Source organism: Dromaius novaehollandiae, chromosome 5, assembly GCF_036370855.1.
Source record: "Dromaius novaehollandiae isolate bDroNov1 chromosome 5, bDroNov1.hap1, whole genome shotgun sequence".
Classification (NCBI taxonomy): Eukaryota; Metazoa; Chordata; class Aves; order Casuariiformes; family Dromaiidae; genus Dromaius; species Dromaius novaehollandiae.
Window position 1 is genome coordinate 70,411,610 of NC_088102.1, and position 541,691 is coordinate 70,953,300.

General features: G+C 54.4%; 41 protein-coding genes and 2 long non-coding RNA genes across 67 annotated transcripts in view; 24 read left to right on the plus strand and 19 right to left on the minus strand.

Annotated features, from left to right (window-relative positions):
• Positions 1-1,891: 1,891 nt before the first annotated feature.
• LOC135328666 (uncharacterized) lies at positions 1,892-4,282 on the minus strand. Its single transcript, XR_010389626.1, has 3 exons — positions 3,871-4,282; positions 3,087-3,274; positions 1,892-2,121 (listed from the first exon to the last, which is right to left on the minus strand). It is a non-coding gene; the product is annotated as an uncharacterized LOC135328666 (long non-coding RNA).
• A 7,729-nt stretch (positions 4,283-12,011) lies between these two features.
• On the minus strand, positions 12,012-30,328 carry INCENP (inner centromere protein). 2 transcript variants are annotated; one of them, XM_026117779.2, is made up of 17 exons: positions 30,060-30,328; positions 29,831-29,944; positions 28,167-28,942; positions 26,081-26,132; positions 25,916-25,949; positions 23,497-23,575; positions 22,916-22,967; positions 22,478-22,595; positions 22,256-22,390; positions 20,009-20,118; positions 19,488-19,608; positions 18,643-18,765; positions 17,843-18,015; positions 17,479-17,569; positions 15,904-16,014; positions 14,569-14,728; positions 12,012-13,843 (listed from the first exon to the last, which is right to left on the minus strand). In XM_026117779.2, the coding sequence occupies exons 1-17, from the start codon at positions 30,206-30,208 to the stop codon at positions 13,629-13,631; spliced, it is 2,613 nt and encodes an 870-aa protein (XP_025973564.2). In that variant the 5' UTR covers positions 30,209-30,328; the 3' UTR covers positions 12,012-13,628. The 2 variants fall into 2 exon arrangements, with proteins under 2 accessions (XP_025973564.2, XP_025973563.2); XM_026117778.2 differs by having other exon boundaries at positions 15,904-16,017; positions 30,060-30,327.
• Positions 30,329-30,600: 272 nt separating this feature from the next.
• On the plus strand, positions 30,601-47,351 carry LOC112993813 (inner centromere protein-like). Its single transcript, XM_064513442.1, has 18 exons — positions 30,601-30,662; positions 31,425-31,538; positions 34,217-34,932; positions 35,839-35,890; positions 36,530-36,563; positions 37,757-37,856; positions 38,578-38,668; positions 39,293-39,428; positions 39,505-39,639; positions 40,456-40,565; positions 40,982-41,093; positions 42,513-42,623; positions 42,941-43,071; positions 43,276-43,354; positions 44,341-44,451; positions 44,715-44,825; positions 46,302-46,458; positions 47,021-47,351. The coding sequence occupies exons 1-18, from the start codon at positions 30,601-30,603 to the stop codon at positions 47,224-47,226; spliced, it is 2,568 nt and encodes an 855-aa protein (XP_064369512.1). The 3' UTR covers positions 47,227-47,351.
• A 2,345-nt stretch (positions 47,352-49,696) lies between these two features.
• NLRP6 (NLR family pyrin domain containing 6) lies at positions 49,697-58,284 on the minus strand. The gene is made up of 10 exons (XM_064513443.1): positions 57,984-58,284; positions 57,732-57,770; positions 55,731-57,444; positions 55,016-55,105; positions 54,583-54,756; positions 52,971-53,300; positions 52,715-52,885; positions 51,984-52,154; positions 51,145-51,315; positions 49,697-50,384 (listed from the first exon to the last, which is right to left on the minus strand). The coding sequence occupies exons 1-10, from the start codon at positions 58,282-58,284 to the stop codon at positions 50,294-50,296; spliced, it is 3,252 nt and encodes a 1,083-aa protein (XP_064369513.1). The 3' UTR covers positions 49,697-50,293.
• A 10,351-nt stretch (positions 58,285-68,635) lies between these two features.
• On the plus strand, positions 68,636-69,665 carry LRRC55 (leucine rich repeat containing 55). Its single transcript, XM_064513263.1, has 2 exons — positions 68,636-69,258; positions 69,358-69,665. Exons 1-2 carry the CDS (start codon positions 68,652-68,654, stop codon positions 69,591-69,593), a joined length of 843 nt encoding a protein of 280 aa, XP_064369333.1. The 5' UTR covers positions 68,636-68,651; the 3' UTR covers positions 69,594-69,665.
• Positions 69,666-75,368: 5,703 nt separating this feature from the next.
• Positions 75,369-76,653, minus strand: APLNR (apelin receptor). Its single transcript, XM_064513264.1, has one exon. It carries the CDS (start codon positions 76,563-76,565, stop codon positions 75,474-75,476), a length of 1,092 nt encoding a protein of 363 aa, XP_064369334.1. The 5' UTR covers positions 76,566-76,653; the 3' UTR covers positions 75,369-75,473.
• A 3,089-nt stretch (positions 76,654-79,742) lies between these two features.
• Positions 79,743-92,365, minus strand: TNKS1BP1 (tankyrase 1 binding protein 1). 2 transcript variants are annotated; one of them, XM_064513265.1, is made up of 13 exons: positions 92,276-92,364; positions 91,743-91,874; positions 90,820-90,963; positions 90,007-90,658; positions 89,170-89,242; positions 87,015-88,286; positions 84,459-86,494; positions 82,928-83,282; positions 82,534-82,666; positions 82,304-82,440; positions 81,934-82,100; positions 80,229-80,303; positions 79,743-80,096 (listed from the first exon to the last, which is right to left on the minus strand). In XM_064513265.1, the coding sequence occupies exons 3-12, from the start codon at positions 90,914-90,916 to the stop codon at positions 80,243-80,245; spliced, it is 4,983 nt and encodes a 1,660-aa protein (XP_064369335.1). In that variant the 5' UTR covers positions 90,917-90,963; positions 91,743-91,874; positions 92,276-92,364; the 3' UTR covers positions 79,743-80,096; positions 80,229-80,242. The 2 variants fall into 2 exon arrangements, with proteins under 2 accessions (XP_064369335.1, XP_064369336.1); XM_064513266.1 differs by lacking the exon at positions 91,743-91,874 and having other exon boundaries at positions 92,276-92,365.
• A 1,958-nt stretch (positions 92,366-94,323) lies between these two features.
• Positions 94,324-102,976, minus strand: SSRP1 (structure specific recognition protein 1). 3 transcript variants are annotated; one of them, XM_064513269.1, is made up of 17 exons: positions 102,961-102,976; positions 101,884-102,078; positions 101,361-101,546; positions 100,773-100,878; positions 99,855-100,045; positions 99,539-99,769; positions 99,340-99,443; positions 99,004-99,132; positions 98,617-98,838; positions 98,369-98,441; positions 97,685-97,823; positions 97,483-97,528; positions 96,631-96,754; positions 95,978-96,148; positions 95,519-95,610; positions 95,156-95,339; positions 94,324-94,785 (listed from the first exon to the last, which is right to left on the minus strand). In XM_064513269.1, exons 2-17 carry the CDS (start codon positions 101,935-101,937, stop codon positions 94,717-94,719), a joined length of 2,121 nt encoding a protein of 706 aa, XP_064369339.1. In that variant the 5' UTR covers positions 101,938-102,078; positions 102,961-102,976; the 3' UTR covers positions 94,324-94,716. The 3 variants fall into 3 exon arrangements, with proteins under 3 accessions (XP_064369339.1, XP_064369337.1, XP_064369338.1); XM_064513267.1 differs by lacking the exon at positions 102,961-102,976 and adding an exon at positions 102,674-102,801; XM_064513268.1 differs by lacking the exon at positions 102,961-102,976 and adding an exon at positions 102,641-102,753.
• Positions 102,977-103,668: 692 nt separating this feature from the next.
• On the plus strand, positions 103,669-108,119 carry P2RX3 (purinergic receptor P2X 3). Its single transcript, XM_064513444.1, has 12 exons — positions 103,669-103,808; positions 103,922-104,057; positions 104,150-104,221; positions 104,296-104,362; positions 104,469-104,562; positions 104,659-104,736; positions 104,851-104,992; positions 105,071-105,207; positions 105,298-105,391; positions 105,510-105,575; positions 106,725-106,802; positions 107,005-108,119. Exons 1-12 carry the CDS (start codon positions 103,669-103,671, stop codon positions 107,104-107,106), a joined length of 1,206 nt encoding a protein of 401 aa, XP_064369514.1. The 3' UTR covers positions 107,107-108,119.
• A 274-nt stretch (positions 108,120-108,393) lies between these two features.
• Positions 108,394-110,971, minus strand: PRG2 (proteoglycan 2, pro eosinophil major basic protein). Its single transcript, XM_064513445.1, has 5 exons — positions 110,911-110,971; positions 110,595-110,809; positions 110,377-110,511; positions 109,137-109,248; positions 108,394-108,452 (listed from the first exon to the last, which is right to left on the minus strand). The coding sequence occupies exons 1-5, from the start codon at positions 110,969-110,971 to the stop codon at positions 108,394-108,396; spliced, it is 582 nt and encodes a 193-aa protein (XP_064369515.1).
• A 5,956-nt stretch (positions 110,972-116,927) lies between these two features.
• On the minus strand, positions 116,928-125,356 carry SLC43A3 (solute carrier family 43 member 3). 2 transcript variants are annotated; one of them, XM_064513270.1, is made up of 13 exons: positions 125,118-125,356; positions 124,602-124,813; positions 123,548-123,677; positions 123,126-123,172; positions 122,973-123,049; positions 122,791-122,883; positions 121,167-121,306; positions 120,940-121,067; positions 120,099-120,254; positions 119,884-119,997; positions 119,626-119,812; positions 119,433-119,556; positions 116,928-117,189 (listed from the first exon to the last, which is right to left on the minus strand). In XM_064513270.1, the coding sequence occupies exons 2-13, from the start codon at positions 124,789-124,791 to the stop codon at positions 117,031-117,033; spliced, it is 1,545 nt and encodes a 514-aa protein (XP_064369340.1). In that variant the 5' UTR covers positions 124,792-124,813; positions 125,118-125,356; the 3' UTR covers positions 116,928-117,030. The 2 variants fall into 2 exon arrangements, with proteins under 2 accessions (XP_064369340.1, XP_064369341.1); XM_064513271.1 differs by having other exon boundaries at positions 116,952-117,189; positions 119,626-119,678; positions 122,781-122,883.
• A 4,341-nt stretch (positions 125,357-129,697) lies between these two features.
• On the plus strand, positions 129,698-134,706 carry RTN4RL2 (reticulon 4 receptor like 2). Its single transcript, XM_064513522.1, has 3 exons — positions 129,698-129,974; positions 132,056-132,540; positions 133,750-134,706. Exons 1-3 carry the CDS (start codon positions 129,941-129,943, stop codon positions 134,530-134,532), a joined length of 1,302 nt encoding a protein of 433 aa, XP_064369592.1. The 5' UTR covers positions 129,698-129,940; the 3' UTR covers positions 134,533-134,706.
• A 2,244-nt stretch (positions 134,707-136,950) lies between these two features.
• TIMM10 (translocase of inner mitochondrial membrane 10) lies at positions 136,951-137,985 on the minus strand. Its single transcript, XM_064513523.1, has 2 exons — positions 137,805-137,985; positions 136,951-137,207 (listed from the first exon to the last, which is right to left on the minus strand). The coding sequence occupies exons 1-2, from the start codon at positions 137,873-137,875 to the stop codon at positions 137,006-137,008; spliced, it is 273 nt and encodes a 90-aa protein (XP_064369593.1). The 5' UTR covers positions 137,876-137,985; the 3' UTR covers positions 136,951-137,005.
• Positions 137,986-139,765: 1,780 nt separating this feature from the next.
• SMTNL1 (smoothelin like 1) lies at positions 139,766-144,362 on the plus strand. Its single transcript, XM_064513446.1, has 6 exons — positions 139,766-140,759; positions 141,710-141,743; positions 142,162-142,260; positions 143,671-143,773; positions 143,887-144,038; positions 144,118-144,362. The coding sequence occupies exons 1-6, from the start codon at positions 139,766-139,768 to the stop codon at positions 144,260-144,262; spliced, it is 1,527 nt and encodes a 508-aa protein (XP_064369516.1). The 3' UTR covers positions 144,263-144,362.
• Positions 144,363-144,379: 17 nt separating this feature from the next.
• Positions 144,380-146,536, minus strand: UBE2L6 (ubiquitin conjugating enzyme E2 L6). The gene is made up of 4 exons (XM_064513524.1): positions 146,426-146,536; positions 145,741-145,830; positions 144,716-144,902; positions 144,380-144,619 (listed from the first exon to the last, which is right to left on the minus strand). The coding sequence occupies exons 1-4, from the start codon at positions 146,450-146,452 to the stop codon at positions 144,456-144,458; spliced, it is 468 nt and encodes a 155-aa protein (XP_064369594.1). The 5' UTR covers positions 146,453-146,536; the 3' UTR covers positions 144,380-144,455.
• Positions 146,537-148,167: 1,631 nt separating this feature from the next.
• Positions 148,168-155,240, plus strand: SERPING1 (serpin family G member 1). The gene is made up of 8 exons (XM_064513272.1): positions 148,168-148,310; positions 148,451-148,520; positions 148,618-149,161; positions 150,171-150,308; positions 150,401-150,604; positions 151,535-151,677; positions 152,976-153,195; positions 154,857-155,240. Exons 2-8 carry the CDS (start codon positions 148,461-148,463, stop codon positions 155,105-155,107), a joined length of 1,560 nt encoding a protein of 519 aa, XP_064369342.1. The 5' UTR covers positions 148,168-148,310; positions 148,451-148,460; the 3' UTR covers positions 155,108-155,240.
• Positions 155,241-156,102: 862 nt separating this feature from the next.
• YPEL4 (yippee like 4) lies at positions 156,103-158,747 on the minus strand. The gene is made up of 5 exons (XM_064513447.1): positions 158,647-158,747; positions 157,677-158,013; positions 156,542-156,585; positions 156,336-156,444; positions 156,103-156,246 (listed from the first exon to the last, which is right to left on the minus strand). Exons 1-5 carry the CDS (start codon positions 158,745-158,747, stop codon positions 156,157-156,159), a joined length of 681 nt encoding a protein of 226 aa, XP_064369517.1. The 3' UTR covers positions 156,103-156,156.
• CLP1 (cleavage factor polyribonucleotide kinase subunit 1) lies at positions 158,345-161,829 on the plus strand. 3 transcript variants are annotated; one of them, XM_064513276.1, is made up of 3 exons: positions 158,345-158,718; positions 159,458-160,067; positions 160,872-161,829. In XM_064513276.1, exons 2-3 carry the CDS (start codon positions 159,462-159,464, stop codon positions 161,541-161,543), a joined length of 1,278 nt encoding a protein of 425 aa, XP_064369346.1. In that variant the 5' UTR covers positions 158,345-158,718; positions 159,458-159,461; the 3' UTR covers positions 161,544-161,829. The 3 variants fall into 3 exon arrangements, with proteins under 3 accessions (XP_064369346.1, XP_064369345.1, XP_064369344.1); XM_064513275.1 differs by having other exon boundaries at positions 158,346-158,714; XM_064513274.1 differs by having other exon boundaries at positions 158,360-158,706.
• A 591-nt stretch (positions 161,830-162,420) lies between these two features.
• ZDHHC5 (zinc finger DHHC-type palmitoyltransferase 5) lies at positions 162,421-183,773 on the plus strand. Its single transcript, XM_064513277.1, has 12 exons — positions 162,421-162,693; positions 169,787-171,162; positions 177,244-177,365; positions 177,827-177,984; positions 178,125-178,297; positions 178,419-178,521; positions 179,069-179,160; positions 179,252-179,384; positions 179,810-179,933; positions 180,940-181,052; positions 181,224-182,113; positions 182,209-183,773. The coding sequence occupies exons 2-12, from the start codon at positions 171,059-171,061 to the stop codon at positions 182,372-182,374; spliced, it is 2,178 nt and encodes a 725-aa protein (XP_064369347.1). The 5' UTR covers positions 162,421-162,693; positions 169,787-171,058; the 3' UTR covers positions 182,375-183,773.
• A 609-nt stretch (positions 183,774-184,382) lies between these two features.
• On the minus strand, positions 184,383-186,093 carry MED19 (mediator complex subunit 19). The gene is made up of 5 exons (XM_064513278.1): positions 185,895-186,093; positions 185,279-185,535; positions 185,084-185,180; positions 184,903-184,997; positions 184,383-184,734 (listed from the first exon to the last, which is right to left on the minus strand). The coding sequence occupies exons 1-5, from the start codon at positions 186,091-186,093 to the stop codon at positions 184,666-184,668; spliced, it is 717 nt and encodes a 238-aa protein (XP_064369348.1). The 3' UTR covers positions 184,383-184,665.
• Positions 186,094-186,254: 161 nt separating this feature from the next.
• TMX2 (thioredoxin related transmembrane protein 2) lies at positions 186,255-188,396 on the plus strand. The gene is made up of 8 exons (XM_026114368.2): positions 186,255-186,580; positions 186,681-186,741; positions 186,899-187,012; positions 187,320-187,396; positions 187,474-187,580; positions 187,674-187,739; positions 187,825-187,954; positions 188,076-188,396. The coding sequence occupies exons 1-8, from the start codon at positions 186,281-186,283 to the stop codon at positions 188,208-188,210; spliced, it is 990 nt and encodes a 329-aa protein (XP_025970153.2). The 5' UTR covers positions 186,255-186,280; the 3' UTR covers positions 188,211-188,396.
• Positions 188,397-188,762: 366 nt separating this feature from the next.
• Positions 188,763-189,980, plus strand: SELENOH (selenoprotein H). Of its 2 annotated transcripts, none has more exons than XM_064513279.1 (4): positions 188,763-188,881; positions 189,145-189,285; positions 189,370-189,515; positions 189,605-189,980. In XM_064513279.1, the coding sequence occupies exons 1-4, from the start codon at positions 188,778-188,780 to the stop codon at positions 189,703-189,705; spliced, it is 492 nt and encodes a 163-aa protein (XP_064369349.1). In that variant the 5' UTR covers positions 188,763-188,777; the 3' UTR covers positions 189,706-189,980. The 2 variants fall into 2 exon arrangements, with proteins under 2 accessions (XP_064369349.1, XP_064369351.1); XM_064513281.1 differs by having other exon boundaries at positions 188,840-188,908.
• Positions 189,981-197,824: 7,844 nt separating this feature from the next.
• On the plus strand, positions 197,825-226,680 carry CTNND1 (catenin delta 1). Of its 9 annotated transcripts, none has more exons than XM_064513284.1 (21): positions 197,948-198,078; positions 211,741-211,859; positions 212,715-213,027; positions 213,621-213,692; positions 213,892-214,050; positions 214,243-214,775; positions 217,864-218,327; positions 218,439-218,622; positions 218,911-219,028; positions 219,704-219,857; positions 220,263-220,280; positions 220,523-220,591; positions 221,764-221,891; positions 222,996-223,146; positions 223,396-223,588; positions 223,701-223,815; positions 223,954-224,041; positions 224,360-224,407; positions 224,539-224,636; positions 224,789-224,860; positions 225,082-226,680. In XM_064513284.1, exons 3-21 carry the CDS (start codon positions 212,833-212,835, stop codon positions 225,091-225,093), a joined length of 2,871 nt encoding a protein of 956 aa, XP_064369354.1. In that variant the 5' UTR covers positions 197,948-198,078; positions 211,741-211,859; positions 212,715-212,832; the 3' UTR covers positions 225,094-226,680. The 9 variants fall into 9 exon arrangements, with proteins under 9 accessions (XP_064369360.1, XP_064369354.1, XP_064369355.1 ...); XM_064513285.1 differs by having other exon boundaries at positions 225,085-226,680; XM_064513283.1 differs by adding an exon at positions 212,110-212,311 and having other exon boundaries at positions 224,789-225,148.
• Positions 226,681-227,367: 687 nt separating this feature from the next.
• LPXN (leupaxin) lies at positions 227,368-231,085 on the minus strand. Of its 3 annotated transcripts, none has more exons than XM_064513294.1 (9): positions 230,357-230,370; positions 229,814-229,920; positions 229,644-229,699; positions 229,332-229,428; positions 229,097-229,246; positions 228,828-229,001; positions 228,667-228,748; positions 227,822-227,970; positions 227,368-227,724 (listed from the first exon to the last, which is right to left on the minus strand). In XM_064513294.1, exons 1-9 carry the CDS (start codon positions 230,367-230,369, stop codon positions 227,458-227,460), a joined length of 1,095 nt encoding a protein of 364 aa, XP_064369364.1. In that variant the 5' UTR covers position 230,370; the 3' UTR covers positions 227,368-227,457. The 3 variants fall into 3 exon arrangements, with proteins under 3 accessions (XP_064369364.1, XP_064369363.1, XP_064369362.1); XM_064513293.1 differs by having other exon boundaries at positions 229,332-229,425; positions 230,357-230,369; XM_064513292.1 differs by lacking the exon at positions 229,332-229,428 and having other exon boundaries at positions 230,357-231,085.
• Positions 231,086-231,226: 141 nt separating this feature from the next.
• LOC112991703 (uncharacterized) lies at positions 231,227-233,881 on the minus strand. The gene has a single exon (XM_026114371.2). The coding sequence runs from the start codon at positions 233,744-233,746 to the stop codon at positions 231,857-231,859; it is 1,890 nt and encodes a 629-aa protein (XP_025970156.2). The 5' UTR covers positions 233,747-233,881; the 3' UTR covers positions 231,227-231,856.
• Positions 233,882-234,729: 848 nt separating this feature from the next.
• ZFP91 (ZFP91 zinc finger protein, atypical E3 ubiquitin ligase) lies at positions 234,730-253,637 on the plus strand. The gene is made up of 11 exons (XM_064513291.1): positions 234,730-235,133; positions 235,463-235,488; positions 244,336-244,551; positions 244,819-244,855; positions 245,308-245,397; positions 245,564-245,686; positions 248,072-248,122; positions 248,597-248,675; positions 249,010-249,124; positions 249,658-249,757; positions 250,132-253,637. The coding sequence occupies exons 1-11, from the start codon at positions 234,814-234,816 to the stop codon at positions 250,640-250,642; spliced, it is 1,668 nt and encodes a 555-aa protein (XP_064369361.1). The 5' UTR covers positions 234,730-234,813; the 3' UTR covers positions 250,643-253,637.
• Positions 253,638-254,396: 759 nt separating this feature from the next.
• CNTF (ciliary neurotrophic factor) lies at positions 254,397-256,099 on the plus strand. Its single transcript, XM_026114339.2, has 2 exons — positions 254,397-254,856; positions 254,962-256,099. Exons 1-2 carry the CDS (start codon positions 254,743-254,745, stop codon positions 255,448-255,450), a joined length of 603 nt encoding a protein of 200 aa, XP_025970124.2. The 5' UTR covers positions 254,397-254,742; the 3' UTR covers positions 255,451-256,099.
• A 3,005-nt stretch (positions 256,100-259,104) lies between these two features.
• On the plus strand, positions 259,105-266,239 carry DTX4 (deltex E3 ubiquitin ligase 4). Its single transcript, XM_064513296.1, has 9 exons — positions 259,105-259,607; positions 259,959-260,658; positions 261,634-261,695; positions 261,826-261,987; positions 262,069-262,130; positions 262,270-262,422; positions 263,046-263,207; positions 263,543-263,632; positions 264,312-266,239. Exons 1-9 carry the CDS (start codon positions 259,397-259,399, stop codon positions 264,543-264,545), a joined length of 1,836 nt encoding a protein of 611 aa, XP_064369366.1. The 5' UTR covers positions 259,105-259,396; the 3' UTR covers positions 264,546-266,239.
• MPEG1 (macrophage expressed 1) lies at positions 266,233-268,792 on the minus strand. Its single transcript, XM_064513295.1, has one exon. The coding sequence runs from the start codon at positions 268,720-268,722 to the stop codon at positions 266,599-266,601; it is 2,124 nt and encodes a 707-aa protein (XP_064369365.1). The 5' UTR covers positions 268,723-268,792; the 3' UTR covers positions 266,233-266,598.
• Positions 268,793-278,477: 9,685 nt separating this feature from the next.
• LOC112991692 (olfactory receptor 5G9-like) lies at positions 278,478-279,414 on the minus strand. Its single transcript, XM_026114358.2, is given in 2 exon segments — positions 278,478-278,981; positions 278,983-279,414. Coding segments are annotated over 2 exon segments (936 nt in total).
• Positions 279,415-287,119: 7,705 nt separating this feature from the next.
• On the plus strand, positions 287,120-288,055 carry LOC112991682 (olfactory receptor 5AU1-like). Its single transcript, XM_026114341.2, has one exon. It carries the CDS (start codon positions 287,120-287,122, stop codon positions 288,053-288,055), a length of 936 nt encoding a protein of 311 aa, XP_025970126.2.
• A 4,364-nt stretch (positions 288,056-292,419) lies between these two features.
• On the plus strand, positions 292,420-293,355 carry LOC135328570 (olfactory receptor 5AR1-like). Its single transcript, XM_064513449.1, has one exon. The coding sequence runs from the start codon at positions 292,420-292,422 to the stop codon at positions 293,353-293,355; it is 936 nt and encodes a 311-aa protein (XP_064369519.1).
• Positions 293,356-297,724: 4,369 nt separating this feature from the next.
• LOC135328571 (olfactory receptor 5AR1-like) lies at positions 297,725-298,660 on the plus strand. Its single transcript, XM_064513450.1, has one exon. It carries the CDS (start codon positions 297,725-297,727, stop codon positions 298,658-298,660), a length of 936 nt encoding a protein of 311 aa, XP_064369520.1.
• A 4,354-nt stretch (positions 298,661-303,014) lies between these two features.
• LOC112991683 (olfactory receptor 5J3-like) lies at positions 303,015-303,950 on the plus strand. Its single transcript, XM_026114342.2, has one exon. It carries the CDS (start codon positions 303,015-303,017, stop codon positions 303,948-303,950), a length of 936 nt encoding a protein of 311 aa, XP_025970127.2.
• Positions 303,951-313,238: 9,288 nt separating this feature from the next.
• On the minus strand, positions 313,239-324,736 carry LOC112991678 (olfactory receptor 2D2-like). Its single transcript, XM_026114336.2, has 2 exons — positions 324,137-324,736; positions 313,239-314,171 (listed from the first exon to the last, which is right to left on the minus strand). The coding sequence occupies exons 1-2, from the start codon at positions 324,734-324,736 to the stop codon at positions 313,239-313,241; spliced, it is 1,533 nt and encodes a 510-aa protein (XP_025970121.2).
• Positions 324,737-334,415: 9,679 nt separating this feature from the next.
• LOC112991705 (uncharacterized) lies at positions 334,416-347,578 on the plus strand. The gene is made up of 3 exons (XR_003261342.2): positions 334,416-334,637; positions 339,572-339,790; positions 343,980-347,578. It is a non-coding gene; the product is annotated as an uncharacterized LOC112991705 (long non-coding RNA).
• Positions 347,579-349,068: 1,490 nt separating this feature from the next.
• FTH1 (ferritin heavy chain 1) lies at positions 349,069-352,928 on the plus strand. The gene is made up of 4 exons (XM_064513298.1): positions 349,069-349,300; positions 351,139-351,285; positions 352,061-352,186; positions 352,591-352,928. Exons 1-4 carry the CDS (start codon positions 349,190-349,192, stop codon positions 352,753-352,755), a joined length of 549 nt encoding a protein of 182 aa, XP_064369368.1. The 5' UTR covers positions 349,069-349,189; the 3' UTR covers positions 352,756-352,928.
• A 1,273-nt stretch (positions 352,929-354,201) lies between these two features.
• On the minus strand, positions 354,202-364,063 carry LOC112991699 (bestrophin-1-like). Its single transcript, XM_026114366.2, has 9 exons — positions 363,912-364,063; positions 362,785-362,879; positions 362,128-362,361; positions 360,895-361,049; positions 359,759-359,836; positions 357,579-357,731; positions 356,962-357,042; positions 356,066-356,217; positions 354,202-355,676 (listed from the first exon to the last, which is right to left on the minus strand). Exons 1-9 carry the CDS (start codon positions 364,061-364,063, stop codon positions 354,476-354,478), a joined length of 2,301 nt encoding a protein of 766 aa, XP_025970151.2. The 3' UTR covers positions 354,202-354,475.
• Positions 364,064-377,634: 13,571 nt separating this feature from the next.
• On the plus strand, positions 377,635-397,321 carry RAB3IL1 (RAB3A interacting protein like 1). Of its 2 annotated transcripts, XM_064513306.1 has the most exons (11): positions 377,635-377,842; positions 383,378-383,609; positions 383,778-383,873; positions 385,056-385,133; positions 385,791-386,006; positions 389,521-389,649; positions 389,763-389,875; positions 390,813-390,836; positions 393,032-393,131; positions 394,178-394,244; positions 394,658-397,321. In XM_064513306.1, exons 1-11 carry the CDS (start codon positions 377,832-377,834, stop codon positions 394,738-394,740), a joined length of 1,149 nt encoding a protein of 382 aa, XP_064369376.1. In that variant the 5' UTR covers positions 377,635-377,831; the 3' UTR covers positions 394,741-397,321. The 2 variants fall into 2 exon arrangements, with proteins under 2 accessions (XP_064369376.1, XP_064369377.1); XM_064513307.1 differs by lacking the exon at positions 390,813-390,836.
• A 13,418-nt stretch (positions 397,322-410,739) lies between these two features.
• Positions 410,740-437,146, minus strand: LOC112991695 (acyl-CoA 6-desaturase). The gene is made up of 12 exons (XM_064513305.1): positions 436,664-437,146; positions 429,457-429,567; positions 427,869-428,066; positions 427,354-427,455; positions 426,327-426,452; positions 423,588-423,648; positions 422,980-423,056; positions 422,652-422,749; positions 420,103-420,199; positions 418,450-418,529; positions 417,261-417,386; positions 410,740-415,550 (listed from the first exon to the last, which is right to left on the minus strand). The coding sequence occupies exons 1-12, from the start codon at positions 436,859-436,861 to the stop codon at positions 415,499-415,501; spliced, it is 1,326 nt and encodes a 441-aa protein (XP_064369375.1). The 5' UTR covers positions 436,862-437,146; the 3' UTR covers positions 410,740-415,498.
• Positions 434,192-463,460, plus strand: LOC112991696 (acyl-CoA (8-3)-desaturase). 3 transcript variants are annotated; one of them, XM_064513303.1, is made up of 12 exons: positions 434,192-434,334; positions 452,187-452,297; positions 452,838-453,035; positions 453,812-453,913; positions 454,085-454,213; positions 457,630-457,690; positions 457,802-457,878; positions 459,217-459,314; positions 459,661-459,757; positions 460,391-460,470; positions 460,891-461,016; positions 461,683-463,460. In XM_064513303.1, exons 1-12 carry the CDS (start codon positions 434,212-434,214, stop codon positions 461,732-461,734), a joined length of 1,254 nt encoding a protein of 417 aa, XP_064369373.1. In that variant the 5' UTR covers positions 434,192-434,211; the 3' UTR covers positions 461,735-463,460. The 3 variants fall into 3 exon arrangements, with proteins under 3 accessions (XP_064369373.1, XP_025970147.2, XP_064369374.1); XM_026114362.2 differs by lacking the exon at positions 434,192-434,334 and adding an exon at positions 449,406-449,688; XM_064513304.1 differs by lacking the exon at positions 434,192-434,334 and adding an exon at positions 451,278-451,296.
• A 10,990-nt stretch (positions 463,461-474,450) lies between these two features.
• On the plus strand, positions 474,451-487,501 carry LOC112991679 (acyl-CoA (8-3)-desaturase-like). The gene is made up of 12 exons (XM_026114337.2): positions 474,451-474,725; positions 477,180-477,290; positions 477,741-477,938; positions 478,974-479,075; positions 479,267-479,395; positions 480,758-480,815; positions 481,283-481,359; positions 481,440-481,537; positions 481,973-482,069; positions 483,222-483,301; positions 483,513-483,638; positions 484,538-487,501. The coding sequence occupies exons 1-12, from the start codon at positions 474,507-474,509 to the stop codon at positions 484,587-484,589; spliced, it is 1,347 nt and encodes a 448-aa protein (XP_025970122.2). The 5' UTR covers positions 474,451-474,506; the 3' UTR covers positions 484,590-487,501.
• A 38,745-nt stretch (positions 487,502-526,246) lies between these two features.
• The window catches only part of LOC112991806 (maestro heat-like repeat-containing protein family member 7), a 20,970-nt gene continuing 5,525 nt past the window's right edge, over positions 526,247-541,691 (plus strand). Inside the window, exons 1-20 of one of the 4 annotated variants that reach the window (XM_064513302.1) lie at positions 526,247-526,306; positions 527,618-527,712; positions 527,888-527,969; positions 529,474-529,534; positions 531,358-531,436; positions 532,999-533,666; positions 534,227-534,303; positions 534,506-534,628; positions 534,950-535,029; positions 535,446-535,569; positions 535,893-535,979; positions 536,778-536,882; positions 537,319-537,499; positions 538,120-538,226; positions 538,628-538,777; positions 538,947-539,101; positions 539,485-539,632; positions 540,288-540,475; positions 540,565-540,702; positions 541,301-541,415. In XM_064513302.1, coding sequence (XP_064369372.1) covers positions 527,931-527,969; positions 529,474-529,534; positions 531,358-531,436; positions 532,999-533,666; positions 534,227-534,303; positions 534,506-534,628; positions 534,950-535,029; positions 535,446-535,569; positions 535,893-535,979; positions 536,778-536,882; positions 537,319-537,499; positions 538,120-538,226; positions 538,628-538,777; positions 538,947-539,101; positions 539,485-539,632; positions 540,288-540,475; positions 540,565-540,702; positions 541,301-541,415 — 2,625 coding nt within the window. In that variant the 5' untranslated portion in view covers positions 526,247-526,306; positions 527,618-527,712; positions 527,888-527,930. Of the gene's footprint in view, positions 526,307-527,091; positions 527,213-527,611; positions 527,713-527,887; positions 527,970-529,473; positions 529,535-531,357; positions 531,437-531,471; positions 532,586-532,998; positions 533,667-534,226; positions 534,304-534,505; positions 534,629-534,949; positions 535,030-535,445; positions 535,570-535,892; positions 535,980-536,777; positions 536,883-537,318; positions 537,500-538,119; positions 538,227-538,627; positions 538,778-538,946; positions 539,102-539,484; positions 539,633-540,287; positions 540,476-540,564; positions 540,703-541,300; positions 541,416-541,691 lie in introns of those variants that run through there. The other 3 variants (XM_064513301.1, XM_064513300.1, XM_064513299.1) reach the window with 3 other exon arrangements.

Consider the following 541,691-nt stretch of genomic DNA (forward strand, 5'->3'; position numbering starts at 1 on the left):
GAAAAGCATGCCCTGCCTCTGAGATCTTGCTTAGGCATTGCATATTCCATATACAATCAACAGCATTTGAATTAAATGCTTATTTTCCTGCTATACTGCTTGACTCCTTTAAATACCTGTGCTGCACAGGTCTTCTGGATTTGTCGATTGGATTTGACAGATACTCATGTCTTAAAAAGTGTGCGAGGAGTGTAGCTGTTGTTATTCTGAGGTGGAAGCTCCTCGTCCTCTCTGCTTTTGTGCACGGAGGTGTTGAATTTGCCGTACAGCCATCCTATTTGTTTGTCTGGCCTTTCTCGAGAACCAGAATTGCTTTGACCACCCCAGGAGCCTTCTGCGATAGTGGGAAATCCCACGTCGCCTCTTCTGCTGGTGTCTGGTTAATGCTACTCAAACCACTGACCACCGTAGACCTTTCTGTGGCAAATTCAGGGACCAGGCGTAAGGTTTGGGCAGACGTGGTCAGCTGTTGCCTACCTGGACTTCAGCTTATTCTGCAAGGAAGTTTAGGAAGCTCAGGGCTTCCTTGGCAGAGAATTTCAGACAAAGGGAAAGGATTTTTATCCTCAGAGTTGCTTGGAAAGTGAATTCCCTTTAGCTAGGAGCAAGGCCTGGTGTTTTAGGAAGCAGAGCCTGGCAGCAGCTGTGTATGGCAGGACTACGGGAGAGATGCAAGAGCCACGTTGGGAACCCCAGGAGACCTTATTAACCACTCACTATTAATGCTCCTTCTTGTTCATCATGCTTAAAAAAAAAAAAAGAAGAAGGAAAAAAAGAAGCATTTTATCGCTGTTATTTGTCCTAATAAATACCTTTTGGCTACAGGAAAGTCAATCCCATTGCAGAGGAACAACTTTGAGCTGAACTTGGCGCAGCGGGGCAGGGTGAAATCTTTCTTTCAGAACTTTTTCTTTTTTTCTCAACAAAATAAACGTGACCTCGGCAAGGATCTGCTGTACATTTGGACCTTAGACTTTGCTCCCCTCACAGCATCGCTCCAAGGGGCAACCTAAGTGGGGATGCCGCACCGCGCCGTCCGCCACCCGACCCAGCTCTTCATCTCAGTTACGCTCTGGCTCCCTGAAGGCAAAACAACAGAAGAGCACTGCAGGATTCCCAGGACACAGGCTAAATCCACGCTTAGCATTGTGGTCAAATTTAATCCAACCCGAAAAGCTCCAGGGAGCTTCCCCCACCAGCTGCCCTGGCTCGAAGTTGTCCTGATTTTTGCATTCCTGGAGCTGGTTCCGCTGGCAGTGGCCAAGGCTGCTCTGGAAGGATTATTTTTTTTCCACGTTCTTCTGGTTTTAAACAAAGAACGTGTATAATTGTATTTTAGACAAAAGTTAATTTCAGATTTGCCCGAATTAGTGACAGGCAGCCTGGCAAGGTCTGCGCTGAATGGGAGGAGAGGACAGGACATCCTTTCATCAGGGACACATCCTGTTATTATCTGCATCCTGGAACGGTGACAAGAAAGAGCCCCATTCTCATTACAGGCACACACCAGTGCCGTGGGATGAAGGCACTGCGCTCAACCTACATGGATTTCTTGCTTTAAATATGTTCTTATTCCGCACGGAAGCAGTTCTATCTCTTAATATTACCAACCATGTTTTCTCGTACTCTAACTGATTTAAGAAAGCACTAAGTAGTTTGCTTTCGCCTTGTAATAAGCCGTCAGATTTCTCTTGAGGAGTGACCCGTGTGTTCCCTTAATTGTGCATAATTTAGTATAATTGAAGGACAGCTGCAGTGAGATTGCGCTTTTTCACCTCATAGCTGTAGATGTGAAAATACAGATGTCTCACACAACTTAGGCAGCTGGGTAGGATGTTCTCGAAGCCAATTGTCAAATTCGACACTTTAAAAAAGGAGGTTCACAAACACAGGTATTCATTGCTTTTATTTTATTGTAATGGGAAGCTTAAGGGATTTGAAAACAGGGTTGCGGATTCTAGCTAACACAATCCTCTATTCAGGAAGAGGGTGAAAGTTCTTGGCCAAAAAAAAGGAGAAAGGAGTGAAAATGGATCATTCAGGATCAGTCAGCATCTGGAGTCATCACCAAGAAAGGTCCTGGGACTATTCTTGCTTTTCACAGTATTGTATTATATTTCCCTGTAAAAGAGTAAGAACAGTGAATAGAGAGATAACACAAGGTACAATAATAGAAGTAGAAGGAATTTGGTATTGATAAAATTGTCTGAGGGTCTGTGGGAATCAGAGCATTTCCACTCAGCTGCCAGGTAGATCATCTCTGCAGCTTCAGAGGCATGAGACCTACACCTTTTGGCTGCAGAAAAGAAAAATTACTTTCTAACTGCACAATGAGTCGTTGCTGCTGGGCCTTGAGGTTCGTGCTAGACCTCTCTCCACATCATCTTTCCAGATGGGAGAGGCATATTCTTGATGAGTTTTTAATGCCTTCCTTGATGCGGAGGAAGTGTAGGCAGGGCGAGGGAGAGAGAGCATCAAAACCTTCTCTTTTCGTCCTGTCGGGAAGGTGCCTTACCCTTTCCTCTTGGAAAACAAGGGTTGTTGTGATGCGGGGATGGGGAGCAATGCCGTGTCCTGCACCGCTGACAGCGGCGGAAGAAGGAAACGGCGGGAAAGCACGCGGCACTTCGCAAAAAGGCAGAGAGCTCCCAAACCTGTTGCGTGGGATCGCAACAAACCTACTCTAAGCTTCAAGTTGAGGCTTCCTTCTTCGCCGTCCTCTCAAAAGTCCCCTGCCCTCAGTCTTCTTCAGCGGTGCCTCCCCTGGGGTCTGGGGCTTGGTTTCCCTCCCGGGGGGAGCACACATGGTGCAATGGGGAAGGGGGGGTCACTGGAGGCACCGAGCCCTTCCTGGCTTTTAGCTGGGACAGCGAAGGCCCCGCACAGCCCTCTCACCGGTTCAGCGGTCACAACGTCGAGTTCCCGTGAGAGACGGATGGAAATCAAGCAGGTGTGCTTTCAAAATTACTTTCTCCTGTATTAAGCTACTAGATGATAAATTAAAATAATACTGAAGGGTTTATAGGCTTAAGGCAGCTTCGAGAGAAACAAAGGAACAAAAACATGAACAAAAAGGATCCAATTACCACCATGGCTAGTTTTGCCTCCTTCTGTTCCGGTGAGAGAGCTTCTGCGCATGATTTGAGCTCAAGGGAAACTCTTGTTAGTGGAGGGGAATCAAGGGACAAGCGATAAAGGTACTGCAGGTATTGGTCTTCCGGGGCATAGAGAAGGGCCTCCGCAAAGTCGAGCAGAGTTTCACAAGCAGCAGATGCTGGAAGGAGGAAAATGAGAACAGGTATGAACGGGTGACAATTACAGCCGCCGCACGTAGTGCGGCGGCTGTTTCTCCAGACCTGACGTACGTGGGTGAAATGTATTTCTTTAGGATGGTGATATCCTGGTGGACGCAATTAGTGTCCAGGGGAAAGATGTGTAACTTTATGGCTTGAAAATCCACAGATCAGCAACATCTGTCCTCCGGGGCCGTAGACGCGGTGGCATGTAACCGTGGGTACGCTTTGGCAATGACCTGACTTACACCCCGTGCGTGTAATCGCTTCTCTGCGCTTCAGTGAGTTCCTCCCTTGCGCTACAAGGCATAAACGAGGCTGTCTACAAAACAAGCTGCTAACTAGCTAAAAGTGAGCAAACTGCTACTGCTTCGGGCTATTAACACTCGAGAGGTTACCTACGTGTGGAGCCCAGCGCAGGCAGACCGCAGCTAGCAGCTCAGCCCCAGAATACACAAAACGTCGCAAGACTCGTGATGCTCGCATGGCTGCGGGGGGCAAATGCTGCTTCGTATTTCAAGTCTGAAGTGTTTCGCGGGTTGGCAGGAGGGTTGCGGCGGCTGGAAGTCATACTTACGAGAGCAGCTGTAGGACGCCAGGGCCACCAGCAGAAAGACAAGTGTCAACTTCATGGTGGCAGCGGCCGCTTGTGCTGCATTCAGTTCTTGGTTCGCACCAGCCAAGTGGTTTTGGGGCCTCGTGCAAGTGTTGCTTTTATACGCAAAGCAGCAAGCTGTGCTCCTCCTTCGGCGCTGGCAGCCGTCACATGGCCTCACCTTCCCAGCTAGGGCGTATTTACTTAGACAAGATGCCAATGCCCCTTTTCCTCCTTCTCCTCCATTCGTGGAACGCGTTTGCTTCCCTGCTCAGCCGCACGCAGGGAAGAGGCTTTCTCCGCCGTAGCAACAGTGGGACGACTCTTCCTCCTGCTCCTCCTAGAAGCAATAAAACGGAGGCAATTTTCTCAAAGCCGGTGGCGTGTCCTCTGCTGCCTGCTTCGGGCTACAGAGCCATGGCTGTCGTGAAGGAGGGGGTGTGCTTTCTATTATGCAATTTGTTATATAAATTAAAAAAAACAAACAGAGCTAGCAGAACTGTTGAAGGTGGCACGTCAAGACCACAAGGGGTATCATCAACTGGATGGCTCGGGCTTGCTGCAAAGAGAAGGGCAAAGGTGCAGCCATAATTAAAAAACTGATGAACGGTGTTGGGAAGGAATTTGCTGGGACCCCCATCAAAGCTGGGGGACGGAAACTGGCTCAGGAAAGGTGCTGTTTGCAGGATGCACGGGAGCGCCCCGAGGTCGGGGACGGCCGCGTTCACACCGGCACCCTTCCGGGAAGTGTTGGCAGTGTGCCGGCAACACCGGTTTTCTTTAACGGGGCAGGGGCGACCTGCCGTAATTGTGACTTAAAACGGTGATTTGAGTTGAGGGACTCCTGGGGATGGAAGCTGACTCTTGGGACCAAAATATTGCGGCTGGTTGTGGTGGTGACACTGTAGCACCTGGGCTGCAGGAACACGGTCCGTTGGCCCGGCAGGATAGACCGGTGGGTCTTGAGAAATCTGGAAACACCAGAAACCATCAGGCTCGCTTCCTGAGCCTTAACGTCGGTCAAATTATTCCCGGGCCATAACTAGAGGGGCTCAGTGCTCTAACTAGGGGGAGACTGCAAAAAAATCAGCTATCCTATCTCAAAAAAACAGAAGAAAACTCTCCCCAGGAGATCACTTTGGTTGAAAATAAGCTTCTAGAGTCCTTGAGAAGGTGCAGGATGGCCCTGGAGGTAGGAAACGGCGTTGGGAAAGATGCGTCCCTTGGCAAAGACTGCTAATCTGGATTTACACCCTAAGCTACTTAATGTCATTTGGGGATTTGTCTGAAAGTGTTTGTTTTCCTTGTTTTGCTACTGCAGACAATATTGTCAACGGTTGGGTCACTAGAAGCCAATTTAATTAATAGTAATATTTCCAGGCTAATCCCTGAACAATCCAGAGATAAAGTCGGGGTCCAAACTTGGCTGAAAAGCTTTTGTGTGCTTTGGAGCAGGTCCCGTATCTCGGGGCACAAGCTCAGGGAAACCTGGCGTCTCCGGCTGCATGCACAGAGACGAAAAAGCAGGAGCCAGGAGAAAGAAAGGATACAAAAACGCTGGGGTTTGCTCTCAGGACTGAGCTACCTGGTGAAATGGTTTGACGCAAACGAGCCCAGCAAGCATTTTCCGGGTGCTATTGAGGGGCCATGCTACCACCTGAGGCTGTGGTTGAGGAATTGATATTTGATAAGTCTGAGAAGTCTATTTTGGGGTAAAAAAAAAAAAAAAAAAAAGTGGTTTTAGCCATCTCCAAGTGGTTAATTGTACTGAGCTACATATCCAGTAATATTTCTATGAACAAACAAACTAATCTTCAGAAGGTTGCAGCCAGGCAAGGACTCTCGAGAAGACAGTTCTCCCTCATTCCTTTCGTGTTGCTTCAAAATTGCTTTCTGTTCTTTCCACGAAAGTGATTTTTTCAGAGTAAGTGTGTATTGCTAAGAAAAAAGATGGTTAAAATCAGACATTAATGGGATTTTAGCCATACTGCTGCTGCTTCTGCAAAACGTGGACATGGCAAAATGTGGACATCTGCAGAACTGCAGAATGGGGACAGATGTATGGAAGTAATTTTAACTGGGCTATAATTTAGTGCGTGTCAGTCTTTCAAAGGCCATGGGGCTTTCCTGACGCTGGCCGTGGACCCCGTTGGCCCTGGCTCGGCTCCACGGCTCGCCTGGCAATCTGGGCTGCCGGCCGGCCGTGGTTACCGTCACCGGACCTGCTCTGCCCGTCTCGCCCCGGGACTGTGCCCTTGTTGGTGTGGACCCTGCCCCAAGCGCGAGCCGCTCCGAGGACCCAAATCAAGTTTGAGTAGCGCAAGAAGATGCCTTGCGTCTGCTGTGAGAGGACCAAAATTCAGAGGTGTGTAATGCTGAGCGCATGTATAAAGCCTCTCAGCGCTGAGGTCAAAGGAGCAGCTAAAATATAGGGCTATTCTGAATTTAAGCCCTCTCCATTTAGTTCTCCCACTTCCTCTGGCTCGGCAGGAGCTCTGCACAGATACCAGTCGTTTCCTTTGATTCTCCTGACATTGGGCAATGGTTTTCATATCGTCACCTACCAAGCCTTCCTTTTGAATCCATACAATCTTTGCACCGAATTTCCTTGTCTTCCCAGTGCTTATGCCCTGCAAATAAAGGTCATGGGAGCCCTCTGTTGGCTACAGTACTTCCAGGGAGCCAAAGTTTTGATGAACAAGCTGTGCAGCTCTGCAAAGTGCTTCCTGTTGTGCGAGCAGGAGCGAGTGCTATTATGTCTGAGCTGTTTTGTGAGCTGCTTCAACCCTCACAACACTGCTCTAACATCAAGATATTTGCATATGGCCAATGTTTCACGTGTTCCCAGTTGCTGGGGAGCGCTCCTGGAACTGGGATTCACCGGTGTGTCAGCTCCTGGCTCTGTTTAGTGGGACGATTCTCACCCTGAGATGGAGCAGCATCTCACGCTGTTTCAGTGTTCCCTGTAGCCTTGGGTTTATTCTTTCCAAGCACGAACAAGCCTTGAGATTTAGAGAGGATGTAGGTACAGATCTCCTGGGCTACACACGATGTCTTCACGTCCACGTGCCAGCTGACCTGTCTACCACTACTTTCTCTGCAGCACTGTAATGCTAGAGAAGCCATCCGACCAGTCATTCGAATTTGATCCTGCATCCTTTTGCAGGCGTTGCTGAGGTTGAGCATGAGCGAGACCATCCACAGAGGTCCCCGCTTCATGAAAGCGCTTACCGACGGATCTGGAGCCCAGTAGCGGCAGACGGGGGATGCCGGCTCTCTGGTTGCGCGCCCTCTTCTCTGCAGCCTGGTGACACTGCTGATTAGCAACGTTTTCAGGGTTGGGAGGCTCAGAGAAATGCTGCATAGCTGAGCCCCCCCTCACCAGTGTTTGCAGTTATGTTATGGGGATACACCTGCAATTTCTATTTCTGGGAAATTTTTTAAGCCAGACCTCATTTCTGAATCAGAAACGATGTGGTGAGTTTAATAACATACCTCTTTCCATGTCTGGTAGAAAGAGAACAGCGTGAATGGATTACGGCTGGATGTGATGGAGGCAGCTATTTTCATGTGTTCCTAATATTAAGGCACAGACAAGCTTTAATAAGTTGCTTGCTGTTGAAATCTCAAGGCCTGCTTGTTCTGGGGTATGTGACAGCAGGTGGTGAAAGGTATTTTGTTGAGTCCCATCTCATGGCTGATGCAGGTTGGATAAGCTAGAAAGGAGGCAGATCAAAGTCTCAACGCAGCTGTTTAATTCTCATTCATGATGCAGATGCTGAAAGATTTAACCAGCAGCTTGTCTTACAACAGATTAGTACAGAACCAAGCTTGCTTTTACACCGTGACTGCTTCAATCCCTTGTCTGTAGCATGCTACATTAGGGTGGGTCAGCTTAGGCCAGGTCTGGTGGGAAAGTTTGCTTCAGATGGTTGGGCCAAATCCTGACTTGTGCAGAGCTCTCCCCTCTCCAGGCTCAGTGCACAGTATGAGTTAGAATAAATGCAGCGAGAGGAACCATGGGTATCAGCAAGACTTGTAACCACTCCACATCTACATCATTTATTTTCATTTCTAGACATCTTCCTTCTACACAGCTCGCAGGATGTTCCATGGAAATAAAGCTGTTGTTTCCTTCGCAGCACTGAAGAGGCCAGAAGCAGGGGGGGAAAACTCCAAACTGAGCCAGAAGAGGCAACAGACCTCAGCTGCAGAGTTTTACTCCCATGGCAGTGAGTGCAGACTGAGCAGAGCAGGCATTTGTGCGCTGTTTCCACACTCTCTATAGGCCCAGGACAATCTGGTCTCATCCAGATCCTTGGACTGAGCACAAATCTAGTAACTTGGGCCTCTAGACACATTCTGCTCTTTCAGACGTGTTAGAGTTTACTGGGAACAAAACCATTCCCTCTAACCCCCCTGCGCAGTCTGTGTGTGCCAGGGATGGAGCACTAAGAGACAGCTCAGACTTGGCCCTTTCTTTCCCTTTCTGTTAAGCCGTAACACTTAACAATAGTAGCCTGTCCCAGCTCTTGGCATTCATTATTAGGCAGCACGAGCTGTTCAAAAAGTATAGAAAGTGGTTGTTTCTTCTCCCAGACTGCTGTCAGGAATTGTTTGTGCAGGATCAAGGACTGAGGGCAAACCTACCTCACCTGGAACCAAGTGGCAAAAAGGCAGCGGGAAGAGCAGAAGGCTGCTGCCTATAGTCAAAGATACATGGGCAAGTGCATAAGCCTTGTTATAACCAAAGAGTGAGAATTAAAAGGGACTGAAACAAGTCAGACATCACAGGCATTAGCAAAACTATCTGTACAGGACATAAGCAAAAACCTACAACCATCTTACTAGCAAGCATCCGCAGATAAAAGGTACATGGAAGAAGGCACAAGAAACACAGGGTTCTGAGGGCAAGAAATAGCTGAATTTGGCTTGGGCTGCCCCAGGGTGGTTGTTCATTTGTTTGTTGTTCTGAGTCAATGCGTTGTGCAACGCAAGCAGGTGCTTTGGAGGACAGTCAAGCCAGCTGGACCAAAAGGTAGCAGCAGGTGAGACGGAGAAAGCTCGTGGCATTCGGGAATGGAAAGTTACAAGTAGAAATCAGAGAGGCTGATCGCACCGGGGCATGCGGTGCTACTTCCCAGTCATTGCAACTGGGGCAGATGGCCCAACTGCATCGAGCTCTCTGTGGAGAGCACCCCTTTTGCTCTCCCCCTAAACTCTTCAGTCCCTAAGCCAGGCCTGCTGTGATGCTCTCTTCTCCAGGCCTACGTGCTTCAGCCCAGCTTTCACCCCCAGACACCTTCCAGGGTGGCTGCGCAGCACGACTGTGCAGCTCTTTGTATCCTACCAACAGATTGGCACACCTTTTTCTCTTCTACAGTAAACATACCTGTCATCTCAGTCTTCACTTGCTAGAGCTAAGTCAAGCAAAACCAGGGAAGGTTAAATAGGGCTCCATTTTCTCCAAACACTCCTGACTTGGGCCTGTTGCCATCACAATCGCAACCTCTTCACACCTCTCCGGTTGTCAGCTGATGGTTTTGTGCTGCACAAGAGGCTACCTTGGACAGGGCTGGATGCCCCGGGCACAACCGCAGCCTCCAAGGAAGGAAAACCAAGAAAGGCATCAACCACAAGGAACAGTCACAGTTGCACAAAGGCTACATACACTAGCTTTATCTTAATTCAATAGATAAAGGTCACTTAGGTGCTTAATGTGAAAAAGAGAATGCCAAAGTAAGCTGTAACTGAATGGGCAAAGGGAAGCAAATCTCACCAAGGCTTTGTCTAGGGTGCCAGAATCTCACGCCCACTTGAAGTGATTTTGAATAGCGCTAGTTCTGTGAAACTAATCGTCTTGCTAAAGTTCCAGCACCTCTGAACCCAACTTGGACCAGGCATGCTACCTGGCTTGGGATGCCACCAAAAAAATAAACCTGAAGGAAGTGCTTGGACAGGGCAGTGATCCTCAGAGCAATGTTGAGAGGCCCTGGGTCATGGTGCTAGTCCATGGAACTACTGAGAAGACTGGGAAAGGGGAGAGAAGGGCTTTTCCATCTCCTTTTTTTGTTTGTTTGTTCTAAACAAAGCTAGCAAAGAATGACCCTGAAGCATCTGCTGACTGACAGGAGCAATACAAGTAATTTTGTTGAAGCCAGTGGTATAAAACTGGAGTAAAATGGTTTAGGGATGACTGTATGAGTATTTTCTTTGAGGCTCTTTCATCACTGCAAAGTTGATTTTTTGCCATAACTATTTTACCATTGTTACCAAGCTCAAGTGGTCCTTGATGACTGGAAATGGCTTCTCTCTTGGCAGACAGGAACTTGCCCTCTAAATTTTTTGTTCAGCTTTGTGAATTGCCAGTATTCCTTGTTCAGGAAGGTATCTAACACTTGTCTTTGCCAATAACAATACTTAAAAACTAAAAACCTTTTCTTTTTTTGGACTTGGTCTTAAGGCCAATAACCTGATGGGTACGAGGAAAGATTCTAGCATCTTAAGAGCACTTACGTTCCTTAAACCCTAGGAAGTTAGACTAAAACCCTGTCCCTCAGTTCTGTGAAGGAGGGTGCTATTTACCTTCCCTGTATTTACACCTTCTGTGTATGGCCTACTTGCCTCTTCTAAGTCCCTAGGCTATTTCAAGAGTGCTTTCTGTCAATAGCTGTTCAGAGTAGACTGCTCAATTAGGGTCACTGTTCCCCAGGTCCATAGATAAATAACCTAAGGCCAGATGGACTAGGCAGCCAGTCAGGTTATTATAGCCAGAATAATTTACTGGCACCTACTGGTAGAGTTCGTGGAGGCCCTGGATTTGTATAGACCTGCAGAGCTGAGCCCTACCGAGACACAACCCAGGACAAACTAAGCAGAGCTGCCAAGCAGAAGCAACCATGCTGTGGCTACCCAGGTCTTTCATCCTGCATTTTTTCAAACAAACTATTGCAAATTACTCATGGCCAAGCAAATGCATTTGTGAAATGCTGCTCTATACTTGTCCTGTTCTTGTACTCTTCTAGGTATCAGCTAGTCACTAGCTGCAGTGACAGGCTAGGTGGACCTTACCAATTCTTTCACTTCTGATTTATAGAACAGTTTGATAACAGAATAGGCAACAGAACACAGAAGCTGATTTAGGGGGGGGGAGGGAAAGCTTTGCATTTAACCAAGGTTATGTCTTGGACAACAGAGGAATAGCTGTCTTTTTATGGCCGAAATTGTCTTCACTCAGGACTAGCCTCAAGCCTGTTTGTGCGATATTTGCTGAAGTTCAGTCCACAGGCAAGACACTCACCTAGAGCATTGCCTCCAAGGAGGGCCAGCTCACTGGAGGGAAAAATACTGGGACATGCCTGGTTCAGGGCATTAGAGCAGAGGAACAGGTTCAGAGCAAGAAAAGATGGATGAAATGACATAAGGTAGAGAAGAATAAAAGGACACAAAGTGGAGGTACATGACGTTAACAGTCTATGCAGAAATAGGAAGATTGCCTTTTATGATTGGATTACAAATCTGTGCAATGCTTTCATGTCTCAGACACGTCCTGTAGAAATAGGTGTGCAGACCTGTAAGACTGTACTATAAAACACATGTACTTAGAGCTCAGAAGAGGCTGCTGGGGCAAGCAGGAATCAAAATTAAGAAAAAATATCTGAAATCAAGAGCCAAAATGGCTTTCTTTAAAACAGGAAATCTTCATTGGAATCTTTTTTAAACCAACGCTGTGGCTCCATACTCTATGTGAGTGAAGTTCCTGCTCCATCTGGCAGCAGCAATTCTGGTTATTTTCCAACTTAAACAACAGAAGTGAGTTACAAGGGATGCAAGTTAGTTCAAACTGAAGTCATCTATTTCTTAGCAGAGATTTCTGGGAATAAATCACCATGCCAAACTTCTCCGGTTTCCAAAAGGAAAATAATAAACCAGTCAGCAGATTCTGCAGGGCAACCACAGCATACATATTTTCTATTAGAGAAGGAATTATGAAGTTCTCCATAGGTAAAACACTCCTAATTTAAGGGAACTGTGCACAAGCAACCCAAAGGGCAGGTTCCAAAATACTGCAGGTTTCCCCAGTAAGAAACTACGAAGAGTCCAGAAGAGAAGTCCAAAAGGGATGATTTAACTCACTTTTATCAAATATTCAAAGGGCATTCAACATTTAGGATGTTGGTCACTTCAGTAAGCTTTCTTACAAAAAGGTTCTACGGTCATTTAAGATTGTAGTACAAAATTCAATCTACAGAGCATCTATCAAAGCACAATCATCTCAGTTATACACTGATCAATAGCATAGCATCTAGCAGTTGCTGTATTTTGACATAAAGACCCACAGTTTTAAAAACATCTTCTTGAAAACAGTCCATTAACTACATGCACAAGGGAAGGTACAGTTTCCTCACATGTTGTATAGTCTCCAATACAGTTTATATGTACATAAAAAAGGTAGTCTTTAGTCTTTTGCCTGCTAGAATTGCAACCACAAACATATTTGTTCATCTTTAAAACAAATCAAGCCTCAAGAAAAAGATGAATCTGAGGTAAGAACTAGATAGGTTGCCTTTGCACAAGACAAATTTCCACAACCACCTAGAGAAATAATGCAACTATTTCCTTTAAAAAGCCTTCAGTAAGTAGTGCTCTAGTGAGGCCTCTAGTCTCTTTACAAAAAGGAGCTCATTGCACAGAACGCACAAGTCTGTGCCATTTGTGAATTAGGTGTAGAAAGACCGACCAAAATAACAAGTGATCTTGGAGCTTAAAATCTGAGCTGAGATTTTACCATTAAGAGATGGGTTTTGATAATACTCCATCTGACACTGTCTTATGGAGTATGTGAAGTGCAAAATAGAGGCCTAAAAATAAAGCCACCTTTGATGCTGAGTAAATGAAACAGGCACAGGGGAGAAAAGAGCAAGCCAGGGATTAAGGCTAAACTCATCATTTCAATCCAATCTGTGCTAAAAACATGAAATTTAAGTTGGGGGGAGGGAAAAATCTATCAGAACCTCTGTATAATTTCATTTAAAGAAGCCTAGAATAACAAAGCCGGCTTGTGCTAGTTTAGATTTTTCTGGAGACAGTTACATGGAGGGTCTTTCTCCAAGAATTAAAGGTCAGTAGAGAGAAATCCTCACAATAACTTCCCAGAGCTGTGGTAACATCATTATCAATACAGTTTATCCATACAATTGCACTTGATGTTGGCATAAAGTCTGAGTGAAAAACGATCAAATTATTTTTGCAACTTGCAGATGAAGACCATACCTGCTAGTATCTTGTTCTTGGAGCAGTTCAGTAGCACATATTTGGATTCTACCCATCCTTAGCTGTGCAAGAACTCTGGTTTCAGCCTCAAGATGGGCAGGAACAGTACCGACATACAACCTCTACAGCCAGCGGCAGCAGCTACCAGGCCTGCTTGGCTGAAGAGGGGAGGATCACGTTGCTTTAAGTGATAAGTTCTGATGACCTAAAGGTCTAAACGTTTCCAACTTCAGGCTAAGGTTAAAAGGAGATGCATCTTTCAGCAGCAAGATCTCCCAAAAGTTTGGTTTTGCTGAGCAGTGAGAAAATAACCCCCCAAAACAGAAAATACAAAAGGCCCAGTAAGAGCTGACATTTATTCAATGCTAATACCTAAAGATTTACAGACACTGAATAGTAACTTTTTCCTCGCCTAGAAGGACAGAAATACATACCCACTATTCCACAGGAGACAGCCATTGCCCACCTCAGTACTTTTTCAGGCTGTATGGCAGACCTAGAACTGATTTGGCACCTGCAAATGGTGGGGAATTCCAGACAGCCGAGCTTGTGCGCTTGAAGTAGCGTGGTTTGCTTTTGTAAAAGATGTCCTCCAGCTTAGGGCTCACAATCGCCCCAAAGAGTGCATCAACATTGGGCGGGTTGTAGTACTGGCGGATTACAGCTTGGCTAAGCTGATTCCCTGGGGAAACAGAAGATTAAGTTATCATTAATTTATTTTAATTGAAATTGTTATGTATGCTGTTTGTATGCGCTGTCCCTGCTCCCCTCATTACTAATCACATGAGGAGTGGGACAGAAGATACTCCCGTACTATTTGGTGCCTGAAGGCACACTGATAATGCCTTAAGCTTCAAGATGGATCACTTGGCAGGCGAATATTGCATGTACTGAATTCTGTCCAGGACCTGACGTTTACAGGAGGCAAGGTCTTGCAGCTTTTCCTCCTGCAGATACAATTAGTTTCCACACAACTTTTTAGCTCCCCTGGGTAGGTGGAACATGAAATAACAGTCAAACTGACTATGTCAGAACCAGGATAACAGCAGGTCTGGAACTCAGCCTGTGACATCTGGACATGGGTATTGCTTTTTCAAGCCAGGGTCAAGCAGGCTCAAGGTCAGAGCACTAGTTCCAAATATTCTTCCACTTATACCGACAAAACACCACTAGCAGCACAGTTGACAGTTTAAAGAGTACAGTCCCCCAATATCATCCCATGAAGGTCCCAGGTGGCAGAGGACTCCTTGACTCAACACTCCACCCACACTGCCACAGGTTAGCACCTCTTTGCAAGCAGGACTAACTAGGAAAAGTCCTATACCAAGTCTTATCATCAGTTGTAGCAGAGCTGCAAGAGGGAATGTTGGGAACTCTCAACACAGATTTCAACCTGCTGACACGTACCACTAGCCCAGGCAGGAATGGGCTTTCGGGGCTGGCTTTCATCATCCGTAGAGTCGTCACTATTCAGATCCATTCCATAGTTATTTGGATTTATCTTGGGGGGTTTAGGACCTTTCAGGGCCTGTGGAGTCATCTGGTACGAATTGCATACAGGAGAATTCTAGAAGATGGATATAACAGTCGTTAGATACAATAGCATAACACTACGCTTCAGATTTGTAGTGGGACACAAACTAAAATACCTCAGTACTCTGCCTCTTGCTTTATCTAGTAATTGCAAGACCCAATGTTCTAAAGTTTTGACCCAATTACAACTCTACATTGCCTCCCCCTGTTTAATTAGGCTGCTTATGCAGCTATGAATGACACGGACAAGCCAGCAATACATCCAATATAGACACAGCAGTTCCGCTAGATACAAGCAAGGCTTAAATGAAGTTACTACATCCTGAAAGCTGTAGCTGAGCAATGTCCTTCAAATATTCTGCAACTAAAACTCTTGGTCTTGTTTAATAATATTAAATTGAACATTATCGTGTTCAGAAATGCACTTGCACGTATCAGCTCAGAACAAACTTATTGTAATTTTGATGGGAACAGCATGACTGAGTGAAATGCAGAAAAGCTGAGGAAAACTGCAGAAAAGATGAAGAGTTAGAAGTGCACCTTTCACCAGCCATAAAATGTAAATCAGTTCCTAAGTAAAAGAGCAAGCGTCTCTAGGAAACTGGAAACAGTTTTGCTCCCTAAAAACAGAGTTGTGAAAAACAGCCTATAAAAGCCATTTCACTGTTTTTGCATTTAAAGATTAAAATACATAGCTTTGCAAGCAGGTGGAATAAAGATCGTATATGTGTCTTAAATGCTCCAGACAAGAACATTCACTTCCAGGATCACACCTCAAGCCACATCAGCAGAGTTCACAAATGCAGTCCTGGCCTGCAGACTCTGCTGCCATCCTGTGGCTGTTTCCATCTTTGAACTTAAACATTGCTATTTAAACATCTCTGATGTTTGTGGGAGTCAGTGTTCAAACAGAAGAAGTTTAGATAAGCAAAGGAACTTTAATAGCCACCCCCTTGTACTGACAACCAGAAAACCATGACAAATGCTTGTTGTTTCCCTTCCCTCCTTTTCACTTCAAGTCATTTACTCAAGGCCACCTGGAGTCAGCCTCAGAAAACCAGGGTAAGATTTTACAGGATCAATTCATTACTGAAGGGGAATGGAAAAAACATACGGTAAGACTGCCCATGACAACAGCACATCAGTGCTGGAATCGAAGTTCTCTGAAGTGATCCCTCGAAGAAATTCCACCAGAGAGAACAGAATTACCTCTTTCTTTTCCAGGAGCTGGGTCTGGGCTACGTCTTTAGCCTTTTGTTCCTCTGGCAGTGTCTTCTCTTCCCGCTCCTGCCTCTTCATCTCTGCTAGCCACCGCTCCTCCTGCTGGCAAGCCCATGTCAAAAATGAATTACGTTTCACCTCATTAACTAAGCTATTTCTACCCCAAGGATCCATTTATTTGACATGCAAAAAACCTAAACATTTAATAGCAAGTCTGAACACAGTACAGACAGTAAACAAAACCACAGCAGTTTGCGATGAATAGTGACTCATTAATCTTCCCACTGAAGAGCATTAGTTGTCTTCCTCTTGTAATGTGATGATCTTACGCTTTGAAAAACTAGTTATTGACTTGATCTTTAGGATATAAAGATCAGAAACCACCTGACCATATGCAGATGGAAAAGTCTAGAGAGACTAAGATCAGTAGCATCGTCTAAAATCTTTAGAGGCCAAATCATCCCATGCTACAGTAACCATCCAAAGCAGGTCAAAGGAATCTCACTCTAAATGCTTATTTTTTCCCCTTTTGAACAAAAAGGAAACCAAAAGGCTGCTACTCAAATGGTAAACATCTAAAGTTAGACAAATCCCACCCAGTCTTAAGTGCAGGACAGGTGGTGGCACACAGGTCTCCCACCAGTTGCCTGTCAGCTTCATGAAGCTAACTGACAGCGTAAGGCTTGCTGGGCACACCAGGATCCCCATCAAGGGGCACAGCTCCCTGAAGGCAGTCAGGCATTTGCTGTCAGTCTGCTAATACCACAGCTCTATTCAAGTGGAGCAACAATGACCTAACACAAAGGTTGGGCCATTTCCAGCTGTGCTTTCTACTCTCTGATTAGAATCATCTTGAAACAGAAGTCTGAATTCTCCCACTTTTTATAAAATCAAAAAAGCAACAGTCCAAATAGCAGAGGGATTCCTGCAAAATCCCATTAGTCGTGAGGAAAATCCTTGAAAAGGGACATTCCAAAAGTTATTTGAATAACTTGTGGGCCATTAGTCTCTGTTCAGGCAAAAATGCATGTTGCTATTCAAGCAAAGCCTCAATGTGCCCAGCTGCATCAGAAGTTTCTTCTTCAACACCCCAAGCAGAAAAGCCTGCTTAGTTATTCTGTGCTGCCCTGACCATTGCAGAAAATAACCTGACAAAGTTTACAGTCTGTACTTGTGTTTCTGCAGCAAACAGCACAAGTATAAAACTAAGATGTTGTTTCTAAGAAGTCTGGGCTTATTTATTGTTTGATATAAAGAAAGGTGCAGATCCCCCTTTCTGTGCCCAGGTGTAAGAGCCACAAACTTCAACTTAATTTGACAAGTGCAGTATCTGTCCTTTCTCCTTGCCCTGCTGCCATCTCAGGGGAGCGAGCACCACATTTTGAAAAGGACAGAGAGCAGACCCTGCAGATAAAAGCACCTTTTGTTAACTTAAGTCCAGAAGTGCAACAAATCACTCATCAGGATTCTCAGAAGCAGCTGAGCTATGAAGCTGTTAACAAGTAATGGCTCCTGAATTCAGATCCACCTGGCTCTATCTACCAAGAAACAGAGTTTCCTTACTTCTTTCTTCTCCACCTCCTTCTGGAGCTGTTCTTTAGCAGCCAGCACCTCCTTCTGTAGGCAAGCAGCCTTCTCCTGCTGTTCGCGTTGCCTGAGAACCAAAGTAACAGACCATGACACTCAAAACTGCACAGGGTATTTGCTCATCCACAGGGCCTTCTGCAAGCCCCTCTTTCCTTACAGCTTTTCAGGGCACTCTCCACCATACTTGCTACTTTATCAGGCCCAGAATTTCTTCCCGGCAGCTCAGTACCCAGAGCTGCTCTGACAGCACAAAACAGCTCTTCTCTGCTAGGACTTTTCAGTAGCACTTCACTTTAAAGTCCTGTCACAAAATTTAGTACATAAATGGATATTATCTTACTTTTCTGCCTGGATCCTCTCCTGTTCCTTCTTCCTCTCCAGCTCTCTCTCTGCAGCCAGCTGTTTCTCTCTCTCCTGTTCTGCCTGTCTCTGCTCAGCAATCTTCCTAGCACGTTCCTGCTCTTCTTCCTTCTTCTTCTGCATTAGCTCTCTGTGCCGACGTTCCTCCTCCTCCTGGTAAGCACAAGACAAAATACTCGCCCCACATCGTGCAGGAACAGATTCCAGAACAAAACAAAACTAGGGTCAGCTTTTTTGACCCAGTCTTCAGCATCTATCACTACAGCAGTGAAACATGACTAACAGGTAGAGCATATGCTTTCAAGGTAGCTACATCATCTTTTCAGCAATTTTTCATGCTGGCCTTACCCTGTCCACCATGTACCCCAAAGGGCCCAATGGCCACCATGCCCTGGATCTCTCTCCACATGCAGCAGAGGTGACAGATTAAGCTATGTTACTTCTTCTCACATAATGCTGTCCTCAACTGAGAAACTTAACACTTGCCGATTCACAGATTAAGGTTTTCAGTAAGAACCTGTCCAGGATTGCAGAAGAAATTTGGCTCACGGTCATCAATAACAGCTCACAACATATTGCAAGAGGAAGCACAGCACTGCAGAGAGCTTTAAGGACAGAACCTGAGCTTATTTCCTCTCCAGTAACATATTTTTCACTCAGTTGCTTAGTGTTAATATTCTTGTTGGCCTCCTCACAAAGATTGAAAAAGATCGCAGCCATTCTAATTGCAGGGAGGATGATAGGCAACGGGGACATGAACACATGAGCCCCAGGACAGACCTGCTGCAGTGCTTTTTGTTTTCTGGCCTCTTCATCATGCCTGCGCCGGGCCTCTGCATCTTCCATTTTCTTGGCAGCTGCTTTCTTCTTGATTTTTTCCTCTGCCAACCTTTCTTCCCGCACCTAAGAGACACACATCTGGCTGAATACCTTAGTCTCAGATGGGACAGTTCTCTGTGCATGCAAAGTACCACAGCAGTAAATCTCAAGGATGAACAGCTCCCACCTACTTATGAAGCAAAGGCTCCCCCCCCCCCCCTTTGCCACCAAGAGTCAATGGAGCTTGTGCATTATTTTTAAACAGTAATAGTTAGGGAAATGACCTTCCTTTGGATCTCCACAGAAACGGAGAAGATTCCGTTCTGGTATTTTTACATCTAATGCAACAAAACCCATCAGAATACATTCTAAGAAGCATCAAATAAGTAAAGCACAGAGGTACTGAAGGCAGACGACCAATTGTTACAGTCCTATTGCAAGTTGCCTGAAAACTTCACATACAAGGAAGTCTAGGGGAAGAATGCTTATTTTCACTTGTTCATCTATTAGTCAGATGGGAAAACAACTTCAGGTAAACAAAGCCAGCCTAAATACATCCTGTTTAGATTACTAATTCTGGAAAAGAAAGCTTTTAATCTGCCATTAGCTGTAACTGAGACCAATAAAGCAGCTCAAATTCACTGAATGCCAGGTTTCTGGAATGATCCTTATTCAAAGATTTTCCAGTTCATTCTCTGGATTTCAGCAGCCTCAGCTCCTCCTCTTCTGGAAGGCACACTTGCATGGCATAGTTTACCTCATTCTTTGCTCTCCACAATAAACTCTACAGGTACATTGGGTCTTACCTTCTCAGTCTTCTCGTCAAACAGAGCTAGCTTCTGCTCAATGCGCCTTTTCCTCTCTTCCTCCATTTGCTCTGCCCGTTCCCGAGCTTGCAGCACTTTGCGCAGACGCTCCTCACGCTTCCTGTAGGACATGGCCTGACTTTATACATGCAGCCTAGATGGGTTCCTTCCACAGACCTGACAGCTCAAGTATAAGGCAAACAGACAAAGCTCTTGGGCAGCATGAAATTCAACGAACTAAGTAGGCCATTAGTTTAAATATTAGCAATGTTTTTAAGCTTCATCTGAGACAGAGGACTTAAGGCAAAAGTCTGAAGCAGCAATCAGGTGAAAAAGTTAAACTTTTTAGTAGCATCCTAGATAGACACCAACAGAACAAATACTGCCTTAGCAGTGTGAGAGCAAGCTAACAAGAATTTTTTTTGTATGTATGTATGGAATCTGCAGGACAAGTGACCTAGATGCAATAACCTACAAGCCCAGAGAGCACAGTTTGGACAATGCAGAAAGCATATGCTCACAGCTTTGCCTCTTCTAGCCGCCGTTTCTTTTCTTCCTCCAATTTCTGTTTTCTCAGCTGCTCAGCCTCTTGCTTCTTCCTCAGAGTCTCTAGCTTTTGCCTCTCCTTTTCCTAGGATGGATCAAAAAGTGATTATACACAGCTGCGAGGGCTTCTTTCTACCCCAGCCTGCTCAGGAAATTATGGACCCAGAAACACCACCAAGGAGCTGCAGCCACAACCAGGGGAGGTAATAAGCCTGAAAAAGAGCTCAAGTAGCCTGTGATGTGGTCATGCCTGGTTGGGAACAGATGCAATGAAAAACAAAGGCAGTAGTGTTAAACTTAAAGAGCAAGAGGAGCTTGGAAATCGAAACAGAACCATCAGCTCCTAAAGTCCAACAAGTTTCTGCAGAGGCTGCAGACAGCCTCATGACTTACACCAGTAAGGAAAACCAAAAAAGTAGTATCCCTGCCAAGCATTAACACTGATTTCCTGCAGATTTACAGGGACAGATGGTACTCTAGGAAACACCTTGCTTACTTCAAGTCAGAATTCCCATTGGCTTCTTTGCTTCCCACAAAGATTTATCTCCCAGTAAACCACCATTTAGAGTCCTTACAGTTTGTTTCAGGCACACAGTCAGCCCCTTATGCCATCTGGACGGAAATGCAGGGCATTTTTCCCCATTTCCACAAGCAATCCAGCTAACTCAGCCTAAATACATTAACAATTCAAAGAGCAAGATACAGCCAGCACTAAAGTCACAGCAACCAGATTAAGACAAACTAATTCAATGTCTGATTGGGTACAGCAATTGCAAAGTTATGACAGCCTTGGGCTCAATGCAAGCAAAACCACTGATAAAGCAGGGTAAGTATTCAGGTGATTATTTTATGCTGTGCTCCATATTGCAAGAGATTGATGGTTATTTGTACCCAACTAGCTAATTTAGAACAAATTATTTTATCTTACTTCCCTAATGTTATTTAGTTCTGTTTAGTCCCCAAATAAAAAAGGTCACTGAAGGGGAAGCTGCTTGAACTGGAATGAAACCTAAAATACAACATTCAATGAAACAGAAGCAAAGGATGCTTTGGAGGATCTAATCCTAATCAGAAGAGTTCTTTCCTCACATCAGCTCCTCCACCAGTATGGAGATTAATCTAATCTCACTCATGTTCCTGCTGATGTTAAAGGTTGATTCCTTCACTGCTTCAGCAGATGAGGAGTCTATCATTAGGGAACACAGCAAGACTCATTAAGCAGTGTAACTATGACAGCTTAAGCAATACATACAGGCTAGAAGCCTGAAAACTTTAGTTTTTGCAGGTTGTCCCCCCCACCGCTTTCCAACTCTCCCTCAAGTAAAACAAGTCCTAGAATTACCTTATTCCATAGGCAAGTTGTTGGATGTAAGAAGTAAAAGCAATTTATGCTTTTACACTAGCTTCTAATGCTCACTCTGGGCACACCCATGAAGCTACACCCTTGTACTCGCCTGACACTGTCAGAGAGCTGTTCTGGAACAGCCAAACTGCCCTGTGTAAACAGAGCACGAGGGAAACCAACTCCCTTTGGAAGTCTAGAACCAAATCTTCTCAAATTCCATCCACCCAAGAAACTACTCTGCTTTAGGTACAGGAGCTTCCCCCATGATGCTGTAAACTTTAGTGTGGTATTGCACGCCTGACTATAAGCAAAGGCCTGTTACTTAGTCTTTGCTAATAGCTGGTTGCAACAATTATAGTCCATTGATACCGATACTTAGTAGATTTGAACACTGGCATACTCCTTTCACTAACCCATTCAGGACAAGCTCCTTCCTGCAAGGAGCTCCAAAGTTTCTGACAAACCTCAGAACATCAGGAGCTTGGATTTAATAGACACCTGCTAAAATCTCACTCACTAGAAAAGCCTTAGAAAGGAGACTTTGGATGTGCAGACTTCTGTTACAGACACACCCCAATTGCAGCATTCAAGACTCTAGATATTCCTTTCCCAGTTCTTTCCAGTTTTCCTTCCTCTGACTGACACATGCCATTTCTGTAACATTCCCGTGCAGTATTAGCATAGCTTAGAGTCTGATTAGAAATCCTTAGGGAGTTGTCTAATCACAAGTTTGTTTAGTTGATCTAAGCGTAAACAGAGAACTGCAAGTTATTCCCTGGTTTATTATGGGTCAGGAATTTTGTTTGGCATCTGTGCTTTAACTTGGACACCCATCAGCCCATCATCTACTAGCCTATAACTTAGAGTCTCGTCTTACCTTCGGGTCGTTTTGGAGAGGAGTGTTGTACCTGATAAATGATTTCATTACACCATTTCTCCCCACAGAACATGGGGTCATGAGGAGTTGGTTCTTCTGCACGGTGTGCAAAAATGTTTTGAAAGGACGTACAACCTGTGAGAAGAACGCCAAAAATGATCCTCAGGAGACTAAATAGGCAAGAGGTCTAGGTGCTGAGCCTCAGGGATGCAAACATCTTACTTTGCTGGCTGGACAGGGAGGGGATGGGGTCTTTCTCCTTGGAGGAGAAAGCCCTCCATCTTCTGCTTGCTGATGGTCATAGCGTTGATCTACAGCTCTTTTGTAACTTGGCTTTCTCCTGTTAGGGAAAAACATAGATCATACATGGCAAACCCTCCTGAGTGCCAAAGTCAGGTTTAAGAAGAGGTCATGCAAATTGTTCTAGCTTTAAAGAAATTTCATTTTGTATACTCAGGTAGTTATCCAAGAAAAATTTTCTAATATGATAGAAGATACGGATTAAATCTTTTTCATTACAGGCAGGGAAACTTATTGCAGAAATTTCATAGTCACAAAATATTGAAGCCATTTAACAATGTTTCAATGCTGCTTTGAGCAGGGAACTTGACTAGAGATCTCCAGAGGCGCCTTCCAACCTGAATGATTCTGTGAATATACCTGGCACTCTGGGGTGGTTCCTGGGTTTCCCCATTCTTATTTAAGTTGCTTTCTGAAAGAAAACATAGTTACTGAGTTAGTTCTAGACAAAGAAATCCATTCTGGCACAGCTTTGAAAGCAGACAGATTTAGCAGCTCTCTCTCCTGGCTAAATAGCAAAAAAGTTGCCATGAATTATGCACAGCAGGACCTTACTTGCTGAAAGCAAGTAACCTCAGAGCACCATTCAAAGCATAAAGCAAAGCTGTCTGAAGTCATCTGTGTTATGCAGTTTGCACTAATACGATGCTGTGATGTTCTGTACAGATTCACAGCAACTGCTTGCTTCTGCATTCAGCTAGGCCTCCCATAAACTTGATCATGTATCCCTCCACCTTCATTACATCACAGCCTGTTTCCATGTGCTTTCCAGGGCAGAAGACAACACCAGCACAGAATTTCCAGTTCTTAATCTCTTGAAACTATTGAACCTCATCAGGCTCTCAAAAGAAACAGCTAATCTTTCAGACTTTCCAGTCGGTCTCCCAACAAAGCCACCACTTCTTTTAAAATTCTGCTGGGAAGAAGACTCTGGAAGTTACCTTTGTTACTAGTCTCCTGCAGCTGTTCATTTCTGTTGAGGTTCCGAGTGCGAAGTGACATTCTCGGACTTTGGACATTCTGTAGAAAAAGCAAATACGTTTCGGCACAATTTTCACACAGAAACAGCCAATTACTGTTTCAAACCATGATGTCGTACCAATTTAGACAGTCTGCAATATGGCCAGAGAATACGCGCTAGAAAGTAGTGGTACCTGTACCCAGAGTTAAGTCCTAACCTCCAGCTGTGAAAGATATTTCAGGACACCATCTTAGCAAACTCCTTGCTGTCATGTCATCACTAGAAGCCCAGATTTTAACACAGAACATGAATGTCCACAGTGAGGGATCTGCTACTCAGACTGAACAAGCAAGCTCATAAGCCATTAAGGACAAAGCTTTCCAGGATGGAAATCTGTTTGTGGTTGCTGGACTTCAGGCAAAGAATCGGGCACAGCTCATTTTACTTAGCAAGGACAAATGGACAAGCAGGGAGACAGCAACTACAAACAGCTCATCTCCTTGATTTATCAGTTTCTGCTACTAATGTGATATGTACTGCTATCCGGCTTCTCTGCACTTATACTGGTATGAAGTTACTTCCGTTGCAATAATGGTTTTATATGCCTGGGGGAGAGGTGGCAACGGCTTTTGAAACCTGCACTTTGCTAGCAATACATCAATTCCACTGAAAGTATCAAGACGCGACCCACCCCCAAGCCCACCCTGGCCAGCAGGTAGGCTGGCACCCACAAAGGAGGTGGAAGGAGAAGGAAGAAAGAAGTGTGGAAACTAAGGAAGCAGTTGGGAAGGACAAAGAGCCTCATCCTAAGTACAGTCTCATACTAAGCAGAGTACTGTAGTAGAAAGCATCTTGTAGGCCAACAGAAGCATACGATCTGAATAATTTGGATATCAGGCCTGAGAAAAATCTGACCTTTAGGTAACAAGCATGTATACAATATTGTCTTTATCCATTCCTATGGCAAAAATATTTTGTTTTGAAGAGGCTGCTGAGTCACTGCATTTTCAAGTTACTCAATTCCCAAAACTGGTCTCTGGCAGGAACCAAACCATGTTTGGTTTGCTGAGAAAACTGTCGATAGACAGGATAGGGTAACCTGGTGGCCCAGGCTAATAACAAGGTGTGTTATGAGATTTCACTCCCAACAGCAGTGGCACAGAAATACAACATGAAGGTCAACGACAGATCAAGTACACTACACAGACTAGAAATTGCATTTGTAAATGCATCAGGGTACAGAAACAAAAGATGAGTCCTAGTCACATATCTGAAAAGCGGATTTCCCCTCCCACTTAGCATTTTCACTTCAACCTCTTCCACAATTGTAACTCAGACAAGCTAAAATCCATGGCCACCAGAAGAACTGCATTTATTTGAACTTTTGCAGTTGGTAGAAAAGCAGAGCTAAAAAAGTATGTATAAGCCTGTCCTTCCTTGCAGAAGTGCTAAGGCCATAGAGCTCCATCACTTTCAATAACCAAATTGAATTAATGTGATTCTGCATAAAACACTGACATAATCCTGACAATCTTCCTCATGAGGCCACTGAGGATTCTGGAGGAAGATGTTTTGGCTTGAATGATACTTGCAGATTTCTGTGGTCACCATAACACAAACTGACAAGCTTTATATAATTTGCAGAGCTAATGAAAAGGTCAAAAGAAGCTTTTAAAACACCAAGATAGCAAGAGCGTCCAAACTCTGCACAGCTAAACCTCTTTTTTAAATTCCAAGATTATTTGCATGGATAAAGATTCAGCATTGAATTTGCATACAGTTTATCTCTAGCAAGAGCCAAAAAGCAGGACCCTATTCTGAATACCAGCAATACCAAGCTCTGAATTTGGTGCTGTTATGTATCAATTGTTTATTTTCCTAAAACGTATACATTTATATATCTTTATGTAAGATGAGAAAGAGAACGCTGTTTTCTAATTTCAGCTAGTCTTAGCTTTGCAGCATCTCCGATTATAACACAATACTGACAGGATACCTCGTACTTATATCCAAAATAAGCCTCGAGTCATGTGCTCATTCATTCTCCCAGATAAAACTTTTCTAGCTTTTGTTTTATCGATTTTGGGGAACATTGTGATCACATACCGATTTGGGAACACTGATTGACTTGACAATATCAAACTTTCTCTAGTCTGTCTACGAAACCAGGTAGTCTATAAATAGGCTCATGTGTGTATTCAAAATTAGACCTCAGCAGCCAACTGCTCTAAGCTTTCTTTATTCAATTTATTCTTTATTCATTTCTTTATACAACCATGTTGACTGAACTTGGCTGTGTTTGGAGTCCTTCTAATCCAATAACAAACAGATGTATTTAACACATTTTAGTCACAAGTCCACACAAACAGAAATGTTTTTAATTTCTGCTCAAATCTTACCAACTTTGAGGGAGTACAAGGTCCAGAATGAGGCCTACAAAAAAAAGAAAAGCAGCTACATTTAATAGTTATCTGTGAACAGTGCATTTTTAAATCAAAAACGCCACTGAAGAAAGTCTCCAACCATGATTTTATGGCTAAAGGAATCTCTTAAGGTAGCCTCACCCAGTTTCGACAATTTTTTCTTCATCCGCTGGCACCTCTCCAGGGCTGGGACCTGAATGGAAAGAAAAGCCAGAGCTATAACACACAGGTACAGGCTGAGACTTATTCAAGACTTTGTAGAGGCGCTGCCTCCTGGATTATTGCCCTGCAATTCAGATGCGTGCTGCTACAAGTACGGGCAACCTAAGTGGCACTAGAGAAAACGTTGCCTACAATTTTAATAAGAAAACAGATGTTTTCAACCATAGCTGAGTTCAAAGGGATATTCCATGTGCTTACGTTAAGAGTGACTAGGTCTGGGCTCAGACTCATTTTGCAGGACCATATCCAAATACTAGCAGTAGTTAAAAAGCCAGCATTATTTACAGTCAGAGCACTGCTTCCTGCTAAGTATTCCAGCTGGCTCAATGGTATCTAGCTTTTAAGCATCAACAAAGGCTGGAAACCACTATTAACGATTAAGAAGGAGATGTGGCCTCCATCTTAGAGGAGTAAACAAGCACAGACATTGCAGTCACAGTGTGAGAATATGGAGCGTGCAGCATCAGGGCTCCCATACGTCCATCAGAGAACTTATCAAAAGAAATACAAACACACGCCGTACACACATCCAGCGTGATCTGAAGCAGAGATGATAGACATATTGTGGAGTTGCTTAACACCTGCGCAATGGCCATGTGCTTCGGACTTGCAGACATTAACCAGCTTGACTGGAGCTGCCTGAAACATCACAGTTATTCTTACATCCAAAACTTTAGACTGGGCAGGAAAGTCTTTGGGGGCTTTGCTAACAGAGGGAAGGAATAAAGCCTTCCCTAAATCTCTCAGATAAGTTTTCATTGTCAGGATCTGGATTATTTAGACCATGTAGATAAAACAACTTCAGTGCCTCTTCATCAAAATTGCAGCTGAGAACACTGTCCCTACGGTTTCATCTTTACTTAGGGAGCCCCCAGAGCAGAGTCAGAAGCTTACACAGAACTCTGCATTACCCTGTTGCCAACACAGGAAAAGCTATAGGGAGTGCAGCGTTATGGTTCTGGAAGAACATTCAGATACAACAGCTGAGTTGGTACGAAGGAAAATAAAGTGCTTGTCCAAATATATCCAGTTTTTGCTGTACAAGAATAACACTTCAAGAAACTTCAGTTTTATACAGCACAAATCCCACACAATGAGAACAGCATAGATTAAAACATTACAGTAACATTCTTTCAGCTGTACTATCCTTCAAACCAAGTATGCCATACAAAAGAGCCAGTCTCTCCTGAACTTCTGACAGCCTGAACTGCAGGGAAGAGCCTCTCTTGCATCATCTGCTTCTCAGGAGTCATTTATTCATTCACCATTTTAAAGCTACTTATTTTTTGCCTGTTGTTCAGCTTGAGAGGCGATATCCACTTTGTGTTCCTGCAGTAAATCCAACAATTGCATGCCAGTAGCAAGAACATTTAAGTCATTTAAATCAATTGAATCAGAACATTTAAATCAGTTTGTTCTGAACAGAAATCTGTCTCTACTGCAACTTAAAATGGTCTTGCAAACTTTTGTAATAGATTTACAATATTCAGCTTCAAAATTTCCCTCTCAAAACAGGGGCTCAAGAACTACCAGCCAGATTCCGTGTAAAGAGCAGTGGATTCCAAAAATAGCTACCTTGTTTCCCAGAAAACACACAAGCTTTTGTGAGAGCCCATACCCCTTGTAAGAGGCAGTTGCTGCTAGGAGCTGCTTAAGAGCCCCATCCACTGGCTTCCTCTTTAACTTTGAAGGCAGCCACCACAGAAACTTAGAAGACATTAAAGCCATTCTCCCACGTGATATCCAAGGCTGAATTTGTAAGCCACGAGTTATTAGCTAGCGCAGTTAATACATCAAAGGTTTCTCAATACAGGTATGTTTCTAGAAAGCCACTTTGAACACTCATTTATCTGAATGTTTGTTTAATCTAGAAAGATCATCTGCTGCACCCAGGTGGAAGAACTAGCTCCATAACATAGCTTTTCTTCAGCAGTAGAAAGCAGCAGAGCAACAAAATAAGTAGGAACGGTGCAAAGCAAACTTTTCTGATAACATTCAAACTTACAGTTCATGCGACTGGAGGACACGGATGACTTTCGAGCTGCCTTCCTCTTGACCATTGTCCTGCTGACAGATTTCCGGATCATACTTTCCCTTTTGCTGGCTAGCGAGTATTTCTCTGCCAACGAGGTCCTGCGAATCGTGGAAGGTCTACCCATCAGGCTTCTGCGCACAGAGCGGCGGCTCAGCCTAGAGCCTGTAGGAGTCCCTGGGCTATCCCTTATACACCGGGGAAGCTCCTTTTCAGACCCCTCGTTACGCTCTGGTACCTGAGCGGAGACATCTATCTCCTCCGCCCTAGGCTCTTCCTTTACAGTGACTGTAGTATCAGCTGCGTTTGCTATCTTCAACTTAGATGCACCCCTGCTTTCTCCTGCGTCTTTTGCCCCAGCAGTATGAGGAGCCACCAGCATAGAGGCTGCAAGCACAGGCTGCAATTTTGCAGGAGTGCTTTCCTTTGGAGAAGCATCTTTTGGGGTCAAGGGGATGGTTGTGGAGACCTCTGCGGGTTTAGAGGTGCTCTTCTGCAGGTGTAACTCAGCACTGAGGCGATCGTTGACACCAATTTCTACTAAAGGAATCTTCCCTTCTACTGGCTGGACAGAAGGCTTCTCAGCAGGCACTTCGGAGCACTTAGGCGTTGCGGTCTGGGGTCTTGTCAACTGCTGAGGTGGGGAGACTTCTTCAGCCACAGCCCTGATTAGCTCCAAGTTCTCTTTATTTTGGAGTCTTTGAGAACATCGCACTGGTTTGATGCTGCTTTTCCGACGTCTAGATAATCTAACAATAGAAACAGTGTGTTAGACTGGAACTGGATTCAGAAATAGACCCCATTTCCTAACAAAACAGTTCTGTCCCCATCCATCTGGGGATTAGACACAGCTGTTTCTGATTGAGAACAAAGTAGAAATAGTCTGGCTACATCTCTATTTGTGAGGTCTCTGTACAGCAATTTACTAGTGTTCTGTAAAGTATGTGCTGGAAACAGCATAAGGCTTGAAGTACTTCCTTAGATGAATTGGAACATGCAGGAAAAAGCTAAGATGTGGAAGAGCCCATATAAGAGTCCAATATACACAGAAAGTAACTAAAACCACACAACCATTTTAGGGAAGAGAGCACCAGAGAAAGAAGAAACGCGGATATATAAAAAGAAACTGAGTGACAAAAGCAAGGATGTTGACACAGTGCATTTTCAACAGAGAACCTTGATGTTATAACACATTTAGACCACTAGGTTAATAAGAGCTCCGGAAGGGAACGCATAATTGAACCTTTAATAGCACCAAAGAACAAGCATTAGAGGAAAGACTGTGGGGAGAAGACTTTGTGCAACCTTCATTTCTCAAGCAAGTTTTTCCAGGTTTTCAGGAATTTACTCCCATCTTTAGGCTCCCTTCGAAAAAAGCCTTTGTGTTATACCTTTAACCAATCCACCTGTCTCAAACAGCTGCTTTTCGGTTACAGCTTTCTGGACCCCAGGCAGCATTAGCTTCACCCTTGCTCCCCAGCTCCTGGCCTCCAGCCCGTTTTCCACAAGTGAGGAAGAAGGGGTGGGGGATGGGGGAGGCAGGCCGCCCCGCTGGAGGCGGCGGCCTTCCCCGCCGTGAGGGCCCCGGGGAGCGAGGGGACGACGCCGGGGGCGCCGCCTGAGCGCGCCGCCCCTACCTCCGCCTGCCCGGCTCCTGGGTCTCCTCCTGCAGGGCGGACAGGCGCTTCCTCCTCTGCCGGTTCCGCTGCGACGGCGTCTTGGGCATCAGCTCCGGCTCGTCACTGTAGTGGCTGCGCGGCGGGGAAGAGGGGGAAGAGAGGGGACGGTGAGCGCGGGGAGAGGCCGCTAACGGCGCCTAACGGCCCGGGGCGCGAGGGAAGGCGCGGGGGGGGGGGGGGGGGGCACCTGCTGAACATCCTGGCCGCCTCCTCGCGGATCTCGCGCAGCCAGACCAGGTCGGTGTCGTCCACCTGCCGCAGGAACTCCGCCAGCCGCCAGTTACACAGCGCCGGCAGCTGCGCCGGGCCCGTTGCCGCCGCCACCGCCGCCGCCATCGCCTCAGCCACGGCTCCTCGCCCCGGCCCCAACCGCCCTCCCGCCCGCGCGGCCCCGCCTTCCCGCCGCGCCGCGCGCCTGGAATTCAAACCTAACGCTCGCCCGCCGCCCCGCTGGCGTCACCGCCCCGCCGGCCTATCGCCTGCGAGCCGCCCCGAGCCCGCCCTTCCCATTGGCCGGCGGGCGGCACCAGAGCGCTCAAAATCTGGGCCCTTCTGGGCGCCGGCATCTGTGGTTGTGGAAGACTCCGCTAAGGAGGCGGGGGCTGATCAGACAGGGGAGGTGATTGGGTGGCGTGGTTTTAAAGGGAAGGGGGAGTGATGGGCAGAGGCGGCCGCCAATAAGCGACGCTCCCGGGCGGGGGCGCGCGCTCTGATTGGCGCGGGCCGTGATGACCTCAGGGTGGAGGTGGGCTGGGGAGGGCCGCGTGTGCGCGCGCGAGGGCGCTGTGTGGTGAGGCGGGCGCTTTGTCTGGGCGGCGTCTCTATGGTGTGGGCGGCCCGGTGGGGCGGTGTCGCCTCGGGGAGGGACGGTTGTGTCCCGGGGACCTCCCACACCGGGGGGGGGGGAGCTGGGGGGCTGCCCCATGGCGGGGGAGGGCCTGGGGGTGAGGGTGTGGGGCTCCCCAGCCTCGAGGCTGGGCGCCTTGGCCCTGCCCTCGCGCCCAGCCCTGGGGAGGGGGGCAGAGGGGGCCTTCTGGGGGGGGGGGGGTGCAGGGTGCCATCCCCCCCGTGCGCCCCGCTGTGCTTCAGGCAGGCCATGGCGGAGGCCGAGGGTCCCACGCGGCTGCTGGAGGTGTGCGGGCAGAGGCTCTCCAGGTTCCTCCGCGACGCTAAGCACAAGCACCTGGCGTGGCTGCGGGAGGTCGAGGAGCAGGGCATGAGGCTCCTGGATAGGTAGGCCGCCCCCTGAGGAGGCCTCCCGTCCTCCCCCCACCGTGGGATGCTCTCTGGTGTCAGCACCTTCAGCCCCCGCGAGCCCAATCCACGTGCACTGATGGCCTGGGCCTCATGTGAGGCCCCACAGGCGCTGGCTTTCAAGTGACTTAGCATAGCTGTGTGTTGCACACCTTGTTTTGGACGTTGTTGCACCTCCTTCACTCCCTTCTCACCCAACCGGCCTCACTGGGTGACTGTTACTCCGCACATAGCGTGCTTGGCAGGTGGGGAGCAAGGGGAAGGCCATCTCGTCTTTCTGCCTCTGTGTGCCCAACAGCAACTTTGGGGCCGAGCCTGAATTAGTGCCCAAAACGCCGTCGCAGAGGAGGCGTCCCAAGAAAAGGCAGTCTTGCTCTCTCAAAGATGAAAATAGGGAGCCGACCAGGAGGAGGTAGGTGGGTCAGCTCACGTTCTGGCTCTGCTGTGTGCCCATAACCTTCAGCAAGCAGGAAATGAAAAGTAAATTTTAAATTTAAGGGTGAAACAAAATTGAGTGGTAACTCTCCGCACCCCCTCCCAAAAGCCAGTACAATTTCCTGAGTTAGTAAATATACTTAATAGGGCATGTCTAGTTCAAAAATAGGTCAACTCTGTTTCTTGTGAATGTTTGGAAGACAGTGACTTGGTTTCCTTCACTTCTGTTTTTGTTTGTTTTTCTGATTAGAAACAATAATAAATATTTGGCTTTATTTTCTTATTTGTTTGGGGTTTTTCTGGTTGGTTTGTTTGCTTACTTGATTCTTCAGCACACCTGCTGGCCTGAGGTTGCCTCTGGTGCTCACACCATGAATCTTATATTGGTGTCAGAGAACCGGAGACCGGGACTCGTTGCGTATTAAGTGCAAAAATGCCATGCCCACTCCATCGTATCAGTCACTAGAAAGCAAGCTAAAACTTACTATATAGAAGACCTATATATAGGGGTGAGGGAACCTCTCCCTCCCAAGGACAGTTGTCTGCAAATGGATGCAAAGGCAAAATGATGCTGGCAGAATTTGATTGCAGCTATAGGCAGGTATGGCTTTGGTGCTAACTAACTTGCCTGATGTCACTGCTTTGTGGCAGCTGGCTGTGTGTCTGCTCATCTCGGTGTCAGTGGCGCGGTAGTTAAGGTAACCTTCCCTTCAGAGAAACGTGTGCTGCGATCTGAGAGCAGACATGCAGACAATAGCTGTAACAGGACCAAAACCCCCTGATTTGACAGGCAGTAGTGAACTGTTTGTGCGTTAAGGCACTTGGATGTTGATAACCATGGTGAAAAACCCACAGGAGTTGGGCAGGAAGGGTTAGAACTGAAAGATTGTCAGAAACAAGACATGGAGGATGGAGAGAAGAGCAAGAATAGTAAGGAAGCGTGGGAAGTTCATGCGTGTGTGTGGTTAAGGAGGGCAGGAGAGGAAAACATTGATGATCTAAATGGGGAGAGCTCTTAAAACATCCTGTTAGTTTCCAAGTCAAATGTAGCAGCTGGATTGCTCCCGGAAAGGAGACACATCTTCCATGTGTTTGTCCTCTTTTAAAATTAGTTTTGCAACGAACCTCCTCCTGATAGGACAAGATGTCTAAAAGGATGGTGATCACTCACCAACAGGAAGTTCATACAGAAGTTCAGCACTTTGCTATATCCTGCAGGGTCAGGCCATTGTTATTTCCCTTGCTCTGTTTTGCTCAGTATGTTGGGGTTTTTTTGTTTTAAGTCCATTTCTTCATGCACTTTTAATTTCAGATTTCCCAATTAAGTCACTCCTTTTTGCTAGAGGTCAGAATGGGAAATTTAAGAGACCAAGACTGAACTGAGGGCAGAGAGTATCAGCTTGCATATTGGTTGCAGGACAAATCACTGCTCCTTGGTGGTCTTCCACGTTAATTGAGCTTGAGGTTATGACACAGTGCGTTTTCTTAGCCGTGTTTTCTACCTCACGTGCGCTTTCATGTCAGCTCTCCATCGTGGTTTTTTTTCCTCTCTGATCTCCCCCCTTTATGTAGCTGTCACTAAGTCTGCTTGGCATTGGAGGCTTTCTCTCTCTTGAGTGCGCCAAAATTGTCCTTTGGTTTTTGGATTTGTCCAGCTGATCAAGTGCGTGGCTCTGTCCTCTTTTGTCGAGTCACTTAGTGCGGGAGAGCAGGATTTCATTGCCAGAGTTCCCCAAGCCCCTACGCAGTTGATCAGGATTAGCTGAAGCGACAGAGCTAGAGACAGTTACTGAGCCTGATATTTTTTCCCCCTTAAATTAAGATAACTTAAGAAACTTATTAGAGAGTCCTAACTCTACATGTACACTTTTGCTGTTGTCTTCTGGATCGGGCTGTCAGATACTGCGTGTATTGTGGCATCGCTGTTTCCCAAGCTGTTTGCAAGCTCTGCGTGAGAGCTGTGAATGTTTTCTCAGCGTTTGGGCCCCTGCTTCCCCGGTGCTTATCTGTTTTACCAGCCTGCTAGAGAGCAGGATAGCCTGCTGTTCCTGGGGGAGATCTACAGGGGAGACTTCCACATAAAATTGGTTGTGGGAGACTGAGATATATAAGTGTTCCTGGGAATCTTCAATCCAAAATCCCTTCCTGTGTGGATGTGATGTGTGTACTTTGCTCAGGGCGAACAGGGTGGGTTCAGTTGTGCCAGTCTGAGTTTACTGTCCCCTAATGTCAGCCCCGGCTGGGGGTCACTGCGCAGAGCAGTGAGTGTCCTGGTGCCTCAGCACTGGGGTTCATGTCCGTGTGATGCAACCTTTATTTGTGAGTAAATCTATAATGGCAGGCTGATAGCTGACGTGGTTGCAGTGAGACTACATGTCCTATGGTGCAGAGTGGGAACATCAAGTAAAAACATCTCGCAGGCTGTGGGGAGCAGTAATTTCTAAATTGCCCCAGCTAAACGTGCCAGAGCACATCTGGGAGCTCTCAAGGTTGAGCTCCTGCATTTAACCGGTGATGAAAGAGGAGCTGTGAGGGGGAGTGGTGGAGGGAGGAAGCCAGTAGGCTCACTTTGAAATTTGTCTGCTTTTTGCTCTAAAATCATTTGGGAGTGGGAGACTTCTGTATCACTTGATAATTTAACTGTTTTTATCTAAGGTTGTCCAGAAGGAGAAGCAGTATCAAGCTAGCGTCTTCCAAGCCAGGTTCTCAAAGACGCCGCAGCAAAGAGCAGCCCCAGACCCCCGGCACTCTGGGGGAAGAGGTGTCTGCACCCGACCCTGTGGTAAGGTCTCAGCCCAGTGTTAAAACGGAGCTTCCAGCACTGCCGGTGACACTGACTGGGAAATGGCCAGCTGAAGGGCAAGTTCCAGCGGCAAAAAAGGATTTTAACAGCTGCCCTCAGGTGGAGTTAGGGAAGGGAGATGGCGCCTGTAAGGCTGTCGCGGGGGAGCAGTTGCCCAAAGGGGCTGGAGTTGCTGAGCTGCCTGCTGTGTCATCTGTCAGTGTGGTCCTTGGTGGCCAGAGAGCAGGGGAGGGGGAAGAGACCCCCAAAAGAACAAGTACCTCCACTCCCAAGGCTGCTAGAAATGGAGATCCCGCCGCAGACCAAGGCGATCGGTCTCCTCAAGGCCTAGAAAAAGTGCTTTTCCAGGACTCCGACAGCAAAATGACCGCAATGAGAGCCAAAGCACGCCGCTGCTCTGGACGCCGAAGCTTTGTGGGTGGCCCCCATAAAAGCCGTAGGGCCTCCTTGGCAGAAAAGTACTCACTGGCCAGCAAAAGAGAGAGCATGATCCGGAGGTCTATCAGCAGGGCCATTTCAAAGAAGGCAGCAACTCGAGAATCGTCCTCTGCCTCCAGCAGAGTGAGCTGTAAGTTCCTTTCAGTTGTCGAGTATTTTTTGTTTGGCTAAATCGGCTTTTCATCTTTGATGTGGGGAGTAGGCAGCAGTGGAGCTGCTCATCTGTGTTAACATCACTGGCTCCTGGTGGTCTTAGCAAGAGGCCTCATGGCTTCTACCTGGTTAGGGAGCAATCTTCAGGTCCTTGCTTGGTGTCAGACCAAGTCTCAGGCTACGCTTCCACCCAGTGAGATTTGGCGGAAGTTGGCAAAGGAGCTTAAATGGTTTTCTGGATGGAGATGGAAGAGTAATGGGACTGAGAACCAAAGGGCACAGTCATCTGAGGAAACGAGATTCAGAAATCCATACCCCCTGCCCTCACCGCTCCTTGGGAGGTTTTGCTGTTTGGACTCTCTGAAATCATTGCTTCTGAAGACAGCCTGGCTTCTAATAGAGCACTAATGCCTTTGGTATTTAGTTTTGTCAGCTTTGAGTCACACTGCATGTAGGCATTTGTTATAACAGTTTCAGCTAAGTGGTGTTATGGGAGGGGGGGGGGAATGAAATCAGCCCAAATCCACCAAACCTCTGCATAAAGCTGTGTAGGGAGGCAGAAGCTGAAGTCAGCTGTCTTTGAAATGGTGTCTGTGTGACACAGGCATGAGCATGTTTGTGTAGCTGGAGCAGTCTGCAGACAGAGGAGGTGCTTTTTTCGGTTCTCTGCCTTCCCAGCCTACAGCAGTTTGACAGTGGCACCTGCGGGAGGGTGGCAGGGCTGGTGTGGAAAGCTGGGATGAGCAATCGGTGTGTTCCCTGGAAGGAGAGCCTGCACAGAGACCCAGGCTCTGAGCTCTACCGCACGCGAGCTGCTGCTGTTGGGAAGCCTCAGATTGAAATTCCCAAGTTAATTAATGTTGCGTGTGCTTTTCTCCCCCAGGTCAAAGCTCTGTGGAGGTGTTTGTGGAAGATGAGGTGACCAGCAGCGTGAGGTGAGGTTACCCTGCAAAGCAGGCAGAAAGAAGTCACAGAAAACCCTGCAAGGAAACTATATGGGTCACTCCTATGTTACAGATCTGGGATTGGTGTTATAACTGACTGTTTTGGGTGATGGTGTCACTTGGGGTTGGTCGATATTTCAAAGCTTGCATTGTTCAGGCCCAGCCCTTCCTTGTTCAGAGTACAGTGAGGTTGATCACTGCGGAGTGCAGCCCTATGCCAGAAAGCCTGCGAGGCTGATAGAAATGGCTGTGCCTGGTATTGGTGTTCGAGGTTAGTCAGCCTGTGGTCTGACTTGGACAGGTAAAACTCTCTGTGTGAGGCTCATGGCGCTTCCTTTTTGCCTACTGTATGGAAGCCCTGCAGAAGGGGACAAAACTCACTCGTGTATTGCTCAGCCATGCAAAGTAATGGTCCATCAGAAGAATTTACTGGCTGAAACGCGCTTGTGCCTCTCTGGATATACTTATCTGCACTTCCTTGACTCCAGTGTGCTAGCTGCATCATGCTTTTATTACCTGTAACTCACTCTTCTGATTGCTGTCCTCATAGAGATGCCCCAAGGACAAAGTATAATGTTTCTTCTGCTTCAGAGAGAGTTGAAATAATTAAAATGGCCCTTCTTTTTACAGACCTGGACAGGAACTGAGCCCCCACAGTGAAAAGGTAAGTCTGTGTTGGGCTCTCGAGCAGCTCACCTACTGTCCGTGCATCTCCTTGCCTGCCAGCTCCTGAGTTAACGCCTTTTGCTGAGCAGTTGGATGCATTGCCATGGAAGCGGAAAATGCGGTCGAAGGATTATTCTGTCACAGCTCGTCACGTTAAATAAAGGCACTGCTGAGATGGACGGCGCTTGCCCCTCTCCCACGTGGAAAGCTAGTTCAACCCGCTAGCTGCCTGGCTCCTGGAGGGCAGAGACCTTTTGTACCTTGATAGGGCTGCTTAAAGATGGGCTGTTTGGAGGAGTTTGGCCAGGTTTCCAGGCTTTAGTGTGCTTTTGCCTGTCAGCTGGGTATGGTGATTGGTTGTGTGTGTATTCTTATCTTGGCTGGTTTGAGCTACAACACTCAAGAGGACAGTTCAAGTTCACGTGCTTTGCTTGGCCAGTGAGGCTACACGCACGACAAGCTAGTGTAAATCAGTGGTGCTACCAAGACAAAGAAACCCATCCCCTCCTTTGAGCTGTCAGAAACATCTTGAACTAGCTGAGGTGAAAATTAACCCCGCAGAGGCTGGCTCTGCCCCAGATCAGCTCCCTGGTGCAGTTAAAAGCGCCGGGGGCGGTGGGAATGGGCAGGTGGTGGTAGCTGACATCCGCTTGGCAAGTAACGGAAAGCGTGGACTGTGTACGCACACAAGCAGCCTGGTAACACAGTAGGATGCTGTGCTGCAGTGACCTTGTTCTTTGTACTGCTGTGGATGTTCCTGAGGGGTATCTGAAGTTCCTGATGGTGTCATAACCTGAGATGCTGCGAAGGGACTTATCTTTCTTTCAAGACTCAAATATCTGTAGTTTGAAAATCACTGTCTCCAAGATGTGTAGAAGCGGCCTGTCACCCTTGAGGCACTTTGACTTCAGAATCCAGGTTGAGCAAAGTGAAGTATCCTGCTCTGTGCGAGACGTGCTGAGCAAATGTCTTCTTTCCTGCAGAGGCTGGTGCTTTATGAGCAGACCTCTGTCACTGAAGTGAGTCAGCCAGCTGACAGATAGGCAGCACAGCTCTGAGGGGAGCAGTCCCTGGCCTAGCAGCAGGATTATGGTCAGATGTGACTGGCTTTTTCAGGGCAGCAAGGTCCATGGTAGCCTTGTTCCTTTGGAGGAGCCATGCTAAAAGAATACCTGTTTCCTTCTCCTGCAGACTCTTCAAAACCTTCTTGCTTCAAGCAAAAGTATGCAAGCTGCCAGCCCTGCTGCACAGCACTTGTCTCCCCCTGAGCAGCAAACAGGGAAAAATGAAGGTAATGTTGAGTTGAGTTGGTTTTGCTTTCCTTTCATGAAGCCACATGCATACAGGCTGCAGGGTCAACATGAAGATTTGGGGAAAATCGGGGACTTGTGTGGAAACAAAACTACCTCTGAGCAGTCAAGGTTATTTTTCAGAGAAACTTGATCTCCAGAGAGCATGAAACCTATGCTATTAGATCAAGCAAGGACCTCTTGTAAATATTTCCAAGCCTCGAGATAATGCTTTCTAGTCAGACATCAATGTGCATAATGAATGAGTGGGGGCGTTTTTAAAGATGATTACTGGTAGACTTGAAGTCTTCCGGGTAGCTGAATGTTGTGTTACAGCACCTTGACATCTCTCTCCTCCTTGAATTCACATCATGTAAGGGGTTACAGGTCCTCTTGATTTGATGTCCCTCAAAGCAAAGAGGTAGAGATCTTCCAGCTTTTTGTTTATTTCCTATGGAAATTGCATAATCCCTTAAGAAGCTGTAGTTGGAGTAGAGGAAAGAGTAGCTAGTCTTTTTGGTGAGACAAGTTGTGCCTGTTCAGAAGGATGTGTGCAAGGTCCATACACAGCACTGGCATACAAGGTAGTCCTCTGGGTTTCTTCTTTCCCACTACAGTTTCATTCAGTGGGGCTCTCAGCACACGAGAGCTGGAGATGAGAGTCAGACCCTTGCTGCAGGATGCCTTGCATATGGTGCTAGCTACTTTTTTTGTTCCCCGCAGGAAGCTGTGTAAATACAAATATCGAACCCGAGAAGGAGAACCAGGAGCAACCCTACAGTGCCGAGTTCCAGGAGAAGCCCTCACGCATCTGGTATGAGGCGTTTGCAGGGAGAAGGAATGGGCTGGATTGATCTGGAAAGACTTAGGCCTGGCCTTCTAAGTAACTTGGTTGAAAGCTTTGCGTTTTATTTGGGTTTTTTTTTGTTTTTTCCTCCATGTAGTTTTTGAAATCTACTTTGGTCAAATCTTAGTAGTGTTTCGGGACTTCCTTATGGCTTCTTGAGCCTTGTTCAGGACTAGGACTCAGATCTGGCTTGGAGAGCAGACGCCTCAGGTTATGCACAAAGCAGCAAAGTTGACTAAGATAGTACTGTTAACACACAGCTTAGATGTGATTCTCTGGGTGGTACTTAAAGGGGTGGTACGGGAGTAGTTTTAGAAGGCAACACCAGCAGGTGACTAATCTGTTTATTTTTATGTGGTGCAAGTGTCTGGAATACCTGGCTTCCTCACTGCATGTGTTATGGGTGTTTTATGTGAGATTTCAGCTACTTTTAGCTTTGTCCTCAATCTCTCCTCTTCGGTTTTGCCGGGGTGAATTTGCTGCAGATGGTGGGTGGGAAGGGGAGTAGCAGTAACCCCTGTTCTCACGTGGGGAAAGTATTTGCTCAGGCTGGTGGCGGCCACCTAACGTGCCTCTTGCTAATGCCATCAGGACAAGAAGCTGTAAGCAAGCGATGGGCATTATGTGGGACAGGCAGCAGCCAGGGGGTCGTGCCCTTTCCCCTTTGGAGGACAAGCCCGTGAATTCTGCAAACCAGGCTGCAGCTTCTGCCTCTCCAGCTAGCAAGGTGAGCGGGTGCCATAGTCCTCCTTCGCCACCCTTTCCCTGGCAGGTGCTGACTTCCCTCTGTCCTCTCCCCTTAGGTTGTTCGCCCGTTGAAAAACTTCTTGCAGGCTGTGCAGAGAAACCAGCTACTCGCAAGCCCGGGGTCCACAGGACGTGGGGGTGTCATAAGGAATTTCATCAAGCGCAACACTCCCACCCGACCTGATGTTAAGGTGCATCAGAGTCCCACCTTCCCTTGCAGGGCTGGAGGGGGGGCAGGTGTCAAGTTTTGGGGAGTGGCGGGGGGGGTGCTGGTATTGCTTCCAAAGCCTCAGTCGTTTTTGCAAGTGTGTTGTTTCTTTAATTTATTTATTTTCCTTCTTTGCTCTTGCTCTCCACAGGGAGACTTTGTTGTAAGTAAAGATACCCTTAACCATGGGGGCTGGAAAATTGCAGTGGCTGTACTTCTTGTATCACAGGCACTGGTAGCTCTTCCCCCTTGCACTGGCATCCCTGGAGCCCTCCTGTCCTCTCCCCAAGGATGTAAACTGGCCAGGCCGGTGGTGAGGTGGCAGGATCTCTTTGCAGGTGTTCTGCTGGGACTGGGAACTGCTAAGAAACCTTTTGGCCTTTAAGCACAAAGCTATTTGGGCACCTTCTCCTCCTGTTCTCCCCGCTGCTGGTATAGGTAGCACTGTCCCACCCAGGAAACGTTTGCTGCGGATCATCCGCTGCAGCGGTGTGCTGGCTCATTTCCTTGCCTGAACAGCTCCTCTGTAGCAGGTGACGCTGAAGGGCTGAGGTGTTCCCCTCCCAAACCAGGTGACTCTTCTGCTCTAGGCAGATGGTGTGGTTGGATAAGCACTGTTGCCAGACCTGCACTGTCTCTCCCCTAATATTCACTTCCCATTCCAGCGAGCGGGTGACCACAGCTCTGACAGCAACTTTTGTTTAGCAGGCTGCCGAGCCTCTAGCTGCCTGTGCGCGAGCAGCCTGGGGGTAGAAACAGGCCTCAGCAGTTGGTATAATCTGAACTCGTCTCCCTCCAGGAGAGGGAGCGGCAGAGGCTGGAAAGCCTCAGGAAGAAGCAGGAGGCTGAGGAACAGAGGAAAAAGAAAGTGGAGGAGGAAAAGAGACGGCGGCAGGCAGAAATGAAACAGTGAGTGGGGTCTCTTACCTCCTGCTCCTTCCCTGGGTTAGCACAGAATTGTTTTGGAGGCCTTTCCTGCCAAGGCAGACAGCATTCTAGTACTGTCGTCTTTGCCTCCCACTTGGAAGGACCGTTCTGCAAGTGATGTTCCCTGGGCGCTGCTGCTCATGGCTTGCTGCCAAAAGAACTGCATCGGTGCAAAGCACCTGCTGGTGTCTGGTGAACTTAGTCCAGATGTGAGCTTAGGCTAAGCTCAATCAAAGCAAGTCAAGCAAAGTAATAGTTTCCACATGGTACTGGAAAGCTACCGTGCTGGAGAATGAGCCATGAGCCCCAGTTACCACGGCAGGTCCTTGTGCCCTGCATCATCCTCTGTGCCAGAGCAGACAAAGCTAAGAGGCCTCTCCTGTGCCTGTACTGCCCAGGAAGAGGGAAGAGCGTCTAAGGAAGGCGCTGCAGGCTCGGGAGCGGGTGGAACAAATGGAAGAAGAGAAGAAAAAGCGGATGGAACAGAAGATTTTACAGAATGACGAAAAGGTAAGAAGTCTGACCAAGCTTCGGATCAGTCAGGACAATGACATCTCCTCCTGGTGAGCTCTGAGACCGAGAGGGTGCAAATGGGCCACTGGTTTGTCACAAGCGTAATAAGCACAAGCACGGGGTTGCTGCTGACGGTGACTAATCCGGTGGTGGGTTAGCCTGCGTCTAAAACAGACTCTTGAAATTCTCTGCTCGATAAGAGGAGGCTATATGTTCTCAAACCTCTGCAGTGGCTCTAAATATTCCTGTTCTGGCATGCAGCGTTCATGCTGCTCTGCATTCGAGGAATGTGGCAGCATCCCTCGCCTGTGTGTCCCGTGAACAGGCACTGCAGGTGAGGCAGCGTTATTGGGCACCGAAGCGCTTGGAGCGAGTCGTTCACGCAAAGCGATTGCCACGCAGCGAGGCCGCAGTGCTCGCAGAGGCTTGCAGAAACGTGGCAGGAAAGAACAGCTACTAGGCAGCTAAGGGATGCTCCTGACTGTTAAGATGGCTGTGTGTGGGTTTGTATCGTGTTTCCTTTTAAAGCCTTGCCTTGCCCTGTTTTGAGGGCAGGTAAAAGCTGTAGAGTATATTAGGATCAACCATTGCTGGCTGCGTGTGGACGAGGTCTGCCACTGCTTTTGTCCGCCAGTGCAGCTTCTCCAGGACTGAGGGAGGCTGTGACTGGCCTGAAGTCCTGGTGGCAGCTTGAAACACTGGTGTTGGCTCAAGGCAGAGGGAGCAGGCCCTCGGGAGGAGGATGGTGTCTGCTTGCCCATCCCTTTCAAAGGAAGGACCAGAATTGATGAGCTTCAGAGCTTTTCCTTGTTTTGGGAATTGACTGAAGTGACCTTTGGAAGGGTCAGCCTTAGAAAGTGAAGGAACCAGTGCTCCTTTCAACCTTTCCCAAAAGCTGAGCAGTCAAAAAGTACACACAGCCCTGGCTAATCCACTGCCGTGCGTGTACTAACGCTTTTACTGGCACAGACAGCTCAGATAAAGGAGCCTTGTCTCTGACTCAGCCAGCTTTTGTATTCCTCATTCATAGTGCAGCTTAATTCAGTCAGTAGAGAGCAGCACTGCAGGCAAAATGGAAACGAGTGGTTTTGCTAGATCCCCCTGTTCTGCAGAGAATCGCTTACAAGGTTGCAGCATGTATTTTGGGGCTGTGTAATCATCTCCGTGCTCTTTCCCCCAGTCGCTCCAGGTGATGGGCTCCTCTTCAGGTGACCTGTAGTCAGTGGTGGACTTGTTGCACAAGGCTAAATGCAATGGCTGTATGCCTTTTGGTGGGTGATGGGTTCTCAGTCCGATTAAGACCTGATTAAGGCCACAGGCCTCACACTTTATAAGATCTCCCGGTTGTCCCCTGTGGAAAAGGCTGCGACATGTGTCCACGGGGGGCTGTGGAGCAGAGCTGCGTGCCTTTCTCAGGTGCGCCTCTCGCAAGTGCGGGAAGAGAAAGCGGTGGAGGAAAGGAGCAAGAAAAAACTATCAAAGAAGGCCGGAGAAGCTGATGCACGGAAGCAGACGGCACTGAAGATGGTAAGGGCAACGCAGAGTCCCTCCTGCATGCAGAAAAGGGAAGGAGAAGCAGGGAACCCATGCGCTGTCCTGCTTTGTGGGAGGAGGACGGACCGCTGTCAGGAGTTGCAGGGATTTGGGGGAAGGAGAGCATCAGTGATGCAAGATTTCTGTCTAGCAAGTTGGGTGATGGGGTTGCGTGCAAAGGTAGCTGTGGGGGCAGAAGGGGAAGGCTGCCCAACTGGTGGACAGCCATGAAAGGTAAGGATGGGCCATTACAAATATTCCCATCCTTCTTCGTTTGAGTCGGAGGGTTGCAAGGGTTTTCTTTCTTTCAGGAGGAAGATGAATTTGTGCAGCAGGAACTACTGCAGAAAAGGAGAGAGGATGAAGTGAAAGAAAAGGGGAAGAAAGTCTTGGAGCTAAGGAATCTCGTAGAGCAGCGCCAGGGGGAGCAAGTGAAGGAGAGGTATGACTTGCCGAATCCACTCTTCCAGGGCAGATTCAGGCTAACAGGCATGGTAAAGCAATAGATATCATAATACTGCTGAAACTGGGAGACTAGCGTGAGCGTTCGGCTTTACCAAAGGTTTGGGATGCTGAAATAAGAAGCTGAGAGTGCAGGGGGTGGTGGGTACTTTCCTCTTGATGAAACTATGGTTTTGTTCCCCAGGGATCACAAACAACAAGGGAAGGAGAAGGCCCCACCACCACAGCTGGAGCTGGCAGTGTTTACTGGCAAAAACATAAAGGTGGGGAGTTGAAGTGGTCTTGCAATAACTTCTCTCTTGTAAGCCAGTGAGGACTGAAATACTGGGATTTTTTTTTTCTTTTTTTCAGGCTTGTTCTCCAGGCACTGTGTTACTGTTTAAAGTTTTAAAATTAACTATTAAATTGTTTAGAGGAATGACTATAATGAATCCGACAACCAGCCAAACACGTTATTGTAAGAAGCTGGGTTTTGTGCAAGAATGAGTTAATTCTATTGATAAAATCAGAGTTAATTGTTTTTTGTTAATGGGTAAGCTTTCTCAGCCTTGTAGCCTTAGTACTGCAGAAACAAGATGAATGACAGCTGTACAATGGCACTTCGAGGAACAGCTCCAAAAAACATTCACTGGTGGTTTAAAAAAAAATCTTTTACTAATTTCCATGTCCATTTACGACATTCATTCAGTGTATGGGGATCATATGATCCCCATAACAAACTTCAGGTATCATATGGCTTCACATAACCTCATTTGCACTTACACAAGGTTAGGAAAGAATGTTATGGCTTAGTCAAAGCTGCTTGTCTCAAAATATCACAGTACATGTTCCTTCCACTCCTAACAAATTAACACAACCTTTTTTTTTTTTGCCCTTCTTCATTAGTAAAAAATCCACCCTCCAAATGCTATCCCTGCTAAGTATGAATTCTTCCTTCTATATTTGTTCTTACTGCTCTTATTCACTTAGGCCGATGACTTTCAAACACCTATTTCTTCTTATCTAATTTTAATGAAGGTCTGAATTCCCCATGTGCTGTCAGCAACTGGGTTGGAGTGAGAGATGACAAAGCTCTTCCAGATAAGAGAAGCTGAATCTAATTCAGAGTGACTGCAGCTCTGGCTCTTGTATTAGCTATGCACTGCCTTTCCCTGCTGAGGAGAGGAGAGTGGAAGGAGAAACTCCTGGATAAAGTGGTTTGGGTGAAAAAGGAGTTTATGCAGTGAAAAACTCTGGTGCTCTTTAATAGGAGGAAGAGAGCCCAAAAGAACTGCACCAGCTGCTTGGTCAGGAGAAGAGAGGCAAGCAACCAGAATTCATTGCCACAGCTTCTAATACACGGCTCATTAAAGTGGGAAAGGTGAGCGTGGGTTCTGGAGACTTTGCTGGTAGAATCTGAGCAAAGACAGGAGTCCCTTTATCTGCGTGACTCTTGTTCCGTAACAAGATTTTTTCTGTTGTTATTTTATTAAACAATCCTCTAAGATCTTCCTGTAAGAGAGGAGTGACAGAATTTTGTGCAAGGAGCCCCAGAAAATATGGCTCAATTCCAGAGGTAGAAATCTGGTTGTTTTCCTTGAGTGAACATGAATGAAGATTGATTTGGTTCTTCTATCTTAACAGGAGGAAACCAGTCCGCACGAGCCTCAGCAGCAGGCGGGAGAGGAGAAAAAAACCAAGCAACCAGAATCAGTGACTGCTGCTTCCAGCACATGGCTGAGCAAAACTGTGAAGGTGAGCCTGGGCAGCAGCAGAACCTCAATTAAAAGGGGTCTGTGGTGCCTAACTGGCTTCTGTGCTTTGGTGTTGGCCTGCAGATGTTTGTTAACAGGCAGTGATGGAGGAAAAGAGCAGATTAAATGCTCTGGTGGAGGCTTTTGGGGTTTAACAGCAGCCTGTGCAGAGTAAGGACAGGGAAGTCCTTTTTGGGTGCTTGGCTGAGTGCTCCGTACAGGGAACCTGAAGGAAAAGCAAGTGCTCTATCTTCAAGGAGATGTTAGGAAATTGCCACATGATGGCAGCACATCATGAGGTGTCCAGGTTAGCCTGCAGCACCGGTAGTGGCACGGTAGCAGCGCCGATTCCGGCCTCCCTGGGAAATCTGGCTCTTCAGCTGCTCGTATCTCCAGGAGGAGGTTTGAATTGGAGCCACTCAGACATGAAAACTGGAGGGGTGGGAAAAAGGCTGCTCGAAGAACCAAACAGCCCTGAGCACTGCCTCTGTCAGACTCCCCTTTCCGGACTCTCTTACCCTGGAACTGACAGGCATGACAGTTCTTTGCCTATATACAAATGTGTGTGTACTTTTTCTGCATTCCCTTATTCCTGTACTTAGATCAAATGCGAAGAACCCCATAAAATTAGAGTTGCCTTCCTGGTCTGTCCTCTGGTCAGCACCTCTAAGCACTTCTGTGCTACAGATGACTGTCAGGTCATCTAGTCATCCCTGCTCCCCACCACAAATCCAGGAGGTCCCTCTGAGCTTTGCCTTGCGCTGTTCTGACCTGCAGCTCCAAAGTAAAATGGAGCCCTGGCTTTTTCGTGGCAGGGTGCTCTCAGGCTTTTCCTTGCAGCTTGGAAGCTGCATGGTGGGCAAGCAGCTGTTTCAGTTCTGCTGTGTGCAGTCCCTGCTGCAGTACGCGGTCCTGCGCTGCTGCTCGGCTTTCAGGGGGCTGTGGTTTCAACGCAGGGATCAGCAAAAGGGCCAAGAGGATTTGAGCACTGCTGGGTTTTACTGGGAATCTCAACCTGAGTGATCTGTCGAGTAGGAATATTACGTATATTCCAGTTAATGCATAGGTCAAAGGCTTCCCATGCAGAAGGGTTGACCTTTCTGTCTCCGTTTTTGAGCTAGGGATGAAGAAAGAGTGCGAATGTGATGCAGCTGCCCTAATAAGTCTGCTGTTGGCTCATTTCTGGCCACCTTCCCTATAGGGTAAAGTTCATTGCCCAGCATATAGCTCTGGGAACTTACCTCTGACTCATGATTCATCCTTGGTGTGCAGGATTGCCTAGATACCTTAATAGCCTCTTCCTGTGAAAACTGGGATCTTAATAGTCTTCTTGTCTGCTGTTGCCAAAGCTTCGAGGTGCCCACGAAGGTCAGACCGCACAGGCCTGGTTGCAGCTCCCCTGGCGAGCCAAGCCCTGCTGCCTGGGACTGCAGGGTAGGGCTTTTGGCTCTAACGCATGTTTTCTCTGTGGTTTCAGAAATCTATCTCCACATCCTGCTTAGGGCCACCAAAGGGTCCGAAGGGATCCAGGTCCCCCAAAGTGAGTGAAAATAATTACGGGATGGATCTGAACAGCGACGACTCCACAGATGATGAGAATGAACCCCGGAAGCCTGTCCCTGCCTGGGCTGATGGTAGGTGCAGAGTTTGGTCCTGCTTGCTTTAATTCCTCCCCTAGGCAGCTGGAGCTTTCCAGATTCTCTCAGTGCAATTTCAGCTTCCTAAAGTGCAGCTTAGGAGCATGCAAGTCTTCAGCAGTGCTGGCAGCTGCTGACTTTGAGTGGTGAGGGGGACTGGAGCTGTTTTCTTGCTGTTGTGTTGAAGTTGAACCAAAGTCTTCTGTGTCTGGAGCCAAAGGTGTGAAAAGAAAGGTGGAAACTCACTGCAATGAAGCAGCCTGTTCTTGTGAAGGAAACCAAGGTGTGGTGGGTTTGGGATACTTCTAGTGTGAAAACTGACTTAAAAACAAGCACTGTTGTTAGCCTGAGGATGGGTGTGGGTTCTGCGTGAAGATGTGCAAAGCTTTGCAACGAGCAGGAAAACTATATTAATCTCACTTTCTACCCAGGTTTTAAGTTTTTCAGGCATGCAAGGAGAAGGATAACAGTTCTGGGGGTCCTAAGGGAAAAGGTCCCTTAAGCAGAGCACTGAGAACTTATTTATGAGTCTGCTTCCCTGATATGGTTGTTTTTATAGGGTCTCAGCTTAATCAAGCTATTTTACACCAATACTATCACCCAGTGAATGTTGACCAGCTCTTTGGGTTAATTGCAAGCCCCAAACTGGAGGATATTTTTGGCAAGAACAAGCCTCGATACTTCAAACGCACCAGCTCAGCAGTTTGGCATTCCCCGCCCGGGACAAAACCTGCATGTGGCACATCTTGCACCTTCAAAAACTGAGAAAAGGCAAAGAAGTGTCTTTGCTCTCTATATGCCATACTGGTTTGTTTTTCCTAGCATACAGAATATTTAAAATTTTAATCCCTTATTTTGTATGAAAATAAAAATATTTAATAAAGTCCTATTCTCATAAACACTCCCTTATCAGTGCTCATCTGTTTCCCCTACCTCTGTGTGATGATATTTCTGGGCAGCTGTAGTTGGTGTGCTTTGAAATCGGTGGCTGTGGTTTCTGCACTTGACAGTACAGACGTTTGAAGACATGGTATTACACTGACTTATTCTGTCAGGTTGCTTGCATGATCTCAACCTAGAAAGCTGTGAAACTGCACTGAGAAAGATCAAATTTTTAAATCAACATGAGGGTGTAATGTTTTCATAACCCCTTCTGTGCAATGTTTATGTACTAGTGATACTTTTATGTGCTTTTATGTACTTTTATTTTGTTTGGTTTCAACCCTGGATCATTCTGACCTCTTGTTACTCTGAACCAGAAAAACCTTTTTCCTTCAGCTAGAAAATCTGCTTAGACAGGTTAAGCTAAATGTCTTGTCACTGGTGTGTGTGTGTGTGGGGGGGGGGGGGGTGTTCTTTTTTTTTTTTTTTTTTTTTTTTTTTTTCCTTCCTTCTGTCCTTTTTCCCCTCCTTCTCTCTAAAGGAAAAATGGAACCCAGGCTAAGTTCTGGGTGCTGTTTTTCCCGAAGCTTTCGGGTGTAGCCTCGCTTGGGCAGGATGCAGGCTTATCTAAAAGCTGTGGCTTGGAAGGAGTAAGCAATGGAGTGATTTCTGTAGGACCGCATTCACATCACCTGCTTGCGTGCACAGGCACCCTGGAGCGTGCTTAGTGGCTGTAGGCATCTCCGGGCTCCTGCGGTGCAGCCGGCAGCTACGCAAGGCCTTGGGAAGCTGTTGCCTGGTGACTGCTGAGGCCCACTGGGACAGCAGCAGTGGGTCCCAGGGCCCTGCAGAGCTCTATGGGGACAGCTGCGTATCCCCACTGCGGGTCTCGGCTGCCCTTACAGCCCCTGGGGGCCCAGGCAGTGGTGTTCAAAGAGCGATTCACCTAACTATCCAAACCCCTCTGACGGCAGCCATGAGGAAGACATTTAGATGAAAAGGGAAAGTCCCCACGTCAAAGCCAAATCCGACATTTGTCTTAATAAGCCTTCCTTCCCCTTTCTTCAGTTTTCGCCTCTCGGGCTGTGTTGTGTCTAGCAAGTACATGGACATAGTCCTTCTGCACTAAGTCACGCGTTAGGTGGGATCCCTCTTGCCCCAAGCAAGCAGGGACAGAGCTGTGGCTATTTTACTTGCTCTGAGGGGCCTGGGGTGGCATCTTCTTCCCCAGCCATTGCAGCCCAGCTACTGCTGCCCTCGGCGCTGGGCTCTGCCCTCCGGGGATGTTTCAGCCTCCCCGAGGGCAAAGCCTCGTGATGCTGAGTGGATCCAGTGGCATGGTTTCTTCGTGAGAGCTCCTCACTCCTCTGGCCGCTCGGTAGCTGTGTGCTCGCCACTAGCTGCTGGCAGCTCGCACCAGTTAAAGTCAGGGCTGGGAGCGACCTGGTTGTGTTTCAGCCTGCTGGTGAGGCCCCCGACCATCTCCCCCGCACCCACGCAAGCAGCATCTGTCAAACCACAGCCACGGCTTTCTGCTGATAAGCAGAAAGTTTATGTGCCGAAACCATAGCTGCTGTCGGAGCATTTCTGCTCTGGGAAGGGCAATCAGCAAAAGCTGCGAAGCAGTTTTGGGTGACGTGGCTGGGCTGAGAAGCAGGCTGCAGCAGGACCTGGGCGAGCTGGTTCCCCACGCAGACCCCCGTTCAGGCAGCAGGCTGGTTCTCCTGGCCCTAGGCAGAGAGCAAAGTCCTCCCCAGCACTCCTGGGCTGACCACAACAGGCTCTAGAAAGCGTTTTCTTCAAGCAGCCTGTCCTGAATCCTTCCAGGAGAGACAGGGTGGAGGAGAGCAGCTCTGCAGCGGGGCAGCAGCCAGCCCCGGTGCTGTCCCGTCTTCTCTGCCTTCCTCCTGCCAGTGCCCAAGGAGGGAAGCTGCCAGCCCTGCTGCCTGCGGGGCTCTGAAGAGGCAGATATAATCATGCTGAGCAGGACAGGGCTAAGGGACCAGAGTGTAGTGCCAGGTGTGACTCCAGCAGACGTGGGGATCTGGAGCTCAAGATTTGGGCCAAGAGTCAGAATTGGTTCATGGGGGAAAAAAACCCATCCTTTCCCATGGTAAAAGTAGGAAAAAACGGGCTGGAACCCAGAATAACAGGGAATTTTAAGCAGATTTGTGCTTTGTTAATTCAATGCATCGCTCCATATGTTTGCTACTTGTAGCGGAAGAGAAACTGGATGCATGGACCATTCCCCGGGTACCATCCCTGTGGGTTGCCTTGGCACTGGGGCCTGGGAGGGTCCTGGGGCATTGCCCCTGGCTGCAGGAAGGAATGGAAATGTCGCAGTGTGTAGGGATTCCTGGGACAGGATCTTTATTTGTCATTGGCGTAACCAGCACAGTCATTCTCTACAATAAATATACGGGCAAAACAGAAATGGAAAGACCTTCTTGGGAATTATGGAATCAGACAGAAATACAGAAACCTTCATCAATATGCAAGTCACAGTGAATACACCATGGGAAGTGAAGAAAAATCTCTTTATCTAAGGCTTGTTCATGCCGTTTTGGGGCACTCTCAACAGTAAGGGACCAAAAATGGAAGTTTCACACACTCGTCCGTTGCCTCATCCCAGTTCCCTACAGCCTTACGCTAGTTCCCTCAGCTCTCTGTTACCTTCCTGCCTGCACAGGAGCTTGGAGGAGGTGCTGTCTGCACCTGTAATGCATGAGCCACTCTCAGCTCCAACTGGTAATTCCTCCGTGGGAGGATCAGCCCCGAGGCCGTGCAGCCAGACCCTGGCCCTACATGTTGAGAAGTGCTTTTGGCATTAAAAGCCCCTGTCGTAAGTAGAGGGAGCGTCTCCCGGACTCCTGATCCCCTCTTAACCCATGTGCAAGTGCAGCTGGTGAGCCACTGGGCCAGGGCCGCTCGCTGAAGGCAGTTCTGCTCATCACGTGTATCCTATATTTAGATGGGGCTTTATTTCCATCAGAGCAGCCAAATTCTGCAGCGTTTCTTCACTTAATCCAGATTGGTCCAACCTTTGAAGAGGAGAAGGAAAGAGGAGTGGTTACATCTACCCACCCTATTGCCAGTTAGCCACAGTACTGCACAGCCAGAAACAAAAAAGGACCAAAAAAGCAGCCAGCATTGTTTTCTGCTGTTTTCTGTCCTAGCCAGCTCCTTCTGCTTCAGCAAGCGCAGAGCGCGGGGGAAACTGAGGTGGGGGCTCGGCTGGGGAACCGCAGCTCGGCCACGGCACGACGCAGCCCGGACCCCGCTGAGGCTGCCGAGCCCGGTCTCAGCAGGCTCCGGGACGTCCTGCTGCTCCTGGTGCCGGCACGGCCATCCCCTGCCCGTGCAGCGCTGGGAAACAACCATCTCTGCCGGCATCAGGGCAGATAAAACACATCCAGCCGTCTTCCTTGCCTTAGCGGTTTCTCCCAAAACATTACCAACCGCTTCAGAGAGGAGGCAGATATAATCATGCTGCTTCCAGCAATGAGCAGCTGGTGGATCTGAGGGGGGGAATAACGGCCGGCGCCGGCTCCAGCTGCCAGGGCAATGCTCTCCAGCTCGAACCGCTCGGCACCCGAGGTGGCTTTGACCCCTGGTCCCAAGGCTGCAGAAAGGGGTGCGTGGAGCAGTAATGGCTTTGCAGGAAACACTTTTCTGCCTGCTAGGGCAGGCCGGGAGCACCCAGAAGTGCTCGCATGGGGGGCTGGAGGCCCACGTCGCGCTTGGCTTGTCCCTGTCCCTGCAGGGAACCATCCCGCAGCCCCAGAGCCAAAGGCCCCTTACCACAGTGTCTTCAGGAGGCAGGCGGGATGCCTGAGCCCCTCGTAGAGCAGCCGCGCGCTGCTGTCCCCCAGGTTGTTCTCGCTCAGGTCCAGGTTCTCCAGGCTCTGGCTGGCGCTGAGCACGGCGGCGAGGTCTGCGCAGCAGCCCTCCGTGAGCTGGCACTGCCACAGGCTGCCGGAGAGACGTTGGAGGAATGGAACAGGGGGTCTCCTAGCTGCGCTGGCGTGTGTGGTCCTTCACAGCCGGAAACCTCACTCTCGCTGCCTGTGCATCCACCCCGGGACCACCTGGAGGTTCCCGGTCACCTTCTGCTCCTCCATGTGCCTGGAAGAAGCTCGCAGGGGAGCTTGCCCCAAAGCCTTGCTCCAGGCTGGATATCACCTCCGCGGGATGGGGAACATCTCTCCAGATGGGCATGAGCAGAATTTGGCCTTCCCTTGACTGGGCTGCCCTGTGATCATTTCTGAGAGCCATGAAATACTATCAGGGTGGTCTTTGTGGGGAAAATGCCTGGGCACATGCACCTGAAAATTTTGGTTGATGCCGTATCCAGCTGTAGTTGGGGTGCTGAGCCTAGGAGCGCGTTAAATCCTAGCTGTCTCTTCTGAGTGCTAGCCAGTAAATAATTTCTTTCTATTTTTAAGCTGCGAACACCCTGCTTTCGGAGGCTCTCGGTGCCCACCTGAAGATGCCCAAACTGCCCCCGGGGAGGAACAGTGACCGGCTGGAGGGAGACCCGTCGGGGGAAGCGCAGTGAGTAGCGCCTGGTCCTTGCAGAGAGCATCTTCCCAGCCCCAGGGGCTCACTGCAGCCGGGGAGCAGCCGGGAGAGCCCCTCACCTCAGTATCCGCACGCGGCAGGCACTGTCCCGCAGGCCCTCGCACAGCCGCCGCATGCCTCCGTCGCCCAGCTCGTTGTCCCCCAGGTGCAGCTCCGTCAGGCTCCGGTTCGTGCGGAGAACCGAGGCGAGGGCCTCGCAGCTCGCCTCCGTCAGGCAGCACTGCCACAGCCTGCCCGGGGAGGCGGGGACACACGGAGAAAAACCACAGGCGGTGTTGGCACAGCCGCTCCGGCAACCCCCGGTGCCGGCTGCCCGCACGGCAGTACCCACAGCCGCCGTCCGCGCTCACTGCCCGAGCCCTGGGAAACGCTGCTGACCCCACGCTCTTGCTGTGCGACCCGCTGCGGCCCTTTCCCCCGCCTGCGTGCGCCGGGCCGCTGAGCTGGGGCTCACGATTAGCTCACGAGACCGAAAGAGCACAGGAAGGGATAAAACCTGGCTGGGAAAACCAGCGCTGGTGGAGCTGGTGAGAGACAGCATCTCGGCAGGTGAACCTTTCCCGTGCTGATAGATACCCGCCTGGCCAGCAGAGACTGTCTGGGTGTCTTAAAAGGGTGGTGAGCATCCCACTATATGCCCAGGAGTGCATTAAATCCTCGCCATCTCCTCTGAGTGCTAGACAGTAATTGCTTTATATTTTTAACTTGGAGACACGCTGCCTGCAGAGGTTCTTGGTGCCCCTCCGACAGTGCCCACGGCCCTCGGGGAGCAGCCGGCGGAGCCCCTCACCTCAGCTCCTGCACGCGGCAGGCGCCGTCCCGCAGGCTCTCGCACAGCCGCCGCACGCCTCCGTCGCCCAGCTCGTTGTTCCCCAGGTGCAGCTCCGTCACGCTCGGGTTCGCGCGGAGCGCCGTGGCGAGGGCCCCGCAGCCCACCTCCGTCAGGCAGCACCGCCACAGCCTGCGCGGGGTGGGGGGCACGCGGTCAGCGCGATGCCTACGCGAGTCTTTCCCTCCCGGCAGCTCATCTCCCAAAGCCTCCGATTGCTTTGTGACCCCGAAGCTCGCGCTGACTCCTCGGTGCAGCGAAGGTAGGCAGGACACGCCGTGGCGCGCTCAGCCGGGCGCGCCAAGGGATGACGATTCCCAGATCGGCGCCCGGCCGCGTTGCCCCCATCATCCCTCGCGAGCCCGGCGCCCCGTACCAGAGCTTCTGCACCCCGCAGCTGGGTTGCGCTAGGCCCCTGCACAGCTCCTGCACCCCGTCGTCGGTCAGGGGGTTGTCGCTGAGGTCCAGGTCGGCCAGGCTCGGCGTGGCGCCCAGCACGACGGCGAGGTGCTTGCAGCTGGCGGCCGTGAGGTTGCAGCAGCCCAACCTGCGGGAGAGAGGAGCGGTGGGGCTGCCCGGCCGTGCGGAGACTCTCGCGGGCACCCTGCCACCGAGCCTTTCCGCCTCCCGGCCCCACCGGCGTCGGTCCTCCGCATGGCAGGTCCGAGCACGCGGCTTAGGAACAGGCAGTTAACCATTTGCTGTTGAATTTCCTTATTCCAAAGGCCCCAGGGCCAACGATGCTGAGGACACCTCAAACTCCCTCCAAATGAAAATGCAATGCAAATCTCCAGGCTACAAGTGACAAAATGCCGGCGTGCAGCCTCGAGGCAATACCCAGCAGCAGTCGCATTATGCTGCAGTGCAGGCACGGAAGGAGATAAGGCAACCAAAGCATATCCGTTCAGCCCTGGGGTAAAAGTCTGAGGACAAACCGTCTTGCCGGAATGGACAGGATTCATCCACCGCACTGCTGAAGGCTCAAAGAGGTTGCCTCCAAGCTAGTTGTCTAGCCTAAATCGATACTGAAAGAAAAAGACGGACACCACTACGGGCCGGTTCATCCTTTCCCCAAGGAGCCTGGTGGTCCATGGGACGGATCCCCCCCTGCAGGTATATGTTTCTCGACGGTGCGTGGCCTGCCCTGCCTGGACTCACTGGGGCCTGAAAACACCTGCGGCTGCAGGGCAAGAGCCTGCGACAAAGTGCCTGGAGGGGCCAGAGATGCCAAAGCCCTAACAAGCAGACAGCGGAGACAGTCATGAAAACCTCTCCTATAACTCTTCTGTCTGACCTAGGCACTTAGCATGGGTTTTATCTCCTCTTTTCCTACTGGCACCCCGTTTCTTTATGTTTCAAAACGGTTGATGACATGCGTTTATGCACTGCACAGAAAATGTCTGGGCAGATGAATCTGAAACCCTGGGCCAACCTCGGCGTCGCCTTGTAGGAGACACATTTAAAAAATGTGGAAGCAAATTATATTAACGGGAAATGCAATAATAAGGGGCAGGACCCTTTGGGAAATAGGTCTGTCTTGTCTCAAGCTGTCTTCAGCAAAGGCAGCACGAGTGACTGGCTCTTTCTCATTTCTTTTTCTTTCTTTTCTTCTCCCTATTCCTGGCTCGTAAGGAGAAGAGAGGAATGGTCCTGCCGCCTCTCCGTTAATGCGCAGACCCTCCCTGCTCTGCCACGGGGCAGACTGGGCTCGGGGCGAGTGGTGACCCGGAGCTGGACAGTCGTGTCCACCCCAGCCTCGGCCCCAGCCCCGAATCCCGTCGCCGGCAGGGCAGCCGGGGAGGTGCGCGGAGGAGCGCGGCATCCCTTACCGCAGCGTCTGCACCTGGCAGGCGGCGTGGTTCAGGCCCTCGCACAGCAGCTTCACGCCTGCATCCCTCAGCTCTTCGTTCCCGCCCAGGTCCAGCACCGTCAGGGTGCTTTTCGCTCTGAGGACAGAGGCGAGAGCCCCGCAGCAGGCGCCTGTGAGTTGACAGCGGTCAAACCTGCGAAAAGAGAGGCGGAGAGGAGCCGCAGGGCTCAGCGCAGCTCCCCAGACCCGTGGAAACACCGGCTGTCCCCTCTCCGAGACGGCCACCACCGACAACGTCCAGGAACCGGGTTGCTCTCCGAGGATGGCCCCCGGGAAGCGCGAGAGCAGCCCGTCCCACCGTGACATGCGCAGTGGGGAGCCCTGGCCAGCTGGCATCAGCAACCGGCCCCCAACAACTCTGCTAAGATGTCGCTCTCGCCCCGTGCTATTACCTTAGCCTCTTTAATTTACAGCCTGAGTTTTCCAAGGCTTGACAAAGCGAGTGGATGGGCGAATCCTTCCCCTCCTCCTGCTGGTTTTCCCTAAAAACCAAGAAGAAATGCTTTGAATGTTGCGCCTTGGCTGCTGATTGCATTTCGAGTTCACAGCTGTAAAAGTAGCCCCTTGCGCCCGTGGCGAGGCCCTGCAGTTGGCTTCTGGCCAAGTCGTGGCCAGCTGGGTCGGCAACGTCTCTCGGCCAGGTCCCACGCAGAGGGAGATGGGGTGCCCGCGCCGCCCCCCGCGCGCTGCGGCTCTCCCTTCCCTGCCTCAAGCGCTACCCAGTGCCGGGAGGAAAAGGAGCAGGCAGCACCGAGCAGAGTGAGCTCCTCCCGCGAACTGCCACGGGAAGGAGGTTGGCACCAAGAAACCAAAAATCGCGGCGGGTTTCGTTGCCTTGCTGGGCACAGAGAGGCCAGGGTTTGTGCTGCTTGCGGGAAGACTGCCTGTCCCGGGCAATCGCTGCAGCTAGGCAGAGCCTCCATCCTTGCAAGGGTCCAAAGCGGTCAAAGGTAGCCCCCGGCAGCTCCCACCCGGGGCACTGCGTGGCAGGAGGGCAGCCTTGCTTTGGGAGGCCTCATCCAGCCATTCCTGAATTGTCAAAGCTGCTTCAGCTCCAAGGGAATTTGCCAGTTTGAGACTCCGGGTCTCACATACTGATATACTCACTTTGCCGGCTGCTGGCCTGTGTCATCCTCGGGGTTGTCCCATATAAAGGAGCAATGTCCCAGATGGAGTGACTCCAGTCTGGTGAAGTTTTTCATACTGAACGAAAGGACAATTTGATCAAATTGGTTAAGATTGACCCCTTGGAGATGCATTCCTGTGAACTGATCCAAAGCAGTTGTCACAAAACGTTCGTCTTGGATTTCATATAAACAGTGACAGACCTCCAACTCCTGAATCACTGTGGTCTCCTCTGTAAGAACAGCTAACTTGGTTTCTTGGCTTTTCAGAAGCCACACAAGTAATTCTTGTGTAATCTTTGGTGAAATTTTACACCCGGTTTTCTTCTCCAGAGCCTTTCTTTGTTCCTCATTTGAGAGACCAAACAGGAACCGCACAGTTAATGTGAAGTAATTCCTCGAGTTGCTGTAGTTCTCTAGCAACTTGTTCACATCCCTCGTAAGATCAGCTGGAAGCGTCTCTGTTTCTCCTTCATCTTCGCGTAGATAAAAGAGAGCCGCAAAAAATTCCTGGAAGCTGAGGTGGATGAAGCTGTAGGTGCTGACACAGTCGATGTCTTGCTGGAAGACGCGCTCATTGAGGAGGAGCGGGAGGACCTCTCTCTGGTCCAGCGCGTACTTCTGCACCTCCTCCTCCTCAAACAGGACTTTTTGCTTCCAAACCCCTTCAGCGGCCAGGCAGCTAAGTTTCCACAGCACCACGGGCATGCCCTGCTTCGACTTGCTGCTCAGCGAATCCAGCAGCGCGGAGAGATAGAGGGTGTAGATTCCCGTCGTGGTCTTCACGTTTCGCGCGAGAGCCTGCTTTTTGCTGAGCTGCTGCTTCATGACGGTACAGATGATCCAGCACATGATGGGCACGAGGCACATGGTGAAGACAATTTCGTTCCCTTGGACAAACGGAAAGTCTGCGGCCTCCTGCTTCGTGTTTTTGAAAAAGTTGCGGAAATACTTCTTCCTCTCTGCCACGGAAAAGCCGAGGATTTCCGCGTAGCGCTCGCACTCCAGGCAGTTGCTCAGTTTCTGCAGTGCAGCCGGCCGCGTGGTGATGAGCAGGGAGGACTTGTGGAGAACCATTTTCCGAAACAGGCTGCTCAGGGTGATTTCCGTCGGCCTCTTCTCCGAGGGCTGGGAGCACAGCTCGTCTGGGGGCAGATCGAAGGAAAAGCGCAGCTCGTCGAAGCCGTCGATCACGAACAGGAGCTTCTCTGGGCTCTTCAGTATCTCGTTGACTTGTTGGGGAGAGGCACCGGGACAGCATCTGGAGACCAGGTCAGCCACGCTCACCTCCCTGGTGAGAAGGTTGCCTTCCCGGCAGTGTATGTAGAAAACATAGTCAAACTTCTTAAACACCTTGCCTGATGCCCAGTCCAACATGATTTTCCTGGCAGCCATCGTCTTCCCGATGCCTGCAGCTCCGAGGAGCACCACGACCTTGGGGACCCACCCGTCTGGGCCAGGCTCAAAAAGGTCCCTTAAGGCGACAGAGGAGTTGGCTTGCTCCTTCATGATCTCCACGTGCCTCCGCCCTGTCGCCTTGATCTCGTGTTCGCACTGCTCTTCGTCCCGGTGTTTATTGACGATCACCAGCTCTGAGTACCTTTCGTTCAGGGACACGCTGCCACCGATAAGGGCATTTCGGTCCTTTATTCTGCTGTAAGCGTTGCGGATCTCCGTTTTGTAATCCTCCCTGTAATCTGAAATGGTGACAGGCCACATCAGAACTGCAGGAAACCTTTCACGTGATGTCTGTCAATCTTCTGATGGAACCACCATAACCGAAAAACGCAGGTTTCGCGCAGCCTGCAGCCTGTACAGCTCCTCTCACGGGGCCCCCCCGGCCGCTCAGGAGAGCTGACCACCACCTCCTCGAGGTGATGCTTGGGCAAGGGGCCTGCGGGCAGCCCCCTCGGCGGCAGCACTCGCTTTGGTCCCCGACACCCCCAGCCTCGGCACCCCGCGCGCCTGCCCCGACCGTGTCTACCTGGTGCCGACGACCTCGGTAGCGGAGCGGGCCCCAGGGCTGGAAGAGAAATTGCATGGAGCCGTTACGGGTGGCAGCGAAGACCCTGCCGGGCTCCTCCAAACCGCCGGGCACGGCAGGGAAGGACGACGTCCCTGCAGAGCCCGGGCTGCCCTGCTCCTCGCAGTCCCCTCGACTGCCTTTCAGCCCCCTTCCCCAGGCAGGTTTCCCCCTCCAGGCGCCCAAACCTCGGGGACCGCTCGGCTTTCCCACCTTTCCCTCTGCCTTCCCTGAGCCTGGCCACAACGCTGTGGAGGTGGATCTGCTCCAGCGCAGTCACGGCGACATCCAGGGCTGCGTCTTTGCCGTAATAGGACACCATGAGGTTTTTCGTGTCGATCCTGTCAGCATGCTCCAGCTTCCCCCAGGGAATGTGGCACTGGCCCGGGAGGTCTCCATGCGCCAGCTTATCCCGAAAGCTTTTAAAATCCGCCTGCGAGAGCTCTTCCAGGGCCTGGAGCAGCTGCTCCCCGGGGGAAGGCACCTGTGCCTGGGGAAGGAGGGTGGAGGCCATGGCCTTGGCCGCGGTGGTGCGCGGAGAGATGCTGCCAGCCCTGCTGCTCCGGTGCTGCCGTCGCGGCCAGGGCTCTCCCGCCACCCTCCCGGCCCTGGGAGGGGGCCCGGCGCCTCCGGAGAGCGTGGGGGTGCCCAGAAGTGCCCGTCGGGCGGAAAGGAGCAGCAAGCACCCAGGGTGGTGCCTGGAAGGCAGCCTCTGCGGCCACGGGAGCCCCTGCGGCCCCGCTCTCCAGGCCTGCCCCCACCCAGGCTCTCACGGCCCTGTGCAGCCCCCAGGCACGTCCCCAGCAGGAAAGCGGTGGCCCCACGAGGACAGCCAGGACCCCACCAGGAGAGCCATGTCCCCACCAGGAGAGCAGTGTGCCATGAGGAGAGCCATGTCACCACCAGGAAAGGCACATCCCCAGCAGGACAGCCATGTCCCTACCAAGACAGCCGTGTCCCCACTAGATGAGCAATGTCCCCACCAGGAAAGCAGCGTCCCACCAGGAGAGCCGTGTCCCCACCAGGACAGCCGTGACCCCACCAAGAGAGCCATGTCCCCACCAGGAAGGCAGCATCCCCCCAGGAGAGCCATGTCCCCACCAAGACAGCCATGACCCCACCAGGAAAGCAACGTCCCACCAGGAGAGGCATGACCCCACCAGGAAAGCTTCATCCCCACCAGGAGAGCCGTGTCCTCAGCAGGAAAGCTGCATCCCGAGCAGGACAGCCATGTCCCCACCAAGAAAGCTGCATCCCGAGCAGGACAGCCATGTCCCCACCAGCAAAGGCACATCCCCAGCAGGACAGCCATGTCCCTAACAAGACTGCTGTGTCCCCGCTAGATGAGCAGTGTCCCCACCAGGAAAGCAGCATCCCACCAGGAGAGCCATGTCCGCACCAGGAGAGCCGTGTCCCCGCCGGGAGCACAGCTGGGCAGCTGCCCTGCTCGGAGCACGGCTTCGACGGCCCCTGCGACTCACCATGCGGTGCCGGGGGCTGCCGAAGGCTTTCGTGGCGAAGGAGCACCAAGTCTGCTGAGCTGCACAAGCACTCCGGTTTCCCGCACGGGCAGGCTTTCGCTTTCAGAACGGGGCTCTGTTCCCCTCCCTCTCACGGTGGTGTTACTCTTCCTCTCTGCACCTTTTCTGAGTCTCTTTTTCTCCCTTTTCTCCCTTTTGTGGCTGCCTCTTTCCCTCTCGGGTCACAGCTTGCAGCTGGAGGCGCAGAGCCCTGCGAGTGGGCTGAGGCCGGCGAGCCCAGAAGCCCCTCGCGGTGTCCGGCTGTTGCAGGGTCGGGGGGTTCTGGTGTTATTACCTCTGGGTTTGTTGCCAAGGGGGTTGTTGAAGATGGCTACACAGTGTGGTCCCAGCAAGCCAATCTCAGCGCACATTGGTTATTGCCCAAGTCCCAGTTTCTCACTGCTCCAAAGGTTTCTCATCAGAGGTTCTCCTAACCCCCAGCCCTTGGGAGATGTCCCAGCTCACGGGGAGCTTCGCCGCCACGCAGGGGAGCTCCGTGGGCTCTGGGCTGCAGCGCTACGCACGGGCACGCTGTTTCGCTCGTGGTCGTGCAGTATTTGGTGTGTGCTTTGGCTTTGTAAGGTTGTGAGGAACGTAGACCCTCCGCGTTGCTCGCTCTTCACCACCAGCCTGTCAGTCTCGCAGCCCAGCAGACCTTCTTATTGCTAAGGTGACATTTATCCGATGAGAATTTGCCTTTTCCCTTGCCATCACTGCCTTCTCCTTTCCTCTTTTTCTTGTGGCGCGTTTCCCCCCCTCCAGGCACCCAGGCTCTCACGGCCCTGTGCAGCCCCCAGGCACGTCCCCAGCAGGAAAGCAGCAGCCCCACCAGGACAGCCAGGACCCCACCAGGAGAACTGTGTCTCCACCAGGGAAGCAACATCCCCACCAGGAAAGCAGCATCCCTACCAGGACAGCCATGACCCCACCAGGACAGCCGCATCCCCACCAGGACAGCCATGACCCCACCAGGAAAGGTGCATCCCCACCAAGAGAGTTGTGTACCCACGAGGAAAGTTGCATCCCCACCAGGAGAGCCATGTCCCCACCAGGACAGTTGCATCCCCAGCAGGACAGCCATGTCCCTACCAAGACAGCCTTGTCCCCGCTAGATGAGCAATGTCCCCACCAGGAAAGCAGCATCCCACCAGGAGAGCCATGTCCGCACCAGGAGAGCCGTGTCCCCGCCAGGAGAACCCTGTCCCCGCTGGGCAGCTGCCCTGCTCGGAGCACGGCTGCGTCGGCCCCTGCGACTCACCATGCGGTGCCGGGGGCTGCCGAAGGCTTTCGTGGCGAAGGAGCACCAAGTCTGCTGAGCTGCACAAGCACTCCGGTTTCCCGCACGGGCAGGCTTTCGCTTTCAGAACGGGGCTCTGTTCCCCTCCCTCTCACGGTGGTGTTACTCTTCCTCTCTGCACCTTTTCTGAGTCTCTTTTTCTCCCTTTTCTCCCTTTTGTGGCTGCCTCTTTCCCTCTCGGGTCGCAGCTTGCAGCTGGAGGCGCAGAGCCCTGCAAGTGGGCTGAGGCCGGCGAGCCCAGAAGCCCCTCGCGGTGTCCGGCTGTTGCAGGGTCGGGGGGTTCTGGTGTTATTACCTCCGGGTTTGTTGCCAAGGGGGTTGTTGAAGATGGCTACACAGTGTGGTCCCAGCAAGCCAATCTCAGCGCACACTGGGGGCTAAGGAGCCCTACAAGGCTGCTGGGAGCTCTGTCAAGAGAGAGGAGCAGGTTGAGGAAGGGGCTGGGCTGAAGAACCGCCTGGGAGACTCCATGCAGCCTGCAGTCCCCTCCGAGCTATTTGCACGCTGCCCACAGCAAAAGGGAGCTGCAGGCAAATGCTGTTTTATCAATGCGGGGGTCCGTTTGCACGATTGCCCTTCCTGTGAATTTCCGGCTCATCGGCAGAAAGTTGTGTCTGTGGTTTGGCAGGTGCTGCTCGCGCCGGGGCGGGGGAAGCGGTTGGGGCCCTCGCCAGCAGGCTGAGATGAAAGCGGGTCGTTACCGGCTGTGACACCAGCTCTCGGCCCCTGTTGCTGCCAGGCTCCTTCCTCCAGCAGCCAGCGCATCCCTGTCCCAGGGCATCCTGTCCCAGAGCATCCCTGTCCCAGGGCATCCTGTCCCAGGGCATCCCTGTCCCAGGGCATCCCTGTCCCAGAGCATCCCTGTCCCAGAGCATCCTGTTCCAGGGCATCCCTGTCCCAGGGCATCCCTGTCCTAGAGCATCCCTGTCCCACAGCATCCAGCTCCCGGAGCATCCCTGTCCCAGTGCATCCCTGTCCTAGAGCATCTGGGTCCCAGTGCATCCCTGTCCCAGCGCATCCCTGTCGCGGTGTCCCTGTCTCCCGGTATTCCCCTGCCGCAAAAGCCTGCCGGAGGTGAAGCCTCTTGCATGTTCGGCGCTGGGAGCTGGAGGAGGACGCGGGATGTTTCAGGGTCCTCCAGCTCTTCCCCTTGCCCTCAAGCACCGCATTTCCCCAGCTGCTTCGGGACGCTTTGCGGTGGTGGTGCCAGCCTGTAACGAGGGTCGCAGGAAGCCCTGCCGTAGCCGAAACGGTGGGAGCACCCTGAGGGCCACGACGGCCCCGGGCAGCCCCAGCTGCACCCCCACCACGGCCCCAGAGCCCCGGTTAAGCTCAGCCTGGACCTTGGCCCCTCTCTCCTGCACAGACCCCAGAGCCGGCTCCTCGCTCGCCGTGCCTGGGGCTGGCGGTGGACCCGTCCCGTTCCCCCTTTGCTCTCCCTGTCCGGATGAGCTTCTGCCTCGGCTCAGGATGAGGTGTGAGCATCCCATGGCCTGGAGCTGCTGCGTTGCTGCCCCGGCAGCGAGTTGGTGGGAGAAAACAGAGCAAGTGCCCCCAAAACTGCCGGAGGGCACAAACGCACCCACCCCGTGCAAGCAAACAGCTTCCCCAAACCTTTCCTTTTTTTTTTCCTTAAAACCCAAGCAACAAATCTCCCTGGGGGAAAAAAAATATATAGAAACTGTGAAGCGTTCCTGCTTAATTTTCTCAACTCTTCCAGATTAAAAAAAACGGGGGAGAAAGGATGCTTTTATTAGGCTTTATTTTATCTAAGTGCAGCCTAAGGCTTCAGCAAATTTAGCTCCTCCTGCTAAGCAAGGTTTACAGAAGTGGGGCTAAGCGGCTACCTCTAGACAGTTTCAGTTCGCTATTCTTTAACAGTTTCCCCCTTTTGTTTTTATTAAGCGTCCCTGCTAATACTTTAAACAGAGTTCTCAAAGGTTTTGAAGACGTAGTATCACTTTCCATCATCTTATGTACAATGTGATCGTAAGTAACAGGCATAACACAGTTAAACTTAACACAGCTGCCATTGAGTTGAACACGCGACCCCAAATCCCGGTTGCAGTTGGTGACCACCCTAGAAGAGTTTCCCAGCCACGATGTTCTCCGTCCCTCTTTGCCCTTTCCAAGACGTGGTGCGTCTCCTCCGCATCATGATGAACGGTGATGAGAGGTTTTTGTCCATTTTTTTCGGGTGCGTTCTGGCAGTCGACACAGATCCTCACGTTGTAGTAGTTTACTTATTCCAGGCGCCCAAAGCCAGGGGCCGCTCGGCTTTCCCACCTTTCCCTCTGCCTTCCCTGAGCCTGGCCGCAACGTCGCGGAGGTGGATCTGCTCCAGCACAGTCACAGCGATGTCCAGGGCAGCGTCTTTGCCATAATAGGACACCATGAAGTTGGTCGTGTCGATCCTGTCGGCGCTCTCCAGCTTCCCCCAGGGAATGCGGCACTGGCCCGGGAGGTCTCCATGCGCCAGCTTATCCCGAAAGCTTTTAAAATCCGCCTGCGAGAGCTCTTCCAGGGCCTGGAGCAGCTGCTCCCTGGCGATGCCCTGGGGGCTGCCTTCCTCGGGGCCCAGCACCTGTGCCTGGGGAAGGAGGGTGGAGGCCGTGGCCTTGGCCGCGGTGGTGCGCGGAGAGATGCTGCCAGCCCTGCTGCTCCGGTGCTGCCGTCGCGGCCAGGGCTCTCCCGCCACCCTCCCGGCCCTGGGAGGGGGCCCGGCGCCTCCGGAGAGCGTGGGGGTGCCCAGAAGTGCCCGTCGGGCGGAAAGGAGCAGCAAGCACCCAGGGTGGTGCCTGGAAGGCAGCCTCTGCGGCCACGGGAGCCCCTGCGGCCCCGCTCTCCAGGCCTGCCCCCACCCAGGCTCTCACGGCCCTGTGCAGCCCCCAGGCACGTCCCCAGCAGGAAAGCAGCATCCCTACCAGGACAGCCAGGACCACACCAGGAAAGCAGTGTCTCACCAAGAGAGTTATCAGTGTCTCACCAGGAGAGCCATGTCCCCACCAGGAGAGCTGCATCCTTACCAGGAGAGTTGCGTGCCCACCAGGAAAGTTGCATCCCCACCAGGAGAGCCATGTCCCCACCAGGAAAGGCACATCCCCAGCAGGACAGCCATGTCCCCACTAGATGAGCAATGTCCCCACCAGGAAAGCAGCATCCCACCAGGAGAGCCATGTCTGCACCAGGAGAGCCATGTCCTCAGCAGGAAAGCTTCATCCCCACCAGGAGAGCCATGTCCCCACCAAGAGAGCCATGTCCCCACCAGGAAAGCTGCATCCTTACCAGGAGAGTTGTGTGCCCACCAGGAAAGCTTCATCCCCACCAGAAGAGGCATGTCCCCACCAGGAGAGCAGTGTCCCATGAGGAGAGCCATGTCCCCACCAGGAAAGCACTGTCCCACCAGGAAAGCCGTGTCCCCACCAGGAGAGCCATGTCCCCACCAGGAAAGGCACATCCCCAGCAGGACAGCCACATCCCTACCAAGACAGCCTTGTCCCCGCTAGATGAGCAATGTCCCCACCAGGAAAGCAGCATCCCACCAGGAGAGCCATGTCCCCACCAGGAGAACCCTGTCCCCGCTGGGCAGCTGCCCTGCTCGGAGCACGGCTGCGTCGGCCCCTGCGACTCACCATGCGGTGCCGGGGGCTGCCGAAGGCTTTCGTGGCGAAGGAGCACCAAGTCTGCTGAGCTGCACAAGCGCTCCGGTTTCCCGCACGGGCAGGCTTTCGCTTTCAGAACGGGGCTCTGTTCCCCTCCCTCTCAGGGTGGTGTTACTCTTCCTCTCTGCACCTTTTCTGAGTCTCTTTTTCTCCCTTTTCTCCCTTTTGTGGCTGCCTCTTTCCCTCTCGGGTCGCAGCTTGCAGCTGGAGGCGCAGAGCCCTGCGAGTGGGCTGAGGCCGGCGAGCCCAGAAGCCCCTCGCGGTGTCCGGCTGTTGCAGGGTCGGGGGGTTCTGGTGTTATTACCTCTGGGTTTGTTGCCAAGGGGGTTGTTGAAGATGGCTACACAGTGTGGTCCCAGCAAGCCAATCTCAGCGCACACTGGGGGCTAAGGAGCCCTACAAGGCTGCTGGGAGCTCTGTCAAGAGAGAGGAGCAGGTTGAGGAAGGGGCTGGGCTGAAGAACCGCCTGGGAGACTCCATGCAGCCTGCAGTCCCCTCCGAGCTATTTGCACGCTGCCGACAGCAAAAGGGAGCTGCGGGCAAACGCCATTTTATCAACGCAGGGGTCTGTTTGCACGGCGGTGTCGAAGATGCAAAAATGGCCCCAGAGCGGCTCTGTGGGAAATGCAGAAGGTGCAGGGTGTGAAAAGGAAGCGAGGCCGCCGGCGCCTCCCCCAGAGCTCTGGTCTTTGTGCAAAGGCTCCTTATTTTAACGACATTTGGAGATAAAATCTTGTTTGTAGGAGCAAGGCCGTGCCCCTTGCCACGCGAAGACAAGTCCGACACGAGCGAAAGCTGCTTATCCGATTACAAAGCGTTTAAAAGGGTAAAACCCTACCTTGGCATGAGTGCGCTATGTTCAAATCCGAAAGCAGATTTGGCTTTTGGTTTTCTGCCACCAGCTCATAATTACAAAGAGTGGCAGCCAAACGAAAAATGTATTTTGTATGGAAAGAAACCCAAAACAAAGTCAAACAAAGCCCATCGTAAGCATTGCTGACAGGATCCTCGCGAGCGCCGATTTCCCTGAGTTTCACCGGTCTTGCAGTGCTGGCGACCAGGTTGCTGCAAGTTCGTTAATGGTAGCAGAGAAATAACTTCAGTCCCGGGGCCGGCGGCACCGACCTGCCGCCTGAATGGGAGCCCTGCCGGGTTCACGGCCCCGATGCGTCCTCTGAGGTTGTTTCGTAGCTTTTGCCGATTGCCCTTCCTGTGAATTTCCGGCTCATCGGCAGAAAGTTGTGTCTGTGGTTTGGCAGGTGCTGCTCGCGCCGGGGCGGGGGAAGCGGTTGGGGCCCTCGCCAGCAGGCTGAGATGAAAGCGGGTCGTTACCGGCTGTGACACCAGCTCTCGGCCCCTGTTGCTGCCAGGCTCCTTCCTCCAGCAGCCAGCGCATCCCTGTCCCGGGGCATCCCTGTCCCAGGGCATCCCTGTCCCAGAGCATCCCTGTCCCAGAGCATCCTTGTCCCAGAGCATCCCTGTCCCAGAGCATCCAGGTCCCAGAGCATCCGTGTCCTAGAGCATCCAGGTCCCAGAGCATCCCTGTCCCAGAGCATCCTTGTCCCAGCACATCCCTGTCCCAGAGCATCCCTGTCGTAGAGCATCCTTGTCCCAGCGCATCCCTGTCCCAGAGCATCCCTGTCCTAGAGCATCCCTGTCCCAGTACATCCTGTTCCAGAGCATCCAGGTCCCAGTGCATCCCTGTCCCAGCGTATTCTTGTCCCAGATTCTTGTCCCAGTGCATCCCTTCCCAGAGCATCCAGGTCCCAGAGCGTCCTTGTCCCACAGCATCCCTCTCCCAGAGAATCCTTGTCCCAGCACATCCTTGTCCCAGAGCATCTTGGTCCCAGCGCATCCCTGTCTCCCAGTATTCCCCAGGGAATACCCCTGCCGCAAAAGCCTGCCGGAGGTGAAGCCTCTTGCATGTTCGGCGCTGGGAGCTGGAGGAGGACGCGGGATGTTTCAGGGCCCTCCAGCTCTTCCCCTTGCCCTCAAGCACCGCATTTCCCCAGCTGCTTCGGGACGCTTTGCGGTGGTGGTGCCAGCCTGTAACGAGGGTCGCAGGAAGCCCTGCCGTAGCCGAAACGGTGGGAGCTCCCTGAGGGCCACGACGGCCCCGGGCAGCCCCAGCTGCACCCCCACCACGGCCCCGGAGCCCCGGTTAAGCTCAGCCTGGACCTTGGCCCCTCTCTCCTGCACAGACCCCAGAGCTGGCTCCTCGCTCGCCGTGCCTGGGGCTGGCGGTGGACCCGTCCCGTTCCCCCTTTGCTCTCCCTGTCCGGATGAGCTTCTGCCTCGGCTCAGGATGAGGTGTGAGCATCCCATGGCCTGGAGCTGCTGCGTTGCTGCCCCGGCAGCGAGTTGGTGGGAGAAAACAGAGCAAGTGCCCCCAAAACTGCCGGAGGGCAGGGGAGCCCGGCGCAAGCTCCTTGGCGGGGCAAGGATGCTTTTCCACACTTTCCCATACCGTGAAGCAAGCGCGAGGCTGCTGTGGGGCGTCTATACCGTTTGACGGCGAAAAGCTTGTGCCATTTTATTGCATAAAAGAAGAGGCCGTGGATCAGCTACCGAAGGCAATCAAATAAAGCCAGGAAGCCACCGGGGAAGCTGTCAGGGATTCCCACCTGCCTCGGACGGGGGATATAAATGCTCCGAAGGAAAATGCAAAGGAAATCTTTGAGCCCCCCCAGCATTTGAGGCTCCTTTGCTCCAAGTGCTCCCCAGCAGCAAGAAAACAACCCCCAAACTGGGGAGGCAGAGCCGTCAGGAGCGAGGGCGAGAGTTTCAGCGGATCAGGATGCTGCTGCGGTACCAGCCATTGCAAAGCCGCAGCCGAGCTGATGCCTTCAGCGTCGGCATTGCATCACGCTGCTGCTCGTCTCTCGCCTCGGCTCTTTGTTCCTCTCCCTCCCTGGCTCTGTCTGGCTCCCGAAATCGCACGGTCGCTCGCGCCGCGATGCGAAAACGTGGCTTAATGCATCCCCCCCTCCCGCGGCGGGTAGCGAAACCAGCAGCATAATAACCCCGGCAAATTTCCCCCCCCCTCACCGCTCCGCTTCGGAGGAGGAGGGAGACGGCGGCTGTAACCGCAGGCTTGGCAGAGAGCAGATTTCGGCTCGTTTCGTGCTGTCCGTCTGCCCGTGGGACCGATCCCCGCCGGACCGACCCCACTGCCCCCCATTCCCGTGGGGGAAAGGAGGGTTTGGCGGGGACGGGAGCTGCTCCGTTTGGCCCAAAGGGCCATTAAAACCAGGCCCCGGTCTGGTTTATCTGCCAGCACAGATGCAGCCCGAAATGCTGGGAGCGGGGGGGGGTGGAAATCTCCGTGCCGATAGAGGCTGTGGAGCCCATTTGCAGCCAGGCTCGAGCCATCTCTCTAATTACATCTGTCTGCGCCGCATGTGGCTCCTGGGACGTCTGCATGGATCCGTCTCCCGGAGTTTCCCCGGAAGCCCGGCGGGACCTGGGGCTGACGGCAGCGGGCAGAGCCAGGCGGGAACGGGGGGGCTGGCGCCAACGGGGATGGAAATGGGGTCTGCGGGGCCAGCTTGCGGGGGGGGGGGGGGGACACACACACGGCAGCAGCAGGGGAAAAATGGGATGGAAAAGCGATGCGGGAGCGTGGCCGGGTGCAGCCCGGCGGGGCGTTTCCGTGCCCTCGGCCGGCCCCGGCGCCGCGGCTGGGCGCTCCGGCGCGCATCCCGCTCTCCTGTTGCTCAGGGATGTGGAGGCAGTTGCTAAGAGACAACGGAAAACGTCAGTATCTGGCCCTCCAGGAAAAAAAAAAAAAAAAAAAAAAAAGGGAAAAAAAAAAAAAGAAAGGAGCCAGGGAGAGAGAGAAAGAGAGACACACGGGAGGAGGAGGAGGAGGGAAGGAAGGAAGGGAGGCAGGAGGTGGGCAGAAGCCCCGCTCCGCTCGCCAGGCTCGCCAGCAGCCTTCGCCGCCGCTTGCCGGCCCCCGGGGCCCCGTGAGTACGCTGCCGGCCCGGCAGCCCGCGGCGACGGCGGCGGTGGCGGGGGGGCGGCGGTGGCGGCGGCGCGGCGGAGGGCCTCGCGGGGGGCCGGCGGCGGGCGCCCGGGCGAGATGGCGGGGGCAGGATGGAGCCCGGCTTCTCTGTGTCCCGCAGGCGGCCGCCGAGCAGCCCCAGCGGACGGCGTCGGGCCCCGGCATGTCGCCGCCGTAGCCGGCGGCGCGGCCTCGGGCCTGGCGGGCCCGGCGGGGCAGGCCGCGGCCCGGCGGCGCCCCTTCCTCGGGCCCCGGCATGGCGGCCGCCGGCCCGGGCGCCGCGGGCGAGGGGCGCCGGCGCTGAGGCCCGGCGGCCCGGCGGCATGGCGGGGGCCGGGCGCTGAGCGGGGCCCCCTCGGCGGCGGCGGCGGCGGCGGCGGCGGCGGCGGCGGCGCCATGCTGCTGAGCCCCTTGCTGGTGGCGGCGGCGGCCTTGGCGGGGGCCGGGGCGAGCTGCCCGGCGCTCTGCACCTGCCGGGCCCAGGCGGTGGACTGCAGCGGGCAGCGGCTCTTCTCGGTGCCGCCCGAGCTGCCGCTGGACACGGGCAACCTCAGCCTGGCGCACAACCGCATCGCCCGCATCCCGCCGGGCTACCTGGCCTGCTACGGCGAGCTGCGGGTGCTCGACCTGCGCAACAACTCGCTGGCCGAGCTGCCCGCCGGCCTCTTCCTCGCCGCCACCCGCCTGGCCCACCTCGACCTCAGCTACAACAACTTCAGCCACGTGGCGGCCGACATGTTCCTGGAGGCCCGCGGCCTGGTGCGCCTCGACCTCAGCCACAACCCGGGCCTCCGCAAGGTGCACCCCCAGGCTTTCCGGGGGCTGGCGCAGCTGCGGGACCTCGACCTCAGCTACGGCGCCCTGGGCGCCCTCAGCCTGGAGGCCCTGGAGGGGCTGCCGGGCCTGGTGGCCCTGCACATCGGCGGCAACCCCTGGGTGTGCGGCTGCACCATGGAGCCCTTCCTCAAGTGGCTGAGGAGCCGCGTCCAGCGCTGCAGCTCGGGTAGGCGCCGGCGGGGCGGCCGGGGCGGGTGGGGTGGGCTGCAACGCGGGGCGGCACCGCCGACGCCGCTCCCCCCCCCCCCCCTCCCCGCCGCCGCAGATTCGCAGCTGGCCGAGTGCCGGGCTCCCCCCGAGGTGGAGGGCGCCCCGCTGTTCTCCTTGACGGAGGAGAGCTTCAAGGCCTGCCACCTCACCCTGACGCTGGACGACTACCTCTTCATCGCCTTCGTGGGCTTCGTGGTCTCCATCGCCTCCGTGGCCACCAACTTCTTGCTGGGCATCACGGCCAACTGCTGCCACCGCTGGAGCAAAGCCAGCGAGGACGAGGAGATCTAGGTACCGCCGCCGCCCGGCCCCGGCCCTCATGCCGCCCTCCTCCTCCCTCCTCCCCTCCTCTTCCTCCCCCCCCCCCGCAAAAAAAGCCAAGCCCGGGGCGGCCGGGCAAAGCTGCCACAAAGCCCAGCTTTGCCCCAAAAGCGGTGCCAGCGGGGGGGGGGGGCCGGGCCGTGGGGCGCCCTGGCGAGTGGCCCCCCCCCGGCGGCACCGAAGCCTCCCAAACCATGGCCCGGTGGGGGGGGTGGGGGACTTGCAGCCGCCTTTCCCCTGCGCCTTTTTTTCCCTCGGGAAGTTTGGCCTAGGTGTAGGAGCGGAGCAGGCGCCGGATGCCGCCGGGAGGCCTGGGGAGCGCGGAGGAGCCCGGCGGCCGGAACTGGAAAGCCAGGAGGCGAAAGAAACTCAAAAAAAACCCAAAAAAGGGGAAAAAAAAGCAAAGAAAAACGAAGCAAAGCAAAGCACCGCTCCGCCCTCCCGGGACAGCCGCCTTTCCCGCGTTTGCCGGTCCCTGCAGCTGCTCCGGCAGCCGGCGCGCGCCGGGCTAATCAACCAGGAGCCTTTAATTGCCGGCTCGGTCCGTCCCGCTCCTTCCCCGGCCCCGGGCCCCGCCGGCCTCCCCCCATTTCGGGGAGCACTGGGGTGTCCCGGGTTGCTTTGCCGAGGAAGCCCAGCAAACGGAGCGAGGACGGGGCCGAGCAGAGTCCTCCCTCGAGGTATTTCCTTGCCCCCCCCTCCGTGTAGCCGGCGTGTCTCAGCAGAGCCTATACGTGCGCGTGGCTTAAAATCCAGCCGAACGGACGAAAAAACAAATGAACAAGCCAGAAAACAGGCGAAGAGGCGACGCGCCGGCTCGGCGACTCCACCACTGAGACCGGGCTGCCCGACCACCGAGCATCTCCAGGCCCCGGCGTCTCCAGCGGCCGGTCCCGCGGGCTAAGCGGGCGCCTTGGCGTCACCCGTCCCCAGGCTCAGCCGGCCGGGACCCCACAGCCGCGGGGGAGAAAAGGGGGGGCCATGAAACCGGGGCCACTCCGTTTTACGGGCCCCACGGCCTCGCTCGGGCTCTCGGCCCGCTCACCGGGTGGCCCAGTGCTGCTGCGGGGGGGACGTTGCACCCGTGGGGAGGTTGCAACCACCGGAGGTTGCACCCACGGCGAGGCTGCAGCCGCGGCAAGATTACACCCACGGTGAGGTGGCACCCGGGGTGACGTGGCACCCACGGTGAGGTGGCACCCCATGGTGAGGTTGCACCCACGGCGTGGTTGTATCTATGGTGAGGTTGCACCCACGGTGAGGTTGCACCTATAGTGAGGTTGCACCCCAAGGTGAGGTTGCACCCCATGGCGAGGTTGCACCCCATGGCGAGGTTGCACCCATGGCGAGGTTGCACCCATGGTGATGCTGCACCCCATGGCAAGGTTGCACCCCATGGCGAGGTTGCACCCCATGGTGAGGTTGCACCCATGGTGATGCTGCACCCCATGGCAAGGTTGCACCCCATGGCGAGGTTGCACCCCATGGCGAGGTTGCACCCATGGTGATGCTGCACCCCATGGCGAGGTTGCACCCATGGCAAGGTTGCACCCCATGGCGAGGTTGCACCCATGGTGATGCTGCACCCCATGGCAAGGTTGCACCCCATGGCGAGGTTGCACCCATGGCGAGGTTGCACCCATGGCGAGGCTGCACCCAGCGCAAGGCTGGGCCCCACGAGCCCCGTCCCCGCGGGGGGGGCAGCCACCCACCGGCGCGGTGGCCCGACGAAGGGGGTTTCTTCTTCCGGCGCTTTTGTACATCAGCCCGTCTTCGCCGGACCCAAACGTCCCTGGACGGCCCGGGAGCAGGGCGCTGCGGGAGCCCACGCCGCGGCGGAGCGGGGAGCGGGGGGGTCCTGGGGGTGCCGGTGCGTCCCGCGCTGCGCTGGGGGGGGGGGGGGGGGGGTCGAGCTGGGGGGGGGCTCGCGGCGTGTGGGTGCTGCCGGCGTGTCTCCTCCTCCCCCGCGTCCTCCTCCTCCTCTTCTTCCTTTTTTTCTTTTCCTTTTTCTTCTTTTTGTTTTTGTTTTTCTTTTTTCTTTCTTTTTTCTTTTTCCTTTTTCTTTTTTCTTTTATTTTTCTTTTATTTTTCCTTTGTTTCTTTCTCCCCCTTTCTTCCTTTCCTTTCCTTTCCTTTCCTTTCCTTTCCTTTCCTTTCCTTTCCTTTCCCCTTTTCAGTTTTCCTCTGTGTATTTCTGTATTTTTCTTCTTTTTTCTTTTTGCTCTCCTTTTCTTTCTTTCTCTTCGCTTTCTCTCTTTCTCTTCTTTTTCTCTTTCTTTCAGTCTTTCTTTTTTCTTTTTCTCTCCATTTTTCTTTTTCTTTGTTTTCTTTCTCTTTCTTCTTTCTTTTTTCTTTTTCTTTTTTCTTTCTCTTTCTTCTTTCTCTTTCTCTCTTTCTTTCTTTTTCTTTCTTTTTCTTTTTCTTTTTGTTTTTCTTTTTCTTTTTCTTTTTCTTCTTTCTCTTTTCTCTTTCCTTTTCCTTCTTTCTTTCATTCATTCATTCCTTCTTCCTCTTTTTCTTCTATTCTCCTTCTTTTTTCTCTTTTCCTCTCTCTCTCCTCCTCTCGGGCTCTCTTTCCCTCTCTGTCTCTCTCTTTCTTCCCTTTCTTTCCACGCCGCCCCGCGCGTCGGTGAGCGGAGAGGGGGGAAAACCGAGCTGGGGGGGGGGAAAGGAAAACCCCCCGACCCTTTGTACGGAGCACATTTTATAAACACGATCTTTTGCAACCGTGGCGCCTTGTCCCGGGCCGTGTGTGCGGCGGCGGCGGGCGCCCTGCCTCAGTTTCCCCACCCGGCAGGAAGGGGCCGGGGGGGGGGGGTCGGGGGGGGGGGGTGCAGCCTGCAGAAGCCATTAGCCGCCTTGTTGCTCCCGGCGCTTCCTGTTATTCCCGGGCAGCAGCTCCCGGCGGCCCGGGGGGGCCAAGTGGCGGCCGGCTCAGCGGCCCTGGGCGCCGCCGCAGAAAATAATAATAATAATAATAATTTTTCCCCCTTTTTTGCCCGACTCTCTGCTCGCGTTGCCACCGAGCCGCTGGCCTTCGGAGCCGCGCTGGCTGCCCAGCGATGCCGGCTCCCCGGCGAGCTGTTTGCCCCGTTGTTTCGGGTGAAACCCCCTCCGCTTGACGGCCCAGTGTGGTTTTAACACCCCGGGCCCCCCCCGCCGCCGGGCCATTTGCCGCCGGCAGCCGAGTGTGAAAGCCGCCCCCCTCCCCAATTGTGGGGAAAAATCCCACCTGGCTGTTCCCCCCCCCCCCCCGACTTGGGCGGCCCACGAGCATCGCCCGGCGCTTCGAGGCCTGGTGCAGCCATCCGTCCCGTCCCCCCCCCCGGCCCGGCGGCCTCCCCCCGCGCTGCCGCAGGAAGGCACCGCCGCCCTTATCTCCTTCCGACGGGCGCCCCCGGCCCCTTCCCGCCGCGCGGCCTTGGCGCTTTCTCAAGTGTCCCCCCCCCGCTCCGCCATCCCCGTCCCCCCCCCCCGGGAGATGCGGCGCGGCGTTTCCCTCCGCCAAGGGAAAGGGAAACCGCGCCGAGGCGGATAGAAAGTGCGCGGCTGCCGGCGCTGCTGGCCGGGCGCCCGGCATCCTCTTCCTCGCCGGCTGCTCCCGGCCTTGGGGGGGGGGGGGTGGCCCCAAAAACACCATCGCTCCGACCCTCCGCTTGGGACGGCTGCAAGAAGAAGGCACCGAACGTGGAGCAGCGACGTCTCCATTTGGGAAAAGCGGTGAAAATTGGTCGCTTTCCCATAAACCCCGTTTGCACCGGGGCGGATACGGGGCGATGCTCCGGCCTCCGAATCCCGGAGCGAGGATGCAGCCGGGGGGGGGGACACGCAGGGCCGTTGTTGTTCAAGCCGGAGGGCTTCCTTAATCAAGTCGCAGGAACAGCGTCGTTCCCCAAGGAGCCGTGAAGTTGGCTCCTCCGGAGCCGAAAATTAGGTCATGGCAAGTCGGAAGGTGAAAATAAAGCCCCCCCGCCAAAAAAAGCAGCCGCCGGGCCATTGGGGCGAAGGGAAGCGGCGCGACCGTCCCGCATCCTCTCGTCCTCTCCGAGCGGGAACAAAGGGCCGGGCCGGGCCCTAGCGAGCGGCCCAAGGGGGGAAACGGCGGATCGGGCCGAGATTTATTTCGAGCCAACGCCAGGAAGCCCCCCCCCCCCCCCCGGGGGCTGCAGATTAAGACGAGGAAGAGCATTTTTTTGGTGGCTCATCAGAAAATAAGGATAATCATCGTCGTGGGCCGGGGCTCCGGCTCCCGGCAGGGTTTAGCTCCGTAATGCAAATCCCCCCCCCCCCCGGGGCTGTTTGGTGCTCGGATAAGGGCCGAAAATGGGATTTGCGGCAGCCCCCCCCCCCCGAAAGGCGGCCGGCCGCGGCTGCCCTGGCCCCGCTGAGAGGTGCCCGGCTCTTTCCCCGGCTCTTTGGGGCCGCAAATGTTTGTGTTTCCCCGTGGGGGGGTCGGGGGGGGGGGTGCACGCGTGTGCAAACCCCGCAGCGCGGCACCTGGGCGCACACGTGCGTGCAAAGCCGCAGCGCAATGCAAGCGCACGCAGCCCCCGCGGTGCAACACACACACACACACACACACACACACACACACACACACACACACACACACACACACACCCGCTACAGTGCAATGCGCGCACACACACGTGCACGCACAACCCCGTGCAACACACACCTGCAAACCCCGCGGTGCAATGCACACACACGCATGCATGCGTGCAACCCCCCCCCCCCCGTGCAACACACGCAACCCCCTCAGTGCAACAGGCACATGCAAGCGTGCAGACCCGCCGCAGCGCGCACACACACACACACACACACACACACACGCACGCGTGCAAGCCCCGGTGCCACACGCACGCACGTGCAAACCCCACGGTGCGGCACGCGCGTGCAAGCCCCAGTGCAACAAACACACGTGCACGCACGCATGCAAACCCCAGTGCAACACACACGTGCAACCCCCACGGTGCAACATGCACACACACACACACACACGTGCAACCCCCACAGCGCAACACACACACACACACACACACACACACACACACACACACACACACACACAGGCACGCACGCATGCATGCATGCATGCAAACCCTGGTGCAACACACGCACACATGCACACACCCCCCAGTGCAACACACGCACACACAAATACACACACACACACGCACACAACCCCCACAGCGCAATACACACACACGCACACATGCAAACCTCGGTGCAACACACACACACACACACACACACACACACACACACACACACACACACACACACACACTCGCAAACCCCACGGTGCAACATGCACCCCACACACACACACACACACGCATGCATGCAAACTTTAGTGCAACACACACACACACACACACACACACACGCATGCAAACCTCAGTGCAACACACACACACACACACACACACACACACACACACACACACACACACACACACACACACTCGCAAACCCCACGGTGCAACATGCACCCCCCCCCCCCCACACACACGCATGCATGCAAACTCTAGTGCGACACACACACACACACACACACACACACACACACACACACACACACACACACACACACGCACAGCGCACTACGCACACCCGCACGCGTGCAAACCCCGGTGCAACACGCACACACGACCGCTGCGGTGCACCGCGCCACCCGCCGACCCCTCTCCCTTCCCCCCCCCCCCCAACTCTCCGGCGAGGGAACTGGCCGCATCCTGCTCCTTTCCGTAACCAAAACCTCCGTTTATTTGCCAGCAAAGCCGCGCCACCCCCGAACCCCGAACCCCCCCCGGCGCGGCGGGGAGGGGGGCTGGCCGCGGGGGCCGCTCAGCCGCGGAAGAGCGTCTCCTGCGTGGCGGGCTCGGGCTTGGCCTCCGCCGGCGCCTTGCCGCCCGAGGAGCCGCTGGCGGAGCGGTCGGCGGCGGGGCCGGGCCGGCGGCAGCAGAGCAGGGCGCCGCAGGCCCGGCGGAAGCGGGGGTCCAGGAAGGCGTAGAGGAAGGGGTTGAGGCAGCTGTTGGCGTAGGCCACGCAGGTGCAGTAGGGGTGCAGGTTGTGCAGGAAGGCGTGCAGGCCGCACGCCCAGGGCAGCACCTCCAGGTCCATGAGGCCGTAGACCGTCTTGACCAGGTGGAAGGGCAGCCAGCAGGCGCCGAAGGTGGCCACCAGCACCACGATGATGGTGAGGAGGCGGCGGCGCTCGCGCGGCCCCCCCTCGCCCCGCTCGGGCCCGAAGTGGCTGGCCACGGTGCGGGCGATGAAGAAGTAGCAGGTGAGCATGACGGCGAAGGGCGCCGCGAAGCCCAGCGCCGTGGACGACAGCCCCAGCCCCACCTCCCAGGCGGCCTCGGCGCCCGGCGCCGCCACCCCGGCGTAGTCCATGTAGCAGGTGACCTTGCCGTCGCCGGCCAGCGCGGCCGCCCGCCGCAGCACCATGGCCGGCAGGGCCAGCAGGGCGGCCAGCGCCCACAGGGCCGCCGTGGCCACCAGCCCGCTCACCCGCGAGCGCAGCTTGGCCGTGGCCAGGGGCCGCACGATGGCCAGGTAGCGGTCGAAGCTGAGCCCCGTGAGGCAGAAGACGCTGGCGTACATGTTGACGAAGACCAGGTAGCTGCTGACCTTGCAGGCGGCCGTGCCGAAGGGCCAGTGGTAGCCCAGGCAGGCGTAGGCGGCCCACAGCGGCAGCGTGGCCACGAAGGCCAGGTCGGCGGCGGCCAGGTTGGCGATGAAGGTGTCGGCCGAGCGGCGCCGCTCGCGGCCCCCCTTGAAGACGGTCCAGAGGACCAGGCCGTTGCCCGCCGTGCCCAGCAGGAAGACCAGCACGTAGATGGCGGGCAGCAGCGCCGGCGAGGGGCCCCACTCGGCGTACTCGCACTCGCTCTGGTTGTCGCCGTAGGCGTAGGCGTCCGTCACCTCCTCCATGCCGCCGGCCGCTCAGCTCATCCCCGGCGCCCGCTCTCGCTCGCCCGCCTCCCGCCCCGCCGCCGCCGCCGGCTCCTCTGAGCCCGGCCCGGCCCCGGGCCCGCGGATCGCCCCCAGCTCCCACCCCTTCCCCTCCCCTCGCCGCTCCCCACCCGGCCCAGCCCTCCGCCTCCTCTTCCTCCCCCTCCTCCTCCTCCTCCCGTGGGAAATATCCCAGCGGGGCCTGGCTTTTGGCCGGGAGACCTTGGTGGCCGGGCCGAAGGTGCGGCGGGGAGCGCGGCGGTCCCACCGGGGCGCCCCGGGACCCAACAAGCCCCTTCCCGGCACCCCATCCCGGTGCCACCGCCGTGGGGCAGGGCGGGAGGGCGGCAGCACCTTCGGGGGAGCCCGGAAAGCGGGAAAGCAATCACACATATTCCCCTCCGGCCCCCAAAATGCAAGCGGCAGCCTGGGCTGAGCCGGGCGACGGGGTGAGCCCGCTGCCGGCACCCAACATGCTCCACTGCCGTAGGGTTTTTTAGGGCTTTTTTTTTTTTGCGTTTTTGCATTTTGGAAGTGCAAAACCGGTGGCAGCAGCGGGCCGGGAGGAGGGCAGGCGGCGCGGGTGGAAATCCAGCAAGGAAAAGCCGCCGCGGGGACGGGGACACCCGACCGGGACGCGCGGCGGGGTAAAAGCCGGGTTGGGGGCCAAAGCAACGCGGCCCCCGAACTCCCACCCGCTCCGAGGTGGCTCCAAAACCCGGGTTTGGGCCGAGCAAGAGCCGCCAGGGAGGGGGCCGCCCGGCTGTAACGCAATCAAAGGAGGGGCGAGCGCAGCAAATGCAGGCGATAGAGGATGAAAAGGCGCCGTGGCGGCTCCCTGATAGGATTGGGACATTCGGGAAGCGTTTCCAGGTAAAGACCCCCCCCCCGGGAAGGGGGCCGAGCCGCTTGCGCCGGCGGCTGCTGCCTGCTATCGCTCCCCAAGGCGTGGGGGTTAATGGAGAGGGGACCCAGGTCACGGAGGCAGAGGATGAATAATAAAATATTCTAATTACCTGGGACCAGGCGCCTGCGAAAGGCCAGCGTTAACCCTATAATGCAACACTGCAACAGCAGCAGCGCTTCTCCAGACTTATTTTTTTTTTAAAAAAAAAGGATGTTAAAAATCTCTGCATGCATGTAACAACCGCTGATGCAAGTTAAAGTACAAAGTTTGCTATGGAGGGAACCACACACAGACACAAGCTGGATGAAGCAGCTCCTTTAGCATATTAGCTAATAAAGAGAATAAAACGGGGAAATAAAAATGCTAATTAGACCCTTGATAGCACCAGAAACCGCTACAAAAGGGAGATGTTCCAGCTCGGATAATGAAGCTCGCTATTAATAACCCTCGGGGCTATTTCTGGCTCCGGTAGGTAGCACAGAGGTGTGCGCAACCCTTCCCAGCCCTGCGCACGCAACGCCGGTGCAGGCAATGGCAGATGCAGCTGTAGCCGTACCCACGTAACCTGCCTTTATAAAATATATTTTGAGTGCAAGAAGAGGGAAAAAGGGGGTGGAATCGAGCACAAAAAAAGGTGTTTACCCTGGTAAAGCCTTTCAAAGGATTGAACTTTTGCATAGTGTTGCGCTGGGGAATGTTTTTTAAAATAACGATAGCAATAGGTGGAAAGCGAAGGGCTGCCCCAAACTGGTGGTCGCTTCCCCGAGCGCGACCCCTTTTCCCATCCCGGGGGGGCGGTTTCGCTTGCTCCCGGCCTGAGCAAACGTCTCGGGACACAGCGCCGATGTCGCCGTCGCCGTCTCGGGACGCGCCGCAAGGAGCAAGTCGCCTCCTCCCGAGCGCAGCCCGGCCGCGGACGGCCGCAGAGATTTCGGCGATTTGAGCCGCGGGGGAAGAACTTCTCGGCTGGAGCCCCCGAGCCCTGAGGAATTTGGGTCGGGAGCCAGATAAAAGCGCGGGCTCGCGGGCGCCGGGAGCGAGCGGGACCCCCCCCGCGAACGAGCTGGCGCGGAGGGACGGTTCAAAGCGCCGAGGAGCCGGCGCGGCTGCTTTTCGCAGAAGCGAAGTTAAGCCCGGCCTGAGCTGGGGCAATCGAGGCAAGCGGAGAGGGGGGACGGTGGGTTTTGCTTCGCTCTTTAAGGGGAAATAGCCCCTCGGGTGCGTTGGGGGCCGGATGCCAGCGGGAGCTACAGCCCGGTTTGGAGGAGGGCACGAGAGCCACCACGGTCACCTCCCGGGGCTGCCAGCGGAGAGGGTCCCCGCAGCATCCCCAGGCCTGGGACCGACAGCTTCCCCTTGCGTTTTGGGGGGGTGCTGAGCCCCGGGGGATGCCCAGACGCCCGGGGATGGGCCCCTTGCCAGGAAGGGCAGCGTTTGGCTTTCCCTGGGCACGGGATTTGGCGACTTCCTCCGAAGCCAGTTGGAGTTACTCACATCCTACCAGGGAAGCAACAACTCCTTGACTACCTCTCTCCATCTGTTGCTCCCTTTTTCCGCTAGGCTCTGCCGGGAAAAAAAACAGCGCCGGGAAAAGAGGCCGGGGCAGCGCGAGGTCCCCGAGGGGCACGTGCCCGGGAGCCGGGGGGGCACCGAGCCAAGGGACTCGTTTTGCAGATGAAGCTGCCTGGAGGGCAGGGGCTGAGACCCCCAAGCTGCCCCCGAGCCCTGCCCGGCATCGTGTGGGGCAGAGGGGAGGGAAACGCTGCCAGTTCAGCTCAGGGAGCTGGCAGAGAAACCACCGTGGGAGGAAGAGAGCTGAGCCGGATGGAGAGCATCCCTCCCTCCTCTTCCTCCTGCCGCACGACCCCGGCCCCCAGTCCCAGCCCGTGGGGAAAGGGGGAGGCGAGGGACCACCGCCCGGTCCCGGGGGGCTGCCGGGGAAGAGAGGGCGCTGGGTGCAGGGGGACGCAGGCGGGGACAAGCGCACGAGTCACAGATTTGGCTCTGGGGACTGCAGGGTGGGGTCCAGGTGTGTGTGCAAACAGGGCTGACTGTGGAAACGCGTCCCCGGGGGGGGGACAGCTGCGTGTCCCCCCCGGCCCCGGTGCAGAGCCGAGATGTCACTGCTGCGGCCATAGGCGGGCTGAGAGCTCCTCCTGGTGGCAGTCCCCGCACCAGGGTCCCCCCCCCCCCCCCCGCAGAGACAGGGGTGGGGAGGGGGGGGGGGCACGCAGAAGAACCAGAGCCCCTCCAAACCAACCAAAAAAACCGTTTTATTGTCTTGTCAAAGTGGCACCAAAATATTGACCTGTTGCTCTTTGTCCGGAGGGTGATAGGAGAGCGGGAGGTGGGGAGGGCGGGCGGCCCCCTCCTCGCCCCCCGGGGCCCCCAGGGGACGTGGGGACAAGGGGACAAGGGCAGGGGGGCCAGAGGGAGAGCCTGGGAGGGAAGGAAGCCGCTTGGGGCAGGGAAGGGGGGGAGGAACCTCGCGAGCGTCGTACAAAGTGCATAGATGTGTGTGTGTGTCCTGCCGCGGGCGGGCCGGATCCTGGGGGGGGCCTGGCCGTCAGCCCCCCCGGGGCCGCGCCGGCAGGAGAGAGAGCCTGCAAGAAACACAGCGGTAAAGTCAGGGAGCCCCGGCGGGTGCGGGGAAGGGGGGCACCCGGCTCTGGCAGGGGTGCGGAGAGGCCGCGGGGGCCGGGCCGTGGCCTGTCCCCCCCCTCCACCACGCTCACCCCGTCGGATCGGCTCAAGATTTCTTCTTCTTCAGCTTCAGCGCTTGCAGCCAGTGGGGCGGGGAAGCGTCTGACCTGCGAGGAGCCGAGGAGGGGAGGATTAGGCGGCGTTACGCATCGGCGCGAGCCCCCCAAAACGCTGGGGACGTCACCCAAGCCGCCCCCCCGCCTTGAGGGTGCAGCAGGACCCGGCCAAGAGGGGCCTGGCCCCACTCCGGCTGCTCCCTGCGCTCCAGCGGGATCAGGCGGCCGGAGAGCCGGAAGCGAGCGGGACTGGGGCCGGCCGAGCCGAGACGGCTGCGTCTTTAAGGGCTTTGGCCCAAGCACTGTTTAGGGTGGAGCGGCTCCGCGCTCCCAGGCAACCGGCCCTGGGAAAGCCGGGCCCAAAGCTCCCCCCGGCTCCCCGCTCCGGCCCTGCCTGCCCACGCCAGAGCCGGCGGCCTCAGCGCCGGGTCCCGCTCCGACGTGGCCTCCAGCGCCCTGCCGACGCTGTGTTGCCTCTCCCTGACGCCCCCGCGCAGCCTCCGGTACCTCCAACACCCCATCGATGCCTGTATCCCTGCCCAAGACCGCCACGCACCCCTCGACACCCCAACACCCTGCGGAGATCTCCATACGCCAGCCTGTGCCCCCGACACTGCCCTACACCCGCAGCACCCTCCTTACACCCGACACCTCTGCAGCTCCACCAGCACCTCCAGCATCCCAACGCCCCTTCGCGCCCACCGCTCTGCTGAGATCTCCACGCCGCTGTCCTGCTGTGCTCTAACACCCCACCAAAGGTCCTTCACACCCACTGCTCTGCTGAGACCTCCACACCGCTGTCCTGCTGTGATTTAACACCCTACCAAAGGCCCCTTCACACCCGCTGCTCTGCTGAGACCTCCACGCCGCTGTCCTGCTGTGATTTAACACCCCACCAAAGGCCCCTTCACACCCGCTGCTCTGCTGAGACCTCCACACCGCTGTCCTGCTGTGATTTAACACCCTACCAAAGGCCCCTTCACACCCATCGCTCTGCTGAGACCTCCACACCGCTGTCCTGCTGTGATTTAACACCCCACCAAAGGCCCCTTCACACCCATCGCTCTGCTGAGACCTCCACACCGCTGTCCTGCTGTGATTTAACACCCTGCCGATACTGCCAACAGCCTCAACACTCCAACACCTCTGCATATCTGCAACCATCACCCTTGTCAACAGCCCGCTGACACTCCCAACCCCCCCTGCACCCACTAATATCCCTTTACTCCTCTAAAACACCCCCAACACTCTTGTGCCCCTGGAAACCCCCCCACAAACTCACCACTGCTCCGGGCACCTAGGTACCGCCAGCTACAGCCCTCGCCAAGGCACCTAGCTGGGTAACACCCCCACAACACCTTCACAGCCTTCAGCACCCTCCCCACAACCACAGCTTCAGCCTCCCCTGTCCCAAAACCCGCAGGCACATCTGCTCACCAACACCCCTGGGCCAAGGCAAACACCTCCAGCAACAGTCGCACGGAGGTACAGCTAAGGCGTTAACAACCCCCAACTGCACACCCTCCCTGGCCAACACACGCTACAGCCACCCTGCACGCACACCCATCCCCGCAGTCCCCCCCCTCTCTTCCTCCCAGCAAGGAGCCCCCCAAGCCCCCGTCCCCAGGCGCCCCGTGTCCCCCTTGCTCACGGCGACCGCCCCCGGGCCCCCCACGCTCACCCTGAGGATTTCTCCGGCTTGGGGGGCAGCGCCAGGGGTTTCCCGCTCAAGCTGGGGATCTTGCAGGACTTGGAGCGCTGCACGTGGGGCTCCTTGGCGGGGGTCGCCTTGCCGTCCCCCGGCTGCGGCCCCTCCTCGGCCGAGCGGTTCCGGCCCCTCAGCTTGGCCTGGGGGGCGTCGAGGGGGGTGAAATGGGGCGCTCGGCGCCCCCCCCCAAAAACCTCCCATCGCATCCCCGCACTCGCAGCCCGCCTCAGTTTCCCCTCCCCTCGCCAAGCCCCCCCCCCCCGATCCTCCCCTCCCAAGGGGGCAGAGATGCCCGCCGGGACACGTCCCCCCCCCGCTCGCTCGGGGCCCCGGCGAGCCTTACCTTGAGGGCGGAGGCGTTCAGGCCGGGGAAGAGCGGCACCTTGACGCCCTTGCCCGCCGGCGACGCTCGCGCCCGCCGGCTCTTGGGTCCTTCCGCCGCCTCCTCGTCGGAGGAGGCCGCCGCCGCCGCGCGGGGCTCTGCGGGGGGGGGGCAGGGGCACGGCGTCACCGCCAGGGCGCCGGGCCGAGGCCTTGGCCGCGGCCGGCCGTCACCGTCCCGCGGGCTCTCACCTGTCGAGTCCTGGAAGATCCAGCTGTCGCCCTCCGCCGCCGCCCCGGGCCGCAGGGCGGGCGCCCGGTGCCCCCGTTTGCGGCCCAGCTGGGCCTTGCTGCGGTACACGGTGCTGTCCAGGAGCTCCGTGTCCTGCGGAGACGGTCAGCGCCGAGCGCCGGGGAGCCCCCAGACCCACATCCCGCCGAGCCGGCCAGCCCTGGGGGCCCGCAGGCCCCCGCGGCACAAGGTGGGAAGGGAAAGGCGGCGCTGGGGGGCCCCAAATCTGCAGCCCGGCTCTCCAGGGAGGCAGACTGGAGGGGACAAGAACCGCTCGGGGCCCCGAGACAAGCGTCTCCCTGACTGCTGGGCTCCCCCAGGGCTGTACGAGGGGGCTGCCCACCCCCCGCTCACCTCCAGGAAGGTGAATTCCTGCCCGGAGAGGTCCCCGGGTCCCTCGGGCTGAGGGGCGTCCCAGGACAGCCGCTTCTCCTCCCAAATCGGTGGCCTCTTCCCATCCGGGTGGTCCGAGGGGGCCTCTTGGCTCTCCATCTCCGGCAGGGTCCCACCAGCGGCCTCCGGCAGCGGAGGGGAGGCCCTGGGGCTGCGCGAGGCGGGGGCCAGCTCGGGCAGGTCCCCCTCGTCCGTGGAGCTGCGTCTCCGGAGCGGGGCTGGTGGCTCGTCCAGGGGGAACGCCGCGGCCAGGGGGTCGGCCGGAGCATCCCCCAGCGCCGGGCTGCGGTCCGGGAGACGGGCGCCTGCGGGGCTGCTGCTCGGGGAGACAAGACGAGACCCCCGCAGTTCCTCCCGCTCCAGTCGAACGCCCGCCCCGAACCTCACCTCACCTCACCTCCGTGAGCCTTCGACCGCTTCCCAGCACCCTCCCGGGGAAACTGAGGCACAGGGAGGGCCAAACACTGCTCCCGCAGACACGGGGCAAGCTGGGGACAGAGCCCAGGCGGCCAGGACTCTCTTTCCCCTTGGATGTCGTCTGCCAAGGGCAGATGGGGGAGAGTCCCACCAAGGGGGTGGCACCTCTGGGAAGTGCCCCCAAACCCCCTTCCCGAGGGTCGGCAGGGCTTTAGGGGGGCTGGGGAAGGCACGGGGAGCACCGAAGCCGCAGAGGGCTCAGGCCAACGCTCCCCGTCGGGTTTAACGGGGCAGAGGTGCCAAAAGAGGGGTCAGACCCCCAAAGGAGGTCACCAGCCTCCGGGAGGACACCGGGCCCAGGCACCGGTGGGAGGTGACCGAGGGGCCCCATGGGGCAGGAGGCGGCACTGGGATCGGGGGCCACCTCCCGCCTCCCGAAAAAACGTCCCCAGGGCAGAGGAGCTCGCAGGGGTGGGGAAGGGAGGTGCGACACGAGGTCCGGCCAAGGAAAGGTAGCAATTCCCGGAGGAGCCATAAATCCTCCTGAGCCAGAGGAGGAAGCTCATCTCTCCCTCCCCTTCCCTTGGGCAAAGGAAGGAGCTCGCAGCAGGAAACCAGGCGGCTCCCAAGGCAGCGGGTGGGGGTTCTCCGCTGTCTAATAACAGGTTGAACCAGGCTGGGGCCTTCCTGAGGCCAGGGGGGCTTCATGTCCCAGTCCCCTGGGATCCTCACGTTCATGCAGTTTGTGGGACGTTATCGTTTTGGGAACCCCCAACCCCTTAAATTTGGCTGAAATCAGGTTACAGGGTTCCCACGTCTTGGCAGGGGAAGATAAGGGCACGACGCTAACTCTGCCACCGCCTCGGGAGGCGGGGGGAACCCTGCAAAGCCCCAACCTTCGTGCGCGGCTCCCCACGTCGGAGGGAGACCAGCACAGCACGTCCCAAAGGCATCATCCCCTCCCGCAAACCCCGACGGCAGATCCCGCCGGGACAAGCTGAAACCCTCCCAAGGCTCTCGCCCCGCGCCACGGCCCCGAGGGGCGAGGATCCCTCCCCTCGGCCACGCTCCTCACCCGTCCTCCACGCCGGCACCGGCTCCCCCGCTCTGCTCCGGGGCGCCGAAGTCCCAGCTCCGGGCCGCGCAGCGGGCGCCGAAGGCGCTGGCCCACTCCCGGCGCCCGGCCTCCGTCTCCCCGGCCTCGGCCGAGGCGTCGCACAGCTCCACGCTCCAGCCGACGTCCCGGCTCCAATCTGGCTCTTCCGCTCCGGCCTCCCTGGGCAGGGCAGAGCTGCCGGGGACAGGCAGGCTGCCCGGGCCCTGATCCCAGGCCGTTTGGCCCAGTCCACTGCTGCCGGTGTCACCGGGGCCCAGGCAGCTGGGGGCATCCAAGCCGCTGAAGGAGAGATCCCTGTGCCAGTCTCCTAGTGTTTCCCGGGGCTCCAGGGGCTCCTGCGACTCCCTGGGCCTAATTTCACCGGCCCAAGGTGTTGGGCTGTCCGACGAAGCTCCTGCCCTGGAGGGATCCGGCACCCGATCTGTCCCGATGATGCCGAACTGGTTCTGGCGCTCAGCTCCACCAAGGCCAAGCTCTTCGCCCCAGTCCCTGCTGCCGATGGTACCGCTCTCCTGCTTGTCGGTGCTGCTCCAGCCAGGCTCTCGAGCCGGATGATCGGGGGCGCAGGAGCCAGGCAAGTCTCCTTTTCTGACACCAAAAACATCTGCTGGCTCGGTTTGGCCAACGCTGCATTCGCCAGCCCAACTCAGCCGGCCGGGACTGAACTCTGCGTCTTCCTTTTTGGGGGTCGTCGAGCTGTAGTCACTGGCCCAGGCTGCTCTGCTGGGGCTAAACTCCCTGTCCTGCGTCTCCATCTCCCTGGGGGTGTATTCGCTATCCCAGGCTGGTCGGCTGGGGCTGAACTCCCTGTCCTGGCTCTCCATGTCCCCGGGGCTGTATTCGCTGGCCTCGGCCAGCCTGCCGGGGCTGAACTCCCTGTCCTGCGTCTCCATCTCCCTGGCGCTGTATTCACCGGCCCAGGCTGCTCTGCTGGGGCTGAACTCCCTGTCCCGCGTTTCCACGTCCCCGGCGCCGTATTCGCTGTCCCACGCCGGTCGGCTGGGGCTGAACTCCCTGTCCTGGCTCTCCATATCCCTGGCGCCGTATTCGCTGCCCTCAGCCCGTCGGCTGGGGCTGAACTCCCTGTCCTGGCTCTCCATATCCCTGGCGCTGTATTCAGCGGCCCAGGCCGGTCGGCTGGGGCTGAACTCCCTGTCCTGCGTCTCCATGTCCCTGGCGCTGTATTTGCTGTCCCAGGCCGGTCGGCTGGGGCTGAACTCCCTGTCCTGGCTCTCCATGTCCTTAGTGTTGTATTTGCTGTCCCAGGCCGGCCTGCCGGGGCTAAACTCCTTCTCCGGGGTCCCGGGGTCCCCCGTGCTGCATCTGCCAGCCCAGCCCAGCGTCAAGTCCTCGTCCTTGGTCTCGGCGTCCCTCTTGCTGTATCCACCGGCCCAGTCCGGGCTGATCTCCCTGCCCTCGACCTCCGCGTCGCTGGCGCCGTAGTCGCCAGGCCAGGCAGGCGCGACGTCCCCATCCCGGCTCTCCGCGTCCCCGGAGCCGTATCGGCCAGCCCAGCCGGGCTGCCCGGAGCTCGGCTCCTCGGCCTGCCGCCGGCCGCGGCCCACGCCGTAGGCCCTGCTCCAGTCGGCCTCCCCGGGGCCCATCTCCTCCGGGCTGCCGGCGCCGTCCAAGCCGTAGCCGGCGCTCCACTTGGCTTCGCCGGCGTCAAAGCTGTCGCCCGGGCCGCGGGGGCTGCACCAGTCAGCGCCGCCCAGGCGCGTCTCCCCCAGCAGCTCCGGCCCTTGGCGATCGCTGCCCCAGTCCCTCTCGGCGCTGCCGAAGGCCCCGTCCCGCCGCTCCGCGTCGCCGCCGCCGCCGCCGCGGGCGCCGTCCCAGCTCGACTTGGCGCCGAACTCCCGGTCCTGCTCCGTCTCGCCGGGCCACTCTCCCTCGCCGGCCGCGGCGTCGTGGGTCCAGTCAAAGGCGCCGGCTCGGCGAGATCCCCCGATGCCGAATTCACTGCGCAGGTCCTTCCGCGACCAGCCGAGCAGGTCCTGGGGGGGGGGAAAGGGTCAGGGAGCGGGGACGTGATCCCTGTTTGCCCATCGGAGAGGAAAACTGGGGAGGACAGTCTGAAAACGGGAGAGGGGGATGTCCTTGGATGCCCAGGGGATGCTGCACAAACGCCAGGGCTCCTCTTCCCGAGGAGCGGGCAGATCCCGCTGCCTGCCCTCTCCCTCTCCCTCTCCCTCCCCGGGCCGGGAGCTGCCGGCCGGCTCCGGATACTCCCAGCGCCCAGCCCGGCCCGAGCCCTCCCCAACTCGTCGCGCAGCTCCAGGTGGGCCAGCAGCCTCCGGAGGACGGCGGCGGTGCCCGACTCGCCGGCCACGGCTCCCCGGCGGGCCGCGCACGCGGCTCCCGCCCCACCCGGGCTCTCCCTGCCGGCGCCGCACGCTCCGGCTCCGGCTCCGGCTCCACCCAACCCGTCCGACCGCTCTGCGTGCGCGGGGACGACGACGGACGCGCGCGCGGAGAGAGGCGTTCACCCTTCCCGCGCGGAGCCGCGCGCCTCACCTCCGGCCCCTCTGCGTCCGGAGGGCCGTGCCCCGCGCCGCCGTGGGCCCCGGGCGACGCCAGCAGCTCCGTCAGCCAGCCCGGGTCGGCGGGCGGATCGGGGCCCTTCGAGGCGTCGGCAGATCCCGCCGTCCGGCCCGGCCCGCCGGGGCCCTGCAGATTTGCCGGGCGGCCGCCCGCTTGCGCCGGCTCCCAGGTCGACTCGGCCGCCGGGGCCGCATCCTCAGGCGGGTCCCGGTCGGGCTCCGTCACGCGGAGCGGGGAGCGGAGCGCGGCGCCATCCCGCTCTTCCTCCTCCTCCTCCTCCTCCGTGGAGCCCTCGGCCTCTCGCTGGGCCGCGGGACCCCCCGGACACAGATCCCCCTCTGCCGCCTGGCTGCCGGCCACCTCGGGGCCGGGCTCTTCGGCTCCGCTGTCGCCCTGGGAGCCGGGGGGGCCGGGGGCAGGACCCTCCCCGTCCGACTCGCCCTCGTCCGAGAGCCCCGAGTCGGCCGCCTCCCGGATGGGCGACCGGGGCGGGGAAGCCACCCGCCTGGCGCCCCACGGGGCCGCCCGCGAGGGGAACGTCCACTCGAAGGACTGGGAGAGGCTCCAGCCGGACTCGCTGCCCAGCGAGCGCTCCGGCGGGGGGGCCCCGGGCCGGGGCAGGGCGCTCAGCGAGCCCCCCAGCTGCCCCATGCCCTGCCCTGGCGTCGGAGGCTGCAACATCCCCTCGGAAGAGCGCCGGAGCCCCGAGTCTCGGGCGGGAGAAACTGGGCTGAAACCGGCACCCCGGGAGGCATCGGGGCAGCTCCGGGACACCGGGGAGTCATCGGGTCCCTCCGGGGAGCCCGGGGGACGAGAGGCCCTAGCGGGGGGCTCCGGCTCGGGGCTGGGGGGACCCGGGGACCCGGCGACAGCCTCGGGAGAGCCGGGGGAGCAAGTGACCCGGGGGGGCGGCTCGGGAGTGCCCGGAGTCGGGGGGCTGGCGGTGTCGGGGGATCCCTCGCCGGGAGTGTGCGGGGAGCCGGGGGAGCGGGAGACGCCGAGCCGGGGCTCGGCCGCGGAGGAGGGGGCTCCGGGGGCTTGGCTGGGGGCGGCGGGGGGGTCGGGCGAGCCGGGGGCCGGGGTGGGCGAGCCGGGGGCCGGGAGCTCCGGGGGGGCATCGGGAGAGCCGGGGGCCGAGGCGGAGAGCTCGGCAGGCCGGAAGGGAGCTCCCGGAGCCGGGGCCGGGCAGGCGGGGGGCCTCGGGGAGCCGGGGGGGCCGAGGGGGCCTGGCTGCAGGGAGCAGAGCTGCAGAAAGAGCGGGGTGGGGGGCAAGTCACTCGGCGGGAACCTCACGGGCTTCCCACCCCCAAATCTCAGCCCCTCTCTCCCCCAGCGCACGGGGGCCAGCCCCCATTTCGGGCATCGGTGCCCCCCCCTCGCCCCCAAACCCCAGGGCAGGAGGTGCCCACGCTTCCTGGCGGCAGCAGGGATGTTTCCCGCCTGACTCAGCCCAGGCAGCTCCCAGTTTCCCAGCGGGTCCCGTCTCCGCTCCTTGCCCCCCCGGGGCATGGCGATGCCCGGAGCCCTGAGCTGCCCCCCCCCCGGCCCCCTCCAGCACCCCCCACCCCCCGTAGCGCGCTCGGAGATGGACAGAAAGAGAGGAAGAACTGAAGCGGGAGGAAGTCAAAATACGTAAAAATCCCCCCCCCTTGCAACCCCAAATCCACCCCGCTGGGCACCAGGAGAGGGGGGGGCCGGGGGGGGGACCCGGCGTCCCCACCCTCAGCGTCACCGGGAGCCCCGGGGCGCTGCCACCAGCCCGGGCACGGGCAGGGGGGTTGGCAGGGAGCCCGAAAGGGCCCGGCCCGCCCCGCCACATACCTGCCAGGTCACCAAATCCCCGCTGCCGGGGTGACTCACAGCCGCTCCCTGCCCCCGGCCTGGCACCGGTGCTAACCCCCCCTCCCCGGCCCGACCCCGCACCCACGCCCGGCCCCCCCGGTATGGGAGCCGGAGGGGGGGGGGGCAGCGCGGGCCGCCTGGGCGCCCCGGGACGGCCCGCGCCCCGCGGAGGAAGGAGAGCCACGCACCCCGCGGAGAGGGAGCCCCGGAGGAGACAGGAGAGCCCCGAAGGAGAGAGCCCAGGAGCGGAGCGGCCGCGGCGCCGGCGGGCGAGGCGAGAACTCACGTCAGGGGGGGAAGGCGGCCTCCAGCGTCCGCGGGGGGCCCCGGCACAGCTCGGGCCGGCTGGGGGGGAGCCGCTGCCGGAGAGAGACGGGGAAGAGGGGTCAAGGCCTCGCACGCGCCGGCCAACGCGCCTCCCGGCCCCGAACCGCGCGGCTCTGCCCGCAGAGCGAAGCGTCAGGCAGCTGCCGGCTGAACCGCAACAGGCCCCTAATCCGCTCCGAGCGCCGCCCGAAACGGGCACCGAATCCGAAATTTTTTGATTGCAACAGGGAGGGGAAAGCAGCGGCAATCCCCTTTCCGGAAAGTTTGCTGTCTTTTGGAGAGCAAGTTTCTCACACTCTGGCTTTAAATAGCCCCTGCCTCGCTCCCGGAGGTGCCCGGCTTTCGGGAGCGCAGCCAAGCGCTGGCTCCGGACCAGGAGGCCCGGCGGCCAGGAGTCCCGCGGATCCGGGGTCCCTCCGCCTCGGCACGGGCGGGCAGGCGAAAAACAGCGCGGGGCGGGGGGAGACGGGAGCGTTTCCCGGGGGCAGCGACGCCCGGCCGAGCCGGCTGGCTCGGCGCCCGGCCCTCGGAGGGCCGCGAGCGCGGAAGCGGCTCCTCGGCCGGGACAGCCCGTTCCTGCGGTTCCAACGAAACCGCCCCGAGCCGTCGCGGCGAGCCGGCCTTCCCACGGAGGCAGCTCGAGGCACCGTCTGGCGAGGAGAAACATCCTCCTCGCGCCGGGCACCAGACCTCAGCTCTCTCCCCATCCCCGTTACTCCGTCTCCGGCGCCGTTCGGAGCGGCGGACCCCTTCCCCGCGCGCACCCCCCCCCCCCCCCGGGACCCCCGCCGCTCACCTCATCTCGGGGATGGGGCAGCCGTCGTCGCCCGCGCCCGGCTCGGCCCCGGCGGGCTGGGGGGCCCGGCGGGCTTCGCCGGGGGCATCGCCATCCGTCTCGCCGCTGGGGCGTATCCGGAAGGCGGCGAAGGTCTTGGAGCCGAAGCGAGAGGGGGCATCGGGGCAAAAGGGGGAGAGCCGCGCCCGGTCAGGGCTCCCCGGGCCCTCCTTGCTGTCCATCTTGGCCAGGATCTCCTCCACGGTGGTGCCGGGGAAGCGCTCCGGCTTGGCCGCCACGGGCACCGGCGTGACCTTGAAGGGAGCCGGCCCTTTGCGAGAGGGCGGCAGCGGCGGCGGGGGCTCGGCGGTGGCGGCGGCCGGACCCGAGTCGCCGGCGGCCGAAAGCGGAGGGGACGGGAGCCCCTTGCCGTTGGGGGTCTCGGGCGCCTTGACGCTGAAGGAGGGGCGTTTGAGGCCCCCCCCGGCGCCGCCGCCGCCGGCAGCGTAGGGCTTGGGCCCGGCGAGGCGGTTGATCTTCTCGGCGGAGGGCAGCTCGGGGCGCGGGTGGCGGGGCGCCGGCGGCGGGTGCGGCAGGCAGGGCTTGGCGGGCACGGCGGGCTTGGGCGGCACGCGGGGCTTGGGCCGCACGGGCGGCTTGGGCCGCGCGGCGCCTGCGGGAGGCAAACGGCGCGTCGGAGAGCGGCAAACCCCTCTCACGGGGGGGGGGCCCGCGAGGCCGGATGCCATCTCCCCCCCCCCGCCGCCGCCGCTGCGGACGGGACCGGCGCCCCCCCCCAAGCCCGGTTGGGCCCAGCCCGGCGCGGGGACGTACCTGTCTCGGGGCTGCCTGCCGCCAGCCCGGCCCCCCCGCTGCCTTTGGAGGCGGCGCAGGGCAAGGGGGGGTGCAGGGGCTGCGGCTGGGAGGCCATGGCGAAAGGCGGGCTGAGGCTCGGCGGACTCGGTGCACGGTCAGCCCCTGGGGGGGGGGAGAGGTGTTAGGAGGCGTCTGCGTCCCTCCTCCAGCCTCACACCGTGCCGGCCCCTCTGCACCGTGGTACCAACCCTCTCCTCCGCCTGTAGCGGCACTCGAGCCCCGCGCCAACCCCCGTCGCGCTGCCAACCCTCCCGTCACCTGTACCAGCCTTCGCCCCAAGCCCCAGCTCGCTTGTACCGTGGCACGGTGCAGTAACCCCAAACGCTGCGTCAACCCCCCAGTCCGCCTGTACCACCCGTCACCCGCTTCCGTAAACCCCTCACACGCCAAGCTGAGCCCGGCTTGGGTGAACCCTGTCCTTGTTAACCTAGACTAACTTCTGCGTGCTGTGATCCCCCTCCCCAAACACCGTGCTGATTCCTCAGGTGCCTGTACCAGCCCCGAGTCTGCCTGTCCCAACCCCTGAACACTGTGCCAGCCCGCACACAGCCTGACACCCCCTGTTAACCTGTACCAGGTTAACACCGGCCCCCCAGTTGGGTTGTACCAACCCGCATGCAGCGTGTCACCCTCGGGGAGCTTGTGCCGAGCCCCTGTACACCGCGCCGAGCCCCGTACACCGCGCCGAGCCCCGTACACCGCGCCGAGCCAGAGTCAGCCTGTAGCAACCCCCGAGATGCCCGGCCTACCCTCAGCCGGCACCAACACCCCCGGTTAACCCTTATCAGCTCCCCGGACGCGGTGCCAACGGCCTCCGCGTAACGCCAAGCGCCCGGGGAGCCGCGCCAACCCCCCGACCCCGCCGGGGCGGCCGCGCTCACCTGCCCCGCAGCGGCCTCATGCCGGGGAGGGGGCCGGGGCCCGGCGGGGAGAGCAGCGGGCCGCGTCCCGAGGCGGCGGGCGGGCGGGCGGGCGGGCGCTGGCGTCGCCGGCGCTCCCGTGACTCACGCAGGCTGCGGGGACAGGAAAAACCCGCTCGGTGCCTCCTCCCCGCCCGGCCCGGCCCGGCCCGGCCCGGCCTTCCCCGCGCTCCCGCCTTCCCCCCGCGCCTCCGGCCCCGCCGCCCCGGCCAAGCGGGACCCGCGGGCCGCACCTGGAAGCCATCGCCCCCCCGGGCCCTTCCCGACCCCCAAGCGGGGGGGGTGGGGTGGGGGGGGGCAGCGGCCTGCTCCCGTCGCCCTGGCAACGCGGCCCCTGCTCGATTTGCGGTCACCGCGGCCGCGCTGGCGCCCCGGGGGGGGGGGGGGGGGCGCGGCCTCCCGGGACCCCCCCAGACCCCCCCAGCGCCCCCCCCCCGCCGGTGCCGAGCGCTCCCGAGCCCTGAGCGCCCCCCCCTCCTCCCCCCCGGCCGTACCGGGAGCGCCCCGGTGCCCCGCGCGGCCCCGGCGCGGCTCGCTGCGCCGCCGCTCCGCTCTCCGCGCCGCCCCCCGCCCCCGCCGCTCCCCGCCCTGCTGCGGCCCCGCCCCGTCCTGCCCCGCTCCCGGGCAGCGCCCGCGCCGCCGGGGCAGCCCCGGGCAACCCGCTCCTCCCTCCCTCCCTCCCACCCACCCGCGGCACCGGCCCGCGCCCGGGGCAGCCCCGCCGCCACCGCCGCCGCCGCCGCCGCCACCCCCCCCCGGGCCGCGCCCGCGCTCACCCGCCGCCGCCGCGCTGCATATTCATGAGCGCGCCCGGCCCCCCGCTGCATCTGCCCCTCCCCGCCCCGCCCCGCCATAGAGCGCCGCCGCCTAGAGCGGCCGCGGCGCCGCGTGGCCGCGGCGACCACGTGCCCCCGCCTCCCGCCCGCCCGCGTGTGCCGCCGGGAGGGGGGGTCGGGGGGGCCCGCGCGCCTCCGCCTGGGGGGCCATAGAGAGGGGGGCGCAATAGAGAGGGGGGCCAGAGGGGCCCCGTGCGCCTCCGCCTGGGGGCGCCATACAGAGGGGAGCGCCATAGAGAGGGGGGCCAGAGGGGCCCCGTGCCCCCCCCGCCTGGGGGGTGTGTGCCATAGAGAAGGGGGCCAGAGGGGCCCATGCACCTCCGCCTGGGGGGGGTGCCATAGAGAAGGGGGCCAGAGAGGCCTGGTGCATCTCTGCCGGGGGGGGCACCATGGGGGGTGCACCATAGAAAGGGGGGGCAGAGGGGCCCCGTGCCCCCCCCGCCTGGGGGGGTGTGCCATAGAGAAGGGGGCCAGAGGGGCCTCATGCCCCTCTGCCTGGGGGGTGCCATAGAGAGGGGGAGCACCATGGAAAGGGGGGCCAGAGGGGCCCTGTGTCACCCCCCCCCCCCCAGCCTCTCAGCAAACACCATCAGGCAGGGTTGGAGCAGCCGCCTGTGCCCTAGAGAGGGGGGCGAGGAGGGCTGCTTACCCCCAGCTTGCGCCCACACCGCAGTGGGGGGGGGAGGGCGGGGAGCAGGGCGGTACGAGCCATAGAGAATGGGGCTGGACGGGCCGCCTGCGCCACAGTCCAGCTGTGCATACCATAGAGTGCACCAGAGCGACCTCTGTGTCAGGGTTCTCGCGCCTGACCCCCGCCCCGACCCTGGGTGGGCTCCTGCCTACACGTGGGGACAGCCGTAGCCCGCAGGGAACGTGGTCCTGCATCCCCCCTGCTCCAGGACAGCTGACGCTCCTGTCCGCCCCACAGCCGCCTTCCCCACTCTCCCCACAGCAAAGATCTTGGGACAGCCCCACGCCCAGCTGCGGCACACAGCCAGCCTGCAACACCCCTCTCCCAACCCTCCAGCCCGCCCTGGGGCACAAGGGCAGCGCGGCGGTGCTGGTAAATGAGCATGGGGCGAGGGCCTCGCCCCGTCCCCACGGAGCCCCTTCACCCGCAGCGATTGAATTACAGCCAGACCGGAAAGTGGCTGCAACAGGTTGAGTAGAGAGACGGTAATGGAGGGCCCCGGTGCCGGAGAAGAGGCGCTAATCGGATCAGCACCAATCCTGCCCCCGCCTCCACAGCGGAGCCGCTGGCTGTGAGGAGCTGGGGCAGCTGTGCAAGCACTCAGCACCCCCCCCCCCCGACCCTCTGTGGGGGCATGTGGGGCCCAGAGCGGCCGGCTGTATCCCCCCCCTCCCCGCATCAGGGAGCAGCACAGGCGGGAGCAGAGGAGCCCTGGGCCCCCGGCTTTCCGCTGAATTGCATCAGGATCGACCGTGGGGCCTCCATTAGGAGCCTGATGGCTCCTTAACGGAATTAGGGAGGCCGAAGGAGGGGCTCGGGGCCGCTAATGGACGGGCAGGGAGTGAGCTCAGCCTCTGGCCCCGTTTCAAGGACGAAACGGAGCTCAACCCCCGCCGGCTGCAGCTGCGAGGAAGCAGCCCCGGCACAGCCCGGCCCCGGGGTCCCGCTGGGGGGGGAAGGAAGAAGGAGGCCACCCTGCTCCCTCTGCCTCCCCTGGCTCCGCACCCACACTCACTCCCTCGGTGGGGTTTTTTTATTCAATCCGATTTGCCACGTGAACGGACCCAAAAATACAAAAAAAGAAAAGGGAAAAAGAAGGAGACTGAAACAAACCCGAGTATTTAAAAAAAATAAATTGATGAGAAACAGGGCTGAGGTGAGACTGAGGGCCCCTCCTGGGCCTCCCTCCACGAGGTCTCGCTCCCCCAACCAGGCACTGAGGGGAGAGGGCTTGCCTACCCTGCTCTTGTGTCCCCCTGCCCCCGGCGGTACGGGCAGGAGGACGCAAAGTCGTGGCAAGGTGGGTTCCGAGCCGGCTGTAGCCCAAGACCCGGGCGCCTGACGCGGGCCGGCCCGCCCCAGTCCTCTCGCTGACCTGGGAACCAGCCTGGAAGCGGCGGGGACGGGGCTAATCCGAGCCGGACGCAGAATCTTCCGAGCTGGGGGGCGGGCTGGCAGCTCCCTCCTCCTCTGAGTCCTGCGGCAAGAGAGGACGTTAGCATGGCGGCACCTCGGCAGCTCCTGCTCGCCTGCCTCCCCCGTGCCCCGAGGCGGGGGACGGGGTGATGGCGGGGGCTTTGCTCCCCCTTGGGAAGAGGCAGAGGTGTTGACAGCACCGAGCACGCACGTCCTCTGCTCTGGGACCTGTAGGCCGGCTGTGCGTAGCATAAAGAGGGGCCAGAGGGGCCAACCCCACAGGGATGAGATGAGTGTACCATAGACAAGACATACCAGAGGGGCACACTCCCTACAAAGGTGGGACGGGTGTGCCATTCCCAGAGATGAACCGAGCACACCATAGAGAAGATGGGGCAGAGGACACCCACCCAGAAGGGGAAGAGCCATACCTCCTTCTTGCTCTCTCCAGAGGAGCTCTCGTCACTAGAGACAAACTCCTTGCTTTTGAAGCTCTCACTCAGATTCTTGGCAGGGGATTTGGTGGAGGACAAAGACTTTGAGGCTGCACCTTTCTTCTCCACTTTCCCCTTCATCTGCTTTTCCTGCTTCTTCTTCTTCTTTTTAGACCTCTCCCTGTGGTGGGAGGGGAGAAGGGAGAGGAGAAGCGTTACCCTGCTGACAGCCCGCAGCCAAGGGTACTGCCCGCGCACACCCCAGCCCCAGGCACCACGATGGCTGGAGAACAGACACATTTCAGAGGCGCAAAGCCCCGCCACCTCCCCCCGCCAGCCCCCTCTGCTCAGCGCACTCACGTCTTGGAGCTCTCTGACTTGCTGCCCACGCTGTACTCCTTCATGGCCTTCTCGTAGTCCCTCCTGGCGTCTTCTGCCTTACGATCCCATTCCTGCAGCCAGAGCACAAGGTTGGCAGTGCCTTCTCCTGCATCCAGTCCTCCACCACCACCAGCTGCACCACCAGAGTCCAACACCGTCCCCGCCCGCAGCACACCAGCACTCCCACCACACATCTCACCACCTCGGTCAAGGCTGTGCCCACCCAGCAGTTCCCCAGCCCAAAGACATCGTCTCCCCACCGCAAAGCTTCTTTTCTAACCTCCTGTTCATGGAGTGCCACGTTCCTGAGACCAACCCAGGGCCTGCCACGCTTCCCTCCTAATGTCCGGCCTCTCCCGCCTAGACCAGCATCAGCTCTCCCCACCAGCACAGCAGCCCAGATGCCCCCTGCAAATTCCTCCCCGTCATGCACCGAACCTCTTTCTTCTCCTTGGACATGGCTTTCCAGAGCTCCCCAGCCTTCTTAGACAAGTCTGTGACGGTGATGCCAGGATGCTCTGACTTGATCTTCTCACGGCTGGCGTTCAGCCAGAGCATGTAAGCCGACATCGGCCTCTTGGGAGCATTGGGGTCTTTCCCTTTCTTGCTCTGGGCAGCAGGGAGAGAACGAGCGCGAAAGCCTTGTGTAACGCCATCCACTAAAGACTTCAGGGCTGCCCCGAGACGAGGGGCTAGGTCTCAGCTTGTCTCCTACATCCCACTGGTAATTCGGCTACACCACCGGGGGAGATGGGTTGTCAGGCCACACCTCCAACGAGTGAAAGCACCCACCGGACAGGTTGCTGGAGACAAGGCCTCCAACAGGCAAAAGGACTTGCCAGGCACAGGCCACAAACCCTTTGGAAGGGACTCAACCAGACTCATCTGCGGGATGAGCAACAGCCTGCAGAAGGCAGAGGAGCCAGGCTTGGACAACCGACCCCAGCAGGGCAAAGCACGGGGAGGTGGTGGAACCAGATCAGACTGCAGCAGAAGCAGGCCCTGGTGGTGCTCCCAACAGGGAACAGCAATCCGCGCTCCAGGGACACCAGGTCCTGCTCTTCGCTACCCCATCAGCAGCAACCTCTCACCTCCAACTGCTTCTTGCGGGGCTTGCGGTCTTTGACAATCTTGGCCTTCTTGGCCGGCTTCTTCTCATCCCGGTCGCTGTCACCGTCGCCGCTGGAAGAGCTGGCCGAGGCATTGCTGTCAAATCTGTGGGCAGAAACTCGGCTTCAGAAACAGCTCAAGATCCCGACCCGAATGAGATGAAGCACAAGGTGGGGGCGAAGCAGAGAACTTTCTGAACTTTCCCAGCCTCCAGCAACCTGTGGTTCAGAGACTCTCCGAGCTGAAGCTCTTGTGTTCATGCTTAACAGCCCTTAGTGATTTTTCTTCCATGAATATGGCTGGTCATTTCCTAAATTCCTGTAAACTTTGGCCGTTCACAGCACCACACAGCAAGGAGCTGCACAGCTGAACTGCACCAAGATCCACCTCGGATCGAATCTGGCTCCCGCTAGCAACCGTGATGCCCCTGAGCTCCTACAGGGAGACTGCGATTCTCATCCACCCTCTCCCACCTCCGCATTATATAGACTTCTATCCCACTCTCCTTCTGCTGTTCTCTCTTTTCCAGCCTGAAGAGCCAAGGTCTTCTCAACCACGCCTCATCCAGAAGCCATCCCATAAGTCTTATCGCTCCCCTTGCCCTTCCTATCTCTTGCACGTTTTATGATGCCGTTTAGGAGGCAGAGCACCCAGAACTGCACCCGCTTCTCCAGATTTTAGGACCAGGGATTTCTAGAGCAGCACTGGCTGTATCTAGTGCACTCCCTAACGTTCACACTGCCCCACACCGCCACTGCCCCCAACGCAACCCTCACAAACAGGCACCTTCCAAAAGCCACCCCAAGGCAGACTCCTGCCCAGCCTCTACTCACTCTTCAGCCACGTCGTCATCTTCTTCTCCAGGGTTAAATGACTCATCTGGAAGGAGAGATCGCGGGGGTCAGCTTACAGCGAGGCAGGGACAGACAGCTCAGCAGGAAGGGGAGGGCGTAACCCCCAGGGCGGGGAGAAGCCCTGAGCACCCAAGACAGACTCCCAGGAAGTCCCTCATGCAGGCCCGGCCTCAGCCCTCACCAGTCTCTTCCCCAGACCCGTCGCTGCTGTCGTTGGCGTTCTCTTCCCGGATCTTGCCCTCCTCCTTCATCCTCTCCAAGTAGGCGTCGTGCTGGTCCTCATCGGAGTCGGCGTATTCGTCGTAGCTCTGCTTCATACCCTACGGCAGAGACGGAGTGAGAGCTGCTCTGTCCTCCCCTCACCTGCACACACGTCACTTCTGGAAACGACAGCTCCTGGCATGCTCCTGGGCGCACACAGCCCCCGGGCAGGCCCCCCACGCGTGCACGGGCCAGGCTGGGAGGGGAGGAGGGGACATCAACCGCGTCCCCTCCTTCTCCCACCAAGAATCAAAGGAGAGGGGCAAAAAAGGCACCCTAAGGTGTTAACTGGGTTAGCTGGGGGCCCCTCTCACAAATCATGCTGGAGTTACTGGGATTAGTCATGGATCACCACGGCCATGCAGAGGAAACCTGCACCAGGAGGAGCAAGAGGAGGAGAAAGAGGAAGGGATATCGCACGGACCTTTTTCCTCTATAAGGGCAAGGAGAGAAAAGAGAGGTGAAGGAAAAAAAAAAGAAAGGAAAAAAAAGGAAAAAAGCAGCAAAATTTTGGACGGAAGAAAGCCCCCAGCCCTCTCCCACCCCAGCCTGCAGGCTGGCAGCTCCAGCAGGGCGCAGGGAAGCGGCCCTCCCCAGCGGGTACCTCCTTGAGGCCTCGGTTCTTGATGTTCAGCTTCTTGGCGTTGACGAAGTCAAAGAGCTTCCCGTACTCCTCCCTGCAAGAGAGGACGGGCCAGTCAGGGCCAGGTGGGAATCGGGGTGCCAGCACCCGCCTGAAACAGAGATCGCCTCTCTGCGCTGGTGAGGGTGTAGCACGTGTGACTGACAGGGAGGACACAGGCGGCAGGACCGCCTCGCAGCGCAAAGGGCAGCCTCGCGCCCCGTGCCCACCTCTCTATGCTGCTGAAGGTGTACTGCGTGCCCTGCTTGGTCTCGATCTCGAAGTCGAAGGAGCGGGTGGTGGTGGTCCCGCGGGCAAAGTTGACGAAGGAGATCTCATCGAAGCGGATGTGAACGGGCGGCTTGTGCACGTAGATGAAGCCACGCTCCAGCGGGTAGAGAAGCCCCGAGCTGGCCTTGTAGGAGCAGGTGATGCACTGGGCCCCGGAGTGTCTGTGAGGGCAAATACAGCCGCGTTACGCCAGCAGGGAGCAAACACCCTCCCTGTGGACACCCCCAGGGCGAGACAGAGGATGCCAGCAGCCCAGACAAGTCCACCAGCTGCTCCCCCAGTGCGAGCCACAAATCTTGCAAAGCCGCTTCAGCAGCACGCCTCACCCCTGGAAGTTGCCGGGAACAGTGATCTTGCGATTCACCAGCGCCTTCATGACGCGGCTGACCATCTCGTAGAGGGAGCCCGACATGTTCTTGGTGAGCCGTCCCTCGAAGCGCTTCTCCACCTCCTCCCTGCCCGGCCAGAAGAGAGGGCAACGGTGAGAACAGGGAGCTCAGACTCCGAGGAGCCCTCAGCAGGCAAATGGAGACCAACCCGTGAGCCCCAGCGGCGGGATGCCCCGACCAGGTCCAGCACGGGAGCGGGGGGATCGTTACCTCCCTCCCGGCTTCCCCGAGCCCCCAGATCCAGGGGGGCTGCCCGGTGGGAGAGGAACTCACTCGTTCATGTTGAGGGTCAGGGAGATGTCTTCATCCTTGGAGAAGAGCAGGATGAGGAAGTGGTAGCGGGTCTGGCCTTGCTTTATCGGGGGGTCCAGGCTGATCTGAAAAAGAAAGGGAGATGAGAAGCTGAGAGCCCCCCAAGCTGACCCTCGCCACGCCTCCCTGGGGGAGGCAAGACCCCTCGTCCCCTCCTCACCACGAAGAACATCTGCCGCTGGTCCTTGTGTGGGAGCAGGAAGAGGCGCAGCACGGTGGTATAGGGGATCTTGTAGTCAAAGGTCTTGCCGTGGAGATGCAGGAAGGTGGGATAGATACGGATGTCGTAGCGCCCGCGAGGCGTCAAACACTGCAGCTCCCGGAAGATGCAGATGGCATCCCCGGTGGCCTGGATCACGTCCGCCTTCGAGAGGACGTTCTGAGCAAAAGCCTGCAAGGCAACGGCATTGAGGTCAGGTGAGGACACCCAGCTACCCCCTCTGCCCCACCTGCTCCCCCCTCGGCCCCACGCTCACCTCCACAGGGTCGACGCCGTCCTCCTGCGTAGGGGGCACGTAGAAGCGAACCTCCATGAGCGAGACCTCGGCGTCGTCGTTCTGGTGGAACTCCAGCGTCACCTCGTTCTTGCCCGTCGTGCACTGAGACACGTTGCTGAGGGGGATCTCAAACACCGGCTGCTCCCCGATGTCAAAGGAGAGAAGCTGTCCTACAGGTGGTGGGGAGGGGAGACACAGCCGGTCACAACAGGTTCGAAACCACTACTCTGCAACGCTGGGATAACAGTCTAAGGTCCACGCTGCTGGGCGGATCCAAGGTGGGCCTGACCCTAGCAGCCTTCTCCAGTAGCAGCCTCAGTTTTCTCCCAAACTCCAGCAATGCTTCCCCCTCTTCCTCTCCATACCTCCTGCCCAGATCTCCAGGCTTTCTCCTTCTAGCTATGGCCAGCCGAGAAAGAAACTGAACAAACGCAAAAAGGGAACTGTCTATTCCCGTTTTCCGCTGGTCTCAAACTCCAGGGGAGCAGTCGTCAGCTCCCCAGGCTCCTTCAGCAACCGGCAGGCACTACCAGACACTTAGACGTCCGGAACGGTCCTCCATTTTACACTGAGGGCCCTTCGTCTGTAGAGATCTTCCCCTGGGATTTGGGGCCTGCATCCATTTCCTACTCTCCTAAGATAACGTACATCCACGCTCTACCCGAGGCCACCCCTTAGGAAGGGGGTAGCTGCAGATACCCAGAAGAACATCCAAAGCCATTAACAGCCAGGTGCTACAGGGACAACTGTGCTGGTGGGATGGGAAACTGCCCCCAGCTACTGGATACCACCCTAGCTCCACCACCTCAGGACGGGAGCTCCTGTCTGCACCCAGCACAGACTCCCTTTCCGCAGTTTCCAGAGTCCCTGGGCTGCTCCTGCCCCACCACGACTCACCTCCGAACCTCACCGTGCCCCAGTTCCAGCCCTTCACGCACAGGTCCTTCTCCGCCAGCTCCAGGCGATAGTGGGCCTTGAAGAAATCTGAGAGCTTGTCAAACTCCTAGGCAGGGCGAGAAGCAGAAGGAAAACAGTGAGTGTCCACCAGAAGCTACCAGGTGCTCACGGGCATTGCCCAGAGCACGTAACCAGGACAGAGTCTCACATGCAAAGGAAAGAGCAACAAAAACAGGGATCAGAGTTGTTAAGGACAAGGAAATGGCACTGCAAAGCTCACAGGTAGCAGACCTAGATAGAGGAGAAGCAAAGAAACTGCGGCACAAGCCCACAAGAGAATGGATAGTTTTAGGAACAAAACAAAACAGTGAACTCCATATTTTGAAAAAAAACCCCAGTGAGCTCCATATTTTGAAAAAAAACCCCAGTGAGCTCCATATTTTGAAAAAAAAAACAGTGAGCTCCATATTTTGAAAAGAAACCCAGTGAGCTCCGTATTTCGAAGGGCTGGTGCACCACACACACAGCAGCGCTCAGCCATCAGTCAGAGGCAAGGAGGGATGGGAGAGAACGGGGCCCGGGGCTCACCGATTCCCGGAAACCATCGTATTTGTAGACGTGGCCGTTCTTGGTGAGCAGCTTGAGGCCGTGACCGAGCGCCACGCGTCGCCACACGCCCTCCGCCAGCTCCGACGCCTGGATGTTGTCCACCTTCCCCGTCTTGCTGTTCTTGAAGATCACGCCCTGGCGGCTCAGCCGCAGCCGGCCGTCGTTCTGCCGGGAGAGGCGGGCGTGAGGCAGCTCGCCCCGCGCTCGCGCCCGCAAAGAGGGGGGACAGCCCGGGGGAGACACAGCTCCCCAGAGCCACGGGGTTCAGGGTGAGCCACAGGTAACAACACGGGACCAGGCTGACGCTTCTCCAGCGCCAGAAGAAGCTAACGCACAACGCGCAACCCTCTCGCAGCAGCTAGAAGCGCTACAGCTCCGAGGCCACATCTCACGCTGACGCGTCACCCGCTCGCCTCCGGCCCGACACGGCGAACAGCGCGAGGCTTCGGCGAGCGCGCGGGCCTGCAAGACGCTCCCGCCGCGGCCAGCGCCGGGCTCTCACCATCGACCCCTTGACCTCCTGGTAAATCTCGTTGAACTCCAGCGTGTCGGCCATGGCGGCTGCGGGGCCGGGGAAGCGGCGGCACCTGGGTCTTCAGGGAGGAAGGACGCCGAGGCGCAGCGAGTCCCTCAGTTCCCCCCACGGCCCGGCATGCCCCGCTCGGGCGGCAGCTGAAGGCGCCGCAACGGCGAAGCGCTGCGGGAGGAGAAGGGGGTGAGCGGGGCGCGGCGAGGAAACGCGCCGGGTTGGACCCCCTCGGGCGCCCGGCGGGGACCCCCCCTCCCCGCTGCCTGACACGCTTTGGGGGGGGACGCAGCCCCCCGGGAGCTGCCGTGGGGCGACCCCACAACCGCCCAAGCCCTGCCGGCCCCTGGGCGCCCGCCAGCCCCTCTGCAGCACCCCACTGCCCGCACCCCCCCCCCCCCCACGGCGGCCTTCCCCTGCTCCTCCCCCCCCCCAGGCCTCGATGCTCCTCCGGCCCTGCCCTCCCCGCCCAGGCGCCCCACACCGCGCCCCACACCGCCTCCGCCCCACAGGCACCCCCCGGACCCCCCCCCGAGGCCCCTCCGTCCTCAGGCCTGTCCCCCCAGCCCCCCCCCCAACAAGCTCCCCGGTGCCCCCCAACCCCCAGCCCGGCCCCTCGGCGGGCCCCCCCCTCCCCCGGGCCCCCCAGCCCCCCGCCCCCTCGCCCGGGCCCCACACCCCCCGCACCCCCCCGAGACCCCCACCCCCGGCCCGGTGCCCCCCCGCCCCGCACCGCGGCCACTCTTCCCGCCTGCGCAACACGAACCTCGCGCGGAGCCTCCCCCCCCCGCCGCTGCCGCCGCCGCTGCCGCCGGAACCCGCCCCCACTTCCGCCATAGAGAGGCGGCGCGGCGCGGCCGCTCTAGGCGCCACCGTGGGGCGGGGGAGGACCTCGCGCTGCCCGCGCGGGCCGGGACCATGGAGAGCCCGGAGGACTGCGGCTAGAGAGGACGTGGCGCCCGGCGCCTTTCCCCCCCCCGCGCCATAGAGCTGCCGGGGAGGCCGGGGCTAGAATAGCCGCTCCCCAACGCCTCACCTGCGGCGCTCTCTCACCTGCCACCATAGAGAGCGGGCGGACTCGGCGGGCAGTCCTGCCCCCATTGGCCAGCGGCGGGCGGGGGGGGGGGGTGAGCCGCGTGACGTCACCGCGGCGGCCGTGGGGTGACGGTTGCGTGGGCGCGGGGCGCCATCCCCGAACCGGGGCCCCCCCCAAAGTGGGTCCCCCCCAAAACGGGCCCCCCCGAGCCCGGGCCCCCCCCAAAGCGGGGCCCCCCAAAATACGGCCCCCCCGAACCCGGGCCCCCCCCAAAGCGGGGCCCCCCAAAATACGGCCCCCCCGAACCCGGGGCCCCCCCAAAGCGGGGCCCCCCCCAAAGTGGAGCGCCTCCGAGACGGGGCACCCTAAATCAGGGGCCCCCCCAAAGCGGGGCCCCCCCAAAACCGGCCCCCCCGAACCCGGGGTGCCCCGCCCAGGGGCCCCCCCAAAGTGGGTCCCCCCAAAACGGCCCCCCCCGAACCTGGGCCACCTCCGTAACGGGGTGTATCCCCAAAACAGGGGGGACCCCCGCACCCCCCCACGGGGCACCCCAAACACGGGCCGCCCCCCCCCAGCGTGGGGGGGGGGGGTGGAGGGGGGCGGGGGCCGGGCACCCCGCCAGCCCCCGCTTCCCGGCAGGGCTGCCCACGCCGGGGCGGGGACGGCGCGGGGGAGAGGGGGGCCGCCGCCACCGCCACCCCCACCGCCACCCCGCCGCCGCCGCGATGGCCGCCCGGCGCCCCGGGGCCCGCTGGCTGGCCGACTTCCTCGCCTACGAGACGGCCAAGTCGGTGGTGGTGAAGAGCTGGGTGGTGGGCGCCGTCAACCGGGCCGTGCAGCTCCTCATCCTCTCCTACTTCGTGGGGTGAGCCCCCGGGGCGGGTGACGAGGCGCCTGTTGGAGGACCGCCGGCGGGGCGGGGGGGGGGGGGGGGCGCGGCGGTGCCGCCGCTGAGCCCCCCGCCGCGTGTGGCCCCAGCTGGGTGTTCCTGCACGAGAAGGCCTACCAGGTGCGCGACACCGCCATCGAGTCCTCCGTGGTCACCAAGGTGAAGGGCGTCGGGCGATACGGCGGCCGGGTGCTGGACGCGGCCGACTACGTCACCCCCGAGCAGGTCGGGGGGGTGGGTGAGGGTTTGGGGGCGGCTCTGCCTCGGTTCCCCCCCCCCCGCCGCGGCCGTGGGGTGCTGAGGCGGCGGGTCCCCAGGGCGCCGCCGTGTTCGTGGTCATCACCAGGCGCATCGTGACGGAGAACCAGGTGCAGGGGCTGTGCCCGGAGGTAAGGGGGCACCGCGGGGCGGGCGTGCGGCCGTGTCCCCCCCCCCGGCGTCACCTCACCGCCCGCCCGCGCAGAGCGACACCAGGTACCGCTGCACCGCCGACAGCGACTGCCAAAGCAACGGCCCCGCCGCGGCGAGCGGTAAGTGCGTCCGTCCGTCTGTGCGTCCGTCTGTGCGTCCGTCTGTGCGTCCGTCGTCCCCCCCCCCGCTACCGCCGCCGGCGGTGCTGACAGGCGGCCGCGGCAGGGCTGCTGACGGGGCGCTGCGTGCGCTACAACGGGACGCTGCGCACCTGCGAGATCCGCGGCTGGTGCCCGCCGGAGGTGGACGCCGTGGAGGCGTGAGTGCGGCCCCCCCCCCGCCGCCCCGTTGTGTTCCCCCCCCCCCACCCCGCCGCCCCCGCCAACAGGCGCCCATCGCCGTGGCGTCCCCGCAGGCCCGTCATGCTGGAGGCCGAAAACTTCACCGTCTTCGTCAAGAACAGCGTCCGCTTCCCGCTGTTCGGCTTCGAGAGGTGAGCGGCGCCGGGGGACGGGCGGATGCACGGATGTGGGGCCCCCCCCTCCCCGCCCCGTGCCGGGGGTCACACACGTCCCCGTCCCCGTCCCCGTCCCCGTCCCCGCCGCAGGGCCAACCTGCCGCCGCGGGCCACGGCCGCCGAGCTGAGCCGCTGCCGCTTCCACCCGGCGCGCCGGCCCCTCTGCCCCATCCTGCGGCTGGGCGACGTGGCGCGCTTCGCCGGCCAGGACTTCGCCGCCCTGGCCGCCACGGTGAGCCGGGCGCCGGGGACGCCGGCCGCGGGGACGCCGGGGCCCCCCGCCGCGCTGACGCCGGCCCCCGCCGCGCAGGGGGGGGTCGTCGGCATCAAGATCGCCTGGGTGTGCGACCTGGACCGGGCCTGGGAGCTCTGCCTGCCCCGCTACTCCTTCGCCCGCCTCGACGGCGGCGCCCGCCACGGCGCCGGCTCGCCCGGCTACAACTTCAGGCAAGGGCGGGCGGGTGACGGCGGCTGTGCGCACACCCGGCGCGGCGACAGCCCGCGACAGCCCGCCGCCCCCCCCCCCCACACACACAGGTCGGCCAGGTACCGCCGCGGGCCCAACGGCACCGAGTCGCGCACCCTCATGAAGGCTTTCGGCATCCGCTTCGACGTGCTGGTGTACGGCAGCGTACGTAGCCCCCCCTCCACCGCCGCCCCACGGCGCCCCACAGTTCCCTCTGCCCAGCCCCACGGCGGGGGGGGAGCCCCCCCCCCAGCTGACAGGGCGCTCTGCCCCCCCCCCCCAGGCTGGGAAATTCAGCATCGTCCCGACCCTCATCAACGTGGTGGCAGCCTTCACCTCCGTCGGCGTGGTGAGTGGGGCTGCCCCATAGCCAGGGGGATGGGGCTGCAGCCTGGCCCCATAGCAGTGGGGATGGGGATGCAGCCTGGCCCCATAGCGGTGTGGACGGGGCTGCAGTGGGACCCCATAGCAGTGGGGATGGGGATGCAGCCTGGCCCCATAGCGGTGGGGACGGGGCTGCAGCCGGGCCCCATAGCAGTGGGGATGGGGATGCAGCCTGGCCCCATAGCGGTGGGGACGGGGCTGCAGTGGGGCCCCATAGCAGTGGGGATGGGGCTGTAGTCTGGCCCCATAGAGGTGGGCATGGGGCTGCAGCCTGGCCCTATAGCAGTGGGCATGGGGCTGTAGTCTGGCCCCATAGCGGTGGGGATGGGGCTGCAATGGGGCCCCATAGTGATGGGGATGGGGCTGCAGCCGGGCCCCATAGCAGTGGGGATGGAGCTGCTGTCTGGCCCCATAGCCAGGGGGACAGGGCTGCAGCCGGGCCCCATAGCGGTGGGGATGGGGATGCAGCCTGGCCCCATAGCGGTGTGGACGGGACTGCAGCCTGGCCCCATAGCAGTGGGGATGGGGATGCAGCCTGGCCCCATAGCAGTGTGGACGGGGCTGCAGTGGGACCTCATAGCAGTGGGGATGGGGCTGTAGTCTGGCCCTATAGCAGTGGGGATGGGGCTGCAGTGGGGCCCCATAGCAGTGGGGATGGGGCTGTAGTCTGGCCCCATAGCGGTGGGCATGGGGCTGCAGCCTGGCCCTATAGCGGTGGGCATGGGGCTGTAGTCTGGCCCCATAGCGGTGGGGATGGGGCTGCAATGGGGCCCCATAGTGATGGGGATGGGGCTGCAGCCAGGCCCCATAGCAGTGGGGATGGGGCTGCTGTCTGGCCCCATAGCCAGGGGGACAGGGCTGCAGCTGGGCCCCATAGCGGTGGGGACGGGGCTGCAGTGGGGCCCCATAGCAGTGGAGATGAAGCTGCTGTCTGGCCCCATAGCCAGAGGGACAGGGCTGCAGCTGGGCCCCATGGCAGTGTGGATGGAGCTGCAGCTGGGCCCCATAGCAGTGGGGCCACAGTCAGTCCCCAGGTGCCGGCAAGGGGGCCGGTAGCCGTGGGGCAGCGGTGGTCCCGGCCCCCCGGCGTCCCCCAGCGCCGCCGTCCCCGCAGGGCTCGGTGCTGTGCGACCTCATCCTGCTGCACTTCCTCAAGGGCGCTGAGCACTACAAGGCCCGCAAGTTCGAGGAGGTGAGCCGTGGGGCTGGGAGCCGTGGGGCTGGGAGCCGTGGGGCTGGGGGCCATGTGGGGCTGGCGAGCTCAGGATGCCATGGGGCAGGAGCGGATGATGCTGGGGAGCACGGGCACGTGGGGCTGAGCGTGCCCGGGGCGGGGGGGAGCTGTGCCCCCCGGGCGCCATGGGGCAGGCACTGCTGCCTCCTCTGCCCCACAGGTGCCGGAGGCCAGCCTGCACCAGCCCTCGGCCGGCCCCACGGCGCTGCGGGGCGGCGAGATGCAGTCCACCGACTCAGGCACCGGCTCCCTCGGCCTCTAGCCCCCCGCGCCGTGGGGCAGACCCTGCCTACCGTCTGCCCCCCCCCACGCCAATGTGGGGCAGGGCTGGCTGTAGGGGGCTGGGGGGCTGCGGTGGCCCCCCGCTGCCTGCCAGCCCCACGGCAGCTTTTTCTGCATGGACGCCTGGCACCCGCACTGCGCTGCCCCACACCTGCGGTTGGGGGCTGAGGCTGCTGTGGGGCAGGGCCCCACGGGTCCCAGCCCTGCCCCACTGCGCCCTGGGCCCATCCTGGGGGTCCCAGTGCTGCCCCACTGCCCCCAGTGCCCATCTTGGGGGTCCCAGTGCTGCCCCACTGCCCCCAGTGCCTGTCCTGGGGGTCCCAGCCCTGCCCCACTGTCCCCTGAGCCCATCCTGGGGGGTCCCAGCCCTGCCCCACTGCCCCCCATGGCTGTTCTGGGGGGTCCCAGTGCTGCCCCACTGCCCCCAGTGTCCATCTTGGGGGGTCCCAGCCCTGCCCCACTGTCCCCTGCGCCACTCCCTGGGGTCCCGGCCCTGCCCCACTGCCCCCAGCACCCTTCCCTGCGGGTCCCAGCGCTGCCCCACTGCCCCCAGTGCCTGTCCTGGGGGGTCCCAGTGCTGCCCCACTGCCCCCAGTGCCCATCCTGGGGGTCTCAGTCCCTCCCCACTGCCCCCAGCATCCATCCTGGGGGTCCCAACTCTGCCCCACTGCCCCCAGTGCCTGTCCTAGGGGGTCCCAGCCCTGCCCCACTGTCCCCTGCGCCACTCCCTGGGGGGTCCCAGCCCTGCCCCACTGCCCCCAGCACCCTTCCTTGGGGTCCCAGCACTGCCCCACTGCCCCCAGTGCCTGTCCTGGGGGGTCCCAGCACTGCCCCACTGCCCCCAGCACCCATCCTGGGGGTCCCAGCCCTGCCCCACTGCCCCCTGGGCCCTTCCTGGGGGTCCCACCTCTGCGCTGCCCCCCGCCCCCCTCCCTGCCCCACGGCGGCAGCACCCCCAGCACCCGGCCCTCAATAAAGTTTCGGCTCCCGGCACCCACCCGCGTCCGGCCTGCGTGCGGGTGTGGGGCAGCGGGGGGGCCGGGGATCCCCCCATGGGGTGGCCGTGGGGCTGGGGGCCGCGACGAGGGGCCCCCCCGGTGGGGGCCGTGGGGCTGGGGGCCGCGACGGGCACAGCAAGGGCCCCACACGGGTGCGGGTGCTGAACGCTGGCGCTTTATTGGGGTCCGTGGGGAGCGGGGCGCCCCCCCCCCCGCGCGCCGTGGGGCAGGCGGGGGGGCCCCGGGGGGGGGCCGTGGGGCTGAGCCCCTCAGTACTTGCAGACGAAGGGCAGGCGCACGCCGCAGTGCACGCTCCTCCAGCGCCCGTCTGCCGGGGGCACCGCCGTCAGGGCCGCCCCACGGCCCGGCCCCCAGCCCCCCAGGCTGCAGCCCCCAGACCCCCAAGTTGCAGCCCCCCAAACCCCCCAGGTTGCAGCCCCCAGACCCCCAAGTTGCAGCCCCAGACCCCCAAATTGCAGACCCTAAACCCCCAAGTTGTAGCCCTCAGACCCTCAAATTGCAGCCCCCAGACCCCCAAGTTGCAGCCCCAGACCCCCAAGTTGCAGCCCCCAGCCCCCCAAGTTGCACCCCCAGACCCCCAGGTTGCAACCCCCAAACCCCCAGGGACCATCCCCAGACCTCCAAGTTGCACACCTCAAACCCCCCAGGTTGCAGCCCCCAGCCCCCCAAGTTGCAGCCCCAGACCCCCAAGTTGCAGACCTCCCAAGTTGTATCCCCCAGACCCCCAAGTTGCAGCCCCAGACCCCCAATTTGCAGCCCTCAAACCCCCAGGGACCACCCCCGGACCTCCACGTTGCAGACCCAACCCCCCAAGTTGTAGCCCCCAGCCCCCCCAAGTTGCAGCCCCAGACCCCCAAGTTGCAGCCCCAGTTCCCCCAGGGACAACCCCCAGCCCCCCAGGTCGCAGCCCCCGGCCCCAGCGCCCCCCAGCCCCATCCCCAGCCCCTTGGGGGCACCGGTCCCCCCCCCCCGGCCCCCCGGCCCCACTGACTTGCGGTGCAGAGGGAGGTGCAGAAGGTGCCGGCGGGCGTGGGGTAGCCGCGGAGCCAGTGCGCGTAGTTCCACAGCGTGCGGTCGATCCACTGGCAGAACACGCTCCTGCACTGCGCCCCGCGTCACCCGGGCTGCCACCGGGCACCGGCACCGGCCTGGGGGGGGCCGGGGGGGCCGGGGGGGCACGGGGGGGCACGGGGACGGCGGGGCAGGGCTGGGTGCCCCAGGATGGGCATGGGGACGTGGGGCAGGGCTGGGTCACCCCAGGATGGGCATGGGGACGTGGGGCAGGGCTGGGTGCCCCAGGATGGGCATGGGGACGTTGGGTAGAGCTGGGTCACCCCAGGATGGGCATGGGGACGTGGGGCAGAGCTGGGTGCCCCAGGATGGGCATGGGGACGTTGGGTAGAGCTTGGGTCACCCCAGGATGGGCATGGGGACGTGGGGCAGAGCTGGGTGCCCCAGGATGGGCATGGGGACGTTGGGTAGAGCTGGGTGCCCCAGGATGGGCATGGGGACATTGGGCAGGGCTGGGTGCCCCAGGACGGGCATGGGGACGTGGGGCAGAGCTGGGTCACCCCAGGACGGCCATGGGGACGTTGGGTAGAGCTGGGTGCCCCAGGATGGGCATGGGGACATTGGGCAGGGCTGGGTGCCCCAGGATGGGCATGGGGATGTGGGGCAGAGCTGGGTCACCCCAGGACGGCCATGGGGACGTTGGGTAGAGCTGGGTGCCCCAGGATGGGCATGGGGACATTGGGCAGGGCTGGGTGCCCCAGGACGGGCATGGGGACGTGGGGCAGAGCTGGGTCACCCCAGGACGGCCATGGGGACGTTGGGTAGAGCTGGGTGCCCCAGGATGGGCATGGGGACATTGGGCAGGGCTGGGTGCCCCAGGATGGGCATGGGGACGTTGGGTAGAGCTTGGGCCACCCCAGGATGGGCATGGGGACGTGGGGCAGGGCTGGGTCACCCCAGGACGGCCATGGGGACGTTGGGTAGAGCTGGGTGCCCCAGGATGGGCATGGGGACATTGGGCAGGGCTGGGTGCCCCAGGATGGGCATGGGGACGTTGAGTAGAGCTAGGTCACCCCAGGATGGGCATGGGGACGTTAAGTAGAGCTTGGGTCACCCCAGGATGGGCATGGGGACAGCACAGCAGGGCTGGGACCTTTGGGGACGAGCATGGGGACGGGTTACGGGTGCAAGGGAGGGGGGGGGCGAGGAGAGCTCCTTACCAGGGGGCTGGTGATGGCCCCGATCCAGACCTGGCCGCGGTTGGTGCGGGAGCGGGCGACGCGCCGCAGGCGGACGTTGACGCTGTGGCTGTGGATGGAGGCCAGGTGCCCGCGGTAGCACCGGCGGCACACGTCCTGCGGAGCGGGGCCGGCGGGTCAGCGGGGCTGCCCCGTGCCCCCCCCGTCCGTCCCCGCGTCCGTCCGTCCCCGCGTCCCACCTCGGCGCGGTGGAAGCTCCTGCAGCGCCGCACGACCACGTAGCGGTTGGTGCCGGCGCCCGGGGCCTCCGGCAGGCTCAGCCGCGCCGTCTCCTCGTCCCGCGGGCACTCGACGTCCTCCTCCAGCGTCACCTCGGCCACCGGCGTCACCTCGGCCACCGGGGCCACCTCGGCCGTCCCGGCCCAGCTGCCCGGCTCGGGCGCCTCGGGGGCGGCTGGGGGAGCAGGGCGTCAGGCCCCGGGGCGGCGGGGGCCCCGGCGTCCGGCGGGGGGGGGGTGGCCCCACGGCGCGGCGGGGGCCGGCGCGGGCACTCACCGAGGCGGCAGGCGCCGGCGGATCCCAGCAGGGCCAAGGCGAGGAGCAGGCGGGACGGCATGGCGGTGGCGGTGCGGGTGCTGGGGACCACGCGGGGACACCCGTGGGGACCAGCCCGGGCCACCCCTGCCTTCAGGGCCCCCCCCCCCCGGGTCGAGCCCAGCTCTGGTGCCCCCGGGGCCGACTCGTGTCCCTCTGCCGTCCCCAGCGGCACCCCCGTGTCCCTCCTGCCCCCGGGGCCACCCCCGTGTCCCTTACGCCCTTCTGCCGTCCCGGGGGTGACCACCACGTCCCTCCTGCCCCCCGGGCCGCCCCGTGGTCCCGATGACCCTCTGCCATCCCTGGGGTCACCCCATGTCCCTCATCTCCCCCATGTCCCTCTGCCATCCCTGGGGTCACCCCATGTCCCTCATCTCCCCCATGTCCCTCTGCCATCCCTGGGGTCAACCCCATGTCCCTCTGCCATCCCCAGGGTCACCCCATGTCCCTCATCTCCCCCATGTCCCTCTACCATCCCTAGGGTCACCTCCATGTCCCTCGTCTCCCCCATGTCCCTCTGCCATCCCTGGGGTCACCCCCATGTCCCTTGTCTCCCCCATGTCCCTCTACCATCCCTAGGGTCACCCCCATGTCCCTTGTCTCCCCCACGTCCCTCTACCATCCCTAGGGTCACCCCCATGTCCCTTGTCTCCCCCATGTCCCTCTGCCATCCCCAGGGTCACCCCATGTCCCTCACCTCCACGTCCCTCTGCCATCCCCAGGGTCACCCCATGTCCCCTGCCACCCCCCCGTGCCACCACGTCCCCCCCACACCGGCAGCACCCCAGAGCCACCCGTGCCGCCCTGGAGGCCACCCCGACCCCCGTCCCCAAGCCGGGCAGGGCTGCCGGGGGCCGTGCCCACCCACCGTCCCCGTCCCCGTCCCCGTCCCCGTCCCCGTCCCCGTCCCTCACCCGGTGGCCGTGGGGCTCTGCCCGCGGGCGCCCTTAAAGCGGGTGCCGGGGCCACGTGGCCCCACCGCAGCCTTGCGCCACCCGCCCGGCCCGGCCCCACGGCGGCCGCCCCCCAACCGCAGCGGGGCCGGGGGGGCCGCGGGGCGCCAGATACCATCTCCCACCCCGGGGGCGGCCGTTGCCCCAGGCCGGCTCCCCGCCAACGGCCGTGGGGCGCCCGGGGCCGGCCGTTGGCCCGCAGATGCTATCGGCCCCCCACGCCCGCCCCACGGCCCGGAGCGGCGGGGCCCGGCGAGGGGCACCCCGGGGACCCGCCGCCGGGGCAGCGTCACCCCCAGCGGCCGCCCGCGCCGGGGACGGGGACGGGGACGGGGACGGGGACGGGGACGGCGGGTGGGCACGGCCCCCGGCAGCCCTGCCCGGCTTGGGGACGGGGGTCGGGGTGGCCTCCAGGGCGGCACGGGTGGCCCTGGGGTGCTGCCGGTGTGGGGGGCACGTGGTGGCACGGGGGGGGTGGCAGAGGGGGACGTGGGGTGGCCCTGGGGCTTCCAGGGCTTTTGAGGTGACCCTGGGGATGGCAGAGGGACATGGGGTGGCCCTGGGGCTTCCAGGGCTTTTGAGGTGACCCTGGGGATGGCAGAGGGGGACGTGGGGTGGCCCTGGGGCTTCCAGAGCTTTTGGGGAGACCTTGGGGATGGCAGAGGGACATGGGGTGGCCCTGGGGCTTCCAGAGCTTTTGGGGAGACCTTGGGGATGGCAGAGGGACATGGAGTGGCCCTGGGGCATCACGGGCTTTTGGGGAGACCCTGGGGATGGCAGAGGGACATGGGGTGGCCATGGGGGTCCAGGGCTTTTGGGGAGACCCCGAGGATGGCAGAGGGACTTGGGGTGGCCATGGGGGTCAAGGGCTTTTGGGGTGACCCCGGGGATGGCAGAGGGACATGGGGTGGCCCTGGGGGTCAAGGGCTTTTGGGGTGACCCTGGGGATGGCAGAGGGACATGGGGTGGCCCTGGGGGTCAAGGGCTTTTGGGGTGACCCTGGGGATGGCAGAGGGACATGGGGTGGCCCTGGGGCATCAAGGGCTTTCGGGGTGACCCTGGGGATGGCAGAGGGACATGGGGTGGCCATGGGGGTCAAGGGCTTTTGGGGTGACCCTGGGGATGGCAGAGGGACATGGGGTGGCCATGGGGGTCAAGGGCTTTCGGGGTGACCCTGGGGATGGCAGAGGGACTTGGGGTGGCCCTGGGGCATCACAGGCTTTTGGGGTGACCCCAGGGATGGCAGAGGGACATGGGGTGGCCCTGGGGCTCAAGGGCTTTTGGGGTGACCCCGAGGATGGCAGAGGGACATGGGGTGGCCATGGGGCTCAAGGGCTTTTGGGGTGACCCCGAGGATGGCAGAGGGACTTGGGGTGGGCCTGGGGGTCAAGGGCTTTTGGGGTGACCCCGGGGTTGGCAGAGGGACTTGGGGTGGCCATGGGGCATCACGGGCTTTTGGGGAGACCCCGAGGATGGCAGAGGGACATGGGGTGGCCCTGGGGGCTTCCAGGGCTTTCGGGGTGACCCCGAGGATGGCAGAGGGACATGGGGTGGCCCTGGGGGTCAAGGGCTTTTGGGGTGACCCTGGGGATGGCAGAGGGACATGGGGTGGCCATGGGGCTTCCAGGGCTTTTGGGGTGACCCTGGAGATGGCAGAGGGACATGGGGTGGCCCTGGGGGTCCAGGGCTTTTGGGGAGACCCTGGGGATGGCAGAGGGACATGGGGTGGGCCTGGGGCATCACGGGCTTTTGGGGAGACCTTGGGGATGGCAGAGGGACATGGGGTGGCCCTGGGGCATCAAGGGCTTTCGGGGTGACCCTGGGGATGGCAGAGGGACTTGGGGTGGGCCTGGGGGTCAAGGGCTTTTGGGGTGACCCCGGGGTTGGCAGAGGGACTTGGGGTGGCCCTGGGGCATCAAGGGCTTTCGGGGTGACCCCAGGGATGGCAGAGGGACATGGGGTGGCCCTGGGGCATCAAGGGCTTTCGGGGTGACCCTGGGGATGGCAGAGGGACTTGGGGTGGCCCTGGGGCATCACAGGCTTTTGGGGTGACCCTGGGGATGGCAGAGGGACATGGGGTGGCCATGGGGGTCAAGGGCTTTTGGGGTGACCCTGGGGATGGCAGAGGGACTTGGGGTGGCCCTGGGGGTCCAGGGCTTTTGGGGTGACCCCGAGGATGGCAGAGGGACATGGGGTGGCCCTGGGGGTCAAGGGCTTTTGGGGTGACCCCGAGGATGGCAGAGGGACATGGGGTGGCCCTGGGGCATCAAGGGCTTTTGGGGTGACCCCGAGGATGGCAGAGGGACATGGGGTGGCCCTGGGGGTCAAGGGCTTTTGGGGTGACCCCAGGGATGGCAGAGGGACATGGGGTGGCCCTGGGGGTCAAGGGCTTTTGGGGTGACCCTGGGGATGGCAGAGGGACATGGGGTGGCCCTGGGGCATCAAGGGCTTTCGGGGTGACCCTGGGGATGGCAGAGGGACATGGGGTGGCCCTGGGGCTCAAGGGCTTTTGGGGTGACCCCGAGGATGGCAGAGGGACATGGGGTGGCCCTGGGGGTCAAGGGCTTTTGGGGTGACCCCGGGGGTGGCAGAGGGACTTGGGGTGGTCCTGGGGGTCAAGGGCTTTTGGGGAGACCCTGAGGATGGCAGAGGGACATGGGGTGGCCATGGGGGTCAAGGGCTTTTGGGGTGACCCTGGGGATGGCAGAGGGACATGGGGTGGCCATGGGGGTCAAGGGCTTTTGGGGTGACCCCAGGGATGGCAGAGGGAATTGGGGTGGCCCTGGGGCATCACAGGCTTTTGGGGTGACCCCGAGGATGGCTGAGGGACATGGGGTGGCCATGGGGGTCAAGGGCTTTCGGGGTGACCCTGGGGATGGCAGAGGGACTTGGGGTGGCCCTGAGGGTCCAGGGCTTTTGGGGTGACCCCGAGGATGGCAGAGGGACATGGGGTGGCCCTGGGGGTCAAGGGCTTTTGGGGTGACCCCGAGGATGGCAGAGGGACATGGGGTGGCCCTGGGGCTCAAGGGCTTTTGGGGTGACCCCGAGGATGGCAGAGGGACATGGGGTGGCCATGGGGGTCAAGGGCTTTTGGGGTGACCCCAGGGATGGCAGAGGGACATGGGGTGGCCCTGGGGGTCAAGGGCTTTCGGGGTGACCCTGGGGATGGCAGAGGGACATGGGGTGGCCATGGGGGTCAAGGGCTTTTGGGGTGACCCCGGGGGTGGCAGAGGGACATGGGGTGGCCATGGGGGTCCAGGGCTTTTGGGGTGACCCCGAGGATGGCAGAGGGACATGGGGTGGCCCTGGGGCATCACGGGCTTTTGGGGTGACCCCGGGGGTGGCAGAGGGACTTGGGGTGGCCCTGGGGGTCAAGGGCTTTTGAGGTGACCCCAGGGATGGCAGAGGGACATGGGGTGGCCCTGGGGCATCACGGGCTTTTGGGGTGACCCTGGGGATGGCAGAGGGACATGGGGTGGCCATGGGGGTCAAGGGCTTTTGGGGTGACCCCGGGGGTGGCAGAGGGACTTGGGGTGGCCCTGGGGCATCACGGGCTTTTGGGGTGACCCTGGGGATGGCAGAGGGACATGGGGTGGCCCTGGGGGTCAAGGGCTTTTGGGGTGACCCCGAGGATGGCAGAGGGACATGGGGTGGCCCTGGGGGTCAAGGGCTTTTGGGGTGACCCCAGGGATGGCAGAGGGACATGGGGTGGCCATGGGGGTCAAGGGCTTTTGGGGTGACCCCGGGGGTGGCAGAGGGACATGGGGTGGCCCTGGGGGTCAAGGGCTTTTGGGGTGACCCTGGGGATGGCAGAGGGACTTGGGGTGGCCATGGGGGTCAAGGGCTTTTGGGGTGACCCCGAGGATGGCAGAGGGACTTGGGGTGGCCCTGGTGGTCAAGGGCTTTTGGGGTGACCCCAGGGATGGCAGAGGGGCCCTGGGGACATGGGGGCGGCCTGGGGGCCCTGGGGGCATGGGGCAGCCCTGGGGGGGGGGTCAACAGTGTGGGGGTGACCTGGGGATGGCAGAGGGACCTGGGGACACGGGGCGACCCCAGGGTCGGTAGAGGGTCACCACGCGCGTGGGGTGGCCCCAGGGGCTCAAGGGCCCCGGGATCAACCCGGGGGGGTGGCAGAGGGGCACCAAGGACATGGGGGGGGCCCTGGGGACAGCGGGCGGCGGTGCCCGCCGGAGGGGCGCGGGGGCTCGTGCCAGCCCCAGGAATGATGCCCGCGGCGAGCCCGCCCAGCCCAGAGAGGGAGGGGGCACAGAAGGTACTGGGAGCACTGGGAAGGGGCACAGCAGGCACTGGGAGCACTGTGTGGGCACTGGGAGGGGGCACAGTGGGTACCGGGGGCACTGAGAGGGGGCATAGTGGTAACTGGGGGCACTGGGAGAGGGCACTGGGAGGGGGCACAGTGGGAACTGGGGGCACTGGGAGGGGGCACAGTGGGCGCTAGGAGCACGGGGGGACTGGGTGGGCACTGGGAAGGAGCATAGCAGGTACTGGCTGGGCACTGGCATGGGGCATAGTGGGCACTGGGGGAACTGGGTGGGCACTGGGGGAGTGCACAGTGGGTACCGGGGGCACTGGGAGGGGGCACAGCAGGCACTGGGGGCATCACAGGGCAGTGGGTGGGCACTGGGAGCACTGGGGGGGGGGGCAACGGATGAGCACTTGGGGGGGGCACAGCCAGCAACTGGGAGGGTTGGGGAGCCAAGGGTGGGCACTGGGGGGGCACCGGAGAGGGAGAACAGCGGACACTGGGACAACTGGGGGGGCCTTGGGGGGGACAGGGCAGGTGCCGGGGGGCGGTGGGAGCAGGCTGGGGGGCAGCGCTGACCCCCCGCCCTGCCCACGGACAGGCTCTGGCACAGCAGCCTCTGGGACCCCCCCCAGGCCATGGGGGGTCCGTGTGTGCCGGGGGGGCCGGGGGCGGCTGCGGGGCGCACAACCCTATACGAGACCCCGGAGAATCCCCCAGGGCGGCGAGCGGGCAGGCGAAGGAGCAGGGCGCAGCGGGCGTCTGCTATGTCAGCATTTATTTCCCCCCCCCGCCTCCATCCCCCAGCCCCGAAGTCCGGTGGGGAAGGCGCCGTGGGGCGGGGAGGGGGGGCCCCCCGGCGGCTCAGCCCGGCGCCTCGGGGGGGGCCCCGGCGCCCGGGGGGGCGGTCAGCGGGGTGCCCCCCGCGGCGCCCAGCTCCCGCGCCCGCCGCCGGCACTCGCGGGCCACGGCCAGGGGGCTGCCGAAGGCCAGCAGCACCACGGCGATGAGCCCCACGTTCACCTGGGGGGCACGGCGGGCCGCGTCAGGGTGCCCCCCCCCCCCCGCCCAGGCTGCCCCCCGGCGAGGCCCGCGGTGGGGCGAGGGCGCGGGGACCCCCCCCCCCGCCGTGGGGCAGGACCTCCCATGCAACCAAGGGGCAGCAGCCCCATCCCACTGTGGGGCAGCCCCCCTCCCACCATGGGGCAGCACTCCCACCCCGCCGTGGGACACCACCCCCCTCCTGCCGTGGGGCAGAATGTCTCCCACCGTGGGGCACCACCCCCATCTCACCGTGGGGCAGCACCCCCCTCCCACCATGGGGCACCATCCCCCTCTCGCCATGGGGCAGGATCTCTCCCACTGTGGGGTAGCCCCCATCCTGCTGTGGGGCATCACCCCCATCCCACCATGGGACACCAACCTCATCCCATCGTGGGCCACCACCCCCATCCTGCCATGGGGCAGGATCTCTCCCACCATGGGGCACCACCCCCATCCCACCGTGGGGCAGGATGTCTCCCACCATGGGGTAGTCCCCATCCCACCATGCAGCAGCAGCCCCATCCCACCAAGGGGCAGCACCCCCATCCCATCATGGGACAGGACCTCTCCCACCATGGGGCACCACCCCATCCCACCATGGGGCAGGATCTCTCCCACCATGGGGTAGTCCCCATCCCGCCATGGGGCACCACCCCCATCCCACCATGGGACACCAACCTCACCCCATCGTGGGGCAGCACCCCCATCCCACCATGAACCACCACCCCCATCCCGCTGTGGGGCAGGATCTCTCCCACTGTGGGGCACCACCCCATCCCACCATGGGGCACCAACCTCATCCCATCGTGGGACACCAACCCCATCCCATCGTGGGGCACCACCCCCACCCCACTGTGGGGCAGGATCTCTCCCACCATGGTGTAGCCCCCATCCTGCTGTGGGGCACCACCCCCATCTCACCATGGCACACCAACCTCGTCCCACCATGGGCCACCATTCCCGTCCCACCATGGGGCAGGATCTCTCCCACCATGGGCCACCACCCCCATCCCACCATGGGGCAGGATCTCTCCCACCATGGGGTAGCCCCCATCCCGCCATGGGGCACCACCCCCATCTCACCATGGCACACCAACCTCATCCCATCATGAGCCACCACCCCCATCTCACTATGGGGCAGGATCTCTCCCACCATGGAGTTCTCCCCCCATCCCACCATGGGGCACCACCCCCCTCGCCATGGGGCAGGATCTCTCCCACCATGGGCCACCACCCCCATCTCACCATGGCACACCAACCTCATCCCACCATGGGCCACCATCCCCATCCCACCGGGGGACAGGATCTCTCCCACCATGGGGCAGCCCCCCCATCTCACCATGGGGCACCACCCCCATCCCACCATGGGGCACCAACCTTGTCCCACCATGGGCCACCACCCCCATCCCACCATGGGGCAGGATCTCTCCCACCATGGAGTTCTCCCCCCATCCCACCATGGGGCACCACCCCCCCCGCCATGGGGCAGGATCTCTCCCACCATGGGCCACCACCCCCATCCCACCAGGGGACAGGATCTCTCCCACCATGGGCCACCACCCCCATTCCACCATGGGACACCACCCCCATCTCACCGTGGGACACCAACCTCATCCCACCATGGGCCACCATCCCCATCCCACCATGAGGCAGGATCTCTCCCACCATGGGGCACCAACCTCGTCCCACCATGGGCCACCACCCCCATCCCACCATGGGGCAGGATCTCTCCCACCATGGAGTTCTCCCCCCATTGCACCATGGGGCACCACCCCCCTCGCCATGGGGCAGGATCTCTCCCACCATGGGGCACCAACCTCATCCCACTGTGGGGCACCAACCTCATCCCACCATGGGCCACCACCCCCATCCCACCGGGGGACAGGATCTCTCCCACCATGGGGCAGCCCCCCCATCCCACCATGGGGCACCAACCTCATCCCACCATGGGCCACCACCCCCATCCCACCGTGAGCACGATCTCTCCCACCATGGGGCAGCCCCCCCATCCCACTATGGGGCAGGATCTCTCCCACCATGGGGCACCAACCCCATCTCACTGTGGGGCACCAACCTCATCCCATCGTGGGGCACCACCCCCACCCCACCATGGGGCAGGATCTCTCCCACCATGGGGCAGGATCTCTCCCACCATGGGGCACCAACCTCATCCCACCATGGGCCACCCCCCCACACCCCCCCCCGCGGGGCCGGGCACTCACGTAGAAGGGGTTCCCCCGGAGCGGCCCCCGCACCAGGGCGAAGCAGGGGTACTGCAGCAGGGCCACCAGCGCCGACAGGGCCATGGCCAGCCCGTAGAGCTTCCCGAAGTGCTGCGGGGGGAACCTGCCGCGCGGCGTCACCGCCGGCCCCCCGCCGCCCCCGCCGCCCCCCCCCCGCCCCCCCGGGACTCACGCGATGGCCAGGAAGGCGGCGTTGCCGCCGTAGAGGAAGGAGCGGCTGAGCACCTGCAGGGCGAAGGTGGCGAACTGCACGGGCAGCGCGGGCACGGCGGCGCAGCCGGAGAACAGCAGGCACTGGGTCGCCGTCGCCGCCAGCGAGGGCACCGACGCCCGCAGGTCGGCCAGCGCCGCGGGGGCTCCTGCGGGCACGGCGGGCTCAGGGCGCCGCGGGGCTGGGGGGGGGGGGGGGCGGAGGGGGGGGGGTGCTCACCGCCGGCGCGGGGGCCCTGGCGCCGCTTGTGACGGTCCAGGATGAGGCCGTTCCAGGGGGCGCAGAGCACCCCGCAGAGCTGGGCGAAGGCGAAGGCGTCGGTGTAGGTGCTCACTGCGGCGGCGGCGGGGGCGGCGGGGGGGCGGTCAGGGCGGGCGCCGGCGTGGGGCGCGCGGCCCCGTGGGCCCCCCCCCCCGCCGCCCCCCGCCCCGTACCCAGGCCGTCGTCGCCGCGGGCCAGGTGGTGCAGCAGCGGGTTGAGGGTGCCGATGAAGAGGTAGTGGCGCAGCTGCATGGTGGAGAGCCAGGCCACGTGCCAGGCGAAGAGCCGCGAGCGCACGCACGCCCCGAAGGACGCCCCGTCGGGGCCACCTGCGCCCGCGGGGAGGCGGGGCTTAGCCATGGCCACGCCCCCCCCCACCGGCCACGCCCCCCCCCTCCGGGCACCGCCGCGGCCGCCGGCGCCCAGCCTGCGCCCGCGGCCGCCGCCGTGGCCCCGCCCACCCGCTCGGCCCCGCCCGCATGCACCTCCGTGGCCCCGCCCACCCGTTCGGCCACGCCCCCAGGCACCGCCGTGGCCCCGCCCACCCGCTCGACCCCGCCCACAGGCCCCGCCGTGGCCCCGCCCACCCGCTCGGCCACACCCCCAGGTGCCGCCGTGGCCGCGCCCACCCACTCGTCTCCGCCCACGGGCACCGCCGTGGCCACGCCCACCCGCTCGACCCCGCCCCCCAGGCGACGCCGTGGTCACGCCCACTCTCGGTGCACGCCCGCAGATCCCCCCTCCACGGCCACGCCCACCCCAGGACGCGGCGGTGTTCTATTTGCATAGCCACGCCCACCCCCCACACGTGCTCTATTTGCATAACCACGCCCACCCCGAGTACACGCCCATGTTTCATTTACATAGCCACACCCACCCTCCCGGGCAGGCCCCGCCTCCCACTAGGCACCCGCCCCCCACGACTCACCCGCCCTCTCCTCGGCCCCGCCCCGCCTTAGCCCCGCCCCTCCCCTGGCCCCGCCCCCGCGCTGCACCAAGCCCCGCCCCCAGCACCTCTGGGCCCGCGGGGGGCGGGGGGCTGGGGGCGGGGCTCCAGCGGGGCGTCCTCCGGGCCGCCGTCGCCCGGGGGCTGCTTCTCCTCGTAGGTGCGGTAGGACCGGGACCGCCGCTCGCACCGCAGCCTGCCGGCACCGCGCGCCGTCACCGCGCCGCCCCCGGGACCGGGACCAGGACCGGGACCAGGCCCCGGCGCCAGCGGCCCCCCGGGACGGACCCCTTACCCGTAGTCGTAGGCGGGGGGCAGCGGGTGGGGGATGCGGCCCCGGGGCATGAGGAAGAGGGTGCGCAGCAGGTGCCAGGCGCTGCAGCCCGCCATGAAGAGGAACATGGCCCGCAGGGACAGCCCGCGCTCGTACAGCACCTGGGGACGCGCGGCGCTGAGGCGGGCCACTGCCACCCCGCGCCGCGCGGCCCTGCCCGCCTCGACCCCAGCCATGTCCCCCAAATGTGTCCCCAGCCGTGTCCCCAGCTATGTGCCCAGCTGTGCCACCAGCCATGTCTCCCAGCTGTGCCCCAGTCCATGTCCCCAGCTGTGTGCCCAGCTGTGCCCCAGTCCATGTCCCCAGCCATGCCACCAGCCATGTCCCCACCTAGGCTCCAACCCATGTCCCCAGCTGTGTCCCCATCCATGTCCCCAGCTATGTGCCCAGCTGTGCCACCAGCCATGTCCCCCAGCTGTGCCCCAGTGCATGTCCCCAGCTGTGTCCCCACCTAGGCTCCAATCCATGTCCCCAACCATATCCCCAGCTGTGTCCCCATCCATGTTCCCACCTATGCTTCAATCCATGTCCCCAGACATGCCATCAGCCTTGTCCCCAGCTGTGTCCCCAGCCATGTCCTCCACCTATGCCCCAATCTATGTCCCCAGCCATGCCCCAGCCCATGTCCCCAGCTGTGTCCCCATCCATGTCCCCATCTAGGCTCCAATCCATATCCCCAGCCATGTCCCCAGCCATGCCACCAGCCATGCTCCAGCCCCTGTCCCCAGCTGTGCCCCCAGCTATGTCCTCCACCTATGCCCCAATCCGTGTCCCCAGCTATGCCCCAATCCATGTCCCCAGCCGTGCCCCCAGCCATGTCCCCCACCTATGCCCCAATCCATGTCCCCAGCCGTGCCCCCAGCCATGTCCCCCACCTATGCCCCAATCCATGTCCCCAGCCGTGTCCCCAGCCATGTCCCCCACCTATGCCCCAATCCATGTCCCCAGCTGTGCCCCCAGCCATGTCCCCCACCTATGCCCCAATCCATGTCCCCAGCCGTGCCCCCAGCCATGTCCCCCACCTATGCCCCAATCCATGTCCCCAGCCGTGTCCCCAGCCATGTCCCCCACCTATGCCCCAATCCATGTCCCCAGCCGTGCCCCCAGCCATGTCCCCCACCTATGCCCCAATCCATGTCCCCAGCCGTGTCCCCAGCCATGTCCCCCACCTATGCCCCAATCCATGTCCCCAGCTGTGCCCCCAGCCATGTCCCCCACCTATGCCCCAATCCATGTCCCCAGCTGTGCCACCAGCCGTGTCCCCCATCTGTGCCCCAATCCATGTCCCCAGCTGTGTCCCCAGCCATGTCCCCCACCTATGCCCCAATCCATGTCCCCAGCTGTGCCACCAGCCGTGTCCCCCATCTGTGCCCCAATCCATGTCCCCAGCTGTGTCCCCAGCCATGCCCCCAGCCATGCTCCAACCCATGTCCCCAGCCACGTCCCCCACCTACGCCCCAACCCTTGTCCCCAGCTGCGTCCCCCATCCATGTCCCCCATCTGTGCCACCAGCCATGTCCCCAGACGTGTCCCCGGGCATGTCTCCCAGATGTGTCCCCAGCTGTGCCAGCCCACCCACGGCCACCTTGACGATGAGAAAGACGGCGGACGAGGAGTCGAAGGCCCCGTTGTAGAGCGTGATGATGACGGCGCGGTACTTCCCGAAGAGGTTGCCCACCTGCCGCGGCGAGACCCCCGCGTGAGCTGGGTGCCGGCAGGGCGCCCCGGCTTTGGGGGGGGGGGGGCAGAGCCGCCCACGCCCCTCACCTGCATGTTGGTGAGGATGAGGAGCATGCCGCCCACCGACAGCAGCGACATGGCCGGGAAGAGCAGCACGGCGGAGGCTGGGGGGCGCAGGGGTCAGCGGGGGCCCCGGCGAGGCGGGGGCGAGCGGGGGGGCACCCGCGGGGGGGGTCTCACCTGGCGTGGAGAAGGCGACGAGCAGGGCGCCGGCGGTGTAGAGGGAGCTGCAAGACGCGGGCGGCGGTGACGCGCGGGTGCCGTCGCGCCTGGCCTGCCCCGCCGGCGGCTCTCGGATTGGCACCCGCTTGGCGCCCCATGTCTCGCGGCAGCCCCCCCACCCCAGTAGCACCCCGCGGGCGCGGGGCATCCAGGCTAGGGGTCCCTGGGGACATCGGGGAGCCCTGAGAGCGTGGTGGGTCCACGGGGGCACGGGAGGTGCCGGGCGTGGGGTGTCCCCCAGACCCGTCCCCCCCGGCCTGGGCACCCCGATAAGGCCCCCAGCCCCGATAGCGGTGCCCAGCCCCCACCAGCACCCTGACGAGGGGCCCTCAGCACCCGGCCGGGCACCCGTGGGCAGCCCCGGTCCCCAGCCCGCTCACATGGCGATCAGGCGGGCCACGGTGGTGCCGAAGCGGTCGAAGATGTAGCCCATGGGGAAGATCAAGAAGTTGTTCATGAAGGAGCCGATGGTGAAGACGAGGGAGAACTGCTCATCCTGCCCGCTGCAGTCTGCAAGGCAGCGGTCAGCGGCGCACGGGGACACTGGGGACACCGGGGACACGGGTCTGGGACAGCAGGGCCATGGGGTATCACAGGCCACCGGGATGGTGGGGACACAGGTCCAGGGCAGCAGGGCCATGGGGTATCACAGGCCACCGGGATGGTGGGACATGGGTCTGGGACAGCAGGGCCATGGGGCATCACAGGCCACCGGGTTGGTGGGGACATGGATCTGGGACAGCAGGGACATGGGGTATCACGGACCATCGGGATGGTGGGACATGGGTGTGGGACAGCAGGGCCATGGGGTATCACAGGCCACCGGGATGGTGGGACATGGGTCTGGGACAGCAGGGCCATGGGGCATCACAGGCCACCGGGTTGGTGGGGACATGGATCTGGGACAGCAGGGACATGGGGTATCACGGACCATCGGGACAGTGGAACACAGGTCCAGGGCAGCAGGGACATGGGGTATCACGGACCATCGGGATGGTGGGACACAGGTCCAGGGCAGCAGGGACATGGGGCATCACAGGCCACCGGGATGGTGGGGACATGGGTCTGGGACAGCAGGGACATGGGGTATCACAGGCCACCAAGGCAGTGGGGACATGGGGCATCACAGGCCACCGGGATGGTGGGACACAGATCCAGGGCAGCAGGGCCATGGGGTATCACGGGCCACCAGGATGGTGGGACATGGGTGTGGGACAGCAGGGACATGGGGTATCACGGACCATCGGGACAATGGGACATGGGTCCAGGGCAGCAGGGCCATGGGGTATCACAGGCCACCGGGTTGGTGGGGACATGGGTGTGGGACAGCAGGGCCACGGGGCATCCCAGGCCACCGGGGAGAGGGACGGAGGCGTCAGGCCAGCAGGACCACGGGGGGCCGGGAGGAGGGGGGCGGGGAGGGGGGGGACCTACCGGGCAGCAGGGTGAGGTTGGGGCCGGGGCTGGCGGGGGGCAGGCAGCGCCCCTGGAAGTAGCCCAGCTCCTTGAGCACGTAGACGAGGGAGGCCCAGCCGAAGATGACGCCGCAGAAGGCGCCGCACTCCAGCAGCCCCGACAGCAGCGTGGCCAGGCGCTTGGGCAGCCCCGCGCCCCCCGCCGCCATGCCGCCGCCGGCCTCGCCGCCCCTGCCGGACGGCCCAGCGTCACTGCTGGCCCCCAATCTCCCCCGTGCCCGCTGGCGTGCGCCCGGTGCCCGCTGCTAATGAAGCCTCATTACCAGCGCGGCCGGGAGGACAAACAGGCCCCGGCCGCCGCAGCGGCTAAAGATTAACCCGGGCATCGGGGCCAGATGCTGCCGCCCGCTTATCCGGGGCCGCGCTATCTTTAGCCGCCTCCGCGGCGAGGCCGAGGGGCCCGGGCGACCCCCCCTCTCCCCAAGCACCCAGCGGTGCCCACCGCGTCCCCGGTCCCGGCTCCCCGCCGCCTCACCACGTGCCGCCGGACGCCGGGGCTGAGGCCTTGCCAGCTCAGTGCATGCGGCGCGGAGCGGCGGCCGCCTCCCTGGCGGGCTCCCGGCGGCTCCCCACGCGCGTCCCCCCGGCGCGGGCGGGCTGGGGGCAGAGGCCACGGGGCAGCGGCAGCCCTGGGGCCACAGGATCTGCCCCCGCTCCGCCCCCGCTGCCGCCTCCCGGAAGGGACCCAGGCGTCCGGCGGGGGGGGGCGGGGGTGGGGGGGAAGGGCGCGGGGCGGGACTCGCTCCGGTTCCCGCAGGCCCGTTGGTTTTAATAATTAATTTGAGCGGCAGCACGGCAGGGGAGGCCTGGGACCAACCGCCGTGCTCCCACGCGGGGGGTGGGGGGATTCTCCGGTGTCTGCTACGGGGTTGGGCTCGGGGTGGGTGAGCGAGGCCCGGACCCCGCGGGGGGGGGGGGGGAACTTTGCCCTTGCACACGCGTGGGCACGCACGTGGCTGGGGACTGGGGGGGGGGGACACGCACACGCCTGCCTGCCCCACGCACGGCGGGACGGAGACGCCCGTGTCGGGCTCAGCCCCACGGCCTGCCGGGCCTGCCCCTGCCCCGCGGGTGCGGATGCGGCAGGGCCCTGCCTGGACACGCTTGGGTGGCTCCCAGCGAGGTTGCGCTGGGGCGGCGGGAGGAGGAAGAAGAGAAGGAGGAAGTAGCAGCAGGAGCCGGGGGGGGGGGGCCTGGCAGCGCTGTGGCTACACACCCAAATTCCCACGCGAGGGGACACCCAGCAAGGCGGTGGTGCCCGGCTCCAGCGCGGCTGCGGCTGCCTGCACTGGGGCAGGGAGGCCCTGCGGTCGCAGCCCCACGGCCCAGCCTGCCACCGCCCCCAGGGCACAGGCCCCTGGCCACCCTATATGCCAGCCACGTGGTCACTGTATATCCCAGCCCCCTCATTCACACTGTATCCCTGCCCCCTGGCCACCCTATGTCCCAGTTCCCATGTCCCACTATATACCAGTCCCCTGGTCACCCTATAACCCAGCCTCTGTGTCACCCTATATCTGAGCTTTCTGGCTACCCTGTGTCCCAACCCCCTGGCCACCCTATATCCCAGTCCCCAGGTCCCCCTATATCCCAGTCCCCCGGTCACCCTATATCCCAGTTCCCAGGTCCCACTATATACCAGTCCCCTGGTCACCCTATAACCCAGCTCCTGGGCCATCACACATCACAGCCTCTGTGTCACCCTATATCCGAGCTTTCTGGCTACCCTGTGTCCCAACCCCCTGGTCACACTATGTCCCAGTTCCCTGGCTACCCTATATCCCAGTCCCCTGGTAATCCTATATCCCAGCCCCCAGGTCACCCTATATCCCAGCTCCTGGGCCATCCCATATCCCAGCCCTTGTGTCACCCTCTATCCCCGCCCCCTGGCCACCCTATATCCCCGCCCCCAGGTCATCCTATATCCCCGCCCCCCTGCCTACCCTATGCCCCTCCCCCAGGTCACCCTATACACCCGCCCCCAGGTCACCCTCTATCCCAGCCCCCACGTTGCCCTATATCCCTGTATCCCTGTATCCCTGTATCCCTGTATCCGCGCAGCCCTATATCCGGCTCGCCCTGCACCCACGGCCCCCAGGCCGCAGCCCCCCGGCGCCCATCGCAGCCCCGCGGCCGCGTGGGGCCGGGGCCGGGCCGAGACTCAGCGCCCGCCTCCCCGGGCCCGGGCAGCGGCTCCGCCCGCGCTCCCCCCGCCTCCAACCCGCCTCCCCCGGCCCCGAGCGGCCCCGGGGCCCGGCCCGGTCCGGTCCGACCCGCTGGCGGCGCCGGCAGCGATGGGGCGGGCCCGGCTCCGCCCCGCCCCGGCTTGGCCCAGCCCGGCTCGGCGGCGACTCGAGCGGCACCGGCGCCGTTGGGCTGGGCCCGGCGGGGCTCGGCGCGGCCCGGCGCGGGGAGCGCACTCACCGGCAGCGCCCGCTCGGTGCTCCGCGGCGGAGGCGGCGCGGCGGCGACCCGCCCCCGGCGGCGCGGGGGGCGCGGGGGGGCCGGCGCTGAGCCAGCCCCGCCGGGGCCGCCGCGTAGCATCCCGGCTGTGCCACCCCGCTGCCGTCCCGGTGCCGCCCGGCCTTGCCGCACGCCTCGCCGGGCCCCGCGCGGCCCCGCAGCCCGCTCCGCCGCCCCGACCGGCTCCGTCGCGCGGGGCCCCGCGGCCCCCGTCCATCTGCCCGGCCGCCTCTGCACCTCGGCGCCGTGCGCCTGGCGGCTCCTGGGCCCACCCGGCCGCCCACGCCCCATCCGTCCAGCCGCCATTCATCCCTTCACCCGTCCATTCATGCAGCCGCGGAGCCATCCCCACCCCGCCGTGCAGCCCTTCATCTGTTCACCCATCCGCCCATCCATCTGCCCGTCCATCCAGCCATCCATCTGTCCCCCTTCAGTCACAGCCCCGCCCGTTCCCTCACCCCTTCATCCGTCGTGTCTGGCCTTCCGCCCAGCCTCCCGCTCCGCCCGGCCGCCTGCACGTCCTCCGTCCGCCCTCCCGCTGCCCGTTCGTCCCCGGCCCTCCGTGTGCCTCCCCGGCTGCCCCAGCGCCCCCCGCACCCGTCCGTCCGCCCCTTCGCCCATCCGCCCTTCCCGCCTGCTCATCCCTCCGCACATCCACCCGTCCATCCATCCGCCTCCCTGCGCAGCCGGCTGCCCTCCTCCGTCCGCTCCTCCAGCCGCCTGCGTCCACCCCGCCGCCCGGCTCTGCCCCAACGTGTCCCTCCCGTCCCTTCCCGCCGCCTGTCCCCACCAGGACTGTGCCCGACCGCCGCCCGGCCTCTCCCGCACACCCCACGTGGAGCAGCGGCCGCTCTCCAGCCGGCACCGGGGTGGCGACGGCGGCCCGACACCGGCCCGGGGCCCGCGGACGGATGGGCCCTACAGAGCAGGGGGGAGCGGCGGGAGGGTGGCGGCCGGGGCGCCGCGTGGGTGGCGCGGGGGACCCCGGCAGCTCCGGGGGGCCGCGGTGGGGCAGCGAGCGGATGGCGGCCCCTGAGTCAGCCCGGTGCCGCCCGCGACGCCCACCGCTCCCCGCCGGCGTCTGTCTCTCCAGCTTGTGATATTTCGCTCGCCGGGAGCCGCGCCGGAGGCAGCACCGCAAACAAACCGGCTGCCAGATTGTGCCGCCGCAGCCTGGCACGGACCCGCGCAGCCCTCCCCGGCCTGCGCCGCCGCAGCCCCGGGCCCACGCGGGACAGTGCTGCCCCGCCCCGCGCCCAGCACCGCGGACAGCGCCCCGTTCCCACGCGGGACAGTGCTGCCCCGCCCCACGCCCAGCACTGCGGACAGCGCCCCGTTCCCACGCGGGACAGCGCTGCTCAGGCCCCGCGGCCAGCACCGCGGACAGCGCCCTGTTCCCACGCGGGACAGCGCTGCCCGGCCCCGCGCCCAGCACCGCGGACAGCGCCCCGTTCCCACGCGGGACAGTGCTGCCCGGCGCCGCTCCCAGCACCGCGGACAGCGCCCCGTTCCCACGCGGGACAGTGCTGCCCGGCCCCGTGCCCAGCACCGCGGACACCGCCCCGTTCCCACGCGGGACAGCGCTGCGCCAGCCCCGTGCCCAGCACCGCGGACAGCGCCCCGTTCCCACGCGGGACAGTGCTACGCCAGCCCCGTGCCCAGCACTGCGGACAGCGCCCCGTTCCCACGCGGGACAGTGCTGCGCCGGCCCCGTGCCCAGCACCGCGGACAGCGCCCTGTTCCCACGCGGGACAGTGCTGCGCCAGCCCCGTGCCCAGCACCGCGGACAGCGCCCTGTTCCCACGCGGGACAGTGCTGCCCGGCGCCGCTCCCAGCACAGCGGACAGCGCCCCGTTCCCACGCGGGACAGCGCTGCCCGGCCCCGCGCCCAGCACCGCGGACAGCGCCCCGTTCCCACGCGGGACAGCGCTGCGCCAGCCCCGTGCCCAGCACCGCGGACAGCGCCCCGTTCCCACGCGGGACAGCGCCGCCCGGCCCCGCGCCCAGCACCGCAGACAGCGCCCTGTTCCCACGCGGGACAGCGCTGCCCGGCGCCGCTCCCAGCACCACGGACAGCGCCCTGTTCCCACGCGGGACAGCGCTGCCCGGCGCCGCTCCCAGCACCACGGACAGCGCCCTGTTCCCACGCGGGACAGCGCTGCCCGGCGCCGCTCCCAGCACCACGGACAGTGCCCCGCGGCCCCCTGCGCCCGCGCTGCCGCCGTCCCGCGTGGGACCGGCCCCGCCCTGCCTCCCGCCGCCACAGCCCCCGGGGGGGGGACCCACTCATGCCTCCCCGCGGGCAGCTCCCCAGCGCTTCGCTGTAGCCGCGTGGCTTGGTCCCGTGCCTCCCCGCGACGCCCCGGCTCCCGCGTGGGCGCCCCCGCCCCGCGGGCCACCCCCGTGGCCCCACGGCGCAGGTTCGCGGCCCCCCACGTGGGCGCCCGTGCCTGCGGCGGGCAGCTCCGGTGTGTCCCGTGCCCCTACCGGGCCGCGTGCTCCGTGGGCGCCCCCTCAGCAAGTCCCGTTTCCCCGTGGGTCGCCGCTGGCCCGCCAAGGGTTAAGCGGCGGGGCCGGCGGCGGGGGGCGGAGCGCGGCCGCCCCGGGATAAGGCGCGGCGCCGGGCAGGGCTCAGCCCCTCCGGGAGCCGCGGGCAGCGCCGCGCCGCGCCGCGCCGTGCCCACCCGCGCCGTGCCGTGCCCACGCGTGCCGTGCCGTGCCATGCCGTGCCCCACGGCGGCGGGCGGGCGGGGGGTAACGGGGCGCGCAGCCCCCCGGCAGCGGCCATGAGCGCCCGGGCAGCGGGCAGCGCCTGAGCCCCCGGCCGCCCCCGCCATGCTGCCCCGGACGGCGCGGCGGCTGCCCCGAGGTAGGCGCGGCGGAGCGGCGGCCCGGCACCCGGCGGGCACCGGCGGCGTTGCGGCCGCTGCGGGCGAGGGGAGCCCGGCGCTGCCCGCTGCCCGCTGCCGCCGGGGGGAGCCCGGGGCGGCGATGGGGAGGGGGGGGGGGGGCTGCGGGACGGGACGGGACGGGGCGGGACGGGACGGGGCGGCGGGGGGGGGGGGGGGGAGGGAAGGGAAGGGGGGCCGGTTGGCACCGGGAACGGGCCCGGGAGCCGGTGACTTCAGCGCCGAACTGAGTCAGCCCGCGGCGAGGGGGAGTGACAGATGGGGCGCGGGAGGGGGGCGCCGCCGGCACGGGGCGCCGGGGGAGGGGGGCGGCGACAGCGGCCGCGCCGCCGCCTCCTCGGCCCCCCCCCCCCCCCCACCAGCCGCGCTACCGGAGCCGCCCCCCCCCCCCCCCAACCCGCTCCCGCTCCGCCGGGCACCGGGCCAGGGCACCGGGCTGAATTATGGATGAGGCGCTCGGGTTGCAGCCCCCCCCCCCCCTCCCCGCCCCGCACCTCCCCTTCCCTGCCCGCCCCACGCGCGCTCGCGGCGGGGGTGGGGTGGGGGGGGGCGGGGGCGGCGGGGTGCGAACAACAGGAACGGCGGCGGCGGCGCGTGTTACCGGCGAGCGCGTCAGCCCGCGCCCACGCGTGCCGCCGCCCCGCACGTGGCCCGCGGCACGCGCGCACGTGGGCCCGCCCCGGGGGGGGGGGTCCTACACTCCCCCCCCCCCGGGCTGGGGGGGTGGTCCCGGTGCTACGGGGCGGTCAGCGGCCTGGCGGGTCCCGGGGCGCTCGGGGGGGTGCTCAGCCCTATAGGGTGCACTTGGCCCCGGGGGGGTGCTGGGGGGGCTCCCTGGGGGGGCTAAGCCCTATAGAGTGTGCTTGGCCTCGGGGGGGGTCCTCCCTGGGGGGCTCAGCCCTATAGGGTGCACTTGGTGCTGGGGGGGGTCCCTGGGGGCTCAGCCCTATAGGGTGCCCTTGGCACCAGAGGCGCTTGGGGGGGGTGCTCAGCCCTATAGGGTGTGTTGGGTGCCAGGGGGGGCTCCCTGGGGGGCTCAGCCCTATAGGGTGCCCTTGGTGCCAGGGGCACTTGGGGGGGCTGCTCAGCCCTATAGGGCGCCCTGGGCGCCAGGGAGCTCCCTGGGGGGCTCAGCCCTATAGGGCGCCCTGGGCGCCAGGGGGGGCTCCCTGGGGGGGTGCTCAGCCCTATAGGGTGCCCTTGGTGCCTGGGGGGGCTCCCTGGGGGCTCAGCCCTATAGAGTGCCTTTGGTGCCGGGGGGGGCTCCCTGGGGGGGCTCAGCCCTATAGGGTGCACTTGGCCCCAGGGGCACTTGGGGGGGTGCTCAGCCCTATAGGGCGCCCTTGGTGCTGGGGAGGCTCCCTGGGGTGCTCAGCCCTATAGGGCGCCCTTGGTGCCAGGGGGAGCTCCCTGGGGGGCTCAGCCCTATAGGGTGCACTTGGCCCCAGGGGCACTTGGGGGGGGTGCTCAGCCCTATAGGGTGCCCTGGGCACCAGGGAGCTCCCTGGGGGGCTCAGCCCTATAGGGTGCACGTGGCCCTAGGGGCACTTGGGGGGGGTGCTCAGCCCTATAGGGTGCCCTGGGCACCAGGGAGCTCCCTGGGGGGCTCAGCCCTATAGGGTGCACGTGGCCCTAGGGGCACTTGGGGGGGGTGCTCAGCCCTATAGGGTGCCCTTGGTGCCAGGGATGCTTGGGGGGGTGTTCAGCCCTATAGGGTGCCCTTGGCCCCAGGGGCACTTGGGGGGGGTGCTCAGCCCTATAGGGTGCCCTTGGTGCTGGGGAGGCTCCCTGGGGGGGTGCTCAGCCCTATAGGGCGCCCTGGGCACCAGGGGGGCTCCCCGGGGCACCCAGCCCTACAGGGCGCCCTTGGCGGCGGGGAGCTCCCTGGGGGGGTGCTCAGCCCTATAGGGCGCCCTGGGCACCAGGGGGGCTCCCCGGGGCACCCAGCCCTACAGGGCGCCCTTGGCGGCGGGGAGCTCCCCGGGGCGCCCGGGCTGCGGCGGCCGTGGCCCCGGGGCTGACGGCCGCCCTGTGCCCGCAGGCCGGCGCCTGGCGGCGCTGCTCCTGGCGGCGCTGGCGTGGGTGCCCGCCGGGGCGCCCGCCTGCCCCGCGCTCTGCACCTGCTACGTCTCGCCGCCCACCGTCAGCTGCCAGGCCAACAACTTCTCGGCGGTGCCCGCGGGGCTGCCGCCCGGCGCCCAGCGCCTCTTCCTGCAGAACAACGTCATCGGGGCGCTGCGGGCCGGCACCTTCGGGCCCAGCACCGTCACCCTCTGGCTCTACTCCAACAACATCTCCTCCATCCAGCCGGGCACCTTCCGCCACCTGCCCGCCCTCGAGGAGCTCGACCTGGGCAACAACCCCCACCTCCGCGCCCTGGCGCCCGACACCTTCCACGGCCTCGGGCGCCTGCAGGCGCTGCACCTCTACGGCTGCCAGCTGGCCAGCCTGCCCAGCGCCATCTTCCGCGGCCTCCGCAGCCTCCAGTACCTCTACCTGCAGGAGAACGGGCTGCTCTACCTCCAGGTGCGGCCCCGGATGCCGGGGTGCCGTGGGGCGGGGCGGGGGGCGGGGGGCGGGGGTGCCCGCGGAGGCGGGGAGCTGCCCGTGGGGCTGGGCGGGGAGCCTCCGGGCTGGGTGGCAGGGCGCGTGGGGCAGGGATGCTGGGGCTGGGCGAGGGCAGGGTGGCAGGGGGATGTCTGTGGGGCAGGGACGAGGTGGCAGGGGGATGCCCGTGGGGCCAGACGCGTGGGGCAGGGTGGTGAGGGATGTCCGTGGGGCAGGGACGAGGTGGCAGGGGGATGCCCGTGGGGCAGGGTGCCCATGGAACAGGGATGCCCATGGAGCAGGATGCCCATGGGGCAGGGATGCAGGGAATGCCCATGGGGAACGGATGCAGGGGATGCCCATGGAGCGGGATGCATGGGGCAGGGATGCAGGGGGTGCCCGTGGGGCAGGATGCATGGGGCAGGGATGCAGGGGATGCCCGTGGGGCAGGGCGCACAGGGATGCAGGGGATGCCCACGAAGCAGGACGCCCATAGCACAGGGATGCAGGGGATGCCCATGGAGCGGGATGCCCATGGAGCGGGATGCATGGGGCAGGGATGCAGGGGATGCCCACGGAGTGGGATGCATGGGGCAGGGATGCAGGGGGTGCCCACGGAGTGGGATGCATGGGGCAGGGATGCAGGGGATGCCCATGGAGCAAGGATGCCCATGGAGCGGGATGCATGGGGCAGGGATGCAGGGGATGCCCATGGGGCGGGATGCATGGGGCAGGGATGCAGGGGATGCCCACGAAGCAGGATGCCCATAGCACAGGGATGCAGGGGATGCCCATGGAGCAAGGATGCCCATGGGGTGGGATGCATGGGGCAGGGATGCAGGGGATGCACATGGGGCAGGATGCATGGGGCAGGGATGCAGGGGATGCCCGTGGGGCAGGGCGCACAGGGATGCAGGGGATGCCCATGGAGCAAGGATGCCCATGGAGCAGGATGCATGGGGCAGGGATGCAGGGGATGCCCACGGAGTGGGATGCATGGGGCAGGGATGCAGGGGATGCCCACGAAGCAGGACGCCCATAGCACAGGGATGCAGGGGATGCCCATGGAGCAAGGATGCCCATGGAGCGGGATGCATGGGGCAGGGATGCAGGGACGCAGGGTGCCCGTGCCCACGGTGCCGTCTCCCCCCCGCCGCCGCCGCCGCCGCCGCCGCCGCCGCCGCGCAGGACGACCTCTTTGTGGACCTGGCCAACCTGAGCCACCTCTTCCTGCACGGGAACCGGGTGCGGGCGCTGTCGGAGGGCGTCTTCCGGGGCCTGGCGAGCCTGGACCGCCTGCTGCTGCACGCCAACCGCCTGGCCTCCGTGCACCGGCGCGCCTTCCGCGGCCTGGCCCGCCTCACCATCCTCTACCTGTTCAACAACAGCCTGGCGGCGCTGCCGGGGGACCCGCTGGCCGCCCTGCCCGCCCTCCAGTTCCTCCGCCTCAACGCCAACCCCTGGGCCTGCGACTGCCGCGCCCGCCCGCTCTGGGCCTGGTTCCGCCGCACCCGCGTCTCCAGCTCGCCCGTGCTCTGCGCCAGCCCCCCGCGCCGCCGCGGCACCGACCTGCGGCACCTGCGCCCCGCCGACTTCGACGGCTGCCCCCCGCCCCGCGCCCACGAGGGCGAGGAGGAGGAGGAGGAGGAGGAGGAGGAGGAGGAGGAGGAGGGGGAGGCGGGCGACGGCGCGGCCCCCCCCGCGGCCCCGGCCCCCGGGCGCCCCGGCACCCTGCCCGCCGCGCCGCCCTCCGCTTTCTACCGCGACCTGCCCCCCCACGACCTGCGGGGCCCCCAGGCCCGCCCGCACCCCAGCGACTACTGGGGGGGCTACGGGGCCGAAGGCCGCCCCCCTCCCGAGGCGGCCGGGCGCTGCCGCGGGGCCCCCTGCACCCCGCTGCCCTCGCCCGCCCCCGCCGCCCCCCGGCCCCCCGCCCTGCTGCTGCTGCCCCTGCTGCTGCCCCGGCTCTGAGCCCCTCGCCCAGGACCTGCCGGGGGGCCCCAGGGCACGGGGGGGGCCCCCAGGACTCCGACACCCCCCCTCCCCCAACCCGGGGGGCTGCCCCCTTTCCCAACCCCCCCCCCGCCCCCCCAAGGAACCGAAACGTGGGAAATTATTTATTAAAAATGGTCTTATTTTGGGAGAGCGGGGCCTCGGCTGGCGGCGGGGGCCGGGCGGGCAGGGCCGGCGCCCGCCGGAGCCTTTCCAGGTCACGTCTTTCTCCTCGTGAAATATTGATGTCCCCCCGGCACCGCTGCTATTCCTGGGCGCCCGCAGGGCCGGGCCCGCCCGCCGCCTCGCTCGGCACCCGGCGGGCCGGGGGGGGAGGGGGGCACGGGGCCGGGCGCCCGCGGACGTGGGGGGGTCACGCCGGGTGTGCGCACACCCTGACCCGCTTCCCCGGCAGCCCCCGAGCCGCCCCGGGGAGAGCTGGTGTGAGCTCGCACGCACGCACGCTCGCGCACCCCCCCCCGCACAGGCGCCGCGTGCTGTTGCTCTGCGGTTGTCCCTGAGCGGCTGTTGCTTGCCCTCTCTGGCTGTCCCCGGCCGAGTGTTGGTGGCTGGGGGTGCAGCTCTGCCCCTGGGGTGTCTCTCCGGCTGTCCCTGCGTGTGTGTGTGTCTCTGGGGTGTCTCTGTGCGGGTGTCCCCGGGTTCGTGTGTCTCTGGGGTGTCTCTGTGCGGGTGTCTCTGTGCTGTCTCTCTCCGGCTGTCCCTGCGTGTGTGTGTGTCTCTGGGGTGTCTCTGTGCGGGTGTCCCCGGGTTCGTGTGTCTCTGGGGTGTCTCTGTGCGGGTGTTCTTGGGCTGTCTCTCTCCGGCTGTCCCTGCATGCGTGTGTGTCCCTGGGGTGTCTCTCTCTCCATCTGTCCCTGGGTGCATGTGTGTCCCTGGGGTGTCTCTCCAGCTGTCCCTGGGTGCATGTGTGGGTCTCTGGGGTGTCTCTGTGCGGGTGTCCCCGTGCTGTCTCTCTCCGGCTGTCCCTGCGTGCGTGTGTCCCTGAGCGCTCTCTCTCCAGGTCTCCCTGTGTGCGTGTGTCTCTGGGGTGTCTCTGTTCAGTTGTCCCTGCGCTCTCTCTGGCTGTCCCTGCGTGCATGTGTGTGTCTCTGGGGTGTCTCTGTGTGGGTGTCCTTGGGCTGTCCCTCTCCGGCTGTCCCTGAGTGCGTGTGTATGTCCCTGGGCTGTCCCTCTCCGGCTGTCCCTCCATGCGTGTGTCTCTGGGGTGTCTCTGTGTGGGTGTCCCTGGGTGCGTGTGTCCCTGGGGTGTCTCTGTGTGGGTGTCCTTGGGCTGTCCCTCTCCGGCTGTCCCTGAGTGCGTGTGTATGTCCCTGGGCTGTCCCTCTCCGGCTGTCCCTCCATGCGTGTGTCTCTGGGGTGTCTCTGTGTGGGTGTCCCTGGGTGCGTGTGTCCCTGGGGTGTCTCTGTGTGGGTGTCCTTGGGCTGTCCCTCTCCGGCTGTCCCTGAGTGCGTGTGTATGTCCCTGGGCTGTCCCTCTCCGGCTGTCCCTCCATGCGTGTGTCTCTGGGGTGTCTCTGTGTGGGTGTCCCTGGGTGCGTGTGTCTCTGGGGTGTCTCTGTGTGGGTGTCCTTGGGTTGTCTCTCTCCGGCTGTCCCTGTGTGCAGGGATCTCTGGGGTGTCTGTTCAGTCGTCTCTGCACTGTCTCTCTCCATCTGTCCCTGGGTGCGTGTGTGTCCCTGGGGTGTCTCTCTCCAGCTGTCCCTGCGTGTGGGTGTCCCCGGGTGGCTCTCTTCGGCTGTCCCCGTATGAGTGTGTGTGTCTCTGGGGTGTCTCTGTGCGGGTGTCCCCGGGCTGGCTCTCTCCGGCTGTCCCTGCCCAAGTGTCCCCTCTGTGTGTGCACACCTCTGGGCTGCCTCTGTGCAGGTGTCCCTGGGCGGTGTCTCTTTCCGGCTGTCCCTACAGGTGTCCCCACAAGTGTCCCCAGGGGATGTCTCTCTCCAGCTGAACCTACGGGCATCCCTGGGGGGTGTCTCTCTGGCTGTACCTACGGGTGTCCCCATGGACGTCCCTGGGGGGTGTCTCTCTCCGGCTGTACCTGCAGGTGTCCCCGGGAGGTGTCCCTCCGGCTGTCCCTGCGGGTGTCCCCGGGGGGGCAGGTCGGTGGGGCCGGGCAGTGCCCCCCTCCCCGGGGCCGGCTCAGACAGCGCCCCGCGCCCACCCCACGGGGGATTACGGGGCTCAGCCCGGCTTGGCCTAATCCCGGGGATTATAAGGGCCGGGCCTAGCGGGGGGGGGCACCCTTGGGTGCCCCCCGCAAGCACGCAGCACGGGGCAGCAGGGGACAGCCACGGAGGGCACCACCCCCACACAGGGGTTCCCCCAGCCCCACGCCGGACCCATCGCTCCCCCCCTCCCCCAAGAAGGGCCGAGGCGGCGTGGTGGCTACGAAGCACCCGGGTTTATTGGCGGGGGGGGTGCGGGGGGGGGGGGCTCAGGCGGTGCCGGCGCCCTGCTGCATGCGCTTGAGGAGCTCCTCGTCCTGCAGCGACAGCTCCGTCAGCTTCTTGCCCATGCGCTCGTGGACGTCGAGGTACTTGGCCACGCAGCGGTCCAGGCACACGCTCTCGCCCTTGGACAGCTCGGCGTCCTTGTAGTGGGGGGGCACGCACTTGCGGTGGCACGCGTGGGTCATCCTGCACGGCACCGTCAGCCCCGCGCCCCCCCGGCACCCCCCATGCGCCCGGCACCCCCCACTGCCCCCCAGCATTGGGCACTCCCTGTGCCCCCCTGGCACCCCCCCATGCCCCCCAGCACCCCCCAATGCCCCCCTGCCCGGGGCACTCCCCCGTGCTCCCCAGCACCCCCCAATGCCCCCCAGCACTGGGCACCCCCCCATTCTCCCCAGCACCCCCCAATGCCCCCCAGCCCCGGGCACCACCCCGTGCCCCCCAGCATCCCCCAATGCCCCCCAGCATTGGGCACCCCCCCATTCTCCCCAGCACCCCCCAATGCCCCCCCAGCCCCGGGCACCACCCCGTGCCCCCCAGCACCCCCTAATGCCCCTCTGCCCTAGGCACCCCCCCATTCTCCCCAGCACCCCCCAATGCCCCCCCAGCCCTGGGCACCCCCCCATTCTCCCCAGCACCCCCCAATGCCCCTCTGCCCTAGGCACCCCCCCATTCTCCCCAGCACCCCCCAATGCCCCCCAGCCCCGGGCGCCACCCCGTGCCCCCCAGCACCCCCCCCCCCGTGCCCCCCGCCGGGGCGCCCTCGGCCCCGCTCGGCCCTACCGGTTGTACATGTCGGCCATCATGTCCACCTCCAGCTCGGCCGCCAGCTGCTGGGCCCGCACCGGGTCCATTGCGCCGGCCGGGCACGGGCACCTGCACGGGCACCTGCACGGGCACCCGCGGCGGCTCCCGGCCGGAACCACGTGGGCGCCGGCGCTTCCGCCCCGCGGCGCGGGGCCGCCCCGCCTCCCCCCCGCGGAGCCAATCGGTGCCGGGTGGGGAGAGGGCGGGGGCTCAGCCCCAACGCTGATAGGGCGGCCGGCAGGAGGGGGCGGGGCCGCGCCGGGTGGCCATAGAGAGGAGGCGAGGGCGGCGGAGGGAGAGGACGCTCGCTTTGCCGGCCCTTTGCCCGCCGGGGGGGGCGGAGCCAGAGCAGCGGCGGGCGGGATTGGCGGGGGCGCGCCCCGCCCCCCGCGGCTGGACCCGCCCCCCGGCCCAGGGCCCGCCCCTGGCCCAGGGCGGGGGGGCCCTGGCAGCGCGGGGTCCTCCCGTCCCCACGGCCCTGTTGGGGGGTCCCTGTCCCCCCGTGTTCCCCCTTCCCCCCCTGTCCCACCGTGTTCCCCCTTCCCCCCGTGTCCCCCCGTGTCCCCCATGGCCGCACGGCCCTGTTGGGGGGTCGCTGTCCCCCCATGTCCCCCCGTGACCCCCTGTCCCCGTGTCCCCGTCCAGGGGTCCTTGTCACCTCTCATGTCCCCCTTGTCCCCATGGCTCTGCCCAAGGGGGTCCCTGTCCCCCCATGTCCCCCCTTGTCCTCCATGTCCCGATGGCCGTGTCCAGGGGTCCCTGACCCCCGTGTCCCCCCCGTGTCCCCCCTGTCCCTGCGGCCCTGTCGGGGGGTCCCTGTCCCCCCATGTACCCCCTTGTCCTCCATGGCCCCATGGCCTTGTTGAGGGGTCCCTGCCCCCCTGTGTCCCCCAATGTCCCCTCATGTCCCCATGGCCTTGTCCAGGGGGTCCCTGTCTCCATGTCCCCTTGTGTCCCCAATGGCCCCATGGCCCTGTCTGGGGGCCCCTGTCCCCCCGTGTCCCCCTGTGTCCCCCCATCTCCTGTCTGGGGGGGTCACTGTCCCCCTGCATCCCCTCATGTCCCCGTGTCCCCCCTTCTCCATGGCCCTGTCTGGGGGTCCCTGTCCCCACGTCCCCCCGTGTCCCCCCATCCCCATGGCCCTGTCTGGGGGTCCCCATCCCCCTGTGTCCCCCCATGTCCCCCTGTCCTGGGGTGTCCGCACGTGTCCCCTGCCCGGCCCCACGTGTGTCCCCACATCCGTGTCCCCAGCTGCGTCCGTCCGCGTGTGCCCACGTGCCCGTGTCCCCCGTGGCCGCCCGTGTCCCCATGTCCCCGGTGACCCCTCGGCCGCCCGTGCCCGGCCCCGTGTCCCCGCGGCCCCGCACGCGCCCCGCTGTGGGGCCGGCCGCCCCGGCCCCCCGCCCCGGCCCGGCCCCCCGGCCTGAATGAAAGGGGCACCTGTTCCTCCGGGTAAAAATAGGCAGCGAAGGGGCCGCCCGCGCCGCCAGCACCGGTGAGCGGGGCAGGGGCCGGGGGCCGCCGGGGGGCTGCCGTGGGGCTGGGGGCTGCCGTGGGGCTGGGGGGCGGCCGTGGGGCTGGGGGCCGGAGGGTGAGGACCGCCGTGGGCCCTGGGGCTGCTGTGGGGTTTGGGGCTGGGGACCGTGGGGGGGGGCCACTGTGGGGCACGACGTGGGGCTGGGGGGGGGCTGCCAGGGGGCTGTGGGCTGTGGGGCAGGGGCTGCCGTGGGGTTTGGGGCTGGGCGCCATGGGGTGGGGGCCACTGGGGGGGGAGGGCCAGGCAATGTGGGGCGGGGGCTGCCATGGGGCACCATGTGGGGCTCGGGGGCCTACGGGGAGTAGCGCGTGGGGGGCGCTGGGGGGGGGTTGCCGTGGGGCTGTGGGCCCCCGCTCTGCCCCCCGTCACGGCCCCCCGTGCCCCCAGCGCCGCCGCAGACATGGAGCCCGAGGGAGCCGGCCAGCCGCCCGCCGCCCCCCAGCCCCCCGCCTGCCCCACGGCGCCGCCCGGGGCCCCCGCCGAGGGGCTGCCTGCTGCGGGGGGGGGCGAGGGGCAGGGGGTGGGCGCCGCTGCGGGGGGGGGCTGCCCCACGGCGGGGGCTGCCGGGAGGGAGGACGGGGCAGGGGCGGCGGAGGCTGCCGGGGGGGAGGCCGGGGGGGAGGCTGCTGGGAGCGGTGCCAAGGCCGAGGCAGCGGAGGCTGCTGGGAGTGAGGCCAAGGCAGCGGAGGATGCTGGGAGTGAGGCCAAGGCCGAGGCAGCAGAGGATGCTGGGAGTGACGGCAACGCAGGGGCGGCGGAGGCTGCTGGGGGGGAGGCCGGGGGGGAGGCAAGCGAGGCTGCTGGGAGTGAGGCCAAGGCAGCGGAGGCTGCTGGGAGTGAGGCCAAGGGAGCAGAGGCTGCTGGGAGTGAGGCCAAGGCAGCGGAGGATGCTGGGAGTGAGGCCAAGGGAGCAGAGGCTGCTGGGAGTGAGGCCAAGGCAGCGGAGGATGCTGGGAGTGAGGCCAAGGGAGCAGAGGCTGCTGGGAGTGAGGCCAACGCAGCAAAGGCTGCTGGGAGTGAGGCCAAGGCCGAGGCAGTAGAGGCTGCCGGGTCCGAGGCCAAGGCTGGGGCAGCAAAGGATGCTGGGAGCGGGGCCCAGGGAGCAGAGGATGCTGGGAGCGAGGCCCAGGCCGGGGCAGCAGAGGCCGGGGGGGCAGGCGAGGCGGGGGCGGGTGCCCCCGTGGCCGGGCAGGCGGCGGAGCCCCCCCCGGGCCGGCAGGAGCCCGCGTGGCTGCAGGACGAGGACGACGAGCTGTGGCCCGAGTTCCCCCCCGGCTCGCCCGCCAGCCCCACCTCCCCCACGTCTCCCGCGTCCCCCACGTCCCCCACGTCTCCCGCGTCCCCCACGTCTCCCGCGTCCCCCACGTCTCCTGTGTCCCCCAAGGCCCCCGCCGGTAAGGGCCGGGCTGGGCAGGGAGGGCACCGCGGCTCCTTGGGCACCGGGGACCCCGGGCACCCCATAATATCCCGCTGGCCCCCCCAGGATCCCCTATAGCTGCCCCATCCCCCCCAGAGACCCCCTATAGCTGCCCCATCCTGCCTCCCCAGGACCCCCTAGAGATCCTTTATAGCTGCCCCATCCTGTCAGCCTGGGACCCACGTCACCCCTGGGATCCCCTATAGCTGCCCCATCCCCCCCGGAATGCCCTATAGCTCCCCTGTCCCCCCAGGGATCCCCTATAGCTGCCCCATCCTGCCTGCCCAGGACCCCCGATCCCCCTAGAGATCCCTTATAGCTGCCCCATCCTGTCAGCCTGGGACCCACGTCACCCCCGGGATCCCCTATAGCTGCCCCATCCCCCCCAGAATGCCCTATAGCTCCCCTGTCCCCCCAGGATCCCCTATAGCTGCCCCATTCCCCCCCCCCAGGATGCCCTATAGCTCCTCTGTCCCCCTAGGGATCCCCTATAGCTCCCCCATCCCCCTGGGATCCCCTATAGCTCCTCTGTCCCCCTAGGGATCCCCTATAGCTCCCCCATCCCCCCAGGATGCCCTATAGCCCCTCTGTCCCCCTAGGGATCCCCTATAGCTCCCCCATCCCCCTGGGATCCCCTATAGCTCCCCCATCCCCCCAGAGATCCCCTATAGCTCCTCTGTTCCCCCAGGGATCCCCTATAGCTGCCCCATCCCCCCAGGATGCCCTATAGCCCCTCTGTCCCCCTAGGGATCCCCTATAGCTCCCCCATCCCCCTGGGATCCCCTATAGCTCCCCCGCCCCCCAGGATCCCCTATAGCTGCTCCATCCGCCCAGGGATCCCCCGCGGGTGCCCCGGGCTGTGGGTCTGGGCGCCCCCCACCCCGGGGTGCCCCATGGCGCCCCCCGACCCCTCTGCTCTCCCCACAGCTGGCACCGTCGCGGGCTCGCGGGGCAGCCAGAGGTGAGCGCGGGCCCGGCCCCACGGCCCCTGCCCCACGGCCCCTGCCCCACGGCCTTCCCCGGCCCCTGCCCCTGCCCCACGGCCTTCACCTGTGCCCAGCACCCGCTGCCCCCAGGGCTGGCACCCCTCAGCCCCCCAGCTGCCACCCCACAACCCATGCCCAGTGCTTGCCACCCCATGGCTGGCACCCTGTGACCTGGGCCCCACGGCTGGCACCCCACAGCTGGCACCCCACAGCCCACGGCCCCCTGGTTGGCTCCCCATGACCTGGGCCCCACGGCTGGCACCCCACGGCCTGTTCCCCCTGGCCCCACGCCCCATGGCTGGCACCCCACAGCCCCATGGCTGGCACCCCCCCAGCCGTACCCCCCAGCGCCCCCCCCGCGCCCCCCGCCCCACGCCGGCTCTGTGCCCACAGAGGGGCGGCCAAGGGGACGCCGGGGCGCGGGGCCGGGGGGCGGGTGCCAGCGGGTGCCCCGGCGCGGGGACGCAGCGCCATCCTGGAGAAGTTCGGAGGGTGAGTGGGGCCGGGGCGCGGGGGCACCGCCGGGCCCATGGGGGGTGCTGGGGGGCACCGCCGGTCTATGGGGGGTGCTGGGGGGGGGAGCACCAGGCCATTGGGGACCCCCATGGGGTTGCCCCCAACTGAGGGCAAGAGTTGGCCAACGGGGAATCACTGGGGGAGGAGGGAAGAGGCCAATGGGGAGCCATGGGGAGGAGGCTATGGGTCAACGGGGAGCTACTGGAGACCATGGGCCAATGGGGAGCCATGGGGAGGAGGCTATGGGTCAACGGGGAGCTACTGGAGACCATGGGCCAATGGGGAGCCATGGGGAGGAGGCTATGGGTCAACGGGGAGCTACTGGAGACCATGGGCCAATGGGGAGCCATGGGGAGGAGGCTATGGGTCAACGGGGAGCTACTGGAGACCATGGGCCAATGGGGAGCCATGGGGAGGAGGCTATGGGTCAACGGGGAGCTAGTGGGGGACCATGGGCCAATGGGGAGCCATGGGGGGGGGAAATGGGTCAATGGGGGGATGTGGGGGGAGCGATGGACCAATGGGGAGCCCCTGGGGAGGGCCAGAGGGGGAGAAAGGAGCCAATGGGGGGGGGTCCTGGGGGAGCCATGGGCCAATGGGCAACTACTGGTGGAACCATGGGCCAATGGGGAGCTCCTGGGGGAGCCATGGGCCAATGGGAAGCCCCTGGGGAGGGTCGAAGGGGCCATTGGGGAGATGTGGGGGGAGCAATGGGCCAATGGGGGGATGTGGGGGGACCATGGGCCAATGGGGAGCTCCTGGGGGACCACAGGCCAATGGGGAGCCCCTAGGGAGGGGGGAAATGGGCCAATGGGGGGATGTGGGGGGAGCGATGGGCCAATGGGGGGATGTGGGGGGACCATGGGCCAATGGGGAGCCCCTGGGGAGGGCCATAGGGGGAGAGAGGAGCCAGTGGGGTGGTACTGGGGGAGCCATGGGCCAATGGGAGCTACTGGGGGACCATGGGCCAATGGGGAGCCCCTGGGGAGGGCCATAGAGGGAGAGAGGAGCCAATGGGGGGATGCTGGGGGAGCCATGGGCCAATGGAGAGCTCCTGGAGGACCACAGGCCAATGGGGAGCCCCTAGGGAGGGGGGAAATGGGCCAATGGGGGGATGTGGGGGGAGCGATGGGCCAATGGGGGGATGTGGGGGGACCATGGCCAATGGGGAGCCCCTGGGGAGGGCCATAGGGGGAGAGAGGAGCCAATGGGGGGGGACTGGGGAAGCCATGGGCCAACGAGGAGCTACTGGAGGACCATGGGCCAACGGGAAGTCCCTGGGGGGGGGGGCAAAGGGGCCACTGGGGGGACGTGGGGGGAGCGATGGGCCGGCGGGGAGGGTCACGAGACCCCGCAGCGCCCGTCCCCACGGCCCCCCGACCCCAGGGCGGCCACGGGCCCGGCCCCCCACCTGAAGCGCGTGGGGGGTGCCAACACGGTGAAGACCATGCTGCTGGAGTGGTGCCGCGCCAGGACCCGCGGCTACGAGGTGAGCGGGGGGCACCGGGCGCGGAGGCTGGTGGGGAAGGGGGGGGCCGTGGGGCCCGGCCCTGACGTCCCTCCCGGCGTGTGTCCCCCCCCCCCCCCCCCCCGCAACGGCAGCACGTCGACATCCAGAACTTCTCGGGGAGCTGGGGCACGGGCATGGCCTTCTGCGCCCTCGTCCACAGCTTCTTCCCCGACGCCTTCGACTACGCCGGCCTGGCGCCCCACAACCGCCGCGAGAACTTCGCCCTGGCCTTCGCCACCGCGCAGTGAGTGCCCCCCCCCTCCGCCCCCCCCCCCCGGCCGCCCGCCCCACGGCTGCCTGCCCCACGGCTGCCTCCGCTGCAGGGAGCGGGCCGACTGCGCCCCGCTGCTGGAGGTGGACGACATGGTGAGGCTGAAGGTGCCCGACGCCAAGTGCGTCTACACCTACGTGCAGGAGCTCTACCGTAGCCTGGTGGCCAAGGGGCTGGTGAAGACCAAGAAGCGCTGACGGGGGGCTCCCAGTGCTCCCAGTGCTCCCAGTGCCGCCCCGCGCTGGCCGGTGCCCCCCATCTTGGCGCCCTTCGCCCCCCAGTAAAGGCTTGCTGGTCCATCGTGGCACGTCAGGTTCACGGTGGGGGGGGAACGCCTTTATTTTGGGGGATACCGGTGTGGGGGGGGGGCCCGGCGGGGTGCTGGGGGGCTCAGGGGGCGGCGGCGGGGGGGCGTCCCTCGCTGTGGAGGCGGGTGTGCTCCTCGGCCCGGCGCTGGAAGAGCTGGGGGTCGGTGGCCAGCTCGCGGGCCAGGTCCTGCCGCAGCACCCGCTGGGCGTCGGGGTTGTCCACCAGCAGCAGCAGGTCCTGGAGCACTGCGGGAACCGGGGATGGGGGGGGGGGGGGGGGGTCAGCGCGGGAGCCAAGGGGTGGGGTGGGGTGGGGGCCCCCCCGGCGGCAGCAGCACCCACCGTGGAGGACGCGGGTGGTGGGCTTCCAGTGCTCGCTGGCGGTGAGGGGCTGGCACACGCGGCCCTGCTGGTCCACGCCGGGGTGGTAGATGGGGGTCCGGAAGGTGACGCGGGGGGGCACCAGGGGGTAGCGGGGGGAGAAGGAGAGCTCCAAGCGGAAGGCGCCCCCGTTGTAGGGGGGGTTGTTCTGCCGCGGGAAGGGGGGTGCCTCAGCCCCACACGGTGCCCCGGACCCCCCCACCCAGCCCTGCCCACCCCCCCAGGGTCCCCCCCCCACCCAGAGCCATCTGCAGGGGGGAACCCCCCACCCTGCGCCCCAGCCCACCCCACAGGGTCCCCCCACCCGGTGTCCCCCGGGGGGAGACCCCCACCAAGCGCCCTCATCCCCAGGGGCCTCTCAACCCCGGGAACCCCAAATCCCCCCCCCAGGGTCCCCCCAGTCCCCCCCCCAGGGATAGCCCCCCCCCCAGTGCCCCCAGCCCCCCCCAGGGTCCTGCCTAGGGGGAACCCCCAATCCAGTGCTCCCAGCACCCCCCAGGGAGAGCCCCCCCAGTGCCCCCAGCCCCCCCCAGTCCCCCCCAGGGAGAGCCCCCCCAGTGCTCCCAGTCCCCCCCCAGGGCCCCCGCCAGTTCCCCCCAGGGAGAGCCCCCCCAGTGCCCCCAGCCCCCCCCAGGGTCCCCCCCAGGGAGAACCCCCCCAGTGCTCCCAGCCCCCCCCAGGGTCCCCCCCAGTGCCCCCCCAGGGAGAACCCCCCCAGTGCTCCCAGTCCCCCCCAGGGTCCCCCCCAGTGCCCCCCAGGGAGAGCCCCCCCAGTGCTCCCAGCCCCCCCCAGGGCCCCCCCAGCACCCCCCAGGGAGAGCCCCCCCAGTGCCCCCAGACCCCCCAGGGAGAACCCCCCCAGTGCTCCCAGCCCCCCCCAGGGTCCCCCCCAGTCCCCCCCAGGGAGAGCCCCCCCAGTGCTCCCAGTCCCCCCCAGTCCCCCCCCAGTGCCCCCCCCGGTGCCCCCAGCCCAGCCCCGCACTCACGGGCAGCAGCAGCCCCCCCCAGCGCAGCACGTCGCCCCCCAGCGGGCCCAGCGCGCACACCCCTTCCCACCGCCGCGCCTCCTCCAGCTCCTGCGGGCGGCACGCGTCACGGGGCGGGGCCTCCTCGGACACGCCCCCAGGGGGCGGGGCATCGCCCGCACACGCCCACAAGGGGCGGGGCATCGCCCGCACACGCCCACAAGGGGCGGGGCATCGCCCGCACACGCACACGAGGGGCGGGGCGTCACCGCCCCGGCCCCGCCCCTTCCCGCCCGCGGCGCCGCCCCGTCGGGGAACCGAAACTGGAGCTCGCCGCCCCCCGGGCGCCACTCGGCACCGGCCCCCCGGCCCCCCCCCCGCCCCGCGACCGGCACCCCCTGCACGCCCGCACCCCGGGACCGGCACCCCCCGCACCCCGGTACTGCCACTGCCGGGGTGCCGGTACCGGCACCCCCCGCACCTCGGTGCTGTCCCCTCCTTGCACGCCCGCCCCCCCGGTACCGGCACCCCCCGCACCCCGGTGCTGTCCCCCCCTGCACCCCGGTACCGGCACCCCTCAGCCCGCTACTGGCCCCGGGACCCCGCAGCGGCGGTACCGCCGCACCCCCCCGGTGCGGCACCCCCGAACTGGAGCCGGCCCCCCCGGGGCGCTGCCGGACCCGCCCCCCCGGCACCCCCTGCCCACCTTGGCGAGCCTCCTGCTCCAGGCCATGGCCCGTCCGGACTGCAGCCCCCTCCCGCCGGTGCCGTCCCGGGGCGGGGCTCCGCGCAGGCCACGCCCCTGGCGGGGTGGGGCGGGGCCTAGCGGCTCCAGCCCCTCCCTGAGCGTGGGAGGGGTGGAGGGGGCCGGACAGGCCCTCGGCCTCCCTGGGGGTCATAGAGATGGGGGGGTTGGAGGGCTAGACATGCCTTCAGGCTGCCTGGTGGGGGATCATAGAGAGAGGTGGGTTGAGGGGCCAGACATGCCTTTGGCCTCCCCAGGGGGCCGCAGCGATCAGGGTTGTGGGGCTAGAGGTCTTCTCCCTGGGGACTGCAGGGGTAGGTATGGGGGGCCTAGATGGGCCCTTGATCTCCCTGTGAGCCATAGAGTTGGGGGAAGGGCCTCCGAGGGACCAGACATACCCTTGGCCACCCTGGGGCCATCAAGGTTGGAACTGAGGGGCCAGACGTGCCCCAGGTAGCGCTGAGCCCCGTAGCGCCAGCAGGTTGAAGGGCCAGGGCTGACCCCTGGTCCCAGGGCTGCAGAGGGGTGGGGTGAGGGGAACCTGCCTGTGCCCCCCAGGCTGGGAAAGCGGGGCGGTTACAGCCCCACACGCCCCACACCTCACCGGTGACCAGAGGCTGCTGGCTGGGCTGTCCTACATGTGGGGTGGGAGGGCAGTTAGGGGGCTTATTCCCCCAAACACCATGCCTGGGACCATAGAGAGGGGGTGTTGAGTAGCCAGACCGCACATGTCTCCCTGGGGCAGGAGCAGGGGGGACCAGGGGGGCTGGGAGTCGGCAGGGAAAACTTGGGGCCGCTGGTTCTCCCCTCTGCTCAGCAGCACCCCCCCGGGTGCTCCCAGAAGCCCCCTCACGTGGGTCCCATCCTGCCGCCACCCCCCACCAGTGCGCTGTGTTGCAACACGAGGAGGTTGTTGACCCTGCTGTCGGCCTGGCCTCTCCTCTGGGCCTGTGCTGTGCCACCCTCGGAGGTCTGGGGGCGGGGCTAGACGTGCCCTGCCCCCATCCAGGGGACGGAGAAAGGTGGGGCAGGGCTGGAGCCCCCCAGGCCACCCCCGGGGCGTCACACCACCCGGGCCTCCCTCCAAGTCTCTTGGGGATCATAGAGACAAGGATGGGGAGCTTGACCTGGAGATGGAGTGGCTAAACTGCCCCTTGTCACCACAAGGCTCATAGAGATGGGGCAGTTGAGGGGCTAGTCTGCCCCTTGTCACCACAAGGCTCATAGAGACGGGGCAGTTGAGTGGCTAAACTGCCCCTTGTCACCACAAGGCCCATAGAGACGGGGCAGTTGAGGGGCTAGCCTGCCCCTTGTCACCACAAGGCTCATAGAGACGGGGCAGTTGAGGGGCTAGCCTGCCCCTTGTCACCACAAGGCTCATAGAGACGGGGCAGTTGAGTGGCTAGCCTGCCCCTTGTCACCACAAGGTCCATAGAGATGGGGCAGTTGAGTGGCTAGCCTGCCCATTGTCACCACAAGGCTCATAGAGACGGGGCAGTTGAGTGGCTAGCCTGCCCCACCCCACCTCCCGAAGGATGCCTACGAGCAAGGGTGGGTCCTCCCACCTCCAGCCCCCAGAGCCGAGCGGTGGAGGGAGGGCCGGGCTGGGCGATGCGAGGGGCTGGAAGGGAAGGGGCACCCTGCCACGGCACCTCCTCCCGGCCCACCCCCTGGCCCAGCTCCGAGCCCCCCCCCCCCCCTCCATGCTGCCAGCCCAGCTGATTTACAGGAAGCCTCAGCGGCCACCCGCCCTCCTTAATCTTTAACCACGTCCGGCTGGGTCCAATCAGTTCCCCTCTGCGCCCGGGCGGACACGCAGGGACCTGACCCACCACCGGACACTTAGGTGGGCCCGGGGTCCTCCTCCTCCTCCTGCCGCTGCCCCAACCTCCTCGGGAAGGGGGAGAGGGGACTTGCTGAGCCCCCGGGGATGGTGCTGGGCCCCCCGGAGCGCCCAGCTGGGCCCTGACCTGTGTTGTCCCCCAGGACGCCCACCATGAAGCTCTGGCTGTCCCTGGTGTGCTTGGCCACCGTGGCTGCGGCGTCTGTCACCCCGGTAAGTGCTGCCTGCAGGCACGGGGGCACCTCGGGGACCCCGGCCTGCCCTCACCAGGGGCCCCCTGCCCACCCTCACCCGGGGTCTCCGCACCCAGGGGCCCGGGCTGGAGGCCCCTCCCCAAAGGCCGAAGCCGACCGTGCTGCAGCTGGTGCCAGCTCCTGCCGACCGCCCGGGCACAGAGGGGTACGCGGGGACGACGAGCCCACCCCCGCCCGGCACCGGTGCCCACCCCAACGCGGTGCCCAGCTCGGCTGCAGCGCTCACCGTCACGGAGGCTCCCAGCCCGGGCACGGAGCTGGCCACGGGGCCGGCGAGCACCAGCCCCAGCCCCACGGAGCCGGAGGGGCCGCCCGAGGCCGCGGGCACACCGGCCAACGGGACCACGGCCACCCCCGTGCCCGTGCCCACGGAGGGGCCCACCAGCGCCCCGGTCACAACCGCCCCGCCGTGCCCCGGGGACGAGGAGCCAGCTGAGGTCTGCGGGGAACCCACAGGGGAAGAGACGGCGGCGGTGGCCGAGGCGCTGAGCACCTTCGCCCTGCGCTTCTACCAGCGGCTGGCGGAGGCCACGGAGCCCAGCACCAACCTGCTCTTCTCGCCCATCAACGTGGCCTTGGGGCTGTCACATCTCCTGCTGGGTGAGGGGCACCGCTGCGAGCACTGCGATGGGGCACTGCTATGGGTACCACTACGAACACCACTATGGGCACCGCTATGGGCGCTGCTATGGGGCACCGCTATGGGCACCGCAACGGGCAGCGCTATGGGCACCACTGTGAACACTGCTATGGGCACTGCTATGGGGCACCGCTATGGGGCACCACTACGAACACTGCTATGGGCACTGCTATGGGGCACCGCTATGGGGCACCACTATGAACACTGCTATGAGCACTGCTATGGGGCACTGCTATGGGGCACCACTATGAACTGCTATGGGCACCGCTATGGTGACCATGATGGGCACTGCTGTGGGGCACCACTATGGGCGCTGCTATGGGCATTCAATGGGCACTGCTATGGGCACCACTACGAACACTGCTATGGGGCACCACTACGGGCACCGCTATGGGCACCGCTATGGGGCACCACTACGAACACTGCTATGGGGCACCACTACGAACACCGCTATGGGCACCGCTATGGGCACCGCTATGGGCACCGTAACAGGCACTGCTATGGGGCACCACTACGAACACTGCTATGGGCACTGCTATGGGCACCGCTATGGGCACTGTAGGGGCACTGCTACGAACACTGCTATGGGGCACTGCTATGGTGACCACAATGGGCACTGCTATGGGGCACTGCTATGGGCACCACTATGGGCACCGCTATGGGCACTGCAATGGGTGCTGCTATGGGCACCGCTATGGGCACTGCTATGAGCACCGCTATGGGGCACTGCTATGGGGCACCACTACGAACACTGCTCTGGGCACCGCTATGGGCACCGCAATGGGCGCTGCTATGGGGCACCACTACGGACACTGCTATGGGCACCGCTACGGGCACCGCAATGGGCGCTGCTATGGGGCACCACTACGGACACTGCTCTGGGCACCACCACGGTCCCACCAGCGCTGGGCGGGTGCCCCACGGCCGCGAGGTCGGGCGCGGGGCGCTGAGCCCGGCCTGTGCCCGCAGGCGCCCGCGGCGAGACCCGGGAGCGCCTGGGCGCCGTGCTGGCCTACCCGCCGGAGCCGCGCTGCGTGCACCGCGCCCTGCGGCAGCTCGCCAAGTCGCCGGGCCTCCTCTCCGCCTCGCAGATCTTCCACCACGGAGGTGAGCCCTGCCCGGGGTGCCCCCGCCGGGCGCCCGCCCCCGGCGCCGGCATGGGCGCCCGGCCGGGGGGGCTGACGGGCCGCCCGCGCCAGAGCTGCGCCTCGCCCCCCGCTTCCTCGAGGAGTCGCGGCGCTTCTACGACGCCCGGCCCCGGGCGCTCAGCGGCAACGAGAGCCTCGACCTGCGGAGCATCAACAAGTGGGTGCGGGAGGCCACCCAGGGGCGCCTGCCCCGCCTGCTCGACGAGCTGCCCCCCGAGCCCCGCCTGGTGCTGCTCAGCGCCGTCTACTTCCAGGGTAGGGCCCGGCCTGCCGCCCCGGGATCTGCCGGGGAATCGGCCCGGGGATCTGCCCCGAGGGCTGGCCTCCGCTTCTGCCCCGGCATCTGCCCTGGGACCTGCTCCGGGGGTTGGCTCTGGGATCAGCCCTGGGACCCACCCTGGGATCTGCTCTGGGGGTCTGCCCCCAGGATCGGCCCCGGGATCTGCTCTGGGGATCTGCCCCCAGGATCGGCCCCGGGATCTGCTCTGGGGATCTGCCCTGGGACTGGCTCTGGGGTCTGCTCTGGTAGCTGCCCTGGGACTCGCCCTGGGATCTCCTCCAGGATCTGCCCTAGGACCTGCTCTGGGGGTTGGCCCTGGGATCTGCCCTGGGATCTGCCCTGGAATGGGCTTTGGGATCTGCTCTGCCACCTGCCCTGGGACCCACCCTGGGACTGGCCCTGGGATCTCCCCCAGGGTCTGCCGCAGGACCTGCTCTGGGGATCGGCCCTGGGATCTGCCCTGGGATCTGCCCTGGGACTGACTCTGGGATCTGCTCTGGCACCTGCCCTGGGGATCAGCCCTAGGACCTGCTCTGGGGGTTGGCCCTGGGATCTGCCCTGGGGATCTGCTCTGGGATCTGCCCTTGGACTTGCTCTGGGGGTTGGCCCTGGGATCTGCCCTGGGGATCTGCTCTGGGATCTGCCCTAGGACCAGGCCCTGGGATCTGTCCTGGAACACGCTCCAGGGATCATCCCTGGGACCTGCTCCAGGGATTGGCCCTGGCACCCGCCCTTGAGGTTGGCTCTGGGATCTGCTCTGGGATCTGCCCCGGGCTCTGCGCCGGGGGGGGCTGCGGTCTGCGCGCGGCTGGTGCCCCCGGCGGGGCGGGTGTCCCCACGGGGGTCCCGGGTGCCGTCCCCCCGGCGGGCGCCCCGCAGCCTCGGCGGCCGCCCTGTCCCCGCAGCCAAGTGGAAGACGCCGTTCCAGGCCAAGGACACGATGCCGCAGCCCTTCCTGCGCCCCGGGCGCTCCTCCGTCCTCGTCCCCACCATGACCAGCAAGAAGTACCCCGTGGCCTCCTTCAGCGAGCCCGGCCTGCGGGCCCTGGTACGGCCCCGCTGCCCGCGGAGCCCAGCGGCCGCCATGCCGCCTCCTGACCTCACTTCCTCTGCGGCCAAGCAGCGGCCATTCCGGGTTTTGACCTCGCTTCCGGTAGAGCCCAGTAGCGGCCGTGAGGGGTCATGACCTCACTTCCTGCAGAGCCAAGCAGGGGCCATGCTGGGTCATGACCTCACTTCCTGCAGAGCCCAGTAGCAGTGGCCATGCTGGGTCATGACCTCACTTCCTGCAGAGCCAAGCAGGGGCCATGCTGGCTCATGACCTCACTTCCTATAGAGCCCAGTAGCGGCCATGCTGGGTCATGACCTCACTTCCTACAAAGCCAAGCAGCAGTGGCCATGCTGGGTCATGACCTCACTTCCTGCAGAGCCCAGTAGCAGTGGCCATGCTGGGTCATGACCTCACTTCCTGCAGAGCCCAGTAGCAGCAGCATGCTGGGTCATGACCTCACTTCCTGCAGAGCCCAGTAGCAGCAGCCATGCTGGGTCATGACCTCACTTCCTGCAGAGCCCAGTAGCAGCGGCCATGCTGGGTCATGACCTCACTTCCTGCAGAGCCCAGTAGCAGCGGCCATGCTGGGTCATGACCTCACTTCCTGCAGAGCCCAGTAGCAGCGGCCATGCTGGGTCATGACCTCACTTCCTGCAGAGCCCAGTAGCAGCGGCCATGCTGGGTCATGACCTCACTTCCTGCAGAGCCCAGTAGCAGCGGCCATGCTGGCTCATGACCTCACTTCCTGCAGAGCCCAGTAGCAGCGGCCATGCTGGGTCAGGACCTCACTTCCTGCAGAGCCCAGTAGCAGCAGCATGCTGGGTCATGACCTCACTTCCTGCAGAGCCCAGTAGCAGCGGCCATGCTGGGTCATGACCTCACTTCCTGCAGAGCCCAGTAGCAGCAGCATGCTGGGTCATGACCTCACTTCCTATAGGCCCCAGTAGCAGTGGCTATGCTGGGTCATGACCTCACTTCCTGCAGAGCCCAGTAGCAGCAGCATGCTGGGTCATGACCTCACTTCCTATAGGCCCCAGTAGCAGCGGCCATGCTGGGTCATGACCTCACTTCCTGCAGAGCCCAGTAGCAGCAGCATGCTGGGTCATGACCTCACTTCCTGCAGAGCCCAGTAGCAGCGGCCATGCTGGCTCAGGACCTCACTTCCTGCAGAGCCCAGTAGCAGCGGCCATGCTGGCTCAGGACCTCACTTCCTGTGCTGGCTCGTGCCCGGCCACCCCGGGCGGAGCGGCGTGCTGCCCGGGGGGCCGCCGGCGCTGAGCCCGTCCCTCCCGCAGGTGGGGCGGCTCCAGCTGAGCCAGGGCGTGAGCCTGGTGGTGGTGCTGCCGCCAGGCGCCCCGGGGGCCCTGCAGGCGCTGGAGGCGGCGCTGAGCCCCGCCGTCTTCCTCGCCCTGCTGCGCAAGGCGGCCGCCCTCCCGCCCCGGCCCACCGTGCTGGCCCTGCCCCGCTTCCGCCTCGACCGCACCCAGGACGTCGTGGCCGTCGTCCACGAGATGGGTAAGGACGGGGCCCCGGCCCCCGCTGCTGGCACCGTCGCCTGGCAGGGGCCGTCACTTCCTGGGGGGGGGTGACATCACTTCCTGTGCAGGAACCACCACGGCATGACATCACACGCTGTGCAGGAAGTGATGTCCCCTCCAGGAGGCACCTCCCGGGCCCTCGTCCCCACGCGGCCCCCCGCAGGAGCCCCCTGCCCTGTCTCCAGTGCCCCCCATGTCCCTCCCCCACCGGGGCCCTGGTGTCCCTTGTGCCCACAGTGTCCCCCCAAGCCCTCCTGTCCCTTGATGTCCCCTAGTGCCCGCAGCGTCCCCAGTGTCCCTTGGTGGCCCAGCATCCCCCGGTACCAATGTCCCCAATGTCCCCCCCAACTCTTCTGTCCCTGGATGTTCCCCAGTGTCCCTGGTGGCCCAGTGTCTACTAGTGTCCCCCAGGGCCCACAGTGTCCCAGGTTTCCCTTGGTGTCCCTGGTGTCCCCAGTGATCCCAGTGTCTCCTAGCATCCTGGTGCCTCCACCATCTTAGGTGTCCCTTGGTGCCCTGATGTCCCCCAGAACCCCAGTGTCCCCAGTGCCCCTGCTGTCCCTGAGCACCCCCGTGTCCCATGTGTCCCTGGGTGCCCCAGTGTCCCCCAGCACCATGGTGTCCCCAGTGCCCCTGGTGTCCTTGGGTTCCCCAGTGTCCCCCAGCAACCTGGTGTCCCATGCGTCCCCAGTGCCCCTGGTGTCCCTGAGCACCCCCGTGTCCCATGTGTCCCTGGGTGCCCCAGTGTCCCCCAGCACCCTGGTGTCCCCAGTGCCCCTAGTGTCCCTGGGTGCCTCTGTGTCCCCCAGTGCCCTCCAGCACTGTGGTGTCCCCAGTGCCCCTGGGTGCCCCAGTGCCCCCCAGCACCCTGGTGTCCCATGTGTCCCCAACACCCCGGTGTCCCTGGGCACCCCCACGTCCCCCAGCACCCCGGTGTCCCCAGCACCCCAGTGTCCCTGGGCGCCCCCATGTCCCCCAGCACCGCGGTGTCCCCAGCACCCCGGTGTCCCTGGGCGCCCCCACGTCCCCCAGCACCGCGGTCTCCCCAGCACCCCAGTGTCCCTGGGCGCCCCCACGTCCCCCAGCACCGCGGTGTCCCCAGCACCCCGGTGTCCCTGGGCACCCCCACGTCCCCCAGCACCGCAGTGTCCCCAGCACCCCGGTGTCCCTGGGCGCCCCCACGTCCCCCAGCACCGCGGTGTCCCCAGCACCGCGGTGTCCCTGGGCACCCCCATGTCCCCCAGCACCCTGGTGTCCCATGTGTCCCCAGCACCCCGGTGTCCCTGGGCGCCCCCACGTCCCCCAGCACCGCGGTGTCCCCAGCACCCCGGTGTCCCTGGGCACCCCCATGTCCCCCAGCACCCTGGTGTCCCATGTGTCCCCAGCACCCCGGTGTCCCTGGGCGCCCCCACGTCCCCCAGCACCGCGGTGTCCCCAGCACCCCGGTGTCCCTGGGCACACCCATGTCCCCCAGCACCCTGGTGTCCCATGTGTCCCCAGCACCCCGGTGTCCCTGGGCGCCCCCACGTCCCCCAGCACCGCGGTGTCCCCAGCACCCCGGTGTCCCTGGGCGCCCCCACGTCCCCCAGCACCGCGGTGTCCCCGGTGCCCGTGGGCGCCTCACGCCCGTCCCCGCAGACTACGGGCTGTTCCTGGACGCGGAGCTGTGCGGGCTGGCGCCGGGGCGGGAGGCGGCGGTGGACGCGGCGCGGCACCGGGCGGTGCTGGCGCTGGACGAGGCCGGCGTGGAGGCGGCGGGCGCCCTGGCCACCTCGCTGGCCCGCACCGCCAACGTCTTCGAGGCCCTGCGGCCCTTCCTCTTCGTGCTGTGGGACGACGCCCGCGCCTTCCCCCTCTTCATGGGCCGCCTCAGCGACCCCCAGCCCTGACGCCCCCGCCACCTCCCTCCTTCCTTCCCTCCTCCTCTCCCTCCTTCCTTCCCTCCTTCCCTTTCTCTTTCCTTCCCTCTCTCCGTCTCTCCTCCTTCCCTTTCTCCTCCCACCCCTCCCTCTCTCCCTTGCTCCCTTCCTTCCCTCCTTCCTCCCCTCTCTTTCCTTCCCTTGCTCTCTCCTGCTCACTCTCTTTCCCCCTCCTCCCCCTCTCCTTCCCTCCCTCCTCCTCTCCCTCCCTCCCCCTTCCCTCCCTCCTCCTTCTCTCCCTCCCTCCTCCTCTGCCTCCCTCTTGCCCAGCTCCCTCTTTCCTTCCCTCCTTCCCTTTCTCTTTCCTTCCCTCTCTCCCTCCCTCCTCCTTCCCTCCCTCTCTCCTCCTTCCCTCTCTCCTCCCACCCCCTCTCTCTCCCTTGCTCCCTTCCTTCCCCCCTCCTCCCCCTCTCCTTCCCTCCCTCCTCCTTCTCTCCCTCCTTCTTCCTTCCCTCCTTCTCTCCTTCCTTCTTCCTTCCCTCCTTCTCTCCTTCCTTCCCTCCCTCTTCCCTCCTCCTTCCTCCTCTCCCTCCTTCCTTCCCTCTCTCCTTCACTCCCTCCTCCTTCCTTCCCTCTCTCCTTCCCCTTCCTTCCATCCTCCTTCCTTCCCTCCTCCTCTGTCCTTCCCTTCCTCCTTCCCTCTCTCCTTCCCCTTCCCTCCCTCCTCCTCCCCCTTCCTTCCCTCCTCCTTCCCTCCCTCCTCCTCTGTCTCCTTCCCTCCTCCTTCCCTCTCTCCTTCCCTCTCTCCTTCCCTCCCTCCTTCCCTCCCTCCTTCCCTCCCTCCTTCCCTCCCTCCTTCCCTCCCCACAGCCCTCTCCCCCCCCCGCTCCCTGCCAGCCCCGTGGTGCTGCGGGGGGGCCCCCCCCGCCTCAGTTTCCCCGCCGGCCCCGGAGCCCCAATAAAGGCGCAGAGCCCGGCCCGCCTCCCGCCTGCTGCTGCCCCCCCAGCACCACGGGGACCCCCCCTAGAAAAGAAGCCTTTATTGCGGTACAAAAGCGGGGGGGGGCGGCGGGGGGGGGTCAGTCCCAGCCGTTCTCCTTCACCATGTGGGACATCTCGATGATGAACTTGCCCTCCTTGTACTTCTGGCTGCTCTCGAAGGCTTGTTCCTGCGCCGGGGAGAGGCGGCCTGAGCCGGGGGGGGGGGGTCCACGGGGGGGGGGACACCCACACCCCGTGGGGGCTGGGGGCCACTCACGTATTTCCAGCCCAGGGTGGTCCGGCAGCTCTCGCAGAAGATGTCGGCCACGGAGTGGAGGCCGGTGAGCAGCAGGCGCTGCTCGGCGGGGCCGCAGCCCACGTTCACGCTGCGGCGGGGGGCACGCGGCACCGTGTGGGGCGGAGGGGGGGGTGCTGACGGCCCCCCCCCCCCCGCCCCGGTTCCCCCCCCCCCCCGATACTCACACCGAGTTGAACAGGTAGGCACGGCCGTGGCTGCCCTGGAAGGACTGCGGGGACGCGGAGGCGGTCACCGCTGCCCCCCCCCCCCGCCTCCCGTGCCCCCCCCCCCCATCCCTCCTGCCCCTCTGCGGTGCTGCCGGCCCTGCCGCTGTCTCAGCACGCCGGGGGCACCGGGGGGGACCGTCACCGCGGTGGGGACACCGGGGGGCTTGCGGCGATGGGGACGCGGGGGGGGGTGCCCACCACCATGGGGACAACGTGGGGGGATGCTCGCTGCAACGGGGGGGACACCCACCCCAGTGGGGGCCATGGGGGGACACCAAGGGGGACAGCCACCCCAATGGGGACAATGGGGGGGGGACACCCGCTGCAATGGGGACACTGTGGGGGGCACTCAACCCAATGGGGGCAAGGGGGGGGCACCCGCTGCAATGGGAACACTGGGGGGGGATGCTCACTGCAATGGGGGGGACACTCACCCCAAAGGGGACAATGGGGGGGGACACCTGCTGCAATGGGGACACTGGGGGGGGACACCCACCCCAGTGGGGGACAATGGGGGGGGATGCTCGCTGCAATGGGGGGGACACCCACCCCAATGGGGACACCGAGGGGGGGGACACCTGCTGCAAGAGGGACGCCGAAGGGGACACCCACCCCAGTGGAGGCCATGGGGGGGGGGACACCCACCGCAACGGGGACACTGGGGAGGGGACACACTCACCCCAATGGGGACAATGGGAGGGACACCCACCCCAATGGGGGCCATGGGGGGGGGGACACACCCACCCCAATGGGGGCCACTCACTCCAGTGGGGGCCACGGGGGGGGGGGGGACACCCGCTGCAATGGGGACACCGAGGGGGACACCCACCCCAGTGGGGGCCACTCACTCCAATGGGGGCCATGGGAGGGGGGACGACACCCACTGCAATGGCGACACTGGGGGGGGCACTCACCCCAGTGGGGGCCACGGGGGGGGGGGGACACCCACCCCAATGGGGGCCATGGAGGGGGGGGACACACCCACCCCAATGGGGGCCACGGGGGGGGGGGACACCCGCTGCAATGGGGAACCACGGAGGGGGGCCACCCGCCCCAGTGGGGGCCGTGGGGGGGGGGGGTCCCGGGGGGGCACCTTGGAGATGAGCTCCTCGTGGCGCGCCAGGTGCGCGCGGCAGTGGACGCAGCTGTAGGTGCGCTGCGCGCGCGGCAGGTAGCTGCGGAAGGTGCGCGGCGGCAGGCGGCGGGCGGGCGGCGCGCGGCGGCGGCGGGCGGCGGCGGCGGCGGGGGGGGGCGGCAGGGCGGCGGCGGCGGCGGGGGGGGCGGCGCCGCGCACCCCCCGCACAGGCGCCCGCAGGGGAAGCAGCGCAGCAGGGCGCTCACAGCCGTCGTCCCGCCGCGGCCGAGCGCGGGGGGGCGGCGCGGCCCCGGGCCCCCCCCAGGCGAGAAGCGGGCCCGAAACCGGGGGCGGCCTGCGGGGAGGGGGGGGGTCACCACCGGTCCCCCGACCCCCCCCCCAAAAAGAGGGGGCGGGGGGGCCCCGAGGGAAGGGGGTGGCGGGGGGGGGGCGCTCACCGCCTGTGCGCCCGTCCGCGTCCCCGCGTCCCGCTGGCGGCGGGGGGCACCGGGAGGCCGCCGCTGCATCACGGCCGCGTGACTCCGGCCGCGTCACCGCCCGCACCCTGACGTCACCCCCCGCGCCCTGACGTCACCGCCGCACCCCCATCCCCGCGCGCCGCCGCCGCCGCCTCCCCGGTCCCTCCGTGGCCCCCCCCGCCCCGGGTGGGGGGATGTCCATTTGCCGGAGGGCGGCATGCAAATGAGATGCAAACGAGATGCAAATGGAGGGGGCGCGTCCCGACGAGCCGCGCGCGGCAGGCAAAGGGCCCGTGACGCAAGAGGGGGGCGGGTCCCAAGCGTGACGTGCGAGCGGTATGCAAATAAGGCGGGAGGACTACGTCTCCCAGGGGGCACCGCGCGGCGCCGCAGGGCGTCACCCGAGAGGGACGCGGCACCCAGGAGGCCCCGCGCGCGGGTGCCATGGCAACGGCCCCTCCCAACCGCCCCCCAACGAGGCCGCCGCGGGGTCGCCCGCGTGACCTCACTTCCGGCGCAGCCTAGAGACGCCCCCGGGCCGGAAGCGCGAGGGCTCTGCGAGCGCTCCGGTAAGGGGGTGGGTGAGTGGGGGGGCACCGGCGGGTGCCATGGCAACGTCCGGGGGGGGCGGCGGGCAGGGAGGGGGGCGGCCCCGCGCCTGGGGGCTGGGGCAGGGCGGCGACCCCGGAGCCGCGGCGGGGGAGGGCCGCGAAGCCCCGAACCGTCCGGGGCCCCCCGAGCCGGGCCGCGGACGTGGCAGGGGCCCCCCGAACCGGACCGAGGCCCCCTGAACCGGGCCGGGACCCCCCGAACCGGGCCAGAGAGGTGGAAGGGGCCCCCCGAACCGGGCCGGGACCCCCGAACCGGGCCACAGATGTGGCAGAGGCGCCCTGAACCGGGCCGGGACCCCCGAACCGGGCCGGAGACGTGGCGGGGGCCTGCTAAACCGAGCCGGGGCCCCCTGAACCGGGCTGGAGACGTAGCAGGGGCCCCCTGAACCGGGCCGGGACCCCCGAACCGGGCCGGAGATGTAGCAGGGGCCCCCTGAACCAGGTCAGGACCCTGAAACCGGGCCGGAGACATGGCAGGGGCCTCCTGAACCGGGCCGGGACGCCCGAACCGGGCTAGAGATGTAGCAGGGGCCCCCTGAGCCGGGCCAGGGCCCCCCGAACCGGGCAGGGACCCGAGGTGGTGCGGGCAGTGCCAGGGTTGGGGGGGAAGGAGCAGGGACCCCGGGGGGGGGCGACTCCCCTGTGAGGGCTGGGGAAGGGGCTGTCCTGCTCCCCCCGATGCCCCTTGTCACCCCGCGCCGCCCCGCAGCGCGATGGCGGACGACGGCGGCGATGAGAAGAAGCAGGTGGCCAAGTTCGAGCTGGAGCGGGAGACGGAGCTGCGGTTCGAGGTGGAGGCCTCGCAGACGGTGCAGCTGGAGCTGCTCACCGGCATGGCGGAGGTCTTCGGCACCGAGCTCACCCGCAACAAGAAGTTCACCTTCGACGCCGGCGCCAAGGTGGCCGTCTTCACCTGGCACGGCTGCACCGTGCAGCTCAGCGGGCGCACGGAGGTGGCCTACGTCTCCAAGGACACCCCCATGCTGCTCTACCTCAACACCCACACGGCCCTGGAGCAGATGCGCCGGCAGGCGGAGCGCGAGGACGAGCGGGGGCCCCGCGTCATGGTGGTGGGGCCCACGGACGTGGGCAAGTCGACCGTGTGCCGCCTGCTGCTGAACTACGCCGTGCGCCTGGGGCGCCGGCCCACCTTCGTGGAGCTGGACGTGGGCCAGGGCTCCGTCTCCATCCCCGGCACCATGGGGGCCCTCTACATCGAGCGCCCGGCCGACGTGGAGGAGGGCTTCTCCCTCCAGGCCCCGCTGGTTTATCACTTCGGCTCCACCACGCCTGGCACCAACATCAAGCTCTACAACAAGGTGAGCGTGGGGGAGCCGAAGGGACGGAGTAGCTGTGTTAGGAGAGACTAAGCAGGCCGCAGCCTTTCCGTCCAGAGAGGAGAGGGCTGAGGGGCTCTGATGGGTTTCCAAAATCGTCCGGCTGCTAGACGAGCCGAACGGGGAGCTGTTAGGCACCACAGCCTGCGACGCAGGGAAAGGGATGCCGATGAAACCAGCCAGATGTTGGCTTAGAGTAAATAAAAACAAGCTCTTCTGTACACAGCTGTCACAGCAGGCTGCGGAGGCAGAATCAGCAGGGTCGAGAGGGACTTGAAGCGTTCATGGACAGCAGGCCCATAAATAGGTGCTAAAAAGCGTCGACGGGGATGTACTTATAATAATAAGTGTAATAAGTGTCTCTTATTGCCAATGTCTCTTGCTGTTTTGGTGACAGAAGCTTCTCAGTTGGTCCCCTGAGCCTTTTACCCAGTCACAACCAACATGGTCCTATGCAGGTGCTGTGGGAATCGGGCTTTGCAGATCTCAAAGGAGGTAGCAAGTGTAAGGGCAGCACTGGAGACAGCTGGCCTGAGCATTTGGGATGCTGAAATACTGTGGTAGCTCAGCTGGGGAAAGCGCGGAGGGGTCGGAGCGCAGAGGATCACTGGATCCCGTCTCCTCCCTCTTCCTCCTCTTCTGGAGAAGGCGCTGCCCTCTTCTCTGCTCCGGGGCTCCTCATGGCAGCAGCCCCGAGAAGGGGGTACAAGCGGAAAGGGGATTTGGCTCCTGTCACACCCCAAGAGGTCTCTCTGTCCTAATATTTCTGCCCTTTCTTCCTTGCAGATCACGTCCCGCCTGGCCGACGTCTTCAACCAGCGGTGCGAAGTGAACCGCCGGGCGTCGGTAAGCGGCTGCGTCATCAACACCTGCGGCTGGGTGAAGGGCTCGGGGTACCAGGCGCTGGTGCACGCCGCCTCCGCCTTCGAGGTGGACGTGGTGGTGGTGCTGGACCAAGAGCGGCTCTACAACGAGCTGAAGAGGGACCTGCCCCACTTTGTGCGCACGGTGCTGCTCCCCAAATCCGGCGGGGTGGTGGAGCGCTCCAAGGACTTCCGGCGGGAGTGCCGAGACGACCGCATCAGGGAGTATTTCTACGGCTTCCGGGGCTGCTTCTACCCCCACGCCTTTGACGTTAAGTTCTCCGACGTCAAGATCTACAAGGTGGGGGCTCCCACCATCCCGGACTCCTGCCTGCCCCTGGGCATGTCGCAGGAGGACAACCAGCTCAAGCTGGTGCCGGTGACGCCGGGGCGGGACATGGTGCACCATCTGCTGAGCGTCAGCATGGCCGACAGCGCCGACGACAACATCTCGGAGACCAGCGTGGCCGGCTTCATCGTGGTCACCGGCGTGGACCTGGAGCGCCAGGTCTTCACCGTGCTCTCGCCCGCCCCTCGCCCGCTGCCCAAGAACTTCCTCCTCATCATGGACATCCGCTTCATGGACCTGAAGTAGAAGCAGCGGGGAGAAAATAGGGAGTCTCCTTGGACTTGGGGGGCAGCCCCACACCTCGGACTTCCTGGGGAGCAAGAAAACATTTGCTGTCTCGGTCATCTTGTGCAAGTTGTCTGCTTGCCCGTGTTTGTTGTTCTTCCTCCAGCAGGTTTCTGGCCCCGAAGTCTGGCCACTTCGCCCCTTCTTACGTGCCGGCGAGCACTGCCGAGCCCTCCCACGCGAGGGGCTCGCTGCTCGGTTTTTATATCCTTTTATAACTTTTATTATTAAAATTCCTAGACTTGTGCTTTCCGATGCCCCGTGAACTTTTGTCCCAGCGCCTCGGCAGCGGGGCAAAGCAAAGGGCCCGTAAGAAGAGCAGCGTGACGTGGAGCCATGGGAATCTTTCCCTGCTCTCCGGTGGGAGAGGGGGGAAGAACAGAGGAACGTGACCTGCACCCGTGCGGCCCGGTGCCTTCCATGACCCCCCCCGGGGCCGGCAGTGGGATGGGGGGTGGGGGAGACCCTGCAAGGGGGGTCCAGCCCCAGCCTTGGGGCACATGGGGCCCTTCCGGGGGCTGTGCCGTGGGGCGGGGGGCCCCACCGCTGGGGACGTGCACTTGTGGGGTGCGGCGCCTGCGATGCCCGAGGCCCCTGCGCTGCCCCATAGCCGGGGGGGGCGCTGGGGTCCGGCCCTGCCCCCCCCGCCCTGCCTCTCGGGCGGTGCCACGGGCCGCCGCAGTGGGGGGGATCGGCGGCACCAGCCCCTCCGGACGTGGTACGCTCCGCGCACGCGCACTTCGCCGCACCAGCGGGGCGGCCTCTGCGCCCGCCCACCACTGACGCATGCGCGTTCCCGCCCCGGGAGGCGGCCACGCCTCTCCCCGCGCGCGCATGCGCGCCTCGCCCTCCCCCCCGCGTCTTCCAGGCGGTTCCCCGCGGCGCGGCCAATGAGGTGTCTCGGGCGGGGGCGCGCGCCGGCGCTGGGGCGCGCGCCGCCGCCGGGGCCCGGTTTCCGGCCCGTGCGCAGGCGCGGCCGTGACGTCGTGCTCAGCCGCCGAGCGCGGCGACGGTTCGTGCCCGGGAGCGTTGGCCGCGCGCTCGCGGCCTCCCGCCCGCTCCGCCCCGGGCCGCGCCGCACCGCGCCGACCGCCCCGGGCCGCGCCGCGCGGTGAGTCACACGGGCCCCCGGGCCCGGCCGCCTCCCCCCGCCCGGGCCCTGCCCCGCGCCGCGCCGCGGCCCGCCGGGGCCCTTCCCTGCCCCGGGGGCTTTGTGCGCCCCGGCTCCCTCCGCGCTCCGCCGCGGTTTTCTCGCGAGCCCCGAACGGCCCGCGAACCACCCCCCCCCCCCCCCCGCCCGGCGGCGGGAGACCGCTGCCTTCCCCGCCCCGCGCCCCCCCCCCCCCCCCCCCGCCCCTCGCAGCAGGGCCCGGCCGTGCCCCGCGGAACCGGGCCCCTGCCCGGGGCACCCCCCCGTCCCCGGGGCTCCCCGGCCCTGGCTGCGCCCCTGCCGCGCCGCCCTGCCCTCCGCCGCCGCCGGGAGCCCTGCCCTGCCCTGCCCTGCCCGACGGCCGGGCGGTTATGCGGCACCTCCTTAGCAGGAACTCCGCTTCCTCCTGCTCCTGGCCAAGATGTCGCCTTCCTGCCGCGCCGAGAGGACGGGGGGGACGTGCGCGCACCTGGGCTGGGTTCGTCCCCCCGTTGCCTGTGTCGGGAGCTCGCCCCGCCACACACCGCGGTTGTCAGTCGCTTCCCTTTCGCGTCGCCGTCGCTCGCTTTTGCTTTTCCCTTTCTCGGTGTCCGTCGTAATTACAGCCCTCGCAGGAGGCAGCGTTATTCCCTGAATGACTCCTTCCTGGCTTAGCGGGCGGAACGGTTGCGTCCGAGTGAAAGTTTTCTGTTCCAGGCCCCGTTTGCTCTCCCGTACCTGGGACCGTCCTCGCTGCTGGCAGCCCTGGCACCTTTGGTAGAATCCCTGCGACTTTATTTTTTGAAAGCCCGCTGTCTGAACTGACGTGTTTTGATCCTCACGGTTTGCCGGTGACCAGAAGTTAAAACCTCGGGCTCTGTGTCCTGCTCCGAACGTTGCTGCCTTGTCTAAATCCGAGTTACTCCTCAAAACACGTTTCCACATTACGTTCTGTGGTTTTCAGTGGTGTAATAGGCTGTGCTGGCAGGTGTTCAGCCTGACCTTTACTCAGAAGTTTCAGATTATAAGCTTGAGATGTGTAAATTGCCAGTTATTGCCTCTGTTGCATCTCCCTTAGACGAGAGAGAAACCCCAGAGCTCCACCCTCCCGTTCATCTTGCTGATGCAGGAAAGAGGGACTCGTTTTGCCTTTATAGTGTTGCCTTACTGGTGGCTCCGTAGGAAGTGGCTTCCTCTAGGAGTTCTAGTTTTTGCTCCACCGTATATCCAAAATGTGGTGTTGAGGGAAACACGCTTTCTACCGGAGCTTTTCTGGGGTGTAAAATATGACTAGAGCCTTGTCTAGATCGAAACGAGGAGAGTTGATCTTGGATCAACTTAGCGGGCTTAATCTAATTATCACCTTCTCCGCCTGCAGTGGTGACAGCAATTGTTCTTTAGCAGGGGGCTTTAATTCCTGTTGGTTTCCGAGGCGCAAGGTAGCCTCGACCAGAGGCTGGCCGGTGCTATTTAAATGAAGCTGACTGGGCCTGACGGGAGACCTTTAACTCCTATTTTAGACGAGGCCTATTTTGGGAAGTTCACACCTCTAATGCTGTGCCCATTGTTTCGGTGGCTGGCGGTTGTTTCTGATAACACAACGGCAAGAGAGCTGGATTTGAGTCCTTGCTCGCTGTGATGCATTGGATGAGACATGGACGCGTTGAACGAGGCATCGCACTTCCCTGCTTTGTCTGTAAAATGGGGCTAATCCTGCGTAAATCACTGCAAGATGGACAGGGGAAAAAGAATGGGAGTGGTATAAGCCAGGCTGGGCGATGAGTACTGAGTGGATACCGGCCTTGTTAGCTGTCCTCTGGAATAAAATATTTATTTGTCCCTCTTTTGTTGTCTTACGCTCTAGAAGAAAATGGCACACCTAAATGCATAAAAGTGCAATAATGCAAAATTTAGACTATTTGCCCGAAAACACGAGGGAGGCCATGGAAACCTCGTTCTGAACAGGATTCCTAATTCCCCCACAGTGAAACTCATTTAATTCATTCTCCGTATGAATTAAACACAGGAAAACATTGCCAAATAGTCTCATTGATGCAGGGGCTCATATCTGTGTACAGTGGTGAGCGCAGGAGGGCCTGAGTTGTGCAGTCCAGCATTACCACGATACAGGCGATAAGAAAATCGTTGTGTATGGGGAGGCCGTGCAGCTTCACGTTGCTATGGGAATCTCAATGTTTACCTTTCCGTGTAGCATCCAGTTGTTTGACGTTGAACTCTTATCAGTGCAAGAGCGGCTTTGCTTTCTATTTTAATTTGCGGTGTGCACCTCGGTAATCGAAATCTGGTTCTGTTGTCCGCGTTGAAAAGATACTTTTCTTTGACTTCTTCTCGCTATCCAGGTTCTGTGATTGAAATTACCTTCTGTGGCAGAGGGGCCCTGGCTGGAACGTATTTCAGATCTCATCAGTGCCTCTCTTTGCTGGAAGACAGGGAAGGTCACGGAGATAAGTGGTGTATTCCTGCTGGTGGGCTGCAGAGTGAGGCGTTTGGTCTGGTTCAGCTGTGTTGCCGGTTCCTAGCTGGCAGGTTTAAGAACGCTCGTGCTCTCTCCGTCTCCCTCCCCTAATTCTGACAGTTCTTAAATCTCATCCGTAGATGAGAGCTGGTTGTGCAACTCTCTTTGGCTTTAGGGTAAATATCAATTGAGGAATCTGTGCCAAAAAGGGGGAGCCTGCGATCTTGGGCCGGCCGCCTCGCTTGGTTTTAGCAGTGGGAGATGGAGGCCACCAAAGCTCGGGCTGACAGAGAGCAACCAGCTCTGGAGCTGGCTTCCCTGAGCACCTCCTAGGTGTCGTTGATCAAAACACAGTGGGAGCAGGTAAAGCACATCCCGCCTTCGCGCGGTCCTGGATCTGCCCTGCTGGGGAGTTGCCTCACGCGGAAGGAGTTGTTTGCGTTCGACCCGTGCTGTGGGAACTCAGTTGGACTGGTTTGGAGTGGGCAGGTCGCTGCAGATGACAGTTGCGGCTGGTGAAGTGACGCCTGTTTGGGAGCCTGTAGCTGAGAGTGAACTCTCTCTTCTCCGTGGCGTTAGGCTCCTTTCCTCGGGCGGTAATGAAAGGCGGCGTGTTTAAGGGAAGCTCGTTACGTTGACGTGCGTGTTCCTTTCTTCCGGGGTAGGAGGACTTTGAGGAACTGTGGTGGCTATTGACAGTAATAGAAATAAGCAGGGGAATGTTGTGAGATGGTTACAGATGCTTCCCCTAACGCGGCGAAGGCGGGAAGAGTACGGCGAGGCACGTTTCTTGTCCTGTCAGTGCTTCAGAAAGGCTGAAGCACGCAGCAGCTCTACAGGCTACGTGTGGAGGGATTACTAGGGAAAGCCGTGAGGTGAGGAGACACGGGGCGTGAAGCAGGGTGAAGAGCGCAGGAGGAAGGAAGGAAGGAAAGTGCAGAGCTTCAAGAAGCAGGTGGTGGGAAAAGAGGAGATTAGAGACTCTACAGGGCCTTAACTGAAGAAAAGGAGATTCAGACTGAAAGAGAAATGGAAGGTGACAGCAGTTGCGCTTGAAATGTCCTGGGGGAGGAAACATGAAAATGATAAAGTGCCCAGCAATGGGCATATGAGAGAAGACAGAAGCAGCCCCCTCGTATTGGTAGAGGGGAGCCCGTGAGACTGGAAAAGAGGACGTGGACGCAGAGGGGGATTAGAGCAAACGGCGTGGTGGCGAGCCTGGAAAAAAGGGTTGCCTCTGGAAAACTGAAGTATCGGAAAAAGATCGGAGAGCAGATGAGACACTGTCAGGTGCTGAGGCTCGCTGTGGGACCGGAGAGCAGGAACGAGGGAGTGGCTGGTTTGGGAACTTTCTGTTCCTGCTGGCTGAATCCACGCGGGTGAGAGAAGCCCAGACTCGCGCTCTGAAGGTACTGAGAGAGAGGAGCAAGGAAAATACCCTGAAAAAGGGGTGCCAAGATGGGAAGAGCAGCCAGAAATGCCAACGGAGAAGGAAGAGGGAGCGAGCAGTGACGCACAAACCCAGGAGAGCTCGACTGGGAGGAGAAGGGAGTAGGGCTGAGCTGAGGGCAGGCCCAGAGAAGCGTGGCAAGGAGGAGTTGTTAGGCTGGAAGTGGCAGAGGGAGGAGGATCAGAGACAGGATCAGAGTGTTTGTACTCCTCAGGTAGGTGAGCTGAGGTCGGGAGTTTTTAGAGCAGGGAAGTCTGTGGCCTTCATGAGTAGGGACAAAGCAAGAGAGACAGCGGGTCTGGAAAGAAGGGAGAGGGAACGGAGGAGAGACCAAAGGCAGGCAGGCTGCAGTGCTGCAGAGAGGAAGCTAGGCGAGAAATCATGTATTTGGGAGAGTCAATGTGAACGTGGCCCAAATCACTAGAATTTGTTTGGAGCTGCGGGCGGGTTTTGTGTATAGCTCATGTTTCTCCTTGACGCCAGGTTAAACGACGAGGAGAGTCGGGTTTGAGCGAGCCTAAAAAGAAGGGAGAAGATACCTTGGTGATTGCACAGCAAGGACTCTAGCATGATGGTACAGCTGCAAAGAGCTTCGGTGGTCTGAATAACCCCAACCATCAGAGGATGGGCGCACCACGGGGCTCGGGGAGGGAGTCGTGGAGTCGTGTGGCGGCTTTGGGAGCTGGGCGTGATGAGCAAAGGGACCTTTCCTTGGTTTGTTGAGTTGTGGGTTTATCCTTGGGTGAAGGCAGCTAGGAGTCAGGGATTATATTGGTGTCACCTCTCACTGAGGTGTTGCTGCTGGGGGTTTTTTGCTTTGTTTTGGGTTTTTGGGGATTTCTTTTTTCCCCTCACGCTTACTGCTTCTTCAGGAAGACCGTCCCGTGAGCAGTTATCTTTAATCTTGCCCCTCTTCTGCATTGCCTGGCTGTCGTTTTCCCTACCGAGGTGAGCTTGCAAAGGCACACGGACCTCTGCAAATGCCAGAGCGTGCCGGATCACCCAGTGTGAAGACACTTAAGGTGCATGAAACGAAGTTAAGTGGGGGCTTGGGAACAGCGCAGGCAGACTTGAGCTGGACCTGAGTCACTCTGAGATAGGGCCTGGGGAAGGCAGCCTGGCTTGTAGGGGGAGGTGTTTTGGGGAAGCATCTGCCTTGATGAAGGAGAATATTAATTACGCTGTGTAAGGAAAGCTTTGGAAAAGGGAAAGACCTCCAGTGGGGAACTACTATAGGAAAAGCTGGAGTTTGCTGGCGTGTTTGAGTTTGAGGTGTGGCTTTGTTTTTATGGAGGCGCTTTTCAAAGGACTGGGATGTTCTGTTACTGTGGATGAGCGTGTTAGCAGCTCGCTTCTGCTAAAGTAATCAGCAGTGATGTCATCTTTCAACTTCAGAGTAACCTATTTGCTAGAATTACTCTCCATCTGCAATAGAGCAGCAGTCACTTCACATTAAAATTACTTTCTGATAGCGCAGGAGTGGTTATCTTTGGGAGGCGGTGGGCTTTTCCCCGAACACATTAAGGCCCCATCGCTTGTGTTATGGGTTGTCCCAGCCCAGAATTTTATCTGAGAGAAGCTGTGGGGCAGCTGCTTTCCAGGGCGCTCTGTGCCTGGCAGGGAAAATGACTGTTTTTGCTGGTTTTACTCTTAAACTTGCCACGCTCAAGGGCTGCCACCAGGTGAAACTGGAGCTTTCTGCCTGCAGATTCAGGAATATCAGTGCAGCGCTGTCACGTTATGCCGGGTTTCCTTTTGCTCACGAGGGCTCAAAACTTAGTTTTAAAAGTGCAGCTTGGTTTCTGCAAAGGCAGAGAGCTCCTCTGCAGTGGGAGAGGTTTCGTGATTAGTCAGCCCGAGTGACTGACGCCTTGTTTTGTGACTGAACTGATTTAATTGTAATATATTCTAGTCATTAAGTGCGTCTTTAATTTTGTGCTGCAGTCCTCTCAACCTTCGTGAATGTTGTAGTCGGCACTAAAATTTCCCTGTCCACCCCTAAGAAAAAGCTTTGAGGAGCAAAAGAGGACAGGACTGGAGTGAAAAAGCGAACAAGTTGTTGTGGCTCTGCGTTTGGATCCATAATGTAATAGAGGCTTCGTGATAAAACCGGGAGGCAGCGAGGTGGAGGACGTATGACAAATGAAGTTGGAGCCGAGGCGAAGTTGCTATAACAACAATAATCAATGAAATATAATCCGTGTCCAGCTTGTCCCTGAGCTGCCATGGGTTCACGGGCGCTTGGAGTTTGGGGCAGCTTGTTGCCTCCTGCCTGTTTTTTCCGAAAGGTTTGTTTTCCCCCATTTTTCTACGTGGATCTGACCCGCCCTCCTAAACCCTCATGATCAATCAAGGGTGACGTGTTCTCAAAGGTGTCGTAAACCAGGGCTGTTTAGTGCCACCTGAGCTCTCCTTTGTCCAGAGCTACGCGCACCTTCTCCAGGCGAGAGGCTGGTGTTTTCCGTGGGCCTTGCTTGTCTCGGACCCTCGAGGGGGAAGGGGACGAGATTCCTGTCCGCCTTTTCCTTCTTCAGCCTCCTCCCTCACGTTAAGTCTCTGATGAGCCCCTTCGCCTCGAGGGAGCAGGCGTCTCGTAGCATCAGGACTTGAGTTATAACCGTAGGAAGATACAAGAGCGTCGGACGAGAAGTCTTGGGGTCCCTGATCTTACTCCAGGCTCAGCACAGACTTCTTCCGTGGTCTTGGGCGGGTTATTTGGCTTGGTTCTCCCTGCGCTGAGCAGGGGATGACGCTCGCCAAGGGTGCTCAGCACCTTTCCCAGTGTGCGAGGAAGGAGAAAGGGCCTTGGGGATGGGAAGCGAGGTGGCACGCTGCAGCGGAGGATCCCGCAGCTAATGACAGCCTCCGCGGGGCCGTCGTTACCCCGGGCTTGGAGCTGCGAAAAGGGACGCTGATGCTGGGCCATACGCCTGGGGCTGCGGCATCGAGCTGCGGCGGAGCTGGGCTTGGAAATCGGCCTCGTTGGGCTCGCTAACGTGGTTCAAAATCTGCCAGGCTGCGTTTCCCCTCTTTAAATAAATGCGTGCTCGGTGTCCTGGGGAGCTCTGTGTTATTCTAGTAAGTAACATGGCTGTTTCTCTTCTCTTGCCTCCTTAATTTTAATTATTTTTGTTTTTTTTTTCTTCTAGGTGAGGTGCAGCCTTCCAGATGCCAGGTTTTAATGATTTTATCTAGATGTTTTTAAACCCAATGGATTAATGAGGAACAATTTTATTCCGGGGAGGGGAGGAAGAAATGGAGCACCTTGGAACAGACTGAGATCTCCCTGCACACCCCTCAGACCATGGACGAGACGGGCCTAGTTTTCACCATCGATTGTCTTCTGGGGTTGTAAAAGGGCTCCCTGAAAACTCTCCTCCGGATCCCCCACTTAACCCACCTTGTGCTTCTTGGAAATGGTTGCTGCAGGCGAGATTTGATGAAATTCACGTTGATTCACAACAGCCAAGTGAAAACTCAGCCCACGGAAAGGCCTGGAGGGTCAGGAGAAAGGAACAAGTAGGAAGAGGACGAAAACACACAAGCCACTGGACCTTCCCCTCCAGCCCCCCTTGCAAGGAAGGGATTTACAGCTCAACCTTGCACCAGCTGTTACTCGGCTTTAACAGTCAAGAGAGAAATAAATAAAATTAAACAGCCACCGCCAGCCAGCCAGTCCCAGATCCTGGTGAAATCAGGGAGAGTGTTTCTGTGCCTGCCTTCAGCGAGGGGGAGGAGGAGGAGGAGGCAGCAGAGCTTTGCAAGGAAGCTGGGCAGATTGCTTGCAAGACACCCCCCTCCTCCTGTGCAGCAAGCGGAGGGGACTGCTGGATATCGAAGGGCGGATTAAAAAGGAGAAGTGGCTTTTTGCAAGACGTCTACCGATATCTTGCTCGTTCCCAAGGTGCTTGCTGGGTGGGAAGGCGCACCCGGCTCCTCATCTCACAGTGCTGCAAGTTTTGCTTGTCACCTTCTCGTTGCCCTAGCCTAGAAACACTTGCCTTCTCTTTGACGTCTGGTTGCCACCGTAAGCTTCATGAGGACCTGCTCGCGGGCTGTTGCCTGACTGAGGGAAGCTCTTAGGAGCTCTCAGCATTCCTACCCCAACGGTTGTTTTAAATACAAATCCCGTTCTCCGTTCTGAGTTTTTAATGTTTTTAAATCTCCTTCCCAACGCCCTCAAGCGCTCGCGGGGCAGCGAATAGCGTGGATTCTCCCGGCTGCGCTCTTGGGCTTCTCGCTCCAGAGACCGTGGTGGACCTCTGCGGACTGTCTGCTCCGTTCAGCACTCGCTCGAGGAGTGATTTAGGAAGCTGGGCAGCGGTTACCCCCTTCCCTCTCCCCTCCCCTTTTCGTGTTTGTTCTGACTCCAGCTGGGCCTGGGCTATGCTGCAGGGCGGATCCCCCACCAGAGCTCCAACATGCCAGCAGCATCTGGAAAGAGGTTCAAACCCAGCAAATACGTCCCGGTCTCAGCCGCTGCCATCTTCCTAGTGGGAGCCACCACCCTCTTCTTTGCCTTCACGTGAGTCCCGGCTACTCCACCAAAGAACGGGGAGGGCGAAGCGGGGACCTCACCCCCTCGGTGCGGTGACTTGAGGGGACAGTCCATGCGGTCAAGGCTGGGGGGCAAGTAATTTGCTCGCTGGCAGTTCTGTCACAAGTCATCCAGGCTAGGAATTAGTGTGTGGCCGTTAGCATGTGACAAATCACGCGTGGAATTTTCTCCTTTGGGGCTAAGCCGAGTGGCTTGGTGGACCGGGGCAGGCTGCGTGTTATTTTTAACGTTTCCGCGCTGATTTGTGAGCCGCAGAGGCAAGTTGGAGGAGAAGCGCTCTGCCCCTCGCGTGGATCTTTCGCTGCGGTTCATCTCGGCCTCGTCCTTGTGCAATGCGAGAGGGAGAGGGCCCGGAGGAGCCGACCTGCCTGTGAGTCACCCGGGCCCCAGGCAGGCGCTTGAGCTCACTTCAAAGCAGCAGGGAGAAAATGGTGTTGGTGGCTGGAAAGGGCCGTGCCGTGCCGTAGGGATCTCCCTGGCCTAGACGAGGGGCAGGGCTGTTGCCGCTTCAGCTTCTTTTCCCTTCCAGTGTGGCAAGTAGCTCGTTAAGACTCATTTGGGACAGAGCTGAGCCGCTTCTGGTCTGGGGGAAGAAGGACTCGAGGAGGCGGCGTGCAGGAGCCGGTCGAGGTGCTGGCTGCGCTCCGTGCGGTCGCGGTGGCCCCCCTGCGCCGTGCGGTCGCTGCCGGGCCCTGCCGAATGTCACCCCGGGCAGGAATGCCGGAGCGCAGCAACTGGGCCCGGCTCCCGAATCCTGCCGAATAGCGACGCGCTGCCGGGGGGGAGATTTAAGAGGGGATGTGTGTTACGGGGGGGGACGGCGGTAGGAGAGGGAGGCGTTCCTCGGTTTTAATGCCGCTGGAGTGGTGACAACGTACAAAGGGTTTGAGAAGTGTCGGGATGGTGGTGCCAGCGCTGAGATGTGCTGGCCGCTGGCCCGGCCCGGGGAAGGCGGCGGTTGCCCGCGTCGCTGAAGCGGGGCGCCCGGCTCCGCAGCTCCCCCTGGCCGGCCAGCTGCCCTCGGCTCTGCTTTTCCTCTTGCGCCGTGCTCGCTCTGTCCTTATCCCGGCCGGAGCGTAGGCTTTCTCCAGCCCCGCGGAGCAGGGAGGTGCCTGCGGCGCCCAGCCTCGTCGGAGAGGGCGGTCAGGGTTCACCAAGGTACCGAAGGCGGCTGGTCCGAGGCCCCCGTGTCCTTTCGGAGCCTCTCCAGGGAGGTGGGAGATGAGGCCAACTCCCGTTCTCCTCCCTGCTTAAGCGACAGCTTCGCTTTCTCTTGACTGCGGGCTGCTCTCCGAGGGCCCTCGCCGGGCGGGGAGGCACGTTTCCTCGCGGGCCCCCGCTTCCTAAAGCGGCCCGCTCTGGCGGAGCACCTTCACCCGGCCGGAGCTTCCCCCGGGTGAGCTTTGGGTGCTCGAAGCTGCCTGCCGGAGCCGCGGGGATTAGCCGGTGCGGAGGCAGCTCCGGGGAGGAGGCCCTAACGCAGCAGCTGCTCCGCTCGCAAGCGGAGGGAGAGGGGCAGGAGGCTGCCGCTGCGCCGGGTGGAGCCGTCGGCGGCTGGAAGGTCACCGCGGCTTTAACGTGGGGCAGCAAGCGGGCAATAAAAAGGTAATTTGATGACCGGAGGCCAGAGCTGCTTTGATTTCCTCCTTGCAGTGACGGGAGGCAGCTGGCGGTGTCATTCAGGAGCCCGCGCGAGTCCCGGTGCCAAGACGCGGAGCGGTTATCGGACGGGCACCGCTGTCGGCTTTGAGGACTCGCAGGGCTGGAGGCTTTGCCGCTTCGGGCTGTCGAACGCTCGTAAAAAGTAACCGGCTCTGTGCCACCATTTTGGGACAGCTGAAGGCAAAGGGAAGGGGGTGGCGATGTCCCCGCGGCGCGGCCGTGCGTGACGCCCCATGCACGGGGTAGCCAGCGCGGCTCTGCTTTCCGTCGCGGTGGGAAAGGCAGGAGCAGCCCTACCCGCACAAAACCCATCTCTGGTGCCGCTGTTGTCGAGCCGGCGGTATCGAGTTGTGCGGCCGAGAGGAGCCGCTTATCGGCGAGGCGCGCGGTGCGACGCGCCGGTGTGATCAGACGCCCGTGCTGCTGAGCAGGTTTGTTCAGGATGGGAACACCTGGGCAGAGCCGCTTTAATTGTAGGTCACCGGGTGTTATTTAACCTCGTTTAAAACAAACTCCATCTCAAGCAGACCAGCAAAACACGGTGCGTTTTCGCACGGGCTGCTTGGGGAGGGGAGAGGGGGATTTGCATTACTGCCTGGCCTTAAAATTCTCTTGGGGCCTTTTGTTTTTTTGTGTGTATCTACTGGAGCAGGAATGGAAGGAACATATAAAGCTACAGATGAGTTTTGCCTCTTGCTTGAGACCCGGAGAGCTGATCCCCCGTGAATCGTTGTGCCCCTCTTCCCCGCCTCGCGTTTTCCAGAGGCGACGGTGCAGCGAAGCGGCTGCGAGCTCGACGCCTCTCCGTAGCCCGTCGGCTCACGTGAAAGCGAGCCCGGTCCCCTCCGAAAGCACTCGCAGTGCCTGGCGTGTTCGCTGAGGGTTACGTTGTTGGCGCTGGGCCCGAAGCATGTACTTGGGGAAGGTAAACGCATGTCGTTAGGCTGGGGCAAAGTGGAGGACTCGGTGATGCCTCCCTTCGTCGCCAGGCTGAGGTTAGCTTGGGTGTGTTATACCCGTGCGCGCTCTCGATGGACTCCGCAGTGGTACGTCTCTTCCCGAGGTATTATTTCTAGTGCATCAGCTGGGCGCCTTCCTTTTGGTCCATCCAGCCTGGCCTAGGATTTACACCCCTGGGCCAAGAGCGCTGTTTAATTGATTAACTTAATTAGGAGACGCTGCGACACACGTGGCAGCTGAAGTGAGCTAAGGCTGGTTTTACTGAGCGAAGCGTTGGGTTGAGTGAGAAGGCAGGAGAGGGGGATGTTCCCCGTTCACTCTCTGGAAGGAAGGATGAGTCTCCAATTTGTTAGTGGCTTGAACCCGTACTGTTTTAAGCCTGGAAATCTCCTTTTGGGTCCGTTTGTCCATTCCTCCATCTCCTTCCTCGTGAATTGGGCTCTCCTTCGTGTTTGTCCCAAGACTCTTGCTCTCCCCAGTGCCGCGTAGATCTTGCCATCTGACAGCAAAGCGAAGCGTCTTCCAGGGCATCCCGAGATGTTGTGAGCTCCTGGTGCTGCGCTTTATTCGGGAAGGTGGTGGGTGGCACGTGGGCTCCTCTGGACTCCTCCTAGCTGTCCTCGCGGGTGGGAAGGCTCAGGGAGATGTGCTTCTCCCTCCAGGGCTCTGTTTGGGAAAGGAGCTTCCACCTCTTCCAGAGCTGGTGGAAGGGAGAGAAAAGGCAGGCAGGAGGAGAGGGACACCAGGGTAGGATTTGCCAGTCCCCGGCATCGGTGCTGGCTCTGGCGCTTGGTCCCCGTTGGACCCGAACTGGTGGCCCTGTCACGGCGAGCAGGGCTTGCCTGCAGCAAGGCCGTCGAGAGGGCTGGAGAGGCCACGAGTCCACCCCGTCTGCTGAGGGTCAGGACGGTGAGCGTGTCCCTGGCACGGCGCCCGCTCCCAGTCACTCGCCGTGGCAGGTCGGAGTCCAGCGGTGCGGGCAGGGCGGGGAAGGTGTCCTTGGGGCCGGCTTTCTTCCCAGAGCGGGCAGCGGGGGTGAACTGGCCCTGGGCAGGGGCAAGAGGGGCTGGAGGTGGCTCTGGCCCGCCGTTGGGGGGGAAAGACGTTCAGTAACCCAGGCTGGAGAGGAACGGCCTTCTCCCGGTACGACTAGTGGCAAAACCCCGCTGTCTCGGCTCAAGAAGTGACTCAGTTTGCCCGGCAGGCCGGGACTGCTGAGCTTCCACGATTCCTCTTATGTGCTGCCAGGGACAAGTCCCGACGGCTCTTCCAGAAACGGGTGCGTTTGGCATCCCGATTTGGAGCGCGCTCTTGATGGGCGCTCCAGGACCTGCGTGGCCACGACGGCGAGCAGCCTTCCTCCTTCTCCCCTAGCTTGGGGAGGAGGAGGAGGAGGAGGCCACGCTCCCCAGCTAGTCCTCGGTGTTGAGGCAGGACATGCAGCTCCGCGCCGCCCGCGTTGCTTGGGGCTGCGGGCGCGAATGCCGGTGGCCGCTTGGCTCGAGCGATGTGTGAGGCCTCTAAGGCGAGAGGATTCCCGCTTCCCGGGAGAGGGTTTGGTGCCTCGTGCGGAGCCCGGAGCTGGGTGCCTGCGCCGGCGTAGCAGCAAGGACAGCAGCCCGGCGCTCTCCGGGGAGGCCGTTGTGCTCGTGGGACGGGGTATGGCCTGGCCCCGTTCCCGAAATCCCCGCCTGGGCCGCCTTTGCATCCCCGGCCTGTTGTTCAGGGTATAAAGTTCACCCCGCGCAGAAGGGCCGCTGGCAGCTCGCCCGGCCGGTTGCAAGCATCCAGCACAAGCCCTGATAAGGACAGGGGTGTCAGCCGGCCCCGCGGCGCTGCACCGGCTTCTCCAAGCAACTCCCCCTTCCGACGGCTGAAGTTCAGCGTCCCGTCGCGACTGCGCGGTCCGCCTGGCAGGTTTGCTCCCCGCGTAACCGCGGCCCTGCCTCGGGGCTCGCGTCCGCTCGAGGCGGAGGCTCCGTTCGGAGGCAGCCGCGAGGAGCGAGGCCTTCGCAGCTCAACGCGCGGCCCCTCGGAGCAGGGCTGTTCTCAAGCAGGGGGGCTGTGCTGCCTCGATGTCCTCAGCAAGCGGTGAAGAGGAGAAGACCTGTCTGTCGTTGGTCTCTCTCAAAGATGTGGCTGCTTCTGAGGTGTCCAAGTCTCCTAGGGGAAGCGTTAGTCTTCTCCCCAAGCCTGGGAGATGGGTGGCCACTGTTCTCCCCCAAAATGGGATCTGTGCTGCTTCCTGGTGGGAGAGGCTCGGTGTGCAGAGGGAGATGATGGGAAGGTCGTCTTCTCCCGTGGAAGACCAAGTCCTTCCCTCTCCGCCGCAGAGCGTTTCCTCTGCCCCGGCCTTTGCGGCCGCCCCGTCCTGCTCTCCTGCCTGGCCAGGCGCCGTCTTTCGAGGAGCTGGGCCGCGTGGCTGGCTCAGCCTTGCTTTTGGCACTTCCCTTGTGCAGCGAGGTGGCTGGAGCGGTGACGGATTGGGCCGCGTTGCGCTTTCCTAGAGAGAGGAGCTCCTCGCTCTGGGCTCTCGGCAGGTTTCCCCAGGCCCCTCTTCGTCCGGCAGCCTCCCCTGCGCCCCTCTGACCTCCGCAGCTCAGCGGAGAGCGGCGCCTCGGAGACCCCCGTCCGGTCGAGGTGCTCCCGAGGCCGAGCGAAGCGCTGCCGGGGGCAGCGAACGAATTGGGGATGCTGGCTGCCCTGGGCAGCCCTCGCCGGCCGGCGTGACCCTCGGTGCGGGGGGGGGAGGCCGAAGCCGGCCCCTCTCTTCCTCGCTGAGTCACAGCGGAGGAGGGGACGGGGCCGCCGCAGGCCCCTTCGCCGCTACCCGCTCGGGGGCCGCGGGGGGATTACGGCGCTGGCGCCATATGTCGCCCTCCCCACGGAGCCCCACGCTCTGCCCCCTCTCCGCCCGGCGGCGGGGGGAAGAGCGGGACAGATGCTGCCCTAGATCTGCGGGATTAAACTCCCGGCAGCAAAGCAGATTAGGGTATTACGCTGGCGCCTTGGAGGGGGAAGCCCGCTGTCTCCGGCCCGCATCCTGCCGGGGCAGGGCGCGAGGGGGGTGCTTTGCCTCGCCGGCCTGCCCGCGCCTGGCCCCGTGGCCGCCCTGCCACCCCCGGCAGAGCGGGGGGCCAGCCCGGTGTCGGGGGCCCCGGCGTGCCGCAAACCGGGCGTAACCCAGGCGCGCTGGGAGTTTTCCTTTCATCTCCGCGCGGCTGCCGCGGTGCCGGGCGCTGGGAGAGCGGACGGGGCGCGGGGTTCGGAGAGGGGTGGTGGACACCCCCTCGCTCGCTCCGGGGGCACCGTCTGAGCTCCGGGGCATGCTGGGAGGCAACGCGGGGGCCGGCGGGGCTCGCTGGGCGCGAGCCGCAGGGAGAGCGAGGCTTGGGGACGTCACCAGCTCGGCGTTTGTGTCGGCAGGTGCCCGGGGCTCAGCCTGTACGTCTCCCCAGTCATTCCCATCTACAATGCCGTTGTCTTCCTCTTCGTGCTGGCCAACTTCAGCATGGCCACCTTCATGGACCCCGGCATATTCCCACGAGGTGAGTCTTGCTCAGCTGGCGAGGCGTCTAGGGCAGAGCTAGCTCCTTCCGTTGCATGAAGAGCACGGACCCTAGCGTGGCCTGATCCCGAAGGGCTTGGGGACAACCCGCCTTGCCCTGCCCCGCTGGGGTCGGACTCTGACACACGCTACGGGAAAGGTTGGTTGGACCAGCATCCAGCCTTTTGGATCAGGTGGCAAAAATAGCGTAAACCCTGGTGTCCCGTAAGGCTACCTAGGGCTCAGGTGGGTGTTGTGGTGGGGAACAGCGCCTGGGAGAATCCCCCCTCATCCGCCTGTAGTCAGCGGTCCCTGGCTTGTCCCCGTGCCCGGTATGTGCCTGGGATGGTGGCAGAGGAGAGCGTCGCTGGCGATCTCCAGCTCAGGAGGGCAGGGGGCTGGTTGGCATTTGGTGTCACCTTCCCCCGCGCCCTGACGCGTTGCTGGCGCTTCCCCCGGCAGCCGAGGAGGATGAGGACAAGGAGGACGACTTCCGAGCTCCGCTTTACAAGACGGTGGAGATCAAGGGCATCCAGGTGCGCATGAAATGGTGCGCGACCTGCCGCTTCTACCGGCCGCCGCGCTGCTCCCACTGCAGCGTCTGCGACAACTGCGTGGAGGTGAGGAACCGCCGCGGGCCGGGTCTCCGCTCACCCCCGAGGCTGCGTGAAGCTTAACCGCTAGCCGCGACGTAGGTAGCGCAGGGAGGGAAGAAGCCGCCGCGGCCAAGCCCCTCACTGTGTCTTCTCCCCCCCGACAGGAGTTTGATCATCACTGCCCCTGGGTGAACAACTGCATCGGGCGACGCAACTACCGTTACTTCTTCCTCTTCCTGCTGTCGCTCACCACGCACATCATGGGCGTCTTTGGCTTCGGCCTGCTCTACGTCCTCTACCAGGTGGAGGAGCTCTCCGGAGTCCGCATGGCAGTCACGTATCCTCTCGTGCTCGGCGGGGCTGCGGGAGGGGGTCCGAAGCGGGGAGGAGATTGGCGGGACTGGGGATGGCGCGCTGCGGAGCAGAGCTGCGGCCTTTCCTTAGCTGCCCGCTGGCAGCATGGCTGTGATGTGCGTGGCCGGCTTGTTCTTCATTCCCGTCGCTGGCCTTACGGGTTTCCACGTGGTGCTTGTGGCGAGGGGCCGCACTACCAACGAACAGGTACGTGTGCTGGGGCCACGTGGGGCTGCTTAGCCCGTGTTTGGCGCGGGCCTTCCTCCGTCTTCAGCGCTTGCAGGAGCACACCTGGATCCGGTGTCTGGTTTGGGGCTTCCCGGTACAGGACACCTGGAAAGACTGGATGGAGTCCTGCGAAGCCTCCTGAGATGGTTGGGGGCTGAAGCGCTGCTGGGGAGAGGCCGAGAGCCGAGTTTGCGCAGCCTGGAGAAGAGAATGCAGAGGGGGATCTTGCCACCGCCATCCTCTATGGGGCGGGTGGTTGTAGAGAAGATGGAGCCGGGCTCTTCTCAGAAGTGGCAGGAGCAATAGGCACAATTTGTAAACGAGAGAACTTGCTATTAGACATTAGGAAGATCTTTTTCCCTTCAGGAGTAGCCAAAGAGTCTCCATCCTTGGAGATGCTCATTACTCAGCTGGACAAAGCTGAGCTACCTGGTCTGACCGGCCTTGCTTTGGGTGGGAGCTTGGCCCAGAGGCTTCTCAAGGTCCCTTCCACCCCCCCAACCGTGCGACATTCCCCCTCCCCTAGGTGACGGGCAAGTTCCGCGGTGGCGTCAACCCCTTCACCAACGGCTGCTGCAAGAACGTCAGCCGGGTCCTCTGCAGCTCCCCGGCCCCCAGGTAAGCAGAGGCCCCGTAACCTCCGGGCAGAGCCTCGCGCCGGGCTCCAGGCCTTGACGTTCCTCCCTGCCCTCTCCCCGGCTTTCCCTAGGTACCTTGGGCGCCCGAAGGCCGAGCAGACGGTGCTGGTGAGACCTCCCTTCTTGCGGCCCGAGGTGTCAGATGGCCAGATTGCCGTCAAGATCGTGGACAATGGTATCCAGACCGAGCTGAAGAGGACAAAGGTGAGGAAGGTGGGGATCGGCGCTCCCCCCGTGGAGCCCGGGGGCGCGAGCCTGCACCCGTGAGTAAAGAACCGAGTGAGCCTTGTGGTGCTCCCCGTCCCCCCCTCCGTGTCGTCCCGCTCTGTGTGTCCCCGGGCGGACGGAAGCCGTGTCCCCGCCGTGCGGCGGTGACCGCGTGAGGCTCTGCACCCTCCGTCGCCCTTCCCCGTCCCGTCCTCCCCGCCTCGCAGCGTTGTTTGGAGGTCCCCCGGCCTCAGCACTTCCCGGCGCCTGCGACACGCGCCGCCTTCCAGCGCCCAGTAGGTCGGACGGCCCCGGAGGCAGCGAGAAGCCACGTAACGCCACGGCCCGCCGAGGGGAGGGCCGAGGCAGCGGCGGCCCGCGCCTCTCCCCGCTGATCCTCCCTCTGCGCTTTGTCTCTGCAGTCCAAAGGAAGCCTGGAGGTGACGGAGAGCCAGTCCGCTGACGCCGAACCGCCACCCCCACCTAAGCCAGACCTCAGCCGCTACACGGGCCTGAGGACACACTTAACCCTGGCCACCACCGAGGGTAAGGAGGGCACGCAGGGTCCCGGGCAGCCGCTGGGAGGGAGCCCAGGGCTGTGCCAGGCAGACAGGAGCCAGGGCCGTCGGCCGAGCGGGCTGCCGGGCAGACCCGAAGCACATCAGCGCCGCTGCGTCACGGGGCAGGACGTGCCTGCGTCTCTGGGCTGGCCCTGCGCTTGGAGGAGGCCGTGGGATGCTTGCAGCAGCCTCTGCTCCGCCGGAGAGGAGTAGGAGGCCGAGCCGAGACCGGCTGCGCTCCTCGGTCGCTTCTCAGCGGCGCGGGGCTTGTCTGGAGTCACCGTGAGCTGCGGTGGCCTGCGACGGGCAGGCTCGCGGGCTGTCGTGCCATAGGCCCTCTCAGAGCACGGCCCGAGCGAAGGAGGCGGAGGAAGGGGAGGCCTGGCTTGGTGGCAGCGAGCGCATTTCTCGAAGCCCACGCGACTTGCTTTCCCCGCTTCCCCGGGCGCCGGCAAAATGGTGCTCGGAGATGTCTCCGCGGGATGCGAAGGGCAGAGCTCGGAAGCGGCCGCTCCCCGCAGTAGGTCGGGGAGGCCTGCGGCTCTCCGCGTCCCTGGGGCTCGGCACGGCCTGGCCCTGGCTCCCTGGAGGACGCCTGCGACGTTTGCGTCGGCGAGACGGACCGGCCGGCCCGTCCGTGGGCTGCCAGGGCAGGCCGCTGCCCGGCTCTTCCTCTGACACCTCTGTGCGGTGCAGAGGGGTCAGGACCTGTGGGGGGGGGGGAGGAGAAATGGGCCCACACAGGGACGGAGAAGTGCTCGCCTGAAACACGCTGCCGTGGGGACACGTTTCCTCCCGCCGCTGCCATCCCGCCCCGTTTCATCCGTCCCCGGTGCGCCTCTCCTCGAGCCCAGCCCTCCGCCCCCGTGCTGTGTGTGCACCCCCAGGCTCGGAGCCGGTTCTTGTGGGGGGCGGCACCGCGGAGCCTCACGCCCTCGGCGGCACCGGGGGCCACGTGTGTGAGTGTCTCTTTTCCCCCCTCCCGCCTGCAGACAGCAGCTTGCTAGGCAAGGACAGCCCTCCGACTCCCACCATGTACAAGTACCGCCCCGGCTACAGCAGCAGCAGCAGCTCGGCCGCCTTGCCTCACTCCACCAGCGCCAAGGTACCGCTGCGCCGGGGGGCTGGACCCACGCGGGGGGCTGGACCCACGCGGGGGGTGGGCTGGGCTCTGCGCCGCGTCGGGGGGTGCTGCTCGGGGCGTTTGGGGGGGCACCGAGAGCGTGGCGGGGCGCCTGCGTTCCCGCGAGTGACGGTGTCGCCTGCCTGCCCTCAGCTGAGCCGCGTGAACAGCCTGAAGGAGCCCAACTCCATCTGCGAGAGCAGCCGCAAGCCCAGCTACCGCTCGGAGCCGAGCCTGGAGCCCGAGAGCTTCCGCTCGCCCACCTTCGGCAAGAGCTTTCACTTCGACCCGCTGTCCAGCGGCTCCCGCTCCTCCAGCCTCAAATCGGCGCAGGGCACGGGCTTCGAGATGGGCCACCTGCAGTCCATCCGCTCCGAGGGCACCACCTCCACCTCCTACAAGAGCCTGGTGAACCAGACGCGCAACGGGAGCCTGTCGTACGACAGCCTGCTCACGCCCTCCGACAGCCCCGACTTTGAGTCGGTGCAGGCCGGCCCGGAGCCCGAGGCGCCCGTGGGTTACACCTCGCCCTTCCTCTCGGCCCGCATCGCCCAGCAGCGAGAGACCGACCTGCACGGCCGCTTCGCCGGCGCCGTCTCCCCCAAGCACGCGCCGCCCCGCGAGCCCTCGCCCGTGCGCTATGACAATCTCTCCCGCCACATCGTGGCCTCCATCCAGGAGCGGGAGAAGCTGCTGCAGCAGCCGCCCGCCCCGGGCTCGCCGGGCCGGGAGGACGACGCGGGGCTGGCGGACTCGGGCATCCAGTCGACGCCGGGCTCCAGCAACGCCCCCCGCACCAGCTCCTCCTCGGACGATTCGAAGCGCTCGCCCCTGGGCAAGAACCCGCTCACCCGCCCGGCCCCCCCCCGCTTCGGCAAGCCCGAGCCCCCCCACGCGCTGCGGGCGCGCTCCCTGGGCTCCCCCGAGCAGCCCGCCGCCCCCCACCTGGGCAAATCCGTGTCTTACAGCAGCCAAAAACCAGCGTCTCAGGCCGGCGTCCCCGAGACGGAGGAGGTGGCCTTGCAGCCCTTGCTGGCACCAAAGTAAGTACCGCCGCGAGGGCCGAGCCGCGAGGGCGCCCGCGCTCGCCGGCCGCCTCCGCGCCCTTCCTCACGCCCCCGTGTGCTTCCTTTGCCAGGGACGAGGTGCAGCTGCGAACGGCCTACAGCAAGTCCAACGGGCAGCCCAAGAGCCTGGGCCCGGCCGCCCCCAGCCCGGGGCCGGTGCCCCTGAGCAGCCCGACCCGCGGAGGAGTCAAGAAGGTCTCCGGCGTGGGGGGGACCACGTACGAGATCTCCGTATGAGGGGGCAGAGCCGCTCTCCCCGCTCGCCGCCTCCCCGGCTGCCACCCGAAGGGCCCCGGCGGGCGCCGGAGGGGGAGTTTCGCAGCCGGGCCCCCCCCGGCTCCCGCATGCATGGACGCTTTTTCGACTCCGACCGACCTGGGGAGGGGGGTAAAAAAGGGGGAGGCGGGCAAGGGGGGACAGGCCACAAGCCCCGGAGCTTTTTCTTTCGACGCCCTTCCCTGGGACTTGGGGGCTGCGACACACACCCGAGCCGGGGGGGCCGCTCGTCCTCCGCCCCACCGAGAGACTGCAGCCTCGCGGCGGCCCCCCCGGCGAGGCGGGGACGCGGCCTCGCGTCCTGGCGCCGTCTCGCCCGGGCCAGCCACTCGTGGGCCTTGTGCAATCAATCGCTCGCCTAGCGTGGTAGGAACGGATTGTTTTTAAACCAGAATACTTTTTTTTATTATTATTGTTACGGATTCTATTTTTTTTCTCTTTCTGAGTTACCAGGTGTGTGTATATATAAATATCTATATATATAAATATAAATATTAAAAAAAAAAAAAAGAAGAAATTATATATCTTACCCAGGGAGAGGAGGAAACTACCCGTTCCCCCTTCTCCTCCTGGGCCCCAGGTTGAAGAAGGGACGCGGGGCCGGGGCGGACGCCTCGAGCTGTGGCTCGGCACTGGGTGTCGCATCCCCCGGCGCCCGAGGAGGGGGCGAGGGGAGGGACGCGGGAGGGCAGGCCCTAGCGCGGGGGGCTGCGAGGGGCCCCAGGGCCAAGCGCTGTTCGAGGCCGAGGTGCTTTTCGCCAAGGGCTCTCCTCCCTGCTTTTCTTTCCGTTTTAAGCCTCCAGGGCTTGGGTTCCTCTCCCAGGGCAGCTCTGGCCTGCGGAGGAAGAAGGGGCAAGTGCTGAGGGGCTGCTCCTGCCCCGCGTTGCCTCTCCGAAGCAAAGGCCGGGCTGGCGCGGAGGCTGGGGGCCCTGCACAGAAACACTCTCCAGCCTTTCCCCACTCATGATTTTAGCTGTTCTTTTTTTAAAAAATGTTTCCCCAGGGGTCTTTTTGGTTGTTTTCTTTCCGATGGATCCGTTACGGTTGTCTCGCTGTCAGGCGGTTGTTTTTAATTTCCGTTAGGGAAAGAGGAAGGCTAGAGGGGCAGATCCCCCTAAAGCAATATTTTCTCATCACATGCCAAAAAAATGCAGCCGAGGAGCCCAGTGCTTCCCCCTCACATATGACCCCCCCTCCCCGTGCAGCCCAAGCCGTGCAGGTCCAGTGAAACTTCAGGCACTACTTGACTCTTTCTCTATGGCAATATGTCTCCTGTGGCCTCTGCCGAGCCATGCCATTGGTTTTTTTTTTTATTATTAGCCATTTTAAAATGAGGAATAAAAGGATATTTAATGAGCCATCCCAGCAGGCATGCGTGTGCTTTGTTTAGCGTCCAGGGATGGAGGGATCCCCCCCTGCCACGGGCGCCCGTCTTCCAGGGGCTCCCCTTTCCCTCCCACCTCGCAAGGGGGAGCGAGAACGGGGCTGCAGCCCAGTGCCTCCGAGCCAGGCCATAGGGATTATCCCGATTTGGGGACGGGCCCGTGCCCTGCCGAGGGCGCTGGAGGTCAGTGTTTGGTCAAGGGGCCGAGTTGGGCTTCTCCGGGGGAAGCGGCGCTCGGGACGGAGGCGTGCAGGAGCCGGAGGCGCGGGCACCGAAGGGATGCCGTGGCGTCGCTCCTCGGCCACCGTTACAGCCCGCGGTGCTTCCTGCATCGCAACGCAGAGCCGGGGTCGCTCCCATCCTCACCGAAGAGCCCCTCAGCCACGAGAAGGGGCAGCGTAAACAGGGAGAGCGGCGGGGGTCTCTGCCCAGCTGAGCAGCCACAGCCAAGGTAGGACCCTGCTTCCCTGCACTTCCCGGTCGGATCCTGCCCCGGGCTTCCCATTTTCCCCCCTACCTGCTCCAGCAGGCAGCACCTACCTGCCACGAGGGCTGACGGTGACAGCAGCCACAGCCACCAGCCCCTCCTCAGAGCAGAGACTTTAATTAAAAGGTGAATAAAAAAAAAAAGGGAGGCCCTGATACACCGAGTTGTTTTGGTATAAAAGGTCACAGGCAGCAACCCCAGCCCAGGTCCAGCGGAGGCCGTGTCCCCCGGCCCCAGCTCGCTGCACGAAGCACGTGTGAGTGCATGGGGACGTCCTCTCCGCCGGGGGACAGGCCGGGAGTGCCCCCACCGAGCCCTGCAGGAGGGCTGAGTCCGGCTGGGGCCGTTCCTGGCGGCCGGGAGATGCACGGAGCGGAGGCCTCACCGCAGGCTGCTGCTGCTGCTGGCCTGGGAGCTGCCCACGCCTGGGTGCTCGGGGCTGTGCCGGTTCTGGGAAGGAGGGACAGAGACACACGCGTCCCCGTGAGCCCCAGCAGAGCCCGCTGCCCCCAGCGCCCTCCCCAGTGCCGCTCAGCCCCCTCCAACCGACGGCAGCAGTGCTCCCCGGGGAAGGGCCTGCTGCTCCCCGAGGGCGAAAGCCTGGCTCTCCCCACCTACCTTCTTTTTCTTCTTCTCTTTCTTCTTCCTCTTCCGCTCGGGATCCTCCTCTTTTTTCTTCTTTTTCTTCTTGTGGTCCGAGTCCGAGGGGGTTTCTGGAGAAAGAGAGAGGGCCGGGTGAGCGGGGCGCCCGGGCCGGCAGGGAGAGGGGGAGGCCACGGCAAGGAGACGCGCTGCTCACCCGGGGGGACGGGATCCTGCGTGCGGCTCTGCTTGTGCTTGTGCTTGTTCTTCTTCTTGGGCGGCTGGATGTGCATGAGGCGGCACTGCTCCGGCAGCTGCCGAGAGAGAGAGCACCAGGGCGTCAGGCCGCGCCGGGCGTCCCCCCGCCGCCGCCACCCCGCGCGCCGTGCCCCGCCGCCCGCCGCGGGCTCACCGGGCCGGCGTGCAGGCGGAAGCCCGTCAGCATGGTGCCGGTGAGGGGGGTGAAGGAGCTGCCGCAGATGGGGGGCTTCTCGATGAGGGAGCGCAGGCTGCTGTTGTCGTGGGAGCCCGGCAGGTCGATCATGCCCGGCAGGTCGGGCAGGAAGTTGCTGAGCTTCTCCTTCACCTTCTTGCCGCAGAACTTGTTGTAGGCGTGCTCCAGGTTGTAGTGCGTGATGAGGTTGGTGCTGCCCGTCAGCTCCGTGGTGCCTGCGGGGCCGACGGGGAGCTGACCGGGGCCCACCAGGCCTGGCCCGCTGCCTCCCACCCAGGTTGGCGGGAGCGCAAAGGACTATGGGATACCTCCGCGAGGCCCCGCTGCCCCTGTTGGCTCTGCGGCCACGCAGCCCCGCCCCTCCCCTTGCACCCCATTGGCCGGCCGGGCTGTCGGTTCGCGCCTGGCCGCCCCCCCCCGACCTTCTTTTCTTATTGGTCGAGCGCGCTGTCAGTTATCCCCGCCCACCCCCGGAAGCCCGGCGACGCTTCTGCCCCGCCGATTGGCGGAGCGCCCCGCCTATCGCGGGCGGCGCCCGCCCCCGCGCGCTGATTGGCGGCGCCCCGCCCCGTACCTGGCAGCTCCCGCAGCAGGTAGAAGGGGCCGGCGGCGGCCGCCTTGCGGGCCGCGTCCTCGCCGGGCGGCGGCGCGGCGGCGGCGGGGGGCGGCCCCACGCCGGGGCCCGCCGCCTTGGCCGGCCCGAAGCCCAGCGCGGCGGCGGCGGCGGCCGGCGGCGGCTCAGCCCCGCCGAAGAGCGCCGAGAAATTCTCCATGCTCCCAGCGTGCCCCGCGCCGGGGGCGGGCTGCCCGGCCGCCCCGCCCTATGGAGGGAGAGCCGCGCCCCAAGCGCTCGGCTCGGATTGCTTGAACGATGCCTACGCCCCACCCCCTTCCCCCGTTGCTACGTGCGGCGCGGGCCCGCTCTTCTGATTGGCCGCCGTCCCCGCGTTTTGCGGCTTGATGCCGGAAACGCTCGGTGAGCGGCGCGGAGCCCCGCCCCCCGCTGACAAGCAGGCGGCCGGCCCAATCGGAGCGGGGCGGCCGTACGGTGGCCGGCAGAGCGGAGGGAAGATGGCGGTGCTGGCGCCGCTGCTGGCGCTGCTGTACTCGGTGCCGGAGCTGTGCCGCTGGCTGGCGCGGCCCTACTACCCGCTCTCGGCGCTGCTCGCCACCGCCTTCCTGCTCGTCCGCAAGCTGCCGCCGCTCTGCCGCGGGCTGCCCTCGCAGCGGGAGGACGGCAACCCCTGCGACTTTGACTGGGTGAGGCGGGCCGCCCCCCCCCCACCCCTCCCGGGCTGGGCCCGGGGCGCCCCGGCCGCGGGCGGCCGCCTCCCGCTCACCTGCTCTCTCCTGTGCGCAGCGGGAGGTGGAGATCCTCATGTTCCTCAGCGCCATCGTCATGATGAAGAACCGCCGCTCCAGTGAGTCGGGGGCGGCACGGGGGGCTGCGGGGCGGGGGCTGCTTCTGGTCAGCCCCCGCGGAGCCGCGTGGGGTAGGACCCGGAGGGAAGGGGGGTTGTGGGGCAGGGGCCGAGAGGGGGGTGCGGACCCAACCCCGGTTCTCACCCCTCTCCCCAGTCACCGTGGAGCAGCACGTCGGGAACATCTTCATGTTCAGCAAGGTGGCCAACGTCATCCTCTTCTTCCGGCTCGACATCCGCATGGGCCTGCTCTACCTCACGCTCTGCATAGGTGAGACCCGCGGGGAGGGGGTCCCCTGGCGCCGGGGAGCGCAGCGGTGCCCCCGCAGCGTGTCCGTAGCACTCCTCCATGCCACTTGCCCGCGAGGGCCAGAGCCCTCCCTGTGATCTGCCAACCCGTCACCTTCACCGCTGAAGGACGCTGCGGACGTGAGAAGTTTCTGGAGGAGAAGGAGGAGCCTCATCCCGAGCCTGGCTCTCCTGGGTGCTTCAGGAGCAGCGGCAGGCGAGGGGAGAGGCCTCTCCCCTTGGGGCACGGGCCTGCCTGGGCCCTGGGCTCAGGGGCGCTGTCGTTGCAGTGTTCCTGATGACCTGCAAGCCGCCTCTCTACATGGGCCCCGAGTACATCAAGTATTTCAGCGACAAGACCATCGATGTGAGTATCTCCTCTGCGGGCCGGGGCGGTGCCGGAGGGGGTGCTGCGCCCCCCTGAGCCCCGTCCCCGTGTGGCAGGAGGAGCTGGAGCGGGACAAGCGGGTGACCTGGATCGTCGAGTTCTTCGCCAACTGGTCCAGCGAGTGCCAGTCGTTCGCCCCCATCTTCGCCGACCTCTCCCTCAAGTGAGCGGCACCCGCGGAGGGGCCTCGGCGAGGGGGGGCGGGGGGGGTGCCCTGCGGTCGCGCTCGGCGCCCTCAGCCCCATCTCGCCGCCAGGTACAACTGCTCGGGGCTGCACTTCGGCAAGGTGGACGTGGGCCGATACACGGACGTCAGCACCAGGTCTGCGGGGCCGGGGAGAAGGGCGGGGGGGTGACGGCCCCCGTCGGGGGGCCCCCGGGGTCACCGTCCGCCTGTCGTGCCGCAGGTACAAGGTCAGCACCTCGCCCCTCACCAAGCAGCTGCCCACCCTCATCCTCTTCCAGGGCGGGGTGGAGACCATGCGGCGCCCGCAGATCGACAAGAAGGGCCGCGCCGTGTCCTGGACCTTCTCGGAGGTGGGTGGCCATCTTCCTCCCAACCCCTGATGGCCTCCTGCCCGACACCATTTGGCTCCCAGCGCCCCGTGAAGGGTGCGGGAGGCAGCGGGTGACGCCACGGGGCCCCTCTCGGCTGCAGGAGAACGTGATCAGGGAGTTCAGCCTCAACGAGCTCTACCAGCGGGCCAAGAAGCAGGGCCGGCCGCGCGGCGAGGGGCCCGAGGAGGCGCCCGAGGCGCCCGCCGCCAACGGGGACACCAAGAAGGACAAGTAGAAGCCGCCCCCACACCATCGCCATCCCCCCGTGCCGGAGGAGGGGGGCGCCGCGGCCGCCGGGGCCCGGTACAAGCAGCCCCGGGAGCTGCTCCCCGGCGGTGGCGGAGGGGGGAGGAGCCCGGGCCCGGGCCAGAGCTGCCCGCGCCGTTGCCGCTCGCGGCTGTCAATAAAGGGCCGCAGCGCCGCGCCGTGTCCGTGTGCTCCGGGGCGGGGCGGGCACCCGCGAGGGGGCGGGCCGGCTGCGGGGTCACGTGGGCGGGGGGGCGTGACCCCCGCGCTGCGTCCGTGTGCTCCCGAGGGCGGGCTGGCTGCGGGGTCACGTGGGTGGTGGGCGTGGCCCCCCGCCGTGATTGGCGGGAGCTTCTGAGCTCGCTACATAACAGCGGGAAGGGGGGGGGGGCGGGCGGAACCATTCTAGCCCCTCGGAGGGGGGGTGGGTTACTGCGCCTTCCAGCCCACCGGCGGGTGCCCCGCGGGCGCTGTACCGGGAAAGCGGCGGGGGTATCCGGCCGCAGGGCGGGGGGGCGGGGGGGGCTGCAGCGTCCTGCTGACGTCGCCTAGGGTGATGGGTTCCGGGGCGCCGCTGTGGCCTCCCCCCTCCCCCCGCGCTGGTGGTTCAGCCCGCAGCGCTTCCCCGCGCGCGGCCACGTGCTCGGCGCGGCGCAGCAGGTAGCGGCGGCTCCGCGGCTCCCCGGGGTAGCGGCGCCCCCCACTCTTCCCCCCCCCCCCCGCACGGCGGGACCCCTCCCGAGGTGCCCCTGGGGCTCCGGGGGGCTCCCCAGCCCTTCCCTGGGGGGTCCCGGGCCTGCCCCCCGCCCCCCCTCCCCACCCCCCTTAGCGGGGCCTCCCCGTAGCGGAGCCCGGGACCCCCTTCCCCGTCCCTGGGCTCCCCCCTCCCCGGTCCCGGCGCTCAGCCGCCCGCCTCTCCCCAGGATGGCGCCCCGAGGGAAGAAGCGCGGCGCCCAGAAGCCGGCGGAGACCGAGGCCGAGCCCGGGGGCGAGGCGGATGCGCCGCAGAAGCGGGCCCGGGGCAGCCCCGAGGGCAGCGGCCCCCGCGTGGTCATCGAGCACTGGTGAGGGCCCGCCTGCACCGGGCAGGCCTGGGGGTGTGTGTGCCCACATTCCCCCCCTCCGTGACCCCCCCGTCTCTCCCCCAGCAAGAGCTGACGCGTGTTCGGGCGCAACGCGGCGGCGGTGAGCGAGGCCCTGCGCGGGGCCGTGGCCCACCTGGCCGTGGAGATCAACCCGGCGCCGCCGCGCAGGAACAGCTTCGAGGTGGCCCTGGTGAAGGAGGACGGCAGCAGTGAGTGGCGGCGGGGTGGGGGGGGGGGGCGCGGGGCAAGGCGGGGGGGCTCCCGGCGGCGCTGACCCCGGCCCCCTTGTCGCCCGCAGCCGTGGAGCTGTGGAGCGGCATCCGCAAGGGGCCGCCCCGCAAGCTCAAGTTCCCCGAGCCCGCCGCCGTCGTGGAGGCCCTCAAGAGCAGCCTGGCCTAGGGGCACCTCCGGGAGCCCCCCGGCGGGGCACGGCCCCCGGGGGGTGCCCCCCTGCCCGCCCGCAGCCAGCCCAGGACTCGGGACCCCGCGGGACCGGAGCGTCCGTGAGGAGGCGCGACGAAGTGGGGGGCGCCGGCCAGCCCCAGTCTCGTCTCCGATGCCGCAGCTCCTCCTGCCCGCGGGTAACGGGTGCTGGCACCCCTCACCGCCCCTTTCCCCCACCCCGACAGCCCCTGTCCTGCAGTTTTGCAATAAAGCCGTGCAACCCCCTGGCACGCCTGGGCTCCCTGCTGCAAGACACGGACAGCACGCACTGCTCCAACGCTTTATTTCCAACAAAAAGCACGTCCCGGTTGGTCCTCTCTGTTATTAACGGGCATGGAGCAGGGATCTGTCTCCCTTGCCCCGGGAAACAGCTCCTGGCGGCGGTGCTGCAGCCCGGGGCGGGCAGAGGGGCTCCGGGGCACAGCCCTAGCTCAGGATATCCACGTCCGTGTCCGACTCGGAGGAGGGGGTGGGCCGGACGCAGACAGCGCCGGGGGGCAGCCACGGTTCCGCCGTGCCCACGTCAATCTCCTCTGCTTCGACCTCGCGCGGGCTGGCGGGGGGCACCCCGCCGGCTGGGCCACCCCGCTTGGGCTGGGCCGGCGCTGCCCGGGGCTCCTGCCCCGAGGACCGCCGCAGCCCCTGGCCCTGCCTGGCCGCAGGGGGTGCCCGCACCACCTTCCTGGGGCGGTGGATGCGGGGCAGGGCCTTGCCAGGGGGAGAGCGCCGGGCTGCGGCCCCCACAGCGGGCAGGCCTTCCCCGCCGGCCGGGGGCGGCTGCACCTCCGCGGGGGCCGGCACGGGCCGTGGCTCTGCTGGTGTCTCCGGCCCGGTCCTGGCGGCCTCGGGCGCAGGCCGCGGCCCTGGCGAGCACCTCTCCTCCTGCACCACCTCCCAGCAGCCGCAGCTCACTGCCTTCCGGAGCTTCACGGGCCCCACGGCGGGGCAGCCGGGCTGCTTGGCCCCCGGCGGGGGCGGCTCCTCTGGCGGGGGGCTGCCCTGCTGCCCGCAGCCCCTCACCGCGGCGCCAGGGCTGGCGGGACGCGCCTGCGGGGTGGCAGAGCCGGGAGCGGGCCGGGGGGCCTGGAGGCAGCCGCGGTTGAGCCGCCAGCTGGGGCCCGGCTTCACCAGGCGCCCGGCCTTCAGCTGCAGCGACTCCAGCTCGGCCACGCGGAGCTGCCGCGCGGCCGCCAGCACCTCCTGCGCCTCCTCCCAGGACGCCTCCAGCTCGGCCGTGTAGAGGAAATCCACCAGCTTGCGCAGCGCCCCGATCTTCAGCCCCGCCAGCTCCAGCACCACGCGGCGGCCGCGGGGCGGCAGCTCCCGCGCCAGCTGCTCCATGAAGAAGGGGCTGCACACGGAGAGGACGCAGCAGTGAGCGGGCACGGCCTCCCCTGCAAAGCAACGGCGGCCGTCGCAGCCCCGCCACGGGCTCCGCCGGGGGCCCCGCGCTCCGGGGGTGCCCGGCGGAGGGGGGTGGTGGTGTCCCGCTCGCTCACCTTCTGCTCGCAGCACCACGTCGCAGAAGACGTCGGCCCGCTGCTGCTGCCGGTGCAGCTGCAGGAAGGCGGCGCGCAGCAGCCGGGAGCTGCGGTAGAGCAGCCGCGGGGCGGCCGCCGGAGAGCCCATGGGTGCCCTGGGGAGACAGCGGCCTGGTGTGAACTGGTCGGAATGGTTCGGCACTGGGACGGGGCTCAGCCGCCGGGAGGGGGGGGCTCGGCCACCAGGGGGCGCCGGGCGCGGGGATTTTGGGGGAAAACCAGGGGATTTTGGCGACGTGTCAGGCGCTGCGGCCTGCCGGGCCGGGCAGCACGAGGCCGGGTGCCGTGTCCCGGCCTTGCCTCGTCCTCGGGCCCCGGGCTGCCCTACCTGCTGGGCCCGGCGGCCTCGGTGAAGACGGAGCGGGGCGCTGCGGGCGGCGAGGCGTTAGCGCGGGCGCCGAGCTGCCCCGCCACGACGCCCGGTGACGGGCCCGGCCTCTCCTCGCCGCCTCCCGCAACGCGCCCGCGCATGCGCGCCCCGCTCCGCCCAGAACCTTCCCCGCGGCGGAACCCGCCCAGCAACCGCGCCGCCATTGGCCCGCGCCGCCGGCCAATCGCAGCGCGGCCTGCGCTCTGGCGGGAACTCCTCGAGGGAGGGCGCCGCCGACCGTTGCTCGCAACATGGCGGCTCTGTCTCGCTGCCTCCCTCCCTCCCGCCCAGCGGCAGCGGAGCCCCGCGGCTGGGGCACTCTGCTGAAGGTGCCGGGGTGGCCGGGGCGGATCCTTTGGGGGTTGCTGAGGGAAATGCCGGTCCCAGGCCTCTACATCTTATGGCGGCCCTGCTGAGGTGAAGGCCTGTTCGAGTACTCGCCTCGGAGCCATCTTGTTTCACCGCATTGGATCTTAGACCCTGTCAGTATGGGGTTTAAGCGCCGCTGATGAGACAGAAACAACTGGGATGAGGGCGTGCTGTTTGCCAAGAAGCTCTTCCCAGCGTGGCAGCACTGTCCAACTTTGTGCTCGCTTGGTCGGAGCCCTGCTCGAGATCTTGTTTTGGGACTTTCCAAATCCCTTGCGGCCTTGCGTGTGAGAAGCGGTGTTTTCATGGTTTCCTGACGCCTCTCAAGAAGACAGAGACGCATGCAAACACCAGGCAAAAAAGGGAGGATTGATAGTGGGTATTTTGGAAACCAGCCTTCATGCAAACGATGCTGCCTACTTGGAGAGTTTGAAATGTATTTTGTCATTTTATAAAGCATGCATTGTAGAAACATCTGCGTCAGTCACTCCACGCACAGGAACAACAATTATAATGCTCCCAGCCCAATTGCCTGGAGATACTAGCTGCTCCTAAAAAACAACCAAAGTGGGTGGAAATTTCAAGAGCTGAAGAAGAATGGGAGTCTAAATGGCACTGTCGATTTTTAATCTACAAAGTTTTCTGCAGCTAGTTAAATGCAGTATCATCCCCTGACACTTTCTGTGGCTTTGCAGATGGAGTTTCATGTGTTTCGACATGTGAGGGTGTTTTTCTCAATCTTTGCTGTGTGCAGAGCAGATGCAAACCGAGGGGGAAAGTGACTGATTATGGGTCTGGGCCAGAGGCTAGTGAGGTTAGTGGCAGCCTTTCCACTGACCTCGGGTGGCTTTGACTGAGGCTGTAAATACCAAAGGAAACAGTGAAACACATAATTTTGCATCAAAGTGCTATCATGTGCTCTTAAAAATAGAAGAAAAGTAGAGAAGATGTTTCCTCCCTGCCCCCTGCAATCTCTTAGAATTATAATAATTGGAGTTGTCATGTGGAAAGCTTGAGTTTGTTGGGAGCAGAAGGATACAGCTAAGAAAGTTATGGATTTAGGTGTGTATGTGTGGATTTTCCAGAGCTTGACTCCAGTCACCCCCTGTTTTTTAAATCTCTGCCTGTTTATCCCCAGCGTGGTAATCGGCCCTTGGGTCCAGTTCATCCTCTGTCCCCCTTGATTGCCATCCCTGGGAAATTCCCTGCGAAGAGCTCCGGGGTGCTGCAGTCCCTGGGCCCGGATCACCAGCAGCGTGCTGGAGAGACGCTTGGCATTGCTGCGGAATTGGGAAAAGCAGCCTCCGCAGCCCGAAAGACAACACGAGTGGTTTTAGATCATGCTTAGCAGTGCAGCCTTCCCCACTGCTTCCTAATTTTTTACGTCATGCCCCAACCACGCTAAGACTGCAGAGTAGACGGGGGGGGGGGCGGTTCATTCAGTGGGGATCAGCAGAGAAACTGAGAGAAAAATCCCTCTCCAGCCAGGCCTGACCTGTAAGCAGATGCTCTGAGCAGGAGCTGGCAGTCGGGGCAACGTGAGCGCTGGAAATTGCTTTTCAGCTGGCTGAGCTGCACAGGCCAGAGAAGTCAAGTGAAAGAAACCGAGAAAACGCGAAGTTAAATTAAAAAATTCCAAAGTGCTGATATCAGAGGGGCTTCACCTTGCGGCCGAGCGACTGATCAGCAGCTGAGGCAAAATCCCGATTATTTGGCGATGGCTGAACCCTCGCTGCGCGCCCCTCGCTGGCACAGAGACAGGACTTGCTGTCCCTGGTTTCCCGGGGCAGTCGGGGTGCTGGGGAGCTGGGTGCAGAACGGCTGCCTTTGAATCGCGCTCGTTATTCGCCGCCTGTGTGACTCGGGCGGGCGCCCTGGCCTGACACACTGACGGACCCGCTTTCAGGCGGCGACAGAAAATCCTGGGTCCGGCACGGGCGACAGCCCCTTTGGTTTGAGGCGTTTTTAGTATGTTGCAAAGGCGCCCAGTGCTAATCCCTGTCACGCAAAAGTCCTCGGAGCTGCTCTGCTGCGAAACTCCAACCCCGGCAGCCGCGGTGCTGCCTCTCCCGCCTCTCCGATGGCCTTGTCTGCCCTTAAAAAGTTACTGATATATGATCTGGCAATACCAGCAAACACTCCCGTTGTAGATACAGCCTGCACACACAAGAGGCCTTTTATTAGTGTAACTTTTACCAGTATCAAAAGCCAAATCTCCGTTGGAAAAAGCACCAACACCCTCATGTCCCATGGCCCCCGCTCTCTGTATACCCATGTCCACGGTTTTAGCCGGGTCTCTAGCAGGGCCCTCCTTCCTTCCTCAGCTTTACTTTCTATGGGGAGAAAACGGCAGGGATGAGGCCCGCAAGAGCGCGTTGGTGTGTGCAGCCAGGGCCCCGCTTTGCTGGGCCTGTGCCCTCTCACGTGCCCATCCTTGGCCTGCGGCTGGGCAGAGCCCCGGGCGCCTCAGAGGATCAGCAGAGCTGAGCTGGGTTTATCTCCTCCTGGCACTCAGAGGGGAGGGGAAGGGACAGTGGCTCCGTCTGGACATGGCCTTAGCGTAAGCTGGTTATCCAGGCTCTGCCGTCGAGGGGGAGAGAGGCATCTCCGCAGGACAAGCCACGTCTCCCCCATGTCTCCTGAACCCTCCCAACTAGATTCTGGGCTAATTTCCTTAAGAGAAAGGTCCCTGGCCGGGAAAGGGCTGAAGGTGGAGGGAGGAAGAAGAAGAGACTGTAAACAGTGACACGTCAGTGCAGGACTGGGGGGGGGAGGAGGTTTCTGTGCATGCTGCAAACATTCGAACATCACAGTGAAAAACCTAACAGGAACTCGAGGGTCCCGACACGCGGTGGGGTGCAGCCAGGTCACATTTCGAAGGTTAAGGGGAGGCCGGGCGCAGCAGGAGGCAGGCGGGATGCAGGTACCGCACTCCACTCAACACCCCGCAGGGCGCATGGAGCTGCCGGGTGCTGCCTGGGGAAGATACTGGGGTGAACTGTGCTGAAACCTGAATCTATTTCTTGCCTGGCGTGTTAGAATTAGGCCTGAAAAGCTGAGGGAGCCGCGGTTTCCCTCTGCCTGTTTAACGCCGGCTTCTGACGGATGAGGCGATTCAACCTCCCCGGAGCCGCGCTTCCCCTTTTGCAGGGGGAAGACAACAACCTGTCGGGATTCCCATAGGAAAGGGGCTGCGGAAGTGCCTCGTTATCCCAATGTAGAACAATGCAGGCCATCGTCATGAACCGCCTGCGCTGGGCCTGGGGATAGCAGCCTGCTCTTCCTCCTGCCCTCGGCTGCCGCGGAGCATTGATCTGTCGTGTAAACAAGTCGTCTTGCTCTGTTCCGGCGGTAGCCGCGTTTTCTGGGCGTCTCGTCTGGATAAGGCATTGACAGCGCTGTGGGATGAAAGGGGACGCGTGAGATGTTGTTACACGGAATTGCTGTAAAAAGAGGGCAGATTTTCCCGTGCTCCTAACCCATCTCTTCTGTCCTCCCCAGGAAGCAGTGGGATGGGGCTCATCTGCCGCAGTACTTATGTCCAAACGAGAGCATTATCCGCTGCCGGGTGAGCCGAAGCCAGAGGGTCAGGATTCACTCTGCTTTCAAAAGTAAGTATGCATTAACCGGGTGTGCTGGCTGCTGCCAGGGCGCTACCGGATCAGGCCTTAGAGATGAAAACGTCCTCTTAGACCCCGTCCAGTCCACGCATCTGCGTGTGTCTTTCGTGTTTTTTCCCGTGGGTAGAGCCCACGATTTGTGCTAGGGGGGCAAGGAGGGGCAGCGGAGGCCACGCTCGAAATCCACCTGTGGATTGAAATAACTTGAGCGCTGATGTGGAACAGCTCCATCTGGTGACTCCCCCCATGATAACGCTGTAGGTCTCATCGCTGGCGTTTCAAGCCCGCCTTCCTGAGGGCACAGGGTTTGGGGGATCGAGTCTAACCAACCCGGGCAGGGGCCCTTAAAGGCATGTCGTAACGAGGGAGAGGCAAGGTCTCCTCGATGCTTTTACCCCGAGGGAAAGCTGCCCTTCACGAGGTGTCCGAAATCCCTGAGGCGGACAGACTGGGCCCCGCGTCCCCCTTGTTCCCAGAACAACTTGCGGGAGCACCTCTTCTCCCTCCTGGCCAAGCCTCCGAGGAGAAAAGGGCCTTGCTCCAGCACGCGGAGCAGCTTGCATGGAAAAGAGGGCAGCAAAGCATTGTCAGTGACCCGGGAGCGGTTCTCACCGGAGCCACAGGGCTGAGGGGGGCCTTATCCCGACTTTGGGAGACAGGGATCAGGCAGGGTGAGGATGCAGGGGGCACGGGGAGAAGGTTTGCCTGCACTGCGGGACGGAGAAACCTCTTGCTGTCTGCTGTTTGCCTCTTTTATTGGTGTAATGTCAGGGAGGGTTTGGGAGCCCTCCACCCTGCTAATCTCCCTAAATGTGTCCTTCACGTTAATTTAATCCCATTTCTCCTCGTTAGGGCTTTTTGCACCACCCTTGGCAACCCCTGCCCCTGGGGGGGGGGGCGGGGGGATTACCTTCTCCAACCATTTGCGGCTGCTATCACATCGCCCCCACCTCCTCCTTGCTTAACCGGGCTGTGCATATTTACTCCTGGAATCACCCGTCCCCACCCAGGACATTCATCACCTCTTTTCCTCTTGTCGTTACCTCGTGAATAATTTGGCACTCAGGACCAGGCAGGATTGTCCCCAGTCCCTGAATCCGGCCAGCCCAGAGCCAGAGACAAGGTGCAGAAATGTCACCCTTGGGAGTCAGGATGAGGACTTCTCTCAGGTGAGCGGCGCTTAACCCGGAAACAGGCAGGCTCTGTATCACGTCCAGACCTTTGTCAAGGCTCTGAGTCGGCTCCCGGATAGTGTCAGCCGCGGAGCCTGGGCCCCGGGAAGCGGCGCCGCTGCCTTGCCAAGCCCAGTGACTCCCTTTTGCGGAGCGCGACGTTTTGGAACTGCGGCTCTCGGGCTGCGTTAGCTGTAATTAGCAAATCTCCCGTTGCTATTTCCCGCAGCGACCCGGATCCCCTCGTATTCTGTGCCCCAGCAGCGATTGCAACACGGTTTGGTTTAGTGCCTTGGAAGCGGGGCGAAGCGGGATTAGTTGAGCTGGGTCGCTGTTTGCGTTTGATTCCTCCCAGGTCCGCTGCGAAATGAAGTCAGCACCTCCCCGAGCCCCCGCGCCTTCCCCGCCAGCCCCCTCCCCGTGGCTTGGCTTATCTTATCTTCGCCTTTATCGGCCTCCTGACAGCCCTGCCCCGTGTTTGCAGTCCTTCAGCTGTCCGTGCGGCCTTGGCCGCACCAGGGGCCTTCCCAAATCCACCGCTGCCCCCCTCGCCGGGGACCTTCAGGTCGCCCACGGTTTTGGGGGGGTGGAGCCCAGGCGAGGCAGCCCCCCCGGGTACTGACATGGGCTGCGTTGGTGCCTTGCTCGGGGTCAAACCCTCCGTTTTGTCAGGGCGGAGGCAGCGCTGGGGGGACCAAGAGGAGCCGGGATGGAGTGAGAAAACGTTAATGGGAAGAGCAGCCCTGGAAGCGCCCCCGGGCCAGGGACGGCGACGTCGAGGGGGCGCCGGGGGCAAAGACCCCCCCCGGGGCGGATCTCCCCTCCTTGGGGCAGCCCCGCCCCCCTCGGGCAAGCCCCGCCCCCTCGGGCAAGCCCCGCCCCCCGCACTGTGCCCGCCCCCGGCGCCCCGCCGCGGACCCCCCTACAAGGGCGGCGGCCATTGGCGGGCCGGGCGGCGCCGGGGGCGGCGGCCATTGGCGCGCGGCGCTCTGACGTGCGCGGGGGCGGTGCCGCGCCGCCCCGCCGGAGCAACTTCCATTTTAGGTGCGGGAGCGGCGCGGGGCGCACGGCGCGGCCCGGCCCGGCCCAGCCCTCCCGGCCCGCTCCCGGCCCCGCTCCCACGCCGCCGGCCCGGCGGGGCACCCGGGCCGCCGCCCGCACCTGCCGCCGCCCCCGCGTCTCCTGGCCGCCGCGGCGGGACCCCGCGGAGCGGAGCGGGGCGTGCCGCCGCCCCTTGCCCCGAGGAGCCGGCCACGGTAAGTCCCGCTGCCCCCTCGTCGCCGCGGCGAGCGGGGCCGCCGCCGCCGCCTCCCGGGCGCCGCACGCCCCCGCGGCCCGCCCCCCGGGTTGGGGGGGGGGAAGGAGCGGCTGCCCCCGCGGCGGCGGCGGTGGGGGGGGGCACGGAGGCACCGAGCGGCCGCCCGGTGGTTGCGGCGGCGCCGCTGCCCGGCGCCAGACAAAGGGCGCGCGTGTGCCAGCTGCCCGGCGGCGGGGGGGCCGCGGCGGCCCGGCCCGCGGTGTTGGCAGCCGGGCGGGGTGGGGGGAAGCGCCGCCCGAGCCGCCGCGGCTGGCTGGAAGCTGCCTTCTCCGCCTTCCCGGTCTGCGCGCTGGTGTCTGGCTGCTCCGCGCCTTTGTTCTAGGGGACTTTTGTGTCTAGGGAGGGTCAAGTATGCGGGGTGGAGCGCAGCCCCCCCGGCGGGTCCCGTGAATAGCATCGCGCCGCTCTTCAAATCCGGGCGCATCCGCCCCGGTCGCAGGCTAACAAGTGACACCGAAGCGCTTCCAGCAGAGCGACCCCGCCACGGGCAGCTCCCCGGGGGCAGCAGGCTGCTTCTCTTCAGCTCCCGTTGGCCGCGCTGTCATTTAGCAATAGAGCTGCAGCCTCCTCCCACCGTCCGGTGCCTTTTGTGCTAGGAGTCGATGACCTTCTGTGCTACTGCCTTCCCGGGCAGCGCGGGGGCTCTGGCCCCTCTGGGAGCGCTGCCGAGAAGAGCCTTATCTGGGGGTAAACGCAGTGAAGTTTGGGTGGCCCTCGGACGGCGGCGAGAGGGGGGCACAGGTGCCCTTGCCTCCCTTGCAGGAGGGGAGCTGGGCATCCCCGTTATGCCCCTGGGCTTTGAGCGAGGGAGCCTGGACAACAAAGCTTCCTCTGATTGTTAGTGAGAGGGGTGGATCTCCTGGAGGTGCCTCCCTCTCCGGGAAGGGCTCCGTGCCCGAGCTCTTGCACGAAGCCTGTGACAAAGCGGGGGCTCTGAGATGAGGAGGGAGCGGGGCTTTTTCTGGAGGGCCTGGATTATCCTTCCCCCCAGGAAAGAGTCTGCACCGTGCTCGTGGCAGAGCTGGATACCCCTCTCCTGGGGCTGCAGCACCTGGCCTTGCCCAGTGCTCTTCTGCCTGGCTGTCGGGAGTTGAGAGGGGAGAGCCTGGGCGCATCGGCGGCTGTCTGGGCACGTGGAGCGTTGTGGTGGTGCCTGAAGTACAGCTGTCCGCTGCTTCGTCTTTTACCTGGTGTCCTGTCTGCGCTGTTGGACTTGGCTGCTGCATGGAATTGAAAACAGGCTTGTCCTCGGCTTCGCGGGGAGCGAAATACTGATGCTCGGTGCTGCCAGGACCCAGGTGCCATGGGAATCGCATAGCGGTGTTTGCAGCTCGAGCCTGAGGTTTCTGTTTCAGTGTTCTTTTTCCTCCGAGAGGATGCTCTGGAAGCGGGGAGACAGCGGGGGGGGGGGGGCAGCTGGTGACTGTCACAGGGTTTGGTGGTGGCAGGTCTCGCTCTCCTCTCGCTCCTGTCTCCCAATGCCCCCAGCGCGCGCTTCTGTGCGTCGCGCATCCCCAGAGCCTGCTGTGGCTCCTGTTTTTGGCTGGAGGTGCAGGGCAGGGTTCCCGGGTGGAAAGTCGTGTGTCAGAGCCTTAACGGGGGATATTTTAGGCTTCCCCGGTTACCTTGTCCGCACCATCCTGCTCTCAGCGCTTTCTGGAGGCAGGTTCCCTTATTTGTTTCTGACTGCTCATGCACTTAAGGGGGAGGGAAAAAAAAAAAAGCTGCTTCTTTTTTTTTTTTCCCTAAAGCTGCTCTCCTTACACTTGATTGAACTTGGCTGGGACTCTGTTGCATGGAAATGACCGTCCTTCGCGATGTGCAGCATTCGCTGGAATTTCGCGAGGAGCCTTCCTGGAAGGGGTGGGAGGATGGAAGCGGCTCGCCTAGCGGAGCGTGCTGGACGGCTCTGCCGGGCTCCCTGGGGCTGCTGCAGTGGGGCGAGCCACCTCCCTTCCGCCTCCGAGGTCAGGCCCAGGTCTCTGTGCCTCGGTAGCCCTCGAGGTCCTCCCTTCCCTAAAGATGGGCTAAGAGTCGGAGACGGATGCTCCAGCCCGGACTGCCCAGCCTGCAGTCAAGCATCCCTGGGTTGTCTCTTATTTTCTCTCCCTCCTTCCAACCTCTGATATGGAGATAAGGCCTTGGCCCATTGTATTGGGGTGGTTTAGGACACCCAGAAAAGCGTAGCATAACTTGGATCGTGCCTGGAAGGCTGTTGAGTCCTCAAAATAGTTTATCAGTGTCTGTAACCTTAGGGAAGAGTCCTGGTTAAATCACTTGGTTTCCTCTTCCCAATAACCCATCATAACTCTCTGGCGTTTACTACTGGCGAGCGCAGAGCCCTTACCCGAGATTGTGGTGATACTGTCTCGGGACATACAGAGCTCTCGTCCTGGCGTAAAACCCCCTCAATCTCCGCATCGTTGTTGTTTTTTCCTTATTTCCCCCTTGCTGGCAGTGAGGGGCAGGAGCACCCGGCTGCTTTGGGTCCATAAAAGGCAGCAGGTGTTGCCTGGCTGCGGGACAAAACCAGACCTGCTGGGTGATTCAGGCCGCCGCGGCGCTCTGCGTGTGACACAGGGCTTGGCTGGCGGAGGAAATTGTCCTCTGGCACAGAGTGCAAGAATGTGTCTCAACACGAGGCTGGTGGAAAGGGGCTGGATTTACAGGCTTTAGACCAAAGTCCTGGCGTTTCCCAAGGTGGCCACAACCTGCTTTTTAGTTTTTGCCCTTGCGCAGGCGTAAGAGGCTGTTTGGAAGAAACTGGTTTTTTGGAGTTAGTGTGCTGGGGACTCCCGGCAGCCGGTTGATAGTTGCTGCTTTGGATTGTGAGTCAATCCGTCTCCTGCTTATCTTGTGCCTGTTGCTAATCTGCCTTGCTTCCCACCCGAAACTGAGGCCCAGGCTGTGGGGTCAGTGTAGGGGTGCGGTCCCTGGGTTTACCCTGTCTAGTGACTAGTACACGGGGACAGAGCGATCGGGGCAGCTGACCGGTGGCTTAACGTGCTCCCTGATTCTTTCACGTGACCTCGGCGTGTTGAGCAGGGGTTCGGGGCAGCGGCGGGCGCCACATGATCCTCGGGACGGAGCTCGGGACTTCTCCCTGCCCTGTTCCCCGCCGGAGGAAATGGGGTAGAGAGGCTTCCCCACCAGCGTTACCGCTTCCTCCTTGCGGCCCGTATCAAAACCGCGCCGAGCGGAGGGGTGAGACAGGGTGGCTGCTGGGTGTGGGTGGCGGGGAAAATCAGTGACTAAGTAGCACAAGCTGCCAGGCGGCGTGCCAAGGCAGATGGAGCCTCGCTAAGGTGCCCATCACCTCTGCCTCGGTCCCCGTCCAGCCCGGAGCAGCGTAGCTCAGGTACCGCGATGCCCAGGGCGCGCTGCCTGGGCCCTCGCTGTGCCGGGGGGTCGGACGCGTGGGGTCGGGCGGAGGGAGGTGGGAACGGACTGCCTCAGCCTCCACGCAGGCTTCCTCCGCCTTTAGGGAGAGGCTTCCCGCGGAGGGGGCAGAGGCCGCGAGCAGGCAGTGACTGCGGAGCAGCTCATGTCCGGGAGCTTATCCCTGTGTCCTTGCGCCGCTGTTCCGCGCTGATTTGACGCCGTTGAGCTCTGGTCTGTCGTCCGCTGCAAAAATGCTTGTGCCACATTTTTCCCCCCCCTCTGTGTTTAGCTTTAACAGAGATGCAGTTCATTGCCCCCATGCTGGAGTTGAGGGCAGGGCAGGATTTCTTTGGCCGGTTAGGCTGGCCTCGAGTCATTGTGAAACCGCAGTGCTGGCCTGTCTGCGTGGCAGCGAGCGGGGGTGGCTCTGGGGCCGGAGAACCGCTGTGGGCGCAGGCTGGTAGGTGGATGGGCATCCTGCCCAGCCTCTGCTGTTTAGCAGAGCATTTTGGGGGGTTTCTGCAGGCTGGGGGCGACTGGTTTATTAGCACGAGCCGTGGCAGCCTGGGAGTTGTCCGTGAGCGTTATGGAGGCGGCGGAAAGGCGGCTCTGGTAGCCGCTCCGTGCCCTGGTGTGGGGACCGGAGCCGCCCTCGCGGGCTCGCCGCTCCGGACTGCCGCTGGGTGAGCTGATGTTGGCGGCAGTTCGCTGGGCTCAGGCGGGTGAGGAGGGCAGGAGCTGTTACCGTGTCTCCATCCCAACCCTGCCCGCTCCTATTCCCCTGGGCGTTGGCCCCAATTAAAACAAACGCTGCTCAAAGTTCACCGGCTTCCCGCTGCCGGCCCGGCTCGAGCACCGGAGCCCTGGAAGCTACGTGCGCCTCACCTGCTCTTGCCGCTTCCGTGAGAGCCGGGAGGGCGCACAGGGGTTGCCGGTGCGATCCGAGGGGTGGGGTGGAAGGCAGCCGGGCCGCGGGGAGGGGGGAAGCAGGCAGCAGGACGAGTTGCTCTCCTGTTTCGCGCAGCTTTTGCTACTGCAGAAGCGCCTCCTCCGTAGGAGAGCGATTACCTGGGGCAAGGGGGATGGGCTCCCTCTCCGGAGTGAAGTGGCCTAGTGTGGGAGTTAGCCTCAGAGGAGATGAATATGGAGAAGCGATTCCCACCCTGGCCAGGAGGAGGAAGGTGTCTGTCCTCAGCTGACGCGCCTTCCTCTCGCCCCATCTCACGTGGCGCTCTGGCCGATCTTGTCCGAGGATTGCTCCCGGATCTCTCCGCTCCTTCCCCACCAGTGCTCCCAGCACCTCTCCCGCTGGCCCAGTAGCGAGGGGGAGACAGGGCAGCTTGCGCGCGTGGGCCGCCGCGATCGGTGGGAGGGAGGGTGTCGAACTGCAAAGACGAGTTTTTCCGACCTCGGAGGGTGGGTCACCGGTCGCGTCTGCATGTTCCCGGCAGGCCCCTTGCCCAGCGGAGTAACGCATTCTTGCGAGCGTGTTGCTGCCTGCGCAGCTGTTTGCCCTGCCCGCCTCTGGCTTCGGGCAGGCTGACTCGCTCCGAGGTGCGTGTGGGGAACGGGGAGGGGGGAGAAATGTCCTTCCTCTGCGCTCACCAGGCTCTGACAGGGAGGAGGGGGACGGCCTGGGGGTGTTTCTGGGAGAAATCCTCTCTGATGGGGGAAGGCCTGCTCCAGGACGGCTCTGTAACGCTCCCTCCTCCGTGTTACTCCTGTTTGATGCTTTTGCCTGCGGGAGGGAGCTCCCAGGGTCCTGTAGCTCCCCTCCGAAAGGACGCCGGCAAACAGGGAGCCTGCTCTCTCTCCATCCCTGCCCTGCTTCTGTCTCTAGCAACTGGCTTGGGTAGAGAACGGTTTCCGTCTTCCATTTTTTTTCCCCCTTGTTTTGTAGGGAGAGGAGCAGCTCTGGGCAAGCCAGGTGAGAGCCGAGGCCGCCTGGCAGGCGGATGGGACTGGGGGGAGCAAGGCCGGGAAGCAGCCCCATGCCGTGAGGGGCGTTTGCAGCGCTGCCTGCCAGCAGAGCCGCGCTTGGCTTCCCGGGGCCGTCCTCATCCGGCATCCTTGAGCCTTGGAAACCCCCCCGGTGTCGGGTCACCCTGCGGGTCCCCGCGCGCAGAGCGAGCAGGTGAGATGCGGTGCTTGTTGACAAGTCCTTGCATCCATTTTGGGGAGGTAGGATGCTTTGCAGCGAGGCGGCGCGCCCGCGGCTGCCGCCTTGCTTTGTCCGCTGGTCTCCTCCCCGGCGAGGCGGCTGCTGCCCGGCGCTACCTGGGCCGGCTGGGGGTGGCGGTGCCGGCCCGGTTCCAGGGCGGCTGCGTGCGGGCTGGGAGCGGCGCTTGGCAGGACGTCGTGTTTAGAAGCTTACGGGAAAGGGAAGTCACGATGTCACTTCCCGTCTCACCAGGAAACGCGGCTTTCCTTCCCCTTGGCCCGCGCGGGAGCTGGGGGAGCCGCTCCCCGGCGAGCGGCGTGGGGGAGCTGGGGCGGGGGGATGATGTCGCGCCGCCCGTCTGAGCGTGGGGCTGGCCGCTGCGTGTGACCGGGGCGCTTGGGACCTCCAGCCCCGAAACGGTGCAGCAGCCCCTTTCTCCCCACCCCCCAGGAGTGAGTCAGTCCTTGGCTCTTGCCCGATGCTTCTCCCATGGCTTTCCTTTACCCAGTCATTACTGCTCTCGTCGGGGCCCTCTGAAGCTGCCTCCGAGCGGAGACACGTGCAGGCAATTAGGGAGCAGGGGTGTCCGATGAGGTTGTGCCGACTGGGGCTGGGGCTTTTCGCTGGCCGTCTCCTCCCTCACGGCCCCCAGGTGCTGCCCGGGGAGGCTGGGATGAGCGAGGGGAGGGGGCCCTGCTTCTCACGGGCTCCTCGGCTTAATCTCGGCGGTTGCCTCCTCGCCACTCCCAGGCTAAACATGACTTCACCCCTCGCCTGTTTGCTCAGCGCGGGGAGGTGAGGTGTGCGGCTCGACTGGCTGGAGCACTCGTGGGAGGGATGGGCAGAGGGGAAAGGGCGCCCCGAGTTGAGGGGGAGGGACGGGAGCCGCCTCCGGAGCATCCCGCGTTGCGTCTGGGCCGGGATAGACAGGGGGGATCCGTGGGACGGCGGGTCGTCCTTGCTCGGTGACTTGCTCCTCTTCGGTCTGCGTCCTGAGAGGTGCCGCGAGAGCGGTTTCGCCCTGTCCGCTGTGCCCTTGTCTCCCGCCTGAGCCCGGTGAGAGGCGGCTCCGGCGACGCCGCGGCCGAGGGGGACTTTGCTCCCTGTGCTCGGCTAGCACGGCCCTTATCTCTGCAGCGCCGGGGTGGTGTTTGCTTTTGCTGCGGGAGAGAGGCGGCTCGATGGGAAAGTTCAGCCTGGCAGTGGCGGGGGGGAGAGACGGGGCGAAGGCCGGGGGACGCTGCGGGAGGGAGAGGTGGCCGCAGCCTGCGGCGGGACACCGTGAGGTCCGGCGGGGGCTGCTTCGCGTCCCCCCTGCTCATCCGCAGGGCCCGGAGACGGTGAGCTGCCCCGCGCTCCCACCGGCTCACCCGCCGCCCCTCGGGGTGGGGGGCCGGCGGGGGCCGCGGCGCCCGGGAGCCGCCCCGGTGAAGCGGGAGGCCGCCGGCTGCCGGAGCGCGGCCTGCCCCGGGAATGCGCTGGCCCCGTTCCCAGAATCCGGCACTTGGTGTTTGTTTGTTGCTGCGCCCCTGAGGCCTGGCGCTACTGTGACAGGAAGCGGGAGCGCCGGGGGGAGGGAGGCGGCCCGGCCGGCTGTGGATGTGCCTGTGAAATCCCTTTGTCCCCGGAGAGCCGCTCAGCTGCAAATTCCCACAGAGAGGAGAGAGCCGCCTTTGTGCTGCTAAAGGGCTCCCGACATGTGAAGCTCCCGTGCCCGGGGGCTGGCAGCCCGAGCGGGGAGAGCGGGCCGCCCGGGCTGGGGGCACCCGCGGCGTTACCTGGCCGTGGGGCCGGCGGGGAGGGGGCACCCCTGGCCCCGTGGTGCTGCGGGGAGGACGGCGTCTCGGCCTACAGCGCGGGCTCCGTGGGGAGCGGCCCCTGCCTCGAGCGCCCGGGAGGACAGCTGCCCCGCAGCCGGATTGCTGGCATACCAGCCCAACCGGCCGGCCCCACGCTGCTGCTTTCCCCCGGCAGCCCCGCTCGGCCGCCTCTCCCTCTCCGGAGGGAGCCCAGACAGCCCCGGTTGGGCTGCTCGACTCTTTGACCCACTGGGGCAGCAAAAGGCACCGCTTTGGGGGATCCCGGCCAAGCAAATGGTGTCCCCCAGCCGTGGGCCTGTCCCTTCCCTGCCATGGTTTCCCAACCGCCGGCCGTGTCCTTGGGACCTGATCCGTACCGCTGCGTGCTTGGGCCCTCCTGCTCACGCCCGGGCGCGGGGGGCTGCGTCTGCTTCCTCCCCTCCTGTCTGGCGCGCCGGCCCCACCCTGCCTCTTATCTCTTCCCTCCTTATCACCCTCCTCTGGCTGCTGGCCCTTTCCCTTATAAGGTGCGGTGCTGCGTCCCTGCGCATCCGCACAGGTAACTCCCTCGCTCCGGAGGGAGGCTTTCCTAATTTAGGTACGTGGCCTTCATCACCGTGGGGGCGGAGGGTGAGGTAGACCAGGCTGTGGGCTGAGACTAGTGCTCCTCGTGGTCCCCCCCCCGGCCCGGCTCTTGCCAGGGCCCCATATTTTGGGTGATTTTTGGGGCGATGCCAGCGCAGGTAGGCACCCCGGGCGGTGTCCAACCTGCCCGCGAGGAGCAGGCCTTTCTGTGCCGGGAGGGCCGCCTGGCCCTGCGCCAGCGTGTCCGAAGTCCATCCTGGGAGCTTTCCGCAGCCCGCCCTCGGGGAGAGCCGCTGGGCTGGCAGGGGTGGTCAGGAAGCCAGAGACGGCGACCAAAGTAGCATCAGGACCGAGGGGCGCTTGGCTCAAGGAGGGAAGAGGGAAATCCTCTCGTAATCATAGCTGCCCCTTGGTAGGAGATGGTGTCTTCCTCCCCCTCCAGCTGCCTCTGAGGCTTGGGCAGAGCCGGCCCAGGATCCGGAGCCCACCCCTGGCTTACACAACCCAGATGCAAGGAGGCCTCTGTCCGGGCAAGTGGGTTGCTCCCAGACGGGCTGGTCTGCGGTCAGAGCTGTTAGCGTGAAGTACGGGCACGTTGCTGGGGTGGGGGGTGAGGCGTAGGTGCGGTCAAACCTCACCACCTTTCCCCCAAAACAGGGATGCGGGAGCTGTTTCCTGGGAGCAGCTGTTCTGGTTTCCCTGTGGCCTTTCCGTGCTGCGGTGGGGATGGAGGATGTGTCCAACTGAGACTGCTGCGCTCCTCCAAACTGAACGTGGAGGCATGCGAGATGGGGCTGGGAAAGGCCTGGGCTCTACCTGTTCCCATGCTGCTTTTCTGTGGCTTGGCTGGGGTTAGCGTTGCCCCCTCAGGCACGGCGAGGCTTGAGGATTTATTTGTGCCTGCTTGTGAGCCGGGGCTCTGCGCTCAGGGGGGTGGAAAGCTGCCAAAGAGGTTGGTTCATTTATTTTTTAGCTAATTGGGACTGACCGGGAGCCTGTGGTGAATTAGCAGGCATACGAACCCGTGCAGAGCGAGCAAGTGTAATGCACTGCGAGTGCTCGGACAGTTGCAGCCTTGAATTATTGATGGGCTTTCTGTTTTTACTGAGTGCATCAGGATATGCAACTGGAACCTGGAGAATTCGTTGCTCTCTCGAGAGAAGACTGGTCTGGGACTGAGAGCTGTTGACGTTCCCTTCTGCAGGGCAGCCAGCCAGCTGGCTTCCCTTCGAGTCCCTCAAATGGATGGGGCACGGCTAATTACTTGAGTGATTTTGCTGTTTTTCTTGTCTAGTAAATACTGGGGGTTGTATTGGAGCGGGAGCAAGTTCTTCTCCCTCTCGACCTTCAGCCTGGCGGGTCCGTCTGGCCGGCCCGAGACCCCTGATCTCCTCGTGTCCCCGCAACTTCTCGCCTAGCTGCGTGATGTGAACCCCAGCGAGGGGCCGGGTCCATCCTGCGCTCTTAGCGCAGCTGCCGGGAGGCCGGCGGAGAGGTGGCTCGTGTCTCAGCAGCGGGAGGGCCGTGAGTGGCTGTCCTGCCGTGGTGACAGACCTTGCCACGTGCTTAACAGGTGTCCGGGGGGAGGAGAGGGTGACGCGAACAAGCGGGAAAGCAAAGGGGGTGCTGAGACACAGCCGTCAGCTGATACGACTGTTGGCCCTCACCGAGTGACAGAGGAGCGCCTGACGCATCGGAGCTTGGCAGGGCTGATGTGGCAGAGGTGGACTCTGGCTTCGGAGGTGCTTGGACTGAACCTTGTCCAAAATCCCCTGTGCTGAGGGAGCGAATTAAATACAGGGGACCATGAGGTCACAGCCCTCCAAAGGCTTCGGTTGCAGGATTCCCTTCAAGAACGGGGCTGGACCGGCTGTGGTGGAGACCCGAGCAGAGGGCCACACGCTCAAGCTAGCTGGTGCTCTGTACGCTGTGGCAGATGCTGCCTGTCGAGCCTCCTGCCCGCAGCCGATCTGCAGGATCTTGTCCGTCCTCCCTGGCCTGGGGTATGGTTCCCGGTCTGCTGGCTCTACGTGGGCCCTCCCTGGCCAGCAGGGAAGCATTCTTGGTGGGAAGAGTTCAAGGCTTGAACTCCCGTCCTCCGGCAGAGCAGGGTGCAGTGGGAATTTTGGATGAGCTGCGGCCGTGGTTTGGCCCTGGAAGTTGTTTTTCCAGGCAAGGGATTGGGCTTGGAGGAAGGTAACCCCCTGAGATGCAGGAAGGGGGTCTAGGAGGAATGCCCGATGCTAAGGCTGCCTCCAGGGGAAGAGCTCAAGACAGCGCAGTCAGGACGAAAAGTGTTTTTGGGGGCTATTAATGACCCTTCAGTCTACCCAGGAAGGCTTTTATGGGTTATCATGGTGGCTCCATGCAGGTTAATCGGCTCACGGCCTGCCTCCCTCGAAGCAAGGGAGAGAGTCCTCCAAAGCCATCACGCCTTGGACATCTCTTGTGGACGTGCTTTAGCGCAGAAAGCTCTGGGCTCAGCACAGGGGTATCCTGTTGCAAGGAAGCTGGGAGGTAAGATAAGGCCAGATGAATTGGCTGTAAGGTTTTCTGGGTGGTTGTGCTGGTCACTGGGGTGACAACAACAGGGGAAAGGCTCTGATGCTCTTTCTGCCCCGGGGGTAGAAGCTGCTCTTGGGTGTGTTTGTCTCTAGGCTTTTTGTTTTGCCCTGAACCAAGCCAGCCGGAATATTTTTGGCTTGCTGGGGTTTTTAAGTAACGGGTGTGTCAGCAAGTGCCTCTGTCATGATGAAAAGGCTTCCTTGCAGCCGTCCTCCAAGATGGTCAGGGTCTGGCTCTGGAAAAATGCTCTGTAGTTGCATCTTCAGAGGCTGGGGAAGGAGGGGGGTAGGGGACGGGCGCAAAGCGATCCCTGGAATTTCCCCTCCGCCTTGCGGCATCCAGCTTCCTTGGCTTTGAGCTGTCACAAGCGGCTTGTTGGTTAGCGTGATCAGACCACGTCGCCGGGGCGCTCCTCTCTGCCCGTTTCTTCTGTGGAAGATGACCGACGCCTTGAGCTGGCATCAGGAGGCGGTGAGGGGCTGTGCTACGTGCCGGTCTTGCAATGCCGGCGTGCTGGGGGGGGGGTTTGGGGCAGATCTTGTGCCGCTGGGCGGGTGTAAGGCGGCGGCGGTGGCTGCTTGGGGTTTGCGTGCGAGCCAGCTGTGAGGGCGAAGGCCGCGCTGCAGCCTGCGATTGCGCTGGCGTGTGCCTGCGGGCAGAGCTGGGGAAAGCTCTCGCTAACCTCTCTGGACCTGGCGCTGCCTCATAGCAATTAGTTGTTAATCCTGGATCGATGCAGACTGGATGGCGGGAATGAGGATGGAGGGAGCTGGCACGTCCCCCTGGCAGAGGCCCTGCGGAGGAGAGCTGGAAGAGCCGCCTCGGGCTGGGGCACCCTCCGGCCTTGCTGCGCTCCGCGCTGGCACCTCCTGCCCGCAGCGACGGGGCTGTGCTGGGCGGGAGTGCACGCACGGGGAAGGCTCCAGCGTGCTCCTGCTGTGTGTTTACTCCCTGTGGAAAGGACGGGAAGGAAACAGCCTCACGGCTGCTCTGGCCCCTTATCTGGGGCCCTCGCCGGCCCTGTGAGTCTCATTGTTAGCGGCCGCGTTCTCCAGGCCGCGTTCCCAGGGGATGTGCGGAGGTGGAGACCCGGCGCTGGCTGCCCTGGCCCTGCCTGGCAGCCGTGCAGGGCCGGAGGAATCTGCTGCCCTTGCTGCCTCTCTCCTACATGCCTTCCCGCGGAGGCGAGCCCTGCCGTTCCCTGCCCGCTGCTTAGTACCGAGGCCATTTGCGTACAAATGAGACTGTTCACAGGATCTGGGAGAGCCGAGAAGCGAAGCCACATCTGACTGAAGGCAGTACGCTGGTGTCGTGTCCTCATGCGTCCCCCCAAAAGCTGCCTCTTCCACGTGGAGAGCTAGAGATGGTCGAGGAGAAGCTGGGGAGCCGTTAGGCAGACAAGCAGCGTAGCTGTATGGGCGGTTGTGTCACAGGTGGAGGATTCCTTCTCTGCGTGGCGGTGTCCCCGTCTCCTAAAGGCCTTGGCAAAATACTGCTCTGGAAACGAGCACTCCCAAATCGGAACAAGCCAACGCGGCTTCTGGCTGAGGTTTCGAACGCTCCCATAGAGGATCTGCCTGGTAGGACTGTCCCGACCTGCTGGAGGAGCCTGCTCTTGGGATAAGGCGAGGAGCTCTGTCCCCTCTAGGGGAGAGGGACCAGGCTGGCTGGGCAGTCTGCCCCCAGCACCCTGATGGCTGGATCTCCTGGGCGTGAGGGCGCTTCCAGCGCAGCCTCTTCCCGGTGAATCTCCGGGGCCTGCGGACCTGCTCCCGTGTCAGCGTGGGCTGTCGCTGAGCTTCAGTGAGTCCCTGAAGGCTGGGGAGCTGCATCCCTGCTCTGCTGGGCGGATGCCTATCGAAGGTGGGGAGCGTTTGACTCAGGGGTGAGAGCTGGGATGTGTCAGCACTCTCGGGGTGGCACCGAACCTCCCCGGCACAGAGGATCTCTGGGAATCTGCGAGGCAGGTGAGAACTTGGAGCAGCGAGGGTCAGAGCTGACCTTGCATTTCCATACAAGGCTCGGGGAGACGGAAGAAGCCTTGAGGCACAGCCCACTGCGAGGTGGGAGGAAGGGGAAGCTGTGTGCCTGAGCCAGGAGCCTCCGAAAGCTTGGGCACCTGTGCCAGGAGGTGGTGGGCCGTCTTCCCTTGCGGGGCGGGCTGGGCCGTTGAGCATCCCAACCCACGCGGGGTGCTGGGAGCCCGAGCAAACTGGGGTGGGTGCGCAAGTGCCACGGCCTCGTCTCTGCTGGGCACAGCGTGGGCACGAGTAGGGCTGGATTTTTTTTAATCGATGAAGGCAGATTACAGGGTGGAGGCGACCAGATGTTCACACGCGCTGCAGGCAGCCTCCCAAGCAAAGGGAAAAAATCCTCCCCGCTCGGCTGGGCTTGGTGCCTGATGAAAGCCAAGGCAGAGCGGTGGTGTGCCGCGCGCGCCCGGGGAAGCACTAGAGCCGCAGATGGGAGCGGACGTGCTGGGAGAAGGGGGGCTGTCGCAAGAGGGGTTTGCTTGTGGATTCATCTGAGATAGGGAAATAATCTGCTTTGAGCTCCTCTGAGCGAGTGTCTGCCGTGGGCTGGGACTGAGGGGCCCTGGGAAGAGCAGGGCTGCTGGGGAGCGCGGCGCTGTTGGAGACGGACGGGGCAGGACTCTGGGAGGGCAGCGCTGCGCCTGATCCCAGCGCCGGTCTGTGGTGCTGGCGGAACGGGCAGAGCCGATACTGCGCCGGAGACCGTGGGAAAGCAGCTTCCGTGCCGGCTGCCTGCCTCGGACGAGTTGCCACACGCCTGCCGTGACTGCATGAGTTTGGGAAAACCTCTTGTGGGCTTGCTGGGACTCGGCCGGGGGGCGGAGGGCTGAGCCCACCCCACCCCACCCCGTGCTCCTGGGCTGTTTAACCCGTCGGCTGGGTGTTGGGGGGCTGCCGTGGGAACACGGTGCCGCGTCTACGGCCGCGCCGGTCCTCTCTGGACGATGCCCTGTCGCGGGGTGGAAGAGTTGGCTGTGGAGATGAGCCGCTTCCCCAGATCTCAGTGTGCCCTTCCCTACTCTCTGTTTTAAATTCACTCGTGTGGTTTTGACCCCGCTTTCCCGCTGTCTCTGCAGCTCTCTTCCCTCCTGCTTCCTCACTGTGGTGGCTGGGCTGTTTCTCCCATGACTCTCTGCGCCTAGACCTGGCTGCCCTGTGCCTTTGCCAATCAAACCCGAACCTCCTCCTCTGACAGGTCTGTATGGAACAAAACTGCCTTTCTCTGTCAAAATGTTGATTGTGGTGCTCTCACTTGCTGTTTTCTTTTGGGGGGGGGGGGGATGTCTGAGGGGTCCAAGCCACTGCCTGCCCCTAGATTGGTGGGCCAGAGACCTCCTGGGAAGGCTGCAGCATTGTGGGGGCCCTGGCCAGGACCTGGAGGGTGGTGGTGGGGCTTGTGGGGTCCTCTTTAGGGGGATCCTGTCCCACTTTGTACCCTCTCCTAGGCAGGAGGGAGCTGTGGAGCCTGGCAAACGGAAGCTGGGACGGCCGCCCACCACCACTTCACGTTACACCTCGCTCTCCTCACACTAGGGAGGAGGGAGCGGGATAAATAACACAACCATCTCCCTCTGTCGCTCCCCAAAGGAAACGGTGGGATTTGGGTTGGCGCTCGTTCTGCGAGACAACGTCCCGTGCTCTGCCCAGGTCTGGGATGTGCCTTCCTCTCCCGCTAGTGGCTGTGTGGGGCCCTTTCCACGTAGGAGAAGGCTTCCCACAGCCTGACGGGGGCCCTTATGAGGAGGGTGGGCTCCTCAGTGCACGACAGTTCTCCTGAACCTGGCTTGACCCCATATCTTCGGTGTGGGGTGGTGCAGGACTTGCTGCTGCCAAAATGCTGCTTCTCCAAGCTTAGATGTCAGTGGGGCCATCTGAGCCATGCCTGGAGCTGTGCTCCTCCAAGACCCCCTTCCCACGTTTCTGGTGGGTGGAAGTGGGTGTTGTCGGCATAAGATTTTTTTTTTCCCCTCGTTCTGAGAATCTGTCTTAATGAAATCTATCTCTCTGACCTCTCGTCTCTCCTCCTTTCTTCCCCCTAAATCACGTGCAGTGAAGAGAGTGGCTCCCCTCTGCTGGGTTATTTTTCTTCCCCTCACCCTGACACCAAGCCGCCTTCACTTGTGCCTCCCTGCGCCCCCCGCCCTGCCCGTCCCGGGCACCCGTCACCCATGGACGACTCGGAAGTGGAGTCGACCGCCAGCATCCTTGCCTCTGTCAAGGAGCAGGAGGCGCAGTTCGAGAAGCTGACCCGGGCGCTCGAGGAGGAACGGCGCCATGTCTCTGCTCAGCTGGAACGAGTCCGGGTCTCCCCGCAGGATGCCAGCCCGGGCTTGGCCAACGGCACGCTCACCCGGCGGCACCAGGTAAAAAACCCCTTTGGCAGAGGCGGGTGCGGCGGCTCCCGGAGCCCCCATCCGCGCTGATCCTGCCTCAGTGGGGGCAGCCCCGGGCCGGGCTCCTTTCCTTCAGCCCTCCTAGGATACGCGATACGGAGGAAGGCTTGGTTGGTCTTGTAACGCTGACGCTGCTGTACGCGTGTTGGAGCTGAGGGTGACCTGGGGATGTGCAGATCTACCTGGCAGTCAGAGTCTTTCTGAGGAGAGAGATTTGAGGGCATCTCAGGCTGTCTGTGTTTGGTACCTGGACATCTCTCCCCACCGCGCTTGGCTTCTTGGAAGGCCCAAACGCGGGGGCTGGTGTATAGTTGCGGGCGCGTGTCCGTCTCCCTCGTGTGGCAATGTTTCGCCAGGCTGGACCGGGCGACGGTTTGCGGTGCGTTGCACGCTCCTCGGCGGAGCTTGCTCTTTGGGAGCAAGATGTGGGGCGTGTTGGCAGGACGCTGGAGATGGCCTGCTCGAAGGCCTCGGGCTGACGGGAGAGGGAGGATATACGGGATCCCGGCAGGGAGAGGAGCGGCAGTCCAGTAACAGGCCTGCCGCGGTGATGTGCCTTTCAGAACGGCCGTTTCTTGGGCGATGCTGACCTGGAGAGGCAGAAGTACCCAGATCTGAAACTCAACGGGCCGCAGGTAAGGCGAGTCGAGCCCCCCTGGCCGTGGGCAGCCTGCCTGCCAGGGGAGGAAGGTCCCGGGGGCTGCTTGGGGCAGGGCTGGCAGCGTCCCAACCCTGGTCTGGAGAGGGAGACTTCAGTGTACAAGTGTGGCCACCAGCCGACCCCGGGGGGGCCGTGGAGGCTTACTGCCCCCCCCTTCCTCCCTGTTCCCCCAGGACCACAGCCACCTCTTGTACAGCACGATCCCCAGAATGCAGGACCCGGGCCAGATCGTGGAGGAGACCTACACCATGGAGGAGGACCCCGAAGGGGCCATGTCGGTCGTGTCCGTGGAGACATCGGACGACGGGACGACCCGACGCACAGAGACCACGGTACGAGCCCGGGGCAGGGCTGGGATGGGATGGGGTGTTAGGGCGGTGATGACTGCCAGCTCGTTGTGCCGTGAGCTGAAAGGGGGTGTGAAACCACAGCAAGGTGCAGGGCTGGAGGTGGCATCTGGGGACACAGGTGTGGTAGGGGACAGGACTTCCTGACTGGAGTGTGCCCAATGTCCGTCCCTCCAGGTGAAGAAAGTGGTGAAGACTGTGACCACCCGGACAGTGCAGCAGGTCCCCGTGGGACCTGACGGGTTACCCTTGGAAACCTCCCCGGTCACCAGCAACTACGTCCAGACCATGGACAGGAACTTCCGCAAGAACGGCAACGGGGGCCCCGGCGGCTACCTGAGCCAGCCAGGCACGGCCACCCTCCCTCGCAACTACCACTACCCCGATGGCTACGGCCGCCCCTACGAGGACGGCTACCCAGGCAGCGACCACAGCTACGGCAGCCTGTCCCGCGTCACCCGCATCGACGAGCGCTATCGCCCCTCCATGGACACCTACCGGGCCCCCAGCCGCCAGGACGTCTACGGCCCCCAGCCCCAAGTGCGCGTTGGGGGCAGCAACATGGACCTCAACCACTTCCACCCGGAGCCGTACGGCCTGGAGGATGACCAGCGCAGCGTGGGCTTCGAAGATGTGGACTACGGGCTTATGTCCGACTACGGCACGGCCAGGCGGGCAGGGACCCCATCCGATCCCCGGCGTCGGCTCAGGTATCGGGGGCCCGGGCGCGTGGTGGTGGGCACGGGGCTGGGGGAGCGCTAGCACGGGATCCCCACAACTTCCTCCTCCTCAGAAGGATTGTGGAGTGCAGTGAGCTGAGTCACCTATGGCTCGTGCAGGAGAAAACTTGCACCCGCTCCTAATTGCGGGTTTAATTAGCGGTTAAAACTGGGTGCTAATTGAGCTGGTCGTCCTGCAGCGAGGAGTTCCACAGGGCGGTTGGACGTAGCTCCGGGCCCTTCCCTCTCCCGCGCTAACTGTTCTGCCAGCGGGATGGCAGGCTCCTGAGGGTGGGAGCTCTGCAGGTGGGATCAGGCACCGCAGAATCCATCTTGTGTCCTGTTTATCCCACTGGGAAGAGCGCCTGGTCCAGGCCGTGCGATGCAGCCCCATGTTGGGAGTAGCAGTAGCCACTACCAAGTTGGGAGCACCGGGCGGCCCCGGAGGAGCCTTTGTGCTGAGCTGCGGGCTGCGGCGAGCGAGGTTCAGCCCCGGGGAGCGTTCCTGCAGCACGGCCCTGTTGCTTGCGGGGCGGGAGAAGCTGCTTGACCTGTTTGGTGGCAAGCGGCTTCCCCCCCCCGGTTTGGCTGTGAGGGATCGGTGACTCCTCCGACTTGACTGCCGGCGTGACCGGCCTGCAGCTGCCCCCGGGATGCCGGAGGAGGGCCTTGGTGGTCCTTTCGCTGCCCCTTCGGAGGTGCTGGCAGGTGACCGGGGATATTGTGTGCCTCAGGCTGTGACTGCTGGGCTCCAGTGTCCTGCACCAAACGAGCGCTGATTTAAGCCTCCCAGCTTGCTCCACTCGCCGCCTGCACGGTGGGGCGAGGTTTAGGGAGAGGTGGGGCAGTGGGAGTGCGGCGAGGGTCCAGGCCTGGACTGCAGAGATGAGCTGGGGGCCATGTCAGGGAGCTGGGAGGGGTGTGTGTTTCCCGGGAAGGTCGGACAGGCTGATTACGGGCTCCCCGACCTCCTAGGGCCAAAACGGAGGCGGGAGGGAGAGACCCTGGGGAAGGGAGGTGCTCCCCGCCCCTGCCCGAGATCTGCCCGTCTCCAGACGCGCACTGTAAATCCACAGTAGCTCTTGGCTGCTGCAGTCGCTGAAGGAGGAGCCTCGTCCGCCCTCTCGGCTGGTGCCAGCGCGAGCGTTCCTGTTGCTGCGTTGAACCAGTCCGGGCGGTTGTTCACTCGGGTTGATTCCCAGCCTGCCTCGCCTCGCGGAGCTGGTGTCACTGGAGGAGAAGAGGGCAAGGCAGCCGCCCCTGCCACCCACGCTGACTCGAGCGGCTCCGAAAAGCCAGCGTTGGCAGTTTGGAGCCCGCGGCCTTCGTGGCCGGTCCCACTGCGAGCGGCTTGGCCGGAAGGGGTTAAACAGGCGTGCCTGCCTTGGGGCTGTGGAGGGGAGCGACTGCCAGAAGGCAGGAGTCCAGCTGAGGCGGAAGGCTCCGGCTTGCAAACCCTCCCTGGCTTCGTGTCCTGTCCGGTGCGGGGGCAGGAGCCCTCCCTGGATAGCCCGGTCTGCGCGGCTCTGCTTGCGAGACCCTGAGGTCTCCGCTGGCCGAGTGGCAGCCACTTTCCGTCTGTCCCTCCAGGCCTCGAGGGAAAGGAGTTGGATGAGTTAGGTGGAGGCAGGCGTAGGGGAGAGGCACGGCATTGTGGGGGCTTGGGATCCTCGGGGACTGGGGGCACGTTTGAGGGAGAAGGGGCCGTCTCCCCCTCCCCATGCGGGCCGATAATGATCGCAGCAATCTGTGGAATCCAGGCGCTGTTGAGCTTGGCTTGGCCCCTGCCTTCTCAGTTACCGTCCTCGCTCCGCCGCCTGCTTCGTCGGAACGGGCGGGATCAGCATCCCCCCTGCCTCCGAGATGTTTGTCTTGAGCAGCGGCCTGGCCGTTAATGACTTCCTTCAGGGAGGCAGCGTGCCAGGCGCACGGGAGACGAGGGAGCGCGTTGAGCCGAATCCCTCTCGTGCGGCTCTTCTCGGGGCTCCCTGCCTGCCCGGGAGGTGGAAGGGAGCTCCAGCCCCGCTGGAGGACATGCTTCACCCACCCTTGCTACCCCCATCTGCTCTTGGATGGGGTCGCGGGGGCGGATCTGGCACTGACTCGCCTCCCCTTCGGGGCGCTCCGGCCTTGGCCGACCTCGATCCCGTGCCGCGGGCCGTGTCGACAAGCGTCGGGCGGCTCGTTTGCCGCGCTGGCAGCGGTGAGCCGCGTCTGGCTCCTGCCTCCTTCTGCTGCCGTCCCCGGGGGCCTGGGGCGGTCTCGCCGGTCGGCACGAAGCGTCGAGTGCGGCGCCTCGCGGCAGCAAGGGGCAGCTCCCCGGAGAGGCCGGACTCCTCGGCATCTCTCGGTCGCCAGGCCGCGTGACCGTGGCCAGCAGTACGTTGCCCGTGGAGACAGCCCGCGGCGGGCCTAGCGGCCTCCCGCGCTGCCACCATCCATAAGGGCTGAATTTCCCCCTCTGGATGGGGGAAAGATTATATTTAACGGGCGGACTTACTAGTGAGGACAAAAACGAGGCAAGAAGCAGAGCCTCTAAGTGTGTGCTTGTGTTGGGGGGCACCAGGGATGTCTCCCCCGCATCCTGGGGGCCTCTGCTCCCTTGCCGTGCCCACTTAGCGAGGGTGTAGCAGGCTGGCTTGCGTGAGGCACTTAAGCTGACCAAAGCCCCGGGGAGCTCTCGAGTTCCTTGTCCTGGCTCCTTGGTGCGGTATGAACTTGCCCTCTAGCGGCCATGAGCCCAAATATTTATTCTTGCCTCTGCATGGGCAGGCCGAGCTTTGGGACTGGGTGATGCCTCTGTAGAGCTTCTGCGGAGGTCAGGATTGCGCGTCTGACCCAAAGCCAAATCCGGCAGGGAGGGAAGGGAGCGGAATTGCTGCTAGGACTGTCCCCTTCTGCTGGGGAGGCTCCTGCTTCCTGAGCTCTCCTAGGGATGCTTCACAGGGAGGCTCCTGCCGGGAAGGTGCCACGAGGCTGCTCTGCAGCCTGCCTCCATCCCATCTTCCGATGGGTCAAGGCGGGCACAGCATCCCGCAGGTCTAGGGCTCGTGCTGACGCTGGCTGTCCCCTCTCCTAGGAGTTACGAAGACATGCTGGTGGACGAAGTGGCCCCTGACCGGTACTACTGGGCCCCCTTGGCTCAGCACGAGCGGGGCAGCTTGGCCAGCCTGGACAGCCTGCGTAAGGGGGCCCCGGCCCCGGGCAACTGGCGCCAGCCGGAGCTGCCGGAGGTCATAGCCATGCTGAGTTTCCGGCTGGACGCCGTCAAGTCCAACGCGGCCGCCTACCTGCAGCACCTCTGCTACCGCAACGACAAGGTGAAGACGGAGGTGCGCAAGCTGAAGGGCATTCCCGTGCTGGTGGGATTGCTGGACCACCCCAAGAAGGAGGTGCATTACGGGGCCTGTGGGGCCCTCAAGAACATCTCCTTTGGCAAGGACCAAGACAACAAGATCGCCATCAAGAACTGCGATGGGGTACCTGCCCTGGTGCGCCTGTTGCGAAAGGCCCATGACATGGACCTCACGGAGGTGATCACAGGTAACTGCTCCGGGGAGGAAAGGAGGGACTGGTCCTTCGGGTGAGGGGTACGCAGTGCAGGTCTTGTGTCCTCGTGGTCTGACCCAGCGCCTCCCTTGTGTGGCACTGCAGGAACGCTGTGGAATCTGTCCTCGCACGACTCCATCAAGATGGCCATCGTGGATCACGCGCTGCATGCCCTGACCGATGAGGTGGTCATTCCCCGCTCGGGCTGGGAGCGGGAGCCCAATGAGGACTCAAAACCCCGCCATATCGAGTGGGAATCTGTGCTCACTAACACCGCTGGCTGCCTTAGGTACGGGAGGGGGCCGGATCCCAGCAGAGAGCTGCTGTGGGTTGGGGCTGCTGTGACGCTCCTTCCTGGAGTGGGGAGGTGGCTGCTTCCGGTAGCCTTGTGGGACTGCCATGGTGTCTGCAGAGGAGCTGCTCCTCTAGGATGGCTAGTGGTGATACAGTCCTTGATGAAGGAGAAGTTTCCCTCTGTGGGGAGGAGTTTTCCTCTGGTTGGAGCTCTGCTGGGTGGGGGCTGCTCCTCTCTGGCCCCCAGCGGTCTTGCCCGTGACGAGTGTCTCCTGCCCGCCAGGAACGTGAGCTCGGAGCGGAGCGAGGCCCGTCGGAAGCTGCGGGAATGCGACGGGCTGGTGGATGCCCTGATCTACATCGTCCAGTCCGAGATTGGCCAGAAGGACTCGGACAGCAAGGTACCGTGGTGGGGGTGGTGAACGGAGTGGGACCAGGGCCCATAGCGCTCCGCCCTTGTCACCCAGCGCCAGTAACGCTCTGCTGTTGGTGGTGGCTGCGGATGGATCTCTCAAGAAGGACAGAGAATGGAGGAGGGAGTCTAGGACTTCACCTAGGAGGAATTTGAGGTGACAGGGCTAGCTGGAAAACCCAAGCTGAGCTCACATCTTTCTCTAACCCTCTTGCGAAGAGAGAAGCTCTGTGGGGTGAGACCCAGGTGTTTGACCTGGACAAGTCTAGCTGTCGGCCTGCAGCTGGCAATAGGAATACTTGTCTCTCCAACATGAGTGTAACGATACTCTCTGCCCACGCTGGTATCCCCAGCTCACGGCTCCCTGATCTGTCTTGACCCCCTGTTGACTTGAATCTTCCCTAGTTCTTTTCTTGAAGCACTTCTGCTTCTGGCAGAGACATTTTTGGCCCAGCAGGGTATGAACTTAAACCAGCAGGACTGGCCATGCCTGCCTGGGGATGGGGTCTGCTTCTGATCCATCTGAGATGGAGCTGCCTGGCCCCGGTTCAGCTCCGCTTGGTCTACCTCTGGCTTGTAAGCTGTGGTCAGGATGTGGCCCTCACCCAGGCAGATGTGGGCTGAGCACGTGCAGCTCTGAGCCAAACTCTCTGGCTCTCTCTAGCTGGTGGAGAACTGTGTGTGCCTGCTGCGAAACTTGTCCTACCAAGTCCATCGTGAGATCCCCCACGCTGAGCGCTACCAGGAGACACCCCTGGCCCCTGCCAACAACACCGGGCCCCATGCTGCCAGCTGCTTTGGTGCCAAGAAGGGCAAAGGTTCGTTGGGTGGTGGCAGCATGGAGGGAGGTGGGACAAGGACAGGTCTACCTCAGTGGGGCTTGAGGGTGGTGTGGGGTCTCTGTGCTCCTACTCTGGCACCTCTTTGTGTGAAGGCTAAATTGCAGCTTTCTCTGGAGACGCAGTGATTTGTGCCTCCCCTGGCTTTGGGAGTTACTGCTTGCCTTGTCCAAAGCATTTGACACAAGCTAATGGTCTCCTGGTGGGTTTCTGTGGTGGTGGGATGGTGATGGCTGGATCTCCACTAACTCCACACCTTTCCCCTCTCTCCTGTGTTGTCCCTTCCCTTTGCTTTCTTGCCAAATGATCTGCCCCATGATGCTGTCGGCACTTCTCTCCTCCTGCCTCCTCTCTCTCCTGTCCTTCTCTCCGCTTCGCCAATAGACGAATGGTTCTCCAGAGGTGAGTGCGCTCTTGGTTTTAATTTTTCTGTGGTTTGACTGGGTGCTTTCTCTAGCTCTGTCCCACCCCAGCTGGGCATGTGCTGCCTGCACTGTGGTTCATGCCCTTGTCCTGTCCTGGGACGTGCTGGTAGCTTAGCTTCACCTTGCTTCTGGGCTTGTTGCTGTAGCAGGTGGCAATAAGCCGTTGGGCTCGGATGGGTGGGAAGAGATGTCTTATGCCTCTGCGCTTGCTCTTTGAAGGTAAAAAGGCCCCAGAAGACCTTGGTGCTGATACAGTGGATTTCCCTAAAAGAACAACTCCAGCCAAAGGTATGTTCCTTCAGTGCATTAGTGCGAGGTTCAGGTGCACAGGCCCGGAGATGAGCTGGGTTGACTTCCCGCTAAAGTGGGGCCTCTCAAATGGATGAAGTTTGGCTTGCAAGTGGTGTCTTTGGTTGCCGAAGTTCCTGTTAAAACACTAGCTCTGCCGCAGACAGCTTTGAAGCTGGACCCTGCCAAAAGAGGCCTCTCATGTTTGGCAGAGGTCAGTGCTGCCTGAAGATGTGTTAGGGCTGCCAAGGGAGCTGTTGCCTTGGGGACTGAAGAACAGCATGGAGACGCAGCCTTGGGAAGGGTAGTCCTCTGCCATGTCACAGACTTCTCGGAGTGACTTATTCCCTGGCCTGCTCTTCTCTTCTAGTCCTGAAAGAGTTTAAAACCAAAAAGCACTGCCTAGAACAGTGCTCTCCAACACAAGTGTGAGGAAGGATCATTCTGAGAAGCCTTCAGGAACAAACCTCTAACTTCTGAGGGCTGCAAATCCCTCTCCACTGGCTGAGCAGTGGCTGAACTCCAGCCCAGGGCTTGAGTTCAGCTCCTTGCTTTGTCCCAAAACACGCTGTGCTTCCTGGGAGGGCCCTAGAGCCCCTAAGGAGTGCAGAGAATTGACCTGTGCTGGAAGAATCGCAGGGAAGCTGAGGACAGACCTGACCCTGTGAGCAGCTCAGCTATGCAACTGCACCCCCTCTAGGCTGACCTGCGTGGTGGCTGGTGCAACTGGTCTTGAGCATAGCGTGGCAAGTGTGCCATCAGGCACTCACAGCCACTTCACACAGCAGGGAAGGAATCGGCATCCATCTCTGGGAAACCAGAGGAGCCACCTGTTAGGATGGATGCAAAACTCCTAGAGCAGGATGGAAAAATCTGGCCTCACAACTGCAAATTTTAACCCCATCCCTGCCTGGCTGCTGGATGGTGGCTGTCGATTAGAGAAGGGGAGAAGCAAGCTAAATACTGTTTTAGAAGCCCCTTCTCAGCATGTGTTTGCATGGAAAAGAGTTGATGCTTGGAGGCCTCATTCCTGTCTACCTGGTAGGGGAGCAGGGAGCTTGGTACTGCAGAGACCTGGTGCCCTCAGTCTGTGAGGATGAGCTGAACCCAAGCCTCTTCCAGCACGGTGCTGGAGTTACCCTTGGGTAACTTCTGCCTTGTCCCTTTGGCAGGCTATGAGCTGCTCTTCCAGCCAGAAGTGGTCCGGATATACATCTCCCTGTTAAAGGAAAGCAAGACTCCGGCTATCCTAGAGGCTTCGGCAGGAGCCATCCAGAATCTGTGTGCGGGCCGTTGGACGGTGAGTGCCTGGCGGAGGCGGGCACGTCCCAGTTCGTCAGCGCTGCAGGGAACGGGGCTTGGAGAAGCAGGGAGGCATCGCCCTCGGGTACCAGCAGAGCTGTAGAGGGCCACAGCCCAACCCTTTCAGGCTGGTCTTGTCACGCCTGACATCATGCCCAAGAAAACATCATTCAGGAGCACAATTCAGATGTGGGCCATCTAGGTCCTGTGCTGTTGTTGGTTTGTGCTCCTGCCGGCTTTGTTTCCCTGAGACTGCCTGTATGTCTCCTTGCCTGCAGCCTGCTCCCCTCACTCCTTCAGCTGTTTAGGCTGAGCTTGAGGCTAAGGCCAAGTTGTGGACAGTCCTGCTCTTCAGCCCTCGCTTGTGTGCGTGAGGAGACCACCTGGGAGGTCTCGCTTGCCTGGCCTCCAAGAGGGCTTTGGCCTCAGACTTGCTGCTGAGTTTGCCCTCTCCCATTCACGGACGTAACCTGGGATTAGCAGGTTACAGGTCTGGGAACTAGGAACCACCAGGCTTGGATTTAAACGTGGCTGAGGTGATCTGGGTCTGGCACTGTGCGGTGCCAGTAACTTCCAGCTTGCCAAGTCTCTGGGTCTGCCCTGAAGCAGCCACTTCTGCGCAGGGTGGAGAACATGGCTGGCTGCCTTTCAGAGCATCTGCTGCCCAGCTTTGCCCTGTCGGAGCCAAGGGGACAACAGCATAAATGGCAACTGACTGGTAGTGCCACGGAGCTGTGCGCCCTTTGGGTCTAGCACTGCCATGGGCCCCGTGTCCCTTGGGTGCCCCAGAGCAGGGCTCGGTCCTCCGTGCCCCTCCACTTGCTGTGTTACCAGACTCATGTCTGCCTGGGCCTAGGAGAGCCTTGGAGCAGCTCCCATGTGGATGGTGCCTTTCTGACCTTGCGTAAGGCGTGAGGTATTTCATCCTGGGGCAGGAACGGGGCCTTCATAACCTCTCTCCCTGTTGAGCTGAAGCCAGGGATCCTTGTTGCTAAGATCAAGGGGGGCTGCAAGGCTCCAGTCACGTCCCCGGTGCCAGGAGCAGAAAGAGGCTGTGCCTGCCCAGGTTACACTGGGCTACTCTACCCTCTCTCCCCCGCAGTACGGCCGGTGCATCCGTTCAGCGCTCCGCCAGGAGAAGGGGCTCTCCGCCATCGCCGACCTCCTGACCAACGACAGCGAGCGCGTCGTGAAAGCGGCGTCCGGAGCCCTGCGCAACCTGGCTGTCGACTTGCGGAACAAAGAGCTGATAGGTGAGGGCTGCTCGTGCTTTCCTCACCTACCTGGGGCAGGCAGGAACCTCCTCTCTGCAGATCCTGGGCCGCTGAAGCGTGTGGGCCTGGCATTGGCCCGCTCTCTGTCTACTGCTCCTCTCCCAGAGCAGCATGTGATGGGCTCCATTGAGAAAAGCACCAAAACTGCTGGTCATTTCTGATCTTCCTCCAGTGACTCCTGCCCTCACCTTCCTCTCCTGCTCATGCCCAACTCTTTCTTCTTCCCAGGTAAACATGCCATCCCCAACCTAGTGAAGAACCTACCTGGAGGCCAGCAGACGCCAGCCAAAAACCTCTCGGAAGACACAGTGGTGTCGATCCTCAACACTATCAACGAGGTCATCGTGGACAACCTCGAGGCCGCCAAGAAGCTGCGGGAAACGCAGGGGATTGAGAAGTTGGTGCTGATCAACAAATCTGGGTAGGTTCCATGGTACGAGGGCGGAGAAGGAGGTTCTCCTCCCTCGGCTTCCCCAGAGGCTTCCTCAAGGCTGAGGGCATTGCCGAACATCTCTTCCCTCGCCCCTTTCTAGGAACCGCTCGGAGAGAGAAGTCCGAGCTGCTGCCCTCGTCTTGCAGACGGTCTGGGGCTATAAGGAGCTGCGGAAGCCACTGGAGAAGGAAGGCTGGAAGAAGTCAGATTTCCAGGTAGGGGGATGGGTGGGGGGGAAAGTGCCCTGTTGCAGGCTAGGGCAGTGGGTGGGATCCTGTGGCAGGAAGAGTGCTACAGGGCGTAGGGGAAGGGGTGTCTGCGCACGTCTGAGCAGTCGCTGTCTGCTCCTCCAGGTGAACCTCAGCAACACCTCTCGGACCCAGGGGGGCAACTCTTTTGATGACAGCACCTTGCCTCTCATCGACCGAAACCAAAAAGCAGGTACGCGTCCTCCCTTTAGCAAGGGTGCCCCAGGCCCTGAGAACACCCGCCTGCCCCCCTTATCTTCCCCTCGCTTGTGGGTGCCCGGAGCTGCTAGCCTCCCTCGCTCCCTGGCTTTTCCTGGGAGCTGTGGCTACGCGCACAAAGCTGTCTGCCTCGGCTTCAGATGGTTTCTCACCGCTAGAAATGGTGGCTGGAGTTTATGTAGGTCCTGTAACACCCTTGGGGCAACGGCGTGGTGGTGCAGGCCAAGTTGGCAGCTCGGTCTGGGCTCGTGGCTGCAGGGGCAGTGTCTGACTTGTTCTCCCACCCTTCCAGACAAAAAATCCTCCCGGGAGGAGATCCAGATGAGCAACATGGGACCAGGTAGGAGAGGGGCTGGAAGAGGGGCATTTTGCCTGCTCAGTGCGCCAGGCAGGGGCAGAGCTTGCCCCTTTGGGGAGGGTGCAGGCTCCCGTCGAGGCGGCGCGGTCTGACTGTGCCCTGTCCTGCTCCAGACAACTATTCCACACTCAACGAGAGGGACCACAGCAGGACGTTGGAGCGATCCGGTGACCTTGGAGACATGGAGCCGGTGAAGGCAGCGCCTTTGATGGTGAGAGGCTCTTCGGCATGAGAGAACTGGGTGGGCGGGTGGGGGGAAGACGCTGTCCTGGCTGGTAGGAGGAGGGGAGAACTGGGCTCCCACAACTAACCCCCCCCCCCCTTGCTCCGTCGCCCCTACTAACCCCCGTGTGTCTGCGGCAGGAGGAGGGGCAGGAATCGCAGCCTGAGGTAGAGGAGGCGGAGGAGGATGCTGCCATGTCTTACCCCGTGTCGGTATGTCCCGCAGTGCCCTGCCCAATCTGAACAGCCTGGACAGATCCTGCTGCGCGCTCGCAAATTAGGGGTGCTTTGGCCAGCCAAATGCTGCTCTGAGCCAAATTCTGCTCTGATCGCTGCTGCCTCCAATCGCTGCCTGATCCAGCGGCGGCCGGGATCACGGAGCTCCGCTTGCTCGCTCTCTGGGCCTGCTAACGTCTCTCCCTCTCTCTCCACAGCAGAAGATCTAGCCGCCGTCCCTGCCTCCACTCAGTTTGGGTTGATAATATATTATATATATATATATAATAACTCTTCGTGGTGGAATGGACTGATTTTTACCTTATTTTTGTTTTTCTGCTGGACTGTTTGTGCCAACTAGCCAGCCAAAGGCCTGGGCCTGGGCCCCGCTGGGGGGGGCGGCCCAGGCCCCTCTGCCGCCTCTAGACAGCTGCACCTCCCCGTGCCGGGGCGTCTTTATCAATACTTCTTCCTCCCTGTGCTCCGCCACCTCCTTCCTCCGGGGAGCGGAGTAAAGCCTCCTGCCTGACTGCGCCGCCTCGACCGGCGTGGATGCTGCAAAAGGACTCCGGATCTCTGCCTTCGCCAGGAACTGCCTTCTCTCTCCCGGCCGGAGAGACGTCCGCCTGAGCCGGGACGGGGACCCCACCTTCCCCGCACCCTCTTTTTGGTGCCTCGAGGAGATGTTTTTGGGCGGCGTCACCCTTCCACTGAGGCTGCGGGGACAACGGGGGGGGCGGCGGGGAAGGAGAAACAGCAATAACTCCTCTTGCTTTGCTCTAGCTGAGGGTCGTGGGGGGGTGTGGGGAGGGGAAGGGGGCTCTGACCCCTCGGCCTCGCTCCGCCGCGGGGGAGCGGAGAGGCCGGGATGGGGTGACCGTAGGAGGAGGGATCCTGATGTGGGAAGATGGGTGGGAGCGGGATGGGCCTCCCCGGGCGGGAGGGCGGCAGGAAGGAAGGGGTGCAGCAGGGCTGGGGTTTTTTTTTGGGGGGGGGGGGGAAGAGGTTTCTTAGGGCCTGGCTCGAGTGCTGGAGCGCCTCGGGCCGGGCGGGAGGGCTGTGACAGCGGCGAGCAGGTCATGCCAGGGTCCCCCCCCCCCTTTCGTCCCCCGCCCCCCCGGGCTGACCGCAGCGGTGCCCCTCTCCCTTTCTCTTGACACGTGCCTTTCTTTGCCACTGTGAAAAAGCTCTTTGAGTCGTGCTGCCCGGCTTCGCTGGGGCAGGGGGGGTTTGGGGGGGTCGGGCAGGGCTGAGCGCTGTCCTCGCTGCTGCCTGGGCAGGGGGGGCCGTAAGTGCTGCAATCTTTTGGGGGGGGGACCTCAGGCTCTCTGTGCAACTGGAAGCCTTGCAAGGCTGCAAACTGGAGCTAGAGCTGTCCCCCTCTTTGTAGCTCGAGGTAAGGACCCCCCCATGGGTGCTGTCCTCCCCCCGGGGGCTCCTGTGCCGTGGGGGCTGCGTCAATCTGTGCCTCTTGCCCCCGCCCCGTCCCCCTCCTCGCTCCCTGGCTGCGAGTCCCGGCCGGCTCCAGCCCCATCTCAGCTCGGTTTGGTTTTGTCCTGGGGTCTAACTCTTCTTTCTGTTTCTTACGTATGTAAAACACTAATTTTTTTTTTAAATCTTTAATTCAGATGAACCAAAAAAAGAAAAAAAAAAAGCTTCCCCCTTCCCTCCTCTCCCGGGGCTGCGCGTGTCCCCGCGCGGGGGAAGGAGGGGAGCCGGGGGGGAACCTGCTGTTCCGTGTCTGATTCCTGTGCACACTCTTGTAACGCTTTTCAAACAAAATGATTTTTTTATATAAATAAAGTTTTTAAAGTGTGTGTGGGTGTGGGTGTGGGCAGAGGCCGGTGCTGTTGGGGGGATGCTCTCGGGGGGGAGGGAGGCGGCAGCAGCTCCTGGGCGCTGGGCTTTCGTGGCTCCAGGACTGGTTTTTATCTTGATTTAGTATCACGACTAGGAGCTGCTGCAAATATCGCATGCAACTTTAGCTTCTGCTTAAAACCAGCTCCAGACCTTCCTCCTGTTTTCATTTTGCAAAGGTTTCGTTGGCGGCGCCAAGCGCTGCTTTTTGCCCCGTAACTGCGGGCTGGCATAGGAAACGGGCTCGGCGGTGCAGCGGCTGGGCGCTGCCGCCTTCCCGCATCCGGCGCTTGAATCACAACCATCTCGGGGGTAGGAAACGCCGAACTTGCGGCGTTTTTGGCGGCGTGTTGCTCTCCCGAGGGTGCTCTAGCCCCTGGCCCGCCCTCAGCCTGCTGCGTTACCCCGGGGCGATGCCGCCGTGGGCGGCAGCCCCGAATCTTGCTTTAGTGCAAGACAGGGTTGTGCACGAAGCCGGATGCGGATGAGGCCGAATGCTCCCCCCGGCATCCGCGCTTCCCCCCACCCCAGCAAGCCGTGCTCGGCTGCCCCTGAGCCTTCCCTAAAGCAGGGCCAGGACCCCCCTCCTTCCCCAAAGGGGCACGTGAGGCGGCTCCAAGACCCCGGTGGGAGGAAGCGGAGTGGAGGCAGAGCCAGGCTGTTTATTCCTTTGCCGACAGCGGGACGGGGGGCCGGAAAACGCAAGGCGGGGGGTCCCATTTTTGGGGGGGGGGGGGTCACAGGAAGAGCTTGTCGTGGCAGGCCTGGCAGTAGAGCTTGCCGGCGTGCTCGCGGAAGGCGCCCTGGTGCAGCTGGCGCTGGCAGTAGGCGCAGACGAAGTGCTCGGGGTGGTACTTGCGGCCGGCGGCCGAGATGCAGCGCCCGGCCACGGGGCGCCCGCAGCCGTGGCACACGCTGCCCTGGCGCTGGTGGAAGTGCAGCTCGCAGTAGGGCCGGCCCTCCAGCTCGAAGAAGGAGCCGCCGGCGAAGCAGCTCAGGCAGTCCTGGCCCGGGGAGGGGGGGGGACACGGTGTCAGCATCCCCTGCGGATAGGCACCATGCTCCCCCCCCCCCCCCCCCCCGGCCCGGGCGCCCGCTCACCGCGCACACGAAGCACTCGGGGTGCCAGACGCCTTGCAGGGCCGACAGGTAGTCGTCTGTCACGGGGCGCCCGCAGCCCTGGCACTTGGGCGCGAACATGGCCAGGAAGTCGTGGCGGCAGTACGGCTTCCCGTCGCGCTCGTGGAAACCTGCGTGGCGGCACCGTGGTGGCGGGGGCCGCGGGGGCACCCGGCGGCAGCCTGCCCGCCCTGGGGTGCCACCTCCGCCCTGTTGCCCCGGGCTCCCGGGATGGGGTGATGGGGGGCAATGGGGGTACTCAGAATCGGGATGACGGGGGTGGCTGGGATGGGGGCGATGGGGGTGCCCAAGATGGGGGGTGATGGGAAGAGGTGGGGATGGCGAGGATGGGGGAGAGGGGGGTGCCCAGGATGGGGGGGTGATGGGAAGTAATGGGGATGCCTGGGATGGGGGGTGATGGGGGTCTCAGAATTGGGATGATAGGGGTGGCTGGGATGGGGGGCAGTGGGAAGTGATGGGGATACCCAGGATGGGGAGATGGGGGTGCCTGGGATGGGGGAGATGGGGGGCAATGGGGATGCCTGGGATGGGGGGGATGGGGGTGCTCGGGATGGGGGCAATGGTGGTGCTCAGAGTGGGGGAGATGTAGGTGCCTGAGAAGGGGGCAATTGGGGTGCCCAGGATGGGGGGTGATGGGGTGGCTGGGATGGGGGCAATGGGGGATGTATGGGGTGGGGGCAATGGGGTGTCTGGGATGAGGGGCAATGGGGGGTGATGGGGATGCCCGGGATCAGGATGATAGGGGGTGGCCAGGATTGGGGCAGGAGAAGATCGGGGCTGCCCCCCACCCCCCCCCAAGTTCGCACCGTTGTCTCCAAACACCTTCCCGCAGTGGGCGCAGAAGAAGTGCTCCGGGTGCCAGGTCTGGTCCAGCGCCGTGAGGACTTTCTGCGGGGAGAGGCGAGGTGGGCGCAGGGATGGAGGGTGCCGGAGCCGGCCCCGGGGGGGGCTGGGGGGGGGGCCTTACCTGGCGGATGGGGGCCGCGCAGTAGGCGCAGCGGGGCGAGAAGGCCTGGTGGTAGTCCTCCTCGCAGTACGCCTGCCCGCCCCGCTCGAAGAAGGGCCGCCCGCCCAGCTCCTGCCCGCAGCGGGTGCAGGTGAAGTGCTCGGGGTGCCACGCTCGGCCCAGCGCCGTCAGCACCTGGAAGGGGGGGGGGGGTTGGGGACAAGGCGACGTGGGGCCGGGCTGGCGGTGCCGAGCGGGGTGGGTTGGGGGGGGGATCGGGGGGGGCTCACCTTGCCGGCGATGGGCTTGCGGCAGGCGGCGCAGGCGCCCTTGGGGGCCGCCGTGATGCCCAGCTCCTGCAGCTCCCGCGTGAGGCCGCCCAGCATGCGGTCCAGCGAGGGGGGGTCCCCCGGCCCGGCTCCCGGCCCCGCTGCCGCCGGCTGCCGGGAAGGGACGGCGTGGTGACGCTGGGTTCCTGTGGGAAACCCCCCCCCAAACCCCCCCCCCCCCCGCTCCCAAACTCACCTCGCTCTGCAGCTGGCCCAGGTCGGCCAGGAGCTCGTCCAGGTGCCGGGCGGCCGCTGTGGGGGCCGGCGAGGGCCGTGGCACCGGCGAGGGGCTGCTGAGTGAGATGGGGGGGGCACGGCCGAGCGCCCCGGACACTCAGCGTGGCTGGGGGGGGGGGGCACGCGCTTCGGGGACCCCCCTTTCCCCAACAGTACAGCCACCCCCCCCCCCAAACCCCGGCTCGCTGAAGCACTTGGGTTTGGGGGAGCAGCCAGGCACGCCGAGGAAGGGGCTTTTGCCCCCCCCCCAATCGGCCACGGCCACACTTACCTGTAGACGGTGTTCAGATCCGTCCTGGCAGGCTGCGTCCGAGGTGCCGGCCGTGCCTGCAAGGCCGAATCCGCGTGGCTGATGCTTTTCCCGGCTTCCAGCGGAGCCAGGGCCGGGGGCGGGGGGTCGCCGGGTGCCCCCACGGCGCGAGGGCCCGGCCGCGGCGTTACCTGGGGAGCTGCCGAGGCGAGCGGCAGCGGGCCGGGGCGGGGCGGGGGCTTGGCGGGAGCCGCATCCTGCCCGGTGGGGCTTTGCTCCAGCTCCGCCAGCAAAGCGTCTGCAGGGAGAGCGATGGGTCAGGGAGAGAGATGGGTCAGGGTGAGACTGAGACAGCCCCAAGCAGCCCCACCTGGGCCCATGCCCCCACCCATGGGCCCCGGAGCCCTATTTAAGCTCAGCCCAGGGCCTTGGTCTCTGCCTGGGCTATGCTGTGCCTTGGGCCTTGCACTGGAGGTGGCTCCTCTCCCAGGTGGACCCCAGGACCTTCATTGCAGCTTGTCTCCAGCCCATCTCCTTGTTCTCCTGCTGGCGCCCCATGGCTGGAGGCCAACCTGGCTCATCACTCGCCATCCGGGGGCTGCCGATGGCCCCTGCTACCAGCCTTGGCTCTGCCGGAGCTTGTTTCCCATCCCTGGGTGCTCTTTGCGGCACCTCTTTTGGTGGCCGTGACCACCCAGGGCCCCCGGCCGCCCCCCGAGATGGGCTTCACTCACCCAGATCCTCCATCACGGATGCGCAGGGCGGCGGCGCGGGGGGAAGGCGCCCGCGGCGGGGGCCGGGCTGCGCACGCACTTTCAGTTCCGCTCCTGGCCTCGCTTCCTCCGGGGTTTGTGTCGCTCGGGGTTGTGTGTGTGTGGTTTTTTCTGTCTTCTTGTGGGTTGTGGGTACTGATGGGTGACAGCAACATGTGCGCTGGGAGTGGGGCATCCTGCAGAAGCCCTCGGTTTTGACCAATGGACCCCCAAAGGCAGGTGCGATGGTGCCCCGAGCCGGCACCACGAGGCCTGTTTTGGTTGAAAATCTGCCTGACGGCAGATAAACTGCCACCAGTTTCTCCATTTGGGCCCATTTGGGAAGACAAAGCTGCAGACGCCGCAGTTATCGGCAGTACTTCTACCTGCGCCCAGCTGGAAGATCGGGCGACTCTCATTGCTTTGCTTCTCCGCAGCGAAACCTCCCAGCATTACAACAGCAGCCAGCAGATGTCGAAACAGCACCAAGGGACCGGTTAGCAACTTGGGTGGTGGTGGTGGGGAATTATCCTATTTTTATTCTTTTATTGCAACTTAGATGTTGCAAGGCTGGGGGTTATTTTAGACCGCTCAGTGATTTACTCCCACCCCCAGTGATGGTGATGTGAGCTCTAGTGTAAGCAGGCATCTGAAGCTGTAAAACTTCCTATTATAAAATGTCATGTCATAAGACACAAGCCCGAAAGCTGCAAACAGCCGAGCTGCGTTCGGAGCCGGGCTGTATTTCAGTGCAACAGATTAACCGTGACATTTCCAACAACCCCACGCCTTAGCGACGAAGGAGGCAGATCAAGAGAGCCACCCTGAGAATAACTTCCCACAGCAAGGCTCTCTAGTTGGAAATAAAACTGCTTTTATTTAGGAATAAATGTGAAGTCGTTTCATAGCAGAGGGCGTGGGTTAACTGCAGCAGAAGGGTTAGTTTGGAAAGTTACGCCAATCAAGTCTCCACCTAGACACGTCCTTGGAGAGAGAGGAAACGTTTTCATCCACATCTAATAGAACCAGCAGCAGCAGATGCTACTTGAACTCTGATTTCCTTCTCGAGAAGGGAGGGAAACGTTTTCATTGAGACAAAATGAGCAGATCGACTTTTTTGGGTCCTGTTTTTAACTTTTCCTTGTTAGCTCTATTCCTTCTCCCCGTGGCCTGGTATCTCTGCCGAGAGGAACCAGACCCCGCGCTGCTCTCCGCAGTAAGATGGTTTATCGGAGCGCTCTCAGGAGCTGAGGAGTGGAAATCTGGATGCATACTTTTGCTTTCAAGTGTGATTTCCCAGCTATGCATAATAATGCCGCTTACAACTTGAAACGCAAAAGCCAGAGAGGAAAAAGAAGGCAGAACGAGTTATCTCGCTAATGGGTATTGCTTTACTGAACACCAGCTAAGCGTGTTGGGCTCTTCACACTCCCTTTTATTTTTGCTGTCTGTGGAGAAGGGGATCGAGAGCAGCTCATGCCGCTACTGCGGCGGGGCGCCCTTCCCAGAAGGGCACCGCACGCCCTTGAAACCCACCGTGGAAGTGAAAGCCGGCTTGTGGAGCGGAGCTTTCCCCTTCCCGCCGCGGGGAGCCGAGGGGCAGTACAGGGACCGAAGGAAGCGCAGCGTGGCCTGCCTTTCTTTGGCTCTCTGCAAAGTAGCTTCCACCTGCTCCCCGAAGAGATTCTCCCCCGTGTAGGGCAAGTTCTCGAGCTTCGTCTGCACCTCCTCGTGGAAGCCGGAGGCTCGCAGCCACGCCGACCGCCGGGCAGCCACTGCAGAGGCAGCGGCTCTCGCCACCGTGTCCCCTGCGTCGAAGGCCGCCCGCACCTGGTGCCGCGCCAAGTCCATGCCCTCGAGGAGGACGTGCTGCAGCTCCCGCTGCTGATCCCGGGGCAGAGGCTGCGCGAGCGCGGAGACCTTTTTCCAGAGCTCCACCTGCCCCCGGGCCATGTAGATCTGATAATCGACGACCCGCAGGGCGGCGGCTGCTGACTGGTAAACCCGCTGGCCGAACAAATCCAGGCGCCGCAGCTCTGGGTGCTGGGGCACTGCGCCGCGCTCGCCGCCCGTCTTCTCCCTCGCCATCGCCGCCTCCACGACCGTGCTCTCGTGCGCGGGCTGGGAGACGTAACCAGCCGCGTCCTCGAGCAGGACGTATTTCCTCTCGATCTCCTTGGCCACGGGAGGAACGGTGTGGGGCGTCTGCCAGACCTTCTTGACCAGCTTGTCCAAGATCGGGTGCAAGGGCATGGCGACCCTGTCGCAGGAGGGCTTTTCATCCAGATAGCGGTCAATGAGGCTCCCTGTGGACTCCTGGCACGGAATGAGATGAAACCCAACCAGTTTCGCCAGTCTTTTCAGGAACTGGGGGAAAGGGGGATTTTCTGACGTGGAAGCGTTATCTTGACAGTCTTCTGCTGTAAAACGGGGGCCAAGATCAACCAAATCATCCCCTCTGGAAGAATCGCAGCAAGAGTCGTCATCCCTCAAGGCGACGTCTGGCTTCCAGATGGACGAGTCGCACGACACCGATGGGGAGGGGAGGCAAGGGAGCGCTGCCTCACAGGGGGGCGACAGCAGCTGCGCTGGGACCGCTGGCAGAGGGTGCGTGGGAACGGAGGCAGCCGCTTTGTTGGGTGAAAGAGCTGGCTCTGGGGGTCCAGGTGCGATCCTGGCTTCCGAAAGCATCCCAGCTGCGCTGGGACTCACCAAAGGATGGGCGGCAAGTTCTGGGGGCGGCTCTCCGGCTCTTGAAGCAGCCTCAGCGATTAAGAGGATGGATCTGGCCAGGTCGGAGAGCATACGCTGCCACGGGGATTCCCCAGACTGGTGCTCTGCTCCCGACCCCGAGCGCAGGGGATGGAGCTGCGACTCGGACACCGAACTGCCGGACGGTGGGGGCGTCGGCGGGCTCCAAGCTTTCGGGTTGTGTTTGGCTCTCGCTTGACAGTGCTTCTTCTGAGGGGAGCACGAGTTGTTGGGGACATCGGTTTTGCTACGTGGAGGGGACTCGGTGTGTGGAGACGACAACGTGGGGTCCGTCAGCACAGCTGCCCCTCCCGGCCGCAGCACCGAGGAGGAGGAGTCCGGGCTCTCGGCAGCGAAGGCGAGCTCCCGCCTGCGCTTGGCGGGTCTCCCCTCGGCCGCCCCGCCGCTCGCCCGCCGAGGGGGCGCCGGCAGCAGGGCGCGCAGGCGCTGCTGGCGGAGCCGCGTCGCGGAGGGGGCCATGCTGGCGCAGGCCCAGCAGCCGCGCAGGCCGTGGCTCGCCCCCAGGCACACGACGCAGCGCTCGTGCTCGTCCGTCACCGAGATCCTCCTGCCGCACGGGCACTGCTTGGGCCCGCGCCGGGGGGGGCCGCCCCCGGCCATGGAGGCCCGGCCCGGGCGGCGCAGGGGCGGCCGCCCCCCGCCCTGCCGCCCCCGGCTAAGCGGGGCAGGCAGCCGCTCCCAGCATGCTCCGCGGCCGCTTCCGGCCGGCGCTTCCGGCCGGCCCCTGGCCAGCCGCCCGGGAGGGGGGGAGATAGAGGGGAACTACAGCTCCCGGCATGCACGGCGCATGCGCGGCCACAGCGGAAGTGGGGGGGGCCGCGGCGCCAAGCCCCGCCCCCTTTGCGCCGGCCGCCATTTTGTCACCGACTTTCACCCGCCGCCCGACGGGGCGTTTTTTTTTTTTTTTCTTAAAGGAGAAGCGACAGCCAAAAAAATCCGCCCCCCCCAACAAAGCCTCGCCGGGACCGCGAGCGGCGCCGCAGCCCTGCGGGAAGGGAGCGGCCGCGCGGGAAGGGGGCGCCGGGCGGCTGCCTTTGCCCGGCCTCAGCCGCCGAGCGGAGGGACTCAGGGGGAGCCCGAGGGGCCCAGGCGGCGGCGGCGGCGGTAGGACGGCGGCGGTGCCCGGCGCGGCCGCGGCGCGAGGGCTCGCGGCGGGGCGGGGGGCGGCGGCGCGCGGAGCGGCGGTTGAACGGGCCGCGCTCGGGGGGAGGGAGGGAGGGCGCGCGCCGCGGCGGGGACGGCGGCGCGGGGCGGGGGGGGGAGGGGGCCGAGCGAGCGAGCGGGGCAGCCGCGGCGGCGCCTGCGCGGCGTGGCGCGCGCCCGAGGAGGGCCGGGGAGCCGCCTGCTGATTGGCCGCGAGGAGCGGGAAGGAGGCGGGCCCGGCCGCAGCGCCGCGCCGCCGATTGGCCGCAGCAGGGCGGCGGGGCGGGGGGAGGCGGGGCCGCGGGGGGCGGGGCCGCCCGCCCTCGCTGCGCCTGCCGCCCGCGGATTGGCGGGCGCCGGGCGAAGGTGGGGCGGCCGGAGGCGCCGCGTGAAGCCGGCCGCCGGCCGCTGATTGGCCGCGGCTGAGCGCGGGGGGCGGGGCGCGGCGGGGGGGAGGCGGGTTGGCGGGCGGGCGGGAGGAGCGCGGGGGAGCAGCCGCCGCGGCCCCTGCGCTCGCCGCCCCGATGCCGGCGGGCACGGAGCAGCCGGGGGGCGCCGCGGAGCAGCCGCCGGCCGAGCGGCCGCCCTCGGGCCGCCGCCGTCCGCCGCCGCCGCCCGCCGAGCAGGGGGAGGAGTCCGCGGGCAGCCGGGTGCTGCGGGGCGGCCGCGAGCGGGGCCGCGCCGCGGGGGGGGGAGCGGGAGCCGCCGCCGCCGCCGCCTCCCGCCGCCGGAAGGCCGAGTATCCGCGGCGCCGCCGCAGCAGCCCCGCGGCCCGGCCCGCCGCCGAGACGCCGCCCGCCGCCGAGACGCCGCCCGCCGCCAAGAAGGGCGCCCCCCGGGCCGGGTGAGTGCCTGCGGCCCGCCTCGGGGAGCGGGGGGGGGAGCGGGGGGGGCCCGGCCGCGTTGGCCGTAACGAGCGCGACTAAGGCCACACTTTCGCTGCTGTTTTATTACCCATCAGTTTGTCCCAGCTCCCTGGGGGTGAAACAATCCGCGCCCATAAAAGGGGCCCAAACCCGCGTTTTGGGAAGGAGGAAACAGGTCCCTTTCCCGGGATCCGTTTCCCGGGAGGAAACAGGTCCCCGGGATCGGGGCTCGTTCGCCACGTGCGAATAACTCGGGGTTTTGTTCCTGCTGCCGTGCCATCTCTTACGTTTCCCTCTTCTTTTCCAGGTGCACGGATAAAGCAGCTGGTAAAGGTAAGCGCCGAATTACTCATTCCTCCTGTTGCGCTCCTTCCAGAAAATCAGGGCTTTCCCATGGAGGCAGCCAAGCATCTGTCAGATCCTCCTTTTTAAGAACGCTTGGTGACTTGCAGTTTCTTTCCAAGGTCCTTCTTAAGATTGCGGGCCTGCGATAAGCGGCCGATGACGTTTGCGTGCGCCCGCTGTGCAGAAACTTCTTCTCCCAAATAACCACTAGGGTATTGCTTTCCCCGTGAAAAGTTGAGAGCGCGGCATGCGGTGGTTTGACAACTCTCGGTAGCCAGTGGTCCTCAACTGCTTACAAAAGCCAGGTTTGCATCCGCCTCCGCGGCTGTCCCGTCGCAGGTGTTGGCCCTCGGGAGATGCGTGAAAGATGTGTGGACATAAGAGTGTTCAAATATTTACTCTTGTTCTCGTCTAGCCTGTCTGTATTCGGCGGATGGCGGATTTCTTACGGCTTGGGGGATGAACGGGAGATGTTTCGGGGGGAGAGATGGCAGTGGCTTGCTGGATCTAATCGAGGAGACCTTAGTTCGCGTTGCAGGAACAAGTTATGTTCCTTGCCACAACATCCCGCAACTATCTCGTAGAAAAATAGGAGGCATTGCTCCTTCCCTCGTAACTCCTTCTGAAACGGTTCCCAAAAGGAGGGGTTTGGGGCGGGGAGAAAAAGGCTTTCTGTGCTGTTGGTTTTGATGTGGCACTGGGGAATCCTCACAGAGGATAAAATAGCTAGGAACAAGGTTATATACCACGCAGATGAATTCACTTTTTCTGCTGGAGCTTTTCGGTTCTTATTTGCAGGCATTTGTGTCTAAAACTTGCAGGCAGCCTTTATTCTTAAAATCCTATAACTTCCTAACGTCACATCTCTGTTTTTGCAACACCCAAATGGAATAAAGTTATAATCCGTCACGTTCCTACCTGGCAAAGTGTATTTTTGCAGGCCAAGACAGAGCTGACTGATGTGTGTTTAGCACAGACCCCCACTTGTGCATGTTTACCTTTTATTGTGCAAAATGTCTAATGGGCAGAGTATTGTAAAAACTTCGGCCCTCTAGGTAAAGTGAAGTTGCTGAAATGCGTAAAAAAGGCATGGGATTGCTGTTTAATATATGTGCGAAGAGGTGTTACCATCAAATATTTTAATGGTAACACCTAGTGCTTTGAATACCCGTAAGTAGAAATGCTTATGTGATAGTGCTGGGAACCTGGCAGAATAGTCTTATTTTTTTAACCACAGTTTCTTGGGTCTTGTTTGGAAGTGGCAAATTTTAATCCAGAACTTCCCACGCTCAATCTCTCTCTGTAGTCTAGGCTTTTTAAACGTTGGGCTCTGCGTGGCTCAGCTGTCCTTGAATGCGAGAACGGAAGAAGTATTTATTGAATTTCTCGAATTTTTATGATTAGCCTCACAGCCGAAATGGATGGCATCAACTTTTGCCTGGAAATTGGCATCGCTGAAAAATAATGAGTAGTTTTATTCCAAAGAACATCTGGTTTTGGTTGATTTCGTTTTTTTTCCCCTTTAAAATACATGATAAGTGGGAAGGGCGTGCCTCTCTGTCCCAAGAGCATGCTGGGTGGAGTCCGTGCATGCTGCACACTTGGGCTTATTTGGGAAGACGCCGAAACGGAGTTAATAAAGGTGTCTTCCTCCGGCACGCAGATCATACAGCGTGCAGAAGAAACACCCCCTCCCTCCCCCCTTTAGCCTTTTAGGAAAAAATGCTTTAAAAAGTCTAGTCAGGTGTTAGCAAGCTGCAACTTCCCTCGCGTGGCAGGATTTTTGGTAGCTAGGAAACCTCTGAAATTCTGAAAAGGAAAATGCAGTTTGTCTTTTTACCCTTGGGAAGAGCTGGATTGAGGAAGAAATCCAGTAAAACTGTTGATGTGTTGAGGGCCTCTGGTGAAGTCTTTGAGTTTAGTGCTAGCATTTACTGACTTGAGTTCCGATGTGGAATTTAATTCCCTTTCCAAGGTGATTTGCATTATGCTGTTATCCTTTACTATAAAATATTACAGTTGAGAATATTAAATTTACATGAGCTTTGCCATAACCATTAGCCTCTGTCTACTGGACAAATAGTTTGTGGAAGTGAAATGTATCCGGTAGCGCGGATGCACCGTGACATCCTGTTTGTCCGTCGGAGAAATGCAAACCTCGCTGCGCCGAAATTTGCTCGGCGAGCTGTCGGTAGTTGCCTCGCGCTTGGAATCGCACGTTGATGTGAGCTCGCCAGTGCGCTGTTGCTAGAGGAAGTTCACAGGTGATGGGTGTAGTCGCGGCTAATCCGACGCTATCGGTTGTAAAAACTGCTGTGACAGTGAAAGCGGCTCGCCAAGTCCTGCGCTCTTCCGTGCAGCGTCACCGGAGCAGAGGGCTTCTCTGCTCGTTGACTGCAGAGCAGCGGCACAAAGGTCCGTCCGCGCGGGTCCGATGGTGACGTTCCCGGAAGGTTACGGTGGAAGGTGTGTGTTGTGCCGGGGTTGGTATGCGGTTGTTGCCCTCCTGGCGTGCGAGAAGGCAGCTGCAAACTCAGCCGTACCTATTGTATTTCCTGTTTCGTCTGCTTAGTCAGGCAGTTGCCTTATTTTCCTAAAGTCGTTCTATAGAAATATTAATTGCGTAAGTCGAACGCTTAATCTCAGCTTACAAACAAACTGGTATAGCTGGAGTCAAGCTGCGTAACAGAGCTCGCATTTGGCTTCCTACGACGCTACATATTCTCATGGAAATAACTTTTAGTTAGGCCTGAATAATTCTAATTATTGGATTGTAGGTTTAATGAATACTCTTCAGATCGTGTCCTTCCGGAACTGAAAACTGAGCGCTTGCTGTGACTCTTGAAGTTATGCTGGCGATCAAATGAAACCTACTTCTCGGGTTTAATTTTACACCCAAAGAAGTTCCTGACTGGATTCACTTCTTGTAAAATTTTACCTCTGCTATTTAATAACTGTATTTAAGAGTCCGAATGAAATCTTTCAGTCGGTTGCAGTTCAGGAGGTCATTAAAAAGCAGTAAAATTAACTGTGCAGCTATTATGGACGGCCTGATTAGTGGCGGATTATATGACAGCTGAGAAGAGAAGAAAAATGCTCGTCTAAACAACAAAGTGGAAAACGTGAACCTTCAGAATTAAATAGCTACAGTGCAAAAATGTAAAGATGGTAAGTTTGTGCTTAATGATGAAGTCCCTGTCCTACAGTGTTCAGAAAACATCTGCTCTCTGCCTTCAAGGTTTCAGAGCATCTTGGCTGCAAGGAGATCACTTTTCCCTGTAGTAGAAGAAAGGGCGCAGGGGGAAAAGCGTTTGTACAAGCTTAATGTGACAGAGGGTTTTTTTGGAGATCCGTGTTGGACTTTATGCACAGCCTCAAGAAAATGTAGAGCTGAATGTGGGATTCTCACACTGACCTAAAATTTGAGGCCGGTGTGGGCTGGAGGACGATGCCAGCGGCGTTTACGTACTTCAGCGCGCGGTTATAGAAAGCGTGCTTTAAAGGAGGGGAAGGATGTTGGATGCTCATGCATTTGGAGAATTGTCTTGGTGACTTGTTCCTGGATTTGTTTCTGGTCTTTCAGTAGGAAATTATTGTAAGTTTTCTTTGTTGGGTAGCTAATATTTTGGCCGTTCTCCTACCGCAGTGGCTTTCAAGCTGTGGTTTGGAGGCTCAAGGGGAGAAGGGAAGTCAGGGAACTACTTCTTCAAGGATTATGAAAGTAACTGAGTGGCAAATACAAGGTTACTTTGTAGCGGTCCCTGCTTAAACGGCTGGAGAAAATGTTACAGTTTTACAAACTTGGGAAAAAAAAGGTGGAAAACTGGAAGGCTGGAGTTGTCGTAGTATAGGTAACTTGCATTATACCTTGTTATTTGCATTCTTAAAGCTTCACGCTTCTTTGGTAATGACTGTTTTCCCTTAGAATTTTGTCACTGTTTTGAAAGAGAAATGTCACTACTTAAGATCAAACCTTCTAAAAATGTGCCGGGTTTGAATAACTCAAATTGCTAAGATGTATTTTGACTTTAGCGAAGGTTTTTCCTGTGTCCCATGTGAACAATTTTGCAGCTCTTCAGGGGGGGTGTGGGAGAAAAAGCTGTTCAGATGGAGGTTTACACTAGGATTTTTTTCCTGAGTTTTAATTTTGGCTGTGCTATTATGAAATGCAGTGTTTAATGCCTTATCTGTCCTATAGGTACTGCGGTAAATCTGAGTCACAGCCTAATAGCCACATATTTATTGTGATGCAGTTATTTTCATAATAGTCGTGTTGTAACTTCACTTGAGCGTACACAGGTATTTTCTGAAAGTGTTGTGCAGGGCTAGTAAGAAGCTTTCAAATGTTTTATGAATCAGGCTTTAGAAAGTTTCTGGTTTGTAATTAAAGAAAAAATTGAAACCTTCATTTTTCTATACATCAAGAAGCAGGAAACAAATAAAATGGCATGGGTATTTCTTGCTGTCGTAATATCAAAAAGATGAATATTCTGTTGCAACAAGCTTTCTTTTGAGCTGTAATGAGGGGTGTTTTGGGCTGCAAGTGGATTCATGTATATATAAAAGCTCAAACATCTAAACCAGTGTGACTGGCAGAAATAATGCGGAGCCCCAAACAACTCCCTTTTTCATTTCTTAGGGTAATTGAACGGCGACTCGAGCTGCCAATGGAGCCGAACTGGTGCATAGCAATGCATGGCACCTCTGTCGTAAGCTCGGCATAAACCAGCCTTTTATGGGTTGTGCAGCCAGCCAGCAGAAGCAAGCAGGATGCTCTGCTTCTGACGGGTCCGCGTCCCTTGTCCCCAGCGAGACGTGAGGACGGTGGCGTCGAGACGGGTGCTGCGCGTGCTGCCTGGCCAGCAGAGCTTTGTGCTATGGCAAATGCCCCAGCGTTATTTCTGTGCCCCATTCCTTTGGAGAAAGGGGTGATTTGGGTCTCTGCTCTCCGGCTACCTGCTTGTCTTTCCCCAAACACGTAGCAACGCGGGCACTGGATTTGCGAGGTATTAGAGGAACGAGGATGGAAGGAAAGCGATGGACACGGCATGATCGGGCAGGTCCTAAGAGGAAGTAACTTGTTCAGGAAACCGATGGCAGGTGGTTTTGGCTTTCCCTGCTCTTTTGGATGAGTAATTGATCTGGGACTTTGTGTCTGTTTTCCTTCGCTGCTTGGAAGGAAGGTTGAGGAGATGTTGGCTGTGGGGTGTGCGTATCTACTGCTCGGGCCCTGGTCAGCTTGCTGCCTGTTATCCAGCCACACGCTTAACACTTCTTACATCCAGCGGGGTAAAAAGAAGTGGATCTATGATATCGGGAGGAACTGAGATTCCTAAGGGCGAGTTTATGGCCAGGTCAGGGAAACAGTGGCTGTTCTTCGGTGTTTAGCCCTTTCCTTTCAGTTTGTGGCCACTCGGCTGTATACAGGAAAATACGATGTGGGTTGTGAGATGGGGCTGTTTTCTCTGGTTCAGTAACCTTGCGTGCCGTGCTCCCAAGGCAGAAGTGTAAGGCATGGATGAAAATACATTTACGCTGCGTGCCTGAAACGCAGATCCGTGGTGACCAGCGTGGTGGGCTAAGACTGAGTGTCACCAGGGAACGCTCTGAGGAGCAGAATGGCCTCCAGAGTCTTCTCTTTTCCTTATCCAAACATACCTCATGACAACTTTGTAACTAGATTCCTCTCAGGGATGTTTTTTCCCTTTCTGACTGGCATTTTCTTCACAAATTTTAATACTGAAGGATGCTTGGTGCCTGTTGTTTTAGGGCAGCTCCTTCACTCTAATCTATAAATGTTTTCTGTGCTGGACAATGGGGCGTTTCATTTAAAGGCTGCTGGGAAGAATCGGCAGAATGGCAAAAATAGCTCAGAACGAAAGCTGTTTATCAGTAAGTAACTTAGTTAAGGGATAGTTAAATGCAGGAAAAATCCGGAGAGCCAAAAGATCAGAAGGACTGGTAGGACTTTAAAAAATGGATTTTCCCATCTCTCTCAAATGATTTTCCATAAAGATGCAGGCATCCACTCAGTCCCCGAATCCAGCTTCTGCAGAGGATACTGAATGAGGTAGGTAATTAATAATGTCAGCATGGGTGAGTTGCAGAGGAGCGTGAGCACGGGGATGTTGCTTGTTCTGCAAAGTCATAGCTCCCGTTGCCCCCTGTGAAATGTCATTCAGGCAAAAGACAGCGGTGTGAAGCCTCAGTCTGAGGTGATACATGCCGCTTGTCCAGCAGACGACTGCCAAAACGCAAACACGTAGTTTGTTCTGCAGCAGCTGGTCTGGAAAGTAAATGCTTGTTGCTGCTTGTTGCTGCTTTTTTTTGCCTCTCACCAGGGATGCCTTGATGTCTATCCTTGCATCTCACGTATTCTTTCGTCCTCCTGGAGGTCTAAGTTCCTATGACCTGGTGTCCGCCACTGCTGTTGACACGAACGATGGAATAACAGGATGTTGGTCCACAATCCGTTTTCCGGGTGTCTTCTGGGAGGACAGGAACCTTCCACAAAAACTGTTACCAGCCAGAGCTAGTGTTGATGAGTTGATACAGTTTCACATGCAGAATTAACAACAGTCTTTTGAATGGAAAGTTTTTCTTACGTTTTGGGCTCAAGAGATTCGACAGTCTTTCTTGTTTGAAGAACAGAGCCTGATTATCTGTACCGTTTATTCCATGCAGCTTATTTCTCGTGCTTCTTGGTGCCGTTAGCAAAATGCTGCCACCTGAGAAGTGTGGCTTTTTACGTAGAGATGTTGGAGAGGAAAGTGGTAACGCCATATTCATCCACGGGGCCAGATTCAGCTGTGCTAAGTGTGCTACCCAAGACAGGACTGGAAACAACTGTAAGGTCCCAGTTTAGTCAGTTGAGAGAGGTGGGCATCTCTTGACTCCTTCCACCGATGGTAGAGGGAGACAAGGACAGCCACGTTCCTAACTGTGGTCCTGTTACATCCCACCTAACCTCAGGTGCAATTGAAACTGCAGCATCTCCAGTGAGAGGATCGTGGTGATGTCTAATGTTGTGTCACATGTGTGAAGCCAGTTGTCATCTCTGAATTTAGTCTTTTTTGGGTCAGGGAGGCCCTCAAAAATGAAAAAAAAAAAAGTAGGTGTGGGAAAGAGATGTTCAAATCTAGGGATTTAACACCTTAAATTTAAAAATAAGTTTTGTTTTGCAGTCTTGGGTCTGAGGAAAAGTCTTGGTGAATGCTATGGTTTCACCTGTTCCTGCAGCTGAATGCCTTGCAGGTGTAGCTTGCCTGGCGCAGCTCTGACCCTTGCACGGGTGCCTGTGTCCACTGTATATAAAGTCAAGGACTGTAGTGGTTTTAAACTGATGGCTCTACTACTTTACGAGTTTTATTGTAAAATAAATATTTCATGCTTCTCCTGATTGTATTTTCTTGGAGGTGCAAAGGTATTCACGGGATGTAAAAGAAAAGCAATGAATCTGTTAGACACATACTGAAGTAGAGGAAAAAGGAAAATGAGAAATTGTGTGGAAAGGCTTATTAAACACCTTCACTTCAGAGAAATGGAGCAAAATTGCTAAGTTAGTGGTGCCTTGGGTGTACTTTGTTGAAATGTATTCCGAGGAAGGTCTTTTTCATCTCTGCTCTATGTTTGGTCTTTAAATTATCAGTTCTTGCTAAGAAGCCAGCCTTATGCCTGGTCTTCCAAAGGCATAAACGTTGTTCAAGAGCAGCAGTATGTGTTAACACTGGTAGTGGCTGGGGAAATCTCTAGAGAAAGGTCCCAGAACGTCTTTGGAGGCTTTGATTTAGCACTCAAAAAACTGAGGATGTTCACAATTAGGATTAAAAAAAAAAAGTAAAGCAATCATAGTTTGTGTTAAGATTTGCAAAACCAGGAAGCCAAAGAGTCCTAGTCCTGCCTCTGATGAGGAAGCTTGCTTAGTATGTGTAAGACATCAAACTTGGTTGCTGTGGGGTTGCCCTGTGGAGTATTGTGGGTGGCTTTATGCACTAAAGTGATGACTAAACTGGAGTATTGAGTGTAGCCAGCTATTTGGAAGTAATTTCTTCCGCGCATCAGGATTTGTGGAATATCGAAAGGTGCTTGGTTCATTAAGGGCCAGTGTTATGGCAAGCAAAAAAAAAAACCCCAAAAAAACCCTGAGAGCAAGTGAACTTTACATGGAAATCTTAATTATTAGGGGATGAACTTGCTCACACAAACATTTTAGCCAGTTCTGTTATCTTGCCAAAACATATCTGAAGATCAGCCACCAGCCAAAAAGGAAACCACCTGCAGAAGCTAAAAATGAGTGAAAGCACCTCAGGCTAACAGTGCTTGTGATGCTTTTTGCCTTAGCACGGTACCAGAAACATCCCTCTGAGATTCCTCAGGATTGTTACCAGGTGTACACTTTTGATCAAATTTGCGTTTGGGAGATTCTCCAGACGTGACTTTTAATGCGGGCCAACTTTGTATCTGGTCTTTCATAAAGCAGTTACGAAGGTTTGTTGCGAGTGTCTGTCTCGTGGTGCTTAGGGGAGATCAAAGCCAGCAAATAATCTTGTAAGCCTTTATCCGAAAAAATGTAAGCTGTTTTTAAATATTTGCCTCTTTAGTTAGAGGCAATAGGAAATGTGAAGAGCCTTTTAAGTGAAGGCTTGCTGAGGTAAGGTCCTGGGATGTGTCCTGTCTCACTTGCCAGAGTTTTGCTCCAAACTTTTAATAGGTAGCGGTCTCCCTTGTTAGAGTCGACGGGGAAGTTCTGCTATTCAGCAGCATTCAGCAGAGAGGAGCGCGAATTAATGATGGGGTTCATGCTTGTTATTAATGAGATTACAACGGACGTTTCAGATCCCAAAGAAGAGAAAGAGGAGGAGGAAGTCTCCGGTGTTCTCAGCCACGGCTCTCCCGTCAGCACGGCCAGGCCCAGCCGAAGCTGGCGCAGTAGCAGATCGGCCACCGCTGCCCGCCAGCGTGAAGCGGAGAACTTGCGTGCCTCCAGATCCAAGACTGGTTCCCTGCAGCTCGTCTGCAAGTCGGAACCAAACACGGACCAGCTTGAATATGGTACGTGGGAAGCCCTGGCCTAAAAGTGCCTGAAGATAGTCAGGTCTTGGGAGCCTTTGAAGGAGCTGTCTGGGGAGGGAGCTGAACGAGGGCGTAACTTTGAGAGCTGTATGCTGACTGCGGCTGGTAGAGGCATGGTGCTTCTTGGTCATGAGTACCTTCTGCCACCAGCACTCCTGGCGCTGAATGTCGGCGGAGGTATCTTGAGACAGATGAGCTCACTGCAGCGAACACAGATTGAAACCTAATGGTGACTTTTCCTTTCAGAGGTCACAGAAGAGCATCAGTCTCCAGCTGGAATCAGGTAGGAAGCTCTTATTTGGTGGTATTCCTTCCTATGAAGTGTTTCAGGAAGGGGAAAATACGGGCTTGAGTGGGGTGTGTGTGTGTGTGTGTGTGTCCAAAATAAACCCTCCTGTGAAGGGTTCTGTAGGAAGGATAGTAGTTCTGTTCTCCTTCAGCCCTGGGCCTTTCTGTCTCTGGATTGCAGGTGGACTGCAGACGTCAGGTCATCTTGTATAAGATTCAATCTGGGCGTTTCACCTGGTAGCTTTTTCCCTTCTGCAGTAGATGCTGTAATTGGGTGGGTTGATGAGAGGAGACTGCTCTGCCCAGCCTGTTTTGGCTGTCATCGTGTTCCTTGGTGCAAGCCGTTAACGGTGTCTTTCCCATCCTGGGAGGTGATGCGTGCATGTTCTTGCAGCAGTGCTTAAGCTGCTGCTGCTAAACTTGTCTGTTCTCCTTTTCTGCTGGCAGTGACGATGAGGAGGAGATGCTCATCAGCGAGGAAGAAGTTCCCTTCAAAGATGACCCAAGAGATGAAACCTATAAACCCCACTTAGAAAAGTATGCACTGGATTATGCACTTACTGCCTAGTAATAACTAGTAATAACTGCTAGTAATAACTAGCCTAATGTGACCCAAAGAATCTACGCTAGTTGCTAAGGTCACATAGCTCCTGTTGGGCATAGTGTTGTCCCCACTGCCAACGTTGTGTTTGTACCATTGCAGGGAAGCTCCGAAGCAAAGGAGAAAAGCCAGCAAGGGGAAGGAGGAAAAAGAGAAGCAGAAAGAGATTAAAGTGGAGGTGAAAGAAGAAAGTGAGTTTCAGGAAGATGAAGAACCTCCAAGGAAGTGAGTAAAACTCTGCAAATACTTGTTTTGGTGTGTGTTTTGTGGGTTTCTCTGTGTCTTTCGCTCAGCACTTTAAGTAGAATGATGTTTTTTTCCCCTTTCCTGCCTGTTCCAAGTCCTGCTTTCTGCTACCTTGCCCGTGCTGGGCGAGGAAAATAAAGGAACTGGTGTTTTCATTTAGTTTAAGCTGAATTGTTCCGTACTGTGGTTTAGTCAGCCTATCTGCATAAGGCCATAAAACGTGAAATACTTCAGCGAGTTTTTAAAAATGGCTTCAGCTGTGAGGTCTGAATTGTATTAGACTTGTAGAAAGGCAGTCTGGGAAACAAAATCTCTTCTGTTGTGCACGTAGAGGCAGACGTGGGAGTGCTTTGTACGCGTCGCATGGGAAGTGTCCCTTTCTTACCTTTGGGACTGACATACTAGAGCTCAGGAAAGAATAGCTGTGTTCTGGCTCCTTTTGGAGCAGTAAAAAGAACCAATGTTTTACTACCTCATATTTCCCTGGTACCTTGGGTGGAGCCTCAAAATCTGTGGCTGTGTCGTCACTTGGATTCAACACTGAAGCTCTTCTTGCAGCCGAGGTAGATCGGGTTGATATGCCTATATCAAAGCCTTTCTTTGGGATAGCGTGTGAAAAAGCAGGTTTTGTAGTTGAGCTTCTCTGTGAGCAATGGAAACAAACGGGGCTCCCTCTGCTGGCCCGTGATGTTTGGCAGCCTCTTTAAGGCTGATGTTCTCATGCTGTTTCCAAGCTGCAGCAGGGCAGACTTATATTGGAGAGGCGTAAGGGCATGCATACCTTGAGACTTTTTCTTTTTTTTTCCTCCGTGAAAAATGGCTTTCTAGGGCTTAATGTTCTGTTGTTTGGATCAGAGGCTACTTCTGTGCGTAATAAAACCCGTGCCTCTTCCGAAGGCTTGACTTGAATTTTGAGTGCCTGTTCAGCTTGTTACTGTTGTGGCCTTGCTATCAATAACAACACCTCAGTGCACTCTAGAAAAGACTTAATCTCTGCGGTAAGCGTCTCGGTGCAGCAACGTGATGGAGCAGATGCACTGTTCTGGGCAGAGCTATTGCTCAGGAGGGTGACATTTTACTTGTAAACAGAGGTCTGTCTGCTCAGAGCGAAAGATTTTGTTTTGACAGGTGCATAAGCTACTGTAGTTAATTCAGAGGACTGAAAAATAGCTTTTGGATCATTTAATCCGGTTCTTCCCAGCCACAGACTGGTATTTTGCACAGGGCACAGAAAATTACTCAACAGAGCAGAGGAAATAAGAGGGCACCATCAATTCTGAACTAGGTTGGCAAAATTATATGTTTAGAGAGAATGCATTAGGAAGTGGGAAGGACTGTGTGAGCTAACCACATAAAGCATTTATGTCTTTAAAATGTTGCCTTCCTCTGAATCTGCATCTAGGCTGCACTTGATTGATTTTTCTAGACCTTGCAGTTAATGAAGCATTAGCTTGCTAACCGTCTGCAGAAGTAAATTATAAGGGCAGACTCTCATGTGCTGATACGCAGCCTAGAAAGAGCCGAGTTTTATCACAAGATCACAGACTGTTTGGACAGTTGCAGGCTTAAAAGAAAAACGTGAAGCATGTGACGCATGGTTGAGGGATTTTATAATAGCTGTTCCTCATTCCATTGTGGCAGGAGAGTTGGTAATTTTTAATTGCAGCCTGTTGAGCCTGTGGTTGTCTGGTACCTGTTTACTGTTATTTGCGCCGCTGTGAATGACGGACTGAAAAGCGTTTGAATGAATCTCGCTAAGCCAATGCTGTCCAAAAATGTGCTGTGTGGCAGACCTAGTGGCTGGTCGTGCAGCCCCAGCCCCACTCTGTTAGCAGGGGCAGGGTGGTTTGAGGTCTGTCGCATGTCACCAAAAGTCATGCACGAGAAAAGTATGAGGATCAGAAAGGTGGGGAGCCCTGCTCCTTAGGGAGTGGTATTCTGTGTCATGCTCAGCACCCACGGAGACAACGCGCGTGAAGGCCTGGCTACTTTTCTGCCCTTTTACTCTGAGCTTTGCCCTAGAAACTCTGGTGTTTTGATCCAGAGCAGGTGGCTGTTGAATTCTGACCTGCTGGGTGCAGTGTTATTTTTCAGCCTAAAACAGTCCCTAGATATTGTATTATATTAGGGTCTGGTTGGCTGAGTTTGTACATGTAAGGCCTAATTCAAAATCCGTTGTGATAGTGAAGAGAACTTACTCTCTCCTTGCATGCATCCCTCCACTTGTGCTTTCTTTTGCTTTAAACTGGTAACATTTTCCTGTAAACAACACTTGGCTCAATATAGCGCACTGCTGTCTTTAACTCTGCCTGGTACCTATGTAAAGAAGCCTCTCTCAATTCTGTTTCTGTAACCCTGTCACAGGAGAGGAAGGAGGAGAAAGGATGACAAGAGCCCAAGGCTGCCCAAGAGGAGGTAAGTGATGCCCTCTGTTCATTTCTGTTCTGAAGACCTGCTTCCCTGCACTGCGATAACAACTGTCTCAAAGCTATCTCTTTTTATGGAAATCTGCCTTTAAAGGGAGGAAAAAGCAGTAGCATGCCTTGACTTCCCTCCTTTCCTTGCCCTCTCTCCCTGAAGCGTGTGGTTCAGTTTCTGCCAACTGAGCCATTTTTCCCTTCTCAGTTGCCGCCTGGGTGGGCAGCAGCCGGGGGGAAGTGGCTGGGAGCTCTGTCTCTCCTGGGGTTTTCTCAGTTCTGGTGAGAGCCCTGGAGCAGTGCTGGGAGCAGAGAAGTCCCCGTCAGCACAGCCCGCATGGGAATATCGGAGCAGCAATCCCTTGTTCTCACATCGCTGCCGAGCTGCACTTGGTCTTCATTTGTCTTCCTGCTGCCCTGGCTTCAGACGGGCCAGCTGACCTCTCTGCCTGTTCTCTCCCTGACTTCTTAGGAAGAAGCCTCCAATACAGTATGTCCGCTGTGAGATGGAAGGCTGCGGCACCGTCTTGGCTCACCCACGTTACCTGCAGGTTGGTTGAAATGTTTTCGCTTCTTGAAAGACACATTTGCCACTTGCAACAGGCAGCTAATCTTCCCCTGGCACTGAAACGCTCCTTTCTAACCCTGCCTTTTTGACAGATGTCATTAGTCACGGCGAGTTGTGACCAAGTGTGGCTTTGTATCTGCCCTGTTGCTAGATGCCCACGTTTGGTTGGCTTGCTCTTATCACTGAAGGTCCAAGCCTTTGTGGTGTGGTGGTGTCTTGTCAGCGACTGGAGTCTGGCCTGCTGAGATGCCTTCTGCGGTCAGTGTGTCTTAGCCATGTAAAGAGAGAGTTTACAAGCTTTCGCGCTCCTTTTTCAGCACCACATAAAGTATCAGCACTTGCTGAAGAAGAAATACGTGTGTCCCCATCCCTCCTGCGGTCGGCTCTTCCGGCTCCAGAAGCAGCTCCTGCGGCATGCCAAACACCACACAGGTACAGGGAGGTGGGACCTGAATCCAAACTCCTCATCTGGTCAGTGAATGGAGGGGGGGACGGACAGATGGACTGAAAAGCTTCCAGGTCTTCTAGGGAGGGTGAAGCTGAGGCAGGTGGTACTGCTTTGCAGCAGTACAGTATTACCCCCTTCTGGAGTACCATGTTTTAAGGTGACGGGTGGAATGGGCTGTAGAGGGTTTTGCTAACCCTGTGGCAAGTATCATTCAGGGGCCTTATAGAGGGATAAAACAAGCCAAGCGCTATCTTAATTTGCTAGTCCTTCGATATTGTTCAGAATGGACAATTAGCTCTAAGGAGAGTCTTAATTGCCTCTTAACTCTCCAGATCAACTGCTCTGGTGTCTTGAGGGGCACCTCTTCCTTTACCATGTCTGCTGCCCTCCCAGCGTTTCTGCTTCTGAGGTAGCTTCTGGTTCTAGCTCTGTGGGTAGCTTTACCGACGATGCGTGAGAGCTTGGAGAGGGAGCAGGTCTGCAGGGAGGTGATGCTCACGCTGGTGTTGCTTTTCAGATCAAAGGGATTATATCTGTGAATACTGTGCCCGGGCCTTCAAGAGTTCTCATAACTTGGCAGTGCACCGGATGATCCATACCGGCGAGAAGCCCCTGCAGTGAGTACCCGTGCTTTGCTCTCCTCCTTTGCGTGACCCATGGATACGCCCCTTCTTGGACTGCGCCGGGAGCAGGGGCAGCTTGGAAGACAGGGCTGGAACCTGTTCTTGAAGTGCCAGCGCTCTTTAAACACACACCTGTAGGAGTGTTTGAGCTGCCACCAGTTTCACCTGCTCCTTGAGGCGGTGTCTCAGCAGAGATCTGAGGAGCATGAACAAGCCCTCTGCAAATACAGCTGGAAGAGCTGGAGCTAGGGTGACCTGCCGTTTTAGGGAGCCTTGCTGTTCCCCTGGGCGCTCCTCCTTGCTCGTGCTATCCACAAACGTGTGCCGATGCCCCCCTGTTGTGACCTCTCCCTTCTCCCCTTCCCCAGGTGCGAGATCTGTGGGTTCACCTGCCGGCAGAAGGCTTCCCTGAACTGGCACATGAAGAAGCATGACGCGGACTCCTTCTACCAGTTCTCCTGCAACATTTGTGGCAAGAAGTTTGAGAAGAAGGACAGCGTCGTGGCCCACAAAGCCAAGAGTCACCCCGAGGTGCTTATCGCTGAAGCGCTGGCTGCCAACGCGGGTGCCCTCATCACCAGCACCGACATTTTGGGCACTAACCCCGAGGCCATCGCGCCGCCCACCGACGGCCAGGGCCTCCCCCTTCTTCCCGACCCCCTGGGAAGCGCCGCCCCAGCAGATTGCCTGCTGCTGAACCCCGACGGGATGCCGAAGACGTACTGCGGCGGGGCGGAGCGCGTGAGCCTGGTGGCTGACGGCAAGCTCTTTGTGGGCAGCGGCAGCAGCGCGAACCCCGAAGGGCTGGTCATGAACACAGAGATCCTGGGAGCCACCACGGAGGTGCTCATCGAAGATTCAGACTCCACCGGACCCTAGTGGGCGGGGAGCACGCGGGTGCTGGGACAGTTTGGACTCTGTATTTAAAAGGAAAAAAAAAAGAAAAAAAAAAAAGGAGAAACTTATTGAAAGAGAGAAAAGTTAAACAAAACTTAAAATACTAGTAAATAACCGAAGGGTCTGCTCCCCTCCAGCGTGGATCACAGCACATCCTCTTTCTCCCAACCACTTCTCTCTCTTTTTTTCTCTCTCTCTCTCTCCCCCACTGCCCCTTTGTAGAAAGGGGCACATGCTGCCATTACCAGAGCAAGCTGGATCGAGCGACGGATTTCACCAAGGGAGGGGGAATGGCCGAAACCCTTCGCTCTGCCCCAAAGCAGATGCCTTTCTGGCTCCTTGACGCGGCCCCACTTGCGAATAGAAAGCGTTTGCGCTCTGGACGAGTTTCTTAGGACTCCCGCCCGCCCCTGTGGTCCTGACGTCTATGCATCGCTGCACTCCGGTCCTTGCAGTCTCCCCCTTCCTCCCAGGGCTGGGAGTTTGGCTTGGCACTTTAGGCCCCCCCCCCCGCCCCGCTCAGCAGGGCGAGCTGTAAAACGGCGCGCATCCCTCTCCCCGCCGCGCTGCTCTGCTCTGCTCCGTCTCTGGCAGGGAGTCGAGGGAACGCCCTGGCTCGTAGATGGTGTTTGCTTGGAGAGGCCTGGGGGCTACGGGAGCCCTGCGTGGGAGAGGCGAGGAGGAGCATCCCGGTTTGACGACAGTAATTTGCACTTTGAACGTGTTTCGTTTTTGTGTTGTGGTAACAAGATTCCTTATTTATTGATAAAAGGGTCGGTATTTTTTAGTTATGTTCTCGGGGGAGGGGGGAAGGGTTCGGGCTATTTCCCAGTAGGCTCCTTTACGCGAGGGAGTTGCAGGGAGCGAGTCGTGCCATCGTAGCAGCAGCGGGGAGAACGGAGGCGAAGAAGGCGTGCTGGAGTCGCAGCTTTTCCAGGGTAGAGCGAGAGCCCCCGGTGAGGAGCCTCTTTGCAGGGAGAGCTTTAACGGGGAGGACGAGGTGAGTGATGCAGCGGCCGGCTCTTGCCTCCCTCCCTCCCGGGTCGCACTGAACTCCTTGCATTAAATGCCTTTTGTTTTTCCTTTTTCCTTTTGCCTCATCCCTGCTCCCTAGCCTTGCAGGGAAGAACATCATTAGCCAGGAACTCGTTCCCTTGACTTAGGACAGCTGTGAGCTGCTTACTGGTGGGGGATGTCCTGCTCCTCATCCAACTCTGCCTCCGCTTTCCAGGTCTAGACAAAGACGCAGAGGCTGGATGCGGTCGTCTCGGGCTTGTTTATCCGACGCGACGGACCGATACGGGCCCGCGGGGCCGTCGGCTTCTCTCCCTGCCCCGGTTTGGGGCAGGGTGGGGGTGTTGTGCGGTCCTGTTCTGCAGGCTCCTCGCTCGGGCACGGACCCCCCTGCTTTCTGTGAGACGTGGTGGTTCAGGTAGTACCCGCCGGTGTAGTTAGGACAGGCCTAGCTGGGCCAAGCTTGGAAATGTTTGCGTAGCATATGACGCGTCTCTGGTATCGAGACTTGGATCTTTTTGCTCTGTTATCCGAAACTTTCCGTGGAGACCCGGTGGCCTTGAATTCTTGGCGTTTTTGGAAGAGGTGAAAAATAACCTGGGTGGTTGTTTCTTTTTGTTTTTTTTTCCTTTGTTTGTTTGCTTGTTTTTTTGGTCGGGTTTATGTGGTTGGGAATAGAGCTGAAGTATCTTGTCTGAGCACGAGGTCAGCTAAATTGGTCTGTAGCACAAAGCTGCTAGGCAGAATCAGGTATTTGGGGTTTGGAGGATGGCAGTAAAATGTGGAACTTGATTGGAAACCTTTTTTCCTGGAAAAACTGACTCTAGGCACCTACTCTATCCCCTGCGCTGCCTGAAAATCCAACCGTGGCTCAAACCAGACAGCTGTTTTTGGGTCGGTTTTCCTGATTTTTCTTTATTTCCCCCCTCCCCACCCCTTCCCTCTCATTGAACCCTCTGTCAGAGCGAGTCGCAATGCGTGCGGCGTTGGTTGGGGCGGTTCGTCGTCGGACAGTTCGCAACCCTGCTCGTCTTACGCCCTGGGTATGGGCAGCGCTCGGGGCGGGGGGGAGACGCGTCCAGCCGGGAGCCCGTTTTGGGGATGAGGATGAGGGCTGCGGTGCTGTGTCAGGTCCGCGGTGGTACGGCACGGAGCTAAAACCGCTTTCTTCCCTTGGGAAGATCTTGCTTGGATTGTGCGAGGCCCAAAACATGGTGATTTCCAGCTAGGAGCTTTTGGGTGGCCAGCCAACCCCCTCCCCTGCCAAGCAAAGCATCCCGCAGCGCCTTCAAACCTGCTGGCGACGGTTTTACCCCAGCGGCAACTTGAGCCCAGCCAACTCGTATTTGCGCGGCGGCGTTTCTCCCGGGCTGGATCGCGGCTGCCGGGAGCGGACATGCTCTCGTGCCGCGACTCGGCCGTGCCGCCGCTGTGGGCGGCTCTGCCGGAGCAGCAGGGCCTGAACGGCAGCTTCAGCCAGGGGGGACGCGCGGGGCGGGCAGAGCCTCGCACAGAACACTAAAAGGAGCGCTTAGGCTTTTCTTTTTCCGAGGATGGCACTAAAATGCTTTTGGGCCGAGAGCTCGCTCGCCTCTGGCGATGCCGGGCGCCCGGTCGGAGACGCGGGAGGCTGCGTCCTCCTCCACCGCCCGTGTTCCCGGGATGCAGGGGTGCTCTCGCCTCCCGAGCCCTTCCCAGCCCCGATCCCCGCCACCCCCCCTCCACCCCCCCGTAGCTTTCTTTTTTTATTTTATTTTTTCTTTTTCTGGTCTCAGCCAGTTGCCTGTCTGTCCTCTAACCACAGCCTGCTAACCCCCGGTGCAGGAGAGACTGGTGTAACCCCCTCCCCACGACCGCCGCAGCCCTCCTGCCGCTCCTCCTCTCGATGTCTCTCCTTCACTCGCATGCAGTTTGCTTCAATAAATTATTGTAGTAGTTTGCAATAAACTTTTTTTGTATTTTTTCCCTGTATTTTAATTTTTTATTTATTTATTTTTTTTTCTCCTCGGGGGGAGGGAAGGCAAAGGCGACCGTAGCCCTCGGCCTGGGCCCTCCGCGGCCTGGGCCCTCCGTAGCCTCGCGCCCCATGGTGGGTGCGGGCTGGGGAGCGGGGACCCTCCTCGCTGCCCCCCCGGGGGGGTCCACAGCGCTTTCGGCAGTAGCCACCAGGTGGCAATGGCGCTGTGGGGTTGGCGACCCCCCCCCCCCCCCCGGGAGCCCGGGGTGGGCTAGCGCCCGGCGGCGGGGGGCTGGCAGCCGGGCCCGGGGGGGGGCAAAGGCTCGATGTAATATAATAAAAAAGGGAAACTGTGCTTTTTCAACTCCTGTTTTCTCTTAAGCTGGGTAATGCGTAACCAAAATAAACATAGCGAGGGAAAACCACCCAAACGATGACAAAAAAAAGCAGCAGGCTGTCTTGTTCTGGTGCTCGCGGGGGCGGCCGAGGCCCCCTGTCCCCTTGGTGGCAGGGCTTGGGGACACGCTGCTCCAGGGAGGGGGGCTCACTGTGGGGGCCAGGACCCCCCGACCCCCAAGCAGTTTGGGTTAAGGGGTGAAAAGTCGCTGTGTTTCCCCCGCCGGGAAACCCAAATCCTTCGGCCGCCGGGCTCCGGCCTCAACCCCGGCGTTAAGCAACTTCCCAGCTTGGGTCGCCTCTTCCCGGCAACCCGCTCTCGGCCGCGGTCCGGGGGGTTGCGTTAAGCCTCGGGGGCCGGGGAGGATTTAGGCGGCCGCTAATCTCCCCGTGCCGCTTTGCTGGGAGGGAGGAGCGCAGCGGAGCCGGGCCCGGCCGGCCGCTGCCGCCGGGAGAGGCTTGTTTTGGGCAAGGCGCTCGGCGAAGCGCGGGGGGAATTAGCGAAATAATCTGTCGCTGTTGATCCCAGAGGCGGGAATTCGCAGCTTCATGCCAGGCCCCGGGCTCGGAAGAGGGGGAGAGCCGGGCAGGCGGACGCGTGAGCGGAGAACTCTCTCGGCTGGAATGCACCAGCTCAGCAAGGGATTTTCCTCTCCGGGCCGGGGCACAGACGGCGCTGCGTGATCCCGGCGGCCGGGCCAGCCGCCCGGGGGCCATGGCGGCGGCGGAGACCCCCTCGGCCGCCCTCCGGCGCCGCGACCTCTGCAGCCGCGGCATCCGCCTGGCCAGGAAGATGCGCTCGGACGTCGCCGACCTCCTGGACGCCTACGTGAGTTCGCCCTCCTCCCCCGAGCCGGGCTCCGCGGTGCCGGCCGGCGGCGCCCGGGGCTGAAACGGGCTCCGGCCGCCGCCCCGCCGCCTCTCGCCCCGGCAGGTGGAGCGGCAGGGCCTGGACGCCTCGGCGAGCGTGGCGGCGCTGGACGGGGTGCCGGCGGCGGCGGCGGAGCGCTGGGGCGAGCAGACGGAGAGCCAGCGCCTCCTCGACAACCTGGCGGCCTACCGGGCTTTCCGGGCGCTGCTGACGGAGATGCTGGAGGAGCAGCGGGAGCAGGCGGCCCCGGCGGACGCGGCCCTGCGCGAGGCCCTGGCTGCCGTCCTGCTCCAAGTCTCGGCCTTCGCCTACCACCTCGAGGAGCTGCTGCGGCTGGAGAGCCGCGGGCCCCCCGGCGAGGAGGGCGCCGGGCCCCCCGCCGGCCCCCGCCTCGGCCTCTTTGAGAGGAAGCTGCGGGGCCTGGGGGTGCTGCGGGAGCTGGCCCAGTGGGCCGTGAGGTCCACCCGCGACCTGCGGCAGCTCGCCAAGCCCGGCCCCGGCGGCGGCGGTGGTGGTGCCGCGGCCCCGGCCGGCCCAGCCGAGGGCCAGTGAAGCTGGCCGGGGGGCGGGGGGGGACATCCAAGGGTCTTTTGCCGCCCTTATGGGGTCTACGTAGAGCAGGTTTGGGGGGAGATGGTCTATGTGTGGTGGGGGGTGGCTGCCGCCCCCCCTTTTCCCGTGGGGGAAACTGAGGCACAGGCTGGCCCCCGCTGCGGGAGGGAGAGGAGAGCTGCCCCTGCTTCCCTCGCCCCCGTTTTCCTCCAAAATCGGCTTTCCGCAGCCCGCTGCTGCCGCAGGAGAGGGGAACAGCGGCGGCTGCCAGACGGGACGTTTGCGGGAAGCCGTCACACCCCAGCGCTCGCTGTTGAACCTGCCGGACTCCGAAGATGCTCCGACGCCCCTGCGCCGGGCTTTCTGGATGGGGGTTCAAGCACGAGTGGAAAAAAACATGGATTTTTAAGTGAAAACGTCACCTGGTTAAAGGAGGCGTAGGAATTGCCCCGGTAAAAAGCACCCCCCTCCCCGCCGGGAAGCTCGAGGAGGTTTTGCCCCCGTCGCACAGCCCCTTCTCTCCCCCTGCCGCAGCTCCGGCACGGCTTGGCCCGGCGCCTATAACATGGCCTTTTCCGCATGTCGAATCTCTGCTCTAACTGCTTTGCGCCTTTTTTTTTGCCGGGGGGGGGGGGGGAACAGGAGTGAATTTCTCAACAGGTCGGCGCCAAGGTAACGAAGAGGCTCTTTTAGCTGAAGGCCACGACTTGGAAGCCCCTCCGCGAGGAGGTCTGAGCCCTCTTCCCCGGTGCAGCGAGGGGTTATTTCAGGGCTGGAAATGGCACGGAGGAATAAATAGCCCCAGCTTGCCTTGCCGGCGCTGCGAAGGACGGGGGGGAGCCGCGAGGGTTTTCAGCCGCTTGGGATAGTGGTTTTTGGGTTTTTTTTCTGCGTGGACGTGACGGCTGCTGGCCACAGTAGAATAAAAGGGTGTCTGCTGGGGTGGCGTGCCTTCTTGGGGGGGTGGGCGAGCAGGGGCTGAGCCCCCCCACGGCTCCTTCCAGCCGCACCAGAGCCTGTCCCGGCACTAAGCTCGCAGGCTCTGCATTGCCCCCCGGCCCCGGGGGGGCTACGTGACCTCTTGGTGAAGGGCAGCCGGCTTTCGGAGAGCAGCGAGCCCAAGCCGGGGGGGGGGGGGGTCGGCCAGGGCCGCGGGCGATGGCCGGGGCGCACCTTCCTCCCTGCTGATCATTGCCTGCCCTCCGTGCGTGCGGCAGGTCAGGCTGGATGTTTCGGCTTCCTCGCCGTGAATAACAATTGCCGGCCTTTATTTTTTTTCAGACTTAGTCGATCGCGTCTTAGCCAAACCGGTCCCGCTTGTCTGCTTCTTGCGTTTGAAGACACCTTCCTTCCCGCCCTGTGCAGGAGGAAAGGAAGGACTTTTTCTCCCCTCATAACCTGGACAGCTAGAAACTATTATTTAAACTTTTCCCGATTACTTTTTCTGGTGCAGAAAATAATGTGAGGAGAAGCCTGGGGCAGCCTCAAGGCGAGCCAGACCCAACAGTGGCTTCTGCCTGTGCAAGAAGAGCAGCACATGGACAGGACGTGGTGTGTAAACCTCCTCATTTGGGATCGGTGGCAGGTTTTTAGCTCCGGTGAGCTGACGAGAACCAGTTTCAGCACATAAAGCCGTGAACCCTTAGCTTGCAACAGTAAGAGCAGGGGATGTGTAGCAGTGACCGTCTCACCTGACGGAGAAGGTTTTATTTGAAGAAATGGAAAGATGAAATTGTGGTCACTAGCGGTCGGAAATCTTGGGACCTCCTGCTGCCCCCCACCCGAGACACTGTCACGTTACATTTATTCTGGAGAAAACCAGGGATGATTTAACCCATTATCCCAGGGCAATTTCAGCTGGGAGGGAGCTCTAGGATCTCTTCCAGGTCAGAGCAAGCTGCTTAGGGCCTTGTCCGGACATGATTTGAATCTCCCCAAGCAGGGAGATGCTGCCAGCTACTCTGTGACCCTGTCCCTCTCCTTGTGAAACCCCGCATCCAGTAAGCCATTCCTTCGCGGCATCCTGGGCCGTTGCCCCTGTCCGTTCGCTGCCAACCTCTGAGCAGGGTCTGTCTCCGTTTTTTTTTCTCCACTTCGGTTAATTTTAACTTGACCCCGCCCCCCCTTTTTTTTCCAATCAAAGATTGCACCTGGTTGCAGGGAGCGAGAAGCGATGGGCTCTTTCCTCCGATTTGTGAGCTCCCCCCTGAATCGAAGCTCAAAGCAAGTTAGCAAGGAGGAAAACTTCTGACAGTGGCGCTGCAAGCTGAGGTTGCTCAAGCAGCATTAACGTGTTGGAATTGCGCTCTGGAAATATAAACAGAGAAGGGAAGTTAACATGGAAGAAGAGAAGCTGGGATGCTCAATTTTATTTACCCATAGTGGCCTTACGCATCATTTTTTGGACAGAGTTTAGCAACAGCTTTAACAGCGAATGCTGGTGCATGTTGCTTGTTTTCTGCTGGTCTTGACACGTCACTTCTGACGCTTTCTTAGCAACGAATTTGGTAAAAATGATGCCGGAGAACAGCGTGAGACGTGCCGCGGTGCTGAGGCCGGCAGCAGGGGAGCAGCCGGCTCTAGCGAGGCGGACGGTGCCGCAACCCCGGGTCGCGGGCAGCCACCGCGCTCTCCCCGGGGAGCCGTGGGGCCGGGGGTCCCGCTCGCCTGCAGCAGGGTTGGTGGCGAGAAGGCGACGCGGTGCCGCGAGACAGCGGCGTCCGCGTGGGCCGGGGTGGGTGCCGGGCTCCGAAAGCGTGTCCTGATCTGGGGAAGGGAAGAGGAGCAGCACGCTGCGGGCCGTCGGGAGCTGCGGAGACAGTATTTTGGTAAAGATCAGGTTTGCAGCCTTCCCGTTTTTCTCTCCTCCGTGCGTTCCCATCGGCGCAGGGCGGTTTTTCCATCCGTTCGCCCCTCAGCAAAAGCCAAGGTAGCCAATGTGGCGATGCTTTAAAGCGGGAAGCGGCTGGAAGAGGCGAGGGCAGCTGTCCCAAAGGGCGACTTTGCTGTCTGCTTTTCCTTAAATTGCATTTTTCAGCTGAGGAAATCAAGGAATCGCTAGTAAACTGATTTGGAGGCCCCCGGGCGCCTGGCAGACCGGATCGCTTGCCGCCGGGAGCCTCCCGGAACTCGCGTCGCCGCAAGTGCGAAATTAAACCGATGCGGCTCAGAGCGAGGTGGGCGCCGCTTCACCCGCATTAAACCGATGTCACGCTTCAAATTAAACCTCGGCGGCGCTCGGCACCGTCTGGAAACGAAACCCCGCGGGGCTGCGTGACCGGGCGGCGGTGGGATGGCGGTGGGGACTAACGGAGGCCGTTTCGGACCTCGGGCTTGTCTGTGCCCGCGGGCACCTGGCTTCGCTCTTTGGTGGCGGTGAAAGCCGGCTGGGGAAGGGCTTCCCCGGGCGGCCCCACCGCCCATCGCCACCTTCACCTCGTCGCCCAACGGTCACCACACGCAGCCGCCCCCCCCCAAACACCGCCGCAATGGTTCAGCCCTACCGGGCCTTCCCCCCCCCCCCCCCCCCGCTGCCGCAATGGTTCAACCCGGCCGAGCGCCCGCGGCGCCGCGAGGGGGTCCGCGCGCCCCCTCCCTCACCCCGCCACGGGGGTGACGTCAGAGGGGCGGGGCGCACCCCCCACCCCCCACCCCCCGGGGGAGCGCTCGCGCGCGGGCGCGCGCGCGCTCGCGCCTCGGTGCGCGCGGGGCCGCGCGTGTGTTTGTGTGCGTGCGGCAGTCGGGAGGGCGGCGAGGCGGCGGTGCGAGGGGGAGCCGCCTCCTCCTCCTCCTCCTCCTCCTCCTCCTCCTCCTCCCGGCGCCGCGGGGGCCTCGCAGCGCCCGGCAGCACCGAAAAAGAAAGGGGCAGAAGGGGAGAAAAAGGGGGGGAAACCCGGGAGCATGCGGGCGGCGCGGCGGGGGCGCGGCGCCTGAGGCGGGGGCGGCCATGCTGCTGGCCTCGGCCGCCGTGGTGTGGGAATGGCTCAACGAGCACGGGCGCTGGCGGCCCTACGGGCCGGCCGTGAGCCACCACATCGAGGCGGTGGCCCGCGCGGGGCCGCGCGCCGGCGGCAGCGTGGTGCTGGGCCAGGCCGACAGCCGCCTGGCGCCCTACATCATCGACCTGCAGTCCATGCACCAGTTCCGCCAGGACACGGGTGAGTGGAGCCCCCCCCCGCTTCCCCTTCCCCCCCCCCCCCCCACCCCCCCGGGGCTGCGTCGCGTCCCGGCCGGTGCATCAGGGCATCCCGCTCGGCCCCCCCCCCCTCCCCCGCCCCAACGGCGCTGGCCCCTCTTGGGGCGCCCCTCACCGTGGCCTCGCGCCCGCTTGCAGCAGCGGGGTCGCGGCCCTCAATAGCTATTGTGCCTTTTCTGCGGCCGCTGAATGGGAGGCCGCCGGCTCTCCCACGGCGCCGGGCCGGTCCGACGCCGCGTGCCGACCGGGGGCCCCCTCGGCATAAATCGCCCGCCGGGGCGCCTCGAGCCGTGCGTGTGCCCCCGCTCGGCAGGCACCATCCGCCCCGTGCGGCGCAGCTACTACGACCCGTCGTCGGCGCCGGGCAAGGGCGTCGTGTGGGAGTGGGAGAACGACAGCGGCTCCTGGACGCCCTACGACATGGACGTGGGCATCACCATCCAGCGGGCCTACGAGAAGCAGCACCCCTGGGTGGACCTGAGCGCCATCGGCTTCTGCTACGTCATCGACTTCGCCACCATGGGCCAGATCAACCGGCAGACCCGCCGCAAGCGCCGCGTCCGCCGCCGCCTTGACATGATCTACCCGCTGGTCTCGGGCGCCTTGCCCAAGTCCCAGTCGTGGCCGGCCAGCCCCGGCGCCGCCGCCGCCGCCTCGCCGCCGCCGCCCGCCTGCACGTGTCCCCAGTGCCTCCTGGTCCGCAGCGTCAAGGCGGCGGCGGCGGCGGCGGGCGGCCCCGCGGCCCCGCAGCAGCGCAGGGCGGCCGCGCCGGCCCCGGGGGCCGCGGTGCCCCACGGCGCGGCCGGGCCGCCCGCCGGGGCGCCCCAGGCGCTGGCTTCCCAAGGGGGCCGGCGGCAGGCGGCCAGCGCCCCGGCGTTGAGCGCCGCCGGCTCGGCATCCGGGCCCGGCGGGGCGGGCGACGGCAAGGCGCCTCGCCCGGGCCTCGGCACCCTCAACCGCAGCCACCTGCAGCGCTTGGCCATCGCCCAGTCCCGGGTGCTCATCGCCTCCGGGTGAGTGCGGCTGCGTGCGAGCGAGAGGGTTGCTGGGGGAGAAAGCGGGAAGCGGGAGTTTGCTGCCGGTGTCCCTTCGCTGCTCGTGGTGCAGGGGGACCAGGACATGGGTCCCCGATCTCCCGTGGGCTGTCGGGGCACCCCAGGGTCCCTCTTGCTCTCCCCAGAGGCGCCAGGGACCCGAAGCAGGGATGGGGCAGGGATGAGGCGCACGGTCTGCTCTTGAATCCCAATGAGGAGGCCGGGGCCGCGCTTTCTCTTGGTGGCAGGAGATGGGTGGCTCGTATCGAAAGGCCTAAAGAAAAGCTATTCAGGCCCCGTGAGAAGGGATCCCTCCGCCCCCAGAAGACACTTTTCTGGGGGAGGGGGGAGTTGGGGGACGTTTAATCAGCCTGTTTCTCCCCTTTGTCTGGCTCTAGCCGTCAGCCTTCTGTCACAGCCTGGCCCCTTTCCTCTCCTTGTCCATCCTCCCCCCTTTCCCTCCGTGCTCCTGACCCCTCCGGGAAACTTTCCCATGGACCAGAGCCCCGGAGGGGGGGAGGAAGCAGCCACAGCGACGTGGCTGTGGCAAGGAAAAGGAGGGGTGGGGGGGGGAAGCAAGCGGCAACAAAAAGAGGCCCTGAATAGTTTGGAGACGCAGGCGGGGTTTCTAAAGAGCCAAAGAAAAGGCTTTGGGGAGGGGGGGGGGCACGTCGCTAGATTAGGGAATTCTCTATTTCCCGGTCTGTCGCTCAGGCAACTATTGTGCGGCCCGGCCGGCCGGCCTGCCCTCCGCCCCGGGCCCCCCTGCGCCTCGCCGGCCCCCCCGGCGTGGCGTAACCCCGCGCCGGGAGCAGCAGCGGCCCGGCCGGCGGGTGCGGGGATGCCCCCTTTTCCGCCTCCGTTTCTTGCCCTGTGGTTGCCCACGGTGGTTTGGCCGCCGCTCGGGCCCTCCCACGGGAAGAGCCCTTACGGCCACCGCTTGCTGTCCCCCAGGGTCCCCACCGTCCCCGTGAAGAACCTCACCGGCTCCAGCCCCGTCAACCCGGCGCTGGCAGGTGAGGACGGCTCGGCGGCGGGTGCCGCGCGGGCTCCGGGGGGGGGGTTTTCTCCGCTGCGGGGTGTCGATTTGGGCGAGGGGCGTTGGGGTCTTCCGCCGCGGGAGCTGAGCGCCGTCTGCCGCGCCAGGCATCACGGGGATCCTGATGAGCGCCGCCGGGCTGCCCGTCTGCCTCACGCGGCCCCCCAAGCTGGTGCTGCACCCGCCGCCCGTCAGCAAAAGCGACATCCAGGCCATCCCCGGCATCTCCCACACCTGCCGCAAGACCACCAAGAAGCAGGCCAAGAAGGGTGAGCGCCGGCCCCTGCCTCGCCACCCCACCCTGAGCCCCCCGGCCCGCGCGATGACTCCGTCTTGCCTCTCTCCCGCAGGGAAAACCCCGGAGGAGGTCCTGAAAAAGTACCTGCAGAAGGTGCGGCATCCCCCGGACGAGGTGAGAGCAATGGGGATCGACCTCCCAGGACCCAGACCCCAAGCGCAGGAGGGTTTTTAAAAATTACTTAAAATTATTTTTATTTTTTTCTAATTTTTTGCTGCTTTCTCGCCCCTTCTCCTCCTCGCCCGCGCCGCAGGACTGCACCATCTGCATGGAGCGCCTCTGCGCGCCCTCCGGCTACAAGGGGCCGCAGCCGGCCGTCAAGCCCGAGCTGGTGGGCAAGCTGGCCAAGTGCGGGCACGTCTTCCACCTCCACTGCCTCGTCGCCATGTACAACAACGGCAACAAGGTGCGCGGCAGCGCGGTTAAACTTTTATCAGAAGCAGACGCTTTGCTGGAAGCCCTGGATCAGAAACCCGGGTTGCACGAGTCTTTTTAAGTCTGCTTAGATAGTTTTGCGTCCTTGACTTCGCTTCCGCCCCTCCCGAGGTTAGCGGTGGTGAACTTTGATCGGTGCGTTCGAGCGGAGGTGCGCGACAGCCCGTGTCGGGCAGCGCTTTTCCAGCCACGAAGGGCTTTCTGAGCCCTCTGCGAGCGGATGTTTTGTTTGGCGCTCCCAGGGAAACGGGTTTTGCGGTGGTTGGGGGTTTTTAGTATTTGCAAAAAATCATTTTCTCTATTTGCAAAAAAGAAAAAACAACAACGGAGGCAGGGAAAGCAGTGAGGACCATGAAATGGATAAGGAACAGAAATGCAAACCTCGGGTGTTTGGTTAAAGCCGGTTCACAGCAGCAAATCCTCCCTACCCCCTGCTTCCTGCGCGGTTTCGAAACGCAAGTGTTTTTACGATGGGAATGGCGTTCAGCACTGTTTAGGGACAAAGTGACCCGAGCAGGCAGTCTGGCTCAGCACTGGAGGTGATCCAGGGAAATAGTGATTTCATGTTTTCCCCTTATTTTTTCCTGCTCTCAGGACGGGAGCCTGCAGTGTCCGACCTGCAAAACCATCTACGGGGTGAAGACCGGCACTCAGCCCCCTGGGAAGATGGAGTATCACATCATCCCTCACGCGCTGCCCGGCCACTCCGACTGCAAAACCATCCGCATCATCTACAACATCCCGCCGGGGGTGCAGGTGCGCCCCGTGCCCGAGCTCTCCCCACGGGGGGCTGGCGGCCCTCGTCCTCGCTGCGTCGCCCCGGGGGCTCCGTCTGGGAGCGATACAACCGGAGCCCGAGCTCGGGTGTCTGGGTTCAACGGTGTCTTGGGAGCCGCGTGTCCACGGGGATGCTGTGGGTGGACTGGGGTGAATCTGCATGACGGCGTTGGCCTCGTCTGCTGGGTGACAGCGAGGACATTTAGGGCCACCATCCTGGAGCATAGCTGCTCCGGATGAAGGGCCACCTTACCTTGCCAAAGCCTTTCTGAACGGCAAAGCTTTTAATTTCTCTCCCACTTTGCCTGCTCCAGGGACCGGAGCATCCGAACCCCGGGAAAAGCTTCACCGCCCGCGGCTTCCCACGGCACTGTTACCTGCCGGACAGCGAGAAGGGCAGGAAGGTGAGAGGGGCTCCCGGGGGGGTGGCTCGGGCTGTCCGAGGCACGTTCGAGGGCGTATTGAAGGGGAGAGGACGGGAGCTGAGTGGAGAGGGCAGCTAATTCGGAGAAAGGGGAAAAGCGTGGATGGAGGTTTTTGCCTCTGGCCCATCTGATCTGCCCCGCGGGACATGCAGGAGGCCTCATATGTTACTGTGTGCCGGGGGGAGCTCTGCAGCCTACCCCCATCTTCTTGGTTTGGGTGAACCATCCTCTGTAGGACCTCGTGCTGGTATCCAAGAGACCGTCCCGCTTCTTGTTTTCCTGCCCTGTCTCCATCCCCTGCCCAGTGTTTCCTCCTCATCCTTCGCCTGCCTCCTCCACCCGCCCTGGGAGGTTGGAGTTGGAGCTGCAGGTGGTTCATACGCAACCTGGGGTGATGTGGGGTTCAGTATGGAAATAAAGCCTACCTTTGCATAAATCGGCTCCTAAATACGGATCATTGCTCTGGAGATGCCGGGCTGCAAAAGCTTCCCTGGGAGAGTTTGGCTTTGGGGAGGAGGCGGTGGCGGGTCACACCCATGGCCTAGGTAGGCATGGACGATCTCGCGTGCCCTAATTAAACGAGGTGCTGCCTGTGTCCTGGGCCTCCCCTGGGCCCCGGGCCGGGCTCCCCGCTTTTCAGCACCCCCTGTCCACCCAGGTACTGAAGTTGCTGTTGGTGGCCTGGGACCGGCGCTTGATCTTTGCCATCGGGACCTCCAGCACCACGGGCGAGTCGGACACCGTGATCTGGAACGAGATCCACCACAAGACGGAGTTCGGCTCCAACCTCACCGGCCACGGCTACCCCGACGTCAACTACCTGGACAACGTGCTGGCTGAGCTCGCGGCCCAGGGCATCACCGAGGAGAGCTTAGCCCAGGAGAAGGACTGAGACTGGCGGGGAGGCGAGGGAAGGGGCCCCCCCATCGCGGGCGGCCGCCCTTGGTACCTGCTGCCGCCTCCCCGCGCCCTGGCTCGCCGCCGCCTCTTCCGTCCCGCCGTATCCCGCTCCGAGGAGAAAGCCGGCGGAGAAACCAGGCCGGGGCTTTGCACGGAGGAGCTGGAGACCCTCCGTCCCCGGTGCTCGGTCGGTGGGAGCATCCCCAGGCCGGGGCCTGCTGGGGACGTGGGAGAAGGTCGTTTTGGACACCCCCTTCCCTTCCCTGGAGGTGGCCGCGAGCTCTGGGAGGGGAAGCGAAAGGCCGAAGTCTGGAAGCGGCCTCCCCGGCGACGAGGGAGCCGTCCTGCCCCATGGAGCCCGCGAGGATTTGGACCAACCCCAGTGCCACGTCCGGGCTTGTCACCGGTTACTTGTTGTCACCTTGCTGCCACGCCGGGAGCTGGAGAGGTGCCAGGGCCAGGCAGCCCTGTCCTGTCCCTCCTGTCCCTCATCAGGACATGCCTGGCCTGGCCCCGTCCCCCCGCAGCCCCTCTCCCCAAATCTTGGGGCCGGAGGGCTGGGGAGCGGGACTGGGGGTCCCCCCCTGCCTCGCTGTCCCCCGTCGCTCCGGCCCGGACTCGTCCCGCAGTCGTTTCTTCGTTCGTTTGTCCTGTCCGGCGCATCCCAACCGGTCTCCTGTGTCCGTGCAGGGGGGGCGCCGTGTCCGTCCGTCTCGGCCGGCCCCGCTCCGTGTGTGCCCCCCCCAGCTCTCTGTTTGGCCGTGGCTGCGCCCTGCGGGGTCACCGTGTCCCGGTTTCGGAGAGGGACCAGCGGGGGGGTGGGGGGCCCGTTCCCCGGCCCCATCTCCCAGCCCTCCCGCCGTCGGTATGGGGGGGGGTCCCCCCCTTGCCTTTCATATACCTCATGTTTTGGGGGTGTCTTGTATGTGTGTACATAGAGGTTGCGTCCTGCTGGGGGGGGGGGGGGCTGGTCGTGCTCCCCCCCCTTTGCCCCAAGGTCCCCCCCGTCCGACAAGAGCACCCAGGGGATGGAGGGGGGGCAGAGCCCGCTGCTCCCCGACCCCCCCCAGCCCCGAATCGCTCCCTATGGGGTCGGCTCCTCCAGGTTTGACCCCCCGGGTTGCGTTTCCCCCCGTGCCCGGGGGGCCGCGGGGGGCCGGCGAAGGGGGATGGGGGGGGCACGTCCTGCTGTGAACCGTTGTGTCGTCGTCGCTGTCACCCCCCTCCCCGTGTGTGCGCGGTGCCGCCCCGCCGGAGGGGACAATAAACGGCTGGCGGGGGACGCTCGCTGTCTCCGTCCCGTCCCTCGTCTTCTGTCCGTCTGTGTGGCCGGGCTGGCGGGGCGGGGGGGGCGATTTGTTCTACCTCGGGGGGGGGGGGCAAACAACAACAACAACAACAACAACAACAACAACAACAACAACAACAATCTCTTTTCTCCAGGGAAACCCTCTTTTTTGGGCAGCTCTGCCGAAAAAGCAGAACTGGAGCTATGCAAAACCCTTGCGAGCCCGGGGAGCGGGGTGGGGGGGGGACCAAGGCGGGGGTCCCCGGCCCCAGGTGCCGGATCGACGCCTCCGCTACGACGCAGTCTTACTTTAATAAGGTTTTTTTTTCTTTTTAATGCCGTGTTGCCTATGCAATTAGTCGCCGGCCCCGAAATAAAAATCGCTCCGTGCCTCTTTGCATGTGCGGGTATATCTATGCAAATAGATATACGTGAAAGCGCGGCGGGGGGGGGCTTCCTGCCTGCCCGCTCAGCTTGGGGGGGCGCAGGGCAATGGCCGACTTTGCAGCCGTCTCCGGGGGGGTCCCGGGTGCTGCCGGGTGCCCGCGTGGGGCTGGGGGGGGTCTCCGTGGGGCCGAGCACGCGCTCGTCCTCCGCATCCCCACGCAACGAGGCTGCTGGTGGAGCCCCCCAGAGTCCCAGCGACGTGTTGGGTGGGGGCTGCCGTGACTTTTCCCGGCTTTTTGGGGGCCGGTTTGGGGTGGGGGCGGCTGCGCTGGGGGTTTCGCTGTCCTTGGGGGGCAGGGGGGGGGGACGCTCAAGCCGCCGGCTCCTCCTGGTACCCGGCGCCGCCGCCGCCGCCGTCGGGGCCCTCCTCGCCCCCCACGGCCCGGTACCCCCTCGCCTTGTACCGCCGGCGCCCGTAGGCCGCCACGGCCAGCGCGCCCGCCAGCCCCGCCGCCGCCGCCGCCGCCACGCCGGCCACCTCGCCGCCCGTCAGCCGCCCGCCCCGCAGGGCCGCCGCGGCCTGCCGCGCCTCGTCGGGCCCGGCCAGGCGCCACGCGGCCCCGCCGGCCTCCCTCACCCAGGAGCCGGCGCCGCTGCTCACCAGGAGGGTGTCGGTGGCGGGCAGGGCGGCGGGCGGGCGGGTGAAGGGCGGCAGGCGGGCGGGCGGCAGCGCGCCCCCCGCCATGGCGCCCGCCCGGGCGCAGTAGGCCACCTGGCAGCTGTCGCTGATGAGCGCCAGGTGCTGGCTGAAGCCGGCGGGGCAGCCCTTGGCGTGGGGGGCCCCGGCGGGCTCCCGCCGCCCCCCGGCCAGGGGGTTGCCCGCCTGGCAGCTGAAGAAGCCCCCGAAGGGCACCGCGTAGCGGCCGCCCGCCTCGTAGTCCCCGCTCACGCACACCCTGAGGTCGTCGAAGAGCTTCAGCGCCAGGTAGCCCGCGGGGCACGACTGGGCGCCCGTGACGGGGTTGGCGCCGCGGGCGCTGAAGAGCCCCCCGAAAAGGTACCCCGAGGCCGGGGGCGCCGGGCTGCCGGCGGCGCACCAGTAGGCGCTGAACTGCACCCGCGAGAGCAGGAAGGCGTCGCGGCACACGCGGCGGCAGAAGACGCCCATCACGCACCTCTCGTGGCAGTCGAGGTGGCTGTAGCCCTCCTCGCGCTCCTGCGCGGCCAGCCGCACCGGCACGTAGGCGTCCGGGCAGGAGAAAGCCCCCGTGAGCGGGTTGCTCTGCTCCAGCCCCCGGCACAGCGCCCCGGCGTCGGGGCCGCTCAGCCCCACGCACTCCTGGAAGACGCCGCCCAAGGTGAAGTTGGCGCCGGCGCCCTCGCACGAGCCGTCGTCGGCGTTGGCGTGGAAGTTGAAGTTGGGCGAGCCGTCGTCCGTGCAGCCCGGGTAGGTGTTGAAGGTGTAGTAGCGGTGGATGGCCAGCTCCACGCGCCTGGCCAGCCGCCTCACCGTGGGGGTGGGCAGCTCCGGCAGGGCGCTGGGGCTGATGAAGAAGTACAGGGGCAGCCCCGAGCGGTCGATGGCCACCAGCTGGTTGCTGGTGCCCTCCTGCCATGTCTTGAGGGTGATGCCCGGGTAAAAGGGGGTCCCGCCGATGCTCTCCACCCTGGAGTTGGTGCGGTTATCCATGTACTGCCTGGTGAAGGCAGAGCTGCTGTCCACGGACCCCTCGGTTTTCATGCTGATGATGCTGTGGAAGGCAGCGCCGGCCGAGGCAGTGACTGCGCTCCGTGTGGCCCAGCTGTCCTTCAGGAAGGTTGCCTTGATCTGATCCTCCTGGACCAAGGTAGCTCCGGCGTCCACGGAGGTGATGGCATGGGTGCCGTAGTTGAGCACCAGCACCTCTGCCAGGAAATCGGCCATCCGCGTCTGGTTCTTCTCCAGGTGGCTGGCAATTGTCAGCAGCTGCTTCTTGAAGCTCTTGTCCAGGGCTGCTCCTGGGTCGATTTTGACAGTGTAGACCAGGTTCCTGACCTGGACTCGGGTGGTGATCGCCTGGTCCTTGACTTGGTGGGTCTTGGTTCGGTGGAAGTCGTATGAGAACTTGCCGTTGATGGCGGAGAAGAGGGACAGCTCCACATTGATGGAGGCAGAGGTGACGCTTTGGTAATCCTTCCAGGACTCGATGATCTCTGAGTTGATGTCCAGGTTGCTCTGCTTGCGAGGGATGGTGAAGATCTCATCCGGGATGATGTAGGATCCATCTTCTGTGGTCTTGCACAAGGAGTAGCCCAGGTTCATGACTCTGCCCATGTCCATGTTCCTGAGGTTATCCCAGCCCCCCCCAGGCAGGACTTCCAGGCTCGGGAGCTTCACGGCCTTCTTGCACACCTGAAACCCTGCAGGAGATGATGGCTCCTGGACCTGCTGCGTCCCTCTCACCTGAGCCACCAGCATCCAGGCAAGGAGGAGCCCCCAGAGTGCCCGGCTCATGGCTGAACTGGTGCCGGGACCCCGTCAGACGTCTGAGCGGCAGGGCGGCAGCCTGGGAAGTGAGCTGGCTGTGGGTGCAGCTGCTGACTGGTTCCTCCTTTGGTGGGTTGAATTAGCAAAACAGAAAAGAGAAGTGAAAGCTGAAGAATGTGAGAAGTCACCAGGCAGAGCTGAGATGGGGAGCTCCTCCCTGTCCTGAAAACGCCCTTTCCCCTCAGGGCCACCCTCCTGGGGATGGCCAGGGAGGTATCTCATGCGTGGACCTCTCCCCGCTGGTGCCCAGGCGGTGCCGCTGTACGAATCCCCCTTGGCCAACACTTGTGGGACTCCCCTGGGTTTCCGTTGTTGCTTCTCCCCGCAGCTGACCTTGGCTCCTTCATGGCACGCCAGGGCCCCGGTCCCAGCCCCATGAGGTCCCGTGCATGGGACGGGGTGAGCTCCATCCTCGGTCACATGGGCTTCGCTGCTGCCTGCTTCCTCGTGGAGGCTGGGAGAGCTGTTGGCCACATGGGGAGGAAAAGGAGGAAGCGGGGACCCAATCCTGCTGGCATCATTTCACGGGAGGGGACAGTGCAGGAGAGGAGGTGGCCGCCTTTCTCCCTTTTCTCTTGGGGGAGAGGCTGCCGGAGACCCTGGGGCAGATGCCGGCAGGTTTTGGGAGCTGACCTGGCCAGGGCACGGCAATGTCCCCTCACCGCCATCTCTACTGGGGCTGTCTTCTGCCCCAGCCCTGTCCTTCTCCAGGGGTTGCCAGTGAAAAGCCACCGGGAAAAGCCACTTCTGGCTGGGATCGCTGAGCCGTCAGTTGACTCCGGCCCCCGGGACGCTGGTCCCCAAAAGTGCAGAGCTGACCATGCCTGGGAGCGACCCGAGCGCGGTCGGGGACCGATCTCAGCGGCAGTGAGCAGGCGCTGGGATGTTTCTTCTTTTTTGCGTAATAAACTGGTCAAGCAGCTTCTGCTGTGAAAGTCGCTGGAACAAAAGTGAATCTTTCCATACGTCTGGATTCGTTTCCCCTATTTCAGCTGGCCGCTTCCCCTTGCCCGCGCTGGCCCAGGAGATGAGGAGGAGGAGGAGGCTGAAGTGAGAGCTGCGGTGGCGATGGGGAGCTGCAGATGCGCGGGTGTGTTCTCGCCGGGACAGTGCTGCTGCGGGGCGGGGGGGGGCACAGCCGTCGCGGGGGGGGGGACAGGGACACTGCATGGGCCTGGGCAGGACGCGTGGTGACCACCGAAGAGCCGAAAGCTGTTTGCCCCCTGCTCCGCTTGTTCCTCCTGAGCCAGACCCCTAGCATCGCCCTCCGGGTTTGGCCAGCAGAAGTTTTCCTCCTGGGAGCAGCTTTTTTTTCTTTTTTTGGCATCCTTTTCCACGGGAAAAGACAACAAGCGATGGGCTGGGGATGGCCGCTGCTGCGTCCCGGCCCTCGGAGCAGAGCGAGGAGTGACACCGGGGCTTTGCCGTGGGCTGAGATTCCCGCAGCGGTGCCTCCTCCTGCCGCTCGTTCCTGGCACCTGGGATGCCCGGAATAAATTACGCCGGGAATGAAGCACGGTGAAGTGCTCTGGATGTGCAAAGTGGGTTGTGGTTTTTTTTGGTTTTTTTTTGTGTTTTTTTTTGTTTTTTTTTTAGGAGACCGCCTGAGGGCTGCAGATAAATAAATCGGTTTGTAGATGTAGTTAGAGCTTGTTACTCAATGAGCAGGAAAAAAAAACCCACAGATCGCAACCGCAGAGCGATATGAGTAGGAGGCTAAACACTCGCGGGGACCACGGCACATCGGAAATGAGTGAGGTGCACGTGAGGGACCGGCACGGCACTGGGAACAGGTCATTGCCAACAAAAGCGCGAGGCTGGCTCTGCAAGCGGACACGCGAGGCAGCTGGGGCACATCGCAGCCGGGCTGTGCTGGTGGGTGACTTTGCAGCCACGAGATGGCCCCGTGTGCTGGCTCGGCCCGGGGACCGAATTGCTGAGACGCGACAAAAAACTATGCACGTGTCATATTTACAGACCTGCATATAAAAATCCCTCTATGTGTGTAGATATATATTTATTGGTTAAAGGTTTTTCTTGGGTAAACGAAACCCTGAAAGGGAAAGGGATGCTTTTGCACCGGAATTCAGTCAGCAAGAAACAACCCTTTCGTCCTCACTGCGGTTTCGTTTTTAGGTAAAGCTTAGGGAATCCTGCCACGATGCAAACTGCAGAGATAGCAGCCCACTGCTTTTCTTTTCCCACCTTCTGCTCCTTCTGCAAGGCAATACTTGAGCATCTCGGTTGGTCTGGTCCAACCAAATTTTTTTTTTAGCAGTTGCCTTATAACACCAGAGTGAGGGAGGCAATTAGGGGAGTGGTAATTACCCCCTTGTGAAGACATCTCGCCAGGAGTCTAATTGCAGGTGTCACCATCTAATGAGCCCTCTAATGTCCCCACACCACCGCGAGGTCTGACACCTGCGGGGAAACACCCCGTCGGGAGACCACCGCAACGCTCGAGTAACCCGGACCACCGCCAGCGCTCGCTTCGGAGCACGTGAATCGCGACGGCGGCCCAGCAAAGCCGGCTCCCGCGTGCCAACATCATCGCTGCCTTTTGAGCCTCTCAGCAAGTCATGGGTGCTCTTTGCAGCCCTGTTAAAACAATCAGCTATTTCGGGGCAGTGTACAGAGAGGGAAAGCGATGCTGATGCACTGGGCGTTTCTGCAAGGGAAGACTGTTTCTACAGGTGCCACCCACAACATCAGGTTTGACAAGCGCTGCGTAACCGATATCGGATCATTCGGCTCAGGGAATTTCGCTTGCCTTTGCATTGCTCATAAATGGTGTTTTTCTAGGAAAGGTGGTCACCAGCATTATTTTTGGTGGGATATGCAGAGCATGGGATGGGCGCTTTTGCTCTCTGGGCGTTCAAGCACAGGGAGGTAGCTCTAACGCCAGGAAGACCACTTGGAAGGACCATTTCAGATTTCATTTCCCCGTGTTACAGTCACCCAGTCCCTGAGTGGCTGAAACAGCTTAATTCTCTGTGATCACACTCGCTTTATTGAAAGGAAAGACTTTACACAGTGTAAACTGGCTTCTTTTAAAGATGTCCAGGCCTGGAGGGCACTGATGGGATTTAATTGCCCCGAGCAGCCCCACCTGGACCCCCACCACTGGCCCAGGAGCCCCAGTTAAGCTCAGCCTGGACCTCAGCCCCTCTTTCCTGGATGGACCCTGGCTCTGCTCACCTCCCCTACCCTTAAAAGGCAAGATAATTTTGGATTTGAAGTGTTGTGGAAGTCTTGCTTTAAGATGAGGGCCAAGATCCACGTTTGACTTTTCAGCTGTGGGATCTGGCTTTTGTTATTTTGGGGGGGGGGTCTGGAACTTAATGTTATTGAGATGATTCATCGTGCTCATTAACGAGCTCATAACCGTCAATAATTGATTGCTGGCACTACTGCTGCAATTAATTCTATAGCTAATTAATAATGATTACAAAGATTAATTATTCCGAGGATTTCATGGTTCTTTCACCAGGGCTTAGAGAAGGGTATAGTGAGATGGCTGAAGCACAAAATTATTTTGGCATCCGTGTGCATTTAAAGCAGCAATCCCTTTTCTTGAACAGTATTTTGGCCAAAGTAATCCTCTAATACCTCTTCCCCTCCGTTCCCATTCCTGGATGCCGGTAAAAGTTAACCCCAAGCAGTCAAATTTGGCTGATGACTGGTGGGAGACAGCTCAGGAGGGTGCTGGGACCCCTCAGCACAGCCCAGGGCTTGGTGGCAACAGAAAGGGGAGGAGGTGTTTTGGGGGGATTTGGAGGAGTTTCTACAGAGTTTCTCGCAGCCCAGCAAGCTGTGGGGTTGTTGGGCTGAGATCAAGCCTGGATACAAGGACCCACCTGCAAGGACAGTGGTGGAGGGAGAGTTTAAATAACCACCTTCACTTATTTCTCCTTTTATGACCTGATCACTGAGAGTTGTCTGTTTTTGCAAGGATTACTTGTTGCGGTTTATAATCTGCTGAGGTTCAAAAGCTTTTTCGGGAACACTCAGTTGAAAGAAAAACTCCACATGGAGCCACATCAAAGCTTGGGCTGATCTGGGACCCAACCGCAAGAAGATCTGGAGACTTCTGTTTTTATTTGTTTATTTAATTATTAAATTTTGTTCCTCAAAGATGTGCAGAGGACGCTCACAGCAAGGAAACTGGGAACCTTCTTGTTTCTTCCCTGGGATCTCCCTGTGTTAGGGGCCCGATGCAGATTGTCTGCTGCCCCATTGCAGGGCTGGGGAGCAATATCCTCCCCTGGACCTCAGGGACCTCCCCTGAGGACCTCCCCAGGTCCTCCAGCGATCAGAGCAAGGGTCTCCTGCTGAAAAGGCCCCGGTGCTGCTGATGGTTTGTGCAAACCATCTCTGCAGAAGATGCCCAGAAATCCCCATTTCTCTATCGAGCTCTGCTGGCAGTTCCCCGGACTCCTCTCCCAGAGCACAGATGAGAGGGTAGCATGCCATCCAAGAAGCTTGCGTGGGTGTCTCTCAGCTAACTTCAGGCACTGACATTTCATTATATCCCGCACTGCTTGTGAGTGAACCTATGGGGTGTACACCGTGCTGAGAGACACCATATATTAAGGAAGAAGTAGGATGTAGTCCTTATGGAAAACGCTTGCTTTCTGCTGTGAGATGAATACAGCGTGGTTTGGTAGGAGGAAGTTCGACCTGTGGAAACATCACAAGAACGGATCAAGCGAAGAGCAGGGTAAAGCGACAGCTTCTAGTCTCTTCTCCGATCTCGTTTTCCTGGGACTTGGCTGGCTCACAAGGAACAAGCGATCTCTGGGGTGTATGGACGCTGCATATAGATTGCCTCGCAATCTAGATAGAGGGAAGGATTTCTCTGGCACATGCACATATTTGCAAAGCTTTGCATGGCCCACGGTTTCAGAGCTTTGCATCTACCGCTTGCCAATATCTTCACTCCTTGACTGTGAGCAGATGTTCACAGAAGACATGAGTGATCGTTCAACAAACAAATACACCGACACCCAGCGTAATAAAAGGCTGTTTTTATTTCGAGATCAAAGCTGGCTTGTCTCTTTTTCCCCATAATGATTTCTCAAGAATGTGCTTCTTCATTTCAGCTAAAAGACCCATGCATGGTACAAAAGACACGTAAAGCACCGAGCATGAATTTTGGAAAGGAGAGTGACCCAGAAAGAGCGCTGACTTGATTTTGTGGGTTGCTTGCTGCCCCAGGCACAGCCCTCCCCTCTGACTGAGACACGTTGCCGGAGCTGCCGGAGGGCAGCGCGAGGCTGAAACACCAGAAGAAAAGGATGGTTTTGCACGTGCTGGGCCCACCAGCCAGTGGTGGAGACGTGTGGGCTGTCACGGATTATAATCTGCTTTTCTTCCATTGAGTCAGGAAATGGTCTTCTCAACACGGCGAAATCCCCTAAACTGAGCTCTTTTATTTCACTTTCCAAACGAAGCTGCTGCCCGGTTTTTCTCTCTTGGCTCTGCGTCAGGCTCTTTCATCACCGCTCTGCCTTTTCTTGTGTTTGGCTTGTAAAAGAGCTTCTTGTAAGGGAGTACGGGTGATGAGGAACAGCGCATCGATGAAACCAAAACTAAAGCCTGGGAAACGGCCAGGAGAAGCCTTTCGCTAGAAACACCGAACTGGAAATTCAAGGCACAGCGCTCTCGGGTGACGCACGGAAGACTCCGGGGCGGCTGCACATCCATCATCCCCGGCGACGCCAGCGGAGGAAGCAGCTCCTGTTCGGCAGCTGTGCCGAGCGCTCACGCAACGCTGCTCCCCGTGCCAGGGAGCAGCTTCGCCTCTCCTTGCTCTTAGGTCACGAGTCCTGCAGTTGTTGATGGCTTTTATCCTGGCATCATAGCCAGCAGTCTTGTCATTATCAGAAAAAAATCAATTATCGATTTTAATTTATTTATTAAGACAAAAAAAACAGGCTAAATCAAGTCCAAGTTTTGCACAGAAAAGTCTGGAGGTTCACAAATAAATCAATTGGGAATTGCTTCAATAAGAGATTATTCCCAATTATTTTTAATTTTTAATATTTTATCTTTAATGATTTTTAACCTGCTCTTATGATTTTGGGGCACTTTGGGGATTTATACTCATTCGCAGCATCATGGAACCACTTTTAGGGGGGAAAAAAAACCCAATCCACTTTTAAGTAGCTCCTTGCCAATGGAAGTAGGGATTTTCTGTTATCATTCAAGCAGGGGGCCTTTAGGGGACTCCAAGCCGGTGACGTAGAGGAAGGATAAAACTGGCTACTGCTCTTTGTCTGAATACTTTAAGAGGGAAAAAACAGCCTCTGTAAGGGAGATGGATTCCCAAGTAATCCAGCTGTTGGGCTCCCACACACCTGTTGCCATTTGACTTTCTGTAAAAATCACAGTTATGGTGTTGAGGGAAATATTAATGGATTGAAGACCAGGATGGCAAAAGCTGGCATTTGGAGTGCCTAGATGATCTAGTGGTCTACAGTTTTCTGGAGGTACCTACATCGAGCCTGAAAATGAGACTTTCATGCTCCACCCTTGGACAAGCAGCACTGCTGAACTGGTATTTCCATTCTCCCTGGCGCTGGCAAGACCTTGCCTGAGTGTTGCCCGCAGCACCTGACACCTTCCCACAGAGAAGACAAGCACTGAAGAGAGCAACGGCAACGCTCAAAGCCTAGAAAATATCGCTGATGGGCAACAGATTGAAAACACGCGGCTGTGAACTCTGCAGAAGAAAAGACGGCGTGTAAAGGCACACGAAAAAAAAGGAGGGAGAAGAAATGTATCTTTGTCACTGGTGGAAAAGAGAAGAAATGATGGCTTAAATTGCCCCCCAAAGATTATATTTAATCATAGGAGGAAACTGCTAGTTGTCAGGGCAGTCAAGCTCTGGGAAAGACTGCGGTGGAGGGTGACAGCCTCCATCGCTGGTAGCTGCCCTCCTGCAGTAGGCTGGAGGGACGAGCTAAGGGACCTCCTTTCCTTCCCGTCTCATTTCCAACACGTCTCTGATTTCCATTCTTATGTGTTTGGCTGCTCTTGCAGGTAGCTGTCCTTGTCTGCAGTCTCCGTCTGAGCCTGGAAAGGGTGACTGCCCTCTTCCAGGGGGCTCCTGGGGGTACAGGCAATTAACCTAATGAGAGAAAAAAGCATTAGAAGAGGGTCCAAGTTGCAGTAATCCAAATTAAGGTGTGAAATTGTGCAAAATGTGAGGATTTGGGGTGGTGGTTCAAACCTGTTGTGGAGAACGTACAGGAGCTAGACTACACTGGGTGTGCAGATCGGAATGAACCCAGACTTTGGAAATTTGGTTTACAGTTTAGGATAGTTTGAGGTATTATTTCAACATGAAAGCTGTCCTGGAGGCACAACCGAGCACTGAGATACAGCCAGCTCCTACCAAGCTTTGCCCACCAACTTCCATCATCCTGAAGACCTATAATGGATGACGGTGCTTTTGAAATCTGTCCCTGATGTTCCTTAGGTCTGCAGAGATGTCTCAGGCCCAGGAGAAGCAATTATCAGCTATGCTGATGTTTTGTTTTCCTCGTGTTTTGGGGTTTTTTTTTTTCCAAAGGAAGGTTAATTACACCCCAATGTGCTGTCATATGACTTGATCCAAATTAAGGGCAACAACTATGGGGTGAGGGAAAGCCACAGCCATAATGCAAAAGAGGAAACACCTCTCTTGAACAAAACAAGAGGGAGTTCTCTCACCTATGCACCAATATCTAAAGTGTCCCCAACAAGCCATCTCCTCCTGAAGCAGAGAGTAGTAGCTCAGCAATGGACATGTGAAATTAAATGGGATGATCCTGCACCCACAGTATCTAAGCCGGAGCAATTCCAGGTTTTTTTCTGGCTGTGTCCTCCACGGCTGGAGCACTCTACAGACGATGAAGAGGAAGAGCTAAGCATGAGCCTTTGGCGAACGCATGTACCTGTGAGACCTTGTCCTTCTGCCAGGCTGGACCGAAATAGGCTGCCGGGTTTTACTGTTATTAGGAGAACATCAAAATGTGTATAGATCCCCCCCCCGCCCCAGACATAGCTGCAGCAGTATTTCCCAAAGAAGCCAAGCTAATAAATATTGCATCAGACAGTAAAGGAAGGGATGTTTGAAGTGCCACATTTATTTTGCCGCTGGTGTATGGCCATAAAGCCGGTGGGCCTATTTCATATGAAGTATGAATTCATAATTATAAGTAATAAAAGATTCACATAAAGTGCATATTTCGTGTACGAAATGCCGCAGAAATAGCAGGCTCGCTCTGGTGTGAGAAGCCGTGCTTGTAGTTACCGCCACATTTTTAAGGAAGAATGTGTCTTTTTAGAGTAGCTCTTTGGAAAGAAATGCTGAATAGACTGAATGAACACAATGGGAGAACTTCAAAAGAAAATAAAAATGTCCCTTGTAAGCAATGTTGTATCTTTGTATTATGAGCCCGCACTCTGCAAAGGTAATTGAAAATTAGCTAAATGTTGCTTGGAGTTTCCTTGCTAGCTGAGCGTGTGAGTTTAGAGCTGCAGATCTGCAGGCCCTGGCTGAAGTGAGGTGCAGGAGGAACTGGAGCAGGCCGTACACATCGGCAAATCAGTTTTCCAGACCGAAAAGCCAGATTTTCCTCAGCCCTCGCTATTTTTTCCCCCAGTCCCCTTTTTACAGAAGTGAGCAAGTTCAGTGAGGCCACAAAAGAAGTACTGCTCTGGATTTCAGTCAGTGCTGTTCTTTTTTTTTTTTTTAATGGTCTCAATTGCAAGTGAAGAAAAAACAGAAAAGCAAGCAGCTTTGGAAACGTATATTGGTTTTTGGACAGGGCACCAAGGACTGCTCCCATAGGACATGCAAGAGGTGGTCAGGAAGAGCATGTGCAACCGAAGCTGTCCTGCACACCACCCAGGAACCATGTAGGGCTCTGCAAGCTGGGAAGACTTGGTTGCAAGCAATTTGCCTCAGCAGAAGAAACTGCTTTGCCTGAAGTGGCTCCAGCTGCCTGGGAAGAGCGGGGAGCCATGCAAGGATGCGGGAGGAGCCATGTGCCAGAGACAGGAGGGGATCCGCTGTTATCATGACATGTGGGTACCAGAGTCTGTCATAAGTACTTTCAGGAGACAAGTTTGAGGGTAGCTGGTTATTCCTGCAGCTTGCATTATATTCACGCCAACATCTCGTCCGGGCCCCTCTGCTCTTTGTCCTCCCGCCCTGGTGGCTCTGATCCGAACGTACCATTTTCTACAGTCATTGCCTATTACGGCGTAAGCACAACCTGCTTCTGCCATTGCTTATCGCTTCTGCCACTGCTTTGTATAGCACCCTGTCTTCCCAAGGCTGCACAGGGGCTCACGCCCTAAGAGAAAAAATACAGACCTTCCCACACATTATGGTGCTCCATTATATGAGTTGGCATCGGACTATTGTAAGTAAAACACAAAACAGCATTGATTTTCTGCAGACAGAATACACAGCCAGAGGAAAATTACAGCTGGCCCTCAGTCAAGCTTTGTCTTGTGTCAAGGATTTGCTCTGCCCTGGTATTTTCTCTCTGCACGTGGTCTCGGACAGCCCTCCCTGGAGAACGCTTCCTCTACGCAGAAAATAACATCACAAAAGCAGCAGCAGCACAAGTTGGCCCCCAAGACAAACATTACTGTTTGTACATTAGTGCACGCTTTGCAAAAAAGCGGCGGTGTGTCCGCGTGGGATGGTGCCCGCCACGCTACAGTCACATAGAAAATTTCCTCCTCTGCATCAGCCTCCCCAGCGCAGCCTTCACCTCCTGGTTCCTCAGGCTGTAGACGAGGGGGTTCAGCATGGGGATGGCCATGGTGTAGAGCACAGCAGACACTTTGTCGTCTTCCGCTGAGAAGCGGGAGCTGGGGCGCACGTAAATAAAGAAGAGGGTCCCGAAGAACAAGGTGACCGCAGCCAGGTGGGAAGTGCATGTGCTGAAAGCTTTGCGCCGGCCCGCGACGGAGCGGATCCTCAGGATGGCTGTGAGGATGTAGGCGTAGGAGACAAGGATAACGCCGCTGCTCAGCGTGCCAAGCACGAAGGACAGGGTGAGAAGCACCAGCCTGTTGGTGCGCGTGTTCGAGGAGGAGCAGGAGATCACTGCGGGGATATCGCAGAAGAAGTGGTTGACCACACTGGGCTTGCAGAAGCGTAGCTGGAAAGTAAGGCTGGTATGTGTCACGGCATTCACAACCCCCACCAGGTACGGGCCAACCTACCAGCCAGGCACAGATTTTGGGGGACATGATGACAGCGTAGAGCAGAGGTTTGGAAATGGCCACGTAGCGGTCATAGGCCATCGCTGCCAGGAGGTAGCACTCGGTAGCCACAAAGAGGCTGAAGAACCACATCTGCGCGGCGCACTGAGGATGTGAAATGGCTTTCTGCTGAGCGAAGAAGTTGGCCAGCATCTGGGGGGTGACCACGGAGGAGTAGCAGAAGTCTACAAGGGATAGGTTACTGAGGAAGAAGTACATGGGGGTGTGAAGCTGAGGGTCAATAGAGATTAAAAACATCATCCCGAGATTCCCCACTAATGTGACGACGTAGCTCACCAGGAAAAACAAGAAAAGGGGAATCCGCAGTTCCAGGCAGTCTGAAAAACCCTCAAGAATGAACTCCATCGCTTCTGTGCAGTTTTCTACCATCCTTTCTTGCTAGCCTGTGTGAACTAAAAAAAAGCCAACATATGGGCTAGTGTTAGATAGCTCAGTAGCCGTGCCCTGGTAGTCCTAGGAGATAATCTCACAGGGCTGGCAACTGCTTTTCTATCGAAATGGGTTGTAGGACTGGAAACACTTCTGAATCATCTTTAATCCTTGTGGGCAGCTCTACCAAATCCTTCTTTTCAGGAGCTAATCCAGCTCCTTCAGGACTTAATTGCTTACCACTTACTTTCTTACTGCAGAGTTGAAATCAGCTATGCTGTGCTGGGTGATCAAAATGTTTCCTTGTCAGATGGTGTCCAGATACTACAAATAATGTTTAAAAAAAGGTCACAGAGTGGGGAGAGAGGTGCCTGCCTGCCCGGGGAGGTGCCCTGGAGGAAGGGGGGCTACTGGGTCTGGGAGGAACTGAGCATGCATTTGGGGGAGACGACTGGCTCAGGGGGAGATGGCCGAGGGTGGTAGGGAAGCAGACCTGAAGCTCCAGGAAAAGAGGAAGACTTTCCAACATCTCTGGAGAGCCTGAGGGATCTGTGGACTCCAAGAAGGTGTGAAATCTACCTGGAGTGGAGACACGGGCTGGTAGGAGGGGTTTGCCCTGCAAGACTGCTATGATGGGCAATAAATGTGCATTCAAGCCCTCCCTCACCCAGTGGGGCTTGAGTCCCCCAGCCACGTAGTTTGCTTGTTCCATGTCAGTATTTTTTGCATTCTTACAGAGAAAAGCTTTCGGGCCTGGAGTCTTTGGTGTCCATCACTGTGCTCTTTCCAAGGGAGAGGGGGAAGATGGCAGTCCCAACTCACGGCTCGCGGTTACTCCTATTGTTCCTTGTGACTTTGCAATCAGTCTCAAATTACAGTTTAAAAAAATCAGTGCTAGCAGAGACCTTGAGAGATCACCTAAGCCATCCCCTGAACTAAGACCAGTCCAGCCTGGCAGGTGCTTTTCTGCGGCTTGAGCGTTCATCCAGCTGCCCCAGCAACATCCCTGCAGTCACAGGCTGATCACCAGCGGTGAGCTTACCTGCTACAGGGGATGAAGTCTTCCTCACCGTTTGAAATAAGAAGTAAAGAATAGCAATAAAATTTCTGCCTTCTCTTCCTTTGATCAAGCAGCTCCGGTGTTGCCTTACCCTGCCTGTTGTGCAGAGTGAGACACCCCACCAAACACGTGCTGGACCAAGCAGCTGCAGAGCGACCTGAGCATCACCTTTTCACTGGTGCAATTTCTCATGGAAACCCAAAGTCCTTGCTTGCCCCACTGTCCTCTGACCACGAGGAACCTCTTTTTTCTCAAGTCCTCTCCCTGGGAGAAGAGATTTATCCCGACACTAAGCATCTCTAGAAAAAAAAGTTCATGTGTGTGTTGAAATGATGGCAATTATTTTCCTACCTTTGGGACTGAAAATTGTATGTACTTTCTGTTAAGCTTTCTGTGCTCTGGGACGTTATTATCGCCTTGTTTTCATTTCCGTGTGATAGAGGAGCACATTCCTGGGGAATAGTGGACTCTGTGGTGCTGGATCAATACCTCTGTTTTGCACGTGTCCCAGCAACCTCAGTTTTGATTGCAATATCTGTTCTGGCTTAGGTTGTCCTCAGTGTGGCGGGAAGAATACTAGGTCAGTTAGTTCCTTTCCTTTTATACATATATATATACACATGTATATATGCACATTTGCCTCTGTTTATATATATGTGCGTGAAATAAAGAAGAAACACTGAAAAGTGCATTTCTATTTGACACAGCGTGAAGTTTATTCATTTGCAATTTACTTAAGCCAGTTAAAATAAAGATCAATCTTTAAATGAAAGGTGCCTTTTCACAATGCAGATGAAAAAGTCCAAGCATATGTGCCAACATAGTATATTCTCACATCCAACAAAAAACATTTCTCTCTGAACTGAGCAAAATGTTTCTGTTTAATGCCTTCTCTGTCCCTCCCTGGATGGGATTCATTGCACATTTTAGTGCCCTGAGGGCAGCAATGGGTCATAAGAGCCCTGACGAGCCTCACCTGGACCCCCACTCACACCACGTCCTAGGAGCCCTATTTAAGCTCAGCCCGGGGCCTTCAACCTCTTCCTGCACTGTGCTGGAGGTGTGCTTGTCTCCAGCCTGGTCTCTGCCTCCTGGATGGACCTCAGACCTGCCCTGTAGGCAGCCTCTGGATGGACCCCAGACCTGGCTTATTGCCTGCTGTGCCTGGGGCTGTCAATGGACCCTGTTACCAGCCCCAGGCTCTGCCTGCCCCGTCTGCCCCTGTGGGTCTGCGCCCTGATGGGGAGGGTACTGTCTGCGCTGAGGACTCAGCTGGCCCTTGCTGCTCCCTGAAGCTTTGTCCTGGAGCTGTCCTGTTTTAGGTTTTTGTTAAAGCCCTGGAGGTGATGGAGTGCACCCTCACCAAGTCTGTGGGTGATGCCGAACTGTGGGGCTGGACCAGTTGATATGCTTGGGGGCAGGGTGGCTGGGCAGAAGCAACTGGGCAGGCTGGGGCAATGGGCCACCAGGAACCTCATGAACTTCAGTAGGGACAAATGATGAATCCTGTGACAAAATAACTGGTGTGTGCTGGGGAGCACCTCTGTCGGGAGACCTGCAGTCCTGGTGTGCAATCCTGTGCAATCACCTGTGAGAAGAAGCTGAGGGGAAAGTGCTTACTTAGGTCCTCTCAAGGCCTCCTGTTCTGCAGGCTAAGAGCAGCCTCACAGTGCCTACAGGCAGGTTATCAAGAAGCCAAAGCCAGGCTCTGCTGAGGTACACAGCGGGGAGATGAGGGACAGCGGTCATAAACTGAATTGGGGATGTTTGACTGGATAGAAGACTGTTTTTCCCCCAGAGGACAGTCAGGTGCTGGAAGAGGGCCCAGCAAGGCTCTGCAGCCTCCATCCTAGGAGATTTTTCAAGACTTGACTTGACTAGAGAAAGCCCCAAGCAATGTGATGTGAATTCAGGTTGAACCTGTATTAAGGAGATTGGACTAGAGGCCTCCTGAGGTCCCTTCCCACCTGAGTCCATGATTAGTCTGATTCAGTGACCACCTGTGAATGTGCTGAAGAGCCAGGACCTTTGCGCAGACCTCCATGGGTAGTATGTGATGTGGAGATGGTAATGTTAAACTAGCCAACATATTGAATGAGATATCCTGTTTTTTCCAAGCATCCTTAAAATACCACCACTGCTCTCTGCTGGCATGAGTACAGCAGAGCAGCTCCTGAACATGACTTAATCGGGGCAGATGGCATATTTTAGGTTTATGACACCTCTTTCCTTTGACAGATGCTCTCAGGCAACTCATATGCATCCCTTCCCCAGCTGTTTGCAGCCACTTTCCATTCCCACCTGCACGTGAATCACTGCCACCAGTGAGCCTAAGCGTACTACCTGAGAGTCCTTCACAGCAGAGCTGAGGGTTAGATATCTGCTCTGCTTCCCGCACTGTGGCCACAGGCAGACAGAAGAGGAAGGAAGACATGCCGCAGAGGAAAAGCACTAGCTGAATTGCCACTTGTTCCACTGACGGGGCCGTACAACCAGCTCTACGTTGGCATCCATCAAAAGAAAAGCTGCACAAGGCAGCGATCTCCTTGGAGGGAGAAACTGGTCTCCCATGGCCAAGAACATCTCGTGGGGAGCAGCCCCAAAGGAGATGAAGGGCTATGTGCTCAGCACCCAGTTCTCCAGTCGCCGTGGGGCTCTGGTGTGGGGCTGCCCCCGGGCCCTGGAGCAGTGATCAGATGGTGCCTGTGGCCAGAAGTGCTCCACTAGTCCTGGTGGGTTAAAGGCGTCCCCAAATTGAGCTGGGCTGGGGCACACTGCTTCTGGAGAGAACAGATATCTCTGTTTTGCCCTTTGCTCTCCACAGGTTGAACTATCGTTGCAGAACTGGACAAACTACGGAGCATGAGACGCTGTGGAGAAGGCCAGGCTTGATCTTCTATAAATGAATGCATCTGTGGGCAGAGAGAACCTCAGGTAAACTAACCCAGAGGCAGGTGTTCATTGAATGAATACAAACTCAGAGACTTGGTTAGACAGTGCCCTGGTTGGGATTCACCTGCCTAACTGCAGATGTTGAAAAGTTGTTTATGTGAGTCTGGCCATGTTGTCCAGGTGTCCTTAATACTGTACAGGGAGAAATAGGTGCTTCTGATGAGTGATATATCCTGGAGAGGTGTCCAAAGCTAGCTTGAGTCCTCGGAAAGACTAAGTAAAGAAGCTGACACGGCACCCAGCCCAAAGAAAACCCTGGTGCACAATCGTATTAGAAAGGGCAGTGTAAAACTGCAAGTTATCTTGAAACTGGAAAAGTGAGAATGGTGGCAATTTGATTTCTGTATTTTGATATACTTTTTCCTTAATGGATGCATGTTCAATTCAAGCGAAAAGGTCATACAAACAAAAGTAAATTTAACCTAACTGGCCATGACAAAGATGAACAGATTTCCTTAACTTCTTACTCATGGATCAGTTTACTGTATGTGTTTCTCCAGAAACACAGGAAGAAAAAGTTCTTCTAATTTCTTCCATGAAAATGCATTGTCTCGTGTTTAGTTTTTCCTTGCAAAGTTAAGTATGTAAGTATAATTACTTATCCTCTGCAGGCATTATTTCTGTTATGTTTGGTTGCCAAAACATAACCCGCAGGGAGAAATCTCTGCATGATGCAATCCCAGCTCCTCAGGGAAGCTTGCTCTGTTTTCCGCGTGCTCTGGAGAACCTGTGATAACTTATCCCATGAGTATGGGATCAGTGGGACATCATTCTGCTTCCGTAGAGACCGGCAGAGCCTATATTTGGATTTCTGCTCAGTCCTCACTGTGTGGGGGTCTGCCAATAACTCAGGAGACCATTAAATGGAGTGAAAGTGGATGAATTTCTGAGACAAAGATGCTGGATGGCGAGGTGTTCACTGTCCTCATACATCTCTGTTAAGAATTTGATAACTTTGTGCCTAGACAAAATCCTCCATCAGCACCTGGCTGATGATCCTACTTGCCTGCGGTTTCGCTGGGATGGGGGAGAACTGTGAAGAACTGCAGGAGTACCAATGTAAGGTAGGAAAATTAAGGATCTCAGTAAGAAACTACTGAAAGAATGCAGCAAAGATACAAAAGAAGAGGTGGGAAATCGCAGTGCACGTTGAATAATGCTTTTACACATGGTGTTGGATTAACCTTACGAGACCTGTGCTGCTCACAAGAATTCACAAGCAGCAAGGGTGTCATAGTAGACAAGCAACACTGCAAAGATGGATTCTTACTTTAGCCCTGTGTTTAAGTCAGATGCTCAAGTTCATTTTTTCCAAGTCCCAGAAGAAGACATAACCTTTGTCAGCTTGTCCGGCCCATGGCACGCTTTCAAAATGAACGCTGGCCAAAGAGCTCACCGCTATTACTCACTTTCAAAAGCTTGTCTGAATCATTACAGTTTGTCTGTATCCAGGTAAGAGGCATGACAGTTGGAAATGTTGGGTTTGGCTGAAAACTGTAGAAGACTCTAATGTATATTAACAGGATGAGGTCCTGGGGGTGGGGCGATTTTGAATCATAATTGTTGGAAATGCCTGCGCAGCTGTCAATGCCTGCCCCTGAACACCGTTCCCTAGATCATAGGGATCTCAAACGTAGAGTATGCACTGACAGAAGGCATAGTATGCAAACATGCTCCTCAAGTGTGCTTCACTGCGTCCCACCAGGAGCTGCAGGAGAAGAGATGCACCGATGAACGAGAGAACAAGCATGCCTGCTGTAACGTGCAAGAAGGGATTTGGGGGATGGATGGGACAGAATACCCCAAACCTAGTAAGTCACCCTTGCCTCACCCAAACGCACAACCATGCCTGGGTTGGTTACACTTAGTTTTGACCACGGGATGCCACGTTTGTAGAAGAGCATCTTCCCCACCAGTCCTACCTGGAGTCCAGGTGAGAAACCACCAGTAAGCAGAGAGCGCACCGACATCCAGGGCACACTTGGACACAGCTCTGCTAGGTCCTGGTGGTGTTTCAAGAGTTGGTCCCAGGCTGTTGTCAGGTCCAAGCTCACCTCGCATCCACATTGTTCCTGCATTATGGAAACAAGTCCGGATGGGCTTGGGAGAAATGGCAGAGGAACATGCTAGAAAAAGAATTTGAGCCCATATTCCCCACTTGCTTGGGCAGGTAGCTGGGTCAGGCAAGGAATGACCACATTTGCCCAGAAAAAACTTCTGCTTTGGTCTCCTCAGGATGTTGCTGACATTGCGGGGAAAGTTGGCTGGGCTCAAGAGCCCCGGGATGCGTGGTGAAACGGGGCTTTGCCAGCAGCTCTGCTGCAGGTAGCTGGCCATGACCGGTGCTCCTGTAGACAGTGCAGACAATACTGGACCCCAGCACGAAGGTGCAAAAGAGAATGTAGCTTTCTGTCGCTCGTGGCTGCTCCATCCTCTTGTTTCCTCCCCCCAAATTAAGTTGTCCTTATCTTTTTCAGGACCTTTGCTTGAGGGTCATGTGATATAACATCTGGAGTACTGTGTCCAATTCTGGGCTCCCCTGTACCAGAGAGAGAGGGAACTACTGGAGGGAGTCCAGGATAGGGCTATAAAGATGATTAGGGGCCTGGAGCATCTCTCTTATGAGGAAAGGCTGGGAGAGCTGGGCCTGTTTAGCCTGGAGAAGAGAAGACTCAGGGAGGATCTTATCAATGTATACAAATATCACAAGGGAGGGTGTCAAGAGGATGCGGCTAGACTGTTTTCAGTGGAGCCTAGCAACAGGACAAGAGGCAACGGGCACAGATTGAAACACAGGAAGATCCATCTGAAGTTAAAGTGTTTAACTTAAGGAATTGTTTTGCATGCATGATGATCTGCAGGGAGGCGGCTGAGCTTGATCTCCTTTTCGACATCTACAGAGCAAGCCTCAAAGCCTGAGCATTTCATTTAAACCTCTCCCATAGTCAGGTTACCCTCAGAGGATAAGTCATCTTAATCTAAGCGAAATAGGTCATAATAGGTCAGAAGAGCAAATTCTCTACATTGCCAGGAAAGCCAGAGGGCCAGTTTTGCCGTAGCTTGTCTGTAGCGTGGTAGTCCAAAGAGATGTGAATCTCACTTCTAATGCAGGAAACAATGCCAGAAGGAAGGATTCTGCCTAGTCTGTAGACAGATAAAAAGAGACGAGTTTCCACCCTGAAAGCACAGCCATTTTTCCCCAGAACTTTAAATTCCAAGATACCCTTCCAGTTTGTGATAGGACCTTGTATTAACTGTAGCCTTGATGGATCTGCTTAGGCAATGTAGTTGCTGCCTCAGAATACAAGAAAAAATGAACAAGGGTGCATGATCCCCAGCTGTCACCGTAATATTTATGAAACATCTCATGAGCCCCCAAAAATCCGGGTCTAGATACTGGATTTGTGACTGGAAGGGAATCATGGGTCAAAGGACAGGTTGTGACAACCTGCTTTCTTTGTTGGATGTTTATGGAAAATAATTTCAAAGAACTGCTGATTTTTTTCTTCCTTCCGGAGATGTTACTGTCACTGCAAGAAAATAATCAGCAGGTCTTTTACTTTTTTCCTTTCCCATTTAACCTCAAAGGCAGTGTCAGCTTTTCACATGGATATTTATGAAGCAGAAATTCCATCCAGCATTTTTTCACCCTCTTCCTTCCAGGTCTCTCCACAGCGACTAAGGACAGTACAAATGGATGAGGAGAACTGCACCAGGGTGACCCACTTCACCCTCTCGGGACTCACAGAGCACCCACACCTGAAGCCCATCCTCTTTGCCCTCTTCCTGGGCAGCTACGTGCTGACCCTGGTGGGAAACCTCAGCATCATCGTGCTGGTCAGGGTCAGCCCCCAGCTCCACACCCCCATGTACTTTTTCCTCAGTAACTTGTCCTTCCTAGACATTTGCTATTCCTGCACCATCAGCCCCCAAATGCTGTTGGACCTTTCAGAAAAACACAAGGCCCTTTCTTTTGCTGGCTGCCTCACGCAGTTTTACTTCTACGCTGTTTTTGCCACGGCTGAGATTTACCTTCTGGCTGCCATGGCGTACGACCGCTACGTGGCCATCTGCAGCCCCCTGCTCTACGGGGTCGTCATGTCTCCCGGCCTCTGCACGCGCCTGGTCGTTGGGTCCTACCTCGCGGGGCTGCTGAATGCCGTCGTACACACGAGCGCCTTGCTCCAGCTCTCCTTCTGTGGCCCTCGGGTCATCAATAACTTCTACTGTGACGGGCCCCCCTTGTTCGTGCTCTCCTCCACTGACACGTGGCTCAATGAGGTGGTGATGTTTGTGTTTGCGGGCTTCAACTTGACCATGACCAACCTGCTCATCGTTGCCTCCTACGCCCGCATTGCGGTGACCATTGCGAGGATGCGCTCTGCTGCAGGCAGGCGCAAAGCCTGCTCCACCTGTGCCTCCCACCTAGCAGCTGTCATGATGCTCTACGTGAGTTTTGTCCTCCTGTACCTACGGCCCAGCTGTAGTTCAGCAGTTGATGAAGACAAGTTGGCTTCGATATTCTCTGCGGTAGTGATACCTTTGTCAAATCCTCTGATGTATAGCCTGAGAAACAAGGAGGTGAAGGCTGCTCTGAGGAGACTTCTTAGGAGGAAAATGTGCCCATGAAGATTTGGGTTTTTTTAAACCTTCATGCTTCTGTCTTATTCCTTGCTAGGTGTCTTCCGTGTTCAATCAGGTGTGCCCAGGTTGGGATCCCATTTAAAGTGTTCATAGGGGCAGGGCAGAATGACTTTTCTGTGGGCTGGTGACCTTCATACTCAACATCTCGCTCAACAGCCTAAAAGTAAATAGGAGATAGTTTCCCTGAGTAGAAGGAGGAGGAGAAGCTGTTTCCCAAAGCACTTATCAGTACTACTGAAGATGTGTTCATTCTTTAGCAAGTACGTAAGGGAGATGCAATGCATCATCTGAATTGCTACATGAGCTTATTTCCTGAGTTCACAGCCACCATTAGTCTCCAGGGTCAACCACATGGTCTCCAAATTTGTTTGTGGTGATTGTTCTAGCCCTGCAGGATCCAGCTGGCATTGAGGAAAGGAAATTCTGGCTGCCAGCTGGGACCGCTCCTGATCATTCTGTCCCTAGAGAACACCACTTTGGGCACTTGGTCCCGAGAAGCAGACTTGGGACTCAAAGGCACATGTGGAAACCCGCAGGGATTTTGCAGGGGGAAAGCCTGAGCTCTGCGTGAGCAATCAGACATGACACGTTGTACTTGCCCTGCTGGTTGCAGCTGCCCAAGGCCCATGATGTGACTACTGCTCTCCACTGATGGCCAGAGCTGCTGGCCACGTGTGGCAGGAAGGCTTTTCCGCCCTCCGATTAGCTTCCATCACAGCCAGGACTGCAAAGTTGGACCTTTCCTGGGGGAGAGGGAAGAGAGCCTGATGGCACTGCTGTGGTAGGATATAATTTATTAGGAAGAGCAACAGAGGGTTGTTCTTTCCTTCTCCAGGGCCCTGATGTGATGGTGGATTACCCAGAGAGGTGGTGGAGTCTCCTTCCTTGGAGATATTCAAAAGCCATCTAGGCACAATCCTGGGCAACGTGCTCTAGGTGACCCTGCCTGAGCATGAGGGTTGGCCTAGATGATCTCCAGGGATCCCTTCCAACCTCCGCCGCTCTGTGATTCTGTGGGTGAGGTGATAACAACCCCTCCATCCTTTTTAGTAGCGACTTCGCTTGCTTGTATTTACCTTTTCAACATAAATCGTTGGACATCGGACTTAGCCCATACACGTTCAGGCACATTTTTAGAGCAAAAAGGAATGCGTAACCCAAGCTGAATAGTCTGGGAAGGCATCAAAGCACCTGTGCCTTTCTTAGAGCACCTTTGGAAAACATTGGGCTATGTCACACTCCCCCAGCCAAGGAGAAAATCCCCTAAGCCTTTGGAAAAGATGTGGCTCCCACAAAGCAACTAAAAGCCAAAGCCTTACTTGTGCTTACACGCATGGTAGTACAGCAAGGTGCCAGGGCAGGACCTAGAGCGCTGGCACAGATCACCCAGGCTGGTTAAGTGGCCTGACACCTTCCCTGGCACAACTTTGGGCCCTTCCTCCCGCCCCAGCAGGATGAGCTCGGCGTGGCCGTGGCACATGCCAGGGGCTGTTTGCTGTCGGCGGTTGGGAGCAGGCTGTGCTGTTTTGGCCTGCTCCCTCCGGCACCGTCCTGCACCGTCCCAGGGGACCCGGCACTGCTGCCCTCTGCCTCCACGCGCTGCTGCCATGCCCCCGCTGTGCTCTGCGTGTCAGGACCACGCTACGAAACCCACCGTCGCCGCGTTTGTGAAGCCAGGCCACAGGCAGAGCTATCCAAAACGGTGAACGTGCCCGTGAGGTTTTGCACGGTGCTGGGAGGGGATGGCTGGCCTTGAGCCAGGCAGAGGTACCATGCGCGGGGGGAAGGCAGCCAGCTAACGATGGCCACGCAGTGATGTGATCAACTGGAAAAAAAAAAGTCGAATGTGGCCTACACGCAGCTCCAGGACACGGACCGCCCTTTTGGGCCATTCTGTGCAGAGCTGAGCTGGCTGTTCATCTGGGCAATAATTGCAAGCGTGTGTCATCCCAGCCTGGGCATCACGAGCCTCCTGCTCGGTCTTCATGGTCAGGGCTGAGCACGGAGCCTGGATGTTGAGGCAGATCCCCTGTCCCTGCTGTTGCTTTTGCCCTGTCCGTAGCTCCAACGAGCATCAGGTTGCTTTTAACGCTTGGTGCCTGGGGAAGGGAGAGGCGTGGGTGTACTCCGGGGTGGCACGGACCAGGCTGCAGAGCATCAGGAGGTGTGTCCCGGGTGGTGGGGGGAGAGGAGGAAAGAGGGAATCAGTCTGTCTTCAGCCGTGAGGGTCCTACAAATGCTGTGGGAGACAAAGCGGTGATGGCTGGGAAGCGCCTCTGCATGGAGTCCTGCAATGTCGTGGTGCAGGTCGCTGCCGCCCATGCCTGCGTGGCGTGGATGCGGCCACCCCCATCACGTTCTTTCTGCCAGCCCTGACAGGACATATACATGTCCACGCACGGGCGCATTGCCTTCCTCTCCCTGGCCCAGTCGGAGGAGGTGGCACCATTTGTACTCTAAGCCCTCCAGACCCTGACTTTGAATCTCATTCCTGTTCCAAAGTGAGATTTGCCACTGAAGGGAGCGACCAGCCCTGGAGAAACATCTCTTTGCAGACCGGTTAAGTATCATGGTGTATAAGACAATAGCAGATGTTACTTGGATTGCTCATAGCCCACTGCCTGGCTTTGAGCACGGACCCAAGCTCATGCAGGAAGGCTGTGAGACCTTTTCTTTGCCCTCCTGAAAAACACTGCTGAAGAGCCAGGAGAGAGTCCATAAGCTAAAGCCACACGAACTAAAACACGGACAGAAGTCAAATTGTTGAGATGGTAATGCTAACTCAGGGGCCCAAGAGGAAAAATACTGACATGAAATTGTATAAAACCTTGAGGGGAAAAAAGCAGAAAATCAGAAGAGTTCCCAGGAAGATGAAGGCTCTTCCCAGGGGTGAAAGATGCTGGATCTTTCCAGCCTGGCTAATGCCCACTTGGCAGCAGCCTTAGTGGGATGGGACGGGAGCACAGAAATGCCTACCCCAGCAGCCTGCTAGTCTTCGCTATCTTGTGTGTGCGTTAGCTAGTAAATAATTGCTGTGTACTCTTAAGCTGTGTCTAACCCGCTTGCAGTCTTTGTGTGTGTGGCAAAAGATGACCAAGCAAAAGCAGCCCAGTAGAGGAAGGGTTATAATCATGCAAGGAACTGGTTGGGAGGACATAAAAGCAAAGAGAAAATCTCCTGGATGATGTTGGTGATTGAATAACGGAATAAGAAAGCCTGTTCCTCGCTCAGCCTCTCATGTGATATCACCAGTAAATCATAGGCAGAGTGAAGAGAAATGAGGGGAATGAGCAGGAAAACCAGAGTCTGTGTGAGGATCAAGTGAAAGGACCCAGAAGGGATCCACCCTCCTCTGCTGCCTGGTTACCCTTGGTGTCTCCAAGTCATAAGGTGAGAAACATGGATGCAATTCAGCACATCTAAGGCATAAGTTTGATGTCCCACGCTAACATTTTCTTCCCCTGAAAAGGAGTTTCTTGGAGTTTTAGATTTTGACAATAGACTCAGTCTAAGGGGGAATGGCAGCTACCATGGGAAATGCAATTTAATTGCTTCTTCTCCTGCTGTGCTCCTGCTGTGCTCCAGGGAGGGTGACCCAAGGCTGCAAGTGTTTCATGTCCCTGTGCAGCATGTGCTAAAGCTTGAGGAGATGTTGCTGCTCCCCAGGTGTGTCCGGGAATCTTGTATTTCACTCCACAGTCTCTCTACTCTGTTGCTGCTGCTATGACTCTTGCCGAAATCTGGACAACGAGGTGTAAGTGGCAGCTGCAACATGCTTAGAGGAAACTCAGCACACGTTAACTAAAGCTTGGGTCTGCCTTTCACTGTACCTTGAAGTTCATTGAACTCTGATTCCTGCAGCCAGTGAAAGGCACTACAGGGTAGCATGGCTGGGGGCCTCTGCAAGTAAAAGTGTCTGATGAGCCAAAGCCAGGGAAACCTCACCGATGTTCAGCCTGCGAGAGAAAACAACTGGGGGGAAGGAAGGTGATTTTTGCACTGAGAAAATCTAGGGTTGTCCTCAAGGGTGTGAATCATGTCTTCCTAAGCTAGACAGCTGGAATATGTTAGAGGAATGCTGAACTCAGGAGAGCCTATTTCTCTCATCTTTGATTAAAAAGGCAGCCTGGGCAATTAGGTGAGATAAAGCACTGTGAGTTTGTCAGATTAGACTTGTGTTCACTGGAAGAAATTTGCATCTATTGATTGTCCATGACTTCTGCTCGCGCTGTCTCAGATACTGAGAGAGCTTTCTCAAGGCGGACAACAGGGAGGATGTTAACACAAATTCCTCTCACTTCTTTCTGTCTTCCTTCCAGGTCTCTCCACAGCGATTAAGGACAGTACAAATGGATGAAGAGAACTGCACCAGGGTGACCCACTTCACCCTCTCGGGACTCACAGAGCACCCACACCTGAAGCCCATCCTCTTTGCCCTCTTCCTGGGCAGCTACGTGCTGACCCTGGTGGGAAACCTCAGCATCATCGTGCTGGTCAGGGTCAGCCCCCAGCTCCACACCCCCATGTACTTTTTCCTCAGTAACTTGTCCTTCCTAGACATTTGCTATTCCTGCACCATCAGCCCCCAAATGCTGTTGGACCTTTCAGAAAAACACAAGGCCCTTTCTTTTGCTGGCTGCCTCACGCAGTTTTACTTCTACGCTGTTTTTGCCACGGCTGAGATTTACCTTCTGGCTGCCATGGCGTACGACCGCTACGTGGCCATCTGCAGCCCCCTGCTCTACGGGGTCGTCATGTCTCCCGGCCTCTGCACGCGCCTGGTCGTTGGGTCCTACCTCGCGGGGCTGCTGAATGCCGTCGTACACACGAGCGCCTTGCTCCAGCTCTCCTTCTGTGGCCCTCGGGTCATCAATAACTTCTACTGTGACGGGCCCCCCTTGTTCGTGCTCTCCTCCACTGACACGTGGCTCAATGAGGTGGTGATGTTTGTGTTCGTGGGCTTCAACATGACCATGACCAACCTGCTCATCGTTGCCTCCTACGCCCGCATTGCGGTGACCATTGCGAGGATGCGCTCTGCTGCAGGCAGGCGCAAAGCCTGCTCCACCTGTGCCTCCCACCTAGCAGCTGTCATGATGCTCTACGTGAGTTTTGTCCTCCTGTACCTACGGCCCAGCTGTAGTTCAGCAGTTGATGAAGACAAGTTGGCTTCGATATTCTCTGCGGTAGTGATACCTTTGTCAAATCCTCTGATGTATAGCCTGAGAAACAAGGAGGTGAAGGCTGCTCTGAGGAGACTTCTTAGGAGGAAAAGGTGCCCATGAAGATTTGGGTTTTTTTTAAACCTTCATGCATCTGTCTTATTCCTTGCTAGGTGTCTTCCATGCTCAATCAGGTGTGCCCAGGTTGGGATCCCATTTAAAGTGTTCATAGGGGCAGGGCAGAATGACTTTTCTGTGGGCTGGTGACCTTCATACTCAACATCTCGCTCAACAGCCTAAAAGTAAATAGGAGATAGTTTCCCTGAGTAGAAGGAGGAGGAGAAGCTGTTTCCCAAAGCACTTATCAGTACTACTGAAGATGTGTTCATTCTTTAGCAAGTACGTAAGGGAGATGCAATGCATCATCTGAATTGCTACATGAGCTTATTTCCTGAGTTCACAGCCACCATTAGTCTCCAGGGTCAACCACATGGTCTCCAAATTTGTTTGTGGTGATTGTTCTAGCCCTGCAGGATCCAGCTGGCATTGAGGAAAGGAAATTCTGGCTGCCAGCTGGGACCGCTCCTGATCATTCTGTCCCTAGAGAACACCACTTTGGGCACTTGGTCCCGAGAAGCAGACTTGGGACTCAAAGGCACATGTGGAAACCCGCAGGGATTTTGCAGGGGGAAAGCCTGAGCTCTGCGTGAGCAATCAGACATGACACGTTGTACTTGCCCTGCTGGTTGCAGCTGCCCAAGGCCCATGATGTGACTACTGCTCTCCACTGATGGCCAGAGCTGCTGGCCACGTGTGGCAGGAAGGCTTTTCCGCCCTCCGATTAGCTTCCATCACAGCCAGGACTGCAAAGTTGGACCTTTCCTGGGGGAGAGGGAAGACACCCTGATGGCACTGCTGTGGTAGGATATAATTTATTAGGAAGGGCAACAGAGGGTTGTTCTTTCCTTCTCCAGGGCCCTGACGTGATGGTGGATTACCCAGAGAGGTGGTGGAGTCTCCTTCCTTGGAGATATTCAAAAGCCATCTAGGCACAATCCTGGGCAACGTGCTCTAGGTGACCCTGCCTGAGCATGAGGGTTGGCCTAGATGATCTCCAGGGATCCCTTCCAACCTCCGCCGCTCTGTGATTCTGTGGGTGAGGTGATAACAACCCCTCCATCCTTTTTAGTAGCGACTTCGCTTGCTTGTATTTACCTTTTCAACACAAATCGTTGGACATCGGACTTAGCCCATACACGTTCAGGCGGATTTTTAGAGCAAAAAGGAATGCGTAACCCAAGCTGAATAGTCTGGGAAGGCATCAAAGCACCTGTGCCTTTCTTAGAGCACCTTTGGAAAACATTGGGCTATGTCACACTCCCCCAGCCAAGGAGAAAATCCCCTAAGCCTTTGGAAAAGATGTGGCTACCACAAAGCAACTAAAAGCCAAAGCCTTACTTGTGCTTACACGCATGGTAGTACAGCAAGGTGCCAGGGCAGGACCTAGAGCGCTGGCACAGATCACCCAGGCTGGTTAAGTGGCCTGACACCTTCCCTGGCACAACTTTGGGCCCTTCCTCCCGCCCCAGCAGGATGAGCTCGGCGTGGCGGTGGCACATGCCAGGGGCTGTTTGCTGTCGGCGGTTGGGAGCAGGCTGTGCTGTTTTGGCCTGCTCCCTCCGGCACCGTCCTGCACCGTCCCAGGGGACCCGGCACTGCTGCCCTCTGCCTCCACGCGCTGCTGCCATGCCCCCGCTGTGCTCTGCGTGTCAGGACCACGCTACGAAACCCACCGTCGCCGCGTTTGTGAAGCCAGGCCACAGGCAGAGCTATCCAAAACGGTGAACGTGCCCGTGAGGTTTTGCACGGTGCTGGGAGGGGATGGCTGGCCTTGAGCCAGGCAGAGGTACCATGCGCGGGGGGAAGGCAGCCAGCTAACGATGGCCACGCAGTGATGTGATCAACTGGAAAAAAAAAGTCGAATGCGGCCTACACGCAGCTCCAGGACACGGACCGCCCTTTTGGGCCATTCTGCGCAGAGCTGAGCTGGCTGTTCATCTGGGCAATAATTGCAAGAGTGTGTCATCCCAGCCTGGGCATCACGAGCCTCCTGCTCGGTCTTCATGGTCAGGGCTGAGCACGGAGCCTGGATGTTGAGGCAGATCCCCTGTCCCTGCTGTTGCTTTTGCCCTGTCCGTAGCTCCAACGAGCATCAGGTTGCTTTTAACGCTTGGTGCCTGGGGAAGGGAGAGGCGTGGGTGTACTCCGGGGTGACACGGACCAGGCTGCAGAGCATCAGGAGGTGTGTCCCAGGTGGTGGGGGGAGAGGAGGAAAGAGGGAATCAGTCTGTCTTCAGCCGTGAGGGTCCTACAAATGCTGTGGGAGACAAAGCGGTGATGGCTGGGAAGCGCCTCTGCATGGAGTCCTGCAATGTCGTGGTGCAGGTCGCTGCCGCCCATGCCTGCGTGGTGTGGATGCGGCCACCCCCATCACGTTCTTTCTGCCAGCCCTGACAGGACGTATACATGTCCACGCACGGGCACGTTACCTTCCTCTCCCTGGCCCAGTCGGAGGAGGTGGCACCATTTGTACTCTAAGCCCTCCAGACCCTGACTTTGAATCTCATTCCTGTTCCAAAGTGAGATTTGCCACTGAAGGGAGCGACCAGCCCTGGAGAAACATCTCTTTGCAGACCGGTTAAGTATCATGGTGTATAAAGGAATAGCAGATGTTACTTGGATTGCTCATAGCCCACTGCCTGGCTTTGAGCATGGACCCAAGCTCATGCAGCAAGGCTGTGAGACCTTTTCTTTGCCCTCCTGAAAAACACTGCTGAAGAGCCAGGAGAGAGTCCATAAGCTAAAGCCACACGAACTAAAACATGGACAGAAGTCAAATTGTTGAGATGGTAATGCTAACTCAGGGGCCCAAGAGGAAAAATACTGACATGAAATTGTATAAAACCTTGAGGGGAAAAAAGCAGAAAATCAGAAGAGTTCCCAGGAAGATGAAGGCTCTTCCCAGGGGTGAAAGATGCTGGATCTTTCCAGCCTGGCTGATGCCCACTTGGCAGCAGCCTTAGTGGGATGGGACAGGAGCACAGAAATGCCTACCCCAGCAGCCTGCTAGTCTTTGCTATCTTGTGTGTGCATTGGCTAATAAATAATTGCTGTGTACTCTTAAGCTGTGTCTAACCCGCTTGCAGTCTTTGTGTGTGTGGCAAAAGATCACCAAGCAAAAGCAGCCCAGTAGAGGAAGGGTTATAATCATGCAAGGAACTGGTTGGGAGGACATAAAAGCAAAGAGAAAATCTCCTGGATGATGTTGGAGATTGAATAACGGAATAAGAAAGCCTGTTCCTCGCTCAGCCTCTCATGTGATATCACCAGTAAATCATAGGCAGAGTGAAGAGAAATGAGGGGAATGAGCAGGAAAACCAGAGTCTGTGTGAGGATCAAGTGAAAGGACCCAGAAGGGATCCACCCTCCTCTGCTGCCTGGTTACCCTTGGTGTCTCCAAGTCATAAGGTGAGAAACATGGATGCAATTCAGCACATCTAAGGCATAAGTTTGATGTCCCACGCTAACATTTTCTTCCCCTGAAAAGGAGTTTCTTGCAGTTTTAGATTTTGACAATAGACTCAGTCTAAGGGGGAATGGCAGCTACCATGGGAAATGCAGAGGTATTATTTAATTGCTTCTTCTGCTGTGCTCCTGCTGTGCTCCAGGGAGGGAGACCCAAGGCTGCAAGTGTTTCATGTCCCTGTGCAGCATGTGCTAAAGCTTGAGGAGATGTTGCTGCTCCCCAGGTGTGTCCGGGAATCTTGTATTTCACTCCACAGTCTCTCTACTCTGTTGCTGCTGCTATGACTCTTGCCGAAATCTGGACAACGAGGTGTAAGTGGCAGCTGCAACATGCTTAGAGGAAACTCAGCACACGTTAACTAAAGCTTGGGTCTGCCTTTCACTGTACCTTGAAGTTCATTGAACTCTGATTCCTGCAGCCAGTGAAAGGCACTACAGGGTAGCATGGCTGGGGGCCTCTGCAAGTAAAAGTGTCTGATGAGCCAAAGCAAGGGAAACCTCACCGATGTTGAGCCTGCGAGCGAAAACAACCGGGGGGAAGGAAGGTGATTTTTGCACTGAGAAAATCTAGGGTTGTCCTCAAGGGTGTGAATCATGTCTTCCTAAGCTAGACAGCTGGAATATGTTAGAGGAATGCTGAACTCAGGAGAGCCTATTTCTCTCATCTTTGATTAAAAAGGCAGCCTGGGCAATTAGGTGAGATAAAGCACTGTGAGTTTGTCAGATTAGACTTGTGTTCACTGGAAGAAATTTGCATCTATTGATTGTCCATGACTTCTGCTCGCGCTGTCTCAGATACTGAGAGAGCTTTCTCAAGGCGGACAACAGGGAGGATGTTAACACATATTTCTCTCACTTCTTTCTGTCTTCCTTCCAGGTCTCTCCACAGCGATTAAGGACAGTACAAATGGATGAGGAGAACTGCACCAGGGTGACCCACTTCACCCTCTCGGGACTCACAGAGCACCCACACCTGAAGCCCGTCCTCTTTGCCCTCTTCCTGGGCAGCTACGTGCTGACCCTGGTGGGAAACCTCAGCATCATCGTGCTGGTCAGGGTCAGCCCCCAGCTCCACACCCCCATGTACTTTTTCCTCAGTAACTTGTCCTTCCTAGACATTTGCTATTCCTGCACCATCAGCCCCCAAATGCTGTTGGACCTTTCAGAAAAACACAAGGCCCTTTCTTTTGCTGGCTGCCTCACGCAGTTTTACTTCTACGCTGTTTTTGCCACGGCTGAGATTTACCTTCTGGCTGCCATGGCGTACGACCGCTACGTGGCCATCTGCAGCCCCCTGCTCTACGGGGTCGTCATGTCTCCCGGCCTCTGCACGCGCCTGGTCGTTGGGTCCTACCTCGCGGGGCTGCTGAATGCCGTCGTACACACGAGCGCCTTGCTCCAGCTCTCCTTCTGTGGCCCTCGGGTCATCAATAACTTCTACTGTGACGGGCCCCCCTTGTTCGTGCTCTCCTCCACTGACACGTGGCTCAATGAGGTGGTGATGTTTGTGTTCGTGGGCTTCAACATGACCATGACCAACCTGCTCATCGTTGCCTCCTACGCCCGCATTGCGGTGACCATTGCGAGGATGCGCTCTGCTGCAGGCAGGCGCAAAGCCTGCTCCACCTGTGCCTCCCACCTAGCAGCTGTCATGATGCTCTACGTGAGTTTTGTCCTCCTGTACCTACGGCCCAGCTGTAGTTCAGCAGTTGATGAAGACAAGTTGGCTTCGATATTCTCTGCGGTAGTGATACCTTTGTCAAATCCTCTGATGTATAGCCTGAGAAACAAGGAGGTGAAGGCTGCTCTGAGGAGACTTCTTAGGAGGAAAAGGTGCCCATGAAGATTTGTTTTTTTTTTAAACCTTCATGCTTCTGTCTTATTCCTTGCTAGGTGTCTTCCATGCTCAATCAGGTGTGCCCAGGTTGGGATCCCATTTAAAGTGTTCATAGGGGCAGGGCAGAATGACTTTTCTGTGGGCTGGTGACCTTCATACTCAACATCTCGCTCAACAGCCTAAAAGTAAACAGGAGATAGTTTCCCTGAGTAGAAGGAGGAGGAGAAGCTGTTTCCCAAAGCACTTATCAGTACTACTGAAGATGTGTTCATTCTTTAGCAAGTACGTAAGGGAGATGCAATGCATCATCTGAATTGCTACATGAGCTTATTTCCTGAGTTCACAGCCACCATTAGTCTCCAGGGTCAACCACATGGTCTCCAAATTTGTTTGTGGTGATTGTTCTAGCCCTGCAGGATCCAGCTGGCATTGAGGAAAGGAAATTCTGGCTGCCAGCTGGGACCGCTCCTGATCATTCTGTCCCTAGAGAACACCACTTTGGGCACTTGGTCCCGAGAAGCAGACTTGGGACTCAAAGGCACATGTGGAAACCCGCAGGTATTTTGCAGGGGGAAAGCCTGAGCTCTGCGTGAGCAATCAGACATGACACGTTGTACTTGCCCTGCTGGTTGCAGCTGCCCAAGGCCCATGATGTGACTACTGCTCTCCACTGATGGCCAGAGCTGCTGGCCACGTGTGGCAGGAAGGCTTTTCCGCCCTCCGATTAGCTTCCATCACAGCCAGGACTGCAAAGCTGGACCTTTCCTGGGGGAGAGGGAAGAGAGCCTGATGGCACTGCTGTGGTAGGATATAATTTATTAGGAAGAGCAACAGAGGGTTGTTCTTTCCTTCTCCAGGGCCCTGACGTGATGGTGGATTACCCAGAGAGGTGGTGGAGTCTCCTTCCTTGGAGATATTCAAAAGCCATCTAGGCACAATCCTGGGCAACGTGCTCTAGGTGACCCTGCCTGAGCATGAGGGTTGGCCTAGATGATCTCCAGGGATCCCTTCCAACCTCCGCCGCTCTGTGATTCTGTGGGTGAGGTGATAACAACCCCTCCATCCTTTTTAGTAGCGACTTCGCTTGCTTGTATTTACCTTTTCAACACAAATCGTTGGACATCGGACTTAGCCCATACACGTTCAGGCGGATTTTTAGAGCAAAAAGGAATGCGTAACCCAAGCTGAATAGTCTGGGAAGGCATCAAAGCACCTGTGCTTTTCTTAGAGCACCTTTGGAAAACATTGGGCTATGTCACACTCCCCCAGCCAAGGAGAAAATCCCCTAAGCCTTTGGAAAAGATGTGGCTACCACAAAGCAACTAAAAGCCAAAGCCTTACTTGTGCTTACACGCATGGTAGTACAGCAAGGTGCCAGGGCAGGACCTAGAGCGCTGGCACAGATCACCCAGGCTGGTTAAGTGGCCTGACACCTTCCCTGGCACAACTTTGGGCCCTTCCTCCCGCCCCAGCAGGATGAGCTCGGCGTGGCTGTGGCACATGCCAGGGGCTGTTTGCTGTCGGCGGTTGGGAGCAGGCTGTGCTGTTTTGGCCTGCTCCCTCCGGCACCGTCCTGCACCGTCCCAGGGGACCCGGCACTGCTGCCCTCTGCCTCCACGCGCTGCTGCCATGCCCCCGCTGTGCTCTGCGTGTCAGGACCACGCTACGAAACCCACCGTCGCCGCGTTTGTGAAGCCAGGCCACAGGCAGAGCTATCCAAAACGGTGAACGTGCCCGTGAGGTTTTGCACGGTGCTGGGAGGGGATGGCTGGCCTTGAGCCAGGCAGAGGTACCATGCGCGGGGGGAAGGCAGCCAGCTAACGATGGCCACGCAGTGATGTGATCACCTGGAAAAAAAAAAGTCGAATGTGGCCTACACGCAGCTCCAGGACACGGACCGCCCTTTTGGGCCATTCTGTGCAGAGCTGAGCTGGCTGTTCATCTGGGCAATAATTGCAAGAGTGTGTCATCCCAGCCTGGGCATCACGAGCCTCCTGCTCGGTCTTCATGGTCAGGGCTGAGCACGGAGCCTGGATGTTGAGGCAGATCCCCTGTCCCTGCTGTTGCTTTTGCCCTGTCCGTAGCTCCAACGAGCATCAGGTTGCTTTTAACGCTTGGTGCCTGGGGAAGGGAGAGGCGTGGGTGTACTCCGGGGTGACACGGACCAGGCTGCAGAGCATCAGGAGGTGTGTCCCGGGTGGTGGGGGGAGAGGAGGAAAGCGGGAATCAGTCTGTCTTCAGCCGTGAGGGTCCTACAAATGCTGTGGGAGACAAAGCGGTGATGGCTGGGAAGCGCCTCTGCATGGAGTCCTGCAATGTCGTGGTGCAGGTCGCTGCCGCCCATGCCTGCGTGGCGTGGATGCGGCCACCCCCATCACGTTTTTTCTGCCAGCCCTGACAGGACATATACATGTCCACGCACGGGCGCATTGCCTTCCTCTCCCTGGCCCAGTCGGAGGAGGTGGCACCATTTGTACTCTAAGCCCTCCAGACCTTGACTTTGAATCTCATTCCTGTTCCAAAGTGAGATTTGCCACTGAAGGGAGCAACCAGCCCTGGAGAAACATCTCTTTGCAGACCGGTTAAGTATCATGGTGTATAAAGGAATAGCAGATGTTACTTGGATTGCTCATAGCCCACTGCCTGGCTTTGAGCATGGACCCAAGCTCATGCAGCAAGGCTGTGAGACCTTTTCTTTGCCCTCCTGAAAAACACTGCTGAAGAGCCAGGAGAGAGTCCATAAGCTAAAGCCACACGAACTAAAACATGGACAGAAGTCAAATTGTTGAGATGGTAATGCTAACTCAGGGGCCCAAGAGGAAAAATACTGACATGAAATTGTATAAAACCTTGAGGGGAAAAAAGCAGAAAATCAGAAGAGTCCCCAGGAAGATGAAGGCTCTTCCCAGGGGTGAAAGATGCTGGATCTTTCCAGCCTGGCTGATGCCCACTTGGCAGCAGCCTTAGTGGGATGGGACGGGAGCACAGAAATGCCTACCCCAGCAGCCTGCTAGTCTTCGCTATCTTGTGTGTGCGTTAGCTAATGAATAATTGCTGTGTACTCTTAAGCTGTGTCTAACCTGCTTGCAGTCTTTGTGTGTGTGGCAAAAGATGACCAAGCAAAAGCAGCCCAGTAGAGGAAGGGTTATAATCATGCAAGGAACTGGTTGGGAGGACATAAAAGCAAAGAGAAAATCTCCTGGATGATGTTGGAGATTGAATAACGGAATAAGAAAGCCTGTTCCTCGCTCAGCCTCTCATGTGATATCACCAGTAAATCATAGGCAGAGTGAAGAGAAATGAGGGGAATGAGCAGGAAAACCAGAGTCTGTGTGAGGATCAAGTGAAAGGACCCAGAAGGGATCCACCCTCCTCTGCTGCCTGGTTACCCTTGGTGTCTCCAAGTCATAAGGTGAGAAACATGGATGCAATTCAGCACATCTAAGGCATAAGTTTGATGTCCCACGCTAACATTTTCTTCCCCTGAAAAGGAGTTTCTTGCAGTTTTAGATTTTGACAATAGACTCAGTCTAAGGGGGAATGGCAGCTACCATGGGAAATGCAATTTAATTGCTTCTTCTCCTGCTGTGCTCCAGGGAGGGTGACCCAAGGCTGCAAGTGTTTCATGTCCCTGTGCAGCATGTGCTAAAGCTTGAGGAGATGTTGCTGCTCCCCAGGTGTGTCCGGGAATCTTGTATTTCACTCCACAGTCTCTCTACTCTGTTGCTGCTGCTATGACTCTTGCCGAAATCTGGACAACGAGGTGTAAGTGGCAGCTGCAACATGCTTAGAGGAAACTCAGCACACGTTAACTAAAGCTTGAGTCTGCCTTTCACTGTACTTTGAAGTTCATTGAACTCTGATTCCTGCAGCCAGTGAAAGGCACTACAGGGTAGCATGGCTGGGGGCCTCTGCAAGTAAAAGTGTCTGATGAGCCAAAGCAAGGGAAACCTCACCGATGTTGAGCCTGCGAGAGAAAACAGCCGGGGGGAAGGAAGGTGATTTTTGCACTGAGAAAATCTAGGGTTGTCCTCAAGGGTGTGAATCATGTCTTCCTAAGCTAGACAGCTGGAATATGTTAGAGGAATGCTGAACTCAGGAGAGCCTATTTCTCTCATCTTTGATTAAAAAGGCAGCCTGGGCAATTAGGTGAGATAAAGCACTGTGAGTTTGTCAGATTAGACTTGTGTTCACTGGAAGAAATTTGCATCTATTGATTGTCCATGACTTCTGCTCGCGCTGTCTCAGATACTGAGAGAGCTTTCTCAAGGCGGACAACAGGGAGGATGTTAACACATATTTCTCGCACTTCTTTCTGTCTTCCTTCCAGGTCTCTCCACAGCGATTAAGGACAGTACTAATGGATGAGGAGAACTGCACCAGGGTGACCCACTTCACCCTCTCGGGACTCACAGAGCACCCACACCTGAAGCCCATCCTCTTTGCCCTCTTCCTGGGCAGCTACGTGCTGACCCTGGTGGGAAACCTCAGCATCATCGTGCTGGTCAGGGTCAGCCCCCAGCTCCACACCCCCATGTACTTTTTCCTCAGTAACTTGTCCTTCCTAGACATTTGCTATTCCTGCACCATCAGCCCCCAAATGCTGTTGGACCTTTCAGAAAAACACAAGGCCCTTTCTTTTGCTGGCTGCCTCACGCAGTTTTACTTCTACGCTGTTTTTGCCACGGCTGAGATTTACCTTCTGGCTGCCATGGCGTACGACCGCTACGTGGCCATCTGCAGCCCCCTGCTCTACGGGGTCGTCATGTCTCCCGGCCTCTGCACGCGCCTGGTTGTTGGGTCCTACCTCGCGGGGCTGCTGAATGCCGTCGTACACACGAGCGCCTTGCTCCAGCTCTCCTTCTGTGGCCCTCGGGTCATCAATAACTTCTACTGTGACGGGCCCCCCTTGTTCGTGCTCTCCTCCACTGACACGTGGCTCAATGAGGTGGTGATGTTTGTGTTCGTGGGCTTCAACATGACCATGACCAACCTGCTCATCGTTGCCTCCTACGCCCGCATTGCGGTGACCATTGCGAGGATGCGCTCTGCTGCAGGCAGGCGCAAAGCCTGCTCCACCTGTGCCTCCCACCTAGCAGCTGTCATCATCTTCTACGTATCTGCCGCTTTCAATTACATGCAACCCAGTTCAATGAACTCAACGGAGAGCAAGAAAACTGCATCCATCTTTTATTGTATTATAGTCCCCATGCTGAATCCCTTGATTTACAGTCTGAGGAACAAGGAAGTGAAGCATGCCATGATCAATATTATCAGGAGGAAAATGTACTTTTGAAAGTCATTCTTATTTTATATTGTTTTCCTTTTTTTCCCCCCTCTCTTTAAAGAGAATGTTTCACACAGGCCTCTGAGATTCCTGCTTCCAAAAGTATTTGAAACCTCATAGATTAGGACTAGAAAATTAATTAGTCAGCTATCAGACTGATTGTGCCCAGTGACATAGCTACATCTTTCTTGTCTGAAGAACAAGCTTCTTATCCAGTTACTCTATCCCCCACCATGTAATGGTTATATTGCCACTGTGAAAAACAGCAAAAAGTAAATTTAGGAGCTGGAGATGGTGATGATGTGGATATGCACACAAAATCACAGAACAGTTAAGGCTGGAAGGAACCTCTGGAGTTGTCTAGTCCAAGCCCTCTACTTAGAGCAGGGTCAGCTACAGTGGGTTGCTCAGGACTGTGTCCAGTTGGGCTTTGAATATCTGCCAGGATGGAGAATTCACAGCCTCTCTGGGCACCCTGTTGCAGTGCTTGACCACCCTCCCGGTAAAAAGTTTTTTCTTATGTTTAAATAGAATTTCCTGTATTTCATTTTGTCTTTTCACTGGACACCACTGAGAATAGCCTGGCTCCAGCTTCCCTACCTCCCCCCATCAGGTATTTATACACACTGATAAGATCTCCCTTGAGCTTTCTCTTCTCAAAGCTGAACAGTCCCAGCTCTCTCAGCCTCTTCTCGTATGAAAGATGCTCCATTCCCTTAATGACCTTCACAGCCCTTTGCTGCCCTCGCTCCAGTAGCTTCATGTCTCTCTTGTACTGGGGAGCCCAGACCTGGACCCAGCACTCCAGGTGTGGCCTCACCAGGGCTGAGCAGAGGGGAAGGATCACCTCCCTCGACCTGCTGCCAACGCTCTGCCTAAGGCAGCCCAGGAGGCTGGTGGGCCGCCTTTGCCAAAAGAGCACATTGCTGGCTCATGGTCAACTTGCTGTCCACCGGTCCTTCTCTGCAGAGCTGCTCTCCAGCAGGTCAGCCCCCAGCCTGTCCTGGTGCATGGGGTTATTCCTCCCCAGAGGCAGGACTTTGAACTTCTCTTTGTTGAACTTCATGATGTTCCTCTCTGTTCCTTTCTCCAGCCTGTCAAGGCCCCGCTGAATAACAGCACAACCATGTGTTGTATCAGCCATTCCTCCGCATTTTGTACCATCTACAGACTTGCTGAAGGTGCATTTGGTCCCATCATCCAGGTCACTAATGAAGTGGTCAAACAGTATTGGCGCCAGTGTCAACCCCAGAGTACACCACTAGTGACTGGCCTCCAGCTAGACTTCGTGCTGCTCTTAATAACAGAGCTGAGAGGCAGAGACTCATTATCCAAGCAACTAAGGAAGATTTGTATTCCCGTTGACCATGCTAGTGAACAGCTACACTGATGACTACCTCAGTAATGTGCAATGATAATGTTTCTAGTATAGCACCAGGAGGTCACGACAAGGATCGGAGAGGAGAGGGCATCACACGGTGGCAGGTATGCACATGTGTAGGAACACCAGAGAACAGCACGTAACGTAATCAATCCAAACGATACAGGGGCAGTAAGAGAAGAAAATGGTGAAATGAATGGGATGAGATTATATCAGCAGGAAAAAATAAAACAGAGTCCTCCATGAACACAGGCTTTATGAATGATATGTCTTGTCACAGACTCTCTTAAAGTATATGAACATTGAAATTCCCCTAAAAGTTTTTTCAGCTGCTTAGTACCATCTCTTTTTCCTATTCGTCAAAACTATTTGTTTCTATTTTCCATTTTTGTCAAGCAGTCTGACCGTACTTCCAGAACGCATATGCTGAGTGAATGTGAATTTGAATGTACAGTGTTAAATGAAGACTATTTTAAAAGCTATGATAAAATGTAAACTTTTATTAATGATGAACAAACTTATGTTACATTTATATATCTGAATATTTTTAGGCTGAATCATGAGGTGTTGCGCTACCTGTTTTGTTGACCACCACTACTCTCCAGGATATTAAATGTATAAATTCATGTCCTTGGACTGAGTTTACTCTTCTGTATACATAAAGAACACATTAAATGAGCTGTTCAAATTCATATTCTGAGTCTTCCCTTAAAGTAAGTGTTCTTCTCTAGATTATATTGAGAGGCAGAGGCACTTTTTCATTTCCTGAGCTCAGCACAGAATATGAAACAGCGATGAAGTACAAAACCTGGGGCTCTGAGCTGAAGTTAATGTTCTTTATTTCCTCCTGTGCACTGCTTTATATATAGGTATGCTGAATTTCATTTGCCATCCTCCTGCCCAGCGCCTTCTTGTGCGTGGCTTCTTTGAGAGCACCTCAGGGTGCAGGTCCCTGCGTTGTGCTCTGTGTTTCTTGACTCTCCCTATGCCTTGAGGGTGACAGGGGAACGTCGCCTGTCCTGGGCAGCGTTGCCCATGCACCAAGCGTGTGGCTCAGCTGGACACAGGCTACCTTGCCATCTGGGTAGGGCCTGATGACCCAGCTTGCAGGCACCACCATGCCATGAAGTTCTTTAAGAGAAATTGGGTGCTAATGTCCCCTTTGAGTCTGAGGTGCAAGGTTATCAACTTCCTGAAGCCTGCCAAGATGTGGGCTTGTGTGAATAGCTGAATGCACTGGGACTGGTACTGCTTTTCACATCATTTAGCATTTTTTAACATGTTAACCACATTTAATACCATATTAAGGTGAAGTGTCGTTAAGCAGCTCCTCATCTCAGAGAGATGCAAGGCTGCACCAGCAATCAGCCCTGTGTTGGAGAGGACTGTGGTTTGACATGTGTTGAAGAGGGAGAGGGTGGGAAAGCATCTGGATGAGCCTGGAATTGCTGCAGATCAAGCCATGCTTTTACTGATGGAGCTGGCCATGGAGGAGGCCACATCACAGACTTCAACCCCTCAAGCAGCAGAAAGCAGCTAAGAACCACCAGCACAGTCAGTACTCATGAGCTGGGGTAGTAGTGCTGTTTGGGTCAGGGCCCTGAGAGCAGTAATAAGCCTTGATGGCCCTGAAGAGCCTCACCTGGACCTCCACCCAGCACATAATCCAGGAGCCTCATTTAAGCTCAGCCCAGGGTTTTCAGCCTTTTTCTGAGCTGTTTTGTAGGTGTGACTGGCTCCTGTCTTGTCTCTTGGATAGACCTCAGACCTGCACAGTAGGTAGCTTCCCTCCTAGATGGACCCTTTGAACATACATTGTAGCTCGTCTCTGCCCTTGGATTGTCTCCTTTTGCTCCTGATGGGAGCCCCTGGATGGACTCGGTACCTGGTTCATCACTTGTGGTGTTGGGTTGCTGATGGGCCCTATTACTGGCCCCTGGTGCTTGGGTATAGTGTGCTGGGGGTCTCCTTCACCCTGAGTTTTCTAGCTCTCCGTGCTGCAGCCCCTGTGAAGAGCCAAGCGCTTGCTGCAAGGTGCTAAGTGACTTCTGCCAACTTTTGGTGGCCAGGCGAAGCTGCCTTCTCAGCTGCTGGTGGCAAGGTACATGGAGTTGTTTTCCTTCAGCCTCTGGTTGTATCCTCTGTACCAATGGAGTGGAGGGCTGGGGAGGCGTATGCCAACACACTGGCCCATAAGCTCTCTAACCGCAGGCTTCAGGGCAGGGGTAGTTGTGACAAACCACATGGCTTTAAAAGTGTTTGTTGCCATTAACAAAGAAGAAAGTTTCCTTCTTGTTAGTCTCTTGGAGGTTGTCCCTCAGTGGCTTGTTAGGAAGAATGAAATAAGTTGACTGTGAGCTATCTAAGAAGGTTTCAGGGTCATTAGAGACTTTCTTCCTAATGCCCAGAAGAACTTGTTAAGCTGATGACTCCTGGAAGGGTGGCTGGCCCCCAGAGCGAGCTCCTTGTTTTGGGAAGGAAAGCAGTGTCATTTGCGATAGAAATAGATTTAACCACCTAGCTGCTGAGAGCTCAGAGCGCAGGCCAGCTGAGAGGCTTCCAGTGGGTCAAGCTTTAACTCTTACCTCTGCCTGCTGCTAGACAAGGCCTCTCATTTGGCCTCATTAAAGAATAAGGCATCTCTTATTCTCACTAACTTGTACAGTTCTTGTGCGTTTGTTGGCTTTCGCTAATCAGATGCTTCCTCTTTGCCTGTTTTTCACTCCATAGAAAATCAAATAAAAATTTAAGAAGTCCCTTAGCTATCATGGGAGCCTGGGTTACTTTAGGAAAGGCTCATGTCTGGCTCTGGCTGTGCTCCCCCTTTTCTGGCTTACCTTGTATTAAATAATTTTGCATTTGTCTTTGTATATAGCTGGTAAAGGCCTCATCTATCCTAGGGGCTTCAGCTATTCCAGGGGAGTCTGTGGGAGATGTGGGTTTTTCCAGTACATAGGCTACCTAGTCCAAACTTAATTCTTCTGGGCTCCCTCAGCTGACATAAACTGAGCCTAACTAATGCCCCTGGTGGGCGGCTGGACAGTCTTGGTCTGGGACGGGCAGGGTGGCACTGAGTGGTAGGAATGCCTGCCAGCACCGCATGTCTCTGCTAAGGCTGCAAAGAAAGGCTCGTTCATGGAAATGCCAACAGGTCACACCCCAGCAAGGGCCAGGGGTCAAACCCCAATCTTTCACCTGGCCACCTATGAATGTGGCATATGGTAGCAGAAACCCAGACAACCTGGAGCTGTCCTCGTATCTATTTTATACCTTACATGGCATAAGAGATGGAGAGCAGCTGAAGATACATCACTGAATGCTCTGGGGTTTCTTCTTTTCGCACCATAGTGAGAAAGGCAAGAGCCACAGCTGGGGCAGTAGTAGGAGAGCCCAGACCAGTACGAGTCTCTCCAGGGAGGGCACCTGGGCTCAGGCTGTCAATGCCTGGTACAGCGGTAGGAGCCAGGGATGGGATTATCCCTTGGTTAGGTCTTCTCCTGTGCGGGATGGAGCTTAGCACTGCTCACTTCTGGCGCTAGGACACTAATGAGCGACCACAGTTTCCAAACCTTGACCTTCAGGCAGGATCAGGATGCATCAACTTCACTCAAAACATCTTCCTAATAGCTGCTTATTCAGTGCTGTGATCTTCCTCAGGCAGGGCCAGGAAGCACCAGTCTCACTCAGAAACACCTCAAAAGACAACAAAAAAAACTTGATGCTGGGACTCTTTCAACTAGCTTGCAGAGGAAACCGCATCAGTATGGATACTGCCTATTAAGGCTTTTGCTTTGTTTTGTGTGGGCAAACATTAAAATAGAATGTACACCATGAAAGTTATAATTACCAATTTGTAGATCTGGAATGACCTCTATTTTTAGTGTGTTGTTAAAAAAACCAATCATCTGGATGGGGGGAAAGGGGAAAGTGTTTGCATACCTGGGAGATTATAGGCATACCTGCATCTGTAAAGACTGTAATTCAGCTTACCTAAGTTTCGTAGTTTAAAAACTAGTTGTTTAGCCTCATCTTAAAATAGGTGTCTAAACTGAGCCAGTTTTCCTGGACAGATAGAAAGGCAGAAAAATAGAAACAAATACCACATCACAGATGCCTGTAAGAGCATTGTTTGTATTTTACTTTCTTTTTTTTCCCCCAAGCATATTTCCATTATTAGTCTTTTCAGATAAACGAGACTTTAAGATGAGAACTATTTTCCTAGTCTTCCATTCACACGCAAAACATCCAAACAATGTATTCCTCTGGCAACAGCTGGGGCCTGGTATGTTTTTTATTACAGCTGCAGAGTTCAGACAGAGTTCCCTCAGTCTTATGCTGGCCATGAATGAGCCTTTTTGTCCGGCAGCTGAATTGTCTGGAAAACAATGGGCTGTGCTTCCCAGACCCGCATCTGGCAAGCCAGTCGGCGGTACGCCTCGTGCTCTTCACGGACGTGCCCTCTCCATATCCCTCTGAAGCTTTTCTACCCCTGCTCGAAGCAGGTCAAGGAGCCCTTTGCTCTGCTGTTTTATATCTCAGGCAAACAAATGTCTGTCTAGCTTTTGGACTTTGAGAGTGGTTTATGGAGAATTCACTGGTATTCAGACATTTATGATAGTATAGAAAGAGTTTTCTGCCCATTGACTGTGGAGGGAGCCCAGAGAACCACCTCATGGCCTAGGGAGCTAGCTTGGACGTAGATGCTTAACTTCAGGTTTTTAAAAACATGTGAGACGAATCTCATCTTTGGAGACCAGAAAGCCAGCTGTATCCCGCTGTGCTTTGTTGTAGTTTTCCATATGCTTGATCCAGTTTTCCTGGCACGTTCCTCGGAGGCTTCTGGTGCTGGTTGTTTGTTAGGGATTGGACAGTGGGTTTGATGGACTTTTGATCAGGCCTAATATGGTGACTCTTCTATTTCCACTCAGGCAACATAATGACAGACAGCAGGAAAATGGGACCAGGCTGGAGTAAAATTAGTTTTCTTAGGGCAGCTCTGGTTACGCACTGCCCCCAAAAAAGAAAGAAGCACCAAAATTTCGCTTGAGAAAATTCCTGATTCTCTTTTTAGTGAAGATATTGGGCAATCGCAAATAATAATACTAACAAGAGATAGCTCTGGCATGCTGAAACCCATCATTGCTCTCAAAACAAATGGAAAAAAGCTATGTAAATCATTGAACAGGCAGGAGAATTAAACTTCCTGTCTTCCCAACCACAGCAGCACCTACCAGGAGGAGCCTTTTTGTCCTTTGTACCCACCGAGTTGTCCAACACTGCACTGATTAGAGATTGCCAGAACAGAGGCAACAATAATGTGATTCCTGCAAAATCCCTCTGCTACCTCACCCGGCAAAGCACAGGAAGGAGGTACTTTCTCACCTTTCCAAATGTTGGCATGACTGGGGACACTTATCCATTCTCTTGTTTTGGAGATCCTTTCAGACCTGGTCTCCAAAGACAGAATTTCAGCTCTTGGGTACATTGTTCAGATAAACAGAATGTTTCTGACAAGAGTTTGTTGAGTAAATATATGATTGCCCACGCTAATTAAATTTTGTTTTGTCCATGTGTCCTAGAATTAGACTTTCCAGAGCTCTTCGGGCTTTCTATATTCTGTGAACATATCCCAGCTTTCCTTAATACACCTACTTTTTTCAGCATAGTTGTTGGAAGAGGTAGGAGACAACCAGAGAGAGGAATAGCAAGTACAGCCACAGTTCCTTGAGGAAAATAATGATGGAAACAAATCAGAGCCGACCAGGCCATCTGAAAGAAATTTGCCAGAGAATTTTTTGTGGGTGTTATCATGGAGGCAAAGAAACTGTCCATTTGCCTCTTGTATACAAGAGGGCCAAACATGGCTACCCTAAATTTCACCTAAATCTCAAGTTAGGTAGGATTTAGGTGCTTGAGTCATCCAGCTGCTTAGCTTTATCTTAAAGTAGATACCACAATCCACGGATCAGTCTAAATGTTCCTAAGGCACCTAAAACAAACTTTTCTTTACTCCCTTGAGTACAGTAGTGTTGACACCTATTACTCACATAGTAGCAGAGCTGCACTATGACAAAGAACGGTGGGATTCACAGGGCTTAGCCTATGAAATATGAAATTAGTGGTCTAGGCTCCTTCTATGGGAAGAGAACTACATTATTGACAAACACTGACATCAGGAATAACAGATTATTTTAAGAGATCCTCAAAAAATTTCTCGCTGGCTGTACTGCCCAAAACTTCCATCAAAATCATAGTACTTTTGAGGCATGTATTCATAGAGTACCATAACTGACAGTGATTTTACATGTATTGCTGAAGAAGACCTACTGTTCAAAACCTTGCCGTTAGATTGATTTCATCACTGTTTTCACCTATCTAATGCTCAGTATCAGTTTGTCTTGCCCAGCCTTTGTGGTGAATTGAGGTGGGATGATGCCATTTTGGTCATCCTTACAGTCATGAATTTTGGCCTGTGTTTCAGGTTTTTGCCAAATATGTAGGTTGCCCTCCGGATCACCTACCAGGAGAACATCTTCCAGGCAGATTTGTGCCAGGTGATAACTTCTTAGAAAAGAACACTTCTTGCCACAAGATTGAAGGGAGAAGATAAGATTTTTCCCTTAAAGATACTCTGTCTGCTTTGACTGTACATGTCTTAAGAGATGCCATAGGGATTTGTGCTTGCTTTCTTTTTCCAGCATTGGTTTATTTAGACTTTAAACTCCACAGGGCAAGAACTTTCTGTAGGTTCCTCTAGGTTTGAATTATTCCCATCTAAATTTAATCATTGAAGTGATATGACTAAATGAGGAAGCCTGGTCACCGGAGAGGCAAACTCCCTCTATATCCAGTGGGTGATTTAGATCTAAAAGTTGGAATAACTTTGCAGGTCTTCAGAGCAGGCAAATCCTAATGCAGGCATGTTGTGGCACCCAGATCTTGGCTATAATGTCACTGAGTAAGAAATAAATCCACACCACAGAAAGAAGGAGGCACAGTTGCCTGTGACTGAGAAGGCTATTATGTGGGGAAACCCCCCGCCACCAGTTTTACAGGAATATGAGCACAAAGCACATCTTCCAAAAGGCTAATTTAACTGTCAGTAACTTCAGGGGTATTTTGAAATATTCTTCATACTGCCTGGGTTACTTGAAACCTAAAGAAGATCTGTCTTGAGTTAAAGAAAGAAAATCCCTCTCTGAGACTCATGTCTGATTCTACCCGACTCAGATCGGAAAATGAAAAGCCATTGGTCAACTGTCCACACGACGCAGTAGAATTGAAGGCTCTTGCCCCATCAGGATTCAGAGTTGGACCAAAACACAGAGGAAATTAAACAGGCAGAAATCAGATGCAGAAGTAGCAAAGTCGGTTGCAGAAGCAGGGTTGAGAGAATACCCACAGCACAAGGAAATAAATACTAGTTGCAAACATCTGCGTCATTTATTGGAGATGGCAGTTTTGTTTGCTAACCAGCCATAGCAGTCTTCAACCAAACCTTGAAATGAGAAGTGAGGCTGTTACACTTCCTTACACTTGTGACAAAACACAGAACAATACAATAGAGGTTGACAAATCTGGAAGTCTGAAGAGAAATCACAGCAGTAGTTAATGTTAGCATGGCTTACCTTTGCTCGTATTTTGTATTTCTACTTTAGATGAATTACTGTCTTGAGACAGGCTGAAGTGACAGTGTCTACAGGTCTTTATTTATTTTTTTAAGCCAAATTCCAAAAGCTATTTAGAAAGTTATATGTATGTAATTTCTTTTTGTTAGGCCCTGTTGAATTTAGCACATTTTATCTCAGCCTTTGTAAAACAAATCTAAAGCAATAATTGCAATTAGAGAAATAACCTCATCTGAGCACATCATTCAGCTCAGAGCTGGATTAAATACTACCACCCTTGTAGACTCTTCAGATAAACAGGGATTTGTGTCTACTGATTGCCCTTCTCAAAGCACACTTCATGTCCTTGTTCCTGAGGCTGTAGATCAGGGGGTTCAGCATGGGGGCCACAATAGTGTAAAACACTGCCACTACTTTGTCCCCGTCCCGTGGGGACCTTGACTTAGGATTCATGTACATGCAGATGGCTGTCCCGTAGAATATGGTTACCACCATCAGGTGGGATCCACAGGTGGAGAAGGCTTTGGATTGCCCATGGGCAGGCTGAATCTGCAAAATGGTCAAAAGAATTCGGCCATAGGAGATGATGATCAGGAGAAAGGGGATGAAGACGATGAGGATGCTGAAGGTGAAGACCACCATCTCCATGAGGGCGATGTCGGCACAGGCCAAGGCCAGCACGGCTGGCACTTCGCAGAAGTAATGGTTCAAGGTGTCAGGCCCGCAGAAGGGCAGCCTCAGGGTGAGGCTGTTGATGACCATGGAGCTCAGCAGGCTGCTGGTCCAGGAAGCCGCAACCATGTGAGAGCAAAGCTTCCTGCTCATGACGATGGTGTAGTGCAAGGGCTGACATATTGCCATGTACCGGTCATAGGCCATGACTGCAAGCAAGATACACTCTGTCATGCCAAAAGCCAGGGAGAAATACATCTGAGCAGCACAGCCAGGGAAAGAAATGGTCCTCCTCTTGGTCAAGAGGTTCACCAGCATCTGCGGGATGTTGGTGGAGACATAGCAGATGTCTAAGAAAGATAGGTTGGCAAGGAAAAAGTACATGGGTGACTGCAGCTGGTGATTGGCTCTGATCACTGTAATGATCATGGTGTTCCCAACCACTGTGAACAGATAAAAAACCAGGAACACTATGAAAAGAACAGTCTGTGTCCTTGGCTGGCTGGAAAGGCCTTGAAAGATGAATTGTGTCACTATGCTTTGGTTTTCCTTGGCCATTATTCTTCCAATGGTTTAGCTGTCAAGATAAGAAATAGTAACAAAATCAGCTCAAATCTGTTGCAAGAAAAGTGTAACAGTAGCTCGTATTTCACTCCCTGAAAGGGGGAAAGAATCTACCATGGAAAATCATGTATTGCAGATGCAGCGTAGCGTCCATTTTGTATTCAGTAGGGAAATGAAATGAAAAGAAAATGTTGACGTTTTCTCATGGTAGATTTAGCTGCATACCAGTTCATAGTGGTTGTGGTTTAATTACATTTAACAGAAGAATACCTAATTTATGAATTTTAATTCCCAACAGACTGACTCTTTTTTTCCTTAAAAAATAATAAAAAAATGTGTTAGATCAAAAGACAGCATTAAAAGCTTACTTCTTAATATTCTTTCTTAATATGGGAAGTAACATGAAAGACCTCTGCAGTGAAACTGGCCTTCAAACACTTTCATTATAGCAAAACTCTACGTTATCAGACAAGTATGCCTAGATCCTTATCCTTTTTCTGCAGTAAAGCCAAAATATTCAACATACAGACCATACTTAACAAAGCAATATGACCAACCAAGTTATACATCTAGGATTTTGTGGCATTCTCATTGCTGTATCTTCTAATGTTCATTTTCTGTCTTTCCACTATGTTGTCCAAGAGTTACTTAAGCATTCATCATGATTTGAAAGTTTTGGAGTAATATGCTCATAGTTGTTGGATCCTGGATCTTTGCGCAGTAAAAGGAGAGTAGCAGAACGCCTGCATTAATAATGCTGTGGAAGACACAAATAAATGCCATTTGATATGCTGTAGGTTATCTGGGGCATCTGCAGGTGGCTATCAGATATGACGCACGGATGTTGGGAGACCTGTGCTCCCCTGGAATGAAAGCTGGACAAATGACAGGTCACACCAAGGTGTCCCACGTAGCACCAGGCAACTAGGATGCTACTCAATACAGTCAGTGGACTCTGAGGAGTGATTCAGCTGACCAGCTAGTAGCTGATGACTTTAGGTACCTCAGCTGCCCCTGAGAAGCTGAGTGGCCTCTTGGGCTCCCTTGACTTGTGCCTCACTGACTATAATAGAAATACAGGTGCGTAGCATGCATATGTATGCCTATATATAGATGCCTAAATCGTATGCATTAACCTGAAACTGAAACCTGTCCCTTGTGCTTAAGACCGAAAAGACCTGAATTAGCAAATACACTGTCAATGGAAAGTGTTGATAAATGAAGCACGTCTGCAAGGCAAACTGTTCTTGTGGGGAGGTGAAGAAATACTCGTAAGAAGCTCACATCTAAGAGGTGGATTAGCTCAGCCCAGGATCAGCACCTGAGGCAGTGGCTGAGCTATCATCCCACTCAGCACAACCAGACGCCTCTGTCTCCACTGCAGCCCAAGGGACCTGGACTGCCCACCACCTATCTTTCAGTCAGCGATGGCCAGGTGCCTCTCCTGACTTTAAAGGCGGGATTAAGGTGCCTAAGCATTGATGTCTCTTGCCATTTTAGATGTGCTATTGTATCCAAGACATCTGTATGGGACAGGCAGATATGATACAAGTGCTGCAGGAGACTTTCTGTTATCTGGAGCTGCTTCTGGATCCCAGTGAGATGTCCTGTGCTGTCTAAAGTGACAACAGGTACCTGAGCCTGGTTCCCTGTGTATATTTAAGCCAATTGTCTAACTCCCATTATAGTCAGTGAAGATGTGGTCAGTAGGGTTGAAGGAGCGATTCCTCTAACATTTTTAGAAAGAAATGAATTGTTCTTTAGACTCTGTTGACCAACTCAACTAGATCTTCACTGACAACTGTGTGAATGTGGCAAGCAGCTCATCTCATATAGGTACCTAAAGTTAGGTGAGGTGAGTCTGATCCCTGATGTTTAATGAGATTAATCCTATCCTTATTTAAGACATGAACTCTCTAGACCAGGTGGACTCTTGATCAGCTTTGATGCCAACTATGAGAACCTGAGTAGTGTGAAATTCAGTATCTTAACATTGATGCAGAACTTGCAGTATGATCTCTCTTTCATTCTTTTAAGCACATATACACACAAGCTTTTTAAAGCCTGTGCCAACAGGAACAGCTACCTTCAAATTCTGACTGTTCAGGCATTTACAATTACACCACAACATTGTGTAGGCACAGAACAATTAAATTTTGCCTTCAATAAACAAGTTATGGTCATGTTTCAGATGTATATCATACCACATTAAAAAAGAAACCCTCAGGATACGAAAACTGTGTAAGCCTCTGGGAACAGGGAAGGAAATCTACTCTAGCAATAGTATAAATTAGTAGAGTGGAATTGTCCTTAGGATTTCATTTTCTAAATACTTTGGAGTATCCGAGAGTAAGTGGCTCACAAGAAAATGTTCTGTGCACGTGAGATTTGCACTCCTAAGTCACTTACCAATTTTTGAACATCCTTTCCTTATAACATATTATTGACATGAATATATAGCAGCTCTGAACTTTCAGTCTTTTGATTCTAAAGCACTTTAAAGGATGAGAGTCATCTGCTTTGTAGGTGAGGAAAATGTAGGCAAAAAACAAGGTTAAGTACTCCGCTCAAGGTTAAAAGATGTTTCCTGAAGTAACTATCATCTCCTCATGGCTTATCCACCATCAGTGACAAACATACATCGGACCCATGTGAATTCTCATACAGACTAAAACACATTGAAAGCATCCTGACACATCTCAGTGGTCAAGATCTGTAGAACTAAAGAATGCTTTTTCCGTACCTGAAAACACTCCGTCTGCGCAAAGGTTGAAACCCATCCGTAACAGCAGTACTGATAGCAAAATAATCAAAAGGAAATCTCTCTCTCACACACAAAAATCTCAAGAAGAAATGTGTCAGATAGTTGTAGATGAGAAATAAATGCGGAGTGGCTTGGTCTTTCCCAAAGATTTAACTCATTAAAGCAATAACAAAGTGGTGGAAGAATTGAAATCACATCGTTTCAGAATTTTCCTACTGAGACACAGACACAATAATTTTAATGCCGAAGGGAAGTGGTCCCAAAGGTAACATTGCAATTACTTCTTGCAAGCACAAACCCAAGTATAATTTTATTTACATCACAAACAACTGTAGTTTTGGTAAAAGTTTTTAAAATTGCTTCCTCTCTGTTCAAGACTTTTTGTAAACTGTACATTATGGTGAAATTCTTAAGAGACCAAATGTTTAAATAGATCTGTAGATTTTTATGTGGAGAAGATTGTCTAAACATGGAATTTTATCCAGTTATTCCAACTTTGAGCCCAGTGGCTTCTGGAAGGGTGAAACACATCAGTACTCAAGTTTTGATCTGAAGACATCGGGAACTGGAGAATCTGATGCATCTCATAAAGTGAACTCCTCATCAGATGTCTAAAAGTAAGGTAGGTAGGGCTAAGGTAATAACTCAGTGTAATGGGGGAAAATAGCGACTTTCAGAGCACAAGGGAAACAGTGCTTCCTTTTTATTCGACTTAGAGGAATCAGCGCTTCTAGAGAGTGATTAATCTCAACTGTCTGCAGAGGTGAGGATACGTGCCTATATTTGGTCAAATGACTCATCACAAAGGCTGGTGGCATGGGAAGGTGGCTGTGGGATGGACAATCAGGAGGTTCCCCCTTGCAGCAGGTATTCATCCAGTTCCTGTCTGTCTGGACCAAAGACAGATGTCTCAAGAAGCTAGAAGAGTTTTGGAGAGAACTGTCTTTGATTCAGTAAACGTTTGGTTTTTCTGGAACATCAGATGTTTCAACCACAAAACTTTGGGCTTGGAGTCTGGGCTTGTTTCATGACACATTTTTGACTGCATGTCAGTTCTGGATGAGTTGTGCTAAAGGTTCACTCAAACTTTTGGGGCCTTAAAGAGAAGTGAGAATCCCTTCAGCGCAATCATGCCTGGCTCAGTCATTTTGGAGGGGATTCATCCTACCTCTCTTTGGCACATGTAAAACTGAGTTTTCAAAGTGTAAGCCAGTCTTTTATGCTACCCCACTAGTCAATAGAGAAATCCACGCACCTATAGAGGTTGATTTGTTGGATCCATTGGACTTAAGTCCCACTAGTCTTAACAGTGTCTGCCTCTCTGGGTTAGCCATTTAGGCTCCCTGTACATGAGGAGCAGTAGGTAGCTAGAAAAAGAGCGTGCAGATGCTGTAATACTGGGAACAGACATATCTGATGCAGACAGTCATTTAGGTCCAGTTTCCCTTAGGAATATAAGCATCTTCAATCAGGAGGAAGGGGTGCACCTATCCCTGAGGAGAAGTCACCACCTATAACCCTCTTTCGGAGCTAAGTGCCCATCCAAAGCCTTCCTCAAAAACACAGACACCTGTTCACTTCGTCGGTCCTGTGGCCAAATGGCTACAACAGTAGGAAGGGGAATGATGTCCCAGAGCTGTGATTTTGTCCTATCCATTTTCTCATTCTCACCGGTGATTCTCTGCCCTATAAGCTGCTTGTTGACAGAGCGGGAAAAGTACATCAGAGATGGATCGTATTATACTCATCCGCTTTCTTATATTCTTTCTCTGAATATCTATTTCTGGCTGTTCTCAGAAATAGATACCCCTGGGCTGGCTGCCTGGTGTCCCGCTGCAGAGCTATTCCCACACTCCCAGAAGTGGAGCTGCCCAGCGAGAATAGCAGGGTGAGGATACAGGCAGTGCTGTCACTGAAGGGCCAGCTGGAACGGGTGGTAAAATGTTGGCAAACTCTGTCCGGTGAGCCTTTTTTCACAGTGCTTCGGGAATATTTCCAGTCCTGACTTCTCTGCAGTTGCTTGCTCGCATCTCCACAAATGAAGTCTTCTCTGGCATGCGCTTTTGCACCAGGATGTTGGGAGGAGAAGCTGGATTTCTGAAACCAGTTTCTCTCTCATAAAAAAATCATCCTTGTAGTTGAATAAAATAAGGGGGGTTCAAAATAAAGTGAGAAAAGGACCCTATGTCAATGAAATCCCCACACTAGTCATCACTGGAAGGTGTGCACTTCACATTTGCCACTGAAAATCAGACTTAATCTGTTTTCATATCTGGCTAATCTCACATAACCACTGAGGGATGAAAATGAAGTGTTTTCACTTGTCTAATCCCAAATATCAGGGATTCCTGAAATTCCGGGTGAGCCTTCAAAATTTTTTGCATGTGTCTTTGTGGTTGTTAACTTCAGATGACACCAGCACAAAGACACTAACTTTTACTGCTTAATATAATTACATAGACCAGTTGTGGATTGTTTAATGTCTCCTGAGCCACTCTGAAACTCACTGCTATAAGTCATTTCTCATAGCAATGCCTTGTACTCTTAGAAAGTGTGTGCTAATCAAAATGTACAACCAGAGCACAAGAATACACTGCAGTTGTGAATATTAATCCCATGGCTCACTTAGTGATTTGCTGTGGAGAAGGGGTTTCTTAAGGTAAAAGAGATTTTTTTTCCTCAAGAAAAATCAAATATATTAGAAATGTATTTTTCTTCATTGTTTGCAAGGCAACCAGGGCAGCATTTCCCATCTGTCTTTTGTATGTTGTCAGATTTGAAAACTCACAGTGGAGAAGAGGTTGTGAATGATTTATTTTATTCCTTAAAAATACTATCTGGTTGTGAAATTCATTTTGTGGTATATGTGGAATGACTTTAGAGTTATTCCAAGACTTTGGGGATCAAGAAGAGTTAGGTTCAGTGTTTTAGTGCTGTTCTCTCCTTCATTTCCTCTATATGTTTCGTATACAAAAGGTGCATATACCTGTCATGACCACCTTCCTTGTATACATGGAGGAATATAAATTTGGAACCAAAGACATTCAAAACTTCAAACCAAAAACTCCTACTAAAGAAGTTAGCAGAGTGACTCTAATAACACTTTGCTGTGATAGCTTGTTTCATCTAAGTATGCTGTTTTCCAAAGAAAGTTTTCTTCATTTGCTTCAATACTTGTGCACATAAAATACGAGATGAACTGTTTAGATGCGGTGCCTGGGTGCAATTCATAGGGCCAACATATACACCGAGAACAAGGAGATTAAAGACTAATAAGTAACTATCATTCACCTCAGACTGTGCACATACACCCATGTAAATGTGCACACACACACACACACACACACACACATGCACACAGAGTAGTGTTTACTACCTTGTGGTACTTTGCATCTTCAGATATTATAAAATATATTTCCTCTCCTTGAGAAGTTGTGCATCCTTGAAGACTTACTATCACATAAGATGATGGTTCTGGTGATTCAGAGTGAGGTTCGTGTTTAATTCTTTCAACTTGGAATGCAAAAGGAGGGGTTAAACGCCCCAGGACAGCCCTCATCAATGGAGTCTTAATGGATTCCTTGACTTCTCCAGAAGGATCACTTCTCTCACAGAGATTCACTCTCTTGCTAGTACTAGTCAATCAAAACTCAGCTTTCCTGCTACTATTTCCTGACCTAGCTGGAAGTTGTCAGGGCTCTGAGGGCATTAATAGACCTTAATGGCCCTGGCCACCCTCACCTAAGCCCCCCTGCCCATGGGCTCAGGAGTCCCATTTAGGCTCAGCTCAAGGCCTTCAGCCCCTTCCTGAGCTGTGTCATAGGTGTGCCTGTCTCCAGTCCTCTCTCTGCCTCCTGGACAGACCATGGACTTGCACTGCAGCTAGCTCATCTCCTAGATGGATCCCTCAGATGTATGTCGTAGCTTTGTCCCTGTTTCTGGTTCTCTTTTGCTCCTGATGGGACCCCCTAAATGGACCTTAGACATGGTTTATTGCTTGCCATGCCTGAGGCGGTCAACAGACCCTGTCACCAGCCTCTGGCTCAGCCTGTTGTGCCTGGACCCTGTGGGTCTGTGCCCTGCTGGGAAGGGCACTGCTTGATCTGGGGTCCCCTTGGCTCCCTGTCCCTTCCCCTGCCGGATAGTAGCAGTGTGGACCTGTTGTGTGAATGTGCCTCTACTTCTAAACACCCTTAAATGCTGAAGGAAAATACAACTCAGCCTGTCTAACCCAGGTATGAAATATCCCTGAATATCTTCAGTATTAAGTCTCTTTCTTTTTTTTCATAAAGCTTCTTGTAGATCAGATTCAGGGCTGAGCTCTGATGTTCTGCTCCATCTCTCCTTGAAGCTGTTTTCTTTCTATTTCCAGCCTATCGGGTGCAGTATAGATGACGAGGAGCCCTCATCCTACTAGGTGTATGCATTTTCTGCCCTTGCTGCATGGCCCTTTGGATAGATGGTTTTCATCCAGCTCACTGTCCCAGCTGACTGTATGGTGAAATAATTGCATTGCTTATCCCCAGTATGTAGTCATTACTGGATCTCTTTCTGTATCTCTCAGCTCTAAGTCCCAGTTGCTAGCAGAAGCAGTCACAAAGACAAAAGGTTACCTCTGTTTTGAAATGAGAACTAACGGTCATGAAGAGGAACAGATTAATTGGACTCTAAAGTCTCTGCCTTATTTTGTAGCATAAGTCCGGTACAGAGAATGGTCTTTTGGGGGATGTCCTGGATCTGAAAACAAAAAGCCTGGTGTAAAGTTCCAGTTACTTCACTGTCTCCCTCAGCTTGTTGCCTCACAAGTCTCTTACTTTGAATTACTTTTCGGGGAGCTGGGTCCATTGAGCCTTGGGACCTGGGCAAGTTCTCCTTCCCAGCATGATGGATGCTAGGCTGTTCCCAGGTCCAGCTGGTAGTGAGGCCAAGCACCGATCCCTCAGTGCATAGCTAAGAGTACAGTTTTTTTTTAAGAAGATGGGAATGGCTGCAGTGGTCAGGCACTGGGCTTAGCCTGACAAACTGACTGGCAACTGGTCCCCTTTAACCTCCTTTCTCACCCAGGATGCTGGGTTAACCTCTTATCTCCATTTTTCCCCTACTTGCTCTTCTCCAATCCACGGTGATGCCCCAGTTTCTCCACCATTGCCTCCTCCCAAACACTCCCCCCCCAATTGACTCTAGTTTTGCTACATCTGCACCCAAATCTGCTATTCCTGATACCACCACCTAAGTAATCTAGGCCTTATGTGGTGTTACTGATATGGTTCCTAGGCACTGCTGGCCTTGTGAGGGTCTGCTCCTCAAAGGGTCCCTACTACTCCTCTTCAATCATGTTGAAGTCTGGCCATCTCTCATACAACTTCTGAATCACCAGTGAAAATCTGGCCATCCATCGCTCTTATTTTGTCAGCTTCTCACACTGTTTGTTACAGCCAGTGGTTTCTCATGCCTTGTCCAGTCATCTCTCATGTTCTGTTCAGTCAGCTTAACCTCAGGCCAGGGGCTCCTAAATACTTTTACCTTTTCTAAGGTGAAGATAGAGCTGCAGGTCGGTCTGAAACACTCTGATGTTTCTACATGGATAAGATCCATGTCCCTGGTTTTGTGCATCTACAATGGAGACGTGCAATTCATAGTTACTTGCCTCTGCTCACTTTATTATCAAAGCGGTGAAATACGCCTCTCTTAAGGTGATTCCTCCTAAGTGTGGTGCATGAAAAGAGCTTCTCTGTGAGCATTTTGAGACAAAACGCATCCTTTTTCTCTGCTGTTCCCTCGGGGCTTTGGGTGATGTGGTCTGCACTGGCATTGGTTCTGCTAGTGAATACATATTTGAGAGAGTGGTGACCCCTCATAGATAACATTTTCCATTTAAACCCATAGCTGGGACTTGCAAATTTTTTTCCCTAGTTTTTAAACTAGATGGATTTCCTGTGTCAGTAAAGGATCCTAGTAAAAAACCAAAACCCCAAAATCTCCTTGCTTTCAGACCTCCACAAAGTCAAATTATCTCCAAGTAGTACTGCAATTTTATTGAAATGAGGAGCTGTCAGTCTATGAAGGTTTCCAGTCAGCTTTAGAACAACCAATAAAAGTGTCTCTCCTTCAGGGCTGTTTTCTTGTTTACTCACTACCACTGACTTTCCCTTAGTTACCAAATCTGGATGATGACCTTCAGCCAAAGATGTCATGTATTAGAATTGATTGCATCAAGCTGCGTCTGATTGCTCAACCCTATCTGGGGAATGCACATGTGCAGCTTTCATTTATTTCAACTTAAAATGAGCATTGACCATTCGTAATGTTAAACTTGGCTTCTGCAAACTCAACAGTTGTGGTCATATACTGCCAATTGGAAATGCTTCTGGTATCACACCTGTTAGCTTGGTTTTATTCTTAGCAAACACTCATGAGGATCTGGATCTTTGCCCCATCATTCCCTCTTGAAGATCTGTCATTGTGTCCGAAGAGGAACTAAATAATGTGAGGGATGCTTCTCCATCTGAGAAACACAGCTCCTTATGGAGTGACACCAGGAGTAAGACATCTTTGAAGTATGGCATGTGGGAAAGGAGAGCAGGTGAGGCTCTGAGTACAATTAGTGGACTAAGATTAAAGGGTAAAATCAAACAGTATAGCTACATCCTGACAGGGTAGAAAGGAGGCAGTGGCTCGCTAGCTCTTGGCAGCAATGACACCCGCAGGCATTTAGGTCCTCATGATTGCTGTTTTCTCCTGTTGCCTTTTTGTTTAAATGGTCAGTAGCAAAAAGGAGACAAAATAGACTTGGACATTCTTGAAATTTAGTTTAATTTATGGCATCCCTTTACCAGCTTGATTTTTTCTGAAAGGAAACAGAAACTCTTTCTAGGAGCCTCTTGAGGGCAGCCCTCACCTCTGTGTTTCTCAGGCTGTAGATGAGGGGGTTCAGCATGGGGATGACCAGGGTGTAGGCAATGGATACCACTTTGTCCCGGTCCAGGGAGTAGCTAGAACTGGGGCGGAGGTACATGAAGATCATAGTCCCATAAAAAACTGAAACTGATATGAAGTGTGAGGCGCAGGTGGAGAAAGCTTTGTACCTGCCCTCTGGGGAGTGGATCCTCATGATGGTTGAGAGGATATAACCGTAAGAGACAAGGATGAACATTACAGTGCTGAGTACAACAAAGGTAACAAAGACAAAAAGCACATGTTCGTTGAGAGTGGTACTGGAGCAGGAAAGCTTCAGTAGCGGAGGAATGTCACAGAAGAAATGATTGATGACATTGGGGCCGCAGAAGCGCAAGCTGAACACTGAGCTGACGTGCGCTATTACATTCACATGGGCTATCACGTAGGATCCCACAGCCAGTTGAACGCAGACCTTTTGAGACATGGTGACCCTGTAGAGCAGAGGGCTATAGATGGCCACGTACCGGTCATAGGCCATTGCGGTCAGCAGGTAGCACTCAGCGACTACGCACACTGCACAGAAGTACATCTGAGCTGCACACCCTAGCACAGAAATGGCTTTCTTTTCTGCAAAGAAGCTCACCAGCATTTTGGGAGCAACTGCTGAGGAATTGCCTAAGTCTAGCAGAGAGAGATGGCAGAGGAAGAAGTACATGGGGGTGTGGAGTCGAGAGTCGAGCCTGATTAACACAATCATGCCCAGATTCCCCACCAAGGTGGTGATGTAGATCAGAAGGAACAGCACAAAAAGAATGACCTGCAGCTCTGGAATATCTGTGATTCCCAAGAGAATGAACTCATCAACAGTTGTCCTGTTTCTTCTGACCATTCTCTTAATGAACATGTGTCTTTGAGAGGGACAAAAAGCAAAGAACACAAATTGGTTACAAATCTAAACTCTAGACAGAAGGATAATTCACAATGACAGTGGGAATGTATTCCACTTGACAGGAATGTAGAAAAAGAAAATTGGATGCCGCTTTATTTTAATAGAAACCTAGCTGCCTGTTAGTACACCTGAACTGGGTGCTTAACTCAATTCTCTTGAAAACTTTGCTGTTCTTACACCTTTATCACTCTCGGAACGGTAGCCTCAAAGAAGGATTACTTTAGTTCCATTACTGAGATTGTTCCAGGAAAAAGCATAAACCTGTTATATTTTAATATTTCTTGCTCAGTTCTATCGTTAAATTTTTCTCAAAAGCTTGTCTTGTGTCCATGGTGCCTAGGAGAGATAAAAGGATGATTCTGGTTATTTACTCTGCTGTTGCTGAACAGTGGAGTAGTTCATTGCTCCCCCCTTACATGGATGACATTTAAACTGGCCAGTGGGTTCTGAAGAGGGGTCCTTGTAAGAAAACACCCTCAGATTAAAGGGAAAAAAATCCATATAGAAAAGCAGCATATATTAAAAAGCAGATAATTTCATTAAAGTTTATTTATTTGCTGATCCCAAATATAACAACTCAAAGGAGAAGGTGCGGCAGTGGAGCAGTGCAGTTGAACTGCTCCATCACGTGGCTCTTCCTTCTTCTGCATCCAGGAGTGCATCGTAGCAGTGCTAACGGCAGGACGAAAGTCCTGTCCTGACAAAATCATGCTTGCACTGTCCAACAGTAAGAAAGGAGTCATGTGTAAATACCAAGAAACACAGGAGCTGACGCTGAAGACAGAACCCACCTCACCTAGCATTGCCCAATGACCAGATGGATAGCTACATTTTGAGGTAGTCATTTAAGGCTTCATTTATAGTCAAGGGAAAGGAGGAGGGAACCGTAAGGCAAAATTCATCTAAGCTGCTTAGGATGTCTACTTACTTGGGGCAAAACGTGTTGCCTCTTAGAGGTGCCTGTTTCTCACCACTGATTATAGAGTGACTGATGATTAGATCAGCTGTAAAACTCATCTGTTTCCACAGATAATAACATTTAGTCAGACAAATCAGACCTTCAGAGTCAGTTGATATGTTAAATAAAAGCATACAAAAATGTCAACGGATGATATACAAAGGAAAGAAAAATGCTATTACCCCCTAATTACCTTTTCACTTCTCTAAAATGTTGACTTCAAGAAAAATGCCTCTCGTTTTCAGATTATGGTCTTGTTTTGGTATTTCTTTCTAGAGTTCTGTGGAAAATGAGAACTGCTAATTGCAAGTATATTAAATGAATGCTTGAGTTAGCATGGAGGTGCTACTTAGTGAAGCACATGAATGATTTAAATGCCTTTTCAACTGCTGTTGTTTGTTTTGTGTTCTGAATAATTAAGAATGCACTTTTGGATCATTGCAATGGTTCAGCTGGTGAGCAGAAGCTTGCAGAGCCCAGCAGTGTGTTCGCTAATGAAGCGTGCTCATAATTTTCTGTGCTGTAGGGAATTCTGTACAAGTCAGTAGGACTGCTTTTAGTGACCAGCACTATGGTCTGCATCACCTCTTGATACTGCTAAATGATTCTTCTTATGCCTTATCATCATCTTCTTTTTTTCTTTTTTTTTGAGGAATTCAGTGCTCATCTAGCCTATGGTATAATTTCCACGGATTTTGGTGGATTGAGATTAAGATCTAAACACAGTTTATGAGCATATTCTGAACACCTCTGCATCTGCTGTAAGCACAGAGAATGCAGCTATCACAGATCTGCCCTGGTTGAGGGTGGAGTCCCCTGTTGTTACATACTTGTCCAAATGTCATTTGTTCTTCTAAATAAAAACTTTGAGGAGCAAGAGCCTGAAAGCCTACAAGTTAGGCAGGAAAGACACTTGCTAGCATTTGTTCTCCAGACTCTGCAAGGATGTTTCCTAAAAAACAGGAAAAAAATCCAGCTCAGGTCGAAAGCATTTTTCTTTCTGTGGCTGCATTATTATTATTATTTTTAAGAGATTCTACTTTTAGCATTCCTTTATATGGAAGATCATTAATGATTTTTTTTCTTTTACTGTTGTGTACATGAGCACAGACTGCAATTTTGTACGTTCTATGAGTGAGCAAGATTTGAAGAAAAGAGTAAGGAAAGATAATAAAACAGTGACACAAGTAGATGATCTATACATGAGTAGATAGATATGTTTCTTACCTTGTAAACTAACCTGTTAGAAAATGTTACTTTCTTTTCCTCTGGAAAAAAATCTGCTAGAAAGCTGGACACAATGGCATCTAGAGAAGCCCTGAATTACAGGGGGTCAAGTAAGCTGTTGGCATGTTCTGCCTTTCCCCTTCTGGCGTTGATTAAAGATGAGACGATACACGTGTCAGCGGGGGAATGCAAGCTCCTCATGATCATCTTCCCTTGAGTGCTGCATATGTCCTGGGGGGATCCTGCACTGAGAGTGTGATGCAATGGTTGCAGTATGCGGAGGTCTTGGTTCATGAATCCAGAGCTCTTTAGGAAAAAAAAAGTGGAAAAAAAAATCCAGAACATAAATAGAAGACCCATATTCATCTTTTGGTAATGTTATCATTTATTTTGACAGTAAACTGGAGGGTTTTTTGGTTTTGTTTTGGTTTTTTTTTGAACATAGATTAAATCCTCTCTTTGGCCATGAATTGTGCCTGGCAGAACAAGCGGTGGCAAATGACTGCTGGTCTCACAAAGTGATTGGCACTTATACGACAACTTGGAAAAGTTGACCTGAAGGGAAGGTAATCATCTCAAATCTTTGCTGACCCTCAAGAAACAATGCCGACGTATGCAAGCTGAATTCCAGTTGGCATTTTCTCGTTGGACCTAAAGATAGTTTATATCACTTGGCAGTCTTCCTGATTGACCAGTAAAATTTATTTTTACTGCTTTGCAGTCTGTGGTCATCTGACCCACTGACATCAAAGGAGACAGTTGATTAACATTAGACATGTGGCTGGTCCCTAAAAGCACAATTGGATCAGAAGCGACATATGCAGCCTGATCTCAGATAAGCAATGTCCACAGTAATCTATGTGTAGATGTTTGTACCATGCATATTTTCTGGGATTTGAGTAATTATTTCCCTACAAAAATTAGAGTGGTCATCCAGAAGTTAAGCCTACACAGGTAACTTTTAATTGTTTAAGTTGGGTGATGAATCCCATACTAAGAAGACCAACAAAAATATCAGAGATATGAATAATAGTCCAAAAATGATATTTTTCCCACTTTCTCCTGGAGGGGCTTTTCCACATCACTCCCCCCAAAACCAGGTCATCCATTACATCCCTCATGTGTCATGCTTTAGTCCCTGCCCAGTGTTTCAGACAGGCCAAGGCCACCCATCACTGGCTATTGGAAGCCTTGGTGGAGCTTTCCCATCTCTTCACAGACAGTTTGTTGAAATGGTCTGGAAAAAAAAAACCAAAAAACAGTTTTGCTGCTCTTTTTTGCTCCCCTTTTATAGGATTGTTTTGGTGATTATGCAGGGTCTCACCTCAGGGGTGTCATCCGCAGCTTCAGAGCCCAGAGCTTCAAGCTGTGCTCTGCATGAGTGCTGAGGGACAGGGTACAGTGCTAAGAAAGTCAGGATCCATTTTACATAATTTCAGGAGCACAAAATTTCACTGTGTGAGCCTAAACTCGCTGTCTGGGCTTATTTTATAGTCAATGTAGGGATGCAGAAATGTGCAAAAAGCAGTATGAGCTCTTTTCCTTGGAAAATTATTTTAGGATGGGATGAGGCCTCCTCTGGAACTGCTTATTTCTTGCAAATGTCAGGTGAAAGAAACCAATTGACTTAGATTACCAACTTTTAGATGTTTAAAATTCAGATAGATTTTGCTATCATGCATTTGTTTTGGCCTCCTCTGACCCCCAGAGTCTTTGAGAGCTGGTTTATTTGTTGCCCAAGACAGAGTGCCTCCAAGCTGCCCTCATCCCCATTTAGATGTCCTTGGAGACCACCATGAGGAATGGCTCAGGTTCAGATAAGTAAAACGTAAGAGATTAAGCACTTGCCTGTGAACATACATGTGCCCTCCGTTGCACAGCGACACGCGAACTAGACAGAAGGAAAAGACAAGCAACGTAGCAACTACAGAATTTGTCAAATAGTTTGAGAGTAAAAATATTGAGCCGTCAAAACCTCCTCTGTGAAAAATGCATCAACTGTGTATTTGTCAAACAAGTAAGACTTGAAAGTTCCTTTACTGCATCTGTGAATCTAGGCAGCTGCTTGATATTATTATTTTATTCACAGAACATCTTTTGATTAGTTAAGCATATTAATATCAACTCTCCTATGAAAGAAACATTAGCTTATTTTTTTTCTATCAATTTGATACTAATGAAAGCGAAGAGATTTATCACTTACATTAAGCAGTAGTTAGGTAATGAGGTGAACAACTCTAAAGCTTTCCCTGTGTGTATCACTTCTGCATTTATTATGCAGGGATCACGGCTAGAAAGAACAGGCATCTTTCTGTTTGATGTGATCATAATCACCATATCAGAAGTTTTAATGTGACTGCCTGAATCCAGTTTTCAAAGTGATCTTGATCACTTTGAAGTGCATTTGAAAATTTTTCAAAAAACGAGTGCCGCCAGAGCCCAGCGGCATGCATCCATGACTTCAGAGCACGGCTTGGGACTCAGTTTTGCCAGAATATCAGTCTTATTTCAGCACCAGTCTGCTAGCCTTTGAAACCCCTGTTTATCTGTTTCCAGTCAAAGGAAATACTAGAAACATTTCCAACGGTGCTTGCAATATCTTTAGAGCACATTATTTCATGAAGGTATTGTCACACTGAGACACCACCAGTAGCAATTTAATTGTTTGTTCTACTCTTCCCTTGTGAACAGCAAGGTCTCCCGTATCCAAAGGGAGAGTATAAAATCTGTGGCGCCTCCCAACAGAAACATTTTCCACATCTAGGAAAGACTGAATATTTCCCTAGTGGGTAAGTTTCCTAACAAGTTAAACTTCCTTCCATTTGGTGAGCTGTGCAGAAGTTGTTTTAAATCTATCACCTTGTTAACTGGATGAATTTCAGATGCGCTGCATCGTGATGTAGAGAAAGAAAAAAAGTATTATGAAAATATTTGAAAATGTAGGGGAATTTAACTTTTCTGGTTTTTGCACCTAATATTGATGTGGGGACTGAAATTTCTTGCAGGTCTGCATCAGAGACTGCCAAATTGTTAGCAGGTGTTAGCATTTTCACATCTTACTGTCTGAGGATGAGCAATGCCTGAAAAAAAGGAAGAAACAGCCAGGTCTATATAACCATGGCACGTTTTTCAGGGCAGAAGTGTTGTTTTTGTTTTTCACCAAAATTCTCACAAATTGCCTGAAAAACAATGATAGTGTGAAAATGAATTGCTGTGTTGCACAGTCTCTGTGTAATGGCTTGGCTAAAAATAGATCACAATTAAAAGTCTATGGAACTTGTCACCTTATTCTAGGAATGTAAATGGAGGACCTAAGTCATGACGTGAATCACCCCGGAGTACTTCTGGAGTAGATAGTCACGTCCAGAAAATGAGTCATGTTTTAGGATGCACCAAGTTTTCACTGAGAATGGAGGATCTTGAAAGACTAGATCAGACCAAGCTATCTAAGATGGGATTCACCTCGCTCAATTTTAACGATCTAAAATTTTGGCAGTGAATCTACATTGGTCATCTGGGCTTCCTTTCCTGTCAACGGACGGACACGTGCATCCAGCAAGTCACGCATCTTCTTATCCCTCTGTAATGGTTACAGATGGAGCCTAAGATGATCCCCTCCGACCAACATTTAGCTAAATGTAGGTGTGATTCATTCAACTAGAGTGCCTGGAAATATAGTTGGGAACTGAAGTCCTCCTTTCTGAATCTTCAGGCTCTGTCTTAACCATTTGGTATCCTATCTGGAATGGACCACCTTCATTTTTTTTTGCAGGAACATAGAGGTTTCTGTTTTACCCGTGTCTTTTTTTGCATAGCATTGATATTTGCAGGGTTATTTTACTGAATTGACAGCAGTTCTCTTATTAGATCTCCTTTTGTAAACATTACATCTCCTGTAAATTTAAGGGTTCCGCCTAGAGTTTATACTGGCATCAGCAGAAATGTCTTTACTTTCACAAAGTTAAGTTAAACTCTGCATTTCTTCTAGAAGTGTAACATTAGGACCCAGAATCTTCTGTATGTATTTGGAAATATAATTGAATATCAATTAATTGATTGAGCTTCATCCAAAACAAATATGTGAGGATAATTGTTTTGAAACTGTAAAAATATCTTTGTCTGAACATTTAAAAACAATATTGATTTCTTCTTTTTAGAGCTTACTTTATACTTAAGCTATCTAAGGAAAAAAATCAAAATATTTTGTAAAAAATCCCAGAATGAGGTGCAACATTTCATTTCACTTTGAACTCATTCATCTGTGTTTACTCCTAATTAATTTTGCCTTTTACTTTTCTTTGTTAAAAAAATATTTGTTTCAGCATTTCAATCTATTTTTTCCCAGTGTCCAATTTCTCTGTTAAATCAGAAAGATCATTATTAACCTCAAACTCTGTGTGAACTCTTTACCCTACAGTTCACTCAGATGAATGTATGCCAGTCATCATATGTAAAGTAATATGTTTTTCCCAAGTGCTATGTCATATGAAAGACCCTTTTATATCTATACTATGTTCTAGCTCTTAAATAAAATGCCACCTGAGGTCCTATTTCATACACATCATTTAATATGTCTGATGTACACGGAAGAATTGCACGTAGAAAGTATGTTTGTAAAGCTCTCTTTAAATGTCTTCCTAAGCTTCCCTTATAGACAGGCACGATCCAAGTCACTGGCTTCCCCCTCTGATGCTGAGTAAGATGCTCATGTTTCCACTACCTCTCTCTATATGGCGATGGATGAAATTGTGCTTATGTTGCTTAACTACTAGGACTGACCAATCCCCTGACCAATGTTACCTGGAGGAAGCTAAACGCAAAGTAAGAAAATGAATGAAGAAAGCTATGCTGAGTGACCGAATTCATTCTCCTGTTTCACTGACTGTCCAAAAGTGGTGACCTCATCTGTGTCATCACTTTGGCGGGGAACATCGACATCATTTTTCTTGGACCTTAGCTACTCATCTGCCACTGCTCCCAAGATGCTGGTGAATCTGTTAGTGCAGCAGAAGACCATTTCTTTAACTGGTTGTGCAACACAGATGTTTCTCTTTGCCTTTGCTGATGTCGAGTGCCTCCTTTTGGCTGTGATGGCCTATGACCACTACATGGCCATATGTCATCCTCTTCTCCTTCCTGATCATTGTTGCCTCCTGTGCCTGCATCCTCTGTGCTGTCCTCTGAATCCATACAGTGAAGGGCAGGCACAAAGCCTTCTCCACCTGCAGCTCCCACCTGATGACCATCATGTTTTTCTATGGCCCCCTCCCCTTCACTTATTTATCTCCAGCTGCCTACTGGACAAGCACAAAATGATCTCTGCACTTCATACTATTGTCTTTCCATGCTGAACCCCCTGATTTCCAGCCTGAGGAACAAGGAGGGGAGAGATGCCCTAAGGAGAGCAATACAGACGAGTGCTTTCTCAGGTTTTTTCTTAGAAATGAAGAAAGTGTAGGGTGTTTCTGGTGCAGTACACAATAAAAATACAAGTGATGTGATCTACCTAAAGCAGATGACTTGTTAGGAATATCTCCATTTGAACTAGCTTCCCAGGTTCATCTTGTAGTCACTGGAAAACAGTAGTCAACTTAGGAGGTGATTCACCTTATCCTAAAGGATCACCTTATCCCAGAAGGTTCTGCTTCTCCTCACTGACTATAAAGGGAATCAGTCCCAAATGCAGCAAAAAGCTACATTTTTGGTGCTTGAAATTAATGAGACATCTCTCAACCAAGATGTTTTAAAGAGGAGTCCAGTTCAGGTATCCACTACATATGAGTGTGATTGAATGTATTAAATAGGCAACATTAAAAGCCTTTGTATAGTGAAAAAGACTTCAGTTGATCTGGCAGTGAGCTCTGCTGTATATTCTACAGACGGGGGAATCTCATCTCCTGACATACTTTATCTTGTTTTTAGGACTAGGACTTGTTTGGGTTTCACCAGGCATCCTTCCTGCTTAGTCTGCAGGATTATTCTGGTTCCACCTGACATCTTTCCTGCTGGTTCTCATCCTGTGTTCTTACCTTGCAGATTTTACCACTTGCATGTGTTTTCTCCTACCCTGTCTGTGCAGCTATGCCACAAGTCTGTTTTCCCCTTTATGGCACACACATTTATTCATGCTTAGTTGAGTTACTAAATGCTTATACATTGTTGATGGCTATGCTATTAGCAGTGCTACAGTGTTACAAAGCACTTAGACATCCTTGTGAAGATACACTATTGTACTAGGTTTGTGCCTGAGTTCAAGGTAAGCAAATATTAATTACATCTTGCTTAGTAATACTTTTGCTCCATACAAGCAATGGGCCTCTGCTTTGGCTGTATGTTTCCTGCCAATTCAGCACTGGATCCCATTTTTTTGTTGTTTTTCCTCTTGCTGTTGAGGTATCTGTAGAAGCCCTTCTGATTGTCCTTGCCTGTCCCTTGCCACTTTAAGCTGCGGCCAAGCTCTGAGTTTCCTAATGCCATCCTTTGCACACCTGGGCAATGCTGTGACCCCGCCACGAGTGGACAGAGGGTGTCTCAGTGAGTCTGCAGATAATGGTAAACTGAAGGGGGGGAAGGAGTCCATACCATGAGGGAGCAGGGTTCACCTCCACAGGGACCCTTGGTGAGCTGGAGGAACGGGCCAAGAGGAACCTCCTGAAGTACAGCAAAGCGCCAAACCCTGCCCCTGGGCCAGAATGATGCCAAGCATTGAGACAGGTTGGGGACCCAAGGGTTAGAGCAGCTCTGCAGAGAAGCACCGCAATGCTGGCAGGCAAGGCCAGATGATTCCCTGAGGTCCCTTCCAGTCCAAGTGTCTCTCCCCATGATCAAACTAACTTGGCCCTGGATTTCTTCATTTTCTCGCATCTGTCCCCACTGAAAAAATATCTAGCCACGGCTATTTGTAAGCAGTGAAAATATCCTTTTTTTTTTAGGTTGGCAGCTGCAGAGGAAGGGAATGTTGTGTGTGTGTGTGCTGTGAACAAAGGTCAGCAACAGCTGCTTTCTTGGAAAACCGAGGGTGTAATTTAACACTTTGGTGATGTTGCAATGCGTTGCATGCACTGGGGACGGTTTCCATGATCAAGGTTTGCCAAGCGCTCCTCCTTATCTTCCTCCTATAAACCTCTCTTTATAAGCCCTCCCCTTGCACCCGCTCCCCAGCTTTCAGCTCCCTCTGTGCCAAGAGGCCGAAGTCCAGCTCCGCGAGGGAGGGCCCAGCTGCGCAACTGTGGCTCGGGCCAGTTTTTGCAAAGAGAAAGCCATGACAGCGCTGCGCTGTGGAGACTGGAGCTGGTAGTAGAAGAGGAAAACCAGCAACGCAGAAAGGATGATAATCCTAAAGGAAGAGAAAATAACGGAGTCGACACTCTGTCGGACACCAGCAGGTCGGTGTCATGGCCGCAGTGGCCGCTGCCCCCCCCGGACTACGCCTCCCAGCATGCCGCGCGGCGGCGCCTTGACGTAATCGGCGCGCGACACGCCCGCCTCGTCCTCATGGCAACGGCGGCGCCACCGACCCGCGGCCGCGGCAGCCGGGCGCTCCCCGCGCAGCCCCGCACGCCCTGCGACAGCTGTGTAGGAGGCGACCGCAAGTGACCGCCACACGCTGAGCACGGACCCAGAGGCGAGCCCGAGCGCCACAGCTGCGCACAGGCGGTGAGAGCCGCTCCGGCAGCGGGGGGAGCCCCACTTCGCGTTATGGCCGCGCCGCCTCCCCGGAACTACATCTCCCAGCATGCCACGGGGGGCGTTGCGCATGCTCCATGCAGCTTCCCCCCCAGGGGCTCCTGATTGGCTCAGCCGGGTGCTCCTGCGGCGTCAGCGCCCCCAGCGGCCCGCGCGGGGCAGGGCGGGCCCCGACGCCCCCCGGTGGCCGCGCGGGGCAGGACCGGCGCCTCGCAGCCCCCCCGCGGCCTCACCGGGACCCGCGGCGCCTCCAAGGCTCCGGCCGGGCCCCCTGAGCTGCCCCGACGTTGCCTGGACGGCGAGGCCCGGCCGCGGGCGCTGGGCCACGGGGCCTGCCGGTGCCACCAGCCCGGCCTTCAACGGCTGGGGCCGGCTGGGCCCCGCGGCCTGGTGCTGCCTGCCTGCGTCCTGCCTCAGGGTGGCGAGGCGAGGAAGGGCCGTTCAGCGCCTCTGCCGCTCACCGTGGTTTTCCTCCTCCCCTGCGGTGCTCCGACAGGGACACCGGAGGTTTAAAGCCTGCCCGAGCACTTAAGTGCCCCTGTGGCTGCGACAGCTGCGTGGCGGCTTTGCGCCTTGCTTCGCGCAGCAGGCAGAATGCGCTTTTTTGCCTGAACGGCGAGCGGGGGTCATGCGGGGCCGGGCGAGCCCTGGGCCACCAGCTGGCCTAGGCCTCGGAGGAGGGAGATGCCCTGATGTTGCAGCAGCCTTAGGCAGTGCGGTGGGGTGGAAGTGTCGCTCAGATCCATCCTACTGAGGGAAGGAAGACCCAGATGAGTTATGACACGGCTGCGCAGCCTGAGGAGGCAGAGCTAATGTATGTGAAGACCAACAAAGTGGAAAGCACTTATAGGGGAATTAGGTTTCTCGCTTTACGATGACAGGATTAGGCAGGCGTGGTAGCAATGAAAATGGTAATAAGTACTGGAGGGCACTGCCGGCAGTTGGCAGCTTTTTATTGCCCCTCCTCACCCGTCTCCCAATTCTGTTAAATCTCTGTGTTTTGGGGAAAGGGGTTGAAAGAGGAGGAGGAGGTGCTGGGAGCTCGGGCCACTTTCTCTGTGTTGTAGCTGTTGACTGCAATCCTGGTGCTGTAAGCAAAATGGGAATGTTACAAAGGTCTAGGAAGAGCTGTAAAGGACAGGATTGTTTGCATGGTGATTGAACTCTGAAATTAAAGCTAAATACTGGTAACCTTTCACATGCTCCCTGCCCAGCAGTACGACAATCCACTTGTTTTCACTGGGGAAGAAAGATGCTTTTTACAATCTGCTCTTGGCAAATGGATGTTATCTCGCTCAGTTTGGTTATTGCAGATGTCAGAACAAAGAATGTTGCCTGAAAATGAAATGCTTGCTCGTTCTGAAGAAGGAAAATGAATAAATGTCATGTGCTGGTCAGGAAGGGACTCCATCTGCTTCCCACTTCTCAGGCCTTAGGGTTTGGTTGCTTTCATAGCAGCTGTTGCTCAGCCCTGATGTTCCCAGCTAAGAAGAAAACAGAAAGTGACTGAAACAAAAAGGGGTCTCTCTAATTACAAAAAGTCCTGCGGTGGCAGGGGATACAGGGGAAGGCGCTGAACTGTCTTCCTACCTGTTGTTTCCAGAAGAATGCACTTCTGACGGACTCTGTACAAGAAGAAGTTTCCAGTTAGTCTAAAGTGATGATGGTGTCACTTTTTCTTCTCCTTCCTCAATCTCTCCCACGCACTGCTGTTTCCCAGGCTGGATGTGGCTGTGGAAACATAGATTCTCTGGACAGAAGTGTTAATGGAAGCTCAAAAAAAAAAAAAAAAAAAAAGAAAAAAAGAAAAAGAAAGGAAGAAAGCCTCAAGGAAAGCATCTAGAAGAAGTTGGGAGCTCCTGAAGGATTCCTGACTCAAGCTACTCCACATCCCCCGAGAGCTCAAGGGTTTCTAGTCAGTACGTTTGGCTTCAAACAGGCCACTGTGGCTGCCTGTCCCACAGCTGGAGAGGTGCTCACAGCTCACGTAGATATACCAGACCTACTGTTTAAAATAAGCTAGCGTGGGGGTCCCAGGGGTTGTACGAGTCTGGCGGGGAGGGAAGGGGGGACAGGGCTCTGCTTGCTTTCTCTTCTAGGCAGATGGCAGCCCAGCTCCCTGGACTCACGCTGCAGAAATGTTTGCATGTTCTTTAGGGGGAACAGGGATAGAGCAGACTGAAATGGGCTCCGTCCTGCCCTGCTCTCTCCTTCCCGTCTCTTTGGTTTCTTGCTGTAGGGCCTGTAGTGGGGTGTGGGCTTCAGCTCCTTCCTCGAGACCTTGCAGGAAATCTGGTGTTAGGGCAGAGTGAGGAACAGGCTATGTACAACTGGACTGAGATGCCCCCAAAGCGTTGCATCCCTAGTATGTGACATCAAATGGGAGAAAGATGTCCCCTTCCTTCTGCCTTCTCAACTCCCTGAATTTCCAGCTTCATTCCTGGCTTATCAGTTTGGTTATTGTAGGCGTCTGTGTGGCTGTTTTGCTGTGATGTGACTAAGGGCCTGATTAAAGTAAAGTCGCTCTTTAGGAAGTACTCTTTTCTCCTGTACTGAGCCACTTACAGATCAAGCTGCCTTTCTCGCCTCTAGAGTACAGCGAGAAGATACTGAACCCTTCCCACCTGAGGAAGTTTGTGATGGCACAGTCTTGCAGGCAGGTGTAAGCTGAGGATGCAAAGGAGAAGGATTTTCAGGGGCAAACACACTGGAAGTGGGCGCTTTTCTTCCCCTTGCCAGGCTGACAGCTGTGGTCTGCCCTGTTAATCTTGAGAAGTTCAGCTTTACAGGGAGGGAGAAAAATGCAGGTGGCATCGAGGCACATGAAAAGATGAAGAGCGCAGACATCTGCACTCTAACACAGGTGTCTCTTAAAAAGTGAGCTGCTGAACAAATAAAGTAGCTAGAAAAGTGGTGGAGAAAATGCTGGCAAAGTGCAGACAGGTGGTTTTGGCTCATGATGTTTATTGAATCCCAAACTGGTTTTTAACAGGGCAGTGATAAGAGAGTGTGATAAGAGAGTTGGAGTCAAAAATGCATGAGGTTTTAATGGCAAATCTGTTTGAGCTTTGCTCCAGAAAGCGTGGCACTGGGGAAAAAGGAGCGAGTGCGGGTTGGGGCGTACGCTCCTTGCTAGGCGAGGAACTGGGCTAGGCAGAGCAGTCGTCTTGGGTAAGGCTCTGCTTTAGCGAGGCCGGAGTCTTGGTGCTGGGAAAGGAAGCAGGAATTTCCTATGTCAGGCAGAGTCTTCTCTGCTAGTTAAACCTCCTTATGGCCAGGTATGTAATTGCTTGTGAATTCCAGTAAAAGGTCTGGTAGTTTTTTTTGTATCGTCATGCTGAGCCAGTTTCTACAGCTGGTTTTACTGACGGAGTTTCCTGGATTAAGTAACAACGCTGCAATTTGGGCTTATTTTTCTTCTCAATCGGAGAACTCATGTCTTACGTGGTGTCCGAAGTAATGCCCACATGGTTTAGTGTCTGAGTCACTCTTCACCATCCTGTTATTTCAGCTGATGTCAGTGTGTTGCTCAACGTGCACCTCCTGACTGGAGAAACACTTCGTAAGAGAACTTAATACAGCAGCTTCTATTTTGGAGCTGCTTGAAACATTTTCACTGCTTGGTCTTCTGGTGTCTTAGCCAAATCCTAGGTGTTCAGTGGGCAAGAGCGGAGTTCCCAGAAAATCCACTCAGGCCCACGGAAGGATACTTATTCTGTTGTTACGCATCGGAAATACCATTGTGAAGGGCTGTTCATGGGAGGGATGGGGAAGCCAGCTCCGTTCTTGGCGGAGAGATGCGCACAGCGTGCAAATCTCTGCAGTAGGCACCGCTGCGAACAGATGCAGGCAAGAGGTGTCCTGCATGGGAAGATCTCCCAGCCTGTTTTGCTCCCTGCTGCAGTGTTCAGCCGTTGCTGTTCAGTGCAGGTGCGTGTCTGAGGAACAGCTGGCTGCGAGCTGCCTCCATGGTGTAGCAGAGCTTTCAACACGTGGGCTGGGGAGCAGCTTTCTGTGGTGCTAAGTCCTCAGGCTTTGAGGTAAAGGTTCTCATTTTTTTTTTCTGCTCTTGGTTCCTGAACATGCCACCCATGTCGACCCTGCTCTGCACAGGCTCAGTGATGCAGCCGCAGGTCTCATCTCCAGCTACCCCACGCACTGACGGTCCCAATCCCGGTATGGCAGCGTGCTCAGTGCCTTGCTGCCCTGAGAGCATGTCCCAGACCTGCCCTCAGTGGCCCTTACAAACAAGGTTGTGGCTGCCTCTTGTTTTGCTGTTGTTTTTTTCCTTTTCTTGGGCTGCACACACTGGAAACTTTCCAGTCCGTTTGCAGAGGTGTTCTGGTGGCAGCGTGACAGCCAGCAGCAATTCAGAGGACTTGTCTCAACAGGGAGTTACATGGAGCAAATTAGGCACTGGCTATATTCCCCGGCTTGAATGCCTGTGCAGTTAGGGGAACAAAGTGTCTTGGCCACACCAGCTGCGAAGGAGTGCACTCCAGTTTCGGGGAGGGGGTAGGCTAGCTCTCAAGGAGCTGGCAGTGGCACTTGAAGCCGTTCCCTTCTGTCTCCCCCCACTTCTTGTTTCATGTTGCTGCTGAGCTTGGCCAGCACTCCTTCACCACCAGGGCATGAAGGCGTAACCTGAACCAGCCCTGGAGGAAAGGAAAGCAACTGCCTTTGCCCTGAAGTGGATGAGGAGGGCTTCACATCACACTGCTGTGGCTTGGCTCTGGCGTCCGAGTGATAGCCACAGCATGGGATGCTTGCTCCTGCAGGCCCCGTGGATGGAGCTGTAAAAACTTTTCTGTTTATACGTTGGCAGTGTGCTCTCCTTCAGCTAAGAGCGTTAGGTCAGGGCAGCGTAGCAGGGTGCTATTGACACTGTTGCGTTTACTCCACAGCTAACAGATCTCGAGGACAAAGCTGCCCGTTTATGGCCGAGCTGATGTGACAACCTGCAGTCCTGTCCTGCTCTGCACCCTGCCTCCCACCCTGCACCTGACTCTGGAGCTCATGAGACCTGATCATCATGACATTGACTTTTCCTGTTGCACTTTACTCTAGATTCACGAGCTGAACTGGCTTGCAGAGGCCCTGATGAACACCGAAGCTAGTGTGTGGTAAGCAGGGTGGCTGGGGACAGGGAAAAGAGGCAAATAAGGTGGGGAGGAAGGAGCGCGACTTCCGCATTTTGACAACTCCAAGCTATGAAAGCCTTTCAGCCACGTGGTGTGACTTTACTCTGAGCCTACTGCTGTCCTGTAGATCTTGTCCCTCCATAATGGCTTTCAGAAACAAGAGCATCAAGCAAAGGCAAGGAGTCCAGCCTGTATTAAAAACGTGAAGAGTGTAAATCTTTTTTCTTGTCTGACTGGAAAGATCCTGATTTAACTGGTTTCGGTCTCAGTCATCATTGCCCATTTAGGCAGGTTTTGGGCAGTGCAGCCACGCATGACTGAGCAGGCCTACTCATAACATAGAGCAACCAAAGGGAGGGACCGGTTCCTTCGGGCAGGCAGAGCATATCACAGGCCTTCTTAAACCCACATGAGGCTGGCGGCTATCCTAGACGAGTGTGAGAGCCTTGCCAGACTGCCATCATTTGCTGCCACAGGAGGCTGATGAAATAGCTTTTAGCTGAAAAATCTTTCCCGCATGCTGACCATAAACATGGAACAACATTAACTGATGGTTGAGATTTAAGAGGCCGGTGGTCTGCCTGGGTTTAATGATTCTGCCTACGCTGTTCTGCAGAGTGTCTGTCACCGCAGCTGGTGCTAAGGTCTGAAATGGCTGGATGTGACTGCTAAGGAGTTTGCACGCTCCTTTTTATAGAGGCACAGACTCCTGTAACTGCGCTTCCATGTTATCTGGCTGGCTGCATGGACCAGGTGGCTGGTTCTGGGAGTATTTTATTGATCGCTGAAATGTCACTATCTGTGGGCCTAGTGCAACATCTGCCAAAGTTAATGAAAAGAGACTTCCGTTGGTTTGCATGGCCCTTCCTGCATATTTACAGCCAGGTCAGGTCTTGACGCAACTAGACTCTGCTGGCATCTGGCCATTGTCCCCGGTGGGCATTGGAGGAGCACCCAGTACTTATGTTAGTCTTTCGTCACTAAATGTGGTGTACAAGCATAGACTGAGTTCAGCCAGCCTCAGCGACATGCTGGCGCCTGGGAACCTGCTCTTGGGTAAATAACAACAGGCAAAAGAGGGGCCAAATGACTTCCAAAGTCTCTGGATGGAAGAGAGCGAATTCTGTTGTCTTCTGCTTACGGTAGCACTAGCCTCTCAAGACCGAGTGCTTCAGGCCCTTTTCCCCTCAGATTTTGCAGGATGATTGTAGCCGCTTTGCTGTGAGAACTGCCTACAGTTTTCCCTCTGTTCAAGCTGGAAGAAAACCAGCCTTTTAGATTGTGCATCGCACTGGTCAGCTGTCCTTTGGTTGCTTGAAACATGCCTTTCACTGCATCTTTTGTAATCCCTGCGGGCTGACGAGCCACGAGGAGAGGTTGGAGGGATATTGAACGCCTCGCTAAAGTGGCTGAAGAATCGGTGTGCTCTCAGGGCGTCCCCGTGAGCTGGGGAGCTGCGGCACTGGCCTAGCGGAGGTTGCACGTGACCCCTGTGAGATGGAGGTGGCAGCAGCCAGGGTGAAGGGGATTCCTGGCTAATGCCTGGGGCAGGGACGAGGCGCTGCTGGAGCAGCAGCTGCCAAGCGCTTTTGAGTAATTTCAGTAGTGAGTGAGATGTGGTTTCTCCCGCAACTAGAAACCTGGAGCTAGTTTAAATATTAAAACGATTTGGGCATGTAAGGACAGGGAGGAAGTGGAGAACTTGGCTATTGGTTTTTGGCGCCCTGGAGTTGGATCTTTCAGTGAGTCAGGTGCTTGTCTTCAAGACATGGATTAATTTGCCTCCCAGGCTGACTGGAAATCCCAGTGCAGTTGCAAACTTTGCTCGGAAAGTCCAGTTTGCATCTTTGCTCTCTTGGTCCAATTTTATTGCTTTTTTCCCACAAATGCTTAGTCCGGACTGCTAGACTAAGTTTAAAAAGAGCAAACTGGTTTCTGAGGCCTGGTTTGTTCAGAAAGTGGGGTAGAAGCAGTTATGGCACAGGGTCCTTTCCCCCAGATTTGCGCCTGGCTTGGGGAAGGAGCTGCCTCCATGCCCATGGTCGTACAGAGCTGACTTTGCGAAGGCAGATGCGCTGCATTTCATCGCTGGCCGGCCGCTCCTTGTTGTCACAGGTAGGAGCAGATCCACCCAGAGCCCCTTTGCTTGTTTTAAGTATTTTTATCCTGGTGTTGAAGGGCTGCACACTGCTTAGGAAGAATTTATATGCAGTGCAAAAGGTATGCTAGTGGGTAGGTGTGCGGAGCTGTGGCTGCGTCTCAGCTGTATGAACAGCAGGCAAAGGCACGGGTGTTTTCAATGTCCCTTTACAGCATAGCAGGAACCAGCTTTGCCCACAGATTGAGAAAACTCCCTCTGCTTCCCACTTGCGCTTCCCAACCTCTGCCTCACCTCAGTAAAGAAAATCCCTTCAGCCCTTCTAAGGCACTGAAAAGACCTAATCTCTGCTCTAAAAAAGCCATGAAATGAGTTCCTGGAGAGACCTGAACAAGAGCAGCAGTCTCGAAGGGCCCTCCATCAGCAAATCCTGCCAGAGAGAGATCGTGACATGGGCTGGTGCTTGTTTTTGTGGTGGAGCTGATGTTTTATCGGGCCGGTGCATGTTCTTTAAGCTGGTGCTTAACTGCCAGTTCCGTGTAAAAGCTTGTTTCTTCTCATCATGCTTGAAAGCATTCACCCGCCTGCCACTTTTTGGGTGGCTACATATGAAAACAAACAACACCTACTCTGGAAGGCTTAATGCCGTATTAATGTCTATGCAAACTTGATGCCACACAAACCGTCAAAATGCCGTAAACAGGAGCATGGTTAGGCGGGAGGATAGCCCGGTTTGGGGGGCACGGTCATGGCATACGGAGCCTTTCACAGAGCTGCATGGCTCCAGCTCACATCTGCGCCGGCGTGGTGACCTGATCTGCTGAGCTCCAACCTTGCTTCCCCCACAAGCCTCTGTCCCTTGCTGCCCAAGTGCCGTGCCACCACTTACGTCTGGTGGACACCCCACGGCACGCCGGGAGCACGTGGGCTGCCTGTGTCGCGCCCGGGGCCCGGCTGACGTGCTGTTGGCGTGCCAATCCCAGCTCGTGTGCCCAAGACTCACCGTCACGCACCTTCACAAAATGAGCTGACAGCCTCAGCTGATATCCGGAGGGACGGTTCAAGTTTGTCGCTTTGACCAATTCCGAAACGAAACTTTGTCCTTAAAAAAGGATGTTTAATGTGTGCATCCTACGCAAAATGAAAACTGCCTGGTCATTCATGAGGGCTTGAATGCTTACCAGTGTCTTGCAGGGGAATTCGTACTAGGAAGGAGATGACTTTTGGTGCATTGAGGAATTTCCCTATGGTTGCTGGCTTTAGCTGTGTAGTTTTATTTACAGGGTTTTTTTCCCTCCATCTTTTCAGTATTTGAAGAAAAAGCTATTAAGTAGGACATAACAGGGAGGGAGAATGACCCCCCCCCCCGCTTTGTTTTTAAAGACTTTGTAATACTGAGAGGAGGAAAAAAGGGAACACGCTGCTGCAAGAGGATGATGACAATATAGCAAATGCTGTGGACTGTGGCATGTGTTGAGCTGTGGAAGAATGTCAGCCTTAGACTAACCGTGGCTTTTGCAGCTTGGCAAATATGCAGCATCTTATGAAAGCTACAGTATGCCCACCTAGCGCACAGGCTGCCGTCGGAATCGAATGTAGAGGTGTTGAATCATGAATGGTGGAGTTGGTGTTAAAATTAGGTGAAATGGGGCTGATTCGTGCTGGTAAATTCACCAAATTTTGCTTCTGGCCATGCGTAGCCAACAGCACTGTTGTATTACTAACACTGGTCTTAGTCGCTCTCTTGCCTCTAAGCACTTTTTTCTGAGGCATACCAAAGAAGAAAAATTAAAGGTTATTCAGAGCAAATTATAGAACTGTAATTTCCTGCGGCATTTAGTTTACACTGCCTATGTGCAAAAATGTTCTGGAGAGAGAGAAAACTGTGAAGACACAACTTAGAAAATATTTGTCTGTCCAAAATGAGTTTTGCTTACAAAATCCCGTAGTACGGACTGTTGCGTTTTTGTTGTCTTTGGGACTTTTTTCTATAACAAAACAGCTTACTGTTTTATTGTCTTTGAAGCAAGTTCTCTCAAGTGACTTCAAACACCCTTTGTGTTTCTGATTTAGGACGTTTCCGGGAACTAGCAGTTCCACCTAATCCAGCCTTTTGCAGTCTGTGCTGTATGTAAGTACTCAGTGAAACCTACTGCCTAAAACATGAGTTTCCCTGATGCAGAAATTGGGCACCTAAAAGAGATGACTGAAAAAATTGCACAATGTTTTGCCAGAGGAGCTAGAGTTTGGAGGAGTTTGGAGCCAGTCAGGATTTCATTTCTAGGCTATCTTACTGAACAAGCATAGCCCAGATGTTTTTAGTAAACGGCTCTCAAAACTCACAGTTGAGATCAGTGTCAAATTTCTAGCCGCATGATCTGCCTTGGAGCCAAGTTTGGGGTTGCTTTTGTGTTTACATAATGTCTTTGAGCTGAGTTACACAGAAGTTTGTGGGTGGGATGGAAATTCTCCATAACAGATATTTGACTGGATGCACATTTTATCTTGTTTATGGGACTTTGAGCTTTGAAAAAGAGTTACTGTTTTTTTGGCCATGTAAAACAGGACTTTGAGCTTCAAAAAAAAAACCCATTGTTGTACTTTTGTCCGTGCAATATTTGAGGCATATTTAGCTATCTCTTGCTGACTGGATCTGGACCAAAGTTTGTGTTGCTTTCTGTTCAGCTTTCAGAGCTGTGGTTGTTCTAGCCACAACGGTCTAAACTAATGTGGAAGAAAAAAGCATTTTAGAGCAAGAGAGGAAGTCCCAATTAAAAGCAGAGTTTGAGACAGCTGCTAGTACGTAATGTTTCCTAAAGCAGTGGTGATGCAGTAACTCACGTGGAGCCGGACTAAGACCACACTTAGACTTTCAGAAGATTTTCCTGCCCTTGCCACTTCCCAGTGATAGCTGCTCTGCAGAAGATGAGCTGACGGCACTCATTTCTGAACTGTAGACAAATCAGGCTGTTACTTTGCTCCATTTCTTTCCTTTCACAAATACTTTTATAAGCTGAAGGACTTCCTAAATGTGTCCCTGTCACGTACTTCCTGAACCGTATCTGCAGTTGATAAATGAGGCATTGTGCATCTCTGAACCCTCTGCCTTGTCCAGCCACAGTAAGCCCTGCTCACACCAAGGAAGTCCGCGAGCTGAAGGTCTAGCTCGATGCAGAAGTCACGTGCTGCGTTTTCACTCCCAGACTATATCAGCACAAATCTGGCTTCCGTTTTTATAAGTTCAGAATTTGCTTTCTGCAAATATTGTCCAGTATCTGTTTAAAAGTCATGTTTTCAGCCTGCAGTCAGATCACTGCCATAATTTGGATAGATCATGTACAAGAAGGGCCCAGGTAGAGTCAGGATGAATTATATTAAAGTGGATTTAGCAGTCATGCAAACTTTCCCTTTTTAACAGCTTATCCTAGCTCTAGTGCAAAGTCTGTGCTACCTGCAAGTGCTCGTGCTACATGGTGCTATGCACGGCTCTGTTTGCGCAAACTTGCTGTACGCACGTGTTGTGTCCTCTTCAGAAACAACCCTGAGCTCCCAAACTAACAGCTGGTTACCCTCAGCCCCTGTCTGGGGCCCGCTCTTTCTACCACAACACCCAGCACTCTGAGGTGTGTGCAAACAGAGCCTTGGTGTGTTTTTTTCTGCATCTAGGTGTATCCTGAGCTCTATCAACCAGTTCTTTGACTTAATAACCTTCTGTATATGTATGCAAATATTTATCAGAGAAGCTCAGATTATTTTGCACCTCTCCAGCTGTCATGTGAGGAAGCTAAGCATCACTGTCCCTAAAATGTCTGGTGTTCACGTCTGTTCTCCACACATAATAGCTGAGCTGTAAACAAGGGAGCTGGCTCCATTGTTTCTGGTGGGATCTTGGCCAAGGGAAAACAGAGGTTGTCTTCAACGGTTTGGAGCTGCTGTAGGCAGACAATACATTGACTTTTGCCTGTGGGCAGCATGAAACATGCCTCTGCTTCAGCCCAACCGAGCAGCAGCGCCAGGCTCTAGAAGCAGCTGAGAGTGGACATGAATTCAAAGTAAGGCTGCGGGTGCAGACTGCTGAGAGGATAGACCAGGCCCTGCGCAGCTGCGATGTTTGTGTGGGGAAGTGTGTTGAAAGAACTAGTTTGGACTACCAGGCTCTTTTTCCTGTACACACTGAGATCTTTAATCTGTTGGATTTGAACAAGAAAAGCCAGGGTCCCCCACTCATTCTGAATAGTTTAATGAGTAATGATCAGGAGTTGTAGTTAGTAGCTAATTATTAACTATTAGCTGCTGAAAGTAGTAAGATACTGATGAGGCTGCAAAGCGTTGTCAGATGCAGAGAATGATCTTGCAGTTGCAGAATGTGAATATTATTTGATGTGAGGTCCAGCCTGAGTATGATGATGCTTCTAGCAGGCTTTTCCCCAGGAATGCTCATAAATACGTTCTTCAGGTAGAAAGGCACAAGATCAGAGGGCTCAGCCCCAAGCCATAATAGAACAGTATGGAACAAAGTCAAAGTTAAGACACAATGTGACAGTAGTTTTGGGAAAGTCAACAAGTGAACAATCATCAGAAAAGGTCCATGTCAAAGCTAAGTCTAAAGTCTTGTAAGACCAGACACTCTTCATGTTGGTCATCAAGATACTATGATGTACAGCCCAATGTGTCCTGTTCTGGCCAGGTTTGCTTTGTTTCCTTGAAGACAGCAGGTATGTTTGTGCAGTGCAATTGGTCTAGAAAGCAGAATGTAGGACATTCCTCATCTTCCTGACATTTAGCCATGCCTGGCACAGACTGTCCAAAAGTACAGAGGAAACCTTCCTGTTATTAATGGACTGCTTGCTCAGTTGCTTATGAACTGTGCCGTTGCACAGCCTTTCATGAAACAACGTAGTGAGAATTTATGCCGGCTTGATCATGATGAGCTGGACAAAAACAAACAACAATAGTTTGCAATTTCTAAGCTGCTGGGCAACTTTCTTCTGAGAGTTCATGTATGCATTTGTCAAGCACAGACAAAAAAGTTAAGTGGGAAGCAAGCACAAACACAAACATAATTTAAAAAAGTTTAGTGCTTTACAGTTTCAGTATTAGTCTTGCTGGAACACTGAAACATATTTTTCAATGAACTGCCAGTACAGAGACTTGCCTGAGTGTCAGCAGTTAGAGATGAGTCTGTGCTTCGGGAGAACAACAGCGGACTTCCAGCAAAACCTCTGCAGCCAGTTGCAAAGTGTGCTGGAAGTAACTGCAAACTTTTCAAAATACTACAACATGAAAACACTAATGCAGCTCTGCATGTTCCTACCTTTTTTTTTTTTTTTTTTTTCTTTTTACATAAGCCTCTGTTTGGGAGGGGAACATGAGATTTCAAGTGAGAAGTACCTGGCAGCCTGCCAAAGCGATAGGTAGATTCCACCGTAAGTTATATATCTAATTAGTTTTGATGGTTAACTGACAGAAGCAATGGAAAACAGTAAAACGGAGGAAGAGAGAGGCTGCCTGTGTCCTTAGGACATTCTGAATGCAGCTAAAACTGCCTTTCTGCTGACACAGGTCCTGCACAGCCCTTTACACACAAATGCACCCCTGTGCAGTCATCCAAGGGAAATCACGCATTGCTGGGAAGAGCTGTTCAGAGACTGAATAAATCTTTATAGAAAGAACTGATTAGAAGAAAAAAAGTGTCATTTAATTATTGACAGTCCAGTGAGTAGGGCTGCCAGTACTTGCGGTATTTCTGCTGAATTTCAACACTGCCTGTTGTCTTTAATAAAGGCCAAAGTTTTGGGAGCCCAATGTTATCCCAATTCCCCTTTAAGCAGGACATTTCTAGCCCTCGAGGTTGCACTTATAATCAAGAGCATGCTTGAATCTAGGAAATTCCCCAAAAAAATCTCAGAAACCAGGAGGTAAAAGAACCCAGTGTTTACTGAAAATAAGTGATCGCACAAACTGAATGATCCTGGTAATACTGAAAGGAGCTAAAATAATGACCCTATTATCAGAAGGCTCAGTTTGTTCCTCTTGACCTTTGGTTTCTCAATTACTTCTTTATTATTTGGCATTATGTTTTAATTGGCTATAGGCTCCTGTCCCACATCTCACCCTCATGCAAATCAAACATCTGAGGGCAGATGTTTGCCATGCTTCCTCCTCCCCAAAAATTAAAAAACACTCAGTAATGATTGCTGCGGGTGCCTGCTAGTAACTTTGAACCACCTTGAAGGGTGATGGTATTTTTCAACTGCATTTGTTCTTTCTTGTTGGGTTGGCTCGTAAGACTAACTGAGGATTTTACCCTTTATTTAATGGGTTCTTACAGTCCTTTGGAGTGTTTTTGAGACGCTATGCAAAGCGGGGCGGTCACTGAAAGAAGGAAGTCTGAGCACTTCTCAGGTCTGGCCATTGACTCACCTTCTGTTTTACTGCTGTGATAAGCCTAAAGCCAGCAGCTCCCGCTGATAGCTAGCAGGACTTTTGTAATCATTTCCAGTACAAATTACCACCTTCGGAATAAGCTGCCGGGGTAGGAAGGAGGGGGAATCCAGCATAACATGACTTCTTTCCTTCCAAGGCATTTTGTTCCCCTCTATGCCTGCATGTGTTTGTGTACAGAGTGAAAGTTCTCTTCAGCCTTTTGGTTTTGAGAGCCTTTGACCTCGGTTTCTGGAGTGATCCTGTAGTGTGTGGGGGGGAGATGCAGAGACACCATAGTGTGGGACTGCCTGTCGGGCCTCGTGGTTTAGCAAAAACACCACTGGCACCGCGATCGCTAAAGCCGGATTTCGGGGTTTTCGCGGTGTTTCCTTCTGGGGCGACGGTACTGAGGGGCGGCAGGGCCGCGGCCTGAGGCAGCGACCCTCGGCCTGTGCCCACCCACCACCGCGAGCCCACCCTGAAGGGAGCCCTCAGAGGCGGCCGCGCAGAGCAGGCGGCCGGGGGTCCGCGACCGTTGCCCGACCGTTGCTCTCGCGGCCGGTTGGGGGGGGGGGGGGCGCGCGCCGCGGGGAGGGGGGAGGTGCTGAGTCACGCTGGGCCAGCAGAACCGCGGCGCGCGGAGGGGCGGGGACGCGCGGCCCCGCGGCGCGTGTGTTGTTGCGCGGCGGGGGCGGGGCCGGGCGCGCGGTGACGCCGCGGGGGCGCTATAAAAGGCGGCGCGCGGCGCGGCGGCGGCCCAGACGCGCCGGCGGGGCTGAGCGGAGCGGGTTCCTGCGTCAACAGTGCTTGGACGGAACCGGCCGCGCTCGCGCCCGCCTCTCCCGCACGGCAGCGCCATGGCGACGCCCCCTTCCCAGGTGCGCCAGAACTACCACCAGGACTGCGAAGCGGCCATCAACCGCCAGATCAACCTGGAGCTCTACGCCTCCTACGTGTACCTCAGCATGGTGAGCCCCGGGGCGGGGGCGGGGGCGGGGGCGGGGGGGTCTGCCTGAGGTGAAGGGGGGGGTCGGGCCCTATTTGGGGGAGGGGGGGCCTTTGAGGGGGGGGAGAGGTGGCCTTCGGGCCTGCCGGGTGTGGGGCCTACCTCGGGGATGGGACGGGGGGAGGCAGCGGTGTATGCCCCCTCCTCCCCTAAGGGAGCCGGGCCTGCCGCTTGCGGGACCCTCCCGGGGCAGGGGAAGGTTGCGGGCCTTTGCGTGTGCGCTGCCCGCCGCCGCGCGGGTGCTGGGCCCGGGGGAGGTCGGGCCCGCCCGCCGCGGGGGGGGGGGGGGGGGTGCGCCTTGATATCGCCGCTTCCTGTGGGAGAGGGGCTTGCGAGGGGTAAAGGCCTAGCTGGGGCTGTGGGGCTAGTGCTCCCGTGCCCGCCTCCCCCCAGGGGGGTCGGGCTCTCTCGTAGCCGAGGTGCCCGCCCGCCTGAGCGGGGGGGGGGGTCCCTGTGTGTCGGGCGGCGCCTCCCCAGGGCGGGCCTCAGCCCTCTGGGGGCCGGCTGCCTGCGTGCGCTGTTTTTTTTCTTATTATTTATTTTTATGCTTGCTGCGGTGTTTATCTCCGCGGCGAACTTGGGTTACAGGTTAACCGTTCTCTGTTCGCCGCCCCTGGCAGACTTGTTATCAGCACAGGGCAGCAGCTGCCAAGCAGCTCTGCCCTTGGGGCTGGGCTGGATAGCAAGAGCTGCCTGATGAAGAGATTGGCACCTCTCCCACAGGCACTCTTCTCCCCGAAGCAAGGTTTTTCATTCGTAGTTCCGCAGTGAATTGGTAGGAAGTCATGGTTTCCTCGGAGCTGTATTTGCATGTCTCACTCGACATGAGACTCCAATTTTAGCCATAGCTGAGATGAGTAACTTTGGGTCACAACAGCAGCTCTGACCTCTGCACAGCAGTCTGGGGGCTTTAGATGAGCAGGTAACTTGACACTGTGGCATGTTATGGCATTTAGGTGGATAACTTACCTGCTTGTTACTGTGAAGGTCACACCCTCAAGCTGAATGTAACTGTTGGTGGATGATAGTGGTACACAAGCACCAGTGTTTTTCCATGAAGCTCCTACACTGCTGGTCTAATGGCAGTGAATTCTGTAGCTGTTAGCCTTGTAAATAACTGGCAGCTGATACAAAGCTTTCCATTGAATCCTGCCCAGTGTCTTTGACCAAAAAACAAACAAGCTGTGGATTGGCTTCTAACTGCTGGTACAGATGCTTGTTGACTTTAAATAAGATTATTTTGTATTTGCTGTTTAACTCCTGGCAAAATGTATCTTCAACTATTGTCTCTCTAAAGTGCTGCTAATTTTCTTCTTCAAAAGTAAAAAAGGGATTTCCCAGGCTGTTGCCTCATAAGCCCAGTGAAGCATGGGAACCTTATCCCAGAAGTATCTGGAAGTTCTTGGCCACCTTTAACTTGTGTTAAGAAGCCTAATTTTGACTCATGGCCATTGTTAAATGCAAACAAAGGGAGCAGGGGAAACCTCTCCTTGTAGAAGAGGAACTTGGTAGCGCTACACTTAATTTGTTGTGTTGAGGCATTTGGATGGCGCTCAGAAGGACAGGTGTCTTTGGTCCCCTTCTGAATACACTTAAAAACTGTTTCTCTGTTGCTTGCTGAAGAAGATTTTGCCGCATTGCCTTGCTGTCATCACACTGCTGCTACCTTCAGTTTGGGCTCCAGCCATTTTGAAAAAAGGGCTGGTAGGAGGCGTGTCTGAAGTCACAGTACTGACTTGGGCTTGTGTGGCTGCTGGAGTGAGGCTTCAGGTTTTTTAGCATGTGAATTCTTGTTTTCAGTCCTACTATTTCGACCGTGATGATGTGGCTCTGAAAAACTTCGCTAAGTACTTCTTGCACCAGTCCCATGAGGAGCGTGAGCATGCTGAGAAACTGATGAAGCTGCAAAATCAGAGGGGCGGGCGTATCTTCTTGCAGGACATCAAGGTGAGAGAAATAGAGCTATGGATACCTGGAACATGCTGCTTGTTCTTCTTGTCAGTGACTTCTCCAGATAAGGCCTTCTTGGTTCATTAGCCTGTTTTGTAGAGATAACACTCCTGACTTGCTTGCCATGGGAACATGAAGTAATGTGAAGTTTCCAGTTGCTTGCTATAGCTTATTGCAAGATTTCATGGCACTGTTTCCTTGAAGTCACTTTAATTAGATTATTTAGAACAGCAGAAAATAAGTAATGTGATACGGTTATATTGTTTTGCAAGACTTAACTCTTCATGGGGAAAACAGCAAAGGGAGTGACAGATGTTTTCAGCAAAATCCTTTTGCTAGAAGTGAGCATTTGTAAAGACCAGACTTCCCTATTCTGGTATATAATATGCTTCATTTCTGAGATTGTCCATATTGCCTACCTATGCGGGTTGATGTTTAGGCTGTTAGCTTGTGATGGGAGGAGGAAGAAGGTAGCTTTGACTGAACTACAGGAGTTCACAAAACCAAGTGTGAGGAGATCTTAAGGGAATGTGGACAGATTTGGGACCTGCTATGTGCAAAGTGTACTGTGTGGGAGTGGCAAGTGTTCTGAAGGTACCTTAATGCTTGAAATTGCTCTTGGTCAAAGAATTTGAGTAGAAGACACTTGGTGAAGAACCTCAATGTGGCAAGCTGTTTCTCTAAACAGCGTTTAAGTCTGATCTAGAAGACTTTGTGCCCTGCTGCTCCATGAGTACTTACAGAAGCTATGGTCATGTGCTTCCTCTTTTAGAAGCCAGATCGTGATGACTGGGAGAATGGGCTGACCGCAATGGAGTGTGCTCTGCACCTGGAGAAAAATGTGAACCAGTCACTGTTAGAACTGCACAAGCTGGCAACTGAAAAGAACGACCCACATGTAAGTGGATGGTGAAGCTGAGGACGTAGCTGTGCAATGAGTGGGGCTTGTGTGGGTCTGATCCTGTGGGTTTGGGGGTGAACTGTGTGCCCCTGCTCTTCCTAAAGGTGAGAAGAGGTGTGAACTAGTCATGGGGCCCTTCTGAAGGGAAGGGTCTGGGTGTTAGGCTGTACTGTGGCCCTTTTGTTAGGGTTATTGTCACCTCTTTCTGGGAGAGGACCAATTGCAGTGCCTTAGGGTGGCTAAGGCCTCCCTTACAGAACAGTGGGTGCTCTATCAATGTAAATACTGATGCGCCTAGCTAGTATCCTAGCCCTGGAGAAGATCAGTAGGACTTTGGTTACTGCTTCAGCAGGATAAGTAGTGTTGTGGCATAAATGTAAACTCTCTTGTCTCCCTTGCAGTTGTGTGACTTCATTGAGACTCACTACCTGGATGAGCAGGTGAAGGCCATCAAAGAGCTGGGTGACCATGTGACCAACCTGCGGAAGATGGGGGCGCCTAAATATGGCATGGCGGAGTACCTGTTTGACAAGCACACCCTAGGGGACAGTGACAATGAGAGCTGAAGTCTTGCCAAGAGCCACCCTGTTGGTTTCAGGGGGACTCCTGCCTTGCTGCCCAGCAGTGCATGCATCTTCAGCTAGTTAGATAAACAGTTCTCATAATGCTGTACCAAATATCACCCCTCTCTCTTGTGTTTTGTGTACTGCCCTCCATCCAATAAAGTGACTTGGTTCAAGATGGCTTTTTCTGTTTCTCCCCAGAGTGAGAGGCCCATATTTAAAGGATTATGCTCCATAGTCTCCCTTGCGGATGTTATCTTAGGGTAGGCTTGGATGAAGGAATCTATTTTAGAGGGATCAGGTTTTACTTTGCTTGCGTAGCACTATTATAAATCACTTTTTTCATCCAGCGGGATCTACTGCAGGACTTGCTTGATGATTAAAGCTGCCTTTAAAATGGTTTTGCTGCAAAAGCTGCTGCTATAACGAATGTGCAAGGACCTGTGTGGGGGCTTGTCCCCGTGGATTTAGATGAGGTTACTGAAGGGAGGTGCCTCACCAGGCGCTGTGCATGTCTAACAAATGTCATTACGCTTTCTCTGTGTACAAGTGTGCTGTGAACCAAAGCTAAGAGCTGTGTGCTGTAATTGGGCTAGATTGAAACACTGCTACTGCAGGAAGTGAATCTAAGGTGTTCTATCAGGAGTCAGTGGGTGTGGTGGGGACCCCTGCCTAGGTTGAAAAGCTATACTTGGAAGACAGGATGGATCTCTGTTGTGGATGTAAGGCTTTAGAAGGGAGCTAAGAGGAAATGGCCTGGAACAACTTGTTGCGTCAGTGCTCTGTGTGATATCTGCAGCTGTCCTTGAAGACTTTCTTGTCCTTAAAGCAGGATAAATTTTGTGGTTTGTTTTCTGAATTCCTATTGTTGCATGGAAACTAAAATGAGGAAATGAAACAGCTGGGCCTTGACTTCAGCCTTGCTTTTATTTTCTTAGGGAAAATTAGTCAAAACTCATAGCTTTTAAATTGCCTGCTACCATCCAGACCACTTCTATGAGTGCTTTCAAATCTGTGGCAGATGGAAAAGAGACAACAGGCTGGGTAAATACCAGTAACTGCAGCCACTTGTTCAAGCAGATACTTACCTTGCCTTATTCTTTTTTCCCCCAATACCAGGAAAATGAACTAGACTGATCTGCTAAAGCGCTACAAGTCTGTATTGAGTGATGCAACTGTCTCATTTCAGTCACTTCCTTTCCCTGGAGTATCTTCTGCCAGTAGTCCAAGTCCTGCCCAGGCTTCCTGTACTGAGTCTTGTGACAAATGTTCACATAAGGCTCAAGTTCCAGTTCTTCCTGCAGTGAGGATGAGCAGGTATCTCTAGTAACTGTATTGCTCTTCTGCTTTGGTCTGCACCTATGCTCCAGGTTCTCGAGGCTGGCACCTCAAGCAGAGCTGCTGCTCTGCTGTTAGGTATTTGCAATACCTAGCGAAACTCCAACGAAACTCCAAAGTCTCATTTGTTCTTTTCCTATAAATAGAGATAATTTCGTAATGCTGCAACACTGAAGTTCTGTGCCTGTTACTGTACCTGAGGCCAGTAGCCATGAGTCACTGGTGCTGGATTCGGTTGTGGCTGGGCTGTTCCAGCAGCATGTGGTGTTACTCCCCTGCCCTCCTGTTAGGAGGATGAGTGCCAGTGTGGCTGGGTGTAAAGACACTGCAATATCACTAATATGGCAGGTACCTTAACAGGATAGCGTGTGCCTCTGGGTCTCATCTAGCTGTACTGATCTGTCTGCTCTTCACATGTGCTTTCACTGGTTTCCAGGATCACCTCCATCAGCCCCACATAGTCACCCTCAGCCAGGGAGATGCCAGAGTCATTGGGGGAAGGGTTCTCTGCTCTTCTTGGCTCTTTTGTAGGGTGAATGTTAGCGCTTCCGTTTCCAGTGTCTCTTGCAATCCCGGAAACCTCTGCGGGATGCTGGTCTGGAGCGTTGGCTGCATCTTCTGAAATGAGGCTATGAGCATCGGGGCCCGTGTTCCCCATGCGGGACCTCTCCAGCACTGGAGAAGTCATAGGAGTGAATGAAAAGCAGAGGGGGGCAGTGCCTCCAGGGGTTTTGTTACTGGGGGTGTGAAAGGCACTTGAATGATCAGAATTGGGGGTGGCAGCTGCTGTGTTCTCCAGAGTTAGCCAGGGTGGGTGGGAGCCTTTTGAGCTCTTCAGACTCTTGAAGCTCCCCTGCTTCTCATGGTCTGGGGACTCTGCCAGGAAGGGGAATTTAGGGCTTTCTGATGCTGTAGATTGAGCTCCTGGACTTCCTGTGGTGGCAACTTCTCTGCTTTTATTGTTAGAGTTGTTCATTTCTTCCTCTACGGTTACCACTAGGGAGTCAGGGGCTTTGCCCCGTTCTGCTGTTGGCCACACAAATGTTTCCTTTACCCCTGAGCCAATGGAGCTCTGGCTCTTGTATGTATCGCTCATCCTGGAAGGTGAGTTGGCAATGACATCTCGAAGAGAGGTTGAACATGCAGCAATGCTGGAGAGCGCAGGGGGCTTCTTGCGACCTTGACGTCTAGAAGGGAAGATCATGGGGATGGAGCTGATCGGTGTCTGCGGAGCGCTGTAGAAACCAGGTCTCTCATAGAATGGGGTTGATATGAAGGCATCAAACTCCCTCAGTTTTCCATCCTCTCTGTCCCACTGCTCCTGTGTGCTGGAGTCTCCCCTTGGCTGGTTGACGCTGCAAGGGCTCCCACACTTGACCATGTCTTGGTACGTGTAATGGGAGAAGGGGGATGTGGGGTCTCCTCGCCTGCGCAGCAGGTTCATCCGGGAAGAGGACCTGGAGAAGCTCGGTGACTGCACACCCAGCAGACGGCCCAGGTGTCCCAGTAGTGGTGTGGAGTGGTTTGCCTCCTCGTTCTCTTTAATTTGCTCCAGCGGCTGGAACTCCATCTCTTCTTTCTGCATGCTGGGGAAAGGCAAAACAGGCTGTTACACAGCCACAACAGAAGGCAGTTCCTGGTGGACCGGGTCAGCGTTAGCAGAGGCTGGCAGCGTGGGGAATGCTGCTGCTGTTGGCAAACCTCTGTCTTCCTGTATTAAGGAAGGTATAAGATGCCCTCCATAACAGGGATGCTCATATCAGAGTAGAGGAGGGGAGGGTAAACACTCCGAGGAATCTTTTTCCATGGAGGATGCTGGGTTTCACCTTGGGATGAGCCTAAAACTATCTTAGAGCAAGATTTCACAAGCTTTGGAGAAAGATGTTATTTTCTTATACTGTATTTTATAATATCCTACATGATGCCTGATCCAGAGTGTAAATGTGGTCTGTTCTGACACTCTGGTTTCACTCACCTGATGTCAAAGGTCGAGCCGAGGAACGATGGGCGCTTGTACTCAGCGGTGGCTGCGGTGTAGGGTGGCTGGGGGTCGGGCTCGTTCCAGTACAGGTCCTTCTCCAGAACGGGCAAATCCTGATGCATCTCATCCACTGCCATAAGGGAGACCTGCAGAGGACAGCAGGAACGTCACGGTGGGTAAGTAACTGGAAGGAAGGAGATGTTGAAGGAGATGTGAAAGCAACGCTCGCTAGGAAGGAAGAGCTCTATGGCCAGGACTGTGGTATTAGGAAAGACCAAAGGTGGAGAATTACTGCATGGAAGAAAGCGGAGGAAGCAGTTCTAGGGACAAGGTGAAATGTTAGGGAAGGGCAGGAATGATGGGTCACTGAAGGGCAGTGAGGATGTGAAACCAATTGAGTCTGGATCCATATGGTGGGCCAGAGCATGGAGTGGGAGGGCTAGGTGGGGCTGGAGTCAGCCTCTGTGTAAGCGCCAGGTGCTCAGCAGCACAACAAGCATATGCCAAAAGCCCCGGTGTGTGTGGAGTCTTCCTGGAACAGGTCTCACCCCATATTCTTCCCGAAATCTAGGATGTCTCCTTGGCTGGTTAGAAGGAACACTGAGCTGGCTGCCTTCATCATCATACAGGTAGGGAAGCCATGTGCTCTCCTCTTGCTCTCCCCAGCCATCTCCCTGTGGAGATCCTGGGGCCCTTAACATGCAGCCCCCACCTTGGAGAAAAGGCCTAGGGGAATGGGGACAGCCCCTGTGCCCTGCTGCGGGCGTGGGTGTTGTGGGACAGCACGGTGACCGCGCTCCTGACAGGGCTTGCTGGGCCCATGGGCGCAGTCCTGCCTCTGCGCTCCTCCGCAGGTCGGGCTTGTCTGCGGGATCTCGCCTCCACTTTACCTGCAGGTTCCTGTCGATGAGCCAGTTGGTTTCAAAATCGTCATCGTCCTCCCCAAAGGGGTTGATGAGTTGCTCAGCCACCTGCATGTGGAGAGGACACAGCAAGGGTCATGGGGATGCCTGCCCCCTTTCCTGTGGGGCAAAGGCTTGGTGGGCAGAGCCCAGAACCACGCTGAAAGGGGACGTCCCCTGAATTCGGAGCACTGGTGATCCTCCCGAAAAGGGGCAGGTTAAAAATGGGGGCTTGGCAGTGGCTGGGAGTCCTTGGTGCTGGTGCGCCCATTCGCCGTGGGACGGATAACAGCCCCTGGCTCACATGGCCTTTCTGCCACCGCAAACCACGCACGATACTTTGCAGGTAAAACGTGCCTCACTGCCTCTCTTCTGCCCTGCGAGGGCAGAAGCATAGGAAAGATGGATCTGTTCTCCAGGGCGAGACACTCAGAGGTGAGACAGTCTTGGCAACACCCTCAGCTGCTGTTGGCTCTCTGAGTGCCAGCACCTGGCACTTTGTCCATAGGCCAATAAAACACAGCTGGAGTTGCTGGTGAGCACAAACTGGGAAAAACCCTTGTCTGGGTCTGATTCCAGCTCCAGGCATGTTTTCTTGGACTTACCTTTAGCCAGCCAGCATAGAAGAAGAACTGCAAAAATGTAAACACAGGCACAAAGAGATCTAGTTCATGGCCAGGATATGCCTTTTCTGGGTCCAGGAACTGCCGCCCGATCAGACATGCCAGGAAGAAGCTGTAAACAGCCACGGTCACCACCTGGGAAAGAGGCCAGGGAACACACCAGAGGAGCTTGAGATCCCAGCTTGCTTTCCCAGAGCCTCCCCTCCATTCCACCCCACACCTCTCCAAACTGCAGCAAGCTGCAGAGCTGCTGGCTCTGTGGCCTTTTGGAAACCTCGTACCGAATTATGACAGGCTTGTCCTCTGCTCTTTGCAGGAAGATGCATTTCCACTGAAGAAAGCTTTAAAAGTAACCTTTGCCCTGTAGCTGCTATTTACATTGTATTTCACTCTATGCTGTCCCCGGAACGACCTCTGTGTAGGTGTCATAAAAAGAAGGGACCTGACCTCCCGGACAGAAAGAGCTTGAACAACGGACGTGGCTGCATGGCTGGTCCACTGCTGAGGTAAGGGGTGCTGTGAGCTCTTCTCATTCTTGCCCCTGACTCTCCCAAAAGCTGCTTTGACCCTCCTGTGGCTCAGCCTGTGCTGGCACAGACCATGCCCAAGTCAGGGAGGGGAGACGCTGGCAGTGCTGCCAGCTCTGAACTGCCTCCTTCCTTCCTGCTCCTCATGCTGAGCTGCTTTATATTTGCCTGCTTGCTTGTCCAGACTTCAGGCCACAAGGTGCTTTGTGCTTTTCTCTGTAATCATGGGGCTGGAAACTTCCCCTTTTCAAATTAATAGCAGTGGAGACTCTCGCACAGTCTCTTGATGCCCCAAGCAGGGTGTTTCAAAACCCAAACACTGCATCAGAAGACCTGCGAGCTAGCTGTGCAGCTCCCTGCAGTGAACAGTGCGTGGATGTTTCACGATGGGCAGAAGGCCCAGTTGCAAAAACAGACTGCAGTATGGATGGGCACCTATAGAAAAATGGTTTGTGCACTGCAGAGGCGGTGAGGACCCTGGCCAGGCTCTCTGGCAAAGGCCCAGTTGCAAAAACAGACTGCAATATGGATGGGCACCTATAGAAAAATGGTTTGTGCAATGCAGAGGCAGCGAGGACCCTGGCCAGGCTTTCTGGCAAAGTGCCTTGCTAACCACTACAAGTGCCCAGGATGAGGCTGCCAGAGGAGCTGCCAATCTGGGCCTGGTGTTTTCCGCAGCTTGGCCTGGCTCTGCCTTGTGGCCCTGGGCTCCAGCCGTACCTCCCCTGTCTGCTCCTCAGCTCCTTCCTGACCATCTCCGTAGCCGAGACTCCCCTTGGTGCTCCTTGGATAGAGCTTTGGTGGAGCTGTGCTCGTTTTCGCAGGGCCCTGTGCTCACAGGTGAGTGCTGGCAGTAGGGCCCTGGCTGAGCCTGTTGGCAGGGCCTGCAATGCCATGCCAGGTGGCACAGAGGCAGCGTGCCACCCTCCCCCCAAAGGTAAGTGTGGGATGCAAGTGCAACACACCATGCTGCTGCTTTTCTTCCTAGAGTGCAGGATGCTGTGGTCCGTGTAGGAATATAAGTTCCCAATACATTCCCCATTAACCTCCAGCAACGCATGAACAGGAGCAGCTCCCGTTTCGCGGTGGAGCACGTTAGCGTTATCTGAGCAGCCGGGTTGTATGAGACAAAGGAGCAGTTTGGTGCCAAAGCGTCTATCTGGGGTTGCATCCAGGGAGCTGTTAAACAGCTAAGTACAGGCCCACGGCTCTCCTCCGTGCCCCTGGCACGGCTCCACCAGAGCTGCCCTGCGCGCTGCAGCAGCCTCGCTGGTGAGTGGGAGGAAAGTGCTGAAGGGACGAGCTGCAGAGGAAGGCTGGGGGTGTTGCAGGGAGCGGATCTGCATTTGTCTGTGCTTTCACTGTACTTGCATTGCATGCGTATGCTTAGTTATCCCTGGAGAGTATGTGCTTGTGCAGAGGTGACTGTTCAAGCTATGGAAATAAATGGCTGGGCTGAGTGCGTGCCGGGTTACATACGTGAGGGAGCTGGCACAGGGTTATGTGTGTAGGTGGAGATGCAGGGTCCCAATGTACGTAACGTGAGCACGATCCATGTGTGGGGTATGTGTGTCAGCGGGGGGTCCCTAGCAGCACAGGCAGGGGATCAGCAGGTGGGGGGGATCCCATTCTCACCTGGGTGTAGACCAGGGGGATGCTGATCCAGTCGTACCCGTAGAGCCGCCCGCACTGGCTGCGCAAGGTGTTGAGCTCCTGGAGTGGGGAAGAGGAACAGAGCGTTGGCATGAACCTCCCATCTCCTCACTGTGGACACTGCCTCTCTCCAGCCCGCTTCCCCTTCATTGACCTGGCCTGTCCCCTCCTGCTCCCGTCTCCTCTGGAAGGGGGGACTCGGCCACGGCTGCTGCTCCCAGCCTTTCCCCATCAGATCACCAGCAGGGGCTCCAGCTTGCCCTGGAGGAGCTCCTTGCTGCCTGGATGTCTCCTCACAAAGTGAGCAGCTCAACAGATTAGGCACAAAGTGCCTCAGAAGCACCCATCTCTGTCTCCTGACTACCCAGTGAGCCTAGATAAATAGCCCAGAGGGAGATGCCTATCTCTGGGCAGGTGAATCTCATTCCAGGTAATAGAAACAATGTGATTCTCTTTGCACATGAATGCTAAGGGAGGATGAGCTGCTCTGGAGTCTTTTTCTTCTGTAGCTGGGCTGGGATCACTGACAGTCTTGCCCATGGAGCACGGCCTGCTTCTTAGGACAATCCATGGGTTTTTACCATGAAGTTCTCCACAGGGACCTTGGCTGCTATTGATTCTTTTGACCTGTCCGGGTCTCTTTCCAGGCATGTGCTGTGCTTCCTCGCAACTCCTGAGCTGTGTCCTAGAGACCTCCACTGGCCGCTGCAGTTGGCTGCTCTGGAGTCTGTGAAGGCTGGCTGTGTGAAGGAGAGCTGATCCACGGCCTCTGATGTGGGTGCCTGCCGTTACCACGTCTACATGGGAGTCCCATGGTTCCTCCCAGGCCCTCATTCAAGAAAGAAGTCACATTTCCCTCTTCTCTGTTGCATGTGACCTCACTGCCGTATGCCAGTGGGCTACCCAAAGCTCTGCTCTGCCCTGAGCTGGGGAGGCTAGTGGGTGGTGGGGGACATTTCCCATCAAAGTTAATGTAATATCCTCAGGGCCAGGCTTGGCTCACTGGCTGGAAGTCCCACCTCACCCTATTTCTCGCCTGACCTCTGGAAATCCCTGTGATTCCACCCAGGGAAGAGGACAAGAATCTTAGACAGTCTCCTTCTGCCTCTGTCACTCACATTCAGGATGCCTTGGAGCAGCACGCTGTCCCGAATCCTCCCCTCATTCCGTGCCTTCACGGCCAGATTGGTAAACCACACGCACGGGATCCAAAACTTGTTGTGGGGAGAATTCAAGCTCTCAAACTTCTTGTGTTCTTCTGGCGTCATGAGGCCTAAGTGGAAAAGAGGAGACAAGAAAGGGATGGCCATAGAGGGCAGAAGGGAATTAATCTGATCTGAAGTGAAAACATCTAAACTTCAGGTGGCCATCTTAGCTCTCCTTATAATCATGGGAAAGATGCAGGCACTCAGTCTTTGGGAGACACCTAAAAGGAGGACAAATCTCCTTGTTAAAACATTGAGTTATAGAGATGTGAGGGACAGGATTCATCTCATTTCACTTTAAACGTCTGCAGCATATCTTCCTCTGATCTGATCACAGCTAGTGGTGTGATGTGGTACTGCTGAGGCTGCAGTCTCCTGGCTTACTTCAGGCATTTGCGGAAGATGGGATAACCTGTGTCCTAGAAGTGCCTGTTTCTCTCCCCTGGATTGCAAAGGCAGCCCAGGTGACTAGGGCAGGTGCAGACATCTGCATTTGGGTAGACTGTGAAGTGCTGTACCCTGAGAAGTGTCTTGGGAGATGCTTCAGGGAGCCCTACAGGGACCACTGTTCAGGTCAGAGGCTCCCAATTCCCACTTGCCCAGTGGACAGTTGTTGCCCTGAGGGAGGGCAAACATCCTACTTGGCAGAGGTCCACTCCTTTCTGCCATGGACCCATGCACGGGGTCATTTATTCCAGACAGCTCTGCTTTTTCTGTGTACCCACTTGGTGCGGGATGAGCAGCTGCCAGTGAAGCTGCTGCACCACGGTCACACTGACCTGATCAGCCAGGGCTGCCCCGTGACCTGCAGCATCTCTGCATTCACAAACCAGACCTCACCAGCCTCTCTACATAAAAAATTTGGGCAGAAGACCCTTCATTGTCCAGACTACCTTTCAGCCACCAGCAGGAATACATGTGCTGTGCAATAGGGAAACGTAAATGGTTGTTTATTTGGGCAGAGCAGAGTAGGGCAAGAGCGGATGCTTAGCACTGCAGCAGACATTAGCTGAGCACGTTGCAGCACTATCCCTACTCCAGTGTGGGGGTTACAGGGCCTTTTCCAAGGCTCTTTGCCCCAAGCAGAGCAGCAGGGTGCTGTCTGCCTGGAGCCAGAGATGTGCAGAAGGCAATACCAGTACTGACCTGCCCTCACGACGTGCTCCATGCTGGGGAAACGCTTGTAGACAGCGGTGCTGACTGAGCGCAAGATCAGCACGCCGCAGAGGTTGCTGTAGCGCATGAGGGTGCGACGCAGGAGCCGCCCATACTCATCCTCCCCATCCACGTTGCAGGAGACCAGGTTCATGATACGGTCGGGCCACGGGATGCTCTCGTACTGAGCCCACCAGCGGGACACCACCAGAGCCACGTAGAAACCTAGAGGTGAGCTGAGCAAATTAGCCATCCTAAAGGAGTGGGAGACGTATGTGCTTATGTGAAGGAAGGCGGGTACTGCTCACACAGGGGCAGGTGCAGGCATGCCTAGAGGGCAATTCAGATCTTCTTGCCAAAGTTAGAGTGGGCAAGCCTGGCTTCCCTGGTTTATTCAGTGCTATTCGGTCCTTGTGCTCCTGGCAGAACCCAGAATGTGTCTGTACATCTGGACGGTGCAAGCTGTGTGCTGGGGGCATCCCTCACAGCTGGGACACAAGATGATACACTCTCTGTGGGGAGGTTTTGCAAAGGCAGAGTGAGGGATCTGCTCAGTGAATTCTGCCTGCCTGCAGAGCTATATCCAACCAGGGAGAAGAAATGCTGTCCCTTTTCCCTCCCCACATATTCCCAAATAGAGCTCGTTACCCAGTACAAAGGACACGGGTATCAGCTCGGCATAGCTGTTGCAGTAGAGTGCCACCTTCTCAAACATCAGCCTTTGGCTCTCACTCAGGATCAACCTGAAAAGGAGAAAGAGAGGCATCAGGCTCAAAGAAGAGGCTGTGCCTCACTGGGCCCGCTGGAATAGGAGTCTGGCAAGGGAAGCCAGGCGTGGGTAGTCACGACACTGCCACGCTGTGAGCCTGGGGGTGATCTGGGTGAGCAGCCCCTGTGAGCGTGGGACATCAGCACACATCTCCCCTGGGAAAGCCCACCTGAAACACCCTGCTGCCCCATCCACAGGAGCCAGAAGTGGTCACTGACAGTGTGTGTTGTGGTAAGTGATGCAGTTCGATGTCAGGGACTGCCCCTACATTTCTCATTTAGGAGAGTATTACCTGGTATTGGGTTTGCCACAGAGCTTGGACATGTACCGCAGCTCATTTAATACCCTGCTCATGCCAGCACTGGCTGTTGTGATGTTAATTCCTGCCTCTTTCTTGGAGCTGCTTTTCTGCCTCCATGCTGCATCTGTGCATGTTGACCTGGCTAGGGGAGCTCCCTGGCTTTCCCCACCGAAAACGGATCAGCCACAGAATACAGTTGCCTCATCACAGATCTGCGGCTCCAGAGCTGATGCCTACTCTCAGAAATGGACCCAAGGTATCACCAGTTGCGTGAGCAAGGGAGACTCTCTCCTAAAGCTCCCCATTTTGGGCCAACTCCAGTACTAGCCTAGCCCTGGGCTCCACTGATCTACACTTCATTGTTCTGTGGGTAATCATCCAATGCCACTCTCCATCCCAGGGAAGAGAAACTATGTCCCTACCCAGTCTGGAAAAAGGAAATTTGTCAGCTGCTAATACTGAGCGGCTACCATACTGGAGCAGTGAGGAAGGACCTTTCCTCTCCTGACTTCTCAGCAGATGCGAGGGGCAGGTCCTGTCTATCCTGGAATAGACTAACTCTGTGCTTTGTGAAAGTAGGCTGGCCAGTGGCTGGCCGGCTCTTCGGCAGGACTGCTGTCCCAATCCTGCATTGCTCAGTTGTCCTGCTTCGGGGCAGGTTGAGAGTGAAGGGCTGTGTTAGTGCTGGAGTGGAAGGATACTCACCTGTAGACAAGACTGATGGTGAAGTAGAGAGTGATGAAGATAAGGAACTCGGAGTAGAGGAGTTTGTAGATGCTTCCTTTCCATTGGATCAGGAGCTGTGAGAAGGTGCCTAGGCGGGCATTGGCCACACGGTTGGTGTATGTTATTGTCATCGCAGTTTCTGGTGGAGACAAAACAAGGAGATGCTGAGTCTGCCAGCAAGCCTGCAGAGAGGGAGGAGACAAGGACAACCCCAGTGTCCCAACAAGCAAGCACGATGGAAAGAAGGAAGCAAAAAGACAGTAATAAAAAGGGACAGAAACAATGAGATGAGATCAAAATACAGGTAAGACTGAGTGGGATAGAGATCAGGAAAAAAACTATGGTGGGCAATTATTTTGATGAGCTTTCTATCTTTTCCCTGTCCTTGAACTGCACGTGAGCTGGTTACAATGACAGAGAACGTATTTGCTGGTGGAGCCCCAGTTTTTAGTGTTTGATTGTCAGTGTGGAGCTGGTTGGTTGGAGTGGACCGCATCCACATGATACTTCTCTCTTCTACAAAATGGTTGTTTAAGGTTAATTCTCCATAAACTCCAAAGTTGCTTACTGCAATTTTTTTTCCTTGTAGTATTCACTTCAAATAAGTTGTTTCTGCAAACCTGCTTGTTAGGAAGTGTCTTCCTGGACTACTGCTGGCAAATAAACCCCAAAGGAAAGCTAGAATCCAGGAAAGAGATTTCTCAGTACTGACCCAGGTGGAAGGACCTTTGGAAATCTGACAGTTTTTGTAACACCTGCCCAATAAGTACAGCCGTCTCTAAATTTGGGCTGGGGACTGTGCCTGGACTATGCTGGTCCTGGTGCTGGTCCTGCAGGCAGAACCGCCCTCCCTATTTGAGACTGAGAGACTGAGTTTGGCCAGGCTCATGGAGCACAAATTCCAGCAACTCCGCCTCCCCTCTCCTCCAACCATACATTTCACAATAAATCAGGCTGGAAGGAAAAAGGCATTCAGGCTGGTGAGCTGCCTCCCAAGCAGGCAGCGACCCCAGTGCATAGGCTTCTAGCCTAACCCTGAGTAAATAATTATTTACAATCAATTAATAATCAGACTGGCATTCACAACAATATGAACCTGTAAAAAAACAGACCAGTATGTAATCCAGGATGTTACATTGACATTTGTCTAACAGAGGCACTAACATTAATAGTTCAGGGGTCTTGGGCTCTTCTCTGAATGATGGAGGCAAAGAAGCATTTCAGGGGGCAATTACTTATTTACTGGTCTGCAGCAGCAGCTGAGGGCAGGGGAGATTGGATCCATGCTTCTAATTTAAGTATCTCAGTGAAAGGCCTACAGTTAGGTGGGGACAACACCGATCCCAGTGAGCTGGTGCTCTGAGGAGAGGATGTGCAAAAATAGCAAACTCTGTTTTGTTTGCTTTTTCAACCAAATAGCATATTTGTCCTGGCTTTGGCTTCTTGGTGCTGCTCCTCCTTTGGGTTGCACTTTTATAACCCTCCTTGAGTCCCCCCCCATATCAGATGGGCAGAGCTGGCACCTGCCCTGCCAAGAGCTCCCCAGCTGCACAGACGTGCCTTTCACTAGGGCCTCGTGTACATTCATGCCGTTTCCATGTGTATTTCTGGCCAGTGCATGGAATTTAGAGGAGTATTTTTAATTGCCCCAGGCACTGCACACATATGAGCTGTACAGATGAGAAATGTGTGCAAACACACACAAATTTGTTGGGGGCTGCTTACAGGAAGCTGGCTGTATTCTCCAGGCTTTGGGTCTTGAAAGTGCTCAGGGAGACTTTTCATTGCGTAATTCAAATACAGATTCACTTTTTACCAAACATGGAAAACTTCAGCTCTTGTCCGTGTAAATAATGGATGTCACCCACCTCCATGCAGTTCTGCTCGGGCACAGGATATGGGGCTTTTCCCAGTGCTTTTTCCTCCAGCCCTGAAGGCAGTTCCTTGTCAGCCTGCCAGTCTGTGCGGGACTGCCCCGGGATGTCACTTGGCAGCTGGCACGCTCGAGGACCATTTGTGGTTGAGGTACGTGGTGTGAGGTGGCTCACCGCAGCGTGGGCGCTGGCCCACCAGAGTCATCTGGGGAGGAAGACCCATGCCCTGCTGCTCCCCACGGCGCTGTGGGAGAGCGCGGTGCCGCTGCCTCTGCACATCTGCTCCCGGCCACCGCCTGCATCAGCCTGGCTGATCTGTTTGGACCAACCATCGCCTCTGGAGCTCAACCAACACTAATCAGGCTGTAGGAGCCCACAGCAATCAAGAGCCCCCAAGAGAAAGACAGAGGCAGATTTGCCTGCATCAGGTGCGTTACCCACAGCATAACACCGGAAACGGACGTGAGCACCAGCTGCAAATACGGAGAACAAATAGATACAGGGGAGAGATGGAGTGAGAGAAGGAGCGACGAGCTCACAGACGCGTAGAAAGATAGATGGATCAAGCAGCTAATCTCTGAAGGAATCTGTCCGCTCTTGTGAGGACAAGATACTTACAGTCATGGGCTCCTGAGCTGCGCTGGAGACTGTGGAAGTTTGGCCCCGCAGGTGTCCTTGCTGGGTCCTTTGTGGCCCACGCCACGGCCCGCCTCCTCTTGCCCCCTTGGCTCATGGGGGGATTGAACCTGACAGACACGGTGCACTAAGGAGCCTGAAACCCACTTGGGAGCTGCAGCCGGTCACTTGATTCCATAATCCTTCCTCATTACAAAAGAGACTCTGTTGTCTTTTTCCCTGTTCCCTTCTAATCTTCTGAGTAAGCCCTGTGTGTTTATAGAGGCGGCCGAAGGAGGGGGAGGCAGGGCTGGCTGCTCCTCAGCTGCTGCTGCTAACTCCTGGCACAGCCGTGGTGACTGCCAGAAGGGAGGCATTTTCCTCTAATTCTTTCCTGTTTGGTCCCTCTCTCTGTGTCACGATCTCACAGGAGCTCCAGGAGATTAAGTAGGGCTGGAATTTTCCACAAGTGCTGTAAAATGTGTCCCCCTTAGGCACTGCGTGGTCCTCTCTTCCCTGGGTGTTCCTGTCTCCTTGGATCTGTGTGACCCCCCTCTGTACTCAATGTCTCCTTTGGAAACACCTGGCTCATGCTCCAGATCTCACAGATGTTTCTCTGTGGTGTTTCCCCACCTTCCTCATTGTCTCTTCTGTCCCTGGGCGAGTTTGTCATCTCTTCCAACTTGTGGTCTGGGTGCTGGGGACTTCCACTTTGCCACTGACTTTCTGTGTGTTCACTTTCTTTGCCACTTGCTTCTCCAGCAGTGCTTCTGGGCTGTCACTGCCCTTCCTCGCATGCTGCCCTGGGAAATGGAGCTCCTCACCTTTGTCCCCAGCCCAGAAAACTCTTTGCCTCTGTCTCTCCTGGGCTCACAGTCACAGGGCTCCCCTCAAGCCTTCATTCCTTTTTCTACCCCTAAGCTGTCCCTCACAACCATAACCATTTCTCTCTTCCCCCTTCTAGTGTGGGATCCTTTTTCTTTCCTCTCAAGCCCACTTTTAAGAGACTTTTCTTCCATGAGCCTTTGAAGCAAGGTCCTTTCCCACCAGTTTAGCCTCTCTGTGGCATACATCCTTCACGATGGGTATGGTACACGAAATGCTTTGCTGTTTGAAATGCAATGCGAGGCAGGCTCCTGGACCAGCAACTACATGCTTGTGGGCACAGGGCTTTGCCTCACCCACAGCTCTTCAGGACACCTCTGTGTCTTTCCATCCCCTTTCTGCCCACTCATTTGGGAATTTGTCTCTATTGTCCAAGGGGTGATTGGGCATGGTAATAGTATCTGCCAAATGGGGGTGGGAGTGCAGCTGTAAGAGGTATCACTCTGTTCCAAGTGAGCCAGGCCAGGCACATGGCAGGATTGTGGGGAAGGAAGGGAGATTTCATCAGGGTGCCTGTGGAGCGGGGAGCTGCACCCTAGGTGAGTCAGCTTGTCATGATGGATGGTCCTATGTCTTGGGTTTCTCCTGATGGTACTAAGCTCCTCTTTATCACTTTAGGCAATTAATGCCACCCCACAGAATCCGGTGGCCTTTCCAGAACTGGTGCTCAGCTCCCACTAACCCCTGGTGTGCCTAAGACACTTATATTTCCTCCAGTCAGTGGTTGCAGAGCTGCTACAGCTTACATGGGCTCCTAGAGACAATGAGATGCTGAGAGCCTTAAGCCAAGCCATGGCCCTATCTCAGCACCTGCACCCAACTTCATAGGTGTGCTCTGACCCTCCTGGTTTCTGTCATTTCGCCAGCCATGTGCCACTGTGAAGGGGGAGCGTAGGTCTGTCCTGCTATGTGCAAGAGGTTTGCCTGAGTGTGGGAGAAGTGCTGAGTGAGAAGAATATGTAGTGCTGTCTAGGAGGGCTCTGCTGGCTTCTACGGCTCCTCCTTGGAGAAGCATGCTTGAGCACACTGCCTTGATGTACTGGAGAAGTTGCTTTTGCCTCCTAACACTACCTTTCTTGGCATTTCACTCCTCTCTGGTTTAGGCAGCTGTCCAGCCAGCTTCCAAAAAACCCACCCTTAGGTACTAATGCTGTTCAAACACAGGAGAGCCTGGGACTTCTCCCCAGGTCTGGCTGCTCTGCAAGGCAGGAGCTGGGGTCCTGCGTGTACAATGTGCTGCGTGACCTTGGAGTGTGAAGTCCTCAGGGTGGGAGCTCTCCTGCGTCTGGGCAGCCTCTGGGTATAAGGCTGGGGCTGTTGTTCGGCTGGTATGTTACAGTCCGTTACTGGTCTGACTCTGCTCTCTCCGTGTTGAGATAACAACGTGAGCTGTGATACCACCGTGGGCTTTTGCTGACTGTCCTGTGTAGTTGTGGCTGCACAGGCCAGCAGCACAAAACACACAACACTTTGCTATGGGGAGGGAAGATCCCCACAGCTAGGAGTAGCCAGAGACCCAGGCTCCTCCGTGAGGTTCTCCAGGGTTGCAATGTGTGCTTTTCCACTGTTTTTTCTTCTTTTTTTTTTTTCCCAGAAAGAAGGCAGCAAGTCTCCAGTGAAAATAAATGAGGAGCTAGTTCTCATAACGTACCTTCTCTTTTGCCAGTCCCTCTGTGCTTATGTCTTGGACACTTCTTGTTTACCATCGTCATCATCAGGGTTTAGTATGTCTCAGCTGTGGGTTTCTGCTCTCTGTGTGGCTGAGCCTAGACAAGAGGATGTGGCCTTTCGCTGCTTCAGCAGATGCCACCTGGCATCTGTCTAATTTGGGATTTATGGTTCAGTTCCTGCAAATTGCTCTCAAGAGTGGGGAGATGAAGGTTTAAAGCATAGGACTCCGTGCCAGTATCTGAGGTCAGGTTTTATTTCTGATGTAGGTTGTGGTGTGCTGAATTACCTGCCCTCTGGTCCCAATCCCTTTTTTGGCAGAATGATAGGAACAATTCTCTCTCTCTCTTTTTTTTTTCTCCACTGAATTTGTTGAGGCTGAATGCCACTGCTCCTGCCTGCGGAGCGCTTGACCCAGGCTGGACTCTCTGGATGCCGTAATGAAAATAGGTGGGAATGGGGGGCTCCAACAGGCAACCCCATCCACGCATTGCTGCTCTTAGACATTGATTGTCTAAGGAAGGGACTGTTTTCTGATCTACCTGCCACCAAACACGTGGAGGCCTCCTGACCTCAGCCAGTCTCCGGGCAGAGGCTGCTCTGTACTGGATTACATGACAGGCAGAAGGACATGGACACATATCTGATGAGGGATAAGTTGCTACAAATCCCATGCTATATGTAAGAACAGGCATAATTGCAAGGGAAAGGGATGGACCTGGAGCACCTGGGCCTTATAAGGGTCCCTCTAGCATGAACCCCCTGCCATCACTGGGTGGCTGCAGCTCCCTGGCCCTGGGGCCTCCCCCGACAGGGATGACTTGCTTTCAGGCAGGTAGGGGAGCAGTGCAGAAGGGAAACCGCAGCACGGTGCTTCTGCCGTGGGAGATAGCGGCCCGGCGGGAGAAGCGTGTGCACGGGGGGGCCGCCGGGAGAGTCTCGCATTCAAGGTGTGGGACTAGATAGGGCTGTGTGTGCTGCTCACGGTCTTATCAGTGGCCGGAGGTTATCGCATGAGGGGTTGCCTCACTGGCTCAACAGTAATAAACCCATCTGACTGACTGATGGGGCATGTAGCTTTGTGCCTACCCATCCTCACTGTCACTGAGCAGCTCAGGGGGAAAAAAGAAGCATTTACCAGGTGCAAAATACCCCAGATGTCTTCCCTTTCCAAAGCCTTGGCCTGGGCCAAGAGCAAAGCAGGGGGCTGGTTCAGCACCGGCACAGCTACCCCCGCATGAGCGGCATATGTCTGGGCTGGGGGAGAGGCCGGGAGCTGTGCCCGGGTCTTGCCGAGGTTCCTGGCCGCTGTCATCCCCAGCAGATCCCTTGCCGTTATCGGTTCTGTTTCAGAGCTGGGCTTGCTTCAAGGTCCCTGAAACCTCACTCCTAGGTTGGGGCCTTCTCCTGAAGGGCCCTTTTTTGGCCAGGATCTCAGGCATGCCAGAAAGATGAGGTTGTCCCACAGTAACAGGCTGGGATGTGGTCCCCAGGTGACTCAGGATAGCAAAAAACGTCTCTAAACACCCAAAGAGCTCTGAATGGGGGTAAGTGCCAAGAGGGCACACGGAGAGAAGCTCTGCCAGGACAGAGCCCAGCAGAGAGACAGGGAGATCAAGAAACCTTCATGCGATTCCCTGACTGCTGTCTCTCTAGCAGGTGATGAGCACAGGGGTCCACCTCATCCTTCAAGCCTTAGCAGGGATTTCCAAGCAAGGGCCCTGCTCCAGGGTTTGGGCCTCCCCTTCAGAGGGGTATCTGGAGAGGAGGAATTTATGGATGGGCAGGCTGAGATTGTTCTTGATGGCCCTAGTGCCTGGGCCCGCATCCCTCACACGGCAGTGGGACAAAAATGGTTCATGTGAGGCATTTGCTGGAGCTGTTGGGAGTGTGCTGCTCCCTGAACTTGGATTTTCCTCCGGATCCCCATGGATGAGGGCCAGCAAAAGAAATTACCCCAGTGGTTCAGGCGTCCCAACATGAAACAGCAAAACCCCAAGTGTCCGGATCTTCACAGAGGGATGTGCTGGCATCTGGGGAACTCTGCTGCCCTCCTCTGAGAGTAACTCAGTTGGCAGCTCATGTGGCTCAGAGCTTCTGTAAGAAATGCATAAAAAATGCGTGGGATTTAATATGAAAGTAAATAGCTGAGGGGCTACCAGTGTGGCAGTGCTGCTTGGGTCTCTTTTCATGTCCCTGTGGCCTCTGTCCTTCCTGGCCTTGAGCAAAATGCCGGTCTGAAAGCCTGCCTTGCACAGAAGCAGGGGAAGAAGTGAAGGGGCCCTTATATACACGTTCAGTCTCACAGCTCTTGTAGCGTCCTTGTAGGCCCTGGAATCGTTCTCGATATCTCCATTTTAGAGATGCAGACTGAGTTACTGTGATGGGAAATGAAACCCCTCTGTGGGGACCCTAAAGCCCCATTCAGTGCACTGAGTGAATTTTGTTAGCTGCAGCCGTGTCTGGGAAGGGGACGGTGCCCTCCCCACAGTCCCCCAGGGAATAACAAGTGTTTTTCTCAGAAGGACGTGGTGGGACCCAAAGTTTGGTGAAATCCCTTTCCCTTCTCCAGTTTCAGTCTGAGAGAGCAGAGATGGAGAGGCAGCTGGCAAGCAGATGTAAAACAAAAACAAAGTACTGTGGAAAGTATCTGAGGAAGTGCTGCTTTGCACAGGCAGGATTTACTCTGAGGTTTGAACTGGCTGCGAAGCTTTGCAAAGGATGCAGCGGCTGTCACTGTTTTCGTGAGGACCCTCAGGCTTCCTCCCCTTCACGTTGCAGGATCCAGCACAAATTCAGTGCTGTCTGGGGGGGGGAAGCCCCCTGAGAGCTGGGGGCATATTAAGGATGCTGCCTGCTCCCTGGCTGGCACTCAGGAGCTCAGTTGGTAATTTCTTTCTTTGCGGACCATGAGCCGTTCTGATATAGGGAGAAGGGAGCTCGTTGCTGTAGCAGAGGGGGCCGTGTCTCTGCCAAGTCCCTATACCTTTTTTCCAGCTCTGTGAAAGTCAGAGCCGTGTGGCAGCACTGAGCTCAGTTCTCCTGCGAGGCAGAGCTGACAGCACGTGCGTAAGTGGCTGTTTGTCTGGGATGGCACTGACGAAGCTGTGGGATGTCTGGGAATCCTGGACAAATAGCTCAGGAGATGGACAGACAGACTGTAGCTCACTGGACTTTTTTGCCTGCACTCCTTAATACACCTAGATAAATCTCTGCCTGGGAGAGCTCAGCAGTACAAAAGCATTACACCTACCTATTGCTTTGGGGTTTCAGTACCAGGCTCTGTTTTTCCTTCCAACTCTGTTCCTCTGTGTGCCAGTCTCTTCCTGCACCCTGTATTTTCAGTTTGGGGGCCTGGAGAGTTTAGAGGGTGACACATCTCTCCCTCCCCCTCTGATGTTTTACTGAGTTTTGAGTTCAGTTTGCACAGGCATAAAAAGGGGGAAAGAGTCCTTAGCTGGGTCCCCCTCTCCTTGCCTTAGCCAGCATGGCAGGGATTAAGGATCATCACTGCCTCCTTGCAAATGTTGGGGGAAGGATGCTGGACTGAGACGTTTCCGTTTGGATAAACAGTAACCAAATCACCCTGCAGAAAGGAAGACTTTAGTAAAAAGCCGAGGGATGCTCCTCCTCTCTCTCTCTCTCTCTCTGGGTTTTCCAGCTGCTCTTTTTCCTTTTCCATCCGGTTTCTCGTCCCCTGGGTTCAGACTGATCCCTTCTGAAGGATGCTAGGCATAAGGTTGCTCCCTGTCAGCTGTCTGCAGCTGAGAACAGGCAGGGATCAGCGGTGTTTCCAGTGGGTCTCTGCACGGTGCTACAGCGTGGCTGTTCCTAGCCAGCCCCTGTCTGAGCAATGGGGCACTGCTGCCCCACCAGGCCAGCCCTCTCCGCTCTTCTGGCTCTCAGTGCGGGGCTGAGCATTATGCTTTCAGTCTTTTCCTTTCCCCCTGCTTGCCCTGATCCCCTCCCTGCCTGAGGCAGATCCCCTCCCCGAAATCAGAGATCCTAGGGCCAGGGATCCCAGAGGACTCTTGCTGAAGCTCTTCCAGCTGGTTGAGCAAACATGCTGCACAGCTGGCCGAGGCAGGAGGGGAGCGAGTGGGCGGATGAAGCCTGGCGTTTTAGATCCCTTTTATTTTCATGGCAATAACATCCGGTCTGGGTTTGCTGGCTCAGGGGTGCAGCTCCCAGTACAGCTTTCCGAGCGCTAAGATAACCCACTGTTCCTTCTTCTTCTCGTGGCCTGTGTCATTTGTTTGTCATAGGATTTGAATCTATGAGCAGAGCAAAGTGGGCCTGGACCCCTCTCCTGTGTCTGGGAAGCATCTGTGCCGGGCAGGGCACCAGACCTTGGGGAGCTGTTTTTGCTCCACAGTGCAGCCCTGCACCTTGTTTGTATGAAACTCAGGATTTTGAGTCCTGCTCTGCACTTATGACCCATTCAGAGGCAGGTGTGGACGCTCTGGGGTGGGCGATAAGAAGGATCAGCGTGGTGCCGCAACTGGTGTCCCTGGGTCGGAGGAAGCCAGAGGAAGGGTTTGGGGAGGAGGGGGGCTCCTTTCCTTTGTGAAGGAGGAGACATGGGGAGCAAAGGCCCTCATGGGCGACTCTCAAGACGACAGAGAAAGCGTTAGCAAGATGATTCTTTGCCAGGAGGAGATGGGATGACGAGAACCAAAAGAAAACTGAGGATTGGACAGGGCTGGATCCCCCTGGGGAGAATGAGCGCATGGAACAAGCGATGATGGAGGCCAGCAGCCTGGCAAGCTGGAACTGAGAGTGCTGGGGGAGCTGGCTGATGTCATTGCAAGGCCACTCAATCATCTTTGAAAGGTCACGGCGATCAGGAGAGGTCCCTGAGGAGTGGAAGAAAGCAAATATCACTCCAGCTTTCAAAAAGGGCAAGAAGGAGGACCCAGGGAACTACAGACCAGTCAGCCTCACCTCGATCCCTGGAAAGGTGATGGAGCAGCTAATCCTGGATACTACTTCCGAGCATATGAAGGAAGAGAAGACGATCCTCATGTGAGGAAAGGCTGAGAGAGCTGGGACTGTTCAGCCTGGAGAAGACAAGACTGGGGGGGGGATCTTATCAGTGTATAAGTATCTGAAGGGAGGGTATAAAGAAGATGGGGCCAGACTCTTGTCAGTGGTGCCCAGTGCTAGGAGGAGAGGCAACGGGCACAGGAAGCTCCGTCTGACCAGAAGGAAAAACTTCTTTCCTGTGAGGGTGACAGAGCCCTGCAACAGGCTGCCCAGAGGGGTTGTGGAGTCTCCATCCTTGGAGATGCTCAAAAGCCTTCTGGATAGGGTCCTGGGCAACGTGCTCTAGGTGACCCTGTTTGAGCAGGGGCGTTGGACTAGATGATCTCCAGAGGTGCCTTCCAACCTCAAGCGTTCTGTGGGAGGAGGGAAGTGAGAGGCAGGGGATGACTAGGTACAAGTGAGAGAGCAGGGGTAATGGGAGTGGGGGAAGATGCGATAGAGAACAAAAAGGGGGGGTGATTAAAAATGTCTGTGACAGTGGGGAGGACCATGACAGGGCTTCTGCAAGCGTTCGTGTCTTGTTGGGAGCCTTGCAGGAGGCAAAATGGGGTTTATGACACTTCACTGCCCAGAGGTCAGAGATATTTCAGCTTCTGTGAAACAAATGGGAAACGAGGTGGGAGAGAGCCGGTAGCTTATGTGGTGCCAGATGAGAGTGCTGGGTCAGAGCTTCCAATTGCACTGAGTCTTTAATGCTGTCTGTAGTTTTGTTGGCCTCCCTTAATACCGGAGAAGGGAGTGGGGTACATGTATCTCACCAACTGATGGGTTGGACACTTGAGGCCCAGCTCCCTGGGAGCAGCTAGCCTTGTGCAAAAGCATGGGGAAGGCAGCAGCCCTTCCCACCTCATGGCAGCTTGAACCACACCCCGCAGCCCAGGAGTGATATGAGCTTGGTTTTGCTCTGCTGGGTCGCCCCTCTGTGCTCTCGCCCCGTTCATCTGGTTATGGAGGGACCCAGCGTCTGTCCAGGCTTTGCCATGGAGCTGCCTGTCCTTTGGGGAGCACACAGCACACTTTGGGGGCAAGTGTCTCTGCACGGGGCTTGGATTCGGCTTCCCCAGCTCACCCTCTCTTAATGCTTCTTGTCTGTGTTATCAATGCTCTTCCTTCCTGCCTTTGTTGCATCCTGGAAGGAGTTCTGCCTCTCCAATCTGAGGACCCTCTGTCCCTGCTAACCAGACCTTTGGAGCTAGTAACTGCAAGAACGAATTAGTTCTAGTGCTGCCTTGCAAAGCTGAATATCTTTCCTCTCTTCCCAAAAGTTCCCTGAAGATAACAAAGGTTGAAGCCATAGGGATAAAGCTCTGAGACACTGGGCTCTGGGACATCAGAGCATAGAGTTGGCCTCAGTTGTCACTTTGGATCCTGGCCGTGAGGCAGAGCGCGGTGGCACTGGCTGTTGAGCCACGCTGTAGGTGACATGGACTCCCAGGAGAGGCTGGGACAGGGAATTGCCCCCCATGTGGTATCCACAGCAGGGCTTTGCCATGGGCACAGGGATTGCTGGGTCTAACTTGCCTGCCTTGTGTCTGGGAGCGAGGCAGGAGAGGGGGCAGCTGAGGCCAGGGGAGGAGCTACCCCTGTGTCCGAAGGCTCTGAGGGGATACCACGGCGTGGAGGAAAGCCCAGGGTAGCAGCAAGGTAGGAAGCAATGGAAGAATTTGGGGAAAGATTGCAGGGGAAAACATACTGTGAGGGCCGGGATAACTTCTGGTCCAGTGGTGGCACTGCTGGCCAAAATTGCAGTCCTGTCAATCCAGAGGTGGTTGTGGAAGCCACTGTGGGACCGGGGTAACAGCAGGAGTGTTTTGCCATTTTTATTCCTGGTGGGCAGGGGTGGACAACAGACTACGCGCTCCCTGGGGCAGCTTGCTGGGTAGGGGGAACCCCAAGGTGCTACAAGCCTGCCAGGCACTTCAGTGATAGCTGTCTGTGTGCCTGTAGGTGATGCCTCAGGGAGAGGGTGAACTTGCTAGAACCGTGGCTCCTCTTGATTTCAGAGGCTCGCTGCAGTGTGGCTTGGTCTTCCCCAAATGCCCCAGGCACTGAGCGCTCACTTCTGGGGCTGAGTTTTTTTGCCCCTCTGTGCTGTCAGGCCAGGGCAAGGGAGGAAAAAGCATTCCCTGGGCAAAAAGTCTCCTCCACATGTGTGATGGTGCAGGGGGAAGGAGAATGAGTGGACAGAGTGTGATGTGCGTTCCCAATGCTTTGCAGAGAGGCAGTAAATTGGTGTGGCTGCGTGACTATTGGAAGAGCTGCCCTGCTCGCTCAGCCTCCCACAGACCAGGAGTGCAAGGATGAGCTAGCTAAAAATCGCGGCCATGATATCCAAAGTCCAAAGCTCAGTAACAGTGAGGCCAACTCATCTCACTCAGGGAAGGTTATGGAAACGCCAGTGCTTTCCCTGGATGCTGGGAGTTTAAAAATCCTGGTCCAGCCCCAGCATTGCCTTGGACCATGCCGCTAACAGGAGCAGCCAGTTCTCCTACCCATCCACGCAGCTGCCACCAGCTGGGTTTCCCCCATCCTTTCCTCCTCCTCTACATTACTGCTTTTTTATGTTCCAGACTTTCCTACTGAGCCCACAGAGCTGTTTCAGCAGGAGTCTGAGGGGATGCTCTGTGCCAGGCGGGATGAGGCAAGTGTGAGGGCGTTGGCGGTTGCCCTTCCAGCTGTAATCGCAGTGAGATCTGCTTGCACACAGCTGCTTCCCCTGCACCAGCATCACGGCAGGGATCGTCTCTCTTTGCTTCTCCAAAGCTTGGCTTTACAGGGAGGCTTTTCACTAACCCCAGCGGTGCACACCTTGGACGTCTTGAGTCGGGACCCACAAAATCAGGACACTGACTTAGAAATTCTTGGATTTGTGCTTTTGATGACTATCCACTGGGCCTTTCATACTCTTCCCTGCAATCCTAAGGTCTAGAAACGTTGCCTAGTTTCTATCACTAGGAGCTGAGATTGGCATGATTTCCCGTTCCAGAAGCTGGAGGAAAACATTAAGTATCACAAGACTGATAAAACCATTGTATTTTGCAACCTTGTTGTCCTACCCCTGGGCAAGGAAACAACCTGCCTCGAAGTACAGAACCCTTTCTGTATCCCCAACCTGGGAGCTATGACCTTGTGTCAACTGCTGAGACAGCAGCTGAATTTCCGCTTGGGACGGAGCGTTACTCGGTGACCTGGGGAGAACAGCTTCGTCCCCACTTGCCTCTCCGGGTGAGGATACGGCTTCTTTCTGCCAGTCTTGCCCATGGCGCAGCCAGCGCTGGGCTGCAGGAGAGGCCTGGCAGGGGCTGCAACGGGGCCGGATTTGGCTCCGCACCCCGAGTCTGGACGTTGACTGGGACACAACGCAACTGAAAAGACTCCCACGCGGCGACAGCAGTAAAACACGTTAAAAAGCAGCCGTTGCTCCCCCCGAGACGCCGGGCACCGCCGCCCCCCCAACGGCCGCCCCTCCAACGGCCGCCCCTCCAACGGCCGCCCCTCCAACGGCCGCCAGCAGCGCGGCCCCGCCCCCCCCGCGCTCCCTGAGGGCGCTGCGCGCGGGGCGGCGCCCTGGAGGCGCACGCGCGCCTGCGGCCGTTGGAGCGGCGCCGCGGTCACGTGGCACCGCCCGCCGCCGCCCCGCCCCGCCCCGCCCCGCGGCGGGCGCGTCCTTCAGGCGGTGCCGCAGAGCCGGGCACGGCTGCGGGCCATGGGGGCGGCGGCGGCGGCGGCGGCAGCGGCGCTCACTCCTCCTCCTCCACCGCCGCCGCCGTGAGGAGCGGCGCCTTGTGGTGCGGTGCCGGCGGGACCCAGCATGCGGCGGGGGTAGGTGCGGGAGCCCGGCGGCTGCGCGCGGGGGCAGGGGGCGGCCGGGGAGCCGTTAGCGCCGCGCGGGGGAGGGGCGGCGGGGCCGGGCGGGCGGCGCAGCGGCGGCGGTTCCCCTGAGGAGAAGGGGCAGCCGGCAGCCCTGAGGGGCGGCCGCTCGGTGCGGGGGTCAGAGAGGTGCCGGGGCCGAGGCGTTTCGCCGAGCCGCGGGAGCCGGGTCGCGTTTCGCCGTTCAGCCCGCCGGGTTTGCGGTAACGCCTGGCGGCCTCGGGGCTCGGCCTCCCCCGAAGGCCGTCCCGGTGTGCGAGGGCTGTGTGTGCACACACACCGTGCGGCATGAAATCCAGGTACGGAGACAGCGATACCGCTCCACGGCGAGCCCCTGACATAAGCCGTGGCTGGTTGCTGTCTGTTGAGGCAAATGTAAGAAAAAGGAGTCGCTACGTTACACCGTAATGTAAGAAAAACAAATTGCCACGTTATGCCGTAATGGAATGCTAGCGTGCGTTGTGCCAAGGTAAACGTTTTTGGGACGTTTGTAACTGAGAGTCTTTTGGGGCAGGTGAGTAAATGCTGTCTGAGGACACGTGTCAGCGTGTCAGCTGTGCTCTGATTTCAGGCACGCACTGCAATCAGGGGTTACCATGTTCTTTCGGCTGTCAGGCTTTTGCTCTGGTTATGACGAGCGATTGGGGCAAAAAAGCCAGCTCCTCTGCGTGAGTTTGAGCAGCAGACTTCAACCTGGAGAGACCCGCAGGCTGTTCGTACAGGAAATAGTCCTGTCAGATCAGCATTAGAGGAAACATGTGGGGCCCTGCTGGAAAAAGTGCGGATCCTGCACATTTTTTGCCTTTTCTACAAAATCCAACTTTAGAAGGTTGTGGGTTTTTTTTTTCTTTTTTGAAGTTTCATTTCTTGCGTGTGGGGGACCTTTAGAATATGATACTGAGGATTTTCTGAGGAATGTAGCCTCCAGTCAGATGAGCAATGGAAAGAAGGTGCTAGCACACGCTGTCCTTTGGTCTCAGTGGGGGTATACTTCAAAGCCCCGGCAGGACAGTGGAGACAGGGGCTCTGCTGGGCAGGAGTCAGCAAAGCAGTGGCATTCTGGGGAATTCTGTTTGCACAGAGTGGAGAATTGCACTGTTCTGTAACGGAAGATAGAGTGTTTTTTTTCAGGAGAGGTTTTTAGGTCCCTTGGCATTACAGAGACTGTGTGGGTGGGACTGTTCTGTTCATCTGTGTCCTCCAGTTTTCTTCCGTAGCATGTGGAAGTATGCTAGAGCGCTTGCCTCCAAGACAGACAACTTTCACCTGAGAATTTGAGAGCCGTAAAGAAACAATATTTTTTCTTCCTGTTTTATGTAAGGGGTAGATTGGCTGTCTTGGTAGCTTAGCAGACTGCTGAAATGCTCCTTTTGATTTGTGTAGCTTTGCCTTTTCCCTTGCTCTTTGTCCTTGTTTTTCTTGTTACTTTTTACCAGCTGATCAGGTTTGAATTTACCTTTTCCTCCATCTTCTGCTCTTTGTTTCTTTGTGATCACAGAAGCCGGAGATGCTAAGACTGACCAGGCCCCATCGTGTCTGTTTCCCATCTAATGCTGAAGTATCTGGAGAGATGTGTTCCCTGTAACTTAGTTTAATCTCAAAAGGCCACAGCAGAGAGGGCTTCCACTACATCATCTGGGAGATGGTTTAACTGTTGAACAGACCTCTCTGGAACTCCTTCCCTGCTTCTTGGCAAACCCATTGCAGAGAACCTCCCCTGATATTGGTGGCAAGGATGGATTGGTCTCGTTCAGTTTCCACCTTCCTGTGATTGGTTTCATTCCTTTCTTTTGGGTCATTCTGCTGCTTAATCCCTCCCCTTCCTTAGTGTTTGGAGCCTTTGGAGACCTCCTTATCCCATTAGTGATGTCACTGTTTAGGTAAGTGATACACATTAGCTAATCTTGAGTGTTCTAAACCATTTTATTTCTTCTAGGCAGTTCTGCCTTTCCTCTGATTAACCAATGTGCCAACAGAGCAGCCCAGCTGGATGGAGCAGGCTCCGCACAGTCTGGACACCACATAGTGCTATTTCTCTCCCTCCCTCCCTCCCTCTCTCCCTCCCTCCCTCTCTGACTGGCCTCAAACAGCAGGTGTCTGTCCAGGCTGGGACTTCTTGTTGGTCATGGCTCACTCATTCAGACTCATCCCTCTGTGGGTTGCTTTTTATCAAGCAGTTCCAACCTGCTGAATCGCTTGATATGAATTATCTTTGCTTGGAGGCACTGGCTGTTCTTTATCCTCTGGCTGAAACTAATTTTATTTCCTTGCCTTTTCCTTTTCCCTCAGGTACCCTCTTAATATTATTTTCCACGCTTCCAAATTTAGCATTACCACCAGCATGAACACCCCCCCCCCCCCCAGATTTTTTCCAGTGGATGTTCAGTAGAAGAAGGTGGAGTCAGCAGGACCCCAGCTCCTTCTCTATCCTTTCTTACCTTCCAGCACTGCTGTGTGATCATCCTTCTGGTGCTTTCACTCGTGCATGCTTAATGAAGATGTCGGCAAAATCTTTGATACCACCTGCGTGTCCCGGTCCCGTGGTGCTGAAATAAAAATGCCGTTCAGTTTGCATGGCAGGGCCACCATGGGTGGTTCCGTGCTTGTAGTCTTCCAAGGGTCCAAAGAGTTTTCTTTCTGTGACTTCTCACATGCTTTTCTTCTGTACCTAAGCTAAATTAGCTGGTGGCAGTTTTCTGGCTGCTGCTTCCTTCCCTTTTTGAAAGATGATTGGGGACAGCTTTTGCTCGTGTACAACTTTGAGGAGAGGGAGGATAATCTCCAGGGCAATTTGCCTAGAAAAGGCAGTAGCACATGCTCTTGCCAGGTGACGTAGCCTAGGAGAAGAAGGCCTGTCAGTAGACAGCCCTCCTAATTTGACTGCTTTTTTTGCATTTGGGTCAAATGAAGGGGTCAAGGCTGTCTTGAGCTGGGCATGGCTGAGAAGATAAGCGTAGTCTGTCTGCGCTCTGTTGTACAGCAAGGGGAGCTGGGGCCAGAGCAGGGGAGAAGAGTGAGGCTTGTTCGGCGTGCAGGAGACGGGGCATGATCGGAAGAGGCTGGAAAAAGGGAGGAACAGAAAGTGAACCTTAAAGGGTAGAAGGAGGCTTGGCAAGTGACAGCTTCTGTGCAGGAGAAGGCAGTGGGCAAGAAGCAGTGGCCAGAAGGAGTGTGGTGGAAGGGGGATTGGTGCTGTGTGTGGAAGAGGACAGCACCAGCGCTCAGCTAAGGCTTGTGGCAGAGAAATGGCAGCAAGTTAATCGGAATTGCGGTGTGTGCATGCTGCTGCGTGGCTGGACATGATAGAAAGTTTCCACGTATGCAAGGCTTGATTGCGCTCCCTCTGACTTCAAATGGCCAGTGACCACATGAGGACAGCTCAATGAGTGAAAAAGGGGTGATGCTCATGCAGTGCCTCATCATGGGGATCAGCTGCAGAGCCTACTAAATTCATCAGCCTCTTCTGGGATCTGTGATAGCTTTCTGACAAAGTCATCCAGAGCACTGGGGAACAGTGTCCTGGGTGTGTTTTTTTTCTGGTTTGCTCACTCTATTAAGTCTGTGCTTGCCAGTCACTGCAACTAAGAAATAGGGGTTCATCTCAGCTCAGTGGAAATACTCTGTCTTAGACAGCTGTGTGGAGGACTTTAGTGGGAAACTGGCTAAATACTTAGTTAAAAATAGAGCTTTCCCTTCTGAAGCAGGAGGGGGGGGGGGGGAGGAAGGCTGGGTTTGCAGTGAAGAGGGTTAGAGCTTGTGTGTTGCTGGGGAATGAGAGCTCTACTGTCTTTTCTTGCTGCTACTCTTCAGTTGGGGAAGCAGTGTCCCTGAACTTAAGCCCACTGGGTGTTTACCGGAGTCGTAAACAAGCAGGCTGCTGTCTGTTTTTCTCTCCTGTTGCTCTGCGCTCTGTTCTGCGGGCATGCTGATTTGCGATGCCAAAGTCTGGGTGTCTGAGCAGTACTTCTGAAACTGAGGGATTCCTGGAGCAGCAGGCTTGAGTTCTCCAGCTTTATTCTGAGTTAAAGCATCTGGGACACACCAGTTGAGAAGGATAAAACCAGGAGTTACTAAATGCTTTGCTTTGACTAGTAAGCTGTGTGTGTGTCCAGATTTTAACTGACTGTGAGGGAGTACTCACTGTTGAGAAACCAGCCTTTCTTAAAAGGCTGAATGTCTTAAACTGTATTCGGTGTGATTCTTGAAGATCCTAGGATAGAAGTAGAGATTTTCTCCAAAGTCTTTATCTTGAACAGTCGTTTCCTCTCTGTTGCTGGTCTGGAAGCAATCCATACCAAAAGTGTGAAGTGCTTCAACAGGGAGACAGTGCCTGCGTGCAGTGCTGTTCACTGCATTTACTAGGCTTTGCTGGGAAGAGGCACAAGAGAAATGGCTCAGTCTCATGCTCCGTATGCCTGTGCTAACTTTCAAAATTTGCCTGGAATCAATGTGCAGGATAGGGGAACCGAGGCACAAATGTATGACAGAGCTTGCTAAGTTGCTCAGTGAAGGTGGAGGGAGGGTAGGTGGGTTTGCATCAGATTGCAGCATTCGTAGTCCAGAGCAGGGCTTCAGCACTGTCCTTTGCCTGCCAGGGGTAGGGACCAAGGTGGTGGTAAGTATCCAGCACTGCCTGTCACTTGGGCTCCTTGTCTCTGCGCATTTATTTCAGCCCTAAGCTCATCAGATGTCTCGCTAATCCTTGCAGGGCTTGACTGGACTGAGAATGGGTGTAGAAGTTGCTTTTGCTGAGAGTAAGGAAGCTTCTGATCTTCCTTCAGACCTGCGTTGGCTTCTTGGTTGGCTGCCTGGCTGGGGACTGCGTGATGCAGAGATAAGGGAGGGGGGGAAATGTTGCTCCTCCACCTCTATGTGAATCCTAGTCTCCCTGGGGATTTGCTTTCTAACGGGCTCCCCTGGTGATTCTTTCAGTCCTTGTTTGAAGAGCTGGATGGGAGGAATTGGCTCTTTTAGGACTTTCCCTTCCTAGAAGGGCCTCTGCTGAGGAAAAACAAGCCCAGCCAAGGGGGAAAGGGTCAGGTGCTGCTGTTGTGCACAAAGCAGGTCCCCTAAGCCTGTCCTGGCCTATCCTCCTGGCCTCGCTTTAGTGTTTTTGGGAGCCTGGAGGAGGATGTGTTGGGAGTGTTAGAGGATGGCTGTGAAACAACTGCTAGTCCTAGTTTTGGAGGAGGCCTGATGCTTTTCTGGCCCCCCATTCAGCTGCTGTAGGCAGATTCCTGCAGCGCAGTGGCCCACAGCCTTTTCAGTGCCTTTGATTGGGACCCACCACAGCTTCTCTAGCAAGCAGAGCTTGCTGCTGAGTGCCCTTTTTGGTGCAACGCTGCTCAACCTTCTCAAGATGTTGTGGAAAGCCAGTCAAGCCTGTCCTGATGTTGCCTCCAAGGGTGTTTCTCAGCCTGGCAGGTGTGTTGATTGCCCCCAGTAGACAGCTCCCGTGTGAAGTTTCACTGTATTGGTACCCCACAGCCAGGCCTGTTTTGAGGAAGATAGCCAGAAGCAGCCAGCTGTGGGACACTGGAAGCCGCTGATGCCGTCCAAAGGCAGCAAGGAGGAGCCGGAGCCTGAGTGCCAGGACCCAGGTGGGGATGAGAGCCAGTCCACCGAGCAGCTCAACGTCTCCCGTCTGCGCAGCTCCTCAGTGGAGATCCGTGAAAAGGGGTCCGAGTTCCTGAAGGAAGAGCTGCACAAAGCGCAGAAGGTAAAGCCCAGGGTTTGTGAGAACACCCAAGAATGGAGGTGCAGACTTGGGAAGTGGGGTTTTCTTAGAGGTAAGGGAGGGAAGGGGCTAAATGCCACAGTCTGGAGCGGATGGAAGGGGAGACAAAATGCTTTGGAGCTCTCACATTCTTGTCCATTCCCTGGACAGGAGCTGAAACTGAAGGACAAGGAATGTGAGAGACTGTCAAAAGTCAGAGAACAGCTGGAACAGGAACTAGAGGAGTTAACAGCTAGTCTGTTTGAGGTACCGCCCTCTTTCTCTTCCCATTGTTTCTTAATCTAAGCTCACCTCCACCACCTTTGAGGTAGGCTTTCCCTGAACCATACTCGTCCTACCTCTTCCCACAGTTTCCTTCTTCCACCTCTTCTTTCCCCCTTGGAGAAGCAGACCTGGGCAATGCTGCAGGCGCATCCTCATGGAGGCTCTTACCTGCTCCTGGGGAGGGTTTGCATGTGTTCCTCTCCCATCTTGCCGCCTGTAGTGTGTCATAGAGGGCACAACAAGCAAGCATGGGTTCATGGTTGCAAACCCAAGCAAAACCAGATGTCCCCATCCCGTGGCTGCTCTGTAGCAAGGTCTGGACAGAAGCTGCTGTGTAGCAAAGACGAGTGACTTGTGGCCCTGCCTCATGTCAGCCCTTGCTTGGGGAAGGAGCAACTGGAGCATCCCCAGCATACTGGGCTCCAGTGAGTGCTCAGAGGACTTGTAGTTTTTTATATATAAATTTTTTTATTTATATATGTGTGTGTATGTATAAAATATGATTCTGGCCAAACACTATGCTGGCAAAATCCCATTTCCCACCAGCTCTAATCTCTAGGTCTGACTGGGCAGTGAGGAAGGCAAGAGCCCAGCTGCATCTTTGAGGCACAGGCTGGTGTTGCACGTAAGGGCCCTGAGAGCATCCCCCCTCCTGGAGGTTTGGTTGCCTGGGCTCAGGGCCAGCTTAGTGATAGCACAGCTGAGGGCTGCCCAGGAAGCCCAGCCAGTGGGTCTGTGTCAGAATTGCGGAGGAACAAGACCAGGTGTGGACATAGCTGCTGCTTGGCTGTGACCTAGCACAGGTAGGAGCCAGCAGAAAGGCCTCAGCTTTACAGCAGGTCCCGGTGGGGGGAAGGAGCGGCAAGCTCTTGCTTCTAACTCTCTTCACAACAGCTCTTATCAGCAAAGGAGATGACCTTGGACTCAGCCAGCTAAACTCCTAGGAGGGGGATGCACTCTGGGCCCTGATGCTGACAGCCTTGTTCTGGGGAGCTCTGGGGGAAGACTCCTCGCAGCTGACAGCGTAAAACCTTTGGATGTGGCAGTGACGTCTGTCTCCCTGCCTACTCGCACAGAGCATGTGATACGGCAGAGCTGTGGCCTGCCCGGTGAACTCTGCGAGTTGGGGCTGCAGCAGGCAGACTAAAACTCTCTCTGGTCCAGGAAGCGCACAAGATGGTGAGAGAAGCAAACACTAAACAGGCGGCGTCAGAGAAACAGCTGAGGGAGGCACGGGGGAAGGTGAGAACTGCGCTCTCTGTGACTTGATCTCTGTGCTAGGTTGGTGCCATCTCTGCCTGGCCTTGCCACGGTGCTGTTTGTTGGCTGGAGGAGAGCAAAGCGTCCGCTGCTTTGCCTCCCTCAGATGCTGTGTTGGCTCTGCTCCCTCTCCAGCAGACAATGACTGAGGGTGGGGGCGGGGGGAAGGCTTCCTTACAGTCCTCTGCTGATCCAGCTGCCCTTTGAGGAATGGATTTCAGAGGATCCATGGAGAAGTGACCTGTTGCTGTTTAACTGCCACAGCTCTGTGGACTGAGAGAGTAGGGAGCTGGGGAGTGAGAATGTCTTGACTAAGCTGCATCACGGGGCTGCTGAACTGGTTCGTTCTTGAGGACAAAGAGAAATTGCTTCTGGGTTGTTGGATCTTAAAAGCCTGGGGCAACAGGTGCTCAGACTGTTGAGGAGGTGAGGGAAGGATTTCCAAATGTTGTTGTTCCTCTCATTAAGATTCTAGGTGATGGTGGGTGTTTGGGAGAATGGGGAGAAGGCTGCATAACTGGGTCCGTAGCTGATAGCCCTAAGTCCCCAACAGGGTTCCTTGGGGCTCTTGTGTTTGGTGGGGCGCTGCAGGCTCAGCAGGTACTGAAGGTGCTGCGGACTCCTGCCTTGTCTCCTCAGATTGACATGCTGCAGGCCGAGGTGACGGCTTTGAAGACTCTAGTGATCACATCCACACCTTCCTCTCCAAACCGGGAGCTGCACCCACAGCTTCAGAGTCCCACCAAGGCTGTCTTCAGGAAAGGGCATGGCCGAAACAAGAGCACCAGCAGCGCGGTGATCACAGCTGCCAGCCAGAGTGTGACCCCAGAGCCAGTCAGCCATGAGTGCAAAGAGGTGGGTGAGGGCGACTGACTCCATCAGCCTTGGAGCTGCTGCTGTCGCTGTGCTCCCAGGGCAGGGTTCTGTGCAGGGCTTCCTGGAAAGCTCTGTGGTTTCAGTGTTGGAAGAAGTTGCGTGAGCAGTAGCATGGCTTGTTCCCTGAATTGTGCTGAGCCAGGCTCTGGAGGGTTTCCATTTGTGGAGACTTCCCCTTCTGGGAACGACATTCAAGGCTGCGTCAGGACAGCTGCTAGAGGAAGCATTTTAGGGATCTCCAGAGGGCATGGACAGATCCAGGAGTTAGCAGTGCTGGCAGTGGGTGTCTCAGGAGCTGCTTAGTAGAAAGCCAGCTTTCTGCTGCATCTTGATGGTTGAAACCGCTGCCTGCTCTGATGTGGCTTTGGTTCCTTCTCTCTGCCTAGTATGGCTTAATGGTTGGAGCCTGGGCCTGGATGCTACCACTCCTCCATGAACTTCTGGTCTCTGTCTCCCGTTGGTTGTTCTTGGGCATGTCACTGTTCTTCCTCTTCCTACGGGGCATATACTTAATGTTTATCTTCCTCGCCAACTGCACGTTACTGGAGTGGGACAGAGAAGCATACAAGGCATTTGAGAATATCTTTCAACCAAACCCTGTTTAATTCCCTTCGGTGATTTTTATGATCTTTTCTGTTTGTTCCCCACCTGCTGGGACCTTGGGTGTAAGTAATGTTCCTGCCTACTAGAAGGACCTTTCCACCTGGGACTAGCCAGATGTGTGCACAGCTGTGCCGGGAACCAGAAAGAAGACTGCCTGTGGCATTTGGTCAGGAAGAGTGAAAATGAGCGAGAATGCAGTGGAAGGTGTTGATGGGGGGACATGTCTCTGCTGATTTTTCTGCACCTGTGGCCTCTGTCTTGAGGCAGCATGAGGGGAACAGGAAGGTTCCTGGTCACTTGGCGTGTGCTGAGGACACAGGCATAAGGGCAGTTAGTGGAATTAGTACCCTTGACAAACAAGACGCTGCTGGCAACACTGGTAATCCCAGTATTAGGCAATGAATTCAGTGAACGTGCCTTGACAGCTTCTGTATAGCGCTCTTGTTGCTAGAGTTTGGATGAAATGCTCCAGGCAGTGTTGTCTATAGCCCCTGTCCTGAGACAGCAGTAGCAACAGGAGATGAAGATCTTTAACTGCTCACAGAACGAGGAACAAAGGCTGTGTCGGAAAGAAAACCAAGGGCAAAGTCAGCTCAGTAACTGTAAAGCCATGCTGCACTGGTTTCTCTTGGTCAAATGGAGAAGAGTCCAGATATGCTGGAAGTTGGTGTCAGATACATAGTTAGAAGCTGCTTTGGGGGCCAGGAAGGAAGGTTCTTAATCTTTAGGTCCTGTGACCTCTCCCAATGCTAACGATTCCTTCAGTCAGGACAGAGGAGCTCCAAACTTGAGACCCCTGAGTTAGGTGAACCACTGACTACCCTGAAGAAGTCACCTTGTGCCTACTGTAAGCGGGGATAACTTTTGCTGACTGGGTAGTTCATTTGGTTGTTCTCAGCTCAACCTCAGCAGAGCTTGTGCTGTTCAGAAAAATGCTAGCTCTTGTAAGTCACTTGCTTCTTAAAAGTCTGGACCTGTCATCAATGTTACAGATCACATTTCTTTGTATAGACAATTTCTACCTGCTGCAGATATCTTGGAGCTTAAAATGCCAGTGTTATAGTTCCCTGAGTGACTAATAATTTTATGTATTAAGGATGAGTGGGTTTTTTTTGTTTTGTTTTCTAAACTTACTAACTCTTGTCTCTCAAATTCTTTAATGGCCTGTGTGAGAGGTGGTAAAAGGGAACCTGGCACTTGGAGATTAAGTACTCTGTGCTTTATGGAAAAACATGCACCTTAAACCGAGCCTAAAAATGGCAGAAATTCTGTTCCCTTTATTGCGCCTCAAGCTGAAGTCCAAAGGTGTGGCTTGTGGCTCTGCGATATCTTGAGCAGTGGGCTTAGCTCCCAGAAGGAGAGGGCTTCAGCCTGTGTCTTTATCTGTTTGTCTCACGTCTTTTTTACCTCTCTTTCTTGCCTATCTCTAAACCTTTTCCTTGACTGTCTGTCTCTTCCTCTGCCCTCAAAGTCTGGGGTACCCGCTCTCCTCTCTCTGCTCCTTTGTATCATCCCTGGGAAGGCTATCCACATCACCTATGAACCAGCCTGGCAGGCCTTGGGGGCAGATGCTTCCTCATCCTTGCGGCAGGTAACCTTTCTGGAGGCTGGGCAAGGCGTTGAGAACAGGATTGGGGAGGGTGGGACCCATGTGCCTCTCACTTCCAGCTTTTCAGTTCTAGCTTCCTTTTATGCTAACCTCCATTTTTTGTTTTGTTTCTGTTTGTTTCTCAAATTGTTTTTCCATCTTGTGGCTCTGAAGCTGTCTCCTGGCACCAGGTGAGCAGTCTCCATAGCACAGAGCGAGTGTGCTAGAACTTGGACCTTTCTCAGCTTTCTTCACTCATTTTCTGTATTGCTCAGTGGGTTTATTTTTTTATTTTTATTTTTTTTTCCTCCTTTCAGCAGCTTTAACAGGATTTGCTGGCCTTTTAAGGAGATGCTCTGTCAGTCAGGTTGGTGGTTGGGCTGATGCTGCCATCTGGGGTTGAAATGTCAGGCCCCAGAGAGTCTCCAGCCGGCTAGGAATGCAGGATGGAGGGAGCAACCTTCCTGCTGGCTCGAGAGAGGAGAGCAAGCTCTGTCCTGGGTCCCTCGCTGCTGAGGAGTGGTAATACTTGCGAGCCCATCTGTAAAGGGAATGAGTAGGCATTGGAATCTGGATCTATTTCTGCTCTTTGAGCTCCCTTGGAAAGACCTGGCTTCCTACGCTCGGCTTGCCTCCGCCAGCCTACGTGACTGTCCAGCATTCCCATTACTTCAGAACTCGAGTGTTTGGGGAGTCTCAGGACTTGGAGTGGTCTTTAAAGGGCTGGCACACCTTGTTACTTAGACTTGCTAATTGTAGTCTTGCTGATGGCTGTTTGTTGGTAGTAGTGTGTGTGGTTCTTTTTTTTTTTTTTTTCCTCCCCCCCCTTCTTCTCCAATTCATCCTTTTTTGCGTAGCAATCCTTTGCTTACAGAAGGGTTCTGCCTTCTGTGTCCTGGGTGTCATTGCCACTGTGCTTTGCCATTCAGCTGCCCTTGTCATTCTTGTCATAGGCTGAGTGGGAACTTGGTCCGCATAGCAGTTGCCTGGTGGCTTTCCTGCAGCAAAGGCTCTGGCCTGCCTGGAGGAAGATGAGAAATGCAGGTGTCTAGTGGGTTTATTCTGCTAGAAACCTGCATAGCTGTGTCAGTCCAGTGCAGAACTGATGGGTGGGAGACAGAAGACCTCTTGCGTGAGCCTGGTTCCCTCAGATGCTTCTGTGATGTCTGAGCCTTTCTCAATGCTGAAGCAAATGTGTTTAGAAGCTAGGTTTACCCGCATGCTAACAGATGCCTTCTGATAAGGTATCTCTCCCTTTGACCAAACTCTTCTCTTCCCACCCTTCTTGGACACTTGCTGCAGGTCGATTCCATTTTATTTGCTGAGTTCCAGGCCTGGAAGGAGTCTCCAACTCTGGATAAATCCTGCTCCTTCTTGGACAGAATTTACCGAGAAGATGTAGGACCATGCCTGGATTTCACTAAGCAGGAGGTGAGTGCTGGAAAAGGAGGAGAAAAACTGCACAGTTGGGCAGCACCGAAGCTGTACCCTCTCTGGAGGGTCCATTGCGCATCCATACCTGCAGTCATTTCTCTTTGCTGCAGCTGTCGGAGCTGGTGCGAGCAGCTGTGGAGCAGAACACACTCACCATTGAGCCTGTTGCTTCGCAGACGCTGCCTGTGGTGAAGGTGTCAGCAGTAGAGTGTGGTGGGCCAAAGTAAGGAACCTCTCTTGTGCTCCCTTTTTTCTTCCCTTGCCGCTGGTCTTTTTGTGCCTCTGCATGGTGTTTGGCCAGGCCTTACACAGTCAGATGAGCTGAAAGGTTACCAGGGCTCAGCTGATTGTGCTCCTAGTTTATGGTCAGCTCTAATTCAGCTCAACTTAACCCTCCACCTCATGTGAAGAGCTTGGTATTTCAGTTCAGCTGATGTACTGACACTGACTGTCTGGAGGGTAACTCAGTGGTGTGTTAGTGCCTTCAAGCTCCAAAGAGGTTTTTTTCTCTTCCCCCCTCCTTCCTAAAAGGCGAACCCATTTTAATGGTCTCTGAAGGGTGTGTTTTTGCATACCCTAGGATGAGAGAGCTAAGTCAGAGCAGTGTTATCTCATGTGCTTGCATCCCATGAGGTTTGAGCTCGCCTCGCACTGCTGACTTTGACGATGCTCCAGGTAGTTTTGAGGCTAGGTCAGAAGAGATCCCTTCTCGCTGCTTAATATCTCTCCCATGCTGTGACTGCACTACTGGAAGGGGCTGTGGCTGCTCCAGAGCTGCACGGCTGTATGTCTGATGTGACAAACAAATTACCTCCAAGAAGAAGAGCAGTAGCAGAAGGTGACATGCTCTTCCAGACCAAGAAAGGGGACTTTATTCAGCCATTGAATTAAAGTCTGGTCAGGGCTTGTACTCTCCCTCTCTCTCTCTGTCTGTCTCTTCTTCCCTCTTCTCCCACTCCCCCCTTTCAAGCAGAGCGTCTTCTAGGCTAAGGTGTTCCTGTAACTGAACTCTGCTCACATGCGGACTTCCTACCATGCTCTTCTGCATTTTCTTATCTCTAGACACACTGTTCCATGAGCATGTGTCAGGCCTGTGCTGAGAACAACCCATCCTGTGTTTATCCTGATCAGTTTCCTTCTGATTTTTTTTCTCTTCACAGTGGGTTCCGGTCACAAATTGTAACGTAAGTGAAGTATTTGTTTGTTTAGTCAGTGATCAAAGATCTCTGATCCGTTAACAAGTTACTAACTTAGTGGGGATTAGCAGCTTTGAGGCTAGAATTGAACTAACCTAAATTCTTAATGCTGTTTAATTACCACGCAGACAAGGTGGTAAGTAGCCTTGCTTGTGGCAAGAAATGGCCCAGAAGGGGTTTGTCTGTGTTCAGATGCAAAATGCTGATTTTTATGGCACCTTTGGGCATGTCGTGCAACAGAGGCAAGAAAGCAGCCTATTGCACAGGCCCCAGTCCAAAACTTTCAGGAGCTTAGGCTTGGACTGAGTTGGCCGCTACGTTCTGTGACATTGTCCGTGCAACATTGGAGTAAAATGTTGGTCTTTCCAGAAGATGCTGAGGCCCACTGGCTTGCACCCCGGGGTGTGTGGAGTGCCAAAGGGTAGGTGTTCTCATGCTGTGGTTTAGTTACTCCTCGCCATGGTTGTGGTAACCTGGGTTACACCAAATGGTACCAGTGAAGCTGGGAGTAACCAGCATGATTCTCGTTTTCTTGTGTTCGGCAGTGCCTAAATTAAGGACCTCTTAAAGGTATCTGTTTTACAAAGATACTGTTTGCCCTGCACTTACTGAGGAATCAGTCGTCTTCAGTTGTGTTAATATTTGGGGAGTGAGCACGTCTCATTGCATCTGAGCGCTTACAGCCCACGCTTCCACTTTTATCTGTTAGCTAATATTTGCTTGATAGGAGGGGAAAGCAAGTACTGACACACGCTCAGAAGCTCTGCAGATCATCTGCTGCTGTTTTTATTGTCATCTTTGGCCTCTGGAGCAGTTCTTGCAGCTGGGGAATGATGTCCCTCTTTCACCATGCCGACACTTGGTCTCTGAGAATGTGGTAATGACTGTGCAGCAGGAAATTCTACTTTACTGTATTAAGTGATGATGAAGGAAGCCACTGGCTGATACTGAGAACCATTCATCATCTTGTGTAAATAATGGAAGGAAATTGCAAGAAAATAGGTGCATGCTCCCCTCTTTCTGATCGTATCCATCCTTTGCTGGTCTTCCTCGGCTCTGAGCTGTTTTGAAAAGACTTCTATTTTCTCTGTTTAATCTAAAATCATCTTGCAATTGTGAAGCTAAGCTTTTACCCTGTCTGCACAGGAAGGGATTGGCTTGTTCTTAGGGACTGCAAACCTTATCCAAAAACCATTGAAGTCTGTGCAAAGCCACTCCATGCGGCATCAAGTGGACTGGGTTCAATTCAGGCCCCAGCTAATTAACAGGAGCCCAGCATAAAGGCTGCCATATAGCTTTTTTGAGTTCCCAGTTTGAGCAGCTGGTGAAAACACGGTTCGTGCCACTTGGTGGTGAGAAAGGATGATGCAAAAGTTTGAGAGGTCACACAGAATTCCTATTGGCTGCTGCTTGTGCCACAGAGGAGATCTCATTTTTAAATCTTTCTTTTGAAGTTTCGATGTAACACTTGCAAGGTGAACCGCTGTCCTTAAATGTTTTTCCTGGAGTGTGGTAGCCTTGTAGGCTTAGTGTATGGTAGGGTCCAAGCAGGGACACTTTTCAAGGAAAGTGCCATGTTGGAGGACACTGAAGAAAGGTGGCAAGTCATGAATTTCAGGGCCCTGCCACGGATGGGACTGATTCTGCTCAAATGCTGGAATTATTTGTTCTGAGACCAGGTTTGATCCCCAGGCAGCAAGTATGTAACCCAGCAGGGAAACAGAGATGCTTGGGCAGAAGCTCCTGCAAAAGCCTTGCCTGGAATGTAGGAGAGACATGCAGACCCCAGATGATATTTATTTTACACTGCTTCAGGCTAACTTCCTTCATATTTTCTGTGGTTCTGTCATAGGCTGTCTGCCAGGGAAGGGATACTGTCACAGTTTACTTGGGCATGGAATAATTCATGGTAGCAGATGTTTAGTCTAGGGTCTCCTAAACCTGCTATTTCTGGAAGCTTCTGAGGAGCAAAAGGCTTGTGTTAGCCCTGTTTGCATGTGTGTTTTTTTTTTTTTTTTTTCTTTTTTCCCTCTCTTTCTACTGGAAGCTGACTGACACAGGCCTGGTTTCTGAGCTCCCACTCTCATCTCTTTTTGGAGATTTTCTTTAGCTTTTTAGATTGCCAAGTTCTACTGTGCCACTGGATTGCCATAGGCTGAAGTGTTGTTTTTCTTTCCCTGCAGGAAGTGTGCTCTAAGTGGCCTCCCCAGGACCTGCAAGCACCGTATCATGCTGGGGGATTCTGGGAATTACTACTACATTTCGCCATCCTGCAGGGCCAGGGTGAGTCTTCCACCTTTCCAGGGTGCCTCGGCCTCCAAAACTGTTCCAAACCCCAAGATGGAAGAGCTGTTGGATCAGCCCTCAGTCCTTATAGGTCTCTATCAGTTTGAGTTTGGTTCCTGGAGTCGGGGTGGCTATTGGTCAGGCTCTCTAGGGTGTAGGTCTTGGGTCCACCTCAGGGTATGGTGCTCTAGCTTATGTTCCTTCAAGCAATCTGTCTTCAGTGTGATTAATGAATCAAATCATGGAAGATAGAGTCCTTCCGCTCCCCCCTTTTTCTCCCTCCTTTCTTGAAGACTAATTTTCAGCTCTTTAAATGCTGGCTCTTGTTACTGTTCCAGTACAGATCAGTGACTCAAACGGTAATGAGGACAAACTGTCCTTTTCTTCAGAGGGCAGGGAGAAGGTGAACGATTTATTAATGTTGCTGTTGGGGCCCTGATTCAGCAGAGCACTTCTTCAAAGCCTCTGCCCTGTGCTGTTCTGCAGGTTCTCACCATTAAGCATGTGCTTAAATGCTGTCTTGAGCTGCAGATCAAAAGAGCCAGCCCTGCAAACGTACAGCTTTCTGAGACAGGCTGTTGGTTTTCTACATGGCCTTAACTTGGCTGATTTTTTTTGTCACTTGCTCCAAAACAGTGCAGTGTATCATGAACTCCCTTCACTTCCCCGGACACACACTTTCTGCAAACCTTTAACTCCAGAGTCTTTTCATTCAGGAAGGGGACAGTGCTCTCCAAGGAAGTTCATGGCTTTGCAGCCACATTCAGTGGTGATCACTTATGTCTCAAGCTGTCAGTAATCTGGAGTTCTTGCACAGTTTGTCCTGGGTGGTGCAATATCTTGGGATGGGATTGCAAATGCCCAGAATTTTGTTATATTTACCAGCTTTCTTCCTCTCTCTTCCCCTCTGACAGTATGTGGTGCTGTATCTCAGCTGCTTGAACGTGTTGAGAGAGTACTCCTGCTGGGAATTATGGCTGGCCTCTTGACAGGCCAAGCAGTTCTGTAGCTGACTCCTTTTTCTCTCTCTTTCTCTCTCTCAGATCACAGCGGTGTGCAACTTTTTCACGTATATTCGCTATATTCAGCAGGGCTTGGTGAGGCAGGACGGTAAGAGGGGATAACGGCTGCGTGCGGTGGGAGTGCCCTCTGTGGGCCATTGGGAGCAACTGAAGGGTTCTGTTCAGCGTGACAGGAATGGGGCCAGCTTGGGGTACCCTGAACTCCCTGTGTCCTTGAGAAACAGTTAAATGGCAGAAGAGAGGCAAGAGAGGTTAATGACTGGGAGGGAGAGGAGCACCCCTTCCTTGCTCATCAGCTCGTTGGGAGCTCTGCCCCAGGGTTGAGCTGGTATGGGAATAACCTGCTGGCCCCTCTGGCATGTCTGCTTTCCCTGCTTGTGGATGAGTCTGGCTGGGCTGTGCCAAAAGCCTAGCACAAAATCAGGTGGTGTCCAGCTGTGTCTTGCTGACTGTGTTTTTGTTTTTCTTCCTCCTCTTTTCCCATCCCCTTTTGCTTTGCAGTGGAGCTGATGTACTGGGAAGTCATGCGGCTCCGGAGGGAGATGTCTCTAGCCAAACTTGGTTTTTTTCCCAGTGAGATGTAAGCTGAGGCCCAGGTGTGGAAGGAAACCGCTCCTGTACGAATGGTTTGCCGAACAGATGAATGTGGTGCCTCTCCCACAGTGGGCCTTGCTTCCTCCCCTCCCTCACTCCCTCTGCCTGATGCTGATCATGGAGCAAGAAGCACAAGTTCCCCCTTTGGCTGTCCCACTTCTCTGACTGTGACTGGAATGCAGCTACCATGCTGCTGTCTCGGAGCCGGGCTGGTCCTGGCTGCTCTGGGGGTGGCCATCTACAGACTGTTCTCTGTGGAGTCTCCTTTGTGCAGTCTATATCCAATTTTTAAACTTTTGTTTTTATATGCAATCTGCTTTGGCATTGTCTGAGGCTAGTCCTGTGCAAGACAGGAGTCTTGGGCTCCCTTCTTTATAAGCAAGTCTTTCAGGACAGATGCTGGCTGTCTGTCCACTTCCTCCTTGGGGTGGAGGGTGCTGTTGCCCAGCCATACACCTAGCCCTTGCTGATCACTTACTCCTCTCACGGCCCTGCAAATGCCAGCAGTACACAATAATCTTATGGAGAGCCATGAACAGCCTGTTTCCAAGTACTTCTTTGCTCCTTTTAAGGAGCCTTCAAGAGAAGCTTTCTACTAGCTGAGTCACAAAGAGGGTTTTGTTTCTGTTTTTAGCTTGCAATTTGGCACTGGGTTCTTGTAATCCAGGCTGGGGGAATGGTCAGAGCTGAGGCCAGAGCTGTGCACCTGGGGCCTTCAGTGGAAGAAAGTGAGCAGGGGAATTGTATAACTCACAGCTGGCCAAAGCTTGGCTGCAGTCAGTGCAAAATGTTTTCCTGTAGCCTAGAGAATCTGCTGCAGTCATCACAGGCAGATGCAGATCCTCACGGATGTTGCCCTGTGACAGTCCTAGGTGCAGAAAGCCCCCTGTGGTGGTCTTAGATAAGAATCTCTGCCACAGGCAAATGCCTCTGAGCTGTTCTTGCTCTGAGGGTAGCTTTGGGCACTGCTGTTCCCACTGTCCCAAAGGAAACCATGGTCCCAGGCCAGGTTCTTTCTGTCTCCAGAAGGTGCATGCCGAGGTTGGGCTTTGAGACCTAGAGATTTCCTGCCCAATATAACACCAGGCCTGGAGATTCACTTCTGTTGTGGAAACCCAGCTTTTTGCAGGCTGCCATCCCCAATGGGGAAGTTTGAGACATCTTTGCATGTACGTGTGAGGGATGTGGCCACAAGATGCCTCAAGACGTGCTGGGAGGGATGTGGCCAAAGCTTTTGGAAAGCAGAGGCCCTCTATAGCTCAAGCTCAGCCCCAGACCTTGTCTATACAAACTGCGTTAAAGCCATGACAGTGTTTGATAGCTGATTAGTCTTCAGTGACTGCAGAATCATTTCTGCCACTACCCTGGGGCTTTCATCACATGTGGCATTTCTGCACTCTGGCTCTGGGATGTTACCCTGTCTCTGTGCTCATAAGAGCTCCTGTCTTAGCAGATTGGTGCCCAGAACTGGATCACTATCCTTAACTCCATTGAGTTTCATCGTCTTCTGGGGGATGCTGCAGTAGGAGCTTTGTCTTTAGTGGAAGAAAACTAACCCAAGCTGCTGTGGTTTTGTCCAGGGGAGGGAGGAATAGATTGGGGGAAGACCAGGTTTTGGTTTGGGAGCTAGTGCAAGGACAACTTCACAGTAGATCTGAGAAAACCTTGCTGTGGAAGACCCTCATGAGTGCAGGCTTTTCTGTCACTGAGCAGAGACTTGCTATATGCTGCTGCGTTGCTCCTCAGGGGACTCCCTTCCTTATAGCCATACTGGCATATGCTGTCACTTGCCAAGGGTGAGTAGCCATGTGAAACATGAGTTGTCATCCCTGGAGCTGGGAGAACACGTTGCTGGAAATACGTTCTACTTTGGAACCCACCTTCAGCTCCAGAAGGGCTGGAGCCAGAGTAGTTGTTACCATCCCGGTTCTGCTTTTGCCTCCCTCACAGCTGAGTGCCCTTAGTTCATGCTGCTCACCGTAGCTAGGTGAGTGCATGTGTCTGCTACTCTTCACCAAAGAAGTAAGTGTCAAATGTAGAGTAAGTGTGGAGAAAGCACCTTTGGTGTAGAGTCAGACTGGGTCTTAAGCTGATGATAAACCTGCACTTTTTTTGTTGTCTTTGGATTTGTGGCAATTTGACACCAGCTTTTCAAGAGGAAAAAATGGAAATATCCTTCCCCAACTGCAGATTTCAGCTCAGGTAAATTCCATTCATGGTAGTTTCCCCTTGGATCTGCTCCCCCTGGACCTTTGGATATCCACATGTTTCCATGTGCCATTAGCTGCTGCATTGCACAGCAAATGTAGCTGCATTGCAGCAGTGGAAGTGAGATGGTCTCTCTGTGTAGGAGATGTTTTCATTTGTGGGGTTCCCCCCCCCCCCCAGTGTCACTTTGTAAAGCACTTTGGGATGAAAGGAATTAGAGAAATGCATTGTATAAGGTTGTCTTACATTTAAAACAAAGCATAGAGAACAATTTGTAAGTTAATCTGAAGTCACTCCGTTAACAGCAGGATGGTTGCACCCTGCTCTTTATTAAAGGAAAATAAACATTTGCTGTTAACCGCCTGAGGTCTGGTTGCAGTTCAGAGGTCAGGCTGGTGTGTGTGTGCGTGCAAATTCAGTAGCAAAACAAAAAAAATCTGCTTGGATAGGGGAGTTTGGCTGGCTCGTGGTCTGACCTGGGATAGTAGGTGGGAGTTTGCAGGGGTGGTTGAGAGATGCGGAGTAGTAAAAAGCCTTTAAAAATTCCCTATTAACAACTGTGGCTGTCTGGAAAAAATGGACAACAGAAGCGCTAGAAGATGAAGTGGAGAAGGGCTGCCAGTCTGATTGCATGGCAGTTAGAGTAGATGTTAGGGCTTCACTTCCCCTCAGCTGGCAGGCTCGCAGGGATGGCTTAGGTTCACAGCAAGGTTAAGGAGAAAGGCTGACTCAGTGGCAAGCACTGTGGAGCTTGTGCTGGAACATGGCTAAAGGCACTGCAGGGTGGGGGGAATGTGCTGTCTTCAAATGTGAAGCAGCTGGAGGGGTTGGATCTTCCTTCTCTGCCTGCAAGGTTACAATTTCTGACTACAGAAGGCAATGAATAGCCTTTTATCTGTGCTGCTGGGCTGAAAGATGCTCTGGAAGCTAATGCTCTCTTCTGGGCAACAGGCAGGCTTACGCTCTACACCCTCTCACCAGTGTGTCTCCTAAGGGATTAGGGTTTTCAATGGTTTTCTTCAGTCTGCCCCTCCTGTAACTGGCTGCTGCTTGACTTGGGCACCATAGCTCAGCTGTCTCAGTAGTAGTAGTAGTTAGGCCAGTATCTTTGGTCCTGTTTCCATCCAAAAGAGAGTTAGAGCAGTTGCGGCACTGGCCACAGTGTGACTCAGTCCTGCTGGTTAATTCAAGGACCTTCCTCTGTGCTATTTACTATACGGTCCCTAAACCTGGTGAGCAGGATCCCAGGGCAGCAAGATACTTTTCTGAGCCCTCTTCCAGGCTGGATGCAGAAACAACTCTTGCATTTTCCCTGAGGAGCTCTCGATTTGCTCTCCCTGCTGGGTGGTGATTAATGCTAGTGCTGAGGGCTGGCAGAAGTGCCACGAGGTAACTCAAACACCAAATGCAGTTGGATCCCCACTGGGCTCTCGGTTGCCCAGCTGCTTAGCTTTTAACTTGATTAATTCAGCAAATGATTTGGGAGGAGAAGCTGCTCCCAAACTTATATTATGTTTTCAGACTTTATTTGGGAACATGAAGCAAACTGCTTCTGCCTGCCTCCCAAATATGAGTCCAGGTGATTCTTCGGCAGGGCCTGTGATTCTTGGTGCTGGCTGGCCTGCGCAGGGGCCTGGGCTTTGGATGCAGAGGCAGGGAACTGGCAAATGTGAGCTGTAGCAGCCCTGGGGGCTGAATTTGCTCCTGCTGTTCAGGTAATCCCCATGCTTCTAGCTGCCGCTTGCTTTGAGAAAGGCTGCCCTTCCTCATGAAGGGCTAGACGCAGCCCCTTTGTATCCTTTGGAAGCAGGGGGACTGTCGCTGGGTCATCCTTGTCTGTGGACACACTGACAGGCTCCAGCCGTTGTCGGAGTCTCCTTCCCCTCTCGGAGCCACGACGGAGGCAGGCATAAGTCAGATGCGGGCTGGCTGCTGGCATGGTGTGTGCCCTCCCTTTAGCTCTGGATATTAACATGGAAGATCTCTTGTACCACTTGTGATGGCAGTGGAGGGGAAAAAGCAAAAGGTCAATGATCTTTGAGAAGCCAGATGGAGATACAGGCAGAGCAGAAAACATTGGCAGGCCTTGTAATAGCAGCAGTTCACCTGGGAACTGGGGCTGTTCTTGGTCTCGGTGTGCAGAATTGCTCTGTCATTGCCAGGCAGCCACAAGAGGGCACAGACAGATTAGGCAGAGACTGCCCTGCCTCACCAATGTCAGCCCTGCCTAGCTGGGCAGAGGGAGTCCCCATGGGAAAAGCAAGTATTTCATTCTGGATCACCTCCAGGGTAGTTAGTTCCTCACCTCTGCCAAGAAGGCATCACATCTGCCAACTTGTTCTCTGCAACCATTTGACAGGTGCATCTCTGTAGCCTGCCTGTCTTGCCAGCTGTGAAAATTTGTTAGATGGGTACTGTCTTCCTGGCTGGTTGCTGAAGAGTGAGTTTTGTCATGCGTGTTTGTCCACGTGTACGCTCTGAGCATTTGTGTTCCCCGTTGATGGCTACTGTGCTTAGTGTGATGTGCCCTGATGGTGTGGAGCTCAAGAGGACCAAGGCAGGTGAATGTGTTGGCTTTGAAACTGTAGCCAACAGGAGAAAGCAAGAATATGGCATGTCTCTTGAACAAGTAGGCTAAGCAACTGCTAAATAAGCCTATCCACAGCCCAGAATCACAGCATACCAGCAAGGAAGCCCTCTGTAGAGCTGGGAGGGGTAAAGCTGTATGGACTGAGCTTTTGATGAAAGACCTCTAAAGACAGTTGTGATGTAGATCCTGTGGTGAGAGATCTTAGGGACAGCTAGGTTGTAGGACAGGAAGAAGAGCTATTATATCTAGTGAGGTTATCTGAGAGCTGAATTGAGCATGTGGAGGATACACATACCTAGGAAAAGGAAGACCCTGGAGTGAAATAAATCAGAGGAACTCATGCTGGAAAATAAGCTCCTAGAGAGTGCAGCCCAAGTTGGGACAGCAGATGAATGAGGCACCTGTCCTGAGTATCTCCTACCATGATGCAGAAGTCTGGCTCATTGGTGGTAGGGTTTGAGTTTCTAGGGTCCAGCTGTTGGGAACTCTCCATTACCAAAAGTCAGGAGGGGCCGCCCTGGGTTGGAGTAGTCTCCTTCACAGACAGCAGCCGCAGAGGTTGAGTGAGGTTAAACAGAGAGCCAGTAAGATGAAGCTGCTGTGTGCGATCTTTCCTGAGCTTAGTTGGGGGCCCACTGCAAGGATCTGGCAGAGCAAATTACAGCTCTGGCCTCACTGTGACAACCAGGGGATTTCTGTCCATGGTTAGTGAAGCCCATATGGATCCAAGCCTTGCTTGCTTGACAGGAGGGCAAACTCCAGTCTGAACGAGGATTTCAGGCTGGCTTGTGCCTCTCTGTGGAATAAAAGCCACAGACTGCTCTGCCTGGTACACGGTTCAGCCATAGGGTATGTAAACGTGGGTGACTGTTCAAGCAGAGCCTGTGTCCACCCAGGTGCTGCTCAGAGGAAACTGGTTTTCTTGGGGCACCTGAAAGCTGTGGTAAGCAAACAGCACTTGTGGCAGGTTGTCCGTGAGGCACTGAGGGCTGTCGGTGGTGCAGGAAAATGCACCTGGAAAATGAGTCTATGATATTGAAAACAAGCTGTAGAGTGGAAAGGAAAGGAAGGATTTGGATGTCTTTAGGGGATTCCTGGTTAAGCCTGAGGAATGTTGCAAAGCAATGAGGATAGCCGAGTAGGAGACTGTATTCGCTGCTCTGTCTGGGTCTTTGGGTGTTATGCACTTGCTAAAGTCAATAGAGATTAGTGTTGGGAAACTTTCCTGTGGCTGGTACCTGTCTGGGAGCAAGTGGTAGCTGACCCATGAGGTTGGTTTCCTAGGAAGATGTGCTGAAGCCACAAAGGAGCCTGGGGTGGAGAGGAGAGCAATGTGTCAGAGGCTTTGGCGACTGGTTCGCTTCTGAGAGGGAAAACAGCAGGAAAACTCCAGCGGAAGAGGTGGGCAGAAGGGAGTGAGAGACACAGCTGATGCCCTCTCAGTCCAGGGAAAGCTTAGGAGCTTGCACAGGTAGTATGCTTGCTGCAAATGGCCTGGCCTGGCCTGGCCAGGAGGGAAGCCTGAGCCCACACACAGCCACTCATTCCTTCCAAAATCCGGTGGAGGAGAGGGAGTGAAGGGGTTTTCCTGCAATAGAAACTACTGCTTGCCTTTGCTGTGTTCCTGGCCCCTGGGGACCTGGCAAAGCGATGGCCTGGGCCTGGGCCAGCAAAGCAGTCGTGCCTGGCTTCCTCCCCTGCGCCTGTGAAGGAAGAAGGTAAGGGATGAAGCAGCCTAAATGTCCTTTCTTCTCTTTGCCCTTTGGGAAACCTGGTGTCTCCTCAGCTTCCAAGTGAAATGTGGGGAGGCCAGCAGCTGTGGTGCCTGTTTGCTGCAGTGGCTGCTTGGTGCAGGGCTCTTTCCTCAATACTGCTCGCTTCTGGCCCTGATTTGGGGGGATTTGTGGGCAGGCTGAGGGAGGAGAGCCCCGTGGCCTCCCACTCTACCTGAGGCAGAGCTGCAGGAACGCTGCTGCAGAGTAGTATGTAACCACATGCCAAAGCATCCCTCCACGTGCAGACAGACTCTGAGCTTAGCACAGCAATTGGATTCTGCTCCTACAGCCTTTAGCCATCCAAGTGCTTTGTGTCTGGCTCTTGGCCTGAAGAGTCTCCTCCAATCCCTTCCTCTCTTCTCATGTACCTTACACCACCCTGCAGAGCTCAGCTGTCCAGTGCTATGGAGAAGTTTCCTCTGGTCTGGAGTCTGCTCTCCTGATACTCCGGTTAATCCCACATCCTGTTCAGGAAAGTTTCACCTTGCAGTCCCACTGACAGCCCTGTCTGCACAGTTTGGCCAGTTGGATTTAATTTGAGTCAATACTGAGGGCAGGACAGACATGTCAACCCCTTCAAACAGAGTCTCTTGGTCTGTTGTACATGCTGCTGTATGAATAGCCTTTCTCCTTGTACCTGTTTGCCTCACAGCTTAGGGCCTACTAGCCTGTTCAGAGCCAAACAAGGGCTTCAAAGGAATGGTAATTCAAATATCTGCCTTCATAGATGTGTTTGCCTTGAAGGACAATGGGCAAAACCACTGGGGAAGATTTGTTTTCCTTCCTCTGTCCCTCATAAATCCTTTCCCCCGCCATAAGCCATAAAGAATGCTCTTATCAAGGTTTTATATTTTATTTGGAGTTCCAGGTCCATAAATCGGCCTTTTTTGTAATTCCCTTGTATTACCAGGCTCTGTAAGCAGAAAAGGATCTGTGTGTGACCTCGACCTTGTCTTAGCTGGGAGAGAGGGCAGGTGGGAGCAGACTGCCTGTTTGCCCTGAGGATGTACGAGTAACACTGGAACTGGAGAAGGATGCTGCAATAAGAAGAACGATCCTCAGTGGTCCCCGTGACAATTCATGCAGAGCCTTGGCCAACTTTAGTAATGATGTTTTGCAGTAGCAGTATATAGACACATAAGTGCAAGCGTATACGTACCCTCCCAGCGTACCCATAGTGCCATACGCTTTGCTGCCAACGTCTTTGTTGGCAGTCTTGGATGTTTGTTGATGTTGCCAATGACGCAACTATAACCGAGTTTGCAGGACTCAATGTGTTGTGGCACGGCACTGAAATGTAAATCAGGCTGCCTTTGCACAATAGGTCAGGCTGTCCCCAAATGCATGGAGATGCTTCTGGGAATCGATAAATGAAAGATTTTTGTGTGTGTGTTTCAGGCACGGACAAGGAGAAGGGAGAAGGTAAGTAGAGGGCCTTAAAATTGATCAAAAAAAGTCAACTATTTCAAAGCTTTTATCTTGAGTAGAAAACCACCTTTAGGCCAAATGTAGCAAAACAGCAAGGATTACTGGAGAATAGGTAGCACTGTATAAACAGCGAGGAAATTCCAGTCATTTTGGAAATTCGGAGAAGGCAGCCCTGCCGGGAAGCACTCAATATCCAGGCACGCTTCTGAAGCTCCACGTGGCACTGGGGATTGGGGCTGGTCAGCTCTGCCAAGGTAACGTGCTCCTTATAGGAGCAGTCCCTGTGGTGCCACTGTTGCTGGAAGCCAGGAGGTCAGTTTTCCTATCGGTCATGTCAATATTCCTATGTTTGTATGAGGGCTATCGGGCTGAGCTGATAAGTGCCGGACTGCTGGCATTACCTGACCTGTGAAGGCAGATGGACTTTGTGCTGCCTTGCATAAAATTTGCAGAATTTTCAGGAGCCAGACGGGCCCCCCCATGGGGTAATTCCCCTGGTTGCACGCCATCATTTGGATAGTAGGATGCCCTCTAGCCTTGCTTGCTCTGTGGCTGTAGTGATGCCCTTCAGATTTGGGTGGTGAGTCAAGTCCCACAGTTGCACACCTGCTCAAATATGCTGCTTTGTGGTGAGGCCAAATGGCTGGCACCCAGCGGACAGCGAGGGCCCTTTTGTAAGGGCTGATGCAGAACAGCTGGGCCTGAGCCATGGTAAAGCAACTGTAAAAGCTTGCGCACATGCGAGCTTGGCTAAGCAGCAGAGGATGCAGGTTCGAGTCCAAAGGGGCCAACTGCTTTGTACTTAGTAATTGCGTATTCTCTAGGTCCCTGCATTGATCCCAGGGGATTCTGCTGTGTGGACAGTGTGGCAGGAGGCACTGCGGTGAAGAACAGGGACATCTTTGAAGAGGCTACTCAATGGGCAGTGTCAGCAGGCGGGCAGGGCAGGGAATGTGAAAGGGGACCGGATTAGAGAGGAAGCAAGCTGAGTGGGGTATAACCTTGCCAGGGCACTTGCTCTGGATACCTGGTGTGGTGGAAGATGGTGGGAGAGTTCATGAAAGCTCAATACAACTTTGCTAGTCAGAAGGCAGATGTGCTGTGCACAACCTGAAGAAGAGAGAAGTGCAAGAGCTGCTTTTGGAATGGATTAGAAGGGAAAGGAAATGTAGAGGAAATGAGGCCACATCTAGTTGTGGGCTGGATGTGAGGGGAAGAAGGACAGATCTGTGTTGACAGTGGTGCCTTGGCTCAGGAGACATCATAGCACTATTGAGCATGCTGGAGCAGCGAGACAGCAGGGAAAGTTTGGGAGGGAAAAGTTAATTCTTAGCTCCTTTTTGGCCAGATTGAACTGGAAGTGATTCCCCATGTAGGAGAAGATATCAGACTGGTTTGGCTGAAGAGAAAAAGTTGAGTCATTGGTACATGTCTGGTTACTTAAAAGTAACGTGAGTGACTGAAAAGTGGTGCACAGCTATTTGTGGAGAAGGAAAAGAAGCCCCAAAGCAGTTCCCTAAGGGACTATCTTAGGGGAACTATGAAAGGGAAGCTGGAAGAAGTTGAAGGTGGTCCTTGGAAAGTGTTGCAGAGAAAGGCTCTAGCACATTTTGTGCTCCTTGGAGAGCCTTGAATGATGTACTCATTGAGTTCTGGGGCTGTTGGTGTTTCTCTAGCAGATGTATAAGCCGTAGTGGTTCAAGGATGGCTTTTTCTGTCCTTGATTCTCCCGGCTCATTGTGCTAATTCTGCTCTGTTAATCACCTTAGAGTCAATCTGAGAAGCTTTTTTCCAACAGACATCTATGTTAATCATGACTGAAAGAGAGACTCATTTTGCATTAGAATTGCAGCTGGGGCTGGAGGAGGCAACGACTTATCCATTGCCTCTGCTGTCCTCCCTGTTCGTCAGGCCACCAGCCGAATGCTAGCTGCCAAAAGTGATAAGGAATGACACACTAGTCCAAATTTCAGTCAGGTTGCTGCAACTGTGGTAGGCATGGCAAATATTATTTCAGTGAGAATTAGGCCAGTGTCTTAATGGTCCCATGAGTGGATGATAAGAGTGGAGTTGGACAGGTGAGCAGTTGGCAGAGCCTGAAAAGCCTGGCAACTCTGGTTTGCGTCGAGTCTGAAGTCCTCTACTTCTGTGAACGCTGACTGAGGGGGGATGTGAAGATGAAATCTTCCCTCTAGACACCACCAGCTAGATATGCTCATCTGCCACTAAAATCATGATATGCAAGTGTTTGAGGTGAGAATATGGACCTCATGTTTAACCACTGGTTTAGTGTCTTTCAAGCCCCTTATTCTTCCAGACCATCGCATATCCATGGGGTTAGTGATACTTCACTCCTGATTTGCAAAGGGATTCCTGGTGGGACAACTAATTTGGAAACTTCAGACCTTGCAATGAGTTCCTTAAAATCTGCAGTGACTCTGTAAAGATTTGGGAGTTTTCCCTCTGGTCCAAATATTTTGGCCTGGGCTGGTGTTTGGGATGCTACAGGACTTGGATATGTTTCAGCCATGTGTAGGGAAAGCTCTGTGATTAGTCCTCCTGCAGAGTATGAGGAAGAGAGCAAAGCAGCCGACTGGAAATCCAGGGAGCTAGGTAGACCTTCACCTTCCCTCAGAGGTTTCCAGACAGATGAAGCCTGGGAAGGAACATTTTGTAGGAACAAACCTAGGGGAAAAAAGGGACCCCTCACAGCTCACATCACATCTTTATCAGGAGATGGCCGGGAGCAGAGTGGTCACATTTGCTGCTGCTATAACATAAGCCTGTGACTTAAGTTATGGGGTAAAATTTACCTCCTTTGCAGCAGATAGTTCTTTTGTTTTACACTGCAAATGTCACAAGATCAGAGGAAAATTTAAGTTGGAAGGGATCTCTGGAGGTAATTGAGCCCTACCTCCTGCAGGGCTAAATTTGAGTTAGGACAGAGTGGTCAGGGTCTTCTCCAGCTGAGTTTTGAAAAATCCAGAAGTAATTCTACCGTTGTCAGCAGTAGCGTCACTAGTTTCTCTCAGTTATGCTGGTATAAAAAGCCTGGCTTTACACATTCAAAACCCATAAACGTCCTAAATGCCTGCTATTGCCACGTGTGCGCTCCCACGCTGCGACTTGTGCTGACTGTCTCAGCAACGTGTATTATAGAGTTCAGACAAACGCAGCTATGAGAGCCTTTCTGAAGACCGGCAGCACTTACAAAATATTTCAACAGAGCCCTTGACAATTGTCCCGACTCCTGTCTAGAGCTGGTTACAGAGAAACCACAGAAAGGAAATTGCTTCTTGATCTCCCTTCCCCTTTTTTTGCATGATTCATTTGCATGTCAGACAGCAGAGTGATGATGCAACGTCTCTCTGCTCTTTCTTTATGGGTTTCCCGTTATGCAGACAGATATGTTAATGGACTAGAAAAAAGAAAAAGCTGTTGCTCCTATTGCTTTTTTCTTTTGCTTTTTTTTTTTTCCCCATTCCTTTTTCATTGACCAGGATCAACAGCAGGGAATCTCATCCTTACGGCACCTTCAGGCATCAGTGAAAATTATGAAAATTACAGCTTCTTCATGGTAGGACATATTTAATGACAGGAGCCCCTGCCTTGTGCGGGTCACTGTGGATCATAAAAGAAGATCGCAGAGGAGAAAGTGCAATGTGCTTCCTACATTTAATGTAAAATGGGTCACTGCTCACCACAACAGAAGAGTGCAGATCTGACAGCAAGGTAATTGAAGTCAATTAAACAAGTCAGGCAAGTAAACTAACCGCACCCCTTTCAGCCAGAATTTGTTCAACCCCAAGCAATTATTTTGACTAATATTTTCATTGTGGTTATACAAATTCAGCACCTGGCCAATAAATTGCATTGTTGTCCAACTAGGGGAAGAACAATGCCTTGGGCAAGGCTTGTGCTGCCATGTGAGGATCCTTTCTATTTGTTTTTTTTCTTTTTTCTTCTTTTTTTCCACTCCAGCTCTTTTCCTGAGTGTCTTAAAGTCCTGGCGAGCCTTCATTGGAAGGCTTTTTGGGCTTGACCAGAGTAGTCTGTGCCTGATAGTCAACCATTAGTTGTTAGTGTGTGGGAGAGCACTACTTCAAAGCCCAACAGTATTTAAGAAATAAAAGTTGTCATTTGCATCAGCGGAGCCTCCTCTTATTTGCAACTAAGCAAGCTCCACATGGATTAAATATTACCTTTATTTATAATGCTGCTTGCTGTCTTGGGTGGAGTTCCAGAGCACAGGCAAAGCCTAACAATAATGTTTTTGTCTCAGGATGGGCACTATGCAGCAAGCTATTGTCATTCATGTTAGTCTTGAGCACTCTCTTTCTCTTGATGGTTCACAGCTAATCCCAGGCAGGAAAAAACCTCTCCTCCAAGCTGACTGCTTAATTCTGATTAACACATGCAAGAGAAGTGACTGTGAGCGCCTGCAAGTATTTCTTCAACACAGCCGAGCTTTGGGCTCCTTATTTTGCTATAGGTCTTTCAGCTTCCCTCTGGACATCTGGAACAGAATACATGGGCTGTCTAATTCTGCACAGTTTGGCTCCCTGGGATGCTAGATCTGGTTTGATCCAGACCAAAGAGCTAATCTAGGGCTTATTCAATGACTCAGGTATGCCTTGAATCTAATGCCTGATGGACAGGGAGCCCTTCTCTCGCCGAGTTCAGAAAAACAAGGGGGGGGGGGGAAAAAAAAAGGTGGAACGTATTCATCTGGTGCTTCAATGTTGTGGTGTTGTCTACACAAAGCACTCGTGGCTATAAAAGTCAATTCGTCAGAGCCATAATCATCAAGCTTGCACCAAAATATTTCAGAAAGCAAACTTAACCTCGTACACGTCAATATAAGTTTCAATATAAGTATATTGAAACTGTTCTGGATCTGTGAATTTTTGGACCAGTATCACTGCTTTTCCTACAAAGGACATGGAAGTGAATGTCTGCTGCATATCTTTATTCAGGATCATGGAAGGCTATTTTTAATTTCAGTTCTCAATATACACTGCTATTGCTCAATGCAACAAAGTGAATTTAGATAAACCTGTGGATCAGTCCCCAGATCTGCAAAAAGATAAATCATAATCCCAATAGTGTATTTACGTTCAGACTCAGTAGATTTCTCACTCTGACTGAAATGGGAAATAAATGAGTTTACCTTGTAGCTCTTATCGGAATAACTGTTTTCATGACATTTCTGGTCAGTGTTTGGTAAACAATATCCACATGCATCATAATTCTGCCGACAGGAGAAATGTGAAAATAATAACTTCTGTACAGAAATGAGACCTTTTCCTAATTTCTCCTCCTCCTTGTCTGTGCCGTAATGGTTCCAGTTCTGCAAGAGGCTGAGCCCAGGAGGTAATAAGCCTTATGCTTTCTGAAAGACTACTTACCACCTCTCCGAAAGAATCTGGTAATGTTTTGCTTGCTTTGTTTGTTCGTTTTGTTAATGCCTTAGTCAGAATGCTGCAAAATGTTGCTCGTGTGCCTTGCTCGAACTCCCTGGCTAAGCTCCCAGTCTGGATCCTGATTTCCCGCCAGCTGAATCGCTGGATCCCTGCGGTGGCGGGGGTTCATGGTGCCTCCAAAACCACACGCTTTCAGTAGAAAGTGGTTTCAGATTATTAAACAACTGTCATGATTAGAGGTCTGAACATCTTCCTGAAGAGGAGGAACACTCTGATTCAGGCCTTCATATGTTTTAGCAGCATAATGTCAGTGTTTCTTATCACCGTGCTACGTAAAGGAAAATCACGCTGAACTAAATCTAACCCAGGGCAGTGTTAGTGCTGCTGTGGTGGAATGATTCACCCCGTTTTACTTTCGAATCCTGGAATTCCGTAGTATTATCCTAATACTTGTTGTTGACAGATTTCAAGGAAGCAGAAACATGAACAAAATGTCTTACAGGAGGTTAACAACTTTCTTAATTATTATCTGCAGTCTCCAGTTGCAGACCTATATCTTTTTGTGTGTAAAGAGTGCCAGGAGGGAGGGATGGTACAAGTAGGATGCAGTATGGAAATGTTTCTATATTATAGTTGAGCAACTGAGGTTTTATCAAGCTGCCTGGTAAAACACGTGTAACCCTGGCACAAAGGTTGAACTAAAAATTGAGTTTCTTCAAAGGCTAAACTTGTCATTAATTTTCTAAACAGACTCTCAAAAATCTGTTGCAAGGAGGGAGCCATGTGATGATGCACCTTTTGCGCTATCTAGGCAAAAGCTGTACGCGTGAGCACCGTGAGCACCTCTCGTCTCCATGCCAGGTGTGCTGCGAAATGTGCTCTCTTGCATGAGACCTCTAGAATCCGACTTTTGCAGAGTAAGTAAAAACTTAGTGTTGTTTTTTTTTAAAGCAGTATTGCTAGTGGAGGAAAGTTTCTTTATAGATCTTGCCAATCATCAGTATCTCTTCTCTGTAGGTCATTAGGTAGCTCAAAATGGAATTAGATCTGCATGTCTGGCATACAAGTATTTAACATGATTAGCAGCAGAGGTAAGAGCCTTGTGTTAAAAATGGAGACTGTTTTAGTACAGCTGTGGTGCATGGCTTGAGTGTAGCTATCTTAATCCAGTATTTGGATTTGGAGCAACCAGAGCCTTATTCCCCTTCAAGCTATGTTGTGTTTGATGCTCAGAAGTTCTAGGAACAGTTGTACTGCCAGGGAAGAAAGCCAGGTGATGTGTTGATTTGCAACAGCCTATTTCCATGTAAGAGGTTCTTGTGTTTGTTTTAGGGGAAATGTGTTTGTTTTAGGATCAAGTGAAAGTCCTAATACTGGGGCCAGATAAAGGTTATAGTTGTTGGTTTTTGTTTGTTTGTTTTTTGAGCTCTGTGTCCTCTCCTCTGGTGCTTTCTGTGCAGAATGAGGTTACCTATGAAGCAGTTAATGTGTACTCTGGAAAGCTGCAGTGCTAGTTTAATGCAACGCACAGCCAAAGGTTGTCCTTCCCTGCCTATCATTTTGTTATCTGACCTAGGGCAACCTGTGCGATTCCTTCTACGGTTCAAGTGGATTTATTTGCATGAACCAACAGGATCCTGGTTCTGTTAAGTGAGGCTCTGTTAAGGCCTCTGGGATGATCTAAAGTCTGCTGTTGCCTGGAACGAGCTTTGGATCAAGTTCCCTGTTAGAGGAACAACTGGAAGCTGCTTACCATGCCTCCAGATGAGCCGTTAGTGGACAGAAAATAGAGTTTTTGAGATATTATAGCAGGTTTCTATAGAAGGTTTCACATCACTAGCACAGCCTGGTCAATCCTGTTCTCAGCTGTCCCCCTGAAGGGCCTGGGGCTTGGGTTGGGGGGGGGGGGGCAGCTCCTTTATTTTTCTTTTTTTTCTTTTTTTTTTTTTTTTTTTGCATGAAGAACTTATTCTCTTTGGTGCTTGTTCCCAAGGCAAAGGTATGCAGTGGCATTGCTCCTGGCTTTTGCAGAGGCTGAGGAAGAAACCCGTCTGTTGTCAAAACTATAAGAAACATTCCACTAATTTAACCCTCTCAAGAGGAAAAAAGAGCTTTCCGTAATCACTGGCAAACTGCTCCTCAAAAAAAATCTCATGGTTAGGCAAAAACTGGGGAAGCCATAATAAGTAGGCTTAAGTCCAGCTCCTAAGGAGCTAGTGTTAGTCTCTCTGGTGTTCTTACAGTTCCTAGTCTAGTCTGGGATCTGATTTTGAATTGATAAACAAGAACAGTAATTACAAGACTAAAGCTGCAATTTGGACTTGAATCAGCCTTCGTGGCAAATCCTACCCCGAGCATTTAAGAATCCTGAATTTGAATATATGTTCTTGACCTCAGTGCCAAAACTGGATGGTGACATTCACGTCCCAGAAATGTCCTAGCTAGTTTTACTGGCTTCTCTGCACTAATCTTCAGTGGTTTTGTATTGCTGAAGGTATGCCAAGAGGAAACTTCTTTCTGAGCACAGCCCTGGCCCTGACTCTCATGAATAAATCACATGAAGCATTTTTATGACCAACAAATAGTTATGATTTTATTGAGCAATAGAATACACTAGAAAAAATAGTTCCTTCTGAGTTACTGATTTTTTTTTTTTTAAGAATGAAATAATCAGGAGCTGTCCTATGAGAAACGTGGTTTTGAGGTCTAAACAGCTAGAAAACATCCAAAGTGTTAGGGCTCTGTTAGGGTGGGTTTCTTGGAAAAGCATCTGTTAGAAGAGGCCATGGTTAAGACAGGACAGTTCCTTACAGGAAAGGACACTTTTGTTCTAATGGAGACTTGAGATTTGGTCAGCCTGCTCCTAGAAGAGAATGAGTCCTCCACTCTGCCCTGCAGCCAGGAGTGAAGGTATCTGGAGATGCGAAGCTCTGCTGGTGCTCTGAGCCTCCCAAGCCCTATTTCAGTGAGGAGCTGGGCTCTCAGGCTCTGCAAATGCATGCGAAGAAGAAAATCTCTGTGCAAGGTGTCTTGCTCTCCTTGTGCCTCTCCCTGAAAACAGGAGGCGAGACCTCTTGCTGGTTCACTAAGCTGGCACAGAGCCATGGCATTAAACTAATTTTTGTTGGCCGAGGATCTAGGCTAACCCAGTTTAGCCAGGATGTGGGAGAAGCCCGTGCTTTGCAGGGGACGGAAACATGCTATTGAAAGGCACCGTATGTGTTAAACCTGTCCTGGCCCTGCTCTAAGAGCAGGAATCGGTGCAAAATCTAGCTTGCCATGAGACGTCTAGTGATGTCTCCTGCTGTAGCTGCAGCTGGTCTTTGCTGTTTGCCCTGAGCCAGTGCTCTGTCCTTTTTTGCCTTGGGCATCTGGGCAAAACCAGTGTGTCTAGCCTAAGCTGTTGTCCAGCTAGATCCTAACAGAGAATGGGAGAATGAGGCAGCTGGTTTCAAGTTGCTTTTTCTTCTCTGCGCATCCCCGTGGTGTTTTTTTTCTCCCATGCTGTCATGCTCTCCTCCCCAGCCTGGTCCTTCGTGTGTTTTCCCCAGCTCCGTACTCCTCCTCCTAAAAAACACATGCCCTCTCTCTTTCCTGCCCAGAGGCTTTTGTTGCCTTCCTCGCACTTGCTTAAATGAAAACTTTTCTCTGCCAAATGTCTCTGAATGTGCTGGTCCTCTAACTTCCCCCAGGAGCCTTGCTAAGGAGTGATGCGAGAGAAGCAAAGCCAGGCCTTTCCTGCCTGTTGTTTCATTATCTGACCCAAAACAACTGTGTGTTTCCTACCCACAGCCTCTGTCCATTGCCAAGGGCTCATGTAGCCGGTGCTGTGATTCAGCTGGGTTTATCTGCAAGCTCTGACAAGCTCCAAGCATGTTTTAGAGATTTTTTTTTTGTGTGTGTTTGTCTTGTTGCAGGGCAAAAGAATGACCTGTATCAAGAGAGAAAGCTGTAGAGATTTCACCTTCTCCCTTTTCAGAGGAGAACTAATTGGCTGTGAGAAAGCTGGGGCAAAACCGTGCTTAAATTTCTATGTTTTATACCCTTTTGATGGCTAATTGGAGCCTGCGAAGGGCTGCTCATCTGGAATTGCTGCATCTTGTCCCCGCTGGGGCCAAAGCCCAGCCAGGTCATATGGACTTTTACATCTACCTACGGCTTACATTTGCAGTTTCAGTAAAACTTCCAGAACATCTCTAGTTAAATGGGGTATTAGTGTGGTGCTACTTGGGGTTATAACACAGCGGGTTTCTGCAGGCTTCCAGGGCTCTTTGTCAGGGATCCCTTGGACTTGCTCCAGTTAATGCATGGAGAACTTGCATATCAAGGTGTGTCTAAAACAAATTTAGAGATAGCGGGCTGGGTTATTAAGAGGGAACAAAACTATATGAGCAAGGCTGCCAGAGAGGCTTCGTCTGACAGAGTAACCAGCATCTTACACTTTCACAAGACAAACTTTCTGGGTACAGAAGTACAATGAATAAGAAGAATACACTGCCAGTTACGAAGGGCTGGTGACCTGCTCTTCTTTGCAGAAAGGATGTTTTCATCTTGCAACAGCAAGAACAATACATGACATTTGGAAATCACTTCTGGCTATAACATTGCATTTTTCTTTCTTTCTTTTTTTTTATTTATGGATTTTGGCAACTGAACATTCTTCACCAAAAAGGAATTTTTCGAGGGTCTGAAAGAAGCAAAGTAGCTGGTCTGGGAGCACAAGGGAGAGCTAATATCATGCTCTCTTCTGTCCCCCTTTCTTCCCTTTGATATCTTGTGCTAAAGTCATGGGGGGAAAAAAATGCCCATTAGGTGAAGAGCTTGCCTTTCATGCTGCAGATCGTGCCATCGTGGTTGCTCTCCTGGAATGTTTCAAAGTCTTTCAGGCATCCTCGGTTGTAGCTGCTATCTCCCAGGTGCTGCCAGGCCAGGCTATTGAGTTGGAAACTTGTTCTTTTAGTAAAAAAAACAGTCCTTCCAGTAGACTGGTCAGTGGCAAGCAGCAAGCCAAGCTGCTGAAGCTGCCAGTCTCCTGCAGCTTCTCTAAGTGTTAAAAGGCAAACAATTTCCCAAGAAGAAAAGTAGGGGGGGGGGGGGAAGGGGGGACAGAGCTAATGAGGAAGAGGCACCTGCATTCAGAAGAGGTTTGCTCTGGGAACAAGGACTGGAGGAGTGGAAAAAAAAAAAGAACTGTCAGAAAAATAAGCTGAACATTTAGAAGGTAACATTGCTGATCCTACAGTGTTTTTGTGGTTGTCCCAGGCTGGTGCAGTGACAGAGATACATTCAGGGAGTCAGAAGGAGATGGAGACATTAAGGCAGTCATAAGAGTGTTAGCCACCGTTCCAAACTAGCCCGTTACTACCCGTCTGAGAAGTTACAGCATCCGGAAGGCTATTATAATTTATGCTATTAGAAATCATCTATAAAGACTGTTCAAAGTCTGGTTGAGCTTCAGACACCCCGTGACGATAACACCATTCCTGGTGACATTTAGGTTTTGTTACCTTAGAGGTATGCAAGAACACCAAAATGATAAACCCTTTACAAACCTTAAGTATCAGTAGCTAGGTTAAGTGATAATCCTGCCTATGACTCTCCAGTCTGCAAACACAGTAATCTCATTTTCCAAAACTGAGGGCTGGGAATACATTTTTCTGAAGTTTTCTGGAGTTAGGGACTGTTTTGGAAATCATAGCCCCTTATCATAAACTAAAGAATATGTTTGTCTCTTTTCTACTGTATTACATTTTAAACTAAAGCCCCCTAAAGCCCACTCCTTAGCTGGAGTGGGCTTTGGATTAGGTTCCCTGTTAGAGAAATAGCTGCTCAGCTGCACCCCTGGATGAGCCATTAGATTGGCCAAGCGGATTTTGGTAATTAGATATTGGGCAGAAAACAGAATTTTAGACAAATCCTAAGAGGTTTCTAGAGAAGGGTCCACATCACCAGCACAGCCTGGTCAATCCTGTTCTCAGCTGTCTCCCCGAAAGGGCCTGGGGGCTGGGCTGAATGGGGGGTGCAGCTCCTTTTTTTTTTTTTTTTTTCTTTTCTTTTCTTTTTTTTTTTCCTTCCTAGAAAGAACTTCTTTTCTTTGGTCCTTGTTCGCAAGACCTTTACAGGGCATTGCTGCTGGCCTCTGAAAAGCAGAAACGGTTGGTTTCTTCTGCTGGGCGTGAGCAAACAGGCAGAGCTGCGTGTTTTTGCAGCACACTGCCCAAGGTGTTTTTGCAGCCTGTTGCCCGCTGCCTCTCCTCAGGTAAAAGAAGGCCATTTGTGGTTACACTGGAGCATTGCAAAGAATTCGTGGGCAACGGGTAAGGCTTGCCCTATGTGACTTGTTTGTGTTTTGCATGCAAGTTGCTGATGAGCATAGTGCTGCTAAAGGGCCTCGTAAAGCCAGACCCGCTGCTCATTAGGGAAGGAAAACAGTCCCTCTCCCCAACGGAGACAGCTTGGTGCTTCAGCCCGCAGCTCTTCTGCAGCCCCTGGGAAATAGCAGCTGGCCGCAAAAATACAGCTGTGGGTGCAGTCCTGTATTAAAACCCTCGCCGAGTGGCAGTGGGACGTTAGTGGTGCAGGGTCCATATCACAACCTTTGCTAAAGCGAATGCTATGATTAGAGAGAGAAAGACGGCAGGACAAACGGACACTCCAGCAAAGCTGCAGTAGGGCTGCGGGCACCGACATAGCCACGCGATATAGCACCTGCTGATCCCGGTGGAGTGTGATTTCCGCAGGCAGGATGCCAGGGAGCGCAGCCCACCTGAGTTTCCTATCATGGTGATGATCGGGGACTGTTTTAGTTTTCCTTAATAGCAAAAAGAAGCGGCTCTAAGCAATCTTAGGGAAAGAGAAAAGAAGCATAAACTGACTTGGGTGTCCTCGGACTGCAAATAGCAGTCAGGTGCAGAGGTTCTCCGAAGCCTGAGAAATGACACTGGTCTGTGAATCAAGGGCTTTTAGGTAGAGCTAGAATTATACTAGTAATTTTTTTTTCCTGGTGGAGAGAAGGAGGGTTGGATATCGTGCCCCTTTTAAAATGCTCCTTTTCTCCATCCTCTCCCCCTCTTCCATCTGTTTTAGTGCAGTGAAGGTGTTGCGTTTCTTTGAAGACTATGCCAAGCACATTTTTCAATCTGTCCGGATTAAACGGGTTGTCTGAGCCCATCCCAGTAACAGTTCACAAGACAGGAAACTCCTCTCAAACTGTGCACATGGATACAGACTGAAATCTGATAGTGAAAGACACGCATGTGATCACCCCCTCCCTTCCCCCCCCCACCCCTCCCTGGCACTCACATCTCCCCATTAAGATTCAAGTTCACTTATGGAGGTAAGCATCCAGCCAGAGATCTCCAGATTTCTTTAGGGACCTGGCGAAAGAAAAGGGAGAGAAGTGTGCTTGGCCTGTGAATCTTGCCTCCGTTGTTCCATTCCTACAAAGGACGAGCCTGCTACTGAACGTGACTATGGGACACCAAATGCCTTTCCCCCCAGTGGTAGGCAGACATAGCAAGAGGAGGGACCTATTTTCCTCTTTAGGCCCCCGAGATGACCAGTTTCAGACTCTGAGCAAGATTTTTGGCTGATGTCTCTTGTATCACCTGCAGTCCCAATGGCCTTGTGGTGACCTGCCTTTCTTCCCCTTAAAGAAGCAGCAGTGTCATCGAGCACAACGGTCTGGGCTCATCACGCTGCACCCACAAAGGAGCTTTTCCACTTTCCCCTGGGAATTTTCAGGGAGGATTCCCTCCTGCATCAGTTCTGCAAATGCCTGACAGAGCCAAGCTCTTTTAGGCCCCAAAGTCCTACTGACACATAGGATGCTGGAGGGCTGTGTTTGGTCTGGGGGCCCTGCTAATTGGGACAGGAGTGGGGGGGAATGGCAGGGATCACTCTCTCAATGCTGTCCCGGTGTCCAAACTCTCATTTTGCACCATTTATTCCACAGAAAGTCATTCTGACTGCACCAGAGCAAGCTCAGGTTGAAGCTATCTGGTTTTGGCTCTCTGAATGTGTAAACGTTTTCATCATGCGGGGTAAGTCCTTCCCCTGCTCTTTGTGTATGAACTACCTGGAAACGTAGCTTGATATGGTTTTACGGGAGGTGATCCTTCTATCAGGTGGGCAAGCAATTGCCGGGTGGAGCTGGTTTTTGAGAATTTGTATAATGACGTGGCGACTGTCTTGTAGGATGCAAAGCATAAGCCCCCTGGGTCTCAGGATTGCATGAAATTTCCTGGGCTAACTGGGTTGGGAGAACCACAGGAGAGTTTGGGCCAGTTTTCAGCCCTTTGGCATCTAGGTAGGGCCAGTCTGCTTTCATTTGCGCTTGCTTAGAAGGGGGTCCCTGAGACCGCTTTTATTGGTGGGGATCCCTGGAGTGCAGGATACTTTCTCCGCGTTCCCTGTCATGAAAAGTAGCCTTCCTTGGAGTAACTGAGACAGAATCGTTAACATCAAATCTGTCAGATAAGGATTATTAAGTCTAGTACTCAACTGCACCTGTAGGGAATAGCCCTTTGCTGCTGGGATGGCTCAAACAGGCAACAGCATGGGCTGTGATCTAAGCTGTTCCCCTTCAATTCATCTCAGTTTGCAGCCTGCAGATGTGCTGCGAGCTCCCTAAGGCATGAATGACCAGCTCTCAAAACTGCATTTCGAAAGCAGTATTATAAAAAGGTCCCTTTTGGGAAGCTTAGTAGTGATCTCATCGCTCAGTCCTCCCTAGGTTCTTGGATAGAAGTGCTCTGGGTTGTAGAAGCTGCTCTGGCAGACAGTTATGCTCTTTCTTGCCCCAAGATGTAGTGAGGCAGCTTCCCATACGTTGTCAAGTGGTGTTACTCCACTAAGTCCGCAGAGCTGTCACGTCTGCTGAGAGTCAACATTTCTGCAGGTGCTCCTTGGACTGGGATATGAAGGTCAACCTTAGTTGACATCAGATTATGAAATATTGACGTTGTATTTCTCAGAGATATTTCTATAGTGTCCTGAATTCTAGTACTGTTTTTCTGCACTAGAAAAGATAGGATGTTCCCCTAAGAATGAATTGTGGGGTACAGAAGGTATTAAAAGGCCCTTACCCAACGATGTCTATGCATGCTTTCCCAAGAGACTTCTCTTCATATTGGACTCCATACTTGGCACATAATGACTTCACCAAAGGTTTAACCTTCCAGAAATTGTGGCGTGGCATCGTTGGAAACAAGCTTGAATGAAGAGAGAGAAAACAAGCCTGAGAACTCTAGAGCTGAACCCTGAGGGACTGGCATCTCCTTCTGCCTTCTCCTAGTTATCAGCCTAGTCTCCTGGGCTAATTATCACCATCTCCTTCCCAAGCTATACAAGCAGACAGAAGAAAAGCTGAGAGAGAAATCCATGCTTTACAGTCCTTTGTTTCAAGGCGGCTTGTGAAAACTGAATGTGCTGATTCTCCTGCCACTCTGTCACGCCTCGAAACAAAGCCACGTTCGGAAAGATAGCGGAAGTCAGTTTTAGGAAAGAGAAGACACTGCAAGAGGGATGCGAGGGAAGCAGGAGTGAGGAAACAGCCTCAGTCTACCGAGACAGCTGCCCATTTCCTTTGGGCAATAACTAACATCTCTTGCCGAATGGACCTGCCAGTGATCCCCTTTTGGAAACTCATGGAACAGAGAAGCAGATAAAGAATTTGGGATCACCTTTCCCTGTGCTGTTCAATGGGGATTTAATTTCTCTCTAAGCAAAATTCCAAAGCAAACAATTGAACCTTAAATGCCCTCTCTTTTACATTTTGTATCGCCACTGGTAACTGACTGTCCATATGGCTCTGGTTTTCAATATCTTTCCCAAAACCTGGTACCCAGCAGTGTAGACAGTCCCACACGGCTGCCCCAAGACTATACAACGCTGAAAGTGCTTTTAGTCAGGGAGAGGAAATTTCTGAAATGGACACTAGGGTTCAAGCAGTTAGTGTAGAAGTGCAGGAATGTGAGTCCATGGCCATTGTAATTGGTAGATTCCTACCACTGCTAGCTAGCTAAAACCTGGAATGAAAATTGGGAGTGAGGGCTGAAGTATTTAGTAGCAAGAGGGAAAATATGCCATGCTTGGTGGTAGAAGGAGAAGGTGACCCGAATTAGTTTGGGTTTTTCTTTCCTTCTTGATATTCAGTAGTGCTCCAAAGACTCTCTCCCATCCCCCACACATGTGCCTTTAGGAGTCTTTCCCTTGCCTCAAGTCCAGGGTTGTGGCAAGCCGGTAGTGGCCAGGTGATTCTGGGCCCATACTCACTGGTGCTCGATTTGGAAATTCAGGTGCCCGGTGAACCAGTCATTGAAAAAGGACTGCTCAATATTGCAGGTGGCTGCCAGCTGTGAAGGCAAGAAAGCAGCTGTGAATAGTAGTGAATTCTCACCCTGCAATCAGCACAAAGCTCCTCTTGCCTGTGCCAAGGACTGGAGAAAGACATGCGTCTCACTGCACTGCTGAGCCATCAGAGTGCAGAAGGCTGCCATGTGAGGCATCTGGTTGCAGTAAGGGGTGTTTTAATCTCCTCGGGGTCTGCTGTGTTGCTAGTGCTTCTGGAGGTTTCAATAGAGGTGAAGGGGACAATATAAAGAGGCAGTTTACGGATTTGGTGACTAGTCACGTGTCAGTCCAAGTATAGAGGTGCATCTCAGGCTGTCCAGTTGAAAAACAGAAGGTTAACAACAGGGCCAAGACAGGGAAGGTGGAGGGAAAAAATGATGGGCATGGGAAGCCGACTTTTCCCCATCCTGCCTAATTATTACCCAGTGTGTTTGATTTAAGTGCAAGATCTGAATACCATGGAAATATTTTCTTAGTCGCTCTTGCTATTAGCTATTGTAAAAAGTAGGTAGTCTTAAAATCCTCTTACACTCTTAACTGGCTAAGCTGTGAATCCTACACAGTAATCGCAGAAGATACACCCTCCTCACCCCCGCAAGATGCAGCATAAAACCACATCAGTGTCAGAGGCTTCTCTCTCTTTCATACCCGCTCACGCTTCTGCTCTCTTTGTGTCATGCACATCTTACTGCTCTCTCTCTAAATCGCTCTCTGTTACAGTCACAAAAAGAGCATAAGCAAATGCTTGAGTTAAATATCTGAGTGTTCCCATGACTTCGGTGAGCCTATTCACGTGTTCAGTGTTAAACAAATACGAAGGTACTTTAGCGAAGCATGGCACGAAAGAAGAGAAAGTAACTGTTAGACTTTGAAAGCTCATGTTCAAGGCCCCATTAATAACTACAGTTCCTAATTAGAGTAATTAATGCATGAGGTGATTTATTCTCCCAGCTCAGTTTTACCAAATTCATAGGGCCAGTGGCAAAGTTGGTCTCCTTATCCTCCAGGTCTGAATAGGACTTGGAGCACTACAAATAAGAAGTATCCTTTCAGCAGGGTGGATGCGCTTGGCCAGGCATTGAAAAGACACTGAAAGCAGCTGGCTTTCATTTCAGACCTTATTCCCAAGATACGATCTTTAGAAATATACTGAGCTTTCTTTTCAATGGGGGTTGATGTGTTTTCAGCACAAGGAAAACACATGGATTCACATTAGCCAAAGTTAGCACAGTGAGTCGCGTTGAGGGTCTTCTCTTTCTTCATATGTTTATAGCAATGTACACCACACAAGGAAGTCAAACCACACTGCTTGAATCTGACACGGCCTCAAATCTGAAGGAACAAGATATAATCTTTTGGTTGCCGTGTTTGTCACAGAAGTTTGGACTTCCATGTCTTGAATCAGCACTACTTGCTCTAGAGGGAACAGGCTCATGGCAGAGACAGGGGACTATTACTTTGTATAGCATTGTGGGAGATGGCTAGGGACAGTGATAATGCAACCACTCTTTGAATACATTTCTGATCCATTTTGGGGCGAGTGGAGTCAGAGGTATCCTTTTGCCTCCCAGTTACCTGAGAACTGAGCCAATCTCTGTGCTTCTCACTATCAATTTCCATTGGAATGTGATTCATCTGGGTGACCCACACAAACCAGTGACTCTCCAGAAACCTTGAACAACAGAGGAAAAAGCACGACATTTTAGGTTGCAGACGAGGATATGAGGTCGAGAGAGTGGGGTTTACAGGGAGCAGCGGGAGGCATTGCATGTGAGGGAAGTATTTCTCCAACATATGGTACTAAACAAGTCTCTTTCCATAGAAAGTGGAGAGAATCATTTCTGCAATGAATTTCTCTTCCTCTCTTTGTAGCTTTGGGACTACTGCAACTACAGTTCACTACAACCAGGATATCCTGCTGGACTAACCCTCTGCTTGATTTCTCTTCCTTGGAAGTGGATTGACCTTTTGCACTTTTTTTTACCTCTTTTTTCCCTGTCTTTCCTCCCCTCCTGCCCTCTTTTTCTTTCTTTCTTTTTTTTCCTTCCATATCCTTTACCATAACTCTCAACTCTGCACTGGGCTGCTTATCACTTTAGAGCGGCTTGTTTATGTCTTGTGGTATATGACTGCATTTTCAGCACCTGTAGAATAATCTGTAGAAACCCACTTTCTTCTTTTTGCCCGAAGTGGTTTCTCTGTGTTGCGGTTGAGATGTACTTTGGCAAGACAGATGTCCAGAAACTGTCCTTGATATAGTCTTTGGGCTTGTTCTCTGAAAGAGCAGCTGATCTCAATCTCTGCTTTCACCAGCAGTAATTTCACACTACCACAGAAAGGAGTGAGCTAAGTGAAGCAAGATCTCAGAATTGTTTTGAAGACCAGATGTGGTTTTGATGGGTGTTTGTTTTGCTTGGTGTTTTAATCTATCTGCTAGAGGATGAATGAGTCCTGTTATGTGGTGCACCAGCTGATTAGAGCAATCTCCCCTTTTTAGTGATTATTCATGCCTGGGGTCAAAACAAAACAGAAATGCTTCTATCTGGCTTTGCACCTTTTGTGTTACGATTAAAACTGGTGACTCTCCATAAGCATCTTGTTTTCTCTGAGCAGTGGGAGGGCTGCTCACAATGTTGCATTGCTTTATAAATCCCCCGGGGCTCTTTCCTCACTGCCTGAATTATGAGGAAACTACTGTTAACAGGGAAATGTGGCCTGATGATTCATAAGCAACTGGAAACAATTTTACAAGAGGAAAGCATTGCTTCTTGCATTATTAGCTTAATCAGAACATGATGGGGTAGAAATAACAGGCTGGTTGTTATAAGCTTTTTGGTTTGTTTTCACACCAAAGAGGTTGGCTAGGCACTTACACAAATCAGTGTTTTTTGAAGCTCCCCCCCTTATTTTTTTTTTTTTTGAACCAAAGTCTATTGCAATTGTGAAAACTTAAATCATGAACAGAGATGTTAAGTTGTGTGGAAGGGAAAGTTCTGTTTTTATGAAGGTTTTTGCACATCTGTCGCTGTTTCCTTTTCCTCAAAAAGTGAAATATTTTAGAAAGTGTTTTTTTATCGTGATAGAGTGTTTTCCTAAAACTAATGCTGACCGTGGCACTAAATGCAGCCCTTTGCTGTTAGCTAGAAGACTAGAAGCTACTACATGCAGGACAGAAATACAAATTCAGTGCCGCCATCTGGAATACTGTAACCGTCTGGTGAGTAAATTTTCTAAGCCCTGCCATGCCCGATTCATTTCACAGCTCATGCTCATAGCTCATGTTTTTAGGTCTCTCGCTGGACTCTCCATGCATCAGCCAAACAGCAATAAGCATAGTAATACTGTTTCTACACTGGGAGTAGCACACTGTGAGGCCTGGTAATCACAAAGGGTAGAAGATCAGTGAAAATCTAGATATATTAAGAAACATTTCTCCACAGATTTAAGGAGGGGTGAAATGCAGCTTTGGAGGGCTCAAACTGGAGGGTAGAGGTAGGAACACTGTTCGTTCTGCGGTGTGAAAGAGCTTTCTGAGGTGCTGACTGAGCGTGTGGAAGTAATGCCATGTATGCATGCAGCGTACGGGCCGCGCGCTCTGCTGCACTGCGAGAAGTGGTCCCGGGCAACGTGCTCTAGGTGACCCTGCTTGAGCAGGGGGTCGGACTTGGTGATCTCCAGAGGTGCCTTCCAACCTCCACCATTCTGTTTCACTCCCAGGGGCTGGTAGTGCTTCGGGTGGCTCCCGAGTTACCTTTCTAGTGAACCGGGTTGCCTGAGGTATTCTGGGAGGGTTTAGCCTAGGTGAAAGCGGAAAACGTGCAAGTGCGTTGGGATCGGGCAGTGTGTGGGAACACGGAATGAGGAAAGAAAGGGGAATCCTGCCTGAGCTGTCGCAAGGACCGAGGCAGATGCTGAGCAGCAGAACCAGCTCTACTGAGAGAAGGTAAAATTGGGTGATGACAGGAGAAAAGTGAAGGAGTGAAAATACTCAGGGTAACACAGAGTGGGGAAGATGCCTACAGAGAACCTAAAGAGGGAAGGCCCATGGGACACAGTATAGCTGAGACTCTGTTAGTTGATGTTGGAGGGAGGGGAGCGCGGAAGGGAGGCCCCTTATCTCCTACCTGACAAAAGTGAGGAGAAACAGGGATCCCAGAACGCCATAGAATGGGATGTACGTGATGAAGTAGCGCATGTAGTAACTAATAGCCCAGAGCAGGTCCTAGGGGAAGAGAGAAGACATTAGGCATTGCCTTGCCCCTTCCCATTTAACATGGTCTTGCTGGTAATGTTAGGGATGCTGGGTAATTAGTACAGCAAAGCATGCCCTGTCCATCCTCCCTCTGGCGACTGTTCTTGCACTGGAGAGATGATTGGCCTCTCTCCCCGCTCCCGTGCGATGCCTTAGGAGTCAGCCGGGCCCCACAAGAACAGGGAGGACATTTCACTCACCGCCCAGAACCTGCGCCTGATCATGGTCGAGATGATTTGGATTTGGAAATACACAGGGATGAGCAGAGGTGGGAAGACTGCAAAGCAAACGGAAATGTTTCAGCCATCTAAGGAAATGCAAAGGTGTGTGACATGAGAGCGAGCCAGTGATTTAGGAACTGGTGCCAGGGAAAGCCTGCCTGGTACTGGTCGGAGACGCAAGGTGCTGGTGATGGGGGAACCCCAACGTGGCGATTGCCTTTCTGTGAAGAAAGGAGGCTCTGCTTCCTGCCCGTTCATCTTTAGCTATCAAAAAGCATCGAGTGGCGACACGCAGCGCTTCTACGGAGCCACTTGCACGCTGAGAGAGGTTCCCAGGCTCAGCTGCTTGCCTTGCTTTACATGGCTGTGCTGGCAGCGTTAAGGATGCCTGGATACTGGGGAGGATGTACTGAACTGACTGTGGGACCTGTACAAGTAAACCATTAAGGGGACTGCAAGCCTCAGGAATGAAAGGATGAGCTGGGATGTAAGGAACTGCTCTGCTAACACAGCAGGGTCTGGAAAGTGAAGAGCCTTCAACTCCCCTCACCACCGGGAAAAATGAAGAGTGCAGTGCAGATACTCACCAAGGAAGAAGTACTCGTGCTGATGGTTGTAAGGCAGGTACTTCAGCTTCTTCTTGCCATACTGCAGGACACAGATGAGAAAATTCAGTCTTGGATTATGACACCCACACATAAGAGGATATTCGCTGCAATACTTCTTTATTTATTAATTCTTTTTAGCTGGAACTGGGAAGTTTTGACCTAATTCCCACACCAATAAAGATAAAAAGTATTTGGTATGGTTAAATATCAGCAGGAATTAACCTGTACAAAGTTATCTAACCCTACCTTTGTCTCCAGTGTTACTTCTAGAGTGTTGTGAGAGTGTTTCAAAACATGTTGGCTGATCCTGGACAGAGATTAGGGCTGTTCTGCATGCCAACATTTTATATCCATGTATTTTATAGCCTGCCTTCCCAGTTGTGCTAGGTATAAATTCCTATTTAAAGTGTTCTGGCTTGATATACAGATCATTTTTTTGTCACTTGACAGCTGGATAGCATTTTTATGCACTTCTCTACCTTCTGCCATGCCTGTGGCTGTGATAAGAGTTGATGTTATCTCCATCATTACCTTTACAAATGTAGGGCATAAAGAAGTCAGACCTTTGGTAAGTCATTACAGAGGATGCCCGTGGCAGAGGAAGGCACTGAACCTTAGTTAGTTTTCCAAGCAAATGGCCTGACCGCTGGTTCATTTTGACTTATGCAGTCATCTGTGCTATTAACTGCTGCCGTCACAAGGTCTTGTAAAGCTTATTATGCCAAGAGTGGGAAAGCTAAGGTGGCCCTTCGCTGTTACTATGGGAAGCCCCAAGGACATGTTTAAATCTATAACGTTTGTGTCACTACAGTTTGGCATGTAGGAGACTGGGAATAGAGCACTGTCATTGACAGCTATCCTGCACCGAGTCCTGCATTGCTGTGGTCCACCCACAGACAGCAGATAGAGGAAACGGAGAGGTTTCTCCAAAGACAGGGTTGGACCTTTTAGTTGTTGCTTCCTGCAAGTGCCCATTTCTCTTCAGTGAAAAGAGGGAGTCGAGAGCATCTGGGCTCGTAACCTCATCCCCTTGGTTAAAAACCTAGAACTACGCAGAAGTGTCTTTTTGGGGCACCAGGAGTGTTCACACAAGAAGCTTACATGGAGAATCCAGACTGGTGGGAACTCACGCTTCTGCTTCCAGCGTAGCGACTTCCCAATGAAGGGAAGCCTTGTTGCATTGGCGTATCAGCCGCACCAAGTGCAACTAAGAGCTGGTAGCACTACAGTCAGGAAAGCTGATAAAGGGCTTTACCCGAAGCCTGTAACATATTGCGCCGGAGGCCTGCTGCAATCACAGGAGATTACTGGTATCAGTAGATTATAGAAGTAAAGATAGACTAATAGCAAGAGTGGCAGGAGTACAAATAAGTGACAGATTAAATCTGCTTACTGATCCATGACATGAAAGGAATTTAAATTTTCCCTGTAGTTCACAGTGAGCGGCTGTAACCATCACATTACATTTCACCGACGGAAGTTCTGGTTAGATAGTGGAAAGAGCTTCCTGGTGATTTTGAGTGCTGGACTGAAGTGCCCAGTCAATTCACGCTGCGGTGAGATTTCAGGGAAGGCTCGAGTATGTGCAAATGTGAAAGAATATTAAGGTATGCTGACGCTGGCCGTAATTCAGCTGTGTTATAGGAGGAAGATCCAGTTTTCCTTGTTGCCATACATGTTGCATTCTGAATTTTTCCTTCAGTGGGGGAACCATAAGCTACTTTTAAACTCGGTTATCAGGCACAGGATTTTCAAATAGGATGCACCCACACATTTAAGAGCATGATATTGATTTACATCCTCTGGATAGTGGCTTTTTAAACCACAGGAGAAGGCTTTCATTTTGATCATATACAATGGACCTTTCTGTCTCAAAAATTCTGTGCCTACAGGGTATTCTGTGTGTACAGGGAAGAAATTCCCTGTATGTGTCCAGATACCAGGCCTCTCCAACATGTGCCTGGAGTTACTTTCTTCATAGTATAAAAGTTGGCTAAGAAAGCATTAGCTTTTTCATTTTGCATTTCCCTGTATTGTACTTCTTGTTGACTTTTTCCCTTTTTTTTTAAACTAAAATCCTTGTTACACTGTTCAAGGACCAAGAACGGTACATTATTTCCTTCATGCAGGTTATTACACAGCAAACAGTAAATATTTTGGCTCTGGAATGATAGACTGAATCAAAACGCCTTAACATAGCCTATTACTCCATGAGCAACATGTTGGTACACAGTTACTGTAAGAATATTGTTCCAGGAGGGCGGCTGCTGTAATCTACTGTAGCTCCACTGACTTAGTCAAGATGTGGCCCTTAGTCCTTGAGTTGTCCCTGGTGTGAAGTAAGGGTAAAATCATTTGTGGCTGGCCTATGCCAGCAAAAAGTTTCCATAAACTTTCACTCTTCCAACTCAGCTTTGTTGGCTAGTGCCCTCAGAAATGCAGCCAAGGTACTGATTTCCCTTATTGTGGTTAACACAGGAAATGGATAGGGAATTATACAGTCAACTTTGCTCTTGAACTCAAGGTTTGGGAAGATACGAGGGCCAAACTCCTGTCAGACAATATAGATGCAAGCCCTGGATGAGGCATGTCTTTTTTTTTTAAGCATTTTGAGCAGTGCGTATGTCTAACAAGACTAGCCAACTCCTGCTTTTGGAGAAGCATTCTCTGAAGCCCTCTAGGACAACGCTATTCCACTTTACACCCACTGTGCCTTACCTCAACAGGCTGCGAATCTCCGAGGACGAAAATATGCAGCATGTTCACATCTGGGTCTTTCATGAATATGTTGGGCTTGGCATGGTGTTGGAAGTGACGGTGGTTCCACCAGTTTGCAGAGGCACCCTGGGCAGATGCAAGAACAAGGAGAAAAAAAAGCACAGCTCCTCTAATGGTAAGATTACCCATCCACTCACGCAAACTAAAATGGTGTGACTTTGATTGTGCCCAAACTGTTACTTACTTTAAAAATAGCAATAAACAGTAAGTGGTTAAACTGCCAGTTGTGATGAGACTGCTGATATGGGTCCACTGAAACCAGTAATGCCAGGCTATTTTGCCCTGGCTAAGGATCTCCCAAATCATCAGAACAGGCAAGAAAGCTATACTTTGGTGAGTTATGTGTCACTGTGTCTTCCCACAGGTGAAATTGTTATTTGTGGCTGAATGGTAGGCTTATTTCCTCTTGCTACCTTACTAATTATTGCTACTGGTCTCCATCTACTGCCTGTGCCTATGAAGAGTGAGGGGAGACAAACTGGGCTTGTAAGAATGGCCAGGGACGTGTCCCATCCCCTAGAAGTTCCTTCTGCAGGTGGATGCTGAAAAGCTTGGACTGCACTAGACTTTGCCCAGGGTAGAAGTTCTGAGGATATCTGGAATGGACAGGATATAGCTGTATGGGTCACTTAAAACATTACTAAGTCTTAGTGTGAGGGAAGTGAAGGACATGGGGGATATATGACAGGATGTTGAAATAGCATTTCATGCAGTTTCATGAGCTATATCCCCAGCCGTGATAAATTGGTGCAGTTCCACCGAAGCTTGTGGAACTATTGTGATCTGCAACAGCTTTGGCCGGGCTCTCTTATTTCTTCTGCACGACAGCCCCACGTGGAATTGGCCACTATTTTCTCCTCCCCACACTGGCTCACTGTGAAACAGCTCAGAGCACTGTGCTTTGGCACAGACCGAGTAAGTGGATGCAGCTGCTTCTACAGTGCCCTGGGTACAGAATGACCTTTACCTTCAGGTGCCCAATCACAAACTTGTGGACTATGTGGTTCCACACGGACTTCTTAAAGACAGAAAGGTGTCCAAAGTCATGTTGCAGCCACCCTGCCTGGGCCTGGGAGGAAGGAAATTAAAGTAGTTAGTGGGCTGAAATCAGAGTTAAGCAAAAAAGGAAATAAAGATGGAAGGCAAGTTGTGTGAGTGTGTGTATATATATGTGTGTGTGTGTGTGAGAGAGAGAGAGAGAGAGAAATAGAGATAGAAAATGAATAGAAGCGTTAAGGGGAAGATCTCTGTTTCAGTTGTGGGGAGGGATATGCGGAAGGAAAGGTCCAAGAGGTATGAAGAGGTATGTGTGAGGGGTATTCAGTAGTGGGTGGGGGTGGCCAGAAGGCACAGTGGGGGCTGGTGTATTGTGAACATTTTACCAGTCGCATTGGTGATTAATCTGACATGGAAATTCAGCATGCACCAACCTCCTTCAGGGCGATTTGGGTAGCCGTATGCTCTGTGCCTACTACTTCTCACCTGGGAAGTCGCAAGGATGCAGGCAAGGATGAGAGTTGTGATCCAGCCGGTACCAAAGTGTGAAACCATTAACCAAGCCAAAGCTTCCATTGCAATGATATGGGCCAAGTAAAGGGAGAAGAACCAAGGGCTTGCTCTGAATAGGTTCATATCCTCCGCTGTCTTCCTCAAGGTCCGGAAATCCTCCACCAGCTGGGACTGCAAAATGGATGTACAAGACTCAGCATGAATCTTCTAATGGGTCTGAATGTGCTTTAGGAAGCCTAAGTCTCCATACTAAGGACCCAGGCTGTTTCTTGCAACGGCTGGCCTACCCCGTAAGTAAGTAAGTAAGGACCTGTCTTCCTACTCCTATTATATTCAAGCTCTTCATCACACTTCCCTCTGAATAAGCTCAGGCCCAACTGGTCTTAGCCTGTATCCTGACCTTTTGCACCCTGAGCTAGGAGGGTAATTCAAGCCTGCTGCTCTGAACCAGCAGCACTACCTTGCTGCGTTGAGAGCTGCATCAGCATCAGCTGCTCACGCTAGTCTCAATGAGCTTTACAAGCATTGAAGGGACAGCTGGAGAAAGAGAGAACTCAATCCCATTACTTATGGATAATTTCTGAGCTCTGGTGATGGACGCACAATGTCAGAGTAGCTATGCTCTGTTTAATATGTGGGTCAGCTAGCGTGCAGTTGTTCAGGAAGGGCATTGCAGGGTGAGAGCCGGTTACAGTCATCGCTTCTATTGTGAGTGATACAGATACACCATAATCACAGGCAGCCAAGAATAACAGAATGAGACTGGGTTTCGGGATGGGAGTTAGGCACTGGGCACAGCATGGCTAAATAATGAATGAAATGAATGGGTCATCTGGGAGGGATATAGAGCTGGTATTGAGAAAGTGGAGTGGATGGGGGGTTCTGCTGGGTTGCTGCTCCCTAAGCTGCTGAAATGAGACATCTGTTTCACTTCAGCCAGTTTGAGTCTTGAAGCAGTAGTTTGCAGGGGGTGTTCTGCCAAAACGGAGCTGTGGAGTAAACAGTGGCAGAGATTTGTCTTGTTGAGGCTGTGAGCAACTTCCCTTTGGAGGTCTTTCCAGCCCTCCCTTCCTCCCGCCCTCTCTTTCCCACATAACACGCAAGCAATGACACGTGTTTCAGAACTTGGTCCCAAGAGAAGGAATAGCAGGAGGGACGCAAGCCACAAGAGCTGGCACACACTTCCCAGTGCACATTCCTCCGTCCATGTTTCCCTTCAGGATGGGATCGTTCCAGTCCGGGCGTCTGGAACGGGCTGCTAGAAATCGGTCGTGATTACCACAGACAGCTGTTGGTGGCTCTGCAGAAAGGGAAGGCTTGTACTGCCAGTCTGATGTTTCACCTCCCTCCCACGCACATTTTAATCTCTACTGGGACGTGCACATCACTGCATAGAGGCGTTCAGTCACCGAGCACTTTTTTTCTCCCTCTCTGGAGCTGCCTGTAATGAAGAGGGCTTTATAATCTGTCCAGTGGTTTTTCACATAGGGACCTGGAGGACGTCCTGAGAGCAAAAAAAATCACATCTATTATAAAGCCCAGGTTAGAAACAAATACTCACATTCTTGTCTCGGTCGTGGCTGGGTTCCCCTGGAGCGAGCTCTCCGATGAGTAATGGCTTGAGAAACTTTCGCACCAAGGTGGGATTGATATGAAAGGCTTGGAAGGCATCCTGGAGCAGAAATACGAGTAACTGTGAAATTCAGAAGTAGCTGTTGGCTCCTACCCATTGCACCATTCCTGCCCATCTCCAGCACTGTCCTTCTCTGCAACAGCCCCCTGTGTTATTCTGAATGAGTGGTACCGGACTCTGGTTCCTGTCTCTCTGATCGCTGTTCAATGCGGTACGAGTCGAGGCTGCTGAAACTGCTTATCTAGCAGGAAGTGAAAGCTGAGATGTGAGGTACTCTCTAGACATATGGTGAAAGGTGCCTCAAGAAATTTCCTAAGCAACTAAATACCTAAATCCTGTTAATTCCCTTGGAAGGTAGGCAGATAGGAATTTGTGTAAATCCCCATCAGGATATAAACACCCTTTGAGAGGCTGCTGCCAGGAGGCAATTCGAGAGAGTGGGTTGATTTTTGTTTTCATATTGTGTGGCTTGGTGTTCACCTAGTGCAGGCTAGGAAGGAATGGACTATTTGCCCTGTAAGTGAATAGATATTCACGATAGGTCTTGGTCTTGCTGAAGGATCTGCTCTGTATAGATACCAAGTGTGCCTTGAATGTATTAATAAAAGATATAGGTCCTCTTGGACCTAAATCGGGGGGATAAAAAACTCCATCAAAGAACAACTATGTATTTTTGTTTACTCCATTTCTTTTTAACTGTGTTTCCTAAAGTAGACCAGCTCAGACCCTGGTTTTCCTGCAACATGGCTTAGGAGTCCTGTAGGCTAATCATATCTGAGGACTATGGGAAAAGTATTAATCTGAAAGGGGAGTTTACATGTCCTGTTCAACTGTCCATTAAGAAAAAAGGATTATGTGATCCACACTTCCTAATCCCTCAGAAAATCAATCTAAATCAGAAACTATGTGTGTATGCCTACCTATGAATGCAGTACACCACCTTGGTTCACTGTATGGTTCCACCATTGAGATAGCTCTCTTTTTGTGCTATAAACCCTGAGTAGTATGAAGTGGGAAGTATTAGGTGCAAACAAAAATCCTATGACTGTGACTACTTAAGAACTCTGTTGCTGTTTATCCTTTCTAAGTACTTCCGCTATTCTGGGCAAGGACATGTTGGTGATCTCTGAGAAATGCCCTGTATTTAGGGATGTTACTAATCTCTGCTGTGCCCCTGAGACAGTTATCTCTAGACCACTCATTTTGAGTTTAGGCCAGTGACTGCCCCGGGAGCATTTTTTTTTTCTCACCAGACAATCATAAGCACATTGTGGCAACCCTCTGTGCTGCTGCAAAAACAGAAAGACAGCTCTTCTAGTTAGATGTAGAGCATGTTTCCTAGAGTAGGTTGTTGCAACTGCAAACAGATGTTTTACCTGATGTGGCAATGACCTTAGGAAACATTCATAAGAGAGCAAGATCTGGACTGTCTGGGTCCTTAAAACCATTTTTCACAGGTGGAGATGGTGGGGTCAAATGACAGAAAGAGCAGAGAAATGGAGGGAATGCTTTTCCTTAAAACTCAGAGGTGATCGAGCCCAGATGTGGCTGTGGATACCAGAAGTACTACTGGATGCATGGGCCAGTCCTGAGGACCCCAGCACTACCACAGCTGAGCAAAGAGTGCTGACTTCTCATTTGGAAGTCTACATTGCTCTTTTTGTTCTTTAAGATGAATAGCTGAATGCTATCTTGACTCCTCCATATGCTAGATATTATACAGGTAATTCTATCTCCATGATTTTCCTTGCAAGTCCAAATAGAAATGTCTTTAAAAAGTCTCAAAGAAGCAAACAAAGACTTGGTTGCACACCAGAACTTTAAGCAATTGCGTTAAAGTGCTTGCTATCAAAGCCTACAGGGGTGAAGACCCCATTCAAAAAAGCTCCTAAACCAAAGAGCTTTATTCATTGGTCTGAAATATGCTAAGTGGGTTAACAGTTGTGAAGAGCTGATAATTACCAAGACATGCAATAAGACTTCTTGTCATTTCTACTGTTCTGTGGTGTACAGCTGCTTGTCCCTGTCACAGGCTCATTAATCTCTTGTGAGATTGCTTGCATATTTGTTGTTCAGGATGTGCCTTGACTATTGGATGTATTTTACTGTGGTCTCTCAAACACCTGATAATAGACATAATTAGTTTGTTAGGTTTCAGCTGCAGAATCTAACTGGTGCCTCAGTAAAATTGCGAAGTAAATCCCATCTTGAGCATATGCTCTTGAGGCTGGGAAAGCAGGAAATCCTGCCTGAATAATATTTCTTCCATATGTTCAAGACTTCTGATAGTTTTTCCCACACTGAAGTGCCATGCCCTGTTCGTGGTGTGTTTTGATGCCAGGACGAACAAGTTCACCCCATCTCTATGTTTTAGTCCTCTTCAGTGTCTGGGGGTTTTCCCTCTAATGCAATGGGCTCTTCTTTTACCTTACTCCTTCCCCTTTCTATATGTTTTCATATACCCATATCCAACCTATGCCGGCATGAAGTATACATTTGACGCATCTGTTGCTAGTAGTGAAATCTTGCACACCCCTCCCTCCACATGGCATAGCTTGAATTTTGACCCCAAAGGTAGTGGTAGGGAGAGAAAGCTGACAAAGGTCAGGACCCCTTACTTTGTCCTTGCCCTTTCCTTACTGCACAGAACTGGAATTAACTCTAGAAATTCACCTGGGAGAGCTGTAAAGATCTAGTCCCATGAACTGCTGAGACTGCCTGCTATATGGGTCCCCACAATAAATTACATTTAAATGTCTAAATTCCTCCTCTATGAGATGGCACTTGGCCTGAGAGCTCCAGCTGTGGAGAAGGCTTATTTTCTTTTACCCCTATGCTCCCCCTGCATCAGGCTTTAAACCGGTCTAGTGAAAGCTTGATGCCTTTCACTCCTCGCAGAGAAAACCAATAGATCTCACGAAGGCCTGAAGGCCAATGATTTTAAAGGTGGGGTAGTTAGAGAAAGTTTATCTTCCTAACTTCGTCAGACACCTTGGCTAATGAGTCTCCTCTCATCTTGTTGAAATTTTTGCATTACTCATTTTATGATTAAATAAAACTAAGGCACAGAAAAAAAACCAGAAACAAAAACAGAAGCCAGAAGTGCCAAGTTGCCTATCTTCCTTTGTGCCATTGCCTTAAAACTGTAGGGGCCAACTCAAATCTTGCCTATTGCTCTAAACAGGAAGAGCAGACTGGAAAGTGCTCCCTGTGTCCAGCTGAGCTGTCTGGGAGCTTTCTTCCATTAAAAGGCTAGCTGTGGTATTAAAAAATACCTACCAACAAGCTTGGTTCCAGAGTCCACCAAAACCAATAGAAACTTTCATCCGACAACAAGGCTTCGGATGGAGCTTCAAAATAATACTCTGACCGCAGAAGTTTTGCTGTGGGAGGTGTACGAGAAGGGAGAAAGAAAGGTGATCTCAGTCATTTAATTTGAGGTTAAAGAAATGATATATGAGAAGTTAGAGATGGAGCATAGGGAGGGAGAGAGGAAAAACTAGCTACAGGTGCAGGAGAGAAAGAAAATACTGTGGAATAATTTAGAGGCTTATGAAATCCGTAAAATGCCAGAGGCTATGGGGGAAGGAGTAAAGAAAAAAAAAGTCATTTAAGTGTAAGGGGAGAAAAACCTGAACGCTAGAAATGAAACGGAGGTGAAATTCTTTTGTAGGGCACTGGAGTGTCCAAATTCTACACACGTCACCCTCTCTGGTATTATGCTCACAGTCCTGAGGCTGAAAAATACTCTTCTCTCCCTTTTACAGGACACTAACAGACTGACTTGCCACAGATGACAAAGTAAGGCTGCAGGCAGCAGAAGACTTTTACTAGTGCCTCCAGCAACAGTAGCGTTCTGCCCTTGGTCCAAAGATGAGCCTTCATGAATGTTTCACTGAAACGTTAGGTCTCGTTGCTGGTTTCCTTCCCTGGTATCATTGGCAGATGGTGTAAAAGGGGAAAAAAGAGGAAGGAAGATCAGAATGAGTTGGGAGGTGAGTATCTGATGGTACCTGCTGCAAGGTTGTGTTAACTTGGGAGGGAATATTTGAGAGGGAAAAAGGGGAAGAAAGGAAAAAAAGGGACAGGGTGAACACCTAACAAGCAATAAAGAATGTTGACTCAATATTGCTTAATTAATGGAAAAAAAAAGAGTTCTTGGAAATCTGGCTGGCTACCACTCAATCACAGTGATTGGAGATCTCTCTTTCTGATTCCTGTGGTATTAATGGAGGGGCAATTCAACTGCAGCTTCTGCCTGGCCGCCTTTCCTGCCAGCAGCCTATTTGTTGTCGAATCAGGCTCATAAATGCTCTGTCATGACTTTTCCAGGGAGAGATTGTCTTCTCCATCTCTGGACTTAATAGCCTTGCTTCTTTCTGAGCTGGATGGAAAGATGCTACTGATCTTCCCCTTCACTGGTGCCTCAAGCCCATGTCATGAAGGAAATGCTGGCAGTAGGAAAGTAGAGGTGGCTAAGAAGTAATACCCATATTTGTAACTGATATAGGTAGAGAAGGGACCTTTTCAGTATAGTCTCTGAGCAGCAGAGAGAATGTCATCTCCTGCATACTCTTACCATTAGTGGACAGAAAACTATGGTAACAAAGGAGTAGCTTTTTAATTAGCTACTTCTCACATATCTCCTCAACTAATGGGTCCTGAGTGCAATGCACCTGCCTGATGTTTGGAATCATCCTCAGTGCTGTGCTGGAGGAGACGGAGAGAAAAAGGAGGAAGATACACCCTGAGAAGTGCCATGTGATATTTACACCCGACCTCCTGACTTTGTGGTCTATTGGCCAGGTAAGCTGAGGTGTCTTATGGTAATATGCAAGTGGGAATTACCCCAACTTCTTTTGGTAAAAGCAGCTTTGCTTTGTTGAGGTATGAACTGCAGCTGAGCATTGAAGTGCTCAGCACAATCAGAGGAAGGATCTTGCACATCTCTGAAAGACAGAGAGGCTGCAAGGTACCCTCACGTACCCTAAATCTTACCATTTTCTGAAGGCAACCACGCATGATGTGATACCAGAACGGGTTGTCCCAGCCTGGCATGCTGCATCAATATGCTAAGGTATGGCCTGGAATGACTGAATGCTGAGTACTGTTAGTACCTGCAGGGGAAATGCATGCCTAAGCTAGCCTTGACACTCTTGATTTGACCAGCCTGAGCTGGGTGTGCTGAACATGCGAGCTGTCATGGGAGCTTCTCAGTTAGCTCTCTTGCAAACATCCTGCGATGAATTAGCAGAGGAGCTCACACATCATCAAGCAGGGTATCTTTAGGAGTGGCCCAGCAGGGAAGTAGAGTTCAGTGAGTCCATCAGTGCCAGCTTGCGGTTCTGGACAGACATGGCTCTTCAGAGTACTGGTCTATCTAAATGGACAAGTTCCTGAGCTTCCTCTGGTGCGTGTTTGCTGGACTGCGGGTCCTGACTGCATGTGGTGCTGATGACAACCCGAGAAGGATGAGAGCCATTTAAGAACCACGAATGTAAAACATATTGAACTAAGGTTTTATCACGGCCTTTTCCTCCCCCTAAGCTCTCCCAGTCGTGGTATCTTGCAGCACAGAATGACCCTTGCCAGTTAGGCCTTGGCAGAGTGGAGGCCAAGGCTTTCTCACCCTGAATGAGAGAGAGAGGGATTTTTTTTGGCAGTAAAATGTTATTTGCCTTAGGGGAGCTGGAAAACAGATACCAATTCCCTTTCAGGGCTCAGTGTGGGTTGGGCAATTTCAACGCACTCTACGACCGTGCTTTCATGGTGTGTGCTCTGAATATAGTTGTACTATATATGTACAGTGTACTCCGTGGAGGTGGGAGGAGATGCAAGGAGAATCGAGAGCGGTAGGATCACAAACCTGTGTTTCAGTCTCTCTTGCAAAGATTGGAGGCAAATGCAAGACCAAATACTTTTTGATTTCTAGTTGAGGTATTGGAGTTAAACACCTGGGGACAGGAGCGCTAACTCCTCTGGTTTCAACAGGCCTGCACTTCTGCAGCTGAGAGGAAAACCTGGCCCATTCCCTTCTTTTAGATGGGAAAAGCCACTCATTCAGTGGTTTCATTGGAAGGGGGAAGGAACATCAAAATCCCTTTCAGCACTTTAAGGAAAATCACGGAGAATAACCACCGAGTTGGTGACCACGAGCAAATGCAGATTGGTGGAAAGTGTTAGTAATTCTTGCTAATTAATTCTGCCCGCACACAGAGCCTCCTTGCTTAAGGTGCTAAGAGCTGTGGGAGACAAACAGTTAATGTTACAGCTTGGTCTGTCCTGCTGCTTACCCTGCACATATTCTGAAAAGCTCTCAGGCAGTTCAGTTTTTACCAGCTATGGGGTGGTGCGCTGGGGTGAGCACATTCCCTCCGGCTGCGCTTCTGAAGAAGGTGGCTTTGGGGGAAGCTGCGGACAAAAATCTCCGAGGCAATTTGTTGCCTTTTCAAGCATTTTCCTCCCCTCCCCTCCAAGTTGTTGAAATGTGAGAGGTAGCTGCAGCAAACCAACTCCGAACTGCAGGAGCAGCTGTGGCAGCAGCAGCGAATGGTTCTCTTTTTTTCTTAGAAACCTGTAACAGAAATCTCAAGAGAATTCCCTCCTGGGAAAAAGCTAAAAAGCTCCTTGTTTTAAAGCCTCAACCTCACCCTCTTCACAGAAGCGACTTTGAAACAGACTCCTATTTAACCCTTTCTTGTGCTTGGCTGCTATAACTCTGCATGGCAGAAGCTACCCGCCGAAGAGGAGACGACTTGGGACGCTTGGATCATGAAACCAGAACTCCAGGCCCAGCACAAGCAAGGGACAAAGGCAAACAGCAGGACTCGAGCAGAGCCAAGCCGTCTCTACCAAGCAATCTTCCAGATGCTGCAAACCGCCACGGATCAATGGAGCTGATGGCCAAGGATCTGCATCAGTCCGTACCGGCCTTTTTTTGCTCCTCGGTGCTAAAGCAGCGAAAGGGATGAGCTGAATGTACAGCAGGTGTTAGAGAGATGGGGACAGAGAGGCAGACAGCGGGCTGCACAAAGACTGACTCACTTCTCGGGAACCACAGGGAAGGAAATGGCCTGTCAGAGGCTGCTGCTGGGAGCTTGGAGGCAGCCGTGTGTGTCTGCGCGTGGGTCCTTACCGTGGCATCTTCGCCGGCGCAGTGGCTGATCACTCGGTGGCCCCCCGGGTGTCTGTTTGCCCACTTGGTGATATTGTACACCTTGCGCTCTATCACCAGCCACTTGTCCGTCCTCAGGTTGTGCTTCTGGATCTCCTCCCAGGTGTAGAAGCGGAGCTGCTCCCCGGCCTCCTCTCCTTTCTCCCCCCCTTTCCCCATGGGGCCAGCTGCTGCTTTGTCTTCTCGGCGGAACTGGGAGCCCTGCGCCTCCAGGGGATGTGCTGGGAGGGGAAGAGCCTTCCTGGCGTGGGTTAACTCAGCTGATCCCCTGCTATCTCCCTTCTCCTTCGCTTATGCCCTCCCTTCTCTTTTGTCTCTTGCTGGCCCCTTTGCGAGCTCTCAGCTCCGCCGCTTGCTCGGAAGTGCCCCCTAGGCTGGTTTTCCCTGCACTGACGGACTTTCTCCTCGCACATAGCCCTGTTTTGTAGGAAGCTCAGCCCCTTCCCCCCCCCTCGCTCAACCCCCCCCCCCCCCCCCAAGCATCCTCCTCCATTCAGTAGCCGTGGGGTTGCCACAGCGATCAGCAGAGCCCCTGCACCAATCGCGGCCCCGCCGCCGCCGGACCGGGCCCTGCCATTGGCTCTGCGCGATCTTGCGAAGGGGAAAAGCCGGCTGCGGTCCAGGCCCGGGCCGCGAACCCGCGGAGCGCCGCGACCCGCCGCGGCCGCCCCTGCCCCGACCCGCCGCTCCCCCGCTGTCCCTTCCTGCCCCCCCCGCCCCCACCTTTTTGCTCTTTCCATCTGGATTTTGGATCCCGTTAAGAAAAAAAAAAAAAGCTTTTTTTTGGCTTTTTTCCCCTTTCTTTCTTTGCTGCTTCATCAGCTTAGAAAGATTTCCATCTTCTGCCTGAAATTAGCCTTGTTTCGCTCTAGTTTCGCTCTAGTTTCGCTCTAGTTTCGCACTAGTTTCGCTCTAGTTTCGCTCTATTTTGTCTTCTTGAGTTCGGGGCTCCACGGCTGTCAGACTTTACAGGGTTTTTTTTTGTTTGTTTTTTTGTTTTTTCTTCTGTCACAGGAGCAGTTCATGCTCTTAGGCAGCAGGCTCCGACGGACATCTCCTGCTTAAGCAACGCGGTCATTAACAGATGGGACGGTGCCATCTTTTCTTTGCCCGGAGGCGCTTCATAGTAAAACAATCCCTGTTGTTAGATAATGCAAGGCGTTGCAGCAAAAGCGCAAAAATAGTGGAATGGCACTTTCACTGTTGTCCTTCTCGTGCCTGAGGATGTGTGTGGCAGCTCTCCAGGCCAAGGCAGTCATCACCCAGGACTTTCCTGCTGAAATGCGTCCCTGCTTAGTGACTGCTTTGCATCAATTAACGGAGGATTTATTATTACTTTCTGTAGTGGCATTGGCCGATTCTAAGCAGGTTTTGTATGCAAGCTGTTCAAATATGCTGGGGCACAGATTGCACCTCCAAAGTTATAGCACATAAGTGTTTTTCTGTCGCACAACCAAATGCCAGGATTGGAGCAACGTCGCCTTTCCGTAGCTCAGACGTTCGCCTGTCTCGTGTTTCAATAGCGCTGTGTTCTGAGATGGTCCTGCAAGGCAGGGGAAGGAATTCATACGGTTAACCATCAAATGCTTTAATTCACAGTGATTATTTGCTCTCTAACCGCCTATCGTATCCCACTGCTTGAAGGAGGGAGCTCGTACATAGCATATGGGGCCACCTCCTTTGGTGAACCCATGAAGCGCCTCCGGTCCTAGTCCTGTTGTGCTCCTGTCCAGACCCCAGCCATAATTTAGAGCAGGCACAGGGGTGCTCCGTTTCTGCCTGCTGCCATTGGCTTGAAGGAGCTGAAGATCTACAGGGTTCTTACTCCTTTCCTTTTCGTCATCCGGGGTCCCTACGCAGGCTGTAGGAATGGAGAGTGACATAAAAGAACGTACATCCCTGCTGTAGCAGTGAGAATCCCCTCGTGGTGCCCTCATGCCAAAGCACGCCCTAAGTTTCTTCTGCTCCTGTCCAATCTTAATGCTGCACAGCACTAAAGGACGTTAAACACCATATTTAACAGCCTTTCCTGTGACGTGGGGTGGCGAAAGTCAGGAATGAAAGGAATGTTTTCCTAAGACTTGCTAGTTTTATTTAGTTCCGTTCAAAATAGACCTCGGACAAGGGTAACGATAAACATCAGACAAGACGCTGTGTTAAGGTGGACCTGAAGCTCAGCGTATGTATCAGTAGCGTGGAAAAGTTCCCTGTCACGCTTTCTGTGCTGCGTCCTTTGAATTTGGGGATTTTAGTCCCACAGGTGTGGTCGCGCAGCGCCTGAGATGCTTTAACCTTTGCAACGCTGAGGGTGGTCCTGCTGCAGGGCTGCAGCCTGTCTTTCACTTGCAACCTGTGGCATCCCTTGTACTCCTATCCTTACTGCCTTGCACTGGTAACTTCTGAAACGTTATTCTGTCTCTACGGTTTTTCCTAGATATTGATCACCATTGATATGTGAATCACTCTTTCTTACCTTGTTTTTTCACCCTTTGCCTTGTAGCTTTTATATTTTGAAAAAGCTTTTATTTTTCTCTTAACTTTAGAGCCTAGTAGATAGCATAGTAGATAAGTTATTTAAATATCCAATATACATTACCCAGTAATATTGCTGCAGAAAGCTGCACACGCAATCAGCATGCAAATCCTGCACCTGATCAAGCATGCTCCAGTCAGTGCTAATAGCCTCTTAGGCAGAAATAACCTGTAGTGAGTTTGAGCAGGTCTGGATGAAAAACCACATAGTTACTGTGAGGAAAAATGTCCTAGGATGCTCCTGCTCCACTGGCGAGGATGCCCAGGAGAGGACACTCATCTGGAAAACCCTTTTGCTTCTCTCCCTGGCTGGCCGCTGGGAAGAGGGTTTCCTTTTCCTCTCTCTTCTTCTCACCTCCCTCCTTGTTTTTTTTTTTTCCCCCCTCTAAGTTAACTTTGAAGTCAATGTATGCCGTCAGCTATGAACCCTCCTAAAAAAACCTTTGTGCACGTAAGCCTGTTCCAACTTTCTTTGTGCAAAATCCTTTGCAAAATCATCCTATAAGCAAAATAAACTATCAATGAGATCTTGCTACAGGAGCTGCTGAGCAACCAAACATCCTAGTAATCGCTTCTTTAGAAGTCAGAGGTAGGAGGTTGTTAATTATTGTTGCACTTTGGGAAAGGAATAACTGCTGAATGTGTTTCAGCCTCTTTGTTTTGCTTTTCCTTTGTCCCCTTGATAAAGTACTGTTTGTTAAGTCACTTAATTCAGTGTTTGCAAATGCAGCAAACTTATTTCATAGAGCGCATTTTACTTCATTTTCTGGAAGGGAGCTCAGTATTTATTACCAAACCTTGCCTGGTAGAAGGAATGCACAGGAATTTAAGTGTTAAAGGTGCACTTAAAAGAACTCCAAATGCAATGAAGTCAGAAATCACGTTTAAAAGAACAAAACTCTTAACAGTGGTGAGAGTCATGTATCCTGCCACGGACTTTAACCCTACCCTTTACTTCAGATCATTGCTTCTCCACCTTTTGCATTCTGCAGTTCTTCTTATGAGACAGCTCCATCAAGGAAGGAAAATAGAAAGAGGTGGGCTAAATAATATCCCAGAATATGTTTGATTTTGGTGCAACTCTGAGACACTTGCGTTTTCTTTCCCCGTTGATCCTGTTGGGTGAGATATCTACTGACACTCTGCTTTTCGGCTCGCAGGTACAGCGTCATCATTCTGCCATTCGTTGTTTGAATTTTCAGGCTAGAGCACTAATGAAACAAGGCTTCTCACAGTGAAAGTCTGTTCGTTCTGAGCTTTTTTTGTTAAGAAATACTGCAATACTCTCCTTGCACCACATCTGTGGCTCATGCCAAGTCTTTGTGCAAGTCTGGTGGAATGGAAAGAAGGGAGAGCTGCTTTCAGTTCTGGGAATTCCTTGTGTGGAAGAAAATCCCATGGGAAATTGGCCTGGCAGTCAAATTCATATTGACTAGCTCTGTGTTGCAATAGCTTGCTGCTTCGATTTGTTGTCTCTTAAACGTTTCCCAGTGAGAAATCCATGTTTAGTGAGTTTAAACGTTTTGGCAATAGTTATCTGTCCCCAGTTAACCTTGCTGAACCCCTAAGCGGTGGTCCATGGACTCCAAGCAGTCTGCAAACCTCAGTTTGAAAATCAATGCTCAGTGCATATAAGGATTTATTATTATTTTTCAGATGTAATTTATAATCTATCTCTTGGGGGATGTGAATTACTCTAATATTTCCACTTCTAGTAGCAGTTCAGAACAAAGACCCTGCAGTGTCTATTGTGCTGCTGCTTCATTAAAGTAAAATCCTCCACAACTGTAAATTGGTGGATCCTGATGATTTTCTTTTTAAGAGCAGCTAAGGATCTGGTTCTATAGATTCTGCGACTGTGCTGAGAGGGACATTAGCCCTGCTTTGAACTGGAGGTTGGACTAGAGCCCTCCAGAAGTCCTTTCCAACCTCTATATTATTATGATTCTACATAGAAGAAGATGGCAAAGATGAAGAAGATAGAGTTGTCTAACAAGATGGAGAGGGCCACTGACCAAGGCAGTGAAGGGAGTGGGAAAACATTGTACTACTAGATATCTTAGGATGCATTTTTTTAATACTTCACTAACGATATTTTACTGATAGACAGAAAGCAGGAGGGATCCTCTACAAAGCCAGATTTTGGGAAGGAACCGAATTTGCAAACCCAGGGAAAATTTTTGCTCATTCAGTGTCCTAGTTGAAGGTTGTGTCCTCTGTGTCTAGAACTAGATTCAAAGCCATGATTTTCTATGACCTTGTAGAGATAAAGATATAGATTATTTGTAACTCATGGTACAATTTATGGTCATAGGCCATCAAGCGACTGGTCCATAAAAGAAATGTATTAGGGCTACTGAAATCAGGCAGAGTTTTGTATATAAAAAGCTTGACATCGGTCCACAGAAGCTCACACTTCAGAAGAGATACCTTAAAGCATTGGATAGCCTAAGCAGAACAGGCTACATATGTAAACTCTGGGCTAGAAGTGGATGATTGCCTGAGCATTTTCTCTCTCAAGACAGATGAAGTGGTAAGGAAGCAGGTGCATTTTGGATAGATATAAATTCTACCCACTGAACTTTTCATCTGATGTTCTGGAGGGTTTGCTGAGGTAACTGCAAAAAGTCGTTGAAAGGAGCCTATCAAAAAAATCAGCGCTATCATCCTTATGCAACTCGCCCTGTACCACTGTCAAGGCTTTATGCCGCCCTTGCTCTAGTTTTCACTGGGCTCCCATGGCACGAAACAGCCGGGGCAGTGAGAAGTGACTCTGTTCTGGGGCCAATTAGGTGAAAGGCTGCACTTATTGCATGGGGTGGCTCAAACAGCACAAAGAGCTTGTGTAAGGGACACAGAGGCCCTGAGATTAATGGGGTACGTGGGGATGGGTTGGGTGGGGGGAAGAACGATGAGAGAGACAGCAGGAAGGAAAGCATGGAAAAGGGGAAAAGAAGGGCATGGCCAAAGAGGTTTTGTACGAAGAACACGCAGAAATGCGGCGTAACGAGCTAACTTGAGTAAGTGAAGGCCATCTTGCTGGATTAGCGGGGATTGGGGAAGGAGCGGGGCAAATGGGTCGGCATGGCTCCCAGAGGGGTAGTTGGGGTATCTCCATGCTGTATCGCACATTGATTTGTTGATGTAAAGGCAAAAAACCTGAGATCCCGATGAAACAATTTTAAAAAATGAATAGAAAAGACAATTTTTGCATTTTTATCCCTTTGTTGCCTTTTAGGTAGGAGTTGGTGACACCAGATAAGATTTTTTTAATGTGCCTTTCAGAAAGGATCGGAAGCCCTACTGATACCTGGAGGATGATTTTTATAGTGTCCTACCAGTGCTCCTTGAAAACCTATAAACTTGTTTTTCTGTTTTTTTCATTAGAGTGCAAACGAGAGAGAGAGGAAGTAACTTTTTCTGGCTTGCAGTCATGGTGCTTACACTTTCTATGGCCATCCACATAGATGGCCAGGTAGATTTTGAAGTGGACTTGTGTTCTCTAGTGCTTATGTCTGTTTACTGGTAACACGACTTTGCCATGTTCAGGGCATATTCAGTGTGACTGCAGACCAAAGGGTCCCGGAGAGAGAGAGGGAATAGCATCAACATGCATTTCCAGAAATATTTCCAATTGTGGAAGAGCTTTCAATGTTTTGCTGAAGTCCTGCTGTGAAATGTGTGCCAACTATTACCGGCTGCCACTGTGGGAAGTTTAACGGCTGCCACTATTCTGTAATTGCTAAAGGGGCACTGGGCTGTTCTCTCCCTTTCATTGGAGGGAAAGGCTGAGGAGCTCTGAACATGGGCTGAGATGGGTGAATCATAAATTCAAACGCAGTGGGAAACGGCTTGAATGATGTCCCGCCTGGGTCTGAGGAAAGGGGACCTGCTGGAGCTGCACGCGAGGGAACTGAGCGGTCTTTGCAGCATCGCTTTAATAACAGAAATCAGCTTCTCCCACCCCTCAGGTGCTGGCACAAGCTCTTCCTGAAATAAATTTCTACTGCTCGACAAGGAATCGGTTAACTGTGTTGAGGAGGAAAACGCGTTTTGCTGTCACTGAGTGGAACAGATGAGCAACGAAGGGAATTTTGGAGAACATGGGGAATTCCTCATCAGAGGACCAGGAAGGGGAGTCAAGCACAAAGACATCCAAGGCAATAAGCGATGAGCAGTAGTTTCTCCAGAGGTAAGCAGGAACTACTGTCTATAATTTTTCACTTATGAAGCCTGAATCTTTGGCTCAGGCTTTCAGGGTGGAATTTTGCTCCCCAGAAGAAAACAAAACTAGTAATCCGTGCCATGAGGTTATCATGGCCCTGCAGAAGAAGGAGGAACTGCACCATCTTTCTTTGAACATTTCATAACTCTTTATACACCGAAAAAGAATTCCATTTGCCTTTTTCAAGTGGAGGGGAAAAGACTTTTTCCCTCCTGAATTTAAAATGTATGCATGCGTAAGCAAATTTAGCACGTTGATGCTATTTCTCTGGGCCCCTCGGTCTGCAGTCACACTGAATATAAATTTTATATTAAAAATGAAATCCCAGGTCACAATAAAATCTCTCACCACCTTTCCATCTGGAGATTAATTTGGGAATACTGCTTGCCATTTACATAGTGCCTTAGGCATCTTAAGCTACTTCACCTCTTGTTCTTATGGTAGCATGAAGCCCGTGAGAAGTTTAGCTTGTTAAGAACAGCGCATCTTAGCGACAGTGAGCCCAATTCAGAATTTAAATGTCACTGCTAATATTTATCACTGCTATTGTCTTATCATTGCTTTCTGTTGTCCCGTCAGCCAGCAAATACCCATATGTTATCTCCTCTCTTATACTTTGATTGAATGTTCTTTAAGAACAGCTACTTATACTGCACCTGGTAGAATGGTGCCAGGACCAAGACTTTTGGCACTAAAATATGAGGTTAATAAATAATAATTAGAGAGGAGGGTTATAGTTTCATAACAGATTTGAGAGTCTCTTACCACCTTTGGAGCCTTGCTGTGTTTCAAAATTGGTCCCAGTATTGGGATGGTTCATTTTATTGCCATCTAGGTCCTTGAGAGTCCACGCTGTGCAAGATTTTTTTTGTGTGTCAACATGTCTGTTAACCTGGAAATTTAGTTACAGACACGTAAAGACTTGTGGATGAAATGTGGTATGGAATATGCAGTGTTAAAGTGTAGTTGTGCGAGGAACCCCCCAACAAAGATTTCTGCTGATTGGAGTCTATCTGCAATTTTTTTTAGGCTATAAAAAGGGAAAATAAAAATCAGGAAATGACTTGGTTACATGGTACAAGTACCTCCACGGAGAGGAAATACCAGAACCAATCATTTTTAGCCTAGCAGAGACCCATAAAACAAAAACTAATATTTGCAAGTCAAAACCAGACAAATGAAAATTGTAAGGCACAAACTTGAGACAAGAAGGCAGAATATATACTAAGAGTACTAGTGCATAATGTTTGAGTCCAGGCTACAGGCTTTTTGAAACACGTTTTAATCAAATGTTACTTACTGTGGTTGATAAATGGATGGATTTCTGTTTCTTATCATGTAGATCATTAGACCATTAAGGGTCCTCTGACCTTCAAAATCTCTGGAAAGAAATGTTGATATGATTGTCTTAGAATCACAATTGAATCTTCTTTATATGGCATTCTTCTTCCATGGCATTTGAATGCAACTCTAATCAGAACAATGCCTATTGAAAAACGTAGTTTTGGATACAGATTTTTCAGATATTCTGTGTGGTACTGGTCATTTTGCTTCCTCTGGCCTCTTACGTAGCTCACGACCATGCGCTGCTAGAGTTGGCTAATGACTGGTCATTGAGTTCACACATTTTATGGTCTTTAAAATGAAGACAACGTTGTATCAAAGGCGCCTGTGACATTATCCCCTGACATATTCTGGTGCTCTAAAGAGATTTGGCGACACTTTTTTCTAGTCATGGGACGCTGGCTGAGAGCTGGCTGACTTTACAAGCCAAGCAAGCAAACAACAACAAAAAAGCCAACAGAAAGTCCCATTGTGCTGCCATTGCTGGCAAGAATTTCACATTCCACCGTGGGTCCGGGATTAGCACAGGCAGGGTGCAGAAAGGCCTGGATGCCGGGGAAGCCGAGCACATGACCACGTGTACCTTATTGATTTAAGGAAACAGCGGACATGGCAAGTCCGTGGCCTTTGGTCAGGATAATCTCATTTGTAACGATTTATAAAGAAATGCCCATCTTCCCTACGTTCTCCTGTTAGCAGCAGCTGGCGTCAGTGGTTTCTTTCCTTTTCTCTTTCCTCAGATTTTGCACTGAAATGTGAACAGCTCTAAAATCACTGCCTCACTCTCTCCGTTACTAATCTCAGGCTTCAATTTAACTTGAGTCACGCAGGACGAAAATTTTGCCTATTTTTATCTCTTCTCCTTTATCCTTACATAGACTGATTCCTGGTTGCTTTTTCTGGCGAGAAGTAAACTCCTCCCAAATCACTGTCTTCATCCAGTCGCCCACGCTGTAATATATTCATTCTTTCCCTCGGGCCTTATACAATAGCTACACCTACATTTTAACAGTCAGTTTTTCGGTAGAGCGCTAGACCAAACACTCCATGCAGTTTAGGTGGGCTGAAGAAACACACCTCACATGCAAAACCAAGAATTTATGGTTAGCCTAACTAAAGTGTTAGCTGTCCAAACAAATAGTTATAATTAGACCAGGTCCCAAACTAACAGTTCTAGTCCAAATTATTCAATTATTGCAGCTCATTCCCCATAGTGCTGTAGCTAAAAATGATAAAGGCAACCTTTCTAGTGCCTACCCTTTTTTCTGGTATTACGCTCATCCTTCCAGTGCTCCTATAAATCTTAAGGCTGAGGAAGCAGTGGTATAACAGTGTATTGCAAGAGTTTAAAGCTCTCCCCTGGGAGGGATATGATGCTGAAATTGATAGCTTCCTCCTGCGTTGGCTTCATCAGAGCAGCTGTTTGAATTGCATTGGCTACAGGCTGTATTTGGTACATTTTCAGCTTTTCATTCTGCCCGGCTCCTCAGCTCTTGATCCTAACGTATTCTCCCTTAACGCCTTGATCCCGTTCTTGGCCTCTTGGCTGAACACCCACGTGCCTTGCATCTTAATCTTTCCTTCAGCTGAGCAAAAGACAAGCAGTGACTCTTCTTGCTACGCTTTGCTATTTTAAACTGTTTTTCCAGCATTGGCAAGTTTCCCTTCAAAATCTCCTAGTTTCCATGGGTTCAGTCCCCACCAATCCGTTTATTATTCTCACTCGTTTTTCCTGCTATGAGCTGGTAAGACAAAGGTTGCAAGACTTTCAATCCATCGCTTCTATTTCTCCTTATTATTGTCTTGGTCACCACCCCGGGGGTATTTAGTGACCCCTCATCATGCAGGTTGCTTTGATATCTGAAACTTTGTCGCAGCCAAATCAGAGGAGTGACATAAGGAGTTTTTATTTTCTCTTCTCTGGCTTCTGGTGATCCTCAGTGGTCTGGGCTGTTAACACTGAGCTGCAACTAGGCCGGAGGAGCGAGATGAAGACCATCTCTTACCTCCCCTCAGGTGGTCAGGGATCCTTGAGAGCTTGGGCTGGTGAAGCCGAGTTGCAGCCGGATCGTGAGAACAAGGAGAAACAGGAACAGAAGCGGTGGAGGTAAAACAACGGGCCAGAGGACTGAAAGGAAGTAATGCTGTTGGAAAAGCAGAGTGGTCAGGTCTAGTTTTACGTAGTTAATTGCTTTGCAACAAAGATTGGCTCTCTGTCAATGCAAATCGGCACAGCTGGATGCAGGATGGGAGCGAGTGTATAATGGCAGCTGGTTTTGCCCTGCAGCCTTTATTACAAAGACCTCATTCTTGCCTATGTGAGGGCCATTGAGATCCTGAGTATGGCAAGTGCAGGAGAACCAACCACTATTGACAAACAGCAGCTTGTAACGTAGCCCGTAATGTCTAGCAGGACAGTAAACCTTTCACTGCTTCGAGTTGGGTGATTCAAGTGGCCTCCAGGATGTCTTATCTTGGGCTGAATTATTAGTGAGGGAAAAGAAACAAAGTCACAGATTTTATATCAGAAGAAGCTTTGAGCATATTCCCAAGGTGTGTTATACGATGCCTGTCGGAAAGCCTGTTAGTAAGGTGTTGACGCCCCTTTTAGTTTTTGGCTCTGCTGAAATGAGAGGAGCCACATGAGGGTCACAAAGAAGTGCAGAGTTTTTCAGGCTCTGGTGCTTTCTGACTATTGTTAAAAATCCCTTAAAAGTTAGATTTTTTTTTTTTTTAAATGTGGTATACAGGAAAAAGAAAACTAACCCGTCTCCCCCGCTACATTCATGAAGAAAAATCAATTTGGAAATATCACTTAAGTATACGACAATTATTTTCTGCACAATGGATAATCAGCCTATAGAAATCATTACTGCACCAGTTTGAATATAATGGTGAAATTTAAAAAGATGCTGCTAAATATTATTCATTAATATCTTTTATGGTCGTTTGTGAGATGATCAGCAGTCAATGCACAAGGAAACTTCTATTTTTTTGTTGAGATCAGGAGAGAACCTTTTCATCCATGGATGGCAGTGCAAATATGCATGAGATGTCTTACTTGAGGCCTTAGTTTTGGATAAAGGGAAGAAAAAAAGATGTCTGATCCAGTGTTTTGCAGGAGTACTATACCTAGAAAGACTTGCTGTAGTGACTGGGTGATGCTCAGGAGGAGAAGGGATGCAGTCTAGTGCTTCTTGGTTTCCATGGTTACATTCAACAGAATTGCCGTAACTAGGTCAGATTTGAAGGCGTGAGCAAAAATGAAGCAAGGAAATTTGGAATCGGTGCTGAGAGTTCAGAAAGGAGACTTTGCTGCCAGAAAAACAAGCTAACTGCTCCCGCAGCTCCAAGCCTCCAGGCCAGGTGAGAGCTGAACGCGGAGACAGGCGTTCTAATGTCCGTTCCTGATTTGCGTGGATGAAGTCCTGCACGGATGGGTCCGTCCCTTTAGTTCAGCATATTTCACTCTTCTACCATTATTCAGCAGCATCCAAATGTAGCCACAGGAACAGAAGATGCTGCGGCAGCTGAAGGGGGAGGCGGGACAGATAGAAGAGAGGGAAAGATTTGCCGCAGGCCAGAAGTGAGAAACAGGTTGTAAAACTGGCCTACAGAGAAGATGCTCAGGTATGAGCAGAGGAGGATCAGTGACCTTAACAGGACACTTTTATAAGACTGGGACACGCAACGGGAACTGAAATATGCCCCAGCATCTCCTCCCTTGCCCCACAGCATCTGTGTGTCGTTCCTCTATTGCTGGCCCAGCTACCTTGGCCTCTTCTGCTTTCTCTTTGCCTGGTTCACTCTTGAATGGGTGAATTATATCATTTTTCCAGGGTGGGTCTTCCCCTGGCACATGATGCTGACCACCTAACTTCTGTCCTATTCAACTAGGAAGTAATTTCGGACTGGCTGCTTGCTGTTTTGATCTTTCTCCGTGTTGTCTTCCAACACCGCAGGCCCCTCTCTGAGCTGGTTTTCTTACCTCCCCCGTGCAGGGTTTTGCTTTTGCTCTTGTTGAACTACTTCATGTTCTTGTTGACCTGTTCCTCCAGCTTGCTGAGGACCCTCTGAATGAGCACCCTTCCCTGCCCTCCAGTATATCAGCTGCTCCCCCCTTTGACATAGCCAGCAAATGGGCTCAAGGCGCCTTTTCCTCGTCACAACTGAAGGGATTGAATAGCACCGGCGTCGGCGTTGACCGACGCCGCTTACAACCCCTCAACTGCCTTAGCTTCAAACCACCTTTTGAGCAAGCCCAACGAAGCAAGCCAAAAGGACGGGGGCTGTAGGGTGCCACCGGCGTCCCTTTCTCTCTGCGCCGTAGGGCTCGTGGGTGCGGCGCCGGTACGTTACGGCCCGCCGCTATCGCCGCGGGAAGGTGCGAGGCGGGCAGCCGGGGGGCTCCAGGTTTCCTTGTCCTCCGTGGCTGCCGCCGTCCAGCCCCGAGGCTGCAGTGACACCGCATCCGCAGGAGCGAGGGCGGCTGCAGGGCCCCCGCAGGCAGCCGGCCCCGACGGCGGCAGCGCGCCGGCGGCGAGGGGGCGGGCGCCGGGCGAGCGACGCCCAATGGGCGCGGGGGGCTCTGGAGGAGGCGGGGCCTGCGCGCGCAGGGAGCCAATGAGAGGCGGGCGGGCGGAACGGCTCGTCAATGAAGGCGGCGGAGCGGCGCGGGCAGCAGCACCCAGCCATGGAGGGCGCCGGGCCGCGGCGCTTCACCTGGGCCGAGGTGGGGCTGCGCACGGGCCGCGGGCCGGAGTCGTCGCCGTCGCAGGAGCGGTGGCTGGTGATCGACAGGAAGGTGTACGACATCAGCCGCTTCTGCCGGCGGCACCCGGGCGGCGCCCGCGTCATCAGCCACTACGCCGGGCAGGACGCCACGGTGAGGGGCGACGGGGCGGGGGGGGGGGGAGTGGCGGGACGCGGAGTTTGGGAAGGTGACTCGGGATCGGAAAGCGGGGCGGGGGGCGAGCTGTATTTGGAGACGAGGCGGTGTTTGACGAGCAAAGAGCAGTCGCGCTCAGCTGCAGGAGTTTTAGTTCACGTGTGCCAAGATATCCGCTAAATGCAAGTTGAGTCTGGGGCTCCTCCGCTGCATCTGGTACGTGCCTGGCCTGAACTGGTCTGGCCAGAGCTGAACGCTGTCGCTGTCACCGAAGGCATGCGTAGTTATGCCGGTACACACCCGGATAGTTACAGTTGGCAAGTACGCGAACGCGATCATCTTCCTCTAACCTTAAAAACCCTGCAGAATGTTTCCGAGAGATGACACTAGTGTGAAATATCACTAAAGCCATGTTTTGATCTTAAAAAAAAAAATCGGCCCTGTCTGAAAACACTTAACTAAAGTAAACTTTAGCAAACTTAAGTAAACCTTGTTAGAATCGCAAGCAGGAGCGTAGAGTGATGTTGGTCGGCTTTCTTTGGCTTGCTTGGGTTTCTCGCAATCGGAAATGCTTGCGTTTTTCCGAATTTAGTACTTGGACTCAAGAGCGTGGGATTTTGAAACTGCAGGGCTTTTTGAGGGACTACGTATCAATTTAACGTTGTCCCTTTTAGTGCTAGTTGCCAGCCAGAAAGAGGATGGAAGTTGAGACCTGGTGCTTTTCTTTAGCTCAGAATAGGCATATAGCGGAAAGCACAAGATAATACGTGTATATACGCGTCCTTCGTGAGGTCCTGATAACCACGTATGTTTCATAAGCCCTGTCTCCACTGCTTGGTCAGAAATGGGTTGGTCCTGGGGGCCGCTGGTATGTAGGGGTGAACGTTAGATGGTCGGGTTGCAACCGGCTGCATTCTTCAGGTGTTAGGATCTGCGTCGCTGTTTGGGGTAGAATTGAACCGAGACGAGTAAATTCCAGCGTTTTGCATAGTTTTGTCCAGGAAATGGGAAGAACCGGGCTCCTAAAAAAAAAAGGCAGGAAGATGGAAAGTAAAGAAAGAGCACCATTCCTCTGCACTCGCTGTGTGCCACTACAGGGTTTGTATTTTCCAGAAGGTGCAGCAGGAGGTCCCTCAACCTCCCATCGCGATTGTGCTGCCAGATTCTACAGCCGCTTTTGTAATGATTGGTCCGAACTTGTGGTACCATCCGCCGATGCTCTGCCCACATGCTCCTCCCGCTTTCCCCCCTACTCCTCCCACTTTTTTTTTTTCTTTTTTGGCTCTTCCAATGAGAAAACGCAAATGTAAATCCCCCTCTCCTCTTCCCTCCTGTGTTCAGATAACTCCGAGCAGAGACGATGCTAGATCTGCTGAAGTATGAAGGCGACTGAGCCGGAGCTGGCTGGATTAGCTGTTTTTAAAACCCGTTTCTCGATGAGAGCCCTTTTAAAGGGACAGTTCATTCAAAAAAGCTTGTAAAGATGAGCTGGTCGTTGCAGGGCCAAACAGCACCTAGTGCAGGAGGCTTACTGAACCAGTGCAGTGGCAGCTCTTGGCTCAGAAAAAGAGAAAAAAGCACCTTGAAGCCGAGGGAGATTGTAAAGTATGTGCTGAGGTGGACATCAGCAGGGAAATAAGCAGGAAATAAATGGGCGACTGGTAGGAATTAGATGCCAAATTGCCCTGGGTGCTCAGGGAAGCTGGACTCAGTGGTGAGATGGAAACTAAATGTAGTGATAACGATCACTGCTGGTCATGTATATATAACCTGGCTGCCATGGAGACTGGCATTTCATTTAGATGGTGAAAGGAACTGATTCAGTAAGTGGGAGCTCTTGAACAGTAAAGAAGAAAGCGGCATAATTAGGGGACTCTTCAGGAGCGCGGAGTGGAAGCAGACGGAGGACAGGAGGCAGCTAGCAAGAAACCAGAACTAAGCTGGGAAGACAGGGGAGGGTGAGGCTGCCAAGGAAACACCTTTGCAACAGCGTGGGGCTCTTGAGAGCCTGGCGTGGGTGAATTCCCAGGAACTGTTTCCTTCTCGCCCCTGTTATTTGTCCCATTCAGCTAGCTGATTCAGTTTTAGTGCTATTATTTTGTCCTTCTCCCTGGTCTGACTTTTGTTGCAGGGTACGGGGCTGAGGACAGATAAGATGGAAGCTTAAGAGGAAATAGAGACAGAAGAAAATGAGTTTGAGATGATATATCTTGGGGAAATGAAAAACTTCAGATTCAGAGTGGTGACCTGTATGTAACAGCATCTAGCTAGAAAATGATATAGAGAATTCAGCTTCAAATAATCTTTTATGGTGTGAAGAAAGCAGTAAGATCTGTGGCAAAAAAAAAAAAAAAAAAAAAAAAAAGAGAAGGGTCTATCCAGCTCTGCTAGCTGGATTGCTTCCTGCTGAGTGCAGGATATCATGAAATATCTTTCCTTTGCTGCCACCCCAAATGTGTTGTTTTTCTCATCCTGCTCCTTCATCTGTATTTCAGGATCCTTTTATAGCATTTCATCTTGACAAGGCACTGGTCAGGAAGTATATGAGCCCACTACTGATTGGGGAACTAGCACCAGATCAACCCAGCTTTGAGCCCAGCAAGAACGTAAGTGCCTTTTAAAAACTTGGTATTTGGGTTGAAACTGTGCTGCTTACTTCCCTTACTGGCAGCCCGAATTTCCTATATGTAAAATGATAGATGTCATGGAATCACCTTGTCAGTCTGAAGCTTTCCCTTGACTTCATGTCATCACCAGTTTGGGTTTTTAGGGCCTCTTAGCCACCTTCTGTTTTACAGCTCTCCCTGTTTAGCGTGGGACCAGGGCACAGTAGAGGGTCTGTCCGGCATCAGAGACATGCAGGGGTAAATCAGATTGGCCAAGGATCTTCTTTCCAACAGCAGCATCCATCACCGTGTGGGTGGGAGTCGAGAGGGTAAATGCAACCAGCTAAAGAAACTCTTCAGTGTCACAAAGTCATTTGCCTACTCAGGGATCATAATATAGCTACGGTGGATTTGCCTCTAAATGACCTTTAGCTTTTCCCTCTTGCCCCGGTAACCCCTTTAGAGGGGAAATTGAGCTGCTCGTAGGGCTCCTGGGGCATATTCAGACCAGCACTTACACAGCTTTGGGTCTCCCCACAGAAAAGGCTGGTAGAAGACTTCCGTGAACTCCGTGCAACTGTTGAGAAGATGGGCCTTCTCAACCCCAACTGCGCCTTTTTCATCCTGTATCTCTGTCACATCCTGCTGCTGGATGTTGCAGCCTGGCTCAACATCTGGTATTTTGGATCATCCGTAGTGCCTTTTCTCTTCTCTGCGGTGCTCCTAGGCATCGTCCAGGTGAGCAGCTAGGTCGTGAAAGCGGTAAAAAGAAGCCCCAGAAATGCCCAAAGCTGGTCCTTTGAGATTTAAGCTCGTACTACCATAAACGCTGAGGAAGCGTTGACCCTTTTGGGCTCCCCGTGGTTCTGCTGCTCCTTGGGTTCCACCGAAGGGGCAAAGTTACAGCACCAGGACGTGCTTTCTAGCAGAGCAGGCTCAAAAATACTTGTTGCTTTCCATCGCCCTCCTTACTCGCAGCCTTCTTGGCGTGCTGGAAACCAAGCTGTGCTTCCCAGGTCTCTAAGGCGCTGTGTTCCCATGGGAACATATGGTTACTTAGAGGGCACAGCGGCTCTGAAAGCCCCAGCTTTTCCTCCTGCAATCCCCCCGGAATTACAAGTACTCCGAGGAGGCAGGCTGCTCCTTAAAGGATACTTTGTTGTAGATTTGAGCTCAATTTGTAAGAGAATAAGTGCTCTGTTTCTTAGCACTGTGACCTTTCTTTTTCTGAAATTTTTTTTTTTTCCTTCCCCACGAAAACAACTACTGGGGACTAACGGTCATCAGGCTGAGTTTGGACTTCATTCGTGTAGCTTGGATGCGTTTTTTGGATCGGGTATTGGTAGTGGAAATAATTCTCTGCAGCAGCAGCAGAAACGGCTCTCGCTATTGGGGTGTGTTGTGAGGAGAGCGGGAATGGCGAGTGCGGAGAGGAGGGACACCTTTCCGGGTGCAAAGACTCCCGACTCTTCTTTTTCTTCTCCCAGCAGCATTTTTTTCCTCTTCCCTTCTAGGCCCAGGCTGGCTGGCTCCAGCATGATTTTGGACACCTTTCGGTCTTTAGCAAGTCCAAATGGAACCACTGGGTTCACAAGTTCGTGATTGGCCATCTCAAGGTGAGAGTTAAGAGCTGAGAGTGGCTGCCAGAGACCGGTGAGGGAGACTTTGCAGTCCAAAACTGCCTCGGCAGAAGGAGGAAGGGAAAGCAGTGGAGCTGCTAGGGAGGGAGGCCCAAGGGTGTAAGACCTGGCTTCTGTTGGCCACTCTGTTCTCCTCCGTTCTTGCAGGGAGCACCAGCCAGCTGGTGGAACCACCTCCACTTCCAGCACCACGCTAAGCCCAACTGCTTCCGGAAGGACCCTGACGTTAACATGCACCCCTTATTTTTTGCCTTGGGAAAGACGCTTTCTGTAGAGGTGAGTCCTAGTGAAGTCTGGGGAGATTACAGCATGAAGATTAAAATTCAGAAAGTTTCAGAGAACTGGGAGACCAGTGACCGGGTGATTTGGTCAGTGAGCTGCCTCAGTATTTCAGTAGTTTTGAGAAAGTACTGCTTGACATTAATACCCTTTGCAAAAAAGAAGAAACAAGATCCCGATGCATCACTAGCTTCCATACACTTAATATCTCAGCAGTTTTTTAATGTTTTCTTGCCCTGATAGGATCTTGCTATGGATTGAAATTTTCCAGATTTACTCTGAAGGTTAAAAAACCTAAAAACTGTTTCTGTAAAGCTAGAAGTACATCCAGAGAATGGCTTTTGATTTATAATGAACACTGCTTGAGTTGACCTACTGTTTTATATAATGCTATTTTACCTTCCACTAGCCCCTAATATTCCTTAGTAATACTTTCGAGATTTTTATATTCTTAAATTTTCAATAAAAGTTATTTTTGCTATGTTATAAAATAAGAATGAAAGATTTGTCACAGTTACACATTCATATATCTCTGATAGGAGGCTTGCAATTAGATGAGGATACAACTGCAAGTTGTTCTCTTTAACTTTGAGATGACTTGACTAACTGTAGTGTTTTGGGAAGCAAAGCAGTGGATAACAAGCAAGAGCTATATGGAACTCTTATCTTTACTGAACAAAACAAGCTATTTCAGTGATAGCAGTCTCTGAGTGGGTGTCAGACCAGTTCCCATCTGGAGTTCAACTCTATTTCTGGTACAGCTCCTCTGAAATCAGTTGAATAGCTTTAGCACATGCTGGTTCTTTACAGAAAAATAGTTATATGAGTGTATATTGCCACCTGGCTTCAATGCCGTGATCTGCATTGAAATTGAAGATCTGAAAGCATGATGTGCAGCGTGTTTTAACTCTTGGCTTTGCATTATGTGGATAAATAGTTCAGGCATACGCTTAACTTTAGACGAATCTTCACACACCTTAAGTTAAGCACACTAAAGCCAACACAGTGACTTTCATACTTGACAGTAGAGAGTCATGAAAATGCTTTCAGAATCAAAATCTAGCCCTCTTGTTTTCATGATGGTCTTCTTTTTCCTGTCCGTATCCATCCCTTCCTGCCCCTTCTCTCGTATCCAGTCTCATATTCCTGTGGCTGCTGATCCAACTTGAAAGTGATTTTTTTTCTTTTCTTTTTTTTTTTTTTGGTAGGGTTAGTTTGAAGTCAGACTCAGCTTATTCTGTGGCTGCATGATTGCTAAAAGCAGCACAAAGGAAGGGGCAGGATCATGTGGTTTGTGGTAACAACTCCCCAGACGTTAAGAAGAGGAGTGCTATTTAGAATTGGCTTGGCCAGGTTCGGGGATGGGATGGAGTTCCTCAAGGAAGGCAGCAACATGGTCTCTTAAGCTCATACAGTAAACACTGAAAAATCAGCAGTCTCGGAAATAGGATAATCTGTTCACCCCCGTTCCTCTGGATAGAGTTTAATGTGTAGATGTTCATCTGTCTGCTTTGGAGACTAATTGCAAGTAGGTGGGACTTCTAGACATTGTCATCTTTATTAATAGTATAGGGTTTTTTGTTTCTGTAGCTTTATGTTGGCAGCAAACTGTTCCCAGTACCTCATACAAATTTCGATTCAAGTGTGTTAGGCAGCTGTGTTGAAAGCAAGTCCACTAAGATATTGCAAGCATGTATTCCCAAAACAGTGTAGCCTGTATCTTGCATATGCTTAATTTAAGCATGTAGCGTTTTCACTGTCTTCAGCAGACTTGATCACGTGATGTGAAAGTATATGTGGTACTGGACTGTAGAGCTAAGAGGGATTGTCAAGATGGCGGTAGACTAGGGTGTAAGCTCTGCTACACATCTGGTGTATGTCATCTAATAAAATACGCTTGCGTTTAGAGATAGTATCTTTCAATAGCTTACGAGGATTGCTTAGCACTGAAGCTGCTTGATTATTTTTATTGTTATTTGCAAAACAAGGTCAAAAATTATTTTGTCTTGCTCATTTTAATGGGATATTTTCAGGTTTTGAAAGTGGCTGTTGACATTTGCTTGAAAACCTTCCTTCCTGGAAGTCTTCTGTTTTGAACTCACTATGAGGAGCCCGGCTAGTTTTACTGCATGTACAGAGAATATCTTTGGGAATGGACATGGCTTAGTGAAAAGTGCGTCAAAGACACCTCCAATCCTGCACTTTGTTCCTCTGATTTATTTTGGAGCTACTCTACTGACTAGTCAAGAGAACAAAATTAAGCTAAAGTTTCAGCCTCCTACTTCCGTCTGCATAAGCGATAAGAATCCTTTTGTTAGAAGAGCTAACAAAGAACTTACGCTTAGTGCTGCCGTGCGGGTCAAGGTAGAAAGAGCTTGCTGGATTAGAGTGACCTACGGGGCAAAATAGTTTTGATAAAACTTGTATTAATTTTGCAGTCTAAATGTTTCAGTACAAAAAGATGACTAAAAATGAAAACCCTAAACTCAGAGTTACAATTTCTGACAGGTGGCATAGAAGGAAGAGGTACATGTAAATATGTGTTAACAGCCTTAATATTAAGGTAATGAGTAAAAAAGAAAAATCAACGCTTTATAAGCAATGGAGGAGCAAGGCAGACAAGCAAGGGAGGGGAATCGGAAAGAAGAGGAAAATGAAGGAGGTTAACAGGATGGGGAGAAGTTGCAGGTGACTTTTTTTCTTGAGTTCTCTTGGTGGCATGAGGACAGACCTCTGTGTAGGACCCTGACCCATGAAAACGAAGTCTAGCTAGTGCCAGCTATAGATTGGCTGTAAAAAGCTTTTGTAGGGCGTGGCAAAACTTTCCTGTCACACGAACTCCAGTATCGTGGTTTGGGTGAGCTGCATCCTTTTGGTCAGAACCCTAGTGAGATGCTGACGTTCATGGTCTACTGACTGGTATGCATTAATCCCAACAGCACAGAGGAACTTGGTCATGCAAGTGAATGATCATGTGTTGGCCTTTTAGATATCTACCAGATATCACTGTGCGTCTTCTGGTATTTGTGGCTTTGTGGCTTCAGCTTTGTAGTAGCATTGGCATAGTAGTAATAAATGATTTGCCTTTGGCAATGAGGCTTTTGTGCCTTCTGTAGGAGAAAAGCTTCCAGTGCACTTTGCTATTATTTGTGGTGCAACGGACTACCCAGTGTATTGTGCATCCAAGGCAGAGTAAGGAGTCTCCTTAGGAAAATTGTCATGGAAGTCACTGAGGGAAGTTCCAGGGGACGATGAAGCCAGTGGCATGATGGGTGCTGGCATGATTTGCTAGGACATGTCTTTCAAAGGTTAGGAGGTGTCCAAGTATGCCTTTCTTTGACAGAGTAGGTAGGAGTGAATGTGTGGGTCTTTTAATTCTCTTCGTGGCCTGAGTAACTTGCTTATTTTAACAGCTTGGTGTAAAAAAGAAGAAATTCATGCCTTACAACCACCAGCACAAGTACTTCTTCATCAGTGAGTAACTCTACCCTTGTGTGGTTCTATGAACAGCATTTGCTCAACTCTCTCCTTCTCCAGTTCATCTCACTTTGATTAATGTCTCTACAATCTTTTTTTCCACTCTAGTCGGTCCCCCAGCTCTGGTGCCTCTTTACTTCCAGTGGTACATATTCTACTTTGTGGTACAGCGGAAACAGTGGGTGGTAAGTCAGCTCCCTTTTGCCAATGGTGACTTTTTATAGATTTATGGATAGGCGTCAATGCAGGAAATGGGACATTGCTGGGAGAAACTTGGAGATTTGTACCTGATCACTGCTTCTCTTTCTGACCAGGAGGGTGGGTATATAATCTGGGAAATATTGTTTGCTGTGGGAGAGAGGATACCTTCCACTCAGCACTTCTCCTCTGAAAAAGATGCATTCACAATTGGTAACAAAAGGTGTTTTCTGATGTTCTGCCTCAGCCCAGGGGTGGTGAGTGTATGTGAGTGTCTGGAAGTTTCACTTCTTTTACAATGTTGATGTCGATGCAGAATTTGTACTTCAAATAACCCTAGAGTCCAGTTTAAGCTAGAAAGGGCAGTCTGGCCACTCTTTTTTGTTTTCTGCAAACAGTAAGAGAAGAACTTATGGTCATGGGGGAATGGGAAAAGAAATCAGGGGTATTTGGAGCAGGATTCAATGCACCTCCATCCTGGAAAATGATTTATTAAAATCAAGTAGCTTTCTTTCTGAATTGGTGGAATTGTAAGGTCCCATTTTTCATAGTCCTTCACTCCAACATTAAGTGGTCTCACCTGCAGATTCTCACCAAAAAAAGCCAGCTCTCCCCCATAGCAAAGGTCTTGCCCCATTTACCTTCCACGAGAGAGCTCTCTTTCATTGCTCCTTTATGCTCTTGGGCCTTTTTTGGTAGCCTAGAACCAACCTCTGCAGCAGTTCAGTGTGAAGTGGAGCAAGGGGAAATGCAGTGGACTTTCAGAGTTGTTAGGAAGAGAGTTTGCTTGGGGAAAATACAGAGTCTTGAGGAACAGTGTGGTTTCTAGAGACTTCAGGAGGAATGCACAAAAGAGAAATCTCTTCTCTGAGATGTGGGGGGATGTGGGGGGGTCTTGTCTGGCAATAGGGATAGCCAGGAGAAAATGATCATGAAGAAAATAAGAGACCACAAGAAATATAAAGAGGAGCAAAGAAGATGAGATGGAGATAGATTAGGGCACTTTATCCCTTTCACTAGCTAGGTTTCTGCTTCCCGCATTGTTTTCCTTCTCTTTAGAATCGGACAAAATGTGGTGCTTCAGAGTATGTCCTCACTAATGTTTGACCTAAGTTGGGCTCATAAGACACAGGATAACTCAAGTGCACAGGGATGGCTGGGGAGTGGCTGTGTGTCAGATTGCACGTGATGGGGCTGTGGAGGAAAATCTACCAATAAATGGTATTATGGGAGGTTTTAAAGGGAGTCCGCATAGAAAGGATGGTAAACTTGGGAGCCACTAATTCTTCTTCTTAATTGAGTCTTATTTGTTGCCTGCACTGTAGGACCTGGCCTGGATGCTGACCTTCTACATCCGATTCTTTCTCACCTACTTGCCCTTACTGGAGGTGAAAGGTATCCTGGGCCTTTTTCTGTTAGTCAGGTATCATTCAAATTATAATTCCTCCAGTTCCTCTACCTATTTCTCATTGATCCTTCATGTCAATTCTTCTGCAGCCCCCTGGTTATCCTTCCCATCTGCTCACTATTCTTCTCTCCCATTATGCCTTATGGCAAGACAGAGGTTGTTCTCTGTCAGGCTTGTGTCTTTAGAAGGTAAAAAGTGTCTGTGTAGAATGTAGAAGGTCTGTGTAAGCCTGATGTGCTGGTCAATGGTTCCTGGTGTTCATTTTATCAAGTGACAACTAGCTTGGATGAGTATTTTGTACTGACTTGTCAGGGCACAAGTATAAGGTCAGTGATGGTTTTGTGTGTGTTTGTATGCACAGGTTCATAGAGAGTAACTGGTTTGTCTGGGTTACACAAATGAATCACATCCCGATGCACATCGATTATGATAAGAATGTGGACTGGTTCTCCACCCAGGTAAGACCCTCCTCTTTCGAAAGAGGGGTGACTCTGGGTGGGAGGAGTTGTAGATCAGGGTACATAATGGCCAAGACAGCTGATCACAGAAATGATGGGAATTGAGAGAGGAAAACATAAGCAGCTTGTCCTCACTCTGTGAAATGACTGATTTTAGTGCAAAGAAAGCAGGTGCAGGAGTGAGATGGAAGTTTCAAATGCTGAACAGAAGTGTCCCAATGAAAAGAACTGGAGATGCTGCAATGCTCTTCAGATAGAGATCTTCCCATGCACGAAGGATGCATCTCTCCCGTGCTCTTTTTCATGCTTTCTCTTATTTTGCTTCTGAAGCCACTGCTCAGCTTTTTAAGTGAGAAGTGTGAGGGGATCTGCACACAGGAGAGACTCTCATGGTTGTTACGACATACCTTACTGGGGAAGTCAAATTTGTTCTCCTAAACTGTGTCCCTAGTGATCGTGTATTGCAGCATGGCCTTCTTATTGACTGGATCCTGTAACTCTTGCAGTTGCTGTATTCAGTCAGAAGGCAGGTGATCATAAGGAACTAGTACTTGTTTACCATCGTGTCTGACAAGTGCAAGGGAAGGGGCATTCCTAGAACAACGCTTAAGTGTTCTCTGTTTTTTCCCTCAGCTCCAGGCAACCTGTAATGTTCATCACTCCTTATTCAATGATTGGTTTAGTGGACACCTGAACTTCCAGATCGAACACCAGTGAGTTGAAGCATGGGATGGGGAAGCAAAGGGAATTTCAAGGTGTGCTAGTTACTCTAGGCCTGAAGAGCCTACCCCATCTCTCTATCAGCTAATACAAGGAAAATGTGGGTAAACTCTGTGCTCTTTGTATGGGAATGGAGTGGGAACCTCAAGTGATGGGGCAGAAACTTTCTGGAGCACTGGTGAGCACCAACACCACTTCAGATGTGAGTAGCATGGCACGGGAGTGAGCGAGAATTACGCAGCCTCCTGGTTAGCGTTGAGTGAAGTGAGGAGGAAGGGACTGCTGCACAGCATTGATGGCCGTAGTCACCAGGGGAGGTCGAGACACTTGTAGGTTTTAGGCACAGAAGAGGGGCAGGAATTCTGTGGGGTGATAACTGATGCCATTGATACCACCTTATGCTTTTTCCACAGCCTTTTCCCCACAATGCCTCGACACAACTACTGGAAGGTGGCCCCCCTGGTGAAGTCCCTGTGTGCCAAACATGGCATTGAGTACCAGTGCAAACCGTTGCTCACCGCCTTTGCAGACATTGTGCAGTATGTGTCAACCCCCAGCGTTCCATAGGTGCAGGGCTGTCCGGTATCGCGGAGTGAACAAGCAGTGGACATTGGAAGGGGAGAGGCAGCCAGCTTGATTCGCAGATGAATTCTGTGAATGGCTGGAGATAGCATAGATGACTATGGAAAGGGACTGGGAAACTGTTCAGCCATAGTCCTGGTTTCAGCAACAGCAGGCGGAAGGTGTCAGCAGGAGTGACCTAATGGGGAGCTCCTTTTCATCAGCTCTGCTTTCTGTCCGTGGGATATTACGTCTGGTGCCTTTCTCTCTGAGTAAGCTCCAGGGAAAGAGGTGTTGTCGTAGAGAAAAGCCTCAACTTGCAGCTGTTTGTTCTTTTTTCTTCCTTTCTTCTCTCTCCTCCCACAGACATTTTGTATTCCCTTGAAAAGTCATGTGGTCCTGCTTGAGTTGTTTGCTTTAGCCCTCCAGTCTGTTTTGTGTAGGCCCAGGGATTTGTTCCTCCTTTGTCTTTCCGAGGAGCTGTAGTCTAAATCACCTGGTGTCTGAGGGTCTCTTTAGCTCAACCCAAACATGGCAGTTCTGCCCATGGGGCTGTATTCCCTAGAATTTAATCTCCCCCTCACTCCCAATGTCTCATTATCTCGTTTCTAAGGAAATGTGCTTCTCTCTTTATGTCCTGACAGCTCTCTGAAAGATTCGGGGGAACTCTGGCTTGATGCTTACCTACATAAATAAAAAGCAGTGGATCCTTACAGAGGAATTCCCCACCCTTGTTGCCTCCTGTGGTCATCACCGTGAAGATACCTCACAGAGGAGAGAGAGGTGGCTAAGCCAGAGGTGGGGAGAGGCCGCAGCTTAATTCCAGTGACGAATGTAATTAATTTGACTTTTTTTTTTTTTTTAAGATGTGTTCTTAACTCTTCTCATGTTTCTTTCATTCATCTTCTCTGGTGCTGATTTACATGGATAAGTAGAATGGAGGAGGCTCCACCAAGCTGGAATTGGCTTTGAGACAGGGAACAGATACCTTTCTGTCTGCTGATATTTCATTTACTGAGTGTATAGGAGGAAAATCTCTATCTAAGAGTTTTTTGTGAGATGACTGTCATTATGAATGAGCTAAGAAAGCTGAGAGAGTGTGAAATCGGAGAATACAGGACTTTTTGAGATGGGGAGGCAATAAGAAGAAATTGTGTTGGTGCTACATTTTCAAATATCTATACGCAATTAACAATGGCAATAGAAGTGCCCAAAGCAAGAGGGAGAGGGGGAACATGAGAGTCCAAATTATGTATGTGGGTGACGGGGAGGAGATGCAGGCAATAGTTCTGTAGAAATAAGTGTGAGAAGAGACCAAACTGGAAGAGACCCTAGCTGAGGTAGGGAACCAGCAAAATGCAGGTTACTCCCTTCCCCGGGCAAGTGGATGTGACAGCTTGGCATGCCATGCTCTTTGGGAATGCCAATACCCTGCGCATCTCTTTTACGGTGAAGGCCTCTGGGCTACTTGCAGATTTATAATTTCCCTTGGAGTCTCTGCAAGCAGTTTTCACAGTGCCATACTTCTGAGTGCTGTTGAACCAATTACTGATAGTCAGAAGAGACAGAAACATGGAAAGTCCGTACCCTGGATCCCTGTATGGGTTACTGAGGAAACGAAAGGGTAATTAATCTGTGGATACCTGAAGCTTAATTCTATTTGAACCTCTGTACTAATGAATGGTTTGTTAAGTGGAGAGGACTGGGGACTTTTGGCCCATGGAGTATGAGGTGTTCCTATCTGAGCTGAGGACAAATTTAACTCAGTTGTAGAAGTGTTAGGGTTTAGGCAACTGTTTAAATAAATTTAACCTTTCAACCAGCAGAACTCAGTGGGCTGCGTTCCCATAGGCACACATCGGCCTGTACATTGCTGGTCTTTCTCTGTTGGATGATGTGCCTTCAAAACATGCCCCAAGAGGGCATGTACTGCGTCATCTATTGGAGTATTACCCTTACTGCATTTCCTGATGTCTTGTCGTTTGCTACATCGATGTTACAGATGCCAAACTGGACATAGCACTTGGCAAAACACTGATGAAGACGGCTCCATCATCTTGTTGTCTTTAAGCCTTTAGCTTTTTTAACTGTGTTGTGGGACCATTCTCACTTTCTACTGTCTCATGTAGATGAACAAGGTGGTGTTGCACCTGTTTTGTGCTCTTTTCTTTACCCTGTCACTAACTGTGTTCAGTTGGTTTGCCTAACACAATGTACCTGATTCCAAGACTGAAGTAACGGGTGGCTTAGTCTTCAGAAGCGATGGGTTGCTTTTCAGGAGGATACGGTGCTCTCCCTCTCTGGTCAATGTCCACAAGGAGACTGGCTTGGGAGGGAACGGAATACTTCTTCCCAGGCCAAGACTGTTGTTAATTGCAGAATGTAATTTTAATGGAAATAATAAAATTATCATTAAATCATGGGTACTTGTTCATAAGGACCGTAAAGGAAATCAGTCTTAGTTACTCTTTTGGCTCCTTTTTCTTGTTCTGTTTCTTTTCTTTCTTGTCATTAGAACTAGAGGAGGATGGAGGAAAGTCTAATAGCAAAATTCCTTACTTTACCAATTATTGCTGTCATGAGAATAAAATATATCTGTGCAACAGTCAGCACTCTCTAAAATGTGGAACAAATGCCTCTGCACATCTCTAGGAGAACTGTCATAAACCTCAGCATTTCTGTCCCAAAAGAAGGGAACAATTAATCAGCACTGTCCTTTTTGACTTAAGTATGAAGCATGCAATATAAGCAAATGAGCAAACCAAAACAAATGCTATGAAAACAAAACTGTGCACACATTCTTCCTCCATGATGATGAGGAGAGAAAAAATGAACTACCCCTAACTTCTGGAATTTGCATTACTTTATATATGGCAAGGTACACATGCTTTATCAGATTAAGAGCCTTTTGCAAGGGCTTATATTCAACAAGCTGTCAGCCTTCAGGTGAACTGTCAGAGGTTCTCCTCAACCTCATGGCTTTGGCTGTTCTGTGTTTCCTGGGCAGGATCACTCCAAACTTGGAAGGACGGATGTTAATGAAGTTATTCTCACTCCTCCCAGTAGTGGGATTGAGGAATGGGGAGTAGGGAAAAGAAGGAAGTTTGACTGAACATTGCTTCAGCACATAATAAGAAATTGTTTTTGAAGATCTCTTGCTGAGCACTGTCAAAAACCTTTCTCTGATCTTGGAGTGTTGACCCTAGGCCACAAAGGGACAAAAGTCTTGTTGTGCTAGTCAGGACAGCTAATGTTGCTAATGTTTAACACCTCAACTCCATACCTATGGTGAAAACTGGACACGGGGGGGAGCTGCCTAAACTAGGCAAGAGAAAACACTGAAGACAAGGAAGACTTCAAAAATCCTCCAGAGGAATTAAGGTATTAAGGGTTTCGCTATTGCTAGGCATCTCCCTAACTCAAGATTCACAAGTCTGCATTTTGGCTATTGACACACAGACTGTCCTTTGTAGCAAGGGGAGCTAGAATGCTTCCATCTCTTGTTTGTGCTGTAATTGCCAGGTTGGTGAGTAAAGATGATTCCTCTTTTTCTGTGGCTCAGTGAACCTATAATTCCGACATGCAAGCAGAACCATTTCAACAGGCAAGAAAGGTGCGCTCCTTGGGAGGTCAGGGCAAGTTTTCAGTCATCTCTGATGAAAGAGGGAACTGAGCTTAGATTTCTCTGATCACTGGATACTGAGTGCTCTTGTCACAGGGATACTTTATAAAAAAGTACAGGAACTTCCAATGTGTTTCGAAGAAGGCAGCTAGACTTCGGCTGAGTTCAAGAAGCTTACTTTGAAATGCCTACCAGGTGTATTGGCACAAGTGAGGTAAGTAGAAAAAACCCTACTTGTAGGTCCAGGGGGCTGCAAGTGTACAGTAACGTTGAACTGCTTGGTGTTGCCCAGTGAGAGGGTTTTTTTGAATGACCAGAAGCAGAACATTAATCATCTGGATGTTTAATTTTGAAAATTTAAATGCCTTTGGGTTTAAGCTACCTCCAGGCCTAGGATCATGTAGGAGTGAGCAGTTATGAAGATAACAAGGTTTCCAAGTTCTACTTTAGTGCCTGGGACTTTGGAGGCTCTTGTCATGTCTTCTCTGCCACATTAAAGAAGAAACATCCATGATGCAGTAAGCCAATTGCCTGGCTTACCAGGAAAACTGATTCATAATCCTAAAGGGTGAGACCAAAAGGGGACCTGAATCAAGATGAGCAGTTCTGCATATGCTAAGTTTGCTAGAAGCTCTCCAGTGGTATGACAGCTGAAGACATCACTCTGGGCTGTCAGATTCCATAGTGGTAGGTTCCTCTGAGACTTTTTGTATTGAAATTTTACAGCAGTATTCAAATGCAAGTCCACAAGCCCCTTCACGTTTTCTGAATGGGCACTGGGATGCACCTTTCTGGAAAACCACAGACCCCTAATTTACCGTATAGTAGAAGGCCTTTGGCTTCACAGTTCAGCGTTAAAACATACGTTATGAAATAGCCACGCAATGGCAGCAAGGTGTCAGAAGGGAAGCAGGACAAGCACGGCCTCATGGAGAACTGTGAAGCAGGAGTATTTAAAGTCTCCAGTCTTATTATTTTACTGTTCTGGTCACTTAAAGGAAGTAAATATGAAATTAATGCATAGCTCAAGGCAATTTTTGGCTCGTGAGAGCAGCACTCCTAAAGAGCTATATCCCCATCATGCCTCCTTGATAAGTAGGACTATGTTAAAATATACTTTCCCATCAGTTGCTCGTAGGGCCTTCCAGTGTGGCCATGCCTTCCTTTCTTCACTGAGTGCCTCTGCTGTTCCTGCTGCTGAGCAAGGCCTCTTTACCCCGTTGCCATTCTCTGACACATGGGGTGAGCAGAAGCACATGGCCTGACGCTTCTCCTAGGAAAACAGGAGGCTCTTGGCAGAAGTGTTTTGGCTCCCTCTATAGCCACTGGAGGTAAAGTGTCCCTTTCAGATGCTCTCTTAGAAAACTAAGAGAAATGCAATGAATTGCCTCAGGAGATGCTAGCTGTTCTTCAGGGTCTGTTGGAAAAATATATACAACTTGTTCAGACTAAATGCCCCACTTTGTTTTAAACTGCTAAGGTGAATCCTACAATTACCACCAGAACTCAATTCTGTGGAAGGAAGATTGTTTTCACTGACATATGTTTCTTGGCGTATAAGAGGTGTTGCTAACTGCTACAGCTACTGAATGCGAGCTCTGGACCACCAAAGTATGTCCAGTGTAGACTCCAAAGGCTGTTTGTCCTGTTCCAAGTGGACAACAGGGCCTCAGGACCTCTGAATCATAGAATCATTCAGGTTAGAAGGGACATTAGGAGGTCATCTAGTGTGTCCTCCTGCTCAAAACCAATTCAAGCTATAGAGAAAGTGCAAATTTTTACTACCAAGGCTAATTAGTCCTCTAATCAACATAGCAAGAGCAGTGATAGATTCTCCATTAGGGCACATGCCAAAATTCAAGTGTGACTTCACTTTCTAAAAGATGATTCCTTGTAAGGTGTAGCTGTTGTTTGTTTTGACTCAGAGTTCAGGGCAGTCCTGTGGCCAGTATTATCATGATTAGATCACCTTGTGTGTGACAGACCCTTTGGGATGAACACAGGTGCTTCTAAAGCAATCATTTAGATACATAGCCAGATAGAATCATAACAGCTGCTGGCAGGAAAAGATGCGAAGGTCCTAACATGTGAGTCTGAATTCCTTTCCAAGATCATCTCACAGTCTCAGTTATGAAAAAGAAACAAGATAAAGTAATAAATGTGTGATGTCGCCCAAGTAAAAGAAAAGGTGAATGAAGGTGTTACCAGCAAGATCAGATTATGTTTTGGTGATTTTGAGGTTTTCTTTGTCTTATTCCATTTTCTTCCCCCGCCTAAGAGGCAGATCAGAAATGTGTGACTTCATTCGAAATTAGAAAGCTACAGGTACTTCTGTCCTGAGAAAATATTCCCAAGTTACTGGAAAACAGGAATAAATAAGGGAAAAAGGCCTGATGGAGTCTAATTCAGATTATAGAACAGACATACTGAGTAGTTGGTTCATGTTACGGTCTGTATCTTACAGACTTCTCCTTTTCTTGAAGAAAACTGCTCTTCTGAGCGAGCAACATTGCTTTAACAAAGATATCCACCATGCGTAACAGCTGTGAGGCAGAACATGTTAAGGCAGGGATAGACTAGAACAGATTCCTAAACTCTGTGTCGTCCGATGCAAGACTAGAGGCAGAACACTTAGGGATTTTTCTGAAAGTAAAAAAGAGAGAGTTTGCAAAGCTACCTAAGTCATACCAGGGCAATAGGACTCATCAGGATCTTCTTCTCTATTATGTTGATCAAAGTTTTTGTATTGGAGGAGCTGGAGGCATGGCGTGCTCCAGCCTGCCGTACATCTCAGTGAGGAGCTTGTCGGAGAGAGGTCCAGGAGTCTGGCCCAGGAGTAAAAGGAGCTGGGGCTTCCTTAACAAGGGAGGCAAGCGGGATTGCCTTGGCAGTGGCCCAGTCCACAAAGGCCATCTCGGGGATGCTGGGCTAAATTTCTTACTCATGCTTTTGGAGTGTAAACTGGCCGAGACCATTTGCTGTAGAATTAACCATACTTGGGAAGCTGAACACCTGACAGATGGATGCTTCGGTCCCAGAGTTAAAACTTTATGGTACCTCTGTCCTAGCAAGGAGAGGAGAAATAAGTTCAGGAAGGCATTTCAGATTGATAAGGAACCTTCTCTGCAGCAGACTAGGAGTGGGAACAGGGGGCCTGCAAAGACTAGGGAAAAGACTAAGCTGGGTCATGGAAGGGCAAGTAGGAATTGCTAAATGTCAAAGAATGTTAAAACTTGCAAAAGAAATTAAAGCAAGTAACAAAGGCTGCTTCAGCCCTATAAATAAAAATTTGAACTACAAGAAGTGGGGGCTCCTTGTGGAGAGGGTAGGACATAGAAGTTTAAGGTTGATACGTGTCTCTGAGTTGAAACGCATATGTTGTCCTGCTAAGAATATGCACAGTAATACGTTTTGGGGGAAGGGGCAGAGCAGAAGGGAGATCATGCAGGGCAGTGTGAGCATGTGGTGAAGCTACAGGCCTGACAGCTCTAGATTTGGCTGTTCGAAGTGAAAGCAGAAACTAAGTTTAGGAAAAATAAATTTAACAAGAATAACTTAAGCTGCTTCTATCACATCTCAGTATTATTTCTTATTTAAAGAATGAAGTACATATTTAGAATTATACTTAGGGCTTGTTGATGGACAGCACTCAGCTTTTCAGAGTAATCTCAGAAAAAGAGTTGGAGTTGTCTGCATATATGTAGCATTTGAACCTGCTCCTGTAGAAAGCTGTGAATTTATGTCATGCTACTCGTCAGATGTGTAAAGTAGGTTATTCCTCATTCACAAGCTTTCTTGTGCTGTCACTCGTAGTAGTTTTATCCTGATTTAATTCTTCTGATGGCAAATGAGTTATTCTCCATCTACATCATGGTGATGGAAGGAAGGAAGCAGAATCATGCCTTTAAACTACTTAAATTACTCATTTCATCCAGTGTCAGTTGGAAGGAAGTTTAGGCATGTTTATGTCTGACTACCCATCTTCCCTAATAATGGTTGGCCAGTTTCAGTCAAATTTGATAGAGAGGTAAACATCTCATAGATAATCAATTCCCACAGGTTTTCTGAAAATAGGTGGCTGGATAAAGGCTGCCCTCATTGAAGGAAAAGCTGCTTACCAGTGTTAGAACCAGCAAATTTATATGCAAGGGACCTAAGATTTCTAAGGTATCCCAATCACTTCATTCTTTGCTTTCTTCTGGAAATAAGGTATTCATGTGGAAAGACATGGCACTCTGGGCTATCTTGTGGGTTATTCCAAATCTGATCAAGGACAGCAGGTGGCTGCAGTGCTTTTAAAACCTACTGAGAAACCTTTTTCAGCAGGCTCGCAGTAATTTTAATGTAAAGAAGCCAGCAATTTGAAGTGGCGTTCTACAGTTCAGCGTCGTCAGTGATGTAGATGATGGCATGGATGCGCCTTCATCAGGTCTGCTGATTACACCAGACTGGGGGAGCAGTCAATGCTCCAAGGTTTCTTAGCTATACGAGCTTAGACTGCATTTCCTTTCGTCTTTTTACTCATCCAGTGCAAAAGCTGCCTAGTGCTTGAGAATTGAATTATGGCTGCATAGCGAAGGAGGCAAGTTGTTGCAGGATCTCTGCCTCATATATTGCAGAAGTTGGAAGGTGGCCAAAGAACCAAGGGGAGGCCAGAAGGAGGAAAAAGGTGTTTTGCGTGTAGGCAGTGGAATCATGATGGGTGTTTTAATCCTTGCTTATGCTACATTGTTCCTAATTGGTGTTGCACAAGGCATGTACTTTCAAGCCTCGTCACCTATTGCGGGGTCTTTATTTTGTAGATGCATGATTTCAGACATCCAGAGCATTCAGAAGTGTCTCTGTAATCAGTGGGTGGTCTCCACCGAAAATAGAAAATGCTATAAAAATGCTGAGTAGTCTGAAAAAAACCAATCCCAAATATATGACAGTAGGAGAACAAAATGGTTTTGTTATGGGCGCCTGACACTTTCAGTTTGAACCATTTTGCCTTAGTTCCTCTCTGAAAGAATATATGTAACGTTAACTGTGTGCTTCTGGGAGGTGGGGTGGGGAAGAGGGCTTTTAGCAGCTGTTTGGAGTTCAGATCTTAAAACCACAGAAAAGCCCTGGGCGATATGACTTCTGTGAAATTAGAGGATGTGAAGAGGGTTTATTGCTTAGGAATTGCAGGCTGAATGAGAAACACGAAATAGAAATATTAATTAAATAGTGATTGTTGAAGCGATTAGTATCTTCCATCTTTTACAAACAATCTGGGTGTGTAATTACAAATGGTGTGTGCACGAGAAGGCCACATCAGAACTGCAATAGCAGATTGTGTTAAGTTTTACGGCTTAATTGTGCAGCATAGCAGCATCTTCTGTGTGGGGGGTTTAAATAGCTTATTCAGAAATGCAAAAAACAATATGCAACTTATTGTTCTGTGTGAAGGTTTATATGAGAAGGCTTACAGTGCTTGTGCAGAACCTAACTTTATGCCTCACTATAATTAACATGGCAGAGTTCTCAGTATCCATCCTTTTTTTTTTAGTTTACCCACAAAATGCAATCCAAAGCTAAGAGTGAAAGCCAAGTTTGCTACCATCCAAATGGTACAGTTTCACATTTTTTTTTCTCTTCTGCTTAAAGTATGGAGATTGCTTTCTTACAGGAAAAAAAGAATGCATTGACTTACTACCACTACCGGACTTAGGGAATGAAATAAAGTCAATGAAGACTTTGAATATTTGGGCAAAAAAGACCCCTCAAAGCAGTAAAGAGAAGAGAGCCTCCACTTGCAAACTTGACTCTGTGCCCTGTGTAAAAGAGCTTGGCTTTGCTTTTGGTTTCTCTTGACATTTCTGAAAGTGCTGGACTTTCCTGAAATGTAGCCACAGCTGAGATAAAAGGTGATGTCTCATTAATTTAGAATAGACTAAAAAAGAGAAAGCCCTGTCCTTTTCTCTTCCTGACTGCTATGGAATCTTCAGTATCCACATCAAGCAAATAACTACTGGACTTTTTGTTCCAAGCATTTCTGAAGAACAAAATTTTGCCAGTCTGCAAAAGTTATTGTCTCTTTAAAAGATTCAGGAGATGTTCCAGAAGGTAGCCTTGTCCCGAATGATGGATTTTCACTGAACTTGCATGCTGGAGAGGAAAGACTTTTAATGATTTCGGTTTCCTTGTGGTTTTTGGAGTGTGACATGTAATAGTCAAATGGGAGAGTCTTGAATGAGAATGACCTGGAGGCCATTCAGGAACACAGTTTTGCATGAACGAAGGCACAGTGCTGTTCCAACAAGGCTTCAGTCTAGCCAGAGTGGGACAGAGAAACTCAGCCCTGTCTACATAGATACGTGCAGCAGTAACTGTAGATGCCTAAGTCTGAGATCACGCTTCTCAAATTCTCTGTACTATTGCCATCTAACCCTGGACACATGTAAAGCCCATAGTTGTCCATTTTTCTTGTATCTAAGTTCTCCTTCTGAGTGAGACTGTGAAGCTCATAAAGATGTTCTTCATCCAGCCTTGCCTGGGGACTCATTTAATAGCCATTCTTGCAGCCTGTGTGACATGCTGCATGAACATTTAGCAACTGTTTTCTTAGAAAAGCTTGTTGAAAGAACCGTAGGTGGCATCCTGTATTGCAGAGTCAGAACTCAGAGCACGTCTCTGGGACAGGAGAGCTTGGTGGTGGTGTATGCTTGAAAGGAATCAGAGCCGCACCTTCAAGCTACCAGGGAGCACCAAGGGCAGACTGTTTTGCAAGGGAAGGGAATCAGGAGCTGAGATCGATGGCAAGGCAGGCAGGGCAGTGTCCTCACCGGCAAGTGTCACAGTCCCTCCATAAGAAGGGCAGAGCAGGCTTGGTGGTGGTAATCATGGTCAGCCAGCCGTCCATTGATTGTCAGACAAATCTGCAGTGACAAGTCAGGGTTAGAATCAGAAAGGTACGTGGCAGGGATAAATTCACTGTAAATGGTTTCTCAATAGTTCCTCTGGGTAAACAAGCCCATGGTGACTTTCACTGTCTGCGCTTTTTCAAGCAACTCTGGAATTTGCTTGGTGACCTGGATAATCTAGACAGAGACAGCTTCAGCTTTCAACTTTGGATGTAATGTAATATAGAGATGCATTATTACAAGGCCCTCTGGATGAGATCTGATGCTAAATAAATTTAGACATGAAATTAGGCTGTGATGACATTAGCTAGTATGGAAGACAGCTATCTTAAAGTTCCCAAACTAAATTTGTCTGGGTAACAACACTGGTTTGGTGCATACTGGCACCAACCATATGTGTTGGCAGCAGAAGTCACGATCACTGACTGCATGTATAGGAACAGACATTCCATATTCATTGACCAGCATCTAAACCCATGTCTTTATCTAGCACCTTTCAGGAAGAGGTAGATGTCAAGCTGCTACAGTTACAGGTTTCAGTGTAGGACATTGGGAAAAATTTCTGTACCTTCAGCCAGCTGCAGAATACCTTATTTTTTGCAAGTATATAAACAAATCACATGCAGAAATTTGCAACAGCTACTGCCCAATTTGTTACCACCTCCAAACTATTTAACAGGCTTAATGTAAGACCAACTACTACATATATTCCATAGCAGAACCTGAATAGAAAAGACACATCACTAGCGTAGGCACTCTTAACTGTTATTTAGGGTAAAATAAAGGGTTAAAAAATGGTTAAAAATTTTTTTCTTTCCATGTTTTATTGCTGCTCTGTGATGAATATCCATAGTTACTTTTCTCTATTACCTAGGGTGGTTCAACCATTGCCACATGTCAGGAATTTTAGGTTGTTGTTTTGGGCTTGACTGATTAATTCACAAGCTGCTACGTGATTTAAAGTCTTAGAATTGCACAATTTACATTTCGCCGTCAGCCAAAATGACTGCCTGCTCCATGCAGGGCTCAGGCAAAGGCAGGTGTCTCTACTCTGTGAAGTTTGTGTTGGACTAGGTTTCTTGCATAGTAGTGGGAACACTGAGGGGAAATGTGAGTAAACTGTTCGTGCTTTTCTAACTTTGACTCTGTAGACCGTACCTATTTCTTCCTGTCAAGACCAAACTGTGAGTCAGATGAGAGGGAAAAATTGGGAGGAATTATTCTGTGGAGAAGCCTGTCTTAGCTGAGGCTGATAACTTGTTAGGATTTAGACAGAAACTGGGCACTGTAGTAGACAATATTTATGGTTATAAACACTGATACCTTAAAAAAGCTTGGGAAAAGGTAGAAGACTCATGCTTTCAGGTCTTACATCAGTATTGCCCAGTAGAGGAATAGGATGAAAACCTAATGAGAGCAGAATATACCACGTCTGCCTACTGTTTGTACTGTCCTCAGAAGCATCCAAGGCTGGTACTTTCAAAGAAAAAGAACACTAGATTAAGAGAAGCCTGAATCTGAAGATGTAGGGCAATATTTTTGTGTACATAGGCTTAATTCTTCTGATTCACCTGCAAAATTGATTCATGTTCCCAGGGCTAATTAAAGTTGTATGGGACTCCATAAGAAAGCATGCCATTGACTTCTCTTTGCTATTTATTAGAGCTTAGAATTCTTACTTTACTGCATGCCAGATGCTCTCTGACTGTCAGAGATACTTAGGTTTTTGGCTCAAAAAGATTGATATTTAAGTAAGGCTAATCACGTAAGCAATGCCATTAAACATAGTTTTAGAAACTCCTAATCTGCACACACATTTGGTGTTTTCAGTTATTTATTCTCAGCCCCACAATCTTTTAATGTCTGTTGCCTTATGAAAGAATTACTTGGACAATGAGATGACAAAATACCTCGGCTACATACAGGAAACTCTGAAAACCGTTGTATGCGAAATATTGCCAATATGCAAGCTAAATTCACTGGGAAAAAATAATGTGTTCTTTAATTTCACTGTGATCTGGTGATATTTTGATTGACAATGCTTTTAGTTAAGAAAGACGCATGAATTTAGCTTGGCAGGGTCACTTTAGCAACACGGCAAATTTCAAAGACCAAGGACAACCTGAAGCTTGGGTTGTGACAAGACCTTTAGAAGCCTTGGAGCAGTCTGCTCTTTCCAGTATGCTAGCACAGAAGTTGGCTTCAGACCTTGAAGCCAGGCATTACAGTTAAATGTGAGATGTTAGCAAACATTCAATAGCAGCTTCTGGCTTTCTGCACAGGCTCATTTACAGCCATCTCATTTTGGCTCTGTGTGACATTATGGAGTTTCACAGTATGGTAAATGCAGGCTTCCTTTACATTAACGAAGGATTACAGGATTGCAGGATGCTGACAGTGCTTCAGGTTTCTAACAAGGTCACTGAGTATTGTTTTCATCAGAGATGCTCAGAGCCTTGCCCAGATTTCTCTTCTGGCTAACACCCGTGTTCATTCAGCAGTATGGAATCAAGTTAACAACTTACCTTATCCAGTTCCTAATGCTCTGGGAAGGTGCTCCCTGAATAGCTTCTCTTTTTGTCATTTTACCATCTCATTTACCTGAGTAACAGCCTCATAAATATTCATAAGTCTTTGTATGTATGCACATTTGCATTTAGTGAAGCAGCCTACAGTTCCCGTGTGCAATCAGACCTTCCAAAGGAAACTCGAAAAGGGCAAGAAGGAACAGGGCTTTTATTCAAGGGTGTGTCAAAGTGCCTGGTGTGAACGTGGAAGAGGAGGGAGCTTTGGAAGGTGTGTTTGGATGAGGGGAGCCAATCAGCCCTGGAAGCGTGGGGAGTGGCTGGGAGCGGGGCTGTATAACGGGAGGCTGACATGATTCACCCTCCACCTAGACAGAGTGCTGCAAAGCTTGGACTAGTGAATCTCAGTGCTGAACGTGCATCCAGCAGTGCAGATGGCTCCACAGACTGGCTCCACCAAAAAGGAGACACGACCTATTCCAGCCTTTCTACAGCTTTTCACTTGGGAGGAGATCAGAATCCGCAATGGTCATGGCCAAGGTCGGGAGCAGTGGCTGGTGATTGACAGGAAGGTTTACGATGTCAGCGAGTTTTCCAAACGGCACCCTGGAGGAAGCCGAGTTATGAGCCACTACGCTGGGCAAGATGCTACGGTAAGATCTGAAAAGTCAGTTGAGGAAGGTGGTCCATTATCAGGGCAGAATGACATGGTGGGACTCCAGCAGAGAAAGCTTCTGGTGTTTGGCACTCTGCGTAGCCAGATAATGTAGTGGATGGGTCTGTGCTGTCTCTAAGAATGCCCTTCTGGATACCCTTGAGGTCCGACTTGCCTGCTATGCAAACTGTAAAGCTCTGTTTAGGTTCATTACACCCTGATGTAAACAGACCATATCCATGCAGGTTGTCTTGCCACCGGGCACGATCAGGCCAGCTGTCTTCCAGATGCCCGAAAAGTGTGTGCACTGCAGATGGGAGAAAGGGAAGAGGTAGAAAGTGGTACGCTTAGTGTGAACTGCCACTGTAAGGCTGCTCTTCCAGAGTGACGTAGATGCCGTCAGTGACAAGCAAAAGGTAACCAAAAATACAGCAAGGGGATGGATAAGGAGGAGGTAATAGCCAAACATAAAGGCAAAGTAATTTGTGGGGCAGTGGAGGAAGAGGAGGAGGTTATTAAGAGAGGGACACTATGTTGTACAGGTGAGTGAAGAAGACAGTTGAGCAAAGAGGCTATTTCAACAGAGGGAGAAAAAGTAGAAAATTACAGGAGGAATAACTGAGAGATCAGCAGGGATGACATTTGGCTGCAGAAGATGAGGAAAAAATCTACAAATAGTCATCATTCAAAAGCAGATTTTCTTGAGATTCCTGCAAAATTTTTTTAAAAGAGGGTTTCTCTAAAATAATGTGTTGTTTGTTGACAGTAATAATACATTTTAAGCAGATCTCACAGACTATTCACTGAAAGTTGATACTGAATTTTCAATCAGAAATATGTGCGTTAGAAACCTGGCCAAGATTAGGGCATAAACTTTTGAAATGGGAGACCTTGATTTAATTCTTGTCATGATAGACTTTTTGACTTCAAGAAAGCTGCTTATCTAGTCTAGTCCTCAGTTTTCAGTTTGTAAAATGGAAAAGCGCTTCCTAACTCATGAACCACAGTAGATAAGATAGGTTGTTTTCACACTTCATTTCTCTCATCCTGCTATCTAGTTTGAGAAATATACACTGTCATAGAAAAGTAGAACTGGAAGGTGTCTCAAAAGATCATCTGGTACATGCCTTTGCCTAAAGTCATGATCCAAGACTTTTTCTCTGTATATTCTTGGCTTCCTCTATGTGCATTACTTTGCAAATACAGACAATATGCATTGCAGAACATTACACTGATATTGGAGGTTAGGTGCTTTGCAGATGATTGTCTTTAAAGTTAATCCCTCGGAAGGTGGTGATCAGGGTGTAAGAGAAGGGAGAAGAAAGGACAGGTTGCAGGACTGAAAAGCTTGCATTTCTCTGATAAAGATCTACGATACTGAGATTGTAGATAGGAAATTCTAGGTAAAAGGATTGTGGCTCCTGCCACTATGCTGCAGCATAGATACTTGTAGCTTGATTCAGTTTTAGAATTCCTGGCAAGAGGGTGATACATAAAAATCTGTAAAAATCTATACAGAATCATAATGGAAAGGTACTCACAGTCCTCTGGGTCTGGACAGAGTTTCTAATTTTTCACTGAGACAAAGTGCCACTTAGTTGATATCTGTCAAAAACTCATCTGCCCAAAAAGTCACCCTTCTCTGACTTCTTCTAGACTCAGGTACTTGGAGATGGATCTTCCCTAAACTCAATAGGACTGCCAGACTGCAAAAGGAATATAGTTAACCTCTTCATCTTCCTTCTGGAAAACTCACTGACCAGATGGGCCAAGCAAGAGCTTTGATTTTTCTGTCTCCTCAATTCCACAGTTTAGATCTCCTTTCAAAACTGGTACTTTAAATGACAGTTGAATAGACATTTTTGTGTCACTAGTATTACGCAGATCCCCGGAATGTCAGTCAGTCCTAAAATTCACAGGGAACTCTAAGGGATACCCTGCTTTGTTAGTCCTGCTGTGTTTGGAGCTTCAGCCCACATTTCCTTTGGCCCTAGTGTAAGAAAAGCAGGATTTAAAAGACATCATTGTTTTCTCCTAAGCATGGCAAAGAGACACCTCATTCACAGACCTGTTTTCCTACTCCTGAGTCCTATCCATAGGGCAGGGCTTTTGGCTGGAGCCTTCTAAGGAAGGACTGTGCTGAAACAAACAGATGAAAGAACGTTTCCCTCCGCAAAGAGCTTTTCATCAAATACTTTCAAGTTTATTACCGGCCTCGCCCAGGTACTTTTATGACGTCTGATTTCTTGAAACGTCTCCAGCTTCCTTGAGTCTACCTCCAGCTGATGGCAAAGAACTACATGAGCAATCAAAAGGAGCAAAAATCTAAAAATCTCTGGACTAAAGGAATTGGGGTCGTGTATTATATCAATGACGTGGAAAATGTAGGGGCTGGGCATCTGGCATTTGGATACAGCCCCTTTCTTACTCCATTCCTTTGTGTATTTCTCAGGATGCCTTTGTAGCATTTCACAATGATAAGGCTCTGGTGAAAAAATATTTGAAATCTCTGCTGATCGGGGAGTTGGCACCAGATCAACCCAGCTCTGAGCCTAATAAAAAAGTGAGTATCCTAGAATCCAGCTGTGGGAATGGAGTGAGGTTCAGTTTGGGAGAAGAGCAAAGTAAGAGGGCTCACAGATCTAGTTTCTGAAACAGCATGCCTGACACTGTGCCATAGGCTGGGTGGTGGGGAGGCTGCTGGCAGTAGTCACGCATGAAAACATGCACTGTCCCAAAATAGCTAAAACCGTACCTGGGTTGGGGAATAAGCCTCAAAATCTGTTCAGGTCTTCCCACTGTGATGTCTCAGTAACAGAGCATGCTGGCACCTTGTTTTCCAGTGTCAGAGCTAAACAAGATCTGTTGATCTTGCGCTCCTTCCTGCAGAGACCCCTCTGATGGAAGGTTTACAGAGTATCTCCACCAGCATCCATGGCTACTCTGGGATTCCTGGGTCTGCTCTGTTATTTTTTCAGAATAGACAGTGTATTAATACTTACTTTATCCACAGAAATTGCTTTTAGAGGATTTTCGTGAGCTGCGCTGCACTTTTGAGAAGATGGGACTTCTGAAGCCAAATCACATCTTTTTCTTTCTGATTTTCCTTCACTTCCTGATATTGGATGCTGCATCCTGGCTCGTAGTCTGGTACTTTGGGATATCCTCAGTGCCTTTCTTTGTTGGCATCGCACTGTTCACCATTGCTCAGGTAAACTGCTGACACCTGTTCAACAGCACAGACATGTTTGGTGTTTCAACATGGAGACGATTAACGAGATGTTCCTATCCTTGTCATTGCTTTACTGCCTTCTCTTAGAACCTTGTAACCTGGAAGACAACAAGCACGTTCTCCATCACAATTTCTACTGCCTCCAGCAAGTCTAGTTTTGCTGACAAGCTGCTCACTATGGTTGGAGGAGTGCTGGGAATTAGAGGTGGCAGTTTCACAGATGGGAAGAGTTGATCTAATCACTTTCCTCAGCCAAAAGAGGGAATATCTCATTCTTAACTCCACTTTTAGCTCTGAGTTCTTTCTGTTTACTTCCTGATGGCTTTGATGCTTGCTGAGTCCTTTATGAGCCAATTCTTCTCACTAATCCTGAATAGTTTTCTGCTGGATTAGTAAAACGAATCAGTTAATAGAAGGGCATGATAAATGAGTCAGTGCAGGGAAGGAGGAAACAGGACTTTGTGGCCCTTGGGAGACAGGGGTTGGAGAGTGAGGGGAGAAAGAAAGCAAGACTTTCTTTGTAGTGCTGAAACCCCCAGGTTTGCTCAGTTAACCACTAAACCAGTGCAGAGTAACTCATTTTTGCTATCATCTGTTTCCTTTGCCTAAAGCAGATATTCCAAAGGGAGCTTTCTTTTGTATTCCTATAGGAATATGAAACGCAATGAAACTCTGGATTTGGAAATTCTTGCACTTCTTACCTGGTAACTTTGAAATTATATATTTGCAAGTGAGAGCAATAGACTTCTGTGCTGTAACAGTGAAATTAAATGTAATGAGGCATTGCTGCTTACCCTATTGCCACTACAATAAAAACATTTCTGGCGTTGAGCAGCTTTACTGGGCAGTAACCCCAGGGGAAGCTGTCAGCATTGAGCCCAGAGGAGAGCAGGTGATATTTCTTTCTCCGAATCAGAAGGGAGATGCACTCACACTATGAAGGTTCAGAGGCTGCCAGGGGAAAATAAATGTAACTGCTGTGACTCTTTTCTCAGTGATACTTTTGTTTTCCAGATCCAGATGTCCTGGTTCCAACATGATTTAGGACACTGCTCTGTCTTCAGGAAGCCTAAATGGAATCGAATGCTGCAGATGGTTGTGATAAATGTTCTGAAGGTAATTGCCACATTGTGGGAATATTCTCTGGGAATAATCTGGATGGCGCAATGGATGGGAGCGTCGGTAGATTCAGGCATCATCATCTGTGGGGGGAGGATAGCGTAGCTGTTGTTAATAAGTGGATAAATAGCGATGTCGTTGTTGGCATTGCTCTGGTTTGAGTCCCTGATCTTTGGTTTGTCCTGCAGGGGTTACCTGCGAGTTGGTGGAATCACCTGCACAACCAGCACCATGCCAAACCCAACTGCTTCCGCAAAGACCCTGATCTCAACATGCACCCTCTCCTGTTCAGCTTGGGGAAGACACTCTCTGTGGAGGTGAGTATAGGGATGTCTGGAGAAGCAGAGAGACACTGGGGTAAAAGATTTTAAAGGTGGAAAGCTATGGAGTGGGGTGTAATAACCTGGTTTGCTCCTTCCTGCATAAACTCATGCTAATTTCCAAAGTGCACTAAGGTCTGAGAGTCTCATGGCCCAACTGTTCACTCTGTGAGTCCTGAGTCTTTGTGGCACGCTCCCACAAGTAGAGTCCAGGTTGAAGACATTATGCTGAGGTCCATTTCAAGGCATCTGACTTAAGCACCTAATTCAGACCTCATTATTATGGTGTATGGGCACCAAGTCCTGAGAAGCAAGGTCTTAAAATAACCACCTACATTCCCGTGTTGCTAGAAGAGCGTGATAAGCACCTCAAAGGCCTTCAGAGAATGAGTCAGTCCACTTGCACTAGTGTTACATGTTGTTAGTGATATTGTAGATAGTGAGTCAGATGTTTCCTCTGAGTCCTTTTGGCAGTGGGGGCTGTTTGGTAGCTAAATCCTTCATTAGCAATATAGTTGCTATGTGCAAAACACAAACTTAGCAGATTTATTTCTTAAGTGCCAATTTTTTGTCTCTCACAAAAATAAAACCCATGGGCACAGCCTCCTGAATCACTGTGATTTCAGACACAGTTAAGATAGGTGAGGTTTTCTTTTGCCTTCTCTTTGCACAGAAAGCAAAATATTTGACAAAACAAAAAAGGAGATGTCTTTATATAGCATTTACTATTTTGATCCTGCAGAAATGATTTACAGTCTTTACAGGATAGCCTCCAAATGCTTACATCATTTCTGACCACTATCTCCTCTATCACTCAGAAACTTGGGATGTCTGCAGCCCATACCCATCTGATACAGAAGTTCAGATAGTTTTCACGGCAAACACATCTCCACATCCTGCATTCATCAGCCACTGCCCTGTTCATATCTCTCTCTTAATATCCATTTTAATAAACTTTTCCTCCCTGAACTTCCCTAGTCTGAGCACTCTATGGTGAGTACGTGGAATCGATTAGATTGGACTTTCATTACCCTTCTGGAAACTTCCACTGCATCCTCAAATGCCTTCTGAGCATTTTTGTTATTTTTGATCATTTTTGAAATGAGCCTAATCTGAGTTTTTCAACTTTCCTAAAAAAATGACTCTGCTGTGGCCTCTGCATATGTTGATAACTAAACACAGAAGCTCAAATCAGCTCTCCATTGCTTTGCAAGTTCAGCACCTGCTATTCAAGAAGGGAGGCTGGATAAGGGAGATAAGAGAGGTAGTTCTTGATGTTCTTCAGACAGGAGTAAGAAACACCTTATGAAGGGTCTCAGTTCTCCAACTGGTGCATTACAATGTCCTTTTATTTTTCAGCTTGGGAAAAAGAAGAAGAAGTTCATGCCTTACAATCATCAGCATAAGTATTTCAGCCGTGAGTATCCCCCCTTCCTTGCAGTGCTGTGGGAACCCCACCCAATAATCACTACTGCATCTCCTCCCCAAGACAGTGCTTTTCAAGATACTGCCATTGATGTCATAGCCTCAGGGACAATCACAGCATTAAGAAAGCCTCTCATGAGGAGGAATTGCCCCATATGTTTCTCTTAGGATTACATGATGTTAGGCACTAGACAGAGGTGAATCAGGTGCCAAGAAGGAAAAGATGGGAAGGAAATGAAGAAACGAGGGGTGCTGAGATGAAAAGAGGAACTTGTTATGTGGACACATGGAAGTTAATGTAAATGGAAGTTAGTGTAAATGGAAGAGAGCAATTTTTCTTTGGTCCTTCTGCTGTAATGAGGAACCTTTCAGCAGAACTGTTTTTTCCTCCTGATATTCTGTAAGCTTTATGATGCAGTGAAATTATAAATGTCTCTCTGTTCTCACTCTTTCCTTCAGTATTGGCCCCAGCTGCACTTGTGCCCTTCTTCCAGGTGTCTATATTCTACTTTGCAATCAAGAGGAAAAAGTATTTGGTGAGTACTACTTGCACTGTTGCGAAATCTTTGCAAAAATGTGGGGTTTTTCTTATCATCTTTTTTTTTCTTTTTTACAGGATCTGTTATTGATGGTAGCTTTCTACATCAGAATCTGTCTCATGTATATTCCTTTAATGGGATTTAACAATTTCATGGTGTACTACTGGCTGTCCAGGTAACGCACAGCACACCCAGAGTCCCCACAACTGCTGTTTGTAAATAACATTCAACCGCAATGGGAATAAATGAAAATAAATTACAGTTTTCCTAGAAGTAAATAGTTAGCCAAGAAGAAGTGTTATCACTTCAGGAAGGCTGCTCAGGGACATCTGCTACTACAAATTCAGTGACGCCAAAAAGAAACTCCAAAAGCTAAAATGCAAAGGAATGGAACAGAAAATCCTGAACGATGTAGAAGTGCTGTTACATAAGATAAGACTTACAAGAGGCTGGGCAGATAAATGTTTTCAGGCTATTACTTTTTGAGGCCTTAGTAACTACCACTGGAAAGTCCCCTGTTTTTTTGTCAGACAGCAAAGCGTCTATTTGAATGGCAAGTTTGGATGGGATTGGAGGCATGATGAGTGCGTCTCTGTGTTTATTTGCCCAGGTACCTGGAGAGCACCTGGTTTGTTTGGGTCTCACAGATGAACCACATTCCAATGAACATTGATTATGATAAGAATGAAGACTGGGTATCTACTCAGGTGAGAATCTCCTCTCTTCTGGGAGCTATGGGTCTGCAGTTCTGAATTACAGGACAAAGAAAATGTTCTTCTCTGAGCTTTAAAGCTGTGTTAGCGAGATTTGTTCTTGCCAGTCACTGAATGGGCCTGTATTTCTGTAGCAGTTGACACCTTTTAAGCTTTTAGTTGGAAAACAGGATTTTATCCAAAATTTTAAAAAAAATCCTGTTTTTTCACTGAAAGGTTTTGACACATTTTCATAACGCTTTTCTCTTGAGTAATATTATGAATACATACTGAAGTATTCAGTCTTCTTTTTAGCTCACCTAAGGAGAAGCAAATGAGGACTGGATACCTTGATTTTTTTTGCTATACAGCTTTACAGGTTTACTGCAGATAAGATAGATGAAATAAAATTTAGGTCTGATAAAAATGAGCATGTAAATACAATTTACCTGCATCCATACTACCTAAAACAGTATAATCCTGCATAGTGGTTTCTAAGCTTATTTCTTTGTAATAGAGGAAAAAGACCCAGCCTAGGACTCATCTGACCAAATTTAGATGTCTGCTTCTGAACACATGCTACATTAATTGGTGAGAAACAGGCATTTCTAGAGCATGATTCACCTTATCCTAAAATAAGCATCTAGAACAGGTCAGATGAATGGCACTGTAAACATTTTTGTTTTTCTCTGCTGAATCTAAAGGGAGTCTAAGGTGATGAGCTCAGTGACAGATTTCAGACTAAAGATATCTAAAGTAGGTGACGTGAATCCCATCCTTAGTGTGCACATGAGTCTTTGTTCTAGAGCTTTTGCACTTGATTCCATTTATAATAGTTGGAGGAATCCAAAAGAGTGTTTTTTGTTAGACGTCTTTTCTCAGAGATGTGAGGACAACCTCTCAAAAGAACCACAGTGAGGTCTGTGTGTGCGCCAGCAAAGCAGCTGGTCTTCCTGAGCCAAGAACTGGCTAAATTAACCTATATCCCAATAATCCAGTTCAGTCTAGATTTTGTTTAATTCTTCAGGGCAATTATGGCCATAATCCCTGCCCCTAAATTGCCTTTTCACCTACAGAAAGGTGGGGATGAATTGCTGAAGTTCAGTTACCCAGGCATCCAGACAAATAAAAGCTAAATCATGTTATTTCTGTCTTTTTTCCTCCCAGCTCCATGCAACATGCAATGTGAAGCAATCCATGTTCAATGACTGGTTCACTGGGCACTTGAACTTTCAAATTGAGCACCAGTGAGTATGGTTATGGGGAGAAAAGTGGGAACAATATGGAGCACTTTTAAGTGAGAAAGGCCTGGTAGTCTCACGAGGGATGAGATTCATTAGGACACCCTTTGGTCTCATTCTGAAAGTATGGGGAGGGTAGGGACGTATTCTGAACAGAGACAATAATGGGTGGTGCAACCCAACTCTTGCAACAGCTCCCTCTCATTCCATCATGCAGCCTTTTCCCCACGATGCCTCGACACAACTACTGCAAAGCAGCTCCTCTGGTGAAAGCCCTGTGTGATAAGCATGGCATTGAGTATAAAAACAAGACTTTACTCACAGCCTTCATGGACATTTTACAGTGAGTATCAGCTTACAGGGTGGTTTTACACTGTAATGGCTTGCAAGTGAGGGACGTGCACATAAGCAGCTGTTTCAAATCAGCATCCATGTAGAGATTAAACCTAGCATTTATTTAGATTTTTTTAAAGGATTTTCTTGCACTCCTTCATGCTATGGAAAGAGAGGCCAAGGTATGATGGAGGGGAAATTCACAGTATCAGGTCCAGTCCTACAGTGGTCCCACTTTGAGTCGCAATAGAGCATCCTTATATGTAGAAATACTGTTTCTGATGTGAAAACAGCATTCCGTTTAGGTACCGTGTGCATTTTTGATGCTAGTTGTAAATGTTCTCTAGCTATCTCACAATTGCCCTGCAATAACATCTTCAGGGGCATTCAGGGGAGTCTGAAGCAGAGATAGATGCCCCCTTAATAAGAAGGAGTGGGCTGAGCACCCCGTCCCTCACACCTTGCTGTGTGGGTCACTTGTCAGGAGCAGGGGAAGGGGACAGTGTTATCCAGAGCCCAGGTTCTGCACTGTTGGCTGAGGCACAGCGTATCTGACCTTCCAGGTAGTGGTGCAGCCTCTGACACAGCTCATTCCACTTATACCCTTTAATGTTGTAACAGTACTCTCCCTAGGAATAAAAATAACCCCTTTCAAAGATTTTTCTCTCTGCCTTAAATCCCTGAAGCTCATTCTCCATAGGCAGACTTTGCTATCTATGAGATGCCTGTGCAGTTTTTAATCCATTTTTTCCATGTTCTTCCTCATTCCAAGTCAGCTTCTTTGCTTAGACAGATATATTTTTCCCCCTCCAAACTATTATTTTTACATTTAAACTACTAAACATCTCTGCCTCCCCTGAAGCTGAATATTGTGTCTCCATAAGTAATATTTTTACTCTGCTCTTGCAGCTCCCTGAAGGATTTTGGGGAACACTGGCTTGAAGCCTATCTGCATGGATAGAAACTGGCAGCTCCTAAGAGGACCTCTTCACCAGCTGACTTCTGCAAAGGGTCAGCACAGACCGAGAGAGTGTGTGTGCCCTCTTGTGAAAAGACTGGGGAGCTGGGCAAATTTCAGTACAAATGGGGAGAAAGTGGGCTAAAGACACATTTTTCCTTGTTCTGAACAGTGAACCTCTATTTTTATTGCTTTCAAACTCAGCATTTAGAGCCATGGAGCCATGATGAATGGGACCTTTAAAACTGGGAAAAGTAGCTCTTGTATTGACTTGATCGGGGGCTGAAACTGGACCAGCTCTTACCTTATAGAAGAAGTTTAAAAGGAAGTTTTTAGTATTTTTGGCTCAGTGGATCAGTGAATATGGGCTACGGCAAAGCAAACTGCAGGAATTCAGAGCACTTTGAGGGGGGCGGATTTTTAAGGGATATTTTAGAATAGATAAAATAAGCATGTAAAGAAAAAGAAGGTCTCCGGTATGATGGCATCACTAGCGGCGATATGTACACCACTTGCTCTAACTACTTACTTAGGTGTTACAGCTAGGACTGTTCATGGATTGCACAGGGAGCCAGATAACTAGATGCTAAGTTTCACATCTATAACAGCTGGTTTGAATGGAGTCCAAAGAGTATGTATAGTATGTATTATTTTTATATATAAATATTTTTAGTCGAGTGGTGAGTGTGCTGTCTGATTTACTTTCTCCTATGATGCATCATACAATTTTGCTGGTATTATACTTCTGAATAGGAGGCCAGAACTCAGGGAGAGGTTTTATTTAGATAAATCTTTAGCATACCCAAGGAAACCCCTATGAAAATTGTGAAGCCATTACTATGCACTACTTATTATTTTTATGAGTGAAAAAGAGCATGTAAGATACATGAAATGCTGTTTCTGTAATGAGACAGTTCCAGGTATGTGTGATGTACCATTTTGATGTAAGGTATACAAATTAAGCTGTTCTTTAACATTAAAGCCTTAGGGCAATACTTGCAAAAAACCTTGAGTGTCTTGTGACCCTGAGCTCCATCTTCAATATAGTTTAGCACTTAGGGTCATATTTTTAAGAGCAAGTGAATGTATAAAAATGTGAATTAGTGCCTAGTAAGAGATACAGAGCATCTACTTCATGAATTATTAATTTCATTAGACTGACTTTGATGACACTGAGGAGCAGATCCAGATCGCAAGGATATTAATGGCACTCTTGCTTTTATTGACTTTTATATGTATTAATTTTTATCCAAATACTGACCGCCTAGTGCTTTCAAGGATATGTGGATATCTACATCAGCTGTTAAGCAACTAAGTACATTTGTGGATCTGTTCCTATATCCAGAAAACGAATGAAATCATACCTAACTTAGTCCTTCCATGCAGACTTCTTTGGTCCTTGCAAACTTTTTCTCTGTTTCTGCATCCCCAAGAACCAACTCTCACAGGTTTTGTACTTGTGCTGAGCTGCTTGGCCACAAGAAAGACCGAGCCTTCCTACTGGTTGTCCTGCAGAGCTTCCACTAGTGGAAAGCATAAAGACTACCTATAAGTTGAAGGCAAAGTAGCACTCCAAGAACACTGGATTTCTGCTCTTGGTTTGTGAGAGAGGCAACAAAATGAAGAAGCTAGGAGTGGGTCTGCACTGGAATATCTTCGCTGGAAGTGCTTTAAAGCTTATGGGAAAGGTAAACTGGAAATGAGGAGACGGGAGAGAGGAGCACTGATTAATAGACAAGAGAAATAGAGCAGGATGTATGGAAGAACAGAGGAGGTGTATGGATATCAACTAATAACAGGAAAAAAAAAGGGGGGATAACAGCTGAGTGGTGATAACAGGGCTAGAATGAAGAAGCTAGAGTACAGGAATAAAATAGAAATATAGGAATAGGAGTAAAGCACCTCTTTATGACTTTTAGATTGAAAGACAAATATTTGTTTTAGAAAGAATTTATGAACTCTGATTAAACTTGATGATTTTTGCAAATGAATGATGATGATTCAGGGATAGCATTTTCTAATATGACCTGCAGCTGACATAGTCCATTATGAGAAGGTTGAGCCATATTGACAATACCTGTATTGTATTGTGTTCACCTGACTGACCTAAAACCATGGAAGCAGGCCGTTATGCTAAATAAACAAGAAAATTTGTTCATAAAAACAAAGGCCATGTGGAAGAAAAGTAGTTCTCCTCCTGTGCCATTCACATCCAGAACTCTGTGCCCCCAACCTTGAACGGACAAACCATGTGGAGGAGGACAAGGTGAAGCATCTGAGAGTGAAATATCACCTTGGACAAACTGACCCAGCTGCAATCCATTGATGAGCAGCTTTATATGCATTACAAGCTATGGACAACGAGTCTTCTTCTAGATGACAAATAGTATCAACCCCATAAGTAAAATATCTCAGCACATGAAACAGAAGTTTGGACTTACCATTTTTTTCTTTTGTTTCTGAAGAATATCTCCATTTATTATCTTTACTTATAATTTATGTGTGTATGTGAAGATACTAATAACACTGTTCCAGTGATTTCCTAGTAATAAATATCAACTGTCATCGAGGCTGACAGATACCACTGAAGATTATTTTGATTAAAAAGTACTGTTATTCAAAATCTGCTTTGAATGTGATTTGAAAATTCCCTCTAACTAGTACCTAGAATGGTTCTGTGTTCCTAAACCCGAGGGGAGTTAAAATGATGATATCCATAATTATATAAGAACAGCACAACAGAAGAAATGTGGCAGTCACTGTCAGTTGTTAGGAATTGGGTTCTGCTCATTTAAACAAAGTGTGTAGTTATGCAGAATAATGCATCTTTTTCTATGCAGCTTTTTCTATGCCCAGCTGCTCATAGCTTAATTCAGTGCTTAATTCCAATTGAAATAAATGGGAACTTGATATTGTTTGGCTTGTATACCTGATTGTATTTGCATTGCCAAAGTCCCTCTGCCTTAGCACAATCCTTCGTGTCATTTTAAATTCACAGTTATTCAGCTTGTCCTGTGATGAGTGAGCTTCTTCCCACCACAAAGCAGGAAAAGGCAAAGGGAAATGATGCCCAAAGTACATGCACCTGACTTGTCTCAGCTCAATCAAGAGGATTATAAAAGGCCAAAGGCAATGAGTAGCTGAAGAGAGAGTGATGGTTTAGAAATAGGTGTTTTTTTCTTGCTCTTTCCCTAAAGAAAAGGCTTGTCTGGACTGAAAGATTTTGCCATAGTGCTTTAGCTTGAGAGCAACAGGACCAAAGGATTTCCTGAGAGGTGGCCTGAGTGTTAGCTGTACTTGATAGTAAGTGAATTAGGAAGTGTTACGACTAATCCCATGTTTTCAGGTGCATGAAGACTAAGGAGACTGAAACAAGAAGGTTTATGTGTGTGCATAAAGAGTGAGAAACCTAAAAGCTTGAGTAGGAGGTGAAGTGCTTTCAGCACAGTGTGTGGGATATGCCTTTCTCCTGAGCAGACCATGATAGTCTCAAGTTTTCTTCCCTGCAAACTGCATGGTTTAGGGTTTGCTCTGTTCAGTGAAGGTGCTACAAGATGTGCCACTCCAGGATACCATGGGCATAAGAAGTCTCAGTGCTCCTACCTGACTGTTCTGGCAGCTGTTCTAATGGGGATGGCACATCTTGAGATGTTTTGGTGAGGCATTTACAAGTGGCTTTTATAAGCTGGTAAGACTTTGTTATGGAAATACTTAAGTGAAGCTGAACTACTGTCTGCTGTACGTAGGTGCTGAAGAACCCAAAGTCTGTCTTCTCTATGCTCTATTAGATTTTGTGAAAGTTGTTGCCTGAGGAATCTTATGAATTACATGTGCTGAGACTCTACCTATTGCACTGTTGCTGATGCAAAGTGTAATACCTTCCTGTTTATGTATTGTATTCTGAAATGTGATCCAGAAACAGAAAATGGCATGAGGATGCTTCCTCACTGTAGTCATGCAGACTGTCACGTGGGAATGGGCAAGCCTGAATTCTAGTCTCTGTATTAATAATTATTTAAGCATAGTAGTCATCTCCTAAAGCTACCACCTCAGGAGCTTGGAGACTCTCTGGGGAGATAGAAGACTGGACTATGAAGTTCACCTGTACTTAATCTTTGCACAGATACTATTTGTAGGCATTTTCTTTTTTGAAGAATCCATCTTCCTGTTAAGAGCCCTATAATGATTTTCATATTTAGATTAAGGCTACTTTATTTCCAAAGTTAGAATTTCATGAGAAAAATCTCGTAACAAAAATATTTGTTTCCAGGTGTTGCTTTTCTGAATGGTCAGAACATCAAAGAAACCAGGTGCTTTTGAGAAGAAACATAATCAAAAGCCCAACCTCTAGCAAAATACAGCTTTGTAGAAAAATCGAACCAAAGCCAATCTCCTGGATGCTCCATTTCAAAAGTCTTCTAAAGAAGATTGAACAAAAATGTGCAAAAGTTGTTAGAAGGGTGAAGATTCAGGTCATGTGTCTGGAAATCTCTCTACTTTTAAAGTGACCAGAGCAAAATGCAGTGTTCAAGGAGGATTCTTAAGTGATGTGTGGAGAGAACTGAACCACTTATTCCTTCTCTTTCCACTCCAACTTCTAAGTCTCTTAAGTTTCCTTTGTCTCTTCTCCCAATTGACTAAACAGGGTCACTTCTTGCAACCAGCTTCTCTCTCAAATTGGTAGTGAACACTGAGCCCATCTTCCTGCCTCCATCATCAAACCCTTTACCTATGTGACATACTGTTTAGGCAACTGTAATAATAACTATAAACAACCTGCTATAGTAGTAGGAGGAAGAATTTTGTAAATCTGTTCTCTTCTGTTCTACTTATTTTCTTTTCTTAGTATGCAACTCCTGTATTTCCCTCTCACTTCTCTGCTTTTCCCCTCAAACTCTTTCTTTCTTTTTTTTTTTTTATCATTGTCTCTTTTAAAACTCTTTCCCCAATGTGTTTCCATCAATCTCTTTCTTGCCTTCAGCTGGTGAATGTTTCTTACCTCCTCATGATTAGTCAGACTCCAAACTTTCTCCTCTTTAAGTTCTTTGAAAGATTTCAAGAATGCTGGCTTGGTGGCTGTTTGTATGGATAAATAATATCAATGAAGCTCCAGCAAATATACTACACAGAACAAAAAGGAGTGCAAAATTTGGGGATAAGGTTAAGCTTGGCTGAGCAAAGCTTATTTCATTACGAAGGGCGGTATAAATGACCACCTTCCCTCTCCTAAATGTGCATCTTTGCATTTGCTGGTCACTCAGGCTCTAGATTTAGGGAGGTAATTGGATAGGATGGTTTGCATGGAAGATGACTGAAGGAATTTAGAAATGGGAAGAACACCTCCCTTGTCTACTGATGTCTTGCTCTGTGTGGCAGGACCACAGCTCAGCACCTACCTTCTCTCCTCCCTGCAAAGGATAAAATGATTCCCATATGAGACTTGTTCACTGATTCCTTTTCCCACCCACCCACCCCTGCAAAAAATTATTAGAAGTCTCCAGTGTTATTTTATAGACTCTTCAATAGTTGCCTGAGGACGACTTATTTTTCTTCTGACATGAAGGAAGTTACCATGTATATTTAATAAATATCTGTTATGGGATACTAACCAGAAATAGAGGATCTCTACAAAGAAGCATTTGAGGACATTGATGGCTACATTCCAATTTAGCATTTAAAGTGTCTTTTCTTCAGGCGTTGCCTACATCTGGCTCAATAGATGTATTTTGCTGTTATTCTAAAGCTCTCTGAATAATGAGTTATGCTTCTCTGCATGTACAGAGCTGCCTCTGTCTGAGCAATTTTCATCTTATCACCCGCCGTGGGTGGAGCAGATTAGTTATTCCTGTTTACCATGTGCCTGGAGGGGGCTGATGCCATTGGCATGCTCAGAGCACTCCTGGCATACTGGCAGGACTGTGCTTCTCAGAGAACTTTTATGTCCATTTTCTTTCTAAAACAGAGCTGGAAGAGCTCCTCCACTTTTTTTTTTTTTTCGTAATACAGTGCAGTGGTTATGGCAGTGTGATTGTGGAGGTTCAATTCTCTCCCTAGCAAAAGCAATTCAAAGTCATATGCCCTACCCCTCACCCACCTGTAGACTGGATAGTGATAGTCCCCTCTCCTTGGACATTGTACCGCAGTGCAACAAAGAATTAGACAAAACTGTCCTCTCTTTTTTGGTATTTCTAGTCTAGTTCTTAGAATAATTGTCTGGCAGGAATACTACTCCCATTTTAGAGGCTTTCTACACCTTAGGTTCAGTAGTTGCTGATAATTGCAAAAGCAGTTCCTTCAGAACCACATCCATAAGCCTGCTATGATATCTAAGCAATTACCCTTAAGTTGTACTTCTGAAAGAAGGAGGAGGAACCTGTTGTTGTTCAGGCTCGACAAGGTACCGGAAAATGGTGTGCCAGCACCGAGGCAGTTGTTCGAATGTCGTTAGTTTTTTGGGGGGTTTTTTGGTACCCTTTTTGAGATTTCTATTGAGGCACATGCCCTGCGCACACACGGCAGAGCCTGAGAAGCTCCATGACAGGTCTCTGATACCAGGAGGGAGTAATTTAAAATGAGGATTATCTCTCTCCTGTGCCCTCTCTGTACTCATCACTATCATCTAGAATTAAGACAACAATGTGCCTTGAGTGTGGGAGGATGAATAGTCATATGCAGAAGAGCAGGACAGTTTCTGAGTGAGAAACAGAGATTAATGGAAAGACTGCAGAAGCTTGTGCAGCAGAAAGTGATAGATGTTTTTGATGCTGTTTTAAAAGCCATTTGGAAACAGTTGTTATGGTGTTTGGAATCTCCTCTTGTACAGCGCTACTGGAGTCAGCTACAAGTTTCACTCTGAATGAAGCCAGCTCTCTAATTCCTTTCTTCTGAACAGCCTGTTTGGTGCCACACGTGCTGACTTTGCCTTGCAGCATCTTGAAGAGTCAGGACTGGGCTCCCTCACGAACTGTTGAGTTGGAGTGGTCACACAGACTCAGGGCAGTAAAGCGGTGAAGAGGCTGGTGTAGTGACTGTACATTAACATGATATGTTATGCAACATAGACCTTCCTTCAGGACTGGCAGTACTATTGCATTGAAGAAGTGTATAGGATCTTGCCAAACAGGCTTCTGTGAGAACAGTATAATCTCTACGCTTAATGTATGCAAGCTAAAGATAAAGTCAGATATGCTTGCTTCAAAATCTGTGAGCGCAGATAGCAAAGTGCTGAAGGGATACAAGCTATGATTTTAACAAGTTATGCAAATGGCAATAAAGAGTAAATGAATTTGTCTGGCTCTTGCTAATTAAAACCTACTTTCACTACTGGGATTTTGCATGTCAAAGAAACCAACAAATACTGCTATAGTAAAGCTGAAAAAGGAGATAACACTTGCATTTCAGAAGGTGTCTGTATGATTGAACTCTCTGGTATTCAGAGCAGGACGCATTCACCTTGCAATACTCTGCTTGGCAGGGATAAACCAGTGAATGACCTGTTTTAATGAATGAGCCAAATAGGATACTAACTTACAGTAGTATTTAGGCTGTTATAAAGTCCAACCCCCACTTCCCCTACCCCAAAGTTTCTTTTCTGAAGAAGTTAGGTAGGATTATGAAGAGGATAAGATGGTGGAAATATATATTCTTTCAGAATTTTGGCACTAACAATGAAATTACAATATAGAAATAAGAAAGATAATTTACTATGACAACACAGTTACCCAAAGGGCAGTACTGGGCAACGTGATAAGAAATCATGAGGCAATTCCTAACAAGGAAGAATCCGTTACTTATTTTGAGATTTGGGCTGAATCTCAATCAGCAGAACAGATCCACGTGGTATCTGGCCAAATGAATTCCTGCTGCTTCCATTTAGACACCAAAGAGCGTTTCCCAGTGTACTTTCCATATCCTCCATGGACTGGAGGTTTCCACTGGGGCAGTTTAGTATCAGAAGATGAATTATATCACTATGCTACAAGTATTCTTTTTTGATGAGTTGTGAGGACAGTCTTTGTTTGGACCCTTGGTCTCTTAAGGATATTTGTATCTTACCAGAAAGACAATGTGGCTGTTATGGCTGAGGATACATCCCATCTTCTTCACAGCATATGTTACCAGATTCAGTTTAATGACCAGGGAAGTCACTAAAGAATATTCCACTTGATTCTTTCCAGTTACAACTGGAACTTTGTTCCTTGCATGGAATTTTGAAAAATTTGTGAAGTGCCATTAGCAGTAGGTTGCAGCTTAGGTAGTACACTGCCCACTTGCCACCTGGTTCAAGGTACAGTTACAATTTTTCAGCAACCTCTTCCTGGCAATGAAGTCTAAAATATCCACACTAATACTTGGTTATGTCAGATGTCTTTGTAGTTAAGGTATTCTAATTTTTATGGAGATTTTGTGTAAAATAGAACTAATAAGCTGATGCCTCTAAAGAGAAACACCCTAAGTGAGGTGATGCAAATGTATTTTGACACAGTTCATTTCAACAAGGGAAGCGGTAGATTATCCATGCCTGGATAGTTAATAAATAAATAATGAAACTTTGCTTCTTAACACAGAACATTTGTTTGAAGTTGGTATTTTATATATATATATATATATACATATATATGTATACACACACGTATGCACACAAAGTTAGCTCTAGTAGCTTCACTAGTCCTATTACTTGCGCTAGCTCATTTCAGTGCATTGGCTCTCCTTGGTGGAAGAATCATAGGAGATCGCTCCGGCAGTTAAGTAGAAGTAGTAAAAGCAGACTGCCACCATGCTCTGTAATCATACTTGAATTTCCGTTCCTAGTTCACTCTGTGGCCTTCAAACTGTATCAGAATCTTTCTGCCAACTTCTTAGGTAACATTAGGTAAACCCCCAAATCTGTGACATAAATTTTGGGTTAAACTTCAGTTGTTTCAATTCAACAGGGGGTAGAAGTCCTTTTTTTTTGGTTTTCCTTCAGTGCACCTTTCACGAAAGGGCCCATTTCTGAGCCATGCTAATCTTGATTCAAGTTTCTGAGCTCGAAGGTGGTGTATGCTGTATATTTTCAGTGTTTAAAACTTGAAGGGACTACCTAGATTGCCTTGTGCACCTTTGCTCTGTTGATGTTTGCTCTGCTGCTGTTGTTACTATACAATATCAAAGTTTTTAGGTTCTTCTGTACTCAGTGTTAGCTTTGCCACATGCACTGGTGAAGTCATCTGTCTGCCACTACTCGTCACTCTGCTGTTATGCCTTCTAGGATAAGGCTAGCCTTTTTGCCACAGCATGGGATTTGGGAGCTCGTGCATTGCCTGTTGATATGGCCTGCATTCCTCCTTCTTGAAAGTATCACTTAACATTTGAAAATACATATACATATATGTGAAAATACAAACTTTTGGAGTGGTTTAGGTACTGTGGGGATCTAAATCTCTCTCTGCTGACTGCTCTAACCTTAAATATATTTTCCAGTCAATTAGTATTCATGCTATCTGTATATTTTGTCAGCAGGGTTGTTACGCTTCCTTCTAGATCATTAATGAAAATACTGAATAACGTGAGATTCAGTCCTGTTCCCTTGGAACTCACTAGAGGCATTATCATTTGATGATTTCTCATAGATGAAGTAGTAATTGTTTAAATCATTTAGTTTGTTCTTTATTGATATTTGAGGTTTTGGCTTTGTAAGTGCTATGTTGAAACATCAATATGTTCAGTTAGAGACATAAACAGTGATCCAGCCTATCTCTTTATGCCGGTCAATCAAGTTTATTGATTCAAGGGTGTCTCCACTAGAGTCGTTGTTCTGATCTAAAACGGATTAGGAGAGATTCAGACTACTCACATTAGAGAAAGAAAAAAGGGAAAATTTGTAAAACGCTATTCCTTTCCTCCCGGATTTGTTCATTGCATGTAATACCCAAGAAACCTGACATGAACCTCCAGCATCAGACTCCAGTGTGAATTAATCTTAGATTTGTTTTCTAAGCCTGGTTTCCTGCGGAAGCCACCCTTGTATGGTTACTGTTGGTTGTATGCTCTCTCACCTGTAAGTTCATGTTGCCTGCTCTTTATCAAAATTGACAGGAGAGCAGCGGCATCAAAGACTTCTGTCTTACAAAATGTGTGAGACTGGGCAAATGAGCACTAAGGAGCCTGTGTAAGTCCTTGTGTAAGGAAAAGCTGGAACAGGAACTTTGTTCCTCATGTCATATGATACCAGAGAGTGTCTCAGACTGATTCTCTACATGTCCAATTGGGAGAATAGCTTCACCCTGCTTCAGTTTAAGTACCTAGTATTAAAACTGTTGGGCAGTTTAGGACTATCTACTTATTACTGCAGCAAAGTTCTTGTGCCAAAAATGGTATGCTGATACATGCAGTTTTCTACCAACACAGCATGGAGAATGTTGAGTAAGAGCGAGCTAATTACGCAAATAAAGCCTATATGCACTGCAAGACCTCCTGCACACAGAAGTCTACATGACTGTACTCTTCCCTCCAACTCATAATGCCGTTTCTGTGAGCAGAGTTGTGCATAGTGGCTGCAAACCATTCAATATACAACTGAGGCTTGCTTACATGGGTTTGCCTGTGCACCTACAACCTGTTATATCAGTGTCACATAGACAGGTCTACCTGTGTCTATATGGCCACGGAGAACAATATTCCTACTAGACACTATGAAAGATCTGTGTAATAAAGGTAGAGGCATTTGTCAAATAGCACTGCTAGCATCATTGCATTTTCATGTAAAGTACTTTACAGCTTAAGATATGGTAGCTCATTTTAAGCGACTTGTTTCTCACTGCTACATAAAGTAAGGCATAACATAATGGTTTATGCTTGTTACACTGATCATGAGTAATTCCTTCAACTTCTGCAGTGAAGAGTCTGGCTAGAGAAGATCTCTCCATAGTCAATATACACTCTTAGCTGTTTAGATTTTCAATACATTGAATATATTTTTACAAATTTGTTAGGCTTCCAGGTGTAATACATACCCTAAGCATGCACGTATGAGTCAGTCTTTGGGTCAGTGCAGGGCACAGAGAATTTAGAGTTATATCTTACAAGATATTTATGAGTCAATCCTGCAATTTAGGTGCCTAAATATCTTTAGAAATCTGATTCTTACCTTCTTAATAGGCATATAAAAAAAGCAGGAGGAGGCATATGAGAGACCATGTTAGATCAGAGCAATGTTCCAGCTAGGCCAGTATCCAAAAGTGGATGCCTGAAGAAGGATATAAAATCAGATTCAATAAGGATTAATGATAATGTCTATTTGATTTTCAGCTATGGACTGGATGCACAGTGACATATCCAACGCAGGAAGGAAAATGATGACAGCTCTGGGACCTGAGATGGTGGCTGACAGTGATTTAAAGGATAACTGTTCTCTGGAATTACTCATCCCATTCCCATCGACCTACTAGGACCTTCAAAAATCCCACCCTCATGCTGGAATGCCGAAGTCTGATCATCTTACGCTCTTCTTGAACTTGTGAAATAGCCTGAGCTGCTTTAGCCTGTTAAAATAGAAACAGATTTTCCAGGCTGCAGTTCCTCCTGAAGCTGAAAAAGCATTTGTTTCAGCCTTTTAAAACTTGTTCAGGTGGGCACTAGAGAGACAGACAGACACATCATTTAAAAAACAAAACAAAGCAAAACAACACAGTAATAGTATATATGAAAGAAGTCATCTCTTTGTTTCCATGTGGTTCTTCCTGACTGTGCGTTCAGAGAATGCACACTCTTAAGCTCCTACTGTGATGTGGTAGCTACCGAAAAACAGCAAGCTATGCCATAAAAACAGTGATTTCAAACTAAAATTCCCTGTGTTGTTCCTGTTTTCTCAGGGTGAGTGGAGTCAACCAGTTCCATACTGTCCTATCTTGCTATTCCATCAGGGCCTGTTGAGATTTCGACACACCATTATGAAGCTCAAATTTGCTGGCTCAGAAATGCTTTTCTACATCAGCCTGGCACAGGAATGAGCAAAAGAAAGCAGGTATGTACCGCTCATAAAAGTGCTCATTATAGCAGCTTTACATGTCACCTGTGGGACGTGTGCTCAAAGTTTGATATTGCAGCATACGAAATTTGCTCAACGTGTGGGATGATGATGTAAGCTTCCTAACCCTACAAGAAAAGCTGCAAGCTGTGTGGGTGTGGGAAAACATGAGAGAGGTTCTCAGGGTACTTTTTAATCCTTTTTTATTAATTCACTTCTTTTCTTTTCTTTTCATTCCCTTCCATTTTATGAACATGGCAACAACAGCTCCTGCAAAAGGGAATCGGTGTTAAGTCTGGCAACAACAGTTTACTTCAGGGCTGCAACCCAATTAAAAGATTTTATTTGTGCTAGAACATGCATGACAGTTTGTGTGTGTGTTTTGGGTTTTTTTTGTTTTTGTTTTTTACTTTTTGGAAGCCGATGCTAGATCTATCCTAAAAGTTTTTTGGCCCTCTCCCTGCTGTAAATGCTTACATAAGGGCCAAGGCAAAAACAGGAGATGATGATCTACTCTGCACATTAGGGCCTACTTCTCCAGAGAGATGTGAAGGGAAGGCCATGTCCTGCTCATGCTTCTTAGATCTATGCTTCTGCTCAGCCACACACAAAGAAGGAAGTTGCCTATCTGTAGAGTTCCCTTCCTTTGCACAGCTGTTCAGAGGCACAATTATTCTCTACCACCAGTTCTCAAAGCAGTGCTTCATTCTACCACTACCACCATGCTCTAGTGACCTAGTGGTACAACCAGCACACCCCAGAGAACCGGGCATTGGTTTGATTATGGGAGATGGTGTTCTGTTTCACTCTAATTTTTTTATTAACAGATGAAAACTTGAAACCACAAGAGTAAAAAATTACTAACATGCAGATTAGAATATTTGAGGGAAGTAGGTAAGGTAGGCTGTATCTGAACTGAGGAAACACTACACATAGGAGGGAGCTAATAATGTTGGGAATCCAAGTGTAGTCCATTGTTAGAGAGCTGAATCCAACACTTCAGATTTTACTTTTTCCAAAGTGTGGTCTGCTGTTAAGGAGTTGAATGCAACACTTCAGATATTACTTCTTTTGGTTAAGCTGATGGTATGTATGGGTTTAACACCATGGGCATTTCTAGATGGAACGCAGTTGCCTCCATATGTTGTTATCTGTCTCATTTCCATGTGTAACAACATATCAGTTGTCATCAATCTCATAAGCCTTTAAAGGTTTGATTTAATCTGCTTTGAAAACCACTTTCTACCTTGTATTCCTCACTGATGTTTGAGAACTTACACAATGAATAGGCTAGTGGTCTCTCTGAATTAAGCAGCAGAGGACACTGGATTAAGTGTTAGGAGTCAAGGACCCTCAGCTTTGATTTTCAGTCCCTTGACAAGTGCAACACATTACTCTGGTCATGTTGCTAATGGCACCAGTGATCCAGTTGTATTTCTCTTTCCACAAAATTCAGATAATGAAAGACCAAAATGTAGACTTTGAGCTTTATTTGATTAGATTGCAGTCTATTTTGAGTTAATCTTTAAAAAAAAAAAAACAACCCAAACACCTGTGTGGGGTTTTTTTGTTTTTTGTTTTTGTTTTTGTTTTTAGCCTCCTGACTTTCAATACAATCAATAAGGTCCTGTACAAGGCAAGAGGTGTGGAAGTCTCATTGAAGGAGATGAAGGTAAACACTCAACTATCTGTTCAGCTCCACCTAAACACTAAACAGGTAGCTGATCCTACTTTTATCATGATTTCTTACTGGGACTGTGCCTAAATCTATCTGAACAAGTATATGCTATATTGCCTTCTCTGGAGCTACCATGATTATGCTATTTTAGATTGTAGCATGAGATATTAAAGATGCTTAAAGGCAATCACAGTTAAGAAATGTGATTTAGATATAGTGTGAACACATATTTAAAATTGCCACCTCACTTCAGCAATTTCCATGTAATTTAACTTCAGATATAATCAACAAATCTTTTATTAAGTTTATGCTAGGTAAGCTGTGCTTGCTGCTAGATACTTGTTTACTAACACAAACAGTCATGATAATCACTTTTAGTAATTCCCTAAAGTTGCAGCATCTATAGTAGTACAAATATGTTACAGTCTAATTTTCGATTTTAAAAGATCAGCTTTCTAATCCTTGCCTTTATTTTCAAGCTCTCTTGCTCAACTATGACTTGAATATAACCCGAAGACTCACAAAGAAGGCAGCAAATAAAGAGAACCTAAAGCAGAGACAGTGAATGCCCTGCTATGTTTCCAATGCAACCACACTTTATTTAAGCTCCCCTTTATTTTCTATTCTATGTCAAGCTACAATGTATGTGTGTGTTTCTTTATTTTAAAAGAGTAGATGTAGTAATGGCTGGGGACTAATCTCTGCTTAGTGTTCTGGACTCTGCCTTCAGGGAAACCCTGAATTAACAGTGAATTATGAATTTTCACAAATGGTCAAAAGCAGAAAGGGTTATAATTTAATATGAAGTCCAGTGTTAAACCTAGGTGATTGGAGCCTGCTCACTTGTAATTTGAACAGTATATGATTTATTCCTTCCTCACTTTCCACCCTGGTAGATTACAAAATATTTAATATTTCTTATGTACCAGTTTGCCACTTATGGTGAAAAGCCACTGTGTGCACAAGCAAGACAAAATAGTTCAGAATGGCATGCTGAGTTGCAGGGAAAAAAACATTCTTACATGTGTAACTTCTTTCTCAGCTTTCTTAACGCAAAGTGGTCGTGGTGGTTTTGCAACAACATGAGTTGTCCTCCCTATTTGCCTCCAGTGCCTTATCTGGCAGGTTTAAACCTGCAGAAGTCATGTTCTTTCTGATGAGTTGTGTCCTCCATTTATTTTAGATTTATGAAGTAGATGATGAAAAGCTTCCAATTAAAACTGGATTCAAGATCCTGCTCCTTAATCCTTTGAAATAGTGGAAAGTGGAAAATCCTTTCAAGTGGCAAGACTCCACTTAAAATTAGTGGTCTCTAAGATATGTCACATTAAAGATAAAAGAGGAGGGCGAAATAGGTGGAGTGGAAGCCTTTAAGTCCAACGTTGAGATCCCAGTCTTCTAGATGAAGTCTAAATTTTCTAGGCATACCTAGAGCTTGTAAGCCTGAACTTTGTAGTGAATTTTATTTTCTGCACATGGAGACCTGCAAGCAGAGTCATACAGACCTTAGGAGTCCACAGCAATTATCTTATTTATTGCCTAATGCTGCAGTAACTGGCTGGGACCAGCACGCTGCTATGCAAAGCAGCATCTGCTCATCAACCCCAAGGAGTGTGCTGGCTAGGCAGTTATTAGTCTGATGGGGAAACGTCAACCACTGCAGCACCTTCGCATGGGCAGATCCCCAGTCTTGCTGAGCTCTTATCTGTTGACACTGCTTTTATTCTTCAGGGCTTTCTACCTTTTCATGTCAGTAATTTCCTCTTGAGTTGTTGTCTGTTACCATAAGGAATTTCACTTCTGTCTTCATTTTTACTTTTCTTGGCTTGCATGGTCCTAGCTTACATACTCGCTTGCTTACAGTCATCAGCAATTTTTTTTTCAGTAAAAATGGACTAAGGAGGCAAAACTGTGCTTGAGCAAACTGTGGCCTGCATCTCAGATGGCTGAATTCCACAAAACTGAGCCACGGGCTCCAGTTCCCTTCCTTGGTCTTGATATCTTTTGATCTTTGATGGCATTATTATGCTTTATATTGGGATCCAGTATCTGCCTAGTGATTGCTGTCACCAGCAGAGTTTGGCGTTCTGGTAGCAGTATTTGTGCCTAAATCTTGTCGTTCCCTGCTACCATGGCTCACACAGGATGCAACACCGCTGTGTTCTCAGGGCACGGAGCTGTAAGTCTTGAATTGACTTAGTAAACAAGCTAATCAAGGACATGACTGGTAGCAGTTGTAATAGCAGAAGAACTACTAGAGGATGAAGCACAGATTGGAAAAATGTGTTAGCTGTTGGGGGGTATCAAAAAGAATTTTTGCCACTGATGAGTGGTTGTAGATCAACTTCAGCTGTGACTTCAACTTACTTTGGTCATGTTGTAAAATGACTGCAGTTTCTCTTTCTTGTTCTGCAACTCTGGTGGCTTGAGATATTTAATATGGTGCGATGTGGTGCTGCAACACTACACAAAGCAGAGATCTGTAGCTTAAGGTTATAGCAAGTCTAGCTTTACATCTACTTTAGTCTCATTGTGAAGTGTTGCTTTACTAGCATCACACTGTGCTAATAACCTTACATTATACAAATGGATTTTATTTGCACTGAACGCTTGCTCTTAACATAACTCAGAACATTTCTATACAGTGTTCTTACGTAGTTTTGTCTTAGCAATAATTGCAGGTGTTATGTTCTTATGGATGGAGAATATATTTTTACGTATCATTCTACAAGCGTCGGTACTTTGCAATGACACTGGCCCAGGAACTGACTGCCAAGGTGTCAGAATCTAGAAATATCTGCTGTTCACTAATGGTTAGATCTGGGCTGATATGGCTGTTGCAGCTGAGGTCTGGCACTATATGCTTTTATTATCTGCAGGGCCAAAGGCTAATAATGGGCTGAGCCTTATGACCAGCTCAGGTTTTGCTGGGGTTATGACTTTGTTGTGGTTTTCCAAGGCTAGAAACTCACTGGATTTTCATTTGTCAACTGTCTTGATTGTTTGCCTATGTTTTTAGCAGCTTTTCTGAGAGATGTTCTTTTACACATAAACTCATATGCCAGGTATCATTGCTCTTAGTTACAAGCTGATATTACTGAGATATTACCACACAAGAAAACAGTAATAGTTGCTGGGGGTTGTCTCTAAAGTTTGATTAATTTACGTATTGAGGAAGCGTGTCTAAGTTGCACATAGCCTATAATAGACAGCTTATAAAAATGGACTGTTCCAGCTCTTGCAACAAGTGTCTTATTCCATCTCATTTATTAGTGAATGTGGTCAATAACAAAGTATTAACTAATCTTAAGCTACTGATCATTGCTCTTGGGGTGACTGGAGCTTGCTGCTCTTGCTGTGACTGGTTTTCTGATTTTTTCTGTTTACAGCTGTTGTTAATTCATCTGTCTTCTGTTGGTTCTGTGCTTTCTACAGAAGAGAGAAATAATCTTTCCTCTTTGTTCTATATACTTCAAATTAGTGGTCTTCAGATCTAGGTAATGTTCTATGTAGTGGGTCTGAGATCAACAACTGAAGGAATTGTCATCTTCTCCTAACACAGTTTGCCTATCCTGTTTCAGAACTTGCTAACATCTTTCTTTAATTCTTTGCTACAGCTTACTTGAAAATTCATCTTATTTCTTGGGATGTCTAACCAATGTTCTCTGATATGATTGGATCAAGTATTTGTAACTATATGAAGGAATATCCGTACTACTCTCTTTAAAACTGTATTTTACAGAAAACCTTTGGAAAAATTAAGTGTTGATAGTACTTAAGTTCTGGTTACTAAACAGGTGCTAAATAAGCACTGAGTCTAAGTATAGACCATCTATTTACTTTCAGGGTAAGCTTTATCCATTTCAGTTGCAATATTTATCTAGTCTCATCCTGAACATTCAAACACATGTACTTGGTCTCTGATTCTCCTCTCAGTTGGAAGATGAAAACCTAAGTTGGTGCAATAAAAATTTGGCGTACCGCTAAGTACAATAAATAGATTGTCAAATCAGCTATACAATGTGCTCTGTATCTCCTCTGACATTAAAGGACTGACCAGTAGCTCACTGAGACTCAGCGTTTTCCCTGGAGTCTAGCTGTTGACTCCTAACCTGGAGGAAATGAAGGTCCTTTATTGTTTGCTAATGATTCTCAGAAATGTTCCTTCAAGCTTCTGCTTGGCGGTGTGGTGTTTAAGATCCTTCCACTTATGGAAGCTTCCACTGAAGAACTAATAGCACTTAGAGCTGCTGCTTCTGTCTGAAGTGTTTTTCATTCTGGGATTCTTTTTTATTTACTTTTTTCCTGATACAGCATCTGTAGTGAATCTTGACTCCCTTTTATACATATGTCCACATGGGCATTTGAAAGCACACTACTAAACTCAATAATAGTGCCATTGCAGTCAAGCTGCTTTTCATGTTGATATCCCTCAGGGAGTTGCCCTGCAAAATAAACCATAAAGACTATCATGGCCAATAAGCTATTATATACTTGACTTGCTTTTCCAAAGCTGTAACTGAGACGGAAATCAATTCTTCAAAGGTTGGTCTGATATTTTTTTCCATATTCCTGATATTCCATAGAACTTTCTCTTCCTACAGTTACTGCTAGATCTTTCCATTACATGGGAGTTCAAGTGGGGATGTGCTAAAATGCTGGTATGTCACTAGATCTCCTACACTTCATTCTTTATGACTTTTCCAGTTTTTAACCCCTATATGCCTATTTATTTCTACTCCTGTCTTATCAGAATACTGAGTGGTTAGTTCCTGATTGGTTAATACTCTCAGCTGCTATTCATCTGGTAATTCAGCACCAAATCACCACTGCTAAAGTGTCCTAATTTTTTGACTGGCCATTGCCATATAAGAATGCCTTCTTCTGGTGCAGATTTCAGATCTCTGAGCACATGGCATACTACTTTTCCTGTTATTTCTGTTTCTATGTTCACTCAAACTGTTGCAAATACTGTCTTTGGTTCCCATTGTTTGTAGTAGTCAGATTGTCAATAAGCTATATTTGCTGCTGCTTTCTCTTTGCTTGTTCTGACTTGAGCTCAGATTTAAAAGGCCTGACTGGTTTTTGGTGCACTGGCAGTGGGCATTAATGCTCTGATCTGCTTGCAGCCCAAATGGCACATGCGCTGTGTCCTTTCTATTCTTCGTTGTTCCTCAGGGTTTCGAGACTTCATCTGCAGGACTAGTCTCTGGAGGCGAAGGGTGGCACCACTGTGGGCTCCTCGGGGAGCAAAATAAAACCACTCTGGGGGCTGTTTTGCAAGGACTGTTTCCTATAACCATGCTGCCTCAGGGGAATCCTCTTTGCTGAGCTTACTGTCACTCAGAGCTGACTTCCATCTGCTAGCATATTAGACCTACACCCATCACCTTCAAGGCCTTTCCTCAACAAATCCATTTCTGATTCTGCATCTCTCTTCTAAGTGCTTCTCCCTTGCTCCTCACTTTCTTGTCTCCTGTCCCACCATTAGCTCCCAGTGCTCTGAGCTGGAGCCCTTGCACTCAGAGCACCATGGCTTCTCCTCCCACAGCTGTGCAGTTCCCCTGTTGGAAACTGCCTCTCCCTGGTTCTAGCTAAAACTACCTGTGTTGAGGCAAAGCTCCAAGTGCTGATTTCTGCTTTGGACAGACTCTGAGGGCAGCTGAAAAAAAGTCATTGGAGGTTGAAGCTAGGCCATTTCTGATTAGAAGCAGGCTGTGCTTTTATCCGGAGGATGTCGAGGCAGCAATCCGGCAGCACATCCTGCGTTCTGTGCTCTCTGGCATGAAATGAAATTTAGCAGTGTAATAGATACAGGTAATAGAAAAAATATTGAGGAAACCTTTCCCTGACTCAAACAGTTTCTTCTTTGGACTGTGATTTGCAGTCTGACCATCTCTCTAGAATGAGTTCTCTCTAATGGACCTGTATTTCACGAAAAATTTCAACTCCTTTTTGTTTTATCTTTAATCCTGTTTAATTCTGTATATTATGGCCATGAGTTCCTTGCATTAACTACTTATATTTAAGAATATTTTGTCACTAAAGGCACTGCCTTTTGAGTTTAATAAATGTTCCCTTTTTCTGTATGGACTGTTAATTTGCACCCTTGCTGCATTTACCAGTTCAAAATCTGAGTATCCCTAGATGGTTTCCTTGTAACCGTAAATACAACCTGTTTAAGTTATCTTGCCATCTTCGTCTCTTGCTAACAACAGCTGTGTGAATGGATTTACCTCTGGGCTACTATCTCCAGTTTTGTTACTCCTGGTATTCGGCCAGCCTTTCTTCTTACTGTAAGTTGGTTTGATATAAATGCTGGTGAAATACAGAAGATACTAACTAAATTTAAGTGGTTAGGGTGCTTCTTTGTGAGCTGCCCTCTGTGAAAATCAATGGTTAGTACAAGTATACCTGGTGTCATATGTGCTGCACAGAAGAGAATCCCTGCTAACTCCTTGCAGATTTTTCAAACTTATGACAACAGTAAGAGAGAAAACAGCAACAAATCTTAATAGGTGGCTCTTCCAGGGAGCTGTACAAAAGCCCTGGCCCTACCTTACATCATGATGCACTTCAGGCCTTGATCAGCATCCACTGCAGCCCTCTCATGTTGTCCTCTTCATCCAGCTCAAGCAGCTCTTCACCACTCATCTGCTTGTTGCAAGTGGGGACAGAAACCCAGGCTCAGCTCTCTGATGTCCCAGGGCGGTTTCTTCTTTTCTACCAGGGTTCTCCTTGGGTGGTTGTTTTCCTCAGTCGTGCTCCTTAAGCCTACATTGCCATAACCTTTCTCTGTCAGCCACAGGGATCTTATTACGTCCTTTCCTCTCTGCTCTTCCCCAGCACCAGGCAGATCTGGTTCCCTCCAGCTCCAGCCTTCCTTCTAGCCCTGCTACTAGGGCATCCCTAGTGCAGACTGGAGTGTGCGTTACCTTGGCATGGATCAACTGCCCAGTGTCAGTGTGGTTGAGGCTGGTCACAGGAATCAAAGCTTGTCTTCTACTTTTTCTTAATGAAAGTAGGACTATGGAAAATCTGTGACATATAATTTCCTTTGCTTCGTCATCTTCAAAAAGGCAATCCTTGAGCAGAAAATTCCTGGAAAAGGAACACTGTCTTGATAAGCCTGTTCTTAAATATGACTTCAGACTTTAGAAGCAAAGTTGTGAGGCACTGTTGTTTTGTTTATACTGACTATTTTGTTCTCTTCCATCAATGTGTTGTGGCTGATTTTGATTGATCAGCTGCATGAACCAGGGAGCATCCTGCAATTCTCCTTGTGATGCCATCTGAATCTGTTAAAAACAGTTTAATTACTCTTGTCGCCACAAAAACTCTTAACATGTTTCCCACTGGTAGAACTACCCTGGGGATAGGGTAGAATTGCATGGCTTTTAAAGAAAACCTACAGAAAGGCAGGCAGGGGGTGTCTGAAATCAGCCACTCAAACAGTGGTCACTTTTGTTAAATATGGTCTGATGTTCCAGCTTTTGAGGATGAGTGGTTCCATTAAATCAGCGCTGAATATGGTCAAGTTGTACCAGAAGACTCTTACACATTTTTGTCTGTAGTCTGCACACTTCAGTTTGTCAGTATGAGGGGTTTTTAAGGTAAGAGCTCTACAGGGGAAGAGAAAAATTAAGCAGTGATTAGAAGTTTCTGTAACTCCATGATGGCAATTTCTGATAATGCCACACATCTTTTTCATGCATTGATCTTCATATTCCTTTTGGGAGGTGGGAAAATGCTATCCCTGGTGTAGGGAGAGAAGTCTCAACATCCGTCTGTAAATGGTTTGACCAGTTTGAATAGTTAAGTCATCTATTTTTATAAGATGACTGTGGTGGAGAAAGGAACTAAGCCTGCATGTCCTGCATCACTGGACCTTTTGTGAAAGCAAATTGTGATACAGATGTGTATCTTAACATGAAGGGGAGAAATTCAGATGTTAAAAGGAAGAGAAAGGAGTGGTGCAAATGGACAAGTTAGAAATGGGTGGGAGGTCTTTGGAGAATAGCTGTTTGCACTAGTTAGAAAAGCAGGCTTATTCCCTTTTCTCTGGGCATTATCTTTGTCTCATGTCTCATCCTGCCATGTAGGGCTTCTGTCATCTCCTTTCTTTGTATGTATTTCAGCAACTTCTCACAACACCATGGTACAAAGTTGATGAGAAAATACATGAATCAGCTGCTAACTGGGGAGCTGGCACCTGATCAGCGCAGCTCTGAACCCAGAAAAATTTAAAACATGTCTTAATGAATTGTTGCAAGGCAGGATTGCCAGGAAAAGCTGATAATTGCACCTTGTATTTACTGGCAAGTGCATCTTTCCATTTCCCTAATTCCCTATTAACACATTTTGCCCTATAGCCTCTGCACTCGAGGCAAGCTGAACTTGTCCTTTGGATCACTGTCTGCTACTTTTAGTGCCATTCCCATCTGGAACTGGGAGCAGAGCCTGCCGGCTCCAAAACCTGTGGGTCAAGTGCATAGTAAGGCTAAACAGTAACCGCGGCAATGTGCTCCCTCCAGTGGCAAGTGCATCATAGTGAAAACGAAATGCATTGTGTACAACACTTGGTAGGATGCTACGTAAAGCACTCTAAGTCCAAAAAGGAGGAAAAAAAAGGGGGGGGGGAGGGAGCTTAGTTATAGGAAAAAGAGGCCAAGGTTAATAATTTCAATACAGTTGTCCATGGGATCACATTTCTCTGTAGAGACAAACATTTCTGAGTGCTTAGGAGAAAGATTGCTTCTCCTTAGATTTTCACGCATAAAGTCTCAGACCCTTCTGGAGGAGACAAGTTTTAGACAATGTAGTGGCCTAGTTTCCAATGTGAAATTACCTTATTTTGAAGTGCACGTCTCTGATACTGGATGCATTTTACTTCAGATCAGGAGTCAGATTTTCCCTTTACAACTTGAAGACAAATCAACACTTTTTGTTTGTGAAGTCTTTTGAAAGAAGTGTTTGACTACATCCAGCTCTGGAGAAAGCTACTGTTTCTTGCTTTCACCCTCTAGGGAGAAACGTCTAGGTTTACAATTAACTCATATGCAAAAAAACTAGTGGGAGAAAGTCTAGAGAACATTAAAAATGTGATCAGAAAGCTGGCAGGTTTGAGCGAGTCACGCCATTTAACTTGCCTATGTTTTAAAAGCATAGGCTTACTACATAAAACCTATAAAAAGCTGCACAGTTTGGTGCCCCAGACCACCCTTGCCTCCTGACTGATATAGCCTGCTAAACCTTTATGAGGACTGGTTATGGTCTTTGCATTAAGCGGTCATTGGTTTCAGTCTTTGATTGGTGGCCTAGAGTATTCTGTACTTGCTTAGTCGTCTTCTGGCTTAACGTATCTTGCACCTTTTGCTGCACGAGAGTGTTGCTTGTAGAGAATAAAAGAGTTCTTACTTCCAACTTGGGAGGGAGTGGGTTGAAAAGGGGGGAAATGGTTTTGGGTGAGTTATTTAGCCATTAGGCTGTTGCACACACCATGAATGGTGGTTCTTTGCCTAAAATAAGGTGGACTATGTCAGGGCTTTGAGGGCACTAACACACTGACCCCCTCACCCCCACCCTGGCCCGTGGGTCTGCCTGGAGATTACTGGGCTGCGTCTGACCTTGGCTACTTCCACCAGACCTGATCCTGACCCTGAGCTGTGGTTTGACTTCCCATCTTGACCTTGGACCTGCCTCATCACCACAAAATTGTCTGGTGATCTGGACTCCCAGGCTGAACATCCCTGCCACCCCCGGGCCTGCCCTGCTTGCCTCACTTGGGGGCTGCGGGCTGGGGCAGCTGCTAGCATGATTTCCATGGGAGGAACGTATTTGCAATCTGAACATTTGCAGGACCAATCAAATACTCTCCTAAAAACTCCAGAATGGTGTAGAATACTGTGGGCACGTCCTTTCTCAAGGAAAAGCTCTAGGAAGAAAGTAATCTCAGTTTGTCCCCTTGTGGTGCTGTCACACTGTTTATCCTGGAACTGGATAAAGCTTTTTTTTTTTCCCTTGTATGAACCCCTGTTTGTCTACTGCTGAGGCTGGAACAGCTCTGTTCATAACAGGTTGCTTTGGTCATCCCTTTGAGGACTTCAGCAGTCACTCTGCGCGCTCTCAATGCCCGCCAGCCTTGTTCAGCTAGGACACAGAATGCAGTGCTGCCTGCAGTTGAGACAGGCTTAATATGCATGCCTGAGATAGATAGCCAAGTACTTGTACTTTCATATTAAAGTCCTGCATGCCTAATGTGGAAATGCTACACAAAGAATTGTAATGGCAAAGAAAATAATGTATTTTGCCTGGGTTACTGCTATTATCACTTGTCTTAGCTATTTTTGAAGCATCAAACAGCTGTGCAATTGTAACAATTGCTCCTTTTAATTTATAGCATGTAACCATGCAACTGGAGCTGTTCAGTCAAACCACTGTTCTGCCAGTAAAAGACCCAAAATTGTCCTCAGCCAGAGAGCCTGGTATTGTTTGAGAGAGAGGAGGAAGCAAATAGACTATAGCTGAATTATAAGGATATCTGAGCTGTAGGGAATGGCTCAGGAAAGGGTTATGGGCTTTTACTCTGCAGCAGCCTTCATCCTTGGATGAAAGGAAACCTCATCCTCCAGCAGTCTCATGAAAATCTTATGCTTGGGGGCGACTGGAACAATGTTATTTGTGCCTGGTGAATGTCCTATTCACAAGAAAAGCTTCAGCTTGATTACTAGGAATCCCTGAGCTTTGGTGTCCTTTCAACAATAAGCAGAGAGGCTAGAGACTTTGTTAAATGATTTCTGAATTGCACATTGTCATGATCCTTCATAGGTAGTAAGGAACTCTGCAGTCTATAGCTATACTATACTCTATGATACTAGAGCTATACTATATAGCTTTATCCATGTAAAGGAATAATGGAAAATCTTGGGCAATCTGTTTCGCAGCCTAAGAAAATGCAGGATACAGAAATCCATATTCTGTACTTCTTGTTTTGAAAGTAAGATTCACTGAGTGCTGTTAAAAAAAAAATCATTATTTCAGGATTTTACCTGAGAGTCTTCAGTTAATGACACTGAAAGATCTGTTTCCCCAGGACAATGCACAAGCTACAGATGCCCCAGTGGTGAGTGGATAGGCCACAGGTTGGATCTAGAGCCAGCTGCAGCCAGTTGAAAATATCAATCTGTAAGGAGCTTGAAAAAGAGAGAATAGACCAGGTGAAACACTAACTTTGTTTGTGGGCTAATTGATAACAGCAGGCTATTTGGAAGCTAGGATGACAAAGGACTTGAAATTCATGGCTTTTAGCCAAAAACTACCCCTTGAGAGCAGCCATTCCAGTTGCTGTATGGCAAGGAAAATAGACGTCACATGGAAAATTATACACTATGAATTTCACAATAATGCCTAATTGCACTTTTTTTCCTTCAGTGTGTCCCAATTTCTCCCCATCCTGTCCTTTGAATGAGTCTAACCCCACATTTTTCCAACAAATTTAGAGGGCAGTTTGGGTTTTTGGGCTTGTTTGTGAACTAGAGGACTTGGCAGATGCCTGCCTACACACCTTATTGCTTGTGAGCCTAAACAAGGCAGATCAGCATTCTTACCTTCTGTGCTATCATCCTTGCATTTCAACGTGATGGGGAGGACAAAGCAAACAACAGGCATTTTTCTCTAGCATCTACTTTTTGACGTAGCCTTGGATACTAAAAAGAATCTGTCTGTTCCGCAAGGCATGTTGCCTTTGAGAAAACTCCATCAGCGACCACAGAAGATGTCCTTGGCTGTCAACCAGTGGTGTCTCATTCTCTCAGGGGAAGAGACCCAGTGTCTGGATGACAGGTCAAAGTCCCCAAGTTCCCCTCTGGCCAACAGGACTCCTCCAGAACCTCTTCTCCAAGAAATGGAATATGGGAATGACTATAGGGCATCTTACGCAAATAGCCTCTTCTTTCAGCCCAACTTGCAAAAAGGGAAAGGACAGTCTTAGGGGGACAGTTAAATCTGTATCTAAAACTGCAGGAGAAAGCAAGACTCAGGAAGAGGATCAGTCTAGCCAGAGTGAATATTCAGTTATTCTGACCATTTCCAAATACAAATAAATCTACAAGCCAACTGGTCTACTCCAACACCCTAAGTAAGTTAACAGATAGCTGGAGATAGCAGGGGGTTTTTTTGTTGATGATTTTTGGGGGTGGAGAGGAGGAGGACCTATGCTCCCAAGTCTTTTTCTTTTTTATCTATACTTTCTCCAACTTCTGGAGGTGCCAAGAAAGCTCAACCCAGTCTATTCCTCCTGAAAGTATTAAAAATGCTTTAACATTAGCAAGGCAGACTGAAGGCTCCATGTGCATCATGGGTTAGTTCAGCAGAAGTGGCTCAGGGCATGAATAGTCAGATTTTTGGGGGGCTTCATGAGCCCCTGTTATCCACTTCCCACAGCTAATTGTTTTGTGTAAGCAATTGCTTGCAGTGGAAATGGAGGGGAATATTTTAAAAGCTCTGTATGGTAAAACTGCCCATAGGCACTTAGCACTTAAGCAGGGCATTGGCTTGTGACTACTGTGCCTGTTCTTCAGTGCTTGGCTTTCTGCTTCCAGGGTAGATAAATGTCTATTTTGAGGAGGGGAGACTAGCAGGTAAAGGGCAAGGTGACATGCGCTTGGATCATGGCTGGGTCCAAAGCTTCCCTGAGATGTGATGCCAGCAGGCTGCCAATATCTGGTCCATGGCATAAAACTACTGGGAACATCACAGTGAAGTGCTTGGCTTTCTGCTTCCAGGGTAGATAAATGTCTATTTTGAGGAGGGGAGACTAGCAGGTAAAGGGCAAGGTGACATGCGCTTGGATCATGGCTGGGTCCAAAGCTTCCCTGAGATGTGATGCCAGCAGGCTGCCAATATCTGGTCCATGGCATAAAACTACTGGGAACATCACAGTGACTGCAGCAGGTGTTTGCTTTCAGGACTGATGTGGGAAAATCGTAATTTATTAACCTGTTTAAAGCTGTCTTATGCATGATGTGGAAACCAGGGATCTTGCTGCCAAAGCAGGTCCTACTTTCTGTGCAGGACAAATGGACCTTGTCCAGGGTATATGTCAAATCAGACTGTCAAACTCAAAAGTTCAAGTAGTGGAATTAAGCAGAAAGTATAGGTTTTTTAACCCTGCAAGTGCGAACTATATTTTAAAAATTACTTTAAAGTACTTAGAGTATATTCAACCAAATAAACCAAAAATAAAATTCAAATGCATTTCTCCTCACCCTCCTCACCCAAAAAAACCTTCTCTGACCACTCGCTGACTTCTGGCTTCCTCTTATGCACTGAGATCAAAGTTTCAAGCTTTTCTGAGAAAGTGTAAGGCAAAACTTATTGTACCTTTTTTTTTCCCCTCCTCCTCTCTCCTCTCCACTCTGTTCATGAATACAGGATTTCATCTATTTTTGTCACTGTCAGGAGCTGAACTGTTAAGGAAAGGACCCAGAACTACAAGGCTCACAACAGACAGATATAACAAGCACTGCTACCACCACTGAAAATGCATTTGCAGAAGAAAACAAGCCCAGGTCAGTGTCTCGGGATAAATACCAAGGCATTAGAAGTAGCAGAAGTTTTTCAGTTCTCTCCAGATGAGGGTATATCTAGTGACTGCCTATGAAGAGAAGTGATGTGGTATCACAGCATAGGAGTATGTTGCATCTCTTTTGCTCGCTCTGCGTAGTATCTCTGTGACAGTCTACTAGTGGTTGGGACTGACTCCAACAGCTGAGGCTAATAGAGCTCATTCCTTTGCCTTGATCTGCAGCTTGCGAAGCCTTCGCGTGCCCCCTACAAAGGGAAATATAATTGCATTATGTTTCTGATATAATCCCTTTAGTTTCAAATTAATTTAAATATGTCACCGTCAGCCTTCTGCTCCAGAACCCTGGGAAGTCCTGCTGTGGAAGGTCATATTTCAAGATCCAGATTTCGCATGTTCTACATGCGAAAGACAACACTTGCAGCACTGGGCCCGCCAATGTATCATGAAGTACTCTGTGCTTCTGACATCGCCTCCTCCTTAGATTTATAATCCATGAACAATCAGTACATAAGCAACCAGTGGCTGCCCAGGGCTAAGATTAAACAATTAGTGTATTCAGAAACAACCAAACAGAAAGAAAGCGACTGGGTGTGGTTTTGCCACCCTTTATCAATAAAACATTAATTTAACCTAATAGTTTCTTAAGATATTATTTTTGGAAGAAAACATTAACAGCTCCATTTGAGAAACAAGAAATGCCAATTACAGGTGAGTAAGGAGCAGAAAAATTTCTGAGCTCCTGATTCTTTCTACCTAGTGGGGAAACAGAAGGAAGAAGATCCTAAAATCAAAGATGAGTCATGATGAAATACAGATCCATTCCCTTCAGGTGAACCAAGGCAATTGGGTAACCTAGTAGGTGCTAGATGCAGGTTCTGCAAGAAAACGGTGCAGCTACAAAATACTGTTCCTCCCTTTTAATCTTGATAATGGTTGCTAATTGACAGAATGAATTATGCTTCCCTGCTTTGCTTCCCCCTCCTTTCCCTCCAAGAAAAGTGAATAGATTGTTCTCACAGAGTGAAGGGGTCTCTAGGGTTTTGTAAGTGTGCAACACACCAATTCTCAGTTGAGGTTGGTTGAATAAGACCTGATGATAAGAGCCGAAAGTACAATTTCACTTACGAAAGAGAAGGTTTGGAGGTAAATTGGTAACTGTCCAAAACAAGTGGAAGGAACACAGAGGGATTCCGAGTAGATCTCAAGTACTTTGGTTTTATTATAGTCTTTAAATTGTGCTGCCTCTAGCAAGGATTGTTCAGAAAATGAGTGCTGTTATCATTCGTAACACTCAGGGCATACTAAATAGGATTCATCCTGCCTACTTTTAGCCCTCTAAAGTTAAGCATCTTATCTAGGCTAGTGTCTAGGTTGTCTTGTTAGTGTAGTGAGAGAGGCATTTTTAGAGTGTGATTTGTGCTATCCCTTTTTCTCAAATGACTATAGAGAAAGAATAAGAAAAATAACGAGGATTATGTGTCTTTTAGATGGCAAAAATTAAGTGATTTCATTCACTAATTGTAGCTGAACTATTTTGATGCTTATATTATCCTTTTCTGGAGACAGTGAGATGCTATGGAGCATGTTCTATATCTGAACCACCAAGGAGAGAAGCTTTCTTGACATTGAAGAGCTTTATTCACTACAGGATAAAAACAACCAGATCTGGTCAGTGGGTCAAATTTATTCAAAACTGAAATTAAAGTAACATTCAGTCTGTGACATGAATTATCCATTGGAATGCATTATCACGATATGTGCTCAATCTGCCTTTATAAGAAGTCCTTAAATCAAAGCTGAAGGATTTACTCTGCCTCAGCTGTAAATTGTTGCACCAGATGCAAGAGTCCTGGTGTGAAATGCCATGGTTTGTGCAAAAGCAGCTGCACTTCTGAAAGTGTGATTCTTAAATTTGTAGATGATAAAAATAGGTTAGTTGGTTAAAGGAAATAATCTATTTGCAATCTAGTGAAATAAAGCAGCGTTAAACATACTTACTTCTACCTACCACTCTAAGTTCTTATGTTGTGATTTTATGTCATGATTTCTAACTTCCATGTTGTCACTTTGTAGTTACATTTTTTCCATTATTTCATTTTTGGTTGTTCTGTTTCTCTATGAGTCAGTCATAAAAAGAACAAAGAAAACTGCTTTAATTCAAATAGTTATCTGACGTGTTTATGTAGCCTGCATATCCAGTACTATGTGTTTATTGCCATTTAGAGTAAGAAAGTATTAATATACCTTTTTTAAAAAATGTATTTGCAGTAATGTCATCCTGAAAAAATTATCTGTGGAAGTTGTCCTTTGGCTATACTGTTTCCAATGCCTGAATTGCCTGAAAGAGTCAACTCCAGAGCCATATGAGCTCAGCTTCACTCAAGGTAATTCACTCTCATGCATTTAGAGTGGCTTGGGTGTGTATATGTGGTGCTGAGCTGTGCTGTGTGCACGTGAGCTGGCTGAGATCTCGTGTGAATTCAAAGGCTGAGAAGGAATGCAATAAATTTCCAAATTCTGGTACAAAATCCTAAATATTGGTATAGTTTTCTGTGCATACAATGTTGCCAAACAAGCAGAGGAACAAAACTGGACAAGCAGCAGTCATCAAGAACTGTAACATTTTTATTGTTCTCATTCATCCTACTTCTCATTAGCGATGGAACGAGACTTCGGTACATCACATTTGTGTGGAGAAGAAGAATTCAGAGCAAGTTGCTTTACTGTTTCCCTTGCAGATGATAGTTTGTGTATTTTTGAATGGATACTGAACAGCATGAACTCTCACTTCTTATTTTCCCTGAAGATTAGTTGGAAAGCACGTGGCGTCAGTGCTAGGATGAGATTTAATCATTGTAGGCTAACAGGTCACTCGGTTGTTTCATCAGCAATACTGATTTTTCCTAGCTGTTGTGATGTTGGATTGTTTTAACTAAAACATTAGGTTGCACCTGCTAATAAGCAGTGCAGGGAAGAAAATTTCAAGCTAAAGGTAGCTTACTAGTGGGAGTTCTTCAAGTCCTGGAATCCAACCTAGTTATTGCCTTCATTAATGCTGTTGTGAGAGGGACAGTGGGACAGCAATCCACAGAGGAGGAAAGGCTATGGGTGGGCAATGAGGACTATGAGCCAACGCTGCAGTGAGCCTCTGGAAAAGGCAAATGCAACCTTAGAACATATCAGCCCAGGAATTTCCAGTAGCAAAAGAAAGCTTTTAGTGCTATTGTATAAGACTCTGGGGACATTTCATCTAGATGACCATGCAAACTGTTGGTTACCTGTTCCCCAGAAAGGCTAATTCAAAACTAAAGAGGAAGAGCTACTAGGATGATCAGCGAAATGCAGCATCCATCATATTAGAGGAAACTGAAAGAACCTAGCAAACTTTCAAGTGACATTTCCAATACTTTTTTTCCAAATAAAAAGTCAGGAACCAATACCTCCGTAACCTACATGCATGTATTTAAATTTTGTTGAGCAACGATATGAGTAGGGGCTGTTCTTTGCACTGGCCTAACAGGTTTCATGAGTATTGCACTTGCCCTCATAACTACTGATGTAGAAAACATGCTTAAAGAGAGGAAGCAGATCCCCCTTCCATGGGATCTGGTGAATGGGCACACGTTATACCCATGCTTTTGCAGAGATGACTTCTCAGGAACACCGTAGTGTTATGCAATGTGTTTTCATCTGCTATTTAATGTGACTTGTCTGTACCTGTTAACATATTTCAGTTGGCAAGGCCAGGTGAATCCTTACCTTGTGAAGCAAGCTGCAATAATCAGTTTGCTCCAAATGTCGATGCAGATCTTTCTACAGACTTTCTGATGACAGACTTTCTACAGACAAATGATGTCTGTGAGTATATGCAAAGTGTGGGTAAAGTCTTATATGCTCCATGCACAGGAAATCATTACTAGCTTAATAGCATTCCTCTTCTTCACCTCTTGAAATTCACAGTTCCTATCCAGTACAGGAAAAAGAGAAAGAGAGGGTGCAGTAGTGTATACATAAAGAATGCCCTTCTCTTTTTCAGGATGATATATACAGTTACTGTGGGAATCTGCCCACAAGTTAACCTCTGTAATTTGCTTTAGGGGCATGTGTGATTCCAGGTTTCTCTGTATTCCCCCTGCCACTGTCATTGGTACGGTGGCAACGTAATTTCTAAATGTTTATGAAGTCTCTCTGTTGACTTTATGTTGCCAATAAGAGACATATTTCACTTGCTATACAATGTAATTTGAGATTGCTTTTGTCCCTTTGCTTTTGCAATTCCAATGATTTTGCTGTCATTGCTAAAACACAGGAGTTGCTAGGCTGTATCTTGGGCTTTTTCCAGATACTACCTTCAGCACAACATCAACCTCTGAAGATTAGGAATGGAAGAAATTATGGCTGTAAAACACATTTTTGAAAACCAAGAGCTACAATATTAAGAATGGAGATATATTAATTCCTCTCTCCCCCTGAGAGTGGCAGTATGTCATGGAAATCAGCTGAGACTATTCCAGGTTCTCCCACCATGTAAGCTGGATGGTGAGAACACGGTTTAATGATGATGTGATGTAGGATTATCTGGAGGAGCCAAGACTTTCCCTGGAGTCTGAGCCCCTCTGTCTGACCCTTTTGTGCATGGAGCAGAACGTTACATGTATCGTTTGAGATACCCAGCATAACTCTCATCTGTGGTGCTTTGCACAGATTATATGAAATAATAGGGTGCAGGGCTTCTCTTGCTATAGAGACCACCAGCAGTGAAGCAGCAGTTGTGTGATCTGTGCATTTGACAGTAAGTGATAGTGTAGTGCCACGATCCTGGGCAAGAGAATAAAAAGGTCCAAATTCTATCACAGGATAGTAATCCACACAGGATAAGGGTCCCCTAGCTAAAACTGAATCACCCACTTAGAGTGTATGTCTCATTGCGTTGGCCACAGAGTTTAAAGCGCCTGTCCCCTTAACTTAGGCACTTCAGCTAGACACTTCAAGTTAGGTAGGATGAATCTAGACATAAATATTTGGCCTGGGAGGGAAAATGTAGACTAATAATTCTGTTTGCAGGGAGGGGGAGAGAAAGAGAGGGATTGGTAGATTAGGACATCATTCAAAACGTGTAAAGATAAGGTGATCTAGGCATAAACTTAAGTCTAAATTTTCAATTTTTCAAATGACTGAGTTTGATGTATTTTAACTATTTCCAGGTTTTCAGGTGTCTGAGTTTGCAGAACAGCTACACTGGAAAAGGAACAAGATAACATAGTTTGGCTCAGATGGGTTGTAAATCTGTTTTGAGTTTCCATGGCTTTGGGAAGCCCCTCCTCCACCTTGAGGTTCTCATCTGCCATGTTCAGACATGTAGGGCTGCATATTTACTACCTCTTCAGCACTGTAGTTGTGTCAAGGTTTTATTAGGACACTTTTGGTCTGTTTTAGGTAGAAGTAACTGGTGATCTGGTCCTTTGAAAAGCAATCTGGAATGGAGCAAATGGGAATAATGTAGTTTTTCTTAAAGGGGTTTAAGAAGTTAAAAGAGAAGAAAAGTTAGTGGGAGAACACTTCCATATATTTCCATAATTTCTTCAAGGGGTTGAGGCACACCCCCTGTGACTGTGGGTGCAGTTATCACCAGAATAGGGCATAATCAGTTCTACTAGCCAAAAGGGTGTAACATGCTATGATGGAAAAGAGATGATATCATTTTTTCAACAAATCTGTGCTGCAAATCTTGAGTCATACACTGATGCTTTTTGAGGGGGCAGTAGATAAGATTTGTTATTATGAAAGCATATGTTGCAACACATGAAAATGCAAGGATACAATACTGCCAATGTTACCCATCCATTCATACCATATTTTTTCCTTCTGAACTTCCAGCTCTTTTGCACATTCCTCGTCTCTTTGCTGACCTCCACTGGGTTAGATTATTTAACCTTTCAGAAATTTCTGCAGAGCAGCACTAACAGAAACTGCCTTTGCTCTGTCATTATCAGGAGAACCTCTCAGCACAGTGCTAGCTAACTAGTGGAGCACACCCAGATAATGGTGAACATCTGGAAGGAACATAGCCAGCATCAGCTCTGCCACATCATCTACTCCACTGAAACATATTTAACAAAGGCTTGCTCGCTTGGGTCTTTTCTAGACCGGTGTTCAGGGCCCTGAGCAAAGCACAAGGAAGAATTTCTAAAAACTTCCTAAAGATCCTTGTCAGCAGAGCCTTATTGCTTCAGTGATGAGCTTCTGCTGTGTGGCTTTAGAGGATGTGTTCTGATCACGCTACATGCCACTAATGATCTCTTGCCTGAGAAATGATCTTACATTCATAGAAGTAGAGCTGATGGTCGTCGACTAGCCCCAGGATGCAACAATAGTTACAGTATTTTGAATTGGAGGGAAACAAGGAACAGCTTGCTTAGGAATCATATTTTATGGTTACGGTATGAGACCTGTAAGGATTTTCATGTTCTTCGTGTAACCGGCTTTCATGGAAGCTATAAAGAGTGTAAGAGATATTTTACTCTACTTTTACCTGAGTCCTTTGCTACTTATATTTGCCAGCTTGATCACTGAACAATGAAAATGAAAACTAAAAAGCACAGGACAATTAAAAGCTGTCTTGGAGGTGGAGGGAATAATTTTTGGTGAGCTGCCAATGACAAATCAGATTCTGTGAAGACATCAATCTGTAAAGCACTCAACAGGAAAAGCTAAGTGGTTTTTTATTTCTTTGTAGAGTTTCATTCTGAGTATCAGTCATGTATCAGTTATTTAGGTACTTTATTGGCATTCTCCTAAGACTTAGAAACACCTGGAAGATAATGGTTGCAAATTTGTTATGCAGCAGGAGTCCTAGATACTTAAGCAGCTTTCCTTGGGCTGTATTTCAAAAATGAGTAGGGAATGATGCATCCAACATGATAAAAAGTCCAGTGTAAACGAAAGTGTGAATAATGAAGTTGTTGCCATTTTGAGAGACTAGCAGAACTAGTGGCCAAGCTATCTTGCCTCAGTATGGTCTATGGACAACATCTTGGTACACTCATTGCTGGTAGATGCTGAATGTGGGCTCATAACACTGTAACATGAGGTCAGCAGAAGAGAAAAAAGACATAGTGAGACCAAAGCATGTATTTTGGCCATAGGTGACCATAGAAAAGAACCATGAAACTGAAGAAGCATGGGCATTAGGAGATCCAAATTTCACTCAGGCCCGTGTGAAGGAGAGAGTCTCATCCATAGAACCAGTATGGCTCAACAGTCCCACATCATAAGTCCTCAGTGAAGTGACAGGACCTTTTCTAGTCCCTACCATAGCAGTCTTTCCTACTTGCTGCTATGAACTCCAAAAAGTAGCATTGATCATTGTCCTGCTTCTCACTCCTGTACCATGTTGCACCACATGAGCAAGAAGAATCAGAAAAGAAAAACATGAAACAGGAGTTGCAGACAGCAAGTCATATATCATGGAAGCCACCTGCATTCCCTTCTTATATATTGCATTTTTATAAATAGTATTTTATTGAGTTTGTTTATATTTTGTTCTGGTTAACTCAGTTTAGTTAGCACTTCTTTATTCTTTTGTTTTCTTCAGTTTGCATAGCATTGTGGTGTTTTCAGAGATTCCTGTTTATGGAGATTTTGGGGTCTGTTTTGCGGCTGGCTGCTCTGATTATATCCTTTCAACAACTTGTGTTGTTGAAATTATTAATGTCTTCTGTTACTGAAAATGTTAATGCTGCCCAAGGAACTGTAATGGAACAAGAATGCATTAAAAAGATTTTGCTGAGTTATAACAACAGGTTGAACTGATTTTCTGATAGTTCAAAATAACAAATGCAGAAAGCCACAGTGAATTTGATATGTTGGTTATTAGGCAAATCGATACTCTGTCTTCTTTCTTGCTAATCACCACAATTCAAAATATTTATCAGAGGCAGTGTTGCACATATATTGGCAGTTGCCATATCTACCAAGGTGAAAGAACAAGCGTAGGGCACAAAACAGTGTATTCGCACATAGGGACACATTAGGTCTAAAGTGTTGGCATATGAGCACTGCTCATCCTTAATCTTGTTGGATTGCTCATTAGTGCATTTTCCAAGTGTGGGAACTGGTTATGGAGTCCATCAATATCCAGGTTACACTTCATTTGGAAGCATTAAACTGCAGCTTTTTAGCACTTGTGCAGGCATCTAAAACTTTTTGAAGAGAACACCATCTTCCGTTCTGTCTTCCAAACGCACACAGCATTTGCGATTGAATGTGATCCCACCCTGTCTGGTTTCCTAAGTCACGGTAAGTTCTCAGTTCCTGAAAACGAACGTGGGCTCCTGAAATTTATTGATGATCCTGCTATCAGTGGAGAGAAAGTTCCTGTCCAAACATGAAAATGCTTGATCTCCCCAGACACCTCTCTGGTGTCAGTCATCTTGTTAGTGTTTCTCTGGTGTTCAAGAACCTGCCACGTGGTCCATGGCTCACAGAAAGGGATCTACCCTTCCGCCTCAGAGTCGGCAAATACATTAAGCACTATGCTATGGCATAGTTTGGAAAGTCAGTGTTCTGATTTTTAACCTGCATGCAAGGTCCATTCAACCCACTTGAAATCTACCTTTTCTTTTAGGCTTGATGAAAGAAAGCACCACGCCCCAGGTACGGTTCACACCACGCCAGTGCAAGGAAGGAAAGAATGGATTACAGAGCACAAAAAGGTGGTATATGCAAGGGAACAAGTGTATATCGGGTGGATGTATTCTCAAGTAATAATTTGATGTTTATGTTTTCAGTAGATAAGGTCTTTTATTATGAAATGACAGATTGCAAAATGTGAAAACAGAGACCTGCAATACTGGAAATGCATGAATTCAGCTTATTGGGGGGGTGGTGTTCAAGTAAAAAAGAAAAGAGTGGTTGGCAACTTTGTGTAATAGATAGCTATGCCTCAGATTAATGAATCGCTAACAAAAATATCATTCCGTTGCAAACATCAGTTGGCTGATACGACAGTAATTATTGTTATCAGCATTTCTATCAGACTAATGTCTACATGTTGAAGCCTCTGGCACGAATGCTGTATCAACCGTGCAACAGACAGTTCCTTCTCTGAATGGGCTGTCTGTGGCTCGTTCTTGAGTAATTAAAGATTCAGTTATCCAAGGGTTTGGCATACATCCGTGAAAGGACTTCAGTGCCTGGCTGCCCTTCTGGCAGCTAAGCTGCAGCTAAGCTGCAGCTAAGCTTTTACCTGTCTCCTGGAATATCCAAGTTCTCAGGGCTGCTTAATACTTCTACATTAAGTTCCCAAACATCAGCTGTGTTGTTGAAGCTATTTAACTTTGTGGGGAATTTTGGAGTCAGAAAAAGCAGCTAAAGAGGTATGAACATAGGACAAGGTGGGCTGAGTTCTATCCCCTTATTGAGGATTCAGTGTAGGAGGGAAACTAAAAGGAACAAGTTCTGCTGTGCTCCCAAAGGTGTGCACTGATGCATCGGAGATGGCTTATCTCAAATGTAACAAAAATAAGGTCTGTAAAATGTACTGAGAGTGAGCCTGTGGGATGGCAAAACCCAGGAACAAGAAGGAAAACAAGTTTTTTGACTCCCTACTGTGAAAGGGGAGAAGCAAAGAAACAGGTCAAAGATAACAGCTATTAAGCCTGTTTCTAAAGCATCTTATTTCATTGGCTGTCATTCCAAATTGGGCTGAGTAATGGACTTCTGTGTCTTTTCACACCTTCTTATAAAGCAGAAAAGTCACAAACACCTATTTAAACTGTGCTAGCTATATGGGGTTTCTCACGGTTCTTTGGATCAGCATTTCTAAATGGAGATACAGACTGCAGAATTACAGTCAAGAGAGCGTTTTACTAGCCCAAGCAGACTCAAAAGCAAATGAACACTGGGGAAAATGATGCAAAGTAGAGATGTGGGAGATGTTACAAACGTACAGGAAACAATTCAAATGGAATATTACAAACTGTTGAAAGATAGTAACTCAGACAAATTAATTTAAGGTTTGATCACGTGCTTTAGAAAACTCTACCCTAGTTGTGTTCTCCTCCATCCAGATTGATGCTGTTAAGGGCTTTAACACGGATTGTTACATGGAATGAAGAAATCGTTGAATCAGGTGTGGTTTTATATTATTTTGAAGACTTTATCGTGTGTCTTTAAGCTAAAAGAGAAAGTCATGTGACTGTTAGGACAGTCTTTAGAAAGCTAAGAAATAGCTGAACCAAGTGCTATTTTGTAATTAATATTAGTTTCCAGGAGTTAATAGTTCTATTTTTTTTTCCAAATCAATAGTTTACTTAGCAATTTTACAAGCAAGAAAGAGGGGGCAGGAGAACTAAAGCACTTTTACATCCTGGCATTGGTACACTGGGTTTCTAGTGAAACATTTTGTGCGCGCTATCCCAGGCTTAGCCTAGGTGTCAGAGAAGAGCCTTTAGCACTATAGCAGCGGAGTGGAAGTCGTCTCCTCCGTGCTTTGTTCCTGCTGCGAGTGCTGGCTGGGCAGCCACGCCAGGCAGGACGCCACGGTGAGGGGTGGTGGGGTGGGGTGGGGGAGCTGCGACAGGGCCGGATGGGTGTCAGGGGTGCACGTAAGCTTTCTAGCCTTCTGCTATGGAGACTGCACAGCGGAGATGCTTCGTCCCTTTGAGTCCACAGAGGGGCAATCGTGCTCTAACTGTTGATCCCTCTAAAGTGTTTGGGAATCTCAGTATCCCAGTATCACTCTTGCAGGTAGCTTTGGCAGCTACAGCAGTTGCTTCCAGAAGCATACCTTTAAGGAAGGTATTGCTCCTCAAGTGCCATGGAACATAACACAGGAAAAGCAAAGACAGCCTGCTTTCACAAGCAGTTTTCTGGAAAGGTTTTTGTAGTTATTGCATATTGGCCTTCTGGCTCTGGGAGTGAACAAAATTCTTGGAAAGAATCAAATTGATAGCGGGTGTCCAACTGCTGGCATGTTACTCTATGGGTAAGAAAACTTCCATTCATCACCTTTCCTATTTGACTGCTATTTTAAATGCCAAGCTGTGGGGACACACCACACCATTTGACAAATTCCCTGGAGTTCTTGCCTTCTGATACATGTGGAAAGTATGAAAATAGTGGTAAATTAGCTTCAATACAAAGAAATCAGCATGTGAAAAGTGTCATTTGCTTCCTTGCTCTGTATTTTGAAAGACAACCCAAGGCACATAGTTCCCTGAGCTTCCTTATATAGGGGATGTTTGATGGTCATGGAAGTAAAAATAATTTTTAGTCCACTAAATTTAAATTTCAAATGCTATGTTTTGCTTTCTGTATTTTTCATCATTCATTTGCTCTATGTAGTACAATCATATTTCTTCAATCTGAGGATGCTGGAATACCCCGGACAATGGATAAACTTGGAAAATACAGATATTTTATTTTTGGGATCTGAGATGGTTCTTACAGGTTGGTGCCATGACCAGTTCATTGAGCCTTGCCAGACTTCAGCCAGTTTCTTGCAACACCAGCTCAAATATCTTCACACTTGTGCACACTAAATAGACCATGCACCACAGTGGAAAAATGCCTGGCTATATTCCCACCTTTTCTTTAAGCACGCATCATGAAACTGCACCTCAAGGGTGTGGCGGACAGATGAATGAATTTTTGCCTTAAACATTTCTTGGTGCATGGGGTGCAGGCAGGCCATAACCCCGAACAAGCCATCTGTCCCTGGCGGAAACAGGACTGGGCTGCTGCAACCCCCGAGATGGTCTCCCTGCGACCACCCGGAACACACCGAGCCTGCACTGCACGAGACCACAGTCGGGCAGAGACTTTGGGATCCGTTTTTAGCACAACTTCTATAAAACTTGCTTGGCATGAGTGGCTAAATTTGCTGAAGCCTTAGGCCGCACTCCCTAGTTTGGTGAGAAAGGGCCCCAGAGCTGGTGCAGGCGGGAACGATAAGGGAGTTACCAGCAATTTGCATTCCTGTGCACTGCTGAAACAGTGCTAATTGCTGGAGTTACCGCCTCTTTGTCAAGACCTTGAGAGATGATGGTGGGACCCGAGGAAGGAAGACACACCTATAGGATGGAAGACACACCTGTCGGCAGAAACTGCAACAGAAACGATAAGGGAGAAAAGAAACAGCCTGCCTAGGAACAACGATGAGATCCAATAAGGAGCAGGAAACCCCAGACTCAAAAATTACTATTGGTCTGAACTACCACGTGGGGGGGTGGGAAACTTAATTTGAAAAAGCTATAATTGCCCAGGGATCTCTTTGTTCAGGGTCCCTCTTTGGAGGTACCCAACTCGAGCTGTAACCACTGCACGCGTGTCATTCCGAGCTAACCTAGGGTCGGACCCAACTCGAGTTGTAATTACTGCACGCGCACCACCAAAACTTACACCCAGGGTGAAGAGGACCCACCTACCACCAGACGGGAGCCCCCCCCCCCCCCCACTGCCGAGACTCCCAAAGGAAGAGGACCAACAGGACGCCGCTGGATCCACGGGTGGTGATCTCTCTCTCTCTCTCTCTCTCTCTCTCTCTCTCTCTTTCCCCCTGTCTTTTGTTGAATGTTGGTAAGATCTGTTTTTGTCTAGCTAGTTGCAGTATTCGCCATTGAATTATCCTATTTGACCACATGCCTTATCTTTGTGTTAATAAATCTTAAAACCGGTTGGCTGGTGTCGTTTCACCTTAATTCAGTCCAAGGGCATCACGAACTTGGTCGTTTGGCCCCAAGGGAGGGAGGTCGTCCTGAACGACTCCTTTCGGGCCGCGACAAAGGGCTGTAAGTGAAATGAATAGGATGGGTTTTTATTTTTTTTACTTTGCTCCAGAGATGTGGAAGAGCAGGTAAAGCTTCGTCAGCTCAGCACTCTTGGATAACAAGTGTCATCACATCTGACCAGGCACAATATTCAGAATGTGTTTTTATTCCAAGGCTAATTAATACATGTGACACTGCAGTATCTTGCCCTGTTTGGTCTCTGCTAACTTGCAAGCTATGCATCCTCGCCTCAGAAAAGCCTTTTAAGAGAGAGATAAAAGGTGGAATATTTGCTACAGGTATGTCTACAATGCAGGGTGGTGTAGTACAGCACAGAGAAAACCATTGGATTTCAATCATCTTAGATGCTAGCACTAGCTGACCTGTAGCAGAAGCAGGAAAAATTAGTGTGTGTGTATTTCTTTGCTCTCCTGTGTAGCTCAATTATGTGTGATATCTGAACCAGCTTGCTTAGAGCAAACTTGGTCACATCTACATGGAGCTGCAGTGGGAACATACCCAGGACCCTGGAGTCTCATTTGTGGCATATCCAAGTGTGTCTTGTTGTTTCCTTCAGGGCTCCAGCTGTCCCCTCCACACACACTCTCAGTGCAGTTCCCTCTTCCACTGCCTTTCTGTATCCTGCCCTTTTTGTCCCCAGTCCTGCCTGGAGGCTATCACACCATCGCTGTTCAGTGCTCTTTGTGGTAGATCAGTGACACCTAACCAGACCTGTGACTATGAACTGGATCTTTGCATTCATTTCCTTTTGTATATCTCCAAGGATTAGAGAAAACAAAAGGTTTCCCTGTGTCACGCGGTCCTTGATGAGATCCTTCCATGTGGAGTTCTCTACCCAGAGACAGGGATATCGTTCTGCAGGGATATCTAGGGTAGCTATCACCTATCCTCCTCCTGCTTCAGAACTCGTATCACTTCTTGCAGTGTGGTTTCCCTTCTTTATATATGTAGCCTGAATATAATAAAAGTCTTCATGCTCTTGCATAACTGCACTGGGAAATGTATGAATGCAGCCTCTGGAAAGGATGTATTTCTGAAAGGTTAAAATTCCTCCTGGTCTGTGAATAACAAGAACTGCATTTTTCTTTTGAACAGTCAGATTTAAAAGGCAACCTTCTCTTTTGACAAATAGCGTAACAAACAAGATTCTAATCTGCTCACAAGAAAAGTGTTTTGAGCACCTGAAAGCCAAAGGAGATAGGAAAATCACTAAAATTGGGTGGGAAAGGAAGAAGAAAGGTAAGGAAATTAAGCTGCATTTTAGGCATTCATTCACTTCTGTATTATGGCACCTATATACCCTTAATAACTGCAGTAGTGGAAGTCAGACCTCTCCTGTTTGTCAGCTGAAATAAGGTCTCACATAAGGAGAAGGGAGGACAAAGGCAGGAATAAAAAGGTCAACAAAAGCTTGAGGGGATGGAAAGGCCAGCCAGCTATCTCTGCCTCTGGGGCTCCTCCCTAGTGTTAAGCATGCACAGCGGATGGAGGTTAGTAACATAGTGTAGTTTTTTTCTCATCTCTTCCTTTACTCTTGTGCATTTGCAGGATGCCTTTGTAGCATTCCATGTTGACAAGCTGTTGGTGAGCAAGTACTTGAAGTCACTGCAGATTGGGGAGCTGGCACCAGATGACCCCAGTGTTGAGCTCAGTAAAAATGTAAGTCTATCCCCATCAGTCAAACCAAAGGTAGATTAAAGGGGAATATTCTGACATTAGACCTTGTTCTTCTGTATCAGCATAGCTCCTAGAACAGTGGGATCCATTTTTTTCCACTATTTTTTGTGCTACTGCATAGAAATAATAAATGAATGTTACTCTAAATCCATGTTACATGGTTTAGAATGAGAGTCCTGAAGATGGATTTTCCTTATCACAGCAACCCTATCTAAATAACAGAGCCAAATATTCAGAAATTCTCTCCATCTGATAGTAAGTTTTCAAAACCTACTCCCTTCTATTGTAGGTATTTGTAGGGAGAGGATGCAGAGTATATTAGCGATAAAATAAGTTTCACAGGCTGCATTGGCACTGCCCTTTTGGACAGCCTTCTGTCACAGTCTCAAAGTCCAGCTCCTTAATCATCCACGGAAGCGCTGTTCATGGCATTGTGGGAGTCACTAATCTGGTATGTCAAAGGAAACCTCATGAGAGAGCCACAGATGGGACAGGAGTGGTCTTGGTGTGCAAACATTCCTTGGGCTGTATGGACCTCACTGCTTCCCTCTGTCCCCACTCCTCCTAGCCTGCCCTAACTTTTCCTTTATCTAGTTGCCTACTGTGATGGCAGCATGTTGAAAGGGGACTTGAGACTGCAGTGCCATGGTCTAGCAGCAAGGAATGTTCTAACACTGGTGCTTCCCACAGAAAATGCTGGTGAAACACTTCTGTCAGTTGCATGCCACCGTTGAGAAGATGGGACTTCTGAAGCCAAATCAACTCTTCTTCTTCCTTCATCTTGCTCACATCCTCCTGCTGGATGCTGCTGCTTGGCTCATTCTCTTCTACTTTGGGACATCATTAATACCCTGTATTGTCTCTCTGGTGGCACTGACCATTTCCCAGGTAAGCTACCAAGCCCGCAGTGTATATGCAGAGTTGCATCAACTGTCATACATCTGATACTATTGCAGTTTCATAGTCCTCCGTTTCCTCACTTGGTATATTTCTCTTCTTCGGTTCTGAGAAGACACAGTTTGAATGGCAAATGTTTACAGAAAGTGCAAATAAGAAAGTCTGCCTGTGGGGAGTTCTCAATATGCCTAATCTGTGATTTTTCCAGCAAGAGATATTTTAGAGGAACCCTCAAGAATGTCAGGATTGCATAGCTCCTATCTGATTGTGGTGTTGGAGAAGTATCTGAGAAATAAATCTTGATATTTCATGGCAAAGGATGGGTATGGCACTGTCCTGATTTTGATTCATCTTTTTCCTGCTCTTGGTGGTTCCTTTTTCCTCTTCCAGGTTCAGGCTTCTTGGTGGCAGCATGATTTAGGACACCTTTCAGTCTTCAGGATGACCAGTGGAACCATTTGCTGCATAAGTTTGTGATGTGCCATTTGATTGTAAGTACCTGACTCTGGAAATGCCTATTAGATTTGATGTCCTCACTGCAAAACTGCACATTCTAAAGACACCGTGGAGGAGAGCGTGTTCAGCATTAGGCAAAGCAAGGGAACCTGAGAGAAACTGGCTCTGAAATCATTGTACTCTTCATACTTTGTTTTTCCACTTTAACAGGAGGCATCAGCCAAACGGTGGACTCTTCTGCACTCCCAGCATCATGCCAAGCCCAACTGCCTCCAGAAAGATCCTGACATTGGTATGCACCCTTTCCTGTTTACTTTGGGAAAAAAATTCTCTGTGAAGGTCAGTGTGTATGTGTGTGCGTGTTTGGGCCCACATGCTAGGAACTGGGAAGAACACCCTAGTCAACAAAAAGTGCATTACAACATAAAGATCTAAAAATAAGATTTCTGAGAAAAAAATTACTTTCATTTCTGTGTCCGCTTTCTTCAGTCTTCATGAGCAGGTCACAGCTTACATTAAGTTCCTTTAAAAATTGCTTAAACACTTGACAAGTAACAAGTTGACAAGTAAACAGATGTGATTTACATACTGTGGAAACCCCACCATGAAAAAGACTATTAGTGATTATAGCAACCTAAGGACCTTTTCATTTTTTTAACAATGCACTAATTTACAATTCTTAGATAACCTGTAAACATTATTGCTTAATACTAATGTCTGAGGCTCAGTGGTATATGCTGCTTCTGCATGTTAGCGCTTTCTAGGAGTAGGCAGAAGCCTTGTTGCAGAAGGCAGCCAGGAACAGCCGGGCTGAGGAACCAAGGGCTGTTCACACAGCTCTGTAGAACTGTGTATTGACAGGTCCCTCTCATGGCCAGAGGTCATGCAAAAGCGTAGGTCATTCGTAGCATGTACAACTAGACCACCATCAGGAGCAACAACCTAAGACAATGCTGTAGCCCTTCTGCTGCACAACTTCGTCCATTCTTGAGGCTCTGTCAGCACAGCTATAACAGGGGTGAAATGTTTTCCTCCTCCTAAGTCTTTTGCCAGCATGAAGCTATCAGCATAAGTATACAGAATCAAAGAAGAGAGGAGAAAAAGAAAACAGAGAAAGTACATATGACTATTTTTGACCACTAATATAACCTTGAAATATCTAAGATTGCACCAAAAGAATTATGAATGTAATAAGAACACAAAAACAAGGAAATTCAACAGTTAAAATTCACCTCTGCCCACCCTGAAAACTATTTTTATCACAACCCTTGTACACTTAGGGATCACACCATCTTTTAATGGATGAAATCTGGTATAATTTTTGCTACATTATTCCCTTCCAGAGCAGATAATGGTGGTATCCGTGACAGTAGTTTGCTTCCTACTCACTTTAAATATACCAATGTAGCTTTTTCTTATGGGCTATATTACCTCTGTTTTGTTTTGTCATGAATATATCTAGAACTGCTTTGTAGCAATTACTTACTTATTTCACTTATTTGCCCCTGCTGGAGAAAAGCTCCTGGTTTGCTTAACTGTTCAGATCTGAAAGACTTTAGCAAGCTGAAAGGCATTAAAGCAGTTCAGTGGATTGAGAATTTCCTTTCCTTTTCCTTCTAAGGTATGTTATGTACGTAAACTAATAAGACAGGTATGCAAGAGGGAGACAGTAGTAATGAGGGTTGTAGGAGCTATGCACAAAGAATGCTTCTTGGGAGACAAGAATGGAAAACAAAGTTACCTGAATAGGTTGCTTAGTCCCCACTCAGTATTTTATTGTTTCTTTCTTTTCACAGCTTGGGATCAAAAAGAAAAAATACATGCCTTACAATCATCAGCACAAATACTTCTTCATCAGTGAGTATCTCCATTCTCTTGTTAATACCATGAGAACCAATGGGGCTTGTAGATCTTATCAGGCACAGGACTTGAGTAGAACAAAGTTGCCTGTGTTGAAGAATATAATCATCAGTCTGAATCTAATCTGGGGGGATTTTGAAGACCTGACTGGATAAAGCCTTGAGTAACCATGTCTAACCTCATAGTTGACACTGCTCTGAGCAGGAGGTTGGAGTAGAGACCTTCAGTGGTCCCTTCCAACCTAAATTATCCTATGATCCTATGTGAGATTGGGTTTTTGTGCCCTTCTTAACCTCAAATACTCAAACCAAACCAGTGTACTACTAACCAACTGGCTTAAATTTATTCCAGGGTGGATAAAGTGGTGGGGTACACTTATCCTCATTCATGCTGAAGCTGTACTGCTTTGCAAAAATAAATTGGGACCTATATCACCAGAGAAAAGGAGGAAGGCTCCTAACTCAGTAATTAAGGAAACTACTTGGGAGAGTGAGATTAGTGTTCCAAGGACCGTTTATCTCTGCTGTATATGTACCGCTAACAAAATGCATAAGCAGAGCACAGAGGAAAAATTCAGAGCTTGCACTTCTCCACCCTCTTTGCCCTGATCCCTAGGTTCTCACTTGTGCCCCCTTCTCCCTGACCTAGTGAAGCTTTATTCCTTTTGTAAAGTAGCACAGCTTCAGCACAAGGGTGAAGAGACCTTGCCTCTTTGCCTCTGTCCAGAATACTCTAAAGTCTGCTGCTTAGGTCACTTGCCTGAAAAGAGGACAGTATGAATTTGAACCTAAAAGCCAGCAAAAATGGCCACTTTCAGGTGATTCATTTGACCTGGTTTTCACTTGACCTTTCAGGATGGCAGGAACTGCACTCCAGCAGTGGCTATTCTCTCAAGTGGCTAGGAGAACTAGCTCTAAGATGCCCAGTTAAGGAAGATCATCCCATCTCAGATCTCCCACATCCCTCATAATGGCCCTGAGTTACTGTGTCACACGTTACACGTTTCAGCAGTATTCCATTATAAAGAATAGATTTTTTTTTCTTGTACAGCACAGATGTCCATGCAGAAGCTTGAGTTTGTGAGTTCTTGCAACCCAAAATAAAGCCTCACCTGGCAGGCAAGGGATTTCAGATGTACTCATGTTGTTGTTGCTGCTCTGAGCAACTGAATGGAGTGCCAAATAAGCTGTGGGGCTGTGGAAGCCACTTCTGTCAAAATAACCCACCATGGCTCCACCTGAATTAGAAGCCTAAAATTAAATCTCTGAAGTACTAGTAGATTAGTGGACAGATCTAGAAATATTTAGAAACACTAATATAGCATCCTAACCATTATCAATCTGGTTGCTTTGTTGCAAAGTGGTCACTGTGATACTTGGAAGGATTTTAAAGTTTCTCAGGGCTTGTCCTCCTTACTTTTTAGGATTCTCCCTGCCCCTTTTCCATTTCACTCTTATCGAAGAGAAGCCTTGGCCAAAGCTCCCCATAAGGAAACAGAAGGCAATATTACCTGTGGTCACACAGCTGTAGCATCTGCAAGACTATCATGCTGAAGAACAGGAACTGTCCTCAACCTAGCTTCAGAGAACTTCTTGTGTTACCTTTGTTTTACTTCTGAGGCCAATAGGCTCCCAGGTCACTTACTGTTTCTCTGTTTTGATGCATACTGATATCTTCCAGAGACATCTGTGTAAGGCCACAGCCCTAAAACTTCTCAGAACATCCTCCATATTGAGCAGCTGTTCAGGGATCCTTTGCTTCTGGTTTAGTATATGTTATTCAGTCCATGATATTAACAGTGACAATGGATTCTTCCTTAGAGCTCTTCCTCCGCTCCTGTTTCCTACCTACTTCCACTGCCACACATTTTATATTGCATTCACAAAAAGGTACTGGCTGGTAAGTATTGCTGCTTGTGCAACCAGGAGGGGTTAGGTGTGGGCCTTCAGCCTTTCTCCTGAACACAGAGCTTGCTTCTGTCCAGAACCCAGTCCCTGCTGTGTGATGTTGTATGCTTTTCAGTTACGCCTGATAGTGTAGTCAGTTTGCTGAAATACTTCCAATGGCTCTGCATGCTTTCTGCTAAACCCATTGTTATGTTCCCCAGCTTGGCACTGCACATGTCTGGCTGGCAATGTCCCAAAGGCCCCTAAAATCTCTCTCTCCTTTCCCCACATGGATGATGCAAACCTGGGAGGAGTGGCTGATGCACCAGAGGGCTGTGCTGCCATTCAGAGGGAGCTCGACAGCCTGGAGAAATGGGCAGAGGGGAACCTCATGAAGCTCAAGATAGGGAAGTGCAGAGTCCTGCACCTAGGGAGGAATAACACCATGCACTAGTACAGGCTGGGGGCTGACCTGCTGGAAAGCAGCTCTTTGGACAAAGACCCGCAAGGACAACAAGCTGATGGACAAAAAGTTGACCAAGAGCCAGCCAAGTATCTGAAGGGAGGGTGCAAAGAGGATGGGGCCAGACTCTTGTCAGTGGTGCCCGGTGATAGAAGAGAGGCAACGGGCACAGACTGATGCATGGGAAGCTCCATCTGACCAGAAGGAAAAACTTCTTTCCTGTGAGGGTGACAGAGCCCTGGGACAGGTTGCCCAGAGAGGTTGTGTTCCTCCTTGGAGACATTCCAAAGCTGTGTGGATAGGGTGCTGGGCAAGGTGCTCTAGGTGACCCTGTCACCTAGGCAAGGCGGTTGGACTAGATGATCTGCAGAGGTGCCTTCCAACCTCCACCATTCTGTGATTCTGTGACCAGACCCCCATGGGGGCCCGAGGGCAAGCAGAGGTGCCCGGCAGAGCACCTTTCCCAGGGTGGCGGGTCACAGCAGGGCCCTTTGTGACCCCTGTGACACCCCATGGTGTTGCTGGGTGCCAGCACAGCGTTGGCAACGCAGTGTCCGGGAGGACAGCAACGGGACAGGAGGGAGCACACAGGGCTGGCCAAGGAGCCCCCGCCAAGTGCACCCACATCTTTCCCTGCTGCCCCTGGCAGCCCCGCAGTGCGGAGGCGTTTTTCCTGAGGCCTTCCCGGCTTGGACTCGGGTAAGAGGGATGGGGCTGGGGCTCAGCAGCTCCGCGGGGCCTCAGGGGAGCCCTTGGCCATGGCCAGCAGAGGAATGAGCAGGCGGGAGGCAATGGTGGGGCTGGGGCTGAGGTGCAGGAAAGCTGGTGCCAGAGCCTGGCACACCTGGGGCGGGCAGGGGGATGCCAAGAACCCTCAGGGGACCCTCTGCCCGTGGGGTTATCAAAAGGTTTTCCTTCCAAGAACATCTTGGCAAAGCCTGCTGGTCTTTCCCAAATGACACCTTTGGCATGGAAAAGCCACAGCCATGGGCTCTGACTTCTCCAGCATGACTGCCTGCCAAGTCTAGGGGGACATTGTGAAGGTTTCCAGGTGGCAGGCCTGCCTGTGGGCTCCTCCATTCCCAACCTTCCACTTTTCCTCCTCCCTGCAGGATGGAGGAGAGACCCCCCAGGCACCCCGGGGTGGCCTGGGAGGAGGAAGAGGAGGATGGCTTCCTCACTTGCCCTAAGGTGGCCTGGCAGAAGAAGGAGGATGGACCCTCCAGGCACCCCAGGGTGGCCTGGGAGAAGAAGCATGGACCCCCCAGGAACCCAAGGGTGGCCTGGGAGAAGAAGGAGGATGGACCTCCCAGGCACCCCAGGGTGGCCTGGGAGAAGAAGGAGGATGGACCCCCCAGGCATCCGAGGGTGGCCTGGGGGGAGAAGGAGGAGGATGGACCCCCCAGGCATCTGAGGGTGGCCTGGGAGAAGAAGGAGGATCAACCCCCCACGCACCCAAGGGTGGCCTGTGAGGAGCAGAAGGGGCAGGGACCCCCCAGTCACCCAGGGATGGCCTGGGAGGAGAAGGAGGATGGACCTCCCAGCCACCAGAAGGAGGAAGGAGAGAAGGAAGGATCCCTCAGCCACCCCACGGTGGCCTGGGCGGAGGAGAAAGAGGAGAAGGAAGGACCCCCCAGCCAGCCCACGGGGACCTGGCAAGAGGAGGAGCAGGAGGATGGCCCCCCCAGCTGCACCACAGTGACCCGGGAGGAGGAGGATGGAGGCCCTCCAGAGAGCAGCTCCCAGCTGGAGCAGTGCGTGCCCCAGCCCTTGCCGACAGGTGAGTGAGCGAGCACCACTGGGCTGGGCAGCGCCGGGGGCTGGGAGAGCACCCTGCTCTGCCCTGCGCTCCGTCTCCCCAGCAGGCTGGCAGCGGGGGTCCCCAGGGGCCTGGTGGCACAGCGGGGCCTGAACGCCTGGGCCCGCTCCGAGCTTGGGAGCCAGCCCCAGCACAGCATCCCCCCGCGGGGAGAGCAGCAAAGGGGAGCCAGCTCCTGCTCCACGGCACGGGCAGGGGGACGCAGCTCGGCTGGTGCGAGGCAGCAGTGCTGTGGGGCGGGGACCTTTCCGGCCTGTCTGCGAGCAAGTTCCTAACCGGGACGCGCTTGGGGCTTTCCCCCATGGGCTGTGCTCCAGCCTTGCGCCCTGTCTGCTGGGCACCTCCCAGCCCTGACGAGCACAGGGAGACGGCGTGTCTGTGCCCCGCCACAGCCCCCTCACCCAGGGCTCGCCGTGCCCGTGGGAGCAGGCGTGCGGCTGGGCAGAGGGCTCCGCTGTTCCCTCCCATCTCTCCTGTCAGCCCCTACAGCTCTGCCCACCCTCTTTCTTGACCACATGCAGGGTCGACTCCGCCAGGAGAGGAGGAGGAAGCCCTGGCACGCATGCATGCCTTTTTCAGACACAGAGGAAAGCTAATGGTAGGCACTTCCGTCTGGGCTGGGCCGGCATCTCCTGGGGGGTCGCACCTGTATCTGCCATGCTCAGACGCCCCGCAAGGGCTGCTGGCTGTGCAGAGCTGCTCCCTTCCCCGCACATCACTGCATGTCCCGAAATGCTCTGGCCCTGCTGGCCATGCCTCTGCCCCACTTGGGCACTCTGTCTCTCTCCTCTTGCTCTCAGGAAGAGGCCCAGAAGCTGTTGTTTCTGGCCTCCATCTGCACCCTCTGCAGAGTGGCCAGCACCGATGCCTTGGTGTGGGACAAGCTTTTCCTCTGCAAAGTGGATCTGGCAAAGACAATTGAGGTGAGGGCACACCCCGGGGCCTGAGGGAGTGGGCAAGCCTCGCTGCCGGGCACTGAGTGAGGACAGGACTGGGGTGTCCGAGCATGGGAAGGTGCGAGGCACTTGCTTGTGAGCACAGCCCTTCCCACTGCAGGGCTACAGAAGGCACTGAGAAGCTCTGTGAGCTGGGACTGAGGCAAGGAGGGGGCTGCTCTGGGTGCCAGTGCTGGGATGGGATGGGATGGGATGGGATGGGATGGGGGCACCTGGGCTGCGCCAGCCCTGCAGACTCCTTGCTGGGTGCTGACAGCTCCCATGCCCCATCCTCGCTGTGATCTCCAGGTGCTGTTGCAAGAGGAGCCCACGGACCACCTGTGCACGGCAGTGCGGCAGCAAGCCATGCTCACCATCGCTGCAATGAGGTACCTGCCCCAGCCCCTGGCTTGCTCAAGGCCGCCGCACCCTTTGGCCCTGAGGGCACCAGTCCCAGCTGGGAGGCATCCCCCAAGCTGGGGGAGTGTGACGGAGACGTCCGCTGGGCCCTGCTCTGCCCTGCACTGGGCCTGAGAGGGGCGGAGATGGGAGGGCAGACAGGGCCCCAGGACTTCACAGTGTCTCGGGACTTCTCTCGTGAAGGGCGAGGCAGGAGATGCAGAGGGTATCGGGCACATCCTGCAGGACTCTCCCCCGTGATGCTGGCCCAGGGACAGAGGGAGGAGGTGCCTCCCCGTGAGGCTTCCCACCTCGCATGGAGAGCACAGCAGGGTGTCCCGCCCATGAGCTCTGAAGGGGCCACTGTCAGCCCCAGGGTCTGACAGGCGCCTCTGCCTCCTTGCAGCAAAGTGAAGCTTGTGCTGGAGGACAACCAGAAGAACAGCCTCCTCCACTCCTGCTTCTGCAGTGTCTTCTACCTTCCTCTGACAGAGGACATGCAGAGCCTGCAGACTTCCCTCTTCTCCAAGGTATGCCCTGGGTGAGGCATGGAGAGGCTGACAGTCCCTCTGGGCTTATCCCCAGCTACCCTGTGCACCAGTTGAAGGCAAGCTCCAAGCCAGGGCAGCACCGCAGCTTTGCTTTCCTACCCTCACCCCTTCTTCCCCTTGCCCTGCCTAGGGCCACGTGTAGTGCCCCCAGGCTGGTCCTTGTGCAGCACCTCCTCTACCCCAGCCCTCCCCCTGGGCACGTGGGCCGTGGGTGTCCCCTGCGGCAGGAGGAATTCAAGCCCCTCTCCTGCAGGTAAGGGGGACCAGGGAAGAAGTGCCACAACCCTCTGTCCTCCTTGCAGACCCTGGCTGCCATGGACAGCATGCTGCAGATGCTGGTGCTCACATCTCCCACCTCCGCTCTCCTGGAGCTGCAGAGCATCCTGCAGGTCTGGCATGTGCAAAGAGTGGCCTTCACAGGGACTGTTTGCCACTCCAAAAGGAAGGGACCCTCTCAAGTGGACCTCCCTCTACTCTGCCCCACAGCGCTAGGGGCAGAGAGCATGCTGCAGGGAGAGGGCCGTCTCCCTCGGAGGAGCCAGGGTTCCCCACCGTGCTCTTCTGCGAGCCCAGTGTCTCCTGGCTGCAGTCAAGAGTCCTTTCTTCCCCCACCCCACTCCTGCAGTGTGAGGGACAGCCCTGCCCGCTGCCCCGCCAGGACAACACTCCCCCAAAACCTTGCCTTGCACCCAAGCAGGGCTGGGAGTTGCACCCTCCTTCTTCAGCCCTACACAGCTGGCAGCTGGCACTGACGACTCCCAGCCCCCAGCTCTTGGGCTTTCCTCCCCAGACCGGAGCACGGCAATGACCCCCCCGCCCGGCACCTGCCCATCCCAGGCCTGAACCTTTGCTCCTCTGGCTTCCTCCTTCCACCACAGCCCAGAGTGCCCTCCACCGCAGAGGCGCTTGCCCCAAAGCCTTCTGGTCCTGGGCAGGGCGCAGAGGGCCATTTCTGGAAAGCAGCGGAGGCTGCAGTAGCCCTGCGATCCTGCTCTCTGCCTGGCCACAGCCGGTCGGGCTAGGAGACTTGTCCCTGCAGCCTGGGGGGACTCTAGAGGCAAGAACCCAGTTACAGGCTTTGCTCCTGCTCCCAGGAGCTGTGTAAACGCGGCCAGGCATTAGCAGAGCTGCCTCTCTTGGAGCAGCTGGCGGGCTGCAGCGCAGAGCAGCAGCTTTTCTCCTCCCAGGTCCTGCTGCCCTTCACCCAGACCAAGCGAGCAGCCGTGCGTGAGAGGGCCGTGGGGCGGCTTGCCAAGCTGAGTCAGCTCCTGGTCACGTCTTCCTTGCTGAAGGTAAGGAGCCTCTGGCCCAGGCACCCTCCAGCCACCCCATCACGCCTTCACGGTGCTCCAAGCCTCCTGCAGCTCTGGGCTCCCTCCAAGGGAGGCCTGGGCACAGCTTAGGGCACTCAGCGAGGCCCTGCCCTGAAGCTAAGGTCTTGGCCAAGCCTCTCGGGGCTTCCCTCTCCAGCGCCTGCTCTCTCAGGAGCCAGCTCTGCCCACAGCCCTGGGCAGGGCAGCACTGCCCTGGGCGCATGCTGTGGGCCCAGCAGGTCTGGCAGCCCTCCTGGCCCAGGCTAATGCCCAGCTGCTTTGGGAGCCAGGGCCTGCAAGGCCCTCCATTGCTCTGGCTCACCTGAGATCCAGCCAGGGGTGAGCCGTGGCTTCAGGCCTTGGGCCCCATCCGGCACCCCTCAGCCCTGCTGCCACTGCTGCCTCCCTTCCGCAGGTCTGCTGCCACTTTGAAAGAAGCAGTGACGGCCCTGACCTCTGCAGAAGGAAGCATTTCTCAGTCCTGGGCCAGCTGGTGGGGTGTCTCACCCTCTGCTGTGCCTATGAGGACCAAGGAACCAGGCATGGAGCTGCAGATGCTCTTCATCACCTGTACGCATTCATCCTGCAGCGAGAAAGTAAGAGAAGCTGCCTCAGGCTGAGTCCTTCCAGACACAGACACCCAGGCAAGGCCAGGCGAGCTGCCATGCGGCCTCAGCCACTCTCCTCAGCAGGAGGAAAGAGCAGGAAACCCCCGCAATGGAGGCGCAGGGCAAGCACTGCGTCAAGCCCGGGGCCCACACAGCCCAGACTTAGTGCGGTGGGCACCTAAGCAGGAGGCCCTCTCGGATGTGATATGCACCCACCCCTCTGGAGAGACAGGGGACACGCATACGCTACTAAAACTGCAGGCACCTCACAGACTTGAGGCAGAATGTCACCTGCCTTGCTGTAATCCCTCTCCTGGTTACCCATGGGCTGGAAAACCTTCAGCAGCCCCTGCTGCTCCTGGGACGTCTGTCTTGCTTCATACCAGAAAGTCTGATGGAACTCCTCTGTCTTTTGCTCTTCTTAAAAGCAGTTTCCCCTCCCCCCTCCCTTGCAATAGGCCCAGACCTTCCCTGGAAATCCTGCTCCCCATCCATTTCTGGCATGCCTGCTTTCTCCACCAGCAACAGTTCACCCTGATGCCTTCAGTGTACCATCTCTGACTCTCCAGCCTCCCTACTAACTGCCCTGTGTTTGCCCTCCTCTCCAGGCATGCAGCTGTCACAGGATAGCCCAAAGCATCTACAGCTCCAAGAGGCCTGGCAAGATGCAAACACCTGCCTTGCACCATCCAAGAGCGTCAGCGAAATCACCACGGTAAGGAGTGTCTCCGTTGCTGGCACCCCTGCCACGGGTCAGCCTGAGGCTGGGATGAGCAGGAGGATCCCTTATTAGTGGGACTAACGGGTCCTTGCAGTCCTTGAGGAGAGGGCTCACACTGTCCTTGAGCAGGGACTAGCCGAAGGTTTCTGTTCTGGCCCCCAGCGAGCTCTGCTTCCTCGCAGGACCAGCGCGGCGGACCCTGACCCCAGCCACCCACCTCCTCCCTGGGGCCATCACCCAGCCCACAGCAGCCCCTGCTCTTGGCTCTCCTGGTGGCACGGAGCCAGCACTGCCCCACCTCTCTCTCCAGAGCCACTCTTGACGCTCGGCTGAGCACTCCCATCAGGGCACTCCATGTGACGTATCTCTCTTCCCTGCCCTCCTTTTCCCTGTAGACGTTTTCAAAATGCCTCCAGCCCTCCGAGAGGACAGACATCATCCTCACGGCCATCAGGGGCATGAGATCCTTCAGTGCCTATGACACGCAGGCAGCCGCTCACATGTTGGATGTGCTGGTGACGGATGACGCCTCCCAGCTGGAGCAGGTAAGTAGCTTGTGGCTGGGGCTCGAGCCCTCCGGGGGATTGTTTTTCCTCTGAATGCAGGTCTCCCAGGCACCTGACACCCTTTGAGGCCAGCCCCGAGCAGTGCAAAGGGAAGCAATTCTCCATGGGAGCTGGAGAAATGCCTCCCTCCGTGCCATGTTGCCTCCAGGTGCCCGAGATCGTGAGATGCGTCTGCCGAAGCCTGGTGTCCATCCCAGAGGTGTCTGCCCGGCACAGCCTGAACAGAGCTCTTCTTGCGCTGACCTGCGCGTACCCTGATGAGGTGGTCATGAGCCTGTTGCACTGTTCGCCATCATGCAACAGGTATGGGGCTCACCTGCCTGTAAGGCTCGGGGCCCAGCAGCCTTTAGAGCTCATCCTGTGTGGGCTCCCAGACAGATGGAGCTCCCTGAGGGGCTGGGTCCTCCGTTGTCCCTCTTTCCCAGGCCTGGTGCATGAGGCATGCCAGGGCTGCAGCAGCCAGAGCTGATCAAGTCTGCCTGCCTTCACCCCCGGGGCCTTGCTCCCTCCCTGTCCCATAAGAGCTTCAGCTTGGCCGTCTGCTGCTGGTGGGGCAGGGCCCGCTGGGTGCTCCCGGCGAAGGGCAGCGGGCAGAGGCAGGGCTGGCAGCCAGCTGGGGCCCTCCGGGGTAGCCAGGCCATGGTGCGGCCGAGGGACCCCGCTGACAGAGTGCTCTGGGCCTGCAGCGCTGCCAAGGCCATGTGGAGGGTGATGGTCTCGGAGGCCGGGGCTGCAGAGAAGGTGCTGCGGGAGCTGCTCAGTGTGCTGGAGGACTGGGCACCGTGCAAGACATCCATCTCCGACGGGGACCACACGGGCATCCTTTCCTTGGCTGTGAGTTTCCGGGCAAGGCCTCCATCACCCGCAGGGCTGTGCTTGCCTCTCCAGGCAAGAGGCAGGGCTCCTTCTCCCCTTCCTCATTTGCCTCCAAGCCATGACCTCCCATGGGGCACACGGACCTCAGCGTCATGGCCAGCAGGGCTCTGCCTAGCACCAGGCCTCCCCTGGGCCAGCACACTGGGCTGCTGAGCACTACCTGGCACCCTGTGCGCACAAGCACGGAGCCTGCCTGGGCAGCTCTCTGTCCCCCTATGGCTCTGCACCTCCCTGCCTTCCTCAGCAGGCTGGAAACTTGTGTTAGGAGCAGGCTTAGGGGCTGGGGCAGGCTTAGGGCTCAGGCAGGATGAACGCACAGCCCAAGCAGGATGCAAGGGCTGAGACAGGGAACTCGTCGGGGCTGCAGAATACATGCACCCCCCCCCACCCAGGTTGACGTTCATGCCAGTGTAGCAAGGCTTGATGGTCCCGTGACACAAACAGGAGCTGAGCCTAAAGAGCTTCCATGACTTAGCCCTGGCCAGAAAGCCAGGCCGGGCACTGCACTGCATCTCCTGCGGCCTAGGCCAGCACCTGAGTCTCATCCGCCAAACTCAAGCAGTGCAACAGGGACATCTCAGCAATGAGAGCTGTCTCTGGGTGTTTTTTGCAGGCAAGCAGGGTGCTGCATGCGATTCTCCGTCAGCCCATCTGCCCCCCAGAGGTGCAGCTGTTTTTCCCCCAGCTCCTCCTGGCACTGCTCTTCCAGATTTCCTTTGCCTTAGAGATGGTGCCGGAGGAGGTTGCTATCTTCTGGGGGGAATGCCAGCAGGATTGGTGTGCTCCCTCCAGCCCCATCAGGTACCGCCTCCCAGTTCCCCCACCTCTGCCGTGGACCTGGAGCCAAGAGCAAGGCTCCCAGGGTGACCTGGCCTTTTCTCTACATGCAGGTGCACAGTGGAGGCCCTGAAAGCACTGCTCTGCAGTGCTAGCTATGAGAGTCGGGTGCTTGCCATGGAGAGGAAGGGTGCCTGGGACATGCTCCTCACTGCGGAGACCCACCACAGGGGAGTGGCTGTGTTGGCCAGGTGAGAGCCCCCTGCTCCCCACTCTCCCCTGGCACTTCTCCCCTGGTGATGGGATGCCCTCCCACAATCTGAGAGCTCCTGGAGGAGAGCTGGTGCCACCAGGCACGAAAGAGGAGGATGCGCAGGAGCAGTCACCTCCCAAAGCCCCAGCGTCCCCTCCCGTGGGGCCTGGACTCCTGCTGCAGAGAGCCCCAGGCTCTGTCTGCATGCAGCCGCCCAAGGGCAGCCCAGTGGGGAAGGGGCAGGATGCACTGAGGAACACTGGAAGAGCCCAGGGGACCGTGAATCCACCAAAGTGGGCAGGACATGGGTTGTGTCGCAAGGCCAGACTTCAGGGAAGGAAGGGCCTTTCTCCAGTCTCTTCCACCAAAATGAGCCTACTCATGCTGAGCACTGCCTTTCGAATGGCAAGGTGTGGTGGTGAGAGACCGCCCCTCCAGGAGCAAATGCTGCCGGCTGCTGGAGCTGAGCACAAAGGTGGCCTTGCCCGGCCTGGCCTGGCCTGGCCTGTGGGAGAATGCCTAGATTGGGCAGTGCAGTCCCAGAAGAGGTTTGCCTGCCCTGCTCAGGACCAACGCTACCTTCTTCCCCCTGCCAGAGAGATGACGAAGGCCCCGCGTCCCCAGCGTGCCTGGATCTTCCACCAGCTGGCAGCGCTGCTCAGCAGGGAGGAGCCCTCCCACGAGATCCCTGCCATGGCTTTCCTCGTCGAGGTGAGCCCAGGGCCAAGTGGGGCCTCTCTGGGGTGCCTCGAACCACTCTGCTCTCTCGTGCCCGCAGCTGCAGGGTGCTTGGCAGTGAATGGAGCGCGCAGTGGGTGCACTCCAGCCAGTACCCTTGGCCTCGGCACATTTCTCCCGGGGTAACTCTTGTCACCACCTGTATTTTGTGCCTCCTTTGTGCCTGCTCTCTCTCCTCAACTGCTCCTCAGAGGCATGAGAATAAGAGGCTGCAGCTGGCTGCGAGGCCCGGAGGAGCAAGCGAGCGTT

Bases quoted from the DNA above. Each gene is read 5' to 3' on its own strand.
- INCENP (XM_026117778.2), bottom strand. From the start codon at position 30,208: ATGGCGGCGGCGGTGGCGGCGGCAACGGGCCCGGCGCAGCTGCCGGCG. The intron at 23,576-25,915 runs GTAAGATTTGAG...CTTTTTCTACAG, and splicing joins CTTGTACTCCCTCAAAGTTG to AATGTCCAAAGTCCGAGAAT. The intron at 14,729-15,903 runs GTAATTCTGTTC...TCCATCTTCTAG, and splicing joins AGCTCCTGGAAAAGAAAGAG to AATTCTCCTGTATGCAATTC.
- LOC112993813 (XM_064513442.1), top strand. From the start codon at position 30,601: ATGACCTCAGGGTGGAGGTGGGCTGGGGAGGGCCGCGTGTGCGCGCGC. The intron at 34,933-35,838 runs GTAAGTTCCTTT...TTTCTCCCCCAG, and splicing joins TGCCTCCAGCAGAGTGAGCT to GTCAAAGCTCTGTGGAGGTG. The intron at 37,857-38,577 runs GTAATGTTGAGT...TGTTCCCCGCAG, and splicing joins GCAAACAGGGAAAAATGAAG to GAAGCTGTGTAAATACAAAT.
- NLRP6 (XM_064513443.1), bottom strand. From the start codon at position 58,284: ATGGCCTCCACCCTCCTTCCCCAGGCACAGGTGCCTTCCCCCGGGGAG. The intron at 57,445-57,731 runs GTAGACACGGTC...TCACCATTTCAG, and splicing joins ACCGAGGTCGTCGGCACCAG to ATTACAGGGAGGATTACAAA. The intron at 51,316-51,983 runs GTGAGGGGCTCT...TCTCTCCGGCAG, and splicing joins TGCCGCGTGCGGATACTGAG to CCTGTGGCAGTGCCAGCTCA.
- LRRC55 (XM_064513263.1), top strand. From the start codon at position 68,652: ATGCTGCTGAGCCCCTTGCTGGTGGCGGCGGCGGCCTTGGCGGGGGCC. The intron at 69,259-69,357 runs GTAGGCGCCGGC...CCGCCGCCGCAG, and splicing joins CGTCCAGCGCTGCAGCTCGG to ATTCGCAGCTGGCCGAGTGC.
- APLNR (XM_064513264.1), bottom strand. From the start codon at position 76,565: ATGGAGGAGGTGACGGACGCCTACGCCTACGGCGACAACCAGAGCGAG.
- TNKS1BP1 (XM_064513266.1), bottom strand. From the start codon at position 90,916: ATGGCCTCCCAGCCGCAGCCCCTGCACCCCCCCTTGCCCTGCGCCGCC. The intron at 90,659-90,819 runs GTACGTCCCCGC...TGCCTCCCGCAG, and splicing joins GGCAGGCAGCCCCGAGACAG to GCGCCGCGCGGCCCAAGCCG. The intron at 86,495-87,014 runs GTGAGGCGCGCG...CCCCCCCCCCAG, and splicing joins CGGACGCAGAGGGGCCGGAG to GACCTGCTCGGCTGGTCGCG.
- SSRP1 (XM_064513269.1), bottom strand. From the start codon at position 101,937: ATGGCCGACACGCTGGAGTTCAACGAGATTTACCAGGAGGTCAAGGGG. The intron at 100,879-101,360 runs GTGAGCCCCGGG...CGCCCTGCCTAG, and splicing joins ACGATGGTTTCCGGGAATCG to GAGTTTGACAAGCTCTCAGA. The intron at 97,529-97,684 runs GTGAGGGCTGAG...CTCTCCTTCCAG, and splicing joins CGGGTCTGGGGAAGAGACTG to ATGAGTCATTTAACCCTGGA.
- P2RX3 (XM_064513444.1), top strand. From the start codon at position 103,669: ATGGCCGCCCGGCGCCCCGGGGCCCGCTGGCTGGCCGACTTCCTCGCC. The intron at 104,058-104,149 runs GTCGGGGGGGTG...GCGGGTCCCCAG, and splicing joins ACTACGTCACCCCCGAGCAG to GGCGCCGCCGTGTTCGTGGT. The intron at 104,737-104,850 runs GTGAGCGGCGCC...TCCCCGCCGCAG, and splicing joins CCGCTGTTCGGCTTCGAGAG to GGCCAACCTGCCGCCGCGGG.
- PRG2 (XM_064513445.1), bottom strand. From the start codon at position 110,971: ATGCCGTCCCGCCTGCTCCTCGCCTTGGCCCTGCTGGGATCCGCCGGC. The intron at 110,512-110,594 runs GTGGGACGCGGG...CCCGCTCCGCAG, and splicing joins GGAGCTTCCACCGCGCCGAG to GACGTGTGCCGCCGGTGCTA. The intron at 109,249-110,376 runs GTAAGGAGCTCT...CGCGGGGCGCAG, and splicing joins GGGCCATCACCAGCCCCCTG to TGCAGGAGCGTGTTCTGCCA.
- SLC43A3 (XM_064513270.1), bottom strand. From the start codon at position 124,791: ATGGCGGCGGGGGGCGCGGGGCTGCCCAAGCGCCTGGCCACGCTGCTG. The intron at 121,307-122,790 runs GTGGCCGTGGGT...GCGCGTCCCCAG, and splicing joins CCGTCTTTCTCATCGTCAAG to GTGCTGTACGAGCGCGGGCT. The intron at 121,068-121,166 runs GTAAGGGGTCCG...CGGTGCCGGCAG, and splicing joins CCCCCCGCCTACGACTACGG to GCTGCGGTGCGAGCGGCGGT.
- RTN4RL2 (XM_064513522.1), top strand. From the start codon at position 129,941: ATGCTGCCCCGGACGGCGCGGCGGCTGCCCCGAG. The intron at 129,975-132,055 runs GTAGGCGCGGCG...CTGTGCCCGCAG, and splicing joins GGCGCGGCGGCTGCCCCGAG to GCCGGCGCCTGGCGGCGCTG. The intron at 132,541-133,749 runs GTGCGGCCCCGG...GCCGCCGCGCAG, and splicing joins ACGGGCTGCTCTACCTCCAG to GACGACCTCTTTGTGGACCT.
- TIMM10 (XM_064513523.1), bottom strand. From the start codon at position 137,875: ATGGACCCGGTGCGGGCCCAGCAGCTGGCGGCCGAGCTGGAGGTGGAC. The intron at 137,208-137,804 runs GTAGGGCCGAGC...GGTGCCGTGCAG, and splicing joins ATGGCCGACATGTACAACCG to GATGACCCACGCGTGCCACC.
- SMTNL1 (XM_064513446.1), top strand. From the start codon at position 139,766: ATGGAGCCCGAGGGAGCCGGCCAGCCGCCCGCCGCCCCCCAGCCCCCC. The intron at 140,760-141,709 runs GTAAGGGCCGGG...CTCTCCCCACAG, and splicing joins GTCCCCCAAGGCCCCCGCCG to CTGGCACCGTCGCGGGCTCG. The intron at 142,261-143,670 runs GTGAGTGGGGCC...CCCCGACCCCAG, and splicing joins ATCCTGGAGAAGTTCGGAGG to GGCGGCCACGGGCCCGGCCC.
- UBE2L6 (XM_064513524.1), bottom strand. From the start codon at position 146,452: ATGGCCTGGAGCAGGAGGCTCGCCAAG. The intron at 145,831-146,425 runs GTGGGCAGGGGG...TGCCGCCCGCAG, and splicing joins GGAGCAGGAGGCTCGCCAAG to GAGCTGGAGGAGGCGCGGCG. The intron at 144,620-144,715 runs GTGGGTGCTGCT...CGGTTCCCGCAG, and splicing joins CACCACCCGCGTCCTCCACG to TGCTCCAGGACCTGCTGCTG.
- SERPING1 (XM_064513272.1), top strand. From the start codon at position 148,461: ATGAAGCTCTGGCTGTCCCTGGTGTGCTTGGCCACCGTGGCTGCGGCG. The intron at 150,605-151,534 runs GTAGGGCCCGGC...CTGTCCCCGCAG, and splicing joins CAGCGCCGTCTACTTCCAGG to CCAAGTGGAAGACGCCGTTC. The intron at 151,678-152,975 runs GTACGGCCCCGC...TCCCTCCCGCAG, and splicing joins AGCCCGGCCTGCGGGCCCTG to GTGGGGCGGCTCCAGCTGAG.
- YPEL4 (XM_064513447.1), bottom strand. From the start codon at position 158,747: ATGGCACCCGCCGGTGCCCCCCCACTCACCCACCCCCTTACCGGAGCG. The intron at 156,586-157,676 runs GTGCCCCCCCGG...GCGTCCCCGCAG, and splicing joins ACGAGGAGCTCATCTCCAAG to TCCTTCCAGGGCAGCCACGG. The intron at 156,247-156,335 runs GTGAGTGGCCCC...TCCCCGGCGCAG, and splicing joins CCACCCTGGGCTGGAAATAC to GAACAAGCCTTCGAGAGCAG.
- CLP1 (XM_064513276.1), top strand. From the start codon at position 159,462: ATGGCGGACGACGGCGGCGATGAGAAGAAGCAGGTGGCCAAGTTCGAG. The intron at 160,068-160,871 runs GTGAGCGTGGGG...TCTTCCTTGCAG, and splicing joins ACATCAAGCTCTACAACAAG to ATCACGTCCCGCCTGGCCGA.
- ZDHHC5 (XM_064513277.1), top strand. From the start codon at position 171,059: ATGCCAGCAGCATCTGGAAAGAGGTTCAAACCCAGCAAATACGTCCCG. The intron at 177,366-177,826 runs GTGAGTCTTGCT...TTCCCCCGGCAG, and splicing joins CCCCGGCATATTCCCACGAG to CCGAGGAGGATGAGGACAAG. The intron at 178,522-179,068 runs GTACGTGTGCTG...CCCCTCCCCTAG, and splicing joins GCCGCACTACCAACGAACAG to GTGACGGGCAAGTTCCGCGG.
- MED19 (XM_064513278.1), bottom strand. From the start codon at position 186,093: ATGGAGAATTTCTCGGCGCTCTTCGGCGGGGCTGAGCCGCCGCCGGCC. The intron at 185,181-185,278 runs GTGAGCCCGCGG...CTCTCTCGGCAG, and splicing joins TCCGCCTGCACGCCGGCCCG to CTGCCGGAGCAGTGCCGCCT. The intron at 184,998-185,083 runs GTGAGCAGCGCG...CTCTTTCTCCAG, and splicing joins GCAGGATCCCGTCCCCCCGG to AAACCCCCTCGGACTCGGAC.
- TMX2 (XM_026114368.2), top strand. From the start codon at position 186,281: ATGCCGGAAACGCTCGGTGAGCGGCGCGGAGCCCCGCCCCCCGCTGAC. The intron at 186,742-186,898 runs GTGAGTCGGGGG...CCCTCTCCCCAG, and splicing joins GATGAAGAACCGCCGCTCCA to TCACCGTGGAGCAGCACGTC. The intron at 187,581-187,673 runs GTGAGCGGCACC...TCTCGCCGCCAG, and splicing joins TTCGCCGACCTCTCCCTCAA to GTACAACTGCTCGGGGCTGC.
- CTNND1 (XM_064513283.1), top strand. From the start codon at position 212,833: ATGGACGACTCGGAAGTGGAGTCGACCGCCAGCATCCTTGCCTCTGTC. The intron at 213,028-213,620 runs GTAAAAAACCCC...TGTGCCTTTCAG, and splicing joins CGCTCACCCGGCGGCACCAG to AACGGCCGTTTCTTGGGCGA. The intron at 214,776-217,863 runs GTATCGGGGGCC...CCCCTCTCCTAG, and splicing joins GATCCCCGGCGTCGGCTCAG to GAGTTACGAAGACATGCTGG.
- LPXN (XM_064513292.1), bottom strand. From the start codon at position 230,793: ATGAGAGTCGCCCGATCTTCCAGCTGGGCGCAGGTAGAAGTACTGCCG. The intron at 229,002-229,096 runs GTGAGCCCCCCC...CCCCCCTTCCAG, and splicing joins GCAAGCCCATCGCCGGCAAG to GTGCTGACGGCGCTGGGCCG. The intron at 228,749-228,827 runs GTAAGGCCCCCC...CTCTCCCCGCAG, and splicing joins GCGCGGCCCCCATCCGCCAG to AAAGTCCTCACGGCGCTGGA.
- LOC112991703 (XM_026114371.2), bottom strand. From the start codon at position 233,746: ATGGCCGGGGGCGGCCCCCCCCGGCGCGGGCCCAAGCAGTGCCCGTGC.
- ZFP91 (XM_064513291.1), top strand. From the start codon at position 234,814: ATGCCGGCGGGCACGGAGCAGCCGGGGGGCGCCGCGGAGCAGCCGCCG. The intron at 248,123-248,596 runs GTAAGTGATGCC...CTGACTTCTTAG, and splicing joins CCAAGGCTGCCCAAGAGGAG to GAAGAAGCCTCCAATACAGT. The intron at 249,125-249,657 runs GTACAGGGAGGT...GTTGCTTTTCAG, and splicing joins GCATGCCAAACACCACACAG to ATCAAAGGGATTATATCTGT.
- CNTF (XM_026114339.2), top strand. From the start codon at position 254,743: ATGGCGGCGGCGGAGACCCCCTCGGCCGCCCTCCGGCGCCGCGACCTC. The intron at 254,857-254,961 runs GTGAGTTCGCCC...TCGCCCCGGCAG, and splicing joins CCGACCTCCTGGACGCCTAC to GTGGAGCGGCAGGGCCTGGA.
- DTX4 (XM_064513296.1), top strand. From the start codon at position 259,397: ATGCTGCTGGCCTCGGCCGCCGTGGTGTGGGAATGGCTCAACGAGCAC. The intron at 259,608-259,958 runs GTGAGTGGAGCC...CCCGCTCGGCAG, and splicing joins CCAGTTCCGCCAGGACACGG to GCACCATCCGCCCCGTGCGG. The intron at 262,131-262,269 runs GTGAGAGCAATG...CCCGCGCCGCAG, and splicing joins TGCGGCATCCCCCGGACGAG to GACTGCACCATCTGCATGGA.
- MPEG1 (XM_064513295.1), bottom strand. From the start codon at position 268,722: ATGAGCCGGGCACTCTGGGGGCTCCTCCTTGCCTGGATGCTGGTGGCT.
- LOC112991682 (XM_026114341.2), top strand. From the start codon at position 287,120: ATGGATGAGGAGAACTGCACCAGGGTGACCCACTTCACCCTCTCGGGA.
- LOC135328570 (XM_064513449.1), top strand. From the start codon at position 292,420: ATGGATGAAGAGAACTGCACCAGGGTGACCCACTTCACCCTCTCGGGA.
- LOC135328571 (XM_064513450.1), top strand. From the start codon at position 297,725: ATGGATGAGGAGAACTGCACCAGGGTGACCCACTTCACCCTCTCGGGA.
- LOC112991683 (XM_026114342.2), top strand. From the start codon at position 303,015: ATGGATGAGGAGAACTGCACCAGGGTGACCCACTTCACCCTCTCGGGA.
- LOC112991678 (XM_026114336.2), bottom strand. From the start codon at position 324,736: ATGGTCAGAAGAAACAGGACAACTGTTGATGAGTTCATTCTCTTGGGA. The intron at 314,172-324,136 runs GTCTTTGTTACC...ATAATGGCCAAG, and splicing joins TCAACGAACATGTGCTTTTT to GAAAACCAAAGCATAGTGAC.
- FTH1 (XM_064513298.1), top strand. From the start codon at position 349,190: ATGGCGACGCCCCCTTCCCAGGTGCGCCAGAACTACCACCAGGACTGC. The intron at 349,301-351,138 runs GTGAGCCCCGGG...TCTTGTTTTCAG, and splicing joins CCTACGTGTACCTCAGCATG to TCCTACTATTTCGACCGTGA. The intron at 351,286-352,060 runs GTGAGAGAAATA...TTCCTCTTTTAG, and splicing joins TCTTCTTGCAGGACATCAAG to AAGCCAGATCGTGATGACTG.
- LOC112991699 (XM_026114366.2), bottom strand. From the start codon at position 364,063: ATGACAATAACATACACCAACCGTGTGGCCAATGCCCGCCTAGGCACC. The intron at 357,732-359,758 runs GTGAGAATGGGA...CCTCTTTCCCAG, and splicing joins TCCCCCTGGTCTACACCCAG to GTGGTGACCGTGGCTGTTTA. The intron at 355,677-356,065 runs GTGAGTGAAACC...GCCTTTCCCCAG, and splicing joins GGCTCGACCTTTGACATCAG to CATGCAGAAAGAAGAGATGG.
- RAB3IL1 (XM_064513306.1), top strand. The intron at 385,134-385,790 runs GTGAGAACTGCG...TTGTCTCCTCAG, and splicing joins TGAGGGAGGCACGGGGGAAG to ATTGACATGCTGCAGGCCGA. The intron at 389,876-390,812 runs GTAAGGAACCTC...TTCTCTTCACAG, and splicing joins GTAGAGTGTGGTGGGCCAAA to TGGGTTCCGGTCACAAATTG.
- LOC112991695 (XM_064513305.1), bottom strand. From the start codon at position 436,861: ATGGGGAAAGGGGGGGAGAAAGGAGAGGAGGCCGGGGAGCAGCTCCGC. The intron at 420,200-422,651 runs GTAGGAGATAAG...CTGTTGTTCAAG, and splicing joins TTTCTCCTCACTTTTGTCAG to GTTTCTGGAGAGTCACTGGT. The intron at 415,551-417,260 runs GTAAGGGCCTTT...TTCTTTCGCCAG, and splicing joins GCATGCATAGACATCGTTGG to GTCCCTAAAGAAATCTGGAG.
- LOC112991696 (XM_026114362.2), top strand. From the start codon at position 449,458: ATGAAGGCGGCGGAGCGGCGCGGGCAGCAGCACCCAGCCATGGAGGGC. The intron at 457,879-459,216 runs GTAAGTCAGCTC...CCTGCACTGTAG, and splicing joins TACAGCGGAAACAGTGGGTG to GACCTGGCCTGGATGCTGAC. The intron at 459,315-459,660 runs GTATCATTCAAA...TTGTATGCACAG, and splicing joins GGCCTTTTTCTGTTAGTCAG to GTTCATAGAGAGTAACTGGT.
- LOC112991679 (XM_026114337.2), top strand. From the start codon at position 474,507: ATGGCTCCACAGACTGGCTCCACCAAAAAGGAGACACGACCTATTCCA. The intron at 477,291-477,740 runs GTGAGTATCCTA...CTTTATCCACAG, and splicing joins GCTCTGAGCCTAATAAAAAA to AAATTGCTTTTAGAGGATTT. The intron at 477,939-478,973 runs GTAAACTGCTGA...TTTGTTTTCCAG, and splicing joins CACTGTTCACCATTGCTCAG to ATCCAGATGTCCTGGTTCCA.